The sequence below is a fragment of the Ascidiella aspersa genome, chromosome 1 (assembly GCF_963924565.1).
Source record: "Ascidiella aspersa chromosome 1, kaAscAspe10.2, whole genome shotgun sequence".
NCBI classification, from domain to species: Eukaryota; Metazoa; Chordata; class Ascidiacea; order Phlebobranchia; family Ascidiidae; genus Ascidiella; species Ascidiella aspersa.
In genome coordinates, this window is record NC_139447.1 from 26,601,006 (window position 1) to 27,145,113 (window position 544,108).

General features: G+C 37.3%; 45 protein-coding genes, 251 non-coding genes and 4 pseudogenes across 310 annotated transcripts; 273 read left to right on the forward strand and 27 right to left on the reverse strand.

Annotated features, from left to right (window-relative positions):
- Positions 1–8,445: 8,445 nt before the first annotated feature.
- LOC146168889 (ubiquitin-ribosomal protein eS31 fusion protein) lies at positions 8,446–9,839 on the reverse strand. The gene is made up of 4 exons (XM_083380387.1): positions 9,758–9,839; positions 9,253–9,307; positions 8,842–9,059; positions 8,446–8,664 (listed from the first exon to the last, which is right to left on the reverse strand). The coding sequence occupies exons 1-4, from the start codon at positions 9,803–9,805 to the stop codon at positions 8,515–8,517; spliced, it is 471 nt and encodes a 156-aa protein (XP_083236513.1). The 5' UTR covers positions 9,806–9,839; the 3' UTR covers positions 8,446–8,514.
- A 2,328-nt stretch (positions 9,840–12,167) lies between these two features.
- LOC146168890 (uncharacterized) lies at positions 12,168–14,849 on the reverse strand. 3 transcript variants are annotated; one of them, XM_083390838.1, is made up of 4 exons: positions 14,648–14,849; positions 12,874–13,053; positions 12,650–12,785; positions 12,168–12,347 (listed from the first exon to the last, which is right to left on the reverse strand). In XM_083390838.1, exons 1-4 carry the CDS (start codon positions 14,763–14,765, stop codon positions 12,302–12,304), a joined length of 480 nt encoding a protein of 159 aa, XP_083246964.1. In that variant the 5' UTR covers positions 14,766–14,849; the 3' UTR covers positions 12,168–12,301. The 3 variants fall into 3 exon arrangements, with proteins under 3 accessions (XP_083246964.1, XP_083246963.1, XP_083246965.1); XM_083390837.1 differs by having other exon boundaries at positions 12,856–13,053; XM_083390839.1 differs by having other exon boundaries at positions 12,856–13,053; positions 14,653–14,816.
- Positions 14,850–35,450: 20,601 nt separating this feature from the next.
- LOC146168891 (uncharacterized) lies at positions 35,451–37,908 on the forward strand. Its single transcript, XM_083390021.1, has 2 exons — positions 35,451–35,652; positions 36,446–37,908. The coding sequence occupies exons 1-2, from the start codon at positions 35,490–35,492 to the stop codon at positions 37,672–37,674; spliced, it is 1,392 nt and encodes a 463-aa protein (XP_083246147.1). The 5' UTR covers positions 35,451–35,489; the 3' UTR covers positions 37,675–37,908.
- Positions 37,909–43,533: 5,625 nt separating this feature from the next.
- On the reverse strand, positions 43,534–64,909 carry LOC146168892 (uncharacterized). Of its 2 annotated transcripts, XM_083388955.1 has the most exons (19): positions 64,725–64,909; positions 64,339–64,475; positions 64,111–64,261; positions 63,429–63,660; positions 62,393–62,550; positions 61,889–62,021; positions 61,440–61,563; positions 60,300–60,386; positions 59,163–59,272; positions 58,895–58,965; positions 58,256–58,385; positions 57,799–57,939; positions 57,024–57,182; positions 54,809–54,907; positions 54,145–54,274; positions 51,345–51,519; positions 47,976–48,142; positions 46,934–47,079; positions 43,534–45,563 (listed from the first exon to the last, which is right to left on the reverse strand). In XM_083388955.1, exons 1-19 carry the CDS (start codon positions 64,873–64,875, stop codon positions 45,326–45,328), a joined length of 2,739 nt encoding a protein of 912 aa, XP_083245081.1. In that variant the 5' UTR covers positions 64,876–64,909; the 3' UTR covers positions 43,534–45,325. The 2 variants fall into 2 exon arrangements, with proteins under 2 accessions (XP_083245081.1, XP_083245082.1); XM_083388956.1 differs by lacking the exons at positions 43,534–45,563; positions 46,934–47,079 and having other exon boundaries at positions 48,082–48,210.
- Positions 64,910–68,414: 3,505 nt separating this feature from the next.
- LOC146168893 (transmembrane protein 138-like) lies at positions 68,415–69,815 on the forward strand. Its single transcript, XM_083389238.1, has 3 exons — positions 68,415–68,603; positions 68,983–69,162; positions 69,303–69,815. Exons 1-3 carry the CDS (start codon positions 68,479–68,481, stop codon positions 69,478–69,480), a joined length of 483 nt encoding a protein of 160 aa, XP_083245364.1. The 5' UTR covers positions 68,415–68,478; the 3' UTR covers positions 69,481–69,815.
- On the reverse strand, positions 69,799–77,507 carry LOC146168894 (sodium-dependent serotonin transporter-like). Its single transcript, XM_083386307.1, has 13 exons — positions 77,339–77,507; positions 76,621–76,755; positions 75,651–75,738; positions 75,333–75,470; positions 74,958–75,096; positions 73,847–74,005; positions 73,566–73,645; positions 73,154–73,281; positions 72,810–72,922; positions 71,768–71,996; positions 70,281–70,381; positions 70,049–70,216; positions 69,799–69,873 (listed from the first exon to the last, which is right to left on the reverse strand). The coding sequence occupies exons 1-13, from the start codon at positions 77,505–77,507 to the stop codon at positions 69,799–69,801; spliced, it is 1,722 nt and encodes a 573-aa protein (XP_083242433.1).
- A 2,265-nt stretch (positions 77,508–79,772) lies between these two features.
- Positions 79,773–97,403, reverse strand: LOC146168895 (sodium-dependent noradrenaline transporter-like). Its single transcript, XM_083386308.1, has 15 exons — positions 97,097–97,403; positions 96,649–96,728; positions 94,527–94,692; positions 88,800–88,934; positions 88,445–88,532; positions 87,481–87,618; positions 86,137–86,275; positions 84,505–84,663; positions 83,851–83,930; positions 83,641–83,768; positions 82,653–82,765; positions 82,140–82,371; positions 81,918–82,018; positions 80,313–80,480; positions 79,773–80,242 (listed from the first exon to the last, which is right to left on the reverse strand). Exons 1-15 carry the CDS (start codon positions 97,401–97,403, stop codon positions 80,162–80,164), a joined length of 2,115 nt encoding a protein of 704 aa, XP_083242434.1. The 3' UTR covers positions 79,773–80,161.
- Positions 97,404–104,008: 6,605 nt separating this feature from the next.
- Positions 104,009–104,751, forward strand: LOC146168896 (sepiapterin reductase-like; annotated as a pseudogene).
- Positions 104,752–113,349: 8,598 nt separating this feature from the next.
- On the forward strand, positions 113,350–114,158 carry LOC146168897 (sepiapterin reductase pseudogene; annotated as a pseudogene).
- Positions 114,159–114,851: 693 nt separating this feature from the next.
- On the forward strand, positions 114,852–118,113 carry LOC146168898 (NEDD8 ultimate buster 1-like). Its single transcript, XM_083386304.1, has 2 exons — positions 114,852–116,349; positions 116,653–118,113. The coding sequence occupies exons 1-2, from the start codon at positions 114,865–114,867 to the stop codon at positions 116,962–116,964; spliced, it is 1,797 nt and encodes a 598-aa protein (XP_083242430.1). The 5' UTR covers positions 114,852–114,864; the 3' UTR covers positions 116,965–118,113.
- On the reverse strand, positions 117,754–119,612 carry LOC146168899 (dynactin subunit 2-like). Its single transcript, XM_083386314.1, has one exon. It carries the CDS (start codon positions 119,594–119,596, stop codon positions 118,457–118,459), a length of 1,140 nt encoding a protein of 379 aa, XP_083242440.1. The 5' UTR covers positions 119,597–119,612; the 3' UTR covers positions 117,754–118,456.
- Positions 119,613–119,633: 21 nt separating this feature from the next.
- LOC146168900 (methylated-DNA--protein-cysteine methyltransferase-like) lies at positions 119,634–120,497 on the reverse strand. The gene has a single exon (XM_083386354.1). It carries the CDS (start codon positions 120,487–120,489, stop codon positions 119,938–119,940), a length of 552 nt encoding a protein of 183 aa, XP_083242480.1. The 5' UTR covers positions 120,490–120,497; the 3' UTR covers positions 119,634–119,937.
- Positions 120,498–127,224: 6,727 nt separating this feature from the next.
- On the forward strand, positions 127,225–127,299 carry Trnaa-ggc (transfer RNA alanine (anticodon GGC)). The gene has a single exon. It is a non-coding gene; the product is annotated as a tRNA-Ala (tRNA).
- Positions 127,300–131,632: 4,333 nt separating this feature from the next.
- On the forward strand, positions 131,633–142,711 carry LOC146168902 (thioredoxin reductase 2, mitochondrial-like). Its single transcript, XM_083389284.1, has 14 exons — positions 131,633–134,625; positions 134,783–134,905; positions 135,102–135,246; positions 135,388–135,462; positions 135,601–135,739; positions 135,806–135,876; positions 135,954–135,973; positions 136,106–136,197; positions 136,601–136,775; positions 137,122–137,258; positions 138,577–138,765; positions 139,240–139,409; positions 140,115–140,284; positions 142,461–142,711. Exons 1-13 carry the CDS (start codon positions 134,532–134,534, stop codon positions 140,242–140,244), a joined length of 1,560 nt encoding a protein of 519 aa, XP_083245410.1. The 5' UTR covers positions 131,633–134,531; the 3' UTR covers positions 140,245–140,284; positions 142,461–142,711.
- A 1,903-nt stretch (positions 142,712–144,614) lies between these two features.
- On the forward strand, positions 144,615–146,340 carry LOC146168903 (NADH dehydrogenase [ubiquinone] 1 alpha subcomplex subunit 10, mitochondrial-like). The gene is made up of 3 exons (XM_083389037.1): positions 144,615–145,335; positions 145,438–145,638; positions 145,987–146,340. Exons 1-3 carry the CDS (start codon positions 144,685–144,687, stop codon positions 146,254–146,256), a joined length of 1,122 nt encoding a protein of 373 aa, XP_083245163.1. The 5' UTR covers positions 144,615–144,684; the 3' UTR covers positions 146,257–146,340.
- A 1,099-nt stretch (positions 146,341–147,439) lies between these two features.
- LOC146168904 (uncharacterized) lies at positions 147,440–156,825 on the reverse strand. The gene is made up of 13 exons (XM_083389165.1): positions 156,391–156,825; positions 155,998–156,182; positions 155,626–155,819; positions 155,443–155,533; positions 155,284–155,374; positions 154,863–154,985; positions 154,316–154,489; positions 154,058–154,159; positions 153,800–153,892; positions 152,052–152,195; positions 151,618–151,749; positions 150,785–150,940; positions 147,440–148,714 (listed from the first exon to the last, which is right to left on the reverse strand). Exons 1-13 carry the CDS (start codon positions 156,583–156,585, stop codon positions 148,487–148,489), a joined length of 1,908 nt encoding a protein of 635 aa, XP_083245291.1. The 5' UTR covers positions 156,586–156,825; the 3' UTR covers positions 147,440–148,486.
- A 6,134-nt stretch (positions 156,826–162,959) lies between these two features.
- LOC146168905 (U6 snRNA-associated Sm-like protein LSm1) lies at positions 162,960–163,406 on the forward strand. Its single transcript, XM_083382883.1, has one exon. The coding sequence runs from the start codon at positions 162,995–162,997 to the stop codon at positions 163,394–163,396; it is 402 nt and encodes a 133-aa protein (XP_083239009.1). The 5' UTR covers positions 162,960–162,994; the 3' UTR covers positions 163,397–163,406.
- Positions 163,407–163,595: 189 nt separating this feature from the next.
- Positions 163,596–172,594, forward strand: LOC146168906 (uncharacterized). Its single transcript, XM_083382873.1, has 8 exons — positions 163,596–163,735; positions 165,461–165,586; positions 168,668–169,051; positions 169,594–169,719; positions 169,895–170,040; positions 170,227–170,358; positions 170,558–171,139; positions 171,370–172,594. Exons 1-8 carry the CDS (start codon positions 163,665–163,667, stop codon positions 171,552–171,554), a joined length of 1,752 nt encoding a protein of 583 aa, XP_083238999.1. The 5' UTR covers positions 163,596–163,664; the 3' UTR covers positions 171,555–172,594.
- Positions 172,595–173,084: 490 nt separating this feature from the next.
- LOC146168907 (ubiquitin carboxyl-terminal hydrolase 28-like) lies at positions 173,085–191,574 on the forward strand. 3 transcript variants are annotated; one of them, XM_083388729.1, is made up of 23 exons: positions 173,085–173,155; positions 174,907–175,041; positions 176,672–176,831; positions 177,102–177,208; positions 177,700–177,842; positions 177,960–178,103; positions 179,807–180,056; positions 180,352–180,473; positions 180,619–180,746; positions 181,165–181,260; positions 181,614–181,748; positions 182,098–182,300; positions 182,783–182,905; positions 183,335–183,535; positions 184,045–184,209; positions 185,402–185,508; positions 186,443–186,670; positions 186,855–186,950; positions 188,208–188,327; positions 188,506–188,640; positions 189,076–189,282; positions 189,717–189,918; positions 190,750–191,574. In XM_083388729.1, the coding sequence occupies exons 1-23, from the start codon at positions 173,152–173,154 to the stop codon at positions 190,902–190,904; spliced, it is 3,366 nt and encodes a 1,121-aa protein (XP_083244855.1). In that variant the 5' UTR covers positions 173,085–173,151; the 3' UTR covers positions 190,905–191,574. The 3 variants fall into 3 exon arrangements, with proteins under 3 accessions (XP_083244855.1, XP_083244857.1, XP_083244856.1); XM_083388730.1 differs by lacking the exon at positions 173,085–173,155 and adding an exon at positions 173,509–173,595; XM_083388731.1 differs by lacking the exons at positions 186,443–186,670; positions 186,855–186,950.
- A 1,102-nt stretch (positions 191,575–192,676) lies between these two features.
- Positions 192,677–195,359, reverse strand: LOC146168908 (elongin-B-like). Of its 2 annotated transcripts, XM_083388761.1 has the most exons (4): positions 195,229–195,359; positions 194,007–194,156; positions 193,665–193,764; positions 192,677–193,046 (listed from the first exon to the last, which is right to left on the reverse strand). In XM_083388761.1, the coding sequence occupies exons 1-4, from the start codon at positions 195,229–195,231 to the stop codon at positions 192,943–192,945; spliced, it is 357 nt and encodes a 118-aa protein (XP_083244887.1). In that variant the 5' UTR covers positions 195,232–195,359; the 3' UTR covers positions 192,677–192,942. The 2 variants fall into 2 exon arrangements, with proteins under 2 accessions (XP_083244887.1, XP_083244886.1); XM_083388760.1 differs by lacking the exon at positions 195,229–195,359 and having other exon boundaries at positions 194,007–194,232.
- Positions 195,360–196,937: 1,578 nt separating this feature from the next.
- LOC146168909 (elongin-B-like) lies at positions 196,938–203,737 on the reverse strand. Its single transcript, XM_083392756.1, has 4 exons — positions 203,564–203,737; positions 202,641–202,790; positions 201,206–201,305; positions 196,938–198,473 (listed from the first exon to the last, which is right to left on the reverse strand). The coding sequence occupies exons 1-4, from the start codon at positions 203,717–203,719 to the stop codon at positions 198,382–198,384; spliced, it is 498 nt and encodes a 165-aa protein (XP_083248882.1). The 5' UTR covers positions 203,720–203,737; the 3' UTR covers positions 196,938–198,381.
- On the reverse strand, positions 203,656–205,855 carry LOC146168910 (cholinephosphotransferase 1-like). The gene has a single exon (XM_083392667.1). The coding sequence runs from the start codon at positions 205,821–205,823 to the stop codon at positions 204,699–204,701; it is 1,125 nt and encodes a 374-aa protein (XP_083248793.1). The 5' UTR covers positions 205,824–205,855; the 3' UTR covers positions 203,656–204,698.
- Positions 205,856–207,733: 1,878 nt separating this feature from the next.
- Positions 207,734–210,869, forward strand: LOC146168911 (transforming growth factor-beta receptor-associated protein 1-like). The gene has a single exon (XM_083388962.1). The coding sequence runs from the start codon at positions 207,842–207,844 to the stop codon at positions 210,572–210,574; it is 2,733 nt and encodes a 910-aa protein (XP_083245088.1). The 5' UTR covers positions 207,734–207,841; the 3' UTR covers positions 210,575–210,869.
- A 4,453-nt stretch (positions 210,870–215,322) lies between these two features.
- LOC146168912 (beta-1,3-glucan-binding protein-like) lies at positions 215,323–221,095 on the reverse strand. Its single transcript, XM_083386309.1, has 9 exons — positions 221,032–221,095; positions 220,325–220,545; positions 219,506–219,663; positions 217,766–217,870; positions 217,597–217,655; positions 217,402–217,519; positions 216,852–217,059; positions 215,704–215,843; positions 215,323–215,404 (listed from the first exon to the last, which is right to left on the reverse strand). The coding sequence occupies exons 1-9, from the start codon at positions 221,093–221,095 to the stop codon at positions 215,323–215,325; spliced, it is 1,155 nt and encodes a 384-aa protein (XP_083242435.1).
- A 5,203-nt stretch (positions 221,096–226,298) lies between these two features.
- On the reverse strand, positions 226,299–231,527 carry LOC146168913 (beta-1,3-glucan-binding protein-like). The gene is made up of 12 exons (XM_083386310.1): positions 231,437–231,527; positions 231,041–231,142; positions 230,574–230,702; positions 230,155–230,301; positions 228,639–228,883; positions 228,085–228,242; positions 227,840–227,944; positions 227,622–227,680; positions 227,447–227,564; positions 227,087–227,297; positions 226,674–226,813; positions 226,299–226,386 (listed from the first exon to the last, which is right to left on the reverse strand). Exons 1-12 carry the CDS (start codon positions 231,525–231,527, stop codon positions 226,299–226,301), a joined length of 1,593 nt encoding a protein of 530 aa, XP_083242436.1.
- Positions 231,528–235,319: 3,792 nt separating this feature from the next.
- Positions 235,320–237,495, forward strand: LOC146168914 (uncharacterized). 2 transcript variants are annotated; one of them, XM_083388738.1, is made up of 4 exons: positions 235,320–235,829; positions 236,585–236,674; positions 236,850–236,980; positions 237,290–237,495. In XM_083388738.1, the coding sequence occupies exons 1-4, from the start codon at positions 235,775–235,777 to the stop codon at positions 237,482–237,484; spliced, it is 471 nt and encodes a 156-aa protein (XP_083244864.1). In that variant the 5' UTR covers positions 235,320–235,774; the 3' UTR covers positions 237,485–237,495. The 2 variants fall into 2 exon arrangements, with proteins under 2 accessions (XP_083244864.1, XP_083244865.1); XM_083388739.1 differs by lacking the exon at positions 236,585–236,674.
- Positions 237,496–238,362: 867 nt separating this feature from the next.
- Positions 238,363–240,685, forward strand: LOC146168915 (uncharacterized). The gene is made up of 4 exons (XM_083388740.1): positions 238,363–238,497; positions 238,815–238,904; positions 239,207–239,313; positions 240,184–240,685. Exons 1-4 carry the CDS (start codon positions 238,443–238,445, stop codon positions 240,379–240,381), a joined length of 450 nt encoding a protein of 149 aa, XP_083244866.1. The 5' UTR covers positions 238,363–238,442; the 3' UTR covers positions 240,382–240,685.
- Positions 240,686–246,371: 5,686 nt separating this feature from the next.
- On the forward strand, positions 246,372–252,736 carry LOC146168916 (uncharacterized). The gene is made up of 8 exons (XM_083386311.1): positions 246,372–247,053; positions 247,182–247,271; positions 247,639–247,745; positions 248,198–248,384; positions 250,432–250,518; positions 251,020–251,109; positions 251,787–251,893; positions 252,443–252,736. The coding sequence occupies exons 1-8, from the start codon at positions 246,999–247,001 to the stop codon at positions 252,638–252,640; spliced, it is 921 nt and encodes a 306-aa protein (XP_083242437.1). The 5' UTR covers positions 246,372–246,998; the 3' UTR covers positions 252,641–252,736.
- Positions 252,737–254,346: 1,610 nt separating this feature from the next.
- On the forward strand, positions 254,347–257,964 carry LOC146168917 (uncharacterized). Of its 3 annotated transcripts, none has more exons than XM_083389061.1 (4): positions 254,347–254,480; positions 255,525–255,611; positions 255,993–256,117; positions 256,866–257,964. In XM_083389061.1, the coding sequence occupies exons 1-4, from the start codon at positions 254,426–254,428 to the stop codon at positions 257,061–257,063; spliced, it is 465 nt and encodes a 154-aa protein (XP_083245187.1). In that variant the 5' UTR covers positions 254,347–254,425; the 3' UTR covers positions 257,064–257,964. The 3 variants fall into 3 exon arrangements, with proteins under 3 accessions (XP_083245187.1, XP_083245188.1, XP_083245189.1); XM_083389062.1 differs by having other exon boundaries at positions 255,996–256,117; XM_083389063.1 differs by having other exon boundaries at positions 256,011–256,117; positions 256,866–257,961.
- A 2,855-nt stretch (positions 257,965–260,819) lies between these two features.
- LOC146168918 (uncharacterized) lies at positions 260,820–264,684 on the forward strand. Of its 2 annotated transcripts, none has more exons than XM_083382333.1 (4): positions 260,820–261,125; positions 261,474–261,560; positions 261,785–261,891; positions 263,949–264,684. In XM_083382333.1, the coding sequence occupies exons 1-4, from the start codon at positions 261,071–261,073 to the stop codon at positions 264,144–264,146; spliced, it is 447 nt and encodes a 148-aa protein (XP_083238459.1). In that variant the 5' UTR covers positions 260,820–261,070; the 3' UTR covers positions 264,147–264,684. The 2 variants fall into 2 exon arrangements, with proteins under 2 accessions (XP_083238459.1, XP_083238451.1); XM_083382325.1 differs by having other exon boundaries at positions 260,822–261,125; positions 261,474–261,563; positions 263,949–264,683.
- Positions 264,633–268,978, reverse strand: LOC146168919 (sphingomyelin phosphodiesterase-like). The gene is made up of 11 exons (XM_083386312.1): positions 268,973–268,978; positions 268,259–268,393; positions 267,789–267,938; positions 267,445–267,618; positions 267,017–267,286; positions 266,205–266,483; positions 266,021–266,144; positions 265,821–265,950; positions 265,589–265,750; positions 265,261–265,487; positions 264,633–264,805 (listed from the first exon to the last, which is right to left on the reverse strand). Exons 1-11 carry the CDS (start codon positions 268,976–268,978, stop codon positions 264,633–264,635), a joined length of 1,830 nt encoding a protein of 609 aa, XP_083242438.1.
- Positions 268,979–271,032: 2,054 nt separating this feature from the next.
- LOC146168920 (uncharacterized) lies at positions 271,033–273,429 on the forward strand. Its single transcript, XM_083382344.1, has 4 exons — positions 271,033–271,143; positions 271,672–271,761; positions 271,978–272,084; positions 272,793–273,429. Exons 1-4 carry the CDS (start codon positions 271,089–271,091, stop codon positions 272,985–272,987), a joined length of 447 nt encoding a protein of 148 aa, XP_083238470.1. The 5' UTR covers positions 271,033–271,088; the 3' UTR covers positions 272,988–273,429.
- A 2,204-nt stretch (positions 273,430–275,633) lies between these two features.
- Positions 275,634–284,882, reverse strand: LOC146168921 (mitochondrial ribosome and complex I assembly factor AltMIEF1-like). 2 transcript variants are annotated; one of them, XM_083388945.1, is made up of 6 exons: positions 281,250–281,392; positions 280,821–281,003; positions 279,709–280,050; positions 279,401–279,553; positions 277,711–277,941; positions 275,634–276,290 (listed from the first exon to the last, which is right to left on the reverse strand). In XM_083388945.1, exons 2-6 carry the CDS (start codon positions 281,001–281,003, stop codon positions 276,036–276,038), a joined length of 1,164 nt encoding a protein of 387 aa, XP_083245071.1. In that variant the 5' UTR covers positions 281,250–281,392; the 3' UTR covers positions 275,634–276,035. The 2 variants fall into 2 exon arrangements, with proteins under 2 accessions (XP_083245071.1, XP_083245072.1); XM_083388946.1 differs by lacking the exons at positions 275,634–276,290; positions 277,711–277,941; positions 279,401–279,553; positions 279,709–280,050 and adding an exon at positions 284,738–284,882 and having other exon boundaries at positions 280,864–281,003; positions 281,250–281,697.
- Positions 284,883–292,265: 7,383 nt separating this feature from the next.
- On the forward strand, positions 292,266–295,176 carry LOC146168922 (uncharacterized). Its single transcript, XM_083397770.1, has 4 exons — positions 292,266–292,480; positions 292,568–292,720; positions 293,056–293,190; positions 294,284–295,176. Exons 1-4 carry the CDS (start codon positions 292,374–292,376, stop codon positions 294,570–294,572), a joined length of 684 nt encoding a protein of 227 aa, XP_083253896.1. The 5' UTR covers positions 292,266–292,373; the 3' UTR covers positions 294,573–295,176.
- LOC146168923 (uncharacterized) lies at positions 294,666–296,434 on the reverse strand. The gene is made up of 2 exons (XM_083397672.1): positions 296,031–296,434; positions 294,666–295,166 (listed from the first exon to the last, which is right to left on the reverse strand). Exons 1-2 carry the CDS (start codon positions 296,428–296,430, stop codon positions 294,841–294,843), a joined length of 726 nt encoding a protein of 241 aa, XP_083253798.1. The 5' UTR covers positions 296,431–296,434; the 3' UTR covers positions 294,666–294,840.
- Positions 296,435–296,610: 176 nt separating this feature from the next.
- LOC146168924 (general transcription factor IIH subunit 2-like) lies at positions 296,611–297,858 on the reverse strand. The gene has a single exon (XM_083397588.1). It carries the CDS (start codon positions 297,796–297,798, stop codon positions 296,611–296,613), a length of 1,188 nt encoding a protein of 395 aa, XP_083253714.1. The 5' UTR covers positions 297,799–297,858.
- A 6,744-nt stretch (positions 297,859–304,602) lies between these two features.
- On the reverse strand, positions 304,603–305,251 carry LOC146168925 (transcription factor Adf-1-like; annotated as a pseudogene).
- Positions 305,252–306,645: 1,394 nt separating this feature from the next.
- Positions 306,646–307,318, forward strand: LOC146168926 (uncharacterized; annotated as a pseudogene).
- Positions 307,194–308,698, forward strand: LOC146168927 (putative NADH dehydrogenase). The gene has a single exon (XM_083383344.1). It carries the CDS (start codon positions 307,324–307,326, stop codon positions 308,692–308,694), a length of 1,371 nt encoding a protein of 456 aa, XP_083239470.1. The 5' UTR covers positions 307,194–307,323; the 3' UTR covers positions 308,695–308,698.
- A 212-nt stretch (positions 308,699–308,910) lies between these two features.
- LOC146168928 (COMM domain-containing protein 10-like) lies at positions 308,911–312,236 on the forward strand. Its single transcript, XM_083383348.1, has 5 exons — positions 308,911–309,042; positions 309,507–309,708; positions 309,991–310,146; positions 310,486–310,656; positions 310,720–312,236. The coding sequence occupies exons 1-5, from the start codon at positions 309,011–309,013 to the stop codon at positions 310,756–310,758; spliced, it is 600 nt and encodes a 199-aa protein (XP_083239474.1). The 5' UTR covers positions 308,911–309,010; the 3' UTR covers positions 310,759–312,236.
- LOC146168929 (electron transfer flavoprotein subunit alpha, mitochondrial-like) lies at positions 310,820–315,762 on the reverse strand. The gene is made up of 7 exons (XM_083383345.1): positions 315,633–315,762; positions 315,366–315,518; positions 314,132–314,396; positions 313,906–314,016; positions 313,738–313,836; positions 313,496–313,647; positions 310,820–311,105 (listed from the first exon to the last, which is right to left on the reverse strand). Exons 1-7 carry the CDS (start codon positions 315,672–315,674, stop codon positions 310,926–310,928), a joined length of 1,002 nt encoding a protein of 333 aa, XP_083239471.1. The 5' UTR covers positions 315,675–315,762; the 3' UTR covers positions 310,820–310,925.
- Positions 315,763–316,515: 753 nt separating this feature from the next.
- On the forward strand, positions 316,516–326,435 carry LOC146168930 (protein fem-1 homolog C-like). 2 transcript variants are annotated; one of them, XM_083383343.1, is made up of 9 exons: positions 316,516–316,664; positions 317,104–317,290; positions 320,382–320,574; positions 321,109–321,288; positions 321,970–322,176; positions 322,472–322,663; positions 323,085–323,244; positions 324,338–324,479; positions 324,930–326,435. In XM_083383343.1, the coding sequence occupies exons 1-9, from the start codon at positions 316,581–316,583 to the stop codon at positions 325,688–325,690; spliced, it is 2,106 nt and encodes a 701-aa protein (XP_083239469.1). In that variant the 5' UTR covers positions 316,516–316,580; the 3' UTR covers positions 325,691–326,435. The 2 variants fall into 2 exon arrangements, with proteins under 2 accessions (XP_083239469.1, XP_083239468.1); XM_083383342.1 differs by having other exon boundaries at positions 324,338–324,467; positions 324,921–326,433.
- LOC146168931 (uncharacterized) lies at positions 326,327–333,973 on the reverse strand. Of its 2 annotated transcripts, XM_083383346.1 has the most exons (10): positions 333,899–333,973; positions 333,214–333,333; positions 332,090–332,146; positions 331,189–331,308; positions 330,888–331,049; positions 330,264–330,392; positions 329,713–329,772; positions 329,504–329,620; positions 328,942–329,073; positions 326,328–327,680 (listed from the first exon to the last, which is right to left on the reverse strand). In XM_083383346.1, the coding sequence occupies exons 1-10, from the start codon at positions 333,932–333,934 to the stop codon at positions 327,621–327,623; spliced, it is 993 nt and encodes a 330-aa protein (XP_083239472.1). In that variant the 5' UTR covers positions 333,935–333,973; the 3' UTR covers positions 326,328–327,620. The 2 variants fall into 2 exon arrangements, with proteins under 2 accessions (XP_083239473.1, XP_083239472.1); XM_083383347.1 differs by lacking the exon at positions 333,214–333,333 and having other exon boundaries at positions 326,327–327,680; positions 333,899–333,972.
- On the reverse strand, positions 328,110–328,184 carry Trnaa-ggc (transfer RNA alanine (anticodon GGC)). Its single transcript has one exon. It is a non-coding gene; the product is annotated as a tRNA-Ala (tRNA).
- A 5,659-nt stretch (positions 333,974–339,632) lies between the features above and the next one.
- On the reverse strand, positions 339,633–343,719 carry LOC146168933 (uncharacterized). The gene is made up of 6 exons (XM_083390447.1): positions 343,575–343,719; positions 342,959–343,078; positions 341,708–341,764; positions 341,221–341,319; positions 340,837–340,995; positions 339,633–340,030 (listed from the first exon to the last, which is right to left on the reverse strand). The coding sequence occupies exons 1-6, from the start codon at positions 343,626–343,628 to the stop codon at positions 339,968–339,970; spliced, it is 552 nt and encodes a 183-aa protein (XP_083246573.1). The 5' UTR covers positions 343,629–343,719; the 3' UTR covers positions 339,633–339,967.
- A 2,639-nt stretch (positions 343,720–346,358) lies between these two features.
- LOC146168934 (CD9 antigen-like) lies at positions 346,359–350,276 on the reverse strand. Its single transcript, XM_083389214.1, has 8 exons — positions 350,163–350,276; positions 349,630–349,729; positions 348,865–348,962; positions 348,651–348,725; positions 348,139–348,231; positions 347,528–347,686; positions 346,894–346,977; positions 346,359–346,559 (listed from the first exon to the last, which is right to left on the reverse strand). The coding sequence occupies exons 1-8, from the start codon at positions 350,220–350,222 to the stop codon at positions 346,494–346,496; spliced, it is 735 nt and encodes a 244-aa protein (XP_083245340.1). The 5' UTR covers positions 350,223–350,276; the 3' UTR covers positions 346,359–346,493.
- Positions 350,277–351,838: 1,562 nt separating this feature from the next.
- Positions 351,839–445,717, reverse strand: LOC146168935 (uncharacterized). Its single transcript, XM_083386313.1, has 55 exons — positions 445,597–445,717; positions 444,444–444,578; positions 442,959–443,066; positions 442,523–442,675; positions 442,026–442,106; positions 441,648–441,784; positions 441,099–441,240; positions 440,671–440,804; positions 439,891–440,244; positions 439,688–439,857; positions 439,365–439,509; positions 438,503–439,118; positions 438,083–438,264; positions 437,848–438,045; positions 436,019–436,239; positions 435,026–435,121; positions 433,149–433,564; positions 432,539–432,702; positions 432,285–432,362; positions 431,646–431,784; positions 378,299–378,461; positions 377,910–378,054; positions 376,403–376,556; positions 375,839–376,052; positions 375,340–375,577; positions 375,052–375,184; positions 374,704–374,912; positions 373,999–374,267; positions 372,484–372,605; positions 371,979–372,154; positions 371,699–371,773; positions 371,306–371,510; positions 370,521–370,675; positions 370,143–370,286; positions 369,678–369,832; positions 369,116–369,264; positions 364,362–364,473; positions 363,651–363,792; positions 362,842–363,093; positions 361,930–362,103; positions 361,139–361,220; positions 360,768–360,949; positions 360,106–360,241; positions 359,715–359,864; positions 359,398–359,541; positions 357,948–358,034; positions 357,324–357,496; positions 356,890–357,027; positions 355,160–355,290; positions 354,593–354,677; positions 354,192–354,285; positions 353,756–353,899; positions 353,337–353,482; positions 352,755–352,840; positions 351,839–352,186 (listed from the first exon to the last, which is right to left on the reverse strand). The coding sequence occupies exons 1-55, from the start codon at positions 445,700–445,702 to the stop codon at positions 352,003–352,005; spliced, it is 9,123 nt and encodes a 3,040-aa protein (XP_083242439.1). The 5' UTR covers positions 445,703–445,717; the 3' UTR covers positions 351,839–352,002.
- On the forward strand, positions 379,118–379,190 carry Trnat-cgu (transfer RNA threonine (anticodon CGU)). Its single transcript has one exon. It is a non-coding gene; the product is annotated as a tRNA-Thr (tRNA).
- Trnam-cau (transfer RNA methionine (anticodon CAU)) lies at positions 379,423–379,495 on the forward strand. The gene has a single exon. It is a non-coding gene; the product is annotated as a tRNA-Met (tRNA).
- On the forward strand, positions 379,731–379,803 carry Trnam-cau (transfer RNA methionine (anticodon CAU)). Its single transcript has one exon. It is a non-coding gene; the product is annotated as a tRNA-Met (tRNA).
- On the forward strand, positions 380,038–380,110 carry Trnam-cau (transfer RNA methionine (anticodon CAU)). The gene has a single exon. It is a non-coding gene; the product is annotated as a tRNA-Met (tRNA).
- Positions 380,192–380,264, forward strand: Trnav-cac (transfer RNA valine (anticodon CAC)). The gene has a single exon. It is a non-coding gene; the product is annotated as a tRNA-Val (tRNA).
- Trnam-cau (transfer RNA methionine (anticodon CAU)) lies at positions 380,346–380,418 on the forward strand. The gene has a single exon. It is a non-coding gene; the product is annotated as a tRNA-Met (tRNA).
- On the forward strand, positions 380,653–380,725 carry Trnam-cau (transfer RNA methionine (anticodon CAU)). The gene has a single exon. It is a non-coding gene; the product is annotated as a tRNA-Met (tRNA).
- Positions 380,961–381,033, forward strand: Trnam-cau (transfer RNA methionine (anticodon CAU)). The gene has a single exon. It is a non-coding gene; the product is annotated as a tRNA-Met (tRNA).
- Positions 381,115–381,187, forward strand: Trnam-cau (transfer RNA methionine (anticodon CAU)). Its single transcript has one exon. It is a non-coding gene; the product is annotated as a tRNA-Met (tRNA).
- Positions 381,269–381,341, forward strand: Trnam-cau (transfer RNA methionine (anticodon CAU)). The gene has a single exon. It is a non-coding gene; the product is annotated as a tRNA-Met (tRNA).
- Positions 381,729–381,801, forward strand: Trnam-cau (transfer RNA methionine (anticodon CAU)). The gene has a single exon. It is a non-coding gene; the product is annotated as a tRNA-Met (tRNA).
- Trnam-cau (transfer RNA methionine (anticodon CAU)) lies at positions 381,882–381,954 on the forward strand. The gene has a single exon. It is a non-coding gene; the product is annotated as a tRNA-Met (tRNA).
- Trnav-cac (transfer RNA valine (anticodon CAC)) lies at positions 382,036–382,108 on the forward strand. The gene has a single exon. It is a non-coding gene; the product is annotated as a tRNA-Val (tRNA).
- Trnam-cau (transfer RNA methionine (anticodon CAU)) lies at positions 382,190–382,262 on the forward strand. The gene has a single exon. It is a non-coding gene; the product is annotated as a tRNA-Met (tRNA).
- Trnam-cau (transfer RNA methionine (anticodon CAU)) lies at positions 382,498–382,570 on the forward strand. The gene has a single exon. It is a non-coding gene; the product is annotated as a tRNA-Met (tRNA).
- Positions 382,652–382,724, forward strand: Trnam-cau (transfer RNA methionine (anticodon CAU)). The gene has a single exon. It is a non-coding gene; the product is annotated as a tRNA-Met (tRNA).
- Positions 382,806–382,878, forward strand: Trnam-cau (transfer RNA methionine (anticodon CAU)). Its single transcript has one exon. It is a non-coding gene; the product is annotated as a tRNA-Met (tRNA).
- Positions 383,421–383,493, forward strand: Trnam-cau (transfer RNA methionine (anticodon CAU)). Its single transcript has one exon. It is a non-coding gene; the product is annotated as a tRNA-Met (tRNA).
- On the forward strand, positions 383,574–383,646 carry Trnam-cau (transfer RNA methionine (anticodon CAU)). The gene has a single exon. It is a non-coding gene; the product is annotated as a tRNA-Met (tRNA).
- On the forward strand, positions 383,728–383,800 carry Trnav-cac (transfer RNA valine (anticodon CAC)). The gene has a single exon. It is a non-coding gene; the product is annotated as a tRNA-Val (tRNA).
- Trnam-cau (transfer RNA methionine (anticodon CAU)) lies at positions 383,882–383,954 on the forward strand. Its single transcript has one exon. It is a non-coding gene; the product is annotated as a tRNA-Met (tRNA).
- Positions 384,496–384,568, forward strand: Trnam-cau (transfer RNA methionine (anticodon CAU)). Its single transcript has one exon. It is a non-coding gene; the product is annotated as a tRNA-Met (tRNA).
- On the forward strand, positions 384,650–384,722 carry Trnam-cau (transfer RNA methionine (anticodon CAU)). Its single transcript has one exon. It is a non-coding gene; the product is annotated as a tRNA-Met (tRNA).
- Positions 384,804–384,876, forward strand: Trnam-cau (transfer RNA methionine (anticodon CAU)). The gene has a single exon. It is a non-coding gene; the product is annotated as a tRNA-Met (tRNA).
- On the forward strand, positions 385,419–385,491 carry Trnam-cau (transfer RNA methionine (anticodon CAU)). Its single transcript has one exon. It is a non-coding gene; the product is annotated as a tRNA-Met (tRNA).
- Positions 385,725–385,797, forward strand: Trnam-cau (transfer RNA methionine (anticodon CAU)). Its single transcript has one exon. It is a non-coding gene; the product is annotated as a tRNA-Met (tRNA).
- Positions 386,033–386,105, forward strand: Trnam-cau (transfer RNA methionine (anticodon CAU)). Its single transcript has one exon. It is a non-coding gene; the product is annotated as a tRNA-Met (tRNA).
- Positions 386,493–386,565, forward strand: Trnam-cau (transfer RNA methionine (anticodon CAU)). Its single transcript has one exon. It is a non-coding gene; the product is annotated as a tRNA-Met (tRNA).
- Positions 386,647–386,719, forward strand: Trnam-cau (transfer RNA methionine (anticodon CAU)). Its single transcript has one exon. It is a non-coding gene; the product is annotated as a tRNA-Met (tRNA).
- Trnam-cau (transfer RNA methionine (anticodon CAU)) lies at positions 386,801–386,873 on the forward strand. Its single transcript has one exon. It is a non-coding gene; the product is annotated as a tRNA-Met (tRNA).
- On the forward strand, positions 387,261–387,333 carry Trnam-cau (transfer RNA methionine (anticodon CAU)). The gene has a single exon. It is a non-coding gene; the product is annotated as a tRNA-Met (tRNA).
- Trnam-cau (transfer RNA methionine (anticodon CAU)) lies at positions 387,414–387,486 on the forward strand. Its single transcript has one exon. It is a non-coding gene; the product is annotated as a tRNA-Met (tRNA).
- Trnav-cac (transfer RNA valine (anticodon CAC)) lies at positions 387,568–387,640 on the forward strand. The gene has a single exon. It is a non-coding gene; the product is annotated as a tRNA-Val (tRNA).
- Trnam-cau (transfer RNA methionine (anticodon CAU)) lies at positions 387,722–387,794 on the forward strand. The gene has a single exon. It is a non-coding gene; the product is annotated as a tRNA-Met (tRNA).
- Trnam-cau (transfer RNA methionine (anticodon CAU)) lies at positions 388,030–388,102 on the forward strand. Its single transcript has one exon. It is a non-coding gene; the product is annotated as a tRNA-Met (tRNA).
- Trnam-cau (transfer RNA methionine (anticodon CAU)) lies at positions 388,184–388,256 on the forward strand. The gene has a single exon. It is a non-coding gene; the product is annotated as a tRNA-Met (tRNA).
- Positions 388,337–388,409, forward strand: Trnam-cau (transfer RNA methionine (anticodon CAU)). The gene has a single exon. It is a non-coding gene; the product is annotated as a tRNA-Met (tRNA).
- Positions 388,952–389,024, forward strand: Trnam-cau (transfer RNA methionine (anticodon CAU)). The gene has a single exon. It is a non-coding gene; the product is annotated as a tRNA-Met (tRNA).
- Trnam-cau (transfer RNA methionine (anticodon CAU)) lies at positions 389,104–389,176 on the forward strand. Its single transcript has one exon. It is a non-coding gene; the product is annotated as a tRNA-Met (tRNA).
- Trnav-cac (transfer RNA valine (anticodon CAC)) lies at positions 389,258–389,330 on the forward strand. Its single transcript has one exon. It is a non-coding gene; the product is annotated as a tRNA-Val (tRNA).
- Trnam-cau (transfer RNA methionine (anticodon CAU)) lies at positions 389,412–389,484 on the forward strand. Its single transcript has one exon. It is a non-coding gene; the product is annotated as a tRNA-Met (tRNA).
- On the forward strand, positions 390,026–390,098 carry Trnam-cau (transfer RNA methionine (anticodon CAU)). The gene has a single exon. It is a non-coding gene; the product is annotated as a tRNA-Met (tRNA).
- On the forward strand, positions 390,180–390,252 carry Trnam-cau (transfer RNA methionine (anticodon CAU)). Its single transcript has one exon. It is a non-coding gene; the product is annotated as a tRNA-Met (tRNA).
- On the forward strand, positions 390,334–390,406 carry Trnam-cau (transfer RNA methionine (anticodon CAU)). Its single transcript has one exon. It is a non-coding gene; the product is annotated as a tRNA-Met (tRNA).
- On the forward strand, positions 390,949–391,021 carry Trnam-cau (transfer RNA methionine (anticodon CAU)). Its single transcript has one exon. It is a non-coding gene; the product is annotated as a tRNA-Met (tRNA).
- On the forward strand, positions 391,255–391,327 carry Trnam-cau (transfer RNA methionine (anticodon CAU)). The gene has a single exon. It is a non-coding gene; the product is annotated as a tRNA-Met (tRNA).
- Trnam-cau (transfer RNA methionine (anticodon CAU)) lies at positions 391,563–391,635 on the forward strand. Its single transcript has one exon. It is a non-coding gene; the product is annotated as a tRNA-Met (tRNA).
- Positions 391,870–391,942, forward strand: Trnam-cau (transfer RNA methionine (anticodon CAU)). The gene has a single exon. It is a non-coding gene; the product is annotated as a tRNA-Met (tRNA).
- Positions 392,332–392,404, forward strand: Trnam-cau (transfer RNA methionine (anticodon CAU)). Its single transcript has one exon. It is a non-coding gene; the product is annotated as a tRNA-Met (tRNA).
- Positions 392,638–392,710, forward strand: Trnam-cau (transfer RNA methionine (anticodon CAU)). Its single transcript has one exon. It is a non-coding gene; the product is annotated as a tRNA-Met (tRNA).
- Positions 392,946–393,018, forward strand: Trnam-cau (transfer RNA methionine (anticodon CAU)). The gene has a single exon. It is a non-coding gene; the product is annotated as a tRNA-Met (tRNA).
- Positions 393,253–393,325, forward strand: Trnam-cau (transfer RNA methionine (anticodon CAU)). The gene has a single exon. It is a non-coding gene; the product is annotated as a tRNA-Met (tRNA).
- Positions 393,406–393,478, forward strand: Trnam-cau (transfer RNA methionine (anticodon CAU)). Its single transcript has one exon. It is a non-coding gene; the product is annotated as a tRNA-Met (tRNA).
- On the forward strand, positions 393,666–393,738 carry Trnam-cau (transfer RNA methionine (anticodon CAU)). Its single transcript has one exon. It is a non-coding gene; the product is annotated as a tRNA-Met (tRNA).
- Positions 393,819–393,891, forward strand: Trnam-cau (transfer RNA methionine (anticodon CAU)). Its single transcript has one exon. It is a non-coding gene; the product is annotated as a tRNA-Met (tRNA).
- On the forward strand, positions 393,973–394,045 carry Trnam-cau (transfer RNA methionine (anticodon CAU)). Its single transcript has one exon. It is a non-coding gene; the product is annotated as a tRNA-Met (tRNA).
- On the forward strand, positions 394,127–394,199 carry Trnam-cau (transfer RNA methionine (anticodon CAU)). Its single transcript has one exon. It is a non-coding gene; the product is annotated as a tRNA-Met (tRNA).
- On the forward strand, positions 394,281–394,353 carry Trnam-cau (transfer RNA methionine (anticodon CAU)). Its single transcript has one exon. It is a non-coding gene; the product is annotated as a tRNA-Met (tRNA).
- Positions 394,435–394,507, forward strand: Trnam-cau (transfer RNA methionine (anticodon CAU)). Its single transcript has one exon. It is a non-coding gene; the product is annotated as a tRNA-Met (tRNA).
- Positions 394,589–394,661, forward strand: Trnam-cau (transfer RNA methionine (anticodon CAU)). Its single transcript has one exon. It is a non-coding gene; the product is annotated as a tRNA-Met (tRNA).
- Positions 394,743–394,815, forward strand: Trnam-cau (transfer RNA methionine (anticodon CAU)). Its single transcript has one exon. It is a non-coding gene; the product is annotated as a tRNA-Met (tRNA).
- Trnam-cau (transfer RNA methionine (anticodon CAU)) lies at positions 394,897–394,969 on the forward strand. Its single transcript has one exon. It is a non-coding gene; the product is annotated as a tRNA-Met (tRNA).
- On the forward strand, positions 395,051–395,123 carry Trnam-cau (transfer RNA methionine (anticodon CAU)). The gene has a single exon. It is a non-coding gene; the product is annotated as a tRNA-Met (tRNA).
- On the forward strand, positions 395,205–395,277 carry Trnam-cau (transfer RNA methionine (anticodon CAU)). Its single transcript has one exon. It is a non-coding gene; the product is annotated as a tRNA-Met (tRNA).
- Trnam-cau (transfer RNA methionine (anticodon CAU)) lies at positions 395,359–395,431 on the forward strand. The gene has a single exon. It is a non-coding gene; the product is annotated as a tRNA-Met (tRNA).
- On the forward strand, positions 395,513–395,585 carry Trnam-cau (transfer RNA methionine (anticodon CAU)). The gene has a single exon. It is a non-coding gene; the product is annotated as a tRNA-Met (tRNA).
- On the forward strand, positions 395,668–395,740 carry Trnam-cau (transfer RNA methionine (anticodon CAU)). Its single transcript has one exon. It is a non-coding gene; the product is annotated as a tRNA-Met (tRNA).
- Positions 395,976–396,048, forward strand: Trnam-cau (transfer RNA methionine (anticodon CAU)). The gene has a single exon. It is a non-coding gene; the product is annotated as a tRNA-Met (tRNA).
- Trnam-cau (transfer RNA methionine (anticodon CAU)) lies at positions 396,284–396,356 on the forward strand. The gene has a single exon. It is a non-coding gene; the product is annotated as a tRNA-Met (tRNA).
- Trnam-cau (transfer RNA methionine (anticodon CAU)) lies at positions 396,438–396,510 on the forward strand. The gene has a single exon. It is a non-coding gene; the product is annotated as a tRNA-Met (tRNA).
- Positions 396,592–396,664, forward strand: Trnam-cau (transfer RNA methionine (anticodon CAU)). The gene has a single exon. It is a non-coding gene; the product is annotated as a tRNA-Met (tRNA).
- Positions 396,746–396,818, forward strand: Trnam-cau (transfer RNA methionine (anticodon CAU)). Its single transcript has one exon. It is a non-coding gene; the product is annotated as a tRNA-Met (tRNA).
- On the forward strand, positions 397,055–397,127 carry Trnam-cau (transfer RNA methionine (anticodon CAU)). Its single transcript has one exon. It is a non-coding gene; the product is annotated as a tRNA-Met (tRNA).
- Trnam-cau (transfer RNA methionine (anticodon CAU)) lies at positions 397,209–397,281 on the forward strand. Its single transcript has one exon. It is a non-coding gene; the product is annotated as a tRNA-Met (tRNA).
- Positions 397,362–397,434, forward strand: Trnam-cau (transfer RNA methionine (anticodon CAU)). The gene has a single exon. It is a non-coding gene; the product is annotated as a tRNA-Met (tRNA).
- Trnam-cau (transfer RNA methionine (anticodon CAU)) lies at positions 397,622–397,694 on the forward strand. The gene has a single exon. It is a non-coding gene; the product is annotated as a tRNA-Met (tRNA).
- On the forward strand, positions 397,775–397,847 carry Trnam-cau (transfer RNA methionine (anticodon CAU)). The gene has a single exon. It is a non-coding gene; the product is annotated as a tRNA-Met (tRNA).
- Positions 397,928–398,000, forward strand: Trnam-cau (transfer RNA methionine (anticodon CAU)). The gene has a single exon. It is a non-coding gene; the product is annotated as a tRNA-Met (tRNA).
- On the forward strand, positions 398,082–398,154 carry Trnam-cau (transfer RNA methionine (anticodon CAU)). The gene has a single exon. It is a non-coding gene; the product is annotated as a tRNA-Met (tRNA).
- Positions 398,236–398,308, forward strand: Trnam-cau (transfer RNA methionine (anticodon CAU)). Its single transcript has one exon. It is a non-coding gene; the product is annotated as a tRNA-Met (tRNA).
- On the forward strand, positions 398,390–398,462 carry Trnam-cau (transfer RNA methionine (anticodon CAU)). Its single transcript has one exon. It is a non-coding gene; the product is annotated as a tRNA-Met (tRNA).
- Positions 398,544–398,616, forward strand: Trnam-cau (transfer RNA methionine (anticodon CAU)). The gene has a single exon. It is a non-coding gene; the product is annotated as a tRNA-Met (tRNA).
- On the forward strand, positions 398,698–398,770 carry Trnam-cau (transfer RNA methionine (anticodon CAU)). Its single transcript has one exon. It is a non-coding gene; the product is annotated as a tRNA-Met (tRNA).
- On the forward strand, positions 398,852–398,924 carry Trnam-cau (transfer RNA methionine (anticodon CAU)). Its single transcript has one exon. It is a non-coding gene; the product is annotated as a tRNA-Met (tRNA).
- On the forward strand, positions 399,006–399,078 carry Trnam-cau (transfer RNA methionine (anticodon CAU)). Its single transcript has one exon. It is a non-coding gene; the product is annotated as a tRNA-Met (tRNA).
- Positions 399,160–399,232, forward strand: Trnam-cau (transfer RNA methionine (anticodon CAU)). The gene has a single exon. It is a non-coding gene; the product is annotated as a tRNA-Met (tRNA).
- Trnam-cau (transfer RNA methionine (anticodon CAU)) lies at positions 399,314–399,386 on the forward strand. The gene has a single exon. It is a non-coding gene; the product is annotated as a tRNA-Met (tRNA).
- Positions 399,468–399,540, forward strand: Trnam-cau (transfer RNA methionine (anticodon CAU)). The gene has a single exon. It is a non-coding gene; the product is annotated as a tRNA-Met (tRNA).
- Positions 399,622–399,694, forward strand: Trnam-cau (transfer RNA methionine (anticodon CAU)). Its single transcript has one exon. It is a non-coding gene; the product is annotated as a tRNA-Met (tRNA).
- Trnam-cau (transfer RNA methionine (anticodon CAU)) lies at positions 399,776–399,848 on the forward strand. The gene has a single exon. It is a non-coding gene; the product is annotated as a tRNA-Met (tRNA).
- Positions 400,084–400,156, forward strand: Trnam-cau (transfer RNA methionine (anticodon CAU)). The gene has a single exon. It is a non-coding gene; the product is annotated as a tRNA-Met (tRNA).
- Trnam-cau (transfer RNA methionine (anticodon CAU)) lies at positions 400,392–400,464 on the forward strand. The gene has a single exon. It is a non-coding gene; the product is annotated as a tRNA-Met (tRNA).
- Positions 400,546–400,618, forward strand: Trnam-cau (transfer RNA methionine (anticodon CAU)). The gene has a single exon. It is a non-coding gene; the product is annotated as a tRNA-Met (tRNA).
- On the forward strand, positions 400,700–400,772 carry Trnam-cau (transfer RNA methionine (anticodon CAU)). The gene has a single exon. It is a non-coding gene; the product is annotated as a tRNA-Met (tRNA).
- Trnam-cau (transfer RNA methionine (anticodon CAU)) lies at positions 400,854–400,926 on the forward strand. Its single transcript has one exon. It is a non-coding gene; the product is annotated as a tRNA-Met (tRNA).
- Trnam-cau (transfer RNA methionine (anticodon CAU)) lies at positions 401,009–401,081 on the forward strand. Its single transcript has one exon. It is a non-coding gene; the product is annotated as a tRNA-Met (tRNA).
- Positions 401,163–401,235, forward strand: Trnam-cau (transfer RNA methionine (anticodon CAU)). The gene has a single exon. It is a non-coding gene; the product is annotated as a tRNA-Met (tRNA).
- On the forward strand, positions 401,317–401,389 carry Trnam-cau (transfer RNA methionine (anticodon CAU)). The gene has a single exon. It is a non-coding gene; the product is annotated as a tRNA-Met (tRNA).
- On the forward strand, positions 401,471–401,543 carry Trnam-cau (transfer RNA methionine (anticodon CAU)). The gene has a single exon. It is a non-coding gene; the product is annotated as a tRNA-Met (tRNA).
- Trnam-cau (transfer RNA methionine (anticodon CAU)) lies at positions 401,625–401,697 on the forward strand. The gene has a single exon. It is a non-coding gene; the product is annotated as a tRNA-Met (tRNA).
- Positions 401,779–401,851, forward strand: Trnam-cau (transfer RNA methionine (anticodon CAU)). The gene has a single exon. It is a non-coding gene; the product is annotated as a tRNA-Met (tRNA).
- Trnam-cau (transfer RNA methionine (anticodon CAU)) lies at positions 401,933–402,005 on the forward strand. The gene has a single exon. It is a non-coding gene; the product is annotated as a tRNA-Met (tRNA).
- Positions 402,087–402,159, forward strand: Trnam-cau (transfer RNA methionine (anticodon CAU)). Its single transcript has one exon. It is a non-coding gene; the product is annotated as a tRNA-Met (tRNA).
- Positions 402,241–402,313, forward strand: Trnam-cau (transfer RNA methionine (anticodon CAU)). The gene has a single exon. It is a non-coding gene; the product is annotated as a tRNA-Met (tRNA).
- Trnam-cau (transfer RNA methionine (anticodon CAU)) lies at positions 402,549–402,621 on the forward strand. Its single transcript has one exon. It is a non-coding gene; the product is annotated as a tRNA-Met (tRNA).
- Trnam-cau (transfer RNA methionine (anticodon CAU)) lies at positions 402,857–402,929 on the forward strand. Its single transcript has one exon. It is a non-coding gene; the product is annotated as a tRNA-Met (tRNA).
- On the forward strand, positions 403,011–403,083 carry Trnam-cau (transfer RNA methionine (anticodon CAU)). Its single transcript has one exon. It is a non-coding gene; the product is annotated as a tRNA-Met (tRNA).
- Positions 403,165–403,237, forward strand: Trnam-cau (transfer RNA methionine (anticodon CAU)). Its single transcript has one exon. It is a non-coding gene; the product is annotated as a tRNA-Met (tRNA).
- On the forward strand, positions 403,319–403,391 carry Trnam-cau (transfer RNA methionine (anticodon CAU)). The gene has a single exon. It is a non-coding gene; the product is annotated as a tRNA-Met (tRNA).
- Trnam-cau (transfer RNA methionine (anticodon CAU)) lies at positions 403,474–403,546 on the forward strand. Its single transcript has one exon. It is a non-coding gene; the product is annotated as a tRNA-Met (tRNA).
- Positions 403,628–403,700, forward strand: Trnam-cau (transfer RNA methionine (anticodon CAU)). The gene has a single exon. It is a non-coding gene; the product is annotated as a tRNA-Met (tRNA).
- Trnam-cau (transfer RNA methionine (anticodon CAU)) lies at positions 403,782–403,854 on the forward strand. Its single transcript has one exon. It is a non-coding gene; the product is annotated as a tRNA-Met (tRNA).
- On the forward strand, positions 403,936–404,008 carry Trnam-cau (transfer RNA methionine (anticodon CAU)). The gene has a single exon. It is a non-coding gene; the product is annotated as a tRNA-Met (tRNA).
- Positions 404,235–404,307, forward strand: Trnam-cau (transfer RNA methionine (anticodon CAU)). The gene has a single exon. It is a non-coding gene; the product is annotated as a tRNA-Met (tRNA).
- On the forward strand, positions 404,389–404,461 carry Trnam-cau (transfer RNA methionine (anticodon CAU)). Its single transcript has one exon. It is a non-coding gene; the product is annotated as a tRNA-Met (tRNA).
- Positions 404,543–404,615, forward strand: Trnam-cau (transfer RNA methionine (anticodon CAU)). The gene has a single exon. It is a non-coding gene; the product is annotated as a tRNA-Met (tRNA).
- Trnam-cau (transfer RNA methionine (anticodon CAU)) lies at positions 404,851–404,923 on the forward strand. The gene has a single exon. It is a non-coding gene; the product is annotated as a tRNA-Met (tRNA).
- Trnam-cau (transfer RNA methionine (anticodon CAU)) lies at positions 405,005–405,077 on the forward strand. Its single transcript has one exon. It is a non-coding gene; the product is annotated as a tRNA-Met (tRNA).
- Trnam-cau (transfer RNA methionine (anticodon CAU)) lies at positions 405,159–405,231 on the forward strand. The gene has a single exon. It is a non-coding gene; the product is annotated as a tRNA-Met (tRNA).
- Trnam-cau (transfer RNA methionine (anticodon CAU)) lies at positions 405,313–405,385 on the forward strand. The gene has a single exon. It is a non-coding gene; the product is annotated as a tRNA-Met (tRNA).
- Positions 405,622–405,694, forward strand: Trnam-cau (transfer RNA methionine (anticodon CAU)). The gene has a single exon. It is a non-coding gene; the product is annotated as a tRNA-Met (tRNA).
- Trnam-cau (transfer RNA methionine (anticodon CAU)) lies at positions 405,776–405,848 on the forward strand. Its single transcript has one exon. It is a non-coding gene; the product is annotated as a tRNA-Met (tRNA).
- On the forward strand, positions 405,931–406,003 carry Trnam-cau (transfer RNA methionine (anticodon CAU)). Its single transcript has one exon. It is a non-coding gene; the product is annotated as a tRNA-Met (tRNA).
- Trnam-cau (transfer RNA methionine (anticodon CAU)) lies at positions 406,085–406,157 on the forward strand. The gene has a single exon. It is a non-coding gene; the product is annotated as a tRNA-Met (tRNA).
- On the forward strand, positions 406,239–406,311 carry Trnam-cau (transfer RNA methionine (anticodon CAU)). The gene has a single exon. It is a non-coding gene; the product is annotated as a tRNA-Met (tRNA).
- Trnam-cau (transfer RNA methionine (anticodon CAU)) lies at positions 406,393–406,465 on the forward strand. Its single transcript has one exon. It is a non-coding gene; the product is annotated as a tRNA-Met (tRNA).
- Trnam-cau (transfer RNA methionine (anticodon CAU)) lies at positions 406,547–406,619 on the forward strand. The gene has a single exon. It is a non-coding gene; the product is annotated as a tRNA-Met (tRNA).
- Positions 406,701–406,773, forward strand: Trnam-cau (transfer RNA methionine (anticodon CAU)). Its single transcript has one exon. It is a non-coding gene; the product is annotated as a tRNA-Met (tRNA).
- Positions 406,854–406,926, forward strand: Trnam-cau (transfer RNA methionine (anticodon CAU)). The gene has a single exon. It is a non-coding gene; the product is annotated as a tRNA-Met (tRNA).
- On the forward strand, positions 407,008–407,080 carry Trnam-cau (transfer RNA methionine (anticodon CAU)). Its single transcript has one exon. It is a non-coding gene; the product is annotated as a tRNA-Met (tRNA).
- Positions 407,316–407,388, forward strand: Trnam-cau (transfer RNA methionine (anticodon CAU)). The gene has a single exon. It is a non-coding gene; the product is annotated as a tRNA-Met (tRNA).
- Trnam-cau (transfer RNA methionine (anticodon CAU)) lies at positions 407,470–407,542 on the forward strand. The gene has a single exon. It is a non-coding gene; the product is annotated as a tRNA-Met (tRNA).
- Positions 407,624–407,696, forward strand: Trnam-cau (transfer RNA methionine (anticodon CAU)). The gene has a single exon. It is a non-coding gene; the product is annotated as a tRNA-Met (tRNA).
- On the forward strand, positions 407,778–407,850 carry Trnam-cau (transfer RNA methionine (anticodon CAU)). Its single transcript has one exon. It is a non-coding gene; the product is annotated as a tRNA-Met (tRNA).
- Trnam-cau (transfer RNA methionine (anticodon CAU)) lies at positions 407,932–408,004 on the forward strand. Its single transcript has one exon. It is a non-coding gene; the product is annotated as a tRNA-Met (tRNA).
- Trnam-cau (transfer RNA methionine (anticodon CAU)) lies at positions 408,086–408,158 on the forward strand. The gene has a single exon. It is a non-coding gene; the product is annotated as a tRNA-Met (tRNA).
- On the forward strand, positions 408,240–408,312 carry Trnam-cau (transfer RNA methionine (anticodon CAU)). The gene has a single exon. It is a non-coding gene; the product is annotated as a tRNA-Met (tRNA).
- Trnam-cau (transfer RNA methionine (anticodon CAU)) lies at positions 408,394–408,466 on the forward strand. Its single transcript has one exon. It is a non-coding gene; the product is annotated as a tRNA-Met (tRNA).
- Positions 408,548–408,620, forward strand: Trnam-cau (transfer RNA methionine (anticodon CAU)). The gene has a single exon. It is a non-coding gene; the product is annotated as a tRNA-Met (tRNA).
- Positions 408,702–408,774, forward strand: Trnam-cau (transfer RNA methionine (anticodon CAU)). The gene has a single exon. It is a non-coding gene; the product is annotated as a tRNA-Met (tRNA).
- Positions 408,856–408,928, forward strand: Trnam-cau (transfer RNA methionine (anticodon CAU)). Its single transcript has one exon. It is a non-coding gene; the product is annotated as a tRNA-Met (tRNA).
- On the forward strand, positions 409,011–409,083 carry Trnam-cau (transfer RNA methionine (anticodon CAU)). The gene has a single exon. It is a non-coding gene; the product is annotated as a tRNA-Met (tRNA).
- Trnam-cau (transfer RNA methionine (anticodon CAU)) lies at positions 409,165–409,237 on the forward strand. The gene has a single exon. It is a non-coding gene; the product is annotated as a tRNA-Met (tRNA).
- Positions 409,319–409,391, forward strand: Trnam-cau (transfer RNA methionine (anticodon CAU)). Its single transcript has one exon. It is a non-coding gene; the product is annotated as a tRNA-Met (tRNA).
- Trnam-cau (transfer RNA methionine (anticodon CAU)) lies at positions 409,473–409,545 on the forward strand. The gene has a single exon. It is a non-coding gene; the product is annotated as a tRNA-Met (tRNA).
- Positions 409,627–409,699, forward strand: Trnam-cau (transfer RNA methionine (anticodon CAU)). Its single transcript has one exon. It is a non-coding gene; the product is annotated as a tRNA-Met (tRNA).
- On the forward strand, positions 409,781–409,853 carry Trnam-cau (transfer RNA methionine (anticodon CAU)). Its single transcript has one exon. It is a non-coding gene; the product is annotated as a tRNA-Met (tRNA).
- Trnam-cau (transfer RNA methionine (anticodon CAU)) lies at positions 409,935–410,007 on the forward strand. The gene has a single exon. It is a non-coding gene; the product is annotated as a tRNA-Met (tRNA).
- Positions 410,089–410,161, forward strand: Trnam-cau (transfer RNA methionine (anticodon CAU)). Its single transcript has one exon. It is a non-coding gene; the product is annotated as a tRNA-Met (tRNA).
- Positions 410,243–410,315, forward strand: Trnam-cau (transfer RNA methionine (anticodon CAU)). Its single transcript has one exon. It is a non-coding gene; the product is annotated as a tRNA-Met (tRNA).
- Trnam-cau (transfer RNA methionine (anticodon CAU)) lies at positions 410,397–410,469 on the forward strand. The gene has a single exon. It is a non-coding gene; the product is annotated as a tRNA-Met (tRNA).
- Positions 410,551–410,623, forward strand: Trnam-cau (transfer RNA methionine (anticodon CAU)). The gene has a single exon. It is a non-coding gene; the product is annotated as a tRNA-Met (tRNA).
- On the forward strand, positions 410,705–410,777 carry Trnam-cau (transfer RNA methionine (anticodon CAU)). Its single transcript has one exon. It is a non-coding gene; the product is annotated as a tRNA-Met (tRNA).
- On the forward strand, positions 410,859–410,931 carry Trnam-cau (transfer RNA methionine (anticodon CAU)). Its single transcript has one exon. It is a non-coding gene; the product is annotated as a tRNA-Met (tRNA).
- On the forward strand, positions 411,013–411,085 carry Trnam-cau (transfer RNA methionine (anticodon CAU)). The gene has a single exon. It is a non-coding gene; the product is annotated as a tRNA-Met (tRNA).
- On the forward strand, positions 411,321–411,393 carry Trnam-cau (transfer RNA methionine (anticodon CAU)). The gene has a single exon. It is a non-coding gene; the product is annotated as a tRNA-Met (tRNA).
- On the forward strand, positions 411,475–411,547 carry Trnam-cau (transfer RNA methionine (anticodon CAU)). Its single transcript has one exon. It is a non-coding gene; the product is annotated as a tRNA-Met (tRNA).
- Positions 411,629–411,701, forward strand: Trnam-cau (transfer RNA methionine (anticodon CAU)). The gene has a single exon. It is a non-coding gene; the product is annotated as a tRNA-Met (tRNA).
- On the forward strand, positions 411,784–411,856 carry Trnam-cau (transfer RNA methionine (anticodon CAU)). Its single transcript has one exon. It is a non-coding gene; the product is annotated as a tRNA-Met (tRNA).
- Positions 411,938–412,010, forward strand: Trnam-cau (transfer RNA methionine (anticodon CAU)). Its single transcript has one exon. It is a non-coding gene; the product is annotated as a tRNA-Met (tRNA).
- Positions 412,092–412,164, forward strand: Trnam-cau (transfer RNA methionine (anticodon CAU)). The gene has a single exon. It is a non-coding gene; the product is annotated as a tRNA-Met (tRNA).
- On the forward strand, positions 412,246–412,318 carry Trnam-cau (transfer RNA methionine (anticodon CAU)). The gene has a single exon. It is a non-coding gene; the product is annotated as a tRNA-Met (tRNA).
- Positions 412,400–412,472, forward strand: Trnam-cau (transfer RNA methionine (anticodon CAU)). Its single transcript has one exon. It is a non-coding gene; the product is annotated as a tRNA-Met (tRNA).
- Positions 412,554–412,626, forward strand: Trnam-cau (transfer RNA methionine (anticodon CAU)). The gene has a single exon. It is a non-coding gene; the product is annotated as a tRNA-Met (tRNA).
- Trnam-cau (transfer RNA methionine (anticodon CAU)) lies at positions 412,708–412,780 on the forward strand. Its single transcript has one exon. It is a non-coding gene; the product is annotated as a tRNA-Met (tRNA).
- Trnam-cau (transfer RNA methionine (anticodon CAU)) lies at positions 412,862–412,934 on the forward strand. Its single transcript has one exon. It is a non-coding gene; the product is annotated as a tRNA-Met (tRNA).
- Trnam-cau (transfer RNA methionine (anticodon CAU)) lies at positions 413,016–413,088 on the forward strand. The gene has a single exon. It is a non-coding gene; the product is annotated as a tRNA-Met (tRNA).
- Positions 413,170–413,242, forward strand: Trnam-cau (transfer RNA methionine (anticodon CAU)). Its single transcript has one exon. It is a non-coding gene; the product is annotated as a tRNA-Met (tRNA).
- On the forward strand, positions 413,324–413,396 carry Trnam-cau (transfer RNA methionine (anticodon CAU)). The gene has a single exon. It is a non-coding gene; the product is annotated as a tRNA-Met (tRNA).
- Trnam-cau (transfer RNA methionine (anticodon CAU)) lies at positions 413,478–413,550 on the forward strand. The gene has a single exon. It is a non-coding gene; the product is annotated as a tRNA-Met (tRNA).
- On the forward strand, positions 413,632–413,704 carry Trnam-cau (transfer RNA methionine (anticodon CAU)). Its single transcript has one exon. It is a non-coding gene; the product is annotated as a tRNA-Met (tRNA).
- On the forward strand, positions 413,786–413,858 carry Trnam-cau (transfer RNA methionine (anticodon CAU)). The gene has a single exon. It is a non-coding gene; the product is annotated as a tRNA-Met (tRNA).
- Trnam-cau (transfer RNA methionine (anticodon CAU)) lies at positions 413,940–414,012 on the forward strand. The gene has a single exon. It is a non-coding gene; the product is annotated as a tRNA-Met (tRNA).
- Positions 414,094–414,166, forward strand: Trnam-cau (transfer RNA methionine (anticodon CAU)). The gene has a single exon. It is a non-coding gene; the product is annotated as a tRNA-Met (tRNA).
- Positions 414,248–414,320, forward strand: Trnam-cau (transfer RNA methionine (anticodon CAU)). The gene has a single exon. It is a non-coding gene; the product is annotated as a tRNA-Met (tRNA).
- Positions 414,402–414,474, forward strand: Trnam-cau (transfer RNA methionine (anticodon CAU)). The gene has a single exon. It is a non-coding gene; the product is annotated as a tRNA-Met (tRNA).
- On the forward strand, positions 414,556–414,628 carry Trnam-cau (transfer RNA methionine (anticodon CAU)). Its single transcript has one exon. It is a non-coding gene; the product is annotated as a tRNA-Met (tRNA).
- Positions 414,710–414,782, forward strand: Trnam-cau (transfer RNA methionine (anticodon CAU)). Its single transcript has one exon. It is a non-coding gene; the product is annotated as a tRNA-Met (tRNA).
- Trnam-cau (transfer RNA methionine (anticodon CAU)) lies at positions 414,864–414,936 on the forward strand. The gene has a single exon. It is a non-coding gene; the product is annotated as a tRNA-Met (tRNA).
- Trnam-cau (transfer RNA methionine (anticodon CAU)) lies at positions 415,018–415,090 on the forward strand. The gene has a single exon. It is a non-coding gene; the product is annotated as a tRNA-Met (tRNA).
- On the forward strand, positions 415,172–415,244 carry Trnam-cau (transfer RNA methionine (anticodon CAU)). Its single transcript has one exon. It is a non-coding gene; the product is annotated as a tRNA-Met (tRNA).
- Positions 415,326–415,398, forward strand: Trnam-cau (transfer RNA methionine (anticodon CAU)). The gene has a single exon. It is a non-coding gene; the product is annotated as a tRNA-Met (tRNA).
- Positions 415,480–415,552, forward strand: Trnam-cau (transfer RNA methionine (anticodon CAU)). Its single transcript has one exon. It is a non-coding gene; the product is annotated as a tRNA-Met (tRNA).
- Positions 415,634–415,706, forward strand: Trnam-cau (transfer RNA methionine (anticodon CAU)). Its single transcript has one exon. It is a non-coding gene; the product is annotated as a tRNA-Met (tRNA).
- On the forward strand, positions 415,788–415,860 carry Trnam-cau (transfer RNA methionine (anticodon CAU)). Its single transcript has one exon. It is a non-coding gene; the product is annotated as a tRNA-Met (tRNA).
- Trnam-cau (transfer RNA methionine (anticodon CAU)) lies at positions 415,942–416,014 on the forward strand. Its single transcript has one exon. It is a non-coding gene; the product is annotated as a tRNA-Met (tRNA).
- Positions 416,096–416,168, forward strand: Trnam-cau (transfer RNA methionine (anticodon CAU)). Its single transcript has one exon. It is a non-coding gene; the product is annotated as a tRNA-Met (tRNA).
- Trnam-cau (transfer RNA methionine (anticodon CAU)) lies at positions 416,250–416,322 on the forward strand. The gene has a single exon. It is a non-coding gene; the product is annotated as a tRNA-Met (tRNA).
- Positions 416,404–416,476, forward strand: Trnam-cau (transfer RNA methionine (anticodon CAU)). Its single transcript has one exon. It is a non-coding gene; the product is annotated as a tRNA-Met (tRNA).
- Positions 417,020–417,092, forward strand: Trnam-cau (transfer RNA methionine (anticodon CAU)). The gene has a single exon. It is a non-coding gene; the product is annotated as a tRNA-Met (tRNA).
- On the forward strand, positions 417,174–417,246 carry Trnam-cau (transfer RNA methionine (anticodon CAU)). Its single transcript has one exon. It is a non-coding gene; the product is annotated as a tRNA-Met (tRNA).
- Trnam-cau (transfer RNA methionine (anticodon CAU)) lies at positions 417,481–417,553 on the forward strand. The gene has a single exon. It is a non-coding gene; the product is annotated as a tRNA-Met (tRNA).
- Trnam-cau (transfer RNA methionine (anticodon CAU)) lies at positions 419,093–419,165 on the forward strand. The gene has a single exon. It is a non-coding gene; the product is annotated as a tRNA-Met (tRNA).
- On the forward strand, positions 419,246–419,318 carry Trnam-cau (transfer RNA methionine (anticodon CAU)). The gene has a single exon. It is a non-coding gene; the product is annotated as a tRNA-Met (tRNA).
- On the forward strand, positions 419,400–419,472 carry Trnam-cau (transfer RNA methionine (anticodon CAU)). The gene has a single exon. It is a non-coding gene; the product is annotated as a tRNA-Met (tRNA).
- Trnam-cau (transfer RNA methionine (anticodon CAU)) lies at positions 419,554–419,626 on the forward strand. Its single transcript has one exon. It is a non-coding gene; the product is annotated as a tRNA-Met (tRNA).
- On the forward strand, positions 419,708–419,780 carry Trnam-cau (transfer RNA methionine (anticodon CAU)). The gene has a single exon. It is a non-coding gene; the product is annotated as a tRNA-Met (tRNA).
- Positions 419,862–419,934, forward strand: Trnam-cau (transfer RNA methionine (anticodon CAU)). Its single transcript has one exon. It is a non-coding gene; the product is annotated as a tRNA-Met (tRNA).
- Trnam-cau (transfer RNA methionine (anticodon CAU)) lies at positions 420,016–420,088 on the forward strand. Its single transcript has one exon. It is a non-coding gene; the product is annotated as a tRNA-Met (tRNA).
- On the forward strand, positions 420,169–420,241 carry Trnam-cau (transfer RNA methionine (anticodon CAU)). Its single transcript has one exon. It is a non-coding gene; the product is annotated as a tRNA-Met (tRNA).
- On the forward strand, positions 420,323–420,395 carry Trnam-cau (transfer RNA methionine (anticodon CAU)). The gene has a single exon. It is a non-coding gene; the product is annotated as a tRNA-Met (tRNA).
- Positions 420,477–420,549, forward strand: Trnam-cau (transfer RNA methionine (anticodon CAU)). The gene has a single exon. It is a non-coding gene; the product is annotated as a tRNA-Met (tRNA).
- Positions 420,784–420,856, forward strand: Trnam-cau (transfer RNA methionine (anticodon CAU)). The gene has a single exon. It is a non-coding gene; the product is annotated as a tRNA-Met (tRNA).
- Positions 421,092–421,164, forward strand: Trnam-cau (transfer RNA methionine (anticodon CAU)). Its single transcript has one exon. It is a non-coding gene; the product is annotated as a tRNA-Met (tRNA).
- Trnam-cau (transfer RNA methionine (anticodon CAU)) lies at positions 421,246–421,318 on the forward strand. The gene has a single exon. It is a non-coding gene; the product is annotated as a tRNA-Met (tRNA).
- On the forward strand, positions 421,400–421,472 carry Trnam-cau (transfer RNA methionine (anticodon CAU)). Its single transcript has one exon. It is a non-coding gene; the product is annotated as a tRNA-Met (tRNA).
- Positions 421,554–421,626, forward strand: Trnam-cau (transfer RNA methionine (anticodon CAU)). The gene has a single exon. It is a non-coding gene; the product is annotated as a tRNA-Met (tRNA).
- Trnam-cau (transfer RNA methionine (anticodon CAU)) lies at positions 421,709–421,781 on the forward strand. The gene has a single exon. It is a non-coding gene; the product is annotated as a tRNA-Met (tRNA).
- Positions 421,863–421,935, forward strand: Trnam-cau (transfer RNA methionine (anticodon CAU)). Its single transcript has one exon. It is a non-coding gene; the product is annotated as a tRNA-Met (tRNA).
- Trnam-cau (transfer RNA methionine (anticodon CAU)) lies at positions 422,017–422,089 on the forward strand. The gene has a single exon. It is a non-coding gene; the product is annotated as a tRNA-Met (tRNA).
- Trnam-cau (transfer RNA methionine (anticodon CAU)) lies at positions 422,325–422,397 on the forward strand. The gene has a single exon. It is a non-coding gene; the product is annotated as a tRNA-Met (tRNA).
- Positions 422,479–422,551, forward strand: Trnam-cau (transfer RNA methionine (anticodon CAU)). The gene has a single exon. It is a non-coding gene; the product is annotated as a tRNA-Met (tRNA).
- Positions 422,787–422,859, forward strand: Trnam-cau (transfer RNA methionine (anticodon CAU)). The gene has a single exon. It is a non-coding gene; the product is annotated as a tRNA-Met (tRNA).
- Trnam-cau (transfer RNA methionine (anticodon CAU)) lies at positions 422,941–423,013 on the forward strand. Its single transcript has one exon. It is a non-coding gene; the product is annotated as a tRNA-Met (tRNA).
- Positions 423,095–423,167, forward strand: Trnam-cau (transfer RNA methionine (anticodon CAU)). The gene has a single exon. It is a non-coding gene; the product is annotated as a tRNA-Met (tRNA).
- Positions 423,249–423,321, forward strand: Trnam-cau (transfer RNA methionine (anticodon CAU)). Its single transcript has one exon. It is a non-coding gene; the product is annotated as a tRNA-Met (tRNA).
- Positions 423,403–423,475, forward strand: Trnam-cau (transfer RNA methionine (anticodon CAU)). The gene has a single exon. It is a non-coding gene; the product is annotated as a tRNA-Met (tRNA).
- Positions 423,557–423,629, forward strand: Trnam-cau (transfer RNA methionine (anticodon CAU)). Its single transcript has one exon. It is a non-coding gene; the product is annotated as a tRNA-Met (tRNA).
- Positions 423,711–423,785, forward strand: Trnam-cau (transfer RNA methionine (anticodon CAU)). The gene has a single exon. It is a non-coding gene; the product is annotated as a tRNA-Met (tRNA).
- On the forward strand, positions 423,866–423,938 carry Trnam-cau (transfer RNA methionine (anticodon CAU)). The gene has a single exon. It is a non-coding gene; the product is annotated as a tRNA-Met (tRNA).
- Positions 424,020–424,092, forward strand: Trnam-cau (transfer RNA methionine (anticodon CAU)). Its single transcript has one exon. It is a non-coding gene; the product is annotated as a tRNA-Met (tRNA).
- Positions 424,174–424,246, forward strand: Trnam-cau (transfer RNA methionine (anticodon CAU)). Its single transcript has one exon. It is a non-coding gene; the product is annotated as a tRNA-Met (tRNA).
- Positions 424,328–424,400, forward strand: Trnam-cau (transfer RNA methionine (anticodon CAU)). Its single transcript has one exon. It is a non-coding gene; the product is annotated as a tRNA-Met (tRNA).
- Trnam-cau (transfer RNA methionine (anticodon CAU)) lies at positions 424,482–424,554 on the forward strand. The gene has a single exon. It is a non-coding gene; the product is annotated as a tRNA-Met (tRNA).
- Trnam-cau (transfer RNA methionine (anticodon CAU)) lies at positions 424,636–424,708 on the forward strand. Its single transcript has one exon. It is a non-coding gene; the product is annotated as a tRNA-Met (tRNA).
- Trnam-cau (transfer RNA methionine (anticodon CAU)) lies at positions 424,790–424,862 on the forward strand. The gene has a single exon. It is a non-coding gene; the product is annotated as a tRNA-Met (tRNA).
- Positions 424,944–425,016, forward strand: Trnam-cau (transfer RNA methionine (anticodon CAU)). Its single transcript has one exon. It is a non-coding gene; the product is annotated as a tRNA-Met (tRNA).
- Positions 425,098–425,170, forward strand: Trnam-cau (transfer RNA methionine (anticodon CAU)). Its single transcript has one exon. It is a non-coding gene; the product is annotated as a tRNA-Met (tRNA).
- On the forward strand, positions 425,252–425,324 carry Trnam-cau (transfer RNA methionine (anticodon CAU)). Its single transcript has one exon. It is a non-coding gene; the product is annotated as a tRNA-Met (tRNA).
- Positions 425,406–425,478, forward strand: Trnam-cau (transfer RNA methionine (anticodon CAU)). Its single transcript has one exon. It is a non-coding gene; the product is annotated as a tRNA-Met (tRNA).
- Positions 425,560–425,632, forward strand: Trnam-cau (transfer RNA methionine (anticodon CAU)). Its single transcript has one exon. It is a non-coding gene; the product is annotated as a tRNA-Met (tRNA).
- Trnam-cau (transfer RNA methionine (anticodon CAU)) lies at positions 425,714–425,786 on the forward strand. The gene has a single exon. It is a non-coding gene; the product is annotated as a tRNA-Met (tRNA).
- Trnam-cau (transfer RNA methionine (anticodon CAU)) lies at positions 425,868–425,940 on the forward strand. The gene has a single exon. It is a non-coding gene; the product is annotated as a tRNA-Met (tRNA).
- On the forward strand, positions 426,022–426,094 carry Trnam-cau (transfer RNA methionine (anticodon CAU)). The gene has a single exon. It is a non-coding gene; the product is annotated as a tRNA-Met (tRNA).
- On the forward strand, positions 426,176–426,248 carry Trnam-cau (transfer RNA methionine (anticodon CAU)). Its single transcript has one exon. It is a non-coding gene; the product is annotated as a tRNA-Met (tRNA).
- Positions 426,330–426,402, forward strand: Trnam-cau (transfer RNA methionine (anticodon CAU)). The gene has a single exon. It is a non-coding gene; the product is annotated as a tRNA-Met (tRNA).
- On the forward strand, positions 426,484–426,556 carry Trnam-cau (transfer RNA methionine (anticodon CAU)). Its single transcript has one exon. It is a non-coding gene; the product is annotated as a tRNA-Met (tRNA).
- Trnam-cau (transfer RNA methionine (anticodon CAU)) lies at positions 426,792–426,864 on the forward strand. The gene has a single exon. It is a non-coding gene; the product is annotated as a tRNA-Met (tRNA).
- On the forward strand, positions 426,945–427,017 carry Trnam-cau (transfer RNA methionine (anticodon CAU)). The gene has a single exon. It is a non-coding gene; the product is annotated as a tRNA-Met (tRNA).
- On the forward strand, positions 427,248–427,320 carry Trnam-cau (transfer RNA methionine (anticodon CAU)). Its single transcript has one exon. It is a non-coding gene; the product is annotated as a tRNA-Met (tRNA).
- Positions 427,556–427,628, forward strand: Trnam-cau (transfer RNA methionine (anticodon CAU)). The gene has a single exon. It is a non-coding gene; the product is annotated as a tRNA-Met (tRNA).
- Positions 427,709–427,782, forward strand: Trnam-cau (transfer RNA methionine (anticodon CAU)). Its single transcript has one exon. It is a non-coding gene; the product is annotated as a tRNA-Met (tRNA).
- On the forward strand, positions 427,865–427,937 carry Trnam-cau (transfer RNA methionine (anticodon CAU)). The gene has a single exon. It is a non-coding gene; the product is annotated as a tRNA-Met (tRNA).
- On the forward strand, positions 428,172–428,244 carry Trnam-cau (transfer RNA methionine (anticodon CAU)). The gene has a single exon. It is a non-coding gene; the product is annotated as a tRNA-Met (tRNA).
- Positions 428,480–428,552, forward strand: Trnam-cau (transfer RNA methionine (anticodon CAU)). Its single transcript has one exon. It is a non-coding gene; the product is annotated as a tRNA-Met (tRNA).
- Positions 428,634–428,706, forward strand: Trnam-cau (transfer RNA methionine (anticodon CAU)). The gene has a single exon. It is a non-coding gene; the product is annotated as a tRNA-Met (tRNA).
- On the forward strand, positions 428,941–429,013 carry Trnam-cau (transfer RNA methionine (anticodon CAU)). Its single transcript has one exon. It is a non-coding gene; the product is annotated as a tRNA-Met (tRNA).
- On the forward strand, positions 429,095–429,167 carry Trnam-cau (transfer RNA methionine (anticodon CAU)). Its single transcript has one exon. It is a non-coding gene; the product is annotated as a tRNA-Met (tRNA).
- Trnam-cau (transfer RNA methionine (anticodon CAU)) lies at positions 429,402–429,474 on the forward strand. Its single transcript has one exon. It is a non-coding gene; the product is annotated as a tRNA-Met (tRNA).
- A 12,540-nt stretch (positions 445,718–458,257) lies between the features above and the next one.
- Positions 458,258–487,281, forward strand: LOC146169185 (putative ATP-dependent DNA helicase HFM1). The gene is made up of 30 exons (XM_083386315.1): positions 458,258–458,704; positions 459,056–459,114; positions 459,369–459,531; positions 459,602–459,753; positions 459,886–460,008; positions 460,380–460,525; positions 460,791–460,944; positions 461,343–461,467; positions 461,943–462,052; positions 462,832–462,977; positions 463,408–463,511; positions 464,372–464,496; positions 465,745–465,965; positions 467,804–467,910; positions 468,385–468,507; positions 469,114–469,236; positions 470,540–470,738; positions 478,677–478,794; positions 479,226–479,375; positions 480,273–480,399; positions 481,280–481,353; positions 481,420–481,463; positions 481,814–482,001; positions 482,825–482,960; positions 483,401–483,530; positions 484,027–484,139; positions 484,499–485,480; positions 485,758–485,957; positions 486,556–486,698; positions 486,975–487,281. Exons 1-30 carry the CDS (start codon positions 458,413–458,415, stop codon positions 487,084–487,086), a joined length of 4,989 nt encoding a protein of 1,662 aa, XP_083242441.1. The 5' UTR covers positions 458,258–458,412; the 3' UTR covers positions 487,087–487,281.
- Positions 471,657–476,894, reverse strand: LOC146169186 (folylpolyglutamate synthase, mitochondrial-like). The gene is made up of 2 exons (XM_083389048.1): positions 475,542–476,894; positions 471,657–473,914 (listed from the first exon to the last, which is right to left on the reverse strand). The coding sequence occupies exons 1-2, from the start codon at positions 476,851–476,853 to the stop codon at positions 473,694–473,696; spliced, it is 1,533 nt and encodes a 510-aa protein (XP_083245174.1). The 5' UTR covers positions 476,854–476,894; the 3' UTR covers positions 471,657–473,693.
- Positions 487,282–488,093: 812 nt separating the features above from the next.
- On the reverse strand, positions 488,094–492,393 carry LOC146169187 (troponin T, slow skeletal muscle-like). 2 transcript variants are annotated; one of them, XM_083390894.1, is made up of 9 exons: positions 492,318–492,393; positions 492,095–492,124; positions 490,627–490,737; positions 490,346–490,374; positions 489,541–489,796; positions 489,026–489,139; positions 488,830–488,936; positions 488,649–488,745; positions 488,094–488,360 (listed from the first exon to the last, which is right to left on the reverse strand). In XM_083390894.1, exons 1-9 carry the CDS (start codon positions 492,345–492,347, stop codon positions 488,232–488,234), a joined length of 903 nt encoding a protein of 300 aa, XP_083247020.1. In that variant the 5' UTR covers positions 492,348–492,393; the 3' UTR covers positions 488,094–488,231. The 2 variants fall into 2 exon arrangements, with proteins under 2 accessions (XP_083247020.1, XP_083247021.1); XM_083390895.1 differs by lacking the exon at positions 492,095–492,124 and having other exon boundaries at positions 490,627–490,734; positions 492,318–492,362.
- A 4,176-nt stretch (positions 492,394–496,569) lies between these two features.
- Positions 496,570–542,308, reverse strand: LOC146169188 (low-density lipoprotein receptor-related protein 4-like). The gene is made up of 35 exons (XM_083390909.1): positions 542,051–542,308; positions 533,270–533,443; positions 529,840–529,959; positions 528,749–528,865; positions 526,569–526,706; positions 526,048–526,224; positions 522,391–522,504; positions 521,600–521,722; positions 519,881–520,009; positions 519,301–519,420; positions 518,771–518,917; positions 518,100–518,336; positions 514,072–514,191; positions 509,726–509,882; positions 509,082–509,299; positions 508,478–508,654; positions 507,868–508,027; positions 507,601–507,772; positions 506,807–506,994; positions 506,424–506,558; positions 506,043–506,224; positions 505,498–505,741; positions 504,785–504,915; positions 504,553–504,702; positions 503,754–503,865; positions 503,200–503,362; positions 502,530–502,768; positions 501,357–501,621; positions 500,606–500,799; positions 500,122–500,257; positions 499,612–499,788; positions 499,231–499,353; positions 498,423–498,792; positions 498,197–498,290; positions 496,570–498,001 (listed from the first exon to the last, which is right to left on the reverse strand). Exons 1-35 carry the CDS (start codon positions 542,103–542,105, stop codon positions 497,296–497,298), a joined length of 6,264 nt encoding a protein of 2,087 aa, XP_083247035.1. The 5' UTR covers positions 542,106–542,308; the 3' UTR covers positions 496,570–497,295.
- Between the last annotated feature and the right edge of the window lie 1,800 nt (positions 542,309–544,108).

Genomic DNA, 544,108 nt, shown 5'->3' on the forward strand with positions numbered 1-544,108 from the left:
GGTGGCAGTGTTTGATGCCAAGTGGTAGCTTTGGTTCTCGCCGGCTTCTGGAGTGCAGGGCTGCAGAGTAGAAAACGAAACTCGACTAGGTCGGTTTATTTGGCTGTAGTCCGACGTGCGCTTCCGCAGTCTCAAGTTCATGACATAGGCTATATACACCCTGTTTCGGGTACGGGGTGTTTGGAATATGCGAATATAAAGTTGCAACTGTTCATCGGGAACCTTTTTAGATAAGTGAGCCATAAAAGTCAAATATTCATGGTTACATTTCCATGAAAGCCATATAGCCTAATCATTTTTTAACATCTAGTTATGGGTTGGCAAAAAATAGTAAATTGAGTAGGGCCGTTTATTTTGTGTTCATTTAAAAAGGACAAAACATGATATGCAACAAAAATGAATTAGCTAAGTTTGCACAACTTTGATTACGCAGTTCCATTGACAGAATAGGGCCTTTTTGGATCTTATTAGCTTCGCGCGAAAGGCCGAAAAATCACTAATATGTGTAATAAAAAGAGAAATTTAAAGTTACGGAAGTGGTCGTGGCCGCTTGCAGTTTTATTCAGATCATGCTCCTAAGACAGGGGTTCCCAACCTGTGGTACGCGAAGGTTTTCCAGGTGGTACGCGAGTACCTTCCGTTTTTTTTTCACAAAAACCTGGATTCACAACTTTATATTTTGTTGGTCTGTTTAAAAAAAAATCCCTAAAGCCTATTCATTGTTACGTAATTATTCCTGTTGTTTCGTACCATTACGATCTTCAAAAGACAGGTCATATCAATTGTCGACAAGGAGCACACTTGCTTTGTAAAGAATACAACGCTGTTGAACAGTGGGCGTTAATTATGTCAAACGATTGCTCTTGATAGATATCATCTACTGATTTATAGCTTAATTTACAAATAGCATTGAATTGCTAGTTCAAAGCTAAAAATAGGCAAAAATAGGATTCGATCAAAATAGTTGTTCTACAACAGTGGTTCTTAACCGGGGGCGCCAAGCAAATCTTAGGGGGGCGCAAGCTCTCTTCCAATATTTAACTTTTTATAATGTTTTATCAGAGTTCCATGTTGCTTTAATTACTAAATCTGCTTGTATGCTGTCTTATGCATAACATCAAAATTAAACATGTTTAGAAAAGAAACTGAAGAAACACGATCATAATTTAGCGATTTGCGAACTTTGGGGCTGTGCCTAGTCAGAACAGTATGATATGGTTTAAAAATATCTAAGTTGTGCATCATGCCACCCTCTCCACATACTGTGTTTTGCCAATTTTTACAACAAAACTACAAAAATTTTGCGCTTTGCGCAAACTACAAACAACTTTTTGCGCATCACTAATTTGGGGGAACTCGGACTTTATTGCGCCAATTTGTAATGTTATTTGTAGTATATAGCATTTGCATTGTGTGACATCACCCCTTTTAAAACATGATTAACGCAATGTTTCAATTTTTACAACAGGTTTGTCAAAATTAGCTCGCGATGAAAACCAATATATCGAGCACGAGCAGCATTTGTGTGTCTCGAAAATTAAGGTTTAGCCAAAACAAACCAAATAAACTCAATTTCTTTCGCGCTTCACACTACAAATTTATTTTATTATTGTTGTTTAATATCTAAGGGGGGCGTAAGGCACAGAACAATTACCACAGGGTGGCGCGGTAGAAAAAAGGTGAAGAACCACTGTTATAGAAGAAGTGGTTCATTCTTTCGATTTCACTCGAGAAACAAACCTCCTGAAATTGGTGTCTTTCGACACAAAGAACCTAGAGGGGATCGTCGAAAGAAAAGAAGGCTACACGGATTTTACGTGTAAAACAGAAGAACAAGCTGAAGAGTTGGTCCTCAAGCTGAAAAGCAGACCCGAAGTCAATCTTGCAAGCCGCTACGAAAGCAAGTACACCAGCGTGGAGATCTCACACGTTCCACCTCGCTTCAACATCGGTATGCTGATGGCATACATACAGAAAAACCACGCCACTGCTCTAGAGGCCAGGAAGTAAAAGGACGCCATCGCCGGACTCCCTGACGGAAGAATAAAAGCAGAGGTGCTGACGTAGCACCTGAAACAAAACCCTATCCCGGCAACCATGGGGGGGTGGGGGGCGATATGGCCATGGCCCCCCCCAAACTAAAAAATATGTACATTTTTTTTACTTAATAGGCAGCTTATTTTCGCGGTTCCCTAGGTAGTATGGCCTATTTTCGCCACAATAAGACATATTTTTAAGCTTTGTAGTGGTGTACGAGCTTATGGCGCCATATAATGAATATTTCAAAAAAATGGTAAAATTCGTTTCGCGCACTCGCGCAAAGCGGCGTTTTTCAGATTTGCAGAGACGGCTTAAGTGACCGTACGCTGACCTCGACTATATAATAACTAACTTAAATCCAAGTACAATTAAAAGCTTTTGTGTTGTTAGTGCAAATCTGTATCAGAACCAGCCTGCCAATATACTTCATCCGGCCCGCCGCCTCTTTGACAAATTAAACACGAGTCCATTTTAAATACTTTTTGACTATTTTAAGTGTGTAAATGCAAAATTTTCGCGCTTCGCGCTAATGATCTTAATACATCCAGTGTGTTACATCATGTTTTGATGCTCTTTTTAAACTAGATCAGCGCTTCTTTACTGTTGCGCCGTGGAAAGCTGCCAAGTGCGTCGCGGACAAATGAAAAACGTATTCAAACATAATCGACAAATATTTTTTAACCATTTTTTTTAAATGTAACAGAAACAAGAAAAAAAAGAAATACCGGTATACCAAAAACATCGCTCTCGCTTCGCTCGCCAGGTCTGCCCCAAATGGTTAACAAACACTAAAATAGATTAACTATAAAATTTATCGCGTTTTCTCGAAGTAGTTTTATTACACTTTTTAATAGTAATAGGGGGATGGTGACGTTTGGACTCGAATTTTAAACCAAGTATACGCTTTTTTAGCGAATTTGCGCCAAGACTTTACTGCCCTCCAACAATTATAAATACGTTTTTAAATTGCAAAATAATCCGAGGCCCATCTGATTCACAATTGTTATAAAGTTGTAATAACACAAAATCTCATTTAACCTATGTTGTGCGGCCCGCAGAGCACAAAGGTTGCCGACCCTTGTGTAAGGATTTGAATAACCTATCCAATGTTAGGATTAACTCTGCATAGAGTTTTGCTCATTTCAGCAACCTTATTTGGCAAAAACCAACTACAGTAACTTAAAAATTGAGAGAAGTGTCATGAAAGAACCACAGCAGACCGCAGCAGACAACGCTACGGTTTTATTGCGACGTGGCCTCGGCGCTTTTTCGGTGGCATGTGCGGTTGAAAGTGTATTAGAAAGAACATAAATTTGTTTTGCTCATTTTAATATAGTAATGACGTAATTTGGTATTGGATCAGATCCCGGTACATTTTGCCTAAATTTTCTTGTATTAGACATTCCTAATTTTAAGTATAAAATCACAAATATGCATGTAGTAAGTGATATTATTTTAAAGTATAGGCACATACACACTACGGCACTATAATTTCTTTTTAACTTCATGTGTTTTTTTACAGACAAGCAAGGATTATTATCAGCAGTGTCCACTATGCTTAACAACGGACCGTATCTGGTCAGGTGAAGCAAATTAACCAAACGCCATTGAAAAACAAAGAACTATTCTCCTGGTAAGAAATATGTTTATAGCTTCTGTTAAGTGATAATATACAATAAAATAACTCCAAACAACAAAGATTAATGTTGCCTAAAATTGATACTGTTAACATTACTTATTTTATAATTCATATATGTTTAGATTAGTAGAATATATTTGTCTAATGGCTTTTGAGAAGGATCACAAAACTTAGTTTGCATTAAGTGAAGGACATATTTTGTTTTTGTAGAAAAAGACAACCACATATCATGTTACGAGGGCTGTCCAGGACTCCCAAATAACCATTTATAGCAGTGTTTGTCAGTGCAGAAAAAAACTACTGTTGTAAAAATCTAACCCCACTTATGTATATACCATTGTGTGTTTAATATGAGTGATGTCCCCACATGTACGTTTAGCCCTTCATTTTTTATAGTCTTTTTGGTGAAACGTTCTTAAATGTTAGTGATACGTTGATTATAATTATTGTTTGCAAAATGATGCTATTTTCATTGTAATTTTAAAGTATTTTTCCTTATGTTGTTTTTTCTTTTGTATTTTTATTTGTCAAGTTCCATTTGTTACAACAGTGTTCTTTCTAATACACTTTCTTATTTGCTTCTTAGAAATTGTGGTGAACGCAAAATTATTTGGGTGAATTCTTTTTCTACCCAACAATGTTGAATTTCTCGACAAATGTACCTTGAATATTATGTATGGCACGAACTAAAATTACCCAATATAGCATTTGGGTGCAACAAAGCGATACCAAAAAACATTTATTGGGAATCCCCACGAGCGTACCCAGAAAAGTGAAGTGGGTACAACCTAATATTACCTAAGAATACCATTTGGGTGGAACAATGCGATACCCAAAAATATTTATTGGGAATCTCCACGAGCGTACCCAGGAAATTAAATTAGGTACAGGCTTATTTTACCCATGTAATTTAGGTAAAATAATGTGATACCCAATAATTTAGATTAGGTAGATATCAGTGGTACCCAAGGTATTTTGGGTATTAATTACCCAAAAATATTTATTGGGAATCCCCACGAGCGTACCCTGTTTGACAAAAAAGTACCCAATGATTTTGGGTATTGAATACCCAATTTTGCTAACAGTGTACGGCATGCAACAAAACCAAAAAAGAATAACAAATCAAGGTTCTATGTAATTAACGAAGGGCTACAGAGTCGAAAAATAAGACAACCAGAGTCAGACGTGCGCATATGCAGTACCAAATTAAAAAAAACTTACACGGTCGCAAACTGTAAAGATAGATTAGCATAAAAAAATATTTCGAACCACATGAACTGAGCGGACGAATTATAGGACACCCATATGACTGGATTGCTGAATATTTGCTTTATTTTAGTCAGTGGTTTTCAACCTGGGGGTCGCTTGCCTTTTCTCTGGGGGTCGCGAAGACGACAATCAAAAATACAAATCACTACTGCTACAATGCGAATTGATTTGCTTAAAAAATTAACTTGTAATGATACTGAATGTTCAAACAGTGAGCTGCCAGAAAGAAAGATGCGAGATAGAATATTATTTTAACACTGTAGGCTTGCTATTGAGTTCCCGGTATCAATCATATAGCCTACGGCAGTGCTTGTCAACCTTTTTTGGAACAGTACACACTTAAGTTTTTTTATGAAGAACTTTTAAGTGAAAACTTAAACCTATAATTCAAGTTGCAATTGTTTATATTGCACGATGTTTATCTTCAGACTCATTAAAGACAAATTACAAGCTAAAAATTATTAACCGTCGTGACAAGAACCATATTTATTACATCACAATAACGATTATTACATCACATTAACGATTAAACTAAAGTTTAGTCAAATAGTGTCATCGAATAAAAATCGTAATGCGGGGATTAGAGGCTTAAACCATAACTTTATAAGCTAGTACATATAGATTTTCGTTAATCCGTATAGTTTAACCAAATTTACAACAATCGGTTTTACCAATTTAAATGTGACTCTAATTTACTTAGGTCAATGTATCATTAATCAAAATTGAGGGGTCGAGTAAGTTTCGAAAACTGGAAAAGGGGTCGCGACAACAAAAAGGTTGGGAACCACTGATTTTAGTCATACATACGTGATACACAAACTGTTCAGTCGGTGCCCGACTCGAAGAAAACTCACATTTGGTATACGAGTGAGCCTCTGGCTAGTTTTCCAGGCTTAGCCATTGTTTTAAGTACGACAAACTTTTTTAGGTAGTTTATCCTTGTTTTACTGCGCTGAGTGTGGGACTTAACGGAATTGAATTGCTATTTTATTAAATATACCCTGTAAAGCAGCCTTTCTTAACCTGGGGTAAATTTACCCCTGGGTGTAAATTTCCTCACTTTAGGGGGTAAATTAGCTATCAATCAAAATATCCACATCAGCTGACGAGACAGAAAAATAGTGCCAGCTGTAGGTATTGGCAGCATAGTTTCATAGAACTGCTTTTTGGAAGCTAGCCTATAGTACCCTATTATTTTTTTATCGCCTTGTATGGATAACGTTATGCTTCGCTAATTGATCATCTTATTAGTTTCTTGGCAATATCCTTATCTCTTAGTTACTTCATTAATACGTCATTTACTGTTTGAATAAACCAGATTCTTCGGCAGTCACGGCATAGATTAAGGCAGTGGTCTCCAACCTGTGGGTCGCGACCCCAAGTGAGGTCGCCTAAAATTTTTGTGGGGTCACCATAACTCCATATTCGTAATGTTTTAGTACGATTTATGTATTTAGTTTTCTTTACAAAGAGGTCCCACTAATAAAGGTGACTTAGTGCATCTTCTACAATACATAAAAATTGCTGTTTTCAGCTCCAGCTGCCATATCAGAAATTTGTGTTTTTTGATTTTGCGCAGCAAATGTCGCACTTTTTCTAAAACCACACCAAGTTACATGTACAAGTGTGTCAAACGTAGACAGTAGACGGAGATGTTTAAAATCGTCCCTCATTTGTAATATCATAAAAAATGCTGTTGATTTGTAGTAAAACATCCGCGTTTTCTGAGGTTACATTTCACAGGCCAAATTAGAAAGCATATCCACTTAGAAACACAAACAGGCGAAGAGGCTTATCGCTAAAAACATTTTTTACTTGTCATTATGAATACATTCCCCGGCGAAGTAGGTGCCCGTTCTGCTGCATTCTAGGACTTGTTTTAACATTGCCTATAATTGTCTCCAAAATGGGGTCGCAATATAAATTCTGATTACATCTTATTTAAATTGGGGTCGCTTATTTAAAATATTTGAGACCACTGGATTAAGGTAACGTGTCTGCGAGCAGTTTTGAAAGTTCCGATACACTTTTTAAAATGTCAGTGCTGGTTATACATGCGATTGCCTAATTTTGTCTCTGGGTACGGCTTAACGGGCAAAATTATAGTTCATTGTTGATCTTTTTAGTCCAATGATTAAGGCTTTAAACAACTCATTGACTGATTATTATAGTCTAACAAAAATGTACCGTCAAGGGGGGCTACTACTCTTTTTGAAGTTTTTTTTTTTTTTCTTTTTTTTGCTTATTGTCTGAAATTTGGTCAAAATTGGGGCTGTGTATAGATGTTTCAAATGGTTGTTTTTTCTTGTTTAAAATATCTAAATTTGGGGGACTTCACGCCAAATTTCTATGTGTTCAAAGTTAGGTAGGGGGTATTCTAACTTTGAACACTCCATATCACAAGCACTTTAGGGCTTAATTGACAAGCTTTGTTCAAAGTTAACACTTCACATAGCATTATTAGTAAAAAAACTTTTGTATTTAAAACAAGTTTAGTGAAATAATTGCCAAAAAGTGTACCGGTACTTTTAAGTAAGAAGGGCCGCACTTTCTAAAAAATCAAAAATCGTTAGACACAGTAAAATAAGAAGGTGACCCACTTTAGTAATTTTTAGATAATGAACGGTATTCTCAACATATACCCAGTTTTGAATTTATCTTTCGTGTGCTAATACAATTCTTAGCATTTCACTGAAAAAATAGATCAAAACCACTTTTACTTTCCGAGATCCAACTAGAAGTTTCCAGACTACTTAGGTGCAGTTGCAGTATAAAAGCAGTCCTTACTGTCAACAGAAAAATCTTGTTTTAAAATATTCGGAAAGAGCGGGTATTGAAGTCTATTTCATGAAATTTTCAGGGAAAACCGATTTATTTATTGTGTATTTTATTGACCTTAATGTATGGTGCAATGGATTTTTCAAATTAGTGTTCAAAGTAGCCCCTCGTGACGGTAATCTTAAAAATAGCGATTCCCGAAGAGCAAGTTCCCGAAAAATTATTTTAATTTTGGATTTACATATCTTATTGAGAATGGTCTTTAAGTTCCTAGTGTGTCTCGTGCGTGGAAACATTTTTCAACTGCACCATGAAACCGGCTAGCAAATTCTCATCCAATTATGAGAAGCAAAAACTGGAGTCAAAACTGTTCAGTCTTGTTTCTTTTAACGTTTCATAAATCCCGTAGGCCAGGGGCGAGACCAGCTATCCACTCCCTTTATTAAACCAGACTGTTCACTAAATGAACGAACTGTGTGATTACTTATTTACGAACGCACGATTATATAATTTTTAAGCAATTATATAATTTTTAATGCTTTTTATAGAAGACAGAAAAATCTTGGGATTCGTTTATGGCAAAGGCATCGCAAAATTTCAAATAATCAGCAAAACTATTCAAGCTCAGAACACTAATCATTCACGAATTTTCAGATCGGCGAGTGAATAGTTTCATCATTGTTTGCATTTACCATCAGTCAAAAATACGACATTGTGCATTCTCCAAAATACAAGTTTATTTTTCTAGTATTAAAGAAAAGTGCATTAACACCAAAGAACAGCAAGTATTACTTTTCCCCCTCTGGCTTGAATACATAAGTCAGGCCACATTTGCCACAATACTGTCGGTCAAAGTGTGAAGCCATAAAAACCCCAGCGCCACATTCAGGAATGGGGCATTCTCTTCTCAGGCGGGTGATCTTCCCATTCTCATCAACCTTCAAACAAGGGGACATTTAGTTTTATTTTCATGAAGGCATTGAGTTGGTGTAAAAAGGTAATCTAGTCATTCTCAGAAAAACTAATCGCTCACTTGTAAATCAGATCGGCGAGTGATTTTATCATCATAGATGTCATTTTAGTTTCCATTCAATACAGCTAAGTGAAAATGCTACCTTATAGTACTTGAGCGTTGCAAGCTTGACCTTCACCCTCTTGTGTTTGATTTTTTTTGGAGTGGTGTAAGTCTTCTTCTTCCTCTTTTTGGCACCTCCTCTCAATCGGAGGACAAGGTGAAGGGTGGACTCCTTCTGGATGTTGTAGTCACTGAGGGTTCTTCCATCTTCAAGCTGCTTTCCAGCAAAGATAAGACGCTGCTGATCTGGGGGAATTCCTAAATATCAAGTAAGTTTTTAGTCAGGAGTTTGAAAACAAAACTGCTTGGTATTATATATTACATTGCTCAGATTTTCAGTATTATGTTATTAATCACCTTGATAAACATCCATCATTAGGTGTCCTAAGTTTTAGCATCATTGCAAATGCATATGCGATAAACATATACATATGTGAGTAAATATATTTACCTTCCTTATCCTGAATTTTTGCTTTCACATTTTCAATGGAATCAGAGGATTCAACCTGCAAGTATTTTTAAAAATAAACATTAAGACTTAAAACAAAAGTTTAGCTGGACAGCAATCTTGGTAGGTTTTCAAAATTTGTTCAGCGGATGGCGGTTCTAACCATGGCAGTAGGCCGAAGCCACTACTCTTTTAAAACCCACAAGCGGTATCCTCATTACAAATTTTTGAACAATTTTCAGTAATAAAAATTTAATTTCAAGAAATATATAGCCTACAGTACTTTATCTGAGCAATAAAAAAGTTAAGCGCTTGTCTAGAATCCTACAACTTTTATCAATAGAAACAAAACAAGCGGACAAAATTTAAATTGCAAGAAATATATAAATATGGTTGAAAAATTATAATAATACGCCAACTCGCACCTTTACCCCAATAATGTTAGCAATTTAAACCCATGTACGATTCTAGACCAGTGCCAAAAGTTCACGAAATAAAATCATTTTACCTCAAGTGTAATAGTTTTTCCCGTTAGGGTTTTGACAAAGATCTGCATAGTGGCTTTCTGTAAAACATATCATCCTTAGTTTGAAAAACAAACCTAGACATGTAAATCCAGCCGACAGATCTTTTTATTTAACTATTAGGCGTTGATATCAGTGAAGGATTGGTAATATCAAATTTCAGTTCAAAGTATACTAAATTACAATAAACTACATTATTTCTTATTTATTGCGTGTCACAGCGAAGAAAAACAACCACCCACCTTCAACTAGCTCAATCGCAAAAGACCAGTAGAATGAAAACGTGCCGAGGCGCAGCAAATATTTACACACGGTTTCGATCAATTTTTTTTTCAAATTTTATTTTATTAATGGGGAGCAAGGCAGCGCGAAATATGTTGCAATTTTTAAGGGAATGAAGTGTTGTAATATGATTAATTTAAAACTACTTCCAAAAATTTAAGCCATGATCTCAAGTCATTACAAACACAACTTTTCATGTTGTATATTTCAACAGGTGAGACATGACCACCGTGCTATCTGACTTCACTAAATCGAAACTAAACAAACTGTCGTTGCATTTCCAAGAGTACACTGTCAGGTCGCCTATAGATTTATTGTACATTCACATAATTTAGCATATTTCGCTTTCAATAAAAGACTGTTGTTTTTAATCAAGCAGCCGCGTGAAACTATATAGCACAAGAGCGACTGCGTTGGGGATTAGCTAAGCCGAAATGCCGACTGGATTTGCCAGAATGGCCAGGAAAGGAAAAGAGTATTGAGGTGAAATATTTAACACTTTAACAGGCGAACATGTTAGAATTACAAACACAAATAGACATGCGTCATTTCTCTACAATGTCATGGTTATGCCATGTTCGAATTTTTTGGTAAAAAATTGGATTAATTTTCAGAAATTTCAATAATAAACCCTTGTTTTGTTTTTCTCTCAATGATACTGTATCTCTGGTGTAGTAACGCATCTCATGTTGTGTTCGAAATCGAACTTTATAAACCGGTTTTGAAAACGAATTTCGAACTGGAGCTCACCGGAACTTTTAAATTGCCCCGAACCAACAATTAGGCCTGCTTGGATTCAGAAAAATCCTTGAACCCAGCCAAAAAAACGACCTGATCCGGCAAAGTCAAACGGATTGACACCCTGTAATATAGCAAAAAGTAACAAATGCAACGAAATAAGATCTAAACTCGTGGCAATGTGATCTAGACCTGTCGGCAAAAGATCTCAATGGCTAAATAACATCTAAAAATAGAAGGCATTGGGCGCCGTCTTTTGGCACCAACTGTTTGGTATTGTGTAATGGGCTTAAGGTTAGAAACAGGCCAATTAAAGTGGGATAAAGCAGGGAGTCAAACCAAACCCGAATCGGAACTTTATTGGTCATTTTTTCACGAACCCTAACAAAACATGAACCGTTGTTTTTTAGATTTAAGGAACCGAACCGAAACTTAACCGCATAGTTTGAAAACACCTAAACCTTAACCGAACATATCAAAAAGCGGTTCACCTCAGCATGACGTCACAACTTGTATTTTACAGTCATGTGATGTTAACATTTTTTTTTGAAAAAAATAATATTTATGAAATAAAACGTTGCTTTTTAATTTTTCAGATATTTTGGTAATGAGCTGCTGGTTTTTCTATACGCCACGAAATAAAAAAAACGATTGTTTAGGCCTATTCGTATTGCGGCCTTGAAATATGTTTTAATCCGACGAACGGCGTTCTTTCGTTGAAAGTAAGTAACGCCAAATTAATCGCATTTTTACATAAATGATTTTACTGACAAACGTTTAGTGCTATAGGCCAGTGGTCGGCAACCGCCGGTCCGCGAATAGCTCGTTACCGGTCCGTAGCAAGGGTTGCCAGATTAAAATTTTGATTTAAACCCAAACCGTACGTAAAATGCCAAAAACTAAGAAATAAGTCAAAAACAATTAAACGTTGTTTTCTATTTAAAACATATATACTTTAGTTTAAACATACAACATTTTTGATTGGTATGACAAAAAATTCAATTAGTATTAAGCGCTCGTGAGGTTCAAAACACACCAGTGTGCTGTGGCCAAATGAGATGCATTGCAAAATGATTTATTATTTTGTTGTTTAGGCAGGAAAGTTTTACAAACAAACGTGTGTATTTTAAATTGTCCATTGAAAAAATGTTGGAACAAATTACCTTTACTGAACATTTGTTGTTTTTTAAAGCCAGTCCGCGGAACAAAATTATAGTTTTAAACCGGTCCGCAGGGCCAAAAAGGTTGCCGACCCCTGCTATAGGCTATGTTGCGTTGTAGCAGGTAAATTTGAATTAAATTTGGTACAAGTCACGTTGTACAATTAAGTATTCTGGCTATATTGGATACAAACGGTACGGTATATAATGTAATCGTTGCAAGTTTATTAACAAAATAAATATATAAAAAGTGAATGGCTATATGGCAGTGTACATAATTCATTTCAAAGAGATAGAAAAAGAGAGGAAAAACAAGCAATAGGCAATAGCAAAGATCTGCAGTCTGTGTTATCTCTTGCAACTTAGGCATATTGCTGACGTTGTTGAACCATAGCTGCAAATGCAATACATTACATTTAGACAAAGGCATTAACATTTTTTGCACTTACTATTCATTACCAATGTTAGGAATTAAGTTTTCCAATAAAAAAATAAAGCTTATGGTATTCAACAAGGATTTACTTTTTCATATGGCATAGTAACCACAAAAAAAGCATTACAAGCCAGTGTAAATTAGTATGTTGGCCTACATATAACCTTATAAAGTTGTTGTTTACTCTAAAAATACCAAAATATTTTTTTATTAAGTTGATGTTATTAAATTCATCCTTGGGACAAATAGCATAAAAAAATTACCTTAAAATAGAACAACTAGAGCAGAAGTAGTGATCACAATATGAGCAAGTTTGTTGACAGTTCTCACATATGACCGCATCACAAAATCCGCACTTCATAATTAGTGGCAAATGATTGCAAAAATTTGTTTGACCAGCTGTAATTGGAAGAACAAACTTACATTTCACCTACCACTAACTGTTTTATTCCTAAGCACGCATTATCACCTAGTTTAGCTTTCATACGTTTATTTGCAACAGCTTTCATTCCCTTCGAGAAGAAGTCAGTAATACTTTTTTGTTGATTCTCATTCTCAGATTTCATGATGTCATCCTTATTGTTGTTGTTAATCATATTTTCATGTTCTCGCTCTGTTTTCTGATAGAATGCCTTTGCACCATCCATTAGAAGCTGCTTTGTCATATCTGTAACAAAATATTTGTTTTAAAACACACAGTTTGTTCTAATTTATCATTATTTAAATAATAAGTTGTGCACAAATGCTGTTTTTTATTTTATCTCCATCATAAATCTGTGATGGTTAGTAACATTACAACAACCAATGTTTTAAAAGGGGCATTTCAAGTTAAATATATGGAGAGAAAAGAGTAATATTGTGCTGTGTGGTATGTAGGTTAGTAACTCTGTATACAAGGTGATGAACAACCAATGTTTTAAAATGGGTATTTCAAGTTAAATATATGGAGAGAGAACAGTATTGTGCTGTGTGGTATGAAGGTTAGTAACTCTGTATCCAAGTGATGTTGGAAATATGTAAGTAACTTTTAGAGTTTATTTGAAATCATCCCTACACTGCAAAAACTAAGCAAACTCATTTTTCCATACTTACAAAAACTAAAAAGTAGTGAAAAATTAAAAGCTTGCCAATGGGCATAAACTGGTTATTTGTTCTGCATAAATAAGAAAAATCTATATTTTGGGATTCAGAAGTACTCTAGTACAGTTGTTCTAAACCCTTTTAGCTTACAGACAGGTAAAATTCCAAAACAAATTTTTCTGGTGGACCTTTAAAAATCAAAATTAACCCCAAATGTATTTTTCTATAAAAGTATGTAACTTTAAAGCACTTGAATTAAACATGTTTGCATACTTTTAAAAAGTTGGGCACAGCACTTGCAGCATCGTGAAGTATGATTAAATTCAAAGTAGACCATTATAACTCTATGTTAAGTCACAATGGTGCAAATTACAGAACTGGCAAAGTTCTAAATTTGATGGACAAGACTTCAACATCTTGCATTTTGCAATTGAGATATAAATTGTAATATATTTGGCGGACCGGCAGGGAAGTTTGACATGCGGTTGAGAACCACTGCTCTACAAGCACAGGCCAGTGTGTATTTTATTGCAGCTTTTACAGAGATATTGGGTGAGCAGTGCTAAATTTTCAGAAATGCAACAAAGGTGTTAAGCACACCCAAAATTTCAAAACCAGGTGTTTTTTTAAATATCTCAGGTGTGCACCTGTTACAGAACGCAGAGCAAACCGACATTAGAGTTTCAGAATATACAACCAGCCCACCACTCAAATCTTTCGAAACTGAGGTGTGCACAGTTGTACACTGACGTATTGTTTGAAAACATTGAATGTTAAACTGTCACATAATGAAGACTTGTACCATTAGGTAAGTAGGAAAAATATTATAAAAATGAACTACTTAATTTGCCAACAATTAAAACATTTATGAGTCTCAAATTTAATGAAAAATTTGGCGCTCTTTCACTATTGTACGTGAAAAGTTATGCAAAAAAAAATAATAATAATACCGCATACCACAACACATATTGTTTGGGTTATGGTGCGGGTTAGCGTTTGGGTGAGGGTGGGTCAAGTAATATTATGTTTATTATTAATAATAACTTATTAATAATAACCTCAACCAAACGCTAAACCGCACCCTAACCCAAACAATATGTGTTGTGGTAAGCGGCATTTAAGGAAAAACATTTTTTTATAAATTTTTACGTACAATAGTGAAAGAGCACCAAAAATTTTACCTAACATTTGGTCTCGGTATTTGTTTCCATTAACTCCGTTGGCAACTTCTCTGGTCCCGATATGAGTTTTCAGCTGAAGAGGTGAGTCATCACTCCAGGGATTTGAACGTTTTGGCATTTCTCTTAAACTTAGGCTAAATTTTTTAACAAAGAAAAAAGTCTTAGGATATATTATAGTATACAATATTTCCCTCCAAATGACCGTGCTACCATAGAATTGTTAAGAAGCAGAGATAAATCGTACGCATGACTGAATGTTGTTGTATGTACGGAAAATACGAAGTGTACGCACTTATCTCTATTTCATATTTCATAGAGATCAGTGAGTGTACGTCAATAGCCCCCTATTGATGATGTCCTATTTGACGTACACGTTTTTTTAGTTTTATCGGATAGATACTTATTGATTTGTAAAATTATAGACATTGTTTAAATGTAACGTTTTAAGGCATTTCTCTATTATATTGACATAATAAACGACTTTAAAGAAAAGAAATCTTTCGTTATGTGCACGGCGCTTTAAAGTACGTCAGAGCTTTGGTCAGACAAAAAATCATAGAAAATTGCAAGGTCTCAAGAGGAATTTTTTTTTACGCCAAAAGTAAAAATAATTATTTCCTAATAAAGCAATTTATACACCTACTTTCAGGTCCAGTATTTCTAAACTGTTTCGTTTAAACGTACCCTTCTAAATTTAACTATATTTTATAAAAATATGTTTCAAACTCTTACTGAGATAATGTCACAGTAATTTTGACACAACTGTAAAAAATAGCACAAAACTTTGGACATCATACTGATATTAGGATCGTAACAAATCTTGCAAACTGTAATACTAAAATGACAAGAAATAGGCTAATTGTTCTTTCCTTGTACATATAACTTTTCTGGTAACTGGTATTTTTTCTGTTAACCATTGTCACAACTTCTGCGCCGTTGAGCTGACTGAGTGAATTGTTCTCTAACTCGAGGGCATCCAAAATGAACCAAGATTCTCGGCACTCCCCAAAAATAAATATATTTTGCTCTAAATGCAAAAATGTGCGATTATATGCTTCACGGTGGAGATTTTCCGATTTTTATTTTGACTTATTAATTTTAAGCGCCGTGTGCATAACAAAACATTGTTTATTTTTTCTCACAGAAGTCATTTATTTTGTCCATGATATAGGCTATATGGAAAAACCATAAAAACCTTTCATTTTTATCATTTTTAAAAATTTGAACAACCCTAGTGGTCTATAAAAGGGATTCCAGCAATAAGACCAAAATTAGAAATGAGCCTACATCTTCGTCGAAATAAAGTCTAATTTCGAATAAGACCTAAATCCGTCGGAATAGGTAAATAACATTTTACCTAACCCCAAACCTCACCTTTAACCTCATCCCTTACTCCTCTGTTACGTTCAACCCTAACCCAATTTCTTATACTTTACTGATTGCCCACCCCTAACATCAAACTATAGGCTAAGCCTAATATTACAGCTTTGGTTATTAGTTGTTTATAAGTCTTATTATGTGTTCCCTACGAAGGTACACACTTCAAAACTTCCAACTTCCTAACTTAATACAGACGTCAGCCCCCTACGGCACATGGTGGGTTTAGTAATATGTCATCTGAACTCGTGTTAGTAGTAAATATATGGCCAGGGTCGGATCAAGGGGCACGTGGCCAGCCTCCCCCAAACTGTATTTTTAATCTATTCTAACTAAGTAAATCACAAAAAAAATTCGCGACTTTGATTATGGTGCTTGAGTGTCTTAGCCGATTTATTATAAAATCGTTGTAACCAAAAGGCGTCGTACGTTTATCGCAACATCGAAAATAAAAGTTTGAGAAACTTAAACGATATAAATATGAATTAGGGTATACATCGTTATAGTTTTGCATTGAAAGTAACACCTGTCTAATCTAAAACTTTAACCAAATATACGAACTGCGAGGTATTCATAAGGTTACGTTTTATGGCGTCACGTTCAGATGTAATATTTTGATGTCATGGTATGATGTCACATAATGCCGTTACTTTAAATTGTCATGCCACATAAAATAATTGTCAAAGCATAAAATTAAACAGAACGTTTAAAGATAAATGACTTCTAAAGCTGATCGATCGTTGTTATTTTTTCATAAAAGATTTAAAATTGAAGAGAAATTCCGATGAAAAGTTCATCATTTAGACTCGCTCGTCCTTCCTAATTATATCAACAAGCTTGTATAATGAGTAGTAAGGCCTCGTTACCGAGCCAGCTCGGATTTTTACAGGAAATGTAGCGCAGGGTCGAATCTAAAAGAAGATTTCAAATGCATATAGAATTCAAACATTTATAAAAAAGAATTAGCGGATATAGCATTTCCAATTACCTTTTCGTGCTTGAACATACGTTAAATTAACCTGTATATGCCTAAAATAAGTGGCTTTTGTGAATTTCGTTTCTATTTTGTTAATTTGGGCAACAAACAGAATGTGATTTACGTTGCAATTAAGCAAGGTGTCCGAGATAACCCGGAGCATGTCCGAGCATACCTCGGTATCGGGGTAACATCGGACATCTAAATGCCCTTCAGTTGAGTCGTTGTTGTCTGATTTATTCAAAGGAGTAATAATCCTACCATTTTTCGACAGAGGACTGACTTATTTAGTAAAGCAAAATTTGTACACATATGTCTTTTTACAAAAAAAGGATTGACAATTGGAAAAAGTATGAGAATCTCCGGTCTCCCCTATACGACTGTTTCTCCTTCCTAAGTTTACTAATGGACCTAAAGGTTTTTTTTAAGAAAAGGCGCTACGGGTTGCGGGCCCTTTTATTGGCTCTCATAACTTTGTGACCACCTGTTTACGCTTTAAATAATGTCACTTTACAAGTCACAATGAAAACCACAAATTTGACCATTACTGGACAATAATAAAATACAATATATTATAGGTTTTCCAATGGGTACCGAGGGCAACGGTAAAAACATTGCTTTAGTCCTTTACGTTTGTATGTTTCACACAAAAATCCTGAGAATGGCAAATCTAACCCAAGAAGTTTGATCAAGTACAGTTAGAAAAAAATCAGCGCAGGCAACAAAATCGCTTAACAAAAACAGTTCCTGAAATCCTTTAGCCTGAAGGGCGTTTTGACTGAATCGTCAAATAATTCCCTGTTTTTTATTAGCCTCTGTCGGTCGCGTAGGGTCAGGTTCTTTTAATTAGTGCGCCGCGCGTGTTATTCGGTCGACCCAGCAGACCCGCGCGTGAAGAAAGAGAGTGAAGACGGCCGGCGAAAAACCGACTATAGAAAGGGCATCGATTTGACAAGCAGATGGCGACGGCAGCCTTGCTCTTCGGCGTTTTATCGACTAGGCCGCGCTTTCAACGGCTGCCGTGAAATCAACTGCATGGAACGACGATGATTGAATGCCGACTAGGCATCTCATTCTCAACGGCCAGCCCTGTCGTCGGAATGGGCACATGATAAACACAATCGATCGGAAAAGCAGCCAACGCGCTGTCTTAGACTTCAACCGGAATACGTCAATGACAAAAAGCATTTGTGCAGAAGTGAATGTGTAACAAAGGCTATCATCCGTACTAGTTGGCACGTTTTTTCAAATCGAAGTGCATTACGCTTAAACAGGTAGATAGACTCTGAAAGGCAAGATGACAGCTATCTACCAGAATTAGGAAAGAACATGGTACTCAGGATGCAAGAACGTCCATAGTGGCGGGGTACGAAATAAAGGCTTCCCATGTATTCTAAATTTCACGGTTTGATTTTCATCTATGACGAAGTTTCGATTATACACAGCAAAATTCTGATTTAATTATATGGCTAAAAATGTCATCTAATAAACTGTATTATTTTCTATATTTGTTAAGTAGCTTGCTTGTTTTACGGGCTGAACAGATGACTATCGATATCCAGAATATCGATGCACTGGCTATAGAGGGCAAATTTCAAATATCGATACAATACGTGCGACTGTTTCCATCAGGATGGCTACGGAAACCCTTTTTGATGTGGTTATATTTTATGGCGCCTACGTGCTTGCGGTTTCCCTTTTTAATGCTATATTTCGTACCAGAATAAGGCAGTTTTGCAATGTCTCGATGCTGTCTTTGTGAGATATGAGACTTAAATGAAATTTAATAACAATAGTGTTGTAGACATATTGTGGAAAACAGCACATATTTCGTTTGTAGAAATGTCAACAGGACTAATGTCAGGTTGATAATCATGCATTATGACACAATTCGTTGGACTCCAGTTATAAGACCAATTACGATTAATACCTTATTGTCGTAATAAAATCGAAATCAAAATAAGACCTAAATTTGTCGGAATAAGACCCAAACTGCCGGAGGAATGCCTATACATCGTTTCACTCCAAACCCCACCCCTAACTTTATTACTAACTACCCATTAATTTTAATCCTAATCCAATTTCTAACCCAAACCCGGGGCAAACAATTAAGTGCCTAATCAGCGGCGCTCAAACGGTGCCGTTCATACTAGGGTGTCCCAAGTAGACACTAAAACGGCAGATGCCCCAATCATCATATACCCTCTCGCGACAGTTTTAGGCGTTGTATTACATTTAGGGATTTTAGGCCTTATTTCGACAGGTTTGGTTTTTATGACACTTTTATGTCTTCTGTCGTGGATATTACTACGTATTTGGCTTTTTCATGCCTTTTGTATAATTCTATGGTAATATACATTATGTTGCTTTGGATATTGTTGATTTGTAAGGTTCGTTGTGAGTTCCCCAGCTTTTGCCATTGGTAAAGTCAACCTGTAAACAGCGTTACGGCGTATGGTTTATCCGCTTATTTACTACCAATCTTTGTTGACATTACCTAAATATATATCAGTTAGGCAACAACATGGCACACGATAAGCTACGTACTGGATTTATCATAAAATGTCTGCGGAAAGTTAACTCTTGGTCTAAACCTGCTCTGCTATGAGAATACATGTGAGATAAACCCTAAAATACGCTTGAGGTGGTTGTCACTTTGCTGCGAATAAAACGGACACAGTTTAAAGCTTTACTTCGAGATTTGTGCAAACTCGGTCACAGTCCAGCATAGAGTTTCCACAAACCAATCAAGTTAGTATTTCTGGAAGCAATTTGAACACACGAGGCGACAACAGCCTGGCGCACAGCGAAGGTTTACTTGCTGGACGTATTTCCATTTCGACGGCCGGCGACCGAGCCCATAAATAAATATCAAACTCGCAGCGCCGCGGGCAGAGCCGTGTTGATGCCTTTTCTGGGCTAAACCACCAACCGCGTCCGACCGTCCGTGAATCAGAGGCGAGGACGGTTTTGTCGGTAAAGGGGAGGATTCACGCCGGGATGACAATGGCTGTTCATTCCCTCGGTTTTTTAAACTGGCGAGAAATAGAGGCTCGATAAAGACGTGCGCTGCCTCGCGCAGTTGTCAGACGCAAACGTTACCGAGCCAGCTCGGAATTTCGTCGTCTGCGTTTAGATAAGCCGCTTCTTGTAATGACAGATAGCAGACTCGAAGCTCAGTCGTTGCTCAGTTCGATTAAAGTCTGCCTGTGGTTTTTACACGGATAGTGAGGCGAAATTTGAAAGCCAGCTTCGTATATTTAAGTACGTAAATGCACTTGTGTTCTACATACGGGTACTTCCTAGTTCAGCGATAAGTGGAAAATTGCCATTTGAAACCTAGCGAGCATATAGCTTATAGCCTGTATTTGAACGCAGAAAGACCTTTAGTGATGACTGATAATTACCCGGTTTAAACTTATCTGAAACGCGGGTTCGCCTGTTGCCCGAAACCGCGTCTCCAGGCCGGCCTAAGTGACTTTCCATGTGTAATTATCCGAAAGGGTTACGGCCGGCGAAAACAAGTGCAAGACCTTCTGTGTTCCCTGCGGAACATTGTAGATCTAGTTAGATAAGGATGGCTCGTCACTCAAGTCTATTAAGACCAGTAGTAAGCCGAGCACAATTAAGCACTTTCAGGAAATTGGCAAAATGTTATACTGTGTTCTTATTCTGCTTCTAGCCGACAGCAACGCTACAAGCGAAACATATACGATTCCAGTATAATGCACCACTTAGGTCCCACGCGCTTCAATGCTGCCATTGTGTCAGCGCAGCGCACCACTCGGGCACAATTGCACAATAGGCCTGCAGCTGTTGGAACGATTCGCCGACTCTGCTTGACGTATTTTGCGCGCACTTAGGGGGGTCCGCTGTAAAATCCGCGGCTCTGTTGAACACGGCGCCGCGAATGCCAGGCGGTCTTTGAAGCGTGTATATTTGCGAATTCAAGTCGGCCTCGTCGCGACGCCGGCAATGTTTCGGGTCAGACACTTAACCACGGGTCGTCGCGAACGCTTTCCGACGCATCGAGCCGGCAGCCTCGAACCCTACGCGGTGACATTTTACAGCTGAAACGTTGAACCTCCGGCTTCGCGGCCCTCGTCGCTTTATTTCTCCCAAGCAACTTGACACGTCGTCGACCGGGCTCGGTGCGAAGTGTGGGTGCGGGAAGTGCTTGGCCGGTGAAAACAACCGACATTCTCACGGGTTACGCGATAAAAGTTAGTTTGTAGCTCGGCCCATGCGCTGTTGCGTTTTCACGAATAGAGCGTGATCAGTCGAGATTGATATAAACGCTTTTTATCAATTCAATTGAATTTCTTTAGGCGCCCTTCTATTTAAAAATGCGATGGCAAAGCAATTGAGTGAACTGATCAAAGAGCACTAAAGAGAAACGCCCACGATACACCCATACCCAATGCGCACTTGGCGTCTGATTAGGTTGATGCAAATTTGATTCGGGGAAGGCGGCGACTCTCGAACGACAAACAACAGAATTTGCGTGCGCTGTATGTTAAAGCAGCTCAATTTGAATTTTTATAGCCAAAACTTAGGTTTTGTTATCTGCTGTGAATAGAGACTTAACAGATTTTAATTTTTGTTGTTTAGGTTACCTTTAATGTAAATATTTGTAAGAACTGCCACTATAGGGTAAGTCGCCATTATTTTGCAAGTCATTACGCGTGCAGTGATTCAAAGAGGGCTGATTTTAACTGTTAAAGTCCTTAGTTGCGTTGCAGTCTGCTTTCGTTACAGGCCAGCCTACCATTTAAGCCAAACTGCGAATAGTTTACGCAAATATGCCCTAACGAGGTTGCCGTCGGCTTCTAGCCCTTCTGCTGTTATTAGAGCCAGCTGGCCAATTAAATTTTGCTCACCGATTGGGCTGTCAACCTCACATTGAAACGAATATGACATTGCGTCAAGTAGCAGTTATTGTTTTATTTTTTAATTACCATAACGAAACAACAAATACCAAAATCAAGTTTAAACTTTCCATTTTAGACTTTTTTTATATCTTAAAGACTGTTCTTGCACGTTTACAATTTTCCGTTCACTCTTTGTTAAGCAGGTGAGCATGGTCAAGGGCTTTCCAGACTTTTTGGTCTGCGAATTTGGTTTCAAATTTATTATAATTTTCCGCGAACTTTTTTAAGTGGCAAACAGAGAACCTTTTTCCACCTGTACGCACGATCCCACATGTTTAAGCAATGTACAACTCAGTCAGGGATCACTAATTCAAAAGTTGTAAAAGTACATGTTTACTAATTCAAAAGTTGTAAAAAGTACATGTTTACTTTTTCAAAAGTTGTAAAAGTATATGTTGTTTAACTTGTGTGCAATTTATGTAGTTCTAAGGACGATCCCTAACTTCGTTGCTCCAACCCCAGTTTGGGAAGCCCTGACTTTGTCAACATACAATTCCCGGTCCGGAAGGTTTCTAACAAGCGATCTATGGACCAAATTAAATACAAGCTACGAAAGTGCTGTACGTTTTTAGTTGACACGTAGACGTTTCTTCAAACCCTTATCTAGATCTTAATAGGCAAGCGGCGTCGCGACGAAACTGGATGGGAAGCATTGGTCCAATTAGATCCGCCAATATTTGCGTTCCAGCTAGAAACTGCATGGCGCCCGACGCTTACGAGGAAAAATACGAACGCGATATCCTCGAAGCACTAGGACCGGTAAGCGATATGGTAGGTGAACGGCGATATATCCCGGACGCCGCTGACTGGCAACAAGCGCGTTTGGCTTTGAAGGGCACCAGCCGACCCTTTCATATGGCCCACACCGGCCAGATGGTGAGAGGAAGGGCGCGCCGAAATGCGACCCGGTGCGGCCCAGCGCTGCGATGTGTTGGGCAAAATCCATAAATATTTGCGTCTCGGAACGCGATTCGTCAGACCGTCGTGCCGGCCTTCGCGACGCCACCGCGAACACGAGCAGCGGCACGAGCAACGCAAAGCCCTGGCGTTGCCCGGAGAGGAATTTCATTTCGTAATTTGGCGAGAGTCGCTTTTCGTGTCAGATGCCGGATGCCAGGGAAGGCTTGGAGCACTTACAGTGCTTTCTCGGCACGATACCGCGCCGATTTGTCCCCTGCGTCGTTCGCCCTTTTTCCTCGTACTTTTTCACCCCATGGAATCAGGATGTAAAATACATTTATAGCCAAACAAAGAATTTCCGCACAAACCATTGCGAATAAAGTGAAGTAAAGTGCCTTGTCGTCCACATTGTCCGCGCATGTTCTTTCTTGTTGAAATCGATTTCACCTTTATAACAGGCCACTTTGTTTGCCGTGGCGCTTTGGCGTTCGAGTGAGTAACGTCATTACACCGTGTCTTCTCGCCCAGACAATGCGAGGTGCAAGACTGCACATTATCGCACCTCTGTTTATAAATATTGTATGACGTATTTAAAAGATGGTCCTGATTGACGAATACCAGGCATAACCCAACGGGCGGCGTCGTAGATCGGCGGGAAGACGGTATCAATTCACTCAAAACACTGTTTTAGTGTTTTTTGTTTAACTGACATCCAAGTTATTTGTTTGGCGATGGGCTTGGCTGTAGTTTGTAAATTAAATATAAACTCCCATTCGCAAGGTAGCGATTTTTATCAGCCTAGGATCGATGTCGAAAAGGAAGCACGCAAAGCCAATCGAGATGATCTATATTTATTCAGGCATTGAGAAAATACTGCCATGTCGCAGATGAACCTAAAATAGGGAATGCGACTGACACACGATAACAGAAGTGCCTAATTTACTGTATATTGGAATTTATTCCTTTGTCTGATCTAAAAAATGGTATACCAAACAAACGTTAGGCCCTTTGCCTTTATAATACCTATTGTAAAATAGAGTATTATGAATATGTTGATGAATTTGTGCGCCCATTCATGCAAAAATTGCACATCTGGTGGAAAAGTTGGGAAAACAATGAGTTAGGTCAATATGGAAGAATTGCATTATTTTCCCGGATGAATTCTTGTGCATTTCAACCCATTTTAAGCATTCGATGCAAATCGCATTGAAACTTGTTGTGATAAACGTAAAGGAAGCTGGAATACTTTCTCTGGGCACCAGTTATGTTAATGATTTAGATAAAATATTGTTTATTTGACATGGTTTTTCGATAAATCTTGGAAGACTCGGTATAGAGAAATCTATTTTTTACGTTTCAAAGGCAATAAAGCTTTTGATTTGTTGTTGTAGTTTTTATTAGATAACCATGTTTTCCTTAAAAATGTTGTGAATTCGTTAATCCTTGCTACAAATATGAGTTTGTCGTTTCACGGAAGCCAGGCAGACATACATGTTGCTTTGCCGGGTTTATCACAATTAGCTAGAAGCTTGTTTGTTGGGAAAACATGACAGCAATTTCGCGCTTAACTTGAAGCTCCACAGCACAGAACGGAAAAGTGGCCCGACGTTGAACTTTTAAATCGCGGATTTTCAATGAAATAGTACGATCGACAGATTTTCTACTAAGTATCTTGAAACAGCTGAAAATGCGACCAGGCGCGAATTGCTAAAATGCTCGAATCGCGACGTCGTATGTGCAAAGTGTGTAGCCTGATTTGTTGATGTCACCAACAACGAAAGTGATATATAGGAATTGTTTGCAACGCGGTTTTAGTAAATTTTAAAACTTACAATCCGCTAGCTGCTTTGCGTTTATTACATATAATAAAAAGGGTAGAGCACCATTAGCAACTGATTCCTATCAAATGTTTGATAACACAAAAAACAGCTAATGGGTCAGTTTAAATTCTGAGAAATGTTACCTGTCTTTTGATACGAATAGTTTCATATTTTTCTTTCACTTTTTGATCTGAGCTTTTATCGGTTCAATTTCGAGAAGTGACAATCCAGCCGACAAACCTGAAGATCTGAATAGAAAAACTCACCTTACAACAGATTTTGAAAAGAAATATGTTAGTTTCCTCACTATTTTGTCCCTTCAATCGTTTAAATTCATTTCGCAGTTGGTATTCAGCACGTCGTTTCATCATTTCTCCAAAGACCATGTTTGAAGCGCCAGTCGATATCGTGCGATAATTTCGCTTCGCTCATGCCATTCCAGAACCTTGTTCTCAAAGTTAATTGCCTAGTCGCGGTCGGACAAGCGCGATACTATCGAAGCTAGGGCCAATCGATGTCCAAAACAAAAAAGCACGGAAACGACTAAGAGGGGGAAAGGTAGGGACTAATTTTTGTTGCTTGAATTTCCTTGTGTTGTGTTCCGCTGACCGCCACACCCTGAATTGCTGTCGACAAAACAAACATAAGTGTACCGATCCTGCGCCTGGTATGATCGACTGTATATGTACTTTTCCCGTCCATTAGACCACCCAATTATACGCCAGTTTGACGTTATTGCGCGATCATCGTTCCATTGATTATTGTCCGATCTAAATTTAATCCATGATTGGTGTCATTTGGTCTTTCTAATATCCGGGTCGGTAGGGTTGTTTCCTCGTCGTCTGTCCGAATAGCCGGGAATTGCTGGTGTGGGTGCAGCAATTTCGTTTTCTAGCGAGCGATTTTAAGCAACATGCCGCGATAGATTGGTCCCAGGCAACCCGCTTAGCCCGGGCTTTCACGAAAATTACGAAAGCGCAATCTCATCGTATCGCGTCTATTGGTTTATTGGACTTGCAATTTAAACCGCGAAATTGCCTGTGAATGCGCACGGAGAAATGCCTGAGCGTGAAAAATACTTTTGTTACAGTTGTTAAACAGCAATTGGCTGTAGCCCACTTGCAGTTGCTGTTTGTTTTCGTAGCAGCGTCACGTTTAACTGCTGAAAGTCGCGGTAGTTGATATTTTTATCCTTTCAGTTCGTATGTTTGAGTTGCCTTTACTTTAATGCAACTTACGGAGCGAAGACGGCGTACATTTGTAATATATTATGCGTTAACTCAATTTAGTTTTTAGGATATATTGTTTTTGGCATAAGACTACCCAGTCTAATTATTGTCATTATTTTATGCGCAAGTCTGTCCTAAATATAATTCAAAAAAGCAAATATGGTTTGCAGTTTATTTAGTGTTATTTATAGATGCGCTTTTCTGAAATACTGCACGTGCCACCTTTAAAATGTAGAAAACCGTGTTATGAAACAGCAAATGGCTTAAATTTTTTATTGATCCTTAAAACACTATATTTTACATGACTCTTTGTACATTAGAGTTATGAAGAGTGGGCCCCACCTTACTTATCGGTGTTACTGAACTATGAGCTGCGTAACATTCCATCAGAATTCTAAACACTGGGTGCATTTTGGGCAATAGAGTAAATCCCGTATATTCATGGATTACAAATTTTAGTTCGATTTTAATTGCCGGCTTGGGGCATATAAGAGGGATGTGGTCTTCGGCCTGTAATGCGATTTCGATTCGCCACTCACAGGTTTTTAAAGTATTGGCGTATTCGGTTTAAAACTCAATTACTGAAAGAATGGTCCCGCGTCGGAGCCCGAACCGAATCGGAGCGAAATCCGATTTAAGTAAGTGCAAATCGAAGAATCGTGTTTGCGGTGCTATCCGGTCCAATCCGAAGTGCGTTTTAAGGCCGCGGCGCCTCGCTCTACATTCCAAGTCGTTTTTTGAAGTCAAGCTCAGCTACACAGCAACAGCAGCAGCGTCGGCCCGTGTAGCGGAGAAAGCCAGGGAGATTTGCTCGACTGGCTGCTCGAACATATCGCGAAGATTCGTTCGACGATGCGCCAGTGAGATTAGATACGAGGCCTGGGGGTCGGTTGCAGGCCGAGTTTCCAGCAACAAGGCGGCAGCTGCCCGATTTGTAACGCAAGCGCCTTGTATCGAGTTGCGCTTGGCGAGCGCGACAAATTGGGGTGACGGCGGCGGCGCACTTGTTCGTACTAACCCGCTTATTACTGTCGAAGCGGCCGCCAGCGCTCTCTCGTTCGCTTGTTCAGTCGCCGCCCGGCCGTTAGTCTGCTTCTACGCGCTTGTTGCGATGGTCGAACGACTAGCTATAACATAGCATAGGCCTGAGATATGCGGGACACCAGTTGTAGTCGACCGCCTTAAGATAGGTTAAAAAGACGCAGCTAAGTACTGTTCTGGGCCGTTGCACTATTAGAAAAGCGGTATTCGATCGTACCGGACAGTTTTATGGAAAACAGTGATAAAAGCTTTTAGTTGTTGTTTGTATGATTCATGGTGCCATGAATTAATAGAATATTCATGTGTATCTATAAGTTTCGTAGGGCATCATATGGAACAGTGTAGACAGTGTATTGCTAAGACACTTAAACATATTTTTTGTCGTTATTGTAGTTCAAGGAACATATAATGTGTCACAGATTATGATAGTCAAATGCAGCACCAAAAAAAAAACTTTCCGTGTCGTAGCGCAGTAAGAACTTATTTCAATATTGAAATTGCCTTATAATAAGATTTTGTGCCGTACATTAAAGATTGCTGTCTTTACCAAGCATTATTGTAGTCTTTCAAATTTTAAAGTATGCCAACACCTCAATAGGAGACCATTGGAGTTGGTACGCTCTAAAAGCGCTATTCAAATATTTTCGGACTACTTAACGAGCGATAATTTGCGCCGGGCTAAATTGGCCTAGGTCAGTGGAAATTAAACCTAATCGGGGCAAAGTCGGGTCGGGCGCCGTTCCATTATCGAGGAAGATGCCTGCCGATAATGTACACCTTAAGTCCTGTAACGGAAAGACACGGCCTGGGAAACGAGAGACTCAGGAACGAGTGGCCGACCTTTGGGACTGTATGCCACAACCTCACAGGGAGAGAGGGCAGTTGAAGGTTGCGAAAGCTGCGTTTAGGATAAACGCCGAATGTGTTGTACCCGTAATTAGATCGGCTGTTTTTAGCAACGCCCACGTGTGGTTTTTAGGAGGCTGTGACTCGCAACTTTAACTCCTTCGTAGGTTGTTATATATGGTTTGGCCCTCGCTGGGCTTACGGAACAAACAGGTTATTTTTTATTGTTAATAATTTTTTTATTTAATTTTAAGGAGGAACAAGTTAATTTAGTTGCTGTGGCCAATAATATTAAATTTTAAGTTGGTTTGGTTGAATCTGTATTTAAAAGAGCCTCAACCAAACTTCCCCCAACGTTAGTAACAGTATCTGCGCCACATTTAAAATATTTCTGATTGACGCTGAGCTTACCGCTTTCTAAGCCGCGCTTCGGAATTCTGTGACCTATGGTTCATGCTTGCACTGACGCGAAACGCACTTTTAAAGAGATACGCGCAGTAACAAGATTCTAGCACAGCAGTTTGCTGTCAGCAACAACTGAGAAAGTCCTATTACAAAGAAGAAAGAAACTTTTATATAATGCAAATAGGACGAAGCGAATTTATTCGGGGCGCCGCTAAATTTCCCACCCAACTGCTAGTTAGGGTGCCATTTGCATCGATCACTGTCGCGAAGAATTAACCGTCAATTTGTGTCGGCGCTAAATCCCACTCGCCCCCGTCGCTTCTACTCGCATCGATCTGCGACCCCTCCCCCCGACATGTCCCCACTCAGCGACCATGACGTCACTAGATTGACGTTTTATATGCCGCCGTTTGTCGTGACATAATGTTTGACAAGCACCTTTATCCGCTTTTACTGCCTAAAAATAGAAGAAAGGCGCGCTGACAAAAACAATGTTTACAGGCAGTTTGTTGTTCCTTCGCATATATACCTGTGGCGTAGCCGCTATATTGTTTTAAGGTTAAACGACATCTATAGGCAGACAGTGAAGGTAGGACAGATGTATATAGGCGGGTCAAAACAAAGCGCCAGAGCGCGATTTGCGATGCGGTGTCTCATATACATATACATCAGCGAATGCGAGGTTGCTTTCCGCCTAACATAAACATCCTGACCAGGTCGTCTCGCGTTTAGAGCGCGCCCTGTCCGCGTAAGCCCGTCTACTTGAGACGGGGGATAATACCACCGTCGTTCCAGGGTAATAGGAGCGCGCGGTAATGGGGTCTCACAAATTATCGAGCGCACAGTGCTACATAAATACGCGCATAGAGACAGCAGCAGTAACTGCCGTCGCTGCCTTTCCCACTTAAACACTTTGGTCGTTTCGGCGGCGGCCCGAGCTGCTCGCGATTTTACGGTTTATTGTCGTGACCGGGGCGGTTGTTTATTTTTGCTTGCAACTGCGAAAATGCACGAAACGACCACGATCGCCGCTCCCGAGTTGAAATTTCGCTATTACGCCGCGTAGGGCAATTGACTCGCGATCCTTTTACAATCGCGCGACGCTCGGCGCCCGACGAGCCAGTGTTTTGTTGTTCTCAACGACGACGCCCAAAACTCTGCGCATGCGTCTCCCATTTATTCGCCTTTCGTACACAGCTCCTCGTCGCAAGGCGCTCTAGCACAGTCGAGATCGAACAAGTAGATTACAGGTCGTGCAATTGCGTAAATACAAGACTTCGATTTGTTTGGCGTTTCTCAGCGCTCGCGAAAATTACTGCACGGTGAAAACATTTTTTATCACAAACTGAAAAGATTTTATCACAAAACTAAAAAGTGGCTTTCAAATGACCGTACGTGTCGCAGTACAGTAGGTTTTGCTGAACCCCGCGTACGCAACGTTTTTACGAACAACACGTTATATCCCGAATATCGAAAATAGATCCACAGCGGCCCAAATTTAAACAGCAAATTGTCTGGGAAACACCGTCATCTGACAGCATTAAGACCACGCCGCGGCGGCATTATACAGCAAAAGATCTCGAAATACCCGTATAATTTGCATTTGTGCCGCTCCGCGGCTAGTTGGACTAAAAAATTGATGTCGCAATGACATCACCATGGCGACAACCTGTTCGGACTGAACATCGTCTACATGAGCGCAGCATGGTAAGTTCCGTCGTTTAAGGGCTGTACCGCACTCTGATGGGCTTGGAAAACAACCCAAGACGGATTGCTATCATCGAACTGGTGTGTTTATAAGATCAAACAGCCAGGGCCAGCGTCAGGTTCAAGTAGCAGAGGGGCTGGTTAATACGCAGAGGGGCGCGGATCCTTTGACGGGTCTTCGTCTCATTAAACCTACAATGGCAGTTGTCGATAGCGTGAGATAGGACAATCTGAGAGTTTTCCTCATGGTGGTTTGGGAACTGTTGCTGTATCGTCTTTGCGAGATAGCCTGCCTTGTCTCTCCTTCGTTGCCCTTCAGGTAAGATTATGTCAACGCCATTTTTCAAAAAGTTTTCTTGCGATCAATTTTCGTCAACAGTGTCATATTTTGCATCGCTTTAAAATACGCTGTTTTTTTACCGCTCATAAACAATTAAAATTTATATTTATTAATCAGTGTATCGGCATGCGGATGTTTATGAGCGAAGGAAGGTCTCGGTCACGGGTCACTACTCGCGCGAGCTGATTGGGTCGACCATGTGAAAGAGTCCCCGTCGGGCGGGCAGCGTCATTTCGCCTGGGAACCCGCTGTCGCGATGACCGCCACATTGTGACGTCACAGAGCGAAATGACGCGACGCCATCGAGCGTAAAATCCCTATCCCTTTCTGCCGCGACGGAGACCAGGCTAGCAGTGGCTAATAACTGTTTATAAAACCGTTGGCGCGAATTCGGCAGCCATAGTTTTGTTTTACCCTTTTCTTGAGGATAGCAAATTCCACAGGCATTTGAAATAACGGTGCAACTATATGTCGTGCAACTGACTGTAGTCAACAGCTATGCTTGTAAAACAGATACCCGTGAAAGTAGTTTACACTCATAAGCATCAGCTGGTGATGTGGTGTCGACAGAAGTGCAGGCCTAATTAAGTGATACATTTGTTCAGTTCGGCGAACTTCGACTGGCAATTTCTCTTAAACTGCGCCGTGTACTAAGAAAACTAGGCAGTTCGCAGGCATCACTTGTGAAAACCCATATGCATGTTTTGCTATCGTAGGTTAACTAAAAAAAAAGGCTGGTTAACTAAAAAAAAAGATTTTGCTGCTTCGCTTTCAAGGTTTGACAAATTCGTAAGGAAATCTTGTTAGTTCACATCTCCACATTATACATAATTTAATATTGTGAAATAACACGGTGTTTAAAGATGAGAAACGGAGATTCTGTTTTCATTGTGGTAAACGTCTAGTCTATACAACCGACCAACTTGCATTTGTAGTTCGGTTTGATATTGGTTTACGAGTTCTAAAGTCTATTTAACTACAAAACGCCGCTTCAGGTTCTGTTCGCACCAACAGCCGAGTCAAGTAAAGGAAAACCTAACACTAAAACGTAAGGAATGGCTCAGCTGCGTATCGCTGCTGTGTGGTGGTTTCCGCCTTCCCGCCGAGGGAAACTTCGCGTGTAATTTCACACCAACTCATGCACGGATCGGTACTTTCAAGATGGGTTGCTGGTGTTTTTCCCTTGGTACGCATGTTAAACTTCATCAAAGAACGCCGTTACGTAAGATGTACAGATAGGTATTCGCATCCGGCGCATGAATCAAACCCAAGGCTACAGCAGCAGCAATTTAGACGTTATAAATTCAAGCGATGGTTTAACTTCAAATTTCAATCGAGCTTGTCTCAGAGACTGTTTCGGGTTTATACCGACGCGCGAAATTGCTTTTGCCAACAGCATAAGCTGATTTTTAGAGCGCGACCAATTTAATTACGACGGTCGTCGTTCGGCGCGCGCTTTAATGCCGCCGCTGCTGTTGTCGCTGCCAGCCCACTGCCTGTCGATTTCTCGCATCTCGGCGAAAGTCGTACCCCGCCCGGTCCGCAATAAAACCGCCCCTCTCATCGCGCACGACCAACCCGATTATGACGAAACAATACCGCCAGCACTGCTCCGCGGACCTCTTATTAATATTTTAGTCCCGAGATCGCCCGTAATACCGAGGAGCGGGAAATGGGAAACTGTGCGACGACGACGACAATGTTTTTAGTGGCGCTTCCAGTGTGCCACGTCACGAACGCCGACGTCGCCGATCGGCAGCAATCTCGTCAGAAAGAAGGAGGTCGCGTCCTTACTGCGCAATAAACGTCGGCGCGATGCAATTATCCTTCCCCGGAAAGTATTAGGGGAGGGGGTCGGGGAAATGTCGAGACCGAAATGCATCGGGCCTTGCGCGCCGCGCACGCAGGCGAACGAGGTCAGTTCACCGCCAGCAGTGGCTTTTGCGCGTCTGTCGATTCGCTAAAAGGTTCCGTCCCTTGTTTTTGTTGTTGTTTTAAACCTGCGATTCGGGACGTTAGTGAAAGCTGGTGGACGGCTGCGAATGCATTAGACGTATTTGTATTTGTCCGCCGACTGATTAAGTACGTGCTTATGGCTTTTAAGTGACCCGTCAACATTACTTACACTCAATACGGTGTATATTATTTCGATATGGTTATCCGACGTTTCGCGCAAAACTAAAAGCGTCCATGATCGAAATGTTCGCCAGTTTGCAAAAACACATATAATGCAGTCGTTTATAATTTAGATAGATAAGATTTTAGCCGACGCCGAATATTAACTACGTGAGTAGGTGAATAGTTCAGCCAGTTCCAAAAGTAATGTCGAAATTTCCCATATATTTGAAATGTACTGTGAACGCCCACAAGGTTATCACCAATTAAACGTGACACTGGCCACTGGCCAAGTTCATAGCAGGATCTTAAATGGTTTGTGAATCAAATCTAAAAAGCGTCATGTGGTCCAAAAATCTCGACGCGAATCGCCTTTTTGATACCAGGATAAATGCGGTGCAAACCTTGGAACACTGCCTAGAACTAAGTTGGACTTGCTAGGACATGCAGTGGTGTGTGTGTAACATGGGCTTAGGCTTGTCGCAACTTTTAGCAGGTAACAGAAGTCTCGAGCTTGCCTAATAAGGTCCTCGTTTCGCACCGAATTAAAAGTGATTGATTGCAGACGCCGATATTATTAGCCCAACAGGGTCACTCATTATGGGAATGCATTCGCGCGACTTGGTCTGCGGGTTGGAAAATGGTCTGGCAAACAACACAATATAGGCACTAGGCAGGCCAAATGGGTAGGTTAGAAGAAACGTACTTCCAAAGTTAGTTCCTTCAACTGCGAGTGCGACAGTTACCAGTATTGGTGGTATGATGCTTTTTTGACGGCTACTTTCGTAAATTAGTCCCTCGTTTCGCTCACGATTAGGGCCAATTGTCCCGCCAGCAGTCCGGTGGCATTAAGAAAACAAAAGCGGGCCTGGTTCTTTGCAGATGTCGTTGGCCCTTCGCTGTGCATAAAGCCAATAGAACAAGTGGTGATTTCACTTCGCACGGGATCGGGTCGTGGACGGCGAGTCAGCGCGAACAAAAACAATGTAATTTGGCGCGCGCTCACAAAGCCGCATGTGACTCTGCTCTGCGTTCTAATCCGTCACAGTAGAAACAAAGGGCCTCGCACCGCAATAAAGCATGCAGCGCAGTCCTACGACCGCCATTTTGCCGTTGCCGACCAGACCGCAATCTGGAGTAATGGAATTTCAATGGCACACTGCTGCCTATTTGAGCGCAGTGAAAAGGAAGGCTGCAAGACAGGGGTTTTAGGTCGGCGCTGTTGACGTCTTTAGCTTTTCAATTGAGACTGCGCTCGAGCACGAACGAGCAATGGACGATCGAACGGGCAGCCTAGCAGCTTTGTTCGAGGCGGATTGATTCGGCAAACGCGGCGCCCAACAACAATCTTTCGCATAGAGCGTTCGATAACCATTACTGGGCCTCGATCGAACCGAAAAAATTCCGTTTAATTCCGACCAGGCTCCGGGCGCTGAGAATAGCACTTCGTGATTCCAACCGTGGTGGACTGTGCGGCAGCTGCGCAGTGGCAACTAAAGCTTGTGGCGTGTGAGGTTGCCTTGCTGGAATGTATTGTAAGAGGAAGGTGAGAAAGATAGACCAGAACGTCTACCGGTGTCGGTTTGTATTTTGAGTCGCATTGATGAGTGAAGTCAGGAAACTGCGTTTCCTTGCTAGACAGATTGAGTAATGCCATTTGGCTGAGGAGACGCAAAAACTTTCTTTGTACCTTGGTGGATTACTTTGTCGGTTTGTGGAACTAGCCAGACAGCACATTCATTTATCTTTAAACCTGTACTATAGCTTTTTGTCACATTACACAAGACTAGCAGCTTAAATGGTTAAACTTGCGAATCAACAGTCGTAGACTATCGTAGAGGTATCCAGAGTTAACTACGTATTTTTAATTCATGTATTAATCAGTTGAGACTATGGGTAGGTAACAACCGCATGAGCCATTAAGATTATTGAATGGCGCTGTATTGCTTTGCATATTTCGGGCACGACAGCACCTATTTGACGATGCGTGTATCATATATCGCTGGCAGCAACAACAAGTTCGTGATTGGTGCTCGTATTTTTTGATGTAATTAAATTGATTCGAGTGGAACAAACCATCGCGACAGCTTGTCCAGTGGAGAACAGAAGGCGTTGTGGTACTTGTAGTGTTTAATAACTGCGTTGGGCAGTCGCTGTTGTCGTTCAATGGCGCCCAGTGGTCCCGCGACAACAAAGAGCTTTGTCCCAGCGGCCCCCCAAAAATGACGTGTACGCGACGCGGTCAGGATTGGCACTGCTATTACCGAAGTGCTGTGGCGTTCTCATTGCGCTGATCAAAGCAGCGCGAAAGGTGATTACAAGGGCGTTCTGCCAGGCACGTCGCGCCTGCTGGCTTATGATGCCGTGCTCGATCGGGTCGAGACTACGAACGAACGACGACGTCGTTGCTGCTGCTGTCGTGAATTTTTAAACGACAAAATTACTCAGTCCGAACACAGGACAGCGAGAAAATTTAGCCGCGCTGAGAGAAGATGAGCGGAAAGCCGGCGCGATAGCCGATCGAGTGCCAAGAGGCCGACGCTTCCAATTACACGATATTGTCCGGCCGCTCTCCCACAGGCCCACGACAAGTCGTAATCACCACGGAGCGTCCCGTTGTAGACAACGACCGCCGGTCGTGTATTTCTCGGCTGTACAGTACATTCGATGCACCATAGCCAGACAAGGCAGTATAAGGCGCGACCAACGCCGCCTTTAAAACATAATTCCTTCAATCGATGCGCAGCAGCTTTAGTTCTCAATTTCCTGTGATGGATCGCTGGAAAATACGGCGACCGCATTCAGTTGTTCTCAAATTGCACGGGCTGTTTTCTCTACACGAGTAGCGGCCGTTGCACTTTACAGTGTTATCGTTATTGTGGGTATAAGTCTAAACGTTAGGTTCAAGCATAAGGCATTTTTAAACAAACATTTTTTACATTTTTTTGCATACCTTTCAAGCTATATGTGTAAATTCCAACCATTAATTTCTTTGTTTAGCTTAGTCAGGCCAAAGTTAGACAGAGTGTAGCTTTTGTTTTACCTTTTTTTAGACATTTTCTAACCCACTGTATTCTTTCCACCAGAGCAGCCCTTCGCAAGGTGTAAATAATACATTAGGGCTGTATCGCTGAAATTGACTTTGCACTCATACGATGATGATGACTACTGCGGCGACAGCGACGGATGAGCGAAACGAGATGTTCATGTGGGAAACAAGCACCAACGTGACCCTGCATCGCATGCGAGACTTCGTGCTTCAAACGATGCCCCAGCAACCCAAGCTCCAAGTACTAATTCCTAAGCGAAACGTCACAGGTTGGTTTATCACACTGCCTTAAGTTACTGGTATATTTTAAAATTGTCTGTAGGGTTTTTGGGTTGAGGTACTGTAATCGAAAAGGTAGCATAAAGGTGCTAAAATTGTAATCTTTGTGACAACGGTTCAATAAACACGTTTCGAAAATCGCCCTAAAAACTAAACGTTTTTTTACCGATCTCGGGTGTAGTTTGAAGCGTATCATTATCCGCTTGTGCTAGAACACGCCATAATAAATTCTCAAAACCCGGCTAAATTATACGTGTAAACCTAAAGTAGAGTTGAGAAAATGCCGCGGGTTTAGCGATCACGTTTTACCTTCGGAGAGCTGTGACGAACCTTCCCATCGAACAAAGCCGTGCGCTGCTTTTTATTCGACCCCGAACATCTTGCAACCGAACCCTAGGGCACCTGGGAACGGGTGTAATTGGCGAAATCCAATTATCTGATAAAGGATCGTTGGCAAGTGCCAGGGGCCATCTATATCGCTATTTTCCCCGAGCCGGAAGCAGGCAAGACAGCAAATAAACACTAAATTGGGGCCTCTGTTGACTTTGCATGGCTCGGTCTTTTCGGCCGCCCACCGCGCACATTTCAATTATGGTTTGTCTCGACGTAAGTACTGCGCCGAATTCATGTGCTTTGCCGCAAGCGCATAAACCGTGCCAAGTGTCGCCTCGACCGCGATTATTTTACGATGGCGATGTCGCTTACGTCAGTCGTAACCTAACCTGGGATTAGAAGGTGCTCTGAGTTTAAACATACTTTCTTTTTTTTTATTTTGTCTTTTAGTTCCACACGTGCGATCCAAGCGACTGCAGCAACTTCAGTCAAGGCCGCGTGACCCGAACGCGAGTCCCTTTCTCCTTATGATCGCTCCGTTGAACGACCCTCGCTATCGATACATGAGGAAAAGCGAAAACCCGAACAACAACAATCAAGTCATCAATACGGGGAAAGATCAGAACTTCGAGCGACTAAGAGCGCGAGTCGGATCCATGCCCCAAGTTAACGTGGGGCGGCACCAACCACAACAGCCTTCCGTTCGAGTGGCGCCTTCGTGGCAGGAGACCATAAATGGCTGCCAAATGCCCGGGCCCGAGTATCTCCAGCAGATCTCGACGATCGCCGCTATGGCTTGGTCCGATTGCTCTCAGGCTACCGAGAAGCTGCGGCGCATCTACGAGCAGACGGCGTTGCTCAGTCAGAACCCTCTCACTGTGATGAACTCATGTAGCCAGACGCTGATGACGCCTAGCGGCATGGCGCCCGACTTCGCTAACAAGCTGAACGGCTTCTCGCAGCTGCAGCAGCAGGACCTGCTCAAGTACGACCCATCGACCATCAACGCCTTTTACGACGATCGATCGTGGGACATTCCGTCCGTCTACTGTTCGTGTGCGGTTTGCCAGATGACGAAGCGCGCCAAGTCGTCGATGCTGTCACATCGCGGTAAGGCCGACTTGACGAAAGCCACCATCACTGTGCCGCCACATCACGTCAAGCAGCCGCAGCTAATAGACCGCGACAGCATCGCGGCCGGCCTGGCCAATCACAACGTGCGACGTAATAAGCGCGCCCTGTCGCCGGGCGAGACTTTCTTCGTTTCGCAACAGCCCCCAAGAAAGGCAGCCAAGCAAGAGCCCCAGCACACTGCGGCCCCGGCGGCCAAACAGCCGGCGCTCAAGACGAGCGGGCAAAGCTTTATTAACCAGTCGGTTCGGACTATGAACGGCTCGCTGCTGCCATACATGTGCAACGCGGGGCCGCCGCCACAGTCGGCCATCGACGAGGCGTCGTACCTTGCGCAAAACCTCTTTATGTCCGGAATCCAGAATCCCGCCTCTTTTATTACGTCATCGTCGAGCGAGGGACCCACGCAGCGCGAACTGATGGCGACGCCGTCTTTCGAAAATCAGATGTTCGTCAACTCGCAGATGGCGCCGCCGTCACTGGGCGGCGGTATGCTGAACGGTTTCACGAACTTCCTGCCGCACAGGATTTTGAACGCACTGGAGTGATGCGCCCCAAACCCTCCCCGGCGGAAGTTTGCGGCGTCGACTGTGCAGCATCACTTATATACAGGCAGGGTTTAAAGCTAAACCGAACCACAACGTACTTCGTCTTTACATCGCCACTCTATGCATGTGACGTCGTTATTGAATTTATTCTGCCATCATTTTGCCATTAACAGCGTTTGCGTCCGCTTTCCCACTTTACTTCACTAGCAACGCTGCACGTTGCGAAAATTTGGTGCTAACAACGGCATACGTGCGCCTAATTCGTTTGAGGGCTTTCAACTTTTCAATTAAATGCGCTTATTTTCGTCACATCTTTACGTCATTGTAATAGGGCAACGATCGGTGGGTCAATGCGCGTTGTCTCGCTGTCATTATGCAAGATGGCAGGATTTTGTTGTTCACAAATGCATTGTGTTCGAACGCATAAACAAAACCGTCGACCGTTTTAGTCGCGATCGTTGCAAAAACGTCAAATGCGTACTCGAAATGTTCCGTTGTGCATATTTTCACGCTTCCTTTGGAACGGGCTGGGGAACGCGAATATTAACCTCCCTACCCTTTCTGTCGCTTTCTCTCTGTCTCTCTCTCTTTGCTGTTTTTGCTCAAAATGATGCGCCACTGTTCACCGCAATATTGCCACTTGCTTCACGATCGATTTGCCGCAGCTGCGTTTCTTTCGCCTTTGGGTAATAACTCAAGAAAGGCCTTCCCGTTTACCCCGGCAAAAACGAATTATCCATCGTCGCGGACGAACGATATAAGAGCGCGACACGTGAAAGCCAATACGAATGAAATTAACGTTCCAAACATATTTCACGCGGATAAGCCATTATCTGAGCTGAATTCTATTTCCCTTGTATTAGGGTTTGTAAATCGCTCTCGCTGTTGGAATTGTCGGTCATTTTGCACTGCGTCGCTTTACCGGTAAAAGCTTTTGCGAATCGCATCAAAGATATAGTTGACGTTATTATCGGCGCGTTTTTTGATAATGCAGGCAGTTCGAACCTAGTGTTGGCGCGGGATGGTGCTTTTCGCTCGTAATTTTTTCGCTAATTACCCGGGTATTCTTAAAACGCTTGCTGCTTACTTGGTGGTGTACGCATCAAACATCACAGGCTCACGCTTACGGCCGCGGTGCATTTGTATGCTGCTACAGCCTGGCGCGGCAGACCGAATTCGATACCTGCATCCGGCCGCAATGACGTGGCAGCGTAATCGGAATTCTTGTTTATCTCCGTCTCGCAGCTGACGACCGCAAGTCTCAGAGATATGGGGTTGACAAGCCTGTCGCCTACAGCTGTATCGCGCTCTCGTTGCAGCGCAATTGTGTTCTTTGGCCGACACGCGATACCTCAAATGCGAGTTCCCGAAATGCTGCGCCGGGTTAAGTCAACAGTATCGCGATACGCAAACGGGATTCGCCTAAAATCGCCGGCTGCTATATTTATCCGCGAACACATCCCCGCTGTTTTTCCTCCTTGTTGGCTTATCCGGCTCTTGGTATTTCGCCACACGTGATGTGATAAAGATCGGGTTCTGCCTCCACAAGAATTCATGTTATAGCTGAAATGCTCGTCGCAGTAAAATGCCTCGGTGGACGATTCCTTTGCTTTGCTCGGGCTGTGCGAAAGAGGGCCACTCAAATAAAAACATATACTTCGGCGTTGCGTTTCTTGAAAGATACCACCAATTGTCACGTTTTCGAAAATGGCAGTCCAACTCCCTTCAATTACTGACAAAATACAGCATTGAGCGTCAGTCCAAGATGTAAAGGAAGTACCCGTGCTGTGCTTCCTGCTACAATTGCTGCCTGAGATGTTTTACTTTCCGTTGTCCTTGTGCCCCTCGTGCTAGTCCGATTTCCTCCGTACTACATCAGTGTTATTGTTTCACCTTCTTCTCCCCCTTTTTATTATTGTTCGTGATCCTTTTCGTTTCCCTCCTTTTTGGTTCTTTTCACGTTTGTTTTTTATTTCCCTCCGCGCTTTATTTATATTACACGAATACCCATAAGTTTTAGCGTTTTCGTCGGAATGGTTCGTGATAGTTGTAGTGTATTCAGTTATAAGAGAAGTGTTCCAGTTTCAGCCTGGGTCAGTTTAAGTATCTCTTAGAACTAACGAATAATTGCAACTAAATTTTATACGTTTTTATAATGTGCAAACATTATTGCTAAGTAAATATATCGATTTTTTTACACCAATAAGTTAGCCTATATAGAAATGATATTTGAGATGAATTATTTTACAACTGGTGAGGATATTTGCATACAGACATAATTTGTATAAACGACAAAACTTCCGTAACGGCAGACACCCAAAATCTGTCGTAGCAAAAAAATAATTTTAAAACATGGTTGAATTTAGACCGACGAGTAACGAAACTGGATTGTACAGATTGCCCTGTGGCTCTTTAATTTATGTTTCGATACCATTAATAAAAATCGCATGCACGTTTTATTATTTTGGATAGTATTCGCTTTTCATTATTTTTTTTTATTAAAGACATGTTAGAAGCACATTTTCTCTGTTTATCTTCAAATATGCCGCGAGAAGCATTCAACGCAGGGCTAAACAATATAAAATGGTACGTGTAAGGCTTCAACAAGAAAATATTGTCGGATGCAACAAGATACTAACAATAATGTAACCATTGCAATGTAGAGATTAATCCGAAATAAAGCGATTAAGCCGAACCGGATATGTTACCGAAATAAAGAATAAAACCATTTGCCCGAAAGGTCACTTTCGAAAGAACCTATAAGTACCAATATATTATGGCTGTGATCAGTAAACAGTTTGTACGGTATCAAATATAAAGTTATGAAATACTTGAACCTTCCTGGCCTCCGTATAACTGCTAAATCGCAGGACTTTGTCTTCAAACACATTCATTTAGGACACAACCAAAAATCATTAAAACAAGGTTACATCTTTTCACAAACAAGTTGTACCGTATTACCTTCACCAAAACGCTATTACGAATCACAAAATAAATAAACATAAGCATTCATGTTTTACGGCTAGGAAATAAAAAAAAACATTAACTCATCTAACTAATCTCAAGCTAGAATTATTTAGTTGTCCATGACTGCATATCCACTGAGAAGAAACATTTAGCAAGTACGAATTTCAGCACAAACTAGGTCCTGTTTATGTTGTCGCCAGACTTTGTGAATAAAGTTTTCTTAAACTTATTTAAAACCGACCATTTTTGACAGTTTTTAGCGGAATATCTTTTTAAGAAAACTTACAGAAAACAAATATAGGGACTGTTTAAAAGGAGTTCCTTGAACCACTTGTTGAGTACGTGGACGTGGTTTGGGGTCAATAGAGGCCTCACAAACTTTGTGTCATCAAGTAAAAATTGTATTGGATTATTTTTATAAAAATACGCTTTGGTCTCTACTTTAATCTATTTAGACTCGACCTCAGTGGCTAATTTGTACAGGAGTTCTAGTCAAAACAGCAGGATCTAAAATGTCATCCCTTGGTCAACGCAAACCAAACATTTTTCTAGGGGTCAATGTAAAAATTAGGGAGCCCCAGCTTTAGTAAGTCTAAACTCACTGATTTTGGTTTGTTCAGTTAAAGTAACAATTTTTTTTATTTTTGGTAGTGATTTAGTGCTTGTTGACGTCACGTAGATAAAAATGCTAACAATAGAACAAGTTACAAGTAACTACCAATTGTTTGGTAATCTCTAGGAAATGTCACGAGGATAACAGTATGTTCCATAATTATGTAGAAGGGTTAGGTGTTTCATTCTCTTATATCAGTTTTGTAGGGTATTTTTTACAAAATAATTACGCTAATGCTCGAAACAATACCAACACGAATATAAACGACGAATAACGTTACAAAATGAGTCGTGTTGTCTTCAAATTATATAGATTTCAAGACGAAGAAAATGGTTGATAGCCGACAACAACTAAGTAATACAAAAACCGGGGTCGTTAAGCTGTTATTCGGTTTCTACGAATTTCTATGGGGTACAGGCGACAATGTATCAAAAGCAGTGTATTCGGAAAATATCATTTGTTATTTTAAAACAATAGTATAAAAGAAGGTAAAAATTTGCTAGTAAATTGCAATCTCTCTCCTGGCGTATTTATGTCCCAATCAAGAACGACTGCCAAAACGTATTCTTCAGAAAGTTATGGGTTTTTAACAGACTTTACTGAATTGTAGTGAAACGCAATTCTGGATCGTTTGGACGCAATTCGACCTAAAAAGTACTGGAATGTTCAAAAGCGCTTTCACTACTAAGCCAGCCGAAGACAATTGCCTCAAATTGATACCCGAGAGGTTATCGACGACGAACAGATAGCTTCGCAATGCGGTTATAACCTCGTATGTGAGCGTGCAGGGCGCTCATAACACGAACAACTGACGCAATTTCACATGGAAAGTTGAACTTAAATCCTAAAACGTGCCTTAATGTCCGGTTAACTTCGAAAGTTCAAAGACAGTCCTAAAATAGCCAGCGAGGCAGGATGTTTATTTTGTGTTGCTTATTGAACAAGCTTGGTAAAGTTTTACTGTTATAAGGTAGTTTATGCGATATACCATTATTTTTTTAAGCATACTATTACTGATACTGTGAACGTCTACAATTTACAATTTAGGTTGTTTGATTTGGACCATAGCACAAACGCCCAATGACACAAATAAGTTGCATAGTAATTGCGACTTCACAGCGATGTTTGTCTTAAAACGCATACGGACTTACAGCTAAAGATAGTCTTTACGCTACTGATAATCTCCCTGTTTAAAATAAAGTAAAACAAGACAAAAAACGTCGCTAACATATCCAATTTGGTCGTGGAATATTTATCAAAGGTTCACAATATGCGAGGCTGGGGCAATTTTTTCACAATACACAAAATGGCAAAGATTAAAATTAAACATAATAGATTTGGACTAAAGTCATTTTTAATACGTCTCGAAAAGTAAGATAAGGAGATCCTTTAATTGCTTATAATACCTCACAATGTCGGTCGGGGCCAACACCTTACACGTGCAAATTAAAACGACCATTAAAAAAGCCACCGAGAAGCGCGTGGATATTTAACAATGCAATTGTCTGATAAATTTTTACTGCTAATAAAAAATACCTATATGCTGCCTTCGCTTAACACGGCAGCACAGTATTTCCTCAATCTGGTTAAAACACGTTAAAAGCAGCTATGGGTTGAAAAATGCATACATACCCTATAAATTTCTATATGCGCTATCAAAAGCACCCGCAGTAAGCCCTTTCCGGCATAGGGCTCTTTCGACATTTATATCTCAAGTGGATACGGTTGGCTACGTGTAGTGGAAATACTCAAGGACGGGCGGTGCCGGATCCACCGACGAAACCCTATCAGCCGTAATTTTTCTTGGTGCCGTTCGGCTTGAGTTTTACGACGCGGCTGTTGCGTTCTCCGTCGCAAGCCAGGAACTCTAGCGTCTTGTTCGGCTTTTCCATTGGCTGCCCGTTGAAGCATTCCAACCAATCGGAGGCCGTCGCCTCGTCTTTTTAAGAAAACTTACAGAAAACAAATATAGGGACTGTTTAAAAGGAGTTCCTTGAACCACTTGTTGAGTACGTGGACGTGGTTTGGGGTCAATAGAGGCCTCACAAACTTTGTGTCATCAAGTAAAAATTGTATTGGATTATTTTTATAAAAATACGCTTTGGTCTCTACTTTAATCTATTTAGACTCGACCTCAGTGGCTAATTTGTACAGGAGTTCTAGTCAAAACAGCAGGATCTAAAATGTCATCCCTTGGTCAACGCAAACCAAACATTTTTCTAGGGGTCAATGTAAAAATTAGGGAGCCCCAGCTTTAGTAAGTCTAAACTCACTGATTTTGGTTTGTTCAGTTAAAGTAACAATTTTTTTTATTTTTGGTAGTGATTTAGTGCTTGTTGACGTCACGTAGATAAAAATGCTAACAATAGAACAAGTTACAAGTAACTACCAATTGTTTGGTAATCTCTAGGAAATGTCACGAGGATAACAGTATGTTCCATAATTATGTAGAAGGGTTAGGTGTTTCATTCTCTTATATCAGTTTTGTAGGGTATTTTTTACAAAATAATTACGCTAATGCTCGAAACAATACCAACACGAATATAAACGACGAATAACGTTACAAAATGAGTCGTGTTGTCTTCAAATTATATAGATTTCAAGACGAAGAAAATGGTTGATAGCCGACAACAACTAAGTAATACAAAAACCGGGGTCGTTAAGCTGTTATTCGGTTTCTACGAATTTCTATGGGGTACAGGCGACAATGTATCAAAAGCAGTGTATTCGGAAAATATCATTTGTTATTTTAAAACAATAGTATAAAAGAAGGTAAAAATTTGCTAGTAAATTGCAATCTCTCTCCTGGCGTATTTATGTCCCAATCAAGAACGACTGCCAAAACGTATTCTTCAGAAAGTTATGGGTTTTTAACAGACTTTACTGAATTGTAGTGAAACGCAATTCTGGATCGTTTGGACGCAATTCGACCTAAAAAGTACTGGAATGTTCAAAAGCGCTTTCACTACTAAGCCAGCCGAAGACAATTGCCTCAAATTGATACCCGAGAGGTTATCGACGACGAACAGATAGCTTCGCAATGCGGTTATAACCTCGTATGTGAGCGTGCAGGGCGCTCATAACACGAACAACTGACGCAATTTCACATGGAAAGTTGAACTTAAATCCTAAAACGTGCCTTAATGTCCGGTTAACTTCGAAAGTTCAAAGACAGTCCTAAAATAGCCAGCGAGGCAGGATGTTTATTTTGTGTTGCTTATTGAACAAGCTTGGTAAAGTTTTACTGTTATAAGGTAGTTTATGCGATATACCATTATTTTTTTAAGCATACTATTACTGATACTGTGAACGTCTACAATTTACAATTTAGGTTGTTTGATTTGGACCATAGCACAAACGCCCAATGACACAAATAAGTTGCATAGTAATTGCGACTTCACAGCGATGTTTGTCTTAAAACGCATACGGACTTACAGCTAAAGATAGTCTTTACGCTACTGATAATCTCCCTGTTTAAAATAAAGTAAAACAAGACAAAAAACGTCGCTAACATATCCAATTTGGTCGTGGAATATTTATCAAAGGTTCACAATATGCGAGGCTGGGGCAATTTTTTCACAATACACAAAATGGCAAAGATTAAAATTAAACATAATAGATTTGGACTAAAGTCATTTTTAATACGTCTCGAAAAGTAAGATAAGGAGATCCTTTAATTGCTTATAATACCTCACAATGTCGGTCGGGGCCAACACCTTACACGTGCAAATTAAAACGACCATTAAAAAAGCCACCGAGAAGCGCGTGGATATTTAACAATGCAATTGTCTGATAAATTTTTACTGCTAATAAAAAATACCTATATGCTGCCTTCGCTTAACACGGCAGCACAGTATTTCCTCAATCTGGTTAAAACACGTTAAAAGCAGCTATGGGTTGAAAAATGCATACATACCCTATAAATTTCTATATGCGCTATCAAAAGCACCCGCAGTAAGCCCTTTCCGGCATAGGGCTCTTTCGACATTTATATCTCAAGTGGATACGGTTGGCTACGTGTAGTGGAAATACTCAAGGACGGGCGGTGCCGGATCCACCGACGAAACCCTATCAGCCGTAATTTTTCTTGGTGCCGTTCGGCTTGAGTTTTACGACGCGGCTGTTGCGTTCTCCGTCGCAAGCCAGGAACTCTAGCGTCTTGTTCGGCTTTTCCATTGGCTGCCCGTTGAAGCATTCCAACCAATCGGAGGCCGTCGCCTCGTCGCTCTCGTCTATGTCTTCCAGCGTCCGCGTCATGTACTTCATTCCGGGGTAGAGGCCGCAGATTTCCAACGTGTCCTTCTCAATTCTGTGGATAATTAATAGTTGGTTAAAATAAAACATGCGCAAAGGTGACGTACCTTATTTTTTCTGGACAAGGAAGAACAGCATTTTTACAACAACAAACAGAATTTGAAAAGTATCGAATTGGTTAAAACAGTAGTAGGAATGTCAAAACCTATATAGAAGTAGGTAACATTTTAAACGTGTTGGATAGCTCTTTATTTATTATGAACATGGCGAGGGCAAGTGGGCACTGATTTAAAAATGTCACCTTCTTTTATATAGGCTTTGATATTTCTACTAGGCCCAACTAAAACCGCCAACCATTATGCTACAAGGTTAAACAGTGATTCTTGTAACTTTTTTAGTTTTGACCTGACCGGCTTAAAGAAGCACTGGGTCTCAAAATTTGCTGATTTAAAACAAAACAGTGGAAAATGTTAATGCCAGGACGCGAAATGTTTGAGTGTCTTTTTAAAAATAATGCGTAACGCAGAAAATCAACTGTGTAGACTGTAGACTATGTGCAACGACAAAGTCTACACCTATAAAATTGCTTTGTAGGAAAATATCGGACTTCTCCGTCAAACGTGGGCTGTTATAATAAAGTGAAAACGAAGAAAACACGTTTTGGCATTATTACGTCATACGTTCAAAGGGCAACGCGTAATCACTTAACTAATCACTTTACTACGTAGGAATGAAATTAAGCTGAATATTTACTGTGGTTTTAATTTTATGACGCTTATACATCACCATAAAAATGAAACAAATGCGGGACTCTGGAGACCATGAGAATAAACGATATCATATATTTTAATTTAAATCAAGTTTCAAAATAGAAACAAATTGCCTCATAGGAGGGTAATTCTTATGGCACACAGTAAAGCGTAATTGTGTTTAAAAACGAGCAATTAACATATGATCGATTTTACATTGTTGCTTGTTTTTTGCACAACAAAACAATCCAATTAAAAATGACCCTTTCGCCTCATACAGCAATTAATTAAACCATTACCAATACTGTTTGCTATTGCAGTAAAATGAGCAATTGATCAAACAAATATGTCAACTTAAAAGCCGTTGTAGGCCAACCTTATCGTTTGACTTTTTTCAACACTTCCATTTAGGCCTGAACTATTATAAATCGGAATATGTAATAGTTTTAAGCGAATAAATGTCGCAAGTCAAAATATATCAGGACAGTTTGGTAATAAGCCCCTGAAGCTCGGAGAAAAAACGAAGACTCGAAGATCAAAAATTACTTAAAATTGATCTATTTATATTTAGACAATCTGAAAAAAAAAAACTTGAACAGTGGCACACCAAAAAAATGCTTCACAAGCTGAAAATGTAAACAAGGCCAAAATTTTATATCGGTATTGTTTTCCATACCGTAGGCCGGGCGGCGGAACACGGTACTTGATGCCGCGCGACCTGAGACGCGCCAGTTCCTTGTATCCGACCACGTTGGCAAAGTCGCTCCAATCCCGGTATTTGACGTAGCGGAAACTACGACTGTCGTCCGATTCCCATTCCGCCTGTAACAAGGATTACGAGATATTTTGAGTTTGGTGTTCATTTTTCGCTAATTTGCGCCCATGGCCTTAACAAGTTGAGAAAATTAAGGCCGATAATTCAAAAAAACATGACCACAGGAGTTGGTGTTAAAAAAAAATTTCGTTATAGAAAAACTTAGACATTGTACACGGGGCTTTTTTATGAGGTTTCAAGTTTAAAACGTGGTAAAGAATTACATGAACCGCGTATAAACTCATTAATATTTTGAAAGTTTTTTCGGACAATAGACCTTTTTGTTTGGGCCAAAGCTGGATTTAAGGTGGACAAATAACTATTGTGTAAGATGATGCCCTACGTTTGAAACTGTCGAAATAGGAACCATTGTTTTACAATTTATTTTAAAGTGGATATTTAGCATGAGGAACTTACAAAAAGGAATACCATGAATATTTGATTATAAACGATTTTAAGGGGTAAACATATCTCTGGAATCTGCTGTTTCGTCGCTTATCTTTGACTATACAACAAGGTTAATACACATTTTTATGAAATAAAGTGACATTCAACGAAAAGTCACATTAATTGGTAGCTTTGCAGAGACCTAAAATTGGATCACTCGACATGTTTGGAATATAATTCGAAAACAAAACAGTAGTAGTAATATCATGGTTACTACAGTATACGAAATAGTTTAAAAGCTTGTTTACAATGGCCCTTTCTAAGCACGTAACTTTATATGCACTTAAAATAAATTTAAAGACTTTTTCGATGAATTGAATTTTTCATGTGTAAATCTACACAAAGACAATCAAACAAATTAAAACATTAAAAGATTTTGTGTAGAACGACAAAACTCATTGTGGATGTGAATAGCGATACAAAAATATTTTCTCAAAAAAATCGTTTTTTTGCTTACCCGGTGCCAGGCCCTCTCGGCGAAGGCGATGAGACGCGGAAAGAGTTGAGAATGGGCGGTTGCAACGTCACGGACGAGCTCGGACCAGAGCTGAGCCTGCATCCCGATCACGTTCTCGGCTTTTTCCAGTGGAGGGTGACCGTCACGGATGCGGTCCACCTCCTCGGCTATTGCACGATTAAAAAGTAAGTGCTTTGTGACAAGTACACCGAAAGCCGTCGCAGACTCGCCGAATCTGTCGATCAATGATGCAAGCAGGGTAGGTTAGAAAATTTCTAGCGCGCCATGTTTGCATCATTGATCGACAGGTTCGGTGAGTCTGCGATGGTTTTCGGTGTACTAATGATACGTAAGCCCTAATCATTCGTCAAAAAGCAGCTTCAGAAGGGCCAGATCACAGTGGGTAACACACATATGTGTGTGCAATGTGCATGTTTCATTGCTTTGTGACAAAGCGGATTATAGCGACGAGCCTTCAAGGCGATTGCGTGTGATTTACGCAAAACCAAGTGCAAAAACAAATTAGGTTAATGGTCCTCAGGTATGATGTTTTGTTCCGATGGTATTACGAAGTATAACATTACCGCGGAGTTGTAGAATCGCTTGGAAAAGCGCGAATTGGTGGAAAACGTTGACCGTTGGCATTCATTTCATTAACTAAACGGATGAAAAAAGATATATGGCTTATATCCCTGATTATATCGTTCGTGTAAAACAGGGGTTCTTAACCTTTTTTGTATGTTTTACCCCTTTAACAAAGATGAATATCAGATTTACCCCCCATTATATAAAATAGTTCTCATCTATTAGAAAAAGGAAAGTAACAAATTACATCAGGTATAATCAATGCGACGGGTTCCCATGCTTTTGGCAACGAGTTGTTGTCAAAACATTCCAGTTTGATCTATTTTTTTCTTTTCAGACTGGACAGTTTTGACTAAAAAACGCCAGTTTTTGCTCATCATAATTGGATGAGAATTTGCTAGGTGCCTTTTTAAAGGAGCCGGTTTCATGGTACTGTTTAAAAATGTTTCTACGCACGAGACACACTGAGGAACTTAAAGACCATTCTCAATAAGATATGTAAATCCAAAATTAAAATAATTTTTCTGGTACTTCTTCTTTTTTTGGGACATGCCATTTTCAAGATTACATTTTTTGTTACTTTTACAGACTATAATAATTAGTCAATGAGTTGTTTAAAGCTTTAATCATTGGACTAAAAAGATCAACAATAAACCAACTTGGCCAGTTAAGCCGTAGGGTTAGGTGCGGGACCCGTGGAACGAATTTGTTTTTTCGGTGATATCTTTAGAATTACAACTCAAAAACACTCGCGGTTATTTTCTTTGGAAAGGTTACAGATATGGGCACCTACAAGGAAAAAATAATTGAAATCTGGCATATCCTTCTAAGTTTTTTTTCAAATATAAATAACATCGCTTTTTGTTCCATCGGTCCCACCCCACAGGACCTATGGAACACCCCATGGGACCCATGGAACAGAGCATGACTGCATCTAAAAACAATGCGCTGAGTATTGCTTAAGTGGATAACTGCTAAATTTATGTTGTAGAAAGTGGCACAAAAAAATACATTTACAAGAATAAAATAAAAAAAAAACACATGGAAACAAGCACAAAATGAAGAAATGATATTTTTAATTTCTGGCAGAATTTGTAACCTAGGTTTATTATACCAATTATTTTTCTTCTTCAGGAGAACATATCTTCAAAGTAAATAATAGTCAAATGTGCGATTTCGTCGAGTCCCGAGTCCGACTCTGACTCTAAAGCCTGTATTTCGCCAATTTACGTAACTAAATACGGTGGATACTCAGCAATCCACTCATAGGGGCGTCATATAATTCATCAACTCACAATACATGGTTGGAAAATATTCCACCATACAATATTCCACCAAGAAAATCACTCGTGGCTAGCCAGTACGCTTAACCAAATGAATCAAACTAACTTTCAACATGTGCCTAGATAGCCTCTCTCTCCACAAAAAAATATTCACTGCTTTACAATTACCTAAAGACTATCGAAACACCTTACGAACATCAAGCTAAAAAGTACATTTTTCACCTAGAAAAGTGAAAAATTGAAATAAATCAACCATTTCCAAAAGCACGCTGTAGAACTTTTTATATGAAGTAATTTACACAAAATCTCATTTCCACAACCAAAATTTTATTTAGTGCCGCGAACAGGTGGCGCAATATTGAGGTGTTCCATGGGTCCCGCACTTTCCCTACCCAGTGACAAAATTAGACAATCACATGTATAACCAGCACTGAAATTTCAAAAAGTGTATCGGAACTTTCAAAACTGCTCGCAGACACGTTACCTTATACCAGTGGTCTCCAGTCTTTGAAATAAGCGACCCCATTTTGGAGACAATTATAGACAATGTTAAAACAAGTGCTAGAATGCAGCAGAACGGGCACCTACTTCGCCGGGGAATGTATTCATAATGACAAGTAAAAAATGTTTTTAGCGATAAGCCTCTTCGCCTGTTTGTGTTTCTAAGTGGATGTGCTTTCTAATTTGGCTTGTGGAATGCAACCTCAGAAAACGCGGATGTTTTACTAGAAATCAACAGCATTTGTTATGATGTTACAAATGAGGGACGATTTTAAACATCTCCGTCTACTGTCTACGTTTGACAAACTGGTACATGTAACTGGGTGTGGTTTTAGAAAAAGTGCGACATTTGCTGCGCTAAATAAAAAAACATGAATTTTGTCAAATGTACGTTAACTGATATAGCAGCTCTTAAGAGCTAAAAACAACAATTTTTATGTAGAAGATGCACTCAGTCACGTTTATTAGTGGGACCTCATTGTAAAGAAAACTAAATACATAAATCGTACTATATTTTGATTGATAGCTAATTTACCCCCTAAAGTGAGGAAATTTACCCCCAGGGGTAGATTTACCCCAGGTTAAGAAAGGCTGGTGTAAAAACGTATTCCATAATATCTCATATCTATCTAAACCGAAATGGAATCTTTGTTCAAAAAAAGATTACTAAATACTTTAAAATACATATAAAAATCTGCACTTTAACTGGGCAACGTTGCTATCCTGTACCAGGCAGAGGCAATCTGCTTGTCACAACAAAAAAGTGTTGCAAGGAAAACCCGTATTATCGGTTCAGAGCCGATACCAGATGCTAAGTGGTAGCATCGGTACTAGTCCGATCTAGGTGCGTTTTGGTTCAAAAACTTTATCATTTTTACTAATTTGATCTAAGGAATGATGTCATTTAGTATCGAGACAGACGATCGTAGTTTTGGCCAAAAAAACGGGCATGGGTATCGGAATACTATCCGGGATTATTTTTAGTCATTTCGAGGCTCACCAGTGAAGGGTACAGAGTCGTCGTTCATGACGGCGTTGCCGTAAAGGTCGTCGGGCGCGAAATAAAAAACTTTCCGGTCGTCGGAAAAGCGAGTGGCCCAAAACAGACCCACCTCTTCGGGGTCGGGTTCCTGCGGGTGATCGAAGTAGAAGTGGGTAGCCGGGGAGAGGATCACCTGCACAAGGAAAATGGGGTGATGCGTCAGTTTTTCGGGGGGGGGGGGTTCCCAACCTGTGGTCCGCGTGGTACGCGAAGGTTTTTCAGGTGGTACGCGAGTAGCTTCCCTTTTTTTACAAAACCTTGAATTTACAACTTTATATTTTGTTTATCTGGTTTTATTTACATAAAAAAACTTTCCCCCGAGGCCCATTCTTATTGTTACGTAACTATTCGTGTTGTTTCGAAACAATGCGATTTTTAAAATACAGGCCATGGTATTTGTCGATAAGGAGCACAGTTGCTTTGAAAAACGTACAACGCTGTGGGACAGTGGGCGTTAATTATGTCAAATGATTGCTCTTGATAGATATAATCTACTGTTTTATAGCTTAAGCTACAAATAGCGTTGAATAATGCTAGTTGTAAGCTAAACATAGATAAAAATATGATTCGATCAAATTAGTTGTACTGCAAAAAATGGTACGCGTGACGCTACAGAGCGTCCAAGTGGTAGGATATCGTAAAAAGGTTGGGAATCCATCGTTTAAGGCTTTTCTGTAAGATGCCTTCGGGTTTAGGCGATACGCATACAACAGCTAGTCTAAACCTGGGGCGAATTTCTCGTCTCTGCGAGTATTCTTGCCCCCCCCCTCAGCTTTTGCAGTTGCACTACAGTAGCTTTTTTATAAGATAGACTATAATTACTTTTTTTGTTAATTTCATGCCTGACTGATTTAGTGCGTGACTAATTTTGTAAATGTGGCAACATACTTTTTTAACCATTTATGTTGTTCAGTTGGTGTTGCTCATATGTTACCAATGTGTTAGCTATTGTTTGATGTGCATAGTTTTATCATCGGTTTGCTCTGTGATAATAATATTAACCACATGTTATTAATTCATTCGAAGAGTTACTAGTTAATAACTAATATCTAACTCGGTGTTTTTGTGCAACAAGCTTATTCTCCACAGCATTGGTGCCCCCACAATTAGAAGTTTACAACTGACATTGCGTTTTTAAGTCACTGTGATCTTTTTTTACCTTTTTACCATTGGTGAAATTAACTAAGAGACTGTAAGCAAAAGTAGAGAAAACAGATAAAGGTTGTGGCTCGATTCTTTTAGTTGGCCAAGAAGATGCGGGAATTTCTGAGCAAAGTCAGTAGTGGTCTGGGCCTAGTCCTGTGACAACCTGACTTAGAATAGTTGTTGTGGTACTTTTATATTTTGGCAGCTTCGCTTCCTACGACAACCCCTAGCGCTAGCGGTGAGAATCAAATTTATTGGCGGCTAAACCGAAATTAAATTCCAATTGCTGATTTTATAACAATATATAATTTATTTTTAGTATTGTAACTAAGTATCTAGGATAAAATGCATCAAAACTAGTGAGAAATGAAAGAGAAACGCTGGGTCGCCAAGTTAAAAGCCTTTCAACAGCACTTAACGCAATATGCAGCTAAGTGATAAAAGGTGTTTAGGCGTTTACAAGTCAAGCATTTAACGGCATTTGAGTTTATGTTCTGTAACGGTTTATACTACTATAGGAAAATAGTTAAACAAAACGATCGCTTGAAAAATGCTTGTATATGAATCCTTGATGCCCGCCTTATGGTGAAAAACTTAGTTTTAAAGAAATTATTTATGCCAAGTACCAAGCAACAACCTTTGGCCACAATGAGTTAGGGTCAATGGATTCCGAACAACTATATCTCTGCACAACACGGCCGAGTATTGTTTTTCACTCCTTGTGTAGAGCATCGAGTAAATGCCGTTGTGATTACTTCACAAGTTTCGAACGAACTAAGAGCGAAAATTCCCGCGAACACTATTTTTTGCAAGTGCGTCAGAGACGGGGGCGCTTATCACTGGAATTACCTTCGTGGCTCAATATCTGCGAAAATTTCGCCCAGCGGAAAATCGCAGGGTGTCGGCGATAAAGTCGCTTTGATGCTGAACCCTTTACTGACCTCTTCTCGTCAATTATTCAGCACCCGCACACGTCAATATAATCGGATGCAGCCATTGATAGAGACATAATCGTTAAAGTTTGAAATAATCGTGAAAATAACGAATTAAACCGTCGCAACACAGCAGAAGAAGGCGGAAGTGAAATCTATTACTGGTGACGAAATTACTTCATATGGCCAGTTACGTGAATTTGGTCAAATAAACCACTTTATAAACCGAATTAAAACGAGGTTATCATATTACAGTTACAGATAACGTCAAATCGCTCTTAATGAATGTTGTCAAAACTGACATCAAACAAAATTAGTCTAATACTTGGCTTACGCGGACATTATATATATTCCGCGAATGTACTCTTTCTACAACCAAAGAAACCAAATCGCGTACCTCAAGGATCGTAAGCAATGCTTAATTTCGTTCTGAGCACATAACTCGAAAATAAATTAAAAATCGGTTCACTGTGGACAGATCTGTAATGTAGCTTGAAAATCAATGTCAAAGACAAATATGTCGAGTAAATGTACATCTTCTTAAGAGAGACATTTCTGTTGATAATACAAGTGCGTATCAAAAACATCTGTATTTAAATGGTGTCGATTTAGTCAAACTATTTGCTTTAAAATTCATTTTCAAGCAAAATTAAAAATATTAAAAACAAATTACATGTGACCTTGTAGCCGGCGTTTGCCAGCGCGTAAGCCCGCTCCGAGTTTTTCGACTTCCAGGCGTTGTTCCAGGCGTATGTCGTCACGTCTACGTCACTCAGGGACGACTTGTTGAAAGGAATGTTCTCGGGTAACCTGGCAAGAAAAAGCCGTATGTATAAAACAAACAAATAAACATAGTCCATGCTTTGCAAACAGACGTGGACTAACAATCACAACATTGCTAAACTGGTTTCTAGAAATGAGAATATTGGTAAATTAGGTGCCACTATATAAAGACAACCCCACAGGTTGTGCGAAAGCTTGTCGAAATTAGAATTAGACAAATACGGCTATTTCCAAAGATTGGTAAATTAGTTCGCGATAGACAACACAAAAAGGTGAAGTAAAACGCAATTTGTTTTATATTACTTAGTTTTCGTCGCGACATCGAAAAACGGATGTTTACCCACGTAAATGGTTGTCCGGCGTTGTTTGGATTAATCGAATGAATAATTTATTACTTGGCCCGAGAATGGCTTTATCCGTTTTTTCTTCGCATCCCCAAAACTTTATAAAACAGCACAGCTCGTTGAAAACAATTTCGAGCTATCCGACAGAAGTCAATTCGAAAATATAACATCCAAAAACGAAAACAACATAAAAATCACACTACAAACGATAACTTACTGCATGGCCCCATCTTCCCAAGCGCCGATGCCGAGTCCGTTCTTGCGACTGACGATCTTGGCCACTTGTTGCATGAAATACTCCTGAAGGTCATTGTGGCTGTCCAAAGAAAAATCAAGTTGCTCGTCTTATATGATAGGCCTTTTTACATTACATGACGATTATATTATGGGACAGGCACAAGTATTTGCTTGCATACAGAGGTGACTACCGGACTCGGACTAATTCGAACCTAGATGCGAGTCGCTGGATTTTGTTTTCGCTTTACAGTATTTTCGTGGGTTTTAACATTTCTGCAAAATTGCACTGTAAGAAACCAGCAGTTTATACACTGTAGGTTAATGCTTCTCAACCTTTTATGGCTCGGGGTACCCCTCAAGAATATTAAATAGAGTGTGGTACCCCTACTAAAATAATCGTTAAGTTAATCACTATATAGTATATAATGTAACAATAAACGGTACTTGTAGGAAAATATAATTTGATGTATAGTCTCATTTCGCACAACACAGTGATGTATTAAGACAGTGGTCGGCAACCGCTGGTTCGCGAGGTGTTCGTTACCAGTCCGAAATAGGGTTACCAGATTAAAATTTTGGTTTAAACCCGAACTATACGTAAAAACCGTAAAGCAGTAAAAAACAATTAAATGTATTTTATATTCAAAATTCATTAACTTTCGAGGTTAAAAAAACTAGTGTGCTGCGTTGCCATATGAGTTACATAGCACGTTCACAACATCTAAAAATACATATTTTTATTGCAATATGTCGAAAATGGGCTAAACCAGTGGTTCTCAACCTTTTTAGCTTACGGACCGGTAAAATTTCAAAGTAAATTTTGCGGACCGTTGGACCTTCAAAAATCAAAATCAACCCCAAAAGTAATTACGACAAAAGTATGCAACTTAACAGTAAAGAATGGAAACTTTAATATAATGACTATAATGAACAATCTGCTGCTGTCTTTTTGATATCATACGTGTTATACGTGGTTCTATTGAAGTGTTTAAATATAACTGGTGTTAAAGTTAAGAGTTAAACAATTTGTAGCAAAATTTTTTCATAATTTTAAACAGTTGGGCGCAACACTTGCAGCATTATGACGTGCGACCAAGTACAAGACTAAATTTAATTGACAAGCCTTCAACATCTTGCATTTTGCTATTGAGATTTAAAATTGTAATATATTTGGCGGACTGGCGGTTGAGAACCACTGGGCTAAACTATCATGTTTTTTTATGTCCAAGCGATCTCACCCTAAAGTGCAATAGAATAAATCCATGCAAGCAATGTTTAGGCTATAAACAATGTCCCATAATAAAATGATTTATTATTTTGATATTTCAGTAGGAAAGGTTGGAAAAAACGTATTCAATTTAATTAGTTGTAGCAAGTTTTTGCGTTTAAACCTCTATAATTTTATTTTAGCCTTAAAAAAATGACGGTAAAAAGCTAAAAAGCTTAATGATATTTCTGACATCAACCACGTTGAAAAAAGCCAGATATTTTTGGCATTTTTTTGTCTGGCATGCCTTGTACGTCTGTCTATTGTATACTTTTAGGGATCTAAAATACATGATTATACATAATACAAAGTGTGGCTTCTTGAAAAAGAATGTTTTAAATATCCTTATTTTGACCTGCTGGTAAGAGTAGGAATAGTTAATAATGGTATACAAGTGTAATTTAGTGGTATACAATAGTATTTACCATAAAAACTTAAAGGCCTAAAAGTTTTATTAAAATGAGCCACGGGCATGGGTTGAATTGCTTGGCGAGCCGGATGCCGCCCGCGGGTTTAATTAAGTTTAATAATTCCTAAATGGGAGAATCTCTTTGCGACAAAACAAGCTTGAAGTTCGCATTGAAAAAAGTTGTAATAAATTTCCTTTACTGCAACATTTGTTGTTTTGTAAGGCCGGTCCGCGACAAAAATTTAATTTTAAACAGGCCCGCAGTGCAAAAAAGGTTGCCAACCCCTGTATTAAGAGGCTCATCAATTAAGCAAATATCAGATTTTTGAAGATTTTCCAAATATCTCTACTAGCAATAAAAATGGTACCCTGGTTGAAAACCACTGCCGTATAGGTTACAGTGCAATAAAAAATAGAAGTGATATTGCGATCGGCGTTCATAATTCTCTCAGTTAAAACAAAATCTGTAACCCGTTGAAAAAAAATAGTGTTAATCGAATGCGGCAAAGGTCGACCCACCTCCAAGGAAATTCGTCGCTTTGCTCGAGAAACTCTGTACAGATCGGCGAATATTGCCACGAGTTGGACGCCACCTCGTCGCCTCCCACATGGAAGGTCTTGAGCGGTTGGACGTCGGCGTGCATTTCCACGACGGCGTCGATCACCTTCTCAACGAAGCTGCGCGAAAACAAATTGACCGCTTTGCACTCGACCAAGACATCAAGAACGTTTTTTAACTTTTTTCGGACGGTTACCGTGCGGTAATAAATATACTTGAAAGCGTGTAGTGGACATAAATATGACCTTAAGCGCTCCACAATTTTACTGACTCATCTTTTCATGTCGCTTTTAAGTAGATTGCCTTATCCGTCATTTAAGCTAAATAATACAAAGAAAAATGAAAAACAAAACAGCGAAGCAATTGGCAAGAATTCAGGTCTTCTTTCTCTTTCAAAACAATTTATGTTTTCCCAGTCTTTTAGATATTTCACAAGAACTCGTCAAACGGAATGGTCAGGGGAAGTTTTAAACGATAATACCGACATATTGGATATGCTTTATGTTATTGGAAACATTTTATTCAATGGCGGAGCTTTTTTGTATGTACTATCCCCAGGTATAGGTGGTTGCAAGCTGCTTTGCAAAAAAACACCGTGTCAAAACACTGAAAACGCGTTTGTAGCCACAATGAGATGCGGCAAATTTTAGTAGTAAACGTGCGCGGCAAACATCTGAAATGCGTGCAAAATTGGTAACAGAACAACAGAGACCGAACCAAAGTTGTGCTTCTCACCGCATGGTCGACGGCATGCATGGGTTGACTGCGTTGTTGCGGTAATGCTGGACTGACATGGCCGGCGACTGGTCTTCGAAATCGCTGAGAAGGAACTCGCCCGCTTCTTCTGTCTTTCCTGCCGCCCACAAGCGATGGTACCTGTCGGGTGTAGTTTGTTAAACAGTATAAAGAGCGAGAAAGCATACACGGACACTGTTCTCATCGGCGCCAAAATAATTGTGGTGGGGTAGCTTGCAATAAAATCATGAAGTAATCATTCGCCTGTTTTTCAACTCTATTTAAACGTCTGACAACAGTCTCCAATTTCAAAGAAAACGCCAATCTGCTGTTTAACATTACAAAATAAAATGCTAACGCAATGTGCTTTGGTCTTTGGTCTTTTTTAACACGTAATTACATAGTTTTCTTCGAAAATCATCATTCAACACTTTCCCTGCTTTCCAGTCAACCTTACCTGACTTCCATTGACTTTATTGCGGCATGCGAATGGCCGGGCAGGTCGATCTCTGGTATTACTTCGACGTTGTGCTGTGACGCTTCGTGTAAAATGCGCTTGTAGTCGGACGTGGTGTAGTAACCACTTCCTAAAAATTACAGAAATAACACTATTCTACCACTGTTAATTAGATAGAGATTACTTCGCTACATGTTGGCCTTATAAACGGGCTTACAACAACGCCTATTTCAATATGACTTGTAGCATTATGTGTAGTATTTTTGTGGTTAGTGAACAAGGGAGGTCACAGAGAATATAGTGTCAATGGAAGGGTGGGCACGACTTAAAGGAATGTTTAGAAAAGCTGCTTTAGGGGTTCTTAGTAAAATTAATATGTATCAAAGATTCGACGCGACTGCTCTTAGCATAATTGGGTTTGTTCTCATTGTGTGCTGCTAAAATATTTTCTCATCAAATCAAAATCCCTATCTTATGGGACACAATGCCTTCAAGCGTCTCATAAGGATGCATGCTTTTGTATTTTTGCAAATCAGTCACAAAGCATTAGCAACAAAATTGTTATCGACGTAAAACATTATATATAATTCATACTTTTTTAAACTTCACTGATACGGTAGTATAGGAAAGTATAAGTACCTGGAAAACTGGCATCGGGACCCGAGCCCAGTGCTGGAAAGACGCAGTCACTTTCGTCCATGGTATGGCACCTGGAAAGAAAAGTAAGCGTACTATGAGGAAAGGGTGCTTTAAGGCGTTTTGTTTAATAACTTCTGTGATGACCCTTCAGAGCCTTAACTAACAGTTTTTGACCCTGGTGTTAAATCAGGCTTGGAGTGTAAAATCTGTAGTAAGAATAAAATATGTAGGAAGACCAAGCAAGGTTGTTAGTTCCGAACTCTCAAACCTCTTGGCGCCGATCTCGGTAAGTTCTGGCAAGCCTGGGATGTCCAACCTCCACGCCTCGTCGTCGGTCAGGTGAAAATGTAGTTTGTTGAGCTTGTAGAGCGCCATCGCCTGCAGTGTGAAAATTTTAAACGAGACGCGGATCTACTGTACAGCCTGCATAGGGATGTCCGATAATAAATAATCGTTCGACACAAGAATGGTTTCTGTGCCGATCCGATACAACAGGGTGGGCAAACTACGGCTCGCGAGCCGCATGCGGCTCTCCGGCATGTTTTTTGTGGCTCTTCTAGTTGAAACGTAATATTTCAAAAAAAATTTAAAGGTTACCAAGAATACCGTTTATAAACGCTTCTATCTTTTTCTTTTCTTTATTTTAGGCCAGCATTTCGTTTATGACGTCACACTAGACATAGAGGCTGAAGAGTTAGTTAACAAAAGACTGATATTAATAAATATTGTGCGTATTATTTTTCTATCACCGTTATTATTGTGTTGATTATTACCGTTTCGTTACATTACAATTCTGTTGTTGTTGCGACTGGCCTTGCATTATTAACCGTTTTCGTATTGAAATAATTTTGAGGCTCTCTGGTGCTTGTATTTTCTGCAAATGGCTCTTCCATTGAATACATTGCCCACCCCTGCGATCCAATAACAACAAAGCCTTTGAATACAGTTGGCTATCTAACTTCGAAAACTCTTTTCATTACTTTGCCCTTTGACGGTCATCTCACGTTCGAGGTAAACGAATATGATAGGGTAATTTGTTTCTAAGCGTACAAATGCATTTCTCGGTTTTAGTACAGTACTTAAAACTTACCTATTCAAGTACTTAAACTTACCTATTTTACCTTTTTACTTTTACTCTAACAAAACCTCTTAAATGAGAATATATCGGCGACTGTGACGCAACAATGGTCTTGGTCTGTAAGTCATGTCACCACTATTCTATTTTCTTTATATTTTCGACCTCGCTTGAGCCCGTAGGTATTCTTTTGATTTTTTAGCATCAATTAAAAGCATAACTCAGCGTATCCTTCGCGGTCCCCATAAAACCGCTTTGCAGACCCCAGGTTGACAACCACTGATCTAATTAATTGCATTATTATTATTATGGCAAGTTTAATATGATCACCTTGATTATCTGGATGACGTCATCAGCAGTAAGGAAATTGCGCGCGACGTCCAGATGCAGACCGCGATATCCAAACCTCGGCGCATCCTAAAACAAATCGCCAAGTGGTAAGTCTCGTAGAAATGTTTCTACCAGTAGAGTGCATTTTGTAAAAAAGTGTTCAAAGGTGAGAAAAAACGGATGCCGTGTTTGACTTTACGAATAACCACAATAGTAGCAACTGGTCAGAATACATACCAGTTGGTAGCATCACCACTTGACCAAAAATGGAGTGGTATTGACATAGGTGTAGGAAGGTATAGGTGCCCAATGCCCATACTAACTGAAGTTGGTATTTTGTGCAAAGGAAAAAATGCCAATGAAAAACTTACACTGATCAGATAATAAACTCTAAACAGCACTTTATTACATGAAATTGACAAATTAGGCGATTGTAATTTGGTATATTTACTCTTTTTAAATTCCGATTAAAGTATCGCCATTGCAATCGCAATATTTCATGTAAAAATTCAGACATTGATATTAAACAATTATTACATATGGTTGGTTAGTGTTAACGTACTAGTAAGGTGAAGTAAAATAGAAGTGGAATTTAAAAAGCTGTAGATCCGTTTATCAGAAGCAAATGGCCTACAGTTTACTGAGTGACGGAGCTCAAAATGCTACGAATGATTAGGCACGATAACAATCATGATCCAACGAGTTATTGTCAGCTACATTGCCGGATACATCTTTTTCGTGTAAAAAACGCGTTAACGGAACAGCAAGCACATATCAAACAAACGTTCGCAGTTTAGCTTGAAATATAAAGGTTGTCAGTAGGGCGTTATGTGTGTGTTATTATAAATTGTTCTTCTTCTTTTCATATTTTGAAAGTAGTCTTGATCTATTACACATTTCAGTTGATTATAACCAATTTAAGCAGAACTTTAAGAAGTGAGCCACGGAATATTTTTCTTAAAACGAACGGTGGCCACGACCCAAAAAGGTTAAGAACCCCTGCCTTGAATCGGCTACTATTACTGGCGAGCAGGGAAAATAAAAACAGGCCTGGTGTCCCACTGTCCCAATGCTACACTTTAAAACGAAAATCAAACAAACTGCTCATTTAATAGTTTTAAACTATCGCACGGAAGTTACCTTTATAACGCAGGTGGGTAAAATATGACTGAACACTCCGTCCTTGTGCTCCGCTAGCGATAATATGGTCTGTTTGGCGTTAAAAACTCCTTTTGAAGTAGTAGCTTGAATTATAATTGACGGTCTGCAAAACACGAACCACCTAATTAAATTATGTATACATGAATAATATGTTTAAATCAATTAAAGGAATTTAAGCTTAACGATTACAAACTTTAACTCTACAGTTCGATTTCGTTTAAGCTTGAAATATTTGTGTTCTGAACCCAACACAAGGAATATGTCACCCACGTATGAATTAATAACCTAACCGCAACAGATCAAAAGGTTTAGCGAGTAACAGATTCTTTATTTTTTATTTTTTAAGAATTAATATGTTAAATTAAAGCCGAAGTTGCAAGTAACGGCAAAAACCAACAGAACAAGTCAACCCTTTCAGGGCTGCGAACCTGCGATTTTCGATTGTAAGCTGATAAGCTTCGTCACAGTCGGGAACATCTGGCACTGGCGCCTTGATGAAGTGTACCACGTGACTTGGAGGGCACGGCTCTTTCTCGGTAAGAAGTCTAATGCCAAGCATGCCTGTCGAATAAATGTTACGTAATCAAAATGTATATAAACAGTGCTTCTTATTTTTTACCAAGTGTTAGAAAAAAAGCCATCCTGGCAATAGACAATATAGATAAATATGATGTTGCTACCAGGCATAGTATAGCAAAAAAAAACTCTTTCGGGACTTATCCGGTACGTCGCCCTTATCGCATTTTATTTTGTACGTTGGTTATCGCTTTTTTATCTCCTTTAGTGTCGTTTTACTTCGCGTGGTGTTGTTGCATTCCCTGATGAAGGCATCCTGTGTAGGTAGCCGAAACATTGAGAAAATAAATAAGTACCAGAAGAGCTCATTTTACGCAAATGGGATGGGTAAATAAAGGAGCACCACTCGCACCCACTTGCTAGCTCCTTGATCTGCAGAGCGAATTCTGGCGGGGAGTTGCAGACGCTCCAGTCGCCGCTGGCCAAGTTTACGGTTGTTTCCTCGTCGATTTGTGACGACAGCGGGGTCGGAATTACACGCAGCGGCGCCTCACCCATGTCCAGCACATTGTACCTAAGACGGGACAAACATTTAATTATGAAAAACTCGCAACTAATAAAGTTACATGGGCTGAGCTTTAGCCCAAACTGTCGCTTCTTTATAGGTGCTATTTTTTATTCGCGTTGGTCTTTGTATGTTGTTTCTGAATTGAATAATATTAAAAAATAAAATAAAAAATAAAAGACGGGTCAATGAAAACATTTACTTTATGACCCGCGGGATTTAGTTTTTTGAGAACATGTTTCAGTGGCAGGCTCATTTTTTTACCAGATTCTAATTTGGAACTACAATTGTAAGTAAATAATGTGGGTTAAAACCGTATATTATAACCTAATATTATCAACCTTTTTCACCCAACGTCATACTGCAACAAAAAATTAATATTACGGCTCAGAAAAAGGTGTATCCGGAAAACTATATAAACAAATAGCAAATATTCTCCAATTACAACGGAAAAAAGGTCAACGTAAACAGCGCTTTTGGTATGCTTAAATTGGTGTAAAGATTTGTCCAGAATCACATAAAATAAACAATTGTATGTACGAACAGGCAACTATTTGCAACAAAAGAAATATATTTGTATAAAGAGCATGATTCATCAAAAGATCTTTACTGTTAATCAGTTAATAAATGCTGGTTTAACGTCTTACTCACATGTATGTCGAACAGCTATGGACAAGACGCCAGGGTGTATTGAACAACAAGTTAATTAAATAAATGACCTAAAACGTATTTACGTGCTGAGGTACAAGTTGACAAACTGCGCAACTAATTGCACGCAGGTTAACAAATCGGACAACATTTCATCTCGTCTATTACACGAATAAAGAACACTAACAACGTTTTTTTCAGGCAGTTTTGGTTTGTACGCGTCAGTAGTGGGCACAGACCTGCGAAATCTCTCCTGGGGTGTGAAGGGCTTGGAGTAGTCGTTGTCGTGCTTCTTCCAGAGGTGTGGCGCGTCGAAGCTGCCCACGAACGAAAGGCTCTCATCGTCGGTGGACTTAATCGTGCGTGCTTGGGCGCCCAGAGCGGCAACGTACCAACGCGGAAAGACGTAGCAGCGTGCGGCGACCGCCATCATTTTTAGCTTGATCATTGTTGATGCACCTGGCTCGATGCCTGGAGAAATTGCATGTATAGGGAAACAACAACAAAAAACAAATTGCTGCCTGAAATTAACCTCTGTTTTGTTTGTGGGTATTTGGATACGTTTTCAACATTTTTTTATGGTTTTACAAGTACCTTCTGAATAAACTATTAGGGTAGAAAGTATTTTGTTTAAACACTATCCTAAAAGCAAATTGAAATATAAGTATTACACACTTGTTGACTAACCTTCTCCATTTTTTTTAAACAAAAATCTATATTTATTCACACAATTCAGCTAAAAAAAATTGAAAGCTTTAATTAATTATTATTTATTAGATTAGTTAGAGGTGGTACAAAATATTTAAAAGTACCTAAAAAAACAAAAATATTTGTTACTTCATAGGCACCATGGACAATGCTGCAATATGGTAAATATCAAGAAAACTAGTCACTAGAAACATATTAATAATTTTTATGTACCTTCAAACAAGTCGCTTGGTGAGAGTCTAACTAGGCCACCATCCAAATGTTCCAAAATAAAGTTGCTGTTAGGAAGGTTATATGACTTCATATACCTAAGATAATCATGCTCAGGAAGAAATAAATGGGTGAAATAGATTGACCAACTTCCCTGTAACAAGAATAAAACATTAACTCAAGATTTCTTTTAATCGGAAAAGTAATGGTAGATTCAGCTTATCAACAAACTTTTGTAATGTCTTGTTTGCCATTGTTTGTCAGCAAGATTTCATGGTGGTTCTTGATTGGTCCAGTGTTGCTGAGCACTGTGTAGCGGATCACTAAATTATCTGCAATGTACTCCACTTCCCCATCAATATGAGGTTCTTAACAAAAAGTTTTAGTTTTTTTCTGTGCCTTGACTAATAATATATATAAAATTATATATACAGGCAAAACATTTTAAATGAATGGTAAAATTAAAAAAATAAATTAGGTATAAATAAAATATCTTGCTAAGTGATAAGTGAACTAAAACGTTTTAATGTAACCAGTTGAAACTTTTATCTATAGTGGTGTAATTGAGCGTATTCCTGCCATCACAGCCAAGTAGTCAATTTTACAAAAGTACTTACTAGATTTAAAGTGAATTTTCTTGATAAGAGACATCGATTGGTTTATCACATAGAGTGTAAAAAGAGTAAGCAGTGTTAAAGCAAGATAGAAAAACAAAGTCTTTGGTTTATATCTGCTCAAGCGCATAGTGCTGGCCGAGCATATTTGCATTAGTAAACATTCCTAACAACTTTAAGCTATTCAATTGTTATAGCTGGAATAATAACATATAAAGAAAATTTAAATTAATTGTAAAAACATTCAACTTTAAATTTTTTAACTCTTTTTTTTGATATGTAAATGGTAACACAAAAAAAATAAATAAAAAGGTACCGTCTACAAATAATGCTCATGAGAATCCTAGGTACCGCAATGCATATTATTACTTGACAGTTAAGTGTAACTATGGCTGAACATTATTATTCAATTTTATAAATATTGTTTGTTTTTTTCGCTAAAAGTATGTTTGCTGAAAAGCAGTGAAAATTTTAACTTTGTAAAGCCACAACTTTCGTAGATATTGCTCTATAAAATCTCGGCGCGCTAGGTTCCCTTAGGTGGTTAACCCGAGGGTGACCAGATGCAAAAATTAAAAAGCTCAACATTCTCTGGAACAGGCCAAATAAGAAAAATAGCCATATTTGTTTAAGACTAAAATACTGCTTAGGGCTTAAGCCACTATGGGAACAAAGTGCTTAGCCAATTCCTATAAAATCTTCTACCCTAATGGAACCTTTGGATATTGCAGGAGCCCGCAAGGTGGTGTTTATTAAGTTAAAATTGTGTAGCCGTAATATAGTTTCTTTAGAAATTTGTGCTGCGCTTAATAGCGCCAAAAGAGCCATCGCTTGTAGCCTGACTGCATTCCATAATTTGTGCCGCCAAAGATTTTGGCTAAATTTTTTTTCGGTTGAAATCCTACACCAAAGTAAGACAATATATACGCCAAAAATGACAATTCCGTCGACATATAATGCCAAATGACGTCACTGGTGTGATTTTGGGCAGGCATTCCACGCCAAACATCTCTGACGGGAAGGCAGTGGAATGCAATCAGAGCTTGTAGTCAATAACAATCGTGCTAGGCTTTTAATATTCGATCAAAAATTCCCAACTGCACCCCAGATTGGAAACTGGGATTTTGCGCGGGGTAGACGATTTTCCAGCTTAAAATTGCGCGGCTGTAATAACGTTAATTGTAAAATTTGCATAGCTATGAGTGGAGTATTTATTATGCTGAAAACCGTAGCAATTTTTGCGCTGCTGGCCGCATTTTACGTTGGTTTTACACAAAATACTTTTCAACCTGGACTAATGTACATGTGGCCTTTGGAATTCAAAAGTCTCTAAACGGCATATAACATTTATGTTAGCCGTTAGAGATCTCAAATTTTCAGACAATAATTGAATTTGCTTCAGCAATTCAGCACACAAACTTTAGAAGAAAATATGCGGTCTTACGCATTGTAAAAAGGGCAACTTTCTAGTTTTGGGACGCAAGAAGGCCAATCTGGTCAACCTGGACTTTACGCCATTGTTATTCTGGCGCAATTTATTTAGAATTAGTTTTTGACAAATTTTGCATATTTTAATATTATGTTTAATGCGTATACCGCATAAAGTGTTAACAAGTAATTTTTATGGATTTTATCTTTTCTAGTACCGTACCTACCCTTCTCATCTCAGATAATATTTATATTTATAGCTTCGCATTTGTTCAATAATAACCAGCATGATAAAAATTAGGTACGAATGAACGATATCCTGTTTTGTCATATATCCCAAAACAATTTTCGGGGGAATTTCATTGCAGACGGCACCAAACTCGATGTTGAAATTCGACTCTTAAAAATGTAAGCTGTGACATCATGATACAGTGTCAAGCTTTAGGTTCTTTCAAAACATTCGGTTCTGTTCCAGTTCGGAAATGTTAAAAATAACGGTTCAGGTTCATTTACGGTTCGGAATAAAATAGCCCAAAACCGTTTAACAAAGATCAGTTCAATTTCCGTACTAATTTTTATTTTTGAGCGCACAATTATGAAGCGTATAAAAATAATAATCAAAAACACAAGATATAGGATTTCTAAGTTAAACACAGTACATGGTTTGCCGTTTAAATATGGACATATTAAATTAAAGTACTATATAGAAATGCCACGAGCAAAACTTATATTTTGCTTAACATTCCAAGACTTGGAGAAGATGTAGTCACGAGGTTTCTACAGCTTTAAAACCAGCCAGGAGATGTTAAGACTGTTTATAAAACAGGTATACAACATAAAGTAAAATTCTTACACAAATATATATTTCGCCTTATGAATAGGCATCATCAGTTTCTAATTTGGAATAAATTATATAGGCTAGTTCTGTAAAAATTTTAAGAATTATTTTTATGTTTCATACTTGCTAAACACAATCTTTTAAGGCAAAATATTTTTTTTAATTATTTACCATATACTAGAAAAAATCGTCCTCGACAAGGCTCAATTTCGTGACTTATGCAGTATTATACGCCCAGCTGAGGAGACTGGCTCAAAACCAAAATGTGCACACTGTGCAATGTGCACTTGTCATGTGTGCACCGCATTCGAAGGTGCACATTGTGCACTTGCAATATGTGCACGAATCAAAACGTGCACATCGTGCGCACAATGTGCACTTGCGATTTGTGCACGGTTCAGTGTACATTTGAAGGTGCACAATGTGCACGTTTTGGTTTTGAGTCCTGTTGAAGCTGAGGGGATAATTTTATTTGGAGGTTTTTTGTTTGGCCAGAATTAAATTTTTGTTTGGCCAGAATTAAAGATAAAATACGGTTAAAATGACTTTGAACTTATATCAAAACTAATTTTTTTTTTTATAAAATGAAAGATAAATTTCAAAATAACCAAACGACCAATTTCAAAAAGCTGACTTTAGTTTTTTTTTTAATTTTGTAAGCGATTTATGTGCAATTTTATTCGATTTCGACTTAAAAAATTTCGTGTAAAATTTTGACAAAATTTTGACTTTTTTTGACAAGTCAAAAAATATTCGCCCTACTTATTACATATCAATGAAATGTTTAAAAAATTATTTGGAAACAATTAAAATAACAATAGTTTAAAAAAGACAAAAAATAAAAATATTCTGCCCGGATGACTAAGGTGCGTTTACGTAATCTCATTTTGACAATCTTAAGAACCTTGCACATACCAAAAAGATAAATCTCTTTGCACAAACACAGTTGACGTTTGTTTACAATAAAAGTTGGTCACGCATCGTCGATTGTTATGCTTGATTCAGCAATTGTTCAAATTCTTTCTGCTGATGTTATTATTTTTTATTTCTATCTTTCTATTCTATAAAGTAATGCAAATTAACTAGCTTTTAAGTAGTGACTGTTTTCTGTTTTCAGTTTTGTTATAAAACAAAAAATTGTTTTTGTTTCATATTTATGAAAGCGTTCGTAATATTTTTGTTAAAAAAACGAACTGTTGATAGAAATTCCTGATCAGTACAGTTTAATATAAAAACAAACTATATATTAGAGATAATTATTTTCCGTAATCCACTATAAAATTAAACAATTTCTAAAAAAATTCTAATTAATACTATTTTGTCTTCTTATTTATAAATATGTGTACTTACTGTTATATTGTGATTTACTGTAGCGCCCCGGCTTATTTAAAATACAATTATTTACCTGACGAATTTGGCGTATTTTGGTTAAAAAACATGAATTAAATATTTGAATAAAGAAGATATTTTTTGCGTTTGTTCCTATTTAAGATGGAAGTCTTAAGCTATACTCTTATTTTAACACTTCAGCTGCTTTTGTTGCTTTATGATTTGGTTATCAACGCTTCCATTGATCTTATTAATCCAGTTAACGTTATTCAGCTGGTTCTTTTCATGTAAGTAATATTTTAGTAATATTAAATATATTTAATTGTGGTACTGGTAACAGAGCAAACATTCAACTTCCAACATTAGGTTGTCATCTAGTTTTAATTCATATTGGAGTTTACTGTCACATATAAATATAAATCCTTTAGCATTGAAATGGTGATTGCAAAATGTTTACAAATTACAAACAGAAACCAAAAAATAGTATATTGTTTAATAAACATTACATTATTTATTTGTTTTATTTTTTTAAATCTTTAAATTTTAACTATTGAAGTTGCTTTTGGTCTTTTTCTTAGTTGATTTGGTCTTTTAATTATTGTTTAAACATGACAGAAAAATACTATTATTTTAACATATGATTTAATGATTGTTGTTTTATTTTAGATTGCAAGACACCTGTATTGTTTTCAGTCTTATTATTTTATTTCTTGAACTTTTTAATACGGCCACATTTCAAGCTGGGTTTATAAGTGTTATGTTGCATAAATTCCGTGTAACGATAATTGTTACCGTCATATACCTGGGACTTTGCATTGGAATTCAAGTGTGGACACTTGTGTTAAAGTAAGTGTACTTCTAAAAAAAGCATGTCATGGTACAAAATTTAGGATCTAAATATTACATATAGATGCATAGAGTTTTCGACTTATCAGTTGATTTGTTTTTTGTATAACAAAATACTTGTACAACAATGACTGTTGCAGGTGGTCAGATCCAACAGCATATGTGTGGGCAATCGGAGGCTATTATGCCTTATATATAATTCACAGAGGTTGGTCACCTTTGTATTATTACTACTACAAAATTACAGCTTTAAGACTTGGCGATGCAAGGTATTATAAAGCTGGTGATTGGATGCAAAGTCGCACAGCTTTGCGCTGAGAGATTTTTTATATCTTATGGAATACGTTGTTTTTTGTACAACATTATTGATTTTATCATGCTCTTCACTGTGCTATGTGATTTTTATGTACATGGTATTGTTTGTGTACCTGTTGTAACTACAATAGCCTCAAATAACTTTTTTACAAAAGAAGACAAAACAAATTATATATAACTTAATGTTAACACAAATTATAAAAGTGTAAACTTTTCATCAAATATTTAACAGAACACTAAAACATGCAATTTTATAACGATTATTGTGTTTTTCTTTATATACATAAATATCTGAAACAAAATATATTACAATGTTTTTTACTATATTGCAACATGTTGTAAATAGATATCTGGCTGTGGATTTTCAACTTTTGCTTGATAAATGGCTTCAAACCTCTGCAATGTTCAAATGTAGTTTAGCTTTTTTGTTTAACGTACTCAAAAAAAGTAGTTAAAAGTAACAAGAAAAAACACCACCAAGTATAAAATGTTTTAATTACTGGTGTGGCACTTATCACTCGTTTACGTATTTGCAGTTTAGCGTAAATTCTTGTATTCTAAGACCCCTTACCTCTTTTGGGGATCCAGCTGCATTGCAGTAAAAGTAAAAAGCAACAGTCGGAATCGGCAACGCTGAAATACAGAAAAGCGTCCATCCGATAGCTTTAGTCCAGTCGGGAAAAGCGTAAGAGCCGTATTCCAAGTGAGGTGAATAAACCATGCACATAACTGTCATCACCTGAAGCCAACAAGAAAAAAATACTCACCAAAGGGCTGTGTTTAAAAACGCAAATTAGGTTTACCAGCAAGACCGGTGGACTGACATATTTCCAGCATATTTTCCAGTATAGACTTGGCGTGAATTTAAGCATTTCCTTGATGTTTCCGCGAAAACGTTCGACACCTATAAAATATTTTGTGTTTAATGTAGTAACCTTAACTTTGTAAACGTGGGATTTGTTTGCTTTTATAAACGATTGTTTTGTTAACGCTACATTTATAAGTTTACATCAGGGTATTGCAACGGCAGAATTATTTAGTGATTTCTGTCTGTTTAATAACTATTAGTTTTAGGAAAATTAGAACGAAACTAAAAAGCGAAGAGAGTGCTATACATTTTGCAACTAACGCGTAGCACTCTACTGCTACCAATTAGAACATGCCAAGCATACAGAATTTTGCAGTATGTAGCCTACTGCACACCTGTAAGTCGACTTATTAAAATAATGCCCATAGTTTGAACCAGCGGCACAGAGTGGTTTAAACTGGTAGTAGGCCTAATAGTTAAATACACCTGCTTAAAAAATATAGCTTACGCGTAAAACAGAATAAAGAATTACATCGTTGCTTGGGGGTATATGAAAGGTCGGCCAGGTGCTGCGCCGAGGACAAAAATAATGATTATTTTTATATATTAAACATATTTTTTTATTTTCCGCCTTATCTCCTTGATCCGACAGTACTTTAATATACTATAAAGCCTATGTGATAAAAAAAAACTTAAAAATGCGCTATGTATCAACCATTGCTTGAATTATAATGTCGCGTTACTTGTGGCGATATCTATGAAATAATTTATGCGCCGCCGAACAAAAATCCTTGATTCGCCACTTCAACTCACCAAAAAAAATTAAACACCCTTTCATGCTTAAAAAATTCCGTTTTGCTCCGTTCAAAAGACTTTTAAAAAGTGTACTTTTTACAAAAGGTATGCTTATTTTATGTTTAGACTACTTTTGAGCCGATGCGTAACCTACCAGGGGACATTCGGTCGCTAAGTATATATAGGCTATATTAATTTCGATGGGGGCACTGTTCTTGCTAGAGAGAGCGACTACCGAAAACGGCTGTTTCGCGAATCCTGGCAGATACACCGAACGCCGGATACGATGAATATCAAAACGGACGTTTTGTTTCCAGCGCCGTACCGACAGGTGCTAAAAGATAACCTCTAAATTGCGCGTTGTCTTATCGCTTTATATTTTGAACGTTGTTTTATCGCTGTGAATTTTGAACGCGTCTCGCACATTTTTATCTCTTTTTTTCTTATTGTGATTTTACTTTGTGTGTCAGTCCCTGACGAAGGCTTGCCGGATAGTAAGCCGAAACGTTGGTAGAAAATAATATATATTGCCAGAGGAACCTGTTTTAAATATACTATGCCTGGTAGCAACAGCATATTTATAGGCTATTAATAATTTGGAAAAAAGCATTTCTACCTCCAGGTGTGTTTTCCCCCGTCTTTCCCTAAGTCTCGCCGCTACATATTAAATCAACACTATGATATTACCGTAAGCCCAGCAAACCGCCACCGCTTCGAATGCAACTACAAGCAGCAAACTGAGACTTGAGTAACTTTCCAGCAACACAACCACGTAGATCCCTCCGTAAGTGGCTGTGCTGAGTGCAAGCAAAAAGAGTAAAGATAGATAGCAGAATACTGTGGTTTTTCGCCACTTTCCGATGGAATTGGGAAACTCATCACAGATGGCAGTCAAGACTGCTTCGGATCCTGCAAACTAAAATATTGTATATATATATATATGTATATATATATATATAAAAGTTGTGTGCAAACCATGGCTTAAAGGGACCAGAGTTATGACCAAATGAAGATAAGGGTCCTAAAAAACATTTTTTATGCCATCTGGATCGTCTTTTAAGGAATAACCTACGCTTCAGTAAATATTTGCGAAAACGTCGATAAAATTAACCTGTGTACGCCCCCTTATCACAAGACAACATATAACTGTAGCCTGACTGCTAAAAGCCTATAAAGTAAAGTCTGTATAGCCCTTAATTTGCTGGATGACATAGCTAAGCTATTCAGTTTCATGTTATGGTTTTAATCTAGTCCAGTGTATTTTGATCATAACACAAACCAAATAAATATAATTTTGTGGGTCTCCGACAGTACCAAATTTAATAAGTTAATTATGAATTGTATAAATCTAAATATACTATAGGATTGTTGTAGGCCCTCGCCAAAACGCTTTGAATTAATCTATCTTACTGTTTATTCACCAGTAGTAGAGATGTTTATTGTCTACCTTTCGAAAAGGCTTATATGCTGATACCGAAGCCCTATGTCCACAAGGAAACGCCAACCGTATGGCAATGCTGCAAATAAATCACTTCAAAACTAAAATTAACTGAACTAGAATTGCTTGGAAGAATCTTTTTTGCAAAAGGTCGTAATACTCTTGATCAATGCTATATTGACGACGCCAATGGTTTAACTTGCAAATTATAGTCAAAGATGATTTAATCATTTTTTACGTAATACAAAAGTTTGTGCGCCTAATATACATATATTGTGGTTGGTGACTTACAGAGCTATCGAGTCCCAAAGTTATGATCATCGTAAAGAACATAATGGAAAAGAAAACCGAGCCTTCAAATGTCGTTAACGCCTGTCCATAAACCACGAACAACAGACCAAATCCTGCGAAAATAACAGTTTGATTAAACAAGAGTTTACATTGGTTAGACGACAGTTGCCATTTGAAGACTAATAACTACATGGGTTGTACGTCGAAATCGAACAAAGACAGAAGGAACACGGACAATCAGGGTTAAGGAGCATAAAATGTTCTATTTTATGCCTAATGCGGCTCACGATAGCGTCAATAAAATGACGGTCGCTTTAATGGACCTGCATACATTCAGCAAATACCTGGTGTAGTGACATCTTCAATGTCTTCTTTACCAAGTATGTGGGCCATGTATCCCATCACCGAAAATATTACAAAACCAGAAACGAAGCTCGTCAAACAATTCACACCACTGGCCACCAAGGCATCCCTGCAGAATACAGTGGAAGCAGTTTTTTAATTATCTGGTAAAATGTGATGCAGTTATTAAAAACTTTAGGTAACTTGGCAGGCCGTATATGACCCTTTCCAAAGTAGGCTAAATACTTTTTATCAATTTTTACTATTTAAAGTCAATATTTTTTCGCTTTGCGCGATTTTTTCTTAGTTTTTAATAGCCCATAAACCTTTGAACTGTTAATCGCACCGGTAAGAAAATATTTTACTTTCACATTTCTTTATGATAAAGTGTTAAAAATTTCCGAAAATACTTACCTATATATGTTATGATGAAAATCGTTGTAACTCGCAAGAGCCACAAGAACACCAAACCCAATTCCGATGGAATAGAACACCTTTAAAAAATAAAAAAACTGAAAGAAAACTAATTTATTGTCAAATTAACACGTGCTTTTGATTAAGTGTTTTGCAACAGCTAAGTTTGGTCATAAAGTTAGGTATACAGATTGGTTCCAGATGTACTAAAAAAATTCTACTCTTTCATCGGCGTTTCACTGAAAAACAAGAAACAAACAGTTGACAACAGTGTTACTCACCTGGATGGCTGCTTCAAGCCAAACTACTGGGCTAAGCAATAGTTCCCACTTAGGCATGAGATAATAAGTGATTCCTTTTAACGCTCCTGGTAGCATAGCACCGCGAACAAGCAAGATTAGAAGGACCACGTACGGGAAAGTGGCTGTCACCCAAACCGCCTGCAAATGTAATTAGTATTCACTAAAATCCTATTATAACACATTTTTGTCTTCGTGAGTCAAAATTGTGAATGTAAAAACGTTGGTGAACTCGAATTTTTTTGGTTATTGTTCTCAACACTGACGAGTAGTAGCCTATTATACCACATGTTTTTGATTTTACTGACGACGAGTGGGGATTTTTCGGGTTCATGCAAAAATCTTGAAAAAGCTTGTAGATATTTTCGGCATAGGTAAATCATAAGACAAATGAAAATAAAAATTCCAAAGAAAAAACAACATGTTGGTTATTTTAGAAGTAGAAAAGGTAAAAGAATTGCAAAAAACAACAAGACCTAGATTATTTTTCAAACAGGACATAGAATAATTGCACATTATAAATAAACGAAAGAAGACATAGCAAATACTGTTCAATTCATTTTTCTAAACCAGAGATACACAACTATCTGAGGCAAAAACGAATGTAGAGCTGAACCTAATAATATATAAACTAGATTCTGTCGGATTGCGTAAACCGTACATTGCTCTAATTAAAATATATATCAGTTAAAATGTTGTTGGATGTAATTTAAAACTACATTTTCAAACAATTAAACAATTTTAAATTAAACAACAATTTCAAAAAGCACAATGCAGTTTTTGTTAATTTTGTAAACAATTTGACTTAAAATAATATTGACAAATTTTGACCTAACGTGTAAATTTGGAAAAAATTTGGATTTTTTTGACGAGTCAAAAAATAATCGCTTTAGTCACCTTTTGTCGTTTTACTACCGTCCTTTTTTCAAATGATATTAAACGTTTTTGTATCGTATTGAGTTTCGATCGGATTGGTTTGTTTTTTTACCAGTTTAGTTTAATTAGCTATAAACCTACTCATCTGCTCTTAGGAGCAACGCGTCGATCGTAAAGTCGTAAAACAAAGGACATTAAAAAAATTAGGCACGTTTACCTTCCCCGATGATCGCACTCCTTTCCACAAGCAAAAAAACAGAACGATATAGACCAAAATCAAACAGACAACTATTTGCCATCGAGGCAAACCAATGTCATCAATTCCAGTCGATTTATCTACGCCAAGTATGTAATGTCTGCACAGTGAAAAAGTACAGACAAAAAACGTAAATATTTTTGCAGAACACAGTTTTCAAATAGCGTTCGGCTTTTTTAAAGGCCATTCAAGCGCAAGTGCAATATTTTGTAGTTCGAATACAGGTTAAAAGTAAATAAGTTTATGGAGCTGGTTTATTTATTGCTTTTTAGCAACACTGTTATGTGTTTAACAATAGATTTTTTCTCGGCTTTACAGAAATAAATGTCTTCCTACTCGTAAAATTGATGTGCTGGAGATTGTGAATCTTTGTTCCATGTTTGGTTGTGCTCGGCCAAATAAACTTCATCCTGGCAGTTGGCGTCGGCCCAAGTGTGATTGCAGCTTGCCCAAGGTAGAACGGAAGTAAAGGAACTACAAATGTTGATAACCAAAAAGCGAGTCATTTCGCGAACTTATGCTGGTTCATACTGTAGTCTCTGAACAACGTGAAATTGTTTTCGTTTTAAGCGACAAGGGTTCCTACTTTTTCAAATCTATATTTCGCTGATTTCCAACCAAACCTTTATGTGGTAACTTTATCATTATGCGTACCTGTAAAGATAAAATACAGCCCAAGCAATAATTGTGTTATAGTACACCAAGGCACATGTCGTCACAACGCACGATCCGATACCGATGCCTGAAAATTAAACAAGGAAGGTAATCAAATTTATTGTATGTTTTGTAAAACGTAAAGTCAACCGGTCTTATTCATCATTTGTGTGTACTTTAATGTACTCAGTGCCTTAGTGTAACTAAATGTTGTCAACAATATATTAGTATTATATGAGCCTTATAATAAAAGTTATGCATAGGCTAATGAACTCATACATTTATGTTTGTTAGCCGCGGCTTGTCACGCGTTCATTTATTCATTATTCAGGAAACGGTTTTCGCCGATTTGCAGACATAAATCTCTAGCTGTTCGGTGTCAAAAAATTACCAAATGCATTATCCATCTAAGCCTACTTCCTACGGATCCTCGCGCAAAAAGTTCAACATTTGTTACAACTGGGTTGGTTTTGTTTAAAACGTCACTGTCTTGTACGTGGAAAAACACCTGGCCTTTTATCATAGTTAACATTAAGAAACTATTTATGTTACTTGTAAAAATAATAAGCTATACATTTAAATATATTTATATATAATATTAAAGATACTTAACAGATCCGTGCATAGTGTAACCAAATTAAAGTTACTGCTAGTGAAAATACAGATGCTTCGTGTTAAATATTTTAATTGGTTATAAGTTGTGCGAACATTATTTGACCGAAAATTTGAGAAATTTTGCAAATTTTGGTTTTCATAGCTATAGTTCTTAAACCCTTTTGAAGAAATAATAAAAAAAATCCTGGCATAAAACAAATATGTCATAACTTAATAATTACCCTAAATAACACGCCAAAGGCAATACACAGCTTGTCCAATCACCAATTATGTGAGTCTCGTTAAGTTATACAAACACGATATAATTTACATCAAAAAACAACATGGCGTTAAAACCAACATAACTTTTACTAGCCTTTAAACATAGGTGAAATTTTCCTCCAAATTGAAATGCAGCCAGATCGATGATATTGTCCAAGTGCAAGTTCGAAGTAAAACAAAGGAACCCCGACGAACAAAGCCATTATAAAGTACGGGATCAGGAAAGCACCTAAAATATTTAGGTTCCACAAAACAAACCCACAAATTACATTTCTAAATGATACAGCCACAAAAAAACACGTGGTTCATCGCAAAAAATTTTAACATTGCCTAAAAAATAAGTAGTTTAAAACTTCCTTATTTTGGAGTAATAAAAGATACCTAGAAAATTCTCCTTTTAGCCTCGTTGACGTTATATTATGTGTTGTGGGACTGGAGGTTATGGTAACATTTGTTAGCCTTAAACGAGTTGGAAATCTCTACTTTGAAAACCTCATTAGCATTGACAAATTTCTCGGTCTATTTAATTCGATTCAAGGCTAGATTAAAATCCTCATGTTCAGAAGGAAAGGCTGATTTACATGTTGGATGGGAGTCCAGCCATAAGATCGAGACAAGAACAAAATCGACGTCGAATTAAAAAACCTGGTTGGAATAAGACCTAAATAGGACTAAGACCTATTGGTCGTAGTACCTTCTAAATCGGAATATGTCAATTTTATGGTTTTATATATTTTTTGCTTTGGCTATTGTTGCTTTTTAGGTCTTATTGTGTGTTACCGTTTTATGACCACAAGTCTCATAAATCTCACCTCCTCCATTCTTGAAGCAAATGTATGGAAATCTCCAAACGTTGCCGAGATCAACAGCATAGCCGACGATAGCAAGCATAAACTCAATGCTTGAACCCCACTTCTCCCTCTTTTTTTTCATACTGATTTCACTAGCATTTTTGTAAACGTGGGTGTCGCCTGGCTCCATATTTTAGTTTATTTTACTTCCAATAGATGTTTGCTTTATTCACAACTCTAATATGATGTTAAAAAAATAAACGTATATACAAATAATATTCAAATAGCAAGTTTATTTATCGATTGTTTGAAAAGTCGTTTATTTAGTCGGTAATAATCAATAAACTTATCTCAAGCACCTTCAAAGCCATTGTAGATTATATGGACAAAGTATGGCTGATGAAATAAACGCTGCTAATCATTAATGCACCAGATTTAACTAAATGTGAAAAAAACTTTCAAATATGAACATTACCCAGGGACTTCCCTTAGGGAACATATTTATCAAATGTAAAACGCACAAAGCAGGAAAATACCAGTCATTCGGCGCGATAACTAATGAACGCGCATTATTCCTTATCCTCAGTTCGCATGGATTTTACCGATAGACGGAGATAATATATTTATGTTATTTGACCGAAATTGTCGTAGCCTACACAACTACTTGCCAAATTATCTGCCACAGTTTGTTTGTTTTCCTGGCATCATTTAGTAAAAAAGTAAAAAAAAAATAATTTAGGCGTAAACAATGTTTAGAATTACTTTCGCAAGTTAATTAGCCTAAAATCTATGCTATGCATATACATTACACATGAAAGGATGTATGTTTTAATTATCGCAGCCATTTGCGCCAACAAGTGTTATCAATCACAATTCACGTTTTTATAACTGTTATATCTGGATTTTTACTTGTTAAACATTGTAGGTCACAATACGAATTAAAAAAATTCTATCAGCAATTGATTATTCCACAAGTACAAAATACTCAATACGAAGAAAATAGATTGTATAAATTTCGTTTAGATCAGTGGTTCCCAAACTTTTTGTTCTCTCAGCCCTCAATACATAAACCAGAGCCAATAAAAACACACATCAAAATTGGCAAAATTCAAATCGGAAAATATCTAGAAAATTTGACTAGAATGTCCGGATTTAAGTAAGCACAACGAACTAAAGTTACGGTTTGATCGTCCATTCATTTTATTAGACATTGTTTGACTGAAGCTACGCTTGATTCATTAAAAGGAAACTGTAATGGTGGCGTCATAAACACGACGGTTCATTGCAGCAAAAGCCACATAAAAAACACTGTTATACTGGTGGTTGCTTTTGGTCCTTCCATATACTGCTAAAATTTTAGGTCATATTGCTTATTACTTCTAAAGTTTATCTGTATCTAATACCACACTAGGACCCCCATACAACCTCTTGCAACCCCCTTGGGTGTCGGGACTCCTAGGTTGGAAGTCACACTGGTTTATAGTTCATTAACTGAGAGTCGCTCCCCCATGCGGGCGTGAATGAACCTGAATGTGTCACGATGCACACTGTGTTATCACATTGGTCTTTCCAGAGCTAAAACCAGGGATCGGGGTCACTAGACCATGCCCAAACTATACATTTTGCTTTTACTTTATAAACATATTTATTTTCGTTTAGCATGTTATGTCCGTTTTAAGAAAATGTCTTTTACCTCAACGCGTTGCGCTATACATAAAAAGAATGTTTTTGCAATATTATTTAATGCGATAATATCGAGTAATAGTAAATTAGACCTATTTAAAAAACAAACAAATGCAATTTTTCGGAGCATGGCGTCATAGACTTAACTTTGCATATTTGAGCACAAGTTCATTTTACAAAACTAGTTTTTAGATTTAGTTATTTTATGACTTCATGTTATGACTAAACATTGTGACATCAACTTCTCTCAAAAATGTCATGCAACCTGTTAGATTAGTACTTCCCAACCAGTGGGTTGCGACCCATTGGTGGGTCTCGAAGCTGTATAAGGTGGGTCGCGAAGCATTTCTAAATGTTATAGTTTTCTATTAAATCGGGAAATTATTGCGTTATCATCACGTAACATCTATGCAGTTAACAATATCACAAATAAAATTTGATGTGTAGTAACTGTCGATATATGTTCATTGTTCGATTGACAATGGACCTTCCGAGACAAAAAGAAACATTTTTTCCGACCATTTGGTAACTCACCACACACGTTTGAAAACAAAACACAATTTTCCATAAAATATGTCTGGCTGTGTCATATGTACAAGGCTGTGTTCAAATATTTGCACAACAAAATTCGCTTGGGTTAGGCTGAAACGCGTCCAAACGGCATAAAATAAAGCTCAGAAAAAAGATAAAACAGGCAAAAAATGCCAACTAAAGTTAGGCAAAGTTTCTACTAACGCTGTATAACAAGCTCAACCAAATGGAACAAGTGCAATATACATGTTGACGAAGGACGGTCAAGTTTTTAATGGACGAAGCAAATAAAGGACATAATGTACAGTCGGAAACGTTAATGCAAATATTTAAAACACAAAACGACAAGTAACAAAAATTGTTGTTTCTTTTGATTTTACAGAACGCTGATGGAATAAATTTCGTTAGTTTACGTTTAACTAAACAGTTTACATAATATCTTAGAGTTGAGAATTGGATCTGCGTCCGCTTCATTAGCACGTTGAACTTTAGTATCGAGGAGGTTTATGTCGCAATATCTGTGTGATCGATTTTAAATACGCCACAAACGCAAAGAGTTCTGCAGCGCCCTTGCATCCAGACACACATTAAGAGTGCTAAAATTCCCATAGAAGTCATTTTTTGACCACTTTATGCCGGTGACGTCATAGCGAGCGATTCGCGTGGTTGAGCGTGACCTCCGACCTCTGGCCTGAGCAGAACGAATAAACGCTGAAAAGAAAAAATGGTTACCATACAAAATACTTTAATATTAAGTTAGCAAACAACAAATGCCCAATACCTGTTTCGGTGATCCAGGTTCTCTTAAAAACCGGTAGATGGCGTAAGCGGGTATTATGGACATGGAAGAAAGTGTGATCATCCAACCGAGAGCAGTTGACCAATCAGGATACTCGTAGCCGTCGTACTCGAGGTTGGTGGTGAAAACGATGCCCATTATGATCATAAACTGAATAAGTTACAAACGATGGTTCATTGAATCCAAACTATAAGGCTTATAATCCAGTGGTTGGCAAACGTTTTTGTCGCGGCCCAAAATAATCTTTCCAGAGCTATTAAAGGTTCACTATACGTAAAACTACGAAAACAGAGGAAAATCCAGGATTTTTGTTATGGCTGGGGCATACAAATTTTTGCAATGACGTCACAATGTTAGACCACACACACTAAGTTAAATGTACTGCTATGAGTCACGCGGCCCACAACTACATGATGAAACTAAACTATTAAAACATAACTCACGGCCAACCAAAAATTGGTTAAAAGGCCCACATTTGGGCCGCCGCACACATTTTGCCGACCACTAGCTTAGTCAATCGGGCAACGTTTTACAGCAGTTTAAAATGATATGGCTATCTAATTTTACCAATGTATGTTGGACGTTGGTGTGGTCTTATACCCAGTGTACTGTACTGCCTTTATCTTTCAAGTTTCAAATTTCTTTAAACAACTTGCAGAATGTATTTAATATTATGTCGTGGCTTTTTTTATGAACTATCTAATTTCCACTACATGTGCTTGGTAGAATATTTAATTTATTTTGAATATTTTTTTTATAATATTTTGTAAATATTTATATAACTTATGTTAAGCTCTGTCTGCAAAATCATAACCGTTAAGCCGACATAGAGACAAGTCGTGCAATTAAATGACCTAATCTAATTCGGGTAATTTCAGCTAAATGGCTTCAGTAAAGTGACGTAATTTAAAACAAATTTATAACAGTAAAACATGTGGGTCGCTGTCAAATAAAAAAATGTGTGTCCAGTGGTTAAGGCTATTCTATGTAAAGTACGACTCATTACCATACCAAGGTAGGCAAAGAAAACAAGATGAGCTGATAATGCCGCGGTAACCCGATAGGTCCCCGGTTAAAAAAAGGGGGCGTCTTATTGACGATTGGAGCGCGTCAGTCAAACTGCGGAATGTCGTTTACCGTCAGCAAACTATAAAAAAAAACTGAAAGTAGCAAAGGTAACCAGAAACTCGCGGCAAGATCTAGCTTACGATTAACTTTGCTACCCGACAAAGTGTTAACAGTTTAAAAAGGCTTAACTCTCTTTATTTCTAGCATTCTGTAAAAAAATCTGTAAAACATCGAAGAGGTTTGCAATGAGGTCAATTCAGTTACTGACTTAAGCCAACAGTTTTACACTGGTTAAACATGCTCGATTAAGACAATGCTCAGTAGCCTCTATACTTCGTTTATAACATTAAGTTTTGCTAAAATTTGCCCAATATGCATAGACATTTTAAAAACAAAACGACTAATATATTTCTCTAATTATCTAATGAGTTTTTAAGCCGAATTAAATTACTCTTTTTCCAACACATCTAACATAAAGGGCCGACCAGTCCACGATACGTTGATAGTTTTAATACTCACTCCAAGGAAAATGGGACTGATATATTTCCAGCAAAGACGCCAGTACATTCCTGGGCCGAATCCAATCATCGCTTTAATGTCTCCACTTAGTCTGTCGATTCCTGAATAGAATAAACCAGAAACAAATAATGCAAACTGATTTACAGATAATTATAATTGTAATGAATTGGAGACAATTATAGAAAATGAATTCATCTGGAGTGTATTGCGCGAAAATCTTACCGTAAAACCAGCTGACCGATATAGCTTCAAGCAATACCACGGTCATAATGGCGGCGCCAGTTGCGTAGGTTTCGAGCAAGGTGATGAGGTAGATGCCTCCATAGGTGGTTGTTGAAAGTGCCAAGCAAAAGCTCAGGCAAAGGAAGCCCAGAACGAACTTCTCGCGATGTTTGCCGATCAACTCCGGGTACTCATCCGAGAATCCAGTAATGACTGCCTCAAGACCCCCGAACTAAATAAAGTGACGGTTTCTTTATTCACCAAGAATCGAGCCAAGACATTACTGGCTGCAAATATTGACAGCACGATAAGTAAGGCTTTATAGTCTATTGCAATTAGGAGTCAAGCCGAATTCGAACCGTATCTTTATGAACCGGTATATGCTTTTTTTTTGCGAACTGTTTTTGTGTAACAAAAAAGCTGATTCCTAACTGAACTGAAAATATTATTTTTGTAAAAACAAATTTAAGCCAGTGGATGTGATGCATTTTGTATAATAAAGGAATATCTTACCGAGCTGTCAAGTCCCAGTGTGATGATCATGAGAAAAAACATGATGGAAAAGAACACTGAACCGCCGAATGTAGTGAGAGCTTGGCCATACACAACGAACAGCAAACCCATTCCTTGACGTATTGCAAAGTCATCAGATTAATAATTACAACAGTGGTAAAACTAAACGAACACGTATATAGGAAACGGTGTGTTTTACGTAATTATAATGACCAAAATAAGAGGGCTCTATTTTTGGTCAATAGTATTTATATAAAAGCGATAAATATACCTTTCACACATCCGTTATATTTCGCCTTTTTAGTAATTAACACAAAACATTTTTTTTTGTTGCAACGAAAATTTGATAATAAATTGCAAAGCCAAAAAGTTCGAGTAAATCGACAGCATCTTGATTAAGACGTTTCGATACGAGCTTGTATCATCTTCAGTTAATGTATCGATTTACTCGACCTTTTTGGCTTTGCAATTTATTATCAAGCTACATTACAGATCCGTGCATAGTGTACGCAACTAAAATTGCTTTTTGAACTAACCAACAGTTTTGGCCACCCTCTAATAAATTCAATGAAACACGAAAATCAATGATGCCGAATGTTTATTTGCCATAACTTGAAAATATATCTAGCCTTACATAGACCAATTTACGGGTTATCCCATACGTCCGACCCGCTAGCCAATGACGTCATTACCATAGCAAATATGATCAAATTAAAACGTCTATAATGAATATTTTCCAGATTATTGAGCTAAAAAGTTCACATAAGAAAGCTCAGTTATATCTTCGAATAGTAATTCACTATTTTTGTTGAGAAATTCCCCTTAAAGTATAAAACGAGCAGTTTTTAGTAAACCATGCCAGAAATGCACAAAAAGGTTTTGTATCGAATCGACATTGATCCTACCCTTGTATCGGACGAAAACCGATACGGTATTATCGGACATATCTACCCTTATTTGGGAAGAAATATGAGCATTTATTCCTTACCCGGTGTTGTCACATCTTCTATATTGGTCTTGTGCAGAATGTGCGCCATGTATCCCATCACAGAGAACACCACGAAACCGGCCAGGAAGCTCGTTGCGCAGTTTATGACGCTAGTGATAAACGCATCCCTGTGAAAACGAAATCATGTTACGTCAGGGTTCATTCATTCTCGAGTGGCTTACCCGTTTCGCACAAAGACGAACAACCTACCTGTAACAATTGTTGTGAAAGCGGTTGTAGCTCGAAAGTGCAATAAGTGTGCCGAATCCTGGGCCCAAGGAGAAAAATACCTGAAAAGAAATAGAAGCAAAATGTAAAAGCTTGGCAATTATTTCGCAAGCCAACAAAAAACGCCGACAACGTTGAATCATACATGTGCCAAATAACTTCATTCAAGTATTTGGTTTTGTTTGCCACTTCTAGTGTATAAAGGTCAATCAACAAGAGTACATCGTCCTTTGGAATGCAAACATTTATATGTAATCAGCAAATATTTTCCATTTTCATGTTTACTTAGTTGAACTTTTTTTTTTGTCATGTTTACTTGGTTGAACTTTTTTATTTTTAAGTTGTGAAGCGTGACTGAAGTATGCAAACTTGACTGTTAATTCCGATGACAGATCTGAGTTCACTGATGATACTTTATAAATGTGTGATTTTTTTATTTTGGAGTTTTTGAATTACACTTATTAAAGTTAACATTTTTTCAGTTCGAAAAACGCACCAAAACGATTCTGAAAACTTCTGTCCAGTTTAACTGTTCGTCATTCTGTAATTTCTATTTTTGCTTTCGGTGGTCGTCGAAATTAAAATGCCCAATCTAGGTTTGTTGTTAAGCACATCGTGATTATATCCTTAGTTTACCTGCGTTGCAGCTTCAAGCCACACAGAAGGCTTTAGCAGAAGATGCCACTGTGGTCGCAGGTAATATTCGATACCCATGGAGGCCCCGGGCAACATTGCACCGCGTATTAGCAATATGAACAGCACCACGTAAGGGAAGGTCGCAGTCACCCAAACCGCCTAAATAATGAAAAACAGTATATCAAATTCATGTTTTGCAGAAACATGTTCTCAACCATTCATAAGTTGTGCCCCTCTTCCATTAGCACTAAACGCGGTATTCTCGGAGGTGTGTTACTTTTTGAAGGATAATTTTTAACAATCAGTCAAATTGACGCGAAAAATGTAAATCTCATCAAAGCAAGTATTTTGACCTTGGTATGTTACGTCAGCAAGTATAAGTTAACGCTTTACCATTCAGTATTGTGAATAAATTAACGTGTATCGCGAACGCATTATATTGTTCACTGACAGAGATCAGCGCTTAGATAATTTCTTTGTTGTTTCTATCCATTCGTCGTTTTAGAGCGAGCATTTGCTATGTGTTACTAAGAAAATTACAAGAGGCGAGAGACACAAAACATTATTTCAAATGATAAAACACAGTAGCGCTAAATCGGTTTCCTAAAGATTGTTACGTTATGTTGGTGATTACTGACAACGACAAATAAGCATTTTGTACTGATTTCAAACAACGCCCTGGATCTTTTAAAGTCCGGCGCCTATAAATATCATTGTAAATTGGCAGTTTGTGATTGGATAAATAGTCTTGGCAGCTGTTTCGAAAAATTAATTAAGCTAAAAAGTACAAAGGGCCAATTTCAGGTTTCATATTTCCAACGCTAGCCCTCTGTTCCCTTATCAGCGATTGCAAGGGGGGTCAATTTTCAGAACTTTGACCTGCTTCAGAAAATTTAGGAAGTTTTCAAAAACGCAAAATCAGAAGATAAAGGAATGCAATACGTCAAATTTTTTAGTATTTTTGCTGATATTGTATGTTGTCTATCGACATATATTTCGTAGGTGTGCCGCCGAATTGTTTTAGCCCTGTTGGTGTGCCGCAAGTGAAAAAAGGTTGCGGAGCACTGGTCTAGAGCACTTGGGATAATAGGTGGATGTCTTATACCAGTGGTCAGTAAACTACTGCCCGCGGGCCACGTTTGGTCAGACGGTTTAATTCTTCTGCACAGGAGCACATTTTTTAAAACAATGATCCTTATTGTTCATTAACGAAAATGCTTATCAGGAGCAATACGAAGCTATATTGACATAATTTTAAACTTACTTTTTATTGTGTTTCGTTAAAATAAAAACGTTTAGAAATAATCAAATGAAATAAAATTAATACAAAATTGTACATATTGTCCGCGATTGTTTACAGTCCTTGATTAAAACACTTTGGTGACTTCTGCGCTAAACAACAAAGGTGAAGGATTATTAACAGCTAAACATTTATTGAGAGGTTTGGAGAAATTTATAATCACTTTTGTCAAATCTTTTTGGCAACGACCTACAGTTTGTTTGTTATCATTATGTATATGTTTACTGTGACGTTACGTGCACCGAGAGCCGTTTCCCTTAATTCTGTATAGATTTAATCGATAATGACTAAAGAAGTTATCCAGTGTCGATGAACGCAGATTGTGGCCATACCTTGCCGGACGAGCGAACTCCTTTCCAAAGGCAAAAGTAGAGACAAATATAGACGATAAATAAACAGATGACGAGCTGCCAACGAGGCAATCCGAGATCGTTGATTCCCTTTGACTTGTGCATTTCAAGGACGTGGCGCCTGTACGAGCAAAGAGAAACGTGGTTGTTTGCACCGGAATTAACTGTTAGAATGAAAATGAACTATAACCGCCATAATGGGACAACTTTTTCAACTTCTAATGCAGAATTATGCTTTAATCGCTTGTACGCAGGGACGAGTCCATGGGAGGCATGCTCCGCCGTTTGTCTCACCCAATTTAAACAAAATGTTTTTGCCAAAAGCGTTGTACGTCTCGTCGCACCATCAAAAATGTAACTTACAAAGATTTAAACAACATAAAGGCGTTTTTTGTTTTTTCACGAATCGCTACCATCTTTATAATGTAGCTTTTGAATTGAAAGTAACATCTCTTTAACAAAATGACTGAACTGTGTAGTGTTTTAAACATTGCTTCTTTTAGTACGCAACGTTTAGAGCAGGGATGGCGAACCACTGACACCACAGACTATTAATGACCACCTTGTTTCTCTAGAAATACCGAAATGTTATTAATCTTTTTCAGAAAATGATAAATGTAAAAACAACAATTCTTTGTTATATGGGAATATACTGTTCAAATCAAGGCTACCAAATATGTTGGTAGTAAGTGTTTCAGGGGTGACGAGCAGGCCTACATTAACTGCACTTGAACAAATGTGTGCAGAAAAATAGACAACTAAAAGGATTTTGTTTATCGCTGTAAAACGTAAAGGGTGGCGGGAAATTAGGAGCTCACAGACAAAAATGTGAATACCCTGGCTAAACCATCCTGAAATGCTTTTTTGCTCAACTCCTGTAATCCCATAAAAAATCTGCTGCATTTATTAACTATTCAGATTGTAAATATTCGTGTGAATCCGAATTTGAAAATCGTCCAAAACCCTTAAATTACCAAACCAGACATAACACTTAAGATGGTGCAGCAGCAAAGTTTCGTATAAAATTAGCAAATAATTAAATATATGACCCACTTGAGCATTTTATAAATAATTAGGTCGTGTTTGTGACCCGCGCGATGAAAAGGTTCGCCCTCTCTGGTTTAGAGGTAACTTGTGACGTCATCTCTAAAACAAATTTCATGATCCCACTCCAAACAAGAATCTTAGATGTTCGTACGTAAGACGCATGAATAACTAGCAACCCAAAATAACGTTCAAATCGACGAGAGAAAGCAGACGTTTTTAAAGCATGATTCATGTGGCTGCGATGTTTGGTGATTGTAAACAAAGCTCGTGAATACTTACTCAAAGAACTGGTGGGCGGGCGACTCGGACGTGTTACTCCAGGTCAGGTTGTTGGCTGCGGACGATATTTGATCTACACAGTTGGAGTCGGTCCAGGTGTGGTTGCAATGCGCCCACGGGAGCTCGGATGCAAATGAGCTAGAAAATGGTTAGCGAAATAAGTGTGGCCCAATTAAAGTCACATTATACGAATCCTAACACAAATAATTACGCACGCGTAGTCATTTTACCTATCAGACCACTCTCGCATCTTAATTAATGAGTTCACCATCTGTTACGAAGAAGTACACCTTAATGCCGATAAATATTTACACGATTAAGCCAAGTAAAAATAAAATTACTGCTTTTAGATTTTTTAGACTGTTGTAATTTTTCGAACCAAATTTTGTGACATTTGTCAGCTAGCAATGTAGATGCCCTATCTACTCTAAACTTTTGTGAAGGCTTAAGTCTCGCATAGCGGTTTTGTAAACTATTGTGCTGTGCCTCTGTTTCTGCACCCCGAAGTAAAAAGGCTTTTTAATATGGTGGAAACACTAATAGCGATGTGTAACACGATTCTCGCTAAAGCCGTTAGCAGGAGATGAGATAAAATTCCGCGTCTGGCATAAGTATACATCGTGAAGATTATCTCTTATGAGCATGACCGAGATAAATAACTGGGTAAAAAAGCCCGCCCGCGTAAAGGCGTGCAGCCGAGAGACAAGTTCCAGGTGGCATGCGCACGCCTTGCAACCGCTAAGTAGTCTGCCTTGTAAACAAATAAGCAAGAAATCAGATTACGCTGAGCGACTGATAAGCCTTTTATGTATGCAGTATATATACGCCCCCAGCAATATAATAGAAAAGTAGTACAATTCAAGTCGTTTGTGCTAAATTAAGGAATGACCGAGAGGAATAAACACTAAATTAAAAATTATCTATAAACGCATCCTTTGAACAGTAAAAAATAGTTAATTATTACCTGTACAGATAGTAGACCGCCCACGCGATAATCGTGTTGTAATAACTGGAAACGAAAAGCGCGATTAGGCATATCGCATACCCCACTCCTGAAAACACAAAGGCATGTACTCAACTTAAATCTGCGTTATGATAAGCCTAACTTACGCAATAAACACATTTTTCCAGGAACACTTTAAGTTTAAAACAACACATACATGACTTGAAAAGGGTGAGTGGACGACCAAAACGAATATACAAACCCCGACACGGTATTTAAACACTCTATTAGCGATACGTTAAAAAAATGTATTAAATAAATCATACGTGGCATATTATAAAAAGTTTGATGTTTGAAAGATTCAATCTTGTCTTACCTTTGAAAAGAGGGCAGATTTTTCTCCAGATGGAAATGCACCCGGATCTATGGTATTGGCCCAGCACCAACTCAAGGTAGAACAACGGAATTCCACCGAAAACTATCATAAGGAAGTAGGGAATGAGAAATGCTCCTGTAAGATAAAATGACCATAATTAATATAATATATCGTTTGTTGTCCTTTTAAGTTATTTGATCAACTTTACATATCAACTCTAATAATAGCATAATTTTCCTGGAAAAATTAACATTTTTTACCATTAAAAATCGTTTTTTTGTACAATATGAAAAGCATGTGTATTAGTTTTTGTGTTGATTTAATTGCCTCAATAGCCAAGCGGGACAAGCCAATTATAAACGGTTGTTATTTTTGTTGGAACCCCGAGCTAATACCGCAGACAACAACCATGTGTGACGCAAGGCTATTGGCTTTCTCACCTCCGCCGTTCCTAAAACAGATATAGGGAAATCGCCACACGTTGCCAAGATCGACCGCAAAACCAATGACAGAGAGTAAAAACTCAAACTTGTGGCTCCAGCCTTCCCGGCCGATGTCGGTGACATCGGTCACGGCGCTTCCGTCGTCAGAGTAGAGCCTTTTCTTTTCAAACTCGCCGTTTACTGTGGAGCTAGTGGACAAAAAGGTCTTATGCTCACTGTTGTTGTTGGCGATCATTTTGCCGTGTGTCTCTTGTTCATTAAAGGAAGATGTACTAGACATTTTGGCGGTCTTGCAGCTGGTACTCTACTTGGCGTTTGGGCAATCTTACAGCCAATATTCTATTTGACTAAGTTTCCTTCACAAACAGATTAACAAGGTTTCGGTTTATGCTGGCTGCCAGACAACAATACCTTAAGTATTGATGGCGCTTGTAAAATATCTTGTACACCAAACTCTAATAAAACAAATATGTATACTAATGGACACAATATAAAGATGAGCATAACGACTTTCTGTAAAAACATTTTTTAGCCTGTCGTTTTTTTTGAGTCATGTTTCGCTTTTTGACAAGACTGAAAATGGCATGAGGAATTTCAAATTAATCGTTCATGATATTCTTAACTAACATTTAGTTCATGATATTCTCAACTAACATTACCATACAAGCTTCAGCAAATCGTTACAAAATAAGCACGACTCGGGCATTCAAACCCAAAAAAAACTCACAAATAAATACAAAAGCAACTTTTAAACGAGTAATACTTTGTCTCGATTTATTTTTTTTATAACATGAATATACCTACATTTCTCTCCCTCTCTCTCATTCCTTTTAATTCGCTTTCACTGCATTAATGCGTTTTTAATATTATACCTCAGTCACCCAATGTGGGTTATGGCTTAGTAACTTTACTCATCGACGCCCTACACAACTAAACATCATAAAATATCGCAACGGGAAACAATTCATTACTATGCTACGACTTTGCAACCCGTTGTTGTACAATCTTCAGTAAGAAAGCTACACATCCCACACATTGATTTTATTTTGAAGAAAAGCCACACAGAAGATCGCTGGATTACGTTGGAAAACCACGAAACAAAAACCTCGACGCCGAAACGCAAGTGTCTTCAACGGCGCCCGCAATTATAGCCTAATCCTCAGAGATCCTCCAACTGAACTATGTTAGCGCGCCTTGGGAGAGGCTTTGAAGTTCGAGAGGCCGCAGACAGTTCAGGAGTTCTTCCATCAAGTTGCAGCAGCTAAACAACAAATCTATCTGCGATCCGTCAACCTAACTACTCGTGAAATTTGCTCTTTCGCATTTCTACTTCAACGGTTTTTTTTACAAATTCAGCAGCCTCGCTGCATACCCCCAAAAACAACTTTAGCCCCGTCATCGTTCGCTAAACGGTTAAGTTTGTTTGCGTCCGAGCATACGGCCGACTGTTGCCAAATGCGTCTTGGCGTAACACAATACGTCATAGAAAGCTAGTATGACGTAGGCCATTTGGGATAGTTATCAAAACATCTTCGAGAAAGGCAAACTATATCTTATATAACATTTTTAGAGAAGTTTTTGCAATACTTAACCTTATTGGCAATGCTAAAAAAAATCCAGGGCATTTGAATTACTCATTGGGCACAAATGACATTGCTGCAGTTAAAAATCGATTATTTTAAAAGATACCCGATAAAGGGATAGTAAAACAACCTTGACAAGATTATGTAAACCCGATTAAGTAAAAAAACAAACAACCGTTATCCTTTCGAGGTAGTTTTCTCGTTAACCCGTAAGAATTCAAAGTAAATATACGAACCGCACCTAAAGATCATCGAAATCAACCAACTTTAAATGAGAAGGACTGCTATGTTTGCTTTGTCAATATGAAAGACTTTTCTAAAAACCGTAAAAGTAACATTTGTAATGTATATCCAAATTTGGATTTCCTGTGTACAAAAATGCGTTATATGCCATTTAACAAATAAAGCTGGCTGCTTTTATCTTTAGACTGGCCTACTTTTGCTACAATTTAGGTTGTCCTATGTGTTCTCTCTGAATGTTTCTGAGATGTGACTGAACCAAGACCTGTTTGTTGACAAAATGCTGTAGTGAGCACATATCCACAGGTTCTGTGTAACTAGTGAATAAACACTCATTAAACTGCGTTTCGCACAAACTTGCCTTCGCCAGGCTCCATTTTTTTCCTATCTTGCTCTTTTGTTACTTACTTCACTACTCATCTCGTAATTATCCAACACTGTGTTTGCTACGTGAACGACAAACAGTGTTCCATCTTAGGTGCGCAACTGCGCAAATAGCATCACCAGACCATTTGCGCAGTAAATTTTACTTCTCAAACACTGACAGAAACAGATTTCTTTTAAAATTCAGCAATCTATCTGGATGTAGGCTAGTGTGTCAACATTTGAAAGGCACAAAAACGTGAAGAAGCAATATTAATTTAATGTGTCGTTCATTCATTGTATACAGCTAACCTAAGTATAAAAAGTTAGTGCTTGCTCAAACAAACATTGACTCAGTTTAAAATAATCTTGCAAGGGACAATTCTGAAAAATGTTTAAGGGCTGTCATCGACGATGTTACCGCAGATATATTTCCATTTACTTGCGTAAATGCACGAAACAAATTGTTGCCCAAACTTCAGTAATTTGACTTTTTAAATAAAAAAAATATACAATGTGTTTATGCTGTCAAAAACAATATATTTCGTTTACATTCGAAGTAACGTGGGTTATTCGGCTAATCACTTGTCAACAGAAATTTTTTTTTAACGGAGGTGTGATAAATTGATTCTTAGAGTGTTTTTGTCGCTGAAGGTAAAACTACCCCTTTTTTTCCAGCTCATCAGGTTTTTAAGATATTTGCATTTTAATTATTTTCAATGTTTTGCCGTATTATTAATTTAGGCACCTTGCGCACGATAACATTATCCAACATTCATGTGATTCACGCACTATTTTATCTGGTTTTACTAACATATTTGTAAAGAACACTAAGTTAGACAATCATATTTCATTAAGAAACCTGTCCATTAAGAAACCAAGGCAAAACACGTAGCCTTCCCTGTACACTATAAACAGCTCACACAATTGGCTAAACAAACAATCACTATCCATGTATTTTGCTGTTCCCCATGTTATAATGAGAAGGACTGCTATGTTTGCTTTGTCAATATGAAAGACTTTTCTAAAAACCGTAAAAGTAACATTTGTAATGTATATCCAAAATTGGATTTCCTGTGTACAACAGAACGACCCAATACGTGTTTCACTTTGTAAAATGTTTATCACTTCAATGAAAGAAAAGGAATTTAGATTGTCCAACAATTTACTAAAATTCAGGGTGCACATTGGAAAACGCTGGAATTATGTGCTTGGCTGGTATTTAGTGGCTGTGCGCTAACTTTTTCGAAAATTCAAATGGCATTCTTTTCTGGTAGGTATTAATGGTCTGCTTTATTTAACATATAGATGGGTTATGCATGTCACTTACAATGCACTATCAGCACTTTAACTTGAACTCCTTCTTTCCAGAATACCTTTGCACAGTTAGTGACGAACAAAAATACATACCATACCAAGGATTTAAGAAGGGGAGAACAATTCAAAACATCTGTTAAAAGTTATATTGTGATGACCTGAGCCGTATGTTTAAAGAAGTAGATGTCAGACGTTGTCAAGGGCCCTGTATTGTTTTCAATGAGTTTTTTTTGGAAAATTTTAGAGAAAACTAAAAGGTTTATTCGGAATCAGCGCGAAAAATTAATCTAAAATGAAAATCTCACATTTTCGCTTAAAAAATAGTCAACATTTTTGACCAGTGTGGTAGGTTGGTGACCTCTATTTTAGGGACAATTTACGTTCAAATTTTATCATTAAAAAAGATGGCGTGTTAAACATTGCAATCGGCTAGGACCGTCAAACTTTAACATGCGAGTCTTTAGAAATAGGCTGTCGTTACTTCCGCCCAAACAAAATAACATTTGTTTTGTCAGAATGGCGTTGATACCAAGCAATTGTGTCAAATACATTCCCACGCCACAAAACATGTATTATGGTTGATGCATAGGCAATGTGGTGTCTTTGGTTTGCATCGAAAAGCACATCCCGCATGTATTAACTGTCTGAATGTAGTAATTGTAACTTTGCGGTCGGACATTTCCTATGCTGTGCGTTATATAAAAGCAGGAATAATTTGTCCATACATTCCACCCTGCATTGCGAGTTAGTTTGCATATACATCGTCGAGTTATCGTTCAACAACTCGACTTCGCGACTTTACTTTAAAATGTCCTCATTAAATGGTAATTTAATAAAAGGGGTACTGGGGCAGTATTGTATTGAAACTCACACGTTTTCTATATTTTCGACGTAATGTTTGGGGCAGTACTGTATTGAAACTCACACGTTTTCTATATTTTCGACGTAATGTTTCATTTGTTGTTAACTATAATCAGTTAGAAATGAATAATTTAAACAGAATACGTTTGATACGGTGAAGATTTTTCTTGGGTTTTGTAGTTTTCAGTAATACATATCATACACCTTTTAACATCGTTTCTAATAATGGTCACACGTTATTCATCCGATGAAACACTGCACGATATAGCGAGGGTGCGCGCTGTTCCTTTGCTACTGATGTAGGCAAGTAGGGCGTAGGCGTTTATATATCGAAAGTTCTCAAGCAAACGCAGTAAGAATGCTTAGTTAAACTCGTGTAGTAGAACGCGGCGTTGCTTCCCTTGCTCCCAACCGCAACTAGTTGTATATACATTCTGCTGCGTTGCAACTTTACGATAGTGTAACGTAGGACATATTCGGGCCACTCCAGCAATGCAGATTACCGTAAACTAATCCCAAATATTCTATGTAAATATTCTATGACATAACATAGTTTTTGAGTGGCTATACCTTGTGTATGCGCTTTTTAAAATTGGACTCAAAGGCCGAGAAAATGCTGCAACTAATTCAAGGCATTGGGAAATTGAGAGCGAAATACTAAACCGTTACCCAACAAATCATTTGTTAAAGCCATTATGCTTAAATTATTAAACTTTTATCACGAGGGTAGGTAACACAAAATTAAAGCCAACCCCATGGGCATTTTAAACTTTCAAATCGGCTAATATTTAACACATCGAAGTCCCGTAACACAATTAACCGAGGATGATTAAACAGTAACTCAGGTTCAATATGTGAAAAGAGTTGCTGTTCGTTTTACCAGGAAAATCTATGATTAATCGACAAGCTGAACAACCTACCGCCGCCGTTCCGGTAACAGATGTAAGGGAAGCGCCAGACGTTGCCGAGATCGACCGCAAAGCCGATGACCGAGAGCAAGAACTCGAGTTTGCGGCCCCACTGTTCGCGCTGCAGAGAGTTGCTGCCATCTTTTGGCACTATTCGACGGCACTTGTCTTCGGGCACCTGAGAGCGAAACACAGCGTATATAGTGCGCTCCGTAGTATCGGCGCTGTGACGAGGTCGCGGTTGCGCGGAAACCTGGCTTTGTTTGGGTTTTTGCGGAAAGGTGTGCTCGAATTTCGAAATTTTTATTAGAGATTCTTGAAAGTTTACGGTCGGTGCGCTTTCTTCTGATTTAATCAACTTTACCTAACACAAAAACATTGGATTGAGTGTGCTTTTACACAGTTACGAAGTCTTCTAAGATAAGAAAGCTGTACCTATTTCGAAATGATATCAATTTAAGGTAACACCAAACAATATTCAAATACAAACCACGTGGGCAATTGCCAATAATTTGTCAAATCCGCCCAAATTAAATAGATTAGCAGAAGCTTAGACGTCAAGGCTGAATTTCCGACCTAAGCCAGGAGCATACACAGCTATATTTCCGATAACTGGATAGGTTAGCCCAGTGGTTCTCAAAGTTTTATTCATATTTCTTCCTTACATACCCTAACATTGTCGAGGAATTGAGAAAAATTTACGAAGTATTAAGTTTATTAAAAAATCCAGTTTTATTTTCCATGTATCCTATAGTTATGCGGTTTTACAGTCTTTCTGAAAAGTGTGAAGCCCATTGAAACAGTTCTCCGTAACCTTTTTTACTTGCGGCAATCTAACAAGATTTAAAATTGTTGGTGGCACACACATTAAAACCCTTAAGGCAGCCGAGAGAGAATTCATATTTTATGGATAAAATTGTTACGTTTAATATTTACGTTGTTTTTTTATTTTTGCGAATTTCCGATCTTTCCCAAATGATTTAGAACGAATCAAAAGGCAATGATGATTTTAACGAAATGGCGTAAAATATGAAACCCTAAAACTGTTTTGTTCATAAATTCTAACGATAGTTTTTGGTTTCCTCGAAAAGGTTTTTTAAATCGAGTAAAGATATATGTCCACATGAAGAATATAGTTATAATTTGACAATCTTGTTTTACAGCGGGGGATTTATAATTACTATAAGTGTATACATGACATATCGGCAAACGTGCTCATTTTTTCGCTTGGATTCTTGCGTGATTTTAATGTACACCGAAAAGCCATTGCAGACTCACCGAATCTGTCGATCAGTGATGAAAGCAGGGCAGGCTAGACACAACTAGCTGCAGTGAGGTTCGAACTCACAACCTCCGGTCATAATATGTTTGATTTATAACAAATTTAAAAAACTTCTCGTAAATGAAAAATTCAAGCCTGCCTTTAATAGCTTACGTTATTTATTAAAAGTATGGCGTAACTATGGACCACCGATTTAGTTTGATCAGTTAAATATCCTTATGTTGTTTCAAACAAAGAAACTGTTACGTTGTTAACGCGGTTTACTGTTAATTAGTTTTCTTAACCCTAATTTTAATTATTTATTAAGGCGAAACGGCGAGTCCTTTAGGTTGTGTAGAATTAATCTATTTAATAAGAATACCTGTCAAAACCACAACAAATTTGCCATTTAAAGATGTATTGAAAAAAACATATAGAGTGGATATAAAAAAATAGACAACAGAAGACTCCAACATTTCAACGATTTAACTAACTAAAACTCTACTACTACACACCTCAAATTACACCAATTATATAGACTTTCAGGCTATAGAAAACAGGTGCTGTTTCCCAAACAATGTTCAATTAAAAAAAAAATTTAACCATTTGCGATATTGACCAATGACTTATTTGCCAATGGATACTGCATGCTAAGCAAATATGAGACGGCACTATATCTTTTTACGTTGCCTCCATGTAACTAGAATTTACTTAAATGAAAAGCTTATTTGTTATCCGCAAACCGTAACTAAACTATTTCACAAAATAATATTTGAAAATATGAGGAATTATATGGTAAATTACCAACTTCCATGTTACAATATAAATCCGTAAGAAAAACAAAGAAATATTTTTGAAAAAACGAGTTCTTACCAGTGCCAGTCCGTAGTTGCTGGAAGAATTTTGCATGCTTACGTTGGTGACCGTGCTCTCTTTCCGTGATTTCGTGTGACCTTTGAGCCAATAAATGAATGGTAAATCTGCTTATATTATACCTCATTACGTATCGTGTATCTATAGCTAATAAAATATACCCTTGACCCAAGTATTTCAAGTTAACCTGGTAAGCCATAGACATTATGTATTTTAGAAATCTACATTTCGGCTAACTCCATTAACAATAGCTTTGGGCTAATATGTGGGACTATGTTTATCTTACAAAATTTGTATTGGTATTGGATGATTTCTGCCCCAAAACTGACTTTTCCCGTAATGCCTTAACAGAAATGAGGCTCTCTTAATCGTGTCCTGGCAACAAGAATGAAAATACAAACCACCCCAATATGGCGCAAGAAGATACAAACAAAGAAGGTTAACCTACTTGTATCGATTGTCGGCTGGCTGCTTCGCTTCCTTTTCGGGACCGCGGTCTTCACGGCCTCCACGACTCCCCCACCTTGCTGCAAGCTGTAGCCGGATACCCGTCGCTTCGGAGCGTAGCCGTTGGCGTTCAGCAAAGTGCTGTCCTGCTGGCGAACGCTGCCTGCGAACTCCGGATTGGCGTCGTCTTCCAATTCACCGCCTAAGTTGCCAGGAGCGCTCAGAAGACTTGCTTTCCGGGCGGCGGGTGGGTCGGAGTCGAATGTATCCCAGTTCTCTTGTCCCCTTCGTTCATCTGAATCTCCCATATCGCGCCGCTCAATGTCGCACTACAAATAGTCGTGGCCGAGTGTTTTCTTTGTCGCGTTTGTTCCGCCCAACAGCTGCCACTGACGGGAGCCTCAAGCCGTCACTTCCATAACCAGATTAGTCAACAAGTCGATAGCCCAATATCAGATTTACGTTCGACTGGAATGCGTAAACCGGGTATGTGTATGTTTTTAATGCTGCTCACAACAGATGACCCCTTCAAACAATATATTGATGTTTACCTAAATTAGACAAAATGTAAAAAAGTAGCATTCCCCCTGTAAAATTAGGTAATAAAATCGTTGTGTAATTAAGCCTCGTGTATTTTAAATTAACAAAGGTTTTTTCATTATAATCTTTTTTGACAATTTGTTATATTTTCTGCGACTAAAGTTTCAATTTAGTACAGCCTTCTTAAATACAAACGAAGCCAGCGTAAATGTAACAAAACAAATTAACGTATCAACCGTAGCTACCATTTGAGGCATAAATATTTACCTTTCTATTAGTGTCAAAATGAAGTCATTAATGATGTCAAAGCTAATATAAATAAACGTAGATATTGCATTCATTAAATCGCACATTCGTTAAGCTACTGCATATAATTTAACATATTTAATATCCTTTTTCCAAACTGCTTAACCTTTCGCTAATGTGATTTCTTTCCAAGACGTACTTAAAACAATCAATAAACCGCACTGGAAAAGCTAATAAATCTTAGTTACGACAAAAGTCAAGTGCAAGTGACAAGGACTACAAATACAACTGGTGTTGGCGGCAGTCAACAACTGGCTTGGAAGGTTACATACTATTCCTGTTGCGTTATAAAAAATCGGCTTCGCGATTGGACAACTGCCAGTCTGTGATTTAACATGTAATTTAAACCAGTGCCAATAGGGTCGGCTTCGAATCATTTCATTGTATCAAAATGGTCACTGATCGGACAACGGCCAGATGTCCTTGCTGTGATATTTATAGGTATTGAAATGGTTAGGATGACGAAAGACACGCGAACGTTTTTCGAGACAAGCGCAATGGTCCTTGTTTGTTCTGTTTTATATTTCTGCATACACAATAGTGCAATGTGGCCAATGCAACATATATTCAAGGTTAAGCACCAAAGCTCACCATTTTTATGACATGCTATTAAATGTCATCTTGTTTAACCATGTATCCAAAATTATTGTGGCGTAAACTTCTAAAAGCCTTATCTTATCTGGGGGTCAATGGAACACGATTATAATAGTAAAATATCGTCAAAACTCCGTTTAAAAATGATTTAAGCTTAACAACTGTATAGTCGCTGCTTATGATTATCGATTTACACCCAATAAAAAAACTTCTTCTCTTTCATCTAACGCACCTCACACAAATCCTATATTAGCTATAACATGAAGATTTTGCTTGCTTTTTTTTGAAGTTTTTTTGTACTGCCATTCATTAATTATTTGAAGCTAAATTCAGTAGCGAAATAAGCTATTTTTAGCAATCCCATTCGACACTTCGTTAGCAAACCAGCGTTATACTGTCTTTCAAGATTAAGTCTTTATTTTTGCTTTGGGCTGGGTTTGCATTTAGCAAGGATACAGCGAAAGCTTGATAACATGTCCACTTGCCGATCCGAATTCGCTCTTCAAAGTTGTGCGCTAGAAACGGGCCATGTTTTAAATGGCGCCATTGGGCCGGTAAACGAATATCCGAACCAGGCTTATTGGCTTAACAAGGCTTTGGTTACAAGCAAAGTGCGTGTTGAGGGTCATTGCTTGCCTAGAAGTACGCGTTTTAGATCTGGCGCTCGACGCAGGCCACTTCACAAAGATCCATTGCCGCATTTACTTAAACCACTAGAGCGAAAACACGCAGGCCGCAGCTTAAGTAAATATTTGCATTTGCCCCCCTGAAGCCCCTAAGTCGTCGATCAACCTTGTCAGGATGGAATCTCAGCAAAAGTTGCAAGTTTTTGGTTCTGACAAGCGTCTGCTCTGCTGGCCCCTGACCGAAGTGCTGCCAATCAAAGTGGTACAATATTCTGACCGTTCGTAAATTGGATACTAAATTTACATCAACAAAACAGAATTTTCATAAAATATATTTACAAATTACTTAGCCCTCTAAAATCTACCTTTTAATCATAGTTTATGTGGGCCAAAACTGTGCTCATAAGCATTTGCCATAACGACTATAGCTTCAGATAGAAGTATGTAGAACAACTGTAAGTACACCTAAGCTTGTCAAAGAATAAACAGAATTGAACCCTCTTAAACATTTCGTGCGTCACAACTTATCTGGATCACCGACAAAAACGTATAGCACGAGACTTTTGTGCTGAACACGAAAACCATTCATACGGCGTTTGTAACTTCGCAAACTAAATACTGCGAACAAAACGCCACTGACGTCACTTTGTCAGCTTTTACACTGTTTAACCTCAAGATACGTTGTGGTTAAGTTGGTTTCGGTAGGGTTCTGCCCTCTACCCTCTTCCCACGGTGAGTTCGCGGGGCTTCACCACGCTAGTGTTTCAAAACCGACATCACGAAATACAGACACTTCAAACATAAAATAAATATTTCTGTGTTTGGTCACCGGCAAATTTTAGCAGTTGCCCAACAAACGTTATTTGTATTACGTTATACCCCAAGTCGAAGAACAATTTTGTTCGGCCCTCAATTCGAAAAGGGTCAATTCGAAGAACTGGCGTTTTCATTCTGTCTACACATATTTAACTGTGCACTGGACCAGGGGTTCTCAAACTGGGTTATGCGCGAGAAATTTGGGGGTAACGCGAGCAAGTTACTTTTACTGGCACTGTGACGATTTTCCGTAACTGTGATTTAATTAAATCGTTGCGAACGTTTGTGTTACAAGCCATAAAAATGTGACATATTGCTATACCAACAACTAACAGGCCATGGAATCTTTTCACCCTATACAACGTTTTGTTTTGAGACTATTTACTCGCCCTAGCTATATTTTCTATCCAATGAGCTAAACATCAACTAAACATCATAACGCTAAAACAAATCGTGGCCTTAAACGTGGACAAAAAAACTCTAAACGTTCCCACCTCATACGTTTTCTTGTTTGAGCTTAGTAATGACGTAATTGGTTATAGAATTGGATCGAGTTTTTGGACGAAATTATCGGGTATCGTTATCGAAATAAAATGTGTTTTTTTATCGGACATAAGACGGGGTTCAAAAAATTCTGCACGCGAAAAGCCGAAAACGTATTTCGACAAAAGTTAATACTTTTAATGCAGGTAGACCAAAGTTGTGACATCCAACCAGTATACTGCGTATATGCCATACAACACATGCAGATAAATCTAATAAAATAAAGATAAACCCTACACTTTTTTGCTTATAATAATGACCATAAAATCAGATTCGAAAAAATGCCAAGATGTTTGGTTGTGTTTCTAAACCTAAAACACCTAAATGTTAAAGCCACTTATGTATTATTTAGGGCAATGATGACAAAACCTTGTTGATCGAGTGCCACACACTGCGAGCAAGATCCACTTGGCTAACTACCAACACGGCGACAAGTTAGCTATTGGTTAAGTGATTTGCTACTTTTATTACAAAACTGGGCCAACCTACTTTTATTAAGAAGCTGGGCCTTGGATATTTGCAACCTCGCTTCCTTTTCTGGTGATATAACTCCTTTTATGTTTTGCCTCTAAAGTGTAAACCTAGAGCTAAAGTGTAGACCTATATTCCTAAAATGACAAATAAATTCTTAATTAAACCGCAAACTAACAATAAAACCGTTCTTTTGCAACTCGTATAAAAAAATATAAATCCCATGTGTAACTTATATAAAGAAATCTTGTCAAATGTTGAATTACTCGATTAAAATCGATTCTTCAAGGTGTGTCTTCAACGAGAGTTAATCAAGCATAGCATTTCGCTTGTGGTGCTCCTGCTAAAAGCCACAAGCAAACACTTGCTTTCCGCGCTATATCTCATTTTATTATTATCCCGAAACCTCCGTCAACAAGGAAGGAGAAGAATGTGCTTCGAAATACCGGATGAAACAGACTATGCTTTACTCCTGTGAAAATAATAGGCTATAAGCACTACAATAGGGTCGGTTGTGTGATTTTTATTTGGAAGGAAAGGCAATGATTTTGTTAGGGATTACGTCACAAAATTAGGTCATAACTTCATAAAACAATTCAACAAATAATACACACACCTCATGTTTTCAAACAAACTCGTGGAAATATTCAGTAAAGTCCAGCCTAATCATGCAAAGCGCGAGAATTGCTAATATATTTGTTTGACATCAATTGGGAAAAAAAATTAATTTGGGTAATTTAGTAGTGATTGTTAACTGAGGGGATTTTAAACGATTTTAATGCTGCCTTAAATCGATGGAGTCAATGAATGTCTGTCAAAATCACCTTGATAAAAGCCAATATATCCAGCATGAACAGTAAATTTTGTTAAGTCAAGTTTATGGGTTTACACTGCACAACATGCTATTGCTATAAGTACGACACCGTTTAGCTGATATAGATTTACCTAAAAGTCCAAAAAACAGAAAAATAAAACTAGCTTTAAACTAAAAAAATGTACTTACATTGTAAAAGTGAAAGATATATAGTAAAAGATAAAAAAACATTAAAGTGTTTTCACCTTGCGTTTTCACCGTTCGACCCCTTCTAGAAATTGACAAGATAAATGTTGCTTTCTGCGCCCATGGCAAAATAACAACTGGACTCAAAACTGAAATATTCTAACTGGTATAGTCGTGGCAAAACTGCAACGTGTCGACATCATTTTGTGTTTGTTAAACTCAGTGATTCTTAATTTCGACCCAGCAGCGATCTTCAAAAACGGGTGTCGACTGGATTGTATAGCTTCGACATTGAAGGGCGTGTGTTGGGGCTGGAAATCGTTCAATACATTCCACAGCACATACACTTCAAAATATCTGAATCTCGTTTGACACTTATGTCAACATTTATGGATGCAATTTGACTCTGGATGACTTTTTGTACATCTGTCGATGGTTGCTAAAAAAGAAGAGATCCTTAAAATTACAGCACACATAGCGCAATAGGCTATAAACAGGGGCGGATCTAGGCAGCTTTGGATCATGTAATTAATTAAAGTTTTTAACATTTAAATAGTAGTTGTAATTGTAATTTTAATTCTACTTAATTAATGTAATTGATCCTACTCTGGATCCAGGGGAGAGAACCACATGGCCATATCTTACCCACCGATTTTTTTGCCGATTTGAACTATATACACAAAAATATTTCGCGCTCCACGCGAAATCTGAATTGTGTCAAAGGCGCCATGCCCCTCATCGCACCCTCGAATATGAAAGTTTTGAATACCTTAAAAGTCCTAAACGTATAAAGGCAATTTTTCTAATCAATGCCAATTTTTATTGAAGCTTGTGTATTGAATCTACCCTTTTTCCAACCAAACTTTAATAAAAAAATGACCTAATTGTGTGGTGTTCTTAAGTTATTGCGTGACCACGTTTAGATGCAACTTTGTGACGTCTCGTTGTGACGTAACTCTGTGACGCTGTCTGTTAAAAGGGTCTGATGCCAAGATCCGCCTTACATGTCAAAAATGGTAAATGAATTTTAGTCTAATCATTACGAATAAGATGTTCGAATTACAAAGTGCACAAATGGTTTGCAAAGTAGCCATTACAATACCCAAGGAGGAATGTGCAAACCGAAAATCGAGTAGTAAATCGCTATCAATGTTGAACTGTTGGAACATACAATGCGGCTTTACCTAAGAACACTTCTCGAAATCCACAAAGTGTGCATTTGCTGCTATGGCTTTCCATACGGCCTTATAAACAATACATCATTCACCGGATGGTGGCGATTAATTTTTTGTTGCCATGCGAGACAAACAGGAAATTCTACACGCTTCGCGCGCGCAAAAACACTTCATTGTAAAGATGCGTATTATTTAATATGAATGTAAACATTCGAAATAATAGGAATGCAAAAAAGATGCGTACACATAGTTGAACAACAACTGTGATCTAGCTCATCTGAAGTTGATTTTTGGCATCGATAACAGCTGACATATCATAGTACACAGTAAGTCAACAAGTCTTTAACGTAAGTATTTAATGTAAATCTAAAATGCAACGTAATATATAAGCCGTATTGTAGATAAAAAAACAACCAACGAAGGGCTAGATCGCAGTTTTTGTACACATATGCATGTATCTTTCATTGACTTGACGTGAAAATATAAATATCCTATGATATAAAGTGCTTTGTACTAACAGTGGGCTATGCAAGCAATGGTGTCATGGTGGTTTTAATTGCTCCCTTATAAATCATTCTAGCTCAGTTAGTAGAGTGTCGATGCCGGCATGGCCGAGGTTGTGAGTACAAACTCACCAAAATGTTAGTTGTATTTTTAAGCATGGCCTTCCTGGCATAAAAGTCGATCAACTGATTGGGCTAGTCTTCTTAAGACTTACGGTGTAGTAGGAATACAGTTAGACATTATATCTTTTTAAATAATATATTTCAGATATATAAGATATTGAATTCTGTTCTTATTTTTAGATTCTTGTTTATTTCTGTAAAATTTTTGGTAATTAAATGGATCCCTTCCAAAATCCTGTTTTTGCCATAATAACTGGAGCAAATCGTGGATATGGATATGCAATTGCTGAAGCTTTGCTCCCAAAATTGTGTGCTGGTTCTGTATTGGTGCTATCAGGAAGAAACGAAAAAAAATTAAAATGTGCACAGAAAACCCTTTTAGTTGCTGATTTTAGTAATGAGCAAGATCTAGTTCCTTTTATGGATCGTACTCTTGAAGGTCTCAGCTCTCACACGTTTACCAGTAGTATTCTTTTTAATAATGCCGGAACTCTTGGAGATGTAAACGTCCAGTTTGACATGCAAAAAGACTATGGCGAAATTTCAAAGTATATGGATACTAATGTGACCTCTGCAATTTTTCTTACTGCACAATTTCTGCAAAGACTTTCAAAACATTGCACATGTTTTGTGATAAACATATCATCATTGTGTGCAATTAAGCCTTTTCGGGGAATGTCACTGAATTGTGCTGGAAAACCAGCCAGAGACATGATGTTTAGAGTGTTGGCGGAGGAAAGAAAAGATGTGCGGGTGCTAAACTGGGCCCCTGGTCCAATGCCAACAGCTATGATGGATACACTATCATGCATAAATGACCCCATCACTGCAAAAATATTTCAAGATTTGAAAAATAACAAAACTTATGTTGAATGCTCTGCCTCAGCATCCAAACTTATGATGTTAATTCAAAATAATTTTTTAATTCTGGTGCACATATTGATTTTTATGATGTATAATTATTATATTAAAATGGTTTGCTACGGCGCATACTTTTAAATTTTATGACTATAAGCTGAATGTAATTATAATGATTTGTTTATTATAAATTTTCTTAGTACAATACCTTTAAACAACAGTCCGAGTTATGTTGTCTATTTTTTAATTTATTGATTGAAATGATTCTAACCAATGATTAGCCTATTACTTTGGTTAGAATTAAATTCACCTATTTAGAAACAAAGTTTCTTATCGTGGTAAGCTTTTAAATGTATTGTAAGATAATTTATTTTACTCAGATGTATATATTAATTTTAAAGGTGTCTGTTAATGCAAAATGAGCTAAGATGCTTGCTTATTCGACGATTAAACAAAAGTGCCGATTTTAGTATCTGCCTGTTCTATGCAGTCTCCAGTCTGGCCTTGGTTTTATGCCTAATGAAACTTTTGTTTGTATTGATGCGTGACTAAAATACAGATATTCAATTCAATTATTATTCTAACGGAAAAAGGGTGATTGTATTTTAGGCTTAAACAAACAACAATTAAACTAAATCAGCTGTGTGTAAATTTGTTTTTTTCGCCGTTTAATCTGCATGCAAATTTCTGGCCCATGGGCTAGGCTGGATGATACACATACTTTGCCTATCGGTTTAAAAGGTTGCACATCCCTAAACTAGGGCTACCATATTTTCAGCACCCCAAAAAAGATGTTTGGTTGTTTTGGAATTCTCGGAATAATTTTCGATAGGAAATTTGGTGTGGCTGGCCAACTCGAGCGCAAATATTTATCTACAGTATTTGTTGCGAGGGCGATGGTTCTGCTGTTGGCGGCTACGAAGAGAGTTATAAGTGACGATTTAAAACTCTATGTTTTAAAGTGAATAATCACACACCTTTGCTTTATTGATAGGTCTTTTAAATGTGAGGTTTCGGTTAAAGCAATTTGTTGGAAAACTTTTTTAATCCAGCAATTTAGCATGTTTTATTGCTACAGTGATTTTTTGGAAAAAAATACAAAGTCTCGCCAAAAAGTATTTTTGAAAGTATAACCAGCCAACTCGAAATGCGAAAAAATGGACATTTAGGCATTTTTGAGCGTCCTCGAAGGACCATTCACAAATCCTCCTAAAAGAGGACATATGGTAGGCCTACCATAAACTAAATACTAATTAATTCTACATTTCCCTCAACGCTTTTACGGATGTTTACTACAAGCAAACGGCAGGTTAAATAAAAATCAAATAACTACTAATTACAACAATCAGTTTCAGAAACGTGCTCTTCTGAAAAAAAAACGTTTGATATTTATGGCAATATTTCGGTATTTTAACATTTCCAGATGCAAAATGCAGCACAGTGATCTCCAAACGCTTGTCTTAGTTCACATCAAATTAAGCGCATTAATGTAATGTTTGGGAACCTGCAAATGTACTCATTGATCTTGCGTTATCGTAAAATGTGATTTATTAATATTAAAAATTTTATGTATAGCCCTAGAAAGGTATATGTGGCTCTCCATGCTGTTACCTGTTCCTAAGGCATTGAATTTCGTCTTGCGTGATGCAAACATTCACATGGGTCTTCGTATGTTAACATTCTGTGTAGGCCTACTTCTTTTAAACACTGATTAACTTTGGAGAACGAGTTTAATCCAAACAAGCTCGGCGTAAATTTTCCGAGCCGGCAAGTTATGGCACTTATGAACTGCTGAGATGATTTTACGAGTCATTTGCTATTATTAAGTTAGCACTTTAAATTAAAGTATTTAATTATTATAGGTCGTCTGAAGGTTAAATTTTATCTTAAAAATGGAACTGTTACTGTCGTAATATGTATACATTTATGCCTTTGGCGCTCATGATAATTAATAAATGCCGATATAACGACTGCTAAAAAATTTAAACTACGAATTGGCGGGTTTAAGTTTAAGTTTAAGTTAAAACGATTTTTCAACAGTGCCGTAGAGAAAGGTTTTGTCGTTCTTTTCCTTGTATAGTTGAATGTCCACACTTATTTTGGAGTGTTTTTTCGCTATTTTGGAGTGTTTTGAAATTGCATTTTTAGAACAGCCGCTAATGAATCAGCTGGATTTTAGCCAAGCAAAACAAATAATTTAACCTCGAATTTAATACCATTTATACAATGCCCTAATTAGATACCATTTTAGAATGCCCTGATACAAATGTTCTCATCCTTTGGTACTCCTTGGCCCCCTTTGATAGGCTCTACACTTGTGGCCCTTCTTACAAGCATTTAACGAAATTCAACGAATAATGTACTTACTTTCTAACAATAATTTAACAAATCAGTCATTTTAAATTAAAGTAACTTACTTAGTCATCGCAAAGTTTGTTCTTGGGCTCCGCCAAGGTAATTTTTATATTCGACTCTGTTTTGTACTTAGCCAAGCGTATGCCTATGTGAGATGTCACTACATTCGTCGAGATAGTCCCTGTACTTTCATTTTTTTAATGCGTTACTATCTTTTTCCCAAAACCCTGTGCATAACCTCGCTAAATGTTGGCCTACAAGTTGACATCGAGTAACCCAGTAGCATACCTTGCGCGTTTTACGATGGAATGTTTCTTTTTCAAACCCTTTAAGAAAATTGCGAAATCTATGCACCTGACACACGTTAGTTGCTCGCCCAAGAGCACGGACACTGAAATTTAAGTAAAGGTTATCGGCAAGTAATTGGCTGCCCGAAAAATGCCTACGCCGCATCACATGGCTACATATAAAGCAGCACAGTAATTGTTTCGCCACAGCGACAGGCGTTTATCCAAACTGCCACTCGCGTACGCCGTACGTACAAGTTCAGTATGTATAACGTTCCGCGATAAAACGAAATAAAACGATTTTACTTTGAACATCCCTACTGGCGAGCAAATCAACGGACGTGTCAGAAAATGAGTTACAATACGTTACAAGAAAGGTTTATAGTCATAATTAAAAATATAAATTTAAGTTAACTGGAAAATCTTATAAATAATGACACTTATGTAGTTGGTTATGCAATATTACGACGGAGTATTGCCCGTGGCCTCCTTAATGACCGTTCTTGTGCCAGGGCGGCCGAGGAGTAGGGCCTACCAAGAGGGTAGGGCCTCCCCTAACCACTTCTCGTTTTTCCTTTTTTTCTTTTCTGTCTTGACTTGTTGTTATCGAATGTCACATCAGGTTGCCTTGTCCTCCCGGTGCTGCTATCATTAGATCACCTTACAGAAGGCCACAGTTTACTTCTGACAGCCGGTTTTAGTTTTAAACGTTTTATCTAATCTGTACTGCTTTCATATGTTTTTGACTTTTTTATAAATTTTATTATTACTTCACTTATAGGAACTGACGATGCCAGTATAGGCAAAATATAAATTTCTTTAAAATATGTCTGTTCCTGGTTTCACTCGTTTATTTTAACTTTGAGTTTTGTTGTTTATTTACGCGTAAGCGGAACAGTGATCGACAAGCAGAAACCTACTGCCAATGGTTTTGGATCCATAAAGATACGCCCTATTATTTTATTAGGTATGATAACGATGGCAATATTGCATTAAGCAGTACATAAATTTGCATTAGCTAAATAATTTCGAAAAAAATGCATTTAGTAAAGGGTTTGAGTCCACATAGCGCTAGACAATGAACAAGACAAATGAACATTTGCTTATTTCATTTCGCTAGACAATGAACATTTGCTTATTTACCTATTTATAAATTGTTTGCGCTCGACGAGAATTTGAATTGTGTCAAAGGCGTCGTGCTAAAATCGCACCCTGGAAAAGAACAGTTTTGTGTTTCGAATTAAAAACATTTTGTAGAAGCTTTTGCATTAATATTAACCATCTCCAACCTAAAATTGAAACAAAATAAGCAACCTAACTGTGTGGTGTTTTTTTTAAGTTAGCCTACGTTGTTTCCAGACCACGTTCAGTTGTAACTTTCTGACGTCATTTCTTAAAAAAGATCTTTTGTCCCACCAAAAAATCCGCATCTGACTAGGAGCGGTTTAAAGGTTGTTTGCCGTAATATGTCAAAATAGTAAATTAGTTTTATTCCAAAGTGGACAAATGGATTGCAAAGTAGCCATTACAATCACCAAGTATAGGCATGCGCAATACAAATTAATATAGTAAATCGCAATCAATGTTGAACCGTTAGATCTTAGAAAGCGGCTTATCCCAAGCAACTACTTCTCGAAATTTACAAAGTGTGCATTTGCAGCTATGGATTTCCATACAGGGGTATATTAAACAATACATCATCGACCGGATGGTAGCGGTTAATCTTTAGTTTTCATGACAAAAACAGGAAATTTTACATGGATCGCCCGCGCAAAACAATTCTAAACGTGTTAAAAAAACTCAGAGGGTGAGACACACATTCGGCCGCGGTTTTACTCAATTTTTTTTAAATGCGGTAATTGTAATGTTGCGCGAAATAGTATAGGAATCATAGACACCTTAAATAGAAGGACTGGTATCCTCTATGCTCGGAATCTGGAACTTTGGAACTTGGGTCCCACCAAAAAATACATGGTAGAACCTTCATTCTGGTGTCTCCTGGGGGTGTTAAAGGGCGAGGAATTACTTTTTCAAACTTTTAACATTGTACAAGGTCATCTGAAGGTCATTCAAAGGTCAAATCACATAAAAATAGCGCAAAATCAATCAAAATATTGCATATTTTTTTCACTTAAACAACTGAAACACACAGTATGTTCCCCTGTGACTGAATTAAAATCTATAGATGGACAGTTTAGCCATATTGAGATTTAGTTCGATTGGATTATGGATATTATTAATTAGTCATTTTGCATTGAGCTGGACTTTGATAATGATCACTTAGGTAAATCGAGTAGTTTGTCCATGTTATTGGCGACGTTCATATGAGATAATAACATAAAATATTGGGACTAGATATGGTGTCTACGATCTGTCTGGTGTTTATAAGGTTACGTTTTGTTACGTCACGTTTAGATATAACTCTATGACGTCACATTTTGACGCAACTTTGTGAGGTTGTGACATTACGTTATGACGTAAATTGTTTTGCCCCCTCCAAAAAAAATGCGTTTTTCCAGCACTAAGGGTCTCTTTAACTATACCTTGGTTTTCAGTGCAGTATAGGCGTTACAATTACACACAAGGCACAAAACACACTTACGTTTATTTTTCCATCATACTTTACAAAAGTAAAACCAAACTGCAAGTATGAATTGATGAATTTATTTTTATTTTATAAAAATCCTTAAATTTAACAAACCAAGAGTACCTCGTAGAAATGAAAACTCAAAATATAGCGCAATTTAATTTCCGGTATAATTAAAATAAAGAATCACTTTGTGGCGTATAACAAAACGAGCAGTTTTTTTTCATTTTTTAAGATTGTTTTTTTCCTAATAAAAGGCTATAAATATTAACAAATTAACGGCTGCGACAGAACAATGGAAGTACGGTCCATAAGCCAGTCACAAATTTTCTCTATTTAGTCTTTCGTTAACGTTTGTTCAGGGCCTATGTCCGATCTTATCAAGATACCATTTTTTAACGTAAAAGAAGGCATTTTTTAAACCTTCCAAAGAATAGATTTTTCAAACTTTTGGCAGCTTTAGAGCAAATGTTCGCTCACCAAACGGTATAAAGTCAAAAAAGTGTTCCTATACTTGGTTACCCAACATAACGAGATGTACGGGGCCTATTATTGCTTTTCACGATAGGAGTTTTTAACTTTTTTTTTAACTTTTCGAACAATATATATTTTTTTTTAACTTTTGGCAGTTCTAGAAGAAATATTCTCTCACCAAACATTGAAGTCAAAAAGTGACCCAATACCTTGTTACCCGAACATAACGAATTGTTCAGGGCATATTTCTGCGTTTTTTGCGATACAAGGCAATTTTTTAAATCTTTCCGAACAATTTTTTTTAACTTTCGACAGTTCTTTAGAATGTGCGTTCACCAAACGGTAAAGTCAACAACGTGAGTACATACCTGGTTACACCAACATAATAAGTTTGGTTCTTATGACGCTAACAAATGTAAAAAATCTATTATCCATAAAGTTGTTTGAACCGTCGCTGCTTCACTCAGTAAAAAGCTGTTTCGAAAAGTCGGAATATAAGCCACAGTTAAATCATTCAGCTGGGCCTATGAGGCCGTCAAAATGGCTTTTCAGCATTATCTTTGACAATTTTTTCTAGTAATTTACTAAATAGTTAAGAAAAATCGATTGTCTGAAAAGTTCTCCTGATTTTAACCAAAATTCTAAAAAAATAAAACATCATATCTCCAAAATCTAAAATATAATCGAAACGGTTATAATCCCAAACATATAGTTATAGCGTCACTATCTATGCACGTGACCATTTTCCACTGACGCGTGACCTAGCGCCGAGCCGAGAGTTTAAGCGTTTCGCATTTCATTCTACTCAAAGCTATTCTGTTTAATACCTCTTATAGACTGGCGGATTGTAACCCCGCTTTAGCTTATTGTTGTGTACTTCTGAGGTTTGTAAATATATACTCAACGGGCAACATCTACTTATTGAAATGACTTTGTCTAGAGCAGAGGTTTTCAACCTATGGGCCATGGCCCAGTAGTGTTTTTTTAACCTATAAGCCATGGCCCAGTATAGACGCTGTTTTCAGTGGGCCACAGAGCTTGGCATACAGCGATATCAGAAATCATGTCATTATGAACACATAAGAGTCCGACACAAACACTTCGGCCTAATGTTATGTTGGTGACATCATTTTACAATGTGTTAGATTTCTCGCCACCCAACGTGTGGTACAGAAGTCGGTAAGTTTGTCCAAACCTAACAATCGGCTCGTTTACGTATTATTCATTATTACGTTTATTGTTTTGTTTGCGAGCAGTAATTTTGCCTGGTTTAGGACAGTGCTCCGCGAATGGTGTGCCGCGACGTTCCCGTAGGTGTGTTACATGTGTTTCAGGGTAGTCTTTAATCAGCCGAAATAACGCGAAAAATATATATCTCATCAAGGTAGGAATTGACCTTATGCAATATTCAAGGTGTAAATTTGATAGCATAATTAGTCTTGTGAGTTGTTTGTAAAAATATCTGAAGCTACGAAATACAAAGCAACCATGTCCAGTTTCATTTTCCAAATGGTATTAAATGCCCTCTGTTTTTCGTCAGCTATTGCAAGGGAATACAATTTTTAGGACTTGCTTCAGAAATTTTCAGAAAATCTGTAAAACCGCAAAATCAGAAAATAAAGGAATGTAATACTGTAAGTAAAATTTTTCGGCGCCTTCGGCGCTTTTTATCATAAACAGCTCCTTTTTCTATTGGCTGACCATGATATATGCTGATGTTGTCGATCATCATATATTTCGTAGGTGTGCCGCAATTGTAAAAATGCTTTAGGATGGTGTTTTGTAATGAAAGGTTCGGTTTGCTCTGCAAACAAAATGGAATTAATTTTTTTTTAATTGACGACAATGTTGAACTGCTTGGCTTGACATTGCCGGTAAGAACTTGTTTAATACTTTGTAGCAAAGTTAAGATTTGAAACTGTGGTTAACCGGTGGTCATTTTAAACGTCGCTAAGAAGAGCAATTATATTCTCTGTGTAAGAACGTTGACGTAGTTTCGAATGATGTATACGTTGTACATATTGAATGTCGTGTAACGTTGCTATAGTACGCCAATATGGCCTATTTTTAACTGTAGTGGTTTTTTATTGCAACGTTTAGGCGTCTGCGTCAATTAAACAGCCATGTGTTGCTTGGCTTGGACAGATCATGGTTGGTATGTATATGTGTTCATCTTGGGTTGACGCCCCTTCGTTTTCTTAATAGAAAACCGCGCTACAGAAGGCGTGCGGCGAAATTTACATCGGTGAGACGGGTAAAAGTTTAAATACGCGCCGAAAGAAGCACAAAAGGGATGTCGCTTTATAAGGAATCTGTTTTGCACGATAAGTATGATGAAGGCGTTCTGTATAGGACGTCAAAACCTCGATTGATTATGTAATACTGCTGGATGAGCAACACTCGGTTATATATAAGAAATAAATCCTGTCCTATTTTGAGATGCTTGTTAATACTCCGTATACTTTTTATGGATTTAGCGTTGTGGGTTATTGCTACAGTGAGTAAGGCGAGGGCCGCCTTAAGTCTACACATTCCTTGTAGCTTTATTTGACTTTAAGTAGCAGGTCGCTAAGTCTTAACTTCTTGAACTATAAGTCTTAACTTTCAAAATAAGTCTTAACTTCTTGAACTCTAGACAGAGTCGTTTCACTCCGTTTATATTGCTCGTTAAGTGTATTCAAAAAAATCAGTGTACACGATAACGTAACACGGTGAACGGTGATACAAGCTATTATTAGAAACCTGATATCCAGGAGATTTTTTTATTTTATTTAGGTTTATTATCTCTAGTACTTTGGTATTCTGTTACTTATGGGGTTTCGCGCGAACGAACAACCAAACCAAAATAAGGAATAAAAATAGAAATATTTTTTTCTTCAAAAAAATGATTATAAACACTTTATGTGGTATGCGCATCAAAAATCAATTTAAAAATAGGCAAAATTTGAGCGAAATAAATTCCAAAAAAATCCTGCCAGAATGACAATGGTGGACAAATTACTCCCTATTGCTACAATGGATCCCTTCCAAAATCCTGTGTTTGCCATAATAACTGGCGCTAATCGTGGATATGGATATGCAATTGCTGAAGCTTTGCTGCCAAAATTGTGTGCTGGTTCTGTAATGGTCTTATCAGGAAGAAATGAAAAACAATTAGAATGTGCACAGAAAAACCTTAAGAGCAAACAAAATGAAAATCAAGGAATTGTATTAAAGCTTTTAGTTGCTGATTTTAGTAATGAGCAAGATCTAGTTTCTTTTATGGATCGTACTCTTGAAGATCTAAGCTCTCACACGTTTACCAGTAGTATTCTTTTTAATAATGCCGGAACTCTTGGAGATGTAAACGTCCAGTTTGACATGCAAAAAGACTATGGCGAAATTTCAAAGTATATGGATACTAATGTGACCTCTACAATGTTTCTTACTGCACAATTTCTGCAAAGACTTTCAAAACATTGCACATGCTTTGTGATACACATTTCATCATTGTGTGCAATTCAGGCTTTTCGGGGAATGTCACTGTATTGTGCAGGAAAATCAGCCAGAGACATGATGTTTAGAGTGTTGGCGGAGGAAAGAAAAGATGTGCGGGTGCTAAACTGGGCCCCTGGTCCAATGCCAACAGCTATGATGGATACACTATCATGCATAAATGACCCCATCACTGCAAAAATATTTCAAGATTTAAAAAATAACAAAACTTATGTTGAATGCTCTGCCTCAGCATCCAAACTAATAATGTTAATTCAAAATAATTCTTTTAATTCTGGTGCACATATTGATTTTTATGATGTCTAATTATTATATCCAAATACGGTTTGTTATGTTGCATCCTATGGAAGTTTTATGGCTGTAGGCTAAATGTAATTTTCGTGATTTGTTTATTATAAAATATCTTAGTGCAATAACTTTAAACAACTGCCTATGTTATCCAGTCTGCAGTTTCGTGGCACTTCACATCAAGATCTTGAGTGTGCAGCACCAAATTTTTTACCTCTTTTTCTAAGTTAGTTGTGCAATATGCCAATGCAGGTGTGTACAACCCCCACAGAATGCAGACTTGTGGGATATGTTGTTGTTTTTTAATCTATGATTGAAATGATCTTTCTATAATTACTTGCCTGGGTTGCGCCCAATAGAATAAAATTGGTTTGAATGAAATTCACCTTACAACAAACTTATTTTAAAACTTTCCCATTGAGTTATGCTTTTAAATGCATTGCAAGGTAATTTGTTTTACACATATGTACATATTGATTTTAAAGGTATCTGTTCATGTAAAATGTTTGCTTAATTTAGGATAAAACAAATTGTCGATGTCTTTGCTTGTTTCATGCAGTGTTGGTTTTAGATTATAGGTTATTAGTTTGTTTGGACTAGTTTTAGCTATGTAGACTGTATTGTGTATTACTTAATAATTTTATATTCATGCCACACTATGTGCAGTTAATAGCTAAAACACTAGTTGTAGGTAACTTCATTAGAATCAAGGAGATGGTCCCAGAAGAATGAATAACATCAACGAAACACTACTTTCAAAAATTCGCTCCAAGCTTAGGCTTGACAACATAAAACTATGGTTAACTCCATTTACTATGCAAGATGAAAGTCAGTCAGAAGCGCACCGGCATTTAGTATTTAACTATTCCAAGGACTTGTCTCAAAGTGAATCTGTGGTTTTCCTCCATATAGAACATTTACGAATATTTTCTTTGCAGAAACTTTCACAAAATGCCAAATTTAAGGATGAAGGCATTGCAACTTTGCGTTTAAAGTTTGCACCAAGGTCAGCTGTCGACTTAACTTTGGATAATATTCAGGTCAAACTTGAAGTCACAACAAATAACTTGGTAGAAGAAATCTGTAACAAAACAAACATTTCCCCAGGTTGTGTAAAATTAATTTACAATGGCAAAGTATTACTTGCAGACCAGAACTTGGTTTCACAAGGAGTTAACCATAACAAAACTATTTTATGCATGATTTATTCAAAAGATGCCGAAACAAAGACCAAGGAAATTGAAAAACAAATGTTGGATGTGCGGACCACAAGAAGAGGAGCAGAATTACTTGCATCCTCGAATTCAGCAATTGTTGATCAATATGACCCTCAAATTACTGATCAAAATGGACGCACTATTGATCTGCCACCAGAAGAAAAAGCAGCATTAACAATTGCACTTTCCCTTCATGATAAAGGAAGAAACTACTTGGAGAAGAAACACTACAGTTTTGCCATTTTGTTTTTCATGGAGGCAGACACGGAATTTAGTCAATGCAGTGCTGAAATATTAAATATGGTCGACAACTATGCTGTACTATGCTTGGACATCGCATGGTGCTACTTATGTCTTAAAAATCTTGATATTTTGCATGATGCCAGTGAAAGACTTGGTAGGAGTGAAGAAGTTTTTAAAAAGTCATATGGCGAATCCCTGCAGAGACTGTTGACTATAAAGGGGACATCCCATCATGAGGTGGCACTTTTTGTGCGACTGTATTTGTTACAGGGAATAGTGGAATATTTTCAAGGCAACTATAAGTCATCACTTGATCTATTAAACAAAGCTTTGGGTTTTGCCCAGTCTATTAAAGTTGATGAAGAAAAGTTGACAGAGATGGTAGCTCTTGGATTTAAGGAGGGTGAAGCAAGGTTGGCACTAAGAGCTTGCAGTGGAAACATAGCATCTGCTTCACAATATGCATTTGAGAAGCAAGAAGAAAAGAAAAAGATTCGCGAAGACGAGGAGGACATGTCAAGAAAAAGAAAATTAGCAAGATCCCTGGGAAAATGTGCCAATGGAAATATGATTGATGTAGATTTGTTTGAAACAATGACAATTAAATTAGGTTTTGGTCATCGGTTGGCTGCTGAAGCCCTCAAACAATGTAATAACAATCTTGATCAAGCTATGCAAGTCATTCAAGACAATGGAGAACATCTACTGGAAAACACAAGTAAACAAACTATCACTGATGAATTAATTCAACAGGTATGATAAACTTTTTAGAACAAAATTTGTGTTGTGTTAATAAAAAATGAAATTGCTAAAACCTTCCATATAAACAACTCAAAGAAAGAACACTAACATATGTTTGTTATGGATGTAACCCTGGGACGGCATTCTAAATATTATTGCTCTCCTTAAAAATTTCCTGAATCTGCTGAGGTGAACTTCTTGTCTATAATTTAAAATTGGAATTCAAATAAATGCATATATAAGCTGCAAAATAAGTTATACATATATTCGTGCTTCCATAATTTAATTTTATATATTATTACAAAATTAAAACAGGTGTCAGCTGTAGGATTTGACCCAACCTCCGCAAGAGCAGCACTACATCATTTTAACGGAGATGCTACCAAGTCTGTAGAATATCTGTCCTCACATGGCGGTACTGTGCCTCCAAAGTGGCTTTTTGAACTTAACGAAGACCTAAAATATTCTCCATCGAGCACCGCTAGTCTAAGCAAACAGGACAAGAGTGCTCTAAAAAAATTGGCAAAGACAGTAGATCACCACAATGATTATTTAGACATTACTTTGGACGAAGAACTGGGATATATTGCACATTATTTAGCATTGACTCAATCTGTTATGGAGTGACTTAATGCATATGTTTTTTTTATGTTAAAATTTGATTTTGAGTTTATTTTATAATTTCTTATTATTTATACTTACTTTCGATTGCTGCACATTGGTTAATACACTGTATAATTTTCTGAAAGACATATATAGTGTTAAGCAAGACTTGTAGCATTTTAGATTTTAAGTAACCGTCCAGTTTAAATATTACACTGGAAAAATCTAATTGAAATCCTGTTAAATAGGCAGGTAAAAAAATAGATACCATGTGAGAGAGAATTAAATCTCCTTGTTTCTGCTATCAGTATTAAAAGACTTTGAAGCTTTAATGCGCATGCGTTGTGGATGTGTTCTTAGTTTTTCCGGTAAGTTGTTTTTTGCAAGAAGCGTAAATGCAACAGGAATGTGCTGCTTTACACTGAGTATATCAAGGCCAAGTTCTTCGTTCTTTGGAATCCAGATGTCTTCGAATACTCGCTCACCAACTGCATTACATTGATGTAAGCCAGGAAACTTGTTGTGTAATATTTCTGTGCATTTTTCTGCTTTTTGCTCTGCTTTATCCTGGGCAATGAGCAGGAGCATTCCAGTGTCAGGGTGTCGGAGTTTTCTTGTAGCAAATCCAAGAACTTTGCCAAATATACTGTGGGACGAAAATCGGACTTCCACCACTGTTCGAGTTTCATTGGAAAGAACGTCAGCAAAAGGATTAATCTCCTTATGACTAATTGTATTGTGTTTTTTATACCCTTCCATTGCTTACAAATTTGGTTGCTCCCTAAATTGCACAATTCTGCGGACACACATCATAATATTTTAGGAAAATTATGTGTCAGCAGTAGGCAAGTGACCAAATATTTTATTACATTTCTCAATAACAATTTAGAAGTTTATTGACATTTAAATAATAGCACAGCAGATACATTGAAAACCTATATTCGAAGGCGTCGAACATGGGTATGTAGAGCTTTTTTAGACGATCTCACATGGCGTAAAAGCACTTTAAATTCTGACCAAGTTATCGATAAATTTAATTTTAGTTAACCAAAAGTGTTTAAAACTTTCCTGAATTACCACCATATAGGCATGAGGCCAGCATTTTGTTCAAATTATTGTTTAGTTGTTTTAGAAAGTTAGTTTTCAAAGGCAAAATGGTTTGGTTTAGTGATAACATGCAACAGCTCTTATCGAAGAGTTCACATATTTTTATGTAATGAATAAACAATTTTGCACTAGCTAGAAACTAATGCTCTGGAATTTTGAAAGTTCGGCACCTATGCCTATATCCATTAACTTTAAAGTACTGATAACCCTAACATGTTAACACTGAACTAAGCAATCGTAATATTGGTTGACCTTAAAATATGAAATTTGTAAATTTTAGTGGAACAATAGAAATATTTTAAGTGCTAACCATAACATTAAATTATATCATGCAAGGGATGCACAAGAATACCAACAACAAAAATATTATTCTACTTGAAACAGACAGTGATAGCACTGCATAAAGCATTTATTTTAACTTATCAATTCTTTCTTGCAATTGACTCAAATTTGCTTTCACTGTGACAGTATTTTCTTTTAACATCTTTAGCAGCTTTGTCTGTGTTGAACTGGCATCATCCAATCTAGAAGTAATCTGTGACTGCGTTGATTCCAGATGAGATACAGCAGAAGTGAATTCTCCAGCCTTCACATGAAGTGTGTTTAAGGCATTTAGTCGTTCAAGCAACTGGGGTAAGCCTGTTCTAACCCCTTCCCACTTCTGTACAATCTCATACAGCTCGGTAATCTTTTTGTTAACTTCACTTGGTTGATCACCACTTGCTTTATGAGCCTTGTTAATCTCATTTACTTTGTTGAGAATTGCTTGCAGCCTGCTGTCCACTTGAGGCAGCTGTTCTGGGTCTAACAACGACAGTTTAGCTTCCATGGCTTCAACAGCATTTTGCAGATTGCCAGAGCTTGAGTGTGAAGCAAGTACATTGACATCACCAGTTCCGAAACCCAATGTTTTTTCAACCTGAGCAAGGCGTTGCTCTAATTCCGCAAATTTTAGTCCTTGTTTTTGGTTTTGACCTGGCTTTAAATATAACTGATAGGACCCATCCTGCTTGTTAGCTGGTTTATTGCCACCACTTTTGCCAAGATCACCTAAAGAGGATACCAGTTTAGTCACATTTAACTCTTCTTCAAAGGTTTTGGTAAGCTCCACTGACTCAGCGTTTTGTAAAGCATTATTCAGTGTCTCTACTTGCTGAAGAAGCTTTGAGGGAAAAACTTCCTCTTTCTTGGCTTTACTTCCTTGATCCATTTCCAAAAGCAGGTCCCCAACTTCCATTTTCAGGCGGTTGTACTTCTGCATCACAGTTTCCTGCTCCCCCAAAACAGCTAGACCATATTCATTTGCCCTGTAGCCAGTCATTTGTTTTCCTTGAATCTTCCCTGAAAAGTCCTTGCCAACGCCTGATAAGTACTTGCCGCTGAATTTTGAGAAAGCTGTATTAGTGTCAATATCAACCACCTCAACGCTTGTGCTATCCAAGTCCTCTGATGCCAGATGCTGATCTTCCTCTGGTAGATCCCCACTCTCATAGACATCATGACCATCCACGTCGATTCCTGGCAAGCCTTCATATTTTGGATCAGCCATAACTTGAGTGTAATAAACTGTTTAATGTAGGTTAAACCTAAATTGAGAAAGAAGGGTAACATAAAAAAAAATAATAAATAACATAATTATGATTGAAATATTAGCTCATACTATACAATAACAAAATCAAAGTGTCAATTAGTTTCATCCAGTAGTCCTTACTCTGGGAGTCTTTCTAACCAGATTAGGAGATTTGTGGTTGGCAGTATATAACTTTTTGTCTGCTTTGTGTAACTCAACCTTGAATTAACAATAAAGATGTAATGGATACTAAACATTGAAGGGTGAAATACAATGTTTTTGGCAGCAGATACACAGTCTTGTAAAATCAATCCACCAAGCTATTGCACACTTGTACAATGCCTTTCATGTTCAATAAGCCATGCTTTGATATTATCACCTTTGCCAGACATATAATGTCCCAGTTTTCCATTGCTTCCAACTACTCGGTGACAAGGAACAATTAATGGAATAGGGTTAGCCCTCATTGCTTGACCCACAGCTCGACATGCTTTAGGGTTGTTACAAAGACCAGCCAAATCTCCGTAGGACAACGTAGCACCGCAGCTTGTCTTACTCATTAAGGTTCGTAACACCAAGCCTGTGAAGTTATCTTTTTCAAGAATACTGTTGTCAATTGGTGGGAGCTCTGAAAAAGGTTTGTCGGTAAAAAAGCTCTTCATCCAGTCGATGAAGAACTGGATATTTTTGGTAGCCTTCCCATTGATAGATATTATCTCCACTTCATGGTTTGTGAAATCCTTTTCAACAATAGCTTGGAAATCATTGTATGATCTATCCATTGTAATACTGTGAACTCCATTACTTGTATGCTCAGTTTTAATCACCCCAATTGGTGTTTTAAGAATAACATTAATCATTTTTCGGTACATAGAGTTAAAATCTTGAAAAAATAAAATCATTCAAAAATAAAAATTATTTTTAGCATACCAATTTGAAACAGAATCTAAATAAGTGCCATAAATAGTGATGCTGTCACTAGTAGTCTAGAAATTCTACCACATATTTTCCTGAATGTGTCATGCAAAACCACTTTCTTACTTCAGTGCCAGTTATTAAGGCATATTTGCTTTGCATGTAAACAACAATCTAATTTCTCAGTCACCTAGCCCAAAGCTTGCAAACTGGGTGTTACAAGGCCCAAGTCAGTTGTACACATTTATTAGATCAATATCAAGAGTATTTTTACAAAAGTTTTGAAAGTGATGACCAAAAAATTCAAAAATAGTATGGTGTAATGAAAATTAGACTACCAGCGTTCAAAACACAACTGTTTAACGGAGCTATTTAGGGGTTCTTAAACCTTTAGTTTTTTTTTGACCAAAATAAATTGGCTTGACTTGGACTTAAGTCATTTTGTCAAATAACTTTAAAATTAATTGTTTTTACAAAAAAAGGATTTTAAAGTGTATAAAAAAAACAATTTACCTGCTATATATTGCGTTTTTGTTAGTTTTATTGAGTTTCCCGAGCTTACCAATTATATTAGTCTAACATTTTATTTCATGTTAATAACTTGACATGATGTTGACTTGCTCTCATACACGATTACATTCTAGTGCTTACCCGCCAGAGATCTTTGGCATGAAATGGTTGCCCATAATCACTGCTGAAAAGTATGGCAGATCTCGCAGGTGCACTGCCGAAAAAATCCGGGTGACCGGTTGCAACAAAGATAAAAAAAGTGGACCTCGGTTGAACTTTATGATTTTGCGATGCACTCTGTATTGCATACATTGCACTGTAAACGTATTCCGCACAAGTGTTTTACACATTTCGGTTGCAGTTCAAATTTTTTAAAGGTGCACTGTTAAAAGGTTAAAAAAATCTCGCGGGTGCAATTGCCATACTTTCCAAAATGGCCCATAATCATGCAAGTGACATCATTTGGCCTGGAATATCACCGGCCTAGTGAATTTACCAACACAAATTTGTCGTTTTTGGTGTATATATCAACCTATTTTGGCATAGGATTTCATTAAAAAAAAATTTGGCGTGAATCTTTGGCGACCACAAATTATGGAATGCAGTCAGGCTCTCATAATGACTTGTTTAAAACACTGCTGAATAGGGGTGTAAATCTAAAGGATGTTGGATTAAATAAAATTCATATTAAATATAAATCATAAATTACGAAAAACGAACAGCCATTAAGCATTCAACTAACAGTTTTTTTTTTTTTATTCAACTAACAGGTAGACCAAACTCTTATAAACGCTTGATAAAATTTGTAATGATTTTATGTTTTCTACTTTTCTTTCCACCATATGACGTCACACTAACCAAACAATAGAAAACCTCTAATTTAAGGAAATAAATGATCAGGGGGGTTGAAATGGTTAACCTGTTCAACAGTTTTTACAATTCTGAAATATTTTTTTATTAACTTGTTTTGTTTTTCTCAGTTTTTACGCAATATTGTGACAAAAAGATGCAGCAAAAGTTTTATTATGTCGTATTAGGAAATAAACTGATTACTAACAAAACAAATCGTTTTACAATTTAAAACTGTAACATTTAGCATGCAATATTCTCGATTTTAACGTCACAATACACATGACCGTTGTCCACTAATGCATGATCTAGCGCCGAACTGTGTGTTTTGAGCGTCCGCAATTCATTTTATTTAATACGAATAATAATACGTCTTACAGACTATAGCGGATTGAATCCCCGCTTTACCTTATCGTGCACTTCTAAAATTTGTAAATATACTCAACGAGAAATATTTGATGAGAAAAGTAACTTTGTCAAGAGTTCAAGAAGTTAAGGACAGGTATTTTAGCGGCCTGTTCCTTTGGAGTCAGATGCAAAGACGTGTAAGCGAGGTAGGAGACGGGCTCAAAACCAAAATGTGCACATTGTGCGCACAATGTGCACTTGCTATATGTGCACCGCATTCGAAGGTGCACATTGTGCGCACAATGTGCACTTGTCATATGTGCACGAACCAAAATGTGCACATTGTGCGCACAATGTGCACTTGTTATATGTGCACCGCATTCGAAGGTGCACATTGTGCACTTGCGATATTTGCGCCAAATGTACATTAAATCTGCATCTAATGTGCACCTCACTTGAATTTGATGTGCTTTTAATGTGCCGGTGCGGCAAAGGTGGCTAAAAAGTTGCACACTCTTTTTTCCGTGATAACTTTTTCCACCGCGTGTGATGGTAAGGCGCTATTTGTCCGGCAGTCGATTATTATTATCGAACTTAAAAACCAGGGAGTCGAACCGTTTGACTTTTCCGGTTCAGGTTCGGTTCGGGTTTAAGGATTTTTTCGGAATCCGGTTCAGTTCCGGTTTCGGTTCGGAGGAATTTAAAAGTTCCGGTTCAGCTCCGGTTCAACCATCGCTATTTCAAAACCGGTTCATAAAGTTCCGGTTCAGATACAATATAATTTGCGTTAAATCTCAAAATGTGGGTCGATAAATGTGGAGAATAATCTTTGAATTGTAAGTCATTCAATCTAAGTTACGTGACGTATTGAAAAAACAGCAACTCATTACTGAAATATCTAAAAATTAAAAAATCAACGTTTTTTACATTCAATATTCATACTTTTTTCATAAAATTTCGAATATAGCGTAACTTGACTCTGTAAAATAGAAGTTGTGACGTCATGCAGGAGCGAACCGCTTTTATTTATAGGTTCGGTTAAGGTTCAGGTACTTTTCAATTATTCGGTTCAGTTCCGGTTCGGCTCCTTAAAATCTTATAAAAAACGGTTCAGGTTCGGTTACGGTTCGGATAAAATTGACCCAAAACCGGTTCATAAAGTTCCGGTTCGGTTCCGGTTCGACTCCCTGTTAAAAACAGACAGACAGGCAGATGTAGGATTTGTACTTTTCTTACTTACCAGAAGATATACAGATTGTCACAAACTTGATTATTGTAGACCCTTTGTTCCGGACTAATGCGTTTGTCCGCGGGAATCGCCGTTGGGTCAGCTACCCACCGACTTGGTTTTCCCTCAGGGATAGGACTTGTGTGAATTTCGAAGTCTCAGTTTTTCTAGCGCTGTGTGACAACTTTGTGTGCGGTTGCGTTTTGGATGGCGTTGTGTTGCATCGTCATTCGTCGGGTGGATACCGAAAGAATCGGACGCATTTTGAGCACGGTTTGCAATTTCGTTGGTTAGAGGCAAGAATAATTTTTGAATTGTAAAGTCATTTAAGCTAAGTTACGTGACGTATTAAAAAAACAGCAACTCATTGAAAATATATAGAAAAAATGAAAAATCAACGTTTTATTTAATCAATATTCATATTTTTGTCATAAAATTACGAACATGGCGTTAACTTAACTCTGTTAAATACAAATTGTGACGTCATGCTGGAGTGAACCGCTTTTGTTTACAGGTTGGGGTTCGGTTAAGGTTTATGTTCTTTCAAATTATTCCGTTCAGTTCCGGTTCTGATTCGGTAACAGTTCAGCATTCTTTACCTTTTTGGATGTTGCATAAATGTAGGCCTTACCTTTACTTTTTATTTTCAGTAATTATTTTTTTCTCTGTAATCTAACATTATATATTTTTATGTTTCTGTAGCATTTTTCTACGTTCGTCTTTAACTTTCCTTTAGTGTAGTGTTTTGTAATTTTTTTATTTCGATAGCCTTTCCTTTTTTATTCATTTTTCATTTATTTTTACTATAATTTTATTTTCCTTTGTCATTTGAGGTTATATTTAATTTGTTTCTGTCGCATTTTCATATTACCTACCTATCGATAGTATTTCGTTTATAATCTTGCTTAAAGTATTTCGCAAATATTGCTGCTGCAGTTTTCCGTTTAAAATTTTTCTATTCAACCATTTCCAACTTTTTATCTTACGATTGGTATTTTCCCTAATTGCTTTTGTGCTAAATGTGTGCCGTGACGCCTTCAATTTTCTGGTTTTATAAAATAAACTTTTGTGTTGAAGTTTTTTAAATTCGATAGAGCCGCCAATTACGAGGTCGATAGAGCCGCTAATTACGAAAGTTATTTTTAGAATTCATTGATCATTTAAAAACAAACACAAACAACCTAAGCAGACGTATCGCTATTCAATGTTCAACTAATTCTAACCAATTTTTTTCTAAGTTAACAAAATTAAAATCCAATATTGCAGTTGAATTAGATTAAAAATGGTCAAACATAGATCTTTAAATACAAGAAGTGTTGCCTTACGTTTAAAATGTGCTATTAACATGCAATTGGTTAGGGGTGCCCGAAACGTGACATTTTTTCCGATAACCAATATCGTGAACAAAAAGTATCACAATCCGATACCCAATGACGTCATAACCATGCCCACATAAGCAGAGTAGTTAAAAATTATGAACGTTTAAAAATACTTTTACGGGTTTTAAGGCTAAATTTGCAGGTTTAGTTACACCCAGTTGTTAACTTATTTGTTTGGTAAATTTAACCCATATAATCGAAAATCCATACAATTGGGACTCAATTAAAAAAAAAGAATTATAAAAAGAATCGATCGAAAAATAACATGCATAATAAATCCACTCCATATAATCGGAAATCCGAACTCAAATAGAAAATATATCATAATAAAAAGAATGGCACGAAAAATAACATGTATTACTTGATCTTTTTCATACAAAAACATCATCGGAAAAATCGTTTAATATGAAGTTATTTATTTTTCTGTATAACGTTCACTGATACATTGTAAGTTGCACATTGAGCGATAGTACTCAATGTGCACTTAATCGTCACATATCGCAAGTGCACATTGTGCGCACAATGTGCACATTTCGGTTTGCGTACATATCACAAGTGCACAATGTGCGCACAATGTGCGCACAATGTGCACCTTGGAATGTGCACCGAACCGTGCACATATCGCAAGTGCACATTGTGCGCACAATGTGCACGTTTTGGTTTTGAGTCCTGTTGCGAGGTAGGCCGCCGTCGGCTCTCGTCGCCAGCGCCTTCTTACCCGTAACTACAACCCTCACTTTTGCTAAAAAACAAATCAAATTACGTCTCTCTTTTATAGCTTACAGTTTTGCGTCGGTAAGGTAGGTAAGGTTGCCGACTGCAGTAGGCCTAGTTCGCAACATTTATTGAGATTTGTTAACATTTTTCAACAATGAAAAAATGGTTGCGGAAACAGTACGAAGAGAAAATAAATTTCAAAAGCAATACGAATACATGGCTTATTTGAAATCGACCTCTTTATGCAATTGTCATATATGTTTTGTCGTTTACAAAAAAATCGGCAATAAAAAATTATGGCGCCAAACCTTCGCTGGTATACTTACGCTAGTATTTGCGCAAAAAAAAGGTTGAGAAATAAATTGTTTGTTGTTCAAACCAAAGAGATTATAAGTTATAATCTCTATGTGTAAACCAAATAAACGCATTTTTTTAGCAAACTTTTGGTTCATGTTCAGATAAATATTTATCACGAGTTTGACCAACGACGTGATTTTTTTTCCTACCTCTTAAAAATATAATAACTCAAAAACAACGTCGATTTTCTGGGTAAAGCAAGCACAAAAAAGCAGCTTCCCATATTGAAATTGGTACATTGCTCCTTTTAATCGCATACATTTAGAAGCGACGTTTAAATATTGACCAAAAAAACTTGCTTTGTAGCGATATGATAAGTTGTGAAAAAATCTAAGCTATAGCTTATTTGTTTTATAGCATCAGAGTATGACGTCATATTGCGTGTATTTGAGATCCTATTTTTGACCTGGCCCACCACAACATTTTAAGTTTCTCATGCGGCACGCGGTAAAAAATAATTGCCCACTCCCGTATTGTTATTCCAAAAATTGCAACCGAACCCCACATGTAAAAAGGCCCATTAATAAAGTATGTGATTATTCACTGTAAAATCTATGATTTTTAGTCGTCACTTACAACTCTCTTTGTAGCCGCCAACAGCAAAAGTTGCAACAAATAGATCAATATTTGCGCTCGAGTCGACCAGCAACACCAAATTTCCTGTCGAAAATTAACCCGAGAATCCCAAAACAACCAAACATCCTGAAAATCAGCATAAAACATCATTAAACTCAAAAGGAACAAATTCGCCATACACGGGCGAATTTGTCTAACTAACATACAAACAATGAAAGACCCACACAAACATATGTGTTTAATAACATCTGTGATCTACTCCCTCAGAAGTTGCTTTATGACCAACGATTATGGCTTCCGCATCAATAGTAGACCGAAAAGCCATTGCAGACTCGCCGAATCTGTCGATCTATGATGCAAGCAGAGCAAGCCAGAAAAACAACTGGCCTGCAGTGAGGTTCGAACTCACGACCTCCGGTCAAGCTTTTTTTTTTGTCAAGCTTTGGTGGGCAATTATTTTTAGCCGCGGGCCGCATGAGAAACCTAAAATATTGTGGCGGGCCGGGTCAAATATAGGATCTAAAATCATACATCTAAACGTCATACTCTGACGGTGTAAAACAAATAATCAACCAATTTGTTATTACGTTTAGAGTTCAATGAAACATATGTACACACATATATGTGTATAATATGATACTGGCGATCCCCTTCGTTATGAAGCTGCTTGTACTAACAGATTGAGCAAGCATTGGCGTATGGTTGTTTCTCGACTCGTTCCCTTCTGAGCCTGCATAGCTCAGTTGGTAGAGCGACGGTCCCGGCTTGACCGGAGGTCGTGAGTTCGAACCTCACTGCAGGCTAGTTGTTTTTCTAGTCTGCTCTGCTTGCATCATTGATCGACAGATTCGGTGAGTCTGCAATGGCTTTTCGGTGTACGTTTAGAGTTGTGCGAAAATGTGCAATTTAAGTCGGATTTAAAGAAGGTCACGAAACGTCGCGCGAAGCGCGGAAAATTTGCGCCTATGTTTGTTTGAAAATGCAAACTTAAATTTAGATTTAGATGGTACGTGAAGCATTGAGCACCGACTAAAAATGTATATTGCTTGATGTATTAGCGTTTATAAAGTTGTGGGGCGCGTTGACCCAAAAATTAAGATTATAATACGTGAAAATTTCGTATTAGGCTAAGTTTGTTAAATTTTCGTTGGAGAGAGTGCCACTGAGCAGAGGACGCTATTTGTTTGTAAAGATGCAAAAAAATCGCGTGAAACAAACGAGAAAGACTTAAGAGAATCGCGCGAAGCGCGAAAAGAGTTTCCGTTTTAGAATTTAGAACAGGCTAAAAATCGAATTTGGCGGGGTCTTGACTGTCAACTTGCCCTGGTTTTCGTAAGTATTTTATTGAAAATAAGCCGCGGGCCGGATTAAACTGCTTGGCGGGCCGTTGCCCAGGTCTGACTTAAGGGCACTAAAGTCACTGTTTTCAAATGACTTGACTTCAATCATTTAGACAAATGACTTTTGGGTTAAAATAAAATGTTTTCATTAAGCAATTATTGATAAAAATGGGTTATTTAACTCAAGTTTTGCACATAAAAAATGTGCTTGCTATGTTGCGTTTGTGTTAGTTTTCTTGGGTTAGTGCGCTCATGATCGGACGAGTTTACCAGTTTTAATTGCTCAGTTTTATTTTTATGACAAGGACTTGACTTGAAGTTGACTTGCTCTAATTATGACTTGAAATGGGACTTGACTTGTTATTTATTCAAAAAGACTTGACTTGGACTTGGACTCAAGGTATTTCACAAATTACTCGACTGGAACTTAAGTCATTTAAAAATAACTTGTTTACAACACTGTGATGTTGTAATTATTTTATTTTGCGTTTAGCAACTCAAGTTAAACCAACCATAGGTATAAGTTATATGTAGTCCAACCATCGACAGATTTAGACAAACACGTCGTTAACATGCCCCAATTGTTAAACCTCCGCATGTTTTCCGCTTCGCATTCCGTCAAAAATGTTGACTGCAGTCTGCAGCATAAATCGGAATAATGGCGACTAGAAGAAGAGCGTTCGATAGAAAGGTAAACACGAGTGTTTTTGTGCGACTGGGAAACCAAGCTGAAAGCGAAACTAATAGTTAACACTTCTGGGTATAGAGGGTACATTTCAGTTGACGGATAAATAGTATTTGGGTTACCTGATAGTTATGACGTCATTTCATGACTTTGTCCAAAGAGATTATTGCTTCATCGTAACGTCACACTGATCGAGTGGTGTAGCAAATCTACCATACTCAAAACTTAACCTGCAAGTTAATGACTGTGGGTCGCATGATGTAACATATACGCGCGACAGACGTAATACACAAATATTCGTCTTCATCCAAATAAAATTGGATTGTTGCGTCAAAGTGGTGTTCTGAGAGTTTTTTGCCCGCGCAGCTATAGCATTAAGGCTGGTTCACACTAGACGCGTTAAGGGCTCTGCACACCAGACGCGGTTGACGGTGACGGCTGGCGATAAGCGGCGGCAACGGTTGATCGCGTTTCTTCCGCGCAACGTTTGACGCAAAAACGGCGTTCACACCAGCTGTGCGTTTGGCGACGCGGCGACGAAGTCTTTTTGTCTTGCAAACACAGCGGGATAGGAAATGGATCATCTTGTACTGAACAAAGGCTTTGCCAAAGTCAAAAGGGCACGAAAAGTAACGGCTCATAACTTATGTGTCCATGGTTATTTGCGCTGTTGGACGCTTATAGCCAAATAAAGTGGGTCAGTGTGCTTGATAGACAGACAGTGTGCTTGACAGAAGGAGTATATTAAACCCCACCCCAGTCATGCATGTTTTTTATTTATTAAGACAAATATCTTAGCAACGTGAACAATTTGTTATTAAAGCCCAGTAAGGATCTGCATTACCTTTGCTACATATGAACCTAGTTCTTTTCATTCACTGTTTTGTTAAATTTGTTTTTGTACATATTCAATAAAGCAAACAAAGCTTTTGCACATTTTCATGTTTGATAAGCCAGAAACAGCATCAACATTGGCTAATAATACAGAACAAAAAATATAATGAGGTAACAGAACACCATGAGTACACACAATTAACACTTGGAATATTAAAAATTACAAAAAAGCATATAAAAATACAAGACACTATACATTGCACAAAAATGTTTGATACAGGATAGAAAAGAGAAAATACAAAGAGGTAACAAACACCAGGAGTATATGCAATTGAAAACAACTAGACTGTACAAAAGTGCACTTAAGCATACAAAAAGTGCAAGACACTATACATTAGTATATGTTAAGTTGAATGGATTGAAACCAAACAAATATAAAAATACCATCTTCTGGTGTAGCTTCATCTTGTGTGAAATCAATAATTGAACTGGAGGTTTGGGGAGAGTTGCCAACAGTCCTATGAGAAACCACAGTTGTTAACAGAGCACATTAAAAAAATTTCTATTAATTTTAAAAATCACTCACACGTTATGCCTTAAATGCTCTTGCAAAAATTTAAGAGCCTCATAGTGCTCCCACACTGGTAGATTTGCAGCAGCAGCAGCACCACTTTTTTGTGAATTTTCATTCTTCCTCTTTTCTTTAGCAAAGCGGTCTCTCAAACTCTTCCAGCGCTTCATGCAAGTTTCAACTGCAACATTGATAATCGTGTCATGATCAAAATAATTTACCGGGTATCAAGTCTTAACCTGTCAGGCCAGTTTGTTGGGCAATATGTTTCCACACATTTTCTTTCCGCTTTTGATCCTTGTACTGGCCGCTACCAGAATCATATATACAGGGAGAACACCAAAATAATTAAATCAAACCAATATTATTGCACCTATCGTGTCTTTTATTCTTTTTGCGACACTTTTTCAAAAAAAAATATTAGGGAAAGACAAACTGTACCCTTACCATAAATAAATATTACATAAACCTTCTATCCTCAAGCAAACTAACTTAAAACTACGAAATTGTCCCGTTGCAACAAGGTTCTGCACACAGCTCTTCAGTCTGCAAGTAGTGCGGCTGACGGAAAAGTTAAATCTGATTTAACTTTGCCGTCAGCCGTTTCAAGCGAAAAAAATCACGCCGTCACGGCATGACGCCGTCTGGTGTGAATACCCCGTCGCTTGCCGTCGAACGCAAAAACGCGCCACTTGCCGCCAACCGCGTCTGGTGTGAATCTTGCTTTAACGTCTGGTGTCCAATGGCTAACGTCGTCCAGTTCACACATAACGCGTTGCCAGCGTTAACGGCAAATTTCCTCGCTTCTGACGGAAAGCGTCAAAGTTGAAATATTTCAACTTTTCTGCAACCAAAAGCGTTTTTTAAAAACGTTTTACGTTAACGCTAGACGCGTCTGGTGTGAACCAGCCTTTATAGGATTAAATTAGCCAATGGGCTGAGACAAAGTTAAGGTTTGTTTGTTTATTCTCATTATAACAAAACGAAGTTATTCTTCGATATTATAACTAATAAATGTAAATTTTATGCAGAGAGTCGAACCGTAACCGAACCGTAACTTTATGAACCGGTTTTGGTCCAAATTTTCCCGAACCGTAACGAAACCTGAACCGTTTTATGTAAAATTCTGAGGAGCCAAACCGGAACTGAACCCTATATTTTAAATAAACCTGAACCTTAGCCGAACCCGAACCTGTCAATAAAAGCGGTTCACTCCAGCATGACGTCACAACCTCTATTTTACAGAGTTAATATCTATGCCATGTTCGAAATTTTAGGGAAAAAAATGAAAACTGATTAAACAAAACCTTAGTTTTTTATTTTCCAGATATTTCATTAACCAGCTGCTTGTTTACGTCACGTAACTCTACATTTATTGACCCACATTTTAATCTCATATTGCATCCGAACCGGAACGTTATAGACCGGTTTAGATAATAAATTTAGGCGAACCGGAACTTTTAAAATGCTCGGAACCGAAACCGGAACTGAACCGGATTCCGAAAAAAATCTTGAACCCGAACCTGAACCGGAAAAGTCAAACGGTTCGACTCCCTGATTTTATATGCAAAAAATAATACAATTTGTGATTGACAAGTCATGCGTATCCGTAGGACATAAACATCCCCAGTTTAATAATACTATAGAAAATATGAATAACTGTAAGCAAACTTTGAGGGGGCTGCAGCCCCAGGCCCACTAAAAAAAATAGGCCCACCGCCAAAGTTAAGACCAACCGACATTATCTTTGTAAAATAACTGTAAAGTTATAATCTATCTAATGATATCACCACTGGTGCCAGTTAGCTTTATTTTTTAAAGCAACCTTTTCCTGGTCTCGGGCCAAACCAAGCCCAGTAAGTTCTCGGCGGGCCGTAATAAAACATTTTTATAAAACGTGTGGCATTCAAGTATTTTATACATAGTTAGTTAAAATGGGGATGACTTTGTGCCCCAGCAGCTTTTAAAACAGGTCGCGGACCGAATGATTTTCATGGTCGGGCAAGATCCGGCCCGCGGGCCGTAGGTTGCCGATCCATGGTTTGAAGTAAAATATCCATCATATTTATTTTGAGGCTTTTATAAGACGACTAGCTTTTGACGTCATTGCGTGTTTGTTACTTCACAAAATGAAGCTAAAAGAAGACTACGCTAAAACAAACCATAACAAGCTACGTTGACTTACGTTTAAAGACACTACATTAGCTCAGCCAGATGGTCACAATATCTAAAATTTGTCAATGTTTCGAATAATAATTGCGGAGCTGTGTGAGCAAAAGGTTTAGAAAGAATTGATAGCCTATACGTTCAAAGAAGAATACAAAAAACATGTAAGAATGTGATGTAGTATTAAAGTTGGACTGATTTTAGATACAATGTCAAAACCATTAAAGAAAGTGCTGAAACCTTGTTTGAGTATTACCCAGATGAACTGGAAGAATCACTGCCTGAAGAGATCTGCTAAAATAACACCATTTTAACGTCAAAAGCAGCAAAGACGCTAAAACGTTTAGATTTAATAATGAAAATGAGGTATCTTTTGATGTAAGAATGTATCTGTGTCTAATGATTACTAATTGGTCACGCAAAAGCCTATTTTCATTCCCTAAAAGAGTAAAGAATCTAATGCGTTAGTCTATGAACGAAAATAGGTTGCATTCCTTAGCTCTACTTTTGTATAAAAAACGAGATTTTGGAGAAAAAATATATAGCGATGACGTTATAAACAGCTGGAAAAACACGTTAATTGAATCAGTTTAATAAGTGAATAAAGCAATGTTATTTTATGGTAATTGTGGTACTGGCATAGCCAGTCGAAATTTTTTGGGGTCGCCAAAAAGTTAACGGTTTGTTTAGCTTTTACCAGTGTATCAACTGCCGTAACGAACCCAAATAACAACGCTAGGAAACCGTTTCAAGCGGCAACTGAGTGGGTGTTAACGCAATACTCAAAAACCATTCAAAGAGCAAAAACTGACTAAAAGTAGTAAAACTACATTAATGTATAGCAAACGTAATAATAACTACATTGTTTATGACGTAACGTTGCATGTCAATTAATGTGTGGCATGTGAGTGATCGACTATTGTGGTACTGCTCATAAATCCTACAAAACAAATTATTAGGAGTAAAATTTTTATAAATTTTGGGGGGACATAGCCCCTGTGCCCCCTGTCTATCCTTATGAATTGTGGTTGGAACAATAAACAAAATGAAAATAGACCAATAGGCCTCTGACAGACCCAGGTCCATGAAAACCTTAAACCGGTCCTGTCGGCGGCAATTGGCAATCTACGAAATATTTGATCATTTTTAGTCTCTGTTGCTGTTTTGACAGCCCTTTTATGTAATTTCGAAACTAAGAATGTATGGGCTCCTAGGTCGGCACCAATTTTTTGAGCATTAAAGGAGCACAACATACGAAAATATTATTACACTCAAAAAACCTCAGCGCGCCATATTCACTGAGGTAACATGTCTGGCAACCTTGCTATTTGCTAAGCCCACAATTTCTTATGACACCATTTCAAATATTAAAATTACATGAAAGGGCTGTCAAAACAGCAACAGGGCGCTGGTCTAAAATCCTACCACATTTTCGGTTTATTTTGCGAACATTATGTGGGTGAGAGTAATCGTTTGGGTTGGTCAAGTAATATTATTATACCTATTCTTCCATATTTGTTATTTCCTTTTTTAACAACTCGTTTCATTACTGTAAAACAAGTGGTATGTTTCTAGACCAGTGCCAAAATTTTTTATGCAAACCTTGAATTGGCTTCTTATAATAGCGCATACCATTGTAGCGACTATATTATAAATATCTGGAAAAGGCTTTTTGCCCGGCTTACCCATTTACCGAACTTCAAATTCGCACTACTGCTAGATCTGCAAAATTGCCATTTACAGTAGTGCAAAATTTATAATATCCGGTTCCAAAACTTCAGTTTTCGAAGTTCCGTAAACTGCTTTAGCAATAAATCGTATTGTAATTTTGCAGATCTGGTTACAGTAGTGCGAAATTGCAACTTTTTGTAAAAGAGAGGAAAAACTTCAGCGCTCGTTTAGAATCCACAACGAACATTTGTGTTAGGCTGGTCTGGGTAGGTTAGGTAGTAGTATTAGATAATAATACTTGACCCACCCTCACCCAAATAATGTGCAGAAGTAGATTCCTCTTAGTTGCAAACTAATTCTATGGCAGTTACCGAACTTACAGTTTCAAACTTCTGGGATGGCTCGTTCTTCTATATATGGAAAATGGATCGGTTACCCTTCTTTGAATTTTAAAGTTCAGTAACGAAATGCTAGGCAAATAGCCTCTTCCTTAAAATATTAATATTAAGCCATATTAACACCTAAATATCATGTTGGTTTAACTAGAAACGAAATGACAGATTACATCATAAAAATAACACATCAGTTACTAACTCATCCCCTAATTCATTACCTATATGCCCCCAGCACCTGTGGGGGATATGGCCGTATTTTTTCACAAAAAAATGTCATATAACATTTATCCCTTTTTTTGTCACACTCACTTTTCATTTACATTGGAGTTTAGACATAAATTAACATTGTTTTGTAGTTCTTGCTATTTTTGTTATGCAAGCTCCTGGAAGTTTGTTCAGGCGGTGGTCAGCTTTTTGTAAATTTAAGCGAAGCCTTAATTGTTCACAAAGACGTCTGTTTTCTAAAGGTATTATTAAAATGTTGCTGTCCTTTTTTTAAAACATGTGTAAAAAATATATATGTATTGATTCTGTTTTGTAATATTGATATATTTATTTAATTGTATGACTTACAATTGACTCGTTTTAGTTTTATTTACAATTTTGATAACCTTGGTTACACAGAAACAGAACACTATGACCTTGTCGTAATTGGTGGTGGGTCTGGAGGACTTGCTTGTAGTAAGGAAGCTGCTGATTTGGGCAAACGTGTAGCTGTGTTAGATTATGTAACACCAAGTCCTCAAGGTATGTATGTTTTTTATGATTGTCAAACTGATTTTGTGCAACTCCTTAAAAAATTATAGGAAAATAGGTCAAACATAGAAGTAAATAAGTTTGTCATCTGTCAACTATTTGTATGGGTATTTGCACTTCTCCCATTTTGTCTGAGTGATGTCTTCCCTTTTCTTGTGATAATAATAATTTTTCCTTGTTTAAATAGGGACTCGTTGGGACATTGGTGGGACATGTGTAAATGTTGGATGCATACCAAAGAAGCTCATGCATAATGCAGCTTTACTAAGACACTCTTACATGAATGCAAGTAGTTATGGATGGAAAACAGACATTCATCCTCAACATGATTGGTTTGTACCTAAGTGAATGTTTTTTGTATTGGCTTCATAAGGGAATTTACAAACTGTAGTGCCAAACTAGAACTATTTTATCAGAGGATAACAAACTTATAGACATTGTACTTTTAATTTATATTCGTCTTTAATTTTTAGGACAACTTTGTCTACTGCTGTCCAAATGTATGTCCGATCTCTAAATTGGGGTCACAAAGTGCAACTGACGCAAAAGTAGGAGGTTACTTTTTTCTGCTTTGCCCCATTATTATTAGTATATTCAAAAACAGAATAAAACATGTATATATTCTTATTTTATATTTATAAGTGCATTTTTGTTTATCCACAAACATTTATTTTTATACTAATTAGAAACATTACCTATGTCAATGGATATGGATCATTTGTAGACACAAATGTAATCAAGGCTGTTGACAAGAATAAAAATGAAAAGTTTATTTCTGGCGACAATGTTGTCATCTCTGTTGGTGGAAGGCCTAGATATCCAAAAGTATGTTACCAAACTTACTTTGCTGGTAAAATTTTGAATTGTAAATTCACTTGACATATATTTTAGATACCTGGAGCTTTTGAACATTGCTTATCAAGTGATGACATATTTTGGAGAAAAGAGTCTCCTGGTAAAACGTGAGAATATATATTACATTTATTTTGCTTTTACTTATAATTTGAATTTTTTAACACATTCTCATTTCAAATTTCAGATTGGTAATTGGAAGCAGTTGTATCCTTTTTATTTTTTTTACCTGTATAGATTTACCCTATTTTTAACTTGTCAAATCTGTTCTTTATGTTATTCGATATTGCTCTGCTCTATATGACTTCGAAATTTTGTTTAATTAATTTATTGAAGAAGATGTTGGTTTGGAGTGTGCAGGTTTCTTACATGGTCTGGGATATGATACAAGCCTTATGGTCCGCTCAATTCCACTGCGAGGATTTGATCAGGTCAGTAGAAAGATTAAGGAATATATACATAATAATGCTCCTATAGTTGGCAGTTATTACCCTTTAAACATATTTGTAAACTACCTGTTTTCAAGAAAATAGTCAACTTGTAGAGAGGAGCAGAATAAATTTAAACCAATTTAAGAATTGAAGTACCAGAAAACTATAGCTCTTTGGGTTGTTTAATTAGCCTGCAATATTTTGGCATTTAACGCAGTCTATTTTGTTAATTTTTTTTTTCAAATGTTAATTATCAAATAAGTTTAGTTAAACACACTATGTACAGTCAAACCTCCATAAATTGTGTCATACATAAGTTGTTATTAGGATATAAACCATACAAGTATATTTGCAACCAAATAACAACTTACAAAAACAACAAACTAACTGTATACACTTTTAGCAAATCGCTTTTCTAATCACTGATCATATGGCAGCCGAAGGGTTAAATATTGAGTGGTCCACTGTTCCAAAATCTGTTACAAAATTGACAAATGGGAGAATAAAGGTTGAAGCTGAATCAGCAGAAGACAATAAAACATCTTCCATGGAGTATGACACAGTTTTGCTTGCCATAGGTAATTAAGTAAACCGTAATAAAATTCAAATAAAAATATTAGCAATTTTCGGCAATTGAAATTTTGGTAACAGTAAATTCTCTGTAAGATTTAAAAAAATATCAAACTAAGTTCTGATATACTTACTGGGATTGTTGTCTGGAAATTCAGTTCAATCGGTAAAGGTTCTGTAAAACATGGGTCTACAAATATTTTGATTAGCCCCTCAAAGGCTCCTGAAGTATGATGCATGTGTTGGCATGTCTAGGTCATACTAGTTTCAAAATATATTTATTAAACGCAATTCAGCAGCTTTTCGTATTCAATCGATTTGTGTTGCTATTTTGATTTTGAATATTGTTTTTAGGCAGGGATCCAGTCACTACTGATTTAAAATTGAGTAATGCGGGAGTCCTCATTGACCAACAAAGTGGAAAAATTTGTGTTGACGATGCTGATGCCACCAACGTGGATAACATATATGCGATTGGAGACGTCGCAGTGGTATTAAAACAGCATTTTTACGTTTGATGATATATGTTCTGTAAATTAAACATAGTGACAGTTTAATCTTCCAGTATGGACACACTGGAATCTTGCTCTGTACGCATGTGTCAGGCTAACACGCATAGGCCTACATACTAAAAAAAGAACAGTATTTGACCTCTAAACAAAATGCCTTTTTAAAAAATAATAGTTAAAGTATTTTCCAATTTTGTTTTTAATTAAACTTGATGGATTTAAAAAATGTAGTGTTAATGAATTAATAGAAATTAAAAAAAATTCTGGTGCTGTTGCCTTTTAATCCAATCTATGTATTACAAAGCAGGGCTGCGGAGTCAGACTCTGAACTCGAGAGCCAGTCCCAAGTCTGACGAGCACATATGCAGTTCTAAACGAAACATATAAGGCTATTAACTGTATAATATAAAAGTGAAATGGCCTAAATATGTATGATACCCCTATGAATGGATTGTTTTATATCCACCTGATTTAGGGTTACGTATAGTCGGCGCCATACTCTGGATTTTGACGGAATAGGCAAATTTGTCGGACTCTGGACTGCAGTCGAATTCAACTTTATTTTTTTCGGCTGGAGTCTACTCCGGTTGTTTTTATCTGCCTCCGCAGCCCTGTTATAAAGTTAAAACCTAAAAACTGTACTAAAAATAATGTTGTAATTGTTAGCATGAATATATTGTTGCTGCCAGGCATTATATATTTATAAAGGGGTTCTTCTGGTTCTGACAAATATTGTGTTTAGCGCCGACGTTTCGATTACCTCTACAGGTCATCTTCTTCAGGGCAAAAGACTAGTAACTTTACCGAAGGTTATATACTTCTCATTACCACCGCCGTGTCTTCCTAGAATCCTGGGCGATACACAATCATGATAACGCCATGAAAGTTAAGCAAGACACATTTCGTGCACCTTTCTTGTCAATTTTTTGTGCAGTAGCGGCCATTAGAAGGCTGCAGCCGGTTATCGCGTTCTCCCGTTATTCGCACCTTGTTTCCTTTTTTCGCCTTGTTTTTTGTCTTTTGCCTCACTTCATATATAACCTTCTGTAAAGTTACTAGTCTTTTGCCCTGAAGAAGATTACCTGTAGAGGTAATCGAAACGTCGGCGCTGAATACTATTTGTCAGAACCAGAAGAACCCCTTTATAATTGTTAGGAAGTTTTAACGCAAACAGTAAAGTCATTACAATTGTCCTGATGGTGACTGTAAAAATCTCCTTTAACCTAAAGTAATGTTCGTTTTGTCAACTGCTTATATAACTCCCTAATATACAGTAATTACAACCACCTTCAAACAACAGGGACGTCCAGAATTGACACCGGTCGCCATAAAATCGGGCAAGCTATTGGCAAGACGTTTATTCGATGCTTCCAATGAGAAAACTGATTACAATAACGTTGCTACTACCGTATTTACGCCCCTCGAATACTCTTGTGTTGGTCTTAGCGAGGAAGCTGCTATCCAACAATACGGCGACGAAAATATCGAGGTGAACCATTTACTCCCTCCTTATTTTAAGTGGATCCCAAACGCCAGTAACGTGCATATTTCCAGTTACTAATTATTAAAGTTCTAACAGTCGGTTGCATTCAAACTATGGCTTGGAAGATTTTTTTTCTACACATGATATAAACTTCATGCTAGAACCAGTAATGACTTGCGAGTGACACTATACGCTGCAAATATTATATATTGTGTTATGCCACGTCAAGTAAATTACAAATAATAATCTTTTTACCACCACACCCGCAACGAATTTCCCCACAGCCCGTATTAAAATATATTACAACTTGTGTTACACCAACTACAGATAGTCAATGCCGTTTTAGGTCTCTTATAGTTAAGAAACGTTAAATAAATATGGAGTACTTATTCTTTCTGAACACCGTTTATCCGCATACCTATTACTGATAGTTAATAACCTGTTAACAATGTATATGAATTGATATTCTGAATTACAAAGGTCTACCACGCTTTCTACAAACCTCTGGAATATGCTTTGCCCGGCCAGAATCACGAGCAGTGCTACATCAAGATGATTTGCCCGCGAAACGAACCCCAACCACTACTCGGGTTGCACTTTCTGGGGCCTAACGCTGGCGAAGTTATGCAGGGCTTTTCTGCAGCGATGAAGTATGCGTTTCTTTCTTGCCTATCTTCACAACTTTTGTATAAGTATATAGTTTTATATTAACTACGTTGTTTGGCAGTGGCAGCAAAGCGCTAATGTAAAACTACCTCCGGTACGTGCATTACGCGAACTTGCAAACAACGTTCCATCCTGAACATCAACATTTGTAGAGCACAATAAATCATTATGTTTATGAGTTGGAATTTCATTATTTGTTCCATTTTAATACCAGTTTAGATTAATTAAGGTTGTCCTATACTTCGTATTTTATTTCGTATCAATGCCCGGTAGTTTGAGCAAAACGTGCGTTCTTCTGATCCGATATCAAAATCCGTCATTACTGTGGTAAAAAAATAAAATTGATTAAACTGAAACGTACAATATACATTTAGCTTTAGGCAGGTTAGATCCCTTGGACTGTTTATTTATAATTTTTGATCTTCAAGATGGAGCATATTGGGTTAAATATGGCACTCGATATATGATCTAAACTGAATTAACAGACAGACCTCCTTAATATTTATTAATCATTAAGCGCATTTATAAAGTGAATTATCTCTCCATTATATTTGCCGTTTCACATTCAATGTTTCTCCCTTCATCGAGGTACAATAAAACTTCTCCATAACACAAAGCACTTAATTTTACTACCAAGGCCATATTGTCAATGCTGGTTGCATCGAGGTACAAAGGCATTTCTTTCACAGTTGCGGCATAACCCGCCAACAGCTTGCAAGTACTATCGGCATCCATCCGACTAGCGCCGAAGAAGTGGTAAAACTGCACATCACCAAGCGCTCCGGACTTGACCCAACAGTCACTGGTTGCTGAGGTTAGATTGCGTTTGCGAAGGGATCCTGTCGATTTTTCGCGTAACGTAAGTACCTTTTCATTAGTGTTAAATGTTGATATGTTGTACGCTCAAAATCTTCAAATTTCTCTTTTTGTTGTCGGTTGTTTTATAGATGTTAATGTAATGTATATTTATATATTATTTTATATGTTAATGTAATGTATATTTATATAAACGTTCTGCAGTTCGTACTGAAATGCAATATTTTTCTAGTTGCAGTACAAAATAGGAATTTCTAGAAACGCATGTATATTGACACGCTGTTCATGAATTCAAATTATTTTAAACCTGGTTGTAGTAGGAATATCAAAGCCCATATAGGATTAGGTGACAATTTGAACGTTTTTTGTAATACATATTTACGCATACAGACCTACTGACAAGATCATTGGTCGGCGAACTTTTTTTATCGCGGCCCAAAATTGATTTTTTTTCAGATCTATTGAAGGCCCACTCCGTAAAGCACTAGGAAAACAGGGGAGGATCCAATATCTTTGTTTGACGTCACAAAATTACGTCATTGACTCATTATACAATTATTCTTAAAACATTTGGTATTCTCGAGCGAACTCGCGCGTAAATATGTATGCAGCTAAAATCCAGTCAAATCATACGTAGCGCTAAATAAATTGTACTAGTTGTTTCACGTTGGCCAATCTTCATTTAAAACAGTTGTTCCCAACCTTTTTGTTGTCGCGACCCCCTTACCACGTGACCCCCATTTCAAGTTGACTAAAAAATACGACTGGTTCACACAAGCAAATATCTTTAACATAATTGTTAGACTGGAGTATTCTTTTACTCGTTACACTGCTAATTTGTTTGTATTGTTTCGTTTTTTGCCAATTTTGTTTCGGCAAATAGTACACGTCGACCCCCCCTGACAACCTCTTGCAACCCCCAGGTTGGGAACCACTGATTTAAAAGGATACGTGCTCGAAATAACGGCATTTATAGTATAAGTTAACAGATATTGGACCGTACCGTTTATGATGCGAGATGCCATAGAAATACGTATCGCCTTTAGGGTGAGTTTTTAGGCGTATTAAAGTTAAAAAATGTATTTCCACAGTAACTTGGCTAAAATATAGTTTATGGGAGCCATGGCCTGGAAGCCCTGTCATGAAACATTTACCCAACATAAAACGCTTAGCAAAACCAACTTTAAAAATACAGTACAACAATTGTATGGCTATAACGCAGCTCAAAATTACAGGATAAAACTAAACTATTAAAAGATAGCTTTCGGCCCACGTAAAATGGCTACATATTTGGCCCGCTGTCTACGGTTTGCCGACCACTGGACTAAATGCTAAATTCTGTGCCATTTAAGGTACAAGCGTAACCCGAAAACCTAACTACATCGGGCATACAGAATTACTAACACATACAAGGGTGTGCAACTCGAGTTTTACAACATTTCCAAAATATTGACCATGATTCGTCACATTCCATACAGAATATAGATATAGACAGGTATTTACACCAAAATCCTGGTCACATAATAGACTTAGAAAACAAACAAATCCGTGTGACCAGTGAAGGTTGGAACTGTTGTTATTAAAGGAAACCAAATGGAATATCGCCGTCACGTCACCAAGATCAATGCAAACCAAACTTAAAAACCATTATTTTTTGTGACCTACGTTCTTATCGTTGTATACCAACTACCCCGATTTAGATAGTGAATCTTCCCTTGTTTTTTTCTTTTCCTCAGTCTGCCTCAGCACTACCGAGGTCAGCAGTATATATGTAAATAGAATCTGCGCCTTTTCGCAATGTTAAAAAGTGAAAAGATATATTTGAAACATTCAAAATGTTACCTACTTCTATATCGGCTCCAAAATTCTTACTAGGACTTAAGACCTCCAACAATTATGCTCAAAATTTAAACCAAGTCGTTGTGAAAATAACTTTAACTGCATTCAGCTGGTAAAAAGTGCGCGCAATTTCGCTACGGTTTCTTATGTTTATCGGTTCACCAACATATTAGGAATGTATATCGCTATTCTGTTTAATGACATCGTCGACGTTAGGTCTAGAACGGAGACTTGTAAATTAAAAATATATTACCAACTTTTCCTTTTCTGCACCCTTTCCAATGTCAGCCATTTTAACAGAAAGAGATTTGAAATTTATTATTTAAAAAAAACATGCATCCTTGATAAACGCCCTCCACTGTAATTTTTTCAATTTATAGGCGATTTAATCTACGGTCTTTCGCAAACCTCCACTTTTGTGCTATTTCGACCTCTGATGACGCGTCTATTCCAAATCCGATCTGGATGAATAGTTGCTGATGAGTTGAGGTCGATCCATCAGATCTTTTCAATTATTGTATACAGTTCTATGCCAATGTTGCGTGAACTGTTTGTCTTTGTCGATCCACCCAAGAAACCACCTTAATAAGGTTAAATTGATGTAAAATTGAAGAAATAGAGGGGAAGTGTCAAACTCAAAACCCTGTTATCGGGCTTTATGCAAGAACCAACAGATTGTTTTTGGCAAATTTATACTACTTTTGAAAGAATCATGCTGTGTGTAAATGTCTTATTTATTGTTTCCTTTCTGTTTAAATTTAGGAAAACCAACAGTAAAGTGATTACATTACGTAAAATTGTTCCAAAATATGCGGCGCTTATTAATTAATAAAAAAGAATATGCGTGGGTTCACCGCGCTAAAAACATGAAGATGTCTAACAAATTTTTATAGTGTAACATCGTAGCAGACATAATATATTCTTCAAATAAATGATTAATCAATATCATAAGTCTGCAATAATTTTGCTAAACAAACAGTAAAAAATGTTTTGTTGAATTCAAATGGCTGTGCAAAATGTAGCGTTTTCCACTCCTCTTACAACCTAAACAGAATTACAAGTTGTTTGTCAGGTGATTTGGTCTAACTATAAAAGTTTCCCACAACCTGGATAAAAGCAGTCCTACCTTCTTCATTTTGATTCAGGTTTTGATATATTCCTTTTCTTTTATTAGCTTTTTTTAGAACCACTAAATATTCCTGATTTCAAATTTCCATATCCAGGCTTTACATAGACTGCTTCGTTTTTTAATCTGCAAACAGCAATTTCTGGAAACATCTTTATTGCAAAAGTAATGTAAGATAGCGTGAAGTTTAATACTTTACTGTAACTATTTTCTCTTTTTCTCAAAATAATTGTTTTTAGATAAATGTGAAAAAGTCTTAGATAGTTATTAAATATGGTATTCAATAAATCATTAAAAATAGATTAAGCTGTTATAACCTTTTTCTACCACGATCCCTAATTGGAACTTTCAGAAAATCGTCTATAACGTAATGATTAAAATAAAATTGGTCGTCACCCAGCAAGGTGGTTCAGGGCCACGAATAATATGAATGTGACGAACAGGTATGTTCTTTGCATAATTATTTACAAAAGGTTGGCTTCTGCAAAATATAGAAAACTGTACCTAGCATAGCTATGTGCACTGTCAATATATCCCAAAGAGATTAGCTCTTTGATATATCCACTATCAGGCGCTATTTTTTTAACGATATAAAACACGTCAGGCGACGCTGTGGATCAGATTTATGACAACAACCTGCAGGCTCAGGCTGTAACTGTAACATTAAAGAAACTATGCAAAACCAAACAGGTAGCCTAATCCCCAAAATCAAGTTGAAGCGGTGTCATATTAAAGATGACCACAACTGTGCTAAACAATGACGAATTACGTCGCTACTAATAAGAAATACGGGCTGGTCTAGAATTCTACCAGGTTTTTAAAAAGTTACATAACGAGTTGTCAAAAATAAAACTGCAAAGAACAAATAAATAAAGTAACAAATGAAGAGTAATAAATATAATAATAATAATAACATTTGACCCACCCAAACGCTAACTCGCACCCCAACCCAAACAATGTTGGCAATATAAACCCCTGGTGAATGTGGTAGGATTCTAGACCAGCGCCAAAATACGTTTTTACCGATAGCAGGACCATATAATACGTTGTGTATTCGAAGTAGGGTAACAGACCCATTTTCCATATATGGAAGAATGGGCCGGTCCCTGAAGTTCGGTAAATGGCTATAGAATTATTTTGCAACCAAGAAGCACCGGCGGTTGTCTATAGAAACTTGACCAACCCTCACCCAAACACTAACCCAAAAATTGTGCGTTGCTTTGGAAATTGTTTTAACGCTGTGGTACGTCTCTATCCCGCACCGAAGTACCTTCTTCTGCACAACATTTGGGTTAGGGTGTTGGTTAGTATTTATTATTTAATAATATTGCTTAACCTACCCAGATGCTAACCTGGTTACCAAACTTCAAATTTTGCTTATAATGTTACTAAACAAATGAAAGTCTATTTTTTGTAGAAGTTACCTAGTACATCAATCAAATGGGCCTCTAGCCAACTCTTGTGCTTTTAACAAAAAAATGCTTGGATTTGCTGCAAAGGCTGTTTGCCAAACCACTGGGATTTTGCGCAGAAAAACGGCAATCAATTTAATTGCAGTGGTCACTTCAAACCAACAAAATTTCTCCACCCTGGGTGAATTTTACCAATATTACCGATACAAGTACTTTCCGCAACCCAGAGAACATCTAGATGAAGATAAATGGGCAAAAATATTTTGTGTAGAAGGAAATATAGGCTCCGGCAAGACTAAATTGGCTGAAGAATTGGCAAAGAAACTTGACCTCAGATATTTTCCACAAGTTACAGTTAATTATGATCTGGAGAGATTCCCAGATCTCCCAAAGGAGAGAATAGATTGGTATCTAAATCCCAAATCAGTGGTCCAACTTTCTAGAGGTTTATCAATAGATAAGATGTGTAAGGAGCCGAATGATTGGGTGGACACTGGCAGACTCCAATACCACATGTTGGCACTCCGATACCTGCAATACAATGATGCAATGTCTCATCTTTTGGGTGAAGGCGATGGAGTAGTAATGGTCCGCCATTTCTACTCGGATGTTGTTTTTGCTCATGCATTGAGGAAAATGGGATGGATAAGTAAGGAGGTGTACGATGTTTATGACATCTTCCAATTTAAAGCAGACGATGCCATGATTGCCCCACAGGTATAATTAGTGTGTGACTGTGCATGAGTTGTGTTACGTAACTGTTTAGTATTTTTTTGTAAGTTTAATTCTAAAAAACAACCGCATGAAAACCTTTTCCAGGTGGTTCTTTACCTTGACATTCCTGCTGAGTTGTGCTATGAAAGAGTTCAAGCTGGCGATAATGAGGCAGAGAAGCATCTCCCAATTGCCTACTTCAAAGCAATTGAAGATGCCTACAAGAACAAGTACATCCCTAGTGCAAGAGCCAGAGGAGTTACAGTTGTAGAGATAGAAGAGGAAAATGCTAACGATGTAGATTTGGTAAGTGAAAATGGGATTGTAGATTGTTTCATTTAAACATTTCAGCAGTTTAAAAAATATATGTGTGAGTATTAATCAATTAATCATTCAAACTAATATAACCCTAATTGGCACTACACTGTATGCAAATTGTGCACTTGCAATAAAGGTCGGCTTTGGTAAAATACCAACATCAGCTTTGTAAGATATTTACTTTGGTACTAGAAGCTTACATTCTGTAATTTTATATAGGGTGTCGGTTTCTTTTCTCAAACAAAGTTATTTTATGGGCCTTGCAGGTTACGTTTTAACTTGGTGGTTAGTTGGTAGTTCAGAAAATTAAGGGAATAGACATATTTTTTTAACTAGGTGATTGAAAACTTGGATGACATGCCCACCATGCTGGCCCCCAACAATCTCTGGGGCTGCACCAACAAGGTGCTCTGCCAGTACTTGAAAGATTCGAGGGACGGTATTCTGCATCACAAACAGATCCAGATGTACATTCCCTTTGATGAAATGTGGCGGCCAAGATGGTATGGCGATGCCATGAATAATGAGTTGGGTTATATGACCTGGCGCTACCAGAAGGGCTATAACAAGGATCTGGGAGATAAGTGGATTTGGCTGAAGTCTTAAAATCTTATTTAACACAGAAATCTCTATTTTGTTTTCTTTTGTTCCTCGATGCTATTCACTACTTAAATAAATCTGTCGAATTGGTTTGCATGGATGATATTGTTTTAGAAAATGCTATAAAACACATAGGAGCTAATTTGAGATCAGTGCCTAATTTAAGATTTAGATAAATCTTCAATTTTGTCTTCTCAATGCCTGTTTTTGGTTTGAGGCTTGCTTATTTACTGTGTTTGAAGGCTTATTATTTACATAAAAATTTACGGTAGTCCTCACTTAATTCTGCAACCAGCAAAAAACAAACAGACCTAACAATGAATAGAAAAATGTTGTCTAAAATAATACTTTTTTCTTTCATTTATTAAGAGGCACAGATCTAACTTTTGTTAGTTTCTAATTATTGGTTGAAAAACAATGCAAAAAACAAAAAAAAGTTTAACATAAGTTGCATTCCAGTTAACTGCTACTACGAAGCATAGCCTAACTGATTATGACTACAAGTGATGGCTCTTTTTAAAGAGCATGCTATTTAATTTATGTCATAAAATATCAGCTAGAAAGCGCGACAATAAGGTGGTAATATGGTTGAATATTAATATTCATAAAAGTTAATATTTTTTGCTAAAAGATTGCTGGATTGCTAAAGCCAATAGAAGGACTGTATAAAAATTTCATCTCATTAGCGCACAACTTTCGGGGATATGGACCTATAAAAAAATCTAGTCGCGCCAAGTTTTCCCACGCAAAGAATCCAGGCGACAGAGTCCGATTACACCAGCTCATTCATGCCCGCGCCTAAGGAAATAAAGTTCGACTCTGGTCTAAAATTCAGACCAACATCCGTCTTCCTCAAATTAACCTAGATTTCGGTTCACGACTACAAGGTTCTGTATTTCTTCCACTAAACTAAAAAGGTTTAACGTACAGATATTCACTCATAAGGTTTAAAATATATGGGTTAAAAATATCCATCCTATGGTATTTCACCTTTACGATTTAGTGTGTAATCCTTATTGGACTTGCTACTGTGCAGTGCACGTTGGACTCTTGTAATATTAACCCTTTTGAAGGCATACCGTATATTATAGATACAGTAATGATTCATTAAAAAAAAAACTAAAGAGGTCGCTGCAATATATAGAAATAGCAACATTTATTTCAAATTACGATATATTTATCGGCAAGCACAGTGTGGGGAAAAAATAAATTTTTATGAAGATAAGGACTACATTAAACGTCATATACATAACACACAGTCATGAAATCATTTCAAGGTGATGTAAACAATGAACTACACAAATAAAGATAATAAAGTGCAGTACGACTAAAATATGCAAGGTACCTTTAAACAACTTTGTGTTCCATATAAAGACAACCAACTAAAATGGTTGAAAATGTAGAAAGCAGAAGTCCACAATGATCATGATAAAATTGGCCTGCGTCTCACCAGGACAACCTTTGACAGAGTTATGTTAAATAGTATCATTGATCTGTTGAAATCCAAAGCAGGGGGGATGTGCAACCATATGTGACTTGCGTCAGCCTTACATTTCAGACCCGCGACACCAATGTTCTGACAAGTAGTTTTTATAACCGATTTAAATTAAACTTGCTAATCCCACAGTTGATTTATCAAGTTTTGCCTTAGGGACCGAATTTAGAAAACGTGGCTATTATATTTTGAGAAAGTGACTTGTTTTACACTAATAACGGTGTGAGTTATTACCGAAACAAAATTTGTTGATTTTATTAAATAATATTGCATTGATTTTTTTTTAAATTACTAAAAAACCTTTATATTGTATACCTAAGCATTCAATATTCTTAATTTTTTTATCGCTGGGTGCGTCGCCAGATTTCACTTTTACATGGGGGTCGCAAATGAAAAAGTGTTTGAGAACCACCTGGTTAACCTATATAAACGTAATGCCAATGCTCTGAAGTTGTGTGTAACTATATGCGGCAATTGAAAAAAAACTTTATGCGGCCAATTGTTGTTTTTGATTTAATGAAAAGCAACTTCAAAATTTTTGTTTGGGGTTAGGGCGTTATAAATTTGTACGGTGCAATTATCAAGGTATATCATACTCCCAAAACGTACACTTAAGTTTTGCGCGGTCGCTTCGATATTTGAACGAAAGTCTGGGGTTTTCGGTTCGTCGTTGGGCAACGTAAATTACTTCTACACCTTGCGAAAACCCTTTGTAAAACAACCGACCCAAAGCGGTACGAGCTAGCCTAACTTGACGGTGGAGTAGTTGACAAAGGAACTCCTGGGACCCCGGCCGATATTGGCCGTCAGCTTGGCCTTGTGCGCCATCTGCTGGAAGTTGGTGGTCTGGCGCTTGACGATGTCGCGTTCCGCTTCGTTGATTTTGGCGTGCACGCGTGAGAACTCGAGTGCGGCTTCCTTGAGCTGAAGATGCTTTTTAACTTTCTCGTCTTTTGCCTCGAGATCTTCCTATAAAATGCAAAATTATTTTGGTATAAAAAATAAAGACGTTAAAAACCAAATAGGAGTCGTGGGCTCGATTTAGAGTATCTATGGCCCCCGCCTTAGTCCACAATTTAGTAGGCCCCTTTTTAAACTTGCGCGCATCTTTATTTTAAAACATTGTTTTTCTTAAAACATCGTTGGACTGTTAAAAGTGCATTAATGGCTTTCAAATGTGCCAAAAGATATGTTTAGAAGAAAGTAAGTTTTATTTGCTACGCATAAAGAGCAACCGTCGAAAAACCTAAACAAATAATAAAACTTTTTTAGATAAGGAGAAATATCAATCTGTATATAATATGCGCTATAATCAAGACGTTGACAGTCTGTTATAGAAACTGTTAGCAAAATTCAAGTTAAGTTAAAATATTGCACAAACCTATTTACCACCATAAATAGTGCATTAATATAACGTACAAATTCGAATATATAACTGGTAAGCTCATTACGTTAAACCATTGTACGAATATTTGACCAGAAAATCACTACATTTATCAATTATTTATCTGAAAAAAAAAATCCTCTTGAAAGGTCATGCACGACAGAACAAAGTCAAATACCATTTTGTACAAAAGTCGTATTTATTTTATACGCAAATGGTTTGTTGGATGGTATTCATAAAACTTTGCAATAGCTGAAAAGTTATTTCCAAAAACCAATATTTGGTAAAGGAAAAAGCAAATACTACGGTAAATCATAATTTGCACAACCGGAATAATAAAGGCAAGTTTTCCGAAGTTATACATCTTTTCCCGAAAAAATACAAAGTCAATGTTTAGTTTTACTTCTTGGAATTAAACTAAAAAGCAAATCCACATTAGCAACCGATTTCGAGTATTGACACATTGACGTCTATCATCATTAAATCGAGTCGTGCAACAAAACAAGTCAGAACCAAATGCGCGAGATTGTCATGGCGCCAAGAACTGCTTTCACGCCGGACTTGTACAAACATTCCGATTTTTGGATTGGACTCCGCAAAGTTTACCCAGCCGCTTTCAGCCTCGCGATTGTGTCATTTTACCAAGACGATCCGTAGAACAAGTTATAACCCGCGCACAATAGGGGACGGATTTGATTTGGACGACGTATATATTTGTGACTTTTGAAACGCTACGTATGCGTTCATATGTTATTATTGTCGCCTCCCTTACCGTAAAGATCGAATATGGTCTCATCCCGTGGATTTTGGATACATCTTTCAATGTAAGGGCAACTCGCTGGGTTTAAAACTCTCTTTAGAACACAATAAAGTAAATAATGATCGCCGCTCGTCACGGTAAATCAGGCCTGCAACCTAGTATGCATGTGGCATATTTTCCAGTGGACCAAAATTTTAAAGTTCAGGGACAACGCATAACTAACGACGCTTTTTATAAGAATTATTGTGCCAAAATTATGCCTAAAAGTGCTTTATTTTATTTTTTGTAGTCCCTTAATGATAAGCATATTTTACATGTAAAACTTAGGAGAGTGACATACCTAAATAAGTGGCATCGTACTAATTTAAGAACGCACCAAAATCAAGCTCCATAAATGCTTTCTATCCATCTAAAACCGCAATGGACGTTGTTAAACCTTCAATTTTAGTATATGTACTGCCGAAAACATAACTTTAGTGGATTTGTGGAGAGATATTTGTGCTGCTTATCTTTTCATATGTAGTGATCCGGAAGTATTCAAGTTTTCCATGGTAACATAAGCAAACATCGTTCAGTCAAAGGGAGCTCTAAGTAGCTTTGCTTGTTTCAGTTGTTGTTGGCTTTTTGCACATTCTTTACGCTTTTTTATTAAATAATCTCCTGTGTGTTATAGCTTAACATGCTACAACGGTGTTCATTTTAGTTAACAAGACAAAATTCAGGTAGACTTCGTACACTATCGTGGGTATTATAGGTGTAATTAATTTCCATCGCCGTTTCAACCACATTAGTCCTTTACCAGTTGAATTAAACCGGTAAATACTTTATTTAACCTGGGCAACGCCGGGTATTTCATCTAGTTTAGAACAAAAAAAATTCGCTAAGCTACACTTACTTTTGTCCTCTGGACCAGCTCCTGGTTCTTTTCCTGCACTTGAGTTCGATTTTTCTTCCACAGTTCTTCCGATGCGATCCTCATCTTTTGCGCTCTCATCGCTTTTTCCTTCCTACCCTTCAGGGTCTGATTTTCTGCTTGTTGCAGAAGTTCTTCCTGGAATAACGGAGCTTACGTGGCGTATATAAAGTTCCAGCATCACATTACAGAGAGTAAAAGTGTTAAGTAGAAGAAATTGTGTGCTAGAACAAAATCGAAGAAATTTAACTTTTGTTTCATGTAAATGCAATTAACCTTATGACCACGAAAAACTTGTTAATATTATTGATTCAGGATTCTGTGTATCGACGACATGACAGAATATGTAATGGAATACTTGCTCACATCGAAATAATCCTTCATAAAAATCAATGAAATCCAAGTCAAATATCTATTGGGCTAAACTAGTGTTTCTCAAAATATGGGCCGCCGTTTGATTTGGTTGGGTCGCCTACTGCAGCACTTAATATCATGGTTAGATATCCTTAGATGGGTTCCGAGTAAGATTTCTCCTAAATTTGAGAATATTGCACAAGCAATAGGTAGACATGGCTCATATTAATTACATTCGCACTGATTAATGCTAAATTTATTATGTTTTGTTCGCTTACAAAAAGTTCGGTAAAGAGAATTGGGTCGCCAAGAAAAAAGGTTGAGAAACTAAACAAATCTTCACACCAAATAAAAGTGGGGTAAAAATACTTGATCAAGGAAAAGCCGTGAGTGTAGGTACTAGGTATAGTTAAGTGCACACGAGTCAAATTACTACAAAACCTAATGGAACGACTGCGAACCTTGTGCTGGGCAATTGTCCTCATGTGGTCCTCGGCTTGCAGTTCGATTCTCTTTTGGTTGGCTTGAGTCTGGCGTATCTTCTGCAGGGTTTCGTGCGACTGTTGCTTCAGTGTGAGATTGCGATCGTTAACCTGGAGCCGCAACGTATTTTTTTTAAAAACGTATACGAGTGAAATAATATTAATTTTTTGGGTGGTTATAGTTTTAAAAATAAAGTTTTTAAATTACTTTGATTTAAAAAAAATACTTAAGCCTGCAACACTTAATATATATCTATTTGGGTTAGCAATTATGGAGATTATGTAACGTATCTCCAAAATCAGCCTAAAATAATGTGAGTTATTGTGAGCTCCAATCCAGCAGACACAGTTAATTCAATAGGAATTCTCGAAAAATAAAAGAAGCTCTTGCTTTCGACAAATCAGTAAAGCACCTTCTTGACGTGGTTTTTCTCGGCTTTTGTGAGCCGAACGTCTAGTTGTGCCCTCCTCCTGTTTTCGTCCTCTTCTTGTTTCTTTTCCACCAACTTCCGGACCTCCTTGAATCGCTCCCATTCACGCTTGTTCATCAACTTCACCTTTTATGAGAATAATTACAAGGCGTTAACATTTCAAAAAATAGCCAAGCAAAACAGTATTTTCAAATGTAAAGTTATTTTCGGCATTGTTTAACGTTAAAGAAAAAACATTGATTAGGTTATGTTTTGTTGTTTTTAACGCATACACTAAACCAGTGGTACTCTAAGGTGCCATTTTTAACACGCAAGGGTGCCGAAACATATTTTTATTTCTGTAGGATTCCATTTTTTTCTTCATTGGTAAGCTTCTTTATACAATTTTTTGTGTACGATTAGAGTGGCAAAATGAAAAACGTTTTTTAACCTTGTTGCACAGTTAATGTGCTGTTTCAATCTTGTTTATTGTAACGTTACAGTTAACCACTCAACAAAAATACGAGGAAGGGTGCCGCGAACTATTTATAATTTCTGTAGGGTGCCGGAAGCCAACCAAGGTTGCGAAACACTGCACTGAACCCTAACTAAGTTCACCGCATTTTTGTTTCAGTTTTTACAGTCATAAACTGCATCGACGCTGAGAAGTGCATTCCGATTTAAAAGTTGTTTATCCTTAGATCAACGATTATTGTTACAAAAGGCGGCACATTTCTTACACGGACAAGCCGTGACAGGCTACAAGGAGTGTTGCGTATGTACGAAAACAACAAAAACACGAGTTAAAGGTCTCCAGACGCCCAGTTCTCCATGACTCCTGAAACTGCGCCACTTGGCTTTTCGAATGTGACTGCCGAGTCTCAAAGCGGGACAAGTAAACACTGGACTCTTGATAGAAGACACTCGACAAGCTGCACTTGCGCCCGTTAATCCATCTCTTTCCGTTGTTTTACTTCCAAGTGGCTTCACTCCCAGTAAAAGCTCGTTTCGTCGCATAAGAAAGGTTGCGAAAATACCTCGACTTGTTGACGTTGAAGGTCAATTATTATAAAGGAGAATGTAACTACGAAATTCATTTTGGTAGATTTTGCAGAAATCCTTAATTTGGTACTAACCTATTATCGCGCACTAGATTGTATTTTGAAAAGGTCTAGGCAAAACGGAAAGCGTTTATCTTCAAATAAGCGGAGATTAGTACAATGAACAATTAAGGTATAATTTCGAATACCTTCATTGTACATTAGTAATCAGTATATGTGATACCCTAATATATCTCACAAAACGGGTAGTGCGGCAGCAACAAAACATCCGGAATCGCATAAAAAAGTTTGAGAAATTGTGTGGCGGTAACCACAAAAGCTGGTCGATGAAAAGCAGGCAGCTTTGAGTATCAAGAACCACGGCGGTGAGGTTTTATCCAAACAATGTCGAGCGTCGGGCATTGTGTGGCGTCACAATACTCCTCAAACAACACTGGGAGATCGGCGAACTCCCTGTCACATTCCAGTAGCCCGCCAAGTTTATATGGGAGTTCTCGAGAATTTTTCACTTTGAAGGTCATCTTTAGAATCCCCGCAAGTTCGATAGTAGGAAATATACAATAACTCAATATCACAGAATGTACTTTAACAGTTGATACAAAACGGTAGATTTCAGTCTTTCATCCTGACATTTAATGAAGATAAAATGGCATTCACGGACATTGGTATGAAATCAAAGCAACCTATCACCTTTTCAAGTTCTCTCATTTCACTTTCCAGTTTTACGCGTTCCGCTCTTTCAAGTCGGCTTTTGATGTCATTCTTAGTCGCCACTTGAAACGCCTAAAATTTTGAGATCGCATGTTAGATTTGTTACAATTCAAATTTAACTTAACTTTACACTTACTGCAATGTTTTTTCATCAAACTAAATTGCTCGATAATTTCTATAAAGGTAGTTTTGGTGAAGTATTACCAGAAAAATGATTTCACATGGTTTGATGCAAACCTCAACTTCACGTTGAACGATGTCTCGGCTTTTTTCTTGCTGCTGTTTCCTTTCTGATGCTGCTTTCTTTCGGTCCTCCAACTTTTGTATTCTTAACTTTTCCTTATAAATTGTATTTACACCATTAGTAATTGGAATAATAAGTAAGTCGATATGAAAAGAGGGAACTAAACGTTACTTTTCTAAGCTTTTTACCTCATTTGAAAATTCGAAACTAAAAGTTCTGTAGAAAAAGGTGTCTAAATGTAATTCAGTTACCTGTTTATCTTGATTGGTTTTTATTAGTAAGTCGATTTCCTCTTGCTGACGGAGGAGTTCTTCTTCTTGTTCTTTCATCTCTTTTCTTCTTCGCTCTTCCCCTTTCTTCATCATCTTGTGCCAATGAATCTGGGAGGTTGCAAGCTCCTTTTGACGACGGATCTCTTCTAATTTCTATAAAATATACTTCAGTTACTCTTATTAATAACCCTGCATGGAACCCCAGAATATAATTTATAACTACACAACTCCTTGAGAGCACAATATTAAGCAGAATGTTTAATGAAAAATAAGTGCAATTTTTTTGTATTGTTTCACATTGCTACTAATATTCAATATTAAAGAGACTGAACTAAATATTAAAAAAAGTAATTAAAAAAAAAAGAAATGGAATTTTATTTTACATAACTTTTGTATTTAATCCCAAAGGATTTTGAATTAGTTTTAAATACCCTTACATTTTGAATCATCATTCAGGATTCTTTGATAAAACTAGGATCCATCAGACAAACTGCATTGCAAGAAATTAAAAACAAAATGTAAGCACCTTTTTTTCTTGTGACTGAGTCTTTTGTTTGCTCCACTGCAAAATTTGCTCCCTTCTTACTTTTTCCTCCATCTCTTCTCTTTTTCTCTTTTCCTTCATTACCATCACCAACTTCTTATCCCTCTATAAAATGTTTCAAAACATTTGTGACAGCACATATGATTAAGGCAACCATTAATCTTGACTTGTATATCCTACAAATTTTAAATAAGAATATTGAGCAGATCTGTCAACCTAAGAAAGAGCAGTGCATTACATATAATTATTTGTATCAATTGCAATTTACCAAAAAAATTAAAGGTAGGTTCAAAGGTTTGTTAAAAATGGAAAATAAAACTGAAATAGTAATATCAAAACACTTATTAATGCTTGTAACAGAAGCAAATAAGTGACTGTTAGCAAACCATTAGTATTTAATCACCTGCATTTGTGGAGTGACATAACCACTTGATAATTGTGATGCGAACCCCATTGCTGAAGACCGTAAACTATAGGTGTTTAACTTTAGTACCCTAAATGGAATGCAAATATTAAAAAATACCAGATGTAAGGGATTAAAAAGAGTTCTCCTGCAAAATACCTGTTTTGGGACTCCAAACTTTTGCTTCTTAATCTGCTTGTATTCTTTGTTTCCAAACATCGAGATCTGTCTGATCTTGGAATGATAGCATCTAAAGAGATCATATATACATAAATAAACTGCATTTTTTCAATTACTTTTAATCAACATAGAACACTTAAAAAGATTATTAAAGGGTCATACTAGAGTGATAATCTTCAGCAGCCAATGTCGACAAGTGAAGAGTGTTATCACCATTTACACAATCAGGTGAATGCCTAGTTTCAACTATCACAGGAATTTCAGTAATTGGTCCACTTGGATGATTAACAAAAACAGATTCAGTCTTGTTCTTTGTCACTGTTCTTGGACTCTGTTGACTCTTTTGAGGAACAAGTCTGCAAAGTTTTTTTATGTTTTTAAGTACTCCAGAAAATTATGTCCAACAAAATGTTAGGCAATGTTCTAAAAATTATAAATGAAGTTTAAATGGAAGGTTTTAATTAATTTAGATATATGAAAAAAATAAGTCTGGAATTTATCTTTGCTACAAAGTAAAATTTTTTTTACACATACCTTGATAAAGCATTGTTTTGTGTTTTGGGTGAATGGTTCTCAATGTTCTTGTTTGGTAATGAGGAAATTTCACTTTTCTTTACTTTGTTTTTGGATACTTGCTTTTCCATGATAATTTTTTCTCGTTCTCGTCTACATCTTTTTAACTTTTTAATTCGTTTTTCTTCCCAGTCATTAAACATGATCTTTAAAATATAATTTCTTGAAACTTTTAAACACAAAAAAGTTTTATAACAATTTAGTAACTATTGCACAGAATAAAGCTTGGTTAGCTTTTACCACGTAGATTGGATTTACAATGTGCATATTCTTCATTTTATATGTTTAGGTTATAAGTAGAGGCATGTACCTTTTAATGTATTCCAATTATCTAGAAAAACAGAAACGTATTACCTGGATAAATTCGTTTGACTTTCCTACATTTTCTTCTGCAAATTCAGAGAGCGGTTTAGACAGAAGTTGTACTGGCTTGATATGTAGTCGTGAGCATGCTTCCAATGAACGGGGACTGGTTAGCACATACCTAGATCCCTCACATTCAGGGTTATCAAAGTTATACAAGTCCAAAACGGGTTCCATTTTTACCATGTTACTGTTTTCAAAAACTAAATTCGAACATGTCAATTAGGAAAGGTCCTTTTCCATGTAAACTTAGACCTAAACATGAACATTGATGTAGAACTGCATACTTATGTCAGGGTGGTATATGTCAGTTAAGTGTAAATTTGAGTAAAGCATGTTATTGTAGTCTTGTACAGCATAAAGATATAACAATGTTAAATATATGTGACAAACTCAATGACAAAAATTGTATGGACAAAAAATCCCACAAAATCGATAAATTCATTTCAGGTAATTGGATGGTTTATATTTATTATATAGTTCAGATCGTGTTATGCCTTACCAATTTACTATAAGTGTCTAACATATTTATCCTAAAACTGCGTGCTGCATAGTCATTCAACGGCAAAGCACTGAAGGACACTCAAATATCGGAGAACAAATCTATCAGCTAAAGTACAGCCACTTAAAAAGAACTCACAATGCCGAGAAGGGAAAGTTTCTTTGTCCAACAAACCCAAGTGGGGCATTTTATGCCATAACCTGAGCTAACAATATATCATACACGATGAGGTGGGGTACAGCATTAAATATGTCAACTTTATCTCCTCTAGGTGGTAGCGAGTAGCGCCGCAACAAAGTCAACTGCTCTCTCTCTCTTCCCAGTCTACAGCCAATTTTTTGAGTTTACCGCAAGTACTTATGTAAACAAAATCGATCAAGCGTTGCACCCAAAACACGGCGAAAATTACTCACAGAATAGACCAGTAATTAAAATAATTCTCGAAAAAAACGGTAATAATACAATATCGCAACTAACCTATTGTAAATGTATAACATAATGACAATATCGCATTGATAGAAAATGTCACCTCATAAACGGCCAGGCCTTGAATAGTGTGCTTATATTTTGGTCCCGGAAGATGGCAACCCTGGTAATATGTTATATGAGTTGGGTGATTACTTTTGATTTAGCAAAAAAAATGTCTAAATTACCAACAAATCTAATCAGCTTTTTGCAGTTGTCGTTCAGTTTATAATTTTATCAAAATCAACTCAAGCATTACGCCATAAAAGGTTAAGAATCACCGAACTACCGTACATAAACCAGAAACAATAACTGATATGTGTTCCACCGGTCGTCAACAGTAGGGCCTATATAAGCATAAACAAACAATCCACTCTTAAAAAAACATATTTCGTAACATTGATACATTATATCGGACTAAAAAAGAGAACCCGATTGTTGATCAATAAAAAAAGTAATTTATTGCATTTCATGAAATGTCCTAAAAGGTGAAACAGCGAAAGAAACACGAGGCGATGCCTCTCCCAAATTATATTTTTTGCATATGTAGGCCTACTTACATAAATGAACAAAAGTTTGCGTTCGGCGAGAATCTTATATGGCTTTTTCTCTAGTAGCCTACATTTACTAAGTATTGGGGTATTCCTTATAATACAACTGCATATTTTCCCAGGCTGTATTCACACATTTATACATAAACTAATCTTAACAACAACACTGCGAGTATACGACCTTATTCAAATTTTATTGGCAGCTTAGGTAAACCTCTGGTTCTCAACCATTTTTTTCGCGCGACGCCCTTGTAAATGTTCGTCGATCTTGCGACGACGCACCCAGCGATAAAATTTCAAATAATTTTTGTTTAGTTATTTGTGTCAAAATTTAACAACGGTTCTCAACCAGTGGGCCATGGCTCACTGGTGGGCCATAAAAACATTTGAGGTGGGCCACAGACCAATTTAAAAAGCTAGATTTAGTTTCACTTGTGTCATTATATTTAATTTTACAGGTGGCTTCGGGAGGAATTAAAAAGAAATGCAAATTTATTGTTCAGCCGCAAGTATCTCACTAATGCACGGTTGAATAAATAATCGTTTTTGAACCACTGCATATACAATAGCGCAAGCAATTCAGATAACATATTTGGTGACGAATGGTCTTGCAAAAGAGTGTGACGAGCGTGTTAAACCTTCAAAAAGAATTGTCGGTTTATTCACAAATGACGAATATATAAATCCTAATTGTTGTTAAGCTGATTATTAATTAGGCATCATGCTATTAGCCCATCGACCTATGCCTCACTGCAAATAACACCACGTTTTTAATATGTAAAATGTAAACCAAATACGTCGACGTATTAAGCTACAAAAGCACAAAGCACAGTCACCAATTTTTTGTACTTATACACTCAGTGCAAACCAACTTCACTAATACAATAAGCAAAAAACACCAAAAAAACAACAGTTCAGTAGTCGATACTGCAGAGCGATCATCCATTTCTGACTGTTCACCCTTACTCACCCCTTTTAGTTGGTTCAACCCTGCAACAATTTTATTCACCCTAGGGTGAACCATTCACCTGTTTAAGAAACACTGGTATATAGGACCATGGGTCACTGTTAGTGGAGGATAACGCGAAAAAGTGACTTACTTTTTTACATCGATAAAATGAACCGGATATTCCCAATATTTAAAGTGATTCGTGATTTTTTTATAACTCGTAAGAAGACACGATTGTATCAAGTATAAACAGGTTTAAAAGGCTTGGATAACTTATTTGGTCAGGTGTGTTTCATAACACGTCTGTTAGCGTTAGCAACCAAGAACTATAAGCGCTAGCTCTAAGTTATAATATTTAATTTTTTTGCAATGATTCCAATGATTTCTCTGGGTTGTACACCACTCCTACAGCGCTGTCCAAACTCTGTTTTTGCCAACTTTAACATTAAAACGGCAAAAAATTTTCGCGCACCGCGGAATCTTCTCTTTTCTACTTATGTTAACTCTCTTAAGCACAAAGTCTCTTTGAGTGCCATTGCATGTTTTCATATCATTGAAGGTATAACGGCCCTATTTAATTCGAATCGATAATGTTCTTGCAATAATTGCCGTTGTATTGTGTGTCATCACATCTTTTGAAACACGAACGCAAAGTTTAATTTTTTCGCTTACATATTTATTTGCGCTGACATCGCAGCCTTACAACTGTGGAGTAAATGCCATCACGACACGTTTGTCAAAATCATTTCGTGCACGAGCAATTTATTGTGTGTCCAATGCTAAAAGCCTCCTGAATTTAGTGCCAATTAAACCCAAGTTTTTTCGCGCTTCGCGCGACCGACGACAAACTTTACTATTTTCAAATTGTCTCAGTGATATTTAATTAAAATGCGGAATTGCTTTTCGTAGAGAGGGGGCGCAAGGCATAGGAAAATTACCAAGGGGGGTGCGGCGGAAAAAGGTTAAGAACCACTCATTTATCGCATAGCCTACAGGTGGTTCTCAGCAGATGCTTTAATTTTTTTTGATTATTCTTAAATTTAGACAACAATAAAGCAAAACAAGCTATAGGCTACATTATAATGCTGAAAAGGAAACCTCTGTTTAGGCTACTGATGAGCTACGCCAGAAGTATCCTTGTTTCAGAAAAGGGGGTGTTAATTTCGAAGCTTAATACAATACTTTTTTTTCCTCAAACGCACGTTTTTCTCAAACGTAACAATTCTACTTTCGTTTTACTTGCTGGCAAGAGAATGACCTCTTTTGGGGTGCTGAAAATATGGTAGCACTAGGTTAGGCCTACAACCAAGCTCAAAACTTTTGTCGTTAACTGTTCTACAAGAAAAACGATTTGTTGTGAACTATCGCCGGAATTACCACGTTACCACGCTCAAAGTTTTTGAATTTTTATTTATTTTCTACAGAAACATAAAAAACATAAAAACCACTGATCTTGAGAAGGAGTCGAACCGTTTGACTTTTCCGGTTCAAGTTCGGTTCGAGTTGAAGGATGTTTTCGAAATCCGGTTCAGTTCCGGTTTCGGTTCGGAGCAATTTAAAAGTTCCGGTTCACCAAATTTATTTTCAAACCGGTTTATAAAGTTCACGAATTCTTGAGGTCAGTGAATAAAACTCGTTCGGATTAATAATTCGCTATAGCGACTTAGATTTTGGAATGTTGACATCTGATATAGTCGTCAGATCTTAGGTTGTTTTTATAGTTATTATAACAAACGGACTCACAATTTCTTTAAAAACGTCTAAACTTAGCCGAAATGTTAGAACTTGTGGCTGGTGGGTCAAGTATTGTTATATTTATTATTTAATAGTAATGTTTGACCCACCCTAACCCAGATAATGTGCGTTGTGGTAGGATTCTAGACAGCGCAGTGCCGCCGTGGCCTATACCACGTTTTCGTCCAGGGTTTTATTAAGTTAACATTATTTGGGTTAGGATGCTAGTTAATTGTTATATTTATTTCTTCCTTGCAATATCACTTTTAACAACTGATTTAGTTGCTGTAAAGAGGTGGTAGGGAACGCCTTGGTTTGCACTCAAATAGCTCAAGCAAATCATATGTTCACTTATCTAGAATACTTGCTCAAACCACTACAAGGGTCGTCATCTGGTGTGAAATAGTGTTGTCGTAGTAATTAATTTGGCTCAGATATTACACTTTTTTAAAAAAAATGACATATTTAGACTAGTTAAGTTATAGAATGCAGTTGGGGTCAGTGTTGTAAAAAAGTCATTTTGAAATGACTTAAGTCCCAGTCAAGTCATTCGTAAAATAACTTAAGTCCAAGTCAAGTCTTTTCAAATAAACAACAAGTCCCAGTCCAAGTCATCGGTTACCCAAGTTAAGTCCCAGTCAAGTCATAGTTAGAGCAAGTCATTAGTCAACTTCAAGTCCAGCCCTTGTCCAAAAAGTAAAACTTTAAATTATGAAAACCGACAAACTCCTCCGATTATTATGAGCAACTCAAGTAAAAAATAACATAAAAGCAACATATTACAAGCAAATTCTTTTTTGCGCAAAGATTGGGATAAATAATGCAATTTTATAAAAAAATACTTAATTAAAACAATTAATTTTAACCCAAGTCATTTGTCCAAATGACTCAAGTCAAGTCAAGTCATTTTGCCCAAAAAACTTAAGTCAAGTCAAGTCATTTAAAAACATTGACTTAAGTCCACTTAAGTCAAGTCATTACAACACTGGTTGGGGCATCTGGGAAGTATTTCAAAGTGTAATTCCCAATGTTGTATTTTTTAACTTCAACCTATCTTTAATCCATATAAGTATGACATTGCAAAAAAACTTCACATGATAAAAATCAATAAGCTACAATTTGTTATGGTTATACCAATATTGCAATCTATTGGATGGCAGTTTATACATTTTCAAATCCATGGAAGTATTTGAGAGGAATATATTTTGTCATTAGTACCTACTTCAGAAAATAACAAATTTTAATTTACTTCCAACAAAGAGATGTCATTCAACATTAAACTATTTTTATTAGATAATGATTTGATTCAGTTTCAAATTTATGCAACTTGTTACTCGATTTTATGGAAACCTAATTTTATTAAGTCAGACATATTGTAGCAGTGGTTACATGCACAATCATTTTTTGTGCTGTCCTTGCATGGTTCAAATCCCTTCAACTAACATTTAATAGAGTACATCAGTTAAACACCTATTGTTGTAAGAACAAAAAACACAATAGGACATCTGCCAATATATAAAGTGTTCAATATTTATCTATACATTTTGATATTAGTATAAAATGTTTTTAGGTCTATATTAAAATGGAAAGTCATTTTTATGCAGCCCAAGGAAGCATTTAATGTTATATGGGCATGCAAATTGCATTATGATTCTCGTTATGAACTAAACTACAGAAGAAAAACACATTTTAGCATCAAAACCAACTTACTAAGCTGTATAGCAAAAATTATACCACTTATAAAATTTCAGGTTATAGTAAAAAACATAACATAGCGATATCCATAGCAACAAGCACTATTTTCCAAACAATGTCCACTAGGGTTGAGGTGATCTTACTAGAATGACATGATTCAGATAAAACATTTCTCGATATGGTATGTTCACCGCACATGCGTGGTGTGATGCAGAGTTGTGCATTTTGCACTTGGTTGACCTACAATAGAATGCTTTAGGAATATTTCGGTGGACGATGCCCGTCAAGCAAATATAGGATATTACTTAGTTTTTCCTGCAACACCATGATTAGAAACACATTTTCAAAAAATGAAAGCTTTTTTGTTTACCATGCACCCTATACTTAATTATATCCATGAGAAGATGTATTTGAAAGCATGACTTCAAATATTTATATGGTCAAAAATATCAATTTCCATGTTACAATTCCATATCATAATTTTTGGCAAAGTCATTAAAAGATGTTGTGCAGACCCTGGTTTAAAAACCACTGGCATAAACAGATATGCATTTTTGTGGTATGCAAAAACAAGGTGTTAACAATAACAGAAAACTTTTCTGTCAATAAAAACTTTTCTGTTTCACATATTAATTTGATTTTTTATTACTTACCTATAAAGGTTGTCTTATGTAACAATGAGAAAAGAAATAGCCGACAATGAATTACATGCCAGGCACCGCAAGTCTCATTGAAGAAATTGATAAAAAGCAACTAGTTGTACTGCGCGATGGAAAAGTGCTCATTGGATACTTGCGATCTGTGGATCAATTTGCCAATCTAGTTTTGCAAAATACAGTGGAGAGAATCCATGTTGGGCAAATGTATGGTGACATTCCTAGGGGCATTTTTGTTGTTCGTGGAGAGAATGTTGTTTTGTTAGGTGAGGTTGACTTGGAAAATGAAGAGCGAAAAGATTTAGAAAAAGTTTCTATTAAAACTATTCTGGAAGCACAAACCAAATCTCAGTTGGAAAAAGAGGAAAAAGAAAAGACAAAACTAAAAATCATGAAAGATCGTGGTTTACTTCCATCTGTAGAGCAAAATGAAGAAATTTATTAAACAATGTTTTTCTAGAATATTAGGCACATCACACTCATGCTTTTTGTTATATACTGGCTTCAATGGCTAAAATTTGCCTTAAATTTGTCACAACTTTGCCCTTCGTGAATAATATAACAAATGTGTCCGTTTACTGTATAGATTTTTTCTTTCACTTTTCAACTCCCCTTAACTTTAAACTTAAAATTTGTTTTATTCAGGAAAAGTCTTTCCAGTTTTTATTTTGTTGTGTAAAATAGTTTCTGAGTTTATGAAATGAAAGACAAACATGAATGAAGATATACGGAATAAAAACAGTGTTTGTCGTGATTATTTAAGGAACCTATGTCAACGAGGAAGGTAAATTAATTTTGCTTTCTTGGCTGATAATTTTTGTTTCTATTCGAACATTTCGCTACTAACCAATCTGCCTTAGATCCAAAACTATCTACATTGCTTTAATTTTTGAATATGTATCTTTTACCTATTTTGATATAGGACTTATGTTAAGATTTCAAAAATCACAATGCAAAAATGAACATTTCAAATCAGGTGTAACTTAAGAGCGTTAGTCAAAAAAAGTAAAACTGACACACAACCAAGTTTAAAAAAACAGAACCGAATTGCTTTTGTAGTGTTGCATTTTACTTCATATATTGCCAAAATATTAGGTTTTTGCAACAACCTTGACAGTTGACATGTATTACAATTTGCACAACTGCTTCAAATGACAGTTGTTAAGAATGTTAAACATTTAGGATATTATTTTTTACGATATACAAATGCTAGCAAATTGTTTTGTGATTTATTTCCGTGACTGTGGGCCCTGTAGGTATTAAGATTAATCTATCCCTTAAACAAAATAAAGGTTAAATAACTTAATAAAAGTGTACTAGGATTCAATATTCTGGATTCGTTATTCTAGATTTGAAACCTAAGTTCTAGAATCCCCTAGGATTCTACTTTGAACATCCTTTCTTACAACAATCTAACACCAAACGTCAGTGTTGTAACGACTTAAGTCAATGACTTGACATGACTTGACTTAAGTGCACTTAAGTCACTGTTTTTAAATGACTTGACTTGACTTTTAAAGTCTTTCGGACAAATGACTTGGGTTGAAATAAAGCATTTCTTTAAGTATTTTTTTTATTAAAATTGAGCTATTTGTCCAAATTTTTACACAAAAAACAAAATGCTTGCTCTATGTTCCCTTTTCCTTATTTTTTAGTTCAGTTATTGTTCATAATCATACGAGTTAAAATTCTAATGGGTTTAACGTTTTATTTTTATGACAAGGACATGACTTGAAGTTGACTTGCTCTAATTATGACTTGACTGGGACTTGACTTACGCAACTGATGACTTGGACTGGGACTTGACTTGTTGTTTATTCGAAAAGACTTGACTTGGACTTAAGTTATTTTACAAATAACTTGACTGGGACTTAAGTCTTTTTAAAATGACTTGTTTACAACACTGCCAAACGCTATCTTTCATTACTTGTTTGCACCTCGGTCGACCAGGACATTATTTCTCCATAGAGAGCCTTTCTCTCTTCGTTTAGGTTGACCGATCAAGTGGGCATTCAACTCAATAAGAGTGAATAGACTAGTTTGTTCTGTGCACAAAAATAATTTTGCAAAGAAACAAGAGTTCATATACTCAGAATTTAAAAGACATTACAATACTAATTTAATCCTTTTCCCCTTTCTCCCTAAAATGTTCACCACTTTTTTATTTAATGGTTTAGGCACAGTTGATGCCACGGCTATTCGCAGTCTTCGCTAAAATCTGGTGTTAGTGTAACAATGGGCCTCTTCAACTAAAACACTATTCTCTAAAATGTAGCCCAACTTCATTGCCGTTCGCCTTTTGGGGTACCTCCATTTTTATGAAATGATATAGTTACCGCAAAACTCCTCTCTAAAAGAATATTCTTATATGTTTTTAAAACTTTATGTTTTTAAAATCATTCTAGGTAATGAATGGTGGACATAAAAGTTATAAAAAGGTTTTGTTAAATCGTAAATTCTCGTTTGATTTAATGAGGTTTTTAGTAGTTTTGATCTAATTTTTTTTTAGGCGATGCCGCTATGATCACCCAACCTTGGCTGAACTCGATGAAGTCGTAGATGTGTCCGAAAGTGATGTTACATATGAGTTTTGTCATGACTTTCAGAACAACCAATGTCAAAGAACAAGTTGTCGGTTTGTCATTTTGTTTAAATGAAATAAAAAAATCTTGCATGGCACATATTTTTGAACAACCAAGACTTTTGTTGTTTGCTAATTCCAACCAAAATACTTGCTAGAACTGGTGTTTAAATGATTTTGATATTTTAATATTGTGACTTTTGAAAGTTATTTGCTACTGAGAAATGGCTAAAAACAATGATATTCGAGTACAATAAAAAAAGTTTTTGCATTGAAATGGAAGGCATGGGGTCTCAGTTACCTTTTTTGTAGGTTGTATTAAAACCACCAAAGCTTGCAAGTTGCAACGTAATAATGGTTAATTAGTCATTGCTATATAAAAGAAGCAATACAATACTTTTGGTTATGAGAGGGATACCATATTTTACTTACCACACATATATTTATCAACAGTGATTAAGATAGAATAAAAATTTGCATATAAATGGAAACTTATCATATATTTATGATAAATTTATTTATTTTTTAAAATTTGATTTAATTTATGTGATGCTTTAAGTAAAGTAATGCTTTTAATTTATGTGATGCTTTAAGTAAAGTAAACACAACACTGGCATTCAAGAATTGAAGTTCAATGAAATTTCATAAACTATGTCTTTAATATTTTGTATTGTACATCCCTCTTTAAAGCCTATAAATCAGAAAATAAAAATTTTTTATGAAACATATATGCACATTAACTGTGATCTAGCCAGGCGCGTAGCGTGACCATTTCAAAGGGGGGTGTCCCGCAATTTCAACTTAGGGAATTCCCCTATTTTCCGTCTGACTGTAATGAATAATGACGTCAAAATAAGCAAAAACTCTTAACGTCCAGCAAAAGCGAACACATGCGTCGTATGAACACCCTTGGCGGGTGCGGGCGGAGGCCGAAAAATTTTACGTTTGGTGTATTCTAGACGCTAAAATCGGCGATTATTAGGAGCTTACGGCTCTTTAAATTTGTCTATTTGACGTTAGAAAAGTACAACACTCCGTTGACTCATTCACGTCCGATTGGCACGTGTTTCAATTGTGCGCGAAAACTATTAGATTGTGGTGTCAGAACAGGCTCTGTGACGTGTCAATCACAAACTGTTGCACTTCGTTGTCAGCAAAATTAACGCTGCTTATCAACAAATTTTGTGATATTTGTAGTTTAGTTTCGCCGATTGTATGAAACGTGGCTTCAAAATTGCCCTTTTTAAACTCGGTATAATTAGTAAATTATTCAGCTGAAACTGTACAAAACGAAAACAAACAAGTAAGATGGCCATTTATTATCAGTTAAGCAGGAAGCTATAGTTCGACGACGTTTTAATAATATATATCCTCAGCGGGAAATGTTATTTAGACGATTCATCGTGAAGGGGGGCAGAAGTATCTAGGTCATTAATAAAAAATAAAACGATTACACAGCGTGGATTCGAAAGGAGTTAAATGTTATTGTTCTAATGGACAGTGTTTTTGAAAGTTTGTCAGTGAAAGTACGAGTTTTATCCAAAAATATGACTTCTCCAGAAAGAAAGAAGCAAAAAGTAAGAAGAATCACATCGTATTTTGACACAAGGAGTGTCAGTGGTCGATTAGAATTGCCAGAAAGGAGCCATGAAAAAGATAAACACAAATCGAATCAGCGAGTATAGTGTCACCTCAACAACAATCGTCTGGAACTGGGTCTCCAAATGACATTGGAAATTTCGTTGGAGCTAATATTTCGAGGGAGACAAAGCGGAAACTTTAGTTCAATCCGTGGATGCCAGATGAAAGTTACCTATTCCCAAGACTAGAAAGAATGAAAAACAACAAAATCTGTTAAGTATCCTTCCATGCATCATGGCTTAAAGCGCATCCTTGGCTTGTTACAGCGATGTAGTGCAAGGTGCATTTTGCAAACATTGCGTTCTGTTTGCACCGGAAAAGGCAGGAGGGTCATCCCTAAAGCAGCTCGTCAAAACTCCACTACGGAGTGCGGCAGAATATGTAAAAGGGACTACGTTGTTGAATGCTCACGCGTCGCTCGAATATCATAAAACAGCAACCATAAAAGCGGAGTCATTTCTTCAGGTCTTAGAGAGGGGAGACGTTTTGGAACAAATGGATAGAGATCAACAACGATTGCTACCTCTAAAAAATAACTTTCTTGTCTCTGTGGTAGAGAGTATAATATTCTGCGACATTCCCCTTCGCGGGCATCGCGATTCTGGTCAGCTAACTGCTCCTGCAAACTTTCAAACTGCAGAAAACGAAGGCAATTTTCGCTCACTTTTAAGATTTCGAACTTCGGCAGGGGACACTTCAGTCACAGATTATTTGGCTCAATCCAATCGGGCTGCCATGTATTACAGTTCACAAATCCAGAATGAAATTATTAATGTTGTCGGCGATGTCATTCGTCAAAAAATAATTGCACGAGTCAAGAAGTTTATTTTAGCGTTTTAGCCGACGAAACTAGCGATGTTTCTGACATCGAGCAACTTTCGCTATATGTTCGATATGTTGATGATGGGGGAGAGATACACAAAGACTTCCTGGGGTTCATGCAAGCAGAAGATTTGACGGGGGACGCACTGAGTAACCTAATTTTAGATAGCTTGAACAGGTGGGATTTAAATTCAGACAATATGCGTGGTCAAGATTACGACAACGCCGCCAATATGTCCGGAAAATTTAACGGCGTACCGGCAATTATTGCACGTAAATGTAGTTTACACGCCTGTTTTCTCTACGTCGTTGAGAAGTCTGTTCGTTTTACCAATAAAATACATATGCGTTAAAAGGCCTGTTTCAGATTACTTGAGTCGGTGACAGGCGAAATGCCAAATGAAACAACGATAACGAGCGGTGATTAACGGCGATAAGCACCGACCTGATTAGGCGGCCGACGTGTTTTCAATGCCAGGTGCAATGTTTCCGATGTAACATCGCAGCAATTACGGTTTTATTTTTGTGATCATTGTTTATTGAGATTTCAAAGGGGGGTGTCAAGACTCCTAAATACCCCTCCACGCTACGCCCCTGGATCTAGCCTTTCAGTGTATTGCTTGTTTACAGATAAAATGTTTAACGGTAGCTTTAAAATGTTGATATTTTCAGATTTATTCATTGCTCTACCCAAGAGGAAGAGAACTACTATTCACAGAAGAAATTGCCATACAAACTAAAACTCCAGTTTGAGTTCGGCATCAGTGACTGTTTCTTGGGAAAGGAAAAACTTGAAATGAAACCGATCGACACAACTAGTCCAATATGCAGAGACTTCCTTAATCGTGAGTGCTTCCGTGGAAAGAAATGCAAGTTCCTACATTTGGACGCTCAACAAGCATCCAAGTTTGCTGAGGATATGAACACTATGGTGGCCGCAGTAAAACGGCCTCGAATTCTAATGGACGGAATGAACAATTTCGATGAAGACTGTAAGGATTTTCCCACTTTTACTTCAGGTTCCAGGGATGATTCAATGTTTGACGTAACAAAAAGGTAGGTAGTCCTTAGTAATACAGATCTAGGCTCTTAAATGACCTTTTATGATAATTTTGTTGGACACCTGTGATGTAGTTAGACCAGTGCTTTTCAACATTTTTGCTGGAGTGGAACCCTATCGAAACATTTCACTGGCTCGAGGAACCCCAGTGCAATAATTCCACTGGCTCGAGGAACCCCACAGTGTGATAAACACACCTCAATTAGCTACACAATTTATAAATTGCGGAACCCCTGGCCTGTACTAGCGGAACCCTGGTTGAAAACCACTGAGTTAAACTAACCGCAAACGCCAACAGGAGGGTGTGATTAGTAATTTTGTGATAATTCTGCCAGAGTGTCAAATCTTTTACATTAAAACGACAGTAAAAATAAAGAAATAAAGTTTTGCCAGCTAGAGTAGAGACAATGACCCAAGATATTATGTTGTATCATTTATCGTTAATCATTAATTTACACTGAGCTTTAACCAAATACTAAATTGTAACCCTAAGATAAAAATAAAGTATTATAAAGTTTGGTTTATCTCTTTGTTTTAGGCAATTGGCAGAAGAAAATCTGACATTGAAAAAGAGAATTCAAGAGTTGGAAAAACAAGTTTCAGATCTAGCTGCAACAAATGAAGTTCTACTGGAGCAAAATGCACAGTTCCGCTTTCAGAAAAGGTTGGTTTATTTATTCAAAAAACATATTATTTATCACACCATGCTTGTTTTGTTCATTCAATTTAGTTTACCCCGGTATTAAACATAGTTAGAGGAACACCATAGGTATTTTTAAATTGGTTACTTTGTCAATATTTTTGTTATCATGATTTAAAAATTACTACGTTCTTTAAAGGGGTATATCAGTATTTGGAATGAATTCTGAAACTATGACATCAACTTTCAAGCCCAATGTAGCCATAAGCAATCCTGGCAATTTGCAACAGAATGTTGTTGCAAACAACCAGCCACAAGGAGTTCCCGTCCAGTTGAGTGTCCAAGGTAAAAAGAAGGATGATATTTGAAGTCCTCGGATACACATAATCCATTACTAATCTTGAACAATGACTTATTAAAATAACACAAATCTGCAATGTTGAATGATTTTATTAAACCTAATTTTTATTTATTAATTGATTTTTTTTCACTTGTTTTTTAATTAATTAATAAACTGACATTTGTTTTTAGTTACTGGCCAGTCAGCTGGTCAAGAAATGATGAATGGACCGACTGGTCAACCACAACAACAGGGTACGGTTGTGGCGACTGGGGCAAGACTGCAGCAGGTTCCAGTATCCCTTCCACAAACTACAGATATTGGTGAGTGGGTAACATATTTTATGGTTTGTTCAAGGAAAGTAGAGTCATTAGTTTAAGAAATTATACAACAGCAGGTAAAGTTTAGAATATAGTATTGTTTAATAGACTTAACGTTCAGAAAGTTGAACACGTTTGGTCCTAGAAACTATGCCTTGCATCATTAGTGCGACTCTTTCAAGCTTACACCTTTGGATTCCAGCTGCGCAGGTCATAACTGCCAACCTGGCCGTAAACTCTGGCAACAACGTGGAAACGATTCAAGCCGGGAACCAGCAGATCATGATCGCACAGCCAGCCAACCTCGGCCAGCTGGGAGCAAGCTTCCCTGGACCGGTTCCAAACCAGATGAGCCAGCAACAGGCCATGGGCTCGTTCGCTGGTGGCGGGCCGACCAGAAACCAAATGACTCAGCAACCAGTCAGTTTCGCAGGTACCATTATGGCAGCTGCCCTTGGCGGTGGCAGGTGCGCCATCCAGACCGGAACTAACGCCATTGTGACACTGCCAGTGGAGGTACACCAATCGTCAATGGGCCACACGGTGCAACTGGCGCCTGTCGTGTACACTGTTACCAGGTCAACTGGCAACGTGCCACTGGCAAGTACGGTCGTCACCGGTACAGGAAACGAGATTACCCTGGTGGCCGACACTTTGCGAAACCCAGTATGCAGCATGCCGCCCTCCATGTACCCTTCTTTGGTTCACCCATCAGTCGTTCATCCTGCCGTTCCGTTCAACAACGTGTCTCCTGGCAACCAGGCTTCTTCACACCAGAACTCCGGTGAGTCTTCGTTTTTTTAAACCATTGCAACGTAAAAAGATTAAAAAACATACACGCAAAAAATGATGATTATACGAACGTTAAATAAAACAACGTCTCCAAAATTACGTTTTTGCGTTCTTATTAAAAATCTAACTATTAAAAAGTAAAAAAAAAATTGAACAATTGTAATGACGTGCTACGCTAGCTTTCGGATTGTAGCAAATAATAAATTCATGTTGTTTTTCAAGGCCTGCCGCGAACTTCTGTCATCAATACTTCAATGCAGCAAGTCGTGCGAAACAATCTCGCCCCCTCGCCCCAAGTCAACACCGGTCCCAGACCCGTTGTACCACCAGGGGCTCCCCCTATGAACGAACAAGGCTTAATCAGCTTTCCTATTACTGCCGTACAGGCACCACCCATGCACAATTAGTTTCATGGTTTTATTTAGAGTTTCATTTTGCTTCGAAATGCCATTATCAAGGTTCCGAGTTTAGCTTGGTACATTATTCTTCATTCATGCTGTGTTGTTTTTTCAATCCTTAAAATATTTCCGATCCATTTCAAGAAACTGTACGCAGAAACTTCTGTAGTGATATTGAATATTGCTGGCTGAAATTTTCTTTTTACTTATTTTGACCATGCCAGGCGTGAAAATGGTATTTTTAACTTTACGAGCCTTTTTGATCATCGTTTATATGTTCTCGCTCGATATTGTTGATCTCTGTGTAGTAGTTAGAGACATTCTTTAAACGGGAATGGGGCTATTGTGCTACACGCTGAATACATTCTTGCTAAGTTCAATTCTTTGGTTAAGTTGATCTTGGTCTACCTCTTTATCACAAAGCCCTTTTTGCGTTAACTTCCTTCGTTCCTTTTTAGTAATTGCTTAGTCTAGTTTATATTAGCTTAAACCCCGCGCACGACTACTGGTCCATATCATGTTAACTGCCGTAGCGTTTCTCTTTTTTCTTGCCCCTTTGAACGGCAAATGCGAAAAATATTACTAGTACATTTGTCAAGAAAACTTATATAACGAATTTTCATCTGCTGTCATCAAAGAATTTTGTCGCTTTCGTTTTAAATTGGTGCCAATTGATTTCTTTATAGCAAGGGCATGCAATCTTCTTCGCACAATCGACATGTGCTGGGACTTTTTTAATGTAAACAATCAGTTTCCTTCGCCCCTATTATAACCTCGCCAACACTTAGGCAGCCCTGTGAGACTATATATATGCTGGTTAAACCCTACTGTGAGAACAACAGTACAGCTTAATTTTAACCCCTGAGAACAACAGTACAGCTTAATTTTAACCCCGATTTTCCATTCTTAGTTAGCATGTCGTTTGTTTTCATTGCTGTTCTGATTTCTTTGATTATGTTTTATTTCTCTCCTTAACGCTGAAGCGTCAGGCTGCGTGGATAGAATTCCGTATCGGAAGAATATATTCTGGTGTGGCTGTTTGCAGCTTATTTTTTTACTAGTAGTTACATATCTTGAAATAAGCGTTATATTGTAGTGTTGAAGTTTAATTAGAGTTGAATTTTACGGTCTGGCCTTGCGCCGAATTATTTCAAGCTCGCGCGTAAGTTAACCTTATATGCGGATGAGTATGAGAAGAACAAAACAATAAAGACAGTTAAGAGTTTAAGCCGCGCTTAAATATCCGCATATTTATTTATGTAATCTCATGCCTCGGAGGCTATAAGGCGTAGGCCTATTCAGAGCAAGGGTTCTAATAGATATTATTTGTAACTGATCCGACTATTCTGAATTCCGTGAAAGTTGTGTAAAATTTCTTAACTAAAGTGTATCTAAAGTAGTAGTGTGAAAAGTTGAAGAATGCTGATGTTTTCCACCGGAACAAAGAACTTCAAATACAACCCTTGATATTTACCGGTAGGTGTCAGTGATGTTATGCGCGCAACTGTGTCACGCATTCGCGGCATTACTAGAAGTGGTTAGCACAACAGGCGATTGATAAACCGGCGGTGCAAACGAATAAGTAAACAAGACTGGACAACAACGTATGGGTAAGTATTATTCTATAATGTAATTTGTAAGGTCGACCAGTGCAGTTAACTTCCTACTACTTTTATTTTAAGAGTAACGAAACGAGTTGTCAAAGTTAAAATTTTAAGAAAGGCATAAATATGTAAGAATAAATTTAATTAAAATACTTGACCCACCGAAACGCAAACTCTCACCCTAACCCAAATATTGTTAGCAATATAAACCCCGGACGAAATGTGATGGGATTCTAGACTAGCGCCTTTTTAACTGCTTTCCAAAAAGACACTGAAATATATATAAAAATTGCCTATGTAATGACAGTTAAAAAGGGACCGCAAAAATATATAATAAATTAGGGTACTAGTCTAGAATCCTACCACAGCGTTGAATTGAAACAATTAATTAGTATTAAAGCAACACACAAAAATGGGTTAGGATGTTGGTTCCTGTTTAGGCAAGAGTAGGTTAGGTATTATTATTTAATATTATTGCCTAAATTAGTATTTAAACTACATTTCATGCTATTGGGTAAATAAACTAGTTCATTTAGCGCGGCAATTGTCCAAAAAAGTACAAACACCAACAATCAATTTCTGTAGTATCTTCTCATCAAATGTTCAATTCAAAACATCTGTTGTGGTCATACTACAATCGTACACCATATAGGGCTAAAAAGAGGACATAAAAACAGGTGGTGGGACCTGAGGGGGTCATAATTAAATGTGATTTAAGAAATTACTCTTTAGCTAGCTGAAATACTATATGCAATTCATTCAAGATTTGTTGTCAAAGCTCTAAGGGTTTGCAACCTGTGTGCTATTGGCCAAATGTGGCCCGCAGAGCAAAAATGTATCGCATCAGGAAAAAGTTGTATGCCAAAGCTGGATGATATATACGTCAAAAACGATTTTTTCAAAAATACAAATTTCTCTTTTTAACTACTTTGTAGCAGTGACTGACACATTATTTTAATCCTATAATTATTTTGCTCCAATTACTTGTTTTCTTCTCAGTGTAATTAATCTTGATCTTTTATTTATTTCCAGTTATCTGAATATCACAGAGTGCAGACTTTTGTCAGGAGGAATTGCACCATGCCATTCCTCGAAACTATTTTTTTGCAAATTTACTATACAAACCCTAATAAAAAATATTTTTTTCTTGTGTTACTACAAAGGCACGGTGCACATTATTGCATATCGTCACGCTCATAACTAAAGTGCCGAAGTAATTTTTTCCAGATTTTTAATTTTTTGTTCTAGTCACTCCTTGTTACCATCCCCATGCATAGAAAAATGCCTTTTTTATTTTGTACACATGCGCATGAAATGACCTGCTGTCTGTATAATGCTGATCATTGTGGCTTTGAAACATATTATTCACATAAGTGGGCAACGGGCGTGAGTTGCAATAAATTGTGTCAAGGGGGGCGGTCCCGAAAAGTTCCCCAGCTTTAAAGGGACATGACATGAAAATTATAATTAAATACAAATATGGAAAATAATAAATATTTAGATTTTAGGTAATTTCATGACTATTTTTTTTTTTTTTTCAAGATGAATTAATCTATAATTATTTATTATTCATAACACAATTTTGGTAATTCTTGACACCATTTTGGTGATTCATGCAGGTGTGCTATATAATTTGTACAAACTAACGGGATTTACTTGATTTTTTTGTTCTTAAGGCTGTTTGGTTGTAAGTCCCTTTAACTTAGAGGTCATGTTGTTCATGGTTGGATTTTCTCTGCTAAAAGAATTATTTTTAGATGGAGACATGCCGGATATGTCAGGACGTCCTCCCAACCTTTTTCATCCTAATATCCAGCACATTCTGCACCGGGATATTCCACCAAATGTAAAGTCAAATGTTGCTGATCCTGCGAAGGAAAACTTTTCCAAAGGTACTTTCTATATTTAGGCATGCTTTTCCTATTGTTATCTGTTGTCCAATAAACTGCAATGCTTGATTTATCAAATTGTTTAATTTTAAATGTGACTATTTTCTTTAAAATTAAGGCAAAGAGCTTGCCATGCATTTTTTATCATCTCCATTTTTATTAAAGTCATGACAGATAACTCTGACAGACAAAAATAATAGGGAGTCACCCCTATGAATATAAAACTATGTTATCCTATTATTGTTAACTGGGTTGTTCTATTTACCAGTTGTGAAAACTACTCAACCTAATTTGAATTAAACATTATAGCTCTAGTCTAGTAGATTCATTCCCCTGGGTCCCTGGCTTTTTATTGGCCAGCGCATTTTGCCCTACTTTTTAAAATACAAGTTTTTTCTGCACTAAACATCATCACGTTTTCTGTAACTTCCAACTTAAAATGATTTGTTGGTGATTTAGCCTATAAACATACTACTGTAATTTATTGCCCCCAAAAAATAAATATTTTGTAAAAACGGATTTGCCCTTCTATAACATTGATGTGATTTATTGTGGTGCCAGGAGTAAAAATGATTAAAAAACATTCAGTTGCTACTACTTTGTTATTTAAAAACTATTTACTAATGTAATTTACCCTGAAACAATATATTATTCGTAACAGGTAATCTGAGGGCCTATTTGTCATATATTATAGGAAAACACACTTTCTAGTCTGAACCAGATTTTAATAAACTACCAAAATGTTGGATTTGTTAAATTCCTATGCTCAACTTCAGTACATAAATGTTTTCTGACAGCTAATGTTTTTCCAGTTATTTACACATCTATTTGAAAGCTTCCCTAGTGACAACGACCTAATTATGCTTCTAGTGTTGCAGTCGGTATGCATTACACACATATTGCCCATTAAGAGTTAAATCCTGTTTCACCATTGTTCTTGTTTGTCTTTTAAGAGGAAATGGTAGTTTCCGTAGCTATGTGTATGTTTGAGTTGTATCACACAGTAAACCAGTGATGTGATAGAATATGTTTGAAAGCCTGCTTGCTTAAAAATACTCTTGAGAATGTCAGCGAATACAAATTTGTCATCCAAAGGCCAACAATTATTATTAAGTGAGTATTGTGGGTTTTGTGGATCTGCTATGTAAATTTTCCAGTTGAGTTTAAGTTTTTTATTTCCTGAAGAAAAAAAACAGACATGACCCTTACTGGCTGACTTTGAACAAACTAGCCATCTGTCTGTGCCAGCATGGCTGCAGATAAGTAGGTGAAAAAAGTAGGTGCTATAATTAACTTGAGGTAAGACAGTCCGCTCTGTGGTCTGCTTATGATGTCACTTATTGCACATGGTGTTCATAGGCATGCCTAATGTCTCTGGATAGAGACAGCCAGTTAGTAATTTGAACCTTGGTGCAGCAGATATGAAGGGAGATACTGTTGAAAGTAAGCTACGGTGATTTTTCAATTAACTTGAGATGGATACTGTTAAGCTATTTGAACTGTGTTTTTAGTTGAGGCATTTTCATGTTGTTTATGCCTAGTTCCATTTTAATATTATAAATAAAATATGATGTTTTCTGTTTCGCATAGCCTCAGTGGTGTGTGATCTAAATGTTTACTATGTTTTTTGCAGGTCAATATGGACATTCCTCTAAATATGATGTAAACAATATGCCTACAGCAGATAGTGAAGAGGCAGAACTTCAAAAAGCAATTGCATTAAGCCTTCAAAATGAGGGAAACTCAAACAGCTATCCATCAGATTTAAAACTGCATAAAGATGATTTAGCAAGGTAATATCAACCTTACACCATTTAATTCTGGTGTTAAGCACTGCATTAAATGTATCAAAGTCAATTGTGATTCATTTTTGGATTAGTAGCAATGTTGGTTTTGCAAAGTGAATGTATAACCTTAGATCTAACTGTTTTAAATATTTAATAAAAAATTGCATTTTTTGAAGTAAAAATATAACTTTGATTTAAGATTTATATAATAACTGGCAACTTCTTGAATAAGTTAGTCGAACAGACAAAAAATAGACCATTACCACTTCATTGTAGGGCTCTCACCCAAAGCTTGGCGCATGTCGGTACTGGGGTTGGAATTGGTGGTTCGGGGGACTGTCCTAATAAGCGAACTGACAATCCACACCATTTGTTGAGAACAGGTAAGAAATACGGACTTTAAAGCTATTTTTACACAAAACACATATCAATGAAGAAACAGTTATTTTGTCGAACCTAACTGATCTGTTTTAAAATGATTGCATTCTTTGGTCAATAGACAGTTATTCAATAACTAACACTTACTAGAAAGTTATTTTGACTGTGTTGTATTCTTGTACTTGATTGACCAGAATTATGTAGGTAGCAATTAAGTGTAAATAATGTGGAACACACTAATTGCTTACTTTGGCCAATAGACCTTTATTTATTTACTGTATCTTAGCACTTAAAGGTTATTTTAAATGTGATGTATTCTCGTACTTATTTTACAAAAATATAGAACACGAATGATTGCAGTTGCATCATTTGGTCAATAGACCTTTACTGATTTCGAATTAAAAATAAAACTTTTAGGCACTAAAACATGTTTAGTTTAAACCAAAATCAGCTTTTAAGTGTTTTATTTTTAAGCTTTAAAATTTCTTCTATTTAGAAAAGGATTGGCCAACTGGTTTGAAGAATGTAGGCAATACCTGTTGGTTTAACGTAGTTGTTCAATCTCTTTATCACTTACCCTGGTTCCGATACATCATATTAAAGATGGGCAGCATTGATTTGGAATCTGTTAGTTCAGAGGTAAATCCTAATAATATTAACAGAAATTAATTATTTTTTACGATTGTTTGTTACATTTTTTAAAACCCGTGTTGTTTGGTGGTAATGGAGAGTTAGATTTTTTTGTTAAAATCGAAGGCACAAAAGAATGTGAAAGTATTTCAAGAGCTTCGGAATCTCTTTGCACTGATGCTTGCCTCCAAGCGATCTTACCTCGACCCACAGAACTGCATTGACATGTTGCAGAAAACCTTTCTCAGCACGAGCAATGATAGTCAACAGGTATAAAGATGTATGTTGTTAGTTGTTAGTTGTCCATCACAAACTTGTCAGTCAAGTTTGTGTCATTAAACATACCTTAAACACACAGGACACCTGTCAACCAAATATATCTTAAAAAATAATTATTGATGTTGTGAGAAATGGAATTTTATCTCCCAAGGAAGTGTGCTTCCGATCAAAGTTTTGTAAAACTTAGTATTGTGCAGGATTTTAGAAGCCTTGTAAGCGCCAGTCCACAATACATTGCCATTAAAAGATCTATTTGAATAATAAAAACAATTGTTTCTGAATCACAATTTTTTTAAGTCAATTATCTAGTTCAGAGATTTTCAACCTATGGGCCATGACGCTGTTTTCAGTGGGCCACAGAGCTTGGCATACAGCGATAGAAGAAATCATGTCATTATAAACTCATAAAAGCCAGAGAGATAAATAACAAACACCTCGACCTAATATTATGTTTGTGATATCATTTCTTTTTGCAAGTTTTTAGATTTTACGCCACTCAACGTGTGGTAGGGATGCCGGGAAGGTTATCGAAGGGTAACAATCGCCTTGCTTACGTATTATTCTTTGTTATGTTTATTGTTTTGTTTGCGAGCAGTAATTTTGCCTGGTTTAGGACAGTGCTCCCACTGCTCCGCCACCGGTGTGCCGAGACGTTCCCGTAGGTGTGTCACTTGTGTTTCAGGGTACTTTTTGATCAGTCGAATTAACGCGAAAAATGTATATCTCATCAAGCTAAGTATTTTGACCTTGCAATATTCCAGGTGTAAATTTATGAACTTCAATAATAATTAAAACGTTTTTAAATGTTACCTTCTATCGTCATAAATCGAATACTGACTTAACCACCAGAAACTATGAGTATAAAAATACAACAATTGTTTTCAAATTTTAGACCAACGTGTAAAGGGAGATTAACCATGCGCTCGAAACCCATGAACTATCATTGTGAATATATTATTGGCATTTTGTAATATTATAATTAGTCTTGGGAGTTGTTTCGAAAAGTATCTGAAGGTACAATATACAAAGCACCGATATACGTTTTTTTCCAAACGCTTTTAAAAGCCCTCTGTCAGCTATTGCAAAGGTAGTACAATTTTTAGGACTTTGACTGGCTTCAGAAGTTTTCAGAAAGCCTGTAAAACCGAAAAATTAGAAGAAGGAATGTAATACGTAAAATTTTCGGCGGCTTCGGCGCATTTCAATATAAACTGCTCCTCTTTCTATTGGCTGCCCATGATATTTGCTGCCCGGCTTATATATATTCAGCTACTCGCCTGTGCGGTCCCAAACCCGGCCATTAAGTATCGGGTGATGTAACACATTTGAAATAATGTAGAAGCTTTATTAATTTGTTTTGTTGTTAAAACTTGGTGGTTTTCATTAAACGGTAATAATGGGCCAACGCCATTTTTATACTAATTTCGTGGGCCATGAGCAAAAAAAGGTTAAAAACCCTTGCTCTAGTTCAAGTATGAGGAACTGATTGAAATTGGCCTAACACAATAAAAGGGGTTTCCTTGTTTAAGAAGTAAAAAAAAAACACTTTTATACTTTCTGTTCAAAACTTCATGAAATCCATCATCCATGTTTTGTGTTTTCATATTTGTCCTAACGGTTTTCCATCACAACAACGACTTTTCGATTTTTATTTATAAAATTATTTCACTAAATGCGAATTTAATGGTCCACAGGATGTAAGTGAATTTATTCACATGCTCCTTGATGCCTTGGAAGACGTTTACCGACTAAGACAAGAAATTGAGCGGAAGCAAGAATCTAGTAAAGAAAATCGAGGCGCAGACCCATTTTCCACGGGCAGGGACAGTGAGCAATACATAAACGTACTTGCCGAGATTCTCCCAGGAAATAAGAAAAAACATATGAGCAACCCGATGCTGGAACTCTTCTACGGAACAACAAAAACTGTTGGAACCGAGAATGGTTAGACCTTTTTCACATTTTTGTTGTCATATTAATTACATTGATTTTAAAATTTAATTTTTTGATAGAAATTTGATGAATTTTTTACCTGTGACCAGTTTTTTTTTTTAAGGTTTGGTTTGGGTGACCGCTAAGTAGTTTTAAGAGACCGCAAGTGTTTCATTTAAATACCAAAAAGTTGCAAGTCCAAAATTTGGAAAACCGCTGGAGAAATTTCAAAACACCTTAAAAAAACACTGCTTGTGACTCTTATTGATTTTTAGTTATATCATGCAAATCACTTTATTTGCTTTAGGTCAAAGTTTTGAGCAGGAAAATCGATTCAGCATCCTTCCTTTGTGCGTGGAAGGATACCGCAATCTTCACGAAAGTCTGGAGCATGAAACTGCCAAGGGAAATGTGGGAAGGGAAAAAGAGGTAACTTGTAACATCGCCTATTACAGGTGTATTTAGACATATCATTTTTTGAGCCACAGTAGGTTGGTCAGGCAGTTTTGTAACGATAAACTGACATATAACCGGTGCGATATTTGTTGATTTTTCTGCTTTTTCTTGTTTTTAGATGTGGTTTTCCAAGATGCCACCCGTCTTGACCTTTCAACTATCACGCTTTTCCTTTAACCAAGAATTGGGAAAAACTGAAAAGTTACATGACCGACTTATATTTCCCTCTGTGCTTTACATGGACAGGTTGGTAGATTTCAATAAACGTGTAAAATTCAGCAAGTGTCCTGCGCCTGCCTTAAAAGTTTGTCCTAATGCAAATTCAAGCTTTGTGCAAGGTTATTTGCGTGTTTTACTACAGGTCAAAAATTAGGTTTTAAAACCACCATTCTAGTCGAAATATTTGAGATTTCTGACGTTTTTAAATAGCTCATGTTCTGTTATATAATTAACACAGATTTACATGTATTATTCCGATTTAGTTTATTACAATAGAACATTGTGTTCAGTATTGTAAAACACGAAAGCGTTATATAAATATTTGCAGTAAAAAACGTTTTTTGATATAAAAGTAAGCGACAGCACATTTAGCTACCATTTAGGCTTACACCAAATTGTATCACAGCGTCCCTCAACGATTTGTAATCTTCCTGTTTACTTTTAGGTACATGGAGTCTAACATGGAAGTGACGCGTCAGAAACGGGAAGAAGTTAAACAACTCTCGATGCAACTCCACGATCTCCGTCTCAAGCTCTGTCGGTATGACCGCTAGCAGTTTATACAGCGTCTATGCACTATCATCATAGGTTGGTCTATATTGGCTGTTTGCTTGGCCGTAGTGTGACCACTGACCAGGTGTAGCCGCCCATCGTGACGACGTTTAGTGTTTCGACAAAACATTTGCTATCGTGAATTAAATGGTTACCTAAATGCAACGTGGTGATTCGATTTGAAAATTGATGACATATTTGACGCCAAACAAAAGATTTACTAAAACCACCTTTGTATTTAAACCACATTTTTTAAAGTTTGCAAGAGAGGTTAATGTTCAAATTGTTGCATTCTAATTTTCATGTTTCACGAACGCAACAATGTTTCCATTCAACTTTTAGTTCTAATTCCACTTACCACAATGGAAAAACGTACAACATCTCGGAAGTTCTGCTTTGCTGTGCAAACTACGCCGCTGTGAAGCAAGCAGAAGAAGCAAATCCATCGTCGCCAACCACCTCGAGATTGCTTCGGAGGTTCGACCTTTTGTAAAGTAGATTAGTGTCTATCTAAAGGCAAAAATTGTAAAAATCCAAGCAATCAAAAAATCGTCGGAAATCGCTAAGTGATTTGGATATCGGATCACATTGATACCACGCTAGGATCGGTACTACCTCTTGGCGTCGGGTATCGTTTTTGAAACAATATTATCGGACATTCTAGTTGTATACATCCTAAAGTCACTCAAGGGTTAACCATACAACTCTTTTTAACACGCGTTTGTAAAACTACTAATGGCGATAACGGCGTGGCGAACCATCACTAAAATGAAGTGATATTTAGGCTGGAGGATTGTGTCTCAACATTGTATTTTGCGTTGCTCAGGCGATCAGGAAGCGGCTCGCCGAGTTTCGGACTGTCGCCACACAAAAGGACAAAGGAAGATGACGATGGCACAGCAGAAGCGGAACCAATCAGTGTCGAGCGCGGTTCGCCCGATGACTTGTCAGGAGTGGACTTATCCGAGGCAGCTGCCGTCGAATCGACTTTGCGTAATTGGAAGAACCGATTGGACGAAGAAGTAGCCGGTAATGGTTTGGCGCTACAGCCTGGGACAGGGAGATTGCTCACACTGGGTTTCTAAACAGTTTGACTAAAAAAGTTAGGATGGTGCATATTTCTTGATTTCAAGCAGTTCCCACACTTTTTTAAGTCCAGTTTTATGCCATAACATTTTTTTTATATTAATCTGTTTTGGGAAACAGGTTATTGGTATACGGTACTGTTGGGAAACAGGTTATTGGTATACGGTAACTTTGGAATGAGGGCCAAACATCCTTGACGTAGAAATTTTCATTACATAATTTTTTTTTGTTCGGATTGTATCTAAATCACATAAAATGGTAGGTCGGCGTATAACTACATTAAAAGAAGATTCAAACTGACATAAATAACGTTTTGTTCCAAAAAATGCTTTGGCCTATTCTGACGAGGGCTACCGTTAAGATCCCGATATTATTGCTCATCGTTAACGTACCTGTTAAGAAACTTTACCAAATGTTTTTCGCAGACCTTCGAAGCAGAATTAAGAAGCTTGAGAGCGACATTGATAAAATGTACGAAGAAACGTCGTTGCGCCAACATCCATACACCCTTCATGCCGTGCTCATTCATCAAGGCCAAGCACTTGCAGGTGGCATGGCGTGTTGCCTTGTATCATATTTTATAGGAAATATTATATATTTTTTCAGGCGTTTTTTTGTTAGATAGGTAATGATGTATTTTGGTGCCTTGTAAACTCGGCACCACGTTTATGAAAAGTATTTTCAATAAAATGTTGAAAAAAACGTTGGAAGTCCAAAAAACTCCAAAAATCGAAACGCCCTTTAATTGAATTGGTTTGCAAAAAAACATATCAAACTGATTATTTCCGATGCAATTTTGCTAGAACGGAGGCAGGATTTAACTCATACGGGTCCTGCTAGTTTTTTTTTTTGAAATAAATTGCAAATTTGTAGTAATTTGGCTTTCGTACCACACGACCCGCTAAGAAACCTTTTTAGCAGCACCAAGCACATGCCTGGGTTGACCGCTCTTAGTTTAAACGCAAACTTGTTCACAGGCCACTACTGGGCCTACATCCGCGACTATGGTAACCAGCGTTGGCTGCGCTTCAACGACACGATGGTGGACGAGGCCAGCTTCGAGCAGCTCGCCACCGAGTCAGTGGGAGGCCACAGCACGAGGTACTACAACAACGGCAGCCTAGCCAGCGCTTATTGTCTCGTCTACATCAACAGCAAGCGGACCGACCTGATGGCAGGTAAACACCTTTGCCGTGATACGGCAAGGCTTGCTAAGAAATGTTGTCTCTTATTGCTTGAATGACAGGACACTTTTGACGTCTAGATTTTCGTGCTCCTTATGTTGTCTGATGTTTTAGAAAAATGATTTTATAGTCGTTAAAATATTATGGCCTATTAATATTGTCACGCCGGAACTGAAACGCCCATATGCACAATGTGTATTCTGTTATTTAGCCCTTCTAGAATCGTACTGGCCAACGTCCAACGATAACTGCACCCATTCATTTCGCCAAGCCTTTTCGAAGGCATGTTGTATTCTTACGACGATTAGGTTACATTTTTGTTCGTTTGTTAAAACTTTTGGCATATTTTCTCTTAAAGTTGAGTTCATAGTTTCATATCATCGTCCAAATTATGCCGTGAAATTATCGTCCACTGATAGTATTGTTGTTGATATTAATCTAACGCATGAACCTGATATTCGGATCAGTATGAAACATACCTCTCGATTGCGTGTTACTTTCAGATTGGGACTGCCAGGAAGCGATTGTCAGCGACCCTGTGTTGTCCGACCTGCTCAACGAGCACAACAGCAAGGTCGAGAACGAGCTGGAACATTGGGATGTGGAAAGCGCCAAGCAAATCTCGCTCATGGAATGCTCTACTGTGCCCAAGACTGACGGAAAACCAGGTAGCTTAGATATTGTAACGAAAACCGTTAATAACAGTTCGCTAATTTGTAAACTACTTGAATCTAACTAAGCCAGGATATGGTTCTCTCGAAGTATGGGTCGCGACGACCTAAACATGGGTCGGGCAGGTTTAAAAGATGGGTCGCTCTATGGTGATTCAATCCTATTTTTTCCTTTCCATTTTCATGATTGAATTGTTGCATCATAAGCATTTCACGTGGCAACCTAGATTATTGCATCATAAGTGGTTTTCTGAACATTTCGATGATGACAACTAGATATAGCCATAGCCAAATACAATAGCTGCTAAGACTGGTGTAATCGGTAGCCGCACAGTTACGTGATTACTTTATCTATTTGTTTTAGAATATTATTCTGCTAGCTCGTATTACACACATATACCTCCAAATTCTGTTAGAATAGCGTTATTATAGTGCTGTCTTAGTCACTGATAAACTAGGGATTAGAGTTGAGAATATTTTGCAATATTTATTCGCCACTTGAGGCAATCTTCCGTTTCAGTTCGAGCTATAGGTTCGTTTCTTTCGGTGCTAGCTATAGGTTTGTGCCTTTCAACTTTGAGGTTATTAGTTGCAGGTAGTAGGCCTTTTGTTAAAAGTTAGAATCAATCATTTGTTTGTAATAAATCATTGTTTCATAGAACTGTGTAGGCTACTACGTCTGGTTGTCTAATTTTCTATTTCATGCATGTCAGAAAAAATACATTTTTTAATGTGAGCCTTGGGTCGTGACAAGTTCATTAAACTCAGATTTGGGTCGCGCTCAAAAAAGTTTAAGAACCACTGTGTTATACTGAAGTTGCTATACCCACGGCAAAGCCGGAACGGTTCTAATTTTTTTTCATTTTTTCCTTTTCTTTGCCCTTTTAATGCTTTTATAGTAGCATTCGGAGCACCCCTAATGTCGCCGGTTAGATACACATTTATGAAGAATAACACAAATATAACAACACTTAACTTTACACTTAAATTATTCGGAATACAATGAGAAATTAAATACAGAAAACTGAATGCCCCCCTCCCCCCCACACACATTTTGAAACAAATTTTCCGGCTTATATACACTGGGGTTGCTTCGTTGGTGACGTCGATTGAATCCCCCCTAATAAGTGGGTTTGTATCCCCTCGCACCCAGCCCCACAGCTAATATGCGAGTGTTATTCTTGGTCAGATTCGAGATGTGAAGACGGAGCTCTGGATCTGGCAGTGCTGAAGAATGCGATTGATCGCGTGGACGACACCTACAAGGGTTCGGGGCCTGAGAAAGCTCTTGAACAAGTAAGTTAAGTGTAAACCTGTCTTCATGCAGCCACCAATGATGTGAAGAATCAGCTTGTTGCACAAAGTGCAGAGAAATATTACTTCTAAAGTTAATAGTAAGTAAATTCAACATGAAGCATCCTTAATTGAAATGAATGAATTACATGTGGTTAATGATAAGCATAAGTAAACTAAAAATAAGTAGGCACGTTTAAGTACAACAAAGGCTAACACCTGGTTACATATGGACAGCACCAACTAAACTACATAAATAGAAAGCATGCTGCCAAATGTACAAAACCAGTCATGCATGAAATCACTCATGCATAAAATCAAAGTAAAGGACAAATAAAACACAATTAGGGGGAATTAAATCTAACATTAAGTTCCGGTCTTTCCTAACCTGGCGGAAGTGTTTTTTACCGTTTTGTTATTTATTTCTGCAATCTTATGCAGTTAGTGGCGATTTTAATGCTTTAGGGTGCAGCGAAGATGTTTTCGATGGTTTAATACTTTCATGTTTGTTATTTTGCTAAGCTTTTTTGATAAAATTGTTTGGGTTCAACTACAATGTAATAATCCTAGAAATATATTTTCCCCGTTGTGCACGTATGCTCTGTGCTGTTCCAGTTTTGTTTTTAGTGACATCAAGCAAAAATGCTAGTAAGGATGCCAGAATATATTAATCTTTCCTGTTGAGTGTTGCAACCAAAAATGATATTTAGGTATATCGCGCGACCATATTCTTAACGTACATTTGAGTATCGTACCTCATGGTGTGTTGAAAACCCGAATATATATATATATAATAAAATATAAGGGAAGTTCTGTTTAGGAATGGTGGTTATCTTTTCCATTCGTTTCCTTAACCCTCCATACGTATTTTTTCAAGTGTTGTCTTTAAAACGAATTTCGGGAACCTCTTATATTTCTTACCTTCCTTTTTCTTTAGAATGGGTCCGAAACCAAACACGCTATTCTAATTAATTGCAATGGGACTTCTAAAAAGGAGTCCGCGACTTTGCCTGAAAACGAAGAGGAAACGTCGTCTGAAACAAAAGAACGTCCTGCCTCCGATAAAGATGAGGAATGCGTATCACAATCTTCTTCAGTGGAGAATTGTTCTCCACCTTTATCGCCACGCAGAAGCTGTTATTCTTACTTTGACGACGACGACGAGGTTTCAGGCTTTACTCTTTTTCTATCTTATCTCTTTTTCTGTCTTTTCGCTTATTCTAGTGTATTTAATAAACTAACACGTTTAGATTGCCTTTACTATCTGTACAATACATCATATCAATTTAACTATCCTTTTTATTCATTTTATAATTTTCTTTTCTTATTTTCTCTTCCTTGTCCACCAGAGCAATATGTGCCCGGTCTTCCAATCCTGCCTGTATGCTATCATGAAGGCGGCGGGCACCTATACCCTGGAAGGCCCGCTAAGCGCTTTGGAACAGGTATTGTTGTTCAAAAGTGGGAATATTTGCAATGACAAATCCATTTGCTGCTCGAAAAGCAATTGTTAGCCCTTAATATTTTCTTAATTAAAAACATACAACTGGTTTTAACAGCTTCCTAAACATTCGTTATTGTAGTTTTGTTGAACAGAATATTTGGTTAACGAATGTTCACGGCGACACTACGTATGTCAGTATGGTTGAAAGTACGGAAGGTTCGCGTTAAGCCCCCAAAATGCAACATGTAGTAAGTCAGCGAAATGCACAGTTTGCTGAGAGATGTTCCTGATGATTTATGACGTTAAGGTTAAACGATTGCGCGATACGCAAAAAGTGTAGCATAATGTATTATTAGGTTTACTTCAAGGTCTAATAAACGAGCATTCAACTGGTGGATAAAACGTTCTATCGCATATGTTGTCAGGGACGGGTGAATATCAAACTGTTCTACTTTTCTCAAAAATCTTATTCTTGATACTTAAAAAGTGAATCCTTTGTAAATAGTTATAAACCCAACTAGACAATCATTTTTAAATCGCTGATTTTGGCACTAAAATGCCTGGGCGCAGTAAAAACAGGGCTGTGAAGTCGAACTAGGGGCTTGTTGCTTGGGACTTGGCGAGGTAAGTTTATTTGCATGGAGTTGACCAAGCCGATGTAAGTAACCGGTTAGGCGGCATATTGTAAATCGTAAAGGTATATTAGCATACATTGTAATATTTGGTGTATGGCACTCCTATGAGTGGATTGTTGTATATCCACCTATTTTAGTAACATGCATAGGTGATATACAGGGCTGTTGAACCAGAGGCGGACTCGGTACTCGGCTTGTGTGAAATAGGACGACTTTTTTTACCGCATTCAGACTCTGTTTGAAACCAGTGCATTGTATAGATCGGGTTGGATTTATTGAGATTGGTTCGGAACAACATATCTCTAAAATTGAGTAAACTTTGAAAAGAAATAATAACGACAAAAATCATTAAGACAATTTGGTTCACTTACAAATTTCAATTTCGTTCACCTATACAAAAGTTCAGTTTAGAAAAATGGCTCGCCAAAGCTTCACTGTTATAGTTACTTTAATATTTGTGTCGCCGCAAAAAGGTTGAGAAAACACGTTTACGACGGGCAAATCGATTAACGGCATTTCCCCCTGTTTACGTGTTTCTCCCCAACAGCGAGCGTTTTGGAAGAATTGCTGTTTTTCAACGTGTTCGAAGCCACTTAACAGCGTGTTGTGCGTTGTATTGCCAGGTGATAAGCGAGGAGATGGTGCGGTTGCAGCTTTTGTCGGAAGAACCCGACACGTTGATCAGCGATCCACGGCTGCAGAATATTGTTGTCTACCTCTATCAGAATAAAGCGCCCAAAAATGTAAGTCGGTTAAGAACGTCTGCAAGGGCCGGGTCTTTATGGCATTGTAGTTTTCAAGAGGCGAGTGTTTTTTATTGAAATGTACTTTTTGGTAAATTTAGCTGTTAAATGAATGTACGTACGTAATTTAGCGATGATGTATATTGTATTGAACTAAATTATCATCTTCTTTTCAAAGATTATTGAGAAATGCGTTCTCGAGCAATTTACTGACAAAAGGCTTCGCTACGATCGGAGGTCTTCGGAAATCATGAAGTGCGCCGTTGAAAAACTCGCGTCGGACCACGACGAAACTATACAGAGCGATATTCGGGTACTGATAAATAGTCGCGTTACAACAAGTGTCGGCTTAAGAAACTTAAAACGGAGTTTAAGTTATAGACCCAGCACAATTGTTCGCATTATAAGTTTGATTGTTCGTTTTTATTGTGCTCTACGCAGTAACCACTATATAAATCATTGCAGATTTTACAAATAATTTTTGTTTCTCTACAACACATGTTTCATCAAACGCCGTTAAATATTATTGTTATACCGTCTTTAATGTTTGTTGCGTCAAGTTTGTGAAGGTTTTTTTTAGGAAAATATAGTGGTTACTGCGTAGAGCACAATAAAAACGTGAAGGTTTTTTTTAGGAAAATATATTCTTTTTAACGTTTTCCAGCAAATGGTCCGTAATTGTACAGATATTAGCATTAAATATTCAACAGCGAAAAATATTCATCAGCGAATTGCCCTTGTCTTATAGAACTGGAGGCTCAATTACGACTCGTTCTGCAAGGCCACCTGTCACATGCTGCGCGGCTTGTCTCTATTCCATTCGAGAAGCTTCTACCAGGCGTCGCTGCACTTCATCGCAGTCTACAGCGAAAATAAGAGCCTCAGCGCCCCCGGTCAGCCACGGATGGCTCTCGATTCAAAATTTGTTCGCCGCTATTGCCGTACATGCATTCAGGTTAGAAATAATCTAGTTGCTCTATTTCGGCGGGCAGCGTCGGTGTAAGACGTTTAACCTTTCATCCACTGTTAAAGTAATGTTGGAAGGTTTAGGAGATCAGCTGTATGTCTGTTACTGGACAACAAAAAGGTGCTGGCCATTTTGCCTTTTGCTTTGCTGCTATGCTATAAAACATGATGTCGTGTTTTGGCCTTGACGAAGTTTCGGTCGCTAGCTGGTAAAACAAAGGAAACAGGGCTAACACCCAGTTAGGGAACATTGTTATAAATTGCTAATCCTGTTTTACTAACGTTTTTTTAAAATTAAAAAATATGCCTTTATTCGAAAGGTGCAATAAACGTTACTAAATTCTGCACGGGCTTTGCTGTTTTTTAACTTGTACAATTTCTGTCCCTGATAAACTGAAATAACAACTGTATTTCACGTTTCAGAGAGTGAGCGAAGAGGCGATGGGCAAGCTCCGCTCGAAAAGCAGAGACGAGGCGCTGCAGGGCATTGACGTCATGCGCAACCAGCTTATACCCTGCATCTCTTCGCTTCTCTCATCCGACAAGGGAGGGGGCGCCCCCAACGACTTGCAGCTGGCCGACAACATCCGAGACGACTGGTGCTCTCTGCTTGAACAATCCATCGGTGAGTGGATGCCAGTTTGGGTTTATGGGAGCGAACTGCTGTACATGGTCACGACCTACAGATATGTATTTCATATTAAATTCACATATTGCATCTTGCCAAGCGAACTTAACGTGTAAATACCTGGACAGCTTTTAAAGGGTTATCTAAAGCTTTGGACGTTCTGCTGTTTGTTTGCCTCTCCAAAACATCCGAAATGGCGTAACCCCTAAACGTCAAGCCATCTGACAATGGCCAATTTAAAATGTCGATTTTAAAACAATTCTGAAGCTACAAAGAAACGTAATAAGAATATCAAAGCCCATACAGAAGTAGGTATCATTTTAAACGTTTCGAATAACTCTTTATTCATTTTCAACGAAACGTTCAAAATGATACCTACTTCTGTATGGGTTTTGATATTCTTATTACGTCTTACTACAACCTCCAACCATTATGCTTCAAAGAAACGAATAATACATTTTAATGCACAACAAAAAACTTGGGTTGTCCTAAATTTTTAGATAAACCTTGTTTAATTGACAACCAAGAATAATAATTATGATATTTCATTGATTTCCAGTTAAGAAAAGCAAGCTAAATGCTATTTTATTTAAATTGCAAATCTTGGTTAAATAAAATCTGTAGTCTAAATGTGCAGGGTCGGATTCAGGATTTGTTTTTTGAGGAGGTGCATAAACATTTAACGAACAACGTTACAAAGTTACGTCATAAACAATTAATCGTAAAACCCCCCTCTGTTATTGGTGATACGCGCGCGCAATTATGCAGCTATAAATCGGGATGGGGTGGGATTTGTAAACAATTATTAGCGTAAAACCTTTTTAACAGTTTTGTCTCGAGATGAGCTTTCTACAATGCTGGCTGAATTCCTGGACGTGAACCCCGACACAACGAACATAAACACACCCGCTATCGATGTGCCCATTAATATTGCACAGCAATTCGAAACCGTCATGTCTTCTTTATTGCACGAGCCAGATTAACAGAGAAACCAAATTGATAACATAAATCGTCCATCTGTCCGCCTAAAACTTGCGTTTATGTTTGTAAGACACTATTACCCTTCTTTTTAATTGGTATACCTTTTCTTTTCTTAATACCCAATATCGTTAAAGTATTTTTGTTTTTTTTAACCCCTTTCTGGTTTGAAAACTTGCATGACGGTATGAGTAGTGCATTTCTTCCTTTACTACTGTTTTACCTTGCCTTATAGATTGCTTGGTTTTTACTGGGTTACTTGCGCGATTTATGAACACTGTTTCACTGTGCCTAATAAAGTTGATCATTTTCACGCGACTAAATTCGTTTTAGCAACTCCACAACTATAATTCGCTGTATTTCAATTTGTAATCACAAGGAGTGCTGTCAAAAAACAGTTCAAAAATATTATTGTAATATTTTTGTTCGTAAAATCACTTATATTTGAAAAACGTACATTTTTTAACCTGCACTCTTATGTCCGAGTTCTTGAGTTTAAATTTTAAAAGATTTTTTTGGTCCGGTAAAAATTCCTAACAGATTAACTGAATGTTTTCGGTTGGTCCCCTTAGACTTTGTACTTTTTGCCAGGGTAGTAATGATTATTATGCAATTAAATCGAGAACGACTTAACTTAAAACTTTTTTACAACACTGATATTTGCAATAAACTGGATTTAGCCGTCACGTACATGGGTAAATAACTCCACTGATAGGCCTAAATCGAGTTTAATGTATTGTAATTGCAACAATGTTATTAAAATCAATATCGTTAGGTTTGCGTATTAGATGCGACAAAGAATGAGAAAACCAACGTGGCTTTATAAGTTTATATTTATAAATGCTTGGTCAGCGATACTAACATTACATTGTTTAAGCATATATGTTATCTTAACTACGACTTATAAAGAAAAAAACTAGTCGTAGCCACAGTTAAAAATGAGGAGCATTTTTGGCCGTGATAATGTCCTTTACTTAAAAAAAAAGAGAAGTAGGCCATTTAAATAATATACAGATTTGCCGTCCCAAAACATTTTATCGATAATTTTAAATCGCTTATCTTATGGTTAGAAAAAGAGAGCGTTAGAAATTCCACTACTAATACGGAAACATTATATTTTCTTAAAATTTTTTTATTTTCCAGAAAACTGTATAGCATATTGTGGGGCTCGGGTTAGTTAGTTGAACTAGGATAGTGTGTTCGATAGAAGGGCTTTCTTGTTGATGCTTTCATTCTGACTTTTGTTCAGGTGGCGTTTCTGACTCACGAGACAGCCACAATAGACGAGGTGGTTAGAATTTTGTTGATTGACTATAGGAATAAACTATAAAACGGCGGAGTAACTTAGAATATAGAAGACGCTACTTACAAAATGTTTCAATGCAGTTTAGCCGTATGAGAGTCGATAATACAGGCTAATTGTGAGCTCCGGTATGAGACTGTTCTGTGCGTCCCAAAGGAACTAACTCGAGGTCCAAGCCCGACCACCTATAAAGCCTATAAACGAAAGGTGTTAAAATCTGCAACAAAGGCAATGTGAACACTGCGTTAGACCCAAAGTGTGAAAATATAATAAACTGGTTATAGAACGAAACAGCGTTAAATAACAAAGACGTCATGACACGGGGTGTGAAAGCAGCTGGACTTAGTAAATATCAATCTGCCACCACAATTTTCAAGCTGCTCTTAATGACAAAGACTTTTTTATAGCATATTGCTAATCATTTTAACGTTCTTACATGCTGTATCTTTGTTTAAACTTATAACAACTTTCCTTCCTGCCAAAGTCACGAATTACAAAAACAAATTTATTAGAAGACAATGTGCACTATAAAAGATTGAAGCAGAATTTCTTCGCTTGATAAATAACAAAATACATTTTATTTTGCAAAGCATAAAGCTTTCGATGGAGAACAAGAAAACATCACACTACTAAAAGTTTTCTCTTTTTTTAAAAGTTACACAGCGTTGTATGAGTCTGCACCTTTGAAGGAAAAGATAAAAGTCTGGACGAAACAAAATGCAAGCCAAGCAAACTAAAATTTAGTTTTTTAAATCTCCTTGACCAGCTCCATCGTGTGGTTTCATTACATCTGGTAGCTCAGGTGGACATGAATAATCTTCAATTGTTATTTGTTCATTTGCATCTAAGTAGAAATGCAGCAAGTTATTATCTGCCAAATAAATATGAACTCTTGGAAACCACATAATATAAACCAATGCTCTTAAATATTACGATAAAAACGCTTTGAAATTAAAAAGTTTTTCTTAACAAATGTCAGGTTAAGTGTCATGCCAATTTACCAGTCGTACAAGAAAAAACAAGAATCTGTGGCATTACCATTGCAAATCAATGGCATTAAAAAATAAATTTTAAACTATTTAAATTACAAAATACACTCAATCAGAAAATCAATTTTTGCAAATAAATTACTAAAAACTAAACATGAAATCAGGGAATTTAAGTATAAAATCAGGATAAATAAACAATTAATCCAAAACGTATTTAGTAAAAATAGTCCAGTGATGTAACCCAAATCATTTGACTCAATCGTTTAATTAACGTCGGTCTTAACAAGTCATTAAACAACAGTGGTTACATGTACCCAAGTCACGGTCGTCGGTCGTGCATTAAGCAATTAAGCATAACAACACAATCCTGTTATATTTATGGAGAAGTTTCAAAGAAAAACGCAGTTTGGATATTAGCATTTAGCAGTCTTAGTAAAGCAACACTAAATGTTATCACATTTTGTTATACAAACCTCCATCACGCAATGCCAACTTAAGCAGTGCTGGTGATTGTGCTTTGGCTGTCAGTTGTGTAAATCCACTATCTGCAAGAGTTTTTGTATCTTCTAGTACCTGATAAAAAACAGCTTAATGATGAGTAAAATGACAACACTGATTTAACACTACCTTACCATTATTATTGTTAAGTTTTACCTTTAAACTTAACTGAGAATATATATATATAATTCTGCCTAATATTTGTGGCTTTTTATTGCTGTAAAATGCGTTTAATGCTGTAATATCTAATAAAATTTTCAAGGGCTGAGAGAGCAATTAAGCAAAATATTTATCAGGCCAAGTCTCCAATTTTGTACCTGTTCACTGACACCATCGTATAACCATTGATCTTCAGGAGGAACTTTTAAAATTCCCTGAATGATCTTCTTCAGATCTAGCACCGTGCTGGTTTCCTTTGCATCCGTAAATATTGTAGTTTTATTCCTCCGAATTGTTAGAAATACCTCCTGGGAATGCATGGCAATTTTAAAATATTGCAAAAAAGTACAGTTATCTATAAATTCTAAAAATACAAAGACATAATAAGGTTTTACATTGTTAATTTTTTGTATGAATAAACCTAAAATAAAGTTAAATTGTTAAATATGGCATGTTTAAATTTCTTTAACAAGATTCTGCACAACATATGTCCCTCAACTTTTAAATTTGACCATTTGCATCCTATATGATATATTAAAAGATTTTTGGTTTACTACAGTACTTCTATCTTAAATAAATGCAGACTGGATTAGTATTGCGCACCTTAATTGCTGTAATGACCAAATGATTTAAGTTGTTTAACAAATGTTAACATAGAATGGATTGTCATTGTAGTCTGTTTTGAGGCTACAACACAGTAAGTGTGTAAAAAAAGCCACAAAGTGGGGTAAATATACAAACTGTTACGAAAACCAGGGTTTTGAATTCCCAGAGGGGAAAAAGACCGGCGCTCTTTCACTATTGTACGTAAAAATTAATAAAAAAATTTTTTTCTTCAAATGCTGCTTACCACAACGCATATTGTTTTGGTTAGGGTGCGGGTTAGCGTTTGGTTGAGGGTGGGTCAAGTTATTATTAATAATAAACAAACCAAAACAATATGCGGTGTGGTATGCGGTATTATTATTATTTTTTTTTGCATAACTTTTCACGTTTTTCAGCGCCAAAAGACCTTTAGGTACATGTAAGGCTGGATTTAACAATTTTTTTTTAATTTCGACTTATGCAGACATTCTCAACAACAACACAGTGTACATTTAAAATCGTTTACGCGTGGTGAAACACCACTTTTAAATTAATTAGAATATGTAGTCCTGGGCGCCGGTCTAGAATCCTACCACATTTAATTTAACACTAACGAAAGGAGTTGTCAAAGTTGAAATCTGAAGTAAGGCATAAATATGTACGAATAAATGTAATAACAATACTTAACTTGAAACACCTAAACCTGAACGCTAACTCGCACGGTAACCCAAATACCGTTAGCGATATAAACCCCCGGACGAAAATGCAGTAGAATTTAGACTCTTTTCCACCTACCATTATATTGGTTCCTCATTCAACTCAGATAGATATCAAACAACCTTCTTAAGTCGCCGGATGTCAGTTTTTTACAACGAGCGAAACATCAGCAAGCAACAAAATGCACATCAACAAACGCGACAATTATGTCGCAGGTCGCCTTATAGAATTACACACCTGCAATAAATATTTTACTATTTTATTAGTAGACTAGAAGAAACACCTGGCGTTGCCCAGATTAACTAGGGTATTTTACTTGTAACAATACTATGCAGCCTTTTGCAATAAGCGAGATATATTGCGTGCATTTGTGCAATGCCCCGATTTTGCGTGGTTGAAATTGTCTGAAGCCTTCAAGCTGTTGTGTACCGTGTAAATAAATGTGTAATTTAACATGTAACCGAAAGTAATGTCCATTTTGGTGTATAAAATGAGTTTAATAAATACCTTCTAACAATTAAAGTAGGATGCATCCCTTCTGAAAGCAGTAACAATTTTAGGCCCGACATTTTGGCAAAGGCGCTTTGTCCATTACAAATGCGTATTCCGCGGGCAAAATCATTCACTCGTTTCATGGTTAGTGCAAACGACTAAAAATAAATTTATACAAATTCAACAAATACTAAACTGTCTCTATGTCGGCTTACGGAAAACACGAGAACAATCGATCACTGTCGTTTGAAAGCAACAATCATATGGGCCGAAAACTTATTATTTTTAATTAAGTGTGGTGTCATCGATAAGCGCTATAATAAGCTCTGTACCTCTATCGAGCGGTAGCAATATCTTGTGAACAGGACTCGTTTCTCAATTTCGTAGTAGTGTAGTGAGTTTGTATTCTAATAAGCACTGGAAGTACTAAAGTATTTATATGTTACTACTCCTTATATATGCCTATTGTTTACCTAAAGACCGTTACTTAAATCGTATGTCCCCTTTCACATCAGTGTCATGGTAAAAAGGCTGGGTATTCTCCGCCCATATGTGTTTTTGCTAGCAGAAAAAGTCAAGGAAAATCTTAGGGATACCGTATGTAGGCTATTTGTCTAAATGGAGCTTTTTAAGGGGTGGGGTTGGTAAGACTGAAACAAATGATTTTTGCATAGACTTTACGAAAAAAGCATACCACAAAGCCTTGGCTAATTGGCACATGTCTGTTTTTGCTAGCAGAAACAAGTCAAGAGAAAGTACAACTCAATATAGCCTATACCCTACCAACCGTCCGAAGTGTAATATATAATATTACAAGAATAAACTGGTGAATAACCCTATTTATGATGACCCAATTAATTTCACAAACCACCCTAAAAAAATCCCCTGGCAAAATATACGACAAGCGCAACCCCTTCTAGTTTGACTGTTAAAACCGCCGAATTTAACGCAAAATTGTGTGAACTCTGTCTAACTTATGCGTAGATAAACATACTTAAGAAGAAATTAAGCTTTAGGCCATGACCGTTGAAAAGTATTTAGGCCTAAGGTTATCGCGATGGCTCTCGCTATTTGTTGCGATCTTTTGCATCACACATCCGCCGTCTGATGAACAAACTAACAATTTATAGATATTTAAATTATATTGTTTGTACATTTAAAAAAACGTTGAACAGTCATATGCTGAAGAACGTTAGTATACAGACACGGTTAAACCTTTCATTTGTAACAGAGCTACCAAGAACGACCTTTGCTCGTCGACCCCGAATACTGCATCGTGGCCAACAAGCGGGGCGGAGGGTCCCTTGAAAAAACCTTGACTTCAAAAGGTTTGAGACTTGAGCAACTCTGTTGTAAACGATACTCGTAAGCCTATTTCTACTATTTGCCAAAACAATTTTTGTTCACAAAACAGAATTTTGAGTATATTCCAAAAATCGATCCAACTTATTAGTATTCGGACAGTCAAAGATGGTTAATTATTATATACTCACAAAACTTTTACTCTAGGCCTAAAATGGTAGGGTTAGGTGACGATAAATGCATTAAACAGATTATTAGGTTAAAAATCATTCATAACTAGCTATCGGTAAACCAAGTAAAAAAATCTTTGTAGAAGCTAAAAGCCAGTGTAAGGTATGATTTGCGTTTTAAAAGTAGCGAGTATATTTAGACAATTATGTGTATACATAAGTTGTACAATACGTTAAAACTTTTGACACCACCCCTTAAAACAATATTGCGATTTATACTTGGGTTGATTAGTACGATTCCCCACCTACAGACGTTTTAGACAACAACTAACTAAAAATAAAGCGTTTTGTATAAAACCAAAAATAACCGAGAAACGAGGAACAATATAGAGAATAACATTGCAATGGTGTTCTAAAACGTAATGATTTAAGAGAAATTGAACTTATACAAGATTTTAGCTTAGAATCTGAAAAAGCACACACAGTAAGTAGTAACGCGAAATGTCACATATATGTATGTGGGTGTATGTGTACTGTGTACAACCTATACTTCGTGCGACTACGTACAAAAAAATAGGAGATAGGAAGACACAATTAAACATAGAGCAATATGCAAGAACCGAAATCTGACAACATTAAAATATCACTGGCGCCATAAATTTCCTAACAAATCAAAAATTCGGATCAAGATTTAAATAAATATATTTAAGCTAAAAAGTTTGTGTATGTGTATTCAAGACAACAAATGTAAGTTTAACAGAAAAAATACATAGAAAAAAAAGCGGGTGTATCATTGCAGTGATTAACATCGTTGAGGTCAAAATTAAATAAATTTATTTCAAAATAGCAGTTCAGAACAAGTTCAGTTTTTTGATTGTCAACTTTCTTGGAAAAAAAAAAGTAAAAAAAACAGCATTACACAAAATATTTATCTAAATTGCACTAAATAATTAAATATCTTGATTAGAAAGAGAAATGCATAACAAATGAACATTTCCAGAAGCACACATCCTCATGCAACACAGAATTTTTACATGAAACTTTTTGTTTCTAAAATTAACTATAATTGCTATTAAATACAGCAGCCTTGGCAGGTGACATTAATCCGCAAATCTGTATAGGTTTTACAAGGCAATAAACCATCTTACAGAAAATGGCAACTTGATGCTAGCCATAGGTAGCAAGCAAAAACAATGATCTAATATTAGCACTAAGCTGAAATAAATTCCACTATCCGAAGTAACACTTTCTAGGCAAAGAAAACAGTCTATGATGTAGAAGCGCCATCATGTGGTTTCATAACATCAGGAAGTTCAGGGGGCATTGAATAGTCCTCAACATAAATCGATTCCATAACACCTTATGTAGATAAAAACAAATTTTATTGAAGTACACTGTTTATATTAAGACTTTGGATTAAATAATACGGACTCTCTTTAAAATTTAATTTTTCTAAAAATAGGGCCAAACCTCATTTTCACCTTTTTTGTATTTTCTCAAAAAAGTCATTAAAGTATCAATTCTGTTAGTTTGAATAAATTGCTTTCAGTGTGTGAGAAAAATTTCTTTAAATCCTGCTTATTGTGTTGTCAATATAAATAAATATAATACATGGTGCCATGTAACATTCATCAAAAGTGTTGAGATGACTTAAGTAAAGTTTTGCTCTGTTTTCGACGTTTACTTAAAATTTTACTTTTTTTAAATGACTAAACATATTAATTTTTTGGCAAAACTTGACTCTTTAAAGCAGGGTTCAGCAACCTTTGGCTAGTCGTGGGCCTGACCCAAAATCAGAAATGTCTCGGCGGGCTGTAATAAATTTCAGCTGTTACTTCTGTTAAAACGCATAGTTTTGAAAATTTCATTATAAAATTTTTAATCAGGGGTAGACCTATGATCTTTTGCAAATGAAAATGGGCCTAATTAGACAACAATATTTAAAGAAAGGTTGTGTTTGTTTGGCTTAAATTTAAAGTCAGGACAGCGTCATGAAATAGTTTTTCTTTTTGTTAGATATTTTATAAGACTGAATCAATGGGAAATGTAGAGGAGTAGCCTAAATAAGAAGTGTAGTGGGTTGGTTTAAAGTAATTTTCAAACCATCAATATATTTTTTCAAAAAAAAATGAGTGGAGCATTGTTTCAATTTAAACTAAATAAACACACATTTTAGTTGTTGAAGGCTAAAATTTAGAAACAATTCTTAAGTACATATGGATATTAGTATAAATCCAAAAGCAGTGCAGGTAGTTTTCGTAGGCGAGAAAACTTAGAACTGTCCACAGCTCCTTGATGATTTGTCACAATGTGCTCTGTGGGCTTTATGACAACATATATTTCCTTTGTTAAAAATATTTATTTTTATCCAAAATGTGGTCCTTACGTCCTAATATAGCACATAAAAAGCTTGACATTTTAAACAGGTTACACTCTCTCCATATTGACATATTTGCATTTTTGGTTAATATTAGTTTACAATCTTTCCATAAAACACATACGAACAGTTTTAAAAAACAGTTCGGTTTTAAATAGTGCATATCGAAAAAAAGATTTTTTGGTAATTATCTAGTAAGTTTAACCATTTGGTATAGGTGCAGTAAATGTTAGTTTATTAAGTGATTAGATCAGGATGATTTTAAACAACCAGCAACATTATTTGTGTTACCATTGTTATCAGATCAGAAAAAATTATTAATATATTATACTGAAGGGTACAACAAAGTGAAAAGTAACAAGGCAGGTGTTTTTTATTCAAGGCTATTATTTATTTAATTATTATATGAGTTTATAAACTAACCGACTACCTACATATAAAATGCCAATATCACTTTGCTATGTTAAATGCTTAGCTACATCCTTATTTCAGTTTTGCGATGCATTTAAACAAAATGCTTATATAGGTTGGGTATGTAGCCTCTACACACTTTTAATAGTTTTAAAAATAAACACAGGATAAGGTTTATTTTTTATTAACAGACTGTATTATTGTAAGGCATATGCATGTAAAGGGTAATGGCATACCAATAAAAATCATGCTAATTTTATGTCAAATTTTGACCTAAAAATATAGTTTTTTGACAAAATTTTGACCTATTAGAAATACATTGATCTAAACAACATTTTGTTGTTTTAAACTGCCTCATTGTGAACAGTTATACAAGGTAAAAATAATTGCAGAAAATTAACAAAGACCTAGCATATTAGGAAATGGGATAATTGTAAATCACACATGAAAACAGAAAGCAAATACTGTTCAATACATTTGTCCAAATCAGTGATACATAACGATCTGAAGCAAAACCGAAGTTTGAACTGAACTTATCTGATAAACTAGGCCTGGGTGGTTAATTCTGCCGGCTCATGTATGCCGTATATTGCTCTAATGAAGATATAATATAGTTAAAATGTTGTTGAATATAATTCGAAATTAACTTTTTTGATAAAATTTTAACTTAACGAATTTCAAAAAGCTCAGTATAGTTTTTTTAATTTTGTGAACGACTTATGTGCATTTTAATTTTATTCACTTATAATAATTTTGATAAATTTTAACAAAATTTGAATGTCAAAAAATATGCGCCCTAGACATCACTAATTAAATATATATATATACATTATTACTATATGTCTCAATTAAACGCAAGAAGTAAACTTAATCAAGATGATAGGTTTGTCAACAAGACACGTGGAAGAGATTACCAAGCCTATATGGTAGTAGTTAGTGGACTTTGACCAAGTACCATCTACCTTTCAGCTAAGTGCCAATAACCCTAGAACAATCTTTACAACGCTCTGGTATTAACTAGACTTGTGTGTTTAAAAACCAAAAGGTTTAAATGATTTGACAATTAAAATACTACACAAAGTCACCTTGTACTTATCAAAACAATGTTCTTTACATGCCTTAAAATTCAGATTGAAAACATTTTTTTAAATATTTTATCCCACAATAGCTATTGCATATCGGTATAGTGTTGCCAATATTAGACTAAACAAACTTAAATGTCAAAACATGGGAATAATAGTAAGAAGTCCATACCAAAATTATTCTATAGTAAAATAAAAAAATGATTGCAATAAAAACATACCGTCAACAATCACAGCCAAATTGAGTTGTGCAGGTTCTTGTGCTTTAGCATTTTGTTGTGAAAAGCTGCAATCTGCCAATGTGCTTTCATCCTGCAATTTCTATAATAATCAAGAATACACAAATAAATATATGAACCAAATAAAAAGTACACATTTTTCTAAATGCAAGACAACTTTTTTAATACCTAGATACTTATGACCAGTTAGAATAATCAGACTTACTTTACTAATTAAGTTGTTTCAGTCAGATTTAAACTATTAGCAACAGTTTTAGTAAAAAAATATGATAGTGTTTGTTTGTAGTTTTATTGAAAACTTAGCAACTTGCCAACCAAGTGCATTGTAATCTTGACAAGTGTTAAATATCGAGTAAAGTTCACAAAAGCATAAACAACCACAGCCACAACAGAAATTACACATTTAAATAAAATCGAAAACAGAGATAAGTATAAAATCAAGTAATTAATTATTCCTTATGCAAGCATAGGTTTAAACAAGATAAAAAAATGCCATTAGCTTTTTGAAGGCTAATGTGCAAAACAATCTGAGAAAAGTTTATAGCATTGTTGACAATGTTAAAACCTATGGTTCCAGTAGTCATCTGTTATATACTCTTAGGTTTAACCTTTTTGTTGTGGGTAGGGTTTTCATTATTTGCAGTGAAGCGACTAGAAAAACATACCAAGAGTGTTGCTCTAATTGTGGAAGAATTGTCATTGAAGCACATACATTTGATGTAAATACATTTTGTGGTCCTAAAGCGAAAATACAGGACATAAAGTGGGCGCGTCTGTTAAGAAACCTCATAAAGATGTCATTAACAATAAATCAAATAGGTAGAGGCCTTTTGTATAAATATATTGTGTAAAATGATATGTTTAGTAAACAGGAAATCTATGTTATTGTATGCATGGCTTCTTACATACATTGTACTTTTTACAGATAGGCCCTCTAAAGTGAATGAGCATGGGATCTAATTAGATGTCGGAACAAAATGATGAAATTGAATTGTGCAATGGTAATATTTTTCACTACCTCCAGTGTTAACCTAACATTGTTTGAAAATTAACCTTCACCAAACCAACCTAGAATCGAACAAGTAGCGATACTATGAATTGCATTGGGTGTCGGCTCAAAGTCAATATTATTAGACAACCCTACACACAATAACGCAAATCCCACAGGAAAAAAAAAGAGGTTTCAAAATCCAACACAAACAAGTTTTGCAAGATGGGATAACTATATATAAATATATATTATGGCTAGGACTGAGGGAACTTGGGTTCCTATCTACTAAACTAAGAATTCTTACTAGCAAAAAAGCAATTTTGGTCAAACCAAAATAACAAACTTGATAGGAACAGGTCAAAACATCAAAAGCAGTCAAATAAGTGGCAAAAAATACCATAAAAATCAAACCATAAAGCGGCAAACCTTGTTGCTTGTTACTTCAAATAGCACTTGACTCTCAGGTGGCACTTTCAATATTCCTTCAATCATTTGTTTTAGTTTATAAACAGTTGTAGACGCTTTAGTATCAAGGAAGAGTGTGGTATTTTTTCGACGAATTTGAAGAAAGACTTCCTACAAGAAAACCTTTTTTTATTCAACAATAAATATTAAACAGAATATAAACCAATTGAATAAACACATCGAATAATAAAAAACTACATGCAGAGATGGAAACCAAACTTTTGTAGAGCTACTAATTTTTTATTGCTTTGGCACAAATCAAATTATTTGTCTTTTAAAGTTATAACTTTTATCAGACCACAGCTATGGTATTGCTTCTGTATAAATATATTTACCATACCACAAGACATTAAATTTATAAGCAAACTTTCAGAAATCACAAAATTCTAATGAGTAAACAACATTATGTTGGTCAACATTTGGAACACCAATATAAAAAACATGAGATGCATTATATAGCAACAATGGATATTAGTCACAATTTAAGCTAGAGTGTGACAATAAAAATGTTTCCTTTAAATGCATATTTTTTATAATTGCAAATGTGCACTTATAATATATTTTTTATATATATACATTTTTTTTATATTACTTTTCTAATAAATAATAACGCCTCCTAAGTTTTATATACCGGCTATAGATGTTGAGGATTTAAAGTTAAAATATACCAGTTTAAACCTGATAGGTATTATGGGAAATTCTTAATTTTTTTCATATAACTAGGCACATTTTCTTATAAGTAGTGTCATTTGAATATGATGTTTATTAAATCCGAAGGCCTGTGCAAGTCTTTTCGCATTTCAAAATTTTAAACTTTAATGATTGCTATGTACGGTTAACAAACAAATCAAATTTTGGAGATGTAGTTTACAAAATAATCATACCATAATGCCTCTCTTAAGCAGTGTGCCGCTCTGAGCAAAAGCTTGTTTTTGTTGGTCAACTGGATTGCACAATTCTACATTTGAAGATGGTACTAGAGTAATGATAAAACAAAAACAAAAACCATCATTGCAGAATACATACTTAATGATTTGCATAAAAATTTTCAAGCGTGCCGAGAAACTCTGTGTAAAGCACAATTTTAGCCAACAAAGCCCATATTAAAAGCAATACGAGAATCAAAAATCTCAAAAACACAATATAATCAATAATAATTACAAATTGGGCTGGTACTACAAAACATGTATGCAGGGTAAATAACATAGGTAGTGCAGAAAAATGTCAAACCATTAAGCAAAACAAAATTATAATGTTCAATTTATAGTATAAACATTCTTTAACTCCAAAAGGCAATTATGCATACATCATAAAATCCACTGACAACAAATTTGTGGGTGATTTAATGTATTTTACAAGGTCTTAAAAGTAACAGTCAAATATTACACAGGTAGACAAAAATAAGAAATTAACTTTGGTAAGGTACAATGAAAAAGTAAATTGAAAACTAGGATGTTAAAATAAAATTACCTTTACATATAATTAACAGGCAAGTTGCATGTCATATCAGACAGCAACATTCTTCCAATTAATATACATATATATATAATATATACTTATACATGTAAACCTCTAAATAACAACATCAAGAATATTGTGATAATTTGCATCAAAGTGATAATTGGAGTCAGATTTAATATTTACTTTGTGGATAAATAAGTATTTAGAAGCATGTAGGCATAAGTGTGCAATTAGTAAGCTTGTTTGCTTAATCTGGCTTAATGTACAATATCAAAGTAAGGTTAAACTAATCTTCCAAAATGTGCTTGTACTTAAATATGGAAATATAAATACACAAATTTTCATAAGCTAAAATTTACACGTATGCTATTTTAGAAAGGGTAAAACCTGAGAATACAGGCAATGTTATAACGAATGGTTGTTTAAAATATGGTAGTTTAAATGACTGTTACATACATATATATATATATACACAAATAAAATGACATCAACTAACTGCAACACTTGTCCAGTCAGTTCAACACTTAATTAAAATTTCACCAATAAAAAAGTTTTTTATCATTGTTTTTCTTCGCAGGATTTTAGGGTGAAAATGTAGATCTTGAGATACTTCGCAATTTGCTGGTATGTCTGGACCAAGTATTGAGTAAGATCGACACAAATATGAATAGAGCAAAGCAACAACAGAAAGTACTCATTTAAAATAAATCCAAAATATTGGTTTAAAAAAAGTACCAGTAACCCAATTAAAGATGTGTCTAAAAGCTTTAGTTCACTCCTAGTCATATGAGCCACTACCAATCGGTTGGTCATTTTCGCAAAAACAAAACCCACAAATGTAAGGTACAAAACTGGGTGGTTTTGAAGAATAAGGGTTTTAGATTGGGAGGCAATGCTAAGAACAAAAGCCAAGATGACGGCCATGTTGAAACCTGGTGAAAGAACGCTAGTGTCCGCAACTGTTGCACCATTTTCTCCACAGCCACCACCCAAGATGAGTTTTGCAAATCGTATGTAAGTAATTCCACAGCCTAAGAGCACAAATATGACAGGTATGGCATGCAAGGGATATCCTATTACGGGCAAAACTGTGCTCCAAATGTCTGGGCCAAATATTCCGGAAATAAAAAAAATTGCCATTGAAGATAGTTGTATTTCGGAAACATCAATATAACCAAATGTTAATGAACCTATAACATAGGATGTCCAATGTCCACAGTAAAACGCAACATAGGAGGAGATGCACATGAATGCCATCACCCAACTGTGATGACCCAGTTTCATAGAAATGCTGATTGCAATTGCCACAAACACTGTAGAAATGGAATCACATCCATGGTCAAAAAGTTCACCGAGTGGTGACGAACTTCCTGTCCGCCTAGCTTGCTTGCCATCGATTGCATCTAAGGACTGATATATAAACAAGCAAACCCCATTTACTATGTAAGCCCAGCCAGGGGCAGTTTCTGTTGCAGTTGGGCAGTATAACATAAGAATCACTGCAGTTAAAATGTTTACAATTAGCCCAGCAATCGTGATTGCATTTGGAGCCACCCACATGGGGAATAATTCAACAAGCCATCTCCAGTATACTTGAAGAACTGGTTCAACCATTGAACTTCCGCTGGAACTATATTTATGTTTGTCCAACCTTCTTAGTTGGGCGTTACTTAACACTTCCATGATCCTTAAAATTAGGCGAATTAAGCAAGGTGAATACTAAACAACAAAAAACAAACAGTCAAATATGAATATTAAATACTCTTTTTAATGGCATTTTATAAGGTCAAAGAGTGAATTATCAATCAAATTTCATAGTATTAAACATTAAAATTAAACTCTGACATGTGCATTTTTTGATAGATGTAAACCTTATATAAGAGTTTTACATAAATCTGTAACTGACATGAATACTGGCTGTAACATTTTTCTATTGTCCTTGTCCTGTTCTCGCCTCTTTGTTGGCTATCGGCGGCGTTAAGTTTTTAAAAGTAAACAGCATAGCCCAGCACAGTACACCAATACAACTTCCGGTACTCAGCTACGTCTAGATTAAAACTACGAAATAATACACTCGCCAAGCAGCATTGCTTTGCAGCGTTGGATACAAAAACAACACCAAACTGCTCCTTTGTCCGCTTTTCCCTTTTTGACTGGCCTCGCTGCAGGCAAACGTCCGCTTGTACTAAACCAGCGGTTCTCAACCAGTGGGCCATGGGAACTTTTTAGGTGGGCCAAAGACAAATTAAAAAAAAGCAAGATTTATTCAAAAAAATAGTTTCATTTGTGTCACTACAACTAATTCCATAGGAATATTGGCTTGGGGAGAAATTGAGAAGGAATGTAAATGAACGTAAACTTATTGTTCAGAAGCAAGTATACCTCACTAATACACGGTTGAATAAATAATTTGATTTGATATATGCTCCGCTATTTTTTGTTCTAATCTTTTTTTATAGTTTGTTCTTTGATTTATTGGGCCACAGTATTTTTTTCATTTATTTATTTTTTTTTGTGCAACAAAAATGGGCCAACAAAAATGGAAGAAAGAAAAAAGGTTGAGAACCACTGCAGTAAACACACAAGAGGATTTGCAATGATGGTGTTGCGCAGAGCGGTAGAACATGGATCATTCCGTTGAAGTATGGAATTTTCCGCGCAAGGGCACCTCAATCGAGGTTTTCACCATAGAAGTAGGTTGTAAATACGTTTATACCATTGGTAATTTATAAGCGATTTTAGACCAAAGGAAATATATATTTACCTGGTACACTTACGTTGTGCAAAGACTGGTTATTAAAAAAATGTATATAATAATAATAATGCTTAAAATAACCTTGTTATGGAGGGGGCAATAGAACAAACAAAACGTAGGTAAACAATGTATGGGATTATCGCAAGGTTTTAATCAACAAACATCAGATCAGACCACACTAAATTAACTTTTAATGACCGTTGCGAAATTAAATATTTTCATATCTAGTTTTTATGTCGAACACAATTTAGAAATAGGATGAGTTTATTTGATTAAAACTTTAAAAATCACAATTTATAAAGTTATAAATATAATTGTGTCGTCACAAATCTATTACCGAAAGACGAAAAACCTACAACAGGGTTTGTGACTTTTTATTGACACCCTGGCAGTGTCACCAAATTGCAGACACCTGTCATCAATTCTGTGACATTCTGTCATTGATTCGGTGACACCCTGTTAAAAAACTAGTTGGTCTTGCAAAAATGAGATTGTTAACCGGATTTTATTAAAAAGAAAAATGTTTGATGAAAAAACACTTTATTTCAAGTTAAACCCAAGTAATTTGATGCAATGACTTAAGTCATGTCATTTTGCCTGAAAGACCTTAATATTACTTGACCCACCCTCACCCAAACGCTAACCCGTACCCTAACCCAAACAATATGCGTTGTGGTATGCGGTATTATTTTGTTTTGTTTTTTATGTTATTAACATTTTTGTTGTAAACCATAGTATATTTTTATGGCATTTTATGTTGTTTTTTTATAAATTTGTAAAAAAAGTTATAAATTGTTAAATTTTAATTGCATTTTTGAATATGTTACAGATAAAAACATTTGCCATTTTTTAATACTTTCATGCAATAAACTAGAAAATACTATAAAATATATCCACATGTTTTGTCTTCTACAATTGTGATATCTGGCACCAGAAATCCAGAATAATGGTGATGCAAGTGTTTGATCTGCAATTGTTGGTTGGGCGAGAGAACATAATGGGGGACAAGCCACGTATTTGCATCGAAAGTGTGGAAACTTTCGGGAATAATTTGTATGTTGGTACAAATGACTGCTTCATTCACCACTACAAAATGCATGGGGAAGAAATTGGGGATAGAATGATGATTACTGCTCAGAGACAAAACAAGAAACACCTTGGTATGAGAAAACCTGTAATTCAAATCAAGGCTGCTTTACCACTTAACCAGCTAATCATTAACTGTGATTCCACCCTATTGTTAATTAGCATGTTTGACATGTCTCTTGCCACGACAGTTTCTGGTAAAGTCAAAAACATAAAGCAGTTTTGCTTGAATGAAAGACCAGCTAGCCAAAACCCCTACTCTGTGGAAATTTGTGTAACTTTTCACAAAAAGAAAACCTTGCAAATATTTCATATACTTGAGAATCAAGTTATTCCAATGTATGAAATTTTACTTCCGGAAAATCCGCGTAACATGGACATAGATGAACGTTACATCTGTGTTAGTACAGATTCATCATACATAATGGTGAATTACGAAACTGCTACTCGGCAAGAATTATTCTCATTTTCTGACACAAATAGTTTAAGGAAAATTGTTTCAAAAGTGGGTGCTTCAGAGTTTCTTGTGGCTGCTGCAAGTTCTTTGGCTGTTTTTGTTTCAACAGATGGCACATCCAACCGACCACCAATTCAATGGTCAGAGGGAGTGTTTGCTGCTGGGATAGTTTCTCCATTCATTGTTGCACTTGATGATGAATTTATTACTGTCCACAGTATGATTGATCAGCAACAAAAGCAGACTTTGCCATTTCAAGGTGGCATTTCAGTTCAAAACTGTGACGGAGGCTCAATAGTGATTTGTACCCCAAAAGATGTTTTCATTCTTGTCCCGGTTCCATTACAAAAACAACTAAACAATCTTATTGATAACAAACAAGTTGATGAAGCTTTAGCACTAATTCATGCCTCAAAAAGAAAATTGAAAAAAGATAGATACCACACCCTTCTTCGCAGAGTGCAATGCATGGCTGGTTTTGTGAGGTTTCAGGAGTTTGAATTTGATGAAGCAATGCAACTTTTTAATGATGGAGCATTGGATCCAAGAGAATTAATCTCTTTATTTCCTGGACTTCTTTCAGAAAGTTCAAATTTTAAAAGGACATTTCCTCCTTATCATAATATTGCTGGGATTGTGCAAATGTGTTTAAGTGATAATGCACAAGTTGAAAGTTGTAAAGAGTTTCTTTCATTGTATTTAGAGTTAATTTGTGACCAACTTTTTGCAATTGATGTGAATTGTGATACTGTGCCAAATTTTGTTTCCTCTTCAGATGTTGATAATGTTGATAAGTTTATTGCAGAAGTTTTATTCGCAACTTTGATTGTGTTTGGTCAACTAAAAAGAACCAATGAACTGCAATACTTCATTCAGAAAAAGTCAACACATTGCCAATTAATTGATACATTTACTCAAGAGGATACAAATACCTTAATTTCCAGTCTTAAAAACAATGGCTGTTATCATATTTCAGCATTGTTACAAATCCAATGTGCTGATATTCTGGGCGCAATGTCCACATGGAGGTCTATAGAAATGAAAGAAGTGACAGATGAATCTTTTCCTGGACTCAAATATGTAGCAAATCAATTGGCTAAAAACTGTAGAGACTTGAAAACTTTTTGGGCAAATGCAGAATGGATTTTACAAATTGATCAATCTGCTGGTGTCAGTTTGTTCACCGAATACAACACCTTACCTTCAATACCTCCACCAAACAACATACTGCTTGAAGATGATGTTGTGAATTTTTTGCACCAGTACCCAGAGGCACTGCGAAACTACCTACATTACCTGGTCAGGGAGAGAAACACACAGAAGGAAAAGTATCACACTCATTTAGTAGCACTTTATTTAGAGTCTGTTTTGCAACTTATTTCTAACGAACAGAAGAATGAGGCTGCTCTAATAATTGCTCGCAAAAAACTGCAGGAAATTCTGGACAAATCTGGTCTCTATCGGGTCCACTTAATAATGGGTAAGGTACAAGATGCTGAACTATTTGAGGAACAAGTGATACTTCACAGTAAGCTAGGAGAGCATGAGAAGGCACTGGAAATTCTGGTGCACAAAGTCAGAAATTCCTATGCTGCAAAGGATTACTGCTTAAAACAGGGAAAGAATGATAAACCATTTCTGCAGCAAATGTTTCAAACCCTTCTCACTGTCTATTTGCAAGACATTTCAGCGACCAGGGGCAACACAGGCTCAACAGCCGCTGTGATTGCTCTTCTTAATGAGCATTCTGACGACTTTGATCCGGAAAAGATTCTTCACATATTACCAAGCCACTGGTCCGTGGCAGTATTATCGAGTTATCTTCACAATAGCTTACGCCTGCCACTGCACAGTCGCAAGATTCACTTGATTCAATACATGTTGACCAGGTCGCAGCTTTTACTTACACACAAGCAACACAATAAGCTTCATGCTGCGCCGGTCGTCATGAAAGAGGGCAGGATTTGTCAGGTCTGCAATCGCGTCATTTCCGAAGGACCATTTGCCAGGTACCCGAATGGCGTTACTGTACACGTCCATTGTGCGAAGAACAGACACGTTTGTCCTTTAACTGGAAAGGTTTTTAAAGTGCTTAAACGCCCTGATCAACCGCCAGTTAATGAAATATGTAGCTAAACACGTCGTCTTAATTATTGTCATTTCAGTATATCTAAAATCCGAGTCTTCAATTTGCAGGTGCTTTTGTGATTCGTTACAAATAAGTAGCTTATAATTTGTTCCGTTGATCACCCTCTATATTTAGGTATTACACCATTAAAGAAGAAACCTTAAGTTACCATATGTTAAGTAAAGATTTTTTTCGTTAAAATCGTCTTTGTCATCTTTGCCATAACATATCTGTTCCGTTCGTTTTTTATGTTGACGATCTCGCAATCACTGTTTTTTGTGCAATATTAATTGTTTTATTTTCTCTAATTGTAACATTTTATAATTAGACGAAATATAAAGTTGATACCAGCCGTGAAAAGTGGCAGATGCGTTTGGGCTGTAAGACCTCCCCTATCCTAGTTTAATGTAACCTGTGGCCGCAGATTCTATTAAGCCAAAACTTCCTAAACTTTATTAGGTTTTTTATTTGAAAAAAATACCTGGAATGAGAGCTATTCTGTTTCATATTTTATCACTCACTTTGACTTACTGTAGGTCAGTATATGGCAGACCTGGGCAACATACGGCCCGCGAGCCGGATCCGGCCCGCCAAGCAGTTTATTCCGGGCCCGCGGCTTAATTTCAATAAAATACATAGGCTAAGCGAAAACCAGGGCAAGTTGACAGATCTTGTCAAGACCCCGCCAAATTCGATTTTTAGCCTGTTCTAAATGCTAAAACGGAAATTCTTTTCGCACTTCGCGCGAATCTCTTCTGTGTTGCTCGTATGTTCCACGCGATTTTTTGGCAACTTCACAGACAAATAGCGTCCTCTGCTCAGTGGCACTCTCTCCAACGAAAGTTTAACAAACTTAGTCTAATTTTTTAAATATATATAAATATTAGGCTAAGTTTGTTAAACTTTGTAACACATCGGTAACTTAAAGTTTTAAAAAGGAAGAAAAAACATATAGGTACCAGTTTTTCGTACGAAATTTTCACGCATTTTAATCTTAAGTTTTGGGTCAACGCGCCCCACAACTTAATTAACGCTGATCTATCAAGCAATATACATTTTTACTCGGTGCTCAATGCTTCACGTACCATCTAAATCTAAATTAAAGTTTGCATTTTCAAACAAACACAGTCGCAAATTTTTCGCGCTTCGCGCGACGTTTCGTGACCTTCTTTAAATCCGACTTAAATTGCACATTTCACACAACTCTAAACGTAATAACAAATTGGTTGATTATTTGTCTTACACCGTCAGAGTATGACGTCATATTGTATGTATTTTAGATCCCATATTTGACCCGGCCAGCCACAATATTTTAGGTTTCTCGTGCGGCCCGCGACTAAAAAATAATTGTTCACCCCTGTTATATGGTCTACAGCATTTTATTAAATTAATGGTAATGAATTCCTCTTTAATATTACTGGTTTATAAATAACTGGGGAATGGCCGCTCTTTAGTTAAAGGCAATTTGGTCCAGCGAAATGCGGCTGGTTCGTTTTATAATCCTAGTACACCTATTTGGCCCGTTGAAAGTAAACGTTGCACACACCTTCTTTGTATATTTTATAAAGCATTTGTCTGTCTTACGACATTCTTCAAAGGAGTTTAAAGTTTACGACAAAAGTATTGCTTATTCAACGTCCCGTTTGTGCAACTATATTTAGAAGAGTGCTACAGAGTTGGCTTAAACAATTTGAGTTCGACTACGGCCTACAATATTAAGCCTAGTCCTACTACCAGACCGGATCTTGGGTGATATTTCACCACTCCACGTATAACAAAAATAGGATGCATATATAAAGCAATTCACTCCGAGGTTGTTGGGGGTCCTTGTTTTTGGTGGTAGAGGCAGTGGTGGGATTCAGCCGGTTCTATAGAACCGTCTTACGAAGTTTTATGAATTCAGCGATCCGGTTGGCATTACCGGTTACTGTAAATAGATTTTTGCATCATATCTAATAGCCTACACCGATTTCTAAGATTCAAAAAGTTCAGGTGTTTTTGAAATGTTGCCTCATAAGTACGAGTCATGGGACGATTGCTGCTTTTACGTGTTGCTGTTAGCTGTGATTGGATTCAGTCGGTTCACACCTTACGCTTGAACCGGGGGTTGCATCCTGTTATTGCAACTACTTTAGTTATTTGTCAAAAAATATGTCTTTTTGTAACAGAACCGGCTGAAAAATATGACTTTTGTGATAGAACCGGCTGATAAAAATTGAATCCCACCATTGGGTAGAGGTATTGTGGCCCTGAAACGTTTAATGGCCACAGCAGTGTAGCAACATGCTGTGCGATAGTTTTGTTAGCCCACAATATTCGAAATCATACGTGACTAAAGTTAAATGTAGCCGTAAAACCATAAAATCACGCAGCAGTGAAGTCTAATAGCTAAAGTGCAAGTTATTTGCGAAAATATAAAGTCAAATCGAAAATACTGTTAAAATATTATTAAACCGGCTAACTCGTCCAATTCGTAGCAATAATTAAATTAGAACACAAAAAAAATTAGCGAGCAACTGTTTTACAAGCAGAGATTGAACGGTGAAAAACCAACCACGTTGTAACAAAAGTTATTTTAAACTACTATGCTCAAGTCAAAGTCAATTGACTAACATCCAAGTCAAATCATTAATCCGACTACTTAAGTCAGGTCATTTTGCCTATAGAACTTAGTCGATCGAGTCATTAAAAATAGATCGCTAAATCGCCTGTTGCTTCGTTTTTACCGCCGTTAGGCATTGTGTGGCAGTAAAACTCAACGAAAAGTCAGTCGTAGTACGCAGCACAAAATGGAGTTCGGCGGGGTCGATACTAGATCCATACCTGGAAAGAGTGTTTACGATACAACCAATTAACGTGTAGAAACTCGTCCTTGTTTTCGCTTAGCTTATATATTTTAAGAAAAATAAGCCGCGCGACAGATTAAATCTTAAACTTTTTGGAAAATCGTATCACATAGATTACATAGAAAATGCAAGAAACAAACATGTCATCAAGTTTGACTTTTTCAGTTACACTTTTGTGCAAAAAAGTGACCTTACGTCTTACGAAAAATCCGGAAAGAGAAAGTATTTGAGTAAAATAAACACGTAATTTTTTCAGGAAAAATATATCTACAAATTTTAACAACAACTTCGATAACCTATACCTAATCATGAGTTGGTGAATTGGCGTTGGTGAATTGGCCAGCAGGCGAGTTTCGTGGTACTATTTAGAGTTTTAGACATTTACTTAATTTCTTAAGCAAATCTTCATTTTCTTGGACGGGTGGTGTGGTGTGGCCAGTGGTGGAAATCCATCTAGTCAACAACCGGTTCGCTCACGAGGATTCAAAATATTTTTTTTTGTTTGGTGGCATGACACAAATAAGAAATGTCGTCGAGTTACGTTGTAACGTGACACCACAAAGTAACGTCAAAACGTGGTGTCACAAAGCTACGTCAAAACGTGATGCAACAAAGTTTTTCAAAATGTGACATCACAAAGCGCACTGTGTAGAGCTTATGAGTTTACACGGAAAACATGCCATAGTATCCATGGTACACCAGGGGTCGGCAATCTTTTCGGATGCAGTGTGCCAACTAGTTTATGAATAATGTCAAATTATCAACACCTCGCGTGCCAAACATTTTTTATCTTTGGTTTTGCACTGGCAACCAGGGTTCCGGAGTCGGTTAATAACATCCCGAGTCCGACTCCGACCAAATGTGCAATTTCATTACGTCCCGGGTCCCAGTCCTATTCCGTAGCCCCTGCTGTGATCTGACATCTAATTTACAAATGATCTGACATATAATTTACGTATTTTGGGAGACGCCATTAAACTTAATTTTTAAGTTAAATTGTGAAAAGATACCCTAAACCTGGTGAAAAAAATGAACTGTTTTTGAACCAGCAACCATTTAAAGTGGCACGCGTGGGGCCAGAGGTTGCCGACTCCTAGAATAAACGGGCCTTTGGGCTGAAAACAATTCTTTAAAGCTATTAAGACCATATTGCAAAGATGTTATTAATGTAAATTTAATTATCGGGAATGAAATAATATATTTCATTTTTTAAACCAACTTGGCAAAACAAGTTTAACAAAGAGACAGAGTGCTCACATCGAAATGGTGTATTGAAAACTAAGTAAATATTGCTCCTATGTTTATATATGAAAAACAGCAACCGGGCCGTCACCACGCAATTAAATCCGGCCCGCTGCTTTTCATAAAACTTTTTAAAGCAAAATAAGCCTGTTTTATTTCTTGCAAGTTTAGATTTCTTTATTGAAACATTGCATTTGTAGAACATCCTTAACTATTTTTACTCCTACCATTTTGTCAAAACAAGACTATTCACAGCCTTTTTGAAACGAATCACACTTTTTTGTATGGATATTTCAGATCATATTTTTTCACCCGGTCTTTGTGGTTCTCGTGCCAGACATTTTGTGTTTATCAATCGACCCCTTGTCAAAAATATTTGCCCACTCCTGCTTTAACCCCACATTGACCATTACCAAACTAGCTACCGGTACTACCCTTAAACCAATTTCCGTTTATCTTACATAGCTAATGGTGCAAATTGGTTTCAGCAAGGATGACCGAGGATGCATATAGCATATATCTAAAATTGTTGTTCTTTTGGAAAAAGTATTATTCTTATTTCATCACGAACATAACTAATATAAGAGTAAAGTAACAAGGACAGTACACACAGCATACGTTTGGCATTTTTATTCATGCGCTAATTGCAGTTTATGTTAAAAGTGCAATCAGTTTGCCCAAACTTGAATCTTCTTCACTTGAAGAGCAGCATTTTCCCCATTATTAACATCGGCCTGCCAGGTTGGATACCTGAAAAAGGATAAATGAAAATTCTTTCGTATGTAGGCTATTAAACGATTTTTTAGCAATTATTTTTCAATGAAGGTTTATTAAGTTTTTAAACAGTCCCAGTCAAGCGCAAAATGACGATTAATGGTGTAAACAAATTAACAATTTAGACATTTTTGCGGGCCCCCTAAAAACGTTTTGCGGACCCCCGGTTGAGAACCACTGTTCTAAGCTAAGGCTTATTTTTCCTACTTTGAATCATTTAGTTGGATTTTTTGGCTACGACTGTAAAACAAACCAAATGTCTACTCTATGCTTACCAGGAGTCTTTGGCCATCCAAAAGTCCTTCATGGCAGTAGGAGATGCATTGTTCCAAGGTTTAGCTCCGTTACCGTTAGTCCACTCATCTGGGAAGAAACCGTTGGTTCCTCCGACTGCCACGTTAAGGACCAGAAAAAACTGCGCGTGTATGGTGCGATGAGTTATTTTAAGTTACAATAAATACACAAACAGAAATACTTAAAAACGTTTTGTTTACGAGACACGTGCGCTGTCAACGCAGGTTACTTGTAGGCGCCAAGTTAAAAATACTACTCTTACAAGGTTATTATTTAAGAACTGCATTTTGGAAAGAGTGTGAGGTAATCGCACGAAAAAATGTGTTGCAAAATATTTTTGCACCGGCGAGAAACTAACTTTATCCACTTTAGTTCAATTTTAATTGGATTGTTACAATCTCAATGTTACGCGTGTCAAATTCCTCGCCTCTTGTTTACTTACTAATGTTACGTGCCGGGAAGGTTGCCCAGTACGTAGGCTATAACAACCGCCTTGCTAACGTAGTGTATTGCTACGTTTATTGTTTTGTTGGAAAGGAGTTATTTTGCCCAGTTTTAGACAATGTTTTGTAACAAAAAGAAATCGTAACGCTACTGTGGTCATTTTGATTGCGTTTTGCAACCGCTTTGATTGTACGAAAACCAACGTGTTTCTTGGCTTGGAAAGATGTTATTTGGTATGTATTTGTGTTACTTGTTACATTATGTTGATTCTTCGTTCACGGCCCTTCACTTTTTAATAGAAAACCGCGCTGCAGTAGAGGCGCGCGTCTCTCAGTAGTCTGTTTGTTAGCAATGTTTTACTCGCCTAGTTGTAAAATTGAAACTTTCCCGCGAAACACAAATATCGTAATTCTAAAAAAAAAAATAAAAAAAAAAATAAATAAAGTACCGTACCGTACCGTTAAAGTACGCGTAACATTTTAACAAGGCCAGCCAAACTAGAAAATCAATTAGGGCTGTAGAAAAATATTTGTGTAGGCCTATAGGTAAGGTAGACCAAAAGGTGTAAGGCAGAGACATGACATCGTGCCATCATGAATCGGCCAATGCCTGCAGTGCATAACTTATTTAGATTACAAAACTCATTATCTACAAGTAAATATGTCGTGTGTCACGAAAAAACAACCTCTTGATCAAACGGCGCCATCTTGTTCTTGCTATTTTCCCACGGGTTAGCTGATCCTGGAACCTTCTCTGCAAATTTACCGAACTCCCAAAATCCACCCTCACCAGGGTCGACTTTCAGGATTTCCTTGTCATCGATAAAGAAAATGATAGATTCCTCACTCCACTTCACCGAGTACTTATGGAACTCGTCGGCAAAGTTGTCATGTCTTAAGTCGAAAAAATTTATACGATTACTATTAACAGAGAAATCACCACAGTGTGTTTGTAGACAAATGTAAGGTTAATTAACGCCAACTACAAGAGAGAAAAGTTAAACATTGGTCCACAATAATTAATCGTAAAAAGTGCCTGCACCTGGTCAATACTTAATCAATGTATTTTTTACTTGTGTTGCGTTGGTGTTGGATTCTTCATAACTTTACACTATTTGTTTGTTTTTAAGTTTAGTACCTTAGAAAGTTTATATTTACGCCTGTTTTTTATTAATTAAAATACTGTTTGGTCGTTGTTAAATGGCAGTTATAGTGGCTTTGTGTATAAGTGCTTACTGTTCGGTTGTGGTTAGGGGGTATCCGTTGACTGGGTAGTAAGGCCCCCAATGCATGGTGGACCCCATTGCATCCTTTCCATGTGACACCCCACTGCTGTCTTTAAGATCGGCATTGCCTAAAAACAACATATTCATGGAAATTAAAAGTCTTAACCTAAGTAACTCTTGACAAAACTTGCGTGATCTAGCTTACCCCTTGATTCAATGATATCGATTTCACCTGATGCTGGCCATTGTCCATATACGTTGTTTCTGTAAAACAAATCACTCTTGCAAAAACAGAAATAAAAGTCCTTCACTAATATAGGTATATTAAGAAATTGATGACTTATTAAACGAGCACAAAATATTTTCCCTCTTACTTTGGCAACATCCAAATAGCTGGCCAGAGCCAATCTCCTGACGGCATTTTTGCTTCGACGTCGATTCGCCCATACTTGAAGCTGAACGAGTTAACTGTACGAATTCTACATTTAAAACATGTTTTGGTATGCATATGATCCTTTGTTTATAAATCAAAAGTAAGATATAAATAAAGTAGGCTATCGCAATGCAATTTTCGCATTTGCATTGTAATCGAACTTAACTACGTGTTACCAAGAAGTGAGCGTTCTAAAATGTTCGGATCACAAGGGGGTCGAATTGGGATCGCCGTGTATCATTTGGAATAGAAAAAATTTATCAAAAAAACAAAAACAGTAAAAACTAACAATTTAGAAGTAGAGGAAAAAGTAAATCGACCGGTCTAACAATTTATGCTTTATGCTTTAGTGAACCAATCTTGTTTATGGCGTAGGCATTAAGCGATTTAAAAAAATTGAAGAATCAGAATTTTAGTCAATTTAATTTTTCTAAATAAATAGGAATTTTACCCATCTAAGTACATTTTTAGAAAAGTTGCTGATATAAAAAATCTTTAAGGTCACTTTAGTTTTAGACTACCGGTACAAACCTTATAAAAATCAATCGTTATTGTTTAGGGACCGGCAACCTTTTTTTAATCGCGGGCCTGACTCTAACCCAGAAAGGTCTCGATGAGCCGTAATGATTTTTTAACTAACTTTTATAAAAAACGTGCATAGCATTAAGCATTTTATTATAACAACTGTTAATCAGGGGCGGACCTGGGATGTTTTGCATTTGATAATAAACACATACGTTTGTTTGGCTTGAAGTCGAGTCAGCACAGATTTACCCATGTTAACAGTGAAAAGGTGTAATTAAAATATTTAACGCAAAAAAAACGCGATAAATTAATCGTTATCTAGTTTATGCTGTAATGTAAATAGGACCGTAAAAATCTCGATAAAATATTTAAAATGCGCAAGAACTGGTACGAAGCACAATAAAGTGCATCCAGGTAAACAATTTTGCCAAATTTAGCTCGACTTAATTAGTAAATTATAGTTAAAGAGTAATTCAACTATATTTCTGTTTTAAACTTGTATTTTTTAAGCATAGCCTGTGAATTTTAAACTATAAAATTCATTTTCAAATGGCTCCAACTTCAATTCAAATCCTGTGTTCTGACTAAAAGCCCCAAAATGCCATTTGACAAAGTAGCAGTTTTCGTAAAACTCGTATTAGATTAGAACTAGAATTAGTTTTCAAAAATTAAATTAGAATTAAAAAGTCTGTATACTTTCAAGTCTGTATACTATTAGTCGCCTAAAATTCGACACAAACGCCTTTAGCCATCCAGTGCTCGCTTTTTCAGGAAAAATCATAAAAATTGAATGTTTTTATAAATATGAGTATTAGGCTAATGTTCAGCGATTATTATCTCTAAGCGCCTAACCTTCTTGGCCAATTTTTGATGATATATTTTGGAATATTCAAGACTTTCGATATCGTTTTTTAATTTTTTTGAGGTACGTTGGCCTGCTTGATAGTTTCAAATAGAAATATATGGTCAAAATAATTGAAAACTAGAGGTTGTTCTAGAATAGATGAACATTAATTTTCGTATCTATGAAGGGTAATGGTTCATAAATATTTTTGACTTCCGAAAATATTTTAGTTTAACGTTTTAGCGCTTGATGGGCCAGTGTTTCGATCGTGACTTATATTCTGTCTTAGCAAGTTTTTCCCGGGTAAGCTACCTTGCAGATTTAGCTGGGTTAATATAATTGGTTGCGGATCCGGTTCTCATGCAACCCCAGAATGAGTTGGCGGTGCAAAAGTCGGCTGGAGTACTTCCCCAGAGATCAACAGTTCCACTGGAGAGAAACGCCTCGCCATAGTGGTCCGCCGTCAGAGTCTATCGTAGTGTTAACACGTTTTACCTTTTTATTTGGTAAGTAAAGTTATTAATATGAAGCAACGGCATTTTTTACCTTAAACACATCAGTTCATAATAATCAATGGTATTATAATTTTACCCTCTATTTTGCAGTAAGTATAACAAAGTGCTTGCGAATTGTAGCCTACGCATTGATTCCTTAAACAGTGAGTTCAAAAATGACATTTAAATCGGTAAACGGCGGTTCTCACATACGATAACGCACAAATTGCATAACAAAGTGAAAGTTGCAATTTAAAAACTCTATGCATGGATATGTAATGTAGCTTGAATATGACTAACAAGATGAAATAAGTCAATATTGTTATAAAGACGTTTCGATATGTACTTCTATCATCGTCAATCATATACTTATTTGACCTTGTTTTTCCTTTTTAAGCTAAAATGTAATAGTTGACTTCTATAGAAAGCCCAACAGCTCAGTGGAATAATGCAAAATTGTTGCAACAATATAGATTGATAGCGAGTTAAACATGTTATCAATTGTGCATTTGCTTTTAGCAAAATGTGTGATAAATTGAAACACCGGCTTTCGAATGATATGGAATAACCTTTTAAAAAATATAACTAGCAAAATGCTGAGTTACCATATAGTAAAGACAACCAAACTTATCCGAACCGGCTTAATGAAGAGCGTGTTGTCCCGGACATAGCTGTTGCTCCTGTTATTCGTGTAGATTTGAAACTCCCAATTTCCACCCCCGGACATAGTGTTCTCGTGCTGCCAACGATCCAGGTTGAAGTCATCCCAGTTCTCCTCGAAGATAAGGCCGTTGCAAGGAGCCACATTCATGTCGCACGCGGAATCGCAAGGGTAGGCCTTGCACCCGTTGCTTCCTTCTGCGACAAAATATTGATAGGCTCGTTTTACTTATTTTACGTTTAGTCGTTTTCCTTTTTTGCTAACTCGTTTAAATTTGAATAGAGTTATAAAAACTAATAGCGTAAAGTGCCCCCAGCCCCCGTTCCTATTACATAACGTTTTCTCCTAGAAACTAATTTTAGGTGTTACCAAACTAGGCCTACTACTTTTTTGTGCGGATTAACGTAGGGATCACCGTGTTTTGAGCTTAGCGCTTTGCATAATATACTAAAACTTCCAAACAAAACACCTCTTTACCTGAAAAAACGCCATAAACATGGCAAACCGCAAGACACAATGCTACAAATATAACCCTAACCATGATGGCCACAACTCTGTAAAATGTAAGAAAATAACAAGGCAGACCTACACTTTTTCGCCTTAATGGTTATTTAAAATTTTAACCGATTTTCGATTGGTAACAATATTTAAAATATGTTTACATATTTCTATGCCAATCTTACGCTTGTAGTAAGCTGCTTTAAGTTTACAAGCTACCTTTGGGTGTTTTATAGGCTCGCGTTCCATTACGAAATAAGTTGGCCCGGGTCATGGGAATTTCTGCAGTTGTCTTTTAAGGGCGTTTGCGGGGGCGGATATTGTGCGCTTGTTATCAACTTGATAAAATATTGTCGCGTCACGGAGTATGAGTTGGCTAAATTAAAGCATGCTTTCTCGTCGTGCACAGTCAGCCTCAAAGGCAAAACTAAGGCGTGGAAAGTGAATGACAACAACGTGGGAAGTTATTTTTGACTTGTTATAGTCTTGCAACAAACACTGGTAAATAGACTATATAATGTGGATATGTTTAAATATTCTATTTTCAAACTGCATGAAATAGCAAAAATGATTAACTGATATGTTCAGTGAAAAAATGTGCAGCACCTAATGTAACTGGTAGGGCTGATGGATTTTGCACTCGCCCCAGGGACGCCGGAGCGATTTCAGGGCAAGGGGGGGCGACTTTTTGGTAAGGGCAACATAGACCGCAGGCGAGCCGAAATATTGGGGGGTCGCAGGGTTCTCCCCCGCAAAAATTTTTGCGGCCACGTCCTCTAGATTGTCTTTAAATGGTACCAAAAATGTTTTAACAAATGTCAACCATGTCATTTTACGATTTTTTTTGCATTTTTCCGAAGCTCAAGCCCTTTTTTGCATTTTCCGTAGCTCAAGCTTCTGTCGGCCCTGTGGACTAGTAAAAGTTTTCTCAAAAAAGAACAATAGATTCTTTTGTTCTATTGTTCTCTTAAACAATAGAAAACAATAGAAAATTTAACAAACTTTTAGTACTCGGCTTGAGCAAAGTTTCTTATAAAAAAATTCGTGTACAACACTGCTTTATGATTTCCGTCGCATAATATTTAACGTTATGAAGGCAATATATCATTTTTCATGAAAACGGCACCATTGCCCCCACTTGCCCCCCTTAGCAAAGTGCAGGAGGGGCGCTTGCGACCCCCGCCCCCCTCTCCGGCGTCCCTGACTCGCCCCCTCGCCAATGCGAGTGCAATTCGCAAACCCTCAACAGGCTGGCGAGTGCCCTTGTGTTATAATTAAACGTTGCTTTCGGAACTACTAAATGCCTAGAATTTAGTGATCCAAAACTTAAAGGATCGCTTACGATACACTTTAGCCATAAAACCGAGATAAAAACAACACCAACGTCAAAATAAAACACAGTTCGGAATACCACCTAAATAGGACTAAAACCTAATGGTCGTAGCACCGTCTAAATCGGAATAAAACCCAATTCGTCGGAATAGGACCTAAATACTCAGAATCAGTCCTAAAGAACACTTTACCTAACCCCAAACCACACCCCTGAGTCGCCTAATAATTTTAACCCTAACCAATTTTACAACCCCACCCATTACAAATAACCCCAAACAGGGCCAAATTCCAGTGCCAAAACAGCGGTGCCCTCCGTCAAACTAGGGCGTTCAAACGTAGTTACCAAAACGGCCGATGCCAGACCGACGGCCCCCTAACTACCCATACCCTCTATACCTACAGTTTTATGTACTATTTTGCAGTCAACAAGGGCTTGTTCGGATGAATTTATGACGGATTCCGGCAGAATTGGGTCTTATTCAGCCGATTTCGATATTATTCTGTACTGGATATTATTGCGTATTTGGCTGTATTATGTCGTTGGTCTTAGTATACTATGGTTTTATAGATTTTTCTGCTTTAGGTATTCTTGCTCTTTTTAGGTCGTATTGTGCGTTCCCATCTTGTTTGTGGTAACCTAAAATAATATTTACAACTTTCAGACATGTAATAGCAAAATAGATTTTGAAACAGCAAGTAACAAGACAACAACTTTAACTCCACAATGTACAACAGGTGATTTCACGTGACAATCTTTGCGTTTTCACAACATGTTGGATTCAAATACGCAAAAATAACTGTTCCATCTGGATTGACATGGTAGGCCTAAGCATGGGAGAGAACCAGGAACGATGACTCAAATGAAGCCCTGATTATGTTTAAGTAGAAAATAAATTATGTTTAAGTAGAAAGAATAACTTATAGGCCTTGTTGCCAAAGGAAGGGTGCTGCCTCATAATTCCATCTATCCTTAATTGTAAAATGTATGCTTTGATGTTACTTGTACACAAATACCGCTGCTCAAACCTGAATAGGAATCTCATGAAAGGTTAATCCTGAAATACGACTAAAAATTCTGGAAAACAACTGTAATGCGATACTAAGGCCTTTGCACAAAATGGTATGGAATAATAATGTTATCTGCTGTACTGCGTTTGTAGATGTTCGAACTTTTATATTAAAAAATATATAACATATCACGTTTCTTTAGTGGTTGCCTTGTAGATTTTTTTTAATTCAGCGTGTCGGTCGTGTTTAAATTGTTTTTTTTTAAACCTTGAAAATTAGGGTGTTTTATAGTTTAAAATAAGGTTGTTTTAATATTTGAAAAAAATCATCAATGCGATAGTTGCGAAATCATTGAGCTGTAATGTTTAATAAGTCGGCAGTTCATTAACGTGCGTCATTGCGGTTTCTTACAACGTCAATGTAATTTTAACACGAACACGTGTCACAAAGTAAGTCAACATTACACATCTTGAGACAAAATGCACAATTGCACCTGCTTTTGTTTTGTTACCCGGGTCCGGCTGGCTTATATTCTTCCTACACTGAAAATATTTCTTTGTTTAAAAACGTGAAGTCCAACGCAAACGAAAACAGAGATGTGCAACTTTGCAGCACGCCAATTTTATAATGCAAACTGCGAAATTATCAAAATCATTTATATCAATCCGCCGGTGTGCTTAACGAAATTAAGTTTAGTTATAGAGTTGGACTTTACAAATAGAAAGCTGCTTCCAATTATGTTTTCCATTGATAGACAAATTCAACCAGTGCAAATAGTACTTCGTAACGAAAACTTATTTAAAAAAATTACACATTGGGGGTAACTTTTCCAGCAAAATATTTTATAAATTAAAATTAGTAATTTAAGTGAATCTACTAAAGCCGTATTAGGAAAGTCGTGTAGGTAAACCTGCGACATCGTATAAGGGTAGAAATAAGCTAATCACGCCATGAGTTCAACATTGCCATAACCATAGCTCATAACATTTGTCTTTAGATTGAAATTATTATTCCAGGTGGAATAAGAATTATTTAAATGTGTACGAAGCTGTATCAAGGGTTGGTAACCTATTCCTAGTCGCAGGCCAAACAAAACATAACAAGTTCTCCGTAGGTTGTCGACCCCTGTTCTAAATCATGATGGCCAATATTGCATAGTCATTGCGTTATCTCTTGTACAAATTAGGCGGTTCATTATTGTGTGCCTTGACGTTTGTGTGGTGTCTTAACAACGTCAATTTATTTTATAACAACATATCCGCTGAGGAAAGACAAATAGAACACACCTTGTGACAAAACGCAGCCGCTACTTATAGTTTGTTCACTTAGGTCCCGGTTTGTCAAAAGAGAAATTCTTCAAGTAAAAGTTTTTTTCAAGTTCTGCTGACAAAAATAGATGAGCAAAGTATCATGACGGTAAATTAGTTTTCAAGTAGTTTAAAATATTAAATAATGGAGATTAAAAAATAAACCACACTTTGGAACATTATATACGGATCTGTTCATAAGTTTAATGGTAAAAATAACGGCCCAAATAGACGTTAAAAGCGACATGCTTTATTTTCAAACGTTTCGGCAAATTCTTGTATATTGTATAAACGGGTGCAACCGATGTGGCCTTCATATCACTGATGATGGCATGAGAATTTGCCGAAACGTTTGAAAATAAAGCATGTCGCTTTTAACGTCTATTTGGGCCGTTATTTTCACCATTATACCACACTTTGTTAAAACTCTAATCATATAACAGCGATGCATTATTATTAAACGATTGAAATTGCATGTCATAAAATAATATAAAATTAAAAAATCTGGCTTTTGCACCCAATGCCGATATGTGCTGCCTTACAGCACCCAAAAATGACAACCATTTGCCATATGTTGCGTTACATAAAATTCTCAGCGCATGTCTAATTAACCATTTAGCTGGTCTGGCGGCGTATAAAGTTTACTTGGTTAGGTGTAGATATGGCGTAACTAGCCATAAGTAACAGTTTAAGTTACAAGACTTTTATCAAATACAAATATCTGCAAAAAAACGAAACTAGCTATTTGTGATTCAAGTTGTGGTTTAACTAAAACCCAGGAATTTGTTATTAGATAGCCAAAATCAGAGGCGCAGGTGCCCATGGCTTACCCCAAACTGCATTTTTGCCTATTTTAGCTCAATTAAGGCAAAAAAATTTGCACCTTGCGCGAATTTGGATTACGTTTATACTATTTCGTAACCCATTTTGATAAATTTTCGTGCGTCTCATCACACCATCGAAAATGAAATTTTTGCAACTTGAACGAGAGCTTTTTTCGCTTTGCGCTAATCGATAACATTTATGTAATAAAGCTTTTGTATTGAAAGCAACATCTATTCAACCAAAAACTTCAGCAAATAAACGAACTGTGTAGTTTGTCTAAGGTTACTTTATGACGTCATTACTGAAATTTGTTAAGTTTAAGTTTTTCCTTTAGCAAAAAAGATGTTCTGGAATGGGTTAAACTGTAATATGTCTATTTGGAGGACCTATTCAGAGCGGAGATTCCAGGTTTTTGGATATCTTCTATAATATTTTATGCCCTATTATCTTTTTTGACTGTCAAATCACCAAAGAAAAAAATTCACAGAGCAGTAGTTTTTAAAGTGGGGACTGAAGGTCTTTTTATTGTTTCTAAAGTTTGTCAATTTGCACAGAACTGCCATTACTATATCTATCCATTAAAATTCATAAATTGACCTTGACAAAGTGTAAAACATCAAAAATTCACAAAAACAAGGACAAGCTATTTGTCCTAAATATGTCGTTTTGGTATTTCTCCACGAATTTCACTAATTCACTATGTTTTGTATTTCATTCAGGACCCCATGTCAGTCTACTATCCATGCTAACTAAACTAACACGTGCGCAGAAGAAAATTTCTAGTGATACTGAGCAGAGTAGGCTATAATCTGTTTGAAAAAATTATTTGCAGGCCAATAGTAAACCTTGACTCAAATTTTATAAGTACATATAATAGGATGATTTACTGCTTTTAATTATTTTCTCTAACAAACAACTATGTCAAACTTCACACAAATTTGTAACGCCAATTTTATTGTCGTGTTCAACGTGGTAGCGAATTAGTGACCAGTTGCCCAAACACGAATCCTCTTCACTTGAAGGGCGGCATTTTCACCGTCGTTGACATCTGGCTGCCATGTTGGATACCTGGAAAACAAAGATATATGCCGATTTTAAAATCAATCTTCTGAGGCTGAGTTTTCTTACGTCGAATAATTAATTTTAGTTGGATTATTAGACCATTTTTTCAAACAAAATGGTTATGCTCAGGTTTTTTTTCAAGGTTTGGTTTGTGTGACCGCTAAGTAGTTTTAAGAGACAGCAAGTGTTTCATTTAAATACCAAAAAGTCCAAAATTTGGAAAACCGCTGGAGAAATTTGGGGGACCGTTTCGGTCCCCCAAAACACCTTAAAAAAACACTGGTTATGCTTACCAAGAGCTTTTAGCCTCCCAAAAGTCCTTCATGGCAGTAGGAGATGCATTGTTCCAAGGTTTAGCTCCGTTACCGTTAGTCCACTCATCTGGGAAGAAACCGTTGGTACCTCCGACTGCAACGTTTAGGATCAGGAAAAACTGCACAACGTTATTTAAATGATCGAGTAAGTTTTGATAAAGTTATGTTTATGGAGCCATAAAGTGTTTTTATAAAGTTGAAGTATGCCCGATCATAAATTGAGAAAAAAAAATTAATTGTTGTTAAGTCAAAATGTTACCCACATCCGCAACGTAAAATGTTACCCACTTCTGCAATGCATCCATTGTGAGAATATGCTATTAACAGAATAGTCCCAAAATTCTTTATATTGTTTATCTCATGGTAATTACAAAAACCTCCTATTATCTTACCTCTTGGTCAAATGGCGCCATCTTATTCTTACTGTTTATCCAGGGGTTGTCTGACCCCGGCACCTCTTTGTCAAACTCTCCAAATTCCCAAAAACCTCCCTCTCCTGGATCAACCTTCAAAATCTCAGTGTCATCGACGTAAAACGTAATGGATTCCGCATTCCAATCGACGGTGTACTTGTGAAATTCGCTAGCAAAGGTTTCATCGTGCCTTTTAAAACAGCAGCATTAAAATATGATAAATTGCTCAAATATATTTATCAGGTTGATGTGATAACGATTATGTTGGCAGTTATATTTTGTGATTTAATGTCCATTGTTTTCACTACCGCGGTTAGTGGCTTTGTGTAACGAGCTTACTGTTCGGTTGTGGTTCTGGGGTATCCGTTGACTGGGTAGTAAGGCCCCCAATGCATGGTGGCTCCCATTGCATCGTTTCCATGTGACACCCCACTGCTGTCTTTAAGATCGGCATTGCCTAAAAACAATTGACAGATAGCCACATAAAATTATGCGTTTATTAAAAATTCCTTACCCCTTGATTCAATGATGTCAATTTCTCCGGACGCGGGCCAAGTACCATACGCATTGTTTCTGTTATACATATTTGTTTATTGATGGTTGATACGTATTTAATTTATGGAGGCAAATAAGTCTGCATTTACAAATATCAATTATAAAAATTATTTATTTATACGCCAATGAGTCATTTGTTTTTGTCAATAAAATGTCGTTACAACTTCTTATCCATACTTTGGCAGCATCCAGATTGCTGGCCATAGCCAATCTCCCTTCGGCATTTTTGCTTCGACCTCAACTCGCCCATACTTGAAGCTGAATGACTCAACTGTGCGGATTCTGGGTAAAAACATATTTTTTTTCATTGATGGTTACTGCTGTATGGCACTTCTATGATATTTGTGAGCACAATCGTTATTATTGAAGTCGGCCGTCAAAGCATAAATAGAAAGCAATAATAAAGATCGCACTACATATACCTTGCGGATTTAGCTGGGTTAATATAATTACTTCCGGATCCGGTTCTCATGCAACCCCAGAATGAGTTGGCGGTGCAAAAATCGGCCGGAGTACTTCCCCAGAGATCAACAGTTCCACTGGAGAGAAACGACTCGCCATAGTGGTCCGCCGTCAGAGTCTGTTATTGCAAAAGACCTACAGTTTAACATTGTATGAAGAATTTATCACGGTTTCAAATTAATTCATTCCAGGCAATTTAATAAAGGATGCCTTCAATGAAAGTGTTAAGCGAGTTTGGGCCATTTTCAGCATTTCCTTTCGTTTTAGGCATTTTTCGTATTTGAATGTCTAGTTTCGTATAATGTTTGAAACACGTTGTCTTAACTAAACGATAATCTTAACTAAACGTTCTTAAAATCATAGTGTTTAATATTAATGATTGCTTAAGGGTCGGTTAAAGAGTGACTATTCTGGTGGAATAAAATCGACATTATGGTCTAGGAAAAAAAAATATGGAAAAAAATTAAACTATAGGCGGTGAACAAAAAATAAGTAACTGGGCTGTGTTTCGCACCGGTTTAATGAAGAGCGTGTTGTCCCGGACATAACTGTTAGTCCTGTTGTTCGTGTAGATTTGGAACTCCCAATTACCGCCCCCGGACATGGTGTTCTCGTGCTGCCAACGATCCAGGTTGAAGTCATCCCAGTTCTCCTCGAAGATGAGGCCGTTGCAAGGAGCCACATTCATGTCGCACACTGAACTGTCGCAAGGATAGAAACATTCGTTGACAACTCCTCCGCCATTGCCACCGTTTCCCCCTTTAACGTACATTTTGAATCGATTTTAAAAAGCGATTAGGGTTCGGTCAACAACAAGAAACTTTGTGATCTAGATATAACAAGATTACTAGGCTACCTTGTTTAGGACGTGCCTACCCCTACCTACTTTAGAGTTTTCAAAAGCCAATAGAAGGATGATTTAGTTAATATTGGATAAAAAAATAAGGAATTTAGTGGTACGCGAAGGTTCTTCAGGTGGTATGCGAGTAGCTTTCGTTTTTTCACAAAACCTTGGATTCACAGTTTTATTCTGTTTATCTGGTTTTATTGAAATAAAAAAAAATTCCCCCGAAGCCCATTCTTATTGTTACGTAACTATTCCTGTTGTTTCGAAACAATGCGATCTTCAAAATACCGGTCATGGTAATTGTTGGCAAGGAGCACACTTGCTTTGTAAAGCGTACAACGCTGCGGGACAGTGGGCGTTAATTGTGTCAAATGATTACTCTTGATAGATATAATCTACTGTTTTATGGCTTGAACTACAAATAGCATTAAATATTGCTAGTTGTAAGCTAAAAATAGACAAAAATATGATTCGTTCAAACTTGTTGTTCTGCAAGAAGTGGTACGCGTGACACTACAGAGCGTCTAAGTCAGTGGTTCTCAACCTTTTTGTACCCGTAGCACCTTTTTGATGCCGTCAAATAGTCGCGGACCCCTAACATTTTCTGGTGTAATACAGTATGTGCGTTTAGTTCTTTTTAATAGTTCAGAAAATCTGTGTAGGGCACCGTATGTTGAGTAAAGTAACAGAAAACACCAAATTGCTTTATTAGGACACGTTTATTTCAATGTGATTTCTGCTGCTGCATCTACGAAGCAAGTCTTGAAATGCGTGGTTGCGTTTTGACAATGCTAGACGCATGTCATCTTTGCGAACGATAGCATAAAGTTAAACCAAAATCCTGTACCTGTCAACTGTTGTAATGCTTCCTTTCATTTTACAATCTATTTGTGTTATATGACAATGGAAGTGTTACGTCATACTCAATACGATTTACAACATGTTACAATGTGATTTTATCACTTACCAAGAACGTGATTAAATACATATCCCAGCTTTAATTAATTTAATAAAGATATTTTTTTGAAGTTTTTGCGCACCCCCTGAAAACGCTTTGCGGACCCCAAGGGGTCCGTGGACCCCCGGTTGAGAACCACTGGTCTAAGTGGTACGACATGGTAAAAAGGTTGGGAATCCCTGCTCTAAAGTAGGGCCATGGTTAAAAGGTCGTTTAGGTCTATACCTGTCGACTCGCTTGTAGTAGTGGGACCGGCGGTAGGTGGGTCGGTTGGTGGTTCGTTTGTCGCTTGGGCGGTTGTTGTTGTCATTGGTTCGGTTGTAGTTGCTGATGTGGTTGTAGTTGCCGATGGTTGGGTGGTGGTAGTAGGGTCTGCACAGAAATATGGTAACTTTTTCTAAATATCCAACTTCTGTTTTGTAAAGCTTCACTCCATCCTATTGTTTTCTTTATGCTTGAGTTTAAACGTAGTTGGAACTCTTTTTTAAACGTTGTTTTTTGTTATATAAAATTTGGGTCAAGATATCGTTTGATCAGATATACTCAACTATCGTTTTTTGTCGTTTTGATCGAATATACTCTATTTACAAAAACCTTCAAGGGACAACAAAAAGCCTGGATATTATAATCAAAGAGCGACTTACACGGGACCACCCAGAGTTGATCGAGTAGTTGGTGTCCTTGGTTTTCAGTTGTAAGAACGAGAAGCCAGTAACTAACCGTTTCACCAGGTCCCAACTGGACGCCTGTGTTGTCATGGATAAAATAACCACCTGAAAGTTTCAATAAAAATAGTTAGTGGATGAATTTTCAGTTTCTTTCTAGGCTTCGTCACATGTTACAAAATTTTTATAACACAATTAACGACACATACAGATAACATTTATAACCTACAAATAACAATGTTAATGCAATAAATAATTTGTTTATGAATGTAAATTAAATTTGAAACTGTATATTTCCGCGAAACAGCGAATAACTGGTGAAAAGCGTCTCATCACACAGGCTTACAGATGTAGCTAGTTTTTTAAATAGTTGTATTTTTCACATACATGTTTTACTAGAAATGTGAAGTGTTTTTACAGGTACTTCAATTTTTACACGATTTTACCTTGAGGGACTGTAACATCTACATTATACTGTCCAGCATTTACACCAGTCAGAATGCTGTTGATGCTGTAATGAAAGGCTACCATACTTATCGCTCCATCATCTGAAATATCGAGATCATGATTTAAATATACATTTTAGGCATTAAGTAGCTAATTAGTTTCGTACAACATTATTTAAACACCCTTTTGTCGACAAAAATCATTTTTTAACCAAAGACATACTGACAAAGTTAACTTGACCTACGCCTTTGTTAAAATGCGAGAATTAAAATTAGAGAAATAGTTAAAATTGTAAATCTCATCATTTATGTGTTTACGAGTATTAGAATTTTTTTCTTATTGTACTTTTTACAACTGATGGCATGTAGCAATTAAATACAAAGTACTTGTCTCACCTGGATAAGCAAACCGCAGTCCTTGTGGTTCAATCAAGGAAATTTCAGGTTGTTTTACGACGTAGGCATTGCAGACCACGAAGGTTAACATCAAAATTGCCGTCCTAATCATAACGCCCAATTCTCTCTTGACCTAAAATAAAATTAATCAAACATACTGTACCTCTTTTATTTGAATTTACGTCGCCCGTACAAAATATTTTAAAGCGGGGAAATCTAAATTCAAGAACTCCAGGATTATTTCCCAAAGATTCTAAATCAACCCTCTACTACTTTGGTCATTATGTTAAGGCTTTTATACACGAGCAGTGTTCGGAAATAAATCGACCTGAGGCCATGAGAATCATGCAGCTGTTGTGTGCAAACATTTTCTGATGTGTTCTCGAACCTTCAGCTATCGGTGCAATGTAAGTCCTAACTGAAGTATCTTTTCTTTTTGGCACAGCCGATCGCTCCAAGTAGGCCTGTAACGTATGTAAAATGGTGGCAATGGTTTAAAATATCGGATTGGACTTTTGGTGTGCAGTTTACCTTTGCACTGCATTTTTTTTTCAATCTCAAGGCCTTTGTCCTATTATCGCTTTTCTATTTAATTTTTTAACTCTTTAGACTTTAAAGTACATTGTGCTGTATCGCACAGCAAGGATTTACGTGCTATAGCAACAGCAAGGCAAGGCTAGTAGAAAAACGTAACCCAGGGGTTCTTGAACGTTTTGGGCTGCGCCACCCTTAACCCAATTTAATGAAACTCAAAATTTACGTCACAAACCAATGGTGACTTCAGTGGACCACAATCAAGCATGAATAAAATTAATCAACTTAATTGTGCTATGCCTAGTTATACTTTGCTTCAAAAGGTTGATTATTTTTTTTAAATATATGCGCCTCTTGTCTTACAGTAGAGAATAGAATGTTTCGAACGACGTTGTCAAACTAAGGCATTGCTTCTCAACCTATGGGTCGCTGTTTGATTTGGTTGGGTCGCCGGCCGCAGTAGTTCACATGTTTATACTAATACTAATTGAGATTGGTTCTGATCAAAATTTATCAATTAAGAAAATTAAGGAAGCAATACAAATAATGTCTTAGAATAATTATTCAAATTCGAAATTCTTTATGCTAATGCCTATTTTTGTTCTCTTACAAGAAGATAGTTTTTATTTCGCTTACAAGAAAAATCAATTGGGTCGCCAACGCTTAGTTGTCATACTTACGCTTCATATTTGGGTCGCCGCGAAAAAAGGTTGAGAAACACTGAACTTAAGGTAAAATTGTCCACATTGTTTGTATATAAAGCTTCCGTATACCAACATTCTTTGTATGAAACTGCTGAATAAATGCAACTAAAAAGTTGCTTGATTCTTGAATATTAATGCACACACAAGCATAAAGATTTAAAAAAGTAAATAGTAACAAACCTGCATCGTTGTGATATGGAAATTTATAACGAAATGCGCACCTAAGATATTAAAAATAGGTATCGTATAAAAAGCACTATTTGTGTTTTGTCAGAACTTGAGAAACTATCAAAATTTAGGAACCATTAGCCTAGGCTTAAAACTACCAAAGTCATAAATCATATTTTTCAGTTACTTAACTGCAAATCCGTACTAATGTTAAGCATGTATAGCACAATTAGGGACATACATGGGGCTTATATATTCATTACATACAAAATGGTATATACTATAGTAAAGTTCGCGCTCTCCTTACAAGAGGTCTCTTTCAGATAGTTAATTATCGCGCTCTCCTCAGATAATTTAATTAATTATTATCAATAAGGTGTTGGATACTGTCAAAATGAATATATTGTCAACACTTTAGGGGCCTTAAGAAGCTGCCCTAGACACACACTGATAGTGCATGACTTCTTGCCGTCTTATTGTATTAGGCGGCCGCATTGACGTCAATGCTTGTTGCCGTTATTTATCGTTCTGACTGATGTTGTACTTCACACGACGTATCCTTATCTGAAACAAAGGCAATTGTTTATTCTAATAATTACAAGGAATTACAATCATTACTCAGTCATATTAATTATAGCTCGTTTCATGACTAAGTATTTTAGTTTTGGCATGAGATAAACTACCAACAACGATAAAAACTCATAAACGTACAAATAAGCACCTCGTACTATAGTTTTGTTCAGTTCAGTGTTTCTCAAATTATGGGTCACAACCGAAAATTCGGTCGCCACTTGATTTTGTTGGGTCGCTGACTGCAGTAGGGTTAGGTTTGAGTCAGATATCTCAAAAACTTGAAAAAATTGCGAAGGCGTTATAACGACATGGCACATAATAATTAAAATTGACGTTTTTAAAATTTTTTGCGTTTTGTTAGCATTTTAGTGAAGAGAATGTCGTCGCCAACGCTTCGCTGTTATACTGACGCTTAGTATATTGGTCGCCGCGAAAAAAGGCTGGGCAGCACTGGTTTTCTCAATGGGAGTCAACAATTGGCCATTTCATTCCCAAACAAAAACAGATTTGGAGTCAGCTTGCCAAACATACCTTAAAACACTTCTTAAAGATTGTACAAAAAAGAAAAACAAATTTTTGTTGTCCAGTGTAAGCAATGGTCTGCTAGCCATAGAAAACGATCCGGTCTCGATTTAAACTACTTGATTAAACTATACATATACCCAAAATAAAACACTGTAGACATTATCTGTCGTACATGCTGTACCTATTTAAAAACCTCTTTTGGCATAGAGAACAAATATGTAAGCATAGGCTATAAAACATACATCTATGAAACAATTGTATAATGAAATAAAACATGTCTACAAGATTAATGAAAACATACGTCTATTACACTTTCTGTTCGAAGAAATTTAAAATATTTGTTACGTGACAGCTAGGTGTCGACAAAGAATCGCACTAATTGCAGCGGGTCTTCAACTATTTTCTTGCGAGGTCTTTGAATAGCTTTGTTAATGCACACAGCTATGGGAAACTTTAAGTTTTATTGATTTGTTTAGTTGTTTGTAACACAAAGTCGGAATCAATCGCGCTAGTTTTTTTTGTAACAATAGTTTCAAATGCACATGTAAATAAATACTAAATCAATTCTTTTTTTCCACACCTGAGACACGAATAAACGAATTCATTGTGTCACACCCCTGGACTATTAATGCGAAGCACAGTTTACGAACCTTCGCATAATTGTAAAACAGAAAAAAACAACAAATAAAACATTAATTGTGCATATTACTAGTACAATTGAACATTTTTTCTATTAATATAGGGTAGAGCTAATCTAGAGGGGTTCGCAGGGCCATGTCCCTTCTGCATTTTTATCATTTTAAAATACCTTAATGAAAAATAGGTCAACTGTTATTCAAACAGCAATTGCAATTCAAGGCTTGTCATTAACAAACACTTAATTGACATTTCCGCCTTAGAGTGGCTATGAAGTAAGAACAAGTGATTTGGTAAACTGTTCCCATACCCAGACCCTTCAGTAAATGTCTATGCTTTTCTACTCCCTAACGTAAATTGAATTTGTTGGTATAATTTATTCCTTGCATTAATCTAACACCTAAACATTTTACCATTCCGTAGTTTGTACGCCAATATAGTCCACAACCTATCTCTCAATTTAGCATGAAAATTCCATCGTTTGAAAACGATTAAAATATGTTCAGTATATCGTACTACTCTTCGAAATGTTTATACAAAACGAATCGTTCCGTTCCGCCGACTATTGGCAACGTGACCTATCGTCCATACCTATATACCCCTTTGTTGTTGACTGGGTCATTTTACGACTACGCGCAGACATAGAACGCGCTTACATAGCCTTTATTCAAACATTCGTGAGTAAAAAGCCGCCGCAGTCCGTCAAGGGACTTTGTTCACCAGATTTCAGGCTGCACAGTGCACAGTGCACAGTGGTGTAGCAGTCGATAACCAGATTTGGTCCATATGTTAACCAAAAATATAAACAAGATACTCGTCCAAGAGAAGAAGTAAAGCTAGTTGGTCATATCAGTATGGCTTGTTTCTGGGATTTATTGTATTGACAATCACATTTATTGCATTAGAAATCTTATGCTTGCATTAAATTGCTAGAAGTGTAAGCCAAGAGTAAAGTGAATAGAATCTTTTTAATGACGAGTAGTTTTTTACAGAAATTTCTATTTAGGACTGTTCGCTTTTATAGCTAGCAGTATATGCAGTATTTAGCGTTATGTGTCACTTTTGCGAATGGTGACTGTGGAAAATAATCAGTTAAGGTTTATCTTATTGTCAAATCGTGTTATTAACAATACCCATCGGCTGAAGCTTGTGTTTTGGTATATCTGGTTATAGTATTCCTAGAATAAAACGGTTTGCAATGAAAGTTCTAATCGCTGCCGACGGAAGTTTGCAGTCTAACAATGCAATCGACTGTAAGTATAAGATTGTCTTAACAACTATAAAGGTTAAAAAATAATGGCACTAAAACCGCTTTGGCGTTTCCTCTGACAGCTACTGACAGCTTGTAGATTTATAATGGTTAACATTTAACGAGATGGTACAAAATTCTAGTTATAGTTTAGTATGTGATGTGATAACATGATTTTTAGTCAATGTCTAAATAACTTTAGGAGAATTTGTACTGTAAAACTGTTTTGTTGGCTCTAGTTAAAATAGAAGTCCAAAAAATATAGTTTGCCTATCACACTGAACGCGCTTCATAATTGTTTTGGTCTTGGCTCCAAACTTTGTGTACACAAAGGGTAGTTCGACTTTATTTCAAACGAACATCTATAAGTTATGAACACTTTTCGTTGTGAGATAAAACCACACGTGAAAAAACATTTTATATACATTGTTTCAATTTTGATTTGACGCTACACTACAAAGCTTGTACAAGTCCATCCAATAAATGTCCCAAACTTAAATTTCTGCTTTAGTACGCATGACAAAACACAGGTTAATAATATTGGTCAAACTTGCCAGTTTCAAAGTCTTTCGTTGTTTAGGGGGTAATTGTCTTTTATTGATTTTTAAAAACTAAGTTAGTACATCACAAGAGTTGTAAATATAATCCAATATCAACAATACCCATGATCAATACAGCGAAGCGTTTTTGAATAATTTATTGTTTGCGTGACATTTCGGCAAGTAGCTCTGTATTTAGGTTGTCGTATTTGCTTTTCAGTTTATTTCAGCAACATTCACAAGGAAGACAACGTTGTTGTTGTATTCTGTCACATCGATATACCTCAGATACCTTTAACCGCTATCGGAGGTAAAACGAGTTTTGTCGCATTGAATGTATAATGTTACTGTTTTTTTATTGAACACAATGCTCAGTATAATCGTTCTATTTGCGCCTAATGTTGTTTGTAACAAGTGAGTTATCCCTATAAGTGGAATAAAATAATTGCACTTCTAAAATAACCATACTGAAACCAATCTAATAGGTTTAAACGTATTACCCCGTCCGGGAATGCACCCGACGAGCTACACACAGATTGACGAAACGATGAAGCATCACGAAAAAAAGTGTAAAACGACCGAAAAATCGATCAAAGGGAGAGTTGAATCTTACGCGGTAAACATAGTTGCAACATTAGAGTATACGTATTCGTCTAAATGTATGAATTTGTGCTTTATTATACCCTGCGTATAAAATTTAAAGTTTACATCCAGACAATTACCGCTATAAAATTTGCCTCAAGTGCACTTGCAAAACCAATTACTATCCAGCATAGTAAATAACAAATTTTCCAGAAAACAAACCCTGTTTCAGCAAGAATTTAAAGTTAAGTTTATCATTGTTTGTCTTTTTGATATGGTGTGCAATAATTATACTTAATTCTAAACAAACAAAACCATGATTTTGAATCGTTTTTGTCTGCAGAACGTCACTGTGTTAGTGGAAACGCACGAAGGCGAAGCCGGGCATAATATAGTGAAAATGGCGGAAGAAAAAGGAGCGGAACTGATTGTAACAGGAAGTCGAGGTTTGGGTGTATTTCGACGCACCGTGCTAGGTTCTATAAGCGATTACGTCATTCATCATTCAAAGATTCCGGTGTTTGTTTATCATGAGTGACGTCATTATCACTTTGAAGTATCCGATCAAATGTTTATAGACTCTTTTGTGTACTTGCCTATTTGTTGTCGATTACTTACTATCAATACAATATCAAGACTTATGAGTTAAGATCGACGAATAATTTATGTAGACTCTCTTATAAATTTTTGCCTGCAAAACAGTTTTTTTTATAAAATTTTTTTTTATTTTTTATTTTTTTTATAAAATGGTGTATATATCGTTAAGGTGCAATGTTGTCGTAAGGCGTGCAAATCTTGCAATACTTGATTTTTATGTGATAAAAGTATTTTGTACATCACTTTATTTTATTATTGTGGGAATGCTGTTCATTACATTTTTATTTTGTATTGCGAGAACTGTGTTTATTGGTTAATAGTGATGTACCATAACATTGGGGTTATTTCATATTGTGTTGCTCGTTACTACTTTTACATTGCGTTATATTTTAAATAATTTTCAAAATACACTTAAAGGTATTCATAAATCAAATTCCTACAAACAACAATGAAGCCCCCGAAGGTAATAATTCACGTTTTCCGCTTCTTGAGGAAAACCTTACCCTATGTGCTAATCTCCCTAAGAATTTATAACACGTTTTCTTTATTTCAATAGTTTTGTGTCTCGATAGGCTTTAAAAGGCAGTTTTTCTTGTTAGACATTTTGTTGATTTTTGTCATAACCCAATATCATTAACAATATATGATGTGTTTAGTGTTCATACAGTTCTGATCAATAAGTTGAATAAGATGTGATTTACATAGTGTATATTGTATACTGCATATTGCTCACTGTATAAGAAAGTAAGATTTACTTAACATTTCTACATTTCACTGTGTATATTGCATTTACAACCAACACAGACTTATGTTTAGTAAATTCACAACGTGGCAATACGCTGTTTTTTGTTTTCACAGATTAAATAGGATTTATTTTTGTATAACAACTTGAACTGACAATGAAGGTTCTTATCAGTGTCGATGCAAGCGAACATGCTGAAAAAGCTCTGAAATGTGAGTTTATGTTTTAGTCCTTTATGGACTGTAAATAAAACTGAAATAAACATTGTCCTTGGTTTCGTGTCGAATACGTCCAAACACATCCTTTTACAGGGTATTAGTTCTCCGCTTTTTAGAACTTTGTTTGGTATAACATGACTATACCTAAATTAACGGTTATCACAATATTAAATACAGTTACCGGTACAAGTTGAAAAATTATTGCCTGTGACAAAAAAACTAAAATTCCTTTCAACTTAGGAAAATAAAATTAGTTTTGCTAAATTTAACCCAATAATACATTTACAGTAAATCTGATTTCTTACTTTTAGACTACTTTAACTCGATCCACCAAGAATGCAACGAGGTAGTTGTTTTCAGCCACGTGGAAATTCCTGGCATTCCAATGACCTGGCTTGGAGGTTGGGCACTCTTCTTCTGAATATTTAATGGATATACAGTATATTAAATATAAGTCAAAAATCTTTGTTGGTTACAATGAAAGGTCTCGGATGAGTATAAAATAACAAATTAACCATTTGACTTTGCATTTTGTATGGAGAACGAAAAGTAAAAAACGAAAAAAAGGAAGTGGCGAACGCACAATATACAAACAGTTTTAAATTGATACTATATACTTACCCAAATACAGCCATAATACTATTAAGTTATACTTAACATTTGCAGGCGACTTACATAAATTGCTTTTCTTAATGTTGCCCAGGAATGCCAATGTTAACGCACGAAGAGATTCAGCGGATGTTAGCTGACCACAAAGTCGAATGCGAAAAATTTAAGGAATCCCTGAAGAAAAAGTGTGCTGAATACGGGGTAAAAACTATAGTTCTTAGCGACTGTCCTTATCACACATAGTGTTAACTTAAATAATTCACAGAACGATATAGTTACATATATTTTACAAAACAAAGGGAGCACACAATAAGACCTAAAAAGCAACAATAGCTAAAGCAGAAAAGTATATAGAGCATACTATTAAGACCAACGACATAATACAGCCAAATACGCAATAATATCCAGTACAACATAAGATCAAAATCGTCTGAATAAGACCTATATCTGTCGGAACAAGGCCTAAATTCGTCGAAATAAGTCCTAAATTCATCGGAATAGGCCTAAATTATTCGTAATTAGTCCTAAATTCATCCTAATACGGCCAAAATAACACCTGAATCTGAGGGTATGGGACGAACGGGGGCCATCGGTCTGGCATCGGCCGTTTTGGTGACTACGTTTGGACGCCCTAGTCTGACCGGCGCCGTCAGGGCGCCGCAGTTTTGGCACCGTATTTTTTATCCTGTTTGGGGTTATTGGTCGGTAATGGGTGGGGTAAGAAAATGGTTTAGTCTTAAAATTATTAGGGGACTTAGTCATGTACTTAGGGTTGGGGTTTGGGGTTAGTTAAAATGTTGTATAGGCCTGATTCTGATATTATATGTCTTATTCCGACTGATTTAGGACTTATTCCTATTTAGACGGTTCCAATACCATTAGGTAATAGTCCTATTTTGGCCTTATTCCGAATTGTGTTTTTTTCCGACGTTGGTGTCGTTCTTATATCGGTCTTATTTCTGGAGTCCAAAACTAAAGCCATTACAATGGGCGGTGATCGATACATTTTTTCGAACTAGAAAACACAAAGTTGAACAGAAATTTTTTTTTAAATAATGATTTTTGCTGCAGGGCAATATAAAAGTGTCAGTCCAAAGTGATAATGGCAAACCAGGCCACAGCATCATTAAGAAGGCCGAAGCGTGTGGCGCCGAACTGATTGTAACCGGCAGCAGGGGCATGGGCCACCTCCGACGAACAGTCCTCGGTTCAGTAAGCGATTACGTCACGCACCACTCCAAAGTGCCTGTCATGGTGTGTCATGCTTGAATGAAATGCTGACGAAGCTACGATGCCTAACACAAGCAGACATTTCGCAATTGACTGTATTCTATTTGTTCACAATTTGATGATTACAAATATAATTTAGATATTGAAGTTGACAGATGTTGTACTGCTATATTTCGTGATAATTTTCGTGATAACGATGGAAAATATTGTACTGATATATTTCGTGATCTATAAGCACAATGTAATTATTAATTACACCATTTAAGATCATACATGTATTTAATTATCGCTACTTTCCGCTTACTGATGAATTTGTTTAATGAAGTAAACCACAATTTTGATAATAGTTCCAAAAGCGTGTTTTTTGTCGTACCGAAAATAGGCTTACAGAAAAGGTTCCTCAAGAACAGAGGTTAAGTATAATAATTTGTCGTACTACTAGAACGATGATAAGAACACAATAAGAACACATTTTTTACTCTCTGCAAGGTTGTTAATGAGTCGATACACGTTACCTATACTAGCATCAGGCGCGAATTTAGGTTTTGTGTCTGGTTATGCCATAACAGTTTTTCAATAATGTCGTCACAACGTCACGTTGTAACGAGGCGCCACAAGTTACGTCACAAAATTACACGTAAACGTGACATCATAAAATGTAACCTTAAGAACACCACAAAATTTGTTTATTTTTAAACTTTTAAAACAAAGTCCACTTAAAAAGATGTTAACGATTCGCACAAAGTGAAAACATGCCTTAATATCGTTAAAGTTGCCTAAACCATAATTTTCGAGGGTGTAATGAGACACAGGGCGACTATAATATTAAACCATTTTATAAAAAAATTGTGTTTACGTAGTGGGCAAAAATTACAGTTTTTTTGGGGGGTAAAGCAATAGGCCCCCTCCTTGAATCCGCCCCTGGCCAGCATGTAATTGGTACTCGCTCGTTTACTCAACACCTGAAAATCAATTTTCGAACAAAAAAGGAAAAAATACGTTCGACCACAAACATTTACTCAATTTAATGTTAATGATCTTTTCTAGAGCTATAGCATATCAGGAATATAATAACTTTGGATTTAATTAAGATGCTGTATTTGAAGTCATATATAATTCAACGAAATCACCGACGTGTACGAGTAAACCCTAAATTAATTTTATTTTTCAATTAATAATATTTGCCATTTGGAATGATCGAATATTATAGTAAAAAACCTGCCTTATTTCGTATTACTAAGCCGAACATCGCTACCTAGTGGCACAGCTAACATATATAACAACATGTATCGCAAACGAATCTCATAAAAGTCAAAAGGTGAACCAATTGGCTGCAAATTTCAGTCTTACATAAATAGTAAAGATAAAAGAGTTGTCAGCCTTAAGTAAAACCTTAAACTTGGTTATTTGACGAGTCGAACAAATGTATTAGCAAATGTAAAAAAAATCAATGGATTTAGAAATAAAAACGACCTATACAGTGTTAAGATATTTTTTAAAAGTATGCGACACATATTCGTAACTGGAACATACAAAAAACTTGTGTACGAATTAATAGTAATATTGTGTTCCAATAAATTGCATTAACATATTTAGTGGATCCATGCAATTAACAATTTTGTAATAGCCTTACGTTTAAAATGAGTTCATTCTTACGATTTGATTGTAATAATTAAATAATTAGTACGTAATTGGTTCAATAGCTTCGCCGCCCGGCGTACATAAAGCTGTTAAAACAGTTTTGCGTACGTGACTGGCCGCACTCGCGAGATGTGCTGACGAATTATAGTCTGGCAGAACACTTCGGGCCGTCTGGCTGAAACCAAGCAGCGACAACTGGCACGGGCGTTTTAGAGGTTTGGTGCAAGCATGCGACGGTAAACATTCGGATCAAACGAACGGAGCTGCTTGAGCATAGCACTGGAACAAAGGAGCCGTTTAACCCTGATTACTATGGCTGCTGATGTATTGCTAGTTTAAGTGTATTGGAAAATGATTTGCATTAAAATTATGTTATGAATCAACGGAGGATTCACCCATAAACTGTTAACTGTTTTGCACTATATAGTTGCTATCGACCAGTTTGTACACCTATAGCTAACGCATTCACTACTGAACTCGTTGCTTATAAATGTCTTTAAAAAAAAAGTTTTTAAAATATAAAACCGATGAATTTTTTTGTTACCGGTATACTACCTTAGCAAATAGACGACAAAACAAAAGTAAATGTGTGCTAAATTTGCGGTAAAAAGTTGCAAAGAAATTTAAATCTGCAGTAGCCCCTAGCAACATTTTACCTTATACTTATTCTAAGAAACAAACACAAAATCTTTCTAGTTTAGCAAAGCTAGAACATCAAAATCTCTACAACTATAGAACATCAAAATCTCAAATAGAATCCCTATGATTAAAAACGTAATTAGCCGATCAGCACCCTGAAAACGTACAAGGTAAAAAAAAAGCTTGGAGCTTTGACGTAAAAAAGCTTGGAGCTTTGACGTATTGACAAACAGTCAAGTGTATGAATTTTTATCTAGTGCATTTTTGATTGCGTCCCCACCAAATGAATACCGGTACAGATTTTTCTGCATTTTCAATTGTGTCCCACCAAATAAATAGAGATCCATTTTCGGTTGGCAATCAATTTTGAGTCATGACATTAAAAGCAGAAAAAAATTCAGCATTGCTTTACAACTTGGTTACAACTTCGTTATTTAAAAATTACGGCCTGCATGCGTAGACCTCCAGGGTGTAATAAATCTTAACCAAATTTATTAATGCGACATCAAAGTAGGTATTTATGATAAAAAGGTGATATTAAAAAGTGTGTCGTACATGCTAATAAAGTCAAATGTAAATATTAGACTCTAATATGTTTAACTGATTTCTTTTAAAATGGAACTGTATTTCGTTATTACAACAAATTGCTGTTAACAACTGGAGTGAATCAGGATTTTATTTTCAAAACGGGCATGAACATTTTTAGAGATGACTTTTGAAGTTTAGAATTCAGAGAGGTATAATTACTGGGATACAATGGCCGTGTCGAAAATACATTGTAGACTCGCACAAAGACTCAAAAAATGCATTCAGTTAGTCAAGTCGACTATTGCATTTTGATTACAGTAATCTCCCACTTAAGTCCGCACCCGTTTATGTCCGCATCCCAGTTAAGTACGCAAAAAAAATCTCCAAAAATAGGTATTCAAGTTTATCAAAAAGATTTTTTTTTCAATTTTTGTAGAGTAATTATCTAATATCGAGAGCTGTTTAGCGATTTGCTTTGCTTTTAAAACCGTCAATAAAGATGGAACCGAAAGACTTAGATACAGCATATCTGTTAGGTCAGAAAATCGACCAACAGATGCTCGAAGTTGTTTTCTGCTTCTCTATTTTCCCAACCTCCTGAATAGATTTTTCATCTACATCGTAATTTGCGAGACTTCGCTTACTAGGATGACCTGGGTCACTCAATTTACTAGCGTAGGACCTTAACGTCACGCGTTATAGGATTTAATGGGGCAACTCTGATCTTAATTTATTGTAATTTGGCGCCTGTTCGCTTCAAAAGTTTCAAAAAACCTAAAACAATAATTACAGTTTTATATGTTTCTTTTAAGCCAGGGTGGTACAAGGTTGACAGCATCGCGGGCCACAATATTTCTTGCATATTCTTTTCGGGCCACAACAAGTGCTACATGCGTTCCAGGGGCGGATAATTGATTTTCGTTTGGTCAGGGCATAAATTGTTTAAAAAAGAGCGTTAGTATTTAGTCACAGTGAAATCCTGTAAAAACAGTACTTTCCAGAAGCGCGATGTATTTTATCGTTCATTCACTTCCAAGTAGCAAAAATTGTCATTTATGTAGGTTTGTACTTTTTAGGTTATGTTCATATTAAAAACACGGAAAACAAAACGAAAATATAACTTAAAATTTTGCAAAACAGTCATTTTAAAAAGTTATATTATAGGACGTACTGTGACTTTCATACCGGTCTAACACATACCAAAATTAGGCTTTCTTGCCACCCCTGTATCCGAACTTGATCAGCGATAGTAAACTGATTTGTTTAATGGTGGAACCGGAAAATGTTATCATTACCAAATAATTTGAACATGGTTGCTGTTTGTTGGTCACTTATATTTCTTTGATTCCAGTGTTTCGCAACCTTTATTAGATTGAGGCACCCTACAGAAATTTTATATAGTTCTCGACACCCTTGTACGTATTTTTTTGAGTGATTACCTGTAACGTTAGTTTTGGACCGCCCTTTTTTAAGCTATGCTTTTGTGATCTGGCGCTTGGTAATTAATCTTTTCCTCGCCTTTTTAGTATGCGTCTTGAAGCAGCGTTACGTATAACACTGTTAAATAGTTAATTAATGTCAAGTTTGACATAAATCGCTATGACGTGTTAAAATGACCATTAGAACAACGTAAATTATAATTTTTAAAGACGTATAAACACGCACTAATGATTATGTCTAACAAGAGTTTATTGTGCTGAGAAGTAGCCTAGTTTCTTTGTGCTATCCACTGTACTGTGTACCCGAAAAAATAACTAAAAACGTTAAGTCCGCATCTACCGGGTAAGTCTGCACAAGCCTATAAGATTCAGTTTGTGGACTTAACCGGGAGATTACTGTAGTGTATTCGTACGGTGCTAGAAAACGGACGACTCCGGCCAAAAAATTAAACCCGAGTACGACTCTCGAGTCCAGAGTCCGACTGAATCTACAGCCTGTATTTCGCCAATTTACGTAACTAAAATAACGTGGAATTTCAGCAAATCACTTATAGGGGTGTCGACGTGTCGTGCTATAATTCATTTACTCGTAATAGCCTACATGGTTGGAAAATATTCCACCCTATGTTATTCCACCTTTATAATTTCCAGTTGGCTGCCACGTCAGTTTAAAAATGTGGTACTGCGCATGCATTGCGCATGTTGGACTCTGGACTCGGGTAGTTTTACGTGGTCTTACTCGAGTACCGAGTCCGACTACAGCAAGGCAACCCGACTCCTCGAGTCCCGAGTCCGACTTCGACTCCGCAGTCCTGCTACATATGACATTTGGGATGCGCGTGCAAAAAATAAAAACTAGTTTATGAGATACAAAACCTTTCAATCGTAAATGCACATTTTGATTGTCAGTGTGTTGAAAGGGGTTTAATTTTAATTGCTCGCCGCAACATCTATTGGTCTGCCGCTGCTAACGTTGTTTGTTTGGGAATATATTTCAATTTATTGTTTCAGATTGTACTAGCGCCATAAACGGTCACATGCCAAAATGGTTCTTTTTTCATAGCAGTAAAAAAACCTTGGTATCGAGTTTAATTACGTTTCGCCGCAAACCCAACAGTTTGTGCTAAAATACTGTAAATCATTAAAGGCCTATATATAAAATAAAGTTTTGTAAAATAAAATCCAATATATTTTATGCAACAATCGGTTAAACAGTTATAAATTGCAAAAGCAAAGACACAACAATGCTACCTAGCGGCTAAACCATTGTGTGTAGCCTATATATAACAACGAGCATCTCTGACTAGTTCATAAAGGAAGTAAACTAGCGTAAGTTACATAGTATCTGAAAGTACATCTAGAACATTTAAAACTCGTCGAAAAAACTAAAAAGAATAGTTTAAAACGGAAGACGGAATTACCTGCGCTGGGGTAGAATCCTATCACATTTTCGTGTTTATATTGCTAACAATATTTGGGTTAGGGCTTAGAGTGCGAGCTAGCGTTTGGGTTTGGTGGGTCAAGTATTACTATTATGTTTATTCTTACATATCTATGCATCCTTGCCATGTCAACTTTGACAAATCGTTTCGTTACTGTTAAAATAAATGTGGTTGCTGATTCTAGACCAGCGCCGGATTACTTTCTGCAAAGTGGCAGGACAAAACTAAGAACAGTATAACAGTTTACTACTGATTAAAATAAAGTCAAACAAATTATTTTAGATTGATAAAACTGTTTTGGAAGATGTGAAAAGTAATCGAGACCGAAACGACCCATTCTTGAGTGTAAAACAGTGTAGAGTGATAAAGCAATTTGCAAAAGTTTGTTAATAATCGCATATTGATTTCTTTGCAGAAACTAGTGTGAGTAGTTGATGTTGGCCAAATAAATATGCACTGCAGAAACCGAGTAACCTGGAAATCCAAGTTATTATCTAGCTAACCGTTTAGTATTCGAAATTTTATGTCAAATATCGCTAAAAGAATGAGTGTATTATGACAGAATGGAGCAAGACTTATTTCACTGGTTGGCCCACGTTCGACCTCTGTGGCAATATTCATAAGTGCGTCACTTATTTCGACACTTCTAAATCTGGGCCCAAGCTAATTTTTGCGTACGTGACTGTTTGCACGAAACGCATGTTGTCAAATGTGTCTGAAAAATAAGCCTTCGAGAAACTGGCGTGTTGGAGGTGTGGCGCAAGCCACGCCGTCGTAAACATCACGAGCAGCGGCCGGTGACGCGCTTTATTTGTACAAAGAACCAGCTCCAGTCAAAGTACTGTACGACGTTGTAGCCTATTGCTCTGAAAATCATTGCAGCATTAAATTGTGTTTTCGCAAGTTACTGAGACAATCTTTCGAGCTATTTCAGCTTTAATATCAAAGACAAAATCAGCTGTTTGAAATGAAGGTTTTAGTTGCTGTTGACGGAAGCGAACATGCAGACAAAGCCCTTGCATGTGAGTTAACCAGTGCTTAGCTACAAACTTATCAAAATAATGGAAGCGTTTAAACGTCAATACCATTTAACGAAAAACTACATTTTATTAAGTTTGCATTTGGTAAAAACTCAATTTTATTGTTTCAGTTTACTTCAACAACCTTCACAAAGATGGCAACGAAGTAGTGGTTTTCAATCACGAAGAATTACCCTCAATACCACGAAACTTTCTTGGAGGTTGTTATTAAGTAAAACACTAAATACTACACACTTATTAACGTTTAAAAAATCTTATTGTAAAACTAAATGTAGTAGTGTTAAAGGCAGTTTTGTTGGTAACTAATAATGTCCTAATTTAAGTATTTTGCGATATTTTAAATTAGGTACTTGTTGTTTTCTACAACATATAAAAACTTCTTATTTCATTTTCCTTTTAAAAAAAAACAGATTTTTTTATTATATACCTGTTTGGTAGGTAGTATGATGCTTTCATCTAAATATATGACTTGTTTGCAGGGCTAATAAAACTTGAACTTTGTTTAACAATTGGTCAAACATGTTTAAATTTTGTTTTATATAATACTTACAACTTTTTCCCTTCTAGGAATGCCCATGCTGACCGAACCAGAAATTAATCATCTAATTGCAGATCACCATGCAAAATGTAAGAAGATGAAACATAATTTGGCAGAAAAGTGTGCAGCATATGAGGTAAAAGTTGATTTCTTGCAGCATTTTTAATTCAAATGTTGTAACGACTCCAATGAGATGCACATATTTTAAATAACTGTTTCTCAAAGACATAACTGTTTTTCAAACTAAGCGCAAATTTATTTTACTTACGAATAAATGACACGAATTTAAATATGATGTACAGTTACAAACTTAAAACTAACTAAAAATATTAAAAGTGCCATATTTTATCTAACTTTGTACATGTCTGCACTGCACAGAACATTGGCCTTGAACATATCAGTAAATGACTAATAAGCATTAAATATTTTCTTTAGTTTTAGTTGGTCATGTGTCACATTTAGGTAATCACTGTTTATAATAGCACCATCCGCACTATCATACAAATGAAATCTAAAGCTTCTTAGTTGCATGCTAAACACATCAAGGTCTGGTTGTCACAATTTTACCCTATATTATTTTATTTTTAGGACAGTATAACATTGGCCGTGGAGTCTCAAGAAGGAGGGGCGGGCCATAACATTATTAAGAAGGCTGAAGCTTGTGGTGCCCAGCTTATTGTAACCGGAACCAGGGGCTTGGGTGCTTTTCGCCGAACCATTATCGGTTCCTCCAGCGATTATGTCATGCACCACTCTAAAGTCCCAGTTGTTGTGTGTCATTTTTAATCCATTGTAGTAATGCACCATTTAATTAAATGTCTATCGTTGCTTGTGATGGTATATTTTGTACAACTAAATCTTTTATTTCTGTTTCAGTTGCTTAACAGTTTTAATTGGGTGACCTGTTTGTAGCAAACCTTTTTCATAAACGATTATAACAACGTTTAATCACTGTTGAAGGTTTTTTTTTCTAACTTCGCTACTCAACCTTCGTGTAATGCTTATCAACTACTAATTCCTTCCGAAAAATAGCGTATGATACTGCACCTCTTCTCCAGTCGTCTGGTAACTTTGGCTTGTTACATAATACGACAGGCTGTGTTGTATTAGTCGAAGTTACAGGAAATGTTGATTTTTGTACAACGTGCTAATCTTATTCTCTACCTTATGCAACGCTTATTGCACATTGTGCGCATGCGGTGTTAAATAAACTGTCAAAAAGCCAGTCGTGTATAAAATTTAAACTGTTTTACGAAATATGTTTAAAATTGATTGCATTCTGAGTAGTTTTACTAACAACTAAACTTCAATATTGTTCTTGTGAATACAATACAAAAACCCAAAAAGTACGTTAAGATGGTTTATATTTAAGACATAGCACTCCCAACAACAATTCACAATGAAGTACTGTTCCACCAACACCTGTAATTAGTTTACATAAAGTTTCTTGAGTGTTTTACTTAAAATAGGTCAACTGTCGCAGAGATCTTTACGCACCTACTTATATTAGGATAACTTTAATCCCTGATTTTGACTGCATAAACAACAAGAATTTTAAGATATTTTTTATTAGAGAACAGCAAGAATTTAAAGATATTTTGATGTAATTTGAAAATGCCCTGCAAACAAAAATCCTGGATCTGTCCTTGCTGGCATAGTAGTTTTACGTATCCTAAATAGCTAACAGTATTTTCCGTTGGAACAAAAAAAAAGTTCGCCGACTACTATGCTGGTGGAAATAACTGGTTAATACTCATAATAGAGGGATACCAAACCATAATAGGTTCCCACACCGAGTTAAATATTTAATGAATAAATCGGGCGGTACTGTTTTTAACGACAAATAGTATTTTAAATTATTGCCGTAACTATAGCCTACTGAAAGACTTAAGTTGATACAACTGCACTATAAAATGCATACGAAAATTTTTCGAAAATTTTTTTTAAGTATTATAAAAATAAATTTAGTTTCATTGGATTTTTATACTTTAAATTCCTATTTGCTTTATAAATAATTAATTATTGGAATACATCTAAATCTAAAGAAAGCAAAAAGTGGTTAAAGGACTGTTCGTTTAATAACACTTCTGAGCTCCTTTAAACAATTTAGCAGCATGAACTATACGGCTTAAAACATCAACTTGGCGTCATTCGTAAAAAAGTAGGCTATGTGAAAAGCATTTTTTTAAATTATCCAAAAACGCTTAAATACAGAATGTTTTAAATACAGCATTTATTCTCGACTAAAACTTAGTTGAAACAATTCGTATAAAGGCCATATAAAGTAAAATATAATATTACATCAAAGAAAAAAGCATATGTACAAAGATCGTTAGGTTGGAAATATTTAAACTATATCGTGACGTATTTAAAGATAAAATTAATGACCTAATTAATGGCATGATGGTTAACAGTAAAATTTCCAAGCCTTGGTGGAAAACGTTTTTTATTCGCATTGATTGTTGAAAGCTTTCGTTAGACGTACGTGACAAGTTTACACTTCGACTTGATTTTTGCTTTCGGGAGGATTGAATTTAGTTCAACTGTACGTGACCGTACACATGCAGGCTGTCTAAAGAACTTGTCTGGCAACGCGTCGCGTTTTAGCCCTAGAGAAACTGCATAGGCTTTGGCTTAATTAAGTGCTTTAAACATCTTGAGCAGTTGGACTGCCGCTCATTGTTTCGTGCAACGATCAAGCTGTACAGCCGGTTAGTAGGCCTACTGGCATCGAAGTAGCGTTCAGAAACAATAAACTACAGTAATTAATTGCTTCGTTATAGCCTTTATACGAGACAGAATTTTACGAGAAGATTAGAAAGCAACCAGCTTAAGCTACACCTGGCTCTTTAAAATGAAGGTTCTAATTGCTGTCGACGGAAGTGAATTCGCGGGTAAAGCCCTTGCATGTAAGTTATATGGTTAGTGAACTACTTAGCACAGAAACCGCTTCAAAGACACGTTTAATAAAATTTTATTTCATATGACAGGCATTTAAATTTTGCCGGTATGCATTTTGCTACTTTTTTTCTGTGATATGTTTGCAGCTATGCCAGAGTCAGCAACATTTAAAATATATTAAGTAGATTGGTATCGCTTGTATTATTGCTCTCAGTCGTAGCCCCTAAAACGTTACCCGACCCTGGTTAGCCCAAAACAGAACTCGAGGAAATGAAAGCACCATTGTATTTGACATCTCAAAAATGTCAATCGATATAACATTAAACGTTTTCAACAAATAAAAAAATGTGGTCTATTTACTAGGCTTATCTTCTTAACAGCAATAACATATTAGTAACCGTAGAGAAAAACTCGCTAAACTTTTTCGGGTTGTATAACGGAAAAACAATTGAAATCTATTCTTTGTATTCATCTTATAATAGGGAATAAATATAGCTTTATTGTTGCAGTTTATTTCAACAATCTTCACAAACTTGGAAATGAAGTTGTGATTTTTAATCACGAAGAAATACCTACAATTCCACGAACCTTGCTTGGAGGTTTTGAAAGAATTAATCATTGGTTGCATTTTAGGCTAAAAACGTTATAGGGCCTATATTAGATCGTTTATTTCGTGTCGACTCTTCTGATAATAGTCTTAATAAGGAGTATTAACCAGGTGTACCAAACATGAAGTCTGTATTCTGCCTTTTACGCACGCATTCTGCGACCCGCGAAATTCTTCCAAACTTTGCACGGCGCTGTGGCGCATCCCGCTTTTGATTTTGAAAATACTGTCTTAAACGAATTGATTTTATGGTTTTAACGCTATGTTGGAACATTTTTTTTGAAGCAAAAAATTTAATGAAGGTTTAGCACCCTTTACGCAAATTAAATCGTTTATTTAAGTCATTTTTCCCAAAATAGTGCCTTTCCGTAGCTTGAAAACATTCAACGTATATGTAAGCGCCAATGTCCCTCTATTATCTTGTATTTATAAATGTCTCTAAAAAGTCCGTATGTATAGTTGCACTGTATTCCAAGAGGATTGCATACCATGAAAATAATTGATTATTAAACAGTTTTGTTTCTATTGTGTACCAGCTGACTTACTCAAATCATCCCATGCGGCCCTCAGTATGGCATGAGTTTGGCACCCCTGTTATTATACCCACTGTTACCCACTTGATTTATGTTTTTAAGTAATAATATAAAATTGTACGTTTTTGGTATGCAGGAATGCCCACAATGACTCGTCAAGAGATTAATGTAATGATCGCCGATCACAAGGAAAATTGCAAGAAGAAAAAACAAGCTTTGAGAGAAAAGTGTGCAACGTACGGGGTAGGAAGTTATACATCAAAATAAAAACAGGCGTCCAAAGGTATCTCCAAAATATAGTACGCACGCATTTGACACAAAGGCTTTTTGGTGAGGCCAGTGTGACACTGTGAGATTTAGTGCCACTGATTGGTATCCCACTATAAGGCGCCATGGGCGCCGTGGTTTAGGCGTCGCTGATTTGATGACACCCGTTTATCAAAGGCGACCAATTGACTGTATCACCCATAGTGATCAGTACAAAATTTAACCTGATTATAATGTTTTATAATTTTCGGTGAAGCGTTCTAGACATTTTTTCAAAAGTTGCAACGCTATAAATGCTAACAATACATTTTTTTAACAAGTTTGGAAGACAAACTCTATGTCAACTGCCTTGCACTGCTTTACGGTACGATGTATTCCATTTTTATTTTTTTTGCCTCCCATGTTAAAAAATGGTCTATTGCATAAGCATATCAAACTAGCACATATTGCGAATGCATATCAAATTTAACTTGTGTTTTTTTTGTTCAAATAACTCAATAGTGTAACCGTAATTTATATTTTTAGGACAGTATAAAGGTGGCAGTGGAGTCTCAGGAAGGCCAAGCCGGTAGCAACATAATTAAAAAGGCTGAAGCTTGCGGCGCGCAACTAATAGTAACCGGCACCAGGGGAATGGGTTCATTCCGCCGGACTGTCCTTGGTTCTGTCAGCGATTACGTTATACACCACTCTAGCGTCCCGGTGGTCGTGTGTCATATTTGATAAATTGTCACACTGCTATGAACTATTAACATCGGTGCACTTCTATTGGTTCTTTTGTAAATTTAAAACTTGCAGTCGTTTTTTAATTGCGTTTCAATATGTTTCCCGCCTTCTGTGGCACATTTATTTACCAAGTATTTAACCCATGTAACGCATGTGTGAAATGACTAAAATCAACGATCCTCGTGAATGCATATGGAATTGTACATAACTTATTTGTAGAATGACGAAAACCGTCCTGTCAGAACATGACCTGCCTCGCCTTTTTATTGTTTCTCTGTCTAAAGATGTTTTTTTGTCAATATATATACGATACACACACAATAGTCTCTGTCGGTGTTTCAAATCAAAACCGTTGATGAACATTAGATAAATACTTATGCACATCGTACGCACGGGATTTTAAATAAAAGCACAAATCTAACAAAAATGCCAGTTATGTGCCTATGCGGAAAATATAATCAAACAAGGTTTTTGGACATGTAGCATTGATAAATTGACTTCTGCCCATTATGATTGGTTGACAAGAGAAAACGGAAGTGGTGTTGTTCGAAACTAACTCCTTTTTTGTTTTCTGTCGGATTCATCGCATCTAGTGGGCGATTGAAACAAATAGTAATACAAAACCCGAGTTGAAATCATATCTTGACACTGACAGTCAGGAGCGGATCCAGAAGGGCACATGGTCATGCCCACCCATGTATTGATAAACTTTTAACTGTACGACAATTTCAAAAAGCTGACTTGATTTTTTTTTTAATTTTGTAAACGATTTATGTGCATTTTTAATCGATTTTTCCTTGAAATAATTTTGATAAATTTTGACCTAACGTGTAAATTTTGACAAAATTTTGACTTTTTTGACAAGTCAAAAAATAATCGCCTTTGTTATTACACTTGGGACCGCGGGCGAGTTATGAGTTTAATCCATTCGCATTCCTTTGACGTGCAAAACATATCCAGCTTCCGCGTTTCATTTTTGGATACGAACCTTAGTTTTTGTGTACGTGACTAAACACAAGCGAAACAGGCGCTAAAGTGTTTGTCTGGCTGTGCGCCGCGCCTAAGGCTGCGAGAATGTGGCATTCATGCGGTCGTCAACACCAAGAGACCAGACGAATTTCGGGATACAGCACAACAAGGCAAAGTTAGAGCACGTGGTTTGTGAGAAAATTTGTACAACGCATAACTTCTTACTTTCGCGTGCTGCGTGCAACTAAATGTTGTAGAACGCTTACTGTGGCGAACCGTTTGCAAAGACAATAGGCTATATTATAGACAGCACATTTAATGTAGGCTATGTTTCGCAGAGTTTTGCAATTGTCTAACCTTGTGTGACGGTATCACGTGACACACGGTTCGAGCACATTCTCGCATGTTTTCCACTTGTTTTCGATTTCTTATTGTTGACGTAGCAACTAGCAAGCCGATGCGTACGTGCAGTATTGCTCGCAAATGTTTCCTGTAATTGCTATAAAAGCGGGAACAATCTGAATTGTTGACCAGATATGTGTCGCGTCTGCAGTTTAGAAGTGCTTTGTAGCTAGGCTATATAGGTTTGTAATTTAAACTGCGGAAGGTTTGTTAAATTGATAGTTAGCGCTATTTAGAATTACAAACCGAAGCCTGATACTGCCTGACCCAATATCATTGTCGAGGCAGCTTATTCGTAATTAACTTTTCTAATCTATTTAACCTGTTGCGTAGCAAGCTATATTTCCGTAATTATTTCTAGGCGTAAGCTAAGTATCGTTTTAAGTTGTTTAAAAAAATTGTAAACGAAAAATGAAGGTGTTAATGGCATACGACGGAAGTGCAAATGCAGATAAGGCTTTCGATTGTAAGTAACATTTTTGTATGTCATGTGTTTCCGAATTAAACCACTTTGAAATAGGCTTGTCCGAAGAGCAACATGCACTGGATTGCTGCTGCATTGTAAGGGAATTTGGGTAAACATGAAATGCGTTCAATTTCTTTTTGGAGTAATCTAGTTAACATGTGCAAGAAACATTCGTGAAAAAATGTGCTGATATGGGCAGTGTATTAATCATTGTGTTACGACATATTCAACATGCCGCTGGAAAATAAGGTAGCTGTAATTGTACTGTATAGTAAATACTATCCGATAAGAAAACGTGAACTTGAAATACATTATGACTAGAGCGAACGTTGGTTTAAACAACATATTGTTTTTAGTATTGCGTGTATATTGTAGTCGCCATTCAAACATTTTAGATGCTTTACTGACTACCGGTCGAACACATATCAGTTATTTTTTCGGTAATACGCAAATATTATGAAAATCCTTAGTTAATATTTTTATGATTTTATAAATACAAACACCAACATAAATAAAACAAGGCGCTGGTTATTTTAGAAAACTGTTGTGCTGTAAAGATTTAGAATACAACCTAAAAATAATTGCGAAATGAACAAAGACCTGGTCATCAAAATAGAAAATGGGATTATTACAAGTCACAAGCGAAAAAAGACAGCAAATACTGTTCAATACCTTTGTCCAAATCAGAGATAAACAACTGTATAATGCAAAAAAGAAGTTCGAGCTGAATCTAATACGATAAACTATAGGCCTTGGTAGTTAATTCTGCCGGCTCGCGTATACCGTTTATTGCTCTAATGAAGTTAAAATATAGTTAAAATGGCGTTAAATATAACTCAAAACTAAATTTTTTGGATAAAATTGTAACTAAACGACAGTTTCAAAAAGCTGGCTATATAGTTTTTTTTATATATATATAAACGATTCATGTCATTTTTAATCGATTTTGACAAATCTTGACCTATCGTGTAAATTTTGACAAAATTTTGATATTTTGACAAGTCAAAAAATAATCGCCCTAATTATGACTATTTGTGTTCACAGGGTATTTTGAACACCTCCACAAGGAATGCAACAAACTAACCGTCTACTGCCATGTTGCCAAACCAGATGTGCCATCTTCAATATATGGTGCTACTAAAGTTTATATAATTATGAACATAGTTTAAATTGCGTAACTTTACTATTGTAATAATTGTGCAATCTCATGTTCGACGTAATTTAAACAATTGTTTTTAAAAAATTAAGACAAAATGGTCAAGCATGTCCGAATGTCAACTTAAAAACTAGGCTCGGCGCTGGTCTAGGATCCTACCTTATTTCATATGGGAGAATATATGTAATAATAATACTTGACCCACCCAAACCCAAACGCTAACTAGCACCCTAACCCTGATTTTCTTAGCAGTATAAACCGTCATACAAAAATATGGTAAGATTCTAGACCAGCACCCTAGTTTCTTTGAAGATAATAAAGTTGACTTTTACGTATTACAGAAAGCCTTTTTTTAGTAGATTGTGAAATTGCAGGAGCGCCAGTCGTGATGTACGAGGACATCCATGCGATAATCAGAGATCACAAAAAGAAATGTGAAAACATGAAACACAGAATAGAAGAAAAATGCAGACAACATGGGGTACGTTGCTAACTCGTGTATAAAGATTTGATTTTAACGACAAAAAAAAATGAAAACGCGACGGCCGGTCAAAAACATTCCATACCAGGGCATTCATTACGTAGACTGCGGTGCTTATTTAAATGAAAGTAAACCGGGAGTTATTGCAATAAATTTATAACATTTTCCTTGGGGACACGATATAATATTTAATCCTGTAGCTCAGTGCTTCCCAACCAATGGGCCGCGACCACTGGAGGGTCGCGAAGCTAGGTTGGTCGCAAAGCATTTTAAATGTTACCGTTTTTTATTAGATCGGGATACTCTTGCTACGTTACGTGTGAGCTTGTCGCGAATCGAGCCTCGACTTAATGTGTTAATGTGCAATATGCAAGCTCATGTTTCGCATAAATAATAAATTTTATGTGAATATTGTTTCTTTTCTCATTAATTTGTTTTTCATTCGTTTGGCCACATCTCCCCGTGGGTCGCACCATAAAACTTGCAATAAAAGTGGGTCGCGAACTGAAAAAAGTTGGCAAGCACTGCTGTAGCCGACGGCCTAATATTCTGTATCGGCTTCATATAGATATGATATAGTCACTATAGTGTATATTACTATCTTGTATTTTTTAGGAACAATAACGTTTAAGCAGTGCAATACGTGAAAGACGTTTAAAAACCGACGTGGCGGTTATCTCATCTGATAGCTTAAATCAAAACACTCGACAAAATTTAAGTTGCTAACATTTCAATTTTATCAATACAGGAGGGAATTAAAGTAGCTTTGGACACCCGAGATGAGGGAGCCGGACACGCTATTGTAAGAATGGCAGAAGAAGTGGAAGCGAACCTTATTATTACTGGCACCAGAGGCCAAGGGAAATTTAGACGTACCATTTTGGGGTCCGTAAGTGACTACGTCATCCATCATGCAAAGGTACCAGTTACAGTGGTGCATTGCTAGGAAACAATAAAATATGAACATATCCTGGCAAAGAAATCGATCAAGTTTTGAAGAAGGTTCTCTGAAGATGTGCCAAGTTATCATTTAATAATATATATGCAAATTAACATTGTGTTTTGAACAAAAGTTTTTCAAAATATCGCTTTTATATTTTGGTCGTTATCAGCGCACTTTATTTGACAAAGCCATGATATTTTACCAATATATCTGTGAACATAAATATGACAATCAAACGTGATTTGTATGAACAAACCAAGCACACGTGATTACCCTTTAACAACAAACCGTGTCATTTTTTTTAAATCATACTAAATTTTAACTCATAAATGATTCTTGAGTTCGATTAAACTGAATTTATCATTCGAAAGATTTATAAAAATGCATCCAGTAACATCGCCCTCCTAGACTTCAATAGTCTTGACATGTCTAAATTATGATAACTGTTTATTTGTTTGTTTTGATTACTACTTTGTGACAATCGTGCAACAACAAAAATTTAACAAAGCAATTATGACTGAAATTAGCCCTTGTATTTATTATACTGAAAATAAACGGGAGCACACAATAAGATCTAAAAAGCAACAATGCTTAAAGGTGAAAAATCTATTAAACCACAGTTAATTAACACCAACGACATAATACAGCTTTACAGAATAAGATCGAAATTGTCTGAATCAGACCTAAATCTGCCGGAATACTTTCTAAATTCATCCTAATACGGCCAAAATAACGCCTGAAACTGTAGATGAGAGGGTATGGGACGATCGGGGTCGTTGTGGCATCAGCCGTTTGGTGACGTCGTTTGGACGCCCTAGTTTGACCGGCGACGTTAGGGCTATAGTAATCCTATTTTGGTCCCATTATGAACTGTGTTTTATTCCGTCGTTGATGTTGTTCTTATCCCGGTATTATGGCTGAAGTCCAAATAAACATACTGGACTTGACTTGAACTGAAGTCATTATTTTAAATAACTCGGGTTAAAATTAAGTGTTTTCAATAAATATGTTTTTTTTTTTATTGAGATTGATTAATCGGACGAGGTAATAGTATAACGTTTTATTTTAGAGTCATTGACTTGAATTGGACTTGCTCTAATAACTTGTCACCTGGGCATGTAAGGACTCGGGAATGGTACTTGACTTGGACCTGAAGTCATTTCAAAACCGTGGTACGTAGGCTACAAATCGTATACCACACTTTCCAATAATGCGTCAAAACACGTATACTTGACTTCAGCACCGTGTGATATATGCATCCATAAATGAGAAAACTCTTTTATCTATAAATGAGAAACTCTTTTATGCTATCAACCAAAAGCACAGCTTGCTTTTGCAAGTCTGTTTTCGATATCCTGTAGATTTTGCCGTTAGATATCAAACAGACCAAGTATTTGAATTGTCGGACATACTTTAGCCCTGTTTCCCCTATAAAAATGTTGTTGACAACAGCTTCTTTTACTATTACATTCTTGAAAACCAAACTATTTAACAACCTATTCCTTGAGATTAAAGGAGTTGCAAGAACAGGATGCATCCCCAAGGTTCCAGCGAGTGGTGCAAACCGGCTGAATCCCATCACTGCTAACAGCCACACTAAAAAGCAGCTGTTGTTCATGACTTGAAAATTTAACACAATGTATAAATGTTACATGCGAACTTAACCATTGCACATTTTGAAACAAAAACACGTGGCTATTTGGATCTCAAAAATTGGCGTATCAGATAACATGCAAAAATCCATTGACAGCAACCAGTAATGCTAACTGGTTCGCTCATCCAAGGGATCGGGAACCTTTTTAGCTAAGGGAGCCAGATAAATATTCTTGGTTGTATTTCCATGAGAGCCATATAATACTTTTTAACATCTAGTTATAGGTTGGCAAAATATAGTAAATTGCGCAGAGCCGTTTATTTTGTTCTTATTTAAAGGACTGAACATACTATGCACCAAAAATGAATTAGCCAAGTTTGCAAAACTTTGATTACGTATTGTTGAAAGAATAGGGCCTTTTGGATATTAGAAGATTCCTTCAAACGGGATAACAGTCTTAAAACAAATAGGATTCGAGCGAAGCGCCGAAAATTTGCTACTATTTGTAATAAAAAAAAGGAAACATAAAGTAAGGAAAACGACCGTGGCCGCGTGCAGTTTTATTTTGAGATCATGCTAAGAAATAATCTCTTAGATTTTTCCGCAAGCAAGATTATTTCATTAAAAGAGCCATTTCTTTCATCAAAAGAGCCATGCCATAAGTTTCCGACCCCTGTCTCCAGGGCCGGATTTAGGTTTTCATGGACCTGGGGTTGAATGGCAGTCAGAGGCCTATTGGTCTATTTTTATTATGTTTATTGTTTCAACCAGAATTAACATAAAATAACATTTTTTATTCACTAGTTAAACAGATTCAAATGAAATGCTTTCTAGCTTTATATAAAGCAAAGCTGTTGATAACTTCATCGCTGTCGATTTTTTCCTAAAGAGTAGAGCTAAGGAATGTAACCTATTTTGGTCCATAGACGAACGCGTTTGGTTCCTTACTCTTTCAAGGACTGAAAAATAGTTATCATCAGACAAAGATACATCCTTAATACAACAGATATGTTAGAAAACGCATACATGAACTTATTTTCATTAATAATATTGCATCTCTTTCTTGGAATTCGTGATATTGGGACTTTAATGTTTGAACAAAATTATTAGACCCTGAAGCAAATTTGTCGCCATTAGGAATTTTTGATGAAGGTGAATAGCACACCCAATCGCGTTTTATTATTTACGATTGGGTTGTTCACACCAAAAAAAGGACGCAGTTAGTACAAAGCCGTTTGAATTTATAGCTGGTAATGCATGCCTCCAGAAGTAAATAATCGATACCAAGATGTTCCCACTTCACGATGTTCAGGTATTGCAACAATCTGGCGTCCGTGGTGAAATGTCTAGTAGCATACAATGTTTTTTCTTGGTGGGCCTGGGGCTGCAGCTCCCTCAGCCCCCGCCTTAATCCGCCCCTGCCTGTCTCAACCCATAAAATTTCCTAAGACGGCTGTATTGAGATGCAAACCGGCTGAATCCCATCACTGAATATGGACTTTGGTCCTTGCGTACGTGACTAAACGCAAGTGAAACCCGTGCTTAAGTATTTATTCGGCGTGCGTTGCGAGAACCTGGTGTGTTGGGGGTGTGGCCCATTCATGCGGTTTTGTCTCATTCATGCGGTCGTCAACACCAAAGAAACCAGACGAATTCCGTGATACAGCCCAACAAGGCAAAGCTAGAGAACGTGGTTTGTGAGAAAATTTGTACAACGCATCACTTTTTACTTTCGCGTGCTGCGTGCAACTTAATGTTGTCCAGTCTCCTTGTACGCAATTACCAAAGGATATTTTAAATCAATCAATTCTAACGTTGATAGGTGTGCCAACCAATTGATACCCCTTGGTATAGTAACGCGTACTGTTGCGAACCGTTAGTAAAGACAATATATTATATACACCACATTTAACGTAGGCTATGTTTTGCAGAGTTTTGCAATTGTCTAACCTTGTGTGACCGTATCACATGACAGGCGGTTCGAGCAAAATCTCTCTTGTTTGTTTTCGAATTCTCACATTGCATTGTTGACGTGGCAAGCCGATGCGTACGTGCAGTATTGCTCACGAGTGTTTCCTATAAGTGCTTTAAAAGCGGGAACAATCTGAATTGTTGACCAGATATGTGTCGCGTCTGCAGTTTGTAAGTGCATTAATTGTAGATGGGCTATATAGATTTATGATTTGAACCGGCAGAAGGTTTGTTAGGTTTCATATTTTCTCTATTTAGTACTGCAAAGCGAAGCCTGACACTGCCTGACACAACATCAATGTCGAGGCAGCTTACTCGTTAATAATTAACTTTTCTAACCTATTTAGCGTGTTGCTTAGCAAGCTATATTTCCGCACTTATTTCCAGGTACAAGCGAGGTGTCTTTTTAAGTTTAACTTGGTTTTAAAAAAGTTGTAAACGAAAAATGAAAGTGTTAATAGCATACGACGGAAGTGCAAATGCAGATAAGGCTTTCGATTGTAAGTAACATTTTGCGTATGTCTGTTGTTTCTGTTATTGAATTAAACCACTGTGAATTGGGCTAGCCCGAAGGTATTATGTGCTTGATTGCTGCTTGGTATATTAAGTCAATTCAGGCAAATATGGAATGCGTTCAACTTTTTTTAAAGTAAACAGGTTAACATTTGCAGCGAACATTCGTGAAAAAAATGTGCTGATATGATACGGGATTAGTCATTTGGTAGCGACAGATATAACATGCCGCTAGAAAATTTAGATACACGTTATTTGCACAGGAGTTAAATTGGATATAAATCCTATAAGATAACGTAAACTTGAAATATATTGTGAGTGTTTGTGTATCACAGGGTATTTTGAACACCTTCACAAGGAATCCAACAAACTAACCGTCTACAGCCATGTGGACCGTCCGGATTTGCCATCTTCAATATACGGTGGTTTGTTAAAGTTTTTATTATCACGAGTAGGGTTTGAATAACTTAATTATTGTCATGATTTTGCAATTGTGTTTAACGTATTTTTTATAATTTTTTAAGAAAATAAGACAAAATTGTCAAGTATGTCCGAATGTTAACTTCAAAACAAATTTCTTTTAGAAAGTAAAAGTTGACTTTTACGCAACACAGAAAGCCTTTTTTTAAAGATTGTTAAATTACAGGAGTGCCAGTCTTAATGCACGAGGAAATCCAAGCGATGATCAAAGATCACAAAAAGAAATGTGAAAACATGAAACACAGCATAGAAGAAAAGTGTAGACAACATGGGGTAGGTTGCTAAACTCGTGTATAATGATTTGATTTTTCAATATATTTAATTAACGACAAAAAAACATTTCAAACCAGGGCATCCATCCACTAGGTCAGTGGTTCCCAACCTGGGGGTCCACGGATCCCTTGGGGGTCCGTGAGAAAGCATTTGGGGGTCCGTGATTACCTTAATGAATTTTTGGGAAAAAACGAAAAGCGATCTTTTTACTTTCATTTCTCTCTTTAATTGCACATGTGTCAAGCTCAAGCCCGCAAGAATGAACTGTACTGCTATGCATTCAAATAAATCTATGCTGTACATTGACCTTACACTACAATACTACATTTACCACAACACATGTCGATTACAGTCAAATCAGGGTTGGCTATCTATTACGTAATAGAAATCATGCGGTGCAACCATAGTTTACCTCATATTGGCGGTAGCGACACCACTGCTTGCAGTTGGAGACTACGCTGTACTGTCTGTTAGGCCAGTAGATATGTACCGGTAAGCATATAGGTGAGTGGTATACATAGTTATAGTCAATATTTGAACGAAAACACCAGGATGTAGTTAAATAGATATGAGGAATAAGGCAGAGAACGTTGAAGGCATGGCGGTCACCTTTTTTTAATTTATATCCGCGAGGAAAACCGCTTGGGAAGTCCTAACAGTGCGAGGCGCAACTCCCGCTAAAAACCTTTGGCCCTCTTCCCCTGCTTTGCAGATGTGAGGGGTTGGTCGCCAGCCTATCTTGTCTTTATTTATATATTTTCCCCACTTTTTTCTAGTTTCTTTATTTCATGTCAATTGTTTATTTAACTTTTATGCCAATGATGTATTCAACTTTTTTTCGTTCGTTCTTTTTTCAACAACAATTTGAATATCACAATAGTCAATAGTATGTTAATTGAGTTTCAGTCAAAATTTAGGAAGGGGTAAGGGGTCCGCAGAATAAATAATTCGCCTAAAGGGGTCCGTGACAACCAGGCGCGGATCTAGGATTTCAGTTTGGGGAGGGCCATGGATTTTTTTCAGATATGACGTCACAATTTTTTCAGATATGACGTCACAAAAGTATACCATTGCGTGACGTCATAATTCAGGTAAAAATAACATCGGCTGGACGAATAAACTAACTCCTGTAAAATAACGCGTTTACATGGGTAAAAAAAAATGGGTAAAAAATATTTGTCGATTATGTTTGAATACGTTTTCCGTTTGTCCGCGACGCACTTCTTTTCACGGCGAAACAGTGAAGAAGCGCTGATCTAGTTCAAAAAGAGCATCAAAACGTAAAGACACTGGATGTATAAAGATTATTAGCGCGAAGCGCGAAAATTTTTCGCATTTACACACTTAAAATAGTCAAAAAGTATTTAAAATGGACTCGTGTCTAATTTGTCAAAGAGGCGGCGGGCCGGATGAAGTATATTGGCAGGCTGGTTCTAAAACAGATTTGCATTAACAACAAAAAAGTTTTTAATTGGACTTGGATTTAAGTTAGTTATTATATAGTCGAGGTCAGCGTACGGTCACTTAAGCCTTCTCTGCAAATCTGAAAAACGCCGCTTTGCGCGAGTGCGCGAAACGAATTTTAAATTTTTTGTGAAATATTTATTATATGGCGCCATAAGCTCGTACACCACTACCAAGCTTAAAAATATGTCTTATTTTGGCGAAAATAGGCCATACTTCCTAAGGAACCGCGAAAATAAGCTGCCTATTAAGTAAAAAAAATGTACATCTTTTTTAGTTTGGGGGGGCATGGCCATATCGCCTCCCCCCCTAGATCCGCCCCTGGTGACAACAAAAAGGTTGGAAACCACTGCACTAGGTAGACTGTGGTGCTTCCTTAAATGAAAGTAAACCGGGAGTTATTTCAATAAATTATAACATTTACTTGGGTACACGATATAGTAATCAATTCTGTGTATCGGTTTCATATCGATATAATATAATATATCTTTCTATCTTGTATTTGCATGGAACAATAAAGTTAAAGCAGTGCAATACGCGAAAGACAATTTTTTAACAAAATTTAAGTCAATAAACATTTATTTTATCAATAGGAGGGAATCAAAGTAATTTTAGACACCCGAGATGAGGGAGCCGGACACGCTATTGTAAGAATGGCAGAAGAAGTTGAAGCGAACCTTATTATTAGTGGCACCAGAGGCCAGGGGAAATTTAGACGTACCATTTTAGGGTCCGTAAGTGACTACGTCATCCATCATGCAAAGGTACCAGTTACAGTGGTGCATTGCTAAGAAACTATGAAATATGGACAAATCGCGGCAAAGAAATCGATCAAGTTGTTAAGAAGGTTCTCTCCAAAAAGTGCAAAATTGTTATTTGATACCATTATGCAAATTAACATCGTGTTTTGAACAAAAGTTTCTCAAAATTTTTCGCTTTTATGAGAATTTTGATAAATCCTATGATGTTTGACCAGTATATCTGTGAACATTAATATGCCAATTGAACTCGATTTGTAAAATTAACTACTCGTGACTAAATTTTAACTCCTCTAACTGATAGAAGTGCGCTCAAACTGAATTTTTCTACACAAAAGATTTATAAAACAAGCCGCTTCTAGATTTTAATAGTCTCGAGTCTCGACAGTCTAAATTATTATAATTGCTTGTTTGTTTGTTTTGATTATTGCTTTGAGACAATCGTGCAACATTAAAATTTTAACAAAACAATTATGACTGCCATAAACACCAATTGAAATGCAAATAAAGTTTTTTTTATTACCAACCACTGTCTGCGCAAGGTTTGAACGAATAATTTTTTACAACGCCGCAAATGATAAAAGTAACACAATCACCGACGGCCTTGCAAGGCAGAATGTAAGGCAAATCATCCAGGGTTAGTTGATCATTTCGTATAAAATACCGGATGTAGTTGCGTAAAGTCGAAGGCACTAGAATAAATAAGAATTAAAAAAAAGTGTGCTAGCGTTTGTAGTATAATAATAAAGCAACACAATTTCCAAATGCTACATTTTAACGCGGTTTCTGTAAAAAATGGACATTCGTATGCCACTAAGTGACTAAAAGGAAAGGAACGTCCTCTGAAACATTACCACACAGCGAATGTCTTATGCGCGTCAGCGTACCCTCTTGGACTGAAAGTTTTGCCGATTTAAACCATTCAAACGCAGAATAAAAAAATAATTATACCGGGTTTCGTTAATTGTTTTAGGACGTCACATATGACGTAACTTTATCCCTGAAAATTTTCTGATGGCCAAAAATAAAAATCCTGGCAAAACAATAGGGGTTAGAAGAAAGCTTTCAAAACACAATAGTGGTTCGACGGGGTTAGCAAAAGTTAAGCACCAGTTATGTAAAACATTATTAAATAAAAAAAACTTACTTTGTCGTGTTTCATTTCCGTTGCTGATATATTGCAGCCATTCTTGGACCATTTTATCTAAGCTATTATGACTGAGATCATTTAACCGGTAAGAAGCAAGTGCGCTATACTCGTGCGTCCACAGGGTCTTGTTTGTCAAGTTAGCATCCGCCAAGTTTAGCATATACGTCTGATGATCGGCAACACGCCAATGAGAATCTAATTCGGAACTCTTTATATTGTAAACCCTAAAAACAAAAACAGCCCAATCATATTGCTAAATTCAGTTAAAAATGCCAGGACCTATAAATTTAAGTTAAAAAGTTGCAACACAAGGCCCAGAAGTTACCTGTAGGCGGGGTTTAGCATGGAATAAGGAGTTGCGCTAGGACCAAGGTAGGCCACGGATATTGGCTGACGAGTATCGCTTGCATAGTAAATCAAAACCTCGTCAAAGTGGGTGTGTCCAAAAAACTGCGCGCTTATGGTGTTATGAAAACGTTCCATTATTCTTAAGAGAAAATCATGGTATTAAGTGAATAATTTGCTAACGACATTCAAACTGCAACATTGGGGCTTACCGATAATAGTTTCGGCTCCAGCTTAGCTGACAATCAGGAGACTTGCCCGGCGGAACGTGGCCAATTACATGGACATGCTCTTCGTTAGCTTCAGCTTGTTCTAGAACCCTGACAAACCAGGCAAGCATACCTGCAGATCGGATGTTGTCAGAATGTCGCATTACATTTATTTTTTGATGCGGTTATTAATATGCAAGTACCTGAAGGGTCCTCTGGGTGTATCCAGATCCACCAGTTTTCAGTGTAACAAAAGTTGGTGTTTAGTGACACGATTCTAAAGCCAGGCTCGACCAACATGGTATAAAATCCACCTTTCTTTACAGTCTGAAAACGAAACAAATGTTAAAATTAAACGCAAAACGTGCGAAAAGGGAATTTCAATACGTCCAAAGCTTCCTCGTCCAGCCATGGGGACCACGCGTCTGCCAAAACTTCGTAAAACCAATCGCTAGAGTACTTTTCTTCCGTGGGCACACCTGCAGATGGAAAGTTGTTCGAAGGATAGCTATCGTGGTTGCCCACCGCCGGATAAATTTTTAGCTTTGGAAAAAACGTTAATAGCAAATCGGTTAGGCCGAGCTGGAGTTCAATCGCCTGTTCCCTCGTTTGCGACCACACGTTGTGGGCGGGCAAATCTCCCGTCCATAGTATGTAATCTGGATTCTGTAAAAAAAACAATCATGGCGTAAGGCTTTAAAAATCAATTTTGTTTTTAGGTGAACTTAAAATTTGGAACCAATGTTGTTGCAAAGACTGTTAGTTAAAATTAAGCCCTAAAAAGGAAAGAACGATTTTGACGTATTTATTTAAATTTATTGTTACCGAAAATAAACATACTGGACTTGATAACTGTGGTTGAAGGTAAATGTTTTAATAAATGTTTTAATAAATTTTGTATATTTATTAACATAAAACAATTTTTTGACATGGGTATAGTTTTACCAGGAGTATAAACATATACAACAATTGCTTTCAAACTCCAAATTTAAAAGGAGGAGATTTAATTTATTTAATTTGTTTTATCATTTATTAAAGGGGGGAGACTGTCGCCGGATTGTGTTAGCTCTGTTGGTTTGTTAAACATTTTTACAAAAGTGCGGAAACTAGAATATCAGCAAAATGTCCGCAGTTTTCACTAGCAGTCTGTGTTTAGTTCCATAAAGAGCAGTACACCACTTCGCTGAACTACAAAAAACATCTAAAATAGTCACCTGTATTTTTATGGAATCGAGCATGTCAACAAGCGTCCAGTAGGGAAGGTCGCAAAATCTATAGTCACCCCACTTTCCCGCAATAGACTTCTCAACCACGGGAACAGCCTGCTTCGGGTTTTGGGGATCCATCGGTTCAACTATGGCACCCCGGGCCACCGGACTGTCGCCATGGCAGCAAAGGGGTTCGTCACAGTTAGCCGTGGAGCCAGCTTTGTATACGGTATCCAGGTGAATATCGGTAAGGTGGACAACCTTCGTGCATTATTAATTAAAGTTTTGTTAAAACAAAATTGTAGATTTTGTTGAAGCACTTATGATCAAAACGGTAAATCTTGTATTTATAGAGTTTAAGTGACAACCAATGGCATTTCATTCACGCCTTATTATTGCTCCATTCTGCATATTCATACCTTTAATTTTTTTGATTTAGAGTACTTTGGATGCGGTTTCACCCCAGACCTGGCCATTGGTGTGGCTCTTGGGGAGATATGAATTTTCCATTGCGAAACGTCACTCACAATGTCAAAAATGGGACAGCAGTCCGGTATCGTTATTCCGCAGATCTCCCGCGCTGTCATATTAACCTGAACAAATGAAAACTGATTGAATTGTGTTACCATTTTAAACTTACTTAATTATTATCGTGGTTTTGATTTTGCCACAAAGCCCTGGGATTACAAGAACACAAATACTTCTACAATGCTGTAATTGAAGATTTGCAAAACAAACGGCTTGAAGTTGAAAAGTTGCTCACTTGTGTCAGAACTTCTAAGACTTCGTCACCAAATAAGCCTAGAGCTCCTTCACAAATACGCGGTGTTTCTAGCTGCATCTCCTTGCAGTTCTTTATTAGCCAGCGAATGACTTCCTTGGAATCAACCTCGTTTTTTCGAAGATTTTCCATCTGGTAATTGACCAAAAGGACACACGTGGCACACTTTAGGCGACAGACAGTATTGCGGTCGATATGAGGTCGTCGCTGTAGTTGAAAAACAAAACAGTTACGTCAAACAGCAAAGCAAAAACGTGAATTTTGAAGTGCAGTTTTTGCGGAAATGGATATATATTTATATATAATATATATAACAGCGATACAAGTGGTAGTGTATTTTTCTTTTTAACCGTTATGCGACAGCCTTTGTCTACAAGTCAAATAGTGCACTATAGGAGTGTTTTTATCTAACGAACAAAAAAGGGTTCAAGGAATGGCGCTACGGCGCTTACCTCTTGGTCATGAACTTTGCTCGAGTCCGTAGAGTTTATCAGCAAGTGTTCGTTTACAGTGTATTCAATGTGTTTTTGGATTGAATGCAACATTTGCAAGCTGTCATTCCGCTCAAAGGTTCGAACAACATCCTTCTACACCAAAGTAAAACTTTAGTTTATGCGCTCACAACAAAAGTTCACACATTATTGTAAGTACTAACACTTGCCTTTTCTGGTTGAGTCAGGCGGTAAGGACAAACTCCAACTACGAATAACCAAAACACGAGAAAATAAAGCCGGCTCATTGCAAATAAAAAACTCAAAACCTTCACGACAAACTTCTTAGGTGTCAAATTGAAACTTGGGAGCTTGCAGTTAAGCACCCTGTGCTTTATAGGCCGTAATTACTTTTAGTGATGCTAAAATTGGGAGTTGTGGCAAAACGTGGTGCCGTAAGCGGAGAATGTAACTTGATTGTGCCATCCAATTTACCCAAAGCGTGGATTGGTCACTTGTAGTGGATAATAACAATCAAAGACGAAAGGGTGGTTTTGTAACTCGCAACAGCGATAACCAAGAAACCGTAGCCTAACGCTGCACGCCTGAATAATTTCGGCGGTCATGGCTGGTCAAATAAAAGTATGTACGTTGACCTGAGCGAGTTAACCGCCTTTGCTTTAGGAGTCTAGGGGGCACGGAACTTTAATGTAAATATTATTGTATATTGTTTACCTGCATGTTATTCTTTAAGTTTTGTATAGTTAATTTTAATATTGATGCTGTCTACTCATTTTATTGTAAGTTCCATTCTGGTGGCAGACTGGTAGAATCTTGCATTTTTATATGTTTTGCGGCGTTTTATTTATTTATTTGTTTTGGTTTTTTAATAGTCGAGATAATGTTCCGCCTTGCTTCCCGCGCAACAATTCTCTGGTTACCAAGTCAAACGTTGCGTATTCTACGTTTATCTAATATTGCTTATCAGATCACTGTTGCTATGACCTTTTTAGGCTGAGCGAAGTCGTATTACTTTTTACTTGAGCCTTTTAACCAAATTAATTTGGACAAATGTTGTTTATGCCCCTGATCTTTTATATTAATATGTCCCACAGTATATTCAAGATAATATTGTCTTCATATAGCTGTTATTTTGGTCACAATATTGCGGCGTATAGGCTTAGACTTAATAGAGGGTTACGGAACTACAAAAAAAGAGTATTCTTGGGGGACTCGACTTATGTAGCGTAACACGCCAGAATAATTTTGGGTATCATAGCTGGTTAAATAAAAGGTATTGCGCCGGAGTGACAAAAAAAACATAATATGTCAAATTGTAAGAAGGGTAATAATGTATGATTACGTGTTTTTTGTTTTTTGTAAATTTGGTACTTTTTTCAGCTGTTTTGTTGATCATATTTAAATTAGTTTAACTTCAAGCACAATCGGCTGGCCACGAACGCTAAAGTCGCACGGTTGACGCCATTCCTACGTTAAATTTTATTTGTTTTTCTTTGTTATGTAAAAGTTCATTTTGTTACATCAGAATCCGCACTTTAAAGTATCATTAATATATCCAGTTATGACAGTAAAAGTCTTTTGGTTTGGCTGACTTCGCGTTTCGCGCATCAGCTGCTGTTGTCGGCACTGAATTGCGTCATGCTTTGTGCGGACTGAAGTTGTTTAAAGTTTTGAAGTGTATTTTAAGGTGGTAAGCACTTACAAGGTTTGGCGTAGTCGGCTGTTCAATTCGACATGCCTACAAAATCCTAGAATGTTATTATATTTCCCATGTTACTATTGTGTATTCGTAAAGCAGCAATTGCATTTGATATTCTAAGCAAGAAACAGTTATTTTGTCAGACATGTTGCTATGTTCTAAAAATGTATGCTCATTTAGCCTGTTTTCTGTTATAATACAACAGTCATTTAATCAATATGTTTCTATCATTTGTTAGTTCGTATTATACATATAGCATAAGAATTTGTCTTCTGTGTACAGATAGAGTATGAGTTCACGCAGTGCTAGGCTTTAATTAAACGCATAGAAAAGGTGATACGAGGCGCTTAAAAGATTGCCTTGAAATTGGCAAAACATAGTATTAAATTCAAAGAATATTTCACAAAAACTAAATTTCGCTTAGAAAGTTAAAGTTGGCAAAAATATAGTTTGAGGGGGACATGGCTCAATGACCCCCTGGATCCGATCCTGTTGATAGGATTATGATTTAACTACGATTTGTTCGAACCCACATTGCCTGTTACGGCTTGCTAATTGACCCAAGTTCAATGTCATACAGTCAGAAATGAGTAGCGTCGACTGCGTTAGTCATTCTGAAAATTTTGGTTCTAACATTATAAGCGGATTTTAAGGTAGTACGAGAGAGGCGCAGCTCGCACTTCTGGTTACGCTCGTTTGCGCCTTGTTTTTGTTTTTCATATGTGACTACGCACTGCGTACGTGCCATTTTACTCGTGTACGTTTCCTTGAGAACGCTATAAAAGCGAGGACAATCGGCATTGTTAGCGAGAAGTATTTTGTGTGTGCGGTTTGCTTCAAATGCCCTGGCCTTGAATTAAGTGCTGTGTAGCTAAGTAAAATAGTTAAACTTTAATACGTTTGCTTAAATGCTTTGTTGGTAATTTGTTTTTTGTGTTATATATTAACCACCAAGTCTAGCCGATGTTGGCTCGTCGCGATGCCAAAGTCATTGCAGCAAATTGGTAAATGTTCAACTTTTGATGAAACTTTAGAAAAGTTGCTTCGCAAGCTATATTTCCATACTTGTTTCTACAGGTGTAAGGTGTCATTTTAAGTTTTACGTTGTTTGAAAATAATTGCAATAAAAAAATGAAAGTTCTACTGGCATACGACGGAAGCGCAGCTGCAGACAAGGCGTTCGATTGTGAGTAGCGTTTATATCAGCTTACACGTACAATATTTGCATTTGTTGATTAACTTTATACCATGTGTTGCGGATGCAATGCACTTCGGAAAATAAAGTTTATTTGTCAGAATGATCGATATCTTATTACTTCCGGATATATTAGACAATGAAATTTCGAGCTACGTGCTCCCCTTTGGTATTGTAATGAGGGTTTGGGTGCTGTTAGTTACAAGGCCAAGTAGGATGATAGCCTTTGTAAACAGGCACCAACAGGCACCAACAAGCATTCTAGCTGTATCGAATTAATATTTTGTTTTGTTAGATCATCCATTTTGTAATGGGTCTGAATGTTTTGTGAATAATAATTCCTGAAGGATGCATAACATTGAATTTATTAATAGTAATACAGCCTAAATAACTTCAACAACATATTTTCTGCCAAACAATGTAAACAAGTGCTGACATAAGAAATGGCAGATGACAATTTATAAATATATATTAGAAGATTATAATAAAAAATGAAGTAAGTTAATTTTTGTGTTTTAGGGTACTTAAAAAACATTCACAAGGAATGCATTGAACTCATCGTTTACTGCCATGTTGACAAGCCAAATATACCTGGTGCGCTATTTGGAGGTATGTTAAGGTTTTGCTAGTGATTTTTATATTTAGGGTATTCTCATATGATGAAAATCATGGAACCATTAACTCGGACATTGTAACAGATTCACACCATAGTTGGTAACACAGGCCAGGCCTTAAGCTAATATGGTATGCCAACATTTAATTTTTTAATTCAACATTTATGTGTTTCTGTGTATTACATAGTGACGTACATATATTAAAATGCAGGGGTGCCGGATGCAATGCACGAGGAAGTTCAGGCTATGATTAGAGAACACAAGAAAAAATGTGATGATATGACAAAGACAATGGAGGAAATGTGTGCAAATCATGGGGTATGCTACTGTAACTCCTAAACAAGTTTTGTTCCCAACAAGTAGTTTCCTACATATAGTGTAAAACTGTTTTTTACTTGTTTTATAAGTTGTTGTGTTAAGTTATGATATATGGCAGTTGTACAATATTTTGTACCAAAGCCTTCAAAACAGGGCACTAGTGTTGCAGCTTTTTCAGGAGTTTTAAGAAATAAAGTGTTGCAATTCGAACTCCATCACCTCAGGAAAGATAATTAAAGAACAGTTGAAGCGTGGAGAGTTCGTAGGGAGCTATAAGAAGGCTGCTGACCCTGTAGACGAGGGCCGACGGCTGCCTAAGTCTCTTACAAATTTTTAATCTCTGACAATCCACTCAGTAAAAGACAATCCACTCAGTATATAGTTGCTCGTTGAGTATATTCACAAATCTCAGAAATACAGCGATAAACAGAGCGGTGATTCAAGCCGCTATCAGTAAGACAAGTATAGTAGAATGAATCGTCAAAAGCGGAAAAAGGCAATTCGCCAGGCGCGGCGGTCACACGTCAGTGGACAATGGTCACGTGTATAGTGACGTAAAAGTAGGCTAAATGCTACACAGTGGCACTTTTAAATGTTGCAAAGTTCTATTGTACATCTCAATAAAGTGAACCAGATAAAAATAGCGTAAACGTTAATTTGAAGCCAACTAAAAGTATAAAGCATTCTTATTTCAGCTGTATTGTTCAGGGGGGAATGAAAGTGGTTGTCAACACCAAAGATGAAGGAGCCGGACACGCGATTGTAAGAATGGCAGAAGAGCTGGAAGCAAACCTGATTGTTACGGGCACAAGGGGCCAAGGAAAATTTAGACGTACCATTTTAGGGTCCGTTAGTGACTATGTCATCCATCATGCAAAGATTCCAGTTACGGTGGTACATTGATAAGACAATAACATTTTATATCCAAAATGTGTCCAAAATAGGCACACAGCCTGTGATGAAAACGACGAATTGAAATAAGAGGCCAGGTTTACCAATTAAATTACCAATTTAAACATTTGCACCTTGTGCCAGAAAAATTCTAAAGTTAAACAAAGTTACCGTTTGTTAATTATGATTGTCAGTTTTAATTTACCCGATTTTCCGCCCATATTAATATTTAAGTTAACTACAACATTTTTGACTTTATTTTGCTCCACTCGCATTGCTAACTTTTATAATTTGTGTCGTTCTTATGAGTTTAATGTTCTCACCACTGTCTATGAGACACCTTTATAACTTGCTGCAATGCGACATGGAGACTGTATGTAGTCGTAAATCGGTGCTAGTTGTTTTGTTTGCTTTCGCCAGGTTTAATCGTAATGCCAATAAAAAAAATTGAACACTTTTGAAACATAAGTTAAGAAGAAAGTCGAACTACTGCAAAGGATTAGCTGGGCACCAGCAATCGACAATACTTCCTGCAATACAAAAAAATCCATCCATTGGTCGGTCTACTGCAGGGGTGTCCAACTCAAACATGCCGGCGTGCCAATTTTTATCTTATAACTTCTTCCCGTGCCAAGTTACGTTAAAAGGAACCAAATTCTTTTTAATCATAAAAGCGCTTTTTTACCAAAAATCAGAACGTTTATTTAAACTTGAAAAAAAAACTGTCTAGTAGAAATGCGCATCACTACATCAAAGTGTCTCTCGGTGAGCTTACTTTTGTTTCTTCACACCAAGCTATATAATATTATGTGAATATGCTATAAGCCTCCACACAGTATCGGGATTGTTTTATATTGTGAACAAACAATGGCAATTGGCTGTATAACAAATTTAGTATTTTCTGACAATTGGCTAAATAACAAATAGAGCTTTTTTGGCAATTGGCTAAATAACAATTTTAGTATTTTTTGGGAAGGGCTTGTGCAGGGCTAAAACTGTAATTGTTGAAGCTGGTTTCCGCTAAGATTGAAACCGACATCATTTTTTGAGTTGACTTGAAGGTTACGTGTTTTAACAGCTTAGCCACAGCGCCCACAGCAAGGTATTAAACGGATCTGAGTTTATTGAGAACATCAGAACGGCAATCAACTTACAGGAATAGCTTAAAGTCCATGGTACAGTACTAACGCAGTCCAGCATAATAAAGTCTGTCCGTTACATTATTTCAGTTGGTTAAATTGAGATCCAGTCAGTTTCAGTTACGTTCAGTAGATTCCCTTACGATGCCGTCTCGTTAGGCTTTTGTACACACGCCTGGCCATCGATTAGCAGAGGCGTGTTTACGGAATGCAAATAACATATTCGTGTTAATTTACGAGCAATAGTGGCAGGTCTGCAATTGGGCCACGTAACTAAATAACAACAAATAATAAGCCGACGCGCTACAATTCCGTGCCATTTTTTATTAGTTCGCGTGCCACATTTGGCACGCGTGCCGCTTGTTGGACACCCCTGGTCTACTGAATCATTTTGTCGGAGCTGTTATGAACAAAATATTGTGCCGTGAACATGATTGCATGGTCCGTCTATAATTTGGTTAATGCGTTGAATAAATGATAAAAAAAGTTTAACCCCTACCATCACCACTACCAACCCCAAACAGGGACAAACAATCCGGTGCCAAAACAGCGGCACCCTAACCGCACAAGACTAGGTTGTCCAAATCATAGCTTTGGACGAGCGTAAATGTTAAATGGCTCCGGAGCTCTCTTTTATCATAGGTTAGCTCCAGCTCCGGAGCTTATTGATACCAGTGTTCCGGCCTCGTTACGTCAAACACCGAGGAGTCTAAGGTTTAAGGATGAACGCTTAATTTGCAATATCTAGCGTTTTAAAATAATCAAACATAACACCACAATGTTTAGTTAGAAAAGGTGGCGCCTAAGAAGCTACAATTCTTAATTTTGTGAAGGGTTGCTGTTAAATTATGTGAATTCAGCCATTAGTACTTTAGTAGTAACGTAGCATCTTATGAAATTCATGGGAGCCGGAGCTATTTTTTAAACCCACTGGCTCCAGCTCCATTTAAATTTCACACAGGGCTCCGGCTCCAAAGCCCTGGTCCAAACGTCACCACCAAAACGACCGAAGTTGGTATTATTTCTATGGTATCATAGATTATTCTGCTTTAGACAATGTTGCCTTATTGTGTGTACCCACATATTTGTCGGGCCATATCGACTTCGCTTGACCAAGTAGCCCACTATTAGAGCAACGATGAAAGCAAATAGTTATGCCGTCGTCTCAGTTTTGAGAAGATATTACCTTTTATTGAAATATTTCTGCTGCGGTTTTCCATTTTGCGTGCCCCGAATGCCGTGGTTTTAAACTTTTTGTAGCTTGTGGCGCACTCTCCACAACCCAAATCTTTAATTGTAGGTTTCAACTTCGCTTCGGATAAAACTAGTCGAAATAACTTTAGTTTTTAAGAATATATTTCATTATACCAAAATTGCTTATGAGTGCGTCTAAGTGCAAGATACCCTATTAGAAAAGACGAACTGGACTATTAAATGCATTAGACCTGTTTCAAAGACGCGATTAATAGTCGCCAAAAGTAATGAAGTCAGGTTACTGAAATTTACGCGTTTCTCGACGTGAAGAGACAAACAGTTTATTGTTTAAAAGCAATACACAACGTTCACAATTACATTACAAGACGACATCAGCTATTAAACCCGCTAGACCTGTTTCAAACACGCGATTAACAGTCGCTAAAAATTAATAAGTTAGGTTAGTGAAATTTACGCGTTTCACGACGTTTACAATCACATAACAAGTAGACATTATGACAAGGCCATCTTTTAGGGATAAAATAAATTTAACAATTAAAGTCCGCCCTTGCTCCAACGAAAATTAACTTAATGGACCATTGCAAAATAACGGGGTGACCATAACAAGATATCGGCAAATTACTAAAATAGACTTCAGAAAATTCCTAAACTTACTAAAATTAGAAAGATGCAAAGCAGTGATATATAAAATGAAGCCAACACCGTTTCATTCATCGTCTAATTTTCCGGCAGCCCGCATAAGCGACTTAATGGCTCTCTCTCGCAACTGAAGTTCGAGCAGCTCCAGCTGCGACTTCTCGGTGTTCTTAACTTCCTCCTGGTTAGAGGACGGAGCCGACTTCTCCGGCTTCCTGGAGGAAGATGTTGGCATCGTCTCTTCCAGCATCTCGTCTACCATTTCCTGGTATTCTTCGTCTTCAACGACCTCAACAATTTCTTCTTCTGATGAGGACTCGTATTCCTGCCACAAGGAGCACATACTTTATGTAGTTTACGTGTTGCAGTAAGTTATGTAATGAGGCAAAAAGTGTGGTGAGGTAAAATTGGGTTAAAACCATCCGTGTTAGGTTTTAAGTGGTTGATAACTTGATGATCTCGTTACCCCCATTTTAATCATGTGCTCATTTACATACTTTTTACATAATGTTTTAAATACTTTTTTGGTTTAAGGTTAGCTAACTTGATGTTGATTTGTTTTAAAAAACACAGTTTTTAAAGTAGAATACATTTAAAAAATTAATATGCCTCACATTATGACTCTTGTTTGCTATTAAAAGGTCACAACCTAAAATGATAGTTTTACGTTCAAAAATAAACTTTAGTAATCGGTAAATTTTCTAGAATCAAATGATTGCAAAACCTATAAACACCTTAAAAGCAATTCTACTTAATCTGTCATACACCAGTGTTATCACATATAATTGGAACAATAGTACATAGTGTTTAAAATGTTACACTACACTAGACCAAATAAGAGCTGCAGAAAATTTTTAATACTGATTAGTACACATTAGGGTTGTTCAAAAAAACACTTTTTTGTCAAATTTCAGTGGGGACCCACTGGAATTGTTAGGTTGCGTCTAAAAACCACACAAACCAAACCCAAGTACGTTTTGTTCAGTATTGACCGTGCTACGTCAATTTGAAAATTAATATTTGGGCTAAAATTTTGAAAAAAAAATTAATTGTCCTCCCCCTAAAAAATTTTTTTTTCTTCTTTTTTGCATTGCTTTGCAATTGAATAGCCATAAACAAACCTGTTTTGCAGTAAAAAAGTGAGTAGTCATGGTACAAATGTCACATTTCAACAATATTTGTTAGGCTGTTATGTATGAAAAATGGCTTAAAATTTTAAAATAAAGTAGATGCAGCAAACATGACATCAAATTAATATAATAGTGCCTTGCCTTTAGTAATTGACACAATTATATCAATTACTTATCTAAAGTTCAAAAAATGTGCTAAAAAGCCATTTTTCGTACAAAACAGCCTAACAAATGTTGTTGAAATGTGACATTTGTACCACTTTTTTACTGCAAAACAGGTTAATTTATGGCTATTCAATTGCAAAGCAATGCAAAAAAAAAAAGAAAAAACATTTTTTTAGGGGGAGGACAATTAATTTTTTTCAAAATTTCAGCCCAAATCTGAATTTTCAAATTGACGTAGCACGGTCAATACTGAACCAAACGTGCTCAGATTTGGTTTGTAGGGTTTTTAGACGCAACCTAACAATTCTAGGGGGTACCCACTGAAATTTGACAAAAAAGTGTTTTTTTGAACAACCCTAGTGGACATATGACGAAGAAGTGGCTAGTACAGGTGCCACAGTTCTACATAGTGTACACAATATTACTATATAGTCTTTATTAAAATCCCACCTCTTCTTCAACAACCATTATCTCCTCAGTGTCGCTGCATACCTCTCCTTCCTCGTGATTGAAAGAGACATCTTTGTCACTTTCAATTCTGGTAGTGGAGCTTGATGCCTGTAAACTGTTGCGATGATGGTCAGCTTGGGATTTACTGACAGTTTGTTGTGAACCCTCTGCAAGTAGTGAAAGCACTTCGCATCCAGTTGTGCCAGTCGTAGTCGAATCAATGAAGTTTGTCTTGGACGAATATAAGAATGGTTTTCAAGCGACTTACAAAAAACGTAAATATTGTGTTCAACAATCGCATTTGGACCTGGAAGGTTAAATGTTTAACTATGTGAAAGTGACTCAATTTATTTATGTGTTTGGGTCTTTAATTGTCTTTAATCATTTTTTTCGACCCGCCGGGTGTGTGTCTGCAATAAGGAATTGGCATTATATTTTATAAAATGTATGACCTGTAATATAATTTAACCGCTTTACTTTTGTTAAAACCGAAGTTAACAAACTCCTGTTACAACTAGAAACATACCCCGTTAAGTCCTTAAAACAAATTGTACAAATTTACATCACTTTAAAACTTATTAAATTGCAACACATGATCTTAATGTAGGGCAGTGGTTCTTAACCTTTTTTCAGCCGCGTCCCCCTTTGGTAATTTTCTCATGCCTTGCGCCCCACTATGAAAATAATTCGACATTTTGCAATTAAATATCACTGAGAAAACAGGAAAATAGTGAAGGGTGTCGTTGGTCGCGCTTTGAGTTTTATTTGGTTGAATTGGCTAAACTGTAAACGTAGAGGCGTTTCGCATTGGGCACACAACAAATTGCGCGAGTTCGACATATTGATTTTATCGAGCTGAATTTGACAAACGTGTTGCGAGGGCATTTACTCCCCAGTTGTAAGAGTTATGATGTCAAGCGCACATATTAAACATTGCGTTATCGTGTTTCAAAAGATGTAACGACACACAATACAACGGCAATATTGCAAAAACAATATAGTTTCGCGTAAAAAAAGTTCGACTCCCCCTGTTGTTATAGCCTGTTATCATATATAAAATATGGATGAAAAATAGTCTGAAAGGGCGACAGCTTTTATCGTTTATCTATAAGTTAATTTAATAGGGCGGTGACCGGTGATACCATGTATTTTCTAAAGGGGAATTAGAAGATTCGCGCACAGCGCGAAAATTTTTGCAGTTTTAATGTTAAAGTTGGCAAAAAACAGAGTTTGTATGTAGGAATTATGCCTAACCCAAACGAAACCATTAAAATCACTGCAAAATGTTAAAATATTGAAGTCGAGCTCGCGCCCCCCTTAGAATTACTTGGCGCACCCCAAGGGGGGCGCGCCCCCCGGTTAAGAACCGCTGATGTAGGGGATATCAATCATACAACCTAATATTTGGTAAACGTTTCTCACATTAATTTAATGTAAAAACCTGGGGATTGGTGAAAAAATAAATACTGTTCATACACAGGATTAAAGTTCCGAATTTTTGTATGAAAAATATATTCTCAACATAATTCCAGGCATTATTAATTCATAAGTTGGAAGGACTTACAACAACATTTAACTTCTTTCTTTAAAACAGTTTTATATACATACCTATTTCTGAGAATTCAATGGAAAAGAGCATACTTTGTACCCAAAAACAGCATCTTATGCCAGTTTCAAACACAATGCTCACCTGTAAACTTGGCTCGACTTGTTTGTCAGCAAGGTTTGATGTCGGTTTTGCTAGCGCCTCATTATTGTCTTCTTCATTGCTGGAATCAGTCCCAGAAGAAGAGTTCATTGTTTCACCGGCTAATACATGATTGATTCGTTTCGATGACATCACCTGGCACAAGTTGAAAAATAACAAAATTTATAAGTTAACTTTCCTCACACTTACTAAGACATACAATAAGGCAAGGCCATGAGAAAAAATACAAAACAAGAAAGTTTAGTTAATATACCAAAATCATTTTGGATCTTAAAGCCACTCAGACCAACCTCTAGTTGTTCTAAGCATTTATTGCGTAATTCTTGCTCAGGAATGTTCTTTAAAATATCTGGCAACATTGCAACAAGCTTGGCTCCCTTCACAATTTCAAACACTTGATCAAGCAAATCTTTTCTGTCTTTAACATAAAATCCCAAGGGGTGAAGATCTTTTTCAAGGTTGAGTCCATCTTGCTCAACCTCAGAATCTCCTGTTAGTCTTGCTTCTTCTTCTGAATGACCCCGGTGCTTGTGCTTCAGGCGCGAACTTTTTTCACTTCCTTTGCGTTTCTTTCCACTACTGGAAATCTTTCTCTTCGAATTTTTGTTTTTTGTACTGTCTTTGGTACTTTTCTGGACAAAATAAATAAAAATAAATGTTTTTTTCAATGAGTAGATAGATTAGGTATTAATCTAAGAAGGGATGTCTGGATGTCCGATAATATTGGATTGGTGCCCATACCCGAGTTAACTGGTAGTATTATCGGTCTCACCAATTCTATGGCAGCACCAAAGCCGTAATACAAGGATTTAGTTAAGATTTGCAAATCAATGCAGAGATTATAACAAGAAAAAAAAGAACTTTTTTCAAAAAAAGTAGGCTTGCAACTGGAGAAAACTACACTTCCTAATGTTAAACCATACTTTGACCTATTAAATTAGTAAAACACCTTTTAATGTTTTAATTTTGTCTAATTTGATTGTTTCAACATTGTAATGTTTTTGCTTTTTGTTGGAAATATTTGGTATCGCCGTTTCAATAAAATATTGAGTATCAGACATCCCTAAATCTAGGCTTGGGTTTTGTCCCTGTGATGACCAAAATAATATTACATTGATATTTATATACATTAAGTAAGCTTTTTTATATTGATTAACAGCAGTGTTTCCTAATATATTTTCTGTCAAGGTGCACCTGTGTATCTCTGAAAACAAGGCGTATCTGGCAAGCAAAGCAAGCACACATTTTTTTGGTGTGCCTGTATTTCTCTTAAATTGCTTGCAAGTTTTTGCATTTATCTGTATTGTAAATATAGGTAGAATATTTGTCGTGGCATGTGGCGTACCTTGCAGCCATCAAAACGCAACAGAGGGCACACAAATTATGCAAAAAAAGTTTCTACCTGTTTCTTACTATTGTTCCCATCTCTACTACTGCTACTTTTACTTGATTTGTGGTGTTTTGAAGAGGACTTTTTTCTTTTTCTTTTTGCACTAGTTTCTTCAATGTTTTTTTCCATTTCAAGTGAAAACTGTTCAAGGCGCTCGGCAGGTACGGAGAGCATAGCTTGTCTGTATGCGGACATCTGTAAAACAACAATACGTACATCATTGAAGGTTAAAACAACAAACAATTGATACATTTCCAACACGAGCCAGTTTGGATTGTGAATTAAGCTTTTTTGTGAATTTTTTAGTGATGTGAAATAAAAATGATTGAGTGCTACCAGGAAAAAAATATGTTTATATGTGTATATCATATATTTTGTAGGTTGGCACACACTTTTTATGTGTGTCAACAAAAAACAAGTGAACAATGGAAAGTAACATACCTTAAAGAATTTTAGCACGCTGATTGGACAAAAAATACAGTCCTTTATCAAGTTGCTTTTGCTTTAGTTCAAGTTCTGTGAGAGATTTGTGAGTTTGAAATTCAGCACGAATTAGACAAAAGTACTTGTCCTTGCTTGAGTAATTGAGGTTGTAGCCTCTGCGAAGCAGTGCTTTGTAGAGACCAAGAACTGCTAAGCGGGACCACTCGACCATGACCAAAACAGAATGCAAACCAATTTATCTTGGCCTGATTAATTTGATGGAGTTGAGTTGCTCTGTGACGTTAGCTGTGAGTTTGAAACTTTTTTCAATCGCTTCTTCTTGGTAGCCGAGGTGTGTTGCAAGTGCCGACAACTTATGAAAGGTGTTTATGCTGTTGCTGATGGTTGAGTCAGTTGCAGCAAAACTCCGATGGACTTGATTTAATGTTTCAGAAGTTTTGCTTCCCTAAATATAAAATCCATGAAGTATGTTTAAAACAAGTAGCATAAAATAACTAACAAATAAATGGTACATTTCACAGTTTTGATAATTATATGTTCAGTGTGTAGACTTTTAGACTAGTTGATTTAAAATACTATAATATTTTATTATCAAGGAGATTTATTATTCACATGTTGACAATAAAAACGTCATTTTAGGTCTTTTTACCCAACAAAAACAGGGTAATGGTGCATAATCTCAAATTAAAAAAAATGCTGCTAGATTTTTTAATATTAGTTGCATTTTCATACATGCAAGGCCAGGCTAGACAAACAAATATTTTGTTTATAAGGAAACGTTATATAACAATTTCATGGCAATTTATTAGTAAACCCATATATCAATCTATAACTACTTATAAATGTATCAGCAGTTATAGGATTTTAATTAATAATTGAGCTAGGCATGCCATAAAAGCATCTCAAAACTAGACGGGATTGCGGTTTTTGTGTATTTTATCAGGAGGTATTTTTCAGGGCCTTATTTTCATGGGTGGTTAAATAATTGGGTCATAAATAAATGGAGATATTTGCCAGCTTATTTTTGTAATATTGTATATTACACTTGGTTTATTCGTTTTACGGTTTATATTAAGTTGTACTTTCTCTTCACGTGTTTCTGCAAGGAAAAACAGGTATCGGACGAAAAATTTATTGCTTTTAACTATGACTTTACAAATGCAAAAGAAGTTTTGATGGACATAGACACATACCAAACCTTTTCCTTGACTTGTTTTTGCAAGCAAAAACAGATATATATGGGCCGAAAATTGTCTGCCTTCTCTTCTGACGGTAGATACAAATATTTTTTCCACAAAAAAACAATTATTGTTTTAACCCCCTCTCTCCCCCCCCCCCTCAAACCCCCAAAAATCATATTTTCCTCCTATTAATAAAAAACCTACAATCAATTAAAAAAAATATGTTTGACGCCCCCTAAACTATAGATAAACCATAAACAAAAAAAAAAAACATTCTCCACCCGGAAGTAAATATTTCATTAACAAAACCACATTTTTAATTTTTTTAAACCCCTTTTAAAAAGCTACAGCCCCAACCCTTGCGCCCAAACCACCAAAATCTACAGCCTTCTTGATCATTTTTTATATTTAAATTCTAATTAAGTACAACCAACAGTTTTGTGGATCCCCTAGTTCCCCCCCTATTAATAAAAAACCTACAATCAAATAAAAAAATATGTTTGATGCCCCCGAAACTATAGACAAACGATAACCAAAAAAAACATTCTCCACCCGGAAGTAAATATTTCATTAACAAAACAATATTTTGATATTTTTTTTTTCAAACCCCCTTTAAAAAACTACAGCCATTTTTTATATCAAAATTACAATTAAGTACAACTAACAGTTTTCTTATAAATCAACTTTATGTATTAATTTGCCATAAAACCACCCGATTGTTGGGTTGTTCTCCCCTGAAAAACAAACAAGGGATTCGTAGTATCATTTTTATGGTTTACTAGCGACATTACTAAAGGGAGATAAATACTAGATATTACTGTCGCTAGGTAGACGTAGAGAGCTTCAAATAACTTAACGTCACACTATTTTATAGCGAAAAAATAGGACCCGCTCATAATTTTGAACCTATAAACCCAACTAACATAATAAACATAAATTTTAAAAATTAAAGCCGAATATGTTAAGTTTTAAAGTTTAACTTTATGAGTACCAGATTATATGCCCTTAAAACTATTTGAGGCGTAATTAACAAAATCCGTTTTTTTAAATACGAACAATAAACATGAACATAGAACAAACAATTAAAAAACACTTAAATTAAGCTGTTTGTTTGCGCACTATTTTGCGTGACAACAGCAAGTTTCTTCAAAATTTAAAAACATTATGAAGTTTCCGGCCTTTTTGTGCTTCTTAAACGATCCTATTGTTTATCAGAGATTATGTAAAAAATATGGCAACCCTAGTAAATAGTATTCCACTACAGATTTTGTTTTGTTTACTTGTGAATATAAAATCATTTCATCATTTTCATTGTATAAATAGATGATTGCTTTTACCATTATTGTCAAATTATTTTGCGGAGTTTCCATAACTACATTTCCTTTATAAAACTGTGTCTAGAGTTCATTAGACTGTTTCTTACCGTATTCCGTATTTGTTTATTCAGATAAAAAATTAGATTGCGCACACAATTTTAAGGTGACGTTATACAATCCGATGAACTGGTTATACTTTGAAATCTAAAGCTTATGGAAACACATCAAACAGTTTTCTTTATTGCATATAACATCTGATGGCCAGGAAGACGTTTAGGTTTTGTTTCTATTTGTTTGACATACTGGCTTCTGGCGTTTTAAAGCAAAATACAACCCTTTGACCTAATCTCTTTTGTTGCAATCAAAGTGCCCCTTTATCAATTATTAGCGCCGGACAGCCTCCACAACTTTTTTCTTTTAACCTATCATGGCTATCGAAATTATAGTCCAAAAAGTGTACATAATGTTAAAGTTGTACTACACCTTTATAATTGATCTTGTCCAATATTCGACTTTTGACATAACTTATGCCAAGCCTTTGTGGTTTAAATGTTAATCCAGGTAATGGAGATTTTTTATAACCGGTGTCGTTTTAACCATATCCTTTTTAGGAAATATTGCGACCGCTAGATAGGAGTACAGAGCTGAAATCAATTTTACGATGACGTCATATTTTGTTTACAATTTGTACCCCCAGCTGAAGGACCCTAGGTAAATAGACTTCAAATCCTTAAGCGTCATCTACATAATAAGCCTCCATCGTGTCTGGATATATGAAGTCTCTCCGAATAATAGTTTTACAATAAAACTCTGGACAAAAAAACGTCTGCAACAACCAAAAAAAACCGAACCCAAAAAATAATTCGGGCAAAAACAAGGTATGTCCCGAAAACAAATTTCCGGCCCATATAAATATTAAATAGTATATCAGAAAAATTAAAAAATGGGGAAATTTAAAATCTTTAAAATAAACCAAAGACATATTTACCTTTAAAATTTGCTTAACCAAACTTGTAATGTCAGCAACGTTAGATTGGGTACAATTGAATATTTGCAATTTAACGTCTGATTGGGAGCTTGGAATCTTAACATACACACTGGAACTCATGACAGTTAAAAACCCAATATTATCAACATCTATATAAATAAAGAAATTGTTATTAAAGAGCTGTGTTTACAATACAACACACAAATTGCACAATAATGAGTGCACATAAAATTTCTGTATTGGTAAATAAAACGAATGATCACCTGTCAATCCTCACCATTGCACTTAATAAGGGTATTGCAAGAAAACTTGTATATAATAATTGAACAACGCAGTGGCTTATGCAGTTAATAGTTGAGGCAAATATGAAATTCTCACAAGTGTTTCTATTAGCTTTTACACTAAGTGTTTTAAAGTGATGTCACAACAAACAAAATTGAAACAACACACAGCAACTGTGCACAATGTAGAAAAACATTAGTTGCATTTCGAACAAACACAAAAATTGTATTGAGAAGATTATAATCAAATAGCAAGAGTTTTAAAATCTTAAAGAATTTGAAATATATCCTGTCACTATAATGTTAAAAAACGTGTATTGTGTTCTAAACTTGTGCTTGTTTTACACATATTCAATTCAATATATTTTTAAAATGCTGAATATGTAGGAACATTATGCACAAATAAAAATAAAATTATTTTTTTGTGCCGTTCTGAAAAAAGTTACAGAAAAACCAATCGCGTTGTTTAGCAGGGAAAAGCCAGTGTTGGGCATATAGATTGTTTATTAGTTTAAATAGTACTAAATTTCTAAAGAACTGTTGTGTATTTGCAGTTTTCATTTGATTTGGCAAGTACCTCTTTATTGAGTTAAAAAAGCAATCATGATAGTCGTCATTTCTGTCAAATAAAAAGGTATCACATTCGCATGGGCATATCAAGGATGTACCAGGCCATTATTCTCCAGTTAAGGCTCAAACTATTTTTTGGCTGTTTAAATTACGTAAATGCAAAAATTTTTCGCACTTTAAGCGAACTTCGACCTCGTTTTCTATGGTTGTGTCTCTGAAGCATATCTATTCAGCCAAAAGGTTTACATATGCATACTATGACATGTTGCACAGTGTGTGGCTCTAATTTCAGCAAACAATTTCTATTAACTTAGATTATAAATATCGTTATTTGTTTTATCAAAAATTTCTCCCACTTAAACAAAAATAATTTTCTTCCAATTTACAGAATTTTTTTCTCGCTTTTTGAGCTACATGTGTGCACATAAGTTTGCCCCAAAACAACTTATTTATACAGCAGTGTTTAGCAGACATGTGCCACACCAGTCCCCCAGGATGTACTTCAGCATACTCCTTATGTATTTCTTTATGTCACAAAAAATTTGCGCCTCACGCACAACATTTTGCTAGTTCATTTACTTGTTAATAGTCTTGTTTATCGCCTAACATGGCAAGGTTGATAAATTCGTTAAACCAGGGGTTCCCAACCTTTTTCCAATCTCGTACCACTTCGACGTTCTGTACTGCCACGCGTACCACTTCGCGTAGAACAGTGGCTCTTAACCTTTTTCCCCCGCACCGCCCTTTGGTAATTGTCCTGTGCCCTGCGCCTTCCTTAGATAATAAACAATAATAACAAAGGAAATTCTGTATTTTTCCAATACATATCAATCAGACAGCATGAAAATAGAAAAATCTGAAAAAATAACTCTTAGTGGCGTGAAGCAAAAAAAAACAATTGCGTTTATTTGGTTTGTATTGGCGAAACTTTAATTTGGGAGACACACACAAGCTGCTCGTGCTTGATATATTGGTAATCATCGAACTGATTTAGACAAACATATTGTAAAAAAATGACAAATTGCCTTAAATGTGTTTCAAAGGGTGTGATATGACACACAATGCAAAGGCTATATACTGCCAAAAACATTACAAATTGGCGATATAAAGTCTGAGTTCCCCCAATTATTAATGCGCGAAAAAGCAGGTCGTAGTTTGCCCCAAGCGCAAAAATTTTTCGTAGTCTTGTTGTTAAAATTGCCAAAACACAGTTTGTGGAGAGGGTAGCATGGCGTGTAACTTAGATATTATTCAACCATATCATACTGTTCTGACTAAACACAGACCCAATTGGCCGTAATAAGTGGCAAATATTGTTCAAAAAATTCAAGAAACTATATTAAAATCTAAGTAGCCATAAAGTTCGCAAATCGTGAATTTAAGAATCGTTTTCCTCGAGTTACTTTTCTAAACATGTGTAATTTTGATGTTATGCATAGGACAGCATACAAGCCCATTTAATAACTAACGCAACATGGAACTGATAAAATGATTCAGTAGATGATTTTTATAAAGAGCAACCTTTTGACATAATTAACGCCCACTGTCCCACAGCGTTGTACGGCTTTTCAAAGCAACTGTGCTCCTTCTTGACAACTGACATGACCTGTGTTTTGAAGATCTTAATGGTACGAAACAACGCGAATATTTACGGAACAATTAACAAGCTTTGGGTTTTTTTGTGAAAAAAAACAGATCAAAAATTATTAAAGTTGTGAAGTCAGGTTTTTGTGAAATAATCGGAAGCTACTGGCGTACCACCTGAAACACCTTCACTAGTGGTACCACAGGTTGGGAACCCCTGCCTTAGACGAACACATCATTTAAGTTTGGGAGCACAACCAAAAAATCAAAGAATTTTCCCCAAAAATGCTTGTCACCAGACGGCTGACAATATTCTGCCAGCCTGATTATTGTTATACTACACATTTAGGGATTGGGGATAAATCGGTAAATTTAACATTATAATATTGTTAAAAAGTGTGTTAAATGAATTAAGACATTTCCTGAAATCACCCATTGCACAGTAATATAGCAGCTTTTATAAACATATTACATCTAACTATAGAGATAAAAATTTAGTTGAATGTCCAGCTTTTATATAGAATTCTTAAAACGTTATATTGATTGGGATAGGTTGTGAGCTAGTCATTGTATGGGATGGGGCAAATGCAATTTTTTTGGTTGAAATAGCCAGAGCTTGACATTTGTTAAGGCACATGGACAAACAATTAAAATCTTTTTTTACAGTAACAAAACGAGTTGTCAAAATTGCAATTGCAAGGGAGAAATAAATATTGAAGAATAAATTTATTAATAACACAATATTTGGCTAAGGGTGCAACTCATCTAAGTTCCATTGGGTTCTATTCGGTACCATTCAGTATAGGGTTGCAAAATTCCCGGGAATTTTCAGAGAGGAAACTTTCCATGGAAATTTTGGGAATTAACGGGAATTTTGGGGAAATTTTCGGAAACTGTTAAAACAATCTTAGTTTAATATTGAAACAGGAAAATAACGGCCTTATACTGTGAAAACAACACTGACCAGTCTGGGCCAAAATATCCCCAGTTTATGGTAGCTAAATCTTTAACATTTGTTGTTTTGTGAGTTACCAAGTCGTTGTACTAGTTCAGAGGTCGGCAACCTACGGCCCGTCAAAGTAATTCATCCGGCCCGCCGCCTATTTGACAAAATAGACACAAGTCTATTTCACATACTTTTTGACTATTTTAACTACGTAAGTTCGAAATGATCTTCATACATACATCCGGTTGGTTTACGTTTTGTAATGTCTTTTCAAAAGATTAAAGCTTCTTTGCTGTTGCGGCATGGAAAGCTGACAAGTGCGTCACGGAGAAACGGAAAACAGATTTAATTTTTTTTGTCTTTTTTTAAACATTTTATTATTTTCGGCAGCGTAATAAAAACTGGAAAGAAATTTAAAAGAAATACCGGTATACCAAAAAAAACGTGCTCACTTGGCTCGCTAGGCCCAGACTTTTAAAACTTAGCAAATATTGAATTAGACTAACCAATAAAGTTATCGCGTTTCTTCAAAGTAGTTTCATTACACTTTTCATTAGTAGTATGGATGACGACGTGTGGACTCAAATTTTAACCAAACAAACACTTTTTTCCGCTTTGCGCCAAACCTTTACTGCCTCCTTAAATGTAATTAAACACGTCTTTAAGTGCAAAAAAACGATACCCACCTGATTTACAGTTGTTCTAACATTTTAATAACACATTTCTTGGCGCTGGTCTAGAATCCTACCACAGCTATTAAATTAACGCACAATATTTGGGTTAAGGTCCCGGTTAGTGTTTGGGAAAGGGTGGGTCAAGTATTATTATATTCATTATTTAATAATAATTCTTGACCCACCCTAACCCAAACGCTAACTCGCACCTTAACCCAAATAATTTGGGTTGTGGTAGGATTCTAGACCAGCGCCCATTTCTTAGTTAACTTATTGTGCGGTCCGCAGAGATCTTTCTAGTTTGGTTTAGGCCCGCGACTAGAAAAAGGTTGCCGACCCCTGTACTAGTTGCTGCCGGATAGCATCTCCTCCTGCTCGTCTAGAAATGCTTAAAATAGGTTTTTAATATTTTTTTCTGGTCAATAAAATAGTTAACAAATGTTTTAAACATAAAAAATGCCAAATTTGGAAATTCCCAATATTCCCATTATTACCGGGTCCTTCTTAATTCCCGAAAAGTGGTCTAGTTATAAATAAAAATAGCCGTTTTTGATGTATATATTGTCCCATTTTGGCGTAGGATTTCGGACAAAAATATTTTGGCGAGAATCTTTAACTGCCAAAAGACATAGAACGTACGGCATGGCGGACGCTAGACCAAAAAGCGCCAAAACTCACATCAACTTTTAAAATACAACACATAATAAATGTACACCTATCACGTGACGCGCAAGTGCAACTGCTGCAGTTAAACTGCATGATAAAACTCAACATTTGGCGGCGGAAAACACTTTGCCAACCATTCAATTAGAACAGGGGCGCAGGGCACAATCCTCAATCGATAAACTCTCAACACATGGTGATGACCGAGCAGATACTATACAAAGAAAAAATTAGCACCATTTTTTGTCCCAGTAGTTTACTCTACTTAGATTAAGAAAACTACGTTAATGTCTGTAAGTAAATATAATTTATTCATCAGGGGCTGGGGTCAGGGCCGGATTAAGGGTACTGTGGGCCTAAGGTTATCTACCAGCGAAGGGCCTAATTTGGCGAACGAGGTTACAAAAAGTAGTGAAAATACATACATGAAAAATTCAAATTATTTAGGTTACTGCAAAATAACACAAACATATTATGAATACATGTAATAAATCTAATTAGGTATCATAGACTCATTGTAAGGGAGCTGTGGGACCAGTGGGTCAATTTTGACGTTTTTGCATCTGCAGGTTTTTTACTTACTTCGTAAAATAGGATTTTGAGGGCGTAACGTGAAGTTCAATCTACCCTTCAACATACCACAGCATTTAACTTAAAATGTAAGAAGAGAAAAGTTCAATAATTGCACCTACTTTCTAATTATTTAACAAATCAGTCGTTTTCAATTAAACTAACTTACTTAGTCATTGCAAAGCTTGTTTTTGGACTCCGCCGAGGTATTTTTTTGTATTCGACTAATGTTTTGTCACTACATTCGCCGAGATGATTCCTAGATTTTTATTTTAGTAATGCGTTACTATTGTTTGCCAAATACGCTGTACATAAGCTAGCTCAGGGGCAGCAACCTATTTCTAGTCGCGGGCCAAAACCAAACTCAGAGAGTCCTCCGCGGCCGCATAAAATGTTAACTAAGAATTGTGTTATGAAAATGAACAACTGTGAATCAGGCGGGTCTCGGATCTTTTTTTGCACCTAAAGATGTGTCTAATTACGTTTACGGAGGAAGTAAAGTGTTGGCGCAAATTAAAATTCGAGTCCACACCTCGTCATCCATACTACTTGAAATGAAAAATGTGATAAAACTACTTTGGGGAAAAGCAATAACCTTAATAGTTAGTTAATCTATTCAGCGATTGTTAACCTTTTTAAGTCCGGGCGCACCTGGCGAGCGAAGCAAGCGCAATTTTTTTGGTACCGGCATTTCTTTTAAACTTCTTTTTTATTACATTGCCGAAAATGAAAGATAAAAAAATGTTAAAATTTATATCATTAATATGTTTTATATACGTTTTTGGTTTGTCCGCAAAGCTCTTAGCAGCCTTTTACAGCGCAACGGTAAAAAAAGCGCAGATCTACTTGAAAAGACAGCATAAAAACGTAAACAAACCGGACGTAGAAAGAACATTCGCGCTTACGTATAGTTAAAAAGTCAAAAATTAGGCCTATTTGAAAACACCTAATGGTCGTAGTACCGTCTAAATTGAAATTAGTCCAAAACCCGTCAGAATAAGACCTAAATAGCCAGAATAAGGCCTAAACAATACTTTACCTATCCTCAAACCTCACCCCTAAGTAAATCACTAACTCCCTTAATAATTTTAACCCCTATCCATTTTCTAACCCCACCCATTACCCACTAATAACCCCAAACAGGGCTAAAAATCCAATGCAAAAACAGCGGCGCCCTAATGGCGCCGGTCAAACTAGGGCGTCCGAACGTCAACACCAAAACGGCCCATACCCTCTCCCTACAGTTTCAGGGGTCGTTTTGCCCATTTAAGGTAATATTACGATGAATTTAGGACGTATTTTGACAGATTTAGAACGTATTTTTGACAGAGACTCTAGATCAGTGATTGTCAACCTTTTTCGGAATGGTACACTATTTTACGTTTAATCAAAACTTATACACCCCAATCCACGCAATACACCGAATCTGTAGTAAACAAAATCGAAATAAGAATAAGCAGGGCTGCAAGTATAAAAAATCCGTAGCATATCTTTATACAAATACAAAATTTTAACAGTCATTTAATGCGAGCGTTGCTGTTGAATTTTTCAGTCAGTTGTGCGAACCGAGGCAGAAGCCTTGTTTCGCGTGCTCCTATCATAAGCGTATAAACATCCCTAATATATATTTTTTTTGGTTTTAATTTCAACAGAGCAGAAAATCTCTGCTCCCAAAGGTCGTGGGTATGCGAACAAGGATGAAAATCGATTTTTCACTGACATTTCGGTACTTGAGAAGCGATACCCAAAATTCCACCCGATCTGTTAGAAATTAGTGCAGTTCTAAGCAAGATGAAGGTCTACGACAATTAGTAGGTCTACGACAATTATTGTACGCCACAATGCTGCAACTGTTTAAAAGTAGGCTACAACTCGTTTAAGTCTTCAACTTTAAAACCAGTTGTATATGAAAGCTAAGAAGTGTTTTAGTAGTATACTATTGCGCAATTAAACAAATACAATTGTATGAAAACGACATATCTTGGCAAATTATTTTAATCATGGTATGTTATCTTCATAGAAGAGTGAATTTCGACAAAAGATGTTAGGACGCACTGCAAAGTTCAGGAACCTTTGTTCTAAACTCAAGAAGAGATTTTTAATCGTCTTTTTTTTTAACAAAAAAAAAATAAAATAAAAAAAAAAGTAGAGAAACTTTGATCTAGTTGCTAGATGGCAAAGGAAAATTTATCTAGGGAAAATGTTTTATATTGTAGTCGTAAGTATTCTATGCCTATAGACATGTCCTGAATTTCTTTGGTAAACAGTTACTTTTTAATACTTTTTTATAGTCCCGTGTTTACAAATACATTAAATTTATCCTGGTTCGCACCTCGGATAAGTAGGTAATGTACGGCACATTTAGATTCCAAAACACTTCACCGTATGAACGGTGTGCCGGTAGTACAAGGTATGACTCGAATAGACGATCAAAGCGAAGAGGAGTAAGTCCTAAGTAAGTTTGTTTTTATTAGCTATTGTTACGTTTCTTCTGAGTTAGAAAATACTAACGCACTTTCCATGTTTTTTTTTATTGCTGCAGGATTTATCCGCGAAAAGTTCACATTACAGAGGAAAAGGTCGCTTCTGACTTGTGTAATCTCCGAATTTCTGAACAGTGGAAAGGTACGAAGCATTGTGGAAAGCTTCGTAACAGTCCAAGAAAATCAAGAACTTTCACAGAAATAGAAAATAGGTATATAATAAATTCAAACTTCCTACAAAAATTATTGTACAGTATCATGGAATTGTGCCCATGTTTAGAAGTCTGCCACAGCATTGTAAATGGCGCACAATCTTTGGTTTGGGGGTTAGTATACTGTTTAGGTCAGTCAAGTATTATTATATTTTATTTATTAATTTTTTTTACCCTACCCAAACCAAACCGGTACCCTAACCCAAGTTGTTTGTTGTGGTAGGATTTAAGACCAGTGCCTTAAATTGTTTACTCTGCTTTATTCTTAGTTCCAATTTGCTCAAAGCTTTTGGTTTAGAATTGCTTAAATTTATCACCTTTATTTCTTTGTAAAGTTTGGAATTAAGTTCTGAAGATGAGGATGAAAGTATGAATTCTACATTCAAAGTGTCTGCGGAATTTCAAGAACAAATAGACGCTCTAAAGCTAGATCTATTTTCACGGAAAGCTCAAAACGTTTCACTTCCTGTGTAAGCATTCTTTGAATTCTATAAAAGAAAAACATCCTACTAATTCATGTGACCAGAAACACTATGGTGATTTGGGCTAACAAAGTCTAAACTTGAGGCATGAAAGGTTTACATTTTAGTGCTTTTTAAAGGAAATCAATGTTTCACCCCAAAGGCCATGGTGTCACTACACTGTGTGAAATCATACATTCTAAAATGGCAATAGGTATCATTCTGGGAAGTAATCTGTAGCACACCTATTAACATTCATTGTGACATAATAACTTTTGTTGCTACCTAACATAGTATTCGGAGAGGTGGTGTAATTTTGATAAATTGCATCTAGAGCAGAGGTTCTTATCCGTGGGGCGCGCCAAGCAATTCTAAGTGGGGCGCGAGCTCGACTTTAATATTTTACCTTTTTGTAGTGATTTTAATGGTTTCGTTTGGGTTAGGCATAATTCCTACATGCAAACTCTGTTTTTTGCCAACTTTAACATTAAAACTGCAAAAATTTTTCTACTTCCCTTTTACAAAATCCACGGTATCACCGCCCTATTAAATTAACTTATAGATAAACGATAAAAGCTATTGCCCTTTCGGACTATTTTTCATCCATATTTTATATATGATAACAGGCTATAGCAACAGGGGGAGTCAAACTTTTTTTGCGCGAAACTATATTGTTTTTGCAATATTGCCGTTGTATTGTGTGTCGTTACATCTTTTGAAACACGATAACGCAATTTTTAATATTTGCGCTTGACATTTTTTGCGCTCGGCATCATACAACTCTTATAAATGTGGAGTCAATGCCCTCGCAACACGTTTGTCAAAATCAGCTCGATAAAATCCATGTGTCGAGCTCGCGCAATTTGTTGTGTGCCAAATGCGAAACGCCTTTTCGGTTGCGGTTTAGCCAATTCGACCAAATAAAATTCAAAATTTTTCGCGCTTAGCGCGACCAACAACACCCTTCATTATTTTCCTGTTTTCTCAGTGATATTTAATCCAAAATGTCGAAATATTTTCATAGGGGGGCGCGGCTGAAAAAAGGTTAAGAACCACTGATCTAGAGTGCACAGCCCTACTTAGCTTTTTTTATTTTGAACAGATCTATAAAGCCGGATTACTCGTCTGCGGTAGTGTTATGGAAACCACCAACAGGTACCGTCCCGGATCTGTTGAAAAACTTAACTGTACCAACAAGCACAAACACACATGAAGAACAAGTGGAAAACAACAAAACAATTTCTTTATCAGATGTTTCACCCTTTCACAACACTCCGCCTAGAAGCTACGATAATAACAACTATGCAATAAATAATATGAACACTAACTTTACACAAAGAACTCCTCTGTTTGTAAATCAAATGACTGAAGACAATGCTATGGAATTATGACACAATATATGACTTATAACATATGTTTTGTAATGCTTGTTTAAAGCTAACTACTGTGACAAAATTTTGTCTGCTGCTATGTTTTTCTACCCTTAATAATTAAATATTTTGTGTTTTATTTTTTATTTTGTAAGCCTTGCTTTTCATACAACACATATGTGATTTAAAATGACCAAGGTCTAAGATACACTTAATTAAACTTGATTTATTATCAGGAAAAAATTATACATTATAAATTATAAACTTGGTATTTATAGTATTTATAATACTAGCCAAGCAAGGATATATAAAAAAGAATAATAAGCAACACAACACCAATTGCAAATTTTATTAATCTTTTGTATGATGACACCTTAGGCTGTATACTTTTAACAATTTCATTGTTTCTTTTAAAAATGCTTATTTTCTCTTGAATAATTTTGTCCTTTATCTCCCTATTTAAATCCATTTTGTTGATGGTAGACTTAATGTGATCTTTCATTTCTTTTCTTGACACATTATATGGCAAATCAAAGATGGCCAATCCACCATCACCATGTAATCCCAATGTATTTCGGACTATTTTCCTCAAAATAAATCCTCCACTGAATATTGCTGAAATGTTAAATTTTGTAGGATAAGTGTTGTAAATTAATTTAGCCACAAGAAAAATGCATTCTTTTTTGCTGACATTTAAACAACTATAACAGTAGCATATACCTCAGTAATTTCAAGTTTGTAGTTATGAAATAACTAACGCAACTGATTATGATTTTCTGAAACTCAAAAGTAAAATTTCTATAGCTTTGTGAGTAGTGAGACAAAAAGTTTAAGGAATGCTGGGTTTATTGAAAATTTTGAACTTTTGTAAGTGCTTCATAGCAGTGTTATAATGACTTAAGTCATTGACTTGACATAAGTCTTTTGGTCAAATGACTTGACTTAGACTTAAGTCATTTTGGCAAATAACTTAGGAGTAAATTAAGTGTTTTTCATTAAAATTTATCTCAAGTTTTGCATATTAAACATTTTAATTGCTGTGTATTGCGTATGTGTTTTTTTAGTTAAATTGTTGCTTATAATCGGACGAGTTTGCCAATTTTAATAGTTTAATAATTTACTTTTATGTCAATGACATGACTTGAAATTGACTTGCTCTCATAATGACTTGACTTGTTATTTTTGCAAAAGACTTGACTTGGACTTAAGTCACTGCTTCATAGTAACTTGTTTACAACACTGCTTCAAACTTAGTGATTTGTCATATATACACATTCACAGTTTGGGGTTTACCTTCTGTTGGGTATTGTTCATAATCAGTAACGTTATTCAAAATGATTTAACATATTTCTACAAGCCAAATTTATCAAATAATGGTTTGTGCTAGGCCTTGACTTTTTGAAAAAACAGTAGAATTTGACTACAGTAACTTCAAATGTTTAGAAGACTCCCAAAAACACTGCATTATAGTTCACTTACCAAGGTACATGGTATGCACATAGGATACTAAAAGAACTGGTTCATTCAAAGAAACATCTTGAATTCTTGAAACGTAATCTAGCACAGCATTTGATGGTTGAACAAAATCTTTCCATCCCAAACCAAAGTAAAACGCAAGGTCATTTTCAATTGCTTGTGTCCTTGAAAGTTTATCAGTCCATAGATCACAAAGACACTGATTATCCAGGTTGTCTTTCACACTATCTTCTATGGCTTTAAAGATTAGGTAAAAGTCTCCCAAGACTTTGGCATACAACTTTGTGTCAGTAAGGGCAACAGCAAGCTTGAGCTGAACCAAGCGGTCTGAGGTTGCATGAATTTTACTAGATTTAGCTCGAAGCTCTTCACAAAAGTCTTGAAAATCATTGTTAGCATCCATGATGGAAAGAACAAACGGCTGTGCAAGAGTGAGAGGTGTTAAGGTTTTGTTAAAAAATTTAAATTTGTTGAAATATTAAAACAATTTAAATAAAATGTTTTTCGAACTATCTGTTGTATTAAACATTGTGAGCTTGAAAACAATTTTGCTGAGAAGAAAAAACATTTATTACGTAAATCATTATGATGTTATTAATTCACATCTTGAATTTATGCAGCCTGGGCAACAGTGCAAGGTTTCATTTATGAAAAGGTTGCAATCAAGACAAAACTGAAATTGGCATTTGGTACATGTTTGGAAATTAGACTCAGAATGTTGCACAAGCTGCTTTAAACACGAATAACACTGAATTGGGCCAGAAAGGGCAACAACTTTTGATTCACTAAACAAGGCAAGTGGAAAAAGGTGATGATATGAACGTGCGAGATGGGGTGCTGAAACTAGTGTCAACTGACAAATAACACATTGCACTGGCAGTTCTGAATATTTTGCTTGACATTGTGGACAATAGTAGCCACCAATGCTAAGTTGTTTTGTTGACATACACATGGAAACTTTTCCAGACTCCTGAAAGGACACATGTGGAGGAAAACCCATTTTAATGAGGGATGATTCTGTTAATAAGCCACTGGGTGGAGTTATGTGATCGTTAAGTAAGCCAGCAAAATGGGTTTCATCCAAAATGACACCAAACGTTCCACCAGTAGTAACTGCCAAATGCTTGCAGATATGAACTTCGGCAGAAAGAGCAATGACACTGCAACGGATGTTTTGTTTCTTCATATTGTCAATGGTGTCCTGTATGGGACTGGGATCACATGTTGTCAGGCTTCCCATAATGAGTAAAATTTCTCTACTGGTGTGACTGGGCATATGTTTTAGGGTTTTCTCAGCTAGCAGAAGTGAGTTTTGAATAGATGGTTCACCACTACAGCAGTCCGAGTTGCTTTTCAGGATTTCTTTTGACAATTTGGAGAATGCCTTTAAGTGTTTTTGAGAAGTACCAGACATTTCACTAAGAATCTCTGCTCTTTTACCTCTGCTAATTATAAATCCTAGTTGACCAATTGGATTTTGGTCAAAAAAGTTTTCTAAAAATTTTTCTGCCAGTTTTAACGCCACCAGTGCTCGACATGGCTTCAAGTCCTGATCAGACATTGCCTGGGACATGTCAAGTACAATATATATGTGTCGCATCATGCCCAATCTAACTTTTTGTTGCCTTTTTAAAAGCCTTCTCCTCTTTGCTTTGTCAATTTCATTATCAATGCTTGCTTGCAAAGACCCACTATCGTCTTCTTTTAAGGCCTCCCATGTCTTTTCATAGTCTCCTTCCCACCTGTATGCTTTTTCATTTTCATCATCCATAGTTTAGATATGTCGGTAGTGCGTACTACTAAAACTTTAAGAGCTTAAATGATCCTACAATTACTCTGAACAAAATGCAAAAGTTAGAAGTGTTTAAAAAAACATCATTTTACTACTGTATATTCAAGACAAACTTGTTTTTATTATAAACTCATGCAGACAACCATTTTTATGGTATGTTTACTTGGTAGAAATTATGTGAAGCTTATCACTTTTACTGATGTTAACAATTTTTTTGACAGGATATACCACAAAATGTAGAGTTAACATTCATATAGTATCTTGTGGTAAATCATGCTACATAGTTGCTTAATTTCTACCCTCTTTATTTTTATTTTTCAAAGGTATTATATTTATTATATGATTGATATAACTGTTATTGATCCAAAACAGGCAATTATTAAATAAAATCACTATATTAACTTATTGTTTTGCCCCCAGCAAACCTTATACTCAGACAAACAATGCTTTTTTGACTGTTTCCTAGTTAGATGAAACTTGGCATAATTTAGGGGACATCCTGTATTTTCTGGAAAACATACTTGGTCAGTATAAGCAAAGGTCTATAGGAGTTTTAGGTTCAGTAAGTGCATTTCATTTTTTTTAAATATTGCGATCTAGTATGGACACAATTTTGTTAAGTTAGTAATTAAACATAGGTATCAAACAATTATACATAAACATATAGCAAAAATTAAAACAATTCTAGTTTTTTTAATTATAAATAATCTACGATTTTATAGGCACCAATAAAAACATTATTGTTGGCATGGTGTTGCCACATAACAATTCCATTTAGGCTTTTTAAAATGACAAACCTTAACACGAGCTCAAATCATAGCAGTTTTGTCTAAACTAGCAAAATTATTTAAAAAGAGTATTGTGTTGTCTCACACAAATTATAGCATCCATATTTCTAGCACTGGGGCCATATAGTTAAGAACGACATGGATGCACCAATTGTTTCAGAAAGTTTCATGCACATTACAACCAGATTCCAATTATTGCTTGTTCGCGATTTGTTGTCTTTCTATTGATAAACTGTATTTTTGTGTTTATAACCCTAATCTAGGGGTGGCCAAGGTCAACGAGTAGAGATCATGTATATTAAGCCAAATTTTGCACTTGGATAACTGCAAGAGTATTACGCTGCATCTTTCTAACTTTCACACAAACCTGCTCAGCTAGATATATATTAAAATGTTGCACACTAAAAGTATTTCAAAGGTTTCATTCAAGTGAATTTCTCACTGCAGAACTTTTTAAACAAATGTTATCACTCTGTAGAAGTTTCTTAAAAAAAACATTTTTGGCTTTTATTACTGGTCTATAAAAATAAGATAGAGGGTCGACAAAAAAGGGTTGTTTGTAGTTGGACCACGCTGAACTAAATTACGTTTCCCTTTTCCATTTTTTGTGTGGCCCTTCACCTTCTTCCAGCTATTTTTCCCTAAATAAGGCTATGGGTATGCACCATGTTGGGACTTTTGCTCTACAGTTTCCTGCTTGCGCGATGTAACCCACAGGCTACACCGCTACACTAATGCAGTTGAACTCGAATGGGAAGCATCTATTACAAAAAAACACCCGATCCGTTAGAAATTAGTGCATTTTTAAGCAAAAAGGTCTACGACAATTAGTGCATCCAAAGGATCAAAAAGTCCGACGTTTAGACTTTGAGTTCTCGGACAATGCACTAATTTGACTTAACAATGTGCTTCAAAATATCAAGTTTCATAATACTTGACCTACCTAAACCCAAACGCTAACCAGCACCCTAACCCCAATAATGTGCATTGAATTAATAATTACATAAACGCTTTAGGCTCCAATTCCTCACTTTGTGACGTAACAATCCTATGGTACCATAGACGAGAAACTATCTTATGCCCACCTGAGTTTGGGCTTTTTCACCAGCATTCAAATAATTATACCATTAACGCACATTATTTGGGTTAGGGATAGTGTTAGCGTTTGGGTTGGGGTGGGTTAAGTGTTATTGATGCTATCTCACACTTTTTGTAATCTTTTGTGAATGTTCAACGAATATTTTCAATTTATCTACGCCGGGAGTTTACCTAAAGGTCCAAATTAGTGCATTGCCAGGACCTCAAGGTCTAAAAGTCTAGACTTTTCTGCCATTGGATGCCCTAATTATCGTAGACCTTTTTGCTTAGAAATGCACTAATTTCTAACGGATCGGGTGAAAAAACAATCTCATTCATAAAGTTTTTCTTGTGTCACGTTATGATAGAGAATTTTCTTGCAACAATAACACTAGTACGGTCAAGGTGTAACAGACTTTTGCTACGCAGATTGATTGAGATGTTATGTTTAACAGCTGGTTTTAGGGCTGTTAATAAAATTGTACATAGCCGATCCGTACGAGAAAGGCGTCATTGGAATTGTAGAAAATTTATTTCCGAATTACAAAATTTAATCGGACAAAATTTCATTACGATATAACTTTTACGTGAGTTGTTTATAGGGCGTATCAAAATTAATAAAGTTTCTGTTCTGCCTTAAGTTAGAATCAGCTGTTTTTTCTTTCGGAGCGTGTTCGTTGTTGTTGCTTAGTAGCCCTTCCCCTCAGAATCCTTTAGTATAGGCTTGTTAAATCTATTTAAAATACACTTTTTTTTTAAATGTTTTTTTGATTTGTAGTCCCTAACATTCCTATATGCAGGCTGCAGGGAGTCAAAATGTTTGACTTTGGGTTTACCACTGTTAAATGTACACAAAAACTGATGGTCTATACCAATGATACTATAATGGTCCACTGAACGTACCACACACCAATGGAACTGTATTGCATGAAGGTACCAGCTACTACAACTGCAGAGCCTGGGCCCTTCATTTAATATTGATAACAATGACACCATTTTGCCAAAAACAAGGAATATTGATGATTTAACTCTTTGAATGTCCAATATTTGATCGCACAATTCAAGCCTTAATGAAATCCTTGCGGAAAACATATTATATAAGTTAAGTCTTCAATTCGTAGCAACAAATATTATTTTATACTTCTATGATTGGTGTTTATTTAATGAAAAACAACGCAGATTTATGTAACACCAAATCCGGGGGAGTTTAAAATCTCTATTTCCCCAAACAATTGTCAACACATTGCAGCATGTGTTGACCAAAGGGTATTTTGTATCATTAGGAAATGAGGGTCAGTGGCAGTACCTGAACAGCACCAGTAGCAAATATTAGAATTGCCTCCAAACAAATTTCCGATTCTCCATCTATAAAAAACATTTATATATTGTTAGAAATGAACTACACAGAAGCCCAGAATGCTAAGTTAACGCTAGTGTCACCCTTATGCGGGCTGCATGCGTTTTGCAATGTAATAACATTTACGGTTTATTTCTAGTAAATCAATGTGGACTTACTTGCATAATTGCTTTAATGTTTGGCAAAAACAGCAAGCACATGATTTTGGTATGAATATAATAGTTTGGGTAAACCATTTCAGTTGGCAAACGTTTTAGTTTGCAAGCCGCATTTTAAAATCAGTAGTTTAATAAAGAGCTGCATATAATAGTGAATTGACATGGTCACAAATAGTGGCGGGTTCTTATCTATTATCCTGTAACTATATTTTTTTGTTTTTACTAGGCTTTATCCTTCTAATGCGGGCCACCTTGTTGCACATGAAGTTGCATGAACAACAATTTTTTAGAGTTAGTGTTTTATCCGGTCCTCCAACTTCAGGATGCAGCCCTTACAAGGATTTAAACAGCACATTCAAGTATACAATGTCTTGTTACATTGATCAGGTTTACTACATCTTGATTAATTACCTTTTTCAACTCTTCAATAGACTCTAAACAAATCTCCTACAGATTTAAAGTCATCATCCCCATCCCAGTTTAACCAAGCTGGAGTTTTTCGGACAATGGTCTGTAGATCAAATACATTGTATATTTTGATAGTTCAATATTTTTCAAATAGCATTAACACTAATATCTATAAAACATTTATTTTACATATGAACAAACTAATTTGGGGGTTTTAAAGTTCGAGTTTTGCCAGAAAAGTGATTTTGCTTTGTCTGTTGCGCAGCAATAGTACAAGCACAATTTAACACACAGCTCAGCTGTAGTGTAAACAGGCCTTAAAGATGCTGGCTGAAGAGAGGTAAAAAATATTTATTCTTTTTCATTAATTTTGTATTGAAGTTACCTACTTGTTAACAAACAATCAAAAACGTATATAGCAAAATTGTCAACATTAATAACTGTAGCGTGATGCCTAAAGAGTTTGACGCCACTTCAGAACAGAGGGTTGCCCACTTGGATGACTAAACTGTAAAGTTGCTATGTCCATCACATTTGTAGGGCTTTGAAAGTGAATGATTGGTTCTGATTATGGTACTATGTAACAATTGTGATTTTTTATTGGCTACAGATCTAACATACACATAACCTGTTCAAATTTCTGTCATCTTAAAGGTAGCCATGCCTTGATTGTTATAACAGGCTTTTTTTATCAGCGCCATGTCAGGTTACCTTTACACGGACTTTTCAATTGGAGAACATCGTTCTGCAGATGCAAAGAAACCACTTTTGTGTCGCTAACTTATCTTCCATATATGGTTAAAATTCTTTTGGGTCCTGCAATGTTTCCCATATTTAATTGTACTTCAATGCAGTGTTGGTTAACAGAATCATTTTGTTTTATTCACTATTTTTTTCTGTTACATGTTTATTATAAGATGTGTATTCCCTCAATTTTTGAGGTAAATATGGTAGCATATTGCTAACATTTTGGTTGCAATTTGATTTTTTTTTTATTGTAATAAAAAATATAATTATTACTCGCACATTTTTGAATTATTTCTTGAGATGTTTGATGAATTGATTTCATTATTACAGCAGCAAGCTCATTATCAGCTTCAGTTATATGTTCTTTCAAACTCGCCAGACATACCATTTATTGACAAAATCAGTGCAGTTATAAAGAAAGATAATAAATTTTAATGACATTCAAGAGAACAACTTACCCATGCCTAAACACAAATCAGCATAGCCATGTTTTTCCAACAGTAAGTATTTAGAATTACATTAAATTATATCTATATTTTTATAGAACAATCTAGTAAAAAAATCAATAAATATGTTGCATCAAGGGTATTGCTTGGTGATTTAGATCTAAGATTGTCTATTTCATAAAACATGGCTATTTTTTTAATTTTTACGCATTGGTCTAGAACAGGGATGGCGAACTTTTCATCGCGCGGGTCACAAACACGACCTTAATCCTTACAAAATGATCAAGTGGGTCATATATTTAATTATTTGCTAATTTTATGCAAACTCTTCTGCTACGTCGTTTTAAGTGTTATTGTCTGTCTTGGTAATTCAAGGTTTTTAGATAATTTCCAAATTCGGACTCTCAGAAATAGTAAGAAGCCAAATAGTTAACAAATGCTGCAGCATTTTTATTGGATTACAGGAGTTCAGCAGAAAGATTTTTTAGCATGGTTTATTGCTTTAACCGGAGTTTTTTTAACTTTTAGTCTGCAAACTCTTCATTTTTCTTAAAGGATTCCCACCCTTTACGTTTTACAGCAATAAACAAAAGCCTTTCTGTGCACATTTGTTGAAGTGCCTTTAATTTAGGCCTACTCACCACCCTAAAACACTTATTTTATATTAATCCTTTTATAAAAAAATATTTAAAACATTTTGGTATTTTTAGAGAGATTAGTGTGTCATTAAAAATCTGTGGTGGGGACAGTGGCTCGCCATCCCTGGTCTAGAATCTTACCCACGAGTCGAAAACAATTATTAATGGCAATTATATTTGTTCTGATCCTTGACACATACACCCATACGCTAAAGCACACCCTAACCCAAATAATGTGTTGAACAGTTATGTAGTGGAATCTAAACTAGAATCTATAATGCATATAGTCTTAAATCTATACCAAAAAATATATTTAGAAACAAATAATGACAACGATAAAGGGCTCTGAACACCAGACGCGGTTGACGGCTGGCGATAAGCGGCGCCAACGGTTGATCGCGTTTCTTCCGCGCAACGTTTGACGCAAAAGCGGCGTTCACACCAGCTGTGCGTTTGGCGACGCGGCGACGAAGTGTTTTTGTCTTGCAAACACAGCGGGATAGGAAATGGATCATCTTGTACTGAACAAAGGCTTTTCCAAAGTCAAAAGGGCACGAAAAGTAACGGCTCATAACTTATGTGTCCATGGTTATTTGCGCTGTTGGACGCTTATAGCCAAATAAAGTGGGTCAGTGTACTTGACAGAAGGAGTATATTAAACCCCACCCCAGTAAAGAATCAAATAGTCATGCATTTTTTTTTATTTATTAAGACAAATATCTTAGCAACGTGAACAATTTGTTATCAAAGCCCAGTAAGGATCTGCATTACCTTTGCTACATATGAACCTAGTTCTTTTCATTCACTGTTTTGTTAAATTTGTTTTTGTACATATTCAATAAAGCAAACAAAGCTTTTGCACATTTTCATGTTTGATAAGCCAGAAACAGCATAAACATTGGCTAATAATACAGAACAAATAATATAATGAGGTAACAGAATACCATGAGTACACACAATTAACACTTGGAATATTAAAAAGTACAAAAAAGCATATAAAAATACAAGACACTATACATTGCACAAAAATACAAAGAGGTAACAAAACACCAGGAGTATATGAAATTGAAAACAACTAGACAGTACAAAAGTGCACATAAGCATACAAAAAGTGCAAGACACTATACATTGCACAAAAATGATTGATACAGGATAGAAAAGAGAAAATACAAAGAGGTAACAAAACACCAGGAGTATATGAAATTGAAAACAACTAGACTGTACATAAGTGAACATAAGCATACAAAAAGTGCAAGACACTATACATTAGTATATGTTAAGTTGAATTGATTGAAACCAAACAAATATAAAAATACCATCTTCTGGTGTAGCTTCATCTTGTGTGAAATCAATAATTGGACTGGAGGTTTGGTGAGAGTTGCCAACAGTCCTATGAGAAACCACAGTTGTTAACAGAGCACATTAAAAAAATTTCTATTAATTTTAAAAATCACTCACACGGTATGCCTCAAATGGTCTTGCAAAAATTTAAGAGCCTCATAGTGCTCCCACCCTGTAAATTTGCAGCAGCAGCACCACTTTTTTGTGCATTTTCATTCTTCCTCTTTTCTTTAGCAAAGCGGTCTCTCAAACTCTTCCAGCGCTTCATGCAAGTTTCAACTGCAATATTGATAATCGTGTCATGATCAAAATAATTTACCGGGTATCAAGTCTTACCTGTCTGGCCAGTTTGTTGGGCAATATGTTTCCACACATTTTCTTTCCGCTTTTGATCCTTGTAGTGGCTGCTACCAGAATCATATATACAGGGAGAATCCTGCACCAATTGTATTACCATTTCATTGAATTCCATTGTTTTTTAAGCAAAAGTTTATGTTTAAACAAGTTTACAACACAACACCAAAATAATTAAATCAAACCAACATTATTCACCTTTCATCGTGTCTTTTATTCTTTTTGCGACACTTTTTCAAAAAAAAATATTAGGGAAAGACAAACTGTACCCTTACCATAAATAAATATTACATAAACCTTCTATCCTCAAGCAAACTAACTTAAAATTACGAAATTGTCCCGTTGCAACAAGGTTCTGCACACAGCTCTTCAGTCTGCAAGTAGTGCGGCTGGCGGAGATTTAACTTTGCCGTCAGCCGTTTCAAGCGAAAAAATCACGCCGTCACGGCATGACGCCGTCTGGTGTGAATACCCCGTCGCTTGCCGTCGAACGCAAAAACGCGCCACTTGCCGCCAACCGCGTCTGGTGTGAATCTTGCTTAAGCCTGGTTCTAATTCAAGGCAGAACTTTATCAATTTTGATACGCCCTATAAACAACTCTCGTAAAAGTTATATCGTAATGAAATTTTGTCCGATTTAATTTAAATCAGACAAAATTTAAATCGGACAAATTTCTGTCCGATTTAATTTAAAGGGACAAATTATATTCCGATTTAAGCTAAATCGGACAAAATTTAAATCGGAAAGGAATTTTGTCCAATTTAGCTTAAATCGGAATATAATCTGTCCCTTTAAATTAAATAGGACAGAAAATTTGTCCGATTTAAATTTTGTTTTAAATTTTGTCTGATTTAATTTAAATCGGACAAATTTTCAGTTCGATTTAAGCTAAATCGGACAAAAAAGTTGTCCGTAGAAGCGTATTTGTTTTTTTCCAAACGGCGCCCCATACTAACTGGCCTTGTGTTAAAGGTTGCCCACAGCCCACCCCTGTCACAGATAATGCCGTGCCATGTGAATTCAACTTGTGATCCAAGCAAACAAACGCATTTTTATCGCCTCCTTCTTAAATGTTATTTGACCATTTTAATTGTAAAAAAATCTTTAGGGCCTCCCTTGATAAACAGTTGTTTTAATAAAATGGCGAAAAAAAACGTTTTATTAACAAAAATGTACAGGTGGTAAAAGTCAATTACGGCCCGCCAAGTTCTTTTTAAGATTGGGTTAGGCCCAAAAATGTTAAAAGGTTGTCGACCCTTGTTTTACTGGGTAAATACTTATTGTCGTGTAAAATAATGTATGACGTCACGGGACAATTGTGACAATGTGATGTAATCGTTACGCAACGCATGTTGCGCCACCAATCACGTCACGAAAAGGAAGCACCGTCAATATTACGTCACTATATAATGTGTGGCGAGTTTCTTATCACCGGCTCTGTAGAAAGAGTGCGTCAGCAACATGGGTTATTGCGTTGTAGCTGTGTTTAGTACTCGAGCAGGTTTAGTTCACTGTATCTACAACTACGACCAATACGTCTAGGAAATAACATAATTTAGTAGTGAAAGTTATATTTAGTTTTTTTCTTTGATATTGGCTGTCTTAAATTGTATTCTTTTTTATTATATTCACAGCAATAACACCGTTGTAAATCAAGATATTTCCTCAAAATGCATTGTACAAGAATTATCCACGCTTCTCAAGCTCTTCTCAGGAGCAGCTTTGCAAAACCAACCACTTATGCAGCAGTTAACCCAAGCCTTGCTTTCCTGCAATCAAGTCGAGGGTTTCAGACCACCGTTGTGCAGAAAGACATCGACTCAGCTGCAAAGTTTATTGGTGCCGGTGCTGCCACGGTTGGAGTGGCCGGGTCTGGAGCTGGAATCGGTTCTGTGTTTGGAAGTCTCATCATTGGATATGCCAGGAATCCGTCTTTAAAGCAACAGCTCTTCTCCTATGCCATTTTGGGATTTGCTCTTTCTGAAGCAATGGGACTCTTCAGTTTAATGATTGCCTTCCTAATCCTTTTTGCTTTGTGATTTTTGCTATGCTTTCATTGTTATATACGTATAGAACTATATTATGTATAATGTTTGTTGATATTTTTTAATAGTAGCAACTTATCGCCCTAAAGCAAAAAAATGTTATAAACTTGATATTTAAAACTATTTATTGATTTTCAGATTAAAATGAAATCTTGTGTAAAATTAGGTGTTCAATTTTTAGAATTGAGTTCTAAACAGGGAACCAAATGTCCCCTCACATTGGGTGCCCATTTGTTGTCAACAAATGTAGACTCTCAAGCTGTCGATACCCGAAAAACAATTGTTATTCTGGGAACTGGTTGGGGAAGTTATAGTGTCCTCAAAAATATTGACAAAAACAAATACCATGTTGTTGTTGTGAGCCCCCGGAACCACTTCCTGTTTACTCCCCTTCTTTGTTCAACCACTGTTGGTACACTAGAGTTTACAAGTATCATTGAACCTGCCAGAAATGTATTTTTTAAACACAGCAAAGATTTTCACCTTTCCCATGCAATAAAAGTGAATCCAATTAAACAAATTCTCACCTGCCAAAGTGAAATCCACCAAAAGAAAATATATGACATTAAATATGACAAGCTGGTTATTGGAGTGGGGGCAGTTAGCAATACATTTGGAATTCCAGGTGTGGCAGAACATGCTTTTTTTCTTAAGGAGATTGTGGATGCAAGGATGATAAGGGATAGAATTATTTCAAACTTTGAACTTGCCATCCAACCGGGATCTTCTGAAGAAGACCAAGACAAATATTTACACACTGTTATTGTTGGCGGTGGACCAACTGGGGTTGAATTTGGAGCTGAGATGTATGATTTTCTTCGAGAGGATGTATCTAAGCATTATAAAGAACTTCAACATAAAGTAAAAGTCACTTTAATTGAAGGCGACAAAATTTTGGGTTCCTTTGATTCGCGATTAAGAGATTATGCAGAAAAGAAAATCACCAAGCGCAAACAATTTGAAATTTTACAGGCCTTTGTGGCAGAGGTCACAGAAGAAAGTGTCATTTTAAGGGATGGTACTGTAATTCCATGTGGACTTGTAGTGTGGTCAACAGGACTGTCCCCTCGCCCATTTACCAAGCAGCTACCCTTCGAAAAAGACAAATTCGGTCATATTGTTACTGATGCCAAACTACAGGTCCGTAATTCCCCATACAACACTGTATTTGCATTGGGTGATTGCGCTGACATTGAAACTATGCCATTACCTGCCACTGCACAGGTTGCAGAGCGACAAGGCAGATGGTTGAGTTCCTACCTAAATGGAGATACTGATAGAGATTTTGAATTTTCTAACATGGGCATGTTGGCATATGTTGGGGGATACACAGCTTTAAGTGATTTGAAGCCAAGGGCACTCAAGCTAAAGGGATTTCACTCCTGGCTGCTTTGGAGGTCAGCCTATTTGACCAGATTGGGCAGTTGGAAGCTAAGACTCCAAGTGCCAGTCGACTGGTTTAAAACATTCTTATTTGGAAGAGACATCTCAGTTATTGACTCTTCTAAACTATGATATTTGAAAAGTCCTGTTAATTTGATTTCCCACACTTCCATATTAAGTGTTTATTGATAGCTGTATATGCATTTTCACTGTTATATTGGTTCTTATGCACTCCTATTCTTTATATCCAGAGTATTATCTAATCTAATTCTAAAACATAATATGATTGGTAAATTTGCTGTATGGTAACGTTTTACATCATTTAGTATTCCTGCCTCATGTGTATCTAAATATTTTATCTTTGTTTAATTGTACCCATGTGCACTACTAATTCTAATTTTGTTATTTTTAGTGAATTAGATGTCTTAAATTGTTTCAAACAATCAATATGACTGAAAAGATTTTTACTGATACTCCAAGGTATTTTATTTCTAAAAATAGACAGTTGCACAATGTGTTAAACTATTGATTTGCTGGTTGTAAAACAATTGTTATTTATGTAGTTTACCCAAACAATTTTTTTCTTTTTAGCCTCAGTATATTTTACTAATGATCCCAAAATACTGTTACTAACACTTCATTAACTGATGCGTTTGTCTCTTAAACTAAACAACAATTTAATAAAGTTTTTTATGTTATTGCTATTTATTTTTTTCAAAGTAATAACGTCAGTCCCTACCCACATTGATAAACATAAAATAATATCTCTTCAGAAATACTTAAAAACATTGTAAATTCTTTGAACCCTGCCAGCTTAGATTTATTGAAATACCTACGGATAATATTATTAGGTTACCCCCATACTTCACTTGGTATGGTAATGGCCTATACATTGATGTATATTTGATACTATTAGCACATACTCAAGAAATCAGTATTTAAAGATTTTCCAGAGCTGTGGGGGTTATCAACGAATTGGAAGCAAGCAAGTTTCCAAAGTTGCTTACAAGGATAGTACTGAACCTTCACAACAAAGATACTCGAGCATTCTCAACAGAGGAAGAAGAAAAGCTTACAGGAGCTTTGGAATTGTTATCAGATGACTTAAGTCTCATGCTTGAAACTTTAGAGTTTGTTTTCCAACAGGTGCTGCTGCCAGATCTTTTTCTATTAAGTTTTGTTAAACGTCCATATAACTGGATTCATTGACATTCACGCAAACAGTACCTTCTATTTATGTTAATGATGTACCTATAAATGTAATTTGCTGCCAACCATAAAAGGTTTTTATCTTTGCTTATCTTGGTGCATGCAAATGTTTTTACTAAACCCTAAAATATTAACCGTTTTCAGCAAATAGTTTGCCATCACTAATGAATTGTTTAAATTTAATATTGGTATGGAACACTTAATATTTGTCATTAACAGGCTGCATATTATGGATTGAAAGCCAATGTGCTGCATCAGCATTTAACGGACTCTGACATTGAGAGCTCAAAATCGGAGGCTATAGTAAAAGCCTGGATGCAACATGGCAAGGTGGCAGTAGATAAAATGAAGAAGCATTCCTTTGCACCAAGACAAGTAATTTCAGATTCAGTTTTCTGTTCATTAACTTCGGCCATTTACATAAGAAATAACATCAGTATATTAGTACAAAAAATTTAAATCAGAGAAAATGACACAATTTTCCTCAAACCATGATTCCTAAAAAAAGTTTAAATTATAAGGTTGTTGTTAGGGCCACAGTAACGTACTTATTGTTGTAGCTAATGATTTATATTTCACCTATGTAGATAAGCCCTTTAATGCAATTGAAGGGATTTTTTTCATTGGTAGGGTGTAATCATAGTTTTGATGTAAAAATGCTTTTTCAAAAACTAATGTTAAAATGGATTTCTAAACATACTTCTTTTGTTCAAGTTGGAAAGTGTGTCGTGGAATTACAATTTACAGCTTGCTCAACATTCAAAATCTAACATGAAAGAAAGTAATGCAATTTTCCATCTAAACTTATCAGACAAGCCAGATGGAAAATGCGATAAAATTATATTGCAATTCAGTCACGAAGAATTGTTGGGATTTTATGAAAAGGTTTTTTGTTTATAACATAGGTATGCATGTTTGACAACTCTTAATAATATTATTGTATTTCAGTTGGAAACCATTCAACATCAACTGGATTCACTGAGTTAATGCGTTTTAATGCAGTTTGTCATATTTTGTGCAATATTTTTGTTTTGTATATGAATACCACTGAAATAAAATTGCCTGTATTAAATTCAACATTTCATGACAATTCAAACGAAAAAGCTAAATTGCATTTTAAATTACATATTTTTTTACATCATATCAAGTAGTTGTTAACTAAGTAATTTGTCCATTTCTGGAACAGCTTTAAACAAATCCTCCACAAGTCCAAAGTCAGATACTTGAAATATTGGTGCCTCTGGATCTTTATTGATTGCAACAATAGTTTTGCTATCTTTCATTCCAGCCAAATGTTGAATCGCACCAGATATTCCCACCGCAATATACAGTTCCTATTAAAAAATGTAAAAACATAGGACATTTTTTAATTAAAGTTTTTTTTTTTAATTTTAATTATCCTTTCTTTTGTACAAGTATGGTGTTTTTTTAATAAATATTTTGCAATACCTATTAAAAACAATTGTAATAAATATATTGTTGCAAACATTGCATAACTACATAATACAGATAACTCGTGGAAAATATTTTTTTTAATGTTGTGAAAAAACGTTGTTATTTAGTGGTATTCGGCTACAAACGTAATCTGACGGGCGGGCAGTCAAGCCAGTACGTTTTTTTGCTTGGCTTACGTGTGTAACCTTCCGTAGTTGAACACCCCATAGCGTATTAGTTAGCATCGCGTTATACATTCGATTTTTGCAGCAAAAAAGCGTTTGCATCAAGCATTACAAAAGTTGTAACTCAACAACGTTTGATAAACACGCAATTATTGCGTTAAGGGTATGCGCAATCGGCAATATTTGGTCGCTCGAATACGCTGACGCGACAGGCACTTGCCACTCTCTATAAACAAACCAAAAGCAACTTAGCATTTAAACGATGCGTTTTAAAGCTAACTTATTAGCCAAAACCAACAGATTTGGATTGGAATAACCCGAAGTCGAATTCTAAGGATCCGAAATTATCCTTAAAAATTCCTTGCTGCAAAACAGTATATGCTAATGAAATGCCATCAGTAACAGGAGAAATAATGCTTTATTTAATTTATTAGTGGAAGATTATTTTGCTGTTCTTTAATACAAACGTCTTGACATAATATTCAAGCGTTTCACTTTGAAGTTGCGACGACACACAGGGTAAGTTTCTGATTGTTCAGACTTTGTTAATTTATCTTTAAAATTATCAGGCAACTTACTCTTCCAAACCACGCTTAACAAACACAACAATAATAATTATGCCGTGCATAGGCCTTATTGTGAGACAAAAAAAGCCAAACTCAGATTCGGCCTATACGCGCAAAGTGACATTACGCCAGGGTAATTCCAACATGTTTGCGCTCGTCATGACAATCTACGATTAGTTGTTCATTCACGTGATTGCATGCTTTAAGTTGAATTGTGATGTAATAGTGTTGCGTAGTGTTAATGACAATTACGTTCTTACTGCGCTGCCACTGAGGGTACGGCCACGGTTTTATAACTGTTCGCAATTGCTTCACTCAAATAAAGTGATTATTTTGTGTATATTTTCAAGGGGACCGTGAAAGTTGGAGAACCACTGCTGTAGATAGTTGCGCGTTTTCATTTACTTATACGATGAAAAGCGGAATAAACATCTTGAAATTAAACAACATACACTATTTTGATGCTGCAGACAGAATATGTATCGCTACAACATGGTATTTAAACATTTATTCTTAACCGCGCAACAATAAAAGAAACATCTCTGAAGTACGACTTTTACTCTGTAGTCGAGCCAAAGGTGTTATTTTTTTATACCACGCTTGGCGATTAATACCGCTCCTAAACGCATCTGGATCATTAACAATCAGGGAATTTTGTTGAAGAAGTGTTGACATATACGTCAACACACAACTTAAAAAAACGACCTTGCGCCTTTCGACGTAACAATTAAAAACTCTCCCATCAAATTTGTCACTTTAAAGTATTGTCAAGACGCTTCGTATAGCAAGTAGATCTGCTTTTATTCTACTTTTACTTTGGCGGAAGTCAATTGTATGTGAAATGTCGAGTCGCCTGTACAGTCTCTCATTATGGTACACTGTAGAGCGTAGACCATATGGTCTGCGTTTTTTACCGGGTTGAAAACCTTCTACTACGTTTCTTTACTAGTAAAACTATATATACCTCACATCATCAGTAAACTGACAGAACTCTACTTGGCAAATTTTATCATGACACGTTTTAAACGATAGATTTTTATGTTAAAACAGTTAAATACCACGTATATATTGGTGAAGCCTGGTATTCCATCTAGTACAGCGGTTCCCAAACTTTTCTAAAAAAACTTTACTGGTGGACATGTTGCAATTTTTTTTAATATTTCACGGGTCAGTTGACCAATATTTCTTGTAGTACAGTAGTGGTGTCACGATTATTTCTAATGTACCAACTTTTGAAATAATGCAAACGATTCGCTGATAGCAGGTAGTACAGAATAATAGATGCTTTATGGTGTCTATAACTAAAGTATAATAATGATGACAGATATTGTTCAAAACATGACCTAATGTTAAAAAACGTAAAGACTAATTCTCCCTGCGGACACCCAAAAACTGCTGTAGGGACTCGTTTGGAAACCACTGATCTATTACTACCATAAAGTCTTATAATTGGAGAGATCATTATGGGATCAATAAGATCGACACCATTAGGCTCAAATAAATTTTCTATAAGTCAAAGCGATGATATATTGAACTTACAGGAGCAACAATTTTGCCTGTTTGTCCAACTTGCATGTCATTAGGAACATAACCAGCATCAACAGCAGCTCTTGATGCTCCAACAGCTGCATTCATTTTATCAGCAAGGCTGTACAGCAATTGGAAGTTTTCGCCATTCTTCATTCCTCTTCCTGAAATTGCATAATCCTGTTAGTCTACTAGTTTGTATATGTAAACAACATTGTATTAAATAAAAATCCACAATTTTTTAATAAACAAACCTCCAGAAATTACAACCCGTGCAGCAGTTAGTTCTGGTCTATCACTTTTGCTTAACTCCTGTGATATCCATTTTGATAAACCACTTCCACCTTCAGGAGCTTAAATACAAAAGTAGTGTCAACAGTGTTTAAGCAAGGTAAATCAGTAATCTCTGGATAACATTAAACCTTTTTCAATAGCACCACTTCCTCCACTGGCTTCTGCTGGATCAAACGATGTCCCACGAACTGTGACAATCTTAACATTCGCACTTGACTTCACAGTTTGAATGGCATTCCCTGATAAAGTAGATGGTTTTAGGTCCTAAAATTGAGTGAGCACAGTAGTTTTGTCTAAAAAAAGATTCTTATTGTGAATATGTACTCCGAAACTATACTAAATGTAGGTTTCTACCTGCATAAATGGTTCTCACAAATGTGTCTGCAGATTTAACCGCAATAATGTCACTTATTGGCTCAACGTCCAGTTTTGCTGCTACCCTTGGCAAAAGGTTCTTGCCAAAAGCACTGGCCCCAGCAATGATGTGACTGAAACCAGATGCAGATTGAAGATTTGTTACAAGTGGAGTTAGTGATTCGGGCATACATCCTTTAAATTCTTCGCCCTCTGCAACAAACACCTTTGAGACACCTTTCACCTGGCTTAAAGCTTCTGCTGCCTTTAAAAAATGGAGATTTTAGAATGTATATTGTTTAATAGTACCCCGATTGCCTTCCAGAGAAAACTTTGGTGTGGAATGCTAAACCAAAACCATGCTGGGTGACGTATTGTCTTGTTACAGTTTTACATTGTAAAAATAGCACAGGGGCATCCAACCACTTAGATACAAAGAGCCAATCTTAGAAAAATGGAACGACAAGAAAAACCTGTCACTCCATTCTTCCTCACTTAACGTGCCTTTATTTGGATAAATTGACAAAATTTTAATTTAGGAGACACAATCTTTAAATAAAAAAAAAAATATTTGAAAACATTCAAATGGAGTGCGCTAATATGATTTTCCCTAAACAAGATAAAAATATGCTATAAAAGCAAACAATTTTTCCATTGATGTAGTTAAACGTACACAAAAATATATTTTCGGAAGCGGACATGACATTGTGTGGATCTGCCCAGCTCACACACGTATATTTATACTGCAGGAGTTTTTGAATAAATCTAATCATGTTGTCAAAGTTTATAAAATTAATTGACTTGATTCTACAAAAAGGAAAACATTCTAAATCGTACAAAATCAACATATTCTAAAAAATTATTAGTGCAACATGAATGTAAGAACCGCATAAAACATAGGTATGTTGGCCATCCCTGAAATAACATTATTGTTGTATATATATTGCTGAATTTCGGATTTAATTTTGTCGAAAAGAAAAACTTTTACTAGCTAGTTAAAATGATAAAAAAATCACAAATTATGGAATGCTAAGTTGGTTAATAGAACATAAATAATAAAATGTTGGCAAATATATTTGTTTGTCTATTTTCCTTTACACTTTTAATGGCACACAATAAATTTAAGCAAGAGGGATTAAACTAAAGTTATTAATACAACTGTAATAATTTAAAATCAGCAACTAACTGGCAGATTGACAAAAAGATTAGTATAAAAATTAAAAAAAACATTTACCTTGGAGCAGCTATCACCAGCAATTAAACAAGAAATTTCACCACCAATTTGTGAAGCAGCTGTAACTGCATTAAGTGTGATAGGGGTCAGCGCATCATCTGACTGCTCAGCGATAACCAAGGTGCTTTGAAGTCTTTTGCAAATGTTTAAAATCTAGAACAAAGTTGCAGTGCAATTATTCTAACAAATAGTGACCCGAAAAGTTAGCTTAAAAACTCTTTGTTGGTATACGATTTTTAACAACGGTTGATAGGAAAACTCACTAACCTTTGACTGATGAAACGTCGATCTACTTAATGCGGGAAACATAATGTTAAACAAAAAAGCAACAACAGTTGAAACAGCCGCAGCGATACTAACGTTTGGAAGTGTTCGCCAAGTACCGGAGTGTGGCAAAGGTCGCCACTCACTACAACTCGCATGGGATATGTTTCACCAATGGATTTTGCACAATATTTTTGACGCCATTTTTGTCATAATCGATACCAGTGGACACAATGTTTTATTGCTTGTAGCACCCGTAAGAAATGATAAAAATATTTCGGCACGGCTCCTACCACTATTTTTTACAGTTACGAAACGAAATGTCACAATTAAAGTTGCAAGGAAAAATGAAAAATAAATACGGGAGAATACATACAAACTATTAAAATTACGCATTATTTTCGAAACCATGCAAATTAGGTAGGGTAACTTAGCCGTAATATAAACTAGTTTGCTTGTATTTTTATCCAACGATAACAATCTTTAAAATATTGTTCATTTATGAATAGGTTTTGTCGGTTCTTTTTCTAAAAGTGTCATCTAATTTCTTGCTTAACATGACGTCATAATTTCCGCGCGATCAGCTGGTATTTCTTTTATTACGTCATGAGCTACACAGGTCATTGTCTGGTGCCCACACAAACAAATCTTTCCTTCAACATCCTAGTTTTGTTAGGCACTGTATCGTTGTGTTTTAAAACGTAGTTTTACATTAACTATAAGAAAGTCATTTAGTTGATTGTGATTGTTTTATGTGGACCAATAACTGTTATAAGCTCAATTCAATTTGTGTTTAAAAGTTTCAAGCAGGAAGTACCTCTTAATTAATTAGCATTGTTTCGGTTGTCATACATTATACATTTTAACAATGTGTAAAAATATGACTATGTCATAATATTTTGTGTAGAATGATTTACTTATAGTACAAAGAATATTCAAATTGTAAAAATAATGCCAACTTTTGAAAAAGACGTTGGTGGCCTCCAACTTGCGATATTTAATGCTGCCAAAGAAGGAAAACTTAAGCAAATAAAGGCAAGTTTTGGATTTATTTTTTAGTTAAACTTTAGAAAGATTAGCAAAGGAAAAATTTTGTAAATTTTGGTAAATAGTATTTTTTTTAATTGCATGTTGCAAAATCGGTGCTGGTCTAGAATCCTACCACAGCGTTGAAACAATGAGTAAAGCAACGCACAATATTTGGGTTAAGAGTGTCGGGTAGTGTTTGGGAGAGGGTTAGTCAAGTATTATTATTTAATAATATTGCTTAACCTGACCAAACCCAAACGCTAACCGGCACCCTAACCCAAATAATGTTAGTTGTCGTAGGATTCTAGACCAGCTCCGTAAAATCGAATACCCATTTAAAGTACAGAAACAATCTTTCTGTTGCATTAGTTTTCTGTAAAAGACGATTTATTTATTATGTTTTATTTATCAATATGATTGATAAAATACCACTGTTACGTTGCAGAGTGTTCTTTCTTCAATGCCCCTTCCTCAAGTGATAGCTCTGACATCTGCCAAGGTTGAAGGTTCAACTGCCTTAATAAGCGCTGCTCGCCAGGGTCATGTTGATGTTGTACAATACCTTATTACCAAGTGTCATACAGACCTACAACAATGTGGCTCTGTCGTGTTTGATGGCGAGACAATTGAAGGTAATATTCTTAAGTGTTAATTTAGTTTGTCATTAAAGACATTTTTTGAGCAATAAATCTACCAAGCAAATATAATACACAATAAAAATGGAAAAGAGTATGTCAAATTAGAAAAAAAAGGAATGCCACAATTATTAAGAAATAGAGGCGGGTTCTAAAAAACGTGCACCAAATGTGCACATAGACCGAAAGGGCAATTTATGTAAACGGAATGTGCATTTGAACTTTTAGGGTGCGGGTTTGCAGTTTCGTTGGTAGGTTAAGCAATATTATTAAATAATAAATATAGTAATACTTGACCCACCCTCTCCCAAACACTAACCGACACCCTAACCCAAACATTGTGCGTTGCTTTAATAACTGTTTAAACACTGTAAGCTGAGACATAGTACAAGGAGTACATTCTTAGTTGCAAACTAATTCTATATCTGTTTACCAATATTCCGGAACCGGCCCATTGTTACATATATGACAAATGGTTGTGTTACCGTACTTCCAAGTTCGGTAACCGGTTGCCGGGCAAATAGCTTTTTCCAAAATATACTATATCTGTGGTCTCAGATGCATATTTTGCCGTAGTGCACCTTCGAATTTGAACTGTTAGGTGAACATATCGTTAGTGCACATTATGTGCACAATGTGCACTGAACTGTGCACATATTACATTTGCACAATGTGCACGTTTTGGTTTTGAGTGAGTCCTGTTGCAAAAATATATCCATATTTGAAGTGGTAAATATTCAGGGTATACATTAATTTGTTAATGCCATTTTTTTAAATATAAACAATATTTTTGGTAACAATAACTGGCTATTTGACTATTGTAAGTTTAACTTTGTTGTCTGGGTCACATTTACACTTGTTATACAATAACGGTAGATTCAAATATAAATTTAGATCTAAAAACAAAAGAAAATTATAATTAAGCATCATGTTTTGTGGCAAGGCATCACATTACTAACATTGCAACAAATACTTTCAGCAAGCAGTATTAAGTAGGCATATGATTGTTTGAAAACTGATCATTTGTTCTTTTTATCTTCAAGTTAAATAAATATTACCTCATATTATGGCTATAGTGTCACTTGTTATTCAGTTTTTAAATTAGAAAAATGTGACTTTTAACTGAGATATTCCCATGTTTTTGACATACATTCATATAGGCAGGAAAACACAGTGATTTATTTTTTGTTCGTTTCATGCTCAGTTGATGACTTGACAAATATTGGAATACATAAGATTTAAATCAAAGAGCTGAAAAAAACCTTGACCTAGATTAAAATATCTGCAGGTGCAACTGATTTTACACATTGATACCTCCAGCAGTTATTCAGCAAAAGCTTTAAACACTGTTAGTGAGCCAGAAGTGTGTTTGTCCTAACATATTGCTCAGGGTGGATTTAGAACACTGACTAAAGCTTGGCCTAATACCAGGGCATTTTGATTTTTCATTTTGATGCCCTGCCAAATAGCGTATAAAAAGGATGTGAAAGTAAACATGCCTGCTTTGCTTATCCTCATACTGTTACATAGAAAAGTTGTTTTCAATCAAACTCGCAAGCAAGTATGTAATTAAAATCCAGTGTACTTGCACTAAGCATAAAACAAAGTATTTATTGTGGTAAATCGAGAAATTACACTTGAGGTTATGAGTCACACAGCAAATTATGCCATAGTATGCATAGTGCCTTTGGAATGATTAGATTTGCCTAACACAAGACAAAAACATATTGAAGTCTGATAAAAGTTTAAGCTTAGTATGAAAAAGGTTAATAGACAAAATATAGATTTACCCGTTAGAAATGGTTGGTTTCCGAAATATTCATGCGATAGGCATAAACAGTGTTTATTTCAAGATGTTTTAGGTAGGGATGTTCAAAGTAGAATATCGAATCCAATTCTGCCTTTTTTTTCGGGTAATTGGAACCGATATAATTTAATGTTTTACCTGCCGATTGTTGCGCCTAATTGCACAAACGCATGTGGTAGGTTGGCCTGTCGCTGCGGCGACACATTTATAGTGCTTGCTTTAAATGTACCTTGTAGTGCAGTGTCAGTGTTTTTTCGGGCGACCAATTACTTTGCGTCTCGCGATAACGTTCTTCTAATAATTAAGTGTCAATCAAGCGTTATTGGGCGAGCGACTAACGTGTAATGCCAGGTGCGGAGTTTGCAATTTTCCTAAATGCGTTAAGTTGCAAAAGTAACATTACATGTAAAACGTGCTGGCCGTCCACAAAATGCGCTATAGGTTTACTTGAGGTCAACTTTAGGCCAATATTCAGCGAGGTTATGCAGTTATGCACAGCGCAATTGTCAAGTATTCGTTATGTCAATAGTAACTTTGTATCCTTTGCAGTACATTATTTGACTGCATAACAGATTATGTTAGTCAAAATAAAAGCACTAAGACCGAACAATGCTTTAAAAACAGGACCGAATTGCTAAAGGGTTCTGTGTGCAGTATTGCATTGTACTCACTATAGACAAAAATATAAGTTTTACAAAATCTGGACAGTGGACATATTACAGTTTACATAACTGCTTCAAATGACAGTTGTTAAGAATGTTAAACATATGGGAGTTTTTTTTTTATTATAATGTACACAATACACATGTTAGCAAATTGTTAGGGCGATTTGTTGCTGTGATTGTGGGCCCTGTAGGGTAGATTAAGATTAATCCCTTCCCCAAACAAAATCGAGGCTAAATAATTTAATAAAAATATACTAGGATTCGTTATGTTGGATTCGTTATTCTAGATTCGAAACCTATTATTCTAGAATACCTTGGTATTCTACTTTGAACATCCCTAGTTTTGGGGGACCTAAATGGTCCCCCAAATTTCTCCAGCGGTTTCCCAAAATTTGGACTTGCAAATCGTTTAAGCAAATATGGCTATTTTTGGTATTTAAATGAAACACTTGCGGTCTCTTAAAACTACTTAGCGGTCACCCAAACCAAACCTTAAAAAAAACCCTGGGCATAAAACAGATGTATTAATTTTGTTCTATGCTGAATAAAGTTGAAGTGTGGGTACAGACCAGTAACGCGATGTTGATGTATTTACATTGTCTTTAAATTTGTTTAGACGCCCCTCCATTGTGGTGTGCTGCAGCAGCTGGTCACTTTGCAGTGGTCAAGTGTTTGATTCAGCACAAGGCTGATCCAAACTGCACAACACAGACTAACTCCACTCCCATGAGAGCAGCCTGCTTCGACGGGCACCTAGGAATTGTGAAGTACTTGCTGGACCACAAGGCGGACATTGAAATCGCCAATAGGTATTGACTTTTATACAAACTCCTAATTAATTGTGCTTCAAGTTGCAAACAAGATGGTCATTGAAAGTTTTAAACTAATTAATTATTTACATAAACTTACTATAGACTAATTGTTTTACATTTTTATTGTGCAACAAATATAATGATAAATTTAAATTGCACACTGTGTAGAATTATTTGGTCATATTTTATTATTAGTTTCCAAAAAAAAATCTCCAGTAGCTAACATTGCAGGTTATGCTAGTTAACTTCCTAAAAGTATGTTTTTAAATTGGCTATAGGTTAGCTTTAGTCAAATTATGTAAAATAGGAATAAATTTTGGTGGATTATTTACGATTCCCATTTTCACTTTTAAGTAATGAAAGTAAAGCTGTGTACACCACAGATTTACAACCTGATCTAATAGACTTGCAAGTTTCAACCATGCTGGATTCAATTTGAAATGTCATAATATTTGTGGCTGTAAATAAACCGACATGTAAAGTTTACCAATGTAACTGCTCACCTAAAGATAAATTTAAATTAATTTCCAGACATCTACACACATGTCTCATGATTGCCTGTTACAAGGGTCATGTGGAAATTGTTAAGACCCTCCTTGAAGCTGGTGCTGATGTCAATAGGTGTAGTATCAAGCGAAACACAGCGCTTCACGACTGTGCAGAAAATGGATCAGTTGCCATCGCTAAATTGCTTTTAAAAAATAATTCAAAGTAAGTGTGATTAATATTGTGCTGCCCTGATGAAAAACTTTTGTGATAGTTAAACTTATTTTAAGTAAAACTATTATGTTTTATTTTTTTACAATCTATGAATATTGCTATTTTAGTAATTTAATCCAATGGCTACTTGTAGTTTTATATGTAATATTTTATGTATGAATTTGGGGTGTTTTGTGAGATGAAAAAATGTTTATATATACCCATACACAAAGCTTAAAATATAGACTGTCCTCTGTTACTACTGCAGAGAATTAGTAGTTAGTACTACAAAGAAATAAGTGTGATCTCTAAATATTCACTAGCAGTCACCATAGTCAAACATATAAAAACCTGCATTTGTGTAATATGAAGAAAAAAAATTGTTAAACACTTTTTTTCGGTAATACGATAGTGTATTTTGGTAATTTTTTAAGTGAGTGTGTGTAGATAAAAACATTCAAAATAAAAACATTCAAAATATAAACTGATCAAAGATAACTATGTTATGAAATAAATTAGACAGAGTTAAACTTTAAAAAAAAGGTTTTAATTACTGTTGTCATTAATAATACATTATTATCAAAGTCTTTAAATGTCAGGAGTGATGTGTAGGTTATTTTTAAAATTAATCATGGTTTCCTAACTATATATACTATTTCAATCTGATTAGTGACGTTATACTTTTACAAACAGAATGCAAAAGGATAGTCATGGCATGACTCCTCTTATGACTGCTGCAGTAGCGGGCCATGTACAGCTGGCAGACTTTTTTGCCTCCTTACCTGATACCCCAATTGTCGAAAGAATTAACTCCAATGAATTGCTGGGCGCCACCTTCCTTGACAAGAAACATGATCTTAGCATGGCTTTCCGCTTTTGGAAAAAGGCCCTGACACTGAGGTATAGCTAAACCCTTTTTAATTGTTTTTTAATCCAAATCTAGGTACCAAGACTAAAATAATTTTCATAAACAATCCCAAATCAAATTGTTGTGAAGTTAAAAAATACGAAATGATTAGTTTTGCCTGAGCCTAAACATTGTCAAATATACTACTGTTCACAAGCAGTTTGACTAATAAACTAGACTTACATTAGAACAGTAAAATATATATTTCATAAAGCACTTCAGTCACATGCCAGCATTGAATGCTGCCCCGTTTCATGGAATTTCATTTTACTATGTTTTTATATACAGGGAGGTAACAAGCACAACACTGCCACTAAATGGCGAAAAAACAATTCCCGCCTACGGCAATGTGACAGAACCCAGATCTTTGGCAGAGCTTGAGGAAAGCCGAGCTGATCCGGAAAAGTCGAGAATGATTTCACTCCTCATGAGAGAACGTATTCTGGGCCCAAGACATCCGGACACTTCCTACTACATAAGGTTCGTCCATTGAATGCGTGGGATGCTGCATTTTATTGTTTATTCTGCTGACTAGTTGTTAATCGAGAATCATGTTTTTTGTGTGTAATAAAGGATAGATGCATATTTGATTTTTGTTTTGTGTTTTTCCACAGTTTTTGTTGACTTCACAATCATTATGTCATCTATTATACCCAATTATCTGCTTTCAACACCTAATTATAATTTTTCCAGTGACTTTGTTATTATCTCCTATTGTTTTAACTCACTGTTTATTGTCCATTTTATCAATGCTCATTTAGAATTTTTTTTATTAATTTTATTAACTTGGTAAATTTTATTTAAAAGACACATACTGATTAATTTTTTAGCAAGTGTCAAAATTTCAAAACTTAGAATTAAGTATAACCATTTATTGAATAGTTATTTTGTTGGAACGCAGGTATAGGGGAGCAGTTTTTGCAGACTCCGGCAACTTTGAAAAATGTATTGCGCTTTGGATGTATGCTCTTGATATGCAAAGGAACAACCTTGAACCACTTTACCCTATGACTTTGAGTAGTCTTCTGTCCTTTTCAGAACTGTTTAGCTTTATGCAACAGGTATGTGTATACTCTTTAGCGTTCATAGTCGTTATATAAAATTATCATTTCAGATCCTACTTTAGCTACTATTTTAACACACTAGTTAAAGCGCTTCTTGACAGTGCGCCATAAGCATGTTTTTTCTCATGAAGCCTATAAAATACAAACTTGCATTTTAAGATAAATACTCGTCTAGCCAAAAAAGTAGAGCTCGCTAGGTGAGCTGCCAGGTTTTTAGTAGTCTACTGGTGCCCTGTGCGGTAAAAAAGATTAAAACAAACAAAAATACGTTAGTTATAAACGTATCTACATTGCCTAATAAAAAATCAAGTTTAGTCTAAAATGTGGAAAAGGATTTTATGAGAACAAATAGTATAAATTTATCTAAACTTGCAAGTGGTAGTAAAGTATTCATTACATCAATCAACTGTCAGTTGATTTAAGCTTATCTCTTCTAATGATGTTACCAAAATACCACATAAATGCCTCTGTGATTCTCAGAATTAGCATCACAACTTAACTTAGCGCACCTTTATGGGTTTAACCTTTAGTTGTAATTATTTGGAATGGTTATAAATTTGTGTAGTTGTGTAAACCTATTTGTACAGTTTTGATTAGCAGTGGAGTAGAACAGTTCTTCAGTAATAAATTCAACAAGCTAGATGCGAAAAAAGTTATTGTAGTCAAATAGAGAAGTTTGTAGTGATTAAGCAAAGTTATTTATTTTCAAGTAAAGCAATTTTTTAAAATAATAGTAGAAACTGTTTGTAAGCTTCTGTTCAGTTTTCTAAATTAACTTTATTCTGTTATTTAGGAAACTATTGTTTCTTTAATATATACTTTTATAGTTTGTGTTAACTACTGTATATATACAGCAAAACTTTGTTTTAAGTCTTCACAAACAACAAGACAAATCAAGAATGGTAAAAACTAAAACGCATACTCTAATAATAATTTGGGAAATATAATGCCTACGTATATGATTCAGAGTTGAATGCCTCTAGGCTTTGTTTCTGTTGTTAGTTGTTACCCAATGCTTTCTATTTACATTATTTTGTATGTGTGCTTGGTTAAACCTTTGACAAACAATTGTTTTTTTCTTATCATATAGGCAAGGTCAAGCGACAACACAACAGTACCCAAAGCAAATCACACGCAGATTCTAGAAGTACTTAAAAGGGCAGTTAGTGAGATTCTGCTGGGACATACTGTTATGATAGAAGCTCTAAAAAATAAAACAGGTAAGGTATACAGTGATTTCAGTCATTTATTGTCACAACATATTAACATCAATTTAATGACTCAGTGTAACAAAGATAAGTAAACACTATCACATTTACAAAATACTTTAAAGGTTTATGATTATGGCATTTTCACATTGTAGGTCATTTAATATAAGTGTTTTTGAGATTACTGTAGTTAAACATGCAAAACGCAGCAATATATGAAGCAATTGTTTCAAAACGATCTGCCCTAATTACCGAGTGTAAATATCATTTAAAAATAAATCAGTGCCTTTAAAGGCTATTTACAGTTGACAACCTAATAAAGTGCAACATAAATGATGCGCGTTGTGACATCTAGTCGCTCAACCCTATCGTGACGCGATCACTTGCCACTTCCTTTTCTCGCCGCGTCTTTTTATCGTCGCCGTTAATGATGCCCGGCAGCCAAACAAGAGTTTTATCACGCAGACAAGAAAGCTCTGCCCCAGACCTCGCCGCACCGCTCCACCCCCGCACCCGAAAGCCGGTTGCTCTCAACAGCAGCGGGTGGTGGATCGTCTTCGTCCGTCCCCAACAACAACGTTTCCTACCGCCAGCCGTCGTCCCACCGCGCCAGCACGGCTGTATGCTGTTCCATGTGCGAGACGGCCAACCAGCGCATCTACCGGGCCATGGTCATCACCCTCCACCTCACCGCGCTCTCCGAGATTGTTCTGAAGCGACAGCGCGACCTCAGCACGGACGCGGTCAAGGCCGGCGCTGCGGAGCGGGCGGCTTTACTGCATCCCTTGCGCGAAGTGCGCGACCACTGCGGCCGCTCTCTCCTACACCTTGCCTCGTGTTCGCGCGCCTGCTCGCTGGGTCGATACCCGGTCACGCGTTTTCCCAACCCCAGCGTCGTCAACATTTTGCTCGGCTGCGACTTTGACCCGAACGTCCAGGACAACGACGGAAAGACGCCGCTTCACCTGGCCGCGGACACGGTCAAGGGCGCCAAGGTCAACACGCTGGCGCTGGAGGCCACCAACGCCCTTCTAGCCGGCGGTGCGCACATCGATTATACCGACAACGATGGCAAAAGCATGCTTCAACTTCTCAGCCCCGGCCTGGCGAAAAAGGTGAACCCGGTTTTCCACCAGAGCCTGCAGTGTCTTTGCTCACAGGTGTTACGAAAGCAAAACAGAGACTACGCTTCGCGTTTGCCCAGTGGTCTTGCAAAGTTTGTCAGCAAACATTAATACGAGTTGATCTACTTCAAAGCGACTTGCGTCAATTTATCATGCGAGTTAATGCGAGAACATCACGTGTACCCATTTGCATTAATGAACGGTTGTATTGAAAAAACGTCACACTATTAATTATCTCAACGAGAAGTTGTTTCTGCAGATATTTGGCCGTTTTGTTTCCTTGATTTATTACATTGTGTCCTGGTCAACCGCGAATTTAGGAATTTACTAAAAATCGTTGAGCAAGCATCGTTTTGTAACACGACCACCGCATAACTTTGTTGTACGTATCCGCATTTGCAATTCACTCTTTCGTTTCCATTGCCAAGTTCCATTTTTCTCTCTCTCTCCCACTATTATTGTCCGTTTTATTGCAAAAGTATAGATACGCACGTCACTTCCCAGTCACGACTTTTTCTGTTCTCGCCTTGCTCTTCCTGGTTTAACTTTCCCGCTGACATCCTTGGCAAATGTTACTCGTGTGTTTTTTAACCTAGTTCGTTTGCGCTCACCGCACAACAGCTTTGTATGTGTATGTGGCCACAACTAATTTGTTGCTACTTCATGAAGACGTTTGGCGTGTTTTGTTTTTTAAACGTCGTTCTCTCGAATGTGTCTGCAAATTGGCCATCATCATGTATTTATTTATATTTTTTCTGGTGTTAATGAATAATACAATTCGACGAAATTATTTGTTGTACTTGGCATTAGCAATTCAAGAAGTTTATTGCGAACTAAATGGAAAAATTAACACCATACCTGAAATATATATATAAATTGAAAACTCCAGGTTCCTATTCGATTTTTTTTAATTTGTAATATCCTTAGCTTTTAGCAGTTTCATCTTGAAATGGACTGCAATAGTCATAATGACAATTAACAGAAAAAAATAGTTTAACCTAGGAGTTTTTTAACTTTGTTTTACATTTTATCAAACCGCAGTAAACTTGTCATTTTTGGCTAGCATAACAGTTAATACAAAAAGGCACCATTGCAAAGTTAAAATTATTCACATAATAATAATAATATTTACAGCATTAGCAATACAAGATAACTCCAGGTTCCCATTATGTTTTAATTTTGTAATATCCTTAGCTTTTAGCAATTTCATCTTGAAATAGACTGCAATAGTCATAATGACAATTAACAGAAAAAAATAGTTTAACCTCTTTCACTCCGTAGCAAAAACCTTTTTTACAGGCGTTTTTCAACTTTGTTTTACATTTTATCAAACCGCAGTAAACTTGTCATTTTTAGGTAGCATAACAGTTAATACAATTAAAGGCACTATTGCAAAGTTAAAATTATTCACATAATAATAATAATAATTACAGCATTAGCAATACAAGAAGTTTATTGCGAACTAAATGGAAAAATTAACACCATAGCTGAAAAATATATATAAATTGAAAACCAAAAAATAAGTAAATATATTTTAACTCCAGGTTCCTATTCTATTGTTTTAATTTTGTAATATCCTTAGCTTTTAGCAGTTTCATCTTGGAATGGACTGCAATGGTCGTAATAACAATTAACAGAAAAAAATTGTTTAACCCCTTTCACTCCATAGCAAAAACCTTTTTTACAGAATGAGTTTTTAACTTTGATTTACATTTTATCAAACCGGAGTAAACTTGTCATTTTTAGCTAGCATTAACAGTTAAAACAATAAAAGGCACTATTGCAAAGTTAAAATTATTCACATAATAATAATAATAATAATAATTACAATAAACAAAAACAACTATGGAATATAATTATTTGCTTCACGATTACTATATTTAAAATTTTAAGCTAAACATGCCACTAAACTAGTGTGTTGGTATCCTTTGGTTTGATTTTAGTAAATCTGTTAGACAGAACATAAGATCATTTCAAAATCAAAAATAAATTTGATGACTAATTGACAAAGCATGTTGGCATTCAAAATTTGCCCATAAAGCTACAGCTTTGCATAGTACTTGTTCTTCTGTGGGCTATACACGTGAATCATCTGTTTTATCTAAAAAACAATCAGAAATTTATGCAAACAAACTTAATAGGCCTTACCTATACACAAGGTAAAAACTAATCTGTTATATACAAATCAAATTAAAGCAGCGCATACTAAGCACACATGGAAGTTGCATTTAGCAATACTACTAGTATGTGAAACATCTCAATTGAGCTCACTTTCCCAAGGAGTCAAGGACATATTAAAATTGTGTTAAGCTATGTAAATGTTTTCTATTATTTAAAAACATAGACTATTTAATACAATGAAACATATGTACACACATATATGTGTGCTTACAACTGAGATCTAGCCCTTCTGAAGCTGCTTTTTGACCAACAATAACGGCTTACATATTATTAGTACACCGAAAAGCCATTGCAGACTCACCGAATCTGTCGATCAATGATGCAAGCAGAGCAGACTAGAAAAACAACTAGCCTGCAGTGAGGTTCGAACTCACGACCTCCGGTCAAGCCGGGACCGTCGCTCTACCAACTGAGCTATGCAGGCTCAGAAGGGAACGAGTCGAGAAACAACCATACGCCAATGCTTGCTCAATCTGTTAGTACAAGCAGCTTCATAACGAAGGGGATCGCCAGTATGATATCATAATACAATGAAACATATGTACACACATATATGTGTGCTTACAACTGAGATCTAGCCCTTCTGAAGCTGCTTTTTGACCAACGATAACGGCTTACGTATTATTAGTACACCGAGACTATTTAATATGTGTATTTTCATGTAAAGGTTGTGTGGAATTTTCGCAAAAGAACCCTGGCTCACATCAACGACTGTTTTACAATAGATAAATTCACTACAGTTATAGCAAGAAATGTCATAAAGCCTGTTTGTTACTAAACACACAATAATGTCTTTCAAGGGAAACAAAATACTGTCAAAACAAAAGGTTGGTTTCAGTGGAAAGATTTCAGTAAAAATGATTGATTGTTATGCCTACCAGCAAGCCATAAGCATGTACACAGAAAAAAGTGCTGGCCAGTTAAATGCTTTGCATTCTTGCTTGCATACCCTCAAACCCCCTGGGGTATGTGAACCCCACTTTGAAAACCTCTGATATAAGCTAACATTACAGCACAAACCATTTAACTTATCCCTGCTTTTTGTTAAAAAAAAACTATGAATCTGAATCCTTGATTATCATTTTTACAAACATGACAATATAATAAATATAGGAATCTTATTATAATTATAGATTTACTAGTTCAAGACTGCAACAAGACTTTTTACAACCTATCTTTACCTTAGGAATAATTTTTTCTTGATATATGCCATCTGACCGCATTTGACCAACTCCTACAGCAATGTATATAGATAAAGCAAGTTGGTAAGTCGCACATGCTGCAATTATCATGTGCATCTGAAATCCTTGAACCTGCAAGAATTAATTTAAAATAATTTTTTTATTAAATAGAAAGAATAATTACACATGAAACATTATTACATACTAGGCTTTATTAAAAGTTATTGGAATTCAGTATAAGCAATTGACTTTACCGCACATAAAATGATAAAACTTTTTACAAATAATAACTTTAAAATTAAAGTTAGATTCAGATTTGAACTACTCCAGGTTAACCAAATCAACCTTTTTATTTGTTCCTAAAAAGTGTAATGTTCTTTTTATTGTAATAAGTTATTATAAAAGCTATGCTTGTTTTATAGTATTTTTTGACAAGTACTCCAACGTTAAATATGTTAATAGGCAGTGATCAACAATTGACAAGCTTCCAGGAAACCTAACACCTCAATCTAAGTCCTAAATATCTATACCTATTCAACATTAACATTTAACTAAAAAATACCATATTGGGAAACTGATCCTGGTACAGCATACATTGAACGGCTGCCCCAATTTCAACTGCAAGTTCCCCAGTGGCAAACACACTTGCTATGATTCCAAATGCAAATGTGGCCGTTAGCTAAAATATTTACATCAAGTTTGTCATATAAAATTAGATTTGGTAAAAAATGCACATAAATAGTATAACAAAATTTAAAATTTATGTTGTACCTCTGAAGAGTTAGATTGGTTCTTCATTGAGTAGTAGCATATAATGCCAGCAATTCCACACTAAATAATGATAAAAAAAATTGTGGGTAGGTGGTAAAATTAATAATAATTCATAACAAAACAAAACTGGTTAAACAAATTAATACTAAAATTGGGTTATACTTTATCACAAAGTTTGTCATGTTTAAAGATAGTCTGAAACAGAAATTTAAAGCTTCGTGTTAGTTAATAACACCTCATGGTAATCTCTGTTAATGCTACAAACAACTTAAAAAAAAGATTCAAGTCAATAAAAACTAATACAATATTGTGGCAAACTAACAACTTATAGATCAAAACATTTATAGTTAATTAGTGACCTATCTCCAGTATGTTTTTTCTGCAGGTTTACATAACTTACTTTGTGCTTTTGCCATATAAAGCCAACTACGTTAAAATGTAATGTGAAAGTATACAAAAATGCAATTGGTGTATTTACTACAATGTCCTAGATTACACATAAATTATAATATTTTAGAGTTTCGTACATGCTCTATTAAAATATTTCTTACCATTACACTGCACCAAATTCCAGCGCCAACCCTTGCCATGTAAGTAAAGTCATATGGTGCACCATAAGCTATTTTTACTGCTGGAACAGAAACAGCAATACACAGAATACTTATCTTTAACAGTGTTGCCTGTAAACAAAACAGTGCTTTTTTATAAAACCTTTCTTTTTAGGAAATAAAGGGCTCTATAAAAAATGTAGCAGTCAGGCTAAATTAATTTTAAATTCTTATTTAATATGATAAAATTAAATTTACATTAAGTTTGTAATAATAATAACCTACTTTATGATTTTTCAACAAAAGGATATAATTTAAAATCAGCATAAATATGGTGGACAACTTGATTTCTAACACTATATAATATGCTATTGGACTTGTATTTGCCTTTTACTCTAAGTAATAAAAAACTGAGATGTCTTGACATGTAATGGGGATGTCAAACACTTTAGTGCATTGAATTGCAATGTCAAAACTACCTATCTAATTGTCTATTAAAGAATTGATTCTGATATCACCATGCTCATTGGATTAGACTTAGCATTTTACAATTGCTCACCATTTTATAATATATGGAAAACAAATATATTTGAACTTATTTATTTAGTTCAACTAAGATTTGTTTACCCCAGTATCAGATGTAACAGTCACCACATCTTTATCAGGATTGCTGTCAGGGTCAGTATCAACATGGTCATAAACCCTTCCAAAAACCACCGAGCCATAGATACACACTACCAGAAGACAAAGACTCAATCCAAGTGTCCCAAAATGTAAAAGAAAATACCACTGATAAAATACAAAAATAAATAATAAATAAGCATTTATTAAAAATTAAAAATTAATTTCACAACTAAATTCCGTCAGAAATCTATACAAATCTCACACAACAATTTTAAGGACAAAAAAAGTAATATAGCAAACTTACATCCACCCTTTCGTTTGCTATTGCAGAGGTATACAAATAAATGCTTGTCAAAAGCTCCAGTCCAAATAAAACAAAGACAAAGAAGCTGCTTACAACCGAAGTAAACATAGACCAAAATACCTGTATATGTGCAAATGTTTAAATAAAGGATTTTAGAAAACAGTTTTACAAATGTAAAATAATTTTCTATTTAGAATAAACAACTTGGTTTTAAGAACAATGTGTGGACTATAGATAGTGTAAACTGTGAGTGTGTACTCATATAAGTCCATATAAAGTCCTAGGTATGACCACAAACATAATAACCTCTTAATAATCAGTACATTTATAACACATTTGTTTGTCAGGTATTGTGGTGATAAATTCCTTAAGAAATAACATATTTTTCCTTATTTTAAAATGAAAGAAGGTATCGTATATACTTATGTTTACTTATAGCTTTGCGATTGCGAGTAAGTCTACTCAAGTCTTACATATATTTTTATTTTTAACTTTCAATATGTATATTATACATGTCAAAATTAATGAGAAGCATAATCCCCTCAAGTTACACATTACTACATCAAATGCATACAAAAGCAATCAAAAAGGAACATTAAACCTAAAGGAATAAGAAAAATATAAAAGGTTTAGGAAGCCCCAAGCCTATTTGAAATATATAGTTAAACTTAAACAGCTTTTTGAAATACAGTGTTGTAATATTTGTGATGGGTGATTGGTGCTCTACACTTGGTAAATGATTGAACTTAGGATTATAGCCAAAAAAGGTTATCAAAATCACATGAATGTAAATATATATTTCTAGATGCCATTGTGTTTGCCAATGTTGTCAATGTGTAAACACTTTGTTTTACGTTAATGATTACTGAGTTTTATTTGGTAATGATTTTAAAACACTTACCCTGGTGTAACTTGGAGCAATGGAACAGCTAATCACAACAAAGCCTGAAAATACAGCCTAAAAAAATAACAAAGAATCATTAAAGACACAGTTTTCTACAATAAAATATAAATAAGTTTTATTTCACTACTCTGGATATTGTAAGTGGAATATTAAGATAACTAGGAATCAATAAAGTTTCAATAAAAATCCATTTTAACATGGATGGTGATTTTCTTGATAGATGACTAGCATGCCTAAAAATGGGACTGTTTTAAACATTTACCCTTTTTTAATCCAAATGACCCATTTAGATAAAGTGTTTAGGACTTTGTTTTTATAACTTGGTGATCATTACCTATGTGTGGTCCAGTGTATAGTTAACATTACCAGGTGCAATCATGTGATTTAATCAGATACAATGTTAATCAGCAAGTTTGCAGTTTCATATGATACCATTAAGGTGTTAACATTTTAAGGTCCTCTCCTTCTTTATACAACACTTGTTATTTTCATTACAACAGCAAGTTTAACACACTTCATAACTTAATGGTATGCATTTGTAATTCCTTACAAAACACAAACATCCCAGACACAACTAAAGACTATAAAATAACAGTTGTATTGCATTATAATTAGCTTACAGTGTATGTAGTTGGGTTTGAATGTAATTATATATATATTATATATACGCAATTTCATTAAAATAATATCAAGAAATATGGCCTTAATTTCGAAAGTCGTTATCATATACTTTATTATTATAGAAAAGGGACCAATGTTTGCTGTATTTATTTGTTATATATAAACAGTTCAACATATAATACTAATATAAATATTCTGTGTTTAACCTATTGGAACTTAAAACTACATAACCAGCTGGCCATTAACTTAGGAGACATATACTACCTGTGCTGGTCAATAATAACATTAAAAAAAAGATGTCTTGTGAAGTGTTACGAGAGTTAAAAACACATCAACAGAAAAATTTACCTTTGAAAATTGGTTAAAATTCTGTTTTTTTTTTAAAGTTAATTTTAACAGGCAAACAAAGTGCTTGTATATTGTATAAAATAAGCATTCAAGCTAGACACACTGCTTCAAAATGTAAACATGAAAAATCAAAGGATTTTTAAAAATCTTACATATAAGCTACACCATATTTCTGGTGAAAGTCTGTCATAAAGTGATGAGCCCCTCAGGTTGAATACATCTTTTATAACTGACATTGCTATGCAGGAACATGCCAGGAATAACTGTGAAATCTTAAGAAATAAATATGATAATATATAAGACAACAATATGCTTCAGATAATATAATTAAGTAAATTAGTGGTTGGGGCTTAATAATCTAATAAAGCAAGATAATACATTTCTACAAGCACCAATTGTTAGGCATTACATTTAATGTAAAACACTTGCACAGGTAATAATATTAAATAATTATAATGTAATATAGTAAATAACAATGTAATATAGTAAAGTCATTACAATGTAATATAGTAACTGTAATGAAATCCGATAGTTAATTTATGAAAATTAAAACATACAAAACAGAAAATATTTGTTTCAGAATAGTAAAAAAAAACAGTTTCATAAAGATTCACATTTTTTTAGTAATCTATTATTGAATTGTGTTAAACCTGTATTGATATAAATCTTTTAAGCAACAATACCTTGCTTACAAACTAAATTTAAGAAAAGCAGATGGTTTATCAGTGTTACTTTTTATAGCCTATCTGTCTTAAAAACCTATATATACATTGAATAGAGTCATACTGGAGTACAGGTTATACCAGTAAGGTGCTTAGTTGAATGTAATGTACTTACCCCATCACCCAACATATACGACAATCGTTTCTTCATGTTTATATTCAATTAGATTAAGTCAACAGTTTCAAAACTAGAAAAACAGAACAAGTTATATAACCAGATTTTTTTAGACTAATTGGTTACACACAATAAAACAAAAGGTTAAAAAAATACAATTTGATATATATACTACACGGCTGTTATGAGGACTGTTTAAAGAAGAATAGGTATTTAAACTTATTTCTGCCATTTGTATCAGAAAGTTGGATCACTAAAGTTTATTTTAAAACACATGATTTAGTTTGTGGGACATAGCTTAATACTTTATATATAGAAGCGACGACTACCTATTGCTGTGTTAAAACATTTACAGAACATGTCTTAAATGTATTTAGTTAATAAACTTTTCCCTCAATTTAAGCCTCAATTAAAGATACACATATTGCCTGGTGCAGATTTATTATGTGAGACAATGTACAAAACTATAGCCTCAAAAGAGTGATAGGATATTCTTTTATTTCTTTCCATGTGCCAGGTGTGGTTCTTTGCAGGCGGTACATCTAAAGTATACAGGATCGCTTGCTAGGATCGCTTGCTAGGATCGCTTGCTAGGATCGCTCGCAAGGATCGCTCGCAAGGATCGCTCGCTAGGATCGCTCGCTAAGATCGCTCGCAAGGATCGCTCGCAAGGATCGCTAGGTTCGCAAGGATCGCTGGTAGGAAGAGGTGTCCACTTTTCTGCCAAGCATCGTTGAAATAGCAGTAACAAACGGGTCTTCTGGCTGGGAACCAAATGTCGAATGCGTTTAAAAAAAACGGTTGTTCGGGTAGTAAGCCTTTATCGGCAGCAAAATAGTCGGATTGAGTGCGTCCACATAAACCTATGTTACGTCCAATCGCCGGAGAGCGAACTTCAAAACATTTTTTTAACTAACATCCCGACGGGTTTAGGACTTATTCTGATTTAGACGTTATTATGATAGGTATTATAGTTCCGAAATTTGTTTTATTCTGACGTTGGTGTTGTTCTAATTTCAGTTCTATGGCTGGTGTTCCTTTGGCCGTATTAGGATATTTTAGAAAAAGCGTAAAACCACAAAACTTGCAAATAATAGGACGTAAAAAGACAAATTATAGGCGGCGCATTTATTCAGAAATCGCTTATTTTTTCTGGGTAGCCCGGCATATTTGGTTTTGTTGTCTATTGTCGATTGTCATATATTTCGTAGGCGTGATGCCGAATATTTTTAGCTCTGTTGGTGTGCCGCAAGTGAAAAAAAGGTTGCGGAGCACTGCTTTAAATGATAACTAAATAAACGGCCCTACTCAATTTAGTATTTTTTCCAACCATATAATATAGCCTATATGTAAAAAGTATTATATGGCTCTCATGGAAAAACAATCATGTGTATTTCACTTTTATGGCTCACTTAGCTAAAAAGGTTCCCGATTTTCGGCAATTCATTCATAGGGGTGTAGCCACAATCCATACACTCAAAATACATGGTAAGAAAATATGCACTATTCCGCCTTTATAATTTACAGTTGGTAGACATATCAGTTTCACAATTTGGTACTGCGCACGTCGGTTTCGGGACTCGGGTAGTTTTACGTGTCCGACTCCGATTCCGCAGTCCTGGCTACGGTTAAGGCAAGAACGATCTTATTTTACCTCATATGAGAATTCCTATATCACTTGGCAATATTTTTATTTCAGCACACCTAGCTAACATTTATTAGCTAATTAAATAGTTTGCAAACAATAGTAATGAAAAACAAACCTAACAATATTTATAATATCAAAACCTACATTGCACTACACATTCAGCTAAAGTTTGGATATTTCAACATTTTCTAAAAGTGTGCCGTTGAGTAGTAGGCTACAAACGTTTCAATTATCTGCAACATTTTCTTGGGTGAAATGTTTTTTTTTATTTATACGACCGCATACCACAATTAATACTGGACTAACTACAAACTGAAAAATGCCTTCCTTGTGTACCTTGTGTACCTTGCGATCCTTGTGTACCTTACGATCCTAGCGAGCGATCCCTGCGATCCTTGCGCGCGATCCTAGCGAGCGATCCTCGCGATCCTTGCGATCTTTGCGAGCGATCCTAGCGATCCTTGCGATCTTTGCGAGCGATCCTAGCGATCCTTGCGATCCTTGTGAGCGATCCTTGCGAGCGATCCTAGCGAGCGATCTTTGCGACCCTTGCGAGCGATCCTAGCGACCCTTGCGATCCTTGTGATCCTTGCGGTCCTTGCGATCCTGTATATTTTAGATGCACCTTTTGCAGGTAACCAAGTAAGAAATGTGGCTTTTGTTGTCTGACTGGTTGGGCCCCCTGGCCTATTGGCTTAGCGTTATAAGTGATGAAAAAATATATATATCGATTTGAACTATTTACTCTCTGATTAAATAGCCTCTTCCACTTGCATATCGACTTCCAAAATAAACTGTTTAAATGTAAAACCCATAAACGTTGTTTTATTTTAAACTAATCTGCATGCAAAATAATATGAAAAAGCTACGTCACTATTGTCATTATCGAGAGAGCAAATATAGATTACAATAAAGCAATAGTGCAATTCAATGGTTTGTTACAACGGAAGAAAGTTTCACGCTTTCCTAGCAGTTGTCGTTTACCAATTTATCGTTTAAGGAAGTCACGCTCGGAAGATTTTATATTTTTGCTGAGCAGCTGAAAAATAACAAAGAATTTGTTTACGGGTAATTCCCTATTTAGATAAGTGTGGTGGCAGCGGGTCTCTTCTTGTGGAAATTTGCAACTTTTGTTCTTCGCTTTTCCTAGATTTTACATACAAAATGCGCTTAAGTTGGTTATATACAGGGACGTGCAGTCAGGGGAGGCAGATAAGGCAGTGCCTCACCTGCCAACATCTGGCAAAACAAAACGTATATTAAAGAGATGTTTATCACAGAATATATATTATTTGCTAAAGTTCAGTACATATTGCATGTTTTTGGGTGCTTTAATTTGAATGGATTCCTGTAGTCCATACTCCTTCTCCCGCAAATTTTACACTTCTATACCTAAAGCGTTATTATTTCTAATTTCTGTTGCGTCATTTATATCAAGCGTTCAAAATCGTTGAAATACGCGAAGAGAGGACCAAGAGCTAGCCAACCTACAAAATCTCGCCCTATCTCATCCTACAATTTCAAAGGCAAAATAAACATATTTATTCAGCACCTAGAAAAAAAATATTTTACAACCACACTAATACAGGTCTATATTTTAGGAATATAAAAAAAAAAATTAAAAATTTAAAAAAATATTAATATTGAATATTAATATTCGCCGAATATTAAAATATAAAAACATTTGCCAACCGTTTAATCAACAAATTGGGGTAGACCTTGAACACACCTTTCCAACGATACTACACATGATGCCACTGATATGGGGGATAAAGGTTTAAATCGACGATAACCGATATTTATATTCATAATTAACCATGCGATATAATCGCCATTTTTGCTCCCAGTAGCATCCCCTCAAAATGAAGTGAAATTTTCACTTGCCAACCGTTTAACCAACAAATTGGGGTAGACCTTGATCACACCTTTCCAACGATGCTACACACGATGCCACTGATATGGGGGATAAGGGTTTAAATCGATTTGTAGGTTGGCTAGCTCTTGGTCGTCCCAGCTATGGAAAATTTCTACATTGACTTCTTGCAGTGTAAAGGATTGTTTTTTGTATTAAATTTAACTAAAATGGAGGAAAATTTACACTTTCAATCAATCTAAAGTTAGAGTCATAAATAAAGGCAAATCTGTTTCCCATTTAAATGGTTTGCATCAGACGACTGGACAAAAAAATAACGCGCAACTTTCAGAGAAATTGGTAAAAAAATGAGTGGATGTGACTGTCATAGGCTCATCCAGGGGGCCACAGAGGCCATGACCCCCTAAAAATTTATAAATATTGTGTACTCTAAATAATATTTGTTTTGCAGTACCACAAAAGTCGATCGCAGGCATGCCGAACTTCAATTGTCATGTACTGTTACGTCATAAAGGATTTAGTTATTATTAAATTCGCTATAGTAGCGGTTCCCAAACTGGGGTCCGTACAGCAGTTTCAGAGGGTCCGCAAGGGGAATTAGTCTTTTAAGTTTTTAAACATTTGTCTATGTTTTAAACATTATCTGTCATCTTTATTGTCTTTAGTTTTGCTTTATTATTCGATCATAGAGTGTTTTTTGATGTCTATTGTGACATCATAAAGCATCTATTATGCTGTACTACCTGCTATCAGCGAATCGTTCGCATTAGTTAGAACAGGCTGGTCCAAACCCAGTTGCAATTTTAGCCAAATTGATCTGGTTAATTAAACCTTTTTGCGCGAAATGATAACGTTTTTAATTTAGCGATTGGGAAGTATGCAACATCTCTTTTACGTGAACATTCTACGCTTATAAAATGCAGTCTTCTAATTAAAATTTTTGTCAAATACGCAAATTTTTCGCGCTTCGCGCACACCAGTTTTTCCAGTCTCCTAACATTCGATTTTATTTGCGCACAAGTTCGACGACAGAAGCAAGTGTCTGGAGCGTATCTGTCTTTCGATGCTACTTTGTGACGTTAAACATTTCATGCCTCGACCAAACGAAAAACGTTGATCCGCTCCTGATACGCATTTAGCCTACTTTATGTGGCCTGCAAAGAATATGCATGAAATATTGTGGCCCGCGATGCAGTCAAGCGTGGACCACCCTGAGTTAGAAGGTTGTTACGTTAGGAAGAATCGTGACTGCACTAGTGTATTACAAGAAATATGGGTCAACTGACCTTTAAAATTTTATAGGGCCGCGAAATGTCAAAATAATTGCAACGGGTCCGCCAGGCAAAATTTTTAGAAAAGTTTGGGAACCGCTGCGCTATAGGCTACTTATTGATGTAGTTTTAGTTTTTAGTCATTTTGTTTTTGCTCTCTGAATGATTTTTTAGTATTGCGCTTAAACTCAGTAAGTTGCTTCTCGAAACGGTTTGCTAGCGTATTTATTTGTGTTCGATACGCAGTTCATACAATGGCAAAAGCTAAACAACAAAAGTTTAAATTTTTTGCCCAGACCCCACCTTCCTAAATTTTTGGCTGGCTACGCTACCGGTGGCTGTGCTTAAAATATCGCCTTTTATACTTTCCCTGTTTCTTATTTTCAAGTTTGTAATAAACGTGAAAGTGTGGGGCGCAGCCACAATGAAAGAATGTAAACATTAAACATTTTATAAACATTTTTTCATTGTGGCTGCGCCCCACAAAAGCATGCCGCTAATTTTTTTATCTTTATTAGTACGATACCGTTTTTGTGATTGTTAAAGAAAAGCTTGGCTTGAAAAAATTAGTGCCTCACCATCTAGGAACGTCACCGCACGTCACTGGTTATATGATATGCTTTCGTATTTAAATTGGTAACCTTTGTTAGGATGAATAGTTTAAATGTGATTTCTGGTTTAGTGAAATGCAAAGAAAGTGTTGTCCGCACGACTGCTTATGCTAATCTGCAAAAAAATTCTTATGATGCGCAGGTCGATGCCGTATTTATAAATTTACGTCAAAATATGATGACACAAATACATAATCTTAGAAATTTGCTCTTAACTGTCGAAGTCGTTCGTAAATGTTTCATTTAAATGGAGCCTTATAAATTGCTATGAATCTTTTGCGCAAATCCCCAAAAAACTTACACACTTCTCCTGCAAACCCAAACATTTTGCAAAACGGAAGTTTATTATACGAATAACAATGAACACAGTAAAAAAATAAAAACACAAAATCAAAAGTTACACATTATTGAGTAACACATTTATATTTTGTAAAACATTCTGCATCCACAAAAACACCAATATTACTACAAACATAAAAGAGACGAAGAACATCGATCTGTTGGTAGTTCAAATTACCAAAATATGAGTTCATGAAAAGAAAAAATCATCTTAGGGGTAGATAAAACCAATTAATTAAGTAATAATTACATTAGCAAATGTTTTGATACGAAAAGTTAACGTAAGTTCATTAAAACTCAAATTTAGTTCACATGAAAAATATACACTCAAGCTTGAATAACTTCTCTGGTATTCAGAGCTCCATAGTAGATTGCTGGGTATTTGTTTCCCTTTAAAAGATAACACAAATTACATAAATTATTGCAAACATATAAAAAAATTGAATATTAAATTTTTTTTCCCACTGAAAATTCATATACAATCAAGTAAAAGTTAAGAAAGTGGAACAGCATTCATATCTTAAACCCTGATTAGTAGGCCTATCTACTAAATAGTATCCAAAGGTATTGCCATGCTAGAGATTCATTAAAATACAGTATGAGGTTAGCCATAAAACTAACTGAAATCTATAAAATGACAAAAGATGATGTTTTTTGGGGCGTATCCATCCCGCAGGGCTACGGAGTCCGAGTCGGTTAAAAACAGAAACGGTAAGTTTAAAACAGATAATTTATTAACTATGACCACATCTTTGAGTTGATTTATGTATATCCTGTAGACATAGGCGCGAATATGGGTGTGCAGAGCGTATTTTGACACCCTTTATGTCTTGGAGCGTCAAAACGCCCTAAAATTTAACTAAGTAATATGGGTATTATCAAAAACTCCGCGGTCGCTTTGCATCTGCATGTACGTCGTGACGGATAACAAGTTACGAAACACAGCTCCAAAGTAGATTGCTACTAACCTTCATCATTCTAATACCCGACCGAGCACGCATTACCATTCAACACAATTTATTCTGACAAAAAAAATGGCTAACGCTTGTTTCAAAACTAATATACAAAATTGAAAAATCGGTTTGCATAACCTGCTGTATACGTTTTGTAGATAATAGCTATGCACTGGTTCGTAAAAAATCCCTGGGATTTGGAAAGTTCTGTGCAACCTACAAACAGAAATCTTATCAACCTACTTGCGTAAAACAGCATATCGACGGACAGTTTTCTTCCACAGAAATTCTATATTTGCCAGAGCATACCATTCGTCCAAAAATAACTGACAAGTATAAACAAAGAACAAACTGTGGCAGTGCAACCATGAAAATAAACAGATGTAAAATACTCTGACCAACCTATAAATATAAAATTGCAAAAAAAACATGTAATGATATTTTGAAGCAACTAGTTTACACATAATTTGAAAGACAATTCTTTTATATTAATTTCAATAAAATAATATATGTTTATACTGTTATATTTTAATAAAAATGTCTCAATCTTTCAGAAATACCACAGTTTGCTAAAATAAAGTATACAGGCATCAGTTTTGTATAAAATACACTGAGTCAATCACTTACATCATATCTAGAGTGGTGTATTCCTGCACATACTTCCAATGTTACAATAGTCAGTGCCATACAGCTTGAGAAAATAGAACTGCCAAACACCCAAGGCATCTAAAGGCAAATTACTTTCAAAATTTTTTTCAAGGCTTTTCCAATATACAAGAGATAGATGGTGGCAAGAATATATTACCTAAATAATATGTTCCTTATGATGCGATGTAGAAGTGTGTATAAAAACAGATTTGGTAATCTTGTTTTTCATGATATGTTAATAATATTAAACAACTTGAACCACAATTTTAAGTTTTGATTAATAAACACTTTAATTAGTATAAATATTGAATAGAATTCTGAAACCAAACAACTTCATTTTCAAATTTTGGAATTTGTTATATGTACCATTCAAGCTTAGCTGGTTAATCTCAGAAAACTATAAACTTTGCAGCAAGGTAGACAATGTGCAAGTATTTGACAAAGTTTTGGTACATTTACAACTTACCGCACATATTGATATAGAACTTGCATTTACCAACGTTAAAATTCCAACTGCACAAATCTAGAAAATTTTCACATATATTAGCAAAATCTAACAATTCAATTTTATAAAAATTACATGTAGATAACAGCTACTAATTGTATATTTGTGTGATAACAAAAGTTTGACTTTAAATTAGTGGTCACCAAACTTTAGCACACTTAACACTTTTATCGAGTTACTTACATGTTAAAAAAATAATAAGTAATTTTTTTCAAACTTTTGAGAAGCATAACCAGGGCTGCGGAGTCGGTTTGTTTTGCCGGAGTCGGATTCGGGACTCGAGTAAGACCGCATAAAACTACCCGAGTTCCGAGTCCGACATGCGCATGCGCAGTATCAAGTTTAAAAAAATGTAAGTAGTAAAAGTGTAATAGCAAATGGTGAAATATTTTAAACCATGTAATGCGGTTGGATCAATAATGACACCAATATGAGTGGATTGCAGAAAATCCACCTTAATTTAGTTGCGTAAATGGGTAAAATACAGGCTGTAGAGTCACGGCTGGAATCGGTACTTGACAAAATCTTACATTTGGCCGGAGTTGGACTCGGGACTCGGGAGTCGGACTCGGGTGTATTTTTTTGGCTGGAGTCAGACTCGGGTTGTTTTTAACCGACTCCGCAGCCCTGGGCATAACTTTGGAAAACCAATGAATTATATCTCCAATATAGGTCATTTTTAGGCCATTTATTTAGTGCAGGTACAGTAGTGATTAACCACTGCTGAAATTAGAGCAGGGGTCGGCATGCCTTTACCAGTTGCGGACCAAGCAAACTCATAAAGGTCTCGGCAGGCAGTAATTTTAACTGATGCTTTGGTTAAAACGTGCAGTTTTAAGCATTTTATTATAGGTTGCAAAACTCCTAAACTAGAGGAAATATTTTTTAAGTGCCAAAATGTATTTCTTTTTCATGGTTGAACACAATTTGTCAGGGTTCAGAGCTTTCTTTTAGAGTACATTCAATGTTTTGTAGGACTTCCATAATTTGACACTAATTATTACTATTTTTAAACATTATTTGGGTAGGATATATTTGTGAGGTGAAGAGACTAATCACTTCACAATGAGTTAAACCAGTGTTCTCTTAACAAACATGTTACTTTTTACATAGTCCATAAATGTTAGGAATAGGTAAGTCCCTCATTTCTAGTAAGGTTTACACAGCGGAATACCATTACTACATGTTAAATGCATTTAAAAGCAAACTTACAAATAAACTTCCCCAAATTCCAGCTCCAATATGAGTAAAAGGTGACCAATCATGATGGCTTACAACACATGCCACAATTGCAAGAATGATGGTTATTCCACTTAACACAATTAGTACAATCTAAAACATAACATTTAAGAATATTAAAACAACACAAAAAGCTTTTATAAATCATTTGAAATATTAAAATACCCAGTTTAACATAAATAGTGTTATTAGTGAAGCTTAAAGTGGTCAGGTTTGTTTGGCTTGACCTTGATATAAGGTAAATTAAGACGATAAGGTATGTTATAGAAAATTCAATCATGTGCATTTCAATCTAAAATATTTAAATCTAAATTTGTTGTTTATAAATAAATATTCGAATTTCCTTGTTGAAATAGAGGGGTTAAGTGCTTACAGTACCGCAAGGGATTACCATGGTACCATTCAGATAACATTGTTCAGAATACCGTTTATTAGACTAAGTTTAATTTCAAAAATATCGCCCGAATTTCTTCCCAAACGTGCCAAATGGCTCTTTAGTGGTTTTCAAGGCGTGACGTTTAAACGGTAAATTTGTTTGCAAAAAAAGATAAGTGACCATACAATTCCTCAGTTTTAAGACAAAACTTACTCCAATTATTCGCAAACTGTGTAAAAACTCCTGTTGTTGTTCTTCAGAAGTCATTTTTGTCTTCGACTATAAAACATAGGTTAAAATCGCAAACAATAACAGAATTATATTAATTGCATGATATGGATATTGATATTGTTGATGTTGAGACTGAGAGGGAGAGAGAGATAGGGGAAACACCTATTTTCAATAACGTAATGGGTTTCGGTTGAGGTCTCATCTGTAACCATAATTATTTTAGATGGGATTCAACACGGTCGAGTACCGAGGTCAACGCACTAAAGAACTGTAGAGGTTAGGAGGTATTTTTCCATCTTACCCCACTGTGTTGCCCAACTTGACGTCATAACGCGTGTGACCAACACTCGAACCGAATGTTATCGGCGTATCGCGATTCATTTTATTTTACGATATTCGGTGAAATTCAGTCTGATATAACGGGTTTAATTACTATATTATTGTGAGTACTGATATTTGTGAAAATATACTCAACGATGGGGTTGCCAAATTTGAAACGCGAAATCCCTGACAAATTCACTGCGGTTGCGTTGGTCAAGTCCAGATCAGGGACCTAAAAAAACTCAGAAATGACGGCAAATTGTTATGTCAAAACGTGACGTTCTTCAAAAGATGAAAAACAATGGCTTACTGCGTGAAAAATGTTTTGGTATGTAGTTTAAGTTACCCAAATTTTAATTGTTGATGGTGCGATGAGACGCACGGCGCATTCTGGCTGATCCGATTTCAACAAAAAGGGTCAGATATACCTTTTTTTCATTACACATTTTTACTATGTTTATCAGAACTGATGTGTGATTTTATATCCGCGTTAGTTTTGTATGAAACTGAGATATATGTACCTAGGTTGCAAACTAAACATTCTGCTTTCCATTCAAATTCTACCATTTCTGAACCATGGATATTTTTCTTGTATTTCACTCGTGAATTTACATTTTCTCCTTAAAGTAAATTAAACGTTTTTAAAAACTCAGCTCGGTAAAAGTTTCTAACTATAGGCTTACCAAAATAGAACGCAAAACGCAAAAATATCTTTTCATAAGCGTAACCAAAATGATTAAACTACCAAAAACTTGGTAGTGTGTGACGTATCACATCGGAAGCATTTAACAGATCAAATCAATCAATATGTCTGTTTATATGCACCTTTCTCAGGCAGATTAGATTAAGGTTCAAGCCGGCTTGAAAAGTAATCCGTTCCAGCGTCGTAATTACATGGCGCGAAATTCCAAGCCAGCTTGAGTGTACAAACTGCACTGATATGCATTATTACGTAATATTCCAGTAAACCTCTAACGCACAACCAATTTTTCGGCTTAGGCTACTCCTTGCGGTAGCAATTTATTGCTGCTTGTTCGTTTTTATTAACCTAACATTGAAAAAAACCCAAGAATTACTTGAGTTAGGTTTGCCGATTAAGTACGTTTTTGACTGTCTGTATAGTGCTTCAGTTTACCTGGCACACAGAATGTAAGTGCAGGAAAGTTAAGCTTGTTTGTGCTGGCCAACGCTATATACAAGGCAAAGTGGACAAAAGAAGGTGATAAAATGTACCAAACATTAATGAAAACTGTATTTGGCGCTGGCCTAGAATCCTACCACAGCGTTGAGACAATTATTAAAGCAAAGTACAATATTTGGGTGAGGGTGGGCCAACTATTACTATTTAAACCTACCCAAACCCGCATCCTAACACAAATAATGTTATATGTTGTGGATTCTAGACCAGCGCCTATGTCACAAATTAGTATCTGATTCTAACGAGTGTGTGTAATGTTCTTTCCTTATGCGCTAAACTTGTTTAGTTTACGACTAGCCGTTCGTGTTACGTCATAATGCCCCAAAAGTGGCGTGATGTTTACTGCGTTAAAGCAGGTCATTCAACATCAAACAATTCTGGCCGTCAGCGAAACGAACAGATTAAGCGGAGAACGGATTGAAAACCACTCCTTTTGTCAGATTAGGAAACGAGAGAACTTAATTCATTCCAGCGCCAAAACGAGAGAGAATGAATTAACGAATAATATTCGAATCCGGCTTAAACGTGCATATAAACGGGCTTAATGATGCATGGAAGCAAGATAGACTAAAAAACAACTAGCCTGCGGCGAGGTTCAAACTCACGACCTCAGGTCATACCGGGACCGTCGCTCTACCAACTTCGAGCAACCTAGGCTAAGAGGGGACGAGAAACAACCAATAACACCATTGTTGGCGATCCTGTTAGTCCTTTGTTTTCGTCGTTTCTGCCGTTGTAATCAGTAGGCCTATCTATATACTTAAAATCAGTGCCCTCTAACTATGTTAAAAAGGAATAAGTTATTCGAAACGTTTAAAATGATACCAACTTCTATATGGGCTTTGATATTCCTACTGCGTCTTACTGCAACCTCCAACCATTATGCTCCATTGTTTTGTTCTGTTTCTGTGGTGTGAGTCAGTGTGCTTCTGTTAGCTTATAAGTATCCTATCCAGTTTGTAGGATCTTTCCCAAATCATGGGTGGATGTCAAATTGTATACGCGTTTTAGTTTGTTATTTCGCCGACTGCAGAAGTTCATATGGTTTAATTTAATAAGATGAAATGGAGAAAACCGAATAAGCAAAATTAAGCTTCCAAAAAAGTCAGTGAAGAGAATTAGGTCGATAATTGGGAAGCAACGGTGTTTTACTTAACCTTAGTATTTATAAGTCGCCACTAAAATGGGTTGAGCAACACTAATGTAATTATGTAATCAATATTAATCAGTCTCTAAACGAAGCAGTGTAAATTGTACAGTATTTTATTGTGCAAAAACAAAAGTCAGATTTGCTGGCATATAAGTCCTACAAAATTTCAGCCTCGATTTTTTAAAATCGATGCTGCCGAAAGTCGTTCAGCTGAACGAGAACAGTGAACTTGCTAGTAGGTTTCGTAGCCTTTTGATGCCCCTCTGCACAAACAGATGGCAAAGATCATGCCAAAGATCTAAAAAAGACAAACAGTTATATTCACAAGAGCCAAAATGCAATATAAGTGGAAAAAATCTTTTCATTTTGAAAAACCTGAATTCACATTTAACAAATGTTGGTCTCAACAAAATATTATTCCTTTTTGGCAAAACTGAGTAAAGAAATGCAAATCAAATGTTCATAGCTCATTGGCACTATTTTTTCTACCTTGAGCCAAAGTTGGTTTACAACTTAGCATAACTAACGATTGGGCTTGTGTAAAACTCACCCTGTGTTTCACTCATACAAATTATATATTAGTCAAAAATGCCCAGCATTTTGAGAAAATTTCGATTAGGGTATTTTCGTACCTCTGCGAGACCAATTCCAAGTCCCACTCCAGCGATAATCGCAATATTGTCGTTGATGAAGTCGAGAATTGCTGGAAAGCAACCCTAAAATGCACACAAAATTAATAAGAAGGAAAACCAAACGAAATAAAATATTTTCCAATTAAGTCACCTGTTTTGAAATGACTTGACTTAGAATTGAATCATTCAAGATAATGACTTGACTGTGACTAACCCGTTTTCATTAAATATTTGATGATAAAATTGGGTTATATAGCTCATTTGTGGGCATAAAGCACTGTGCCTCTTGTGTGTTTCGTTGTTTATAGCTTATCAAAATCTGGTTCGCAATCTAACGAATTTACCATTGGTTTTATGATTGGGACCTTCAATCTTTTCATTGTTTTAAAGTAACGAAGCATATAGGTTTGCTTCGCGCAATTGTCCGTTAAATATTGCTTGCACTATGTTCACGATCAGTATACCATTATATTTTACGACTAATATCATCTGCGCTGACTTCATTGTGGAACGAATTTATTATATAATTTCCTTTTCCTTCCGATTCCATGGTGGCTAAAAGGCTTGGAATTTTTGACGCAGAAAAACGGTGTTAAATCAAGAACTTACAATGATACATACAAACAGTTCGTACCTCGGTATAAATATGTGTTGCTCCATCGGCAGCAGTGCACCCTGTTGTTCCTACAGCCCCACAAGTTGCGTTGTTGTCTGCCGTACGTGTGCAACCGCACCCCGTGGCATTTTTCGCAAACCAATCTTGACAGCCGTTGACGGGTCCACAGCATTTAAACTGTATCAAATAGTTTGTTTGCATGATACTAGGCAGAAACACACGGGTTGACAAACTAATAGAAAACATGGGCTTGCGGTAAGGTATTCAAAGTGGTAAAATTCATTATTTTTATTGCACTGCATTTTTTATCCATAAACAACATCGAGAAAATAGTTCTACTCTCTACAAAAGATAGCGAAAATGTATTAAGTTATTTTTTTATTAGGAATTTTTAGCCTTTAGTTTAGTTACACGTTCCACTTATTTAGTTCTTCACTTTACTAATTAACGTTTAAAGTTTAAATTGGGTTAACGTTAGCAAAAAATATTTTAACACGTTTTATGACAAACAGTAATTTGAACCCATTAACCAAGGTGATTCTGTAAAAAGTTTAGGAAGCACTGCCCTATATAATCAAGATTTCCGGGTCACACAAATTTTGTGCCTGCAAAGTGTACTGTATACTCACGCTCTCTTGAATAGCAACCAAAGTGGTAGACGCAGCATCGCTAAAGTTCATCGGAATCGTTTTGTTTAATTCCGCTTCTATTTGATTTTCGATCTGCAAAATTCACCATGTAATGACGTTTAGATTTAGGATATACAAAAATCAAGGTTTTCCACAGCATGTGTTCACAAAACTTCTTTACAACGCACAGGAATCTAGTGATATAACAGAGCGCCTCTAACACATCACAATCAGCAAACTGTTGGAATTACCATGCCAAAGAAATGTTCAGTTTTATTTCAGACCTATTATGCCGTAAACCTGTGCCAATGTATAATAAAAGGGCGTATATATGTCACGGTCTGTTTGCAAAGTAAACCTAACGCCATTCGTAAAGCCTAAGAGTGACTAACAGATTTGTGTACATAGTAAAACGAGGGTTCCCTAAGATAACCAAGGAAAGCTGGCAAAGTTATTACTGCACTAGTGTCACGTCTTGCGCTTCAAGCCCACCCTATAGCCAAGTTACTCACTGTTTGCTGGGAGACAAGAGCCCAAATTCCAATTGCCAGTTGAATTACGAAAATAACCAGCAAGAAGACGAAGTACTATAAAAGTCATAACATAACATTAGAACAAATTTCACATGGGTAAATCCACTTTCGTTTTTCTTGTAAAAGTTAATGCTTTATAAATTGTTTACTATTGAAAAGTAGGTTTACGTAGTAATTAGCCTATAATACATACTGTTCCAAGTAGGCATTTGTTTTCCTTGATAGCGCCGCAGCATCCACAGAACCCGACCAAAAACATGAAGCTGCCAACAGCGATCAACACATAACAACCTGAAAAGTCAATTGTATGTGTATTCATTTGTGGCGGTAATAGGGGAGGTATACTAATCGAGCTCAGTTAAAGTGATGTAAGAGCATAACAAAACTAGAACCGCAGAGGCGTTGGGTTATAACAGAAAAGTATTTTGGGTCGTAACTTGGTAAATAATAATTCGTCGAACGTGAATAAAAAAGAAGCAAATGTTACATAGCTATGATCACATTATTCGTTTTTTGTTGCTGTGCGTCATGTCGTGTTTATTGTTTTTGAACACCACAAAATATTTAAAAACAGCTTTGTTTCTAGCAAAGAACGCAATGAGTTTATCTAGAATGGCAATTTGCGTGTAAGCGGTAACAAACGATAGCCAAATATCTCGGCATTGTTAACATTAGATCAGAACGGAACTCAACAATATGTCTGCAGTATGTAAAATAATGCTGTCAACTAGTTTTCGTCCTAGGACCGCCATGTTAATTTAAATAACAGACCCCAGGCTAATAGGCCTACGGAAAAAAGGCCCAATTTCAGAGCTATATGTGGAATGCAAAAAGCAAAACAACCATTTGCCCAATTAGCAACGTAGTCTAGTCATTGTTCAAATGGATTACTTACACAACCTATACTTAATCGCTGCGCACCACCGAAAACACTTCTAGACAAGTTTAAAGCAATTACCCGAGTAGTAAAACGATAAACCAGCAATGTCAACCACAGCTTCAATGTTGTTGGCTGCAATCAAGTAAATACCAATTCCCAGTAGCGCTCCGCCAGCAATCTACATAAAAAATCATGGTTAAAATGGTTGAATTGCTTTGAGTTACATTGGTGCAAAAACATTAAAGAAATCAAACCTTAAAGGTAAAAAATATATCGCCTGCATAAAAAAACAAAGCAGGGAAACAACAATCAATTTTAATATGTCACATTAAAATTTGGTAAATATTTTTATGTAGAAGGATATGTTGAGAAATAGGTCTTTAACCAGTTATTACAGAGTTGTGTACGAAGTAATACAGAGTGTTGTACGATGTTAATAATACCGTCACGCCTCCGCATACAAAGACTCATTTTGAAATACGTGTTTCCACAGAAATTCTCTGAAAATATACGTCATTCGTATTTCCAGCGTGATAATATGCATAGTCATGTTGATAGATTGTGAATAAATACGCTTAGCTAAAGCACCTTGGTGTGTTGGTAGAACTCACCCAAAAGAGTACATTAAACAAAAATAAAAGATACTTCATGACATCATGTCCGCAACCCATTTTCCTGTTATTGGATTAAACGTTTTTCAGGATATAAGCTAAATGATATAACCTGCAAATGCCAATAACAGCGTAAGACTATAGTCCTAGGATACAATTTTGAAATATAGTACAAAAGAAAGCTATACCACTTTGGGTTGGTCACTAAAAACATACATTGTAGGCTGCCGCTAACTATACTGTAGGTGTGGCAATACACTTCCATAAAACTCGTTTAAACGTCCTGGTTTAAACAGTAAAAAAACTAGTTCAAGATAGACAAATTGTATTCAATACGTTCTAAACAAACAAATCCATACAATAAATTCGATCCTACCCATCAGTCCTAAGAACACCAAGTAAATGATTTACGAATAACTAGCCGTTGTTTTCGTCTTGTTTACGACCTAAATGTTACTAGAAAAACATTAAATAAAACGTCTTAATTTGGTTTATTTAGTAGGGTTGTGGCTTGATTTTATTCTGTCTGCAGGAAATGACACCACCGAAATAAAGGTGGTCTACGCAAGGAAATTACTATCGATCTTTTGACATACTTTTCATAACTTATAGCGTTAAAGTTTATAAGCATTTCTATCGGACTTAAAAAATGATAAACACACATAACTAAAAACTAATCAGAACAACCTAAATACCTCGGGGCCACATTTTGACTGAAACTAAGCGGACGCTTTCCACGTCTTTTAACGTAACTCAACATTAGGCAGACAACTCTCGTTTCATACTAAGAGCGAAGTACACTTGCTGTTAGCAATAGACCTAGTCTGATAAAGGAAGACAGTTTGACAACCTATTTACCGCAGCGTTTATATATTACCCCGAACGTGCGCTAATGTCAAGAACTTCCTTTTATCAAAAACCATTTCTGCTTGCTTAGTCTGCCTGTACACCTATTTGCCTGCCTGAAAGAGTGCGATTTCCTTCACTGGCTTATGCGTGCAGTTGCCCAGAGCCACAATCGAGCGCTACTGGTTACGGTTACCTATCGCTTGAAACGCAGTTCACATAAGCTACGTTCGAAGCGTGGCTTAATTGATCAAATAGTCCTGGCGAAATGATCGAACTTCTCTCTGTGCGTCGTCGACGATAAAAGGTTTATTTGCTTCAAGCTGTTTCTGTCGAAATCGCCGTCGGTCTGGTGCTTGCTGACGAGACGGCATCGATTATATAGCGCAGACTACAGTTTAGGAAGAATGGCCGCAAACGACTCCTAACAAATGCGATTAGCATGACTGCGCTGTGATATGGTCACAAGATTGCGTCTTTGGGATTAGGAAAAGCGGCGCTTTACACCCGGCTTTGTGCAATTTTTACTTCGAGCCGAACAATTAAATACCACACTATAATCTGTGTTTTGAACTAAATCCCCTTGTGCAATATATCGTGGCAATTTATCGCTGTTCGTGGAATTGTACGATTCACAAACCCCCAAAAACTATACAATCGAGCTATTGTTGCTATTTATTTGTACAAAACTTAAGAAAATACCGGCGAGAATCACAATCACTAAATACATTATAAATGCTGTTGATTTTCAGTGCGAATACAAATGCGCCGCGGCGTTGTAAATCGAAACGTTCGCTTGAGACTAATTCGGAACAGGTAGGATACAGTGCGATGCGAAACAAAATGATAGTTGCAGTGGAATAGAGGCTTGAGGCAATGGAGGGTTTATATACAAGGATTTCAAAGTTAAACGGCAAGCGACGACCTGCTGGCAGCACGGTAGGCTTTTTGTTTACTTGCGAAAAAACCGCAATTCGTTCGAGAACTTTCACATTCAAAGAGTGACAGCGAATTGACAGATGAACCACTGCTCGCGATTACAGGGAACATCATTCCATCTCCGATTCTTCGACTGGTATTCCATTGTGACGCAATCTTCGTCGCCTAGCGCATCGTTTGGCTCGCTTGGTGCCCAACCAACAAACGACTGTCCACTTTTGGCTAGCGGCTGACCATCACTGGACAATAATTTGCATTAGGTTATCAGATAGCACTGGTGTAAGTAATACTGGTCCTGATATTTTAGTAATTATTTGATGTTGTTTTTTGTTTGTAAAACAAAACCGGTATTGGAGCAGAAGGTTTTATAGATTTTTTGTGTCAGTGAATAACTTTAAAGATTAAGAGATATCTGTTTAAAAATATTGATTTATTTACTAGTAATATTAATGACTACGTTTTGAGTGTTGCTTTATGTATATCATTTTTGTTATCAACGTAAAATGCCATTACCTTTCTTATCTGGAGTGATAGGCTACTTTTAAAATCAGTATTATTTTGATCGCATGTTAATCGACACCAGACGTTTAGTTAAACATAGTGACATCGCTATAATTTACGTGAACAGTGAAAAAATGTCCCATTTGTAAAAATGCGTAACTATCTTTTCATATGTAACTGTACAGGTAACCAGTACCGATTCATTGATTTGCTGTTATCCACAAGCAAATATTGTAGCCAAACATACGATAGATATAGCTTTTTAGAACACATTTCCCTTTAGAATCACTTTATAGCAGTCCATACCTGAACACAAATCTTCCTTCGACTCCAAGGTCATCTAAACCAATCCAGAACAAGGTCCATTGATTGCCGTAACCACTCACAAGATCCTAAAAAAAAGGAAATTTCCAGCAGTGCATATACATTTATTGATATTGGAATGTGCGATACTTGACTTTTTATTCCGATACCGATACCCAATATAATTAAAATAGCAACACATCCGATCCAATGTCTAATAACGTCATTACTAAACTCATGTAAGCGAAATAGATATAATAAAAACGTTCCAAGGCATTTTTACTATGTTAATTACGTTTTTTTATAAATATATTCCTTTCAGGGTAGAAATGACTGCAACTTATACAAAATATGGCTGGAATTGCGATATTAAATCTGGCATTGAATCGGCACAGATACCAACATAGTATCGGACGAGTAGCGATATTAGGGTATCGGCTCCGGTCCCATTGCCAAAATATAAGCTATAAAGTAATTTATCTCCATAAAGAGCGAACAGCGAACGAACTTAATTTAAGATCAATTTTTATCTATTCATCGTCAGGTCTATAGTTCTACAGATTTAGGCTATATGGAATATATTACAGCAAGAAAGTCCTGTTGCTCTTGCGTCTTAACCGCGGCGAGGATGCCCCCGTTCGCCTTGCAGTTGCTGCTCGCATCATTGTAATTAAGGCCTTCCTCCTGGACTTTGTAGCACAAGTCACCGAATCTCGACCCAACGGAGCAAACTAAAACAGAGAAACGCAAGTAGTGAATCGTAAAAAGAAATAGCATATCGGCGATTCTATTTGTAAATGCTATTAGTTCAGAAATGAGACGTATAGCTTTGAAATATCTAATTGATATTCTTAATTTGTGGAAACTTATTCTTGAGTGGTTTGGGTTGGGGCCCGGTATAGGGGGTAAGTAAAGCAATACAAATCTCATTGACTCATATTGATTAAATATTCACTCGACCAGGCATAATTTTAAGTATAGCTTATTTTGTCGGAACCACTCACCTGGTTGATCACAGTTACCATTGGTGACAGTGACGTCATCTAGCGCAATATCACCATGGTAATCGCTACCGCGACTTGCCTGAAACACGATTTGGAAGGGAGAGGTGGAGACGATGGTGGTTCTTCCCAGGATCCAATCGTTCCCTGGAAAACGCGTTTGTTACCGTTTAAAAGTATCGATATTTTGACCCTTGGTCGAATAGTTTGTTTCGAAAGTCTAAAGCAATTTGTCCGACCTACTTTTTTGCCCCGAGGCACCCATAATATAGTCGGCGCACAGTTATATATATAGTTTTACTTAGTGTGTTGTGAAGCACATTTATGACTTCTTTTACAAAAACAAAGATATCACAAATACCAACTTAATAGACGTTTTATTTTAAAAATGACGCCGATTTTTTTAGAAGAATTACCATTGTTGGTTATTTGACTTTACCTTGTGGCCCTGTCCTGCTCCAAATGGCAACACCAAGGTCTGTTGGATTCGAATCACGTCTGAGATAGACCTTGAAACTGTCAATGTCAACACCCTGTCGCATAGAAAAAAGTTTAATAGCAAGAAAAAGACCTCCCAAGCCAAGTTGTGTAAACATGAAAGCGGATATACATAAAACAACGGCACAATTCAAGATTTTATTAATGGTTCAGAAAATACTTCAAAACTGTACCAGGATTCTAGAATAGGGTTTGTGAAAGAAACCAATTGCCTTTGCAAAATAAGTGTGTTACATACTATGTTTACAACGTTATCCGCTAAACTTTGCTATTGCCGTAACTATTAACCGAAGGCGTATACTTTTTAGCCTGGTACGAAGAGATATTATTAGTCATACTCACGTGCATGTGATAGTAGAACTGCAAACATTGGGCCATTGTTGGTTTCATTGTAGGTGAGGAAATGCGAGTAACATCGCCTGGAAGCCTAAAGGAATCAACAGGGCACAAAGGTTTTTATTTGTTCTCATAAAACATAAAGGGCTCGGGTCGACTACAGCTACAAGGCGCTTTTAGAGTGAGGCATTTTCCAATCAAGCTGTTTCAAACGTTATACTTATATCTGATTAATCAGTCAAACAATCGTATGTTATAAAACGCAAAATAAGGCAATCATCTTGTCGTTTATAATAGAGGTATGCCATTTTGATTTTTTGCTAGACATGATTCTTCAGAGCAAACTAACACGAGAAACGCATGAGTTCACAAATCCGGTACACTAAGGACATACTCCCGGGTCTTTACATTACGACGTGCCCCTTTTTCTGTTTGCTAAGCATATTTAAGGTTTCTAAATGCGAAAATTACACCTTTACCTCACCCCGGATAGCTTTAGCGACCTGCGCACAAGGACTGTTCTATCCCAAGTACAGACATCTGACAAAAGGTCCCCATCAGACAATAACTTACCTGGGGTTGGACGCCTCCAGGTAGATATAATTGCCAGCGGCGTTTGAAAAGGTGTGATCGGTAATGGGACCTGTATCAGCTGAGGAAGTTGCTCCACTACCGCGCACCCAGTCAAAGTCGTCATCGGTGTCCTGAAAAAGAGGCATAATGAACAAGGAACTCTTCAAAGCAGCGAAAGCCAAACTCCGAATCACATTAGACTTTCCTATAGTCACTAGTGTATAAATCAATGTCCACCAAAAACAGATGACAAATGAATGGTAACTGTGGAGTTACATTTTCTCGCTTACAGGAGATATTACTCATTTAATATGCTGTTGCTGCCAGGCATTGTTGCAATTGTACAGTTGTTCTTCCAATTATATTGCCCTAGAGCAGGGGTGGGCGAACTGTTTGTCTCGAGAGCCGCACCATAGTATAATTGAGATTATAAGGCAAAGCATGAAATGTAAAATAGTAAAAACACGAGCTTTTCATTAATTTTAGAAACGGAGTTTTATTTATTTGAATACAAGCCACATTTTCGATTTTTATAATGTTTTGAGCAGCTTTATTATATGGGTGAATTTTACCTATGCCCGCCCCCCCCCCCCCCAAAAAAAAATGTTATAAATGTTTTACTCGCAACATCTTGTTCTTTTTTGTTTTTGTTTTTTTTTGTAGCATTTATGAGCAGTACCACAAGTCCACAACAGTCGATCACGGGCATGCCTCTTATTTAATTGTCATGCACTGTTGCGTCATAAACGATGTAGTTAATCATACGTTTGCTATACATTAATGTAGTTATACTACTTTTAGTCAATTTTGCTCTTTGAATGGTTTTTAAATATTTCGTTAAGAATCAGTCAGTTGCTGCTCGAAACGGTTTGCTAGCATTGTTATTAGTGTTCGTTATGGCAGTTAATATAATGGCAAAAGCTAAACAAAAACCCAAAATTTTCGGCTGGTTACGCCACTGAGTACGCGCACAAAACTATTTGAAACTAAGTACATCACTCATAAATTAACAAAATGCTAGACAACTATAGCTGCTAATCCTAAGATAAACCTTGTGATGCGACAGGCCGAACTCAGAAATTTTGATTGTGACGTATTTGACTGTTTAGCAAATTAAAACCTGAAGCACACATTTATCGTACGGCACATACGACACTGCGGGCGAGAAATTGACAATTGTTTTATTGACCGCGAAGCCGGCCGGGCTACAATATATGTAATTAAACTATTTAAGCAATTTTAATATTATTTTTTATATTATTGCTTCAGACTTTGGCGGGCCGCACAGAAAATTGTCGCGGGCCGTAGTTTGCCCACCTTTGCCCTAGAGGATATTCCCCGAATAGGTCGAAACGTTGGCACTTTAATACAATTTTGACGGAAGAACAATTGCACAATTGATTACTCATTTAGTTGAAAGCGATTTAAAACATAGTTTGTATTTTTGTTAGCTTTGAGTACCAAGGTAAAATTTAGTTAATCGAATAAATTTTAAATGGACTTTTACACAGCAATGTTTTATTTTGTTGTCTTTATTAATACGGACTGGGATTTTCTATTCCTTGTTTAATGCGTATGGCCCACTGGAAAAAAGGAACAAATCGAACCGTAATAAGAATTACATGTTACAGAAACACAAACTCGGTTTACGCCCTTAAATAAATAAAACCATACAGATGAGCCTAACGAAATGCAACTACACCGACGTGTAATCAAGGTGGCACCGTTACCTGCGTAAAACCGCAAATGTCATTTTGTTCAAAGCCACACTGCAGCATGGGTTTCGGACAGGCACCAGGCCGTAAAACGACATCATCAAAGGCTGTGTCGCTGTGATAGTCTGTTCCTCGAATAGCCTCGAATACGAGCTGCATATAGAGGAAAGAAAGATACCAAAATTTCCGTACGAATAGCTGATGGCTAGAGACCAGAAACTAGGGTTTATAATACTGCGATCAAGATACGACAAAAGTAACCGTGACTTGGTAGTTTAAATCATACAAAGACGTTTATATAAATTTACTTTAGCCACTATTTATGGGACTACTCAAATAAGGCATGGTTAAAATGGCGGAGAAGTATTTTTTAGCTAAAACTCCGCATCCGTTTTGCTGTAAGATATATCATCAACCATATACACTGTATTTTTAAATGAGCGGCTCACCCTAAATGGTTGATCGGAAACGATCGTTGTTTTGCCGCGTTTCCACTGATTTTGGTGGTTCCCCGTTTCGCCCCAGAATTGGGTCCGGGTGGTGGCGCCAGCAGCCTCAACGTGGACCTTAAGGTCTCCTGTTCCCACCCCGTACATGTGATAGAAGAACTCCAAACATTGCCCTGTGGTAAGGTAATTTTCCAGTTTGTATAATTTACGCTTTAGGACAGTGTTCTCAGCCTTTTATGGCTAGCGGCACCATTTAGAAATAATAAATAGATTGCGGCACCCCTACAGGATTTTTACGTAGGAAATTCATTAGAATGTAACAATAAACGGGACTGGAACAACACACACGAACTCTACACAACGTAAGGAAGCTTTAATTCGATTTATAGCCGTACACAAAGAGTTGTAAGGTTGAGAACCACTGCTTAAGGACTTTTAACATCGAAAATTGATTTCGACAGGTTGAGTTGACATAAATCCGTTAAAATGCACATGGATACGCAAATGGCATCAGCTCGTGTTTAAACTGATTTATCACTACACAGCCGTCCAGTTTTATTTGCGTCCTTGCTTTGTATGACTAGGACTAAAACGAAAATTGATTGTAAATTTTAGCATTGTTACCCGTCGTTGGTTCCAATAGAGGCGAAAGAAGTCGTGCCGAATGACCCGGTTGTCTGGGCCGGGAGGCTTCAATGAACATGTAATTGCCTGAAAAGAAATGTAATAGTGGCAACATAGTGAATAGGTATAAAAATTCTGTAATGTCACCGATAACGTTGTTTTCTTTGTCTCATACTACTTTGTTAAATAACATTCTGTTCGGACATCCTGATTAAATTTTCTCGGAATCTCTCACTTCAGTTAACCTAGTGCAAGTGCGCATGACTTTTGTTAACTTCTCGTAGATTTTGATGTAAATTTTTCCCAGTGTCCAATATTGAGTAATTAAGTGTTATTCCTTAAAACCGTTTGTTACTTGTTGTAATTGGAGTCACGACAAAAGGTTTTCTTCAGTCGTAAGACTATACCACCTGATTGACGTTAAATCAGCGGTTCCCAAACTTTTCTAAAAATTATGCCTGGCGGACCCGTTGCAATTATTTTGATATTTCGCGGCCCCATAAAGTTTCAAGGGTCAGTTGACCCATATTTCTTGTAGTACACTAGTGCAGCCACGATTCTTTCTAATGTAACAACCTTTAACTCAGGGTGGTCCACGGTTGACTGCATCGCGGGCCACAATATTTCTTGCATATTCTTTGCGGGCCACATAAAGTAGGCTAAATGCGTACCAGGAGCGGATCAACGTTTTTCGTTTGGTTGAGGCATGAAATGTTTAAAGATAACGTCACAAAGTAATATCGAAAGACAGATACGCTCCAGGAACTTGCTTCTGTCGTCGGACTTGTGCGCAAATAAAATCGAATGTTATGAGACTGGAAAAAATGGTGTGCGCGAAGCGCTAAAAATTTGCGTATTTGACAAAAATTTTAATTAGAAGACAGCATTTTATAAGCGTAGAATGTTCGCGTAAAAGAGATGTTGCATACTCCCCAATCGTTAAATTACAAAGACGTTATCATTTCGCGCAAAATAGTTTAATTAACCAGATCAATCTGGCTGAAATTGCAACTGGGTTTGGACCACCCTGTTCTAACTAATGCGAACGATTCGCTGATAGCAGGTAGTACAGCATAATAGATGCTAGATGATGTCACAATAGACATGATAAGACACACTATATGATCGAATAATAAAGCATAACTAAAGACAATAAAGATGACAGATAATGTTTTAAACATTGACTAATGTTTAAAAACTTAAAAGACTAATTCTCCTTTCGGACCCTCTGAAACTGCTGTACGGATCCTATTTGGCCGGGGACCCTAGTTTGGGAACCGCTGCGTTAAATCAATAATAGAAAAATGTAATAGTGGCAACATAGCGAATACGTATACCAATTTGCATTTTTTAACTTTCACTAGTCCGACTAGAAGTGAAACGGTTGTTTGTTTACGTTTGTTTTATTTAACAGTTTGACTTCTTAAAAATTGTACCCACTGCACATTACCTTGGTCAGTTCCTAGCGTGTGGTCACTACTGGGTCCAGTGTCGGAAGACGGAGTCGAGCCGTTGGAGCGTAACCACTGAAAGTCGTCTGTGTCGTCATTGAGGAAGTTGCACAGGTCGTCGCTCTCGAAATCGCAATACAGGTCTTCAACGAATAAAAATAACCACAGTGTGATTAGGATAAAATACATTCGTCAGAAAGATTTTTACTACATTCAATACATTTTTAGACTCTAGTCACAATATCGCCTTGTTTAACAGACGCTTAGCTGAGCCTGTGAGGTTCTGTCTTAGTAGAAAATTGCTTATAAATTCCACCTGCAGAGTCTCCATGACTTATTCCTCCAGGTGGTGTCAGCACGTCTATGGCATTTGGGTCTTGTGTTTCCAATGGGGATGCTGTGGTCGTTGTACTAGTGACGGCTTCGGTGCTCGATTGGACCGTCGGGCGCGGAATTGGACGGGGCGCTAAAATTTAAAACTAATATTTTAACTAAATAAAACAAAAAAATCTGTAAAATATTTTCTCAAAACTTTAGGATCGTTAAATAAACGAGTTTCGTCACTTCTAAAAAGTTGGTTTAGTTAAGAAAGGTATGCAAATAGGTAGGTATATACAATGTTTAAAGAAATACTTCAGTACGATTTTACATACAAGAAAGTCCTGATACTGAATTGGGGGAGGGGGGCTTAAATAATAATCTCTCACCGAAGCGTTGCTGGGTTTCGCCAATAATGTTTTGAGGCCTGCCTAAAACATTGTTCCTCACAGAATGCAGAGCGATCAGGTATTTACTGCCAGGATCTAGTCCGGTCGCGGTTAGCGTCGTATCCAAACTAGAAAACTGATAAAAAACAATTGTCCATATTACTGTAAAATAAACGCCTAATCAGGGTAAGACAGTCTTTTAACTTTTTTTAACAAATCCCTAAATAACATGCTCCGTTGCGCCGTATTGTGGTTGGTTGTTCATACGTTTAGCCTGTTAAACGTTGGCGCTAACTCCAAACCAATATTATCTACAAACAATGGGGGATATGAGCAAGATAAAATTTCTAAAGCAAAGCTGTTTCTCATGGAGGGCAAAATGAAAATATATTCAAGCGTTTTAACCTGGTATAGCATGTCCAGTTTTGTTGATTAAGGACATCGATGGCTAAGCATTAAGGACAGTAAAACCTTTAACTTTTGCATTTTTTATACATAAGCCAAAACAAATTTAGCCAAAAGCGAAACGTTTATTCCATTTGTTCAACTGTTAATCCAATAATACTTTGAAACTGCATTCTCCTTTAGCTTAAGCTTTGCAAAAGTTATTCCTATCTACAGTGATAACTGCGGAATGTGGACAATTAAAAACTAATTGCCACCTGGAACGACTGATGGACACGACGTATGTTCTGCAAAACGACACTGTATTCGTTGACAGTAGGGTCTTGTACGGGTAACCACGACATCTCAATTTCCGTTTCTGTGGACGAGATCACCTTGAGTCCGGTCGGAATCGGAATTTCGGCAAGAGTTGTTGTAGTAGTAGGTTGAGTGGTAGTGGCTAAAATTATAAAATGCCGGCAATACGTTAGTTTGTCTTAAATACACCTGTTATTTGCAAAACATTCACGCTAAGCCCTTACGGCATCTTGTCATTGCCGTGCTCCCATTGACAGTTCCAACAAATAGTATTGTGATTAATTGGAAGACAAATTTAAACATTGACCAGCTTTACTTTATTAAGTATTACCTGTAATTGGTCGGGAAGCCTGCGACGGTATCACGACACGAATCGAAGCGCGGTTCTTGTTGTCTCGAATCAGCTTAGCTATCTGTTTAGCAGAAAAGTGTCATTAAGAATTCTCCCTTAACCCTAAGCTACAATTTTATGCCGGTTAAAGTGTCTCAGAAATTTAAATTAAATGTATACTCTGGTCAAGTCGTAAACTTATGTTGTAGTATTTAACCAGAGGTGAAAGTAGAATATATTTCTTACTGGGACGACGAAACAGTTTTAACCAAAACTTAAAAAATTGATGACGTCACTAAATTAAAAAGATGTCATATAGAACGTTTAAAACGTGGAACCGTGGAAAATCTGAGCTTATCGTTCGATTTCGTTCACAATTATGCAACTGAAATTTTGGTTTAAATATGTTTAAGGCGGCGGCGTAATTGCCTGGTCAAAGCTTAACTGCATCGATTTTAAACCGATACGCAGTTCCAGCTAACTTACACCACTGTGTTTAACTTTTTTACCTATAGCTTTTGAGTCACTGTTTCTTAACAAATTTACTTTCTTTGACATTTTCGGTTCTTAAAAACTTAGTTTCCCACAAGTCATGTAAATCGGTGTCTGGATTTGGTATTTAGGACTTCATAGGCTATAGTTATTTAACTGTTGGTTGCGTGTTGGGTGTGATGTACAATGGGTCAAAGCATACTTTAACGAGTAAATAACCATGTGTTGTTCTATAAACAAATTGGGCATTTAACTAGAACTAAATTGATATTAAGAACCGTTTATGTAGGGTAACTTGCCTGATCGTTCATTTCGTCGATATCCATTGAGTGGTTGTTTAACATTTGAGTGAGGAGAATTAGGGTGGCAGACTGGTGGTCGGTGCTGGCTTGTAAATCACCTGTAATCATCGTGATCTGATCGCTGTTCAAAGCCATGGTTTCAGATAGAGTGCGTATCAAGTCTTCTACCGCCTGTAACGCGTGATAAATATTTCGTGAAGACGACATTCTTTTTACATTTAAACATTTATTGCTGGCCTGGCGTCACAAAATAAAATAATGACGCCAGGTTTTACGCAATTATAGGCAACGCTGCCCGCAGCAAATTGTGATATGACATTTGGCTTTGCATATATTAACAAGTATATCTCAAATTTTAACCATAATGTATCAGCGTTACAATAAATTCGACCTTAACCTAATTTTTTTTTTAATTTCAGAGTAATCTAGCTCTCTACCAATCTGTACAAATTTAACCATGTGTACGGCAGCCGATGACTTAACTAGTGGTCGCGACCAATAGGTTGACAAGCATTGGTTTATATTCATGATATGTCCCTGAAAAAGAGCTCGAATTCCTATCTAACTAATACGGCGGTTTAATCTGCTTTGGTATTCACTGTGCTTGTAAAAAGTGTCACGTATACAACTATAATGTTATTTATTCGAAATTAGCTGAATCCTTCGACTCATGAGTCGTTTTATGCTAGTGTTAGGCAATTTAAGAAGACACGACAACCCAAAGGTAGCTATGATTGAAATAGCTCAATTAAAATTAGTAAAGTTAATGGGATAGCCGTTCACCTGGACTGGGAAGAATTTGCTTTCAACTTGATTAGTTTGGGCAACAATTTGAATTTAGTTGGCATACTGTTTTATAACTGACATAACAAAATACTCGTGATATAATAGTCACTAAAAGGCGCATACCGTAAAAGTTCGGGTGAAGCCTTGTATCTCTTTAGCGTGTCGCTTTAAGGCAAGTTGGGTGTTCGAATTAATCGCCGCAGTATTCTCTGCTCCCATCTGGAGAAGTGACAATTCCCTCTTGTTTTCTCTCAAGGTGGCGTTCATATCGACGAGTTTGTTTCGAACGCTAATTCCATCGTTGATCAAAACCGAAAGGACAGGTGCCAGTTTGTTATCCAAAGCAGATACTAAATTTCTGCTTTCTGAGATTGCCTGAAATTATAAATTAAATCTCAATAAATAGTATATTAGATTTTTTAGTAAAAGAAAAATAGATTGGCTAAAAAAAAGTATAAAACGAAGTCGATCAAGTTTAAGGTTCCGGCGCTTTGCCCTTTTATGTTATGTAGTTCACGGACAGCCCAAGCAAATTTAATCTTAAAGCATTTAACATATCCAATACACAATCTAGTACTGTATTTGTAAACAAGATACAAAAAGCCTTTTCACCTATCAATCACACACGAATAGTTATTTCGATATTTGGCGTAAAGGTGTGGAACCTGTTGAGCTTTAGGGTAGGCGAATCTGGTTGATGAGAAGTGCCTTTGGCCCGTGTTATGTTTCGGGTAAGTTACACAAATTTGGCCGGTCGGTTTAAAAGGTTGCACACCTCTGTGTTACATTCTCACGAAAACAGTAACGCACAATATGGTTTATTATTTCGCAATTTTAAAGAATACCGAAAGATTCCCCACACCTCTATACTAAACCAGAAAAAGTGTTCACAGGTCAATAGTACAATGGAAACGAAACGAAAAGAGACTTACGTCACTAGCTTGGATTTGTACGTAGCTCGACATGTCGGCGAACGCTTGATTTGTTTCGTTCTGATATCTTGAGAAACGCTCGGTTACAGCAAATAGATCTTGCTCGGTGCCACTTGTTAGGATGTGCGTGTTTCGCAGTAACCTACGCATATACAACTTTCTATTTAGTGTAGAATTACCCCACCAGGAAGTTTATACTTTTTCTTTTTTTCCAGTAATTTAATATTCTTCTTAACTTTTAATTTAAAAAAGATAATTTTTTTCGAAACAAAACTTTCCGAATTCACAGTTTCTGTAATTTAAACAAATATTAGCCTACTACATATGTACAAGGTTTGAGTTACGCCACAGCCCGCAACTAAACATTGGTTAACAATTTAGGGTCGTATGATTTTTAATTGTTTTAGTTTTAATCGTTCATTTTCGTTGTATTCACGAGTGGCTGACAAAGCCTTGGTCGCTAAAATAAATAATATTCGTGGAAAGCTTAAAGGTTTGCATGCATTCTGTTTCATCTGAGTTCTTATAACGCTATGGATATACTACGAATACATACAAAATCCGCAGATAACTCATTAAAATAGGTCCTTTGCGGAATCGGGATCTGTCCTTGACATCAAGCGACCCTTAAAGTAATCTATTCGACGAATCGATCTCTTTCGAATTGTGGACGATTCGCCTCAACATAGATGTAACAACGGATTTCCTCACGTTTCCATTTCATCCTGTCGACCATCAATAGCATTTAATCGATCATCGAATATATCCATTTGTAGTTCTAAAAAGCGGTGACCTTCCTCGTCTCTTGTCTGTTTCTCTATTTCTGTTGAAAGTATACGTTTCTTGTCAGGTATCCGGCCATTCCATTAAATAAAGCTTTGATTTGGTTCACTTATTTGAATACTATTGTTTGCTTTTATATTTATCAATCTAACTTAGTTAGCACATCAAAAGGACGCAAAAACGATAGGAATTTAGTGGGAAAATGTCATTTAAATTGAAAAGTTTAGAGAATGTTTAAACCATTACATCCGCATAATATCTAAAGTTTAACACTATTTACTTCACAACTTAATGGCTGCAACCAAATCACGTTAAGTTCGCACGAAGTGCAAAAATTCATACTGTTTGTTTATATTGTTTTAACAAAAAGTCAGATTGGGGTTACTCAACACTCATGTTCTAAAGTATAGTCCTTTGGTAAAGACGTTATACCTTTGCACAAAGAGCAAAAAATAAACCAGATAATTTGCAGAAGTTGCGTTTTGTATAGGGAGTATAAATCCACACAGTGAAAGCTCTAGGCTGTGGATACATAAAAAGGTGACCATATTACACGACGCCTTTAAGCTGAATTGTGTCATAATGATTTTTGCATCGAACCGTAAAGAACTTAACAATCTCGTCAGGAACTGGAGACTGGTGTGATATAAAAACCTTGCGTATATTTAGGCCAGTTTCAGAAATCAAACTTCCGCATATGGTGGACAAAAAGTTAGTCGCATATTTACGAACGGTGGACCAAACCTGTTTTTCTTAAACATGTACAAGGTCGCACATTTTACGGATAATAAATGGTCGCGGGTTGTGCACCGCTGCTCTATGCATATGTGCCAACATCATTTTTCCAAACGTATAAGTCCACCTACTGCATTTTAATGCAAAAGCGATTAAAAATTTAATAGAAGTTAACAAAAATAGTTTTGTACACTAACGTTTGAGGGGCATTCCCTGGTTTCCACAGAATCCGCTACCGTTTGTTACCATAATTAAAAAAAAAAATAACTGTGATGTGGCCGCCGCAAATGACTAATCCACGTACACTGGCGTGGCAAATTTTCTCCACACAATAATTCACTCTATGTGACCATTTTTAAAGTTTACACTAATGGATTTTAAATGCAACTTGCGCGGTGAAAAGTTTGCTCATTTTTAATAGTTCGCTAATTTTTAAAACGATTGCAGTAAAACAAAAAAACGTATTACATCCTTCGCCGTATGTTGTGCAGGTCTGATCTAAAATAATTCTGCAAACCAGTCACATTAAAACGTCAACAGAAATAAAATGGTTGATAAATATTTCCCAAATCATTCGTTGTTGTTGTTATACCCTTTCATAACGTTGAACATATTATTAAAAGAGTATCCTATTTTAAAATACCGAAACCAGTCCTATACATATACTGTGTTATGATTTTAAATTTATTTCATGAATCAAAAATATACTTTTTAAATAAAATGCACATAATGGCGCAATCTACGCTAAATTTGAATTTCATTTAAGGGAAAAATATTTGTTGCAAAGGTCTCAGAAAAACTTAAATAATTAAAATATTTAAATATATCGTTTATTGATACAGACTTTGCACACATGAATCAAAATTTACTTAAAAAATCAATTTGATTTGTAAATTATGTTGATGTGACGATTTGGGAAAATTGCATCGAACTGTTTTTTTAAATTAGATAATTTGTCTGTCATCCTTTGAACTGGTGGATTTTAATTCAAATTAGGTATAGTAATCTATAATCGTTGACTGCAATTGTCTTTGATTTCCGAAATCGATGTTGGACGACGAAAGCAGGGATTATGTTATTTCAGTCTAGTATTCAATTTAGCGAAACCGCATTTCATTACTTAATGTTGCACGAGTATATATATATATTTGGTTGTCATGCTAGCTATAGTGTGAGGTTCAATGTGTACTGGTGTCGGTCATTATATATACGTTTGTTGTTGAGGGCAGTAATTGTCCGGTATAATTCTATTGAAGGAGATCCTATTGCAGGGTACGGGATTTTAGTAGATATAGCAAGTGTTCGTTTAAAAATACTGTTATGTTGAATTTGTAAAAATAGAAATATTTTTAATTTAGTTCTATGCTATTATTTCGCCACCTGAATACAACACAACGGTAGTTACCTGGTTTTATTAAATTTTGATTTGTTTACACAAGACTTTGATGTTTCTTTTATGACATTACTAGTTTCACGTCTAATATAGTATATATAAGTTATCATTTAGTGCATAACTATAGGTTGTCATGTCCCGCGTGGTAAACCGAACCTTGCTTTGTCAATGCCTTTGCCTCGTTTTATGCGCTGCTTATGGTATGCCGCCTGACGAACGGGGCAGCACTCGTATACAAATCTTAAGGAGATTGTGGAATCACGAGAAACGTGTGTCATCAGATGGAACGAGGGAATCATATGACAAGGCAGATAACGGCCCTGAAGAATTGCAGGGTTCGTTTGCAACGAAATTAAGTAAAGTTTTAAAGGAAAAAGAATCCATGGAACAGACAAAGTGTGACGATATGGAGTGGTTCGTGCTGGTAGCAAACAGGCCTGCATGTAGTAAGTAACTTTTTATCTGTTCATCTGGGGAAACTAAAATAATCTCTTCCATCAGACGTGTTGTAAAGTCTACTTTTCTGGCAATACAAAAATCAAAACCGGAATTTCGTTCGTCTTGCGTTATACAAAAACTTAACAAACTTTAAAGAAAACATTTGTGGAACTCGACGTTCGTCTGAATAGAAATACTTTCCGTGGCATATTAGTAAATGGAAAAATCGGTTGATTCTCATCAATTGTGTTGCCAGTGTATTAAATGAACATGATTTACTAACGTTAAAAATATCGTTCATAGCTTTAATTTGTTATTAAACTTTTTTACAGTTGACCCTCTGTGGCACATCGGATACGACCCGACATTTTGCAATAAGATGAAGAATGGCTGGGTCTTATGTAGGTGTGGAGAGGACAAAACTCAAGGAATAGCTGAAGCAATCAAAACGTGCTTGGACAAAAGTATATAGAAGGCGTATTCACATAAGTAGCAGTTTCATTTACGTTTTTGGCTATATCAGATTTACAATTCACCATTCTAAATTGCATATTTGACTTCGAAACTCTAATGTTAAAACTTGATAAATATTAAGTCTAAATTAACTAAAACTTGTTATGTAAATAATTCTTTAATGTTTTGAAAACAATATATTTTGTGATCTTCATATTTAGAAAGAGCAAACCAAGAAAGATGTTACTTGACACCTTGCCCACAACCCTTCAAATGTAAGGATACGAAACCTGGCGTTCGGTTTGACTGCATTCATGAGGATGTAATCGTGCCTACATATGTAAGTAATTAAACGGAAATCGTGTCGATAAACCACAAAGCGTTGTTCACCTTTAGACAAGTGCGATACAATTGTTTACCAACAGGAAGAGACTTTACTTTAAATAGACTTTACAAAAGTTTTGTTGATAGTCGTATATATATTCTCTACCAGTAAATCGGATAGCACTGTTTAACGAAAGACGTGGCAGAACAACGTTTTTTTCTAAGACGATTTAATGAAAATGTTAAAAAGCTAGAGGCAAAGTTTTAAGAGTTTTAATCATTTGAAAAAACGTGTCCCATCACGGGCTACCTTCCCCTAATGTATTTCTCGTTATATTGCTAATTTTTTTTAGAAGATAGAAAGCTTAATTACCAATTTTAATATAACATTTTGTGAGAAATTAGAAATCGACTTGTTGATTGGCATGCCATACAGTGGCTGAAAAACTTAAATCAATTTGGCATATAATTGCCCGGACAATTGTCCTCCTTTTTAACGGCGAGCTATTAATACCACCACTTGAACTCATTGTGGCCTGTGTCATTATTTCAACAGTTTATTATTTGTTATACAGTATAGTCAAAAAGAAGGAGACGACTGGGAAACATAAAAAACAATTCCACGTAAAAATATGTGACGTAACTTTTTCGCACTTTTTGTGTTCATATGTTGACTCCTTGTATCTTTTATTTCATTTACTGGCAGTAGATAAGAAATAACAATTTTATCGTTTAAGTAACTGCACTCTCAAAGTCTAGCTTTGATATTCTATGTTTAGAATACTATAGATGACGTCAGACTATTTTTGTTGCAAAAGTGTGTAACATCGTCAATTCAATTTTTGAATAGCTGAGTTGCCCCCCAAAAAGTACTGATAGTAGATCAATAGAAATAAAAGTGTATGTTATACCATAAACTTATTGCGTATACACGTATCGTAGATAACACATAGCCATCGTGTCACTGTTTTCCTATGCGTATCACTGCTTGAGTATCGCTGTAGTTTTTTCAAAAGATTTCAAACATTTCGAAAAATCGTAATCGTTGAATCTATGTTGAAATACGGAATAAAAGAGAATTGCGAGATACTTGTTTGGTAAACTGTGCTGCAAACTGCGAGAAAATGTTATAAGCCTGAAAAGCTCAAGAAAAATTAGGTCATACAAAAGTGTTTTTAGACTCAAGTACAACATGAGTTGTACTGTGTGATCGTATATCATATTTGTTGCCTAACATTTATGACAAAAAACTCACAATCTCCAGAATTTCTGCACACGTTTCAAACATTCAAGAACTGCTAAGATAAGGCGAGCTTAGTTTCACGACAAACCGGCTTACCTTCGCGATTCTTTTTGGAATGAATCTTGGTGCTTTGTAATGTCTCATTTAATTGGGTGATGTCAACTGCAATAACTCCCATTTGCTCGATTACGAACGCTTCAAGCTCCGTGGTCGTTGATTGGGCGTCTATAACTTGGCGTTGCAGTCTGTGCGATTTTTAATATTTTGTACTTGGTCTGTTTGTATATTTTAGTAACTAACCCGCAATGTAGATTGCGACCTATTTGTAAGTGGCACGATAGCATGATAAATTAGGCCGAAGCCGCAACATAAATCACAAAAAATAGATAATTAGACCACACAAGAAAATGAGTGTTTTGGTTAAAGGGAGTCGAACGTTTCGCTTAATAGACTAACAGTCCTGTATTTGTAAGACATTTTTCGCTCACGAACAAAAATGTTTTGCTTCAAATACAACGAAATACGTGGCATATTAAAGCTAGAATAGCTTTCGAACTGCACTTAACATGAGTGAAATAGATATTAAAATGATATAAATGAGGGTGTTGAACAAATATCGATAAGGTAATATATTATCACCATTAAAAAAACACCAAACCTTTCGTGTGCCTCATTGTCTCTCAAAACTAAGGATTTTCCAACCGACAACGCCTCGTCAATACTCGTCTGCATCACTGGAAATAACAGGCGCCAATGTTCCACTTCGACGTTCTGGAGCTCTTGCCTGGACAGAACGTTGCTCAATCCCTGTTCCTGCAGAAAACCAAACGTAAATAATTTAACTATACTCTAGCGGTAAATATCGCTGGATTGTTTTAATGGTGGCATATTAGTTATTGCGTTAATAATGCTCTTGTCACGTTTTTTTCCTATTTATCTAAAATTTTATTACCAATTATGTCCAACAACCTAAGAAACACAAAATAGATCGTTACATCCTAAATGTTATAGAAAAATCTGGTGGGGTCAACTATTTCATCAAACAAGCAACACACCACTTAGCAAATATACTATATTTGTATACTAAAAAAATATAGCATTGTATTCCATAAAAATCATTTACTTGTAAATCGAGCACTTTCCCCATTTCTCGCAACGTCACGTTGATGTACGAAACGTCACTTAATAGCTTGAAAACCATTGCGTCGTGCCACTCCACGTCATCGCTTATGATGGCATGGTTACGACGTAACGTCAAAGAAGAAGACTGAAATAAAGTGAAGTATTATGATAACAAAGGTAACATGTGTAATTTTCATTAATGTTAATTAGCTCCTTAGTAGTGAGGAAATTAAACGTTCTACACAACGACAACCTATCAATACCGTTTCAGGTAAAATAGCGACACATTTTTTTACGGGTTGGAAGAAACGTTATCAAACAAGAATGGACAAAATCATTATTAATGGGTTATGATATCGTAGGAAGTTGCGAAACTAACCATTATTTCTTGTTTGTCTTGTGTCCAAATGTTTATCATTCGTTGGAGATCTGACACTTCTTGGCGTAGGTCTTCAAATCCACGATTTGTTAAATGGTTGCTAAAGTTGCCCACAATCTTGCTTGAATTATGCTCGTTTGATGCGGCCTGTTCAACTAAATATACGCCACACAGTTATATCAAAACAAGAAACGATACATGAATGCTAATGCTATATGGTGTTGCCCAGTATGCAAGGTGTTTCAATTATATTTACCAAGCAGTTTCCGATAAAAAAACGCGCGGTTGAATATATTAATATTAAATCTTTTAGTCAGCCGTATGTTCAGAAATAAAGAGGATACGTCTACATTATGAACAATGCCGTGGCCTGCATACTTGTTGCCTAAATTGCAAGACTTTGCCAAACATTCTTAAGTTGAAAACTGTGTTATACCACTAACATCAGAAGCAGGCAGGTTGTCACAATCAAAAAAAAAATTTATTCCAACTCCTGCTGTTTTGTTTTTAAAGCAACATGAAACACATTTAGGTGTGATAATCTTTCACTGTTTGTGTCATTTCGGCGTTTTATATAGACACGTCTGTTTTCCTTATATACTAAGATCGGAATAACTTTTGCACATTACGTTAGAATTTGGGACAAAAAAAAACAAAAAAAAACAAAAAAAACAAAAAAAATGATTGAGAAACTTGAAAAGTAGAAAGTACAACAAAATAACTCTAAAATGGAGTTATGAAACCCCACAAACCACATAGAGAAATTGAGAATACTAATTCCTTACCTTCTAACTGCCCAACTCTCCGCGATAAGTCCGTAACGATTATGTCCAGTTCAGAAGTCCGCTGAACAATAGGCGGATTATTATTATTGAGCTCTCGAGAACCAGATAAAGTGGAGTTTCCAATAATCAAGGAAATCTGCTTCAACGTGTTGACGATGTGACTCAATATATTTTCCACATTTTTATTGGTATTTTTTATTGCGCCCTGTAATAAAAAATGCATTCAAAATTCTATCGAGTAATTATGTTGAGGTTTTTTAGTCAACTTCTTGTTAGAAGCATATGTGAATTTACAATACCAGCATCGATATTCACAAAAAGTACTCAAAAAATAACTTCATACCAAAGCAGCAAATTACGTAGGCCTATAGAGCTATACAACCAATAACATACCTGCACGGTTTCTTCACTACTTGCTGAAGAGTTATTGATATCAGCCAAGTTTATTAGATCAGGATATGCCACAAACTACAACGGAAAAAATGTAAAAAGTTAAAATCATTTTAAAGTGAAATTTCAAACGATTGTTTACAATAGAAGCCAAGATATATAAACATCAATTACTATCATTTTGGTAATGTTTTGTGTGGAAACACATAGCCTAGAAAATGCGGCCAATTTTAAATTTATTCTACAAAAAGTATACAAAAACAGTGAACAACAACAATCTTACAACAGATGGTTCGTCGTTTTCATAAGCCGGCTCTTGTTCTTCGTAGTTCCAGTCTGTTGTAGCTCGTATAGTCAGTTTGGACGAGCTATTTACAAGTGATTGTGTGATTTCGGCCTGTAGAGTGAGTTTTCTGACCAAACTGTCAACTTCTGCTATGATGGCATAGGGAGCAAAATCTGCTGAATGGTAAACAAAAAGCGTTAACATGATTTTAAACAAAATTTGACAAAATACCAAAAAATCGTTGTATAATATTCTTATAGTAACTTTTACATGCTATGCGACGATAGTGTGTTTTGTGGTTAAACTAAAAACAAATTAAAAAATATGTAACCAAAAAAACGATAGTGTTTTGTACTTAAGTGTTTCGATTTGTGTCTGCACACAAAATTATAGGTAGGCCTACCGGGCATTGCAACCATCAGCATAAAATAATACCATTTGAAAGACCAAAAAATTAAACCAGTGACAAATTTGTTACACCTGGCCTACAATAATAACCTACCGCTAGTGTTTTTCAAGACTTCAACCTCATTGTTAAGGTCAGCCAACGCTTCAGTAAAGGTGGCAGAGGTGGCTTGCTGGCTACTGACATAAGCTTCATGTTGGTCTACTTTGTTTGTCAACCTGCATACGTCAAATATGCCATTATTGGCAAAGGCATAATCATTGATTCATATTTGGAAATCACTACATTAACAAACTAGTACTGGCCTTTTTAATGTATTTTAAATTTTGAGTCTACAAATATTTTTTTTTAGATGCGATAATATTATTTACCAAGTAATCGTCGCTTCGCTCTGATCAAGTTTGTTAGCAAGCTGGTTGTAGCGGTCATCCTCACCGTCTACCCAGTCTTCAACCTGCAGTTTGAGCTGCCTGATATCATTGCCGACGCCGTGGAGCGAACTCGTTATGACAGATATCTAAATGCATTTCAGTAATTGTAACCTGCCATATAAAATTTAAAAACAATCGCAATGCCACAATATGAAGATATACAATGACTTTTATACTATCTGTAACTGTTTTGATTTGTTTTGTAAGTTCCACGCTATACTTACAGCGACTTTGTAATTAACGTACATCTGTACATTATGGTTTATGATCTTTTAAATTTACCTCTTGAACCATTGTGTCATGTGAATGGTTATTCGGGCTTTTGGAAGAAAGGGTTTCCAACGATTCTGTGGATTGAAACAGTTCGAAAAGAGTCTCTGAGGCGTTTCTGTAATTGTGGCTTAGCTGCTGAAGTTGATTTGTAAAATTACTCGAGCTCTCTTCCATTTCGTTTCGTAGCAACTTAACAACCCGTTCCATCGCCTCGGAGTTAGCGTGATCAGTGTTACTTTTGTTAGCTACGTTGAATTCGAGTAATTCTACAAGACTCGAAATCTGGTCGAGTCGAGATGCGTACAGCTGAAACAAAAATTAAAAAAAACTGTACATAAAATAATTATAATTATGGTTTCATAATTACGACAATTTTTAGGAAGTCTATTGTTATCACGTGTTTCACAGTGACTCACAGGCTACGCAAAAACATATATTACCACTACGTCCGTATCCAAACTAAGTAAAGAGGATTGCAAAGAGTCCAAGTCATTTTGTGTCAAGCTTTGAGTGGTGTTTGTGTCGGTTCTTAGCTGCCTAATAGCACTGAGCAATTCAACCAGTGTGCCGTTTACTTTGTCTGTCATTGCACCATTCGCAGCCAGCCTAAAACGAAAGAATATAAAAAGGTTACCCCGAGTACCTCACATTTACTTAACAATTTTCTAAATTAAAAATTTATAACACAATAATAAAAACGTTAAATTATTTATTTGCTGGTATGTATTACTGTAAGAGTTTAAATTCTGGTATTTGTTCATGTTTAAAACTTTATACAGAAAAACCTTGGGATCTAAGTGAATGTTATTTTATTTTTTCGTAAAAAATCTCTCCATATATATATATATATATATGAAAATACAAAATTTTAAAAAAGTGCAGAGAGTAAGCAGGAAACTAATCGCACCCCTGTATAACGTTGAATTCCATCTTTTCCACTCGCTTCGACAAGTTGGTGATTAACTTAAAACAGGTTGCATTGGAAGCTTCCCGGTGTAGCGTTATGGATGACCGAATTTCTTGAAGCTTATCGTCGAGAGTTCCGGCTCGCGTGTTCTCGAAGCTTTTAAGGCGGCTTGTCAAGGTCGTGACACGCGTCTCAAGGTCCTCGAGCAGGGCGCGCAGGTGCGTGTTGGCGTTTTCAGCAGTCTGGATTCCGCCTTCAAGGTTAATAATCTGGGGAAGGAATCGAAGTAAAATTGCTTCTTCATTTTACTTCGATGAGGCTAGGTAATGGGTGAGCTTTTAGGTGGCACAGATTGTTTGTATTGGAGTTTAGAAAAATGTAGCGGACATCTAAAAGGTATAAAGAGACAAATCTAAGGTTTATTTTTCGCTGCATATAAGCTGATCTTTGCAACCGAGGTGATAGCATTGGTATACGTAGGGTACTCTAACTGCGTAACTGTTTATCATGTCGTGTCGTCCCTAAAGTTTTGTATGAAACATCAAATTAACTATTAACCTAACTGGTATAGTAAGATTTTTACATCTTATCAAAAACCTGTGGGCAATTGTGTCAATTAAATCGTTTAGCTACCCTTTTATATACACAAGCAAAATGGTACAACGATGGAAAAATAAATATGAAACTAGTGCATGCAATACATACCTTACTGATGTAATCAACTGGAACGTTAGGATCTGCCACCGCAGTTTTATGCTGTAGCGATTCCACCTCTGACTGAAGTTTGGCCACCTGATCAGCAAGTTTCATAAGCAACTCATTGACTTCACTAATGTTCTCTGAACTGTGTTCTTGTGTCGGATAGAACGTAGTTGGATTTACCTCTTGGATTTTGTTTGTTGTCGGTAGAAAACCTATGTAAGACAAACAGCGTAAAATCAAATTATAAATTGGCCAAGAATAATTTGCTTGCGAACCAAATGTCAAAACTATGTAATGGACTTTTTACAAAATTAAAACCAAGTAATAGGTTTGCCATGCCATTTGTTGTACCTGAATGATCCAAGTTGCTTTCGTCTGTTTGGTCAACGAAGGAGTAATACGGACGTTGGTCTATTCTTCGATCTAAGGAAACCAGCATGTTCGAAAGTTGGTTGAGTCTTTGACTTTGTCGCGAAAGCTCCGCCTGAAAAAAATGTTTTACTTTTTTTAATCACATATAGATAATTGTTACTTACCCTAACTTTGTTATCTATTTTCTTGAGGCATTATTAAGATCTGAACGCTAAAACATAACCCGACCGTAATTACCAAATTCCACAATTAACCTTCAAAACTCACACGTAACGTTCGGACCACGATTGGCACTCTGTCCACGTTCTGTCGGATGTCGCGCATCTCATTGGCCCTTGTCTGGTCACGTGAGTGGTCGGTACGATCTCGTCGGTCCAACGAGGCAACGACGCGTGAAACAGAGTTGCCGAGGGCCTCGACGGTTCCTTGGACGCGTGAAAGCTTGTTCTCGTTCGACACGATGGTAAGCGAAGCGTCCCTTGACGAGGCTTGTAGCTTAGACAGTCTAGAGTACAAAGTAATTATAAGAGTACTAAAACGAAGTGTTTTGGGCCAAAATAAAAACTCGGCAATAACTAACAATTGCAGACGTTCTATATAGAGAGTATAATAAACTTCATAGCTTCAGATCGATTCTGACTCGGGCAAACTGTTCTTTAATAAAAAACATTTTTAGGTAAGTGTTACAACATGATTATTCGAAACAGTTGCGAGGCGGAGTATAGTATTCTGAAACATATACAATCAATTTGAGAGATGCTCTTACTTGGATCGTAGATCTTCAATGGCCGAACGCTGACCGGATGCTTCGACAACTTCGCGCTGAAGTGCTTGCACATCTGAAACGGTCTTCCTTAGGATCTCCTCAAGGCTACTGGAGGACCTGTAGATTTGTTCAACGTCTGAATCCAGACTTATTCTGTCCTGTCGCATAGCGGTCAAAGTTCTTTCGTGTGCACTCACTGTGCTTTTCACGCCACCTAACTTCAGAAGAGAAAAATAAAATTAAAAAGGCAAATAAAGATGTTGTCTTAACGAAACCAAGGACGACGCCTTACAAAGAATATAAATAATAACTGCATTTCAACAAACTCTATGACCGACCTATGCAATATCGCACATGTTTAATCTCTAAACACCGACATTTGGTGACTTGGGCAACATTTGTGCCGAACGTCTTAAAAACTCTTAAATCGTGGCTAAAATATATTCTACTAGTAAAAATGTTCAACTATCATACTATTCAAAATTGTATGCCTATGCAACCAAAATAATTATAGGATGAATAATAAGCCAATAAATTAAATGCGTCTGTGTATACAGAACAGACAAACCTTGCGATTCAGCTTTTCATAAAGGTTTCGTACAGCGTGACTTTGGTTTTCGTGTTTCGCGAAAAAGCGATCGGATTCAGATTGCAATCGTTCCAAGGTTGATCGCATGTTGTCAAGCAATTGGATTTTATTGCGATTGGCTATGACGACCTAAAAGAAGATGTCTTCTGTAAATTTATATGTAAAACCCAAATTTGGATGCAAGAAAGTGGCAATATAAAATATAGCAAAGTGCATACAAACTCCTAAAAGTCCGATGTGAAAAAGATTTTATTTATTTCTATTATTATGATGTTTTGTTCGTTTACAGAATGTGTATTCAGTCCAGACGCCATGTCAACTATAGCATGTTGTGTCGTTTGACTCATAAATCCGACAAAATGCAACTTTTTTAAATTGGACTATGCATGCCATTATATTGAGCAATATTCAAGTCGATTTCCGAGACTGGGACTATATTTGCTAAAGAGCTCGCTCGAGAGCAGCGGAAGTTCTTTACGTAAATTGTTTTATGGCCTACGACTAAGATACATACTGTACGTGTCAACGATCTTCCAATTATTTTGTTTTAAAACAACATTGCTAAAAAAACATAACTAAAAACTGAATTAAATAATCTGCACCGTGCAAAACATGGCTATGCCAGGGGTTCTTAAACTGGGGTACGTGGATACCTAGGGGGTCCGTGAACTAGTTTTAGGGGGTCCATAAAGGCCTAATTAAATATTGGTGTATATTTAAGAAGTTTCAATTTTTCAAATAAAAGAGTTTATTAAAAAATATAAAACGGTTTTACACTGACTGTGCTTAGACACCGTTTCACTTTCAAATATTTTGGAAAAAATGTTTAAGAATTGGACAAATGTTTAAGAGGCGAAAAAAATTGAAGAATGTCTGTGTTTGTAAATGTGCTTGTCACTCAAAAAAGGGCAAGTACACTTTTATGTAACAGACGACCGATTTTTGTTTCCTAAAATAATAGGATTATTTTTAATTTAAAGCTAATGTACAATATAAGGCTACCTTAAGGTCATCCTTACTTATGTAATTAAAGTTTTTCATCGCCCATCGTATCTGTTTTAATTCAATTACCGGTTAATTGCATAAAGGCGATATGGGCCTTTTCCTTATAGGGCGGACACAGGGAGAGCAATATGACCATGGAGGCGCCAAACAACTTGAAAGATAAAAGGATATTTTCGCGCTGTGCGAATCTATAAGATCTTTTTAATATATTTTTGTATTGGAAATAACACCTCTCTAACGGGATGTTCACGCTTCAAGGCGGTAGAAGGAAACAGGCATTATGCAATCAAAGCGAACGACCCCGCGTTATTTCAAATATTTAAAAGACAGTAGTGTTAACCCATACATATAGGACGAATTAAAAATCTTCTTTCGAAATAGGTGTGTTAGTCAATGTGCCAAAGTGTAATGCGAAATGCTGGATAGTTTGTCGAGAAACCTGGGTAAAGTGATTAGCGTATAGGCTTCTACACTTACTTGTTGAAGATCGTCACTTGCAATTTTCTGATCATGGGTGGAAATTTCAAGTTCGCGAATTTTATTCGTTTCTCGTCTCAGTTCGTTTTGAAGACGATCCCCAAGTTCTTTGTTTAGTCGAACCTTGCTCTGATATTCAAGCGCACTAAAACAATACGTAAACTAGAGTATCCCACGTAGAAAAGAAAATCTACAGTATTCCAGGAACTTGAAAAAGTTGCATAAATATTGAAAAACACAACTAGCAAAAACGGACGATATAAAAAGTGGTATCGATCTACATATAATTGCAAACAACCCATTTAAAAGAGTAAAACGTTCGAAGGCTATTGAACGTTTAAATAGAAAACATGATATAAAGTAGGACATGTAAACTTAAGACTGTTTACCTATTTGAAAGGTCGGTTAACCTTCTTTCCATTTCAAGGTAAGAAGATTCCTGAACATTGGATTTTCTTCGCATCAGTGCCATATCACTCGTGGTGCTCTGCAAATTTTGCTCAAGTAATCTCATTTCTTCCAGAATACCGCGGGTTATATTGGCGAAAGTCTCTAAAAATATGAATTACTTAGTGTAAATTGGAAAACGACAGATAGTAAACGGGCCAGGAAGAGTCGAACAATTGATAATCGTCCACATTTAACTACATTATATAATTAAAACTTATTGCCTTGTTCAATTTGCATAGCTTTTTATAATCAACAAAAAATCAATTGTGTTTACAGCAACATGTATTTTTTTTATTTGCAAAACCGTGTGCAACTTGAAATTAACAAATGAAGGACTAATTGCAAGCCTCGATGGCGCAGCAGTAAGCGCATAAGTGTCGTAATCTCAAGGTCTTAAGTTCGATCCTCACTCGGGGCAATTGTTTTTGACAAATTGAACGAATAATTTTAAGCCTCGACGGCACAGTAGGCCGCGCGTGAGTCTCATAATCTCAAGGTCGTGAATTGGATCCTCACTCGGAACAATTGTTTTTAAGCAACAAGTATTTGATTTTTGTAAAAGCGTACGCAATTTGAAATTGACAAATTGAAGGAATTATTTTAAGCCTCGATGGCGCAGTAGGCAGCGCGTGAGTCTCATAATCTCAAGGTCGTGAGTTCGATCCAGACACGTGGCAATAGTTTTTTAAGCAACATCTAAATGTTTTTTGTTAAAGCGTACGCAATTTGAAATTGACAAATTGAAGGAATTATTGTAAGCCTCGATGGCGCAGTAGGCAGCGCGTGATTCTCGTAATCTCAAGGTCGTGAGTTCGATCCTCACTCGGGGCAATTGTTTTTTAAGCAGGATGTATTTGTTTTGGTAAAGCGTACTCAATTTGAAATTGCCAAATTGAAGGAATTATTGCAAGCCTCCATGGCGCAGTAGGCAGCGCGTGAGTCTCATAATTTCAAGGTCTTAAGTTCGATCCTCACTCGGGGCAATTGATTTCAAGCAACATGTATTTGTATTTTGTTAAAGCGTACGCAATTTGAAATTGACAAATTGAAGGAATTGTTGTAAGCCTCGATGGCGCAGTAGGCAGCGCGTGAGTCTCATAATCTCAAGGTCGTGAGTTCGATCCACACTCGTGGCAATAGTGTTTTAAGCAACATCTAAATGTTTTTTGTTAAAGCGTACGCAATTTGAAATTGACAAATTGAAGGAATTACTGTCAGACTTGATGGCGCAGTAGGCAGCGCCTGAGTCTCACAATCTCAAAGTCGTGGGTTCGATCCTCACTCGGGGCAATTGATTTTCAAGCAACATTTATTTGTTTTTTGTTAAAGCGTACGCAATTTGAAATTGACAAATTGAAGGAGTTACTGTAAGCCCTGATGGCGCAGTAGGCAGCGCGTGAGTCTCATAATCTCAAGGTCGTGATTTCGATCCTCACTCGGGGCAATTGATTTTCAAGCAACATTTATTTGTTTTTTGTTAAAGAGTACGCAATTTGAAATTGACAAATTGAAGGAGTTGCTGTAAGCCCTGATGGCGCAGTAGTCAGCGTGAGAGTCTCATAATCTCAAGGTCTTGAGTTCGATCCTCACTCGGGGCAATTGATTTCAAGCAACATGTATTTGTATTTTGTTAAAGCGTACGCAATTTGAAATTGACAAATTGAAGGAATTGTTTTAAGCCTCGATGGCGCAGTAGGCAGCGCGTGAGTCTCATAATCTCAAGGTCGTGAGTTCGATCCACACTCGTGGCAATAGTTTTTTAAGCAACATCTAAATGTTTTTTGTTAAAGCGTACGCAATTTGAAATTGACAAATTGAAGGAATTACTGTAAGCCTTGATGGCGCAGTAGGCAGCGCGTGAGTCTCACAATCTCAAGGTCGTGAGTTCGATCCTCACTCGGGGCAATTGATTTTCAAGCAACATTTATTTGTTTTTTGTTAAAGCGTACGCAATTTGAAATTGACAAATTGAAGGAGTTACTTTAAGCCCTGATGGCGCAGTAGGCAGCGCGTGAGTCTCATAATCTCAAGGTCGTGAGTTCGATCCTCATTCAGGGCAATTGATTTTCAAGCAACATGTATTTTTTTTTTGTTAAAGCGTACGCAATTTGAAATTGACAAATTGAAGGAATTGTTGTAAGCCTCGATGGCCCAGTAGGCAGCGCGTGAGGGTCATAATCGCAAGGTCGTGAGTTCGATCCTCATCTGGGCAAAAATTTTTTAAGCAACATGTATATGTTTTTTGTTAAAGCATGCGCAATTTGAAATTGACAAATTGAAGGAATTATTGTAAGCCTCGATGGCGCAGTAGGCAGCGCGTGAGTCTCATAATCCCAAGGTCGTGTGTTCGATCCTCACTCGGGGCAATTGATTTTCAAGCAACATGTATTTGTTTTTTGTTAAAGCGTTTGCAATTTTAAATTGACAAATTGAAGGAATTATTGTAAAGCTCGTTGATGCAGTAGGCAGCGCGTGAGTGTCATATTCTCAAGGTCGTGAGTTCGATCCTCACTCGGGGCAATTGATTTTCAAGCAACATGTATTTGTTTTTTGTTAAAGCGTACGCAATTTCAAATTGGCAAATTGAAGGAATTGTTGCAAGCCTCGATGGCGCAGTAGGCAGCGCGTGAGTCTCATAATCTCAAGGTCGTGAGTTCGATCCTCACTCGGGGCAATTGTCTTTTAAGCAACATGTATTTGTTTTTTGTTAAAGCGTATGCAATTTTAAAATGACAAATTGAAGGAATTATTGTAAGCCTCGATGGCGCAGTAGGCAGCGCGTGAGTCTCATAATCTCAAGATCCTGAGTTCGATCCTCACTCGGGGCAATTGATTTTCAAGCAACATGTATTTGTTTTTTGTTAAAGCGTACGCAATTTCAAATTGGCAAATTGAAGGAATTATTGCAAGCCTCCATGGCGCAGTAGGCAGCGCGTGAGTCTCATAATCTCAAGGTCGTGAGTTCGATCCTCACTCGGGGCAATTGTCTTTTAAGCAACATGTATTTGTTTTTGCTAAAGCGTATGCAATTTGAAATTAACAAATTGAAGGAATTATTGTATGCCTCTATGGCGCAGTAGGCAGCGCGTGAGTCTCATAATCTCAAGGTCGTGAGCTCAATCCTCACTCGGGGCAATTGTATTTAAAGCAACATGTATTTGTTTTTTGTTAAAGCGTATGCAATTTTAAAATGACAAATTGAAGGAATTATTATAAGCCTCAATGGCGCACTAGGCAGAACGTGAGTCTCATAATCTCCATGTCGTGAGTTCGATCCTCACTCGGGGAAAATGTTTTTTAAGCAGCATGTATTTGTTTTTGCTAAAGCGTACGCAATTTGAAATTGGCAAATTGAAGGAATTATTACAAGCCTCGATGGCGCAGTAGGCAGCGCGTGAGTCTCATAATCTCAAGGTCGTGGGTTCGATCCTCACTCGGGGCAATTGATTTTCAAGCAACATGTATTTTTTTTTGTTAAAGCGTACGCAATTTGAAATTGACAAATTGAAGGAATTGTTGTAAGCCTCGATGGCGCAGTAGGCAGCGCGTGAGTCTCATAATCTCAAGGTCGTGAGTTCGATCCACACTCGTGGCAATAGTTTTTTAAGCAACATCTAAATGTTTTTTGTTAAAGCGTACGCAATTTGAAATTGACAAATTGAAGGAATTACTGTAAGCCTTGATGGCGCAGTAGGCAGCGCGTGAGTCTCACAATCTCAAGGTCGTGAGTTCGATCCTCACTCGGGGCAATTGATTTTCAAGCAACATTTATTTGTTTTTTGTTAAAGCGTACGCAATTTGAAATTGACAAATTGAAGGAGTTACTTTAAGCCCTGATGGCGCAGTAGGCAGCGCGTGAGTCTCATAATCTCAAGGTCGTGAGTTCGATCCTCACTCGGGGCAATTGATTTTCAAGCAACATGTATTTGTTTTTTGTTAAAGCGTTTGCAACTTTAAATTGACAAATTGAAGGAATTATTGTAAAGCTCGTTGATGCAGTAGGCAGCGCGTGAGTGTCATATTCTCAAGGTCGTGAGTTCGATCCTCACTCGGGGCAATTGATTTTCAAGCAACATGTATTTGTTTTTTGTTAAAGCGTACGCAATTTCAAATTGGCAAATTGAAGGAATTATTGCAAGCCTCGATGGCGCAGTAGGCAGCGCGTGAGTCTCATAATCTCAAGGTCGTGAGTTCGATCCTCACTCGGGGCAATTGTCTTTTAAGCAACATGTATTTGTTTTTTGTTAAAGCGTATGCAATTTTAAAATGACAAATTGAAGGAATTATTGTAAGCCTCGATGGCGCAGTAGGCAGCGCGTGAGTCTCATAATCTCAAGATCCTGAGTTCGATCCTCACTCGGGGCAATTGATTTTCAAGCAACATGTATTTGTTTTTTGTTAAAGCGTACGCAATTTCAAATTGGCAAATTGAAGGAATTATTGCAAGCCTCGATGGCGCAGTAGGCAGCGCGTGAGTCTCATAATCTCAAGGTCTTGAGTTCGATCCTCACTCGGGGCAATTGTCTTTTAAGCAACATGTATTTGTTTTTGCTAAAGCGTATGCAATTTGAAATTAACAAATTGAAGGAATTATTGTATGCCTCTATGGCGCAGTAGGCAGCGCGTGAGTCTCATAATCTCAAGGTCGTGAGCTCAATCCTCACTCGTGGCAATTGTATTTAAAGCAACATGTATTTGTTTTTTGTTAAAGCGTATGCAATTTTAAAATGACAAATTGAAGGAATTATTGTAAGCCTCGATGGCGCTGTAGGCAGTGCGCGAGTCTCATAATCTCAAGGTCGATAGTTCGATCCTCACTCGGGGCAATTGTTTTTTAAGCAACATGTATTTGTTTTTTTGTTAAAGCGTACGCAATTTGAAATTGACAAATTCAAGGAATTATTATAAGCCTCAATGGCGCAGTAGGCAGAACGTGAGTCTCATAATCTCCATGTCGTGAGTTCGATCCTCACTCGGGGAAAATGTTTTTTAAGCAGCATGTATTTGTTTTTGCTAAAGCGTACGCAATTTGAAATTGGCAAATTGAAGGAATTATTACAAGCCTCGATGGCGCAGTAGGCAGCGCGTGAGTCTCATAATCTCAAGGTCGTGGGTTCGATCCTCACTCGGGGCAATTGATTTTCAAGCAACATGTATTTTTTTTTGTTGAAGCGTACGCAATTTGAAATTGACAAATTGAAGGAATTGTTGTAAGCCTCGATGGCGCAGTAGGCAGCGCGTGAGTCTCATAATCTCAAGGTCGTGAGTTCGATCCACACTCGTGGCAATAGTTTTTTAAGCAACATCTAAATGTTTTTTGTTAAAGCGTACGCAATTTGAAATTGACAAATTGAAGGAATTACTGTAAGCCTTGATGGCGCAGTAGGCAGCGCGTGAGTCTCACAATCTCAAGGTCGTGAGTTCGATCCTCACTCGGGGCAATTGATTTTCAAGCAACATTTATTTGTTTTTTGTTAAAGCGTACGCAATTTGAAATTGACAAATTGAAGGAGTTACTTTAAGCCCTGATGGCGCAGTAGGCAGCGCGTGAGTCTCATAATCTCAAGGTCGTGAGTTCGATCCTCATTCGGGGCAATTGATTTTCAAGCAACATGTATTTTTTTTTGTTAAAGCGTACGCAATTTGAAATTGACAAATTGAAGGAATTGTTGTAAGCCTCGATGGCCCAGTAGGCAGCGCGTGAGGGTCATAATCGCAAGGTCGTGAGTTCGATCCTCATCTGGGCAAAATTTTTTTAAGCAACATGTATATGTTTTTTGTTAAAGCATACGCAATTTGAAATTGACAAATTGAAGGAATTATTGTAAGCCTCGATGGCGCAGTAGGCTGCGCGTGAGTCTCATAATCCCAAGGTCTTGAGTTTGATCCTCACTCGGGGCAATTGATTTTCAAGCAACATGTATTTGTTTTTTGTTAAAGCGTTTGCAATTTTAAATTGACAAATTGAAGGAATTATTGTAAAGCTCGTTGATGCAGTAGGCAGCGCGTGAGTGTCATATTCTCAAGGTCGTGAGTTCGATCCTCACTCGGGGCAATTGATTTTCAAGCAACATGTATTTGTTTTTTGTTAAAGCGTACGCAATTTCAAATTGGCAAATTGAAGGAATTATTGCAAGCCTCGATGGCGCAGTAGGCAGCGCGTGAGTCTCATAATCTCAAGGTCGTGAGTTCGATCCTCACTCGGGGCAATTGTCTTTTAAGCAACATGTATTTGTTTTTTGTTAAAGCGTATGCAATTTTAAAATGACAAATTGAAGGAATTATTGTAAGCCTCGATGGCGCAGTAGGCAGCGCGTGAGTCTCATAATCTCAAGATCCTGAGTTCGATCCTCACTCGGGGCAATTGATTTTCAAGCAACATGTATTTGTTTTTTGTTAAAGCGTACGCAATTTCAAATTGGCAAATTGAAGGAATTATTGCAAGCCTCGATGGCGCAGTAGGCAGCGCGTGAGTCTCATAATCTCAAGGTCGTGAGTTCGATCCTCACTCGGGGCAATTGTCTTTTAAGCAACATGTATTTGTTTTTGCTAAAGCGTATGCAATTTGAAATTACCAAATTGAAGGAATTATTGTATGCCTCTATGACGCAGTAGGCAGCGCGTGAGTCTCATAATCTCAAGGTCGTGAGCTCAATCCTCACTCGGGGCAATTGTATTTAAAGCAACATGTATTTGTTTTTTGTTAAAGCGTATGCAATTTTAAAATGACAAATTGAAGGAATTATTGTAAGCCTCGATGGCGCTGTAGGCAGTGCGCGAGTCTCATAATCTCAAGGTCGATAGTTCGATCCTCACTCGGGGCAATTTTTTTTTAAGCAACATGTATTTGTTTTTTTGTTAAAGCGTACGCAATTTGAAATTGACAAATTCAAGGAATTGTTATAAGCCTCAATGGCGCACTAGGCAGAACGTGAGTCTCATAATCTCCATGTGGTGAGTTCGATCCTCACTCGGTGAAAATGTTTTTTAAGCAGCATGTATTTGTTTTTGCTAAAGCGTACGCAATTTGAAATTGGCAAATTGAAGGAATTATTACAAGCCTCGATGGCGCAGTAGGCAGCGCGTGAGTCTCATAATCTCAAGGTCGTGGGTTCGATCCTCACTCGGGGCAATTGATTTTCAAGCAACATGTATTTTTTTTTGTTAAAGCGTACGCAATTTGAAATTGACAAATTGAAGGAATTGTTGTAAGCCTCGATGGCCCAGTAGGCAGCGCGTTAGGGTCAAAATCGCAAGGTCGTGAGTTCGATCCTCATCTGGGCAATATTTTTTTAAGCAACATGTATATGTTTTTTGTTAAAGCGTACGCAATTTGAAATTGACAAATTGAAGGAATTATTGTAAGCCTCGATGGCGCAGTAGGCAGCGCGTGAGTCTCATAATCCCAGGGTCGTGAGTTCGATCTTCACTCGGGGCAATTGATTTTCAAGCAACATGTATTTGTTTTTTGTTAAAGCGTTTGCAATTTTAAATTGACAAATTGAAGGAATTATTGTAAAGCTCGTTGATGCAGTAGGCAGCGCGTGAGTGTCATATTCTCAAGGTCGTGAGTTCGATCCTCACTCGGGGCAATTGTTTTTCAAGCAACATGTATTTGTTTTTTGTTAAAGCGTACGCAATTTCAAATTGGCAAATTGAAGGAATTATTGCAAGCCTCGATGGCGCAGTAGGCAGCGCGTCAGTCTCATAATCTCAAGGTCGTGAGTTCGATCCTCACTCGGGGCAATTGTCTTTTAAGCAACATATATTTGTTTTTGCTAAAGCGTACGCAATTTGAAATTGACAAATTGAAGGAATTATTGTAAGCCTCGATGGCGCAGTAGGCAGCGCGTGAATCTCATAATCTCAAGATCCTGAGTTCCATCCTCACTCGGGGCAGTTGTTTTTTAAGCAACATGTATTTGTTTTTGCTAAAGCGTATGCAATTTGAAATTAACAAATTGAAGGAATTATTGTATGCCTCTATGGCGCAGTAGGCAGCGCGTGAGTCTAATAATCTCAAGGTCGTGAGTTCGATCCTCACTCGGGGCAATTGTATTTAAAGCAACATGTATTTGTTTTTTGTTAAAGCGTACGCAATTTGAAATTGACAAATTGAAGGAAATATTGTAAGTCTCGATGGCGCAGTAGGCAGCGCGTGAGTCTCATAATCTCAAGGTCGTGAGTTCGATCCTCACTCTGGGCAATTGTATTTAAAGCAACATGTATTTGTTTTTTGTTAAAGCGTACGCAATTTGAAATTGACAAATTCGAGGAATTATTGTAAGCCTCGATGGCGCAGTAGGCAGCGCGTGAGTCTCATAATCTCAAGATCCTGAGTTCGATCCTCACTCGGGGCAATTGATTTTCAAGCAACATGTATTTGTTTTTTGTTAAAGCGTACGCAATTTCAAATTGGCAAATTGAAGGAATTATTGCAAGCCTCGATGGCGCAGTAGGCAGCGCGTGAGTCTCATAATCTCAAGGTCGTGAGTTCGATCCTCACTCGGGGCAATTGTCTTTTAAGCAACATGTATTTGTTTTTGCTAAAGCGTATGCAATTTGAAATTAACAAATTGAAGGAATTATTGTATGCCTCTATGGCGCAGTAGGCAGCGCGTGAGTCTCATAATCTCAAGGTCGTGAGCTCAATCCTCACTCGGGGCAATTGTATTTAAAGCAACATGTATTTGTTTTTTGTTAAAGCGTATGCAATTTTAAAATGACAAATTGAAGGAATTATTATAAGCCTCAATGGCGCACTAGGCAGAACGTGAGTCTCATAATCTCCATGTCGTGAGTTCGATCCTCACTCGGGGAAAATGTTTTTTAAGCAGCATGTATTTGTTTTTGCTAAAGCGTACGCAATTTGAAATTGGCAAATTGAAGGAATTATTACAAGCCTCGATGGCGCAGTAGGCAGCGCGTGAGTCTCATAATCTCAAGGTCGTGGGTTCGATCCTCACTCGGGGCAATTGATTTTCAAGCAACATGTATTTTTTTTTGTTAAAGCGTACGCAATTTGAAATTGACAAATTGAAGGAATTGTTGTAAGCCTCGATGGCGCAGTAGGCAGCGCGTGAGTCTCATAATCTCAAGGTCGTGAGTTCGATCCACACTCGTGGCAATAGTTTTTTAAGCAACATCTAAATGTTTTTTGTTAAAGCGTACGCAATTTGAAATTGACAAATTGAAGGAATTACTGTAAGCCTTGATGGCGCAGTAGGCAGCGCGTGAGTCTCACAATCTCAAGGTCGTGAGTTCGATCCTCACTCGGGGCAATTGATTTTCAAGCAACATTTATTTGTTTTTTGTTAAAGCGTACGCAATTTGAAATTGACAAATTGAAGGAGTTACTTTAAGCCCTGATGGCGCAGTAGGCAGCGCGTGAGTCTCATAATCTCAAGGTCGTGAGTTCGATCCTCACTCGGGGCAATTGATTTTCAAGCAACATGTATTTGTTTTTTGTTAAAGCGTTTGCAACTTTAAATTGACAAATTGAAGGAATTATTGTAAAGCTCGTTGATGCAGTAGGCAGCGTGTGAGTGTCATATTCTCAAGGTCGTGAGTTCGATCCTCACTCGGGGCAATTGATTTTCAAGCAACATGTATTTGTTTTTTGTTAAAGCGTACGCAATTTCAAATTGGCAAATTGAAGGAATTATTGCAAGCCTCGATGGCGCAGTAGGCAGCGCGTGAGTCTCATAATCTCAAGGTCGTGAGTTCGATCCTCACTCGGGGCAATTGTCTTTTAAGCAACATGTATTTGTTTTTTGTTAAAGCGTATGCAATTTTAAAATGACAAATTGAAGGAATTATTGTAAGCCTCGATGGCGCAGTAGGCAGCGCGTGAGTCTCATAATCTCAAGATCCTGAGTTCGATCCTCACTCGGGGCAATTGATTTTCAAGCAACATGTATTTGTTTTTGTTAAAGCGTACGCAATTTCAAACTGGCAAATTGAAGGAATTATTGCAAGCCTCGATGGCGCAGTAGGCAGCGCGTGAGTCTCATAATCTCAAGGTCTTGAGTTCGATCCTCACTCGGGGCAATTGTCTTTTAAGCAACATGTATTTGTTTTTGCTAAAGCGTATGCAATTTGAAATTAACAAATTGAAGGAATTATTGTATGCCTCTATGGCGCAGTAGGCAGCGCGTGAGTCTCATAATCTCAAGGTCGTGAGCTCAATCCTCACTCGTGGCAATTGTATTTAAAGCAACATGTATTTGTTTTTTGTTAAAGCGTATGCAATTTTAAAATGACAAATTGAAGGAATTATTGTAAGCCTCGATGGCGCTGTAGGCAGTGCGCGAGTCTCATAATCTCAAGGTCGATAGTTCGATCCTCACTCGGGGCAATTGTTTTTTAAGCAACATGTATTTGTTTTTTTGTTAAAGCGTACGCAATTTGAAATTGACAAATTCAAGGAATTATTATAAGCCTCAATGGCGCACTAGGCAGAACGTGAGTCTCATAATCTCCATGTCGTGAGTTCGATCCTCACTCGGGGAAAATGTTTTTTAAGCAGCATGTATTTGTTTTTGCTAAAGCGTACGCAATTTGAAATTGGCAAATTGAAGGAATTATTACAAGCCTCGATGGCGCAGTAGGCAGCGCGTGAGTCTCATAATCTCAAGGTCGTGGGTTCGATCCTCACTCGGGGCAATTGATTTTCAAGCAACATGTATTTTTTTTGTTGAAGCGTACGCAATTTGAAATTGACAAATTGAAGGAATTGTTGTAAGCCTCGATGGCGCAGTAGGCAGCGCGTGAGTCTCATAATCTCAAGGTCGTGAGTTCGATCCACACTCGTGGCAATAGTTTTTTAAGCAACATCTAAATGTTTTTTGTTAAAGCGTACGCAATTTGAAATTGACAAATTGAAGGAATTACTGTAAGCCTTGATGGCGCAGTAGGCAGCGCGTGAGTCTCACAATCTCAAGGTCGTGAGTTCGATCCTCACTCGGGGCAATTGATTTTCAAGCAACATTTATTTGTTTTTTGTTAAAGCGTACGCAATTTGAAATTGACAAATTGAAGGAGTTACTTTAAGCCCTGATGGCGCAGTAGGCAGCGCGTGAGTCTCATAATCTCAAGGTCGTGAGTTCGATCCTCATTCGGGGCAATTGATTTTCAAGCAACATGTATTTTTTTTTGTTAAAGCGTACGCAATTTGAAATTGACAAATTGAAGGAATTGTTGTAAGCCTCGATGGCCCAGTAGGCAGCGCGTGAGGGTCATAATCGCAAGGTCGTGAGTTCGATCCTCATCTGGGCAAAATTTTTTTAAGCAACATGTATATGTTTTTTGTTAAAGCATACGCAATTTGAAATTGACAAATTGAAGGAATTATTGTAAGCCTCGATGGCGCAGTAGGCTGCGCGTGAGTCTCATAATCCCAAGGTCTTGAGTTCGATCCTCACTCGGGGCAATTGATTTTCAAGCAACATGTATTTGTTTTTTGTTAAAGCGTTTGCAATTTTAAATTGACAAATTGAAGGAATTATTGTAAAGCTCGTTGATGCAGTAGGCAGCGCGTGAGTGTCATATTCTCAAGGTCGTGAGTTCGATCCTCACTCGGGGCAATTGATTTTCAAGCAACATGTATTTGTTTTTTGTTAAAGCGTACGCAATTTCAAATTGGCAAATTGAAGGAATTATTGCAAGCCTCGATGGCGCAGTAGGCAGCGCGTGAGTCTCATAATCTCAAGGTCGTGAGTTCGATCCTCACTCGGGGCAATTGTCTTTTAAGCAACATGTATTTGTTTTTTGTTAAAGCGTATGCAATTTTAAAATGACAAATTGAAGGAATTATTGTAAGCCTCGATGGCGCAGTAGGCAGCGCGTGAGTCTCATAATCTCAAGATCCTGAGTTCGATCCTCACTCGGGGCAATTGATTTTCAAGCAACATGTATTTGTTTTTTGTTAAAGCGTACGCAATTTCAAATTGGCAAATTGAAGGAATTATTGCAAGCCTCGATGGCGCAGTAGGCAGCGCGTGAGTCTCATAATCTCAAGGTCGTGAGTTCGATCCTCACTCGGGGCAATTGTCTTTTAAGCAACATGTATTTGTTTTTGCTAAAGCGTATGCAATTTGAAATTAACAAATTGAAGGAATTATTGTATGCCTCTATGGCGCAGTAGGCAGCGCGTGAGTCTCATAATCTCAAGGTCGTGAGCTCAATCCTCACTCGGGGCAATTGTATTTAAAGCAACATGTATTTGTTTTTTGTTAAAGCGTATGCAATTTTAAAATGACAAATTGAAGGAATTATTGTAAGCCTCGATGGCGCTGTAGGCAGTGCGCGAGTCTCATAATCTCAAGGTCGATAGTTCGATCCTCACTCGGGGCAATTTTTTTTTAAGCAACATGTATTTGTTTTTTTGTTAAAGCGTACGCAATTTGAAATTGACAAATTCAAGGAATTGTTATAAGCCTCAATGGCGCACTAGGCAGAACGTGAGTCTCATAATCTCCATGTCGTGAGTTCGATCCTCACTCGGGGAAAATGTTTTTTAAGCAGCATGTATTTGTTTTTGCTAAAGCGTACGCAATTTGAAATTGGCAAATTGAAGGAATTATTACAAGCCTCGATGGCGCAGTAGGCAGCGCGTGAGTCTCATAATCTCAAGGTCGTGGGTTCGATCCTCACTCGGGGCAATTGATTTTCAAGCAACATGTATTTTTTTTTGTTAAAGCGTACGCAATTTGAAATTGACAAATTGAAGGAATTGTTGTAAGCCTCGATGGCCCAGTAGGCAGCGCGTTAGGGTCAAAATCGCAAGGTCGTGAGTTCGATCCTCATCTGGGCAATATTTTTTTAAGCAACATGTATATGTTTTTTGTTAAAGCGTACGCAATTTGAAATTGACAAATTGAAGGAATTATTGTAAGCCTCGATGGCGCAGTAGGCAGCGCGTGAGTCTCATAATCCCAGGGTCGTGAGTTCGATCTTCACTCGGGGCAATTGATTTTCAAGCAACATGTATTTGTTTTTTGTTAAAGCGTTTGCAATTTTAAATTGACAAATTGAAGGAATTATTGTAAAGCTCGTTGATGCAGTAGGCAGCGCGTGAGTGTCATATTCTCAAGGTCGTGAGTTCGATCCTCACTCGGGGCAATTGTTTTTCAAGCAACATGTATTTGTTTTTTGTTAAAGCGTACGCAATTTCAAATTGGCAAATTGAAGGAATTATTGCAAGCCTCGATGGCGCAGTAGGCAGCGCGTGAGTCTCATAATCTCAAGGTCGTGAGTTCGATCCTCACTCGGGGCAATTGTCTTTTAAGCAACATATATTTGTTTTTGCTAAAGCGTACGCAATTTGAAATTGACAGATTGAAGGAATTATTGTAAGCCTCGATGGCGCAGTAGGCAGCGCGTGAATCTCATAATCTCAAGATCCTGAGTTCGATCCTCACTCGCGGAAATTGTTTTTCAAGCAACATGTATTTGTTTTTTGTTAAAGCGTACGCATTTTGAAATTGACAAATTGAAGGAATTATTGTAAGCCTCGATGGCGCAGTAGGCAGCGCGTGAGTCTCATAATCTCAAGGTCGTGAGCTCAATCCTCACTCGGGGCAATTGTATTTAAAGCAACATGTATTTGTTTTTTGTTAAAGCGTATGCAATTTTAAAATGACAAATTGAAGGAATTATTGTAAGCCTCGATGGCGCTGTAGGCAGTGCGCGAGTCTCATAATCTCAAGGTCGATAGTTCGATCCTCACTCGGGGCAATTTTTTTTTAAGCAACATGTATTTGTTTTTTTGTTAAAGCGTACGCAATTTGAAATTGACAAATTCAAGGAATTGTTATAAGCCTCAATGGCGCACTAGGCAGAACGTGAGTCTCATAATCTCCATGTCGTGAGTTCGATCCTCACTCGGGGAAAATGTTTTTTAAGCAGCATGTATTTGTTTTTGCTAAAGCGTACGCAATTTGAAATTGGCAAATTGAAGGAATTATTACAAGCCTCGATGGCGCAGTAGGCAGCGCGTGAGTCTCATAATCTCAAGGTCGTGGGTTCGATCCTCACTCGGGGCAATTGATTTTCAAGCAACATGTATTTTTTTTTGTTAAAGCGTACGCAATTTGAAATTGACAAATTGAAGGAATTGTTGTAAGCCTCGATGGCCCAGTAGGCAGCGCGTTAGGGTCAAAATCGCAAGGTCGTGAGTTCGATCCTCATCTGGGCAATATTTTTTTAAGCAACATGTATATGTTTTTTGTTAAAGCGTACGCAATTTGAAATTGACAAATTGAAGGAATTATTGTAAGCCTCGATGGCGCAGTAGGCAGCGCGTGAGTCTCATAATCCCAGGGTCGTGAGTTCGATCTTCACTCGGGGCAATTGATTTTCAAGCAACATGTATTTGTTTTTTGTTAAAGCGTTTGCAATTTTAAATTGACAAATTGAAGGAATTATTGTAAAGCTCGTTGATGCAGTAGGCAGCGCGTGAGTGTCATATTCTCAAGGTCGTGAGTTCGATCCTCACTCGGGGCAATTGTTTTTCAAGCAACATGTATTTGTTTTTTGTTAAAGCGTACGCAATTTCAAATTGGCAAATTGAAGGAATTATTGCAAGCCTCGATGGCGCAGTAGGCAGCGCGTGAGTCTCATAATCTCAAGGTCGTGAGTTCGATCCTCACTCGGGGCAATTGTCTTTTAAGCAACATATATTTGTTTTTGCTAAAGCGTACGCAATTTGAAATTGACAGATTGAAGGAATTATTGTAAGCCTCGATGGCGCAGTAGGCAGCGCGTGAATCTCATAATCTCAAGATCCTGAGTTCGATCCTCACTCGCGGAAATTGTTTTTCAAGCAACATGTATTTGTTTTTTGTTAAAGCGTACGCATTTTGAAATTGACAAATTGAAGGAATTATTGTAAGCCTCGATGGCGCAGTAGGCAGCGCGTGAGTCTCATAATCTCAAGGTCGTGAGTTCGATCCTCACTCGGGGCAATTGTTTTTTAAGCAACATGTATTTATTTTTGCTAAAGCGTTCGCAATTTGAAATTGACAAATTGAAGGAATTTTTGTAAGCCTCGATGGCGCAGTAGGCAGCGCGTGAGTCTCATAATCTCAAGGTCGTGAGTTCGATCCTCACTCGCGGAAATTGTTTTTCAAGCAACATGTATATGTTTTTTGTTAAAGCGTACGCAATTTGAAATTGACAAATTGAATAATCTCAAGGTCGTGAGTTCGATCCTCACTCGCGGAAATTGTTTTTCAAGCAACATGTATATGTTTTTTGTTAAAGCGTACGCATTTTGAAATTGACAAATTGAAGGAATTATTGTAAGCCTCGATGGCGCAGTAGGCAGCGCGTAAGTCTCATAATCTCAAGGTCGTGAGTTCGATCCTCACTCGGGGCAATTGTTTTTTAAGCAACATGTATTTATTTTTGCTAAAGCGTTCGCAATTTGAAATTGACAAATTGAAGGAATTTTTGTAAGCCTCGATGGCGCAGTAGGCAGCGCGTGAGTCTCATAATCTCAAGGTCGTGAGTTCGATCCTCACTCGGGGCATTTTTTGTTCAAGCAACATATATTTGTTTTTTGTTAAAGCGTACGCAATTTGAAATTGACAAATTGAAGGAATTATTGTAAGCCTCGATGGCGCAGTAGGCAGCGCGTGAGTCTCATAATCTCAAGGTCGTGGGTTCGATCCTCACTCGGTACAATTGATTTTTAAGCAACATATATTTGTTTTTTGTTAAAGCGTACGCAATTGGAAATCGACAAATTGAAGGAATTATTGTAAGCCTCGATGGCGCAGTAGGCAGTGCGTAAGGCTCATAATCTCAAGGTCGTGAGTTCGATCCTCACTCGGGGCAATTGTTTTTTAAGCAACATATATTTGTTTTTTGTTAAAGCGTACGCAATTTGAAATTGACAAATTGAAGGAATTATTGTAAGCCTCGATGCCGCATTAGGCAGCGCGTGAGTCTCATAATCTCAAGGTCGTGAGTTCGATTCTCACTCGGGGCAATTTTTTTTTAAGCAACATATATTTGTTTTTTGTTAAAGCGTATGCAATTTGAAATTGACAAATTGAAGGAATTATTGTAAGCCTCGATGGCGCAGTAGGCAGCGCGTGAGTCTCATAATCTCAAGGTCGTGAGTTCGATCCTCACTCGGGGCATTTTTTGTTCAAGCAACATATATTTGTTTTTTGTTAAAGCGTATGCAATTTGAAATTGACAAATTGAAGGAATTATTGTAAGCCTCGATGGCGCAGTAGGCAGCGCGTGAGTCTCATAATCTCAAGGTCGTGAGTTCGATCCTCACTCGGGGCAATTGTTTTTTAAGCAACATATATTTGTTTTTTGTTAAAGCGTATGCAATTTGAAATTGACAAATTGAAGGAATTATTCTAAGCCTCGATGGCGCAGTAGGCAGCGCGTGAGTCTCATAATCTCAAGGTCGTGAGTTCGATCCTCACTCGGGGCGATTGTTTTTTAAGCAACATATATTTGTTTTTTGTTAAAGCGTACGCAATTTGAAAGTGACAAATTGAAGGAATTATTGTTAGCCTCGATGGCGCAGTAGGCAGCGCGTGAGTCTCATAATCTCAAGGTCGTGAGTTCGATCCTCACTCGGGGCTATTTTTTTTTAAGCAACATATATTTGTTTTTTGTTAAAGCGTACGCAATTTGAAATTGACAAATTGAAGGAATTGTTGTAAGCCTCGATGGCGCAGTAGGCAGCGCGTGAGTCTCATAATCTCAAGGTCGTGAGTTCGATCCTCACTCGCGGCATTTTTTGTTCAAGCAACATATATTTGTTTTTTGTTAAAGCGTATGCAATTTGAAATTGACAAATTGAAGGAATTATTGTAAGCCTCGATGGCGCAGTAGGCAGCGCGTGAGTCTCATAATCTCAAGGTCGTGAGTTCGATCCTCACTCGGGGCAATTGTTTTTTAAGCAACATATATTTGTTTTTTGATAAAACGTATGCAATTGGAAATCGACAAATTGAAGGAATTATTGTAAGCCTCGATGGCGCAGTAGGCAGTGCGTAAGGCTCATAATCTCAAGGTCGTGAGTTCGATCCTCACTCGGGGCAATTTTTTTTTAAGCAACATATATTTGTTTTTTGTTAAAGCGTACGCAATTTGAAATTGACAAATTGAAGGAATTATTGTAAGCCTCGATGGCGCTGTAGGCAGCGCGTGAGTCTCATAATCTCAAGGTCGTGAGTTCGATCCTCACTCGGGGCAATTGCTTTTTAAGCAACATATCTTTGTTTTTTTGTTAAAGCGTCTGCAATTTGAAATTGACAAATTGAAGGAACTATTCTAAGCCTCGATGGCGCAGTAGGCAGCGCGTGAGTCTCATAATCTCAAGGTCGTGAGTTCGATCCTCACTCGGGGCAATTGTTTTTTAAGCAACATATATTTGTTTTTTGTTAAAGCGTACGCAATTTGAAATTGACAAATTGAAGGAATTATTGTAAGCCTCGATGGCGCAGTAGGCAGCGCGTGAGTCTCATAACTCAAGGTCGTGAGTTCGATCCTCACTCGGGGCTATTTTTTTTTTAAGCAACATATATTTGTTTTTTGTTAAAGCGTATGCAATTTGAAATTGACAAATTGAAGGAATTATTGTAAGCCTCGATGGCGCAGTAGGCAGCGCGTGAGTCTCATAATCTCAAGGTCGTGAGTTCGATCCTCACTCGGTGCAATTGTTCTTTAAGCAACATATATTTGTTTTTTGTTAAAACGTATGCAATTAGAAATCGACAAATTGAAGGAATTATTGTAAGCCTCGATGGCGCATTAGGCAGTGCGTAAGGCTCATAATCTCAAGGTCGTGAGTTCGATCCTCACTCGGGGCAATTTTTTTTCAAGCAACATATATTTGTTTTTTGTTAAAGCGTATGCAATTTGAAATTGACAAATTGAAGGAATTATTGTAAGCCTCGATGGCGCAGTAGGCAGCGCGTGAGTCTCATAATCTCAAGGTCGTGAGTTCGATCCTCACTCGGGGCATTTTTTGTTCAAGCAACATATATTTGTTTTTTGTTAAAGCGTATGCAATTTGAAATTGACAAATTGAAGGAATTATTGTAAGCCTCGATGGCGCAGTAGGCAGCGCGTGAGTCTCATAATCTCAAGGTCGTCAGTTCGATCCTCACTCGGGGCAATTGTTTTTTAAGCAACATATATTTGTTTTTTGTTAAAGCGTACGCAATTTGAAATTGACAAATTAAAGGAATTATTGTAAGCCTCGATGGCGCAGTAGGCAGCGCGTGAGTCTCATAATCTCAAGGTCGTGAGTTCGATCCTCACTCGGGGCAATTGTTTTTTAAGCAACATATATTTGTTTTTTGTTAAAGCGTACGCAATTTGAAATTGACAAATTGAAGGAATTATTGTAAGCCTCGATGGCGCAGTAGGCAGCGCGTGAGTCTCATAATCTCAAGGTCGTGAGTTCGATCCTCACTCGGGGCTATTTTTTTTTTAAGCAACATATATTTGTTTTTTGTTAAAGCGTACGCAATTGGAAATCGACAAATTGAAGGAATTATTGTAAGCCTCGATGGCGCAGTAGGCAGTGCGTAAGGCTCATAATCTCAACGTCGTGAGTTCGATCCTCACTCGGGGCAATTGTTTTTTAAGCAACATATATTTGTTTTTTGTTAAAGCGTATGCAATTTGAAATTGACAAATTGAAGGAATTATTGTAAGCCTCGATGGCGCAGTAGGCAGCGCGTGAGTCTCATAATCTCAAGGTCGTGAGTTCGATCCTCACTCGGGGCAATTGTTTTTTAAGCAACATATATTTGTTTTTTGTTAAAGCGTATGCAATTTGAAATTGACAAATTGAAGGAATTATTGTAAGCCTCGATGGCGCAGTAGGCAGCGCGTGAGTCTCATAATCTCAAGGTCGTGAGTTCGATCCTCACTCGGGGCAATTGTTTTTTAAGCAACATGTATTTATTTTTGCTAAAGCGTTCGCAATTTGAAATTGACAAATTGAAGGAATTTTTGTAAGCCTCGATGGCGCAGTAGGCAGCGCGTGAGTCTCATAATCTCAAGGTCGTGAGTTCGATCCTCACTCGCGGAAATTGTTTTTCAAGCAACATGTATATGTTTTTTGTTAAAGCGTACGCAATTTGAAATTGACAAATTGAATAATCTCAAGGTCGTGAGTTCGATCCTCACTCGCGGAAATTGTTTTTCAAGCAACATGTATATGTTTTTTGTTAAAGCGTACGCATTTTGAAATTGACAAATTGAAGGAATTATTGTAAGCCTCGATGGCGCAGTAGGCAGCGCGTAAGTCTCATAATCTCAAGGTCGTGAGTTCGATCCTCACTCGGGGCAATTGTTTTTTAAGCAACATGTATTTATTTTTGCTAAAGCGTTCGCAATTTGAAATTGACAAATTGAAGGAATTTTTGTAAGCCTCGATGGCGCAGTAGGCAGCGCGTGAGTCTCATAATCTCAAGGTCGTGAGTTCGATCCTCACTCGCGGAAATTGTTTTTCAAGCAACATGTATATGTTTTTTGTTAAAGCGTACGCAATTTGAAATTGACAAATTGAAGAATTATTCTAAGCCTCGATGACGCAGTAGGCAGCGCGTGAGTCTCATAATCTCAAGGTCGTGAGTTCGATCCTCACTCGGGGCATTTTTTGTTCAAGCAACATATATTTGTTTTTTGTTAAAGCGTACGCAATTTGAAATTGACAAATTGAAGGAATTATTGTAAGCCTCGATGGCGCAGTAGGCAGCGCGTGAGTCTCATAATCTCAAGGTCGTGGGTTCGATCCTCACTCGGTACAATTGATTTTTAAGCAACATATATTTGTTTTTTGTTAAAGCGTACGCAATTGGAAATCGACAAATTGAAGGAATTATTGTAAGCCTCGATGGCGCAGTAGGCAGTGCGTAAGGCTCATAATCTCAAGGTCGTGAGTTCGATCCTCACTCGGGGCAATTGTTTTTTAAGCAACATATATTTGTTTTTTGTTAAAGCGTACGCAATTCGAAATTGACAAATTGAAGGAATTATTGTAAGCCTCGATGGCGCATTAGGCAGCGCGTGAGTCTCATAATCTCAAGGTCGTGAGTTCGATTCTCACTCGGGGCAATTTTTTTTTAAGCAACATATATTTGTTTTTTGTTAAAGCGTATGCAATTTGAAATTGACAAATTGAAGGAATTATTGTAAGCCTCGATGGCGCAGTAGGCAGCGCGTGAGTCTCATAATCTCAAGGTCGTGAGTTCGATCCTCACTCGGGGCATTTTTTGTTCAAGCAACATATATTTGTTTTTTGTTAAAGCGTATGCAATTTGAAATTGACAAATTGAAGGAATTATTGTAAGCCTCGATGGCGCAGTAGGCAGCGCGTGAGTCTCATAATCTCAAGGTCGTGAGTTCGATCCTCACTCGGGGCGATTGTTTTTTAAGCAACATATATTTGTTTTTTGTTAAAGCGTACGCAATTTGAAAGTGACAAATTGAAGGAATTATTGTAAGCCTCGATGGCGCAGTAGGCAGCGCGTGAGTCTCATAATCTCAAGGTCGTGAGTTCGATCCTCACTCGGGGCTATTTTTTTTTAAGCAACATATATTTGTTTTTTGTTAAAGCGTACGCAATTTGAAAGTGACAAATTGAAGGAATTATTGTAAGCCTCGATGGCGCAGTAGGCAGCGCGTGAGTCTCATAATCTCAAGGTCGTGAGTTCGATCCTCACTGGCGGCATTTTTTGTTCAAGCAACATATATTTGTTTTTTGTTAAAGCGTATGCAATTTGAAATTGACAAATTGAAGGAATTGTTGTAAGCCTGGATGGCGCAGTAGGCAGCGCGTGAGTCTCATAATCTCAAGGTCGTGAGTTCGATCCTCACTCGCGGCATTTTTTGTTCAAGCAACATATATTTGTTTTTTGTTAAAGCGTATGCAATTTGAAATTGACAAATTGAAGGAATTATTGTAAGCCTCGATGGCGCAGTAGGCAGCGCGTGAGTCTCATAATCTCAAGGTCGTGAGTTCGATCCTCACTCGGGGCAATTGTTTTTTAAGCAACATATATTTGTTTTTTGATAAAACGTATGCAATTGGAAATCGACAAATTGAAGGAATTATTGTAAGCCTCGATGGCGCAGTAGGCAGTGCGTAAGGCTCATAATCTCAAGGTCGTGAGTTCGATCCTCACTCGGGGCAATTGTTTTTTAAGCAACATATATTTGTTTTTTGTTAAAGCGTACGCAATTTGAAATTGACAAATTGAAGGAATTATTGTAAGCCTCGATGGCGCTGTAGGCAGCGCGTGAGTCTCATAATCTCAAGGTCGTGAGTTCGATCCTCACTCGGGGCAATTGCTTTTTAAGCAACATATCTTTGTTTTTTGTTAAAGCGTCTGCAATTTGAAATTGACAAATTGAAGGAACTGTTCTAAGCCTCGATGGCGCAGTAGGCAGCGCGTGAGTCTCATAATCTCAAGGTCGTGAGTTCGATCCTCACTCGGGGCAATTGTTTTTTAAGCAACATATATTTGTTTTTTGTTAAAGCGTACGCAATTTGAAATTGACAAATTGAAGGAATTATTGTAAGCCTCGATGGCGCAGTAGGCAGCGCGTGAGTCTCATAACTCAAGGTCGTGAGTTCGATCCTCACTCGGGGCTATTTTTTTTTTAAGCAACATATATTTGTTTTTTGTTAAAGCGTATGCAATTTGAAATTGACAAATTGAAGGAATTATTGTAAGCCTCGATGGCGCAGTAGGCAGCGCGTGAGTCTCATAATCTCAAGGTCGTGAGTTCGATCCTCACTCGGTGCAATTGTTCTTTAAGCAACATATATTTGTTTTTTGTTAAAACGTATGCAATTAGAAATCGACAAATTGAAGGAATTATTGTAAGCCTCGATGGCGCATTAGGCAGTGCGTAAGGCTCATAATCTCAAGATCGTGAGTTCGATCCTCACTCGGGGCAATTTTTTTTCAAGCAACATATATTTGTTTTTTGTTAAAGCGTATGCAATTTGAAATTGACAAATTGAAGGAATTATTGTAAGCCTCGATGGCGCAGTAGGCAGCGCGTGAGTCTCATAATCTCAAGGTCGTGAGTTCGATCCTCACTCGGGGCATTTTTTGTTCAAGCAACATATATTTGTTTTTTGTTAAAGCGTATGCAATTTGAAATTGACAAATTGAAGGAATTATTGTAAGCCTCGATGGCGCAGTAGGCAGCGCGTGAGTCTCATAATCTCAAGGTCGTCAGTTCGATCCTCACTCGGGGCAATTGTTTTTTAAGCAACATATATTTGTTTTTTGTTAAAGCGTACGCAATTTGAAATTGACAAATTAAAGGAATTATTGTAAGCCTCGATGGCGCAGTAGGCAGCGCGTGAGTCTCATAATCTCAAGGTCGTGAGTTCGATCCTCACTCGGGGCAATTGTTTTTTAAGCAACATATATTTGTTTTTTGTTAAAGCGTACGCAATTTGAAATTGACAAATTGAAGGAATTATTGTAAGCCTCGATGGCGCAGTAGGCAGCGCGTGAGTCTCATAATCTCAAGGTCGTGAGTTCGATCCTCACTCGGGGCTATTTTTTTTTTAAGCAACATATATTTGTTTTTTGTTAAAGCGTACGCAATTGGAAATCGACAAATTGAAGGAATTATTGTAAGCCTCGATGGCGCAGTAGGCAGTGCGTAAGGCTCATAATCTCAAGGTCGTGAGTTCGATCCTCACTCGGGGCAATTGTTTTTTAAGCAACATATATTTGTTTTTTGTTAAAGCGTATGCAATTTGAAATTGACAAATTGAAGGAATTATTGTAAGCCTCGATGGCGCAGTAGGCAGCGCGTGAGTCTCATAATCTCAAGGTCGTGAGTTCGATCCTCACTCGGGGCAATTGTTTTTTAAGCAACATATATTTGTTTTTTGTTAAAGCGTATGCAATTTGAAATTGACAAATTGAAGGAATTATTCTAAGCCTCGATGGCGCAGTAGGCAGCGCGTGAGTCTCATAATCTCAAGGTCGTGAGTTCGATCCTCACTCGGGGCGATTGTTTTTTAAGCAACATATATTTGTTTTTTGTTAAAGCGTACGCAATTTGAAAGTGACAAATTGAAGGAATTATTGTAAGCCTCGATGGCGCAGTAGGCAGCGCGTGAGTCTCATAATCTCAAGGTCGTGAGTTCGATCCTCACTCGGGGCTATTTTTTTTTAAGCAACATATATTTGTTTTTTGTTAAAGCGTACGCAATTTGAAATTGACAAATTGAATGAATTGTTGTAAGCCTCGATGGCGCAGTAGGCAGCGCGTGAGTCTCATAATCTCAAGGTCGTGAGTTCGATCCTCACTCGCGGCATTTTTTGTTCAAGCAACATATATTTGTTTTTTGTTAAAGCGTATGCAATTTGAAATTGACAAATTGAAGGAATTATTGTAAGCCTCGATGGCGCAGTAGGCAGCGCGTGAGTCTCATAATCTCAAGGTCGTGAGTTCGATCCTCACTCGGGGCAATTGTTTTTTAAGCAACATATATTTGTTTTTTGATAAAACGTATGCAATTGGAAATCGACAAATTGAAGGAATTATTGTAAGCCTCGATGGCGCAGTAGGCAGTGCGTAAGGCTCATAATCTCAAGGTCGTGAGTTCGATCCTCACTCGGGGCAATTGTTTTTTAAGCAACATATATTTGTTTTTTGATAAAACGTATGCAATTGGAAATCGACAAATTGAAGGAATTATTGTAAGCCTCGATGGCGCAGTAGGCAGTGCGTAAGGCTCATAATCTCAAGGTCGTGAGTTCGATCCTCACTCGGGGCAATTGCTTTTTAAGCAACATATCTTTGTTTTTTGTTAAAGCGTCTGCAATTTGAAATTGACAAATTGAAGGAACTATTCTAAGCCTCGATGGCGCAGTAGGCAGCGCGTGAGTCTCATAATCTCAAGGTCGTGAGTTCGATCCTCACTCGGGGCAATTGTTTTTTAAGCAACATATATTTGTTTTTTGTTAAAGCGTACGCAATTTGAAATTGACAAATTGAAGGAATTATTGTAAGCCTCGATGGCGCAGTAGGCAGCGCGTGAGTCTCATAACTCAAGGTCGTGAGTTCGATCCTCACTCGGGGCTATTTTTTTTTTAAGCAACATATATTTGTTTTTTGTTGAAGCGTATGCAATTTGAAATTGACAAATTGAAGGAATTATTGTAAGCCTCGATGGCGCAGTAGGCAGCGCGTGAGTCTCATAATCTCAAGGTCGTGAGTTCGATCCTCACTCGGTGCAATTGTTCTTTAAGCAACATATATTTGTTTTTTGTTAAAACGTATGCAATTAGAAATCGACAAATTGAAGGAATTATTGCAAGCCTCGATGGCGCATTAGGCAGTGCGTAAGGCTCATAATCTCAAGGTCGTGAGTTCGATCCTCACTCGGGGCAATTTTTTTTCAAGCAACATATATTTGTTTTTTGTTAAAGCGTATGCAATTTGAAATTGACAAATTGAAGGAATTATTGTAAGCCTCGATGGCGCAGTAGGCAGCGCGTGAGTCTCATAATCTCAAGGTCGTGAGTTCGATCCTCACTCGGGGCATTTTTTGTTCAAGCAACATATATTTGTTTTTTGTTAAAGCGTATGCAATTTGAAATTGACAAATTGAAGGAATTATTGTAAGCCTCGATGGCGCAGTAGGCAGCGCGTGAGTCTCATAATCTCAAGGTCGTCAGTTCGATCCTCACTCGGGGCAATTGTTTTTTAAGCAACATATATTTGTTTTTTGTTAAAGCGTACGCAATTTGAAATTGACAAATTAAAGGAATTATTGTAAGCCTCGATGGCGCAGTAGGCAGCGCGTGAGTCTCATAATCTCAAGGTCGTGAGTTCGATCCTCACTCGGGGCAATTGTTTTTTAAGCAACATATATTTGTTTTTTGTTAAAGCGTACGCAATTTGAAATTGACAAATTGAAGGAATTATTGTAAGCCTCGATGGCGCAGTAGGCAGCGCGTGAGTCTCATAATCTCAAGGTCGTGAGTTCGATCCTCACTCGGGGCTATTTTTTTTTTAAGCAACATATATTTGTTTTTTGTTAAAGCGTACGCAATTGGAAATCGACAAATTGAAGGAATTATTGTAAGCCTCGATGGCGCAGTAGGCAGTGCGTAAGGCTCATAATCTCAAGGTCGTGAGTTCGATCCTCACTCGGGGCAATTGTTTTTTAAGCAACATATATTTGTTTTTTGTTAAAGCGTATGCAATTTGAAATTGACAAATTGAAGGAATTATTGTAAGCCTCGATGGCGCAGTAGGCAGCGCGTGAGTCTCATAATCTCAAGGTCGTGAGTTCGATCCTCACTCGGGGCAATTGTTTTTTAAGCAACCTATATTTGTTTTTTGTTAAAGCGTATGCAATTTGAAATTGACAAATTGAAGGAATTATTCTAAGCCTCGATGGCGCAGTAGGCAGCGCGTGAGTCTCATAATCTCAAGGTCGTGAGTTCGATCCTCACTCGGGGCAATTGTTTTTTAAGCAACATATATTTGTTTTTTGTTAAAGCGTACGCAATTTGAAATTGACAAATTGAAGGAATTATTGTAAGCCTCGATGGCGCAGTAGGCAGCGCGTGAGTCTCATAATCTCAAGGTCGTGAGTTCGATCCTCACTCGGGGCTATTTTTTTTAAGCAACATATATTTGTTTTTTGTTAAAGCGTATGCAATTTGAAATTGACAAATTGAAGGAATTATTGTAAGCCTCGATGGCGCAGTAGGCAGCGCGTGAGTCTCAAGGTCGTGAGTTCGATCCTCACTCGGGGAATTTTTTGTTCAAGCAACATATATTTGTTTTTTGTTAAAGCGTATGCAATTTGAAATTGACAAATTGAAGGAATTATTGTAAGCCTCGATGGCGCAGTAGGCAGCGCGTGAGTCTCATAATCTCAAGGTCGTGAGTTCGATCCTCACTCGGGGCAATTGTTTTTTAAGCAACATATATTTGTTTTTTGTTAAAGCGTATGCAATTTGAAATTGACAAATTGAAGGAATTATTCTAAGCCTCGATGGCGCAGTAGGCAGCGCGTGAGTCTCATAATCTCAAGGTCGTGAGTTCGATCCTCACTCGGGGCAATTGTTTTTTAAGCAACATATATTTGTTTTTTGTTAAAGCGTATGCAATTTGAAATTGACAAATTGAAGGAATTATTGTAAGCCTCGATGGCGCAGTAGGCAGCGCGTGAGTCTCATAATCTCAAGGTCGTGAGTTCGATCCTCACTCGGGGCAATTGCTTTTTAAGCAACATATATTTGTTTTTTGTTAAAACGTATGCAATTGGAAATCGACAAATTGAAGGAATTATTGTAAGCCTCGATGGCGCATTAGGCAGTGCGTAAGGCTCATAATCTCAAGGTCGTGAGTTCGATCCTCACTCGGGGCAATTTTTTTTCAAGCAACATATATTTGTTTTTTGTTAAAGCGTATGCAATTTGAAATTGACAAATTGAAGGAATTATTGTAAGCCTCGATGGCGCAGTAGGCAGCGCGTGAGTCTCATAATCTCAAGGTCGTGAGTTCGATCCTCACTCGGGGCATTTTTTGTTCAAGCAACATATATTTGTTTTTTGTTAAAGCGTATGCAATTTGAAATTGACAAATTGAAGGAATTATTGAAAGCCTCGATGGCGCAGTAGGCAGCGCGTGAGTCTCATAATCTCAAGGTCGTCAGTTCGATCCTCACTCGGGGCAATTGTTTTTTAAGCAACATATATTTGTTTTTTGTTAAAGCGTACGCAATTTGAAATTGACAAATTAAAGGAATTATTGTAAGCCTCGATGGCGCAGTAGGCAGCGCGTGAGTCTCATAATCTCAAGGTCGTGAGTTCGATCCTCACTCGGGGCAATTGTTTTTTAAGCAACATATATTTGTTTTTTGTTAAAGCGTACGCAATTTGAAATTGACAAATTGAAGGAATTATTGTAAGCCTCGATGGCGCAGTAGGCAGCGCGTGAGTCTCATAATCTCAAGGTCGTGAGTTCGATCCTCACTCGGGGCTATTTTTTTTTTAAGCAACATATATTTGTTTTTTGTTAAAGCGTACGCAATTTGAAATTGACAAATTGAAGGAATTATTGTAAGCCTCGATGGCGCAGTAGGCAGCACGTGAGTCTCATAATCTCAAGGTCGTCAGTTCGATCCTCACTCGGGGCAATTGTTTTTTAAGCAACATATATTTGTTTTTTGTTAAAGCGTACGCAATTTGAAATTGACAAATTAAAGGAATTATTGTAAGCCTCGATGGCGCAGTAGGCAGCGCGTGAGTCTCATAATCTCAAGGTCGTGAGTTCGATCCTCACTCGGGGCAATTGTTTTTTAAGCAACATATATTTGTTTTTTGTTAAAGCGTACGCAATTTGAAATTGACAAATTGAAGGAATTATTGTAAGCCTCGATGGCGCAGTAGGCAGCGCGTGAGTCTCATAATCTCAAGGTCGTGAGTTCGATCCTCACTCGGGGCTATTTTTTTTTTAAGCAACATATATTTGTTTTTTGTTAAAGCGTACGCAATTTGAAATTGACAAATTGAAGGAATTATTGTAAGCCTCGATGGCGCAGTAGGCAGCGCGTAAGGCTCATAATCTCAAGGTCGTGAGTTCGATCCTCACTCGGGGCAATTTTTTTTCAAGCAACATATATTTGTTTTTTGTTAAAGCGTATGCAATTTGAAATTGACAAATTGAAGGAATTATTGTAAGCCTCGATGGCGCAGTAGGCAGCGCGTGAGTCTCATAATCTCAAGGTCGTGAGTTCGATCCTCACTCGGGGCATTTTTTGTTCAAGCAACATATATTTGTTTTTTGTTAAAGCGTATGCAATTTGAAATTGACAAATTGAAGGAATTATTGAAAGCCTCGATGGCGCAGTAGGCAGCGCGTGAGTCTCATAATCTCAAGGTCGTCAGTTCGAACCTCACTCGGGGCAATTGTTTTTTAAGCAACATATATTTGTTTTTTGTTAAAGCGTACGCAATTTGAAATTGACAAATTAAAGGAATTATTGTAAGCCTCGATGGCGCAGTAGGCAGCGCGTGAGTCTCATAATCTCAAGGTCGTGAGTTCGATCCTCACTCGGGGCAATTGTTTTTTAAGCAACATATATTTGTTTTTTGTTAAAGCGTACGCAATTTGAAATTGACAAATTGAAGGAATTATTGTAAGCCTCGATGGCGCAGTAGGCAGCGCGTGAGTCTCATAATCTCAAGGTCGTGAGTTCGATCCTCACTCGGGGCTATTTTTTTTTAAGCAACATATATTTGTTTTTTGTTAAAGCGTACGCAATTTGAAATTGACAAATTGAAGGAATTATTGTAAGCCTCGATGGCGCAGTAGGCAGCACGTGAGTCTCATAATCTCAAGGTCGTGAGTTCGATCCTCACTCGGGGCAATTGTTTTTTAAGCAACATATATTTTTTTTTGTTAAAGCGTATGCAATTTGAAATTGACAAATTGAAGGAATTATTGTAAGCCTCGATGGCGCAGTAGGCAGCGCGTGAGTCTCATAATCTCAAGGTCGTGAGTTCGATCCTCACTCGGGGCAATTGCTTTTTAAGCAACATATATTTGTTTTTTGTTAAAGCGTATGCAATTTGAAATTGACAAATTGAAGGAATTATTGTAAGCCTCGATGGCGCAGTAGGCAGCGCGTGAGTCTCATAATCTCAAGGTCGTGAGTTCGATCCTCACTCGGGGCAATTGTTTTTTAAGCAACATATATTTGTTTTTTGTTAAAACGTATGCAATTGGAAATCGACAAATTGAAGGAATTATTGTAAGCCTCGATGGCGCATTAGGCAGTGCGTAAGGCTCATAATCTCAAGGTCGTGAGTTCGATCCTCACTCGGGGCAATTTTTTTTCAAGCAACATATATTTGTTTTTTGTTAAAGCGTATGCAATTTGAAATTGACAAATTGAAGGAATTATTGTAAGCCTCGATGGCGCAGTAGGCAGCGCGTGAGTCTCATAATCTCAAGGTCGTGAGTTCGATCCTCACTCGGGGCATTTTTTGTTCAAGCAACGTATATTTGTTTTTTGTTAAAGCGTATGCAATTTGAAATTGACAAATTAAAGGAATTATTGTAAGCCTCGATGGCGCAGTAGGCAGCGCGTGAGTCTCATAATCTCAAGGTCGTGAGTTCGATCCTCACTCGGGGCAATTGTTTTTTAAGCAACATATATTTGTTTTTTGTTAAAGCGTACGCAATTTGAAATTGACAAATTGAAGGAATTATTGTAAGCCTCGATGGCGCAGTAGGCAGCGCGTGAGTCTCATAATCTCAAGGTCGTGAGTTCGATCCTCACTCGGGGCTATTTTTTTTTAAGCAACATATATTTGTTTTTTGTTAAAGCGTACGCAATTGGAAATCGACAAATTGAAGGAATTATTGTAAGCCTCGATGGCGCAGTAGGCAGTGCGTAAGGCTCATAATCTCAAGGTCGTGAGTTCGATCCTCACTCGGGGCAATTGTTTTTTAAGCAACATATATTTGTTTTTTGTTAAAGCGTATGCAATTTGAAATTGACAAATTGAAGGAATTATTGTAAGCCTCGATGGCGCAGTAGGCAGCGCGTGAGTCTCATAATCTCAAGATCGTGAGTTCGATCCTCACTCGGGGCAATTGTTTTTTAAGCAACCTATATTTGTTTTTTGTTAAAGCGTATGCAATTTGAAATTGACAAATTGTAGGAATTATTCTAAGCCTCGATGGCGCAGTAGGCAGCGCGTGAGTCTCATAATCTCAAGGTCGTGAGTTCGATCCTCACTCGGGGCAATTGTTTTTTAAGCAACATATATTTGTTTTTTGTTAAAGCGTACGCAATTTGAAATTGACAAATTGAAGGAATTATTGTAAGCCTCGATGGCGCAGTAGGCAGCGCGTGAGTCTCATAATCTCAAGGTCGTGAGTTCGATCCTCACTCGGGGCTATTTTTTTTTAAGCAACATATATTTGTTTTATGTTAAAGCGTATGCAATTTGAAATTGACAAATTGAAGGAATTATTGTAAGCCTCGATGGCGCAGTAGGCAGCGCGTGAGTCTCATAATCTCAAGGTCGTGAGTTCGATCCTCACTCGGGGAATTTTTTGTTCAAGCAACATATATTTGTTTTTTGTTAAAGCGTATGCAATTTGAAATTGACAAATTGAAGGAATTATTGTAAGCCTCGATGGCGCAGTAGGCAGCGCGTGAGTCTCATAATCTCAAGGTCGTGAGTTCGATCCTCACTCGGGGCAATTTTTTTTTAAGCAACATATATTTGTTTTTTGTTAAAGCATATGCAATTTGAAATTGACAAATTGAAGGAATTATTGTAAGCCTCGATGGCGCAGTAGGCAGCGCGTGAGTCTCATAATCTCAAGGTCGTGAGTTCGATCCTCACTCGGGGCAATTGTTTTTTAAGCAACATATATTTGTTTTTTGTTAAAGCGTATGCAATTTGAAATTGACAAATTGAAGGAATTATTCTAAGCCTCGATGGCGCAGTAGGCAGCGCGTGAGTCTCATAATCTCAAGGTCGTGAGTTCGATCCTCACTCGGGGCAATTGTTTTTTTAAGCAACATATATTTGTTTTTTGTTAAAGCGTACGCAATTTGAAATTGACAAATTGAAGGAATTATCGTAAGCCTCGATGGCGCAGTAGGCAGCGCGTGAATCTCATAATCTCAAGGTCGTGAGTTCGATCCTCACTCGGGGCATTTTTTGTTCAAGCAACATATATTTGTTTTTTGTTAAAGCGTATGCAATTTGAAATTGACAAATTGAAGGAATTATTGTAAGCCTCGATGGCGCAGTAGGCAGCGCGTGAGTCTCATAATCTCAAGGTCGTGAGTTCGATCCACACTCGGGGCAATTGTTTTTTAAGCAACATGTATTTGTTTTTTGTTAAAACGTATGCAATTTGAAATTGACAAATTGAAGGAATTATTGTAAGCCTCGATGGCGCAGTAGGCAGCGCGTGAGTCTCATAATCTCAAGGTCGTGAGTTCGATCCTCACTCGGGGCAATTGTTTTTTAAGCAACATATATTTGTTTTTTGTTAAAGCGTACGCAATTTGAAATTGACAAATTGAAGGAATTATTGTAAGCCTCGATGGCGCAGTAGGCAGCGCGTGACTCTCATAATCTCAAGGTCGTGAGTTCGATCCTCACTCGGGGCAATTGTTTTTTAAGCAACATATATTTGTTTTTTGTTAAAGCGTACGCAATTTGAAATTGACAAATTGAAGGAATTATTGTAAGCCTCGATGGCGCAGTAGGCAGCGCGTGAGTCTCATAATCTTAAGGTCGTGAGTTCGATCCTCACTCGGGGCTATTTTTTTTTAAGCAACATATATTTGTTTTTTGTTAAAGCGTATGCAATTTGAAATTGACAAATTAAAGGAATTATTGTAAGCCTCGATGGCGCAGTAGGCAGCGCGTGAGTCTCATAATCTCAAGGCCGTGAGTTCGATCCTCACTCGGGGCATTTTTTGTTCAAGCAACATATATTTGTTTTTTGTTAAAGCGTATGCAATTTGAAATTGACAAATTGAAGGAATTATTGTAAGCCTCGATGGCGCAGTAGGCAGCGCGTGAGTCTCATAATCTCAAGGTCGTGAGTTCGTTCCTCACTCGGGGCAATTGTTTTTTAAGCAACATATATTTGTTTTTTGTTAAAGCGTATGCAATTTGAAATTGACAAATTGAAGGAATTATTCTAAGCCTCGATGGCGCAGTAGGCAGCGCGTGAGTCTCATAATCTCAAGGTCGTGAGTTCGATCCTCACTCGGGGCAATTGTTTTTTAAGCAACATATATTTGTTTTTTGTTAAAGCGTACGCAATTTGAAATTGACAAATTGAAGGAATTATTGTAAGCCTCGATGGCGCAGTAGGCAGCGCGTGAGTCTCATAATCTCAAGGCCGTGAGTTCGATCCTCACTCGGGGCATTTTTTGTTCAAGCAACATATATCTGTTTTTTGTTAAAGCGTATGCAATTTGAAATTGACAAATTGAAGGAATTATTGTAAGCCTCGATGGCGCAGTAGGCAGCGCGTGAGTCTCATAATCTCAAGGTCGTGAGTTCGATCCTCACTCGGGGCAATTGTTTTTTAAGCAACATATATTTGTTTTTTGTTAAAGCGTATGCAATTTGAAATTGACAAATTGAAGGAATTATTCTAAGCCTCGATGGCGCAGTAGGCAGCGCGTGAGTCTCATAATCTCAAGGTCGTGAGTTCGATCCTCACTCGGGGCAATTGTTTTTTGAGCAACATATATTTGTTTTTTGTTAAAGCGTACGCAATTTGAAATTGACAAATTGAAGGAATTATTGTAAGCCTCGATGGCGCAGTAGGCAGCGCGTGAGTCTCATAATCTCAAGGTCGTGAGTTCGATCCTCACTCGGGGCTATTTTTTTTTAAGCAACATATATTTGTTTTTTGTTAAAGCGTATGCAATTTGAAATTGACAAATTGAAGGAAATATTGTAAGCCTCGATGGCGCAGTAGGCAGCGCGTGAGTCTCATAATCTCAAGGTCGTGAGTTCGATCCTCACTCGGGGCTATTTTTTTTTAAGCAACATATATTTGTTTTTTGTTAAAGCGTATGCAATTTGAAATTGACAAATTGAAGGAATTATTGTAAGCCTCGATGGCGCAGTAGGCAGCGCGTGAGTCTCATAATCTCAAGGTCGTGAGTTCGTTCCTCACTCGGGGCAATTGTTTTTTAAGCAACATATATTTGTTTTTTGTTAAAACGTATGCAATTGGAAATCGACAAATTGAAGGAATTATTGTAAGCATCGATGGCGCATTAGGCAGTGCGTAAGGCTCATAATCTCAAGGTCGTGAGTTCGATCCTCACTCGGGGCAATTTTTTTTCAAGCAACATATATTTGTTTTTTGTTAAAGCGTATGCAATTTGAAATTGACAAATTGAAGGAATTATTGTAAGCCTCGATGGCGCAGTAGGCAGCGCGTGAGTCTCATAATCTCAAGGTCGTGAGTTCGATCCTCACTCGGGGCATTTTTTGTTCAAGCAACATATATTTGTTTTTTGTTAAAGCGTACGCAATTTGAAATTGACAAATTAAAGGAATTATTGTAAGCCTCGATGGCGCAGTAGGCAGCGCGTTAGTCTCATAATCTCAAGGTCGTGAGTTCGATCCTCACTCGGGGCAATTGTTTTTTAAGCAACATATATTTGTTTTTTGTTAAAGCGTACGCAATTTGAAATTGACAAATTGAAGGAATTATTGTAAGCCTCGATGGCGCAGTAGGCAGCGCGTGAGTCTCATAATCTCAAGGTCGTGTGTTCGATCCTCACTCGGGGCTATTTTTTTTTTAAGCAACATATATTTGTTTTTTGTTAAAGCGTACGCAATTGGAAATCGACAAATTGAAGGAATTATTGTAAGCCTCGATGGCGCAGTAGGCAGTGCGTAAGGCTCATAATCTCAAGGTCGTGAGTTCGATCCTCACTCGGGGCAATTGTTTTTTAAGCAACCTATATTTGTTTTTTGTTAAAGCGTATGCAATTTGAAATTGACAAATTGTAGGAATTATTCTAAGCCTCGATGGCGCAGTAGGCAGCGCGTGAGTCTCATAATCTCAAGGTCGTGAGTTTGATCCTCACTCGGGGCAATTGTTTTTTAAGCAACATATATTTGTTTTTTGTTAAAGCGTACGCAATTTGAAATTGACAAATTGAAGGAATTATTGTAAGCCTCGATGGCGCAGTAGGCAGCGCGTGAGTCTCATAATCTCAAGGTCGTGAGTTCGATCCTCACTCGGGGCTATTTTTTTTTAAGCAACATATATTTGTTTTTTGCTAAAGCGTATGCAATTTGAAATTGACAAATTGAAGGAATTATTGTAAGCCTCGATGGCGCAGTAGGCAGCGCGTGAGTCTCATAATCTCAAGGTCGTGAGTTCGATCCTCACTCGGGGAATTTTTTGTTCAAGCAACATATATTTGTTTTTTGTTAAAGCGTATGCAATTTGAAATTGACAAATTGAAGGAATTATTGTAAGCCTCGATGGCGCAGTAGGCAGCGCGTGAGTCTCATAATCTCAAGGTCGTGAGTTCGATCCTCACTCGGGGCAATTTTTTTTTAAGCAACATATATTTGTTTTTTGTTAAAGCGTATGCAATTTGAAATTGACAAATTGAAGGAATTATTGTAAGCCTCGATGGCGCAGTAGGCAGCGCGTGAGTCTCATAATCTCAAGGTCGTGAGTTCGATCCTCACTCGGGGCAATTGTTTTTTAAGCAACATATATTTGTTTTTTGTTAAAGCGTATGCAATTTGAAATTGACAAATTGAAGGAATTATTCTAAGCCTCGATGGCGCAGTAGGCAGCGCGTGAGTCTCATAATCTCAAGGTCGTGAGTTCGATCCTCACTCGGGGCAATTGTTTTTTAAGCAACATATATTTGTTTTTTGTTAAAGCGTACGCAATTTGAAATTGACAAATTGAAGGAATTATCGTAAGCCTCGATGGCGCAGTAGGCAGCGCGTGAATCTCATAATCTCAAGGTCGTGAGTTCGATCCTCACTCGGGGCATTTTTTGTTCAAGCAACATATATTTGTTTTTTGTTAAAGCGTATGCAATTTAAAATTGACAAATTGAAGGAATTATTGAAAGCCTCGATGGCGCAGTAGGCAGCGCGTAAGTCTCATAATCTCAAGGTCGTGAGTTCGATCCTCACTCGGGGCAATTGTTTTTTAAGCAACATGTATTTGTTTTTTGTTAAAACGTATGCAATTTGAAATTGACAAATTGAAGGAATTATTGTAAGCCTCGATGGCGCAGTAGGCAGCGCGTGAGTCTCATAAACTCAAGGTCGTGAGTTCGATCCTTACTCGGGGCATTTGTTTTTTAAGCAACATATATTTGTTTTTTGTTAAAGCGTACGCAATTTGAAATTGACAAATTGAAGGAATTATTGTAAGCCTCGATGGCGCAGTAGGCAGCGCGTGACTCTCATAATCTCAAGGTCGTGAGTTCGATCCTCACTGGGGGCAATTGTTTTTTAAGCAACATATATTTGTTTTTTGTTAAAGCGTACGCAATTTGAAATTGACAAATTGAAGGAATTATTGTAAGCCTCGATGGCGCAGTAGGCAGCGCGTGAGTCTCATAATCTCAAGGTCGTGAGTTCGATCCTCACTCGGGGCAATTTTTTTTTAAGCAACATATATTTGTTTTTTGTTAAAGCGTATGCAATTTGAAATTGACAAATTGAAGGAATTATTGTAAGCCTCGATGGCGCAGTAGGCAGCGCGTGAGTCTCATAATCTCAAGGTCGTGAGTTCGATCCTCACTCGGGGCAATTGTTTTTTAAGCAACATATATTTGTTTTTTGTTAAAGCGTATGCAATTTGAAATTGACAAATTGAAGGAATTATTCTAAGCCTCGATGGCGCAGTAGGCAGCGCGTGAGTCTCATAATCTCAAGGTCGTGAGTTCGATCCTCACTCGGGGCAATTGTTTTTTAAGCAACATATATTTGTTTTTTGTTAAAGCGTACGCAATTTGAAATTGACAAATTGAAGGAATTATCGTAAGCCTCGATGGCGCAGTAGGCAGCGCGTGAATCTCATAATCTCAAGGTCGTGAGTTCGATCCTCACTCGGGGCATTTTTTGTTCAAGCAACATATATTTGTTTTTTGTTAAAGCGTATGCAATTTAAAATTGACAAATTGAAGGAATTATTGAAAGCCTCGATGGCGCAGTAGGCAGCGCGTAAGTCTCATAATCTCAAGGTCGTGAGTTCGATCCTCACTCGGGGCAATTGTTTTTTAAGCAACATGTATTTGTTTTTTGTTAAAACGTATGCAATTTGAAATTGACAAATTGAAGGAATTATTGTAAGCCTCGATGGCGCAGTAGGCAGCGCGTGAGTCTCATAAACTCAAGGTCGTGAGTTCGATCCTTACTCGGGGCATTTGTTTTTTAAGCAACATATATTTGTTTTTTGTTAAAGCGTACGCAATTTGAAATTGACAAATTGAAGGAATTATTGTAAGCCTCGATGGCGCAGTAGGCAGCGCGTGACTCTCATAATCTCAAGGTCGTGAGTTCGATCCTCACTGGGGGCAATTGTTTTTTAAGCAACATATATTTGTTTTTTGTTAAAGCGTACGCAATTTGAAATTGACAAATTGAAGGAATTATTGTAAGCCTCGATGGCGCAGTAGGCAGCGCGTGAGTCTCATAATCTCAAGTTCGTGAGTTCGATCCTCACTCGGGGCTATTTTTTTTTAAGCAACATATATTTGTTTTTTGTTAAAGCGTATGCAATTTGAAATTGACAAATTGAAGGAATTATTGTAAGCCTCGATGGCGCAGTAGGCAGCGCGTGAGTCTCATAATCTCAAGGCCGTGAGTTCGATCCTCACTCGGGGCATTTTTTGTTCAAGCAACATATATTTGTTTTTTGTTAAAGCGTATGCAATTTGAAATTGACAAATTGAAGGAATTATTGTAAGCCTCGATGGCGCAGTAGGCAGCGCGTGAGTCTCATAATCTCAAGGTCGTGAGTTCGATCCTCACTCGGGGCAATTGTTTTTTAAGCAACATATATTTGTTTTTTGTTAAAGCGTATGCAATTTGAAATTGACAAATTGAAGGAATTATTCTAAGCCTCGATGGCGCAGTAGGCAGCGCGTGAGTCTCATAATCTCAAGGTCGTGAGTTCGATCCTCACTCGGGGCAATTGTTTTTTAAGCAACATATATTTGTTTTTTGTTAAAGCGTACGCAATTTGAAATTGACAAATTGAAGGAATTATTGTAAGCCTCGATGGCGCAGTAGGCAGCGCGTGAGTCTCATAATCTCAAGGTCGTGAGTTCGATCCTCACTCGGGGCAATTGTTTTTTAAGCAACATATATTTGTTTTTTGTTAAAGCGTATGCAATTTGAAATTGACAAATTGAAGGAATTATCGTAAGCCTCGATGGCGCAGTAGGCAGCGCGTGAATCTCATAATCTCAAGGTCGTGAGTTCGATCCTCACTCGGGGCATTTTTTGTTCAAGCAACATATATTTGTTTTTTGTTAAAGCGTATGCAATTTGAAATTGACAAATTGAAGGAATTATTGTAAGCCTCGATGGCGCAGTAGGCAGCGCGTGAGTCTCATAATCTCAAGGTCGTGAGTTCGATACTCACTCGGGGCAATTGTTTTTTAAGCAACATGTATTTGTTTTTTGTTAAAACGTATGCAATTTGAAATTGACAAATTGAAGGAATTATTGTAAGCCTCGATGGCGCAGTAGGCAGCGCGTGAGTCTCATAATCTCAAGGTCGTGAGTTCGATCCTCACTCGGGGCAATTGTTTTTTAAGCAACATATATTTGTTTTTTGTTAAAGCGTACGCAATTTGAAATTGACAAATTGAAGGAATTATTGTAAGCCTCGATGGCGCAGTAGGCAGCGCGTGAGTCTCATAATCTCAAGGTCGTGAGTTCGATCCTCACTCGGGACTATTTTTTTTTAAGCAACATATATTTGTTTTTTGTTAAAGCGTATGCAATTTGAAATTGACAAATTGAAGGAATTATTGTAAGCCTCGATGGCGCAGTAGGCAGCGCGTGAGTCTCATAATCTCAAGGCCGTGAGTTCGATCCTCACTCGGGGCATTTTTTGTTCAAGCAACATATATTTGTTTTTTGTTAAAGCGTATGCAATTTGAAATTGACAAATTGAAGGAATTATTGTAAGCCTCGATGGCGCAGTAGGCAGCGCGTGAGTCTCATAATCTCAAGGTCGTGAGTTCGATCCTCACTCGGGGCAATTGTTTTTTAAGCAACATATATTTGTTTTTTGTTAAAGCGTATGCAATTTGAAATTGACAAATTGAAGGAATTATTCTAAGCCTCGATGGCGCAGTAGGCAGCGCGTGAGTCTCATAATCTCAAGGTCGTGAGTTCGATCCTCACTCGGGGCAATTGTTTTTTAAGCAATATATATTTGTTTTTTGTTAAAGCGTACGCAATTTGAAATTGACAAATTGAAGGAATTATTGTAAGCCTCGATGGCGCAGTAGGCAGCGCGTGAGTCTCATAATCTCAAGGTCGTGGGTTCGATCCTCATTCGGTGCAATTTTTTTTTAAGCAACATATATTTGTTTTTTGTTAAAGCGTACGCAATTTGAAATTGGCAAATTGAAGGAAAGATTTTAAGCCTCGACGGTGCAGTAGGAAGCGCGTGAGTCTCATAATCTCAAGGTCGTGGGTTCGATCCTCACCCGGTACAATTGATTTTTAAGCAACATGTATATGTTTTTTGTTAAAACTTATGCAATTGGAAATCGACAAATTGAAGGAATTATTGTAAGCCTCGATGGCGCAGTAGGCAGTGCGTGAGGCTCATAATCTCAAGGTCGTAAGTTCGATCCTCACTCGGGGAAATTGTTTTTTAAGCAACATGTATATGTTTCTTGTTAAAGCGTACGCATTTTGAAATTGACAAATTGAAGGAATTATTCTAAGCCTCGATGGCGCAGTAGGCAGAGCGTGAGTCTCATAATCTCAAGGTTGTGAGTTCGATCCTCACTCGGTGCAATTGCATTTTAAGCAACATGTATTTCTTTTTTGTTGAAGGGTACGGAATTTGAAATTGACAAATTGATGAACTTATTCTAAACCTCGATGGCGCAGTAGGCAGCGCGTGAGTCTCATAATCTCAAGGTCGTGAGTTCGATCCTCACTCGGGGCAATTGTTTTTCAAGCTACATGTATTTGTTTTTTGTTAAAGCGTATGCAATTGGAAATTGACAAATTGAAGAAAATATTGTTAGTCTCGATGGCGCAGTAGGCAGCGCGTGAGTCTCATAATCTCAAGGTCGTGAGTTCGATCCTCACTCGGGGCAATTGCTTTTCAAGCAACATTTATTTGTTTTTGCTAAAGCGTACGCAAATTGAAATTGACAAATTGAAGGAATTATTGTAAGCCTCGATGGCGCAGTAGGCAGCGAGTGAGTCTCATAATCTCAAGGTCGTTAGTTCGCTCCTCACTCGGGGAAATTGTTTTTCAAGCAACATGTCTTTGTTTTTTGTTAAAGCGTATGCAATTTGAAATTGACAAATTGAAGGAATTATAATAAGCCTCGATGCCGCAGTAGGCAGCGCGTGAGTCTCATAATCTCAAGGTCGTGAGTTCTATCCTCACTCGGGGCAATTGTTTTTTTAAGCAATATCTATTTGTTTTTGCTAAAGCGTTCGCAATTTGAGATTGACAAATTGAAGGAATTATTTTAAGCCTCGATGGCGCAGTAGGCAGCGAGTGAGTCTCATAATCTCAAGGTCGTGAGTTCAATCCTCACTCGGGGGAATGTTTTTTTAAGCAACATTTTTTTTTATCAAAGCGTATGCAATTTCAAATTGACAAATTGAAGGAATTATTGTAAGCCTCGATGGCGCAGTAGGCAGTGCGTGATTCTCATAATCTCTAGGTCGTGAGTTCGATCCTCCCTCGGGCAATTGTATTTTAAGCTATATGCATTTGTTTTTTGTTAAAGCGTATGTAATTTGAAATTGACAAATTGAAGGAATTATTGTAAGCCTCGATGGCGCAGCAGGAGGCGCGTGAGTCTCATAATCTCAATGTCGCGAGTGCGATCCTCACTAGGGCAATTGGTTTTCAAGTGCGCAGTAGGCAGCGTGTGAGTCTCATAATCTCCAGGTCGTGAGTTCGAACCTCCCTCGGGGCAATTTTTTTTCAATTAACATATATTGGTTTTTCGAAAATGCGTATGGAAGATGAAATTGACAAATTGAAGGAATTATTATAAGCCTCGCTGGCGCAGTAGGCAGCGCGTGATTCTCATAATCTCAAGGCCGTGAGTTCGATCCTCACTCGGGGCAATTGTTTTTAAGCTACATGAATTTGTTTTTGTAAAAGCGTATTCAACTTGAAATTGACAAATGGAAGGAATTATTGTAAGCCTCGCTGGCGCAGTAGGCAGCGAGTGAGTCTCATAATCTCAAGGTCGTGAGTTCGATCCTCATTCGGGGCAATTGTTTTTAAGCTACATGTATTTATTTTTGTAAAAGCGTATTCAACTTGAAATTAACAAATTGAAGGAATTATTGTAAGCCTCGCTGGCGCAGTAGGCAGCGAGTGAGTCTCATAATCTCAAGGTCGTGAGTTGAATCCTCACTCGGGGGAATGTTTTTTTCAGCAACATTTTTTTTTTATCAAAGCGTATGCAGTTGAAGGAATTATTGTAAGCCTCGATGGCGCAGTAGGCAGCCCATGAGTCTCATAATCTCAAGGTCGTGAATTCGATCTTCACTCGGGGCAATTGTTTTTCAAGCAACATATATTGTTTTTTGAAAATACGTATGAAATTTGAAATTGACAAATTGAAGGAATTATTGTAAGTCTCGATGACGCAGTAGGCAGCGCGTGAGTCTCATAATCTCAATGTCGCGAGTGCGATCCTCACTAGGGCAATTCTTTTTCAAGTGCACAGTAGGAGGCGCGTGAGTCTCATAATCTCAAGGTCGCGAGTGCGATCCTCACTAGGGCAATTGTTTTTCAAGTGCGCAGTAGGCTGCGCGTGAGTCTCATAATCATCTATTTGTTTTTTTTTAAAGCTTATGCAACTTCTCACTCGGGGTCTTCACTCGGGGCAATTGTTTTTGAAGTAACATATATTGTTTTTTCAAAAGCGTATGCAATTTGAAATTGACAAATTGAAGTAAAAATTTTAAGCTTCGATGGCGCAGTATGCAGCGCGTGAGTCTCATAATCTCAAGGTCGTGAGTTCGATTCTCACTCGGGGCAATTTTTTTTGAGCAACATATATTTGTTTTTTGTTAAAGCGTATGCAATTTGAAATTGACAAATTGAAGGAATTTTTGTAAGCCTCGATGGCGCAGTAGGCAGCGCGTGAGTCTCATAATCTCAAGGTCGTGAGTTCGATCCTCACTCGGGGCATTTTTTGTTCAAGCAACATATATTTGTTTTTTGTTAAAGCGTATGCAATTTGAAATTGACAAATTGAAGGAATTATTGTAAGCCTCGATGGCGCAGTAGGCAGCGCGTGAGTCTCATAATCTCAAGGTCGTGAGTTCGATCCTCACTCGGGGCAATTGTTTTTTAAGCAACATATATTTGTTTTTTGTTAAAGCGTATGCAATTTGAAATTGACAAATTGAAGGAATTATTCTAAGCCTCGATGGCGCAGTAGGCAGCGCGTGAGTCTCATAATCTCAAGGTCGTGAGTTCGATCCTCACTCGGGGCGATTGTTTTTTGAGCAACATATATTTGTTTTTTGTTAAAGCGTACGCAATTTGAAATTGACAAATTGAAGGAATTATTGTAAGCCTCGATGGCGCAGTAGGCAGCGCGTGAGTCTCATAATCTCAAGGTCGTGAGTTCGATCCTCACTCGGGGCTATTTTTTTTTAAGCAACATATATTTGTTTTTTGTTAAAGCGTACGCAATTTGAAATTGACAAATTGAAGGAATTGTTGTAAGCCTCGATGGCGCAGTAGGCAGCGCGTGAGTCTCATAATCTCAAGGTCGTGAGTTCGATCCTCACTCGGGGCATTTTTTGTTCAAGCAACATATATTTGTTTTTTGTTAAAGCGTATGCAATTTGAAATTGACAAATTGAAGGAATTATTGTAAGCCTCGATGGCGCAGTAGGCAGCGCGTGAGTCTCATAATCTCAAGGTCGTGAGTTCGATCCTCACTCGGGGCAATTTTTTTTAAGCAACATATATTTGTTTTTTGTTAAAACGTATGCAATTGGAAATCGACAAATTGAAGGAATTATTGTAAGCCTCGATGGCGCAGTAGGCAGTGCGTAAGGCTCATAATCTCAAGGTCGTGAGTTCGATCCTCACTCGGGGCAATTGTTTTTTAAGCAACATATATTTGTTTTTTGTTAAAGCGTACGCAATTTGAAATTGACAAATTGAAGGAATTATTGTAAGCCTCGATGGCGCTGTAGGCAGCGCGTGAGTCTCATAATCTCAAGGTCGTGAGTTCGATCCTCACTCGGGGCAATTGCTTTTTAAGCAACATATATTTGTTTTTTGTTAAAGCGTCTGCAATTTGAAATTGACAAATTGAAGGAATTATTCTAAGCCTCGATGGCGCAGTAGGCAGCGCGTGAGTCTCATAATCTCAAGGTCGTGAGTTCGATCCTCACTCGGGGCAATTGTTTTTTAAGCAACATATATTTGTTTTTTGTTAAAGCGTACGCAATTTGAAATTGACAAATTGAAGGAATTATTGTAAGCCTCGATGGCGCAGTAGGCAGCGCGTGAGTCTCATAACACAAGGTCGTGAGTTCGATCCTCACTCGGGGCTATTTTTTTTTTAAGCAACATATATTTTTTTTTGTTAAAGCGTATGCAATTTGAAATTGACAAATTGAAGGAATTATTGTAAACCTCGATGGCGCAGTAGGCAGCGCGTCAGTCTCATAATCTCAAGGTCGTGAGTTCGATCCTCACTCGGGGCAATTGTTTTTTAAGCAACATATATTTGTTTTTTGTTAAAACGTATGCAATTGGAAATCGACAAATTGAAGGAATTATTGTAAGCCTCGATGGCGCATTAGGCAGTGCGTAAGTCTCATAATCTCAAGGTCGTGAGTTCGATCCTCACTCGGGGCAATTATTTTTCAAGCAACATATATTTGTTTTTTGTTAAAGCGTATGCAATTTGAAATTGACAAATTGAAGGAATTATTGTAAGCCTCGATGGCGCAGTAGGCAGCGCGTGAGTCTCATAATCTCAAGGTCGTGAGTTCGATCCTCACTCGGGGCATTTTTTGTTCAAGCAACATATATTTGTTTTTTGTTAAAGCGTACGCAATTTGAAATTGACAAATTGAAGGAATTATTGTAAGCCTCGATGGCGCAGTAGGCAGCGCGTGAGTCTCATAATCTCAAGGTCGTCAGTTCGATCCTCACTCGGGGCAATTGTTTTTTAAGCAACATATATTTGTTTTTTGTTAAAGCGTACGCAATTTGAAATTGACAAATTAAAGGAATTATTGTAAGCCTCGATGGCGCAGTAGGCAGCGCGTGAGTCTCATAATCTCAAGGTCGTGAGTTCGATCCTCATTCGGGGCAATTGTTTTTTAAGCAACATATATTTGTTTTTTGTTAAAGCGTACGCAATTTGAAATTGACAAATTGAAGGAATTATTGTAAGCCTCGATGGCGCAGTAGGCAGCGCGTGAGTCTCATAATCTCAAGGTCGTGAGTTCGATCCTCACTCGGGGCTATTTTTTTTTTAAGCAACATATATTTGTTTTTTGTTAAAGCGTACGCAATTGGAAATCGACAAATTGAAGGAATTATTGTAAGCCTCGATGGCGCAGTAGGCAGTGCGTAAGGCTCATAATCTCAAGGTCGTGAGTTCGATCCTCACTCGGGGCAATTGTTTTTTAAGCAACATATATTTGTTTTTTGTTAAAGCGTATGCAATTTGAAATTGACAAATTGAAGGAATTATTGTAAGCCTCGATGGCGCAGTAGGCAGCGCGTGAGTCTCATAATCTCAAAGTCGTGAGTTCGATCCTCACTCGGGGCAATTTTTTTTTAAGCAACATATATTTGTTTTTTGTTAAAGCGTATGCAATTTGAAATTGACAAATTGAAGGTATTATTGTAAGCCTCGATGGCGCGGTAGGCAGCGCGTGAGTCTCATATTCTCAAGGTCGTGAGTTCGATCCTCACTCGGGGCAATTGTTTTTTAAGCAACATATATTTGTTTTTTGTTAAAGCGTATGCAATTTGAAATTGACAAATTGAAGGAATTATTCTAAGCCTCGATGGCGCAGTAGGCAGCGCGTCAGTCTCATAATCTCAAGGTCTTGAGTTCGATCCTCACTCGGGGCAATTGATTTTTAAGCAACATATATTTGTTTTTTGTTAAAGCGTACGCAATTTGAAATTGACAAATTGAAGGAATTATCGTAAGCCTCGATGGCGCAGTAGGCAGCGCGTGAGTCTCATAATCTCAAGGTCGTGAGTTCGATCCTCACTCGGGGCTATTTTTTTTTAAGCAACATATATTTGTTTTTTGTTAAAGCGTATGCAATTTGAAATTGACAAATTGAAGGAATTATTGTAAGCCTCGATGGCGCAGTAGGCAGCGCGTGAGTCTCATAATCTCAAGGTCGTGAGTTCGATCCTCACTCGGGGCAATTGTTTTTTAAGCAACATATATTTGTTTTTTGTTAAAACGTATGCAATTGGAAATCGACAAATTGAAGGAATTATTGTAAGCCTCGATGGCGCATTAGGCAGTGCGTAAGGCTCATAATCTCAAGGTCGTGAGTTCGATCCTCACTCGGGGCAATTTTTTTTCAAGCAACATATATTTGTTTTTTGTTAAAGCGTATGCAATTTGAAATTGACAAATTGAAGGAATTATTGTAAGCCTCGATGGCGCAGTAGGCAGCGCGTGAGTCTCATAATCTCAAGGTCGTGAGTTCGATCCTCACTCGGGGCATTTTTTGTTCAAGCAACATATATTTGTTTTTTGTTAAAGCGTATGCAATTTGAAATTGACAAATTGAAGGAATTATTGTAAGCCTCGATCGCGCAGTAGGCAGCGCGTGAGTCTCATAATCTCAAGGTCGTCAGTTCGATCCTCACTCGGGGCAATTGTTTTTTAAGCAACATATATTTGTTTTTTGTTAAAGCGTACGCAATTTGAATTTGACAAATTAAAGGAATTATTGTAAGCCTCGATGGCGCAGTAGGCAGCGCGTGAGTCTCATAATCTCAAGGTCGTGAGTTCGATCCTCACTCGGGGCAATTGGTTTTTAAGCAACATATATTTGTTTTTTGTTAAAGCGTACGCAATTTGAAATTGACAAATTGAAGGAATTATTGTAAGCCTCGATGGCGCAGTAGGCAGCGCGTGAGTCTCATAATCTCAAGGTCGTGAGTTCGATCCTCACTCGGGGCTATTTTTTTTTAAGCAACATATATTTGTTTTTTGTTAAAGCGTACGCAATTGGAAATCGACAAATTGAAGGAATTATTGTAAGCCTCGATGGCGCAGTAGGCAGTGCGTAAGGCTCATAATCTCAAGGTCGTGAGTTCGATCCTCACTCGGGGCAAGTGTTTTGTAAGCAACATTTATTTGTTTTTTGTTAAAGCGTATGCAATTTGAAATTGACAAATTGAAGGAATTATTGTAAGCCTCGATGGCGCAGTAGGCAGCGCGTGAGTCTCATAATCTCAAGGTCGTGAGTTCGATCCTCACTCGGGGCAATTGTTTTTTAAGCAACATATATTTGTTTTTTGTTAAAGCGTACGCAATTTGAAATTGACAAATTGAAGGAATTATTGTAAGCCTCGATGGCGCAGTAGGCAGCGCGTGAGTCTCATAATCTCAAGGTCGTGAGTTCGATCCTCACTCGGGGGGCTATTTTTTTTAAGCAACATATATTTGTTTTTTGTTAAAGCGTATGCAATTTGAAATTGACAAATTGAAGGAATTATTGTAAGCCTCGATGGCGCAGTAGGCAGCGCGTGAGTCTCATAATCTCAAGGTCGTGAGTTCGATCCTCACTCGGGGAATTTTTTGTTCAAGCAACATATATTTGTTTTTTGTTAAAGCGTATGCAATTTGAAATTGACAAATTGAAGGAATTATTCTAAGCCTCGATGGCGCAGTAGGCAGCGCGTGAGTCTCATAATCTCAAGGTCGTGAGTTCGATCCTCACTCGGGGCTGTTTTTTTTTAAGCAACATATATTTGTTTTTTGTTAAAGCGTACGCAATTTGAAATTGACAAATTGAAGAAATTATCGTAAGCCTCGATGGCGCAGCAGGCAGCGCGTGAGTCTCATAATCTCAAGGTCGTGAGTTCGATCCTCACTCGGGGCTATTTTTTTTTAAGAAACATATATTTGTTTTTTGTTAAAGCGTATGCAATTTGAAATTGACAAATTGAAGGAATTATTGTAAGCCTCGATGGCGCAGTAGGCAGCGCGTGAGTCTCATAATCTCAAGGTCGTGAGTTCGATCCTCACTCGGGGCATTTTTTGTTCAAGCAACATATATTTGTTTTTTGTTAAAGCGTATGCAATTTGAAATTGACAAATTGAAGGAATTATTGTAAGCCTCGATGGCGCAGTAGGCAGCGCGTGAGTCTCATAATCTCAAGGTCGTGAGTTCGATCCTCACTCGGGGCAATTGTTTTTTAAGCAACATGTATTTGTTTTTTGTTAAAACGTATGCAATTTGAAATTGACAAATTGAAGGAATTATTCTAAGCCTCGATGGCGCAGTAGGCAGCGCGTGAGTCTCATAATCTCAAAGTCGTGAGTTCGATCCTCACTCGGGGCAATTGTTTTTTAAGCAACATATATTTGTTTTTTGTTAAAGCGTACGCAATTTGAAATTGACAAATTGAAGGAATTATTGTAAGCCTCGATGGCGCAGTAGGCAGCGCGTGACTCTCATAATCTCAAGGTCATGAGTTCGATCCTCACTCGGGGCAATTGTTTTTTAAGCAACATATATTTGTTTTTTGTTAAAGCGTACGCAATTTGAAATTGACAAATTGAAGGAATTATTGTAAGCCTCGATGGCGCAGTAGGCAGCGCGTGAGTCTCATAATCTCAAGGTCGTGAGTTCGATCCTCACTCGGGGCAATTGTTTTTTAAGCAACATATATTTGTTTTTTGTTGAAGCGTATGCAATTTGAAATTGACAAATTGAAGGAATTATTCTAAGCCTCGATGGCGCAGTAGGCAGCGCGTGAGTCTCATAATCTCAAGGTCGTGAGTTCGATCCTCACTCGGGGCAATTGTTTTTTAAGCAACATATATTTGTTTTATGTTAAAGCGTACGCAATTTGAAATTGACAAATTGAAGAAATTATCGTAAGCCTCGATGGCGCAGCAGGCAGCGCGTGAGTCTCATAATCTCAAGGTCGTGAGTTCGATCCTCACTCGGGGCTATTTTTTTTTAAGCAACATATATTTGTTTTTTGTTAAAGCGTATGCAATTTGAAATTAACAAATTGAAGGAATTATTGTAAGCCTCGATGGCGCAGTAGGCAGCGCGTGAGTCTCATAATCTCAAGCTCGTTAGTTCGATCCTCACTCGGGGCATTTTTTGTTCAAGCAACATATATTTGTTTTTTGTTAAAGCGTATGCAATTTGAAATTGACAAATTGAAGGAATTATTGTAAGCCTCGATGGCGCAGTAGGCAGCGCGTGAGTCTCATAATCTCAAGGTCGTGAGTTCGATCCTCACTCGGGGCAATTGTTATTTAAGCAACATGTATTTGTTTTTTGTTGAAACGTATGCAATTTGAAATTGACAAATTGAAGGAATTATTCTAAGCCTCGATGGCGCAGTAGGCAGCGCGTGAGTCTCATAATCTCAAGGTCGTGAGTTCGATCCTCACTCGGGGCAATTGTTTTTTAAGCAACATATATTTGTTTTTTGTTAAAGCGTACGCAATTTGAAATTGACAAATTGAAGGAATTATTGTAAGCCTCGATGGCGCAGTAGGCAGCGCGTGACTCTCATAATCTCAAGGTCATGAGTTCGATCCTCACTCGGGGCAATTGTTTTTTAAGCAACATATATTTGTTTTTTGTTAAAGCGTACGCAATTTGAAATTGACAAATTGAAGGAATTATTGTAAGCCTCGATGGCGCAGTAGGCAGCGCGTGAGTCTCATAATCTCAAGGTCGTGAGTTCGATCCTCACTCGGGGCATTTTTTGTTCAAGCAACATATATTTGTTTTTTGTTAAAGCGTATGCAATTTGAAATTGACAAATTGAAGGAATTATTGTAAGCCTCGATGGCGCAGTAGGCAGCGCGTGAGTCTCATAATCTCAAGGTCGTGAGTTCGATCCTCACTCGGGGCAATTGTTTTTTAAGCAACATATATTTGTTTTTTGTTAAAGCGTATGCAATTTGAAATTGACAAATTGAAGGAATTATTCTAAGCCTCGATGGCGCAGTAGGCAGCGCGTGAGTCTCATAATCTCAAGGTCGTGAGTTCGATCCTCACTCGGGGCAATTGTTTTTTAAGCAACATATATTTGTTTTTTGTTAAAGCGTACGCAATTTGAAATTGACAAATTGAAGGAATTATTGTAAGCCTCGATGGCGCAGTAGGCAGCGCGTGAGTCTCATAATCTCAAGGTCGTGAGTTCGATCCTCACTCGGGGCTATTTTTTTTTAAGCAACATATATTTGTTTTTTGTTAAAGCGTATGCAATTTGAAATTGACAAATTGAAGGAAATATTGTAAGCCTCGATGGCGCAGTAGGCAGCGCGTGAGTCTCATAATCTCAAGGTCGTGGGTTCGATCCTCTCTCGGTACAATTGATTTTTAAGCAACATATATTTGTTTTTTGTTAAAGCGTACGCATTTTGAAATTGACCAATTGAAGGAATTATTGTAAGCCTCGATGGCGCAGTAGGCAGCGCTTGAGTCTCATAATCTCAAGGTCGTGAGTAAGATCCTCACTCGGGGCAATTGTTTTTTAAGCAACATGTATTTGTTTTTTGTTAAAGCGTACGCAATTTGAAATTGGCGAATTAAAGAATTATTCTAAGCCTCGATGGGGCAGTAGGCAGCGCATGAGTCTCATAATCTCAAGGTCGTGAGTTCGATCCTCACTCGGGGCCATTGTTTTTTAAGCAACATATATTTGTTTTGGTAAAGCGTACGAAATTTGAAATTGACAAATTGAAGGAATTATTCCAAGCCACGATGACGCAGTAGGCAGCGCGCGAGTCTCATAATCTCAAGGTCGTGAGTTCGATCCTCACTCGGGCAATTCTTTTTTAAGCAACATGTATTTGTTTTGGTAAAGTGTACGCAATTTGAAATTGACAAATTGAAGGAATTATTCTAAGCCTCGATGGCGCAGTAGGCAGCGCGTGAGTCTCATAATCACAAGGTCGTGAGTTCGATCCTCACTCGGGGCAATTGTTTTTCAAGCAACATGTATATGTTTTTTGTTAAAGCGTACGCATTTTGAAATTGACCAATTGAAGGAATTATTGCAAGCCTCGATGGCGCAGTAGGCAGCGCTTGAGTCTCATAATCTCAAGGTCGTGTGTTCGATCCTCATTCGGTGCAATTTTTTTTTAAGCAACATATATTTGTTTTTTGTTAAAGCGTACGCAATTTGAAATTGACAAATTGAAGGAATTATTGTAAGCCTCGATGGCGCAGTAGGCAGCGCGTGACTCTCATAATCTCAAGGTCGTGAGTTCGATCCTCACTCGGGGCAATTTTTTTTTAAGCAACATATATTTGTTTTTTGTTAAAGCGTATGCAATTTGAAATTGACAAATTGAAGGAATTATTGTCAGCCTCGATGGCGCAGTAGGCAGCGCGTGAGTCTCATAATCTCAAGGTCGTGAGTTCGATCCTCACTCGGGTGATTTTTTTTTTCAAGCAACATATATTTGTTTTTTGTTAAAGCCTATGCAATTTGAAATTGACATATTGAAGGAATTATTGTAAGCCTCGATGGCGCAGTAGGCAGCGCGTGAGTCTCATAATCTCAAAGTCGTGAGTTCGATCCTCACTTGGGGCAATTTTTTTAAGCAACATTTATTTGTTTTTTTGTTAAAGCGTACGCAATTTGAAATTGGCAAATTGAAGGAAAGATTTTAAGCCTCGACCGTGCAGTAGGCAGCGCGTGAGTCTCATAATGTCAAGGTCGTGGGTTCGATCCTCACTCGATACAATTGATTTTTAAGCAACATGTATATGTTTTTTGTTAAAACTTATGCAATTGGAAATCGACAAATTGAAGGAATTATTGTAAGCCTCGATGGCGCAGTAGGCAGTGCGTGAGGCTCATAATCTCAAGGTCGTGAGTTCGATCCTCACTCGGGGCATTTTTTGTTCAAGCAACATATATTTGTTTTTTGTTAAAGCGTACGCATTTTGAAATTGACAAATTGAAGGAATTATTCTAAGCCTCGATGGCGCAGTAGGCAGAGCGTGAGTCTCATAATCTCAAGGTTGTGAGTTCGATCCTCACTCGGTGCAATTGCATTTTAAGCAACATGTATTTGTTTTTTGTTGAAGGGTACGGAATTTGAAATTGACAAATTGATGAACTTATTCTAAACCTCGATGGCGCAGTAGGCAGCGCGTGAGTCTCATAATCTCAAGGTCGTGAGTTCGATCCTCACTCGGGGCAATTGTTTTTCAAGCTACATGTATTTGTTTTTTCTTAAAGCGTATGCAATTGGAAATTGACAAATTGAAGAAAATATTGTTAGTCTCGATGGCGCAGTAGGCAGCGCGTGAGTCTCATAATCTCAAGGTCGTGAGTTCGATCCTCACTCGGGGCAATTGCTTTTCAAGCAACATTTATTTGTTTTTGCTAAAGCGTACGCAATTTGAAATTGACAAATTGAAGGAATTATTGTAAGCCTCGATGGCGCAGTAGGCAGCGCGTGAGTCTCATAATCTTAAGGTCGCGAGTTCGATCCTCACTCGTTGCAATTGTTTTTCAAGCAACATGTATTTGTTTTTTGTTAAAGCGTATGCAATTTGAAATTGACAAATTGAAAGATTTATTGTAAGCCTCGATGGCGCAGTAGGCAGCGTGTGAGTTTCATGATCTCAAGGTCGTGAGTTCGATCCTCACTCGGTGCAATTGTTTTTCAAGCAACATGTATTTGTTTTTTGTTAAAGCGTATGCAATTGGAAATTGACAAATTGAAGGAATTATTGTAAGCCTCGATGGCGCAGTAGGCAGCCCGTGAGTCTCATAATCTCAAGGTCGTGAGTTCGATCCTCACTCGGGGCAATTGCTTTTTAAGCAACATGTATTTGTTTTTGCTACAGCGTGCGCAAATTGAAATTGACAAATTAAAGGAATTATTGTAAGCCTCGATGGCGCAGTAGGCAGCGAGTGAGTCTCATAATCTCAAGGTCGTTAGTTCGCTCCTCACTCGGGGAAATTGTTTTTCAAGCAACATGTCTTTGTTTTTTGTTAAAGCGTATGCAATTTGAAATTGACAAATTGAAGGAATTATAATAAGCCTCGATGCCGCAGTAGGCAGCGCGTGAGTCTCATAATCTCAAGGTCGTGAGTTCTATCCTCACTCGGGGCAATTGTTTTTTTAAGCAATATCTATTTGTTTTTGCTAAAGCGTTCGCAATTTGAGATTGACAAATTGAAGGAATTATTTTAAGCCTCGATGGCGCAGTAGGCAGCGAGTGAGTCTCATAATCTCAAGGTCGTGAGTTCAATCCTCACTCGGGGGAATGTTTTTTTAAGCAACATTTTTTTTTTATCAAAGCGTATGCAATTTCAAATTGACAAATTGAAGGAATTATTGTAAGCCTCGATGGCGCAGTAGGCAGTGCGTGATTCTCATAATCTCTAGGTCGTGAGTTCGATCCTCCCTCGGGCAATTGTATTTTAAGCTATATGCATTTGTTTTTTGTTAAAGCGTATGTAATTTGAAATTGACAAATTGAAGGAATTATTGTAAGCCTCGATGGCGCAGCAGGAGGCGCGTGAGTCTCATAATCTCAATGTCGCGAGTGCGATCCTCACTAGGGCAATTGTTTTTCAAGTGCGCAGTAGGCAGCGCGTGAGTCTCATAATCTCCAGGTCGTGAGATCGAACCTCCCTCAGGGCAATTTTTTTTCAATTAACATATATTGGTTTTTCGAAAATGCGTATGGAATTTGAAATTGACAAATTGAAGGAATTATTATAAGCCTCGCTGGCGCAGTAGGCAGCGCGTGATTATCATAATCTCAAGGCCGTGAGTTCGATCCTCACTCGGGGTAATTGTTTTTAAGCTACATGTATTTGTTTTTGTAAAAGCGTATTCAACTTGAAATTGACAAATTGAAGGAATTATTGTAAGCCTCGCTGGCGCAGTAGGCAGCGAGTGAGTCTCATAATCTCAAGGTCGTGAGTTCGATCCTCATTCGGGGCAATTGTTTTTAAGCTACATGTATTTGTTTTTGTAAAAGCGAATTCAACTTGAAATTAACAAATTGAAGGAATTATTGTAAGCCTCGCTGGCGCAGTAGGCAGCGAGTGAGTCTCATAATCTCAAGGTCGTGAGTTGAATCCTCACTCGGGGGAATGTTTTTTTCAGCAACATTTTTTTTTTTTATCAAAGCGTATGCAGTTGAAGGAATTATTGTAAGCCTCGATGGCGCAGTAGGCAGCCCATGAGTCTCATAATCTCAAGGTCGTGAATTCGATCTTCACTCGGGGCAATTGTTTTTCAAGCAACATATATTGTTTTTTGAAAATACGTATGAAATTTGAAATTGACAAATTGAAGGAATTATTGTAAGTCTCGATGACGCAGTAGGCAGCGCGTGAGTCTCATAATCTCAATGTCGCGAGTGCGATCCTCACTAGGGCAATTCTTTTTCAAGTGCACAGTAGGAGGCGCGTGAGTCTCATAATCTCAAGGTCGCGAGTGTGATCCTCACTAGGGCAATTGTTTTTCAAGTGCGCAGTAGGCTGCGCGTGAGTCTCATAATCATCTATTTGTTTTTTTTTAAAGCTTATGCAACTTCTCACTCGGGGTCTTCACTCGGGGCAATTGTTTTTGAAGTAACATATATTGGTTTTTCAAAAGCGTATGCAATTTGGAATTGACAAATTGAAGTAAAAATTTTGAGCCTCGATGGCGCAGTAGGCAGCGCGTGAGTCTCATAATCTCAAGGTCTTTTGTTGTTTTTTTGGCAACAAGTATTTATTTTTTATAAAAATTCACAAATTGAAGTAATGTAAGCTTCTTGCTATTTAAAGTAGCATGAATATTTTTTTTAAATCATATGCAATTTGAAATTGACAAATTGAAGTACTTCGATGGCACAGTAGGCAGCGCGTGTTTCTCACAATCTTAAGGTCGTGGGTTCGATTCTCACTTGGGGCAATTGGTTTACCAGCAACATATATATATATTTTTTCGTAAAAGCCTGTGCAATTTGAATTTGACAAATTGAAGGAATTATTGTAAGCCTTGATGGCACAGTAGCCAGCACATAAGTATCGATTTGTTTTATAGAACTCTATGCAGTTTGTAATTGGAAGCCACAATTGCGCAGTGGGCAACGCGCGAGTCATGGCATTTGACTTTTATTCCAGGGTTAAATTTCTGATATGTACTTTAATAAATCCGCGATTGAGCAGTAGGAAGCACGTGATTTTCTACGTCTCTTTTTTGTGTGTATCATATTAGTGGATTATTTCAAGACAATGTTGAATACCGTAGCAAGTATATTTCGTAACTAGCAGTATTCTAACCTGTCCGATCGTACCCAAGTCGTTGCTTGAGCCTTTCTATGGCGACCGAGTGGTTCGAAGAGTGCTCCAATACGAATGAGATGTCCGCCCGGTATTTGTCGAACACTTGTTCAGCTCTTTTCACAAATGATTCGTGTATCTTTACGTACATAACTTGGTTTAAACCATTGCTATTTTGTATTCAATGCTAATTTTTCACAGCACCAAACTGATATTTCGGGCCAATCGAGCTCGATGCAAAAGGTTTAAATATATGATGATACTTTTTAATATTTTGCATAGATGTAATAAGCTGATATATGACCCAACTTTGTCGGCTTAAATTGAAGTGTTGTGGTTGGTACTCAATTATTGCCGTTGCATTCTTGTTACATTTATAATAATATTTATTGGATCTATGGGAATTTAAATAAAACACAGACAGTTTAGGTTGTCGTCTCATGTGATAAAGTAATAAATTAAGCAAGTGAGTTGTATGATTAGTATTGCAATCATTTTTCAAATAGAAGCATTCTATTGTGATATATTTAGGTAAAAATATTTCATTAGCGAAAATACTTGTGAAATAAATTAATGACCCCAACCCTGATGTGCCGTAGCTTAAAATAATTGTACTGTATATAAAAACTACTAAAATACCTGAACATTTTGTCGCATTTGGTTGACGTCATCACTTATAGTTAGGAAGTTTTGACGTGCTTGTAACGTCGTTGTGCTCTACCGCAAAACAAATAAAAATCATGATGCTGTGGTCGACGAACGACTATTCAATTTTGTTTTGCTTGCTTTTTACTTTACTATACCGAAACCAATGAGAACTAAAAGCTACGATTAAGGAAGGCAAAGGTTACCTAAAAAATTACAAGTATGACTGTCGATATTATGCAACTTACCTGTGCGGACAACGCTTCTCGGACATCCGTCAGGCCATCCTCTGCATTATTAACCCGTTCATTGAGCAGAGTATAGTCACTCTCCAGGTTTCTGATGTTGGCTTGTGTTGTCCGTATATCAGCAAAATGGGCGTCCAAAACACCCTTGTTTTCGGCGATAGCATCTGCAAGTTATTGTGTAGCAGAATATCGATGAAAGGACATCGGTATTAGCGTAATAGAGATGGGCATTTTAAGACGTGTATAAGTTCCAGAATGCATTTTAAAAACTAAAAAGAAAAATGTAATTAAAAAGCCTTTTACCAAATTTAACGACTTTAATGATGTTTTGTTAAATTAAAAAAAAAAATCAAACATTTTTAAAGAAAATTAAAATTCGGTATAGTTGGCGAATAATTTTAATTCTATAAATTCAGCCATATTATTGGCAAAATACAGCACCAATAAATAAATACTGTACGGTGGCACAACTGGTCTAAGTATAGGTTTAACGGCAAGATAAATGGAGGGTATGGTTAACGGGATGTATTCCAAAGCAGATACGGTATACGCATCCACGAATAAGTTCCGTAAAAAAGTTTAACCAATAGCTAACGAAACAAAAACGAACCTGTGGTCGACTTGTACTTAAAGTTCAGTTCTGCAAGTCCCTGATCGTTCTCCCGCTTGTTCTCTCCCACCCGACCGTCCAGTTCCGTCAGCGTCTCCCGGAGCCTGTGCACTAAGCCCTCCTGTTCCCCGTCTGTACGCGCGCGCAGCGTCGTCTCATGAAGCAGCGAACGATTCAACGAGTCCAGGCGCTCCTCGTGGCGTGACGTCATCGGTTGAAGGTCGTCCACGCGACCTTGAAGGCGCGTCAGACGGTTGTCCAGGTCGCCGCCGCGCAGGGACTCGACTAGCACCTGCTGGGCCACGTCAGACTGGAAGCCGTCCAGTCGCTGTGTAATGTCATTGAGCGTCTTGTCACCATTGTGCTGCCGCTGGTTTAAGAAGCGATCGCGGTCACGCAGCTCTGTGAGGTTGCCCCTGTAAAACGCGACGGAAAGTGGGGATCTGGATCACAAAATTTCCAGGTTTTTCGAAGAGAAAAGATTTTAAATTTGAAGCTGTTCAAATCTTTGAAGCCTATTTACACGAAAATACTAATTAAGTGGGCGAGTTCTGTATGATCCAATAACTCCAAATGTGTCTTTGTCTTTGAAAATATATGACAATATACGATTTTGGTTTTTGAGCAACAAATTTGTGCTAATCTGAGTAATTAACAACACGCATTTTTTGTATATTTGGAACATTTATGCACTGAACGAAACAATTATTTCATTTTCAAGTAGCCTAACTACAAAAATTCAAATGTCACATATATGAACCAGGGGCTACAGCTTCCTCAGCCCCCGCCTTAATCCACCATGCTTTCATATTGTAGCATACAGTAATTGCGACTGCAAAACTTCTGTTTAGGCAAAGCAAAAGGGGAATGATCGCTTTACAGATACTGAACATTTTAACAATATACTGCCGGAAACGCATAATTAATCAAATCTATTAATTTCTCAGCTCGAAAATACCATTAGCTCCTAAGATCTCAGCACTTTTTGACCATAGAAGACATACCTCTGATCTGACTGACTGTATATGGGCTGACCTAGTGCAAGTGCTTATAATATTCAGATACTAGATTATGTGTTACCAAACAATGTGTCAAGATGATGAAACAGTACACATTTACATCACAGAATAGAAAACAATGTAAACATTGCTTCTAATGTTGCGAGAGCATAAGAACTCTTACTACTTTATTATCATTATAAGAACTCCTACTACTTTTCTACCTTTATAAATTTTAATGTCTTCAGGAGCTGCTTGAACTACATCTGCAAAGTTACTAGGGTTATTACATTTAGAGTGAAAATAAAAAGTCTTATTTTATAGCACTTTAGAACAGAAAATTTGACTTTTTATGACTTTATAACTCCTGAAAGGGAGTCCACACTCCAAAACATCCTAGTTTTTCCCTGAAATTAGTTTCACAACTTTCAGTATCACCAAAAGTTTATATGGATGAATTTTACTTGCCCTCCAAAATTAGGAGGATTTTTAGGAGTCTTAATTATGCTGAAAAGTCCGAATTAACTTCGATCAACACCATTTTTTGTGATTCAATTTACATTAGTTTGGCTGCACACCTGTATCGACAGAGACACTTAAAAATGCTGTACGTTTTAAAGAATTATCAAGTATGGACTCATTACAACTGGTCATTCACTGCGATAATAATCGTTTGGTGAATATTTTAATATAACTTGTTTTTAATTTTTTTTCCAACAGCCCTTAAATACAAGTTATCTCGAAGCATTTGTTGCACATTGCCAACAAACAATACTAGGGTTAACAACGCCCATTTAATTCACATATTTGTAAATTTTGCATCACCCCCTCAAAATTGGAAAGAATATTTTGGTCGACTTAACACATCACCGGACTTACCTGAAGACTCGATCGAGGTTTATTAGTTTTCTCGAAATGTCGTGAACTCTGTCGTCGGTTCGATCAATCTTCTGCTTGGTACTGTTGAGCTGAGCTCTGAACAGATCGAAAAACTAACACATTGCGAAAAAAACATGAACGATCATAGCCTTATAAATTACGCGAAACGAATAAACAACTTATTACGAATAACAACCTAATAATGTTAAAAAAAAAATAATTTTGACTAAAAACCTAACCAAAATACTAAAAATTATATATATATGTATATATATTTATTATATTATCTAGCCATAAGATTTATTAGGTCAGTATATTTAATCAATGCAAACCCCGTTCTTGTTATCGAACTATACATTTCAAACAAGTTTACGCTGTTTCAATACTTTTTTTTCATAAATTTGATAAACTTTTTTTAATTTATTTAACATATCTTACACGACAGAGATTGTAGACCTAAGAAGATAAAAGTGACTTTCCTTAACAGTGGTTTTCAACGTGTGGGTTGCGAGCAAATTGCACTATGTTTATCAACAGATTCGATAAAGACGCTTTTCTGACCTGTATTGCAAAAAAACTATTAACTGCTGTGACAAGAACTAGTTATTGCATCACAATAACGATTATTATGGGCACAGACAATCTTGTCGCCATGATGCAATACCATCCATCACAATTATGCTGCCTTGTGCATGAATTTAATAGATGAGTATTTTTTCAACAGAGTGATATCACATTATTTTTTTTCTGCTATTACACATACACAAATGTATTACATATGCCTGAATCATTTTTGGAAAGGGCGTTAGTTACATTGGGTTGTTAAAATGGGTCGCGGTATGAAAAAGGTGGTAAACCACTGCTTTAAAATATACCTCCTATCCACCATTATCACACTAAAATTTACCAAGACGTTTTCATTACAAACATCCAAAAAATTCGGGCCGACAACAATTAAACGCAACTAACAGTAAACGAATCTAACAGTCGTACCTCAAATCGTCGTGGTAAGATTCCAGCCTCGCGTGGCTGGCATCTACGGATGAGATATCGCGTCGGAGTTCGGTCGCCCGGCTTTCAATGCTGGCCACCGTCTCGTGGAAGCTGCTTATTCCCTGCGAGTTGCGGAAGACCAAGTTGCGCATTCCCTTCAGCGCCTCGATCTTATTGTCGAGCGCCGGCAGCGCAGCAGCCACCTCGTGGAAAGACTGGATCTGCGAAAGAACCGACTATAGTTACAAATACTGGCCTGATAAACTTTTGATTCCAACTTTGCATTTACGATGTTGTTTGTTTTGTTTTTTTCAAATTTTTGTCATTAGTAATTAAAAAACTATGAAAAAAATCTGAGCGAATCACGTTATCATGATAAGACAACACCCCGCCCCTTCCGCAACGATCAACCCCTCACAAAATAACGAAATGGACTTCACATTCACTTGTACCCACAGAAACATATTTTTTTTACATTAGAGACGTACAATCATAAACTTGCTCGCCCATTGTTTAAAGTTTCTTCTCTCCAATATTGTGTTATGCTTACGCGTTTTCTTTGTTGCCACCCCGAATAAACTCCCGACCTGGAGCATACATGAGGTGTCCCCTCACAAGTTGACTCGTAATTCCTATATCTTCCTCAAATATTAGCGCGAACTATCAGTGTTGTAATGACTTAAGTCAATGACTTGACTTGAGTGCACTTTAGTCACTGTTTTTAAATGACTTGACTTGACTTAAGTCTTTTGGGCAAAATGACTTGAATTAACGTAAGTATTTTTGGCAAATGACTTCCAGGGTTAAAATAAAAGCAATCATTTATAAAATTTCGTTATTTATCCCAATCTTTGAACATAAAAGAATTTGCTCGTAATATGTTGCTTTTATGTTTTTTTTACTTGAGTTGCTCATAATAATCGGAGGCGTTTGCCGGTTTTCATAATTTCAAGTTTAAGAGCTGGACTTGAAGTTGACTTGCTCTAACTATGACTTGACTGGGACTTGACTTGGGCAAACGATGACTTGGACTTGGACTTGACTTGTTATTTATTCAAAAAGACTTGACTTGGACTTAAGTTATTTTACAAATGACTTGACTGGGACTTAAGTCATTTCCAAATTACTTGTTTACAACACTGCGAATTACCACCAAACGCAACGCATTTGTGGTTACCACGGTTTAGGCCAGGGGTCGGCAACCTTTTTCTAGTCGCGGGCCAAAACAAAATTTAAAAAGGTCTCTGCGGGCCGCACAAAATGATAACCAAGAATTGTGGTATTTAAATGTTAGAACAACTGTGAATCAGGCAGGCCTCGGATATTTTTTTGCACTTAAAAACGTGTTTAATTACATTTACAGAGGCATTAAAGTGTTAACGCATTTTAAGTTAATCTAGTTCAGTGTTTGTTAACTGTTTGAAGTCAAGGCGCATTTGGCGAGCGAAGCGAGCGCGATTTTGTTTGGCATACCGGTTTTTAAGTTTTTATTACATAGCCGAAAAAAGAAAAATGCTAAAAAATTGATAGCCAATATTTTTTATTACTTTTTCCTATTTTTGGCTACGCACTTGGCAGCCTTCCACGGCGCAACGGTAAAGAATCGCTGATCTAGTTGAAAAGGCAGCATCAAACGTAAACAAACCGGGCGTATAATAAATATTCGCGCGTAGCGCAATTATGTAGTTAAAATAGCCAAAAAGTATGTGAAATTGACTTGTGTCTAATTTGTCAAAGAGGCGGCGGGCCGGATGAATTACATCGGCGGGCCGGATCCGGCCCGTGGGCCGTAGGTTGCCGACCCCTGGTTTAGGCGGTAATTTTTAAACCTGCGTTTCTAGAAGCCGAACTGCAGTGGGTAGGACCAGCAAACCGTCAGGAAGACCTGATGGCAATGGGTAGTTGGGTTGCGAGTTGTTCGGCTCCGCTTTTGTCGTTTGGATGTTGTCTACCCTCTTTGAGATGTTCGAGATTCGACGCACTAAGTCGGCAATAGTCACAAAGTCCATTTCTCCGTCCAACAGAGTCTGAAGGGAAAGGAGGAATTAGGCTCATGGTAAAAACGCCAAGCTTAAATGTATTTCTTACGAGGTTTTTTTCGGCTTCGATAACAGGCAGCATGTCGCTAAATGAGGTCACGTCTGATGCAACCTCTTGCATTGCGTGATGCAAGGAATGGAGTTCGGCCGAGATTGTTTGGTTCAACTGATTAACGTCAGAATGGCGTGCGCAGTGTCGCTTCAGGACTGCCAAAAAATATTTAAAATATCCGCTGCTGATAACAGTAGTGTCACGTGTACTTAATATCAGATTTCTAACAAACATATAGGACGAAACATATAGTGTTATTGCAGTAATATTTCATATAGTAGCGCAGCGATTTAAAAAGTTTCACTTGACGTATCTATTAATTTATTTAGACAATAGCAAATGTTTAAAAGATTTTAACAGATTTATAGGTATGACCAGCGAGATTCAACTTACAAGTGAAAATGCGGAATCGCTTTCTGTGATTGGTGATCAGACGTCGATTTTCCATAACGGTTAAACGAAGTCGCTTTAAACCATTCACCAAAACCTTTGAAGAGGGCGTCGTGTTAGGCACGGCGACACGTAACAACGCAAACGCATTTGTCATGTTGCGCCTCCATGCGGCTAAAGAAGCCGTGACGTCATCAAGGTCATGGCGTAGGTCGTAGTGTGACTGCGATACTGTAAGAGTTGAGCTCTCCTGCGATTCGATCGAGTTTTTCATGAGCGCCATCTCTTTCCTGATGCTTTTAATGTTGTTCGTGTTAAGTAACGTCGTGTTAATCATGCCATTAGGCGGAAATGCCGAACTATCCTTCATGTCAGATCTAGCGGCAACCCCGGCCAGGGCCTCGGCCAGGCCGTCGAATTCAGAACGAGTAACATAGTTCGTGCTATCGAGCTGTTGATTGTCAGAAGATAAAGGTCGAGTTTGCGGCTGCATTTTGTGAGAATTCGAAAGCTCGCGTTCCATTCCAACCAGGGTTCTATTTAAGCTCTGCAGCGACATCTCGTGCTTGTACACCTCGTTGTTCAGATCGGCGAGAATCGTATCGCCCATGTTTATAGCCTGATAAACAAAAACATCTTTAAAGGCTTTTGGCTTGAAGGAACAGCGCAAGAAAAAAATAAGGATTCGTTTAGCTGCAACAGAAATTGTTGGTCCAAAACTTAGTAAAAAGATGACCCTAAAAAATACAATTTTTGCTAAAAAGATAGAAATAAAAGAATATATTAGGAAACCTAAGAATATGTTATGATATAATTGCAAAGTGTATCAAGGACTGTTACAAGTTGATAAACTGTAGAAACTTACCTCAAAAATGCTTGGGATTGTAATCTCGTGCTCAGCTACAGTGAAGCTCATTTGCGATAGCGAAACCGTCGCATTTTCCAAAAGAATTCGAATTTCTTCTAAATCGCTACTCTTCGTTTGCTCGATTTGTTCTCTTGCCCTTAACCTGAACGACGTAAATACGTTTTGGGGATAGGCATACAAACCACACATTTTCTCTCTCTCTCTATATATATATATTATATGTAGTTGAGCAGGTACCAATTAAAAATCATCTCGCCTATCACGTTTAAAACAAAATCTACATTTAAAAAATTGCTTTCCAATACCCAGTAGATATTCACCTTCTGTCATAATCTCCGAGCTGTTGAAAGCCTTCCGCCAGCATGGAAGACTGAACTGTAATACTGGAATTGAGTGTTTCCAAGTCCTCCATTAGCCTTAGAATTCTTTGATCATCTTTTGAATTTGTAGATGCTGATGTGCTTATGGAGCTTCGTGCCAGAAACGGTGACTCTGCGATACTACTAGAATCGGAACTTCGAACGCCACTTTGTTTGATTTCCGCGGCAATTTCGTCTAGCCTTTGACCGTAGTTGTACATCGTGAACTGAAAAATGCGAAAGTCCTCTTCCATGCTGGAAATTTTTATCTCGAGATTGGTAGTAAGATATTCCTCCAACTGAAGAATTCGATTATCCATCTCTATGTTACTCGGAAGATACGGATCTTGGAAAGGAACGCTATTATAATGCTTGGTTTGATTGGTTTCCGACTGAGAATTGCCGGAGTTAGAAGCAGTGCCCTGTTGTTGTTGAAAGATCCTGGTGGAGAGATCCGTCAGAATTTGGTAGTGTCTTGTCACAGTCTTGTTTAAGTATGCTAAGTTGCCCTGCAGAACCTAGAATCATAAATCAAGTGTTTTTGTAAGGTATATTTTATTTAGGGTCAAAACGCAAAAAATCCGTTATTGTTAGATTTTCGACGTTATATAATACATCCTAAACGGACACATCCTTTACACGCCGTATTCAGCGTGGGAGCCTGTACTTGATCGATACTAATAGTTTACTATACAGTATCCTAAACAGTTAATTTTAAAAAAAAACTATTTTTTGAACGTGTGCGGTATTAATATTCGTATTAAATAATTATTTTATTAGGATAAATGACTTGGTGATACATTCAATCTGCCGTTACCTCCGGACTGGTAACTGCATGGTTTGCTCACGCGTTCGACTTGGGTGTTAATTCAAGCAAAATAACACTTTCCAACCAGACTTATTTTGTTAAACTATATACAGTAACATATTAAGCTAAAACCTACATCAACATTTTGACTTTTGGCGAAGGTATTGAACTTTGAAACAGCGTCTACAAGTTCTCCTTGTTGAGTTCCTATGTCTTTCTTCAATCCCGACATCAGCACACCAAATCGATCAGTTGCTATACGCTGGTTTTCTGTATCGAATTGACGTCATTCAAATATTAAACTATCACAAACTTCGTAACTTTGAATTGGAATGAAGTGGCTGTTTAAAATGCTGGCCAAAAAGCCCTTCAATACGAAGTTAAAAACTTTTTTATCACTGATAAGTATTAATAATGGTAGGACGAATATTGGAGTTTGTGTTTCAAGGTTTAAAGTTTAAGCCAAATAAACAAAATTGTATTACAATTGTAGCACCAAATATAAATATTTGTATTTGACAGAAGCACGCCAATATAACTGTTTTGACATTTAGGGGTTCATACCGTTTGTGTGCTGCAAGGCTTCTTGTAGATTGATTACCGCGGCTGTTATCTGCGAAATCATCTCCTGAGATCCTTGATCAGTGTCTCGTGCGCTGAATGATGCTGCTCCAAGGTTGGGGCGACTCTGTTCCTTCTCCAAATTCTGCAACCAAAGAACTCCAAGAAAATGAACGCAAAGCATAACGTTGGTAAGCGGAAAATACTGCATGCCCAGAAAAGGCTAGCGAATTCGTCTGGAAAATACTACGTTTCAGGTGACATTGTTAAAAGATACGTAACTGACGGTTTCGCACAAATTTTCGCAGTGACCTATCATCAAGGTCAACTCACATTAAAAACACGCTTTAATCCATATATTATAAAACTATTCATTTTAACACGATTTTAAGTTTGCTCAAGCAAACATTATTTTCAAAAAGTTTTTTTAAATCGGCCTGTTACAATTTACAAAAAATCGCCTCATATTTAATATGACCCAAGACAGTGGATATCGACAGAACATGTTTTCCAAAGTAGACAAGTTATTTAGCCAAGCATATCTGGTCGTACTTGTATTGCCGATGTGTGGTTGTGTTGAACGGTCTCGATGATACGAATCGACTCACTAATTTCGTCAACAGCCATCTGCAAGTCGTCCATAGGGGTTCCCCCGTAAGCGACACTCGCAAAGGAGGAATCAACGTTGTCTGAAGCAAACATTTTTTTTAAGTTTGCTGGATAGGCATTTGATAACAATAAAGAGGCTACATTGACTAATACGATTCATCGTTTTCATTAATATGTTGAATCTTAATGATAAATAATAATTAACTTTTTCCAAATATATTTGAAAGAATATGTTGAATAATAAGCATCATCTTTATAAGATGCGAATTAAATTTAAAAAAAAAATGAAGCTTCAACTTTTGCCATGTCTATGGCTATAACCTAAGTTGTCGACTTGATTTTGAACGTTTGCAATGTTTTGGTTGATCTCCGTTAAGGTTATTGAAAAGATGGAGCTTTCCTCTGTAAAATTAAAAAAATGTATTGAAAAAACAAATAAATGTAAGATTTACAAAACAACAAACTGACACATTGACACATCACTATACATTGTGTATAACCAATAAAGGGATGCTTGTATGTTATTAAAGAGATAAACATGAAAATAGGCGACCTAGTTTAACTTTTTAACCTGTCATGCGACTTAATACTTTGACTTGAACGCTTTTAAACGCACAATAAATGACTACATAAAAGGTTTTTATTTGATCACAATTCAACTGCTCTTAAACATTTTCAGAAGTCACACCTACTAAATTATACCGCTTCTATTGGAACGTTACGTACAAATGTCTGGTTGTGTTATATAATACCTATAAATTGTTTCCTAAAAATAAATTTCAATGGGTAATATAATTCATTTTGACAACGGTACTTACGCTGTAAGGTCTCTGTTTTTTTGCTAATCATGTTCAGGTTGTTCGCGAAAGATTGGAAGTAGGAATCGTAACCACCAACTACAGCGACTGTGTCGTTCATACGCAAGTTGACATGTTCAATTGCTTCGGTCAACTTCCGAAACTCAGTGGAGTCTGTTTAGCAAATTTACAGTTATTTTATGTTTGCATTGTTTAGCATCTTAAGTTGGGCTACAGATGAAAAACTTAAAAGTTTCAGTTTACTGGTTATTTAATAGCAAACCACATATTTAATGTGGCAATGCTCTCACAACCAGCAGCAATTGAGGTTCACAGCGATGTTAACTTAAGCAAATTATCGCACAAGCAATTCTATAATATGTATACCACATAAATTATAAGATAGCATCAGTTTTCGGATGAACTAAGAGTTTGGATGTATGCGCAATCAACTCACTGACAACATCCTGTTGATGATGACTTATTCGCGAAGAGGACGGATCTTGTAGAGCGGTGACGGATTCCAAAATGCTCTGGATCGACTCATCTTGCTGCCGCTGGGATTCTGTAAAAAGTTGGATTAGTATCATCCACAATAAAAACGTGTCTTATTTTGGACCCAATGAAAGTGCTTAGGGAAGTATTTCTGTCATAAATACACCTTGCCTTTGTAACACGGTTAAGAGAATCAACATTCAATGCTCATTTCAAAGTTTAGGTTCAGTAACATGAAAAGGGGAAAAAACGGTAAGCAAAACAATGATTGAGCCGATGTAGGTTATAACTCATATTAAACAGAGTACCCGTTATCTTTGCTAAATGTTCGCACCAATTATTGGGTTATTAACATTTATATTCTATTGGTCCAAAGCTCCTTCAGGTTATAGAGTGAGGATTCCGTTTAAAGAATTTTATCTCATCGGTAAATCGAGTAAGAAGGAGTCTTGCATCCGTCAACGCAACGCAAATAATTAATCTTATTAGGAAGTTCCTCTCCAAATAAAAACTATACGTTTAAAAACCCGAGTGAAACATAAGATCAGACTTTTGTCGAATGAATATATATATATTTAGCCCATAAGCGCGTCAGCAGAGCAGTGATCGAAAAGCAGAAACCTGCTGCCAATGGTGTTGGATTCCTTAATGATATTTCATTTTTAAATGATCACTTAAGAAGAATCAATAATGCTTAGGGGGAACGCAATTTACCTATTTAAAGTTTTAAATATGTATATATTGTATTAGGCAATAAAAAACCCACTATCACTATAAATCAATTGTATTTAGTTCCATTATTTTATATAATTATTTAATTTTTAATTTTTTTAGTTCGATATTTTTTATTTTGAATTGTAAACGTATGCGAAGTACGTTTGTCGTTTAGGCACTATGTTAACAAACAGTGTGCGAACTTACGCATGGCAAAATCCGAGCGTCCATATCGGATAGCGTCGCGAGAGTCTGCGTTTTATCAAAGTAGCCTTATCGCCAGCAAAAAGGTCCGCTAGATTTTTAGTCAGCTGTTACCTCAATTATGGGAATATTTCGCTGTTTGCTTGGCTGTTTACTTTACGATAACGGCATGGCGGCCGAAACGAGGCGCAAAGTTTATAATTGTTGGACAAAACACTTCCATAGACAAATATTAAACGGTTTCCTCGTGCGTCTGTGCCTCGATCAAAAGTTTATAGCAGGATGGTGTGTTTAAGAGTCCAGTTAAACGCAATAATTTTAACGGGTTCTCCGGTATTCCCCTAAAACCTTTTAGGGGCAGCAAAAATTGCCCTACGTAGCCTAATGGTTTGGAAAGCGGGCGCCCGTCCTTCATAAGCAACGCCTACTGACCGTAGATACGTTGGATTCGCAGGTTTAGTATAATAAATAGTAGAGTATGAAAAAAGGTTGAGCGTCCAGCCCGCCCAAAAGTAACCACGAAATATACCCTCCAGTCGGTCGAGACGCTTCTGCATGTGCGCATTGCTGTTCTTGAGGTATTCCATTTCGGTTCCGATTCCCTTCACCTTCTCCTCGTTGCCGGACACCCGCCGATCATAGCTGTTTAGATCCTGTCGGATCGCTGTTGAGCAGGGTTGCCAGTTAAGAGTTTTTAAAGCCAAATTTGAAAATTTAGATTTTTTTAAACCCCTTTGGATTTTATTTTAAAAAAAATCCATATGAAATTTGGCTTTTTAGGCTTTTTTTAGTTCTATTTAAAAATTTCAGTCTTATGTTAAAAAGAGTTCGTATGTTAAAAAGAGATAACACAAAAAGAGAAAACTTGCCAAAAAATTCACAAAAAGGGAAAAATTGCCAATTTACAAAAAAAGAAACAAATTAAAAAAATTGCCACAAAAAGAGAAATTCATTGTACCAGCATGACCAATTATTGCATTATTTTGTTTATTTTTATGAAAAACATAGGCTTGTTAGAGTTTGTAGTAGATTTGGCTTTTTTTCGAGATACGACCATCTGGCAACCCTGCTGTTGAGAGAGAGAACGAAAAGTCAGCGCCGCGCTTTCTATGGTCCTGGACTTTTGACTTCCGCCTTGCGCAGTGGGTAACCCACTAACCACGCTAATAGGCCGCACCGAGCGTGCCACCCAATGCGTTGCTGGTGCTATTTCAATGAAGGGAAACGCGGCGTCCTGTCGTTTACGCGGGTTGCTGAACTGCACTTTCGAAACCGGATGCGATAGTAGTTCAGGTGAACTACTTGTAGTTCAGGTGAACTACTTGGAGAAACTAGACCCTGTTCACACGGTCCAACTGCCAGTAAGCCACAGTTAACAAAATTAAAAAGGCATGTATGATTGCTGTTGTTGTTTACAAAAAATAAAATCTAGATGTTTTTAAATGTAAACAGTTTTTTAATTTAACGGCGTAAAGAGTTTCGACAGTAATGAAATGGGCAATTACTTTCTCTTTCACCCTTAAGAAGGCGGCTTGGGTAGATTTTCGAAACGTTTGATTAGAAAACGAATCACCAGATGAGCTATTTTTATCAATATAATGCCTTGCAACTGTTTTACACATTTCACTTTTTCGGTTATCCATGCTGCGTATAACTCACGTTAAGGTAAGGCCGACCCTTACCTCCCAATCTCATCGACAGAGTCTGGGTCATCGTCACACGCAGGTTATTCCCCTCGGCCGAAATCTGGCCGCCCATCCGACGCATCTCGTTCTCGAGGTCGTTCATCCTCCGCGCCAGGGCGCCCTGGCTGAAGAAGCCGGGGTTTATATACGGGTAGCGAGCCTGCGGTTGGCCCTGTTGGCGCTGGGACTGGGTCTGCTGCTGCTGGACCGGCCTCTGAGCACTCTGCTGGCCCGAATGGTGCTGGCTTGTCGAGTGTTGCTTCGGTGGGGCCACTCGCGGCGGCACGACCCGGCGGTTGCTCTGAAAGCAGCGTTTTGAAAGTTGTGTTCACATATAACAAACCTACAAACCATAGACTGTACCGGTATGCAAACCTTGCCACAAAAACACACTGACACAAAAACGAGTAGTTCTCGGTTCGGCAGTTTTTCTGAAAGCAGCACAATCTTTGAAAGATCGTTGTTAAAAGTAGGTGCGTTAAGCACACATTAAAGCAGGGGTGGGCAACCTACCGACCCATAACCCGTGTACAAGCACCAACGCAACAAAAACGTGCAGTTTTAGCCGGAAATTAGAACTCTCAGATAAAACTGGAAAAAAAAACAATCTACACTGTTTTTTGTTTTGTTTTGTTCCGAAGTGTTTTAAACTTATAGATATTGACCTTATTGTAAAAATGGTTTTTTTATTGTTTAAAATAGACACACATGAAATCCTTCAGCAAAAAAATGTAAAATGGTCTATAGCCGAAGTGTGGTAAATTTTAATTTTTTTGCATCACTATAATAGCACCACTATAATAAAGAATGTGACCCAACTTGTTAGCAGAGAATAATATTCTTTTTTACAAGAACTTTATACAGGTAACGGCCAAAACGCCACAAGCTACCGACGCTTCTAACCAATGGCACCGATAAATACCAAGTTATAGCCTTTCGACTGTTTTAGCGTAGTTTGGAGCGAAATACTGGCGACTAGCGATACGCGGTTGTATTTTCAACTATATTCTATCCACCAGCCAGAGGAAACTTCAGACATACTACAGTGGCGCCCAAAAGTCGCAAAGTTTTCCATAAAAATTATTGACCATATGTGGTCAACTGTTGGGCATTTTGTCGGGCAATAAAATGCCCATATATTTGCAAGAGAAATGCGCAACGCGCTTATTATCAAAAGGAGTGAAAATATTGGGTAGTATGTTGGCTAAGAGGTTGGCCTACATCAGTCCGAATAAACTAATATTTGGTTGTACTTGCGAAAGCAAATATTAAAAAATACTCCTATTTTGCGTAGATAACAAAAAAAGAGCTCTACAACTTTGTGTTGACGCAGAGGTGAACTTATGTTAAATCATAAAGGCGATTTTTACTCTCCGCCTCGCTACTATTTACTCCATTAAATACAGTTTGCAAAATAAAAAACGGTTCCACTGAAGAGACGAAAAACTCGCATTGGGATTAAACTGTATGTCAACACCTGGTCCACTATAAAAGCCAACAGCCACCGGGCTCCTGACAGCAAACACAGGGCGTGGCCGCAACAGAAGTCAGCAAATAAGCATCGGGGGTCAGGCAAATATGACCTGGTCTATTACTTGTTTGACAGACCTAGTAACATGGTACGTTTCGAGCAACAAGGCAATGCTTCAAGTGAACTTTTGTCCCTGTAAACAAACTGCAATGTTTGGAGTCGTTGAACTTGTTACCTTTACCCCAGTTCAGTCCATTATTTCAGTGGCAGACAATAAATAATTGTAAAAGACAAAAACCAAACCTCAAACACCATCAAAATTACTAAGCTTATACGTTAACAGCATAGGGCGGTTTGGTTGTAGGCACGATGTAATGTTAACAGCAGCAAGTGCCTACATAGACGTGAAGACAATCAAACTAATTGTAAAACTTTACCTATCTCCTAATTGGCTATACATAACGGAAAACGTTTGTTATGTAATAGAATCTACAAGTACCTTAAAAAAAAATAATTTTTGAATAAATATTGTATTATTCTGCTTAAAAGCTTCATGTTTTTACATACATTTCAAGATATATCCGGTGTTTAAACAGCAACTCACAAGTGACAAATGACACAACAAAACCTACCACAGAAGAAGGTGATTAAGGTCAAATAAGCTTTATAAAATTCAAGATAAAGGAAGACCAATAACATAAACTACTGGGGCAAAACATTTATGAATAATTTTAATTCAACATTCATAAATAATGTTACGTCTTGGGTCCACAAAGAGTAAACCAATCGTTTTGTAAACCCTAATTATTAAAACAAATAAAAACGAATTTGTAATATGTTAACTTTTTGTTTAATACTACCACATGCTTTTTATTTTGAGTATTCTTGTTTATTTACCGGTACATGTTTACATGATTTTATGGAAACTCTGGTAAATAAATAAAGACATTTTTGTTTAATTAGTAACAAAATAAAATAGTAGCTCCGAGTTGAATTCGCAGTGTGAACTTTGAACATCCTTTATTTATTATTTTGCGCTTAAATTGCATGTGAGTTTTTGCGCAAAAGTGAATCACATTTACTTACCAAATTAAGCCCCGGCGTTCGTTGCGAAAGTACTTGGCCGAATTCCAAAAGACTCACGGCAACCAATATCGTTAATTGAATCCGCTTAGCCATGATTACAGAATTTGAATTCCAGCTGTTTTCTTAGCTTTTTACTATACGCGGCAAAACGAGAAATCGTCTACCATTTGTGTGCTGCTGGAAAAAAATACGTCTTTATCAACAGAAAAATGGCAAGTTATTTTATGGCATTTATAGCCTCGCTCGATGGAAAATATGAAAATATTGTGCCCACGAAATATATTTTGGGAAGCATGAATTTAGTAAAATGCGTACAAGTTATCAAATTACCTTTGTGTCAATTGTATGCTTATTATAATTTTGTTGTAAACTTTAGGTGTACTTCGTTTCACTAAATGTCTACTTGGCTTTTGACTAAAATAATATTTCAGTACTGGTTGAGTGGTCTGCTACAAAGCCATAAATATTACTCTTCGTAGCGCTTGTAAGTATTTTTATATAAATTTAGAAAATAACCGTAGCAAAATCAATCCGAAAATTGAAAATGCGAGGTATAGGCCTATGCCCTAGGCCAGTGGTTCTCAACAGTTTATGGCTTGCGGCACCCCTCAGAAATAATAAATAGATTGCGGCACCCTGCGAGATTTTTCCGTGGGTAAATCACCAGAATGTCACAAAAATCGGAACTGGAACAACACACATCAACTCTACACGTAGGAAGTTACAAATGGATTTATTCCAAATTACACAAAAAGTTGTAAAAGTTGAGCAAAAATCAGATTCCTAAAGATTCTCAAATATCTCTCGGCACCCTTTGGCATTAGAAATGGCACCCCATGGTGCCGCGGCACCCCGGTTGAGAACCACTGCCCTAGGCCTACAATAGTTTTCCTGTTTAAGCAACCGAAAAGCTTTGTCAAAATAACCCTATACTACGGCATTTGTAATTTTTGTGTTCGGTCGACCAAACTAGACAACCAAGTTCACGTAACACTGCTTTTATTTCTTAAAACGATGTATTTTGGCAATATATATAATAACGAGCGCCACTTTTTAGGCTAAAATACCAGGAACGTTAACTTTTAAAGCACAATATAAGTTCTATAGTACAGAAGCAGTGAAACACTGAAATTCACCTTGGTAATCTATTTTCTGCAGGAGCTCTATGCTAAACAAGCGAAAGCTATGGCCGGTAAAATATTTAACAACCAAAACTAAATGTTTTTCCAGTTCTTTTTACAGAGGCGAGCCTTTGGCTATGTTGACCAGCTAAAATCTTACTTAAAAGCTAATTGAGACCAAACGAAATAAAGCACACGCGCTGAAGCTGCTTTGTCAATTGAAAGACGCACGTCGCACACGGCACACGTCGCCTGGCCTTTCTTTCCGCCTCTAAGCTGTTGACGCTGCCCAAGACTTTTCGAACCGGTTAGCAAGCGCTCACTTGTTTCCCAACCTTTCTGTGGTATACTCGGGCCAGAGAAAACATGCTAAACCGTAGGCTAGTCTCGTTTAGTTAGTATTATTAAGATTAGTTCTAGTCAAGATTTTTTTCAAAAATGAACACAATTTCGGAAGCAAGCAATACGAAGACATGGTCCATACTAATTAATTTTTAATTTTTTTGAGGCTCCGGATAATTTCTGCTTCGTTCATTCCAAGCTTAAAATAAATTGAATGAAGAGATAAGGGTCGCTAAAGCTTTGCTGTTAAACTTACGCTTAGTACTTGTCTAGCTGTGAAAAAAGGTTGACAGACAAGAAATGTTAATCGATTCGTTGCACAAGTAAGATCTCGAATCAAAATTAATCTGTGCCAATAACTTTACCAACAAAAAGTCGATTTCAAAATATATAGAAATAAAAAGTAAAACGTTTGACTATATTGTGGAGATTTACAAGCAGATCCAACTTGATTACGATAAAACAACTAAACGACTTACATTTCATTCTCCCTAATTATTTTTATCGGCTTATTGCGATAATTAACTGCAGCCAAAGCAAGTTAAACCGTTTAAATTTTCTGTTGCCAGTCCTTCTAAAGTCAATTTATTTTTCAAAATGTGATTCGGTGTTTTAATTTGTTAAGTATGTAATTTGATTAAGGCGTTTCCAATGATGGTTAATTTATTTTTTCAAATTTGGTTTAGTTTCGGATTTAATTTGGAGCAATTTGAAAGCTCCAATCTATTTCGGGTTCGATAAAAGTTGTTTTTAAAACCAGTTTAATATGTTTCGTAATAGGACTACCCGATGGTTCCATCATATGATCTATTACTGTTAGCGTGTGTAGTCAGTGTCACTGAAATGCTTTTAATAAAATAAAAATTTCCTTGAATAAAAGAATCTGCCTGAATCCGAATTATAAAAATATACGAGTCTGATCGCACATCGATTAATAAGTTTAAAGTAGAAAACTTAAAAATTGAAAATTAGTTTGTTTGGAAGGTTAACGATAGGCCTCCATATATTTTACTCATAAACAGTAACAGAATCTAAAACACAACAAAATATCAAGCAAGAAGCACGCTGATAGAAAAAATACTATAGGTTAATTTTAATGTTACGCCTTTGTGTAAATAATACTAATACGCTTAAAAAAATTTTTTATAGGAAACTTTATTGCATTGTTAAGTTTTTCTGTCGGTCAGATGTTTTCTTACATGTTGGTCGCGAACCAGTGCTGGATCTCCTGACAATTCTTCTGGGTCGCCTGTTAAATTTCCAGAGCGATTAAACTAAAATAGAAAAAGGATCATAACAAATTGGAAAAATATGTACATAAAATACTAAAGACTACTATTAACGCTTGTTCTACCTCGCAATAATATCTCGTATAGTTTCTATATGTTAAACAAAAAAAAAACGATTTGACCATCGTAAACGTCTGTTTCTTGAATCCTGGAACATAGGCCATAAACCAGCGGCCGGACACCACGAATATAAAAAAACGTTATTTTACATTTTATTTTCAGCTCCATACAAATAGGTGTTAAAAGAAACAACTGAGTAGTGCCAGTGCGTCGTCTCTCCTATAGATTTTTGTTTTGAACGTTGGTTTTAGCGCATTGTAATCTCCGTTTTGGGTCGATTTATTTTGCGTATTATTGGGCGTGGTGTTTTTATATTATCTGATGAAGGCATCCTGGATGGGTAAACGTCGGATAAAACAAATACCGAAAGAACTTGTTTTCAGTATAAAAACCTGATACATTAAATACTTTTCGAGCGCGTGGAGATTGAAGAACGATTTCGTTTGCAGGACTACCTAACAGAAACTCCGAAAGGCGTTTTTTCGCGGTCTTTTAACAAAATAAAGGAGTTGTGTGTGGTGGTGGTGGTTCTTAAGTTTGCTTTTTTTCACGTTTTAACGTACCTTTGTAGCGTTACGTTATGATTAGGGCGATTATTTTTTGACCTAAAAAATAGGAAATTTTGACCTGAAAATAATTTATTTTGACAAAATTTTGACCTGTTAGAAATACATTGATTTAAATAACCTATAGGCGTCGTTAATCACGCGTTTTTTATACCGTAGATTGCTCTAATAAAGATATAATACGGTGGTTAAAATGGCTTTGAACACCCGATTCGATTTGTTTTTAACGCTTGTAGCGCTCGTATTAGGATAATTTGGGGCTTTGAAGCGTCTGTGTTAGAACATGTGTTAAAAATTGGAATCGGGTGCTTTGAACATATATCAAAACAATTTTTTTTTTCACTTGGAACTTCAAAATGCGATTATTAGTATTATTAATAAGTGTAATATGTACTACTTATGAAGGTTAAAAATATTATACATTATTCATTTGCCCCTTTAAGTATTTGGGTCACGCGTCTTAATCTAATGCGAAATCAAAATCGAGCGCAAAACGCCGTTTTTCGTCTTTTGTTTGGTCGACCGTAAACGATGGAAGTTTTTCTCTTTCGTTATTTGTTTAGCTTAACTGATTAGCAAGTGTGTATTCGACAATTGACAACGCTAAGTCAAACCTTCTTTATTTTTTTCTCGCTAAAAAACGTCGAGTTATATAGACACAACTTATTTCCCCTCAACCGCAGCTAATTGTAATTTAGCTGACTTAGCACACAGCACGGCGCAGATGTTGCGCTAATCGTGGCATAATAACACGCGGAAAAAACGATCTTCGTTTAGTATTGCAGGTGGTAAAAGACGTGCTTGTAATTTAGCACTTGTTCCGTTCATGGACCTTGAAAACTGCGCTACTGATAGTCGAATTATGTGTGATTCTACCACAATTAGTCACACATATTTCACGGTCTTCTTTTTTTTTTTCGCCCCAAGTTAACGATTGCACACTGATTTCGCAGCTGGCGCCTGATAGGATTGTCGACGACGCACGCGGTCGCTTTTGCAGGACGTATTTGGCTGTTTCTAATTATTTTTTTCACACGTCTTGCAATCACCATTCTATGACGTCATACTGTCACTGTTTTATGACGTCATCATTCATTAACGTCAGACGAACAATAGAGGAATTCCCTAAGTTAAAAATTCAGGATCCCCCTTTTTAATTTTCTGGTTACGCTCCTGATTGCCCCCCCTGGAAAATTTTCTGCGGGCGCCCCTGGTATACGGCATAGTTGTGTGACCGCCCACGTTGTTGCGTCGTAGATTAATTTCGTTGCGATAAACTGAGGTATGATTATTGTTTAAAAATTCTAGTGCTGACTGCTGAATGCTGATAGAATTTATCTTTAGCTTCTAATACTTGCGTTTTGCAAGTAGTTGTGTACTATGATGGGTGGTTAGCACTTTTAATGCATTTTGCAATTGTTTTTGTTTTACTCAAAAATTGTACAGTTGTCGTTAGGCGGCATCTAGGTGGTAGTACGAATAAAATGTCGGCAGCTTGCAATGGGATGGTTTCCACCACTAGGGGTCGCGCGGACCGACTCAGATGAAGTCGCATTTTTTTACAATGGCGATAGGTCTGAGACTGGCACTATTTGGTCGATAATTCAGTTATTAGGGCCGTTTGCGACATTTTGACCGGTTTAACTGGTAAGTTTATCCCTGTAGTCACTATCAGACCATTTTTTTTCAATTTTTATCGCAAAGAAGTATGTGAACATTGCTTTTTCCAGTCATCAAACTATCCTGGCAATAAATTGTTGTAATTTACGCCTTTCCCACTCCCCGAATCAAAGACTGAATTGTTATTTAAGTTAGTTTACGATTTTAGCTTGTTATCACACTCAGAAAATCTTTCACGAGAAATTTGTTTGGCAAGGTGGCTGTGGTATGTTTTGGGGTAAGCTTCTAGTTATTGGTCCAGAAAGTGCATTAAACTAGCATGCATTTACCAAGTGAAAGGGTTTACCATAATGAAGTTAGATATATTGGTCAATTTTTACTAATAATGTTGTTTATAATTTTCTGAAGTTAGTGAGAATTTTGTGTAAACTTCTAGAAAATACTTGTTTGGTAATATTAAACCTGCTATGCATTCTCTTCCTGGGTTAACAATTTATGGAACTAAAGAAACTGGTACTGGAATACAATTTAAGCAGATGCTGCTTTCCAAGTGATCTAACAGGTAAAAGTTTTTTTTCTACCTCTAGTTCTCCCTGATTATATTAGTTTGTTATATGCAGTTTTTTTAAGTTATGGGATTCTTTAACGGTGTTTGATTTAGTTGAAATAAATAATAATCTATAATTCAAAAAATACACTTGTTTAGTTGCTATACTGTTTTATTTGTAGCAAATAATCATTATCTTATAAAAATTATTTATACCGTTTTTATAGGTTTGGAATCAAAACAGACAAATCTGGAAATATAATTTCTACAAGGGAAGATTCAAACAAGCCTGCATTAAAAAACTCTTTTAATCATGTTCTTGATGTCATATACTACAGTTCACACCTAACAAAAAGTCAACAGTTTTGCTTGTTTTATTAAACTTCATAATATGCATTTATTTTTTGTATGATACTAAGTGAAACAAAATTATACAGTTGTTTTAAACGCTGCGAATTAAATTGATGCTTTACAAACCTGAAGTACACAAAAAACCACAAGTAAAAAACATTCTACTAAATTTCATATTAAAATCAGTACAATATTATTCTAGTGATTTGACTACTATTTGAAGAATGATAAGATTCATTGTAGTTGTGACTTGTTTGTAACATTGGAAACTGACAAACTTCTTTCATTGTCCTGGCGTTGTTCGACAAATATACGGTTTCTTTGTCAAGATGTAAGATTTCAGTTCTGTAGCTAAAATATTCTTCGGAATTCAGCAAGTGCCTGATTTTTCAGCCAAATGCACAAGCTTGCTTGATAGTGTCTGGCCTAGGGCTCTAGGCTATATTTATTCAATTTTGGTAAAACCACACGAGGTCACTTGTAAGAAAGGTTATAATAAGATAACATTTACAAAATTACACCCATTTCAAAACAGTACAAATAGTTAGTTGTTTTAAAAGGATGTGGATCACTCGAATATTTTCCTAAGATGTGAGGTATCTTGTACGAAAAGGTGTTAAATTAATGTTGAGTAAAAAAGAAATATCTGGTGAAAAATTTAAGTTAATTCACAAGCAATACAATATCCTTTAGAATACTATACAGAAGATATATTTTCGAATTAAAAATGACTGTTAAAAAGTGTGAATGAACTTGCAAAATGCAAAGGTTAAAAAACAGCAGTACCACAAAAAACTACAATATTCCCTCATAAAAATGCTTATTTCAGCTTTGTTCGCAACTAGCTGGCCTTAAATATTCTAATTACATTTTATTTATAATTTAAAGTTGACGCAAATGCTTCCTGGTTTTAACCGAAACCCTATTTTAAGTACAAAATTAAAGTTGTAACAGTACATGTTTAACAACTTCTCGCTACCAGCATTTGACGAAATTGCGAATAAAAACTGATTATAGGTATTAATTAAAGTTAACTTTAAACGAATAATTAGCTTCATAATAGATTCTACAAAAACAAAGCGCGAAAACACGTAATTGAAAACCACGGATTACCATTGTAAAAGATAGGCGCTCGCAACTGTTCATCTGACTCACGCAACGCCTCTAGTGGTGGAAACCATCCCATTGAATTATTGAAATCCTTATTAGCGATTTGTTGTATTTGTCTGCCACTCAGTGTCGCCATATTTGTTATTATGACGCCATAAGCTACATTATTCTAGTGATTTGGCTACCTGACTTTTAAGATATTGGAAAAGGATTATAAATAGTTTGGAAAAGAATAACCGGTTAAATAAAACAATACCGGTTATTTAAAATTTGGGGTTTGGTTCAACTTCATAGTTTATGTAATTATAGAAAATATAGTGTGTACTGTATGGGTTCCAGCCCACTTGAATCTCTTTAGTTTAAGGTTGCCGCCAAATTGGTGTTAGGTAATAGGTTTTGTGGATGGAACACGAACTGTCGTTATTCGACATTAATCAATCACAACAGCAATAGGGTTATCTCCTTTGTGTTTAAACTGTTATATTATACAAAATATTGATGTTTACATGTTTTATCCCAGTTATGTTTAGACACTTACATAAAGTGAATGTTTGAAGCAAAGTTGAGCTGTTACATTAAAAAAAAAAACGGCATGAATTCACAATACCTATTTAGCCAGAAGCTCTTTCCTGACACTCAACAGTTAGCTGCGGAACTCGGCCCAACTCCTCCAAAGTTGTTTTCTCAGAACACACAGCAAAAATATGGAACATTTACTTCTCGAGGTACTATAAGCTATGATTGTCATCAGATAACACTGGTCAACACAAAATTTCCGGTTTTGACTTTGAAAACTGATTTAGAGTAACTTGTGGGCTCTGATTTCAAATCTGTAATTAGTTTTTTGTCTAACACGTAAGGATTTTAAGATAAGTCGCATCCTCTAAAACAAAAATTTAACTTTTTGGTCCAAAAATGTAAACACATTCTAGATCCTACTAGACAGTTACCTATAGTTGATGGCATATCTGTACGTTGACGAGCAAATAGGTCTATTCATAAATATAATTTATGTATGTAAGTTAACATTTCACTCAAATAAAATACGGAAACGTTCAATGACGAACAAATTTTCTTTTCAATGATTCTCTGTTGTAGGATGCTTTTTAAATAACTCTTTTTAAACTCCAGCAATAGTCTGCAATCATGTGACATTTTTATCGCGCTTGGTAGCGCTCTTCAATTTTTTTAATGTTTGGTGAAAACGTTCCTCCTGCTCCTTACCGACGCTGCCAAAGTTTTGGGGAAATAAAGTAACCGATAGCTTTAAAGCTGGAGAAAATATTGCAACAGATCTTTGTAATTGTCAGTTTTCTAGTTTTCAAAAAATCTGTGTATAACTTCAATAAAAGCTTTCAAAGCTTTAGCTTCCTTTGAAGACATGTGACAATAAATTTAAGTCTTTTGGTAATTGTAGAATTTAACGTCCATTGAATATTCCAGCATTTAGTTTTTTTAACCAAGAAAACTTTAAGCTGATACATTTGCGGCATTCTCCATGAAAGTTGATAGCTTTAACATATTACTTAATGAGCCCAAGTTTGATATGCGAAGGCGGAAGAATGATCTTTTCTGCTGTCATCAGTAGTTCATGGCTGATATCAGGTTAAACTATCTTTTTCAAGAGGAACACACATTTTAAGTCCAATGTTTCTGTTTGGATCCTAATAGCAAAAGAAAATCCCAAGACCAAAAAAGCAGGAGTACTTCATCTATCCATGTCAACACAGATTTGCCAACCATATTGCTCATAGTTTAATTTGTTTAAAGCAAGCTTGATTTTATTTTAGAGTAACTGAGAGTGCAATAGGAATGGAGCACAATTGGTTGTGAAGTAAGACACACTTAAAACTGGGTTGTGAGCGGTCTCTAAAAGCCTCCATTCCTCAGAATTGTATCATGGCAATATAACGAAACAACTTATGAAAAATAATTAAAAAAGCATTTATTCTTTCTTCCTGTAAAATGTTACGCTGGTAGGCCTATCTGGATACAAAAGACGTTTTTCTAGCAATCTTTAAGGCAACTATTCTGCAGACTGTTCAGAGAAATCCAGATCTTTCACCAGTTCATTTAACTCCAGCTGATTAAACAACAGGGGTCCAAATTAATCAACAGGGGTCCAAATTAAGTCTACACTTGGTGTTCGTCTTGTGATAAATTTGATAAGGTCATTGTTTCTTTCATCAATTTGTGGAAGATGAATAAAAACAGGAAATGGAACTTGGTCACTATGAGCAATAGGTCGCAAAGTATCATGGGTATTTTAAATGGGAGATGCGTCCTCTTATCCCTTCAATCAAGAAACCGTGTGACCTGATGCCATTAAAACGCTAACTCATTTGAAATTTATGGTAGGAGTGCTCTTATCTGGCTAAATTTTGTCGTATTTATTTTCCAAAACGAAAATGACAAGCATTTAGAGAGCTTTAACACTTACGCAAACCTTTTAAGTAGTCAAACCATAATGTTGGATTGTAAAATTAAAAGTGTTCATTACTAAAAAATCTGACGTGATAGAGCAAATCTGACTTGATATTGGGATTCACCGACCAAAATTAGTCAGAATCAGTTGACAAAATCAAAACCGGACTAAAAAACATTTTTATTGTAGACCAGTGTAATTGGTAATAATAATATATTTAAATTTAATGGCTGACAGAAACTACAGTACAGTCCATCAGAAATCTTAAAATATTTACACAACTTATTTTTGCTACATTTAATATTAACTTTTCTTTTACAGAGGCTCTTAAGCCTATTCTCAACAAATCACCAAATTTGCCCAGGTAAATCATTATATATCTATATAATTATTTTGGTGGATAGTAGTCAGACAGGCAGTGAGTTAAACTGTTTGTTTTTCAGTTAAAACGGCTCAATTTTAAGTTTAACCTTTTATGTTAAAACAGTTTGTATGCCTTATATATATTTTTTATAACTGTACATCTGTAATGATGTAACTGCTAAAGGCTATTTGCATTTTAGAAAACCGGCAATATTTGTTGCACCACTATCTAGGACTCAAAACGAAAAACAGTTCAAATCGACATTTGATGGAAGAAATGAAAATTGTATTCCATCATCACCAATCTTACATCAAGCCAAAAAAGCCAGATTCAATGCCCCAACAAGACCTTCACAGCCTCAAGCACATCATTTTAGAAATACAAAAATTAGGAATGATAAAAGTTTTACTACTCAAGATATTAACGTTGATGATCTTCTTAGAGTTTCAGAGTTTGCGAAGATGTCCAATCACACAACTAAAAAACCAGCTCCATTTTCCTCACAATTACCATACCAAAATATATCTCCAGTCAACCTGAATATCCTGCCTGAAATTAGTGAAGTTGAAATGATTCCTGAGACCCAAGAAGAACCACAATTTCAGTTTGAGGATGAACAAGTTAATGGTCAAAAAGATGGGTTTGCTTTTGCCCCATCATTGAAGACTCCTTCTCGATTAAACTTGCCGGCGCACCAAACACCTGGAGGCACCCTACATCATGGAATTCAACTCAGATCGGTTGATGAAATCCGTATCCTTTTAACAATGCAACACTTCATATATAACTTGTGTTGTGCCCAATAGAAGCTTAATATTTTAAAGTGTAGGTACTTCTTAAAAGTTAGATATTATGGAGATTTATACTTAAAATTCTCCTACATTTAATTCAACTAGATAAAGTCAAATGTCAATAAAAGCGTGTACATTTTATCTTTTGAAAGCAGAAAATTACCTGACATTTTGCAAGACTACCTTTGTTGAAAACTTTATAACTATTTTGAATATGTTTAGAGAGGACTGTGTAATTAAATAAATGCACATAACACAAATGGAAAGTACAGATGAAAAATTAGTTATTTATTTTTAACTATTGTTGCAATAGCATCAAAATTTCAACCAATATTCGAAGGAATTCCATATTTCAATGTTGTTCAGTCCAAGGTTAGTACTATCGATATACAATTATACATACCATAAGAGTGTTGTTGCTGTATGTGACAAACTTTACATTTTATTTTACGTTTTTAACCATTTGCTGAATAAAGGTAATACGACATATAAGTATTCCACAAATCATGCCACACATGGTCTGAGTTAAAGGTAACCTTGCAATAAGCGAAAATACATAACAATAAATAGAGAGCAAAAATTGGAAAGAAAGAACACTTCAGTCTTACCTTATTTGAAATTCCTAGGTTTTTGATGATGCCATGTACACTGACAATCATCTTGTTGTGTGTGCCCCCACTGGATCTGGCAAAACTCTTATCTTTGAGCTTGCCATTGTGCGACTTCTGGTTAAAAATGACGAACTTGCTGGAGAAAAGGCAAGAGGAAAAAAGCCCAAAATCGTTTACAGTAAAGCAATGACATTTGAGATTTTTTCATACTTTTTAAATGTTCTGATCCACATTTTCTCCCACTTTAGTGGCACCAATCAAGGCACTTTGCTCAGAAAGACATGAAGATTGGACAAGAAAATTTGCTTGTCTTGATCTGGAATGCCAAGAACTGACTGGCGATACTGACATTGATGATTTCTGGCAACTTCAGAAAGCAGATATAATTCTGACTACACCAGTATTCTAAATATGTTCCTTTTTTAATAGCTAGTGTCTAGTGGTAAAAAAAAATTGAAAACAAATTTAATATATGGTAGTGAGTAACAGCTCGCTCCGCGTCCAAAATCAAATTAGATTGAATTTTATTTAGGAAAAGTGGGACAGCATGACACGGAGATGGAGAGACAACGCATCACTTGTAAGACAGGTTAATCTATTCCTGATTGATGAAGTTCATCTGTTGAATGATGAGATAAGGGGTGCTACAATGGAGGTAACACATTTTATTGTTCTTTTTTTCTAATCTTTTAATAATTAACCAACTATTTAGTCATTATGTAGCAAATGTTTTGTAATATTCTATCATGTTTTGTGCTAAATACCAGCATGAAAAAAAATTGCAGAACAGTTTGTGGGGAATCCGAAACCGCACCAGACTTTTGTTTTTTAAACTATTACACTACCGGTATAACTAAGATGGGAAAAAAGTTTTCAACTAATTTAAAAAAGTTTTAATGCAACTGCATATATGTATTTAAAGCTAAAACCATGTTTTTAGTATACCATCATTTTTCTGGAAACCTAACCTCATATAGACTATTGCAATGTGGTTATTAACATTGACCTTTTTTTTATAAATTGCAGGCAGTGGTCAGCAGAATGAAAACAATTCAAGGGTCGATACAAAATCATTTTAATCTTCGGTTTGTGGCTGTTTCTGCTACTATTCCTAACACAGATGACATCGCTGAGTGGCTGGGATCTTCTGACAACCCTGCCACTACATTTGAGTATGAATGTTCAACATTTGAGTATAAATATACACTTTGAGGGCGTCTTATTAAAAATAACTTTTGTAAATTATATATTTGTAGGTTTCTAATCAGTCACATTTCATGTTTAAGTATTACAAGAAGGTTTAGTATCACATCATTTAGAAAAACTCATTTCAAATAGTTATTATTTTTTGTTGACCGTTTAATCCAATTGAACTAAACAACAAGGGTAGAAGTTAAAAAGGTGATATTTTAAAGACCACATTTTGTTTAATTGCAGCATGGATGAGAGTTATCGACCTGTGACTTTAAGAAAAGTTGTTCTGGGCTATCCATGGTCTTCCAATGGGTCAATATTTAAGTTTGACATAAACCTCAATTACAAGCTCGTAAATGTAATCCACACTTACTCCGATGATAAACCTACTTTAGTGGTAAGTATGAGTAAAGAAAACATATAATTAATCCCAGGTCTGCAGTTAGATAGGCCAGTCAACGATTTTCTGTAGAAAAAAAAGAGTGATGTAAATTACCTCAATTGCCTGAAGTAGAAAAAAAATAAGAAAATCCATATTTTTAGATAAATTGTTAAGCTGGCTTGTTAAAAAGTCAGAATATAAATTGAGTTTTTTTGTCGTAGCCATTAGATTTTCTAAGTTGTGAGTCGCAGTTCAATATACTGGTTGCCAATTCCAGCCTTTATCGGTAATTTTGGATAATTTTGCTTGTATGTTTAATGTTGTAACTCAGTAAAATTTACCAAAAATTGCTCTTTCTCATTATACAGCAACAATCACTTATTGGTAATTAGCTGAGCTTTTGTTTGCTTTAGTTTTGTTCGACGAGAAAGGGTGTGGAACAAGCTGCATCTACTGTCATCAAAGATGCCACTTTCGTCGCTGACGCATCGCACAAGCAAATTCTCACCAGGGCCGCCAATTCAGTTCGCAACCACCGGTGCGTTTCTTTAATAGTGACGATGTGAAATTTTGACCATCTAAATATTTTCTAGGCCTAGCTATGTCGCCGTTCTATCAGTTTTATTGGTAAACTTTGGGTTTAATATGACAATAAAACAAGTACCCCGGTTCATATTTTTTGCAGCTCTTTTTTTAAAGTGTGTAAAAGTTAATACTGTTTAAAATCACGTTTAGGTGAAATGATATAATTAGGTTTAACAAAGCTTAACCATAACAAAGTGTAACCAAGTCAGTAAAAAGGTAAGATGGGGTTAAAATTGTTTAATCAGTGCCTATCTGTTACTTTAATTTTTGGATAATTTAAGATTTACAGACTTGAATAAAATTTTCTAAAAAAGAACGAGCAAACAGCTTTGTTTGCTTTTCACAAGTTAAACTTCGATAAGGCAAGTTCAGTTAATATAGGATTTATATTACTCAATTTTACGGCCATAATGGTTTAATTGTCCCAGGTTGCGTGAACTACTGTTGGGAGGTGTTGGATATCACCACGCCGGATTGGACGCACACGATCGCCACCTCGTGGAGGAGCTTTTCACCAAGGGTGACTTGCTTGTACTATGTAAGTCGTTACATTGTTCTGTGCACTGTATGTGCTGTCTGGTAGATGTAAATGGTTTATTAAAAAGAAAACGTTTAAAATAACATTGCTTGGTGGTCGAGTCATTTAATTTTTTTAAATTTAACAATAATTGGGTCTTTATACAAAATACTGAACCGTTGATAATTGAATTAAACGTTTTGTTGAGTTGATATAGTTTTATATATCGGTTTACGAAATTAACATTTTCTTTGTATTTTAAGTTATTTATAAATCAACCTTTTGTTGTTTTACTAAGTTGACAAGTAGTAGGTACTTACGATTTCTGTCTCCCAGATCCCAGTAATATTAACTCAGCAACTAAAGCAACCAAACACAATTTTAAGCAAACCGTTAACTGTATTGTGTCACTCAAACACACTTTGAGTGACACACATCGCAGGTTTGCCAGCAAGCATTTAACCCAGTGGTTCTCAACCAGGGTGCCGCGGCCCTCTAGGATGCCGTTTTTAACGCTCGAGGGTGCCGAGAGATATTTCAAATTCTTTAGGATTCCAATTTTTTTGCTCTATTGTAAAAAAAAATTTGTGTACGATAAAAGTGCCAAAAATGAAAAAGGTTTTTCAAACTTGTTACACAGTTAAAGTGCTGTTTCAATTTTGTTATTGTAACGTTTCATTTAACCACTCATCAAAAATAAGAGAAAGGGTGCCGCAACTATTTATAATTTCGGTAGGGTGCCGCGAGCCAAAAAAGGTGCGAAAACACTGATTTAACCAAACGCGTTTTGCTTTCGGCAGTCAGCACCAGCACACTTGCCATGGGTGTGAACCTGCCCGCCCACCTGGTGATCATAAAGTCGACTTGCCACTACGTGCGCGGCATGTTCCAGGAATACTCGCAAACTGAGATCTTGCAGATGACCGGAAGGGCCGGCAGACCCCAGGTACGTGACAGGACTTCCGCCAAAATAGAGCTTGAATTTTGCTTGATAACGTTGTCAATTGCGACATCTTCGAGTCGTCCTTTTTTGTTTCTTGAGCATTTGTTGTATTAAGGCAGCATTGTTTTAAAAAGCTTTTTCTGGCGCTAAATCATTGGCGTTTTAAATGTTTTTGTTAAATCGCCCAATGATACAAAACCGGCTAATCTTATATCATACCGATTCATGAAGGCCCAACAGTGTAAATGCGATTATGTAGCTGATAAACAGAATGTGTTTCAGGACTCGATTAGTTTTAATAAATTAGGTTTTATTGTTGCTTAAAGTCGAATATTGAATTTGTACCAGGTAAAATAGGGGCATGCGTAGAACCCCATCTTATAATATCGTAATTTTGTTCCAAGAATGTCACTTACTATTAAACTTTTCGCAGTTCGACACTTCGGCAACTGCCGTGATTATGACCCAGGAAAAATCGCGTGACCTGTATCGCAACATACTGGACGGAGCCCAGAACATCGAGAGCTCACTACACAAGTAATTTTCCACTTTTTTAGTCGAGCGCCTTCTCCCTGTCTTTGGCATAAGTAGTTCGGCGAAAGGGGGGCAAAACGTCGCTCCATGAACAAAATTATAATACTGCTTAACGCCTTCCATGTTGTCCATATAAAAGTTATCAATAATCGGCTGTTAGTGATAATATTTGGGCACATTGATAAATTATTTGTTTGTATTAGTTTTGTATTAGTAGTGTTTATTATTGTATATTTTGATTTTTAAATTATACTGGTTTCGAAATTCGATGTTGTCCTTCACTATTTCAAGAAGCAAAAGAAGTCCGCCAGGAAAAAAGAGAAACACTGGTCTATATAGTTGTTCACATAGGCGCCTAACTTTCAAAGTTTCTGGGCATTTTTTTCAAGCCTGTGCAAAAATGATTGGTATTCACATTATAATGTGACTAGCTCTTAGATAACAGATTTTGCGCTCTTGCACATTATGACTGAGATAAACCAATTAGCTTAGTACAACTTTCTTATAGCGGCTTTAGGCTAAAAACGTTTCCATTAAAATGGGCAAAACTTAACATTAAATCGAAAAAAATCGCATTTACGTTTAATTAATTTTCGCACACTAACTGCGTGATTAACTTGGTCAAATTCCCAAGCGTTTTGACGCCTTGTCAGAAATCCAGGGCATCTAAAAACGCTCTGCAAACCCACGTTTGGCGTTTATTGAACCTTTAGAAGTTTCCACTTAAGGTATACGGAAACAAGTTATTTTGTTCAACTTTAAAATTGAAAAAATGCAACATCTGACTCAGGTTTTTTTTTTTTAAAATACAATGATACTCTTCAGAACATTTTTGAATTTACGCAAAAAATATTGTCTTTCAGACACCTTATAGAACATCTAAACGCTGAAATCGTCCTCACGACGATCGGTGACGTAACCGTTGCGCTTGAGTGGATCAGGTCAACATTCCTTTACATAAGGATCCTGAAGAATCCGACTCACTACGGCAAGTTTACGTTAACTAAAATAACTTAATTTCACCAATGTTGTGAAAATGTTTTTGGTTTCGCGTCTGTATTGTTTTGCAATTCATCGTTTATATAAATAATGTTAGATTAGTTTTGTTAACCAGGCTGTGAGCAAATTTTTCGGGTAAAACCAAATCACCTGATTACGAAGAACTTGTTGAGTGATTGTTTTGCGCATCTTAAAAACTGGGTTGTAAGGGGAATGAAGAAGTGCACTTTTTGCACAGTCATTTGGTTAACACCCCAGAATATTTAAAAACTACAAGTGAAGAGCAGGGTATACGTTTCTATCAAGATGTGAAAACTATGGTAAAAGTATACCAATGTAGGACAAATGGGTTGGTTGCCGGCTACAGTTTGTCTTTTAAGTTTATATATAAGATTACAGAGTAGGAAGACAATTAATACAACACAATAGGAGTTAGATTTGGCAGATAAAGCCACCTCTTGATAGAAATAGAGTAGTGTTCACTGCACCAAAGTCAGTGAAACGTCAATGTGATTTTTTTTAATAATTAAAATTCCAGTATTGCTATCAAGATGCACATGTACTGTTATTAATTTGTATTGCTTTGTATACATAGTAATATTTAGATAATTATATATTTGTGAATGTAAATCATGCTTATTGCTACTTATTTGTTTTTACCGTCAGATATGTAATTGCGTTTTGTAAAAACAGTCAAGTGATAGACAAAATTGAGGTCACTTTTAAAATCAGGAGCCCATAATTAACCAGAAACACATTTTATTTTGTATTCAGCAAATAGAATGCAGACTTGTGTAATAATTAATTAAATATTCAGGGTCACTCGTGTTTAAGTTTTTTGTAAGAAATACACTGACATGTTAGGGTTCTTACCACCGCTTTAGCCCTTTTTCCTCTTTTAGAAGGTGTAAAAAACGAAATGCTTTTTTGTGTTGTTGTGTTGTTTCCGGTGTCTACCTTTCTCTGATTCAATTGCCATTTTATTAGGCAGCAGGAATTTCCGATGGCGATACTACATCATTATTTTATTCCAAAATTATTATTTTGAGCAAAAAAGACAGCCGGCCGATCTAATATCAAAACACGGTATTTCTATGGTCAATATGCAAAGGTATTGTTAACCAGGCTTTTAAGCGATAATTTGGTATTTTTCTGAATACCCTTCAGATATGATACCGGATTAGCACAGCAGCCATGGAAATCTTTGTGAGTAGGACGTGGAATATTTTTTGTACAGGTTATCCGGATGACGTCACGCGTGACGAAGTCGACCGCCGTCTGCGCGAACTCTGCATGCGCAACCTCGACTCGCTGACGTCACTCAACCTGGTCGCCCTTGACGACGACCTTCGTTTGACCCCGTGCGAACCTGGCCGCTTGATGGCGCGATACTGCGTCAGTTTTGAGACGATGAAGAGATTTTCGGCGCTGAGTGGAACTGAAACACTTGAAGAGATGGTTTGGAAATATTAGATTGCGTTAAAAAATAAACTTCAGTTTTTGCAGAGTCTTTGAATACTCCCAAGGTAAAAGCATTTTAGGTTGTGGCCAGGGGCGTAGCAAAAAAATCAAAAAAGGGGGTCCCGAATTTTCAACTTAGGGAATTCTCCTGTTTTTCGTCTGGCGTTGAGGGTGAATGACGGCATCAAATACTAATTGTAATGACTTCATAAAAAATAATCAGGCACAGCCAATTAACGTCCAGCAAAAGCGAACCTTAAAGACGCAAAACAAACACATGCGTTGAAACTGCTAGTGTGCAATTGTTAACTTCAGGCAAAAAGCAAATTACTTTTGCCTAACTCGACGTTTTTAGTGAGAAAAAGGGAAGAAGGCTTGACTTGCGTTGTCATTTGTCAAATATACCTTTGCTAATCAGCCAACCTGAACGAATACCAAAACGCGAAAGAGAAAAAACATCCTGCGTTTACGGTCGACCAAACAAGGGACAAAAAACGACATTTTGCGTTTGCTTTTGTTTTCCGAACCAGTTTTCTTTATTTGTGCAGTAAAATAATGTGTTTTACACACGTTAATAGACTAAAGTCCCGTCGGGGGAGTCTGTTCACCACAAAACGTCCGAGTATATGCCAATTTACAGTGACACAACCTGTAGTATTATGTGTTATGCTGCTTTTGGTTAACGGCGACAAGTTTGCATAATGTGTTCGGCAAAAAATATTTCTTGTGTTTCTTTGTTTTTAAACCGCACGAGGAACGTTTACAGAAAGCATTAATGCTGCATAATAGTAAAACAACAAATTAAAAAAAAACCGTTAAGGAAGTTTGGATACCAACCTGGAAAACTAACCGTTTTTGTGGCGCCTCGCATTAGGATATGCCAAATAAACTTTTGTCCTAAACTGCTTAAATTTCATACTAACATTTCCAGATTAACTACTTAGTAACTCTGTATAAAACTGCATTTCTTATAATTGTTGTTTCCTTAGACTTAGTTGTCTAGGTAGAGAATCGTGTCTTCAAAGTTCTGGTTACGTATGCGCTAAAGGATTTTTGTACGTTTACCGGCCAGCAAGTAGCAATAGGTGAAGAATCGCTGCGTCTAGCTTAGCTGATCAGTTCACACTTAACAACTTTTTTTTTTCTTTGGATTTACCAGGATGTTTTACAAAGGCACCGCTGTCTTGTTGTTGCTATGCGGGGATTGCTGCGCAGTGCTGCAGCAAAAAATATAGCCAGTAACTTTAGGGCGCTGTGTTTATTTTTATTTTTTGATGTATGATAATTCCTGCCTGGCTACCGCTGTGACATTCAGACATCATTGACTTCGGCCTATTTAATTTGGCTGGTGCATTGAATTAATTTCTTCACCCGACACACTTCTTGACATTTTGCAGAGTTGAACCGCCCGGATTAAAGAAAACTTTAAATCTAACCCAAACCGTTTTGAATATCGTAATTTTTGAGCGTAGCCGTATACGTAACGGGTTGGTTACAGGTGAAGTATCATTTTATCGAAACAACATTAAAGACACGAAACTTTATGGTTATACATCATTTTTAAAGGTAAGAATTATTACTTGCGTGATATGCAAGTGATACAAACCCTAAAACGTTAACACATTACGAATTTACGAGTATCCTGAAATTCCTTCTATATGTGCAGTAAAACTCTCGGGTCAATTTAGGCCTGTTATTAATAACCTGGAAGTTATATCAACATTTTGTGAGTTTACGCTTTGACTTGAAAAATTGACTGATCTAGTTTGTCATTCAGTTGATTTTTCACCAAAAAATATATCCTTGAAAATATCATTGCCTTGAATATGTTTTAGATCACCTTGCTTGCGGAAAGCAACGAGTTTCAGGAGGTGACGTTACGCATGAATGAGCGTTCTGTGCTAAACAAGCTCAACATGGACAAGAACAGAGTTACAATCAGGTGCACAACAGAATTTATTGACCAGTGTGCCCTTCGTGATTGGCGTTCATTTTAATCGCGCTTATTTATTTTTCCCGCTTGTGTATTTTATTAATTGTTTTTGAGGATTACATCTAAATAACAATAACCAAACCATGATTTTATTTCTCCAATTTACCGTAAAACTGTGATGATTGTATTATAAATACCTTATTTAATTTGGTTGTTTAAATAGAACAGTGTTGGGTAAATTTATCTAATGAGCAAAATGTTACTAATCGCAATACAAGTATGTCAAAAATTACTATTTAAAAAAAAACGTATTTTGAAGCAGCTCGCCAAATTTGCCCACCTCTATAATGGCATAATAATGGGATAAAATTTGTCCCTACAAGCTTTGTATTTACCACTTGCAATATTGAATAAAACTGAACGCTTGAATGTGATGTTATAGGATTTAACATTGGTATGACATTATCCCTGTCGTTTTTACAGATATCCGATGCAGGGTAAGATCAAGACAACCACGATGAAAGTCTCGTGTCTTATGCAGGCCACTTTCGGATGCCTTAGCATCCAGGAATTCGCCCTACAGCAAGACGTCACAAAAATATTTCGGTAAGACCTCGAACCAGGTAGTACGTTCAAAATTATCTACTAACCACCAAAATAGGGTTTTAAAATGCGTTAAATATATTTCCTGAACGTTAAATATATTTCCTGAAGGCTTAACATATATGCCAGTGTTTGTATACCCTTTGGTCTTTCATGGAATTGTGTCGTACCCCCTGTCTATAATGGACGACGGAAGTAAATAAAATGTTAATGGTAGGAATTAAACTCAGTGTATTTATAAATTACGTGTTGAATGCATGCAATAAAAACAGTCTTGTAAGTTCAACGATCAGTCAATTTACTAATGGCTTTTTGTAAATTACGCATTCTTTACAAATACGCCTGAATAGCGCATAATTTCACACTGCATATCGTACCCCCTGCTTCGTACCACCAAGGGTACACGTATATGGTGTGTAGTAGAAAGTCGAGTCTTACAGGGTCGTAATTATAACAAGTGCATGTCTCGCAGAAATTTTTTAGAAGCAATTTTCCTCTTTTTTTGACCACCATCAAATTCCTTTCTTGATGTCAAGTTACCCTGAAAGTCGTTTCACGAAAACCAGTGCTAAAAATATATATATTTATTAAAAACGTGTCTGTGTGCAGAAACGCAATCCGTATATCTCGATGCCTAGTGGAACTCTTGCTGCTCAAGAACAACTACATATCGCTGTACAACGGCACTCTGCTGAGCAAGTGCGTGAAGGCAAGACTGTGGGAGAACTCCAGGTGAAATGCCTTTGCTTGTTCTTGCAGCATCAGTATGTAAATTGGTGAAAAAACTTGCGCGACTGTTTTTGTTTCTGCTTTTGAATTTAGGAAATTTTCACATATGTAATTTGGAAGCTTTTTATCGATCAAACAACGCAGTATAAAACTTTACATTTACTATTTTTCCTTTATAGTAATATACAGTGATGAAACATAAAGTTGCTGTCCTAATTTAGCCAAGTCGGGCTGTAGATTATAAGGGTAGGCAAAATCTTCATTTAAAAGATGTCAGTTCCAGCAGACCAGTCAATAATATCGAATAATAGTATTATTTTATCTACATTGATTGCATAGTGCAGTGGTTAAAACTTTTTTAGTGCTTCCGGCACATTAAAAAATTTAAAAGCAAATGCGCGCCACACTTTCTATAAATAATAAACAATTTTATAACCTGATAATCGCCCATACTATATGGCAGGGGTGGCCAACCAATCAGATACCAAGAGCCGCATTTGTTACTTGGTTAACCGTTAAGAGCCACACCTTACACAAATGGAACGAAATGAATGGGCGTATCACTCCACTTCATACGCACTTCACAAAACGATCGCGCGAAGCGCGAAAAAGGTGCCTTTATTTCGTTAAATCGACAAAATTTTAATCTAAAAGGAGAAAAAAATACACATTTCTCGAAATAATGTCGTATATTAATATTATTTGGTCATATTTTTGTGTTTATCTTGTTTCAAAAGTGTTACTAAAAACATATTGGCCTGAGGCAAACAGTCTGAGTCGAAACCTACAATAATCGATAACTTCACCAAAGGAAATCAACATGAACATAAGAGTCGCATATAACTGGGTGAAGAGCCGCATGCGGCTCGCGAGCCGCGTGTTGGCCACCCCGGCTATATGGCATCACACTGGTAAATGTCTCATTAGTTGTATTTCTAATAGATAGTGTGCACACAAATCTTGTGTTTTTACAATAAACAGGTTGTTTTTTTTTCAAATTAACAACAACGTTCCGCGCCATGCTTGGAAATCTTTTGAGGTTAATTGTTGGGCCACGACACACAGTTTGAGAACCATATCAAAGTGTCTTAAACAACCTTACCAAGTTGGGTCCTTTTTGGCATGGGGTTAAAAAAACTTTAAATTGGAATTTGCACACGATGTAAATAGCTTGTAGGAACTAAATTTATCTCTTCTGTCTGTCCTATCTACCTAAGACTCTTAAGTAGTATACGAAACATACCGATATAGGCAACAACGCCTAGCCCGATTTTAGCGCAAGCGCAATTCGGTTGTTTTCGCGCAGGTACGTCACAAAGCAGCTAGCCAGCATCGGCCCGGCCCTGTCCTCTTCGCTGGCCAACGCCGGCCTCAGCTCGTTTGACCGCCTTGAGGCCACCGACCCCCGCGAAATCGAACTTGTGGTCAACCGGCACCCGCCTTTCGGCAATCAAGTCAAAGAGGCGATTCGGCGACTGCCCAAGTACACGGTCAACGTCGAGCAGGTACAGACTCTGAGCTTTTGTGTTGGGATTAGCTTACACTTGAAGGCATGGTCTCGTCCTGTTTTGTGTAGGTTTTGATTTTTCAATCGTCTAGGTTGGCTTTGCTAGTTTGTGCACGTGTCAGTTTTGTATCGACTTATAGGCTGTCGTTTTTTTCTGCCAAATCAACCTACTTCGTATTCGGCCGCGTCGTTTCATTTCGCCGAATTAATTTTATCTATACACGGTTTTTGTGAAATTGTGCTCTAAGAGAATTTTACTAACAGTGTGAGATGGGGGCCTTCTGTATTTTAAAAGGCCTTATATGTTTGATAAACAAAGCTAATTAATAAACGTATATATTTCTCCGGAAATTCTTATTTTAATGTATTGCCATTACGTGGTATGAGCACAATAAAAGTATATTAAATGAATAATTTACCTAAAACGTTTAATTACTGAACGGCAATAAAAAACGTTTAATTACTGAACGGCAATAAAAACAATACAGCTTTTAACTAGCTCCTGAAATATAGTTACGTAATTAAACTAACATTGACGATAATTACTAAATTTACATATAACATTGATAAATGTCATAGAACTTAGTCTTTTTACCGAAATGTCTTATTATGCTGCTGCAATATTGTACAACAAAACATGGACTCAACGAAATTGATAAAGGTGATAGCTGATAAGTTACTATACTTTCTATAAACGTGTTCGTAACTTCAAAAGGCGGGTTAATTGACTATAGAAGCTATAAAAAATTACTGTATGAAGAGTCAAGTGAAGTTGCATTTTCACTGCAAAAACAATAGAAGCAGACAACAACTGCTTTTTTGACATTCACGTTCTTTGTGTGAGTGACTGATATACTACAGCTGTGAGGACTGAAGATATATCAACCTTCAAATTGCTAAAGCTTAAAACCTCCTGATGTAACCGCGCAGAACTTTTACACAATATTAACGTACTGTAACAAAATATTACAACAAATGTAAGCATAATATAGTGACTTAGGCCATAGATTGCAAAATGCTAACATTATTTACTCGATTGGTACAAATACGGCTGGATTACAGAAGGATTGAGAACCGCGCAGGCACGTTTTACGAAGTAACATTTTCAGAGGCATTGTTAAAATCAATGACTCATAGCGATTGCTCATATGAACAATATTAGCAAATTAGCTAACATAAACATCGAGATACATTAATAACATATGTGAAAAGAAAACATTTTGAATTTTAGTATTATTCCACGGCTAAGTTACTTAACTAACCTTAACGTAATCAGCGGCGATCAACACAAACGATAAGCGACATCACTAATACACAATGTAGATGATCTACGTTTTGTAAAGTGTATTGGAAAGTCCTATCTTGCGGTACTTTTCTAGCAAACACATACGCCGAGAGACAGTAAATAGTTGACACACGTATAAGAAGGTTACATTATAATACTTGATTATTCAACGTTTTGTGCTACAGAGTTATGTGTTATAACTGCTAATTTTAAAGAAAAACGGTACAGTTTGAAATATACTTATTACTTATGGCACATTTAACAGTAGAAAAGTACACACCAGTTATTTTAAACAGTTGTATTTTGCCTTCACCATTACGCTTATTTTAGTTAAAAAGCTATGATTCCGTCTAGCCCAGTGGTTCTCAAAGTTTTTTATATTCCTCCCTTACAAATTCAAACGCTTGTCAATTCCTCCCCAGAAAAAAACATCAAGTATTCTACCTTTTATTATGTATTACTTCGATGTACCCTGCTGACAGGAAATCAAACCTACAGGGAAAAGTCGACAAAACTAAATATATAATATATATGTAAAACTGCAATAGACACATCTGCGCCAAAAGCCAAGACTTGTTACAAAATTTGGATACGCTAATCGTTTCAAAGTTGAGTTTGTTTGAACGTATGACATAGGCATGAATTTTATACTTAATGCCTGCATCGGTGTATATTTCTTAAATGGTTGTAACTATGAAGAAACATACAATACCAATCATTACAAAAAAGCTTTACACTGCGTATATTAAAACCGATTTTTTTTTCGACTTTAGTGTTTAATTGTTTCTAAATATTTTGTCTTTTGAAAGTGATGGGTGATTTGCCGTAGATATTTAGCGGAGAGACAGAGTCAGTTAAAGTCCACCTTAATGGCAAAACACAGTAATGCGATTTTTTGGCTTCAGAATAGCCAGAAAGCCGTCAACTAGTTTAAGACTGCGCGTTGCCAGCGCTTGCAAAGACCGCCTTTCTTTGTTCTTTGATAAAGTTGGTCGCGTTTTCTTCAAGCTCACTTCACGACCTTTTGAAATAGATGAAATAAACTATTCGATGCTTTCAAAAGTGGATATGAAATCTTCAGTGGAAAACACACGGCTCGCTGACCTGCTAAGACCCGTGCATGGAGGTTAAGCAGATAAGTCAGTTGTGCGCGACCAACATACCGAACTGGTTGCCTCAAAATGGATGGTAAATCCGTATGACATTCTGTTTTAGTAATCAAACCCTATACATTTTCTGTGTGAGCTCGACTACTTGCACTCTAGCGGTAAACTGTATTGCTTTGTAAACTGTTGCTCTAAGGTGCCCGAAATATGTGTCGCAAACTCGGAAACACCATTTATACAAAACTTGTTTCAACCGAAATTGGATATTCGCATACGTGTCTTAAAACTAAAATGGCGCCGCGAAGACATAAAAGTTGAAAAACGCTGCTTTAATTAAAAGTTTTGTACGGTCTACCAATCAGTTAGCCGTTTTATACCACTATAGAAGTGTTTTGATTTAAAAAATTCTATAAACAGAGTACATTATACGATAAATCATTCGCGTGTCCGGTCGTTCTGCCGTATTTGCTTGCATTGGAAAATCTCAATTGCAAAGTCAAACGGGTAGGAAAAAGTCTGTTGCAGTTTGTCTTTTTACACATAAAACAGCCCGAACATATATTTAGTTTCTAGCCCGTAGAACGACCAGAAAGCCGCCAACTAGTTTCAGGCTGCCGGTCACCAGCACTTGCAAATGCCGGCCGCTTTTGTTTGCCCTTTGTTGATTATCGTCTCCCGAGATCTTTCCCATCAAGCTCCGATCACGACCTTTCGAAATGGATGCAATGAATTCTTCGATGCTTTCATGGGTGAATATGGAATCTTCAGGCATGTGCTGCGGTTCTGCATACGGAAAAAGTTACTAATTTGCGCGATTTATGTAGTACCTTTCAAAATTTTCAGCTGGAAGCTGGTCGATCCGACTAGCTAATAAGGCGTGTAATTTACGTGTTGTTGTTCGGGTAATACCTTTAGGCCGATTTCGTCCCCAAAAAGAAGTAATACAATTATGTTTATTTTAATCTGTGTGTAATTTATTGCAGAATACACCTTCTATATTCTAACGTAGTCAAATCAAAGAAGCAGTATTACAAATTCGCTATTCGTTGGAGTTTTACATTTGTAGATAACCCTGCGTTTCTAAATAACAATACACAATATCACTTACAAAACAGTATTTTTCGTATATGGCCGTATTTGTCAAGCAAGGGGCGGCACCCAAGCAAGGCTCACAGTCGAACGAAACACAATTAAACAGTTCGATGCCATCAATGATATCTTAGACCAGTGGTTCTCAACCTTTTATGCTTCGTGGCCCCCTTTGAAAGGCTCTCAACCCTCGTGGCTCCCCTGCTTATAAAAATACCAAGCATTGTGTTTAAAGTCTCTTCACTTGTTTTACTTCTTTACGTTAACCACCAATACAGCCATTAATCAACGATAAATGCACTTACTTTCTAAAAATTTAACAAAGAAGTCATTTTATTTCAAACTATAACTTAGTTAGTCATTACAAATTTTGTTCTTCGACGCCACCAAGGTATTTTATATATTCGGCTCTGTTTTGTACTGAGCCATGTCACTACACTCGTCGAGATGATTACTCGATTTTCGTTTTATTAATGCGCGTTACTATTAGCCTACTTGACAAATAAGCTGCATAAACCGATGAATGTTGGCCTAAAAATGACCTTTTGAATAACCCGGTAGCGTATTTTATGCGTTTTACGGTGAAATGTTTCCTTTGCAACTGAACGCCCTTAAAGGAAATTGCGAACCGTTGCACCTGGCAATACACACTGGTTACTAACAGCATTTGCGGACACTTAATGATTGGGCGAAGGGTATCGGCAAGTAATAATTGGCCGCTCGAAAAAAACGCTGACGCCGCACGATAGATGACTATCTACAAAGCAGCACAGTAATTGTTTTGCCACAGCGACAGGTCCCTAACCAAACTTGCCACTCGCGAACGACCAATTAGGCCTAACTTTCTGCGATAAAACGAATAAAAAGAATTCAATATTCTACTTTAAACATCCCTACTAACTAGTCAAAGTAGGTGTCAGAAAAATGTGTTACAAAGCGTTACAAGAAAGGTTTTCATAATAAAAACACAAAATTAAATTAACTGGTAAATTTTGAAAATAGTGACACTTTGGTTTTCGCAATATTTAGCTGGAGAGTTATGCCGGTGGCCCCCCAATGACCGGTCCGTGGCCCCCCAGGGGGCCGAGGGCCATGGTTGAGAAACCCTGTCTTAGATGTCACCATTCTTATCGCCTTTTACTTGCGCTTGTGCTTTTACGTGCATTTTAATTGTTTTCATTTACACTTTGACCTGATGAAGCACGGTTGTGCGAAAGCTTGTCGAGAATCCAATACAATTTGTCCTTATACAGTGCCACCTGATTCCTCTAAAATAGTATTTGTGTGATTTTTTTTTGTGTGTTTTACTTTTAACACCAACCTGACATTTCCTGCAATTCCACCCAGGCATCTTTGTTCCTTATTAGTCGATCTTGTTCGTCTCGTGTAGCTTGCTTGCCGTCATCGAAAATAACGTTCGAGACGAAGGCGGCGCGTGAAAAGTTGCAGCTTTGCAGCAGAGCCAGGTGATTGAAGGCGTTCCTATCCAACGTGATGTTAAAGACCAGAACTCGCTCGCAGACTTTCCCGACGCGCGCTTCTTCCCGCTTTGCTTCCTGCATGAACCAAGTCTTGGCGCACGTCATGCTACGCATCGTGTGCGCGCCGTCCAAATAGAAACTCGTCGAGTCGAACTTGATAACCTGTGATCTGCCGTTTAACTCGCAGTTCTCGAGCGCATTTTTGTGCTTTTCGCCGATGTGATCCAGTCCTAAGTGGGCGCCCACACCAAGATGCGTGCGCAGCCATTGGTTCGCCAAGTGAACGGCGAGGGACGTGTTAAGCTCTTGGTGTTTGCCCGCAAGCGAAAGTCTAACCTTTCCTGTCTGATTGTCGCAATTCGCAAGTTTGGGAACCACCGAGAGCGGCACGTTTTTCTCCAAAGCGACATCGTTGAGAATCTTCACGGCGTCGATCGGTTGCCTGACAGTGAACGCGGGCGAGCCAGGCTTGAAAATTCCCGCTTTGTGCCACGCGATGGACTCGGTGCTGTTGCCCAACAGCTTTATGTGGTCAACTCCGATGGAAGAAACCCCACACACAGTCGGCCTAGGAACTACGTTTGTGATGTCATAAGCACCGCCTATTGACACCTCCAGTATAGCTGCATCCACGCTTTCGTGCTTGAAGACGTAGAACGACATGGCGGTGATAAAGTAATAAAAATCTGGAAGCGGAACTGTTCGCTGGCTTGCGGTCGCCTTCAATCGTTCGTCGACCTTCCAAAAGTAATCGGTGAAAAGTTGTCTCGAAATCGGTTTTCCGTCGATTCTGATCCTTTCTCTCACTTCAACCAAATGCGGAGAGGATAGAAATCCGGTTTTCACTCCGTGACGCTGCAATATGCCTTCAACGAAAGCGCAAGTCGAACCCTTGCCCTTAGTGCCTGTGACATGAACCGCGTTCATCTTGTTGAGGTCGTTCTCGTCCACGTCAAGTCCGCGAAGAAATCCCTGCATGGTTTCTTTGGCGTGAATCCCATAAGGGGCACCGCCAAACATGTCTAAGCCCATATATTTATACAGGGCGTTTACTGCTCTGTGGTAGCTTATGTCGTTTCTCAACTGGTGAAGGCATCTTGTTAACCAAAGATTTTTCCTGGCGCCGAGCAAAGTAACGTTCATTCTAATCATCTTTTTTCGCCGTCGGTTTAAAAACTTGCCCGCACTTTAAATATTCCACAATGTTGCGGTCTGCTGCTTGTACATTTGACTTGCTATTGTTCTGAATTATGAGCTAAATATAAGGCGGTTGTTAGTTAAGTCGAAAAACACTTAAAACAATTATTTCTATAATTAATTAAAGCGACAACCTGTCAACATAATTATCTGCAATCGTGTTGACACAACCAACTGTCGTTTTCTTTTTAAGCAGTAAGTTATGCGTTAACAGCCAAGCGTATTCTGGGGGTCAACGAAAACTCGGTCGTTCGGTCTCGGTTAGGTTAAAGACAATCAAGCGTAACCAACAGAAAGGTCGAAACTACCTTGTCCACAGCAGTCCTCCTCTACCTATCTATGCCATAAACTGGCACATTTTGGGGGCGAATTCAAAACCAATTGTTGCACCGCTTTCTGTTGTATCATGTTCGTTGAGACAATTTGTGCGAAAATGTACACACTGCAAACACCTATTCGCTAACCGTTACAAATACTAACCCTCGTAAACGAAGGGACGTGCTTAGTTCGTCCTATAGCACGTTTTACAATTATCACACGCAGTTTACGATAACGCGTCTCTAAAACACTTTACTAAGCTTTAATCACCAGTTGTAGATATCACATATCTTGAAGTAACCATATGATATTGTGCACTTATGCAATAAGTCACAAATTTAACGAAATAAACGAAGCACAATTTTATGGACCACTTTTTCCATCTACCGCACCGGTGGTCAAACCGCGGCTCTTCAACCAGTTTTATGCGGCTCTTACGTTCATTTCGTATAAATTTTTGGGGGATGTTCGATGTCTATTATCGTGTGCCCAATTTTTGCCTTTTTTCGCCGAATTCTACTTATTATCTGCAAAAATTTTCGCGCCTTGCACAAAGCGTTTACCTTTCCACTATGCCTCAGTCTGAGAAATCTTGTTAGAATGGTACTTCGCTAACACCTTAAGGGGTGATGGTTTTTGTTGTCCTACCTTTTGAAAGTTTTCATGCTTGATATCCGTTGCAAAGTTGCACACACTGTTTTGGGGCTTTTATATCACGCCTAACAAACAAAATTATAGGATCTACCTCTGCTCAGATTCCACTTTCTTTTGTCAACAGATTTCGGAAGCGTTAACAATGTGATGGCTATTATTTGAGCAGTCCTGTAGTCTGAATATAAATTTGCTTAAATGTAACTTATACGGAATATTGAGTTGATAAAATAATAATATTATTAATTTGAATAAGTCACTTCCTTCGAATGAATCATTCGAGTATATGAGAAAAAAACAGAATGTACATAATTTATGTAAATGAGAAATTAATCATGATGTACAAAGAAAAGATGTACATAATTTGTGTAAATGAGAAAGAGACAGGATCTACAAAGAAAAGATGTACATCATTTGTGTAAATGAGAAAGAGACAGGATCTACAAAGAAAATATGTACATCATTTGTGTAAATGAGAAAGAAACAGGATGTACATAATTTGTAAAAATGAGAACAAACAGGATGCACATAATTTCCAATGTGTAAGGGGTGTTGCTCTTCGCAGTAATGCAAGTAACAAATGTGGCTATTGGTCTCTGACTGGTTGGCCACTTCTGCTACTGTGGAATAACTTTGAAAATGTTATTAAACGATGGGATTTGACTGAATGTATGAAGTAAAAATCAAACGTAAAACCCGTCCAAGAGTATAACCCGCGCCAATAAACGTTTACCGTAGTCGCCATTTCGGTGAAGTTATTTTAACTTAAGCTATTAGCATGTTTTTTTTGTGTTTTTTTTAACTTGCAGACCAAGAAATACGGCGGTGAAGTATGTGACATCACAATCCAAATTGTGCTCAACAATGCCGACGACCTATCGTCACTTCAAACTGCTGGAAAAAAGCACGCCTGTTTACTGCTGATTGGTGCGTGATGTGTAAATCTAATAAATACAAACCCGTTTTTTGTAACCAAGATAGTCGAAAACCCGACGTTGTCGCATCTTATTAGAAATACTGCCTGCTGGCCCGAATATAATTTTTCTTTGCGAGCTTTCCTTATAAAATGAGATAACTATATTTTTTAAGACATGTATCGTATGGTCGTAATCATAGATTTCTGTGCATAGTACGAAACATACATGAAAATGATGTACAGTTGTACACGTTTAGTAAAGAAAGCTAGAACTCATTATGTTTTTATGGCGTTTGTTTTATATATGTATAATCAGAGTATTTTGTGCAAAGTTATAAATGGGTATGTAATAGATATACATATGTATTGGGCAATTAAGCTAAAACATATTGTTGTAGCGGAAACACTAACTGCTTCGCTGACATGATACCCATTTTTGCAGGCGACACAGACAATCACGTCATCATAAAGCAGCGCATATTCGACAGCACTCTGACGTCATCAAGCGATCATGCGTGGCAGCGGTCGGTCACGGTTCGGCGAGCGGCAAGAGGAGACGAACTCAGTGTGAAGCTTATAAGCATGGACTGGGGTGAGTTTTCCATAAAAAGAAAATCGCGCGATGTTTTAATAGGATATTTTATTGAGTTTTGGTGGTGGTACGAATAATATGTTTTACTTACTTTTTGAATTTAATGTAGCTTGGTAGGTTCTAACTTGTTTTAATGATATAGTATTATGTATAGTGAAAGTGAGTAAAACACATCATTTGAATACAATTCAATTAGACCAGTGGTTTTTAACCTTTTTTCAGTCGCGACCCCCTTTGTAATACAATGGCAAATGTTGCAAAAATATAGATTAGCGCAAAAAAGTTCGAGTCCCGCTGTTGCTAGGCTGTTATCTTCATCAAACATGGATAAAAAATAGTTCGAAAGGAGGATAACTTTTATCGTTTATCTATAAGTTAGCCAAAGTGAAATTAAATGGGACCGTTATACGTGATATGAAAACATGCAATGGCACTCAAAAAAGTTTTGTGTTAAAAAAGTTAGCAATAGTATTAAACGAAAAATTGGCGCGAAGCGCGAAATGTTTTTGCTGTTTCAATGTTGCAGTTGGCAAAAAAACAGAGTTTGTACAGCTGTAGGAGTGTAGGAGTGGTGCCCAACCCAAAGAAAACCAATAAATACTGAGAAAAAACTAAATAATGAAGTAGAGCTCGCGCCCCCCTAAGAATTGCTTGGCGCCCCCGGTTAAGAACCGCTGAATTAGACACTAAAATCCATTCCTTATTTTTTATGTTTAAGTTTTGTCGTTTTTTTTACGAAGCAAGTATTGCTGGTGGCGCTTTAAAAATTTACACGTTTGCTGGCCCAAAAGTCATTTCGATAAGTACAAAGCTTTTAAGGCGAATGTATGAGGCAAATTTCCTAAATGATAGTTTTATTATATTATACATATACAACCTTTTTTAATGTACCCTCAGTTGGAATTGACATCGAGAGTACCTACACCCCCTACTACCCTGGTCCTCGCCGAATGAGCGCAACCACACAGGGAATTAGAACCGACACCAACAAACGACTGGAGTCGAAGCAGTCCGACGGGAAAAGGCAAGTATTTATAAGAGATTAATTTGTTTGGCTGTTTGCACAGGCACTTCACTCTGTTTAAATCTCCTATACAATTGATGTTGCGTTTGTATTGAGCTTATGAACTAGATACGGCACACAACACTTAATGACACCTGAGGCCTGTGGTTCTCAAACTTGTCAGCTTGCGTCGAACTTAGAATATATTTGGCGGCACCTCAAAAGAATTCTAACGTGAGGATTAAATTTACTACACGGTAAAGCAATAGGCAAATCATAATTGTCGATTATTTAATGGAGAGTATGCGTTCAAGTCTTACATGCTTAACTGCATGTTTATTTTTAATATGAATAGAACTTCTCTTGCATACAGTTCGAGAAACATTTTTTAACTATACGTAAACATACCTGATTAAACGACATTATTGTTCGAGTGGGTTTTTCCTTCGTTTAGTCACAAAACACGAACAACGTGCAGATTATGATATAGGATTTTTGTTTGGGAGGGAAATTAAGATTTTTTTAGAGATGACGTAACAAAATTGTCGCGAACCGTTACGTCAAAACGTGTCATCACAAAGTTACAAAATAATTTAAAACACCATACAGTTTTTATTAAATTAAAATTATAAGTTGTAGAGGGGTTACTCTAAATATTTAATATATCTTACAAAGGTGTTTTTATCAAAATGGGCGAAGACATAATAGAAGCAAAACATTTTTAGTTTACGTATTCAAAATATGTAAAAATACGGTTTGGAGTGAACATGACCACGTGGAAAAATATCATTTATTTTTTGTTAAGTTGGATATAGTACATCAAGTGGTGTGTTTTATTATTCGTCCTCCGATTTTCATTTGTGAATTAGTAAAGCAAATAACGGCATATTTTAAATTCCAGGAGGCCATGTCGACACACTTGTCACAATAAACGTCTCTGCGCCCATGACTGCTGCAAGATTGGCATCGAAACGGGTAAGATATAGTCTCACGACATCTATATTTTGAAACTTGTATTTTCTCTTATTACTCTTTTTGTAGGCCCGACACCGACCACCAGGCAAGAGACTTCTGAACTACCGAAGGCAAGTAATATTAGTTGCAAAAATATAACTTTACACACCTTCTGTTTATGAATCGATGTTACCAATTATGTTCACCGTAGTTTAATTTAGGCAGTTTTTAGATATTTTCGGTAACGGAAACGTAACGTTTTAATAGATTGTAGATAATGTTAAATATTATACAGAATATGCCTTTTGTTTTTATTATGCCTGGATATTGTGTAAAAGCACTCCTAGCACGGCAAAATCTACGTTTTCCAGTCTCTTCGAATTACCCATTTATTAGCAAATATACGAAAGACCGCTGTGTTAATGTTCCAAGTTTGGTAGGCTGGACAAATATACATTGATTTACCACATGTAACGAACAAAAATTTCCCTATTCGTATATCTCGCAATTTTGTATCAAACTTTCGAACGTTTTAATCCGTCCCCACCAGCAAACATCCAGCATCGATTACATGCAAAAGTACCGATATAATCCACACGAAAAGTACGGCAAGACAACGAGCCAGCATTTCAACCAGGTGGTCCCTTCAACTCCCAACGCACCGCCAAGGTAAGACCTCAGTAGGTATGTCCGATAATATCGGATCAGGGCCGAAACCTAGTGGTAGTATAGGTACTTGTCCGATAACGGGATGGTATTGATCCCCGAGATCAACCTAATATGATAAATTTAGCCATACTTTGCTATCAAACGCAGCACTTTAACCTTGAAAGGTAAATTTAACCATAAATAGGAAACTAAATTTTTTACGCTAAAGCAATTTTTTTATATCCTAGAAGAAATGCCTTTTGAACGTTTTAATTCCATTTATTTTTATTTTTTTAAGCATAGTAATGACATAATTTAGTATTGGTATCGGGATACTTTTTGCCTAAACACCGCTTATCGGTATCGGAATAAAATGTCCAGTATCGGACATCTCTAAACCTGAGCAGTTATTTTCTTCCCGTGCTATGTGTCTAGATTTGTTTTGCCTTAATTTTAAGGGGCGCTTTTAGATGATTTTAGTTGAGAAACAATTACAAAACATTTAACTTATTGGTTTTGCGAATAAACCTTCGTTGCAGTGACTTGGTAAAGTATACTCGAAGACGATTAGTTGTATGCCAAACCTAAAATTCCTTTCGAGGATTACGTGTATTGCCGATGCATTACCAATTCCTTTTTAAAATGTAAAATATCATCATATACGTTTGTCGGTCGAGATCGTTGCCATCGACCCAAAAAATGTAATACCAACAAAAAACAGTTAAAAATCTCCTAATGCTGAAAGAACCAATGCGCGAAATCTATTTTCCTGTTTATTCGTCGCTTTAAGCTTCACGCTGAAACATGCCATGCAGACTAACTCCGCCTTTATCTTTATTTCAAGATCGCCAGGATGGGAACATTTGCACTCATTCGCCGAACAAATGCAGACGGCGGCGGAGTGCGACCTTGACGAGAAAAAGGAAACCGGAGAACCGCTTGGTACGAGCGAGTTTGCAAGAGAGCAGGGATATTACCAGGTGGGATACGATTTTAAAGCTGACCGCTTTAATCAGAACACCAGTAAATCACGCCTTCTATATTTTCAATTTTAAATGTAAATAATAAGCAAGGGACCTTCGCTTTGCTTGTTTTTCACCTTTTTTATTCTTACTTTGACCTGATAAAGCTCGGTTGTGCGAAAGCTCGTCAATTCCATACAATTTGTCGACAGTGCCACTTATTTTCTATTTTTGAATAAGACAATACGGCTATCAACCAAGATTAATTAAACTAGCATCGTAATAGCTAATGTTTTACACAAGAAATTAAAATTTTAAGCTTTTGCTAGTCCTCTTTGTTTCAACTTTTCACTGTTGTAAATCCAAGCAATAAAACACAAATCATTTATTCCAATAAAAACACTAACTCAGCAGTCGTCCAGACCCTTGGCCCTAAAATAGTTCGCCTTTTTTCTCAGGACCAAATTAACTTGAGATCCAGGATAACTCGTGCGGATGAGGATGACTTCGCGGCCGAGAGTGGTAAAACACTAGTGAAGAAAAATACGAAAGACGAGAGGTTGTGGACAATTAAAGGCGATTCGCAGGGTGTGCTAACTGTTGCATTTTTCAGAAATACTCTGCCGTTACTTAATCGTGAAACCGTAATCTAAAGGTTTTTTTTCAAAATGAACTTTAATTCATAAATAGATTAAACGATACACCGAAAGCAATTGCAGACTTACCGAATCTGTTGATCTATGATGCAAGCAGGGAAGGCTAGAAAAACTACTCGTTCCTTTTTGAGCCTGTATAGCTCAGTTGGTAGAGCGACGGTCCCAGCTTGACCGGAGGTCGTAAGTTCAAACCTCAATGCAGGCTAGTTGTTTTTCTTGCCTGCCCTGCTTGCATCATAGATCAACAGATTCAGTGTGTCTGCGATGGCTTTCGGTGTACTAATTATACGTAAGCCGTAATCGTTGGTCAAAAAGCAGCTTCAAGGCTAGATCTCAGTTGTTAACACACTGTGTGTGCAACTGTGCAGTGTGCATGTTTCATAAATAGATTAAACAATGTTATTTTCTTACGCATTTTCTGATCGAAGATGATGAAGACGGTGACCTACAGCTGGCCAGCTTGCAGCCCCGCGCTTACAAGCACGGACTCGCCAATGGATCGTCGGTATCGCAGAAACTCGCTTGCAAGGCAAGGTTTAAGGTCGGACAGATTTTATCTTTCTATGTAAAAACGAAATTATCAACTTTGATTGCAGTCATATAATTGTCGTCTTGTAATTTACCAATTATTTCACCACAACTTTTGTCCCCCAACCTAAATCTCCTTATGGTTAAGTGAAAAACGGACTACCTAAAAATTGCAACCAAAAGCGCTGCCTATATTAATAATCATTTGTATTCTCTTTCAATTAAAGATTTAATATAAATTGCGTATTCGAGCTATTTCTAACTATGCAACTTAACGATGGCCCTGATTCGTTTTGCAACAATGTAACTCGTACTTTTCAAATGATCATTTACTTTGTAAAACGCGTATTTATTTATGTTTTGTAAATTTAGACCAATGGCGGCTCAACGCCAAGTCGTATGGGCAAGGTGTTTGCGTGGAAGTCATCAAATTGTGAGCGACCCGCGTCCAACGCTACAAGCTTCACCTTCGATCAGCCGCCACTAAATGACCCTCACAGATCTAGACCACCAAAGAACAATTGCGAACCTGTAGAAAAATCTTACGGCCAAGTCGACAGGAGATACGCCCAAGGCATCCAGCGATCGCAAGGCGAAGGCGTGTTTTCAGCCCGTAAAACCGAATCTCGTAGTCAGTGTGGAGCGAAAGATGCAAGCTATAATCGAGGGTCGAATTTAGCCTCTTCAGCCATTCGCGAATTTTCCTCCGAAGTTACGGGTTCAGTAGTACGCAAAATGACTAGCACAGGACAGGGTATTAGCTCAAGCAAACCTGTGGCCGTTGAAAACAGGCAAAGTGTATTGTGCTCGAACGACGAAGGTGATTCGGTTGGCGAGGGATTGCAAAGCAGACGAGGTTTGTTTGCCATCCAAAGGCATACAGGTGCAGTCGCAGAGCAGAGGCATCAGCTATCGCGACGGTTAGGTTCTCAGGTCAGCTCTATTTCCAACACTTCATCGTTTGGTCAGGCTCTGTCGTGTAATGCGAGTGCGCGCGGCGTAAGCTTCGCTAAGCAGCAGCAACAACAAACAGACACATACGGGCAGGTTTATCAAGCAAACGCTCCACCTAGGAGCCAGTCAGTTGTGGCAGGAAGCATTTGCAACAGCTCATTTGGAGAAAACCCAGCGAAAAACTCACCTGGATTGGTATTCAGCGACCGCAGGAGTTCTACGAAAGCGAAGTCCCCCTGGTTTAAAACTGCAAGGAACAACTCTTGGGTTTCAACGCCGGCTTCTACAGAAGTTTCAGACAGATTGCCAGCCCAGGGCCTTTCGATGCTTGATCATTTGTGGGACAAGAGTAACACGTCTGCTTTTGAGGATGGAGACGGAAAGTTGTCGCCTTTTGATGGTAATAGCAGCTGATATATCTTCTTAAGTGAGTTGTTTAAGTTTTTTATTTGGAAAACTCCGTGACGACATTTCACTAACATTATTGCGTTAGATAAGCGTTTTACTTAGAACCACGAAACAAACAGTCTTAAGTGATTTGTATAATACCAAATTTAAGTACCAATATACTGTTTCTACCAAATAAAAAAACCTGCTGCATTGAGACATTAATGAAACCTCTAAGAACTTGCCTTCACGCAATTTTTCTTTAAATTACACTTATTTACGGTCAATAGGTCCAAATAACGGTCGAGAGCAATTGGAAAATTCAGACTTCCAGCCCGACATTAGTGAAGCGTCACTCGACACGTCGGATGAGCGCAACGTATCGATACGCTGCGACTTTGCCCTTTACGACGAAGAGTCGGATGATGACGCTTTACTAATGGAGGCTTGCAGAACCGCAGAGAACAAGTCACACGAAGGGACGGTGCAGGTTATATGCGGGGGCTTCCTCTTTTTTATGTTATTTCCTGGTTTCCCTTTTTCTTTCAACGCATAGGTGTCGAACGGCATTCCTGGGTTGTAGTACTGTAAAAGTGTTTTTCAAGCTTGGACAAAAGCTAATGCGAGGTTTTTATTGGACGCAAAGCATTGCTGCTTTGTCTATTAAATGTTAAAATATATATCATTTTTAGCCAGAGAAAGGGTAACATATTTAAAAAAGTTAAAAAAAAACACCTTGAAATAGGGTATTGGGTAATGGCGGGTAAATGTTTTCCTGACAAATTTGTTAAAGGTAAAATATCGCAATATTAAAATGCCAAATGTATTGCAGGAGTTTTTATCATTAAAAGTTTTTGTAGATTTGACAGATGTAGTTTAGTTATTGATGTATTGTAGAAAAGCAAAACAAAAAAAGGTTAGCGTAATTAATTCTTTGTGCGATCAAAATTTGAAATCCGCGCTTGAAGGCAGATCACTGTATTGCGTTACTGCTTTTAATTTAGTACAAGTTATACACATGTATTCTAAAACAGCCTATAATTATCGTTAAGAGGTCATAATGGTTTATTTGTAATGCTTTGAACAAGGTAATGGAAATGTCGGAGGAACTTGATGCGATGCCCAGTCTTCCAACAGTCAGCGATTCTTGTGTTCACGTCATGAATCGGGAGAATGTGAAAGTAGATCCGCTAGCTGGAGCTCTCACCAAGGTTCCTGGCGGATTCCACAAGTAGGCCTTGCAAGACTTCTACGTTTTCTAACTTTGCTTTGCATATGTTTATTACATATATTTGTCACTTAAAATTCCCCTTTACTTATTACAAAATTGTTAAACTTCATTATATATATTCCCCTCTTTTAAAGACAAGACCAAGTTGTTTTGTTTTTCTTAGTTCTACTTAGACCCCTGTTTTTGAGATTTTCCATAGAATTTAACTGAAATAAGTTATTATTTTATAACAGCCGTCAGCTTATAGTATTTATAATCCAGTTTTGTATTCTGTAGGTATCCCGAGTTTCCTCTCAAACCGACGTCAACTGACAAGAACGCGAAACAGGTCAAAGAAATGGCGGAAGCAAAGCGTATGTTCGACGCTCTGTTCGATAATTTGTTTTAAAACAGTTGACTGCTTTGTGTAGAAATGATTAATTATCGGCAAACCGGGCGCATGTACAGAGATTCTGAAGTTTATTGTTTTTTCTTGTTTTCCACATGTTGCAAAAAGTTTTCTTAATTAAATGCAACTTTTGTTTCGGTGTTGTTTTCTGTATTCTGTTCTGTGGTAAAAAATCTGTTGCTCTTTTGCAGAGTTTAGCAAACGACAACGTTGCCAACAAATTGTTTTATAAACTTACTTATGTGGCACAATGTGAATTTTTTTTTTTCTGTTTGTTTTTTATCGTTTCGTTTTTTGTTAATGAAATTGTTGTTTTAGGTTTCAATGAAATATTTTTCGTATAAATACAAAGTGTTGTATAAATACAAAGAAGTTGTAGAATGTTACCATATTGCTGTTTTAGAAAGCCTGCAAATTATTATTTCTTTAATACACGTATATACAGTATCGTTAAGACAGACGACAAGAAGTCTAACGTAGTTGTGGGAATTTCAATTTGAAGCTCTCGCAAAGAGGGCTTGCTAGAAAAACAATTTTTTTTTTTTTTTTGACTCCAGAAGTGCTTTATAATAGAATACACATTACACATTGTGTAGATGTATGTGTAATTGTGTATACAGTTTAAGATCTTGTAAACAACGTTTAGGTTTAGGTGTTTACGGCCTGGGGATGCGTTTTACTTGGTTTTCCATGCGTTTTGAAAACATCTAAATAAATTTATATATTATATATTTCACACCAGATATTTATCAACTTGTCAAATATATTAGCACTGGATTTTTTAAAATTTTTGTGTTCTATATCTTCTCATTTTCTCCACTGTATGCTCCTGGAGATTTCTGCAAGGAATGAATCAACTTTTGCCACCGATTGCTTTATTGACGTGTCATTGGATAAATTCAATCTCATTTCATCTCAATAGTACCAAATGCTTTGAATATACCAATACTAACACAAGGCACCATTGGAGTGTGCGAGACTGTCGACTGCAAGGCATTCGCGAAACGTTCGTGATCGCAATTTTAATCGCAAAAAGAGGGATGCGAGAAAAGCTAAAAGGATAGAAATGGGCGGCAATTTGCAAATGCTAATAAGGGATGGGTGCAAAACTGTACACAACGATTCGGAAAAGCTGGCGGCGGGTTTCACTTGAAGGAGGCCGCTACATTTCCGACGCCTCCGTGTCCGACGATCTTCACTTTGCCGGTGCCGGCTCGCTTCGACTTGGTGAACTTGCCCATGTACTCGTTCACGCGCTGACGAAGCTGGTTAATCTGCGGCCGACAAATGTAAATGTAAGCTTTTAAGCGCACTTATGCAAAACTTCAGTAGAATTACTATGTAACGATTTAAAAAGTAAGTAAACCAGGCTAGATTCTATTGTTGCTTGTTTGTTCAAGAGCTGCGGAGTCGGTTGAAAATAACCCTAGTCCGACTCCAGCTAAGAAAATAAACCCGATTCCGACTCCGCCCTGGTTTGTTGTTGTATTTTGTAAATGTGTAGCTGCTTAGCAAATTTAAATTTTTGTATAGTGTGCCGTACAATAGGGTGAAAGACTTACGTCATATTTTTGCCGGTTGATTCTCTGCTCGAAGTCATACTTCTCATCCTCGAGGACGTACAGCCAGTCCCAAAGCTCAGTCGCCTTCTCGCGAAGCCTTTGAAACAAGCAAAGTTTAGTTGTGCTAAAATTGTGTTTGGACTTCCATAGAATTTTCCATCCATGTAATAATTATGCTTACTTGTCAATTCCGAGATGGTCAATGTTGAGGGGCTTACGGCGATCGGCCAAGATCTTGCGCTTCTTTTCGCGGTCGGTCTGGCGCTTATTCGGCTTGTTCTTCTCGGCCTAATGTAGACAATAACAGAAACAATGTAACTTGTCCTGGTTGCCAACTAAACAGCTTGTTCCCAAACGTCACACGAATAGTAACTTACACGTGCGAGGTATCCTCCGTAGTGAAGCGACATGTTGGCGATCGCAGCCTTCTTTCTTGCTTCCTCATCCAAGCGCTTCACTTCTTCCTCCTCTTCTTTCCTCTTGCGCTCTTCCTGAAATTCATAAAAGAACAATTTTGACCAACACGAGCAGACCTTTGTCGTTAAGCTTAATTTTTATGTACATTTAGAACTACAAAGTGTTTTTCAAATGGACTGCAAGCAATGTTAACTTTTAAATTTTACTAAACTAAACCAGCAAAGCCAACTAAAAACATATTTTGTAATTTTTAAACAACAACTTAAATGTTATGCGGGTGGGCTTGCTCGATTTTAAAAGTTAGATAAATAGGCTTTAAAGTTGACCAACCAAAACCGACAGCTATTGTCAAATCTCACATTCATGTTCATTATATAGGTCATCATAATTTTAGTTATTTCAAAATATTATTAGACTTTTAACAGCCGAATTATATAAAATTCAAATTCAAAGTCCAACTCAAAGTTGTGCTCACCCTCTCCTGGGCCATTCTCTGCTTTTCGCGTTCCTGACGCTCGCGGGCCTGCTCGGACCTCTCGGCCTTGCGCTTGTCGATGCGGATCTTGAGCGCGGCCAGTTCCTCCTCGTCCTTCTTGCGCTGCTCGAAGTGCGCGTTGATAAGTCCCTGCAGCTCGCTGAGGTCCTTCTCCATACGCTTGCGGTGGATGTCCTCCAGGTCGATCAGCTCGCCATCGGGGATCTTTGGCGGCGTGATACGCGGCACCGAAAGTCTTCAAAAGGAAAGATTTTTTATTATGGTTGTAGGCCTACTGGAGGAGCTGCTTTGCTACACATCCTTTACGCCAGAGGTTCTTAAACGGGGTCCATGAACCCCTTGGGGGTATTTGAACTAGTTTTAGGGGGTCTACATGGCCTAATTGAAATGTTAGTGTATAGGTAAAAAGTAGCCTAATCAACTTTTTAAAGAAAAGGCTTTAATCGAAAATAAAACTTTTTTGCACTGAATGTTTTTAGACTCTTTTGACCGACAACAGCAGACTTATGAAGTTTATTTGTATTGTGACGTAAATTTATGACGCCATCTCTTAAAATTTCTTGCCTACACTGTTCCATGCGAAGCAAAAATTTTTTCAAGGGGCCCGCCGTAAAAAATGTTTAAGAATCCCTGCTTTACGCGAAATAAATGTGATTGAAAACGTTATATACGTGGAACTTTTGTACCAACTAGGATTTCAGGCTGTGCACTTTAGTGAAACGTGATCGTTTTTCAGCAGCAACCTTTGCGATACAAAAACAACAAATAATAATTTTGCACTTACTTGGGTGCTTGTGGTGTTTCCGGCTTGAGCTGCACGATAAATAAGACAATAAGAGCGTATAAAAATAAGCAAAGTGGCTTAATAAACGCCTATGATGTCTCAATAATTAGAAGAGGCGAATGTTTTAACTTGACCCAATTTTCTACTTCCTCTTCCCCCTTTTATCCCTTAAGATACTTGGTTAAAATGGTGTAGTGTGTTCTACAGTCCCGATAAAAGGGGTATTCGCTTAACCCTTGCGGCCCCATGACGCGTTTGATCGCAAGCTGAGATTATACTACCTCCTCTTGTTGGGTTTCCGGTTCGGGTTCATGCTCGGGTTCCGGTGTTTCTTCCACCTCTTCTTCTTCTTCAACTTCTTCGACCTCTTCCTGGGTTTGTTCGATCTCCTCCTGACGTCATCAATTCAGCGGCGGACGATGACGCATTAGCGGGTGACGAAACAAAGGTGAAGAAAGCGTGTGGTTAGCCAGCAGTTACATGCGTGCTTGGTCAATAAACTATAACGTATTTACAGTGAAGCAGAAAGCATGCACGAATGATGACCTTGCACATAATAGTTCAACAAATATGCGCTATGTTATATCAGACACTACAGCTTTTGTGGAAAATCTAAAAATATTCCTATTGCTGTGGTTTACTAGTTTAGACTATGTACAATTTTTAATATTTGTTTTTGCCTAATGTTTGATTTTATAAATTGAACGCAGTCTGCAAAAAATATTTACTTGTATCTTATCTGATGTTGCAATAAAGGTTTTCATATTACAGAAAAACAACATGACTACCTTTTTATTTACTCTCTCTATATGTATATACTATTTTCTAGCGCCATATTTAAACTGAATCTTGGCAAAAGCTACTGAAGAAATAGTCTACTTCTAATTCTGATAATTTATAATTCTAGACAAACAATGTCCAATTAGGTCATTCATTTTTAAATCGGACTACATATTGGAGTAATGTGAAATCATTTTCGCCATTGATTTACCAATAAATGAGCAGCGCCATATTCTCCAGATTGACCTATTTAGTTCTGCATTCTTTTTACTTGCCTTTAAAAGTCATCCTCTACACTTGACATTGACTCAATCGTAATACTGTCATAACTTATAGTATAGGAAATTTTCCTGGTTTAAACATGATAAAGATGTTCGTAAATCGCCTGACTAACGCACTTGGAACGATTCGCGTTTAACTTCCCCCGTTTCCTCCTCCTCCTCTGACACTTCCTCCTCGCTTTCCTCTTCTTCGCTAGTTTCCTCCTATTACCCCGCAACCCCGAGTCCAGTCATGCGCAAACGTGCGTGGTTTGAAATTAATTCATTGTGACGTATAAGTTATATGCAAAGTGAGGTGGGTCGTACGTGAAGGAAAGAAAGATGAAGATAACGTTAGATGGGTTACTTTATGTAGGCTTAAATTTAATTCAACGACGTTACGTAAATGCATGTTAAATGGAGATGTAGGCGGGTTAAAATGACGGCCGCGTTTTAACCCAGGAATCCCTTGAGCATTCCTACGAATGTACATCCCACATGACCAGTTTAGAAAATAACTGACATTTTCCCATGTGTATGTCCAAAGTGATCTGGTCTTATCATATTAGATAGACTAATGGCGTATTGAGTATAGGTGCCGAAAACAAAATCGGTCTTGACTCCAATTTGTTTCCCATATACAGTAGATTGTTTATCAGTCACTTTAAATCAAAAAGATTTAAGCGACAAATGATTTGGTTTTGTTTACCTGTTCTTCAGTGTGTTCTTTATTTTGAACCTTAACCGTTTTACAAATCGTTAAAGCCTGGGTACATTTCGTAGTGGTCTATACGACTATGGATTATACTCTTTTACCAAATTAAAAACTAAAAGAAAACATATTTAATTCTTATATTAAAACTATTATGCTGCTTAATTGTTTTAAGCTTTGGGTATACATGTTATTAGCATAGTACGTAGTAGGCATTTACCTCGCTTGAGTAATCTTCTGAGTCCGACATGTTTGCAGTAGTCCAACGAGGCGTCAAATATACAGTAAATACAAAAGTATTATATGATCCCTGGTAAAGTTATAAAGTAAGTAATAACTCGTTTGTGTGTTCTATAAGATGATTTGACGCAAGTTTAAAGTCAACAGTTTCCGTGCAACAATCAATGCATTGTTTTTGCCCTGAACTAAACTGAACGTCACCGTCTCAGTACAACCAGTAACTTATTGCGCAACTGATATATAAAGTTAGCGACGGCGCGTCGCAGCGCCATTCGCACTCGACTTTATCGACAGGCGGCGTCTGTAATTTCTCAATGCTTGCGTGACATCACAGCTCGACAGCTGTTCGGGGCAGCAGTGGTTCGAAGTGAGCCTTGCTAACTTGGGTTCTCTAACCCTGAAAAAGGCCCGGTATATGGTAATTCAGGATGATCTAGCCAAAACCTTGTACCTGTTTTCACGCAAAACATACCGTACGTCTCTAACATTTTTAAGGAGAAAAGCGTGAGCTAGGCACTTTGACACGGACGTTTTATACAAATAGGGTTAAATTTGCAGTTGCTTGATTAGATCCTTGCAGTTTAACATTTAACTCACACTTAACAACCATTTTAAGTCACAAATACCAAAACAATTGTGAAGATAGAATCTTGTTCATCGATAGTTTTAATTAATGGCACCGGTTTCGCGTTTACCAAACATACTCCTCGACTGTTTTCTGTCGAAATAACCTCCTCGAAGCAATAACGCTACATGGAACACTAACAGCCAATTTAAACTTGATGTTGAATAAAGTACAAGATGTTACTGTTCTAAGTGAGGACTCAAAACGAAATCATACTTGCTTAGGCGTTTCTCGTGGTTAATAAACCCCCAAGGGTCCAATCTTCTTTCCCTTTTTTCTCATTTCTGTCGTCACGTTTTGACGGATGACGTGATTCGGCGATAATGACATTAGCACCATTGAAACTTTACTTTACAAATCAAATGGAAAAATAGAGCTCACAGTTAGACATCGCTGTGCTCAACATGTTTTCGAGTATGAGAAGTTTAACCTGGACAAGCGTTGAGAATTTTACAACATATAAACATTGACTAATAAACCTAAACATTAATATTTTTCTATGGGATACAGATGTTTTCAAAAAAAAAAATATATATACACGTTTTATTTACCTCTATTTGACTCAAGGATTTTGCAAGTCCGGCTTTGATAACATTATTATTTGTTTATTAAACAGATTAATCCACGAATACGAAGAAATAATTCTGTAGACCTTTCCTATCATAAAAGAGTATAACAAAAGTAGAATGATATCCAAATGTTGCAACACATTATCACATAGTCACATACCAAATAAAATTACTCAATATCTTAGTTAGTTGCCAACATGTGGTGATAACAGACTGTAAATTAGGTTAATACTGTATGCTGGTATAAATAACGAATAGCTATACAATAAATAAAAGTTGATATGTTTCGAAAAGAAAATACTAAATATTGGAATCGTGAAAACGTGGAAAGACAGGGTTCCAAATGAATGGGCTGTAAAGAGTCCGATAGGCGCAATCCAAAAATAACCACCTTCGGGTTGCTTCGGTGGGAGATCAGACGCTGATTGGTCGCTAATATCTGCGAGTGACGTAGCGCAAGTGTGTCATGCGAACAGTTGTCGGCACTCGTCACCCCGACAAGCGTCTACGTCGCTGCCTGTCGAGCCAGATGCGTTAATGCGCCGCATGCCTGCATGTCTGCATGTATGGCAAAACGGCATCTGTCACACAGCAGCATCTTAGTTGGTAAGATTCGGAGTTGCTGTGAACATGTAAAGCGCTAAATCTTGAATAGCTAAAGGATTTTGTAGCAAATTTGGAATAATTTTTTTTAACCCATATGTAGTTTGAAAACATAAGAATAAAATCCCTCTTTTGAGCTTTCAAATCTCCATTGAGTTTGTCACTGCGACGTCACACTATTTAATAAACCACCGTTATTTAGTGGGATTCGCATGTTAAATAAATTAACATTTTAAACAGCAGTTGTGGACTCTATAGTGATTAAACGTAAATTTTTTTAAACTTTTTTAGATATTCGTTGGCAAAGCACTTCCCTATATAATGTTTAAACTATCGCGCAACAGCAATTAAGTCTGCATAAATAGGGTTTCGAAATCTGCAAAATGACGTGACAAACGCATACATTTATGTTGGGTTGTGGGATAGTCTTTCCCTATTAAAATGTTTCAGGTTTGAATTAAGGTAAGGTAAGGTGGTGTTTAGTTCAGTTTATAAAGCTTTCATTGTGCAATAAATAAGTAAAAAGTGACTAGGCCTACGATGGTACTATTCCACAATGCTCGGTATTTAATAAACCCGAGATGTACGTTATTCAAAACGCATTACCTTTTGTTTAAATATACTCCATGATTGATTGATATGATAAAAAAATCACAATTAATTTCAAGCTTTAGTGAGGTTAAAAACAACTATGCTGTGGCCATATGAGTTACATATAGCACGTTCACAGCAACCAAAAATGCACATTTTTATTGCAAAATTCAACTCCTATAGTAGCCTATACTTACAATATTTGGACAAATGGGCTAAAATATTGTGTTAATTTTGGTGTTCAAGCATGCTCATTGCTCAACCTAAAGTGCAATGGAATAAATTCATACAAACAATGTCTTATAATGAAATTATTTATTAATCTGATATTTAAGCAGAAAAGGTTTCGAAAAAACGTATGCATTTTAATTAGTTTTAGAAAGTTTTAAACTCTATAGTGTTATTGCCTCTATCATTTTAGTTTTAGCCTTTACAAAAATGACAAAAAAAAAAACAAAACAAAAAGTTGAATGATTTTTCTGACATCAGCCACGTTGAAAATTTTTTTTCAAGTTTTCGTACAACGTAACTTTAAAAAAATGTCGTGTAGGGCCTGGTCAAAAAAGGGATCTGAAATACAATATTATATATAATACAAAGTGTGACTTATTTTACAAGATTGCTTTAAATTTCCTTAGTTTGACAATCTGGTAAGAGTAAGAATAGGTAATAATTGTATTAAAGTATAATTTAAGAAAAAAAAATTGCCGACCCCTGCCCTAAACTAAAGAATACTCCACTCTTAACTAATTTCTACTTACACCCTTGAGCATCCAACAGCCATTCATTAAGCAGAAATGTTCAGCAAAAACATAAAAACGCATTATTAAAGTGGTAGTTTATAAACTTAATGGAAGAAAAACAAGGAACTGATGCTGACGTTGCCTAAGGAGCTTGGGGCCGTGGTAGTATCAGTTTCCGAACATTTTATTTAATAAAAAAACAACAGCAAGGTTGATATCAGAAAATAAGGGGAGATCATAGAGTAAAAGAGAAGAAGGGTTAAATAGCAAACTCAAATATCACTGTGTTGTTATGTTTGAAAGATGTTGACGGAACGTATGTAAATTTATCAAGTTGCACTATTTAATCAATAGCGTATTTTAGAAGCTAGTTAAAAGCTACGCGGAATGCTTTTCAATTTCGAGAAAAAGTTCTCGATATCTTGCAACATTGTATTTTATCTGTAAAAGTGATGTTAGGAGACAATGACCTCAACAACCCAACTAAAAAAGTTTAATTTAACGGCAAAAATATAGTAATGAATATAGTAACTCCAGTAAAGGTTTGCAATAATTTTAGTTTGAAAAAGGTGCTAAAAATACCATCTTTTAAAGAGCTATCCTAGAGTTAGATGTATACTGCTGAATTGTGGTTAATCGTGTTTGATATATTAGTGTTTTATATTAATATGAGAAAATAAATTGCCTTAAAAAGATCACTGATCACTGCTGCTTGCATTCCAGCAGTATTGCTGTGACACTACAAAACGCGATTTTAATGAATGATTTCAGCTGATTTCTGTCGCAACTTTTATTCCAAAGTCACTTTTATCAAATGCTTGAGGCTTGAATATTTCTGGCTATTTATCTAGTATGATGTGTTCCTTTCGGATTGGTCTGTTGATCAATCATACAAAATATAATTAGAACTTGCTATTAGACTGGTTGCAAAACTTATGTTTCTAAATTGATGAATAAGAGGGCGTCATTTATTTTATGACAGTGTAATCCAAAAAAATATAAAAGTAACTAAGAATCGATCGGTTAAAGTGGCATCAACTGAACCCTATCGACACATACAGAAACATCAGAATCCATACAACAAAATACAATAGCAAGAACTGAAACAGCAATAAATTTATTCACGGAATATTTTAAAATATAAAAATGCATTAAAAAAACAAAACATAACGAATCGCGGCGGTGATAGCACTCAAGTCACTTGGGCACGAAATGCGTGTTGCGAAACGTTTCATTAAAGTGAAACAGAAACACAAGAAGGGGTGGTCTAAGAACGAAGGTAGACTAAAAACGCTATAACACGTAACACTGCTGTTGAGGGGAGTGAAGATCAATGGTAGAGACAAAAGAAAAGTCGGGGTTACAACAACAGCAGAATAAAAGCTGGAAAGGCACGAAGGAGGCGGTGGAGAAATGCAATTAAACCACAATGTGTATTTAGTTAGGGTTCTCTGTGATGTAACAGTTTCGTGAAGTTCACGTTGTGGAAAGGCTGAAAACCACGGCTGGCACATCGGGTAAAAACCCACAAATTTGCCTACGAAGAAGATGGCCAATTTGTCTAGGAACGAAAAGCAAGACGATAAAACAGTAACTTCGGCGGTGAATTTTTGGGAGTCGGTTCGGGGAAAAGTAAATGACGTTTACGTGACGTATGCATTGTATTGAAGAAAGCCGCGACCACGACATTGGCGCTGGCGAGAAAAGACTTGTCACGGCCTGAGATATACAATACAAGAAAGTAACTTTTTTTTGGTGCGTATGAAAAACAAAACAAACCCAAAAGACATTGCTCTATTCAGGTTGCGGAAAGCGAGTTAATTCCGATTAAATCAGATCGCCCGTTTCAACGTCAACGTTGGCGTCATCAACATCGGCATCGTCATGCTCGAGCAAATCGGGCACGTCACTTTCGATGACGTCATCCCGCTCGTCCTCGGACAACATTGTGCATTGAGTGGTCGTGCTTACTTTGGGCTGTTTGTCGACTAGGTGACGCAACAAGCGGTTGCTGGCGATTGCCTTGATACCGCTGAGCGAGTATTTATTAGAAGAAGCAAAGGCAACGTCATCCTCGTCCGCACTACAGCTGGAACTGCTGTCATTGTCGTCGGACGCCGGCGGCGTGTCCAGCAAGGGGTATCCACATGGGGGCGACGCCGAGGAGTCCGTGTAAAACTCGGTAGGTGGCACCAAACCCGCGGTGCCCAGTTTGCGGCTCGGTGTCATTTTTGGTGGCGCTTCCAGGGTGGACACGGCGCTGTATTGGTGATGCGTGGGCTGCTCGTCGTACACCTCGATATCGCTCACGTCAGACGCGTTCTGCGAAAGGTCGGTGGCCGCCGTCGAAGCAGCGCCGGTTATAAACGACTTGCTCTCGTCTGAGCAGGCTCCGTGGTGGGCGTCGGGTCCCTTCCAGAAGGTGGACTGGGGCGCTTGTTCCATGAGCGGCGGTGTGCCGCCTCTGTTGGCATGGTACGTCGGGTTGCCGAAAATACTTACGGCGTCCTCCGAACGTTTGCGCTTAAACCTCCTGAATGGTGAAATGTGTTTGGTTAAATTTTGTCTAAATACTTGAGAGTTAATGTGGTGTAGAAACAAAATGCGGCAGTTTGTGTCGTTTTATTTAGCAACTCAAGTATAAGTTAAAGTCAATATATTTAGGGTTAAATAGTTTTTCACCTAAAAAACATGGAAATGCTTTATAAAAATCAACCTAAATAATTACCTCCACATTAAAATTGCGCATCCGGCAATAATAATAAACACGATAAAAGCTGCTCCAAGAAAAGCTCCAACAAGTCGGACGATGTCAGAAGCTCCTGAAAAAAGCCCAAAATTAAGTAAGTCGTAATAACCGATCTGCAATACCAATTTCGGCCTAACAACCCCAAATCACGAAAAAAACAGTGACATATTGTTTTATATAAAAATATAAAATGAAAATCGCTTACCGCCTCCACTCGATCCGCTGCTAGGTCCCAACATCACCGTTGTAGCTGCACCGCTTGAACTGTTGCCCTTCGCTGTTGATGACGTCGAAGAAACGATGACGTCAGCCTTGCTTGTCGTAGTCGGGGGCATCGGAACCAGACTGCATTCGCGAAGAAGCGTCTCGGGGTGATCCAGCGGCGGTGCTTTCCCGTCTTTACCCCCAAGGATGGACTTGTCCTCGGCGCCGACGGTTGGGGCGGGGGCTATGGGGTCCGGACAGGCGCAGACGTATTTGATGGGCCCCCGCATCAGGCACAGGTGGGTGCAACCCCCGTAGCCGGTAGCGACATCGCAAGGGCTCGTCCCCACTTGACGCTTAGGGGAAACCGCCTGTTAAAATATATATTTTATTTTACAAGAGTAGGATAAAAATTACACTGTTCAGAAATAATTTTGTTAGCTATGATAAACCCGTTAATCTAAAGAGATATTGTTTTCGAGAGAGCTCTCCTGTCATTGGTGTCTGACAAAACGATCGCAAGACAACTTGTTTTTAATCGGAGTCATTGTTAACTCATTTGTTTGCAAAGGCCAATACGCTTTTTTAATTAACATTCAGTTTGCTATATGCACAAGGTTGGTCATTACGCAAATGCGCACTACTTTGGGCGTTTTTCATTATATTCGTTTATTTTACAATATATGTATTTAATTAAGTCTCCCTCATTGCTTGCATTTAAGTCCTAGGAATTTGTGTGGGTATTAGCCAAAGCTCGTTTTATGATACACTTTTAACACAATCAAATGAAGAAATAACTCTACCCGTACCTTAATATCCATCACATCGTCGAGACCGCTGATCACCGTGCTTCGTTTGCTTGAGGTGAAAGGAGAAGACGCCTTGTGGACGCTATTGGTTTGCCAGTCGGTCCAGTACAAAGCGTTGTTAAGCTGCATTACATGAAAACTGTACTTAGACAAGAGTAACTATGGTCCTTGCCAAACTGGTTATTACGTTACACACGACTGGCGGTTCAATAAATAGGACAAAAAAGGTTTGTTGTTGTGGTTTAGAGTTGATATGTTACGTGAAACAAGGGCGACTTTACTTAACTCATCTTTCTTTTTAGGAAATTCGCTATCGCGTAAAATTAGTACAACTGTCATTTACCAAACCGCAATAGACAGCTTTAAAATGCTCTGGCTTACATATGTGATAGAAAATCCGTGAGGGATTGATGGCACGACGACTCGTCTTTTCCTGCCGTTAAAATCGCAAGTCTCAATCCTGTTCAACTCCTCGTGTGCGTCAATCCAGAAAATCCTAGAGTTCTTGTAATCGACTGTGAGGCCGTTGGGCCACTTAATATTCTTTCGTACCAGAGTCTAGCCAACAAAAAGCAAAGTATATATAAGCCATAGAGTATACGTCATTTTTAAAATGCGCAATGTGTCTAAAACGTCTCCAAAAGTAAAACAAAAGCAAAATAATGAAAAGCATAATTGATATTTTTATATTCCAGCTAGAAAAAAAGCTAATTGTATTAAGCTCCCTTTTACCAGAAGATATTTTTGAATTATTTTCCACTAGGTATGATCAGCAATTAGGAAAAACGACAGGATTTTGTTGTAATGTCTTGCGTTGTTTAAAAAACTAACTTTTCTTGCTAAGACAAAAATAAAATTTTAGTGACAGTCGCCCCTAACCGCGTCGTTAACCTTTCTTCCTGTGCCGTCCATGAAAGCTTTTTCGATTCTTGCTTTTCCACCCCAATCAGTCCAGAAGATTAGACCGCGTGATGGGTGAACAGCAAGGGCACGGGGTTCGTCAAGGCCCTGATTGATGGCCACTTTTCTGTAAAGCAATACACTCGTTAAGAGTATGGCGACAGCGTCAGCGTCAGCGTGTAGTATTAAAGCGTCAAGTGTTAAATTTATCACAACCTAAATTCGAAAACTAGCTGCATCTAGATAACAAAATTGCACAAATTTTAGGCGAAACTTGTAAAATAAACCAAGTGGAACAGGGACCTTACTATATTGAGAGAAGAAAATTGAGGTAATTTTTTTTCAATGTTTAATTTCGCGCCTTTATATACCTAACAACAATAACACATCACGTGAGAAATACATAACTAAATTCTTAACCGATTACTGTTTCTTCACAGAAAAAAAACAAAATACAACAGTGAAAGGCTCTTACCTGCTGCTGCCGTCCAAGCGAGCCACGGAAATTTGATTAAGAGCAGCGTCGGTCCAAAAGATGTTGTTGGCCACCCAGTCGACTGCTACCCCGTCCATGGTCTTCAGGCCGCTCGACACGATCGTCTGTACATTCGAACCATCCAAACTTGATCGCTTGATTGCGTCCAAGTACACATCGGTAAAAAACAGCAGCTGAAAAAAAACACATAAACTCAGTCAGCATAGTCGGTTAATATGAAACAGAAATTTAAAAACACCGGGAGCTTTACAGAATTGAACGATAAATTATGTAAGAACGGCGTAGAGAAATATATTCCGTAGCGAAATGAGAACTCACGACCTCGGCCATATCGGACCGTCACTTTACCCCACATATGTGTATATAAGTTTCGTGTTGGTTATAATAACCAAAAGCTCGTGTACAGAAAAAGCGTGGACATTGCAAAAAATACAGAGTTTTTAAAATATATAAAAAAAACATGTGCAACTTCTTATCTTTGATTCTTTAGCTAACACCATCGCTGTCTTAAAACGTCGCAATGTTCTATTTCGTATTACATTATGAGCAAAAAACGCGTTTTCACTTATCTTGCATTGCCACATACTTGAAAAACAGGACAATGTGCCCAAAGGCAATTCCCTTAACAACCTTATGAATTGATTTAAGCTGTCTGGTCTTTTAGTAGAAAGCGGTCAGAACATTTGTACAAACTCTTTATACTTTAAGGTCAAAATATAATAAGGCGCACCTGTTTGTCGTAATGGTAATCGAGGGCAATCGTATTCTCCATTTCGCCGATCGGCAGTTCGACGTACTCGCCGCGGTCACTCTCCAGCGAAACGCGTCGAATGCTGAGGCGTGTGGCGAAGAGCAAGTACTCCTCGGGCGCAGCGGCGCACGTTCGGCCGTCTTCCTGCAATCGGATTCCGGTCGGACAGGCGCACCTGAACCCGAGGTTGGCGGTGGGACTGCGAAGGCACAAGTGACTGCAACCACCGTTGTTCACGCCGCACCTGTAATTAGAGTAGATAATTCTGTTAGGAATGTCTTGCTGAATCATGTGAAGGGAGAAACGTTATTGCTTGATATAGTAAACCGAAAACCGTCGCAGACTCACCGAATCTGTCGATCAATGATGCAAGCAGGGCAGGCTAGAAAAACAACTAGCTTGCAGTGAGGTTCGAACTCACGACCTCAGTTCATACCGGGACGGTCGCTCTACCAACTAAGCTACATATGTTTAGAGAGGGGCGAGTCGAGAAACAACCATACTCCAATGGTTGCCACATTCTGTTAGTACAAATTGCTTGTGGTGTTATTACAGTTAACACCTCCACATCAGGTGCGGATAGATGGGGAAGTGGGAGCACAACAGGCCATACCCTAAACTACAGGCAAATTTTACTACAAAAAAAAAGCGAATTCCCCGCCATTGTTTTACCATGTTGTTTGTCGCGCTATACTTCCCGGCTTGTCACTCATAAACGTTACAAAGTGTCTATTAAACTAGACTATAAATGCCGCTATTTAAAAAAACTAAGGATATCTCTGTTATGTGACTAATGAGTTACGTATCCTTTTAAATTCTTTTGCCAATTTAAATCAAATAAACACAACTGTTTGGCGCTTCATGCGATTGGACTGAATTTCAGCCGCATATTTTCGAGATCAACATGTGTGCAATTTGCCTCCAACAAAACAAAAATCTTAGATCCGCCCTTGCTACCCCCACCAATACACAATTTTTTTTAAATATAACTATTTTATATTAGCAAAAGGACATTCGTTTATACAAAAAAGAACAATATAACCCCTAAAGCTGTGTTTGGCGATATAAACAATATTTGGAAACGAAAGAAGCAATGTAAAAACAGTACGCTGCAACTAATAATTAAAAAAACTAATCTTTGGCAAAATGTACCTGTTGGTTCCATTAACGTCCATGGCCACTGCTTTGATGCCCATCATTCGCGGCATGTTTTCTCGCACCACGTCAACTGTTGTGTTGTCGCCGGGCTGTAGCGACATCTTGTAGATGTTGCGCGTCTGCCAGTCGTTCCAGTAGATGGCGCCCTCGAAAAACGCCAGGCTGTACGGGTGAGGTGTAGCCGTGTGCAGCGAACGTCGATTGTTGCCAAGCAAGTCGGAGCACTCGATTTTCTACAAGTTAAAACAGGATTTTGGTAAGCTAATTTAAAATAAAAGCTTTGCAAGTAATTTTAAACAACGCTGGCTACAAGCCATGGTAGAGGATATTTTCTTTTCGAAATCAGCAACAATCACTTGACAGCTTTCTTTGCCATGTTTGCTCCTTCTACCAGTAAACGAGTTTTCTTCTTCCTCCAGTAGTCCCCCTTATATTGACCTAAAGTACCCTAACCATTGAATGATGTGTGTTACTTGCTTTGTAAATTGCTAAACGGACAATATTTCAATTTATTCCAAATTTGAAAGGTCTTCTTTAAAAGCTTCTAATTGCTTTTTCATCGATGACAATCACGGCAACAAAGCTCGTAAAATTTTCCGACCTAACTGTTTGAAAACTAGCGAGGAGTTTCTCCGCAGTATTTAAAAATAACGGATTAACCCACCTCTGTTTGTGCATCTCCCCATATCACCAGTCCGCCCTCCTCGTCAATTGTGATGGCGTTTGGCCACTTCAGGTCACTTTCGATGATAACAGAGCGATTTGATCCGTCCAGACCAGCACGTTCGATCTTCGCGTTCTTACCCCAGTCCGTCCAGTACATGTATCTGTTACAACAAAAAAAAAGGTAAAAATTTAGGATTTTGTCAAGTGAATTTAGGATATTTAGGTGAAGTAGTTCGAGGGCTTATGTATGCTCAAATTTGCGTAATTATTTGCCTTATAATCCAACACATTGTAGTAAACAAGTTCTTAAAAAAGATAAAATCACAGCGAAGTCATCTCTTATTAATATTAAGTAAAGTTGGAGTATACATAACATCTAAAGTGATAATCACTTCGTTTAAAAACAAGTTAATTTCAGGCCGAAATCATTTGGTGATGCACTTTATTGCACCAATTTCAATTGTTTCACTTCGTTTATTCTGATATGCATTCACATTTCTAAAAGTCGAGAGGAAAATTCAGCGAAAAAAGAACATGGAAGTGGTTACTTACCCGGCGCTGTAGAACAGTGCGATGGCTCGTGGTGAGTCAATGCGGTCGCTCAGTAGAATACGTTGCTGTTTGCCGTCCAGCGAAGCCACGGATATCTGGTCACGTCCGTCGTCTGCGACAAGCCGAACCATTGTTAGCGAGATGTGTTGTTACACAAACAGCGCGCGAGACACAAGTCTAACATTTCGGTTACCAGAAACGAATGGAAGCCGGGACAGTCCAGAACGGCGTTCGGTAAAAGAATGTTTTGCAGGCACGTCGTACTGGCAATTGTTTTTGGTTAATTTGTGTAACGATAACCTCAGGTTTTCCAAGATTGATTTAAACTATACATAAAGTGATCCACAAAAATTCCCATGCGTTCAGTTAAGATATTTATTTTACTTTAACCCCTGCCAGAAACTAGTGCGAAAAAGATATAAGAAAAATAAATTGTTGGTTTCTGGGGCATTTACTGCGGTTTAATAGGTTAGCTGCTCCGGAATTGTTATGTCCTCTATTTCAATTAGTGGTAAATAATTGGGAAGCTTAAAATTGCAACAGTAACAAACTAGTTTGTCTGCTATGAATATTTGCACAAACCGTCTAACATCTGAAAACTCAAGAGTAACACTACATCGAACTGGAGAATACCACAGTTGATTTAACTTCACACAATGTTTTTATTTAAAATTTGATTTATAAAGAAAAACGACAATATTTGATATTGGACGCGTTTCAAACACACACACACACACATGGTTACTTGTCAAAATAATATTTTTTTGTTACTTAAAAAAAAATATTTTTAAAAACATACCGGCCCAATACAGCAGTCTTCCCACGTGATCAAGCGCGATTCCGTCAACCGTGTCAAGGCCAAAGCCAATCACAACTTCGCTCGTTGTCGGGTCGACCAATGAGGAACGAGTGATTTCCCGCGAACCCATGTCGGACCAGTAAATGTAATCTGGAAAAAGGTAAAACAATCGGTTGAGCATTTTAGGTTACATATTTCCAAATCTTTAATACAAAGTTGGTATTCATCTTACTTTCCACTGGATCGACGGCTACATCGACCACGTTCGCCATGTAAGCGTCAATGGGTAGCTTTACGTCAGCAGAGTAGGGTACGTCTAGGGAAATCACCCTGATGTCTGTTCGCCGCGCGATTGCAAGGAACCTGGATAGTCAGGAATTTATTACTAGGCAAATTGACTTAGATTACAAAGTATTGCCCGTTTAGGTGTTAATGTTACGACTGTTTAAAAGCTTTGGAAGCAATGATAAATCATTAGGGGCATCTATTTTCAGATCTAGATTCTAAAATCACAAAAGCATTTTCGGTGTTCCTAATTTAGCTATGTCTCTTTCAATTTTTCAAGTAAAAATTTTTGGTATTTATATTGTTTACTGGACCAAAATTATGATGTGGGGACAATATTTTTTCACGTATTCCAGAAAGAACAAACCCACACCTTTACTCAACTGAAAATTGTTAATGATACTTCCGTTTAAAATCTTTAAAAGCAATAATAATGCAGTAAGAGCATTTATTCTCAGACCTCCTTCATAAAACTGTCACATTTTTCTGTTTGAAATTTAGCTTCGTCTCTTCAATGTTAATCAAGTTAATATTTCTGGTATTTATATTGTTCACTGGACCGATGTGAGACAATATATATGTCACGTATTCTTGACATCACATACTTACGCCTGCACACACAGAGTACCCAGATAAAGAGATTGTCCAAACCCAGCTTACTTGTTCATTTTGGTGTTGCACTGCTTGTCGTCGGTGCCCAGGGACAGGCCAGTGGGGCAAGCACAGGAGAACGGTGTCCCATCTATTGTGAATGGTGCGTCGCCGCGGGTACTGAGAAGGCAAAGGTGGGAGCAGCCCCCATTCCTTACCGAGCAGGGATTAGGGGAGATGGGGTGCGCTTGACCGAAGAAACGGATGTCCATCGGGTTGTCCAGCTTGTTTCTCAGAACTTTCTTGTCCTTACCTTTAGTTAAAAATACAAATCGGTTCAGGGAGAGTGTTACGAGGCAGTGATTGAAGTATGGCTATAGGTTTTTGATTTTAAGCCTGTTTAAATTTTGTTTGTATTGGAGAAGAACCATTTAAAAATTATTCATATTTTCTATTATTTCGAAAGTGCAACTTCAAACTTCATATAAAGGTTTGTGTTTACACAAAAACGCAACGATATGGCTAAGATCAATTTATATTCTGTCGCCACCTCTAGATATAATTTTCTCCGCTATATAAATTATCAAATAAATAAAATTACCAAAATTACCAACCTGTTTCTTTATCGGCACTATTAATCGACCCCAGATCCCAGTCGGTCCAATAAATCCTCGTCTCGTCGATGGTGATGCCGAACGGATGAGGAAGACCACTAAGTATTACCCTCCGGTTCTCACCATCAAGATCGCAAGATTCGATTTGACGGATATCTCGTCCGGCGTCGGTCCAGTATAACCTTTATAGAAATTTTGTTTTTAAGGAACATCTAACAAATGACAGACAGTAGCGCAAACAAGAATTTGATACTCAGTCGTTCACAGCTTTGCTCATAGCTATACAAAACACATTTGCTTATAAGAAAGAATAATCCCTACGGGAATGAACTCAAAAACGTTCGAAGGTTATAGAGCAACATTTTCCATGTTTATTCTCACCGGTCAGTTGCGTAATCAATAGCCACGCCATTTGGCCAAGTAATTCCAGTTGATACAATGGTTTTCCGACCAGCTCCGTCCATCCCTGCTCGCTCGATCTTCGGTTCGGTTCCCCAGTCGGACCAAATCATAGTTCTGTAAAAGTTACCATACTCATTTTATGACGTTCAAAATGTTAAGCTTTAATTATTTAATATCAGCTACAGTACACAAAGATGTTGGTATTTGCCTAAACAAAAACATTAGCCTGTTAGTCTAGAGAGTAAAACCATATAAATGCATAGCTAATGTTTATAAAACAAAATTCCAAAATGATCGAATCCATAGTCGTACTTAAATATAATAATAACAGTGGTAGCTCTCAAAAAAATCAGTATCATTACCCGGACTTTGGGTGCACAATTATTCCTCTTGGTCGGTCCAAACCAGTCCAGACCAGAACGCAACGCATTGACCCGTCCAGCAAGGCTACCTCTATACGGTTTATTCCGGAATCGGTCCAGTACATCTTATTTGTCACCCAGTCGATTGCGATTCCAACAGGAGATACTAGACTCGTGCTCACCAGGACCTTGAGTTAATCAACATGTTCAATAAACTTAATTTAACATGTTACAGGCAAATGTTACGGCAAAATAAAAAACATCTCTCCCGTTTTATTTGGATGAATAAAACTGAATGCAATCAAAACACTGTTTTAGGTAAAACCAGTGTTGTAAACAAGTCATTGAAAAACGGCTTAAATCCAAGTCAAGTCTTTCAAATAAATAACAATTCCAGTCTCAGTCTTAGTCATCGGTTACCCAAGTCAAGGAAGTCCCAGTCAAGTCATAATTAGAGCAAATCAACTTCAAGTTCATTCCTGGTTTAAAAAATTAAAATTTAAAATATTGGCGAACTCGTCCGATTATGAGCAATAACTAAGAAAAAAAAACAATATCAACGCTGCATATGAAAGGTAAGTTGTGCAAAAAATAAAATAAATATCCATAAATACCCAATAAAAATATTGCCTATAATGCAAAAGACATTTCAATCCAAGTCATTTATCCAAAAGACAAGTCAAGTCATTTTGCTCTAACGACTAAAGTCAAGTGAAGGGATTTGAAAACAGTGACTTAATTGCACGTAAGTCAAGTCATTCACTTAAGTCATAACAACACTGGGCAAAACCAACCTTTGCGTTGGTTCCGTCCCATTCCGAGCGACTAATCGTGTCCGCGTCGATATCGGACCAGTAAAGGTGCCCGGCTGGTCCCTGGCTATGCAAGTCCAATGCGATCGCTCCGGTCAGGTTACGGATCGGCAGGACCGTGTCGGCGCGTTCAGCACCATCAAAGGATATCCGTCTGTAAAAAAGGATCAAAATCAGTTTTTGCCTGAAGAGGCAAAACCAACACGAGGGCATACATCAGCAACAGTTATGTTTCTCAGCGGCACCAACCTGATGTCAGTCTTGCACGTGAAGACGAGGAAGCGCTCGATGTGCTCGGCGCAGTGAGTTGTGTTCACTGTACGGAAGCCGGTGGGACATGCACATGTTATGCCGCCTGGTCTTGGCAGACACAAATGACTGCAACTGGCATTGCTGCACCAGTTTGGGCCTGCACATACAAAAGTAAGATAATCAAATCGTGAATTTTGTTTCTCAATGTGTTTTATCAAGAAAACCAAAACACAGCTTGTATGTCGATAACAAAGCCAAACTGATCGAGTACAAAGCACCTTTAGTGAGACGTTTCGATACGTTCGTGTACTATAATCATCGGTGTCGATTTACTCGATTTATTTGACATTGCTATTCATATTCAAGCTGCATTAGACATATGTGCAAATCCCACCCCAAAACACGGCGTTTTATAATAATTAAGACTGACGAAAAGATGTCAGAGTTATGGTGAATGACATTTATAAATGCCTCTAAATAATTTCATGTTATCGGTGGTTTCCGTAGAACAAAGTGATTTTTACTGAATATGTGTTCACAAAGAAAAAGTTGTATACTGCTCAATACAACACTATTGAATATAAGTTATTCAATTCATAGAAGGAACCTTTGGGTTGGCGCAGCGGGTGGTAGGTCTGTATGTCCATTGGAAAGTGGAGGCGATTGCGGATGGTCTGTACCCCGTCGCCGGTGAATTTGTTGGCGCTGTTGACGCTCTTCGTGTGCCAGTCGGTCCAATAGAGGTTGTCCTCGAAAATTGTCACACCGAACGGGTGAGGCAGACCTAAATGTTTACGAAATAGTAGATTCTAAAATTGCGTTTATGAGGCATAGCATAACAAGGCTTAAAAGAACACCAAGTACGATTTTTTATTCTGCAATTAAAAACAGAACATCTTTCACTGAATAGTGGTATTATAAAGTAATTTAATGAAAAATTTACAAGAAATAAAAATAAAAATTTACGAGAAATTAAAATAAAAATTTACGAGAATAGAACAAAGTACAACATGTTTACTTTAAATTTAAGCGTGATGTTTTCAACATTAAAAAAGTAATTCTACAACTATTGTTGGTGTCGGTGGCCATCATAACGATGTTTATCCATAAGTAATATGCCCACGTTTGAAATAGACAGATAACAACCCAAAGTCCAAAAGCTACGAATTTGAAGTAACACACCACAATTTCCCGAGTATAACTCTACAAACCTCGGCTGACGACCGTCCTTCGATCGCTCCCGTCCAGGTTGACCTTCTCAATGACACGGTACCTGGCGTCGGCCCAGTACACGTGGTTGCGTGTGTAGTCGATCGTGAGCCCGTTCGGCCACTGGAGGTTCCGGGAAACCACCGGGCGCCGCATGCTCCCGTCCATTGCAGCGCTCTCCAAACAAGGGGTTTCACCCCAGTCGGTCCAGAAAATCAGGCTGCATTACAATGGTTTAATAGTTATTAAGCGATATTTGCGAAGGGTTTAACTATGTTGAGCAGAACCAAGAAACAGTTATAACGCTGTTTTTTGATGCGCTTGTGTATTCGAGCGTTAAATTTCTGCTCCACGCACTGCTTTACAACCGATGGTATTTTGTTCAAACTTTCAAGGGACAAAGGGAGTAATAATTGAATTTCATTTGAAGTTGCATAGGATGATTTAAATGGCGTCTGTTTACCCATGTGGGCTGTTAACTTACCATATTTCTTAATTTACCCACCTCCATGGACCATGGAAATGATATCCTTTTTAAGGATGTACCATAGTATTTTATGTCTAACAGCTCAAACACGCATTTTCAACAGAGTAAAAGTCAGCCTTAACGTATTTTAAATATTAAGGATATTTAAACGCCCAGCACCTCTCCGCAGGATGCAAAGCCAGCGCTCTTGGTTTTTGCAAGCGCTCCCAGATTAGCACTTTGCGGAAGCTTCCGTCCAGTCGCGAAACTTCGATCCTGGATGTCCCGGAGTCGGTCCAGTAAAGGAGGTTGTGGATCCAGTCCACCGCAACTCCGGCTGAGGAGGAAATATGCGCGAGTATGAAAGGCAGGAGAACATTATGATCGTTGCAGAGCGATAATTAATATCATTTTTAACAGAAACATTTTGATTAAAAACGATCGTGTTTATACCAGTGTTGTAAACAAGTCATTTCAAAATGACTTAAGTCAAAGTTAAGTCATTAAAAAATAAATTACGTCAAAGTCAAGTATTTTGCAAAAATAACAAGTCAAGTCCTAGTCCAAGTCATTTTTAAGTCATGTCAATGGCATAAAAGTAAATTGTTAAACTATTAAAATTAGTAAATTCGTCCGATTGTAAGCAACAATTTAACTAGACAAAATAACACAAAACACATAATTTAATACCAAGTTATTTGACAAAAATACTTAAATCCAAGTCAAGTTATTTGTCCAAAAGACTTAAGTCAAGTCAAGTCATTTTGGTTAAAGGACTTAAGTCAAGTCAAGTCATTTAAAAACAGTGACTTTTAAGTGCACTTAAGTCATTACAACACTGGTTTATACAAGCTTGGCCGAAATTCAAACAAACAAATTGAAGATGTTAGACGTGTAAATGTTCTGTAGCGTGTAGCCTGCCACTGCTAATAGGAAGTCGGCAAGTTCTTGTGCATTAGGCATAGGCATTAGTTTTCCACCATGAAACGTGCCTAATCCACCTCCTTAAAGTACCAAGTCCCTACACTAACGACTTCCAAGTATAGTTATACACGTTCGACAGAGCTACTAAATGCACGGGCGATAATTATCGGTCAAAGGTCTGGCTTGGTACTCTAGGAAGCCAGCGCGCGGCCATGATCAGCAAACAAAAGAAAACGAAATCGGCAAATAGCGATCACAGCAAAGGCGCCGTTCACTGTCAAGTCCTGCTCGGAAAATGTAGCAATTTCCGGATTACCGCTTGGCCGCCATCATGAGTGCTGTTGTGGAATTTAGAAACTATGCCGTAGTACAAACAGGGCGTTAACAGGGCTTGCAAAAAATGAACAACAGGCTTATTTAATATAGTTTCGGATAATTCGAAATAGGCTTTGGGGCTATGGGTTTCGCTAAACGTCACAAGGCCATTACCTTTAACCCTTTATTTCAAGAATTTGTTTCTATAAGTTAAAAAAAAGTTTTGCCTCTTTACACTGGTTTTGGAACTCGAAAAAAGCAAAAAATTGTTTTTATGTTAAATGTGTTTGTCGCGAGTTCGCGACATTATAAATTCGAGTCTATAAATAGGGGAAAGTTAGGCAAAATGAGTTTGTTGGCAAAATTATGTCCCTCTTGCTAACGAAGAAAATATTAAAGAGCGGTCGATGTCTCGAGAAGTCGTTTTAAGTAGACCGGCCGTAATTAGCCCTTTGACATATATGCTAGACAGCTAGACTATTTCGATTGCGGATCAAATTGTAAGCTGAAGATATAATAGGCAGCACTTTCGCGGTGTGTGCCTAACCTGTCAGCCACCACTAGATACGATTTCTTTTTTTAAGCACGTGCTTACTTCCTGTGGCACGAATAGGTTTCTAAGTCGGAATATGGCAGTTTCAAGGATGTAACAAGACGTACCTACTGCTCAGGAAAATTCGTATTGAAAGTTGAACTTTAACTAGTTATTAAGTGGCAATCCCTAATAATCTAACGTTTTAAACAATTTTAAAAATATTTCAAAATTATCGTAGACTAGCTGAAAAATGACCTTAAAACTAAGTAGACCACCTTTTGTAACGACTAAAATCAAACTAATCGCGTCGTTTAAACCAACAGCAGATTACCAATTGTCAAATATTCCTCTTAATGGCAAGTTATTATTACATAAGGTTTACGTTAGAAATGGGTGCGGGGGAAATAGGGTGGCCAGTGTATCACAAGACTAAATATTTTTTATGTATATCAACTATAAATGTGACACGAAAAACATGGATATCGAATTTTGGCAACAAAACTATATATATATTTGGCAGTATATGAAATATTTAACAATACACTCTTAAAAAAATCGTGTGTGCGTCAATAGTAAAAAAATTTCGTTCGAAGAGTCAGCTCGCATCATTATGCGCGTTAAGCAAATCGACGGCACCTCCATCGTGATAAAAATCTGGGATAAAAATCGCAACAGTACTCTGGCTATGTAGTTCAAGTATCGACACAATGGCATTGTTGTCGCGGCGAAATGAGTGTCGAAATTCGGCAGAACACGGCTTCGCAATTATTGATCCCGACCTGTAGGCGACGAATAAATATAAGCGAGGTCGTAGCTTGCTTCGTTCAACCTTGAACGAATCTTCGCAGCGATAAGAATATTCGAAGGCGATTATTTATGAAATCTCCGCCTTGCATCATGTTGGCCTTGGCGTAATGTTACTGGAAGCGCGGCAAGACTTTGGCTTTTGGTTTCCTTTAAAATGCAGCAGGCGTTCGAAATGTAGACAGTAAAAAGTTTTACCTTTACAGGCAAAAGTGCAACGGAATAAATTAGGACGCAATTTTGGTGACTATTACATAAAAATCGTTCGCAACCACCTTGCTTTTGTGATGTTTTTATAAATTTATAAATTTACAAATGGTTCTATCGATAGTTAAAATTGTGAGACTTAAAACTTAACTGCAGGAAAGTGCTTCAAATTATTAGTGGGTTAAAATAGAGATTCCATCTGTTTCCAGAGGAAGCATTTCACACAATTTCTAACTCTTAACCGGTGAAACCACTTTTCCTTGTCTCGGTCCAGTGATCGCACGACGTTGACTTAAGTCCCCGGTAATGCACATGTCACAGGTCGGGATACAATGTGCGCTCTCAGGCATCAGAAGGCACATTAAACGGTTAGTTAGTCGTGTTTGAGTTTGATGCGGTAAATCAACACAGTTGACGTGCCTAATCCGTGCTTTATTTTTACAGCAACGGCTTCGCTTTTTAATTTTTATTCCCCAGGAAAAACGAAGGGTCAACATTATCTTGAGCTATCGGTTCAGTGGGTCGTTCATCACGGCCAGCGAGGCGCAAACTGGCCTTTTCTTTCAAGTATCGTGACCTCCGAACACTTCGACTGCGCCGCTGGGATTAGTTGAAGTGGTCGAAGAGACGACAAAAACGCCGTTGTTGATTTGTGTGCACAGAATTATGCTAACCTTTGGTGTTATATATCGCACTCCTAATGCGGTCAGTGTTTGGGAAATATGCTGGCCGCAGAGGTCAACTTAATCCAGATAAGTGTTTTAAGCATTGTCGTTTTCAAACTACCGAGACCTTGAATTAGATTTCATATTTAAAAGTAGCAGCCACACAAATATCTTCACCGATTTTAAGAGTCGAGATTTAAATATAGGGTTTTCTCAATATTCCCGTGATAGCTGTATTTAAAGTATTTGGTTATTTCTATGATGGGACATCCGTAAATGCTGCAACATTCGTTTATCAAAATAGCCATCTACTTTTGTTTATAGCGACACAATGACCACCAATGGAGGCGAACTATTCAATCATCACTAACCAATGACAGCCCGTGACAATTTTCACAACAAAATCAATTTTCCGAAAATCCTGCTTTCATTTGGTTCAGTTTCATAACAAAGGCCAAGCGGTAACCAGATCTTCAGTGAAGCATTGCAACTACTTCGCCGGCAGTTGGGCGAAACTCCCTCACGAAAGGTACCTTATTCTTTTTACTGTCATAACAAAGCGACGTTGCACCAACGTCGCGGAAATGCGGTAGACATGGAGGGAACGTAATACCAAAGGCGGCTAATGATGCAACGCAACGAGGAAGCGATTGTGGTGAAATTGAATCGTAAAAATCGAAGGGGTCGCTGATTGTGGAATTGTGTTTTTATTTATATGACCCAACAGGTCAACGCCTTTGTAAAAATTGGCAAAACATTCGCGGCTGGCACTCGTCATCATACAATTATAGGTCAATCTCAGAACGGATGAACGAAGCTGGTTAAGCACGTTAAATGACGCACTAATAACTTTGTATTAATGCTTCCTTTGCTCAAAGAACGACACGATCTAGTAGTGTGTCGACATGTACTGTATATATCTCATGTTGAACTCCAAAAAGTTCTCAAAATCCCGGATGTAACTGGTCAGAGTCCAATTTCAATATGCTTTTATACATTTTCAGCTGCGACAATAAGTGCAGTCCATAATGTGCCAGTAAACATCTACGATACTAAGAAATCTTTCTACAACTCACCTGGACTCTCGAGACCTGAGGAAACGACGATCTGCTGCCCACTACCGTTCATGTATGATCTCATCACGCGATCCAAAGCCACGTCCGTCCAAAACATAAGGCCAAGCTCAATGTGGTAATCTGAAAACGAAGTCGATATGTTATAGGTAAATACCACATTAGGATAATATGAACTACCCTTCACCAAAAAAAACTATTCTACTTATTGGCTATATACGAGTATGACAGCATTTAAAGCTGTCAATGTAATCATCCGAAATACGTTGCAAACCGTATGGATTCGTGAATTTGTTGCACCGATTATAATTTGTGTTGTAGTAACATATAATTATTTTGATATACTTTCATTCCTATTTTGTTATTAAAATCGTTACAGGCAAATATAGAAATGTCGAAAGAATCCACAGCACTTCAAGTTTAACTTGAGGAAAGTTCATATATCCCGCTCACGTAGACAAACACGTTCTTCGGGTCCTTCATGGCCCGGAAGCACAACACAGCGCCAAACAAGGACTCGCGAAACACATTTCCAGTAAACCTAAAGTCGTTGCTTGGAGAAAGTATCGAGTGGCGGCCACAAACTTTCCGAAAACTACAACTTGGCCCACCAACGCAGCACGTCGAGAGGTTGTTTACGTTCCGGCGTTAGTTCTGGATGCTAGCACCGGCCTTTCGACAAACGGGTCGAAAATTACCTGATAGCGTTGTTGTCCAGGGGGGGCCAGGTAGCTTTGCAGCGTGCGGGCCATTAGGGACGGGGATTTAAAATGCGATATGCCATTAACGTGACGATGTTGGCACCGGATTGCGTTTCTGAGCAAACAACACTCGGCCGAACAGGAATGTAGTGAAAGCTCGATATTCTAGTAAGAGCTAAAGGCCAAATTGGTATTATATAGGTCAGTTGCGGGTATGTGGTTTCGAACGTTTCGACTAAGCAAACCAGTCATCTGCTGTTTGGCCTTCGACTTAGCCAGTCGCTATCAACGGACCCTTAAGTAATCGCGACGGTTTGTAGACTTTGGGATTACCAAAAGACTCGTTCACTAAGTTGGTGTCGATAGTGCGCGGTCCGAGATTATAGACTATAGCGAGCAAAGCTATACACTAAACTGTCACAGATCGTATGGCAAGCTGCGTAATGAATATGGAAACTTTCCTTAAAGACAACCATTGAGTATCATAACGGCGGATTTTCTATTATCGTCTGTTCAAGTAAGCGTTACAAAAAAAATCGCATAGGTCAAATGAAAGTCAAAGACATTTTCAAAGCTAAATTTTTCTCTTTTTTATGTGTAATCTTTGATTACAGTTACACAGGTAAGAAGAAGTCGATTTATTTTTTCTTTGATCACGCAGGGTCCGGGTTTTGTATCCCTACATTAAAGTCCTTCTAACAACTTCGGGAGCGTGCCCTAATCCCCTCGTCCGCCGCTAAGCGCACGTTCGACCGTTCATGACGAGGAGTTATAATTCTCCCATCGCGTTGATGGGCACGGGCCGTGAGGCGTGATGGCGTAATGGGGCGGACGATTTACGAGTTGACAATTATTTATCGTTCATAAGTCTGTCGAAAGTCCTGTAAGTGTAGCAATCCGTTACTTTCGCTGCGATAGCGAAGAACAATTAAAAGCTCTGTTGTTGAAACCACAGAATACCACCGCAATACGCTCTGGAAAGGAAGGCAGCGGCTCAAAGAGGAACCAAATTATCCCGATCGCTCTGCAAACTTGCATTTCCCACATAGATGCGGGGGTACGATCAGATAACCTGGACTGACCTCATTTTCGGGCGCTGATTTTCGGATTGAATCACCCGAGGCGAGCGCAAGTTTGCAACACACAATTATCGCGGGGGGTCTGAGCTCAATCACTGTTTGGCCAACAGGCGCCGGATAGTGTGCGCTTCTTGGCGCCCTTAAAGTGCAAACTTGACCCCTGTTAAAGCAACTGCGCGGATCTCTAGCCCGGCTAATAGGGCTACTCGAATAAGCTCTTTGAGGCGAGAAAGACGAGGCGATGACAAAGAGTTGAGGCATGTTGCCTAAACTCACAAGATCGACCGCCAATGACGTAATGGCAAGGTTGCAAGAGAATTGCAACAGGCTGCAGAAAACTACTTTTTGGTGGAAAATATGAAAATCGCGATGTGTTCCTTGGTGGTGACCATCGATCAATTTAACATTAGTATGTCTGACTACAGGCAGCGACGAAACATTTGTTTAGAAAGAAAATATATTGAAACCTATCGTTCAGGCAAACAAAGAGAAATACAAAACCTAATCATTAAGAATGAAATGAGAAGTGAATTTGTGCACTGACTATACAAATCTCCTCTTAAAAAATTTAAATATTGCAAATGAAAAATAGGATTGAGAACGCCAAGGTTGTCAAGAAATTGGGCCAAGGGTCATGGGTCACGGGGTAAGTTTTCCTTTGTTGGCGTCACGGTCAACAGTCAGACGACGTCCAGGTCAAAAAGCTAAAAAGAAGATAAGGCTACCGGGCGGTCATTAGGGTTTAAGGTTACGACGGGTTAGCGAGTTTGCAATGCAAAACAAAACGGGCTTCTCTTTCGGGCGCACTTAACTGCAACATTCCTGCGGGGAAACGGCAACACTGCGCAGGTGCAATCATAAACAAGGACGAGAAAGGCCCGGCGTCGTCCTTTGTTTCTGGTCTGATTCAATTACGGAAATGCGGCGTATCCCACTGCCTGCGTGCTCGCCGCCCTTTGCTTTATTTTCAGCAAGATGGCTAACGCAGCACGAGTGGTTTCGTTTGTGATCTTAAGTCGCGTTGCGGTATCTCCACCGAACGTCAGCAGACAGCCGTAATAAAAGTCAACAGGATTATCATTCGCAATTTCTAACGACCGCGAACCGGGATAAACATCGTTAGACCCAGGAACGCCGGCCACTTTGGCCTCGGGTTCGCCTTTTAGCGCGGCAATTACCGCATTTGAGGGGAGGAAATTAAACCCCGGCAGACTTCGACGAAGCGCACTTGGCGAAACCCGCTGCTTAGGTTTGCTTCCCAGCCTGATGTTTATGTGCGAAACAGCAGAGGCCGGGACCCGAGAGCAATTAGCCGACTGCAATGGAACGCGAGATGCAAATGGGTCTTTGCACGTCCCCAATTCACTGAAACACACTCACACAAACGTTGCTTGTATATAAAATAAACACCCTAGCTGGAACGCAGATGTAAAAAAACGTAAAGCTGTCAAAAATCAACAGCGCATTTGTGTAGTAATCTTAACTTTTGCGCATAGCATTAGAGTTAGTGGTTTAAAGCAGTGGTTTCCAACCTGTGGGTCGCGACCCCGAGTGGGGTCGTCTAAATTTTTTGGGGGGTCGCCATAACTCAGCATATTTCTGCTGGTTTAGTATGATTTATGTATTTCGTTTTCTTAACAATAACGTCACACTAAACAACGTGAGTGGGTGCGTAGGTGAGACAAGGTTTCGTTTCTCCTACATAAAATTTGTGTTTTTAGCTCTTCAGAGCTGCCATATTGATGAGATGCAATCAACGTACCCAACTCTGGCTAATTATGTTATTGAAATTATCATTTCGTTTAAAAAAGCAGGAAATGCAGTTATGCTTATGCAAAGACTGCGTTAGGAAAAACTAGTCTATTCTGTGCAGGCGCAATCATCGCACTAAAAGCAATTTAATGTCCAGCCTAAATTGATTTTAATGTCCAGCATAAATTGAAATATTTTTGATTCATATCTGACACAAAATGGGGTCGCAATGTAAATTCTAATTTCATTTAAATTGGGGTCGCTTGAAGACCACTGGTTTCAAAGTTAGCAAGTTTTTGTAGAGTTGAAGAATCACAATACACAAAATCTAAAGTTTAAATATTTAAACATTTTTGATCGCTGGGATTGGTCGAAAGTAAGCTAAAACTCAACTCCCCGTAAGAATCTATATTTGACAATTTAGAATTTTTGGTGTCAAGCAGGCCTTTAACTATCATGCAATATAGCGACCAGGTAAATACATCGCGAGAGACCCTACCTAATCCGATGGCGTTCTCCAGGTCCCGTAGGATGGGAGTGTTCTCGGATCGATCCGGCATCATTTTTCTGATCTCGATGCGGTTGGTGAAGAGGAGGGCCGGTTCGGGTCCGGACGCTTTGCAAGTCCTCCCGTTGGGCCGAAGCGTGTAGCCGTCCAGGCAGGAGCAGGTGAAGCTGCCAATCGTGTTGTTGCAGATCTGGCTGCACGAACCTTCGATCCTACATTCGTCCACGTCTGGAGGGACGACACAATTAGGTTTGAAAACGCCAATTTTCGAAATGCGAGTTGTGCTACAAAAGGAATTTATGAGAGCAAAACGGTCGTTACGGGCAAATATAATGTCGTTTTATTAGGTGCAACAACGCAGCATACAGCTTTCTGAAACACAAGTGGTTGCAACTAAACAACTACTAATTTTATATCAAGAACCTCATTTTGCGCATTATGACTTAACGCAAACTATCACTACACTAATTTGTTTTACAGTGTGTACAAATTGCCGTTAATTGACTATCGGGCTATAATTCAGAACGAAATATCTTAGTAAGTGACTTTTACCTAAACCTATTGTACGATGTTTGGTGCTAAATTCCGCATAACGAAAACCGGCCTACAGATACCAGGACCGATATATGTCAGAACCAAAGGTTTTAGAAAACGACTTTTACCTAAACAAGTTTGCAGATCGGGTGCAATTTGGAATCCTCTTCCACATGTGCAAAGGGCGCCTCTTCTGGACTGCTTGCAGGTTTGCTCGCAACCTCCGTTGTTATCCGCACACGACGTGTAGTTGGAGCCCAGAATCATCGAACCGTCTGCGAAGACAGAATAAAACGCTAAAGATTCCGATATCTTACCAAGATAACATTCGTCAAACAGTTCAATAAGTATATACAGCCACAATCCGTTGGCACGTAATCATCTTACTATCCCCATATACATACATTTCCTTTTTATGTTTTGAATGTACCTTGGACAACTTGGGACCTATACCAGATTACTAAAACAATGATATAGCACAATATTTTATGTTGACTAAAAATGTATTACACCGTGTAGCAAAATCATTAAAGAAAAATTATTCGCGTTTATCCCAGTATATTGCACATAAAATCACTGTGTAACAAGACACTTAAGCCGGTGAAAACAGATATAGATTTAACTACAACATTGGTATTGTTATGTAAATTTGACTTACTACAACTATGTATTGGTCGCTCGTCCGATCCGTCGGAGCAGTCAGGCTTCTTGTTGCAAACTTTACCGATTGCAATACAATCTCCGCTCAAGCAACGATATTGGCCACTCGCACAAGTTCCTGTTGACAACAAACGGGATTGGCCTTAATAATTACAGAGTCTATAGTGTAACCAACAGTAATCGCAAATTTTATGTATGTTTTAATGCTCCACTGCATTGTATTTTTTGCCTAAAGTGCCAACCTGATGCTGTACTGTCCCGCGTGTTAATAGACTTTTACAAAAAATAAAAAAAAGATAAGGATGGCGTTGAGAACTATTCATACAGCAAACGGCGGATTCTTATTACCGGTTTCTTAATATGACTGCACAGTGCACACATTGCATCAAAAAGAAAATCGTTTTGGATGCAGCGCTATGGTACGAATCTTGACAAAAGTGTTCTTCACGAACAAATACGAAAAAAATAAAAAGAATCACATATATTCATCATTGGCGTTTATATTTAATAAGGCATTAATTAAAGTCAAGTTTAGCTGAACACCGAGCAAGACTTTAAGCGGCAAGAGGCCCACGTACCGCAGTTTTTTTCGTCGCTTTTATCTTCGCAATCGTCGACGCCGTCACATTGGTAAACGGCCCGGATACACACGTTGCTTGGCAAGCACTGGAACTGCCCAACGTCGCAAAGCATTCCATGGGGTCTACCTATTGCAAAAACAAATTTTTGTATGTATAATTTATACCCTTTTTAGTCTCGAAGAAGTTGTAGGTATCACCCTATAGCCCCCGGTGTATTTTCTTAACTACTTTTTTAAAATTGCAATTTTAAGGATTAGCAAAAGTAGACAATTTCCTTGTTTTAAAGAAAACAAATTTAGTATTTGTATTATAAGAGAAAGAATTTTCATTCTTAGATTTTGACAAAAAAAACTTTATAATCTTGTCATTTTAAAAAGGGAATGTTTCAAACTCTTTTAGTCTCGGACCCAAAATTTTTTCAAGCTTACAGACCTCCTAACTTTTTTTCCAATTTTAGCCCACAATTTTGGAAAAATTTAGACTTCCATTTTAAATCATTACAAACTTATAAGAAAATATTATTGTCAAATTACATAAAAAATGATTCAACATGAATTGGTACATTTAAGAGTTTGTTACCGAAAAGAATTTGTTACCTGCAAGAGTTTGTTACCTGCAACCCTTTTATCAAATTTTTGGGTCCGTGGAACCCTTGTTGGGAACCACTAGTTTATTGGTTTGGCCTTCCAAACTGACGCATGTTAATAAACAGAATAAGCGCAAGTTTAAATAATCATTTCAAACAAAAATATCAAGCTTCCATATTAACCGTATGTTTTGCTACTTTATGCTAGTTTACAGGTTTGCATTTATGGGAGCCGGCCGTTAAAAACTGGCCTCAGTAAAGGTGAAACACAGTCGACATTGACGCACGCGGTTTGGCGGCATGGAATTTCGCAATTACGCGCCTTGGCCTCTTCACGATACGCTTCGCTTGTTTTTGCGCTCTTGTCGCGTCCGAGGGCCTCCATTAAAAACCGCGGGAGTCAAATTGTGTAAGACCGTGTTTCAAGCAGTGATCGACGCGCGGTCGGCCGTTTATCGGCATTCCGCCCAAATCCTGCGCCCGCGGTCGGGCGGAAGTCGATGGGCGTTTGTTGGCCTGTGAAAATGTTGTTGTAATCCGACGCCGCGGCACCACACAGCCTCTCATTCTCTTCCCCTCCCGGTCACAAGACGGAACAGCGACTCCGCTAATCAGCCGTGAGTTTCAGTTAAAGAGAAAGTTGGAAGGAAGGCCTTCGAAGGGTAAATACAAGGACTAAACACTTTTGAAGGTTCGTTTGTTTAAGGCTCCGTTGGTTCCCATACTATAGGTAATCTCCTGCACTTCTTCGTACAGTACCCCCTGCGGTTCTCAGTTGCCCCTGCGGTGAGTACAGGAGATATGCACAACATAGCGGAACCGGCGCTGATCATGACGAATTGTTTAGACAGATAAGCATTAACGTCGAGTGTGTTGTTGATGTTGTTGTTGCCGATTTCATCGTTCAAGGGAAGATTTTGTCGGGGAGCAAGTCTGTTGCGCAATGCCGCGTGTCGGTTTATTCTCATAACTGCGCCATTGGTATCTTTGGCAGCCAATGACTAAGTATTTTGCCTAATAAAGGAGTCAAGTCTCTACGACGACCCTTCCTCTGAAGCGTTTACGTTTTAAAAATTCAGCATTTTTTATCTACTTCTACACCCTAGTACGAGTTAATGTACTGTATTTACCTGTGCATTCCTCCTCGTCTGAACCGTCGTTGCAGTCGCTATCACCGTCGCACCTCCACAGTCGACTGATGCACATCCCACTTCTACATGTGAACTCGCCCTCGATGCACATTTCAACGTCGGCTGCAAAACGAAAATCACTTATTTCCCAAAACAAGTCGGCCATTTGTTAACTATAATTAACAATCTAGAGTTAAGTCAGGCGCTGGTGTTAATTGTTTTAGAAGACCCCAATGTTTCGTCAGTCGATGGAAATGAGGCTACCAGATCAAAATAAAATTTTGTTTAACAACCGGCGATTTTTACTCTTATTTATATCGATGACCAGTTGTAAAAACGTGGGATCCATTTTTTCAATTACTTTTTGTTTTCTTGCTCTCTATAGAAAATAAAACAACTTGATTAAATGTTACCCGATGGAAGTGCTCAAACCAGGGGTGTCCAACATGAGGCACGCGTGCCAAATGTGACACGCGACCTAATAAAAAATCGCACGCAAGCCCCCAAAAATACAGTCAATTATCAAAAAAGCTAAATTTGTTATACAGCCAATTGTCATTGTTTATTCACAATACAAAACAATCCCAGCAATTACGACAACAAACAATTACTTCTGATATTATAACACTATACTGTTTTTATTTTTTGTATAAAAGCGCTTGTAATATTAAAAAAAATAGTTGTTAAACTTTGGCACGGGAAGAAAGTATAAGATAAAAATTGGCGCGTCGGCATGTTTGAGTTGGGCAACCCTGGTTTAAACAATCGATTGGCTAATCCACTAAACTAACCACATTGCTCCTCGTCGCTTCCGTCGCCGCAGTCGTCTGTTCCGTCACAGTGGTTGTGCAGGCTGATGCATTGCCCGTTCATGCATCGAAACTCTTCGGATGTGCAGGGGTGTGCTGGGGAAAGAAAGGCACTGTTTGCGGTCCAGGAAAACAACAATTACCCTATTCGTAGTCGATAGCAGTGGACTACCAGTTAAAAAGTTTAAAATCTTTGGAATAAAAGGGGGGAGGGTAAGATGAGAAACGCAAATGTAACTATGGCATTCAAAATATGTCTCTTTTAACAAGTTGTGTTTTGCAGCAACATTCTATATGCATTACTGTAACATTTGCGCACTACAGCGGTGTTTAAGCAGATAATTTTTTTTATTAGGTCATATGTGTTCATTGTGGTTAAAATGTAAAACAATTTAATCACGCCAATCATACTTTTCTGCTGATTTTCTATTTCTGTTTGTTAAACGTCGTTCAACTAGAGTGTCGCGTTTGTTATTTCGATTCTTAATCAGAGTAGGTGACGCACCAAATACACACGTCATGCGCCAAAAACTAGACATAAAATTCCAGCTCCAGTATCTTGTCGAGAAGTTGCCACGAGGTCAAAACAAGTACTCGATATTGGTTTGGGGTTCAGAGTGCTACACTTTGTAGCTGCCGTGGGAAATTGGAGTAAAGTCAAGTAATAGACTTTACGAAACTCTGATAGTCCAATGTTCGAGACGAGAACAGTCAATTATAGGTGTGTGGTCAAGTTGACAAAAAGAAGGAAGCGATAAAAAAATGCTATTACCCATTGAGGTCTGTTTAGAGTAGATTGAAGAACTACGTCAATTAGTTTATAATAGTTTACGCAAAGATGGGTTTCTGAGGAGAGTGTCGGGGGGGGGGATACCGGTTCTCTGTCTGAAATTTCGAGAAGAACAATTTACCAGACGCCAACGTTAAGTCGGTATCAACGGCGCATTTTTCACCTTGCCAAATGCTAGAAACCCCGAGTTGATTGTGTGGCAATTGCGCGCGTCCCATAGCACTAAGTGCACGATGGCTTCACCTTCGCCGCACGCAATCGAAAGCCGAAGCCTGCGCTTACGTCACAGCGTCGGAAGGCGACTCGGGCAGTGACGTCACGCAGTCAAAGTGCGGACTTCAAGTGCGCACGCAATAGGGTGATTACCTTAACGCGCCCAGGATTAAGTGATTGGGGCCCTGGGTTTTTTTGGACTCCCGATCTCGCCCTTGGCTATACGAACAATAAGTGTCGACTTTGGCGAAATGATAGTCTGTATCAATTAGCCTGTCTGGCGAGTAACATAGAAACGTTTTAAAAGAAGGTGCTGTTAATTCCGATGCCTGGCCATTGCTTTAAACTGAAAGTGCTAATATATTTAACAGTCAGGGATGTGTGGTTTGCAAACATAACTTCAGGCCACAAAAATAATTGATTATAATAATAGCGTAACTAAATAAGTTTTTAACGAACCAATAAACTTTTATGTTATCGAAAAATAAAAGTAACTGTGTATAGTAAACAGATATTTAAATAGGCGTTAACATTTAAATGGCCAAAATACTAATTTTAAATTGGCTTCTTAGATAACGCATCACAAACCAATAACCCTTTATATTATCGAAAATAAATATAACTGTGTATAGTTAACAGTTATATAAATATACATGTTAACAGTTAATTGGCCTAAATAACATTTTTTTATTTCTTAGGTAACGTAGCATGTTTACTTTTGCAGTTATTTACAGCTTTAGCGGATTGTTTTCTGGGGATATGTGCATCGCGCAGCAAAAACAACTTTTACTTGCAAAAAAACGGTGCAACCTCAAAAGGTCAATCTTATGCTACTAAATACGTTATCGCTCCAAATATAGCCATGACGACTGTTTTGCGCGCCTATAGCAGCGGCAGAGGCAGTTGCAAGGAAACACGAGGCAACATTTTCAGCTTGGAATGCAAGCCACACCTTTAGTTCGGCTCGAGTTGAAATGACGTGTCGGTTAAGAAACATTTGCCAGGTAAACGAAAATGAATTTTGTAACGTTCAGGGACTTTAATGTGCAACCACAGAACGGCTTGATTTCGGATAACTTGAGTCGATACATAGTCCAAACAAAAGTTTGGAACAAAACTTATCTCTGTAAAGCCATTTTCTACAACAATAAACACTTTTGGAAGCAACAGGTTTATGAAAATTGCCTTCGTAAAACCGTTCTTGAAATGTCTAACTACGTCAACCAATGACCCATTTACTGGGTAAACTTAACCCCATTGACCCAAAGTCGACCTTCGTTAAACTCAACCCCAAGTCCATCCTTTTGCAAACAAAGTGACGTTGTAAGATAGATGAGTGATGGACCTACGGCAGAAACCATCCAACAAAAAGTATTTTTTTCTCAGAAATTGTGTTCGAATTAAGCTGCATGAATTAGAAAACGATCGCTTATACATGCCAACTTTACTAAAATCATGCATTTTCGACCCCATTGCATACTTTGGTCAATGTGGTCCAGTTCACTGCTGGGTGTGTTCGATATTGTCGGATGCCAAATGTTTGTATCGGTGCTCGTCCGATACTACGGTGGTTATCTATTTCGATACAGATAAATACAAGCTCTATAGCAGGGGTTCTTGAACGTTTTTTACCGCGGACCCCTAAATTTTTTTTTTGGCTTTGCATGGACCCCGGTAGACAAGAAATGCTCCAAAATGACGTCATAAATTGACGTCACAATATAAATGGACTTCATGACTCTGTTATTTCGGTCCGAAAAATGTGAAAGTTAAATGGAGTCTAACTATACATTCAGTACAAAACCGTTTAATTTTTAATTAAAGTGTTTTCTTTTAAAAATTAATAACTTCAAGTATACACTAGTTCTTTAATTAGGCCTTCATGGACCCCCTAAAACTAGTTCACGGACCCCCAAGGGGTCCATGGACCCCAGTTTAAGAACCCTTGCTCTATAGGCATGAATTGCGATCCAAAAGTGCTTTCTATTTTGATAGTTAAATAGTTTAAAAAGGCGTATGTTAACAGTCAAAATTATCTCAGTTATTTAACGCTTAAGGAAATTCACCTAACAAAAAAACGTTTGATTTTACCCATTTAACATAACCACATAGTCATTGCACACGACCGTTTAGCCCAAATCTAGTAACAGAAAAAAGTACTAGGCTTCGTATCTAGCATTCCCTAATCATTAACAGGGGACGTTGCGTTTTGTGTGCACCTTTTTATATGCACATTGGCAAACTGTGCTAACGCCAGAGCCAAAGCCAGAGCCAGAGAGTAAGACTTGATTTGGAGGGAAAGAAGAGTCAAAGCAAAAGTTAGAGAAAGAGTCGAAGGAAGGTCGAGTTGGAGAAAGAGTTGGAGCAAGATTTTGGAGTTTTATAAAATGGTGAAAGAAGAATTAAAAAACGAGTTTCAATAAGAGTTGTAGGAAGAATTGAAACAATTGGAAGAGAGGGGTTGAAAAAGAGGCGTCAAATTATACCCACACACATAACCTACTTTAAAATGTGCGCCCATTTTCACGTGCACAATTTTGCGCACATTATGCAAAAAATGCTCGCATTCCTGTCTCCTAATTATTGAGCAAATTGAATCCCTGTCTTAAACAAAGATCCCAGAACAAAAAACTCACTGCAGTTGCTCTCGTCAGAGCCGTTCTCGCAATCCGGCTCCCCGTCGCACACGTAATGCTGCGGAATGCATGAGTCGAGACCAACGTCGCCGACAAAGCCGGTGTCGGCGTCGGTACACTCAAACTCTTCAGGTTTGCATGGGATCACCACGATTGTCTCGTTGGCGGGAATTCGATCTGAAGACGAAATTTCAGTTTACAATTTTTTCACCTGACTAGCAGCATGCTTTTTTTTTGATATTTTTAGGCAGCGCAGGTTTCTGCTTTTATACCAAAGACGGTCGTTACCTTTTTCGAAAATGAACATATAAACGAAGGGCTGTCTTTCTTAGACGCCTTACGGTATACAAAAGCAGGATATACTTTCTTCAGTTTAATTAATTAATATTGTGGGTTTAAATTAAGCAATTATTATCAGCAGTCCACTGAGCGGACCCCGATCCTAAATTAGGGTATGAAGAAGTTTAATACTTGCAAACATCTAGCGACTATCAAGAAAAGGTGGATAAGACTTTCTTTACCAGTTGCATCGTCCGGGTAACAATTTTCCTCGTCTGATCCGTCACTGCAATCAAAATCCTCGTCGCATCTCCACTCCTTCTCGATGCACTTTCCGTCCGGGCATCTGAACTCACTCGCTTTGCATTCTTCAGGCTTATCTGCAAGACAAAACGGTGAATACTTTAAACTAATAGCATTATACCCAGTGTTTAATAGGCCCGTTATACATGTATGAAAGTAGCGCATTCAATATAAATGTCACTCGGCAACTCAGCTTATGACGATAAAGGCAGTAAATTCGTACACGATAACAGACAACATACATTCCGGAAAATCATTAACATGAATCTACTGCCGTTAAGCGTATAAAACGTCTTAACAGGAATTGTCATTGGACAAAATGGAAGAGGAAATCAGAAAACGTGGATAGCATACATTTGACAGAAAATCGATCTTGGCATCGCGATGTGTTCATTGTTAGGAATAAATGTCCGGCAATATCGAATCAAAATCGATACTATGGTTTGTATAAAGGTCGGTCAATTTTGTTTTGTAACCATGCTGATCCTATATAATATTAAGTCACCATTACATTTTCGACGATGAAAATTACCTTGGTAGATAAGTATACAAAAGAAAACAACAAACTTGAATAGATCGTGAAAAGGGGTGAAATCATAAAGATATTTTTGTCCAATTTATAAAGTTTCTTTGCTCCCACTTCAACGTGTACTTACTGTAACACGCTTAAGATCCGTTAAACAATATATTGCGCTAGAAAACCTGTTCCCTGGATGCCGTATCAAGACTTTTCAGAATGGCTTTACGCAAACCAGTTTCTTCACAACATGGTCGCAAACACGGGGATATATACCGGTGGTGCCATCCGGAGTACTCCTCGGCTGTCCGCGACAGACACGGCCCGGTCGAACCGCTAGTAGCTGTCAGGCGCCATGACTGCGATCAAACGTGGCCACCGCAAACTTTCGCGCATCGATAATCCCCTCGAGAGGGCGACAAACACTTCAGATCGCGACGGTGAGTGTGACGTCACTATGTTTCAACAAAGTGACACCTGTCGGCAGCCAACCAGACGTCCCTCCAAGTAGAAGGCAAGGAACATGGCATGGCGACGACATTCTTGGGGTTTTGAAGCCTCTTGAGTGCAACCCGCTGGTTGCACAGCAGTATAAACAAACCGGCGCAAAGGGTTCACCGTTCTTGTATTGTTTACCGAGCTGGTTCTGCGATGCAGCTCCAGGTGCCGACAAGGGGAAAACGCAATAAAAACAACTATCCTGTTTATGTAAGAACGTCTACCTACGGGCTTGAAAATATGATGAACAATGCTGTTTATGCAAGGAACGTAAACACTAAAAGCGGCAGGTTCCAAAACTACTTTTGATATTAAATATTTAACAACACTCGAGAAATGTGTATGTAAACATGCTATATGACCAACTTATTACGAGTGGATTTGTCAATGATATTAAATTAGATATCTTATTTTATATATAGAAGAGCAAATAAACATGATAAACAACTTCAGGCGAAAAAACGTATCCTCATAAAATCCTTTTAAAACTGAGAAAATTTAGTTTTGTATTTTTATTTTTAGAAATCAGCAACCAAAATATTGTTGAAACGGAAAGCCTTTTAAGAACAGCAGTAAACCATGGTAACGGTAAACAACGGTAGAACATGTTAAGTTACAACCGAAATTGGTAGTAACAACAATACTTTATCCACACTCAAATCCTATTATTCACATTTCATAAAAAACGGTAGCGCGACACAAAGACCAGAGAAAACACACTGGGGTTCGCAGCAACAAAGGCCTACAGCGCTGACAGATGGGCGCTTTTTTGTGTGTCACAAACTGTGTGTGTTCCAGATATGCTGAGTAACGCAGAACCGGGCCATGACGAAGCGCATCTGTTTAAATACAGCTTGGAACCACAAAAAAGGGAACTTCGGCGGACATTAACTCAACTAGGCTGAACAGGACACCATAGAAATTGACTGAACAGTATAATGGTAAAATGTTATGGCATGATGCTGTGAGATGTCGCCCTATAACAATTCACCATTTAATATACTGGATGTATATTATTAGAATTACATCCTATTAGTCGTTTAAGAACAGTCGGCACTCCACAAACGAGATACCTATCTCTTCATCTACTCGTAAGTAACTCACGGCAATCGCTCTCGTCGCTCTTGTCGCCACAGTCGCTGTCGCCGTCGCACCACCATCGCTTAAGGATGCAATCGCCGTTCTTGCATTTTCGTTCCGTAGCGTCGCACTCTCGAACATCTAGAAAGCATAAATATGTCAGATTTTTAATCAACCGAAATATTAGATAAAAAGTCCTTTACTTTACGCTAAGCGAAGTTTACACTAAGTTACCGAAAGAGCGGAAATCATGAGTATACTTACTAATCAAGCAGCATAAACGATATAAACGCACTTTAAAAAAACAGCAAATCAATATACTACAACACGCATAATAATATATAAATGCCAGAGGTCTACGTTCATAATTGATAAACAATATTTATAATATTGGTGTAATAATAAAATTTAGGAAAAACCTAACGTATGACAAAAAATATTTATAATGTTGGTGTAGTAATAAAATTCAGCAAAAATTTAGCGTATATATAACTCATATAAAAATTGTCGCTAATGACTGCTTAAACACAAATAGTAGGCTACACAATACAGCACAGTAGACAACAAACACGGAATGTCAATGAAAATATAAATGTCTTGTAACTCCTTAGTCCTTATCCACTGTTTGGTTAAGTAACAAACCCAGTACGTCTCAACGGTATTAATCGAGAATCATGTTTTAAAACAATGCGATATGACAAGAGCGTAGCCAAATTCGGCAGATGCGCAAACATAAGACAGCTCCTGAGCGCCAGAAATACGCTTATTCTCGGCGTGTTACTCATTGACAAACAGCGTCCGTCCTTACCCGAAAACCTAACCGATACTGAATTTTCGCCCCTAGCAATCTTTGTTTAACTCTATACACATGCACTCGGGGTGTCGCAATAGGCTACATGAGTCACGGTATGTGTTGTAAGGCGACCGTATTTGGGCCTAGCACAAGCAGTTAACGAAATCGTCGCTTAACGGATTTCGTTTGTTTTTCTAAAATCCCATATGCTTAAGATAAGGCCCGCCTTGTTTTACTGTACGCTGTATCGCACTGATTGTGCTCAAGTAGGAAACAAGTTCATAAGATCCTTCGTTTAATTAAATGAAACCGCTGCACTCACCACAGGACGTTGGTTCGTCGCTCTCATCGCCGCAATCGTTGTCGCCGTCGCATTTCCAATCCTGCCTAATGCATTTGCCGTTGGAGCATTGAAACAAGTCTGGTGCACAAGTGGGGCGAACTGAAAAAATATGAACAATATTTTCCAAGAAGCCGTAAACTCAATTATATATTTTGGTCAAAAGTATTTTAAGGAACAAAGTTGTCGCTAACGTCCCGAGTGCTTCCTTCTCTCTCAAAAAAGTCTTAACGAAATAGATAACCGCTTTAGAATGGCTAAAATGCGGGTCGCGCGCTCATATATCCCAGGACATAGCACGCCAGACGGATGTCGGCGGTTTGCAGGGCAATACATACGGGCAGTCCACCGGGTCACATTGGCGCACACACGGCAAGCTTAAACATGCTGCGCAGAAGATACGCTCAATTAAACGACAACAGATTCGAAATGATCAAATGCAGGCGCAGGTCTAAGCTGCGTATCCCGTGGGAGCCCGACTTAAAAGGCAGGGCTGCCGACCGGTCCTTGCAATGGCAGCCGGTCGTGACTGCCGGTTGCGTATGCCGGCGATTGAATAATGCGAGATCGAAACGCAATCAGTGTCACAATCGCAGGGGCCTGATAGGGTAAGAGCGTGTTCGGATCTCGGCTTTAAGCCCTACCACTGGGCAACGCGACACGCCGCCAAGCTATCTTATGCGGTAGAAAGCACGACAGTCACCCGACACCCCGGTAGCGATGCAACAGGAGATAAGCCCGCGCGGTCCGGATGCTGGGAAAAACAACATATCTTTGGGGGCGGGTCATATAGTCGGTCTTACTCCGAGCAAAGCGGGTTGTTTTCCTGAAGCGTTGTTGGACGCCGTTCAAGGCTGTCACGGTTATCGGTTGGAAATTACATTAGCGACATCTTATCTCAAATTAAAGCCAAAGGTCAATTGCCATTGGTGGCCGCGCAAGTTGAACCCGGGCCGAGTTTATCAGGGCAATCCGCGAACGTCAGCGTTGAGCAAACTTTCGGGCGACATAATCTGGCTTACAGCTGATACCGTTTCTATTTTTGGCGCAAACCGAAATGGGACGAGGCAATTTGTGAGCGTTTCGCCTCGCAAGGCTTTTGACTGGCGTGCGCTCGCCCTGGCCGCCGCAACCGGGATGGGATCCCGCCCTTCCATAGATAAGGACAAAAATGCAGGCGAGGGCTAATCTGCCGGCGTTCGGGGCCATATTAGGAAAATTTTATACCCTTTGAGCTCGGGTTACTGGGAGTTATGCGGGGCTCATTTTCCCGACGTTACACCATGGCACGCGGCACGGGTGCGATGTTAAAGTAGCGACATTTGGGCACGCTCACGCACCAGCGAACACAGCAGAAATAAGCGACGGCTCAGCAAACTATCAAGCGGCAATTTTAATTCCAGCCGTGCCATCAGTGCACAAGCAAGGCCCAGGAACCGCAGCAGCGCGACACAGAATGGCTTACAACCAATCCGTCGCAACACCCCCCTTGCGTGCCAGCAGCGCGACGTCTTACGTCGAGCGTCAAGTCCAAAACAGGATTTGGGCGCGCATCAAACAGGAGAGCGAAATGACTTTTTGCGACTTGGTCCCGCCTCGCCTCGATTTATGCCTAATGCCCAAGCCAAAACGTGTTTAGCGATGCGATGTACTTGCCCTCCCTTGCTCACGCTACGCCCCAGATCGTGCGCTATGTAAACTCGCGGCCAGGAATAAGGCCGTGTCCGTGTTTATGACCCGGCATTACAACCCGTGAAAACAACACGACCCCGACGGGAAGAGCGTGTTGCGTGCGAGGCCCAAGTTGAGTCAAGCGCAAACCGCGCCTCTGAGCCCTTCCTTCTCTTGAGCTTGTCATTCCAATTTTTCTCCCACGGCTGTCAGCGCATAGTAAGGAATTTGTTGCCGATATATATTTATTTTATATAAATTAGAACTTCATATTTTTATTGTTAATATAATTCTGTTCTCTGTTAACAATTTATAAAAAAAGCTTCTCAAATAAGGAAACTAACTAAGTCTTGCAGCGCTCACACCCCCACAAATGTTTCCACGTTTGACATTGCATATGCCCCAAAAAAGTGTATTGTGGGAAAAAATAGGATGACGAATAATTGTTCTGATGTATCTATATACGGCAACGCAAAATCAGAAAAAATCACAAATACGTCAGGTGATGGTCTATATGGCAGTGCAAGGCGCGGCTCATTTCAGCTCGTAATGTACCTGCCACTTAAGGGTATTTGCAGCCGGATTTAGGCCGAAACGCAACCACAGTGACCAGTCACACGCAAGCCTCGTCCATCGGCACGCACACTACACACGCCCCTCTTCCTTCTACACCCATAACCGGCAATTCCAAGTAGGTGCGTGAAAGCAACGACTTGCCCATCTTGTCCACCAGGGTATTGTGGAGCGGGGGCATTTGATTGTCAAAAAAATAAACGTGAGTTACCGTTATAACCTTTGGTGTTTTGTTAAAAAAATATTTCATGATATTTTTTTAGATTTTTTTAATTGTTTCATATTGGTGGATTGTGTTTCATGAAATATGAGTTAAACAGTTTTACATCGCTAATTTCCTTTTTTTTTCAGGATAGTTAATAACAAATTGAAATTCTGATTGCTTGTTCACATTGCAGATGGTACAACGCACTTATTGACTCGCTTGTGTTTTGTATTTGAATCTAAAGAGTCCAACTGAAAGCCTACTTTTAACGGCGACGACCAGTCGAGTGAACTTCTTTAAGTTATTTTTGCAGTAGTTAAGTTGTTGACGGACCAGACAGTTGTAATTAATTGCCGAACTTACTGGCGATTTAAGAGCTCTGTAGTATTAAATTACAGCACTGCATAGATTTGCCGCAGAAGTGATGTGATCACAAAATAACACGTCAGGACCGTTGTACTCGCCACGCTGAAATTATTTTACATTGCAACAAAACTATTGGCTAATTACGTGGGTTCGGGCGACAGTAGGCTAACAGTCACAAAACAAATCTTGCTAACATACAAAGTGTTTATGTGTCCCGGAGTTTAAAGAAGTGGCGCCGGAAAGCGTTAGAAAAAATTGTTTGAAAAAAAAGCTACTTACAATATTTCGTTTTGTTAAGAAGAGGAGTGCCTTCATTTAAACCAGATCACGAATTATATACTAATGGCTATGCCTGTATGACACCTTTATCATATTGTTGCCATATGACCAAGAATGGCAATGAATTCTTAAGACGAAAATATTCATATTTTTGTTGCTACTTGATGTTTGTTTATATAATTTAGGAAAAACACTCAAAAAAGCGAAAAAGTAATGTTTTAAAACCCGCATCGTGCCAGCTAATATCAATTAATCTAACATCAAGTACAAAGAAAAACGAAAGTGTACGAGGCCATTAAATTGATCAGCAGCACTTACCGCAATCGAGCTCGTCGCTGTGATCGCCGCAGTCGTTGTCAGTGTCGCAGCGCCAAGCGGCGGGAATACACGAGCAGGTTCCCCGCGTTGCCGAACAGGCGAACGTCTTGTCGTCGCACTTGCACGGAGCAGACTTTCGCCTACCGCCGCCCCTCGACTGCTGACTGCTCGCCGCTGTGAATTAAAAACAGACTGATTGTTTTTATGTTTCGACGACGGGAGTGGTGAAAGATTTTCTTTTAATAGTGCCAGTCAGGTAGTTTCTAAATGCGCTGGTTTACGATTTATTAACTGATGTATCAGGATATATCTATTTTGATTGATTTATATGCATAGGTAAGTTAAATATTTTGTTTCAGGATGAGATGCTGTTATCTGTACTTCATTAGATTGTTAAACTGGATGTGAATGTACAAAAATGTTCGATCAATAGGCATAGCCCAACTTGCTTATTTTTACCGTTCACATTGTTTATATTTTTGCCCGTGCACAACAGCGGTCGCCTAACTGTATACAAAATGGCATGCGTACGGTAAATACAATTAGATAAAGGGATATCACACAGTAAAATTTCTGGATCTTAAAGTAAACAAAAACAAAATGTTGGTTTAAATTAAATCATAACAAAGACAAACGTTTACTTCCGGCGACATTAGGTTTAACAATGCGGAAATCGACTACTGCCAGATTTTACCTGGCATTTTCCTTTCAAGAACAACGGTACTACCAGTCAGTTGTAAAGCAAATTAATTTCGTAATCCTCAATTAAGAAAACCGCATGAAAAATTACAAAGAGATCGTGCATTCTTTGATCTAAAATCGAACATGATATAAATAGGTAAGGCGAGCGACTTTCATAATGATTCGAAGGCCCCAAAGTGAAACCACAAATCACATGGGACAGCGCAAGGTCCAATTTGGCCAAAAGCCGGGTGCTTTCGTGTAAGCCCACTTGCGGCCACTAACATCTCTTTTTAAGATGATGTTGAAATTCCAGCAGCCTACTTGAAGCAGTCGGAGCGTCGTTGTAATAACGTACTTGTAACGTGACTTTGCACTACGACGGACTGCTGAGGGACCAAACATGCGCTGGCCGAACAAAGGAGTGTGATTTACACCTGGGAAACACGAACTTTGTTGTTGGCCTATGAACTGTGACGCGCGGCCCGCGCATTCCGTACGATTTCGATTACGAAACGATTTCGTTTTGGGGTGTAGTTCTTTGGAATGTAGTACTTGACACCAGGCTTTCGAGGGCTTCTGCGGGTAAGAAATATTTTGCCGAACAAAGAAAAAAATGTTGGAGATCTTGCCAGTTGAAAAAGCAAAATGGGAAAAATTGCCTAAACGCACGAATTCCACACATCTCTCCAAACCGCACATACTAATCAATTCCAAGTAAATAGCAAAGCAAAACGTTTGATAATATGCTTACATCAGTTTTTCCATTGGGTACGTAACAGTGATTTAAAGAAATCGTGGCTTTTAAAAAAGTTTTACGTGACGAGGGATATACTATAGGCTTACTAAGTGCAGAGTACAAGGTGATGACTTACTGCTACACACCAACAAATCACTGTTATTTAAATGTCATTGACGCAGCAAACTATGAAATATCTTTAGTATAACCAATGTTTTTGTTTTGACACCATTTGTTTTGCCCTCGGCGGTCATTATTTTCTGTTTCGTGACTAATGAGTTTTACATTGCCTTGTGCCGTTACTAGGAAAAAATACACAGTTTTTACTGTTAGCTAAGCCTTTTTTAAAGTAAGATAAGCCTACCATATTTTTCACCGACCAAAAAAGAATTAATGCTATATTTTTAATGCATTATGTCCATATACAGCAAACGAAACGACAAAAAATACATATAAACTAGGTAAATCTATTTGGCAGAATAGGCCTCATGCTTGCGCCTTAACTTAGGTCTCATACCAAAAAGTCACATCAAAGAATAATTTTGTTAGAAACATAAGTACGAAGCGCTAAATGCTTTAAAAAGAAGACATTTGGGCATATTTTAGTGTCCTCGGAGCACCAATAATTTTATTTTAAAAGTGAGGACAAATTCTCATAAACGAAGACTTAAATCATAGCGATGTCATACGACACTGCGAAGTCCAATTAGATTGTGCCGCCGTTGCATACCAACCTTATCATGACTAAGAACTGGCAACTGGGGGAAGTATCAAGGTTCAGCATACCTGTTTCGCGTCGCTGCTTGAAGTATGTTTACTTCGCACTGGGTTTCACGAAGCATTTATTTAAATAAAGGCAGTTGCAAACGAGCGAGTTTGGTCTCCGTGAAATAAGGTTTACCTTCGAAACATTGCACTTTGCCAAGGGACAGTTAGGGCTTGGGTCTAGGAAAGTGACTCTTAAGAGTATTAACCTTCTGTGGCTTGTGCTATCTGTATCACATAACACAAATCAAACTTCATTTGTATCAAAATTAAAACCACAAATTTTAGTTGAACTTGTGAAAAAAAAACATATATGTATACTGAATTCGGGTTTACTAAAATGAAAGAGAATGATGTTCAGGATTGCTCTGCTTCAAGAAAACCACCTGGTCTTCATTTAAGGTCGCAAGTTTGCAGTGAGAGTGGCTCCCAAGTAAAAAAGCCCCCATGGGCAAAACACGGGAGCGCAAGTCGGGTGCAACGTCGACTAACACCTACCCGAACAAGCAGCGAGCTCAAATTGCCCGCCGCACCAGGTCCTAATGGCCTGAGCGCCGATGAAGACAAAGAAATCGCCGCGCGGCCATCGGCTTTTCGCAACTTCAGCGACTGGTGTATTCGAGCCTAATTGACTTAACTCGAAATGGGTCGGTAACAATTCAAAAACAGCAAGGCAAAGGCGAGACCAGTGCTAGGCACATCGGCCTTTCGGGGACTTCTTCTGTTGTCCCTAAACAGAGCGCGCGTGTCGTTAGCGAACTGGTAAGTTGGGTGGGTTTGGGTGTGTTCGCGCTCTCCAGTTTGCATTCTCTGTCTTCGTCGCCAACTAAAACCGCGCTGCACGCAATCTTCAAAGCACCGGGAAATGTTGATTGACAGGTAGGGGCGAAAAACTTGTGAGGAAATCGTGTAATGAGGAACAATCGTAGGTGTTGGTGTCAAGAACAAATCTGGCGGCGCTCTGATGTGGTTTGCAATGCGAGTCGTGCAATTTGGGGGCTTAGAAGTTTCAAGCGATCGTGTCGCTCCTTGGAGCTTCTCTGTGATGTACGGAACCGTCACGCGAATAAGCCCGATGAGCCTTGACTGGTGTTAGTGTCAAAACTAAGCCACAATAGGTGTGATGTGGGGCACCTTTGTGGGTAATAATGTACGTCTTGCGATGCCATATATATTTGGCTGTTTCTTTTTAATTGTTCGTTTTAAACGTTTAAGGAAATTTACAAAGATCAATTTGGTTCAACAAACGACATATCCACCCAAGGTATCGATTTATTAATTCGAACAAAACACGCCGTCGCTACTGGCAATCTCGCCTATCGCCAGCTAACAAAGTAGAGTCTAGTCGGCGCCGAAAGTCGAGAACTTGACATTGTTTCTAGCCGTTATCTGGCTTTGTCCCGGTCAACTAGGAGCGTATTTGCGCCAGACCCCGATTGAAACTCTAATCTCGGTCGTTCGACGGTTGGAGGGTCGATTATGAGCTGTCACTTCCAAACCCACATGCCACCGGACAGAACCGTGAGTTAATTGCAGACGAAATACCGTGTTATATGTAAACTTCAGGGAGCAGCCTTAACAAAAGGCTTGTTTGTTGATCCAATTGGCGACAACGCGGAACATGGCCAACGCGGTATTTGGCAGCGGATATTTACCTTTCTTAAATTGCCGTAAACAAATGCGCCAAAGCAGATAGGCCCCGTCGTGTCGGCCACTGTGGCGCCACCGTCAGGTTGACTTGTCCGGTGATGTCATTTATTACGGTAATTGTCACCGGTTTATTAGCTTCCCACTCAAGTCGCCGAAGAATTAAAGAGTTATCTTCACAACGAAGTCATAAAACCATTTCGGCAGACGCAAAACCGAAATCACTTATCGAAAATTATCACCAGCAAATCTGTACAACACGCATTATCTGCTGTTATTTTAACCAGAACTCAGTGCGATGAAACGTGCAACCCTTTACTGATTTTGTACTGCAAGAATGCCTGCAAACCTCACTTGTTAGCGGAATGCGAAAACAAACAGGCGACTTCACACAGAAGCCACTGGCCCCAAACAGGAGGCTTCGACTGCGTGTAGTCCTTCGACAAACAACCAGCAACAATCAGCAGAATAGAAGAAAATAGGCTTAGTGAAATTGGTTGACTCTTTTTCTCGAAGGTCCACAGCGTTGTGTAAACACGCCGGGATAGGCCAAACACAAAAGCCCCACAGAACAAACAGTTTTTGAGCCAAGGTGTCCAGCTTCGTTGCGCGATAGTGTCGTTATTCTGCTTGGCTTAAAACTGTCGTTAATGAAGTCGAATCCGGTACGATAAGGATTCTGCTGTAGGCCGATTCAGCGGAGGATAATATATATCTGATCGCTTGCATTCTGGCGTTATCGCCAAGTGGTTTTCCAGAACAAGCACCGCAGTGGCTATCGCGCTGGAATTGTACCAACGGAATGAAAAAAGGTCTTGACAAACTGCCAGGGACATTTGAGCATTGACCCCTGATGGACGATGAATCGGGCTGCGACAGTTGACATAAGGTGGCCACAACACGCGGTTAAGCTGAGCCCGAGGCCAAAACAAAGCCAGTGGACGGGGATTTAGTTACCACGACCAGATAGCCGTGATTTTCTCCGCCTGCTTCCAATTTTTCACAAAAAGGCTTTCACACCACGAAATTAAGACCCCGGGTGACACACTTAAAGAAATCCTCAAATTTAAGCACAAAAAATAACAATTAGTAGGGCGTAGATGTCGCATAGGGTTGTCCTCCAGTTCCTTTCTGTGTAATTGCTGGTCCTGTCAATTTTTTTCTTTCCAAATCGAAGTTTTTAAAATTTCTTAATACACTATATCGTAGGTTGTAACAGAAGATTTAATTCGTAATGTTCTACTATCCACTTTACATACAAGATGAGTTAACTAACTTTTTCCTTGTTTTTAGTTTTTAGAAAAAATATAAATTTTTCGAAGGTTTTGTCACAAAGAAGTTGACTCAATCGCAAGCATACTATTTTGCGGAAGCCAAATTCTTAACGATTTATTTTGAATCCGGGTAACGGCTTTCTAATGGGCCTCGGAGTGACCAAAACAAAATTAATTTAGTTGTAAAAAAATATACATAATTTTTTAATTGAAACGATACGAAAGCCCAGCAAATACTACACTATGTTGATTGTTGGGTAAGCCAATTTCATAACGATTTCTTTTTAATCAGGGTAACGGCTTTCAAATGGGCCTCAGAGTGACCATAGCGAAATTAGTACACCACATTGGAACAATACGAAAGCCCAGCAAATACCATGAGTTGTCCTCGAGGGTGTTACAAGACTCACGACTGAAACCCGCCAGGATGAAGTGATGACATGGCCAAAGGCCGATTGTATTTGATTACATAAATCGTCGAGGGAGAAAATTTAGTGCCAGCGGTAAGATTCGCTTTGATATTTGTCTTGGAAGCCCACACGGCAACACAATGGGCGATAAAAGTTCGTAAGATGTTGTTTAATAAAAGTAAATTACAGTCGTTAAGCTAACAGTCTGTGTAACTTTACAATCTGTTCAACAGAACACAACTCAAACAAGATTGTAAAAATTAAGACGAAAGCGTATTTTTGTGAGGCAAATAAAATATTGAACCGGCAAATGTAACAATAGAAGTGACATTTGGATTAGGCTTATATGAGATGATCGTGAAACTACAACTTTCGCTAGACCTAAAAGCTGATAAAAAGCTTCCGTCGCAAGCCAAAATAGTTTTTACCCCTAGTTGCTGGTATCCTTTAAACTAAAGGTTGAAAATCACTTGCTCGTGCGCTGAAACTCAAAGCGCGGAACGAGTAAAACAAAACAGTTTGGCACGTCACCGCAAAACTATGCAATGCTGGCCTTACCACGGTTGCTGTGCCAAGCTGAGCATCGACGGTCTTGTCCAGGTCTGCTGAATCAAACAGCAAAGCAGCGGGTCGCCGTACAAATTACTTCCCGCTCATTGAATTACTAAGTGGATAATAGCGAATGAGTGGGAGGTACCAATAACGGCGAGACGGCGCTCAGCTGGCCTTCGCATGTTGGGCAAAGCAAATCCGAGATGAAACCTGCGTCCCGGTTTCCGTACAGCCTGCAAATGTGTACCAGGTTGTAGCGGCTGCTGAAGCGCTGACGACGCACCAGTGCCTTGTATAATTACAGCTCGTTCATGATCAGTACCTTGCAATAGACTCAAAGCATTAGTTTCAGCTCTGAGAGGGCCTCACTTACAGATTCGCAGCGCTTGATAAGACTAAGTGCTCCAATATATGAGAACCTGGTCAAGGGATAGGGATATTGTAATGTAACGAATGTAACGGGACCCAACAAAGGAGGAAGTTTTAAATTGGAAGTTACGAGCACCAGTGTACTTTTATTACGGCGTATCACAACCCACATGACAGTAGGTGCATAAAAATGTAGTCAACAGTTTTTGCCGCACGACCAAAAAGATAAGCTGTTCCACTCCCACAAACACGTTTGCTGCGTGTGTTGACTTTGCAAAGGAGACTATTGACCATTTCGAATCGACGGCGCATTATTACGCGCGGGGTGTCACGTAGAAAAAATCCCTTTATCAGCAAGTTGGTTTGGATTTAACAGTGATGTGCAATCCCGACCGCTCGCTCGCGATCCAGAGCAGCCGGGGCCACATCCCGTGTGACGTCACAAAGCACATAGGCCACCGCGCTGGCGACGAGAGACGCGTTTGTTTGCGTGCGAAAGCCGCTCTCTGGATCTAGCGTCGCGAGAAAAGTTGGCGAGGCGGTGAGGAGTTTGCTTTCGCGTGTGGGAAGGGGACACGTGAACGGACAGAGCGCCAGTTTCGCGACGTGCGCGCCTCCGGAAAGGCAACACTTTAATAAGGCAAGTTTACCTTTTCGGGCTCGTGTTATCACACGCTTCTTCTGCTTGGGCATCTCAGTAGTTTGGAATGTATGTTTTTGGTTTTAAATCGCTCAAATGTGAAATTACATCCAACAGATCGTTTTTGACCCAAAACTGGTCGTGATTGATCAAAGGCTATGAACATGGCTAAGACAAAATTCGATCTTAAGCGTTTAAATATACTCTACACTTTGCTTGGACCACACATCTGTCACTAAAGCGTAGCAATAAAGGTCGGGGAAAAATCAACAGGAAATGCCGGTGACCAATCGCGAAAATTGATCCCCCGTATCTCTCATATTGGGTCCAAGCTGATTCACTCAAGAAACCAAGTCACGGTCAACTGACAACTGGATTGCAATCGCAAGTGTAGTTTTTATTGAGTACATGTTTCTGGGCAGCATTAATATAACATTTGGACAAAAAACTAACAACATTTTTACGGAAGGCGAAAGATTACTCTTTGTCTACGTTGTATTTAATATTATCTGTCCATCAGAGTGTTGTAAAGACGTACGTCACACGTATCCACAACACAAGCGAATTTACTTACATTAACTCTAAGTTTCCCTATTAAAATCCAGAGAAATGCGGCAAAATCGAGATTTACCAAACGGCGACCAGGGTTATTTGTTCAAAAGCGTCGCGATTCATTTGGCCTGCGCTGGACCGGAACGTCGGCGGAGGTCATGCGTGAATAGTTCGCGGCGCGTTTTCGCCACTTTAAACGACGAAAAATCGCCCGAATCGATGGAACGCCGAGCGAGCCCGAGCGAAAGAAAGAAATTCACCTTCGCCGGGCAAGCCATGCGTTAAAAGAATCTTCTGTCACGCGTTCCAGCACAAAGGCGACGTTGCTGGCGACTAAAGTCGAAACGCCTTTCGCCGCGACCACATTAGCTCTGTTTACGCCGTCGCTTGAAAAGCGCGCAATTTGATTCCGCTCAGCTACTTTTCCAACCTTTTTACCGGGTATACGGTGGCTTTAAAAGCACCTTTTAGTTTTTAATGAAACTGACCAATATGACAACAGGGCATCATTACATCAGGAGTTAATGTGTTTAAGAAAGAGCATCTAAAATTTTAGTAAACAAGGTGTAATTTCAAATAAAAATATGTATACAAAAATCACACAACAATTCTTCTATTTGACAAAGAACTAGTTTTGGTTGACATTTCTGAATAAAAATACGATTCTGCGTCATAAAGTACATTTTCTGAACTAAAGCAAAGCGCTAATCGTACCGTTTATCACAACTTGCAAGATTCCGGTGTAATTAACCACAAGCACGCTTAAGTAAACATGGGAGTTTTAATTACTGATGCGAGTGTGAATTTATACATAGTGGCCTATTTCAATCATTTTCACATCCCTGATTGGTATTTAAAGGACAGTCAGTATCTCAGCAAATCGGCCAATGTTAGCCTGATCTTCTTGTGATTAATTACGTCGAAATCTTTTCCAACATCTCATCGAATTAAACAAGTTGTAACCAATGCACCTAAAACGATTTGAAGGGCACCAATATCGTTGTATTCTTCCTAGCGTTTTCGTGTTGGTATGGTTAACCCGTTGTTGTGCTTAATTTGGAATGAGCGGTTATTGACTTTAAGTGAATTATACCACATCAACCCTCGGTATAACGCAATTTAGCAAATCAACGCTAACATGCAAGCACATACCTGTCACTATTACGCCAAGAAACAGTACAGTTAGCCAGGTTTGAAGATGTTCCATTTTCGTTGTCCAAGTTATACTTTTCGAAAGGCCGGTAGAAAACTCGCGAAATTCGCGGGGTTTTTAAAACTGCTTTCCCGCCGCAGCTGTCACGGTTAAGTATCCAAAGAAGGCGTACTGAGTGAAGCGCCTTGAAATATATTCCATGAGTCGCACGAATAAAAACGTTAAAACAGCTGTTTACAAGTTTGCTACCAGTGGCATTTGCGCTTCTATTTAACTTTTTCAGCCTAAACATAAGTTAAATTATTAGTTAACATTACACTTGGCGATGTTAGCAGTTCAATTAAGTAAGTCTAAATAAATATGTGGGGTACCACTGCTTTACCTAACTCTGATGTACAACTCAACCAGTTGACTGCGGTATAACCTAGCATTATTTTACCGCAACTGCAACACACGTATATAAACCTGTCACTGCAAATAACGGCTTGAAGCCTTAGCGGGCCAGCGCTACTAAAGCCAGCAGGTCACTATCTATCTGCGGTGAGCAATCCGACAAACCTCGTATTCAAACAAACGACCGAAGATTGTCGCAAATACTCGAAAAAGCACGAACTCTCGGCGTTTGCGCGCGAGCTGGCTGGAGCGCTTCGGTCCTGGTGCTGACAGCTCGAGCGCTAGATTCCACTGTCCCTGTCGCCAGGGCTGGAAGGGCTGCAGCGCTCATGATAGGAACGGGCAGGGAAACTTAATGGCGACTTGCCCGTGGCGTCGACACACTTCTTCGCGTCTCAAGCAACAGCGATAGACGCCTCTCGAGGGTAGCGCTTTTTGCCTGCTCGCCTCGCTCGACTGTTTGTTTGTTTGTTTTCCCGCTCTCTCGCGTGCCCTCGGTCCCTCACCAGAAGAAAGCGTGCCGTGAAAATCGGCGACGCGCAACGCGATTAAGTTGTCGCTAGCCGATTTTCACGTGCTCACGTCCGCCACGGACGACAATTATGTCAATATTCGAACAGGATTTCGGTTGTGTTTTGTGGCCAACAATTGGTTTAATGCGAAGAGCTCGCTTCGCAGGAGGTCGTTCCATTTTTGCGGTTTGTTTCAGTCAATAGCAAACCCAAATTTCCAGGGTTTATCATAAAAATATTTATTTTAGATCGCAACATGCAGTTTGATAAAAAAAAAACAGGTCAGGTTAGATAAAAATGAATTTTCCAATTAAGTGAAGATAAACAGCACATAATTATTTTTTTTACTTGTTTTTTTTTAATTTAACGGGTAAAGACACATAACAATATACACTCGAAATTACTTGCTTATAGATAAAAAAAAATCATACATTAAAACTATGTACGATTTATTTAGAACAAAACCCAGACTAGGACGCCTGCAAACTGTGCTATCAATATTAGTTCCACCCAATTTCTATTCATGCGGGGGCCAACGTTACCGATATGCGGGGAGCAAATAGAAGCCGATCCCGGATTTAATTTCGGCCTGGAAGTGTATCGCAGCTCCTCGGCGCTTAAGCTTGCTTTCCACGCGTTTCGTTCATTAGAGGAGGGCGACGACTATATCGAATCGCATTGTTTGCGTGAAGAAAGTGGGGCGGGCGCCCGCTGCTGTTGAGGTCATGCTCCTGTGACGTCAGATTGCCGGATTCTCGTAGGTTTTGTTTGTGGCCATGTGTGTTTGTGATTTTGTGTGCAACTGTGTTATACGCCTATGGGTAGTTATAGACAATACTTTTTACCTTAAATTGGCGATTTGTTTTGGTAATTAAAGCCTACCAGGGATACTTATTAGAATAAGTGCTAATGTTATGTAGATAAGCATAATTATTTTGATATTTTATAAAATATGCAAAAAATATTTTTTGTGTAAATTTTCATTTCTGTGTTATAAATCGCTATCAAACATGCTCTTCAAGTAAACCAAATAATTGTTTTATTCTCCTTATGAACACAATTTAAAACCTTGATCGAACGCCAATAAATGCAATAACTTTTGTCGAAGAAGTTTATTTACTTGGACGTGCAACGTGATAAGGGCCATAAAAG

What these genes read in the sequence shown, in the direction of transcription:
- LOC146168889 (XM_083380387.1), bottom strand. Translation starts at nt 9,805, where the DNA reads ATGCAGATCTTTGTCAAAACCCTAACGGGAAAAACTATTACACTTGAG. An exon ending in AAAAATTCAGGATAAGGAAG is followed by an intron (nt 9,060 to 9,252) that starts GTAAATATATTT and finishes CTTGATATTTAG; the next exon opens with GAATTCCCCCAGATCAGCAG. An exon ending in CAACGCTCAAGTACTATAAG is followed by an intron (nt 8,665 to 8,841) that starts GTAGCATTTTCA and finishes CCTTGTTTGAAG; the next exon opens with GTTGATGAGAATGGGAAGAT.
- LOC146168890 (XM_083390837.1), bottom strand. Translation starts at nt 14,765, where the DNA reads ATGCCAAAACGTTCAAATCCCTGGAGTGATGACTCACCTCTTCAGCTG. An exon ending in ACGTATGAAAGCTAAACTAG is followed by an intron (nt 12,786 to 12,855) that starts GTGATAATGCGT and finishes TTCCAATTACAG; the next exon opens with CTGGTCAAACAAATTTTTGC. An exon ending in TCTAGTTGTTCTATTTTAAG is followed by an intron (nt 12,348 to 12,649) that starts GTAATTTTTTTA and finishes TTGCATTTGCAG; the next exon opens with CTATGGTTCAACAACGTCAG.
- LOC146168891 (XM_083390021.1), top strand. Translation starts at nt 35,490, where the DNA reads ATGATGATGACTACTGCGGCGACAGCGACGGATGAGCGAAACGAGATG. An exon ending in TCCTAAGCGAAACGTCACAG is followed by an intron (nt 35,653 to 36,445) that starts GTTGGTTTATCA and finishes TTTGTCTTTTAG; the next exon opens with TTCCACACGTGCGATCCAAG.
- LOC146168892 (XM_083388955.1), bottom strand. Translation starts at nt 64,875, where the DNA reads ATGCAAATATGCTCGGCCAGCACTATGCGCTTGAGCAGATATAAACCA. An exon ending in CTTACAATCGAAAATCGCAG is followed by an intron (nt 61,564 to 61,888) that starts GTTCGCAGCCCT and finishes CGTGTTTTGCAG; the next exon opens with ACCGTCAATTATAATTCAAG. An exon ending in GTTCCGCCGCCCGGCCTACG is followed by an intron (nt 45,564 to 46,933) that starts GTATGGAAAACA and finishes AATTATCCACAG; the next exon opens with AATTGAGAAGGACACGTTGG.
- LOC146168893 (XM_083389238.1), top strand. Translation starts at nt 68,479, where the DNA reads ATGGAAGTCTTAAGCTATACTCTTATTTTAACACTTCAGCTGCTTTTG. An exon ending in ATTCAGCTGGTTCTTTTCAT is followed by an intron (nt 68,604 to 68,982) that starts GTAAGTAATATT and finishes GTTTTATTTTAG; the next exon opens with ATTGCAAGACACCTGTATTG. An exon ending in GTGTGGACACTTGTGTTAAA is followed by an intron (nt 69,163 to 69,302) that starts GTAAGTGTACTT and finishes TGACTGTTGCAG; the next exon opens with GTGGTCAGATCCAACAGCAT.
- LOC146168894 (XM_083386307.1), bottom strand. Translation starts at nt 77,507, where the DNA reads ATGGAGCCAGGCGACACCCACGTTTACAAAAATGCTAGTGAAATCAGT. An exon ending in CCAGCACATCAATTTTACGA is followed by an intron (nt 75,097 to 75,332) that starts GTAGGAAGACAT and finishes TTCACTGTGCAG; the next exon opens with ACATTACATACTTGGCGTAG. An exon ending in GGCGGTTTGCTGGGCTTACG is followed by an intron (nt 70,382 to 71,767) that starts GTAATATCATAG and finishes AATATTTTATAG; the next exon opens with GTGTCGAACGTTTTCGCGGA.
- LOC146168895 (XM_083386308.1), bottom strand. Translation starts at nt 97,403, where the DNA reads ATGGGAGATTCAGATGAACGAAGGGGACAAGAGAACTGGGATACATTC. An exon ending in CCAGCCGACAATCGATACAA is followed by an intron (nt 96,729 to 97,096) that starts GTAGGTTAACCT and finishes ATTGGCTCAAAG; the next exon opens with GTCACACGAAATCACGGAAA. An exon ending in AATCTGCCCTCTTTTCAAAG is followed by an intron (nt 88,533 to 88,799) that starts GTAAGACAAGAT and finishes TTGTGTTTTCAG; the next exon opens with GAGTGGGGTATGCGATATGC.
- LOC146168898 (XM_083386304.1), top strand. Translation starts at nt 114,865, where the DNA reads ATGAATAACATCAACGAAACACTACTTTCAAAAATTCGCTCCAAGCTT. An exon ending in CTGATGAATTAATTCAACAG is followed by an intron (nt 116,350 to 116,652) that starts GTATGATAAACT and finishes AAATTAAAACAG; the next exon opens with GTGTCAGCTGTAGGATTTGA.
- LOC146168899 (XM_083386314.1), bottom strand. Translation starts at nt 119,596, where the DNA reads ATGGCTGATCCAAAATATGAAGGCTTGCCAGGAATCGACGTGGATGGT.
- LOC146168900 (XM_083386354.1), bottom strand. Translation starts at nt 120,489, where the DNA reads ATGTACCGAAAAATGATTAATGTTATTCTTAAAACACCAATTGGGGTG.
- LOC146168903 (XM_083389037.1), top strand. Translation starts at nt 144,685, where the DNA reads ATGCTTGGATTTGCTGCAAAGGCTGTTTGCCAAACCACTGGGATTTTG. An exon ending in ATGCCATGATTGCCCCACAG is followed by an intron (nt 145,336 to 145,437) that starts GTATAATTAGTG and finishes AACCTTTTCCAG; the next exon opens with GTGGTTCTTTACCTTGACAT. An exon ending in ATGCTAACGATGTAGATTTG is followed by an intron (nt 145,639 to 145,986) that starts GTAAGTGAAAAT and finishes TTTTTTAACTAG; the next exon opens with GTGATTGAAAACTTGGATGA.
- LOC146168904 (XM_083389165.1), bottom strand. Translation starts at nt 156,585, where the DNA reads ATGGTAAAAATGGAACCCGTTTTGGACTTGTATAACTTTGATAACCCT. An exon ending in AGAAAAACCACGTCAAGAAG is followed by an intron (nt 151,750 to 152,051) that starts GTGCTTTACTGA and finishes TTGCGGCTCCAG; the next exon opens with GTTAACGATCGCAATCTCAC. An exon ending in AGCTGGTCCAGAGGACAAAA is followed by an intron (nt 148,715 to 150,784) that starts GTAAGTGTAGCT and finishes TGCATTTTATAG; the next exon opens with GAAGATCTCGAGGCAAAAGA.
- LOC146168905 (XM_083382883.1), top strand. Translation starts at nt 162,995, where the DNA reads ATGAATTACATGCCAGGCACCGCAAGTCTCATTGAAGAAATTGATAAA.
- LOC146168906 (XM_083382873.1), top strand. Translation starts at nt 163,665, where the DNA reads ATGAATGAAGATATACGGAATAAAAACAGTGTTTGTCGTGATTATTTA. An exon ending in TGTCAAAGAACAAGTTGTCG is followed by an intron (nt 165,587 to 168,667) that starts GTTTGTCATTTT and finishes TGATATTTTCAG; the next exon opens with ATTTATTCATTGCTCTACCC. An exon ending in TTCTTCACACCAGAACTCCG is followed by an intron (nt 171,140 to 171,369) that starts GTGAGTCTTCGT and finishes TTGTTTTTCAAG; the next exon opens with GCCTGCCGCGAACTTCTGTC.
- LOC146168907 (XM_083388729.1), top strand. An exon ending in CATAAAGATGATTTAGCAAG is followed by an intron (nt 176,832 to 177,101) that starts GTAATATCAACC and finishes ACTTCATTGTAG; the next exon opens with GGCTCTCACCCAAAGCTTGG. An exon ending in ATGTGGGAAGGGAAAAAGAG is followed by an intron (nt 180,474 to 180,618) that starts GTAACTTGTAAC and finishes TCTTGTTTTTAG; the next exon opens with ATGTGGTTTTCCAAGATGCC.
- LOC146168908 (XM_083388760.1), bottom strand. Translation starts at nt 194,168, where the DNA reads ATGCATTCCCAGGAGGTATTTCTAACAATTCGGAGGAATAAAACTACA. An exon ending in ACGATGGTGTCAGTGAACAG is followed by an intron (nt 193,765 to 194,006) that starts GTACAAAATTGG and finishes GTTTTTTATCAG; the next exon opens with GTACTAGAAGATACAAAAAC. An exon ending in GTTGGCATTGCGTGATGGAG is followed by an intron (nt 193,047 to 193,664) that starts GTTTGTATAACA and finishes ATTTCTACTTAG; the next exon opens with ATGCAAATGAACAAATAACA.
- LOC146168909 (XM_083392756.1), bottom strand. Translation starts at nt 203,719, where the DNA reads ATGCAAATCATTAAGTATGTATTCTGCAATGATGGTTTTTGTTTTTGT. An exon ending in TTGAAGTAACAAGCAACAAG is followed by an intron (nt 201,306 to 202,640) that starts GTTTGCCGCTTT and finishes TGATTATTATAG; the next exon opens with AAATTGCAGGATGAAAGCAC. An exon ending in TTTGGCTGTGATTGTTGACG is followed by an intron (nt 198,474 to 201,205) that starts GTATGTTTTTAT and finishes TATCTACATAAG; the next exon opens with GTGTTATGGAATCGATTTAT.
- LOC146168910 (XM_083392667.1), bottom strand. Translation starts at nt 205,823, where the DNA reads ATGGAAGTGTTAAGTAACGCCCAACTAAGAAGGTTGGACAAACATAAA.
- LOC146168911 (XM_083388962.1), top strand. Translation starts at nt 207,842, where the DNA reads ATGGTGATGCAAGTGTTTGATCTGCAATTGTTGGTTGGGCGAGAGAAC.
- LOC146168912 (XM_083386309.1), bottom strand. Translation starts at nt 221,095, where the DNA reads ATGGAACGCGAGCCTATAAAACACCCAAAGGTAGCTTGTAAACTTAAA. An exon ending in TAAAGCAGCTTACTACAAGC is followed by an intron (nt 220,546 to 221,031) that starts GTAAGATTGGCA and finishes ATTTTGTCGCAG; the next exon opens with AAGGAAGCAACGGGTGCAAG. An exon ending in CCCCTAACCACAACCGAACA is followed by an intron (nt 217,060 to 217,401) that starts GTAAGCACTTAT and finishes TTTCGACTTAAG; the next exon opens with ACATGACAACTTTGCCGACG.
- LOC146168913 (XM_083386310.1), bottom strand. Translation starts at nt 231,527, where the DNA reads ATGTTAACCTTCGTGGTCTGCAATGCCTACGTCGTAAAACAACCTGAA. An exon ending in CCCAGAACCACAACCGAACA is followed by an intron (nt 227,298 to 227,446) that starts GTAAGCTCGTTA and finishes CTGTTTTAAAAG; the next exon opens with GCACGATGAAACCTTTGCTA. An exon ending in TGGCGCCATTTGACCAAGAG is followed by an intron (nt 226,814 to 227,086) that starts GTAAGATAATAG and finishes AACGTTGTGCAG; the next exon opens with TTTTTCCTGATCCTAAACGT.
- LOC146168914 (XM_083388738.1), top strand. Translation starts at nt 235,775, where the DNA reads ATGAAAGTTCTAATCGCTGCCGACGGAAGTTTGCAGTCTAACAATGCA. An exon ending in GTCTAACAATGCAATCGACT is followed by an intron (nt 235,830 to 236,584) that starts GTAAGTATAAGA and finishes TTTGCTTTTCAG; the next exon opens with TTTATTTCAGCAACATTCAC. An exon ending in GGAGAGTTGAATCTTACGCG is followed by an intron (nt 236,981 to 237,289) that starts GTAAACATAGTT and finishes TTTTGTCTGCAG; the next exon opens with AACGTCACTGTGTTAGTGGA.
- LOC146168915 (XM_083388740.1), top strand. Translation starts at nt 238,443, where the DNA reads ATGAAGGTTCTTATCAGTGTCGATGCAAGCGAACATGCTGAAAAAGCT. An exon ending in TGCTGAAAAAGCTCTGAAAT is followed by an intron (nt 238,498 to 238,814) that starts GTGAGTTTATGT and finishes TCTTACTTTTAG; the next exon opens with ACTACTTTAACTCGATCCAC. An exon ending in TCCAATGACCTGGCTTGGAG is followed by an intron (nt 238,905 to 239,206) that starts GTTGGGCACTCT and finishes AATGTTGCCCAG; the next exon opens with GAATGCCAATGTTAACGCAC.
- LOC146168916 (XM_083386311.1), top strand. Translation starts at nt 246,999, where the DNA reads ATGAAGGTTTTAGTTGCTGTTGACGGAAGCGAACATGCAGACAAAGCC. An exon ending in TGCAGACAAAGCCCTTGCAT is followed by an intron (nt 247,054 to 247,181) that starts GTGAGTTAACCA and finishes TTATTGTTTCAG; the next exon opens with TTTACTTCAACAACCTTCAC. An exon ending in TAAAGTCCCAGTTGTTGTGT is followed by an intron (nt 248,385 to 250,431) that starts GTCATTTTTAAT and finishes AAGATTAGAAAG; the next exon opens with CAACCAGCTTAAGCTACACC.
- LOC146168917 (XM_083389061.1), top strand. Translation starts at nt 254,426, where the DNA reads ATGAAGGTGTTAATGGCATACGACGGAAGTGCAAATGCAGATAAGGCT. An exon ending in TGCAGATAAGGCTTTCGATT is followed by an intron (nt 254,481 to 255,524) that starts GTAAGTAACATT and finishes TTGTGTTCACAG; the next exon opens with GGTATTTTGAACACCTCCAC. An exon ending in TGTGCCATCTTCAATATATG is followed by an intron (nt 255,612 to 255,992) that starts GTGCTACTAAAG and finishes GCCTTTTTTTAG; the next exon opens with TAGATTGTGAAATTGCAGGA.
- LOC146168918 (XM_083382325.1), top strand. Translation starts at nt 261,071, where the DNA reads ATGAAAGTGTTAATAGCATACGACGGAAGTGCAAATGCAGATAAGGCT. An exon ending in TGCAGATAAGGCTTTCGATT is followed by an intron (nt 261,126 to 261,473) that starts GTAAGTAACATT and finishes TGTGTATCACAG; the next exon opens with GGTATTTTGAACACCTTCAC. An exon ending in AAAAGTGTAGACAACATGGG is followed by an intron (nt 261,892 to 263,948) that starts GTAGGTTGCTAA and finishes TTTTATCAATAG; the next exon opens with GAGGGAATCAAAGTAATTTT.
- LOC146168919 (XM_083386312.1), bottom strand. An exon ending in TCTTAGAAGTTCTGACACAA is followed by an intron (nt 267,619 to 267,788) that starts GTGAGCAACTTT and finishes TCATTTGTTCAG; the next exon opens with GTTAATATGACAGCGCGGGA. An exon ending in TGGACGAGGAAGCTTTGGAC is followed by an intron (nt 266,145 to 266,204) that starts GTATTGAAATTC and finishes TTTCGTTTTCAG; the next exon opens with ACTGTAAAGAAAGGTGGATT.
- LOC146168920 (XM_083382344.1), top strand. Translation starts at nt 271,089, where the DNA reads ATGAAAGTTCTACTGGCATACGACGGAAGCGCAGCTGCAGACAAGGCG. An exon ending in ACCTGGTGCGCTATTTGGAG is followed by an intron (nt 271,762 to 271,977) that starts GTATGTTAAGGT and finishes ATTAAAATGCAG; the next exon opens with GGGTGCCGGATGCAATGCAC. An exon ending in AAATGTGTGCAAATCATGGG is followed by an intron (nt 272,085 to 272,792) that starts GTATGCTACTGT and finishes TGTATTGTTCAG; the next exon opens with GGGGGAATGAAAGTGGTTGT.
- LOC146168921 (XM_083388945.1), bottom strand. Translation starts at nt 281,003, where the DNA reads ATGTCCGCATACAGACAAGCTATGCTCTCCGTACCTGCCGAGCGCCTT. An exon ending in AATGCTTAGAACAACTAGAG is followed by an intron (nt 279,554 to 279,708) that starts GTTGGTCTGAGT and finishes AACTTGTGCCAG; the next exon opens with GTGATGTCATCGAAACGAAT. An exon ending in AAGTCGAGCCAAGTTTACAG is followed by an intron (nt 277,942 to 279,400) that starts GTGAGCATTGTG and finishes TATTCGTCCAAG; the next exon opens with ACAAACTTCATTGATTCGAC.
- LOC146168922 (XM_083397770.1), top strand. Translation starts at nt 292,374, where the DNA reads ATGTACGGCACATTTAGATTCCAAAACACTTCACCGTATGAACGGTGT. An exon ending in TTCACAGAAATAGAAAATAG is followed by an intron (nt 292,721 to 293,055) that starts GTATATAATAAA and finishes TTCTTTGTAAAG; the next exon opens with TTTGGAATTAAGTTCTGAAG. An exon ending in CAAAACGTTTCACTTCCTGT is followed by an intron (nt 293,191 to 294,283) that starts GTAAGCATTCTT and finishes TATTTTGAACAG; the next exon opens with ATCTATAAAGCCGGATTACT.
- LOC146168923 (XM_083397672.1), bottom strand. Translation starts at nt 296,430, where the DNA reads ATGGATGCTAACAATGATTTTCAAGACTTTTGTGAAGAGCTTCGAGCT. An exon ending in TGTGCATACCATGTACCTTG is followed by an intron (nt 295,167 to 296,030) that starts GTAAGTGAACTA and finishes TTAACATTTCAG; the next exon opens with CAATATTCAGTGGAGGATTT.
- LOC146168924 (XM_083397588.1), bottom strand. Translation starts at nt 297,798, where the DNA reads ATGGATGATGAAAATGAAAAAGCATACAGGTGGGAAGGAGACTATGAA.
- LOC146168927 (XM_083383344.1), top strand. Translation starts at nt 307,324, where the DNA reads ATGAAATCTTGTGTAAAATTAGGTGTTCAATTTTTAGAATTGAGTTCT.
- LOC146168928 (XM_083383348.1), top strand. Translation starts at nt 309,011, where the DNA reads ATGACTGAAAAGATTTTTACTGATACTCCAAG. An exon ending in TAGAGTTTGTTTTCCAACAG is followed by an intron (nt 309,709 to 309,990) that starts GTGCTGCTGCCA and finishes TGTCATTAACAG; the next exon opens with GCTGCATATTATGGATTGAA. An exon ending in TGTTGGGATTTTATGAAAAG is followed by an intron (nt 310,657 to 310,719) that starts GTTTTTTGTTTA and finishes ATTGTATTTCAG; the next exon opens with TTGGAAACCATTCAACATCA.
- LOC146168929 (XM_083383345.1), bottom strand. Translation starts at nt 315,674, where the DNA reads ATGTTTCCCGCATTAAGTAGATCGACGTTTCATCAGTCAAAG. An exon ending in CGACGTTTCATCAGTCAAAG is followed by an intron (nt 315,519 to 315,632) that starts GTTAGTGAGTTT and finishes ACTTTGTTCTAG; the next exon opens with ATTTTAAACATTTGCAAAAG. An exon ending in AAGTGGTGCTATTGAAAAAG is followed by an intron (nt 313,837 to 313,905) that starts GTTTAATGTTAT and finishes TTTGTATTTAAG; the next exon opens with CTCCTGAAGGTGGAAGTGGT.
- LOC146168930 (XM_083383343.1), top strand. Translation starts at nt 316,581, where the DNA reads ATGCCAACTTTTGAAAAAGACGTTGGTGGCCTCCAACTTGCGATATTT. An exon ending in TGATGGCGAGACAATTGAAG is followed by an intron (nt 317,291 to 320,381) that starts GTAATATTCTTA and finishes AAATTTGTTTAG; the next exon opens with ACGCCCCTCCATTGTGGTGT. An exon ending in CTTTTAAAAAATAATTCAAA is followed by an intron (nt 321,289 to 321,969) that starts GTAAGTGTGATT and finishes TTTTACAAACAG; the next exon opens with AATGCAAAAGGATAGTCATG.
- LOC146168931 (XM_083383346.1), bottom strand. Translation starts at nt 333,934, where the DNA reads ATGAAGAAACGATTGTCGTATATGTTGGGTGATGGG. An exon ending in GAATTTGGTGCAGTGTAATG is followed by an intron (nt 329,773 to 330,263) that starts GTAAGAAATATT and finishes ATCATTATTTAG; the next exon opens with TGTGGAATTGCTGGCATTAT. An exon ending in AAGAAAAAATTATTCCTAAG is followed by an intron (nt 327,681 to 328,941) that starts GTAAAGATAGGT and finishes ATTGTTTTTTAG; the next exon opens with ATAAAACAGATGATTCACGT.
- LOC146168933 (XM_083390447.1), bottom strand. Translation starts at nt 343,628, where the DNA reads ATGACTTCTGAAGAACAACAACAGGAGTTTTTACACAGTTTGCGAATA. An exon ending in ACAGTTTGCGAATAATTGGA is followed by an intron (nt 343,079 to 343,574) that starts GTAAGTTTTGTC and finishes GTTATGTTTTAG; the next exon opens with ATTGTACTAATTGTGTTAAG. An exon ending in GTTCTATATCAATATGTGCG is followed by an intron (nt 341,320 to 341,707) that starts GTAAGTTGTAAA and finishes ATTTGCCTTTAG; the next exon opens with ATGCCTTGGGTGTTTGGCAG.
- LOC146168934 (XM_083389214.1), bottom strand. Translation starts at nt 350,222, where the DNA reads ATGGGTTGCGGACATGATGTCATGAAGTATCTTTTATTTTTGTTTAAT. An exon ending in TTTATCGTTTTACTACTCGG is followed by an intron (nt 348,963 to 349,629) that starts GTAATTGCTTTA and finishes TTGACTTTTCAG; the next exon opens with GTTGTTATGTGTTGATCGCT. An exon ending in CAACACATATTTATACCGAG is followed by an intron (nt 346,978 to 347,527) that starts GTACGAACTGTT and finishes TGTGCATTTTAG; the next exon opens with GGTTGCTTTCCAGCAATTCT.
- LOC146168935 (XM_083386313.1), bottom strand. Translation starts at nt 445,702, where the DNA reads ATGAACGACCTCGAGAACGAGATGCGTCGGATGGGCGGCCAGATTTCG. An exon ending in AACCTCGATCGAGTCTTCAG is followed by an intron (nt 433,565 to 435,025) that starts GTAAGTCCGGTG and finishes CGCGTTTTACAG; the next exon opens with GGGCAACCTCACAGAGCTGC. An exon ending in GTAGTGAAGAAACCGTGCAG is followed by an intron (nt 371,511 to 371,698) that starts GTATGTTATTGG and finishes TTTTTATTACAG; the next exon opens with GGCGCAATAAAAAATACCAA.
- LOC146169185 (XM_083386315.1), top strand. Translation starts at nt 458,413, where the DNA reads ATGTCCAATCACACAACTAAAAAACCAGCTCCATTTTCCTCACAATTA. An exon ending in ATCGAGAGCTCACTACACAA is followed by an intron (nt 463,512 to 464,371) that starts GTAATTTTCCAC and finishes ATTGTCTTTCAG; the next exon opens with ACACCTTATAGAACATCTAA. An exon ending in CACACGAAGGGACGGTGCAG is followed by an intron (nt 485,958 to 486,555) that starts GTTATATGCGGG and finishes GCTTTGAACAAG; the next exon opens with GTAATGGAAATGTCGGAGGA.
- LOC146169186 (XM_083389048.1), bottom strand. Translation starts at nt 476,853, where the DNA reads ATGATTAGAATGAACGTTACTTTGCTCGGCGCCAGGAAAAATCTTTGG. An exon ending in GGAATTGCAGGAAATGTCAG is followed by an intron (nt 473,915 to 475,541) that starts GTTGGTGTTAAA and finishes TTCCGTATGCAG; the next exon opens with AACCGCAGCACATGCCTGAA.
- LOC146169187 (XM_083390894.1), bottom strand. Translation starts at nt 492,347, where the DNA reads ATGTCGGACTCAGAAGATTACTCAAGCGAG. An exon ending in CAGAAGATTACTCAAGCGAG is followed by an intron (nt 492,125 to 492,317) that starts GTAAATGCCTAC and finishes AAAACGGTTAAG; the next exon opens with GTTCAAAATAAAGAACACAC. An exon ending in AAGAACACACTGAAGAACAG is followed by an intron (nt 490,738 to 492,094) that starts GTAAACAAAACC and finishes TGATGACGTCAG; the next exon opens with GAGGAGATCGAACAAACCCA.
- LOC146169188 (XM_083390909.1), bottom strand. Translation starts at nt 542,105, where the DNA reads ATGGAACATCTTCAAACCTGGCTAACTGTACTGTTTCTTGGCGTAATA. An exon ending in CGATCTGCAAACTTGTTTAG is followed by an intron (nt 518,337 to 518,770) that starts GTAAAAGTCGTT and finishes TCGTCCCTCCAG; the next exon opens with ACGTGGACGAATGTAGGATC. An exon ending in TGCAACACCAAAATGAACAA is followed by an intron (nt 504,916 to 505,497) that starts GTAAGCTGGGTT and finishes CTGACTATCCAG; the next exon opens with GTTCCTTGCAATCGCGCGGC.